Raw genomic sequence first — 576,716 nt, forward strand, 5'->3', positions numbered from 1 at the left:
CTCAAAGTTGTATATGGTGCACAGACTTTGATGATAAATGTACTTTGTACTTTGAACTTTATCAGTTCACTCACAGAACTAAACCAGGGCTGCACCGTGATTTAGTGTTGACCTTGAATTCATAGCACAATGTAAACAATTTCAATATTGGGGTGAGTCCCAGGACCCTACCTTGGACGTTCTTCACTTGCTTCTTGATACGGGTGTCGGAGGGGGGATGAATCACGGTACAGCTGAAGACTGATTCTGTCTTCCACTCCTGTAAACTCACGGTCAGGAAGTGTCTGGTACTGAAAGTCCACCCCTGCTCCAGAGTGGTCGGTGTAGCTCTGGTGTTGGAGGTGATCACAGTGTTGTCTTTCTCCCAGATGACATTTATTTGGTCCGGGTAGAACCCAGAGACCACACACTCCAGTGTGGCCGTTTTCCTTTTCTTGGCCTCTTCCTGAGGTGGAGGCAGCAGTCTGACCTTGGGACTTTTTATTTCGACTGGAATAGACAAGAAGACAAAGAAAACATCAAACATTTGACTCAGGTAACTAATGCTGGCCATTTAATCGTTGGTCTCTTGCTCACCTTTGGTACTATTGGTCCGTGCTGACACTCGGGAAGATGAAGGAGATCCTTGAGCAGAGCACTCGTACTCTACCCCACTGAACCACTCCTCCACACTGATCTGGAGTTCGCTGAGCACTCTGTATCGGGACCCGTCCACCTGCGGTTGTTGTTCGACAATTCCTGTAGTTTTCTCCTTCCCGCCCACATGCCAAGAGATGTGGATATATTCCGGATCTGTACAGATAACTGTGCACTTCACGGTAGCCGTCTTGTCGATCCACAACTCTTCAATGTCAGGATTTTGAATAAAGACTGACAATTCTGTGGATTAGAAATGGAAATGCTCAGAATCTTATTTCTGTTCGTTGTGTTAGGTCAAGACAGATCATCAGTACATGACAAATGCATTTAATACAAACAGAATAACAGAAAGACCCAGGACTGAATCTCGTATCAGTCTGCTGGTGATCATGTCTTCACCTCCGTTGCTGTCTGGACCCAGAGTCCTCACCCCATCTTCCCTCATCCTTCCGTCCACCTGCCAGGTTACACTGAATCCCTGTAAATCACTGTGAACCACCTCACACAGAATGGTCGCTGTCCTCTTTGTCCAGATCTCTTCGAAGGAAGGTTTGCTTAAAGTGACTGACGGGCGGGTATCTGAACAGTCATCTGGGAGAAATTGTTATTTCACCATTCCCCAATGGTGAGTTTGTCACTGACAAGCCCAGCATTTCCTGTTCATCTCTGGTCAATGATATGCCAGTCCCAACAAGATGAGATGAGAATAATCTACATTGGTGAAGAAATGAATCTCCCCTATTGTGAAGACAGGGTGAACACTCTGAGGGAAAGTAAATGAACAAGATTGGTCGTCACATTGTTTTTGCAGTTTCATGGTCACTTGAATTGTTACCAGGCACTTTTAAAAATAAATACAGAAAATACCCAACATTTCAGAGTGTGTCTGTGGAATTGGAAATGGAGCAAAGTTTCACTAAAAAAATTCAACAAAATACACTTCATATTTCAAATTTTAAGTATGAGAAATATTTAGCTTTTGTCACAAATATTAAAATGCACCTTTTTCTCTGTTTGGTGTAACTAAAATTGGCTGCAGCTTTGTCAGAATGTTGTGTGTTCAAGCCGCCCTCCAGAGGCTTCTACACATTGTCCAGGCTGACGATTCCCACACAGGAGCAGAGGGAGAGCTGCTCTGCTGGAAATTCAGACACAACTGAGGCACTAATCAGAGGCTGGGATATTGCTCAAAGGCAGACTGTCCAGTAAAATGTTCTGGATTCTCCTGAAGTGATGAACCATTTTCAGAGATGCAATTATTTATGTGGTGAAGCTTCTGGTTATGTTGGTTGAGAAAAGAAAACAATTTGTTCTTTCTTTTTCACATATTGGATGATTGACTGTGAATTCTATTGTGTTTCTTTGTTTTGTGACTGTCTGCAAGAAGAGAATCTCAAGGTTGTATATAGTGCACATACTTTGATAATAAATGTCTTTGTACTTAGAACTTTATCAATTCATTCACATAACTAAACCAGGGCTGCACCGTTATTTAGTGTTGACCTTGAATTCATAGCACAATGTAAACACTTTCAATAATGGGGTGAGTCCCAGGACCCTACCTTGGACGTTCTTCACTTGCTTCTTGATACTGCTGTTGGAGGGGGGATGTTTCACTGTACAGCTGAAGACTGATTCTGTCTTCCATTCCTGTAAACTCACGGTCAGGAAGTGTCTGGTACTGAAAGTCCACCCCTGCTCCAGAGTGGTCGGTGTAGCTCTGGTGTTGGTGGTGATCACAGTGCTGCCTTTCTCCCAGATGACATTTATTTGGTCCGGGTAGAATCCAGAGACCACACACTCCAGTGTGGCCGTTTTCCTTTTCTTGGTCTCTTCCTGTGATGGAGGCAACAGACTGACCTTGGGACTTCTTATCTCAACTGGAATAGACAATAAAACAAATGAAATGTCAAACATTTTGACTCAGGTAACTAATGCTGGCCATTTAATCGCTGGTCTCTGACCCACCTTTGGTACTATTGGTCCGTGCTGACACTCGGGAAGATGAAGGAGATCCCTGAGCGGAGCACTCGTACTCCACCCCACTGAACCACTCCTCCACACTGATCTGGAGTTCGCTGAGCACTCTGTATCGGGACCCATCCCTCTCCGCTTGATGGTTGTGAATTCCTTTAGTTTTCTTGTTCCTGCCGACGTGCCAAGAGATGCGGATATCTTCAGGATCTGTACAGATAACCGTGCACTTCACGGTAGCAGTCTTGTCGATCCACATCTCTTCAATGTCGGGATTTTGAATAAAGACAGACAATTCTGTGGATTAGAAATGGAAGTGCTCAGAATCTTATTGGAGATATTTCTGTTGGTTGTGTTAGGTCAAGATAGATCATCAGTACATGACAGATGCATTTAATGCAAACAGAATAACCGAAACACCCAGGACTGAATCACGTGTCTCATATTCCTATAAGTTTTGATTCAGAAAAGAAAATCAGGACAAACGATGTGTAAATAGGTTTCGAATCCCTTTCTAATAACTGTACCAGTTGGTTCACTGTGAGACGGAGCTCTGTGAGACAGAGAAGCATGCAGATTTCTCAGCAGAGATACAGCTCAGTATATTCTTTGCTTGGAGACTCAGTGCCATTGATCAGTAACGATGAACTCTGTGAATCAATGAGAATCCCTTTCTCCATCTGGGCCGAGCCTGGGATTCACTCAGTTTAATAACTTCACATCCTGACATTCCAGTCTTACTGTGGCTGTGCCTCTCCCCATCTCTGCAACCTTCACCACCAACACAAACTTCAGAAAACATTATATTCTTTCAACTCTGCTCACTCATACACCTGCACTACTTCTGCTGGTGCCTGTAGCTTTAGCATTCCTGCTTACAAACATTGAAGCCTCTGTCTCTCTTGAAATGAGCAGCCATGGTCAGAGTGTATCCATAAGTTAGGGACTGATGAACTGGCAAAACGGGTTCAAATCCCAACCTGGGATGGAAGATTAAAATTAATTCATCAATGCTTTTGGAATAAAAAGAAGACTACGGAGGTGTTTGTCGTGTTATTCCCTGTGATAACTTCCGGAGAGAAGTCCCATCTGATCCGGCTGGTCTGTGACTCCAGACCTGCAGCAACACGGCTGAACCTGAATCACCATCAGGAATGAGGCAGCAAGTCCCTCAGTTCCAGAGCGATCAGTGATTGATAGGAAATGATAAGTGAATAAAACAGCTCTTTGATCAAGTGTTGGGTCACCTGTCCTCTGGGTTAGTGTTGCTTTTGTGTGATTGCACTCAAGTGAAGTTGCTGAGGCCGTCTCCCAATGCACGATCATCAGTTCACGTACACTGCAGCTCTCTGCACTTTGTGTACACCATTTACACACTCGGTCCCCTTTTGCTCTTTGACATTTAGTGTGGAGGCTGATTGTGTTTGTGTCATGGTTGAGTCCTTCAGTGAGACTGTGAGTCAGTGTCTTTGTTTGAAGAAAGAGCAGATGCAACACACACTGTCCAGTCTGACTGGGACGGATCATCTGACAAAGTATGATGTGGATTTCTTAACCTTTCTCATTTCAGTAAGAATATGAGCAATTTTCCTTTAAAACAGGAAGTCCATGGGTGTAGTCTAGATGATCATTGTTGTTGTGTAATATCACAAATCTGCAAACCTCGGTGTACACTGAAGGGTCACAGAACTGTGAATCCCAGTTTAATCAGCACTGTGATGTTGTTAAACGTGTTTTCTGCAGGTTTCTCAGTTAGGTCCCTTATCAGCCTGGTCTTGATGTTCAGCAGTCCCTGGGAAATGTGATCCTCTCATAAAATCTGACCGAGTCACGATCGCTCCCCTTATTACTGAATGCTGGTGTTATTCCACAGGAAGCATATATTTCTGTCAATGCTTGGGTAATTCGAACAAAACATTCTCCTTTCTGACATTCCTTGGGATCACCGAGTTTCCCTCTTGGACTGAATTCAGTGTCCGGCACGTGGATCAATGTAACTTCAACAACTTGTCTGATCCAGGATTTACACACAAAGCATATCAGATTGGACAGGAGGCTGTTTAGACCCCTGTGTCTTGTCTCACCAATTTGTCTTGTGCCCAACATTATCAAAGGGTCATCCGTCCTTTGACTGAGTCAATTTGGAATTTCAGCCCCGTTCACCTTCATCACCTCGTGCCTCACAGCCACTGGGTGAAAAACAGGTTCCAGTTCTTGCTGACTGGAGTCAGGACAGGAGGGAATCTGGCCAAGGAAACTGGAATTGGGATCTGAGTCACACTGAAGCAACAATGTACACAAATGAATGAGTGTATGGACAACCAGAAACACAAGAGATTCTACAGATGCTGGAAACCTTGAACATTACACACAAAATGCTGGAGGAACATGGGAAGTCAGGCAGTGTCTATGGAGGGAAATAAACAGTCGATCTTTCGGGCCGAATGGCTTCACCGGTACTGGAAAGGAAGTGGGCAGAAGCCAGAATAAGAGGTGGGTGGAGTGGAGAGGAATACATTCTGTCAGATGAGAGGTGAGACCAGGTGAGGGGGAAAGGGTGTGGATGGGGAGGGGGTATGAAGTAAGAAGCTGGTGGGGGATAAGTGGAAAAGATAAATGGCTGAAGCAGAAGGAATTGGACAGGACAGTGGACCATGGAGGAAAATGCTGGAGGACGGGAACCAAATGGAGATGATGGGCAGGTGAGGAGAAGTGACGGAATGAGGGGGTACATAGTATGGGGAATAGAAAAAAAGGGAGAATAATGGAGTGGGGTGGAGACTACCGGAAGTTAAGAAATAAGTATTCATGCCATCAGGTTGGCAGATATCTGGATGGAATATGAGGTCTTGACTTTGGCCTCACCCTGGCAGTAGAGGAGGCCATGGACAGACATGTCAGAATGGGAATGGGAAGTCAAATTGAAATAAGTGGTCACAAGGATGTTGAAAATTCAAATTGAAATGTGGAGGGGAGAGGTAGTCATTTTAAATAACATATTTTCATCACGGTCTGTTAAACTTCCACCCCAATGGATACCAGAGACAGGTCTGGAATCCAGTAAATGGATTGTAATAAAATTCAATGACGAATTGTATACACAGCCAATCACCTTATTTCACACTTTTCTGCTGAACAATGATACTGTTGGGTAGAATCATTGGAGGATGTTTTATTGAGATTACTCTGGTAAAAGAACATTGGCAAAGGCTTCAAAAAACAGCTGGGACATTTTCCACCTGGAAATGGAAGATTCATAGATCTGTATATCGCATCCTATCGGGATGAGGTTATGTCAGCCATGATAAATGCATGTGCTCTCTGACCCTGGTCAAGGATCTGAGGACACAAGGTCACAACATTCACTCGAGGACTGGGCATCAATTCAAAAATAATCCAGGCACCTACATTTCAGTGAGTGGACAATCGACAGAAGAGTCTCTCAGGAAACACTGGAAACAGACTCTGGGGATTGAAGCAACACAAAATTGCAGAGATATTTTCTGAGGAACTAACACTGAGAAGACAGTGAAAAGGGAACAGGGAGATCTTCTCCAGACAGTAAAGCATGGGATGCGGGCTTTGCTCACTAAATATTTTCATTCTAACTACAAACAGAGACAACTAAAATTATTGAGACAGAATGGACAGGTGACCTCATCTTACACCTTTCCTGCCCAGTAGATGGGGTTAAAGCTGCTGGTGATATGAGTTGATTCAAAGTGCAAAGATCATCTGTACATCACTCAACCAGATTGACAGTAGGGACAGGAATTGTGTGGGAGTATCAGTTAGGTAGTTTAGTACTGTAAGTTAATTAATTTTTCTTCAGCTATCACTCACCCTCTGGATACGTCATGTTGACCTGACCACTGAAATGGGAAGGTGCGTGATTCACTTCACAAGTATATTTCTGTTTCTTGGTCCATTCCTGCACAGGCACTGTCAGGTAAGAGATTGCTTCAAATGTACCATCAGATCTCCGAGTGGAAGGGAGAACGATGCCTTCTTGGGCAGATCCAGCTTTTTTCCAGGACACTGTAACGTTGTCAGGAGAGAATCCAGATATCACACAGCCCAGGACAGCGTTTGTTTGACTGTGGATCACCTCCCGGGATGGAACAAGGGAGCTGAGCTTCGGAGCTGTAACACATTTAATATCTGTCAGTACATGATTGCTTGGCCCATGCTTTGGATTTCATTCCCCCTCATCCTGGACACTGAAAGTCAGAGCAAATAGACTGAGGAACAGTTTCTACCCCAGAGCTGTGGCCTCCATCACACCACTCCCACAGAACAATGACTGAAACTGTGAGCACACACATGCACACACAGGGACTCAAATACTTGCACTAACAACACTTTGTGCATTACTGTGATATTCTGGTGCTGCTGCAACTTATTTTCTGCTACTTATCTATTTAATACTGTTTTTCTATTACCGTCTTGTTTTTATCTACCACTTTGTTTAATTGCCTGAGAGGAAGCCAAACTGAGTTTCATTGTATCTCTGTATAATGACAATAAAGATCATTCATTCATTCATGTTGTTAATTTACAGCTGATCTGATGATCTGCTGGCTCACACCAGTGAGTGGGAGGGCTGGGTGTATCACTTGGGCCTCCCAGCAGTGTGTCCCCACTATGCTATGATAATGCAGAGAGGTGGGTCATGGGGTTGAGGTGCAGACCTGCCGTGATCTAATTGTTTAATGGAGAATGACTGATACCAGCTCCTGTGAGCAGGAGTACATGGTGTGGTACTGTTTCCACTGGCGAGTTTGGGAAACACAATTTTAGGGTCAATGGGAAAGAAGAACAGATGGACAGGAGGGAATTATTTTGTTGTAACTGCAAAAGCTGGTTCAGATCTGTGAGAAGATGGTTAAAGAAGGGCAGTGGAGTGGATTCCTTCATCACATTCACCAGGGATGCTTTTACCAGAAGAGGGGCAGCTGCAGGGTGAACAGGAAAGTGCAGGAGGAGTGGGGTAAAGTTTAAATTGTTCTGTGTGCAGGGGTATGATGGGCCAGCGGTCTTTATGTGTACAGGAGCTGATCTGTAGGGAGGGTTTAGTGGGAGGGTGTGGTGGAGAGGCTCCTGAAAGGAGTGGATACCATGGACACAGATCAGCAAAAGTTTCCTGCACTCTCCACTGATACTGAGTTTCACTCACTTCAGGAGGACGTTTCCCCCCCCCCCCCCCCCCCCCATTTCAAGTTCCGTACGTTTTCTCACTGTCATTTTAGCCTGGTGTAATATTGCTGTTGTATGAATAGAATAAAAGAATTAATTGCCATGCCCCTACATTATCTGACAAAGGTTCCTACTCTAGATTTATGCTTTGAGATCAATGCAGCTTTAAAGAGAAAAGTTTATCTCATACGAACGTTGAGGTATCCGGAACTCCGCTGTCACCATCTCGTTTGGCTTGTATCCTGCCTTGCAGGAATAGACTTTATTATTCTTCCAGTCCGCCACAGAGACTCGGAGGAAGCTGCTCATCGTGTACTTTCTATTTTGCCCCAACACTGCTGGGTATTTCTTGATTCCTGTGGTGACGTCCCCATTGTTAGTGGACCATGTCTGACTGATGCTCTCAGGCTGATAGTCCTTGACCAGACAGAGGAGGCTGATGCCTTGGTCAGATTCTGTGTTGCAGGAAGGTATGATGTAGACTGTTGGCACAGACTTGACCTCTGAAATAGAATAAAATTCACAGATGGTTCTCTGAATAAATGCATTACCGACAGAGAAAGGAGACATTATATAAAGCAGTAATTTTCAAAATTATTCACCCCATCAAATAAAGGCAATATCACTTTAACACTCAGCTGTGAGCCTGTGTCGCTGAGGTAGGAGGGTGTGGATCAATCCCACAGTGGCAACTTGGACACACAGTCCAGGCCAACACTTCAGTGCAGGACTGAGGCAGTGACCCAATGTCCAATTGGTTGGATTTCAGTCAAAATACCAAAGTGACAATCTGTCTCTCATCCAAATACAATTCCTGATTCTGAAAAGTCTGTTAGCCCCTGATCAGCAGAGTTTACAGAAGAAGTAAGATTTAGAAGTAACTTATTTGAATAATTCTGATCAGTTCGGTGTTGCTGTTGATGAGAGGAGTGATTGGTGTGGATATAGTGGTACCTGGTCTCCAGCACCATGTGTGCAATATAGTGGAGGTTGAGAAATGGACTCTGCTTCTGAAATTCAACTCAACAGACTACATGATACAGCTGACACTGCCTCACATATTTACCAAGTGTGACGGAGCAAGAATTTCAACCCCACTGAGCCTGTGGAAACTACTGAGTAACCGGGAGGGAATGGTAACTTGCATCAGAAAGGACAGAGGAACTGTGAAAATATATTAGTCCAGACTCTGTGGAGAAATGTCAGCCAACACAACCGATAGTGACGATGAGATTCCTGGGCAGATGGAGAAATCTCAAAACAACGTTAGATGTAGGTGATATTCTCACTGAACGATGAGCCCAGAGAGTCCAGTGAGGAAATGCAGGTTGTGGCAATTCACAAAACAGTACACTTCAAAGTACTGTTTCTCAATTCATTTCACTGGAAAAGGAGAAGTGTTGACATACCAAGGTAGGTAAAAGTGTGAAGATTGATTAATTGACCAATTGACAGGTGGATATATTGAGGAGATGTGGTTTGACCAGTTGTCAGAATTACCTTGGACAGTGTTGTGGACGGGGTTAGTACTGACCCACCGACGTGACATCATTTACCTCATGATTGACTCTGTCAATGACAGATTGTTGATGGTGAATGAGGTTAAAATCACCCACAAAGACTGTGTGGACACAGCAGAACATGCAGGAACTCTGGGAGTAGGAGACTAGTGGGAGAGTATGTGTCAGACAGTGTGAATTACAGAAGATAAGGACTTTGTTGTCCAACAGTAAGATGGTCAACAGATACACACAGGCTTCAGATTGATTCTGCTATCGGAAGGGCAGCAAACTCAACATTTGGAGTAGAAGTTGAGTGGTTGGAAAGTCACAATTTCAATCGGGCAAAATAATGAAATATTCACTTCACAGTAATCACTCTATGATGAAGGGCATAAAATATTGAAATATGGGTTTCAAATAGAATAAATGTAAATCAATATAACAAGTAAAAAGGAATCGATATAATTTAACCGGTCAATAATGACAGCTGCATTGTTTAGAACCATTTCCAGGTGACTCTGGGGACTGTGAACTCAGAACATTTGCCTTCCTGAGCAAACACAGGTGATTCAGGCTGACAGGACAGGCAGAGCAGAGAAATGGTCCCTTTCTCATTCCTTTCAGACTGAGCCTGAAACAACCAGTGAAATGCTGATGTCAGACTCCCCACCGGGGACACAACTTCTGTGAAACAGGGGGACAAGCTGACCTGTGCTGTGGGTGAAGTGTCACAGGAGAGAAAGCACAGGGCACGGTGCCAACTGGACCATGTCCACACAGACCGGGCTGAATAGTGCTGGTTCTAACCTGCTGGGACTCTCCCCACACTGCTACACTGGGAAAGGTGGGAACCCGCTGGGTTTCTGGATGCTGAAGACCTGGGGTGAGATATATTGAGGCCTCAGCATCAAGTAGCCTCAGGCACAAAGAAAACCTGGGGTGGAGGCCATATTGTGTCAATGCTGTCATGTAATTAACAGGTTTTAAATTTCTTGGAGACAGTGAGGTAAATTTCTGCAGAACAGATAATCTCTTTGGTTTAAAATAATAAATCTACAAACGTATATTACACTTAAAACACAGTTTTCAACCAGAATTAACTTGTAACTAATTACTTTCCTGACACACCCAGCCGAGATTCCTCAGTCAGTTGAATGGGAGCTGTGATGCTTGTCAGGTCCGGCCTGTGAGGGAAATGTGGAGGTGGATTTCCCAGTGTTACCCTGGGAATTCCAGCAGGACCCGTTGTCATGTGGTAGAGTGTGGGAACAACTCTGAAGGCATCTGTCACTCAGTAAATCCCGGGGTACAGTAGTCTGTGGAACTCTGGGACTGACTCCAGTGTAAGTGGCTGAACACTGGTGATTCCCTTTGGAATTGCCAGCCACAGCCAGCACCATTTCACCCACACTGTCCTCAGCCTCCCAGGTACACAGCAGCTCAGGAACGAGCTGGTCAGCTGAGGTCTGAGGAACCTCACTGCTCTTTATCGACGTTAACCCCTGAAAACAATGCAATTGCTGGACCAAGGACCTGGGACCATTTGGATGACCTACAACCAAATAGTGTCTGTCTATTCATCTCCTGCACAATGAGGATTCAGATGAGGAGTTTCCAGTGGTGGGGAACTTTAGGAATTGCAGGCTAAAAGTGACCATTCCCTTCCAACATCATCCAGACTAGATTGTCATGTTGTAGTTCAGTTTGTGGGAACAAGATGCAGACAAGTTGGAGGTTTAGTCCCACATATGAAGTGACACACTGCAGAAGTACTTGCTGGGTTCGGAAAGGCTCAGGGATGTTCTAGGGTTGTAGAAGTCAATGAAAAACACTGGTTTTCATCAAAATAAATTCAGTAAAATAAAACTGGAAACAGTGTAGTTGCCAGAAATCAGACTGACAGAGTCTGGTGAAAGGTCACTGATGTGAAACATTAACTCTGTTTCTCACCCCACAGATGTTCCCTGAGCTGCTCAGTGTTGGCAGTGCAGGAGGCACAATAATGTCAGTCGGTGAGATTTGCAGCTGAGGATCTTTTACATCCCGGGACCAGCAGGTGGTAAGTACAGTTCTGTCTGGATCAGTGTTCCTCTGGGTCTTTATAAAAACACCCATCAAACTGACAGCAGGGTGCTGGGGTGGAGGGGGGAACTGGATCTGGGTGGGTCACAGGGTGCTGGGGTGGAGGGGGACTGGATCTGGGTGGGTCACAGGGTACTGGGGTGGAGGGGGACTGGATCTGGGTGGGTCACAGGGTGCTGGGGTGGAGGGGGGAACTGGATCTGGGTGGGTCACAGGGTGCTGGGGTGGAGGGGGACTGGATCTGGGTGGGTCACAGGGTGCTGGGGTGGAGGGGGACTGGATCTGGGTGGGTCACAGGGTGCTGGGGTGGAGGGGGACTGGATCTGGGTGGGTCACAGGGTGCTGGGGAGAAGAGGGGAACTGGATCTGGGTGGGTCACAGGGTGCTGGGGTGGAGGGGAACTGGATCTGGGTGGATCACAGGGTGCTGGGGTGAAGAGGGGAACTGGATCTGGGTGGGTCACGGTGCTGGGGTGAAGAGGGGGACTGGATCTGGGTGGGTCACAGGGTGCTGGGGTGGAGGGGGGAACTGGATCTGGGTGGGTCACAGGGTGCTGGGGTGGAGGGGAACTGGATCTGGGTGGATCACAGGGTGCTGGGGTGAAGAGGGGAACTGGATCTGGGTGGGTCACGGTGCTGGGGTGAAGAGGGGAACTGGATCTGGGTGGGTCACAGGGTGCTGGGGTGGAGGGGAACTGGATCTGGGTGGGTCACAGGGTGCTGGGATGGAGGGGAACTGGATCTGTGTGGGTCACAGGGTGCTGGGGTGAAGAGGGGAACTGAAGCTGGGTGGGTCACAGGGTGCTGGGGTGAAGAGGGGAACTGGATCTGGGTGGGGCACAGGGTGCTGGGGTGAAGAGGGGAACTGGATCTGTGTAGGTCACAGGGTGCTGGGGTGAAGAGGGGAACTGGATCTGGGTGGGTCACAGGGTGCTGGGGTGAAGAGGGGAACTGGATCTGGGTGTGTCACAGGGTGCTGGGTGAAGAGGGGAACTGGATCTCGGTGGGTCACAGGGTGCTGGGGTGAAGAGGGGAACTGGATCTGGGTGGGTCACAGGGTGCTGGGGTGAAGAGGGGAACTGGATCTGTGTGGGTCACAGGGTGCTGGGGTGAAGAGGGGAACTGAAGCTGGGTGGGTGCTGGTGCTGGGATGAAGAGGGCAAGTGGATCTGGGTAGAGGGCATTTGGAGACAAACACATTGATGGGTCTGGAGTCATAAATAGGCTCGAAGGGTAAGGATGAGAGATCTCCTTCCCCGAGGGGCATCAGTAAAACTGAAGGATCATCATTACTAATGACTGGATTTAAAAACAATACCAATTATTATGATGTTGGAAATCTGACCACAGATCCAAATCTGTTGCAGATTATTATGAACTGAGTTTAAATTTGTCAGTTTTGTTGTGGTGGTATCTGTAGACTGTTCATCATTCCCTCTGCACTACTCATCTGCTTTGATGTACTGCCCTGTTTCCCATCACTCCGAATCCAACCTTGTGCCTGTCCATTGGATCACTGTGTCCACGGTGTCCTGGACAATATTTCTCCTTCAATAACATCACCAGAACAGACTGTCTGATCGTTCTTACCTTGCAGTTTGTGGATTCTGCTGTGTGCAGAGTGGCTCCACATTCCCGACTCTACAACAGGGCTGTACTTTGAAACTACTTCATTGCCTGTGGAGCTTGGGGACACCATGAAAGGTGTCTGTAAATGTCAGCACTTTATCTCACAACCACCTTCACTGAATCACCAGCAACACTGGTTAATGTAGGAAAGCACTTGTTAAACAAACCCGATTGGGGGATGGAGGAGGGCAAGAAATTAGAGCAGTTGCTCACAAGCTAGAAAATTTGCAGATGCTGGAAATCGAAACAACACACACAGACTGCTGGAGGAACTCAGCAGGCCAGGCAGCATCTATAGAAAAGAGTACAGTCGATGTTTCGCACCAAGACCCTTCATCAGGACTGGAGAAAAAAAGATGAGGTCAGAGTAAGAAGGTGGGGAAGGGAGGGGAGGAAGAAACACAAGGTGATTAGTGAAACCAGGAGGGGGAAAGATGTGAAGTAAAGAGCTGGGAAGTCAATTGGTAAAGAAGAGAAAGGGGAATCTGATAGGAGAGGACAGAAGGTGATGGAAGAAAGGGAAGGTGGAGTACCAGAAGGAGCTGATAGGCAGATAAGGAGATAAGGAAGAGAGGAAATGAGAATGGGGAATGGTGAAGGAGGGGTGGGCATTATGAGACGTTCGAGGTATCGATGTTCATACCATATGTTGGAGGCCACCCTGATGGAATATAAGGTGTTGCTGTGCCAACTTGAGCATGACTTCATTGCGGCAGTAGAGCAGTCCATGGACTGACATGTTGGAAAGTGATGGGAAGTGGAATTAAAATGGGTGGCCACTGGGAGATCATGCTTTCTCTGGTGGATGGAACATAGGTGCTTGGTGAAGCGGTCTCCCGATCTATGTCGGGTTTCACTGATATATTAGACGCCACATTGGGAGCACCAGATACAGTAGCTGACACCAAGGGACTCACAGGTGAAGTGTCACTTCACCTGGAAGGACTGTTTAGGGCCTTGAATAGTGGTGAGGGAGCAGGTGTAGGGGCAGGTGCAGTAGGTGTTCCGTTTGCAAGGATAAGTGCCAGAAGGGAGATCAGTGTGGAGGGATGAATGGACAAGGGAGCTGCATTGGAAGTGATCCACAACGGAGTCGCATTGGAAGTGATCCCTGCAGAAAGCAGAATGTTGAGGGTGGCGGTGTAGAGGGAAAGGTGTGCTTGGTGTTGGGATCCCATTGGAGATGCAGAAGTTACAGAGAATTATCTGCTGGACAGGGAGGCTGGTAGGGTGATAGGTGAAGACAAGGGGAACCCTATCTCTGGTAGGGTGGAGGGAGGATGGAGTGAGAGCAGATGTGAGTGAAATGGAAGAGGTGTGGTTGAGGGCAGTGTTGATGGTGGAAGAAGGGAAGCCCCTTTCATCGAAGGAGGAGGACATCTCCTTAATTCTGGAATGAAAAGCCTCATCCTGAGAACAGATGCAGTGGAGACGGGGGAATTGAGAGAAGGGGATGGCATTTTTATAAGAAACAGGGTAGGAAGAGTTTTAGTTCAGGTAGATGTGAGAGTCAGTGGGTTCATAAAGGACATCAGTGGATAGGTTGTCTCCAGAACTCTGTCTGTGAACTGAGAATAAGCAGTTCATTTGAACAGTAAAGTTCAACTCGTGTCCCGTGAGCGTGTGATGGGACAGGTTGGGGGAAGCTTCACTCTGTGTCTAACCTCTGCTGCCTCCGCCCTGGGAGGGATGGGACAGTGCAGAAGGATCTTTGTATCTAATCCGTGGCTGCCAGGACAGGACATGGGAGCTGTAATCTGCATTTAACTCATGCTCTGTGTACCCTTGGGTGATTGTTGGAATCCCTTTGAGGAAGAATTTCCCAGATTTACAAGATAAATACTGATTCCATTGAATGACAGAGCAGAGAGTGAGGCCATTCATCCGATAGTGTCTGTGCTTCCCTTTAGCTGAGCAAACGCAATAAACCCATTGGTCTCTCTGCTCTTCCCTGTATCCCTACAAAAGGCGGATCTCCTCCTGTTCCCTCTCTACACTCACTATTGGCCACCACCATCATTCAGGCGGTGTGTTCCAGATCACAAACGTTCATCAACAAACCTTCCCTTAAATGCTCGCCTACTACACATTATTGACTTGAACGCTTCCCTCCCCACCCCACCTGCACCACTCCCCCCTCCCCCACCCACCAATGCAAGGCTGCCCGGAATGTGTGAAGGAATTGTGATTTCAATTCCCTGCCTTACCCTCCTGCACCACTTCCCCACTGCCTTCTCACTCCAAAATTCTTTCCCACCATACCCAGCCTCCTCACCCATCAGTGATTAAAACTAAAACCTTAATCCCATCAATTAATCCTGGGATATCGCCGATACTTTTGCTGTATCCCGGGACGGACCTCACGCCGGACATTACATGATGGGACTGACACCCACCTGTACCCTGGGGATATTGAGCCATCAACCAGATCATACATGTGTAACCATTCCCTCAGATTATGTCTCAATCCCATTACCTTCAACATGAAAGCAGCCGACAGTAAAACCCGATCCCAATAACTTGACACTGAACAGATCCATTGTTGTCACTGACAGGGAACGAGTTCAACTGCACTGAAACGCTCAGCCCCTGAACGTGGCTTCAGTTGGTGCTGAGGATCAGAAGCCAGACTTGAACCAAACACTGAGCTCACTCAGCACAACCGGCCGGTGTCAAGGCACAGTCTGGTGACAAGATCCGACCCCATTCCCCTGAGCCTGTCCCCGGTCTGGGGACAGTTCACTGGTGGGGTGGGGTATGTACCTTGTACTGTTACTGGGCTCTAGAGAAACCCGCCGGTTCGGGGAGATTCATGTACTCGCTCTAAATATCTCACTGATTTCAGTTAAATCACCGAATTCGCCAAAACCGTAAATAAATAAAATTCTAGTGCGTGAAGATACAATTGAGAAGTTGGTTTTACCTGAAGTCACTGTCAGCGAGGTTCCTCCGCCCCAGTAGTAAAGATAGTCACAGTGCTCTGTCTCCCCATTCACCCAGTGCAGTAACTTCACTTGCCCGTCACATCCAATAATCTCAGCAAAATGTCAACGCGATCCCTGTCCGGACCGGGAGCAGCCGCTTCCTGGATTTCCATCCCAAACTCCGTCCTTGTCTCTTCCTGGCGTGTGATTAAAAGAGGCATTTTCACAGTTTTCCTGTCTGTGGACACCGGCTCCCGCCATCACCCGGAATCAGAGTCGAATCTTTTTTGAGCTTTTAGTTGTCCAGAATTGGACATTTACACCCAGCAGTCCGAGTCAGGCTTCGGGGATTTGACTCTGGGAAGCAGCAATGTGGAATCCGTGGAGACAGACTGCGCTGCAGACGCTCCTTTGTCGGGACCAGGTTCTGTTCAGCTCCCCGTCACCGTGCTCCATAGTCACAGTGCTTCACCGCAGGTCACAAACCGCCTTCATCACATCCAGCCCGAAATCCAGTGGATCCCACAACCGGCCGGCGGATTTATTAAACCCTCCCTCAGTGTCCGGGTGTCCCACACAGCGGGTCTCAATCTCGGCCATCCCAGTCCTGAAGTGGAGATGATATAACCCACCGGGACCTTTCACTGGGCTTCCACTGACAGCTCCTCCTCGGTGGTCCCGTTCCCTTCCAGACACATCTCCAGTGGAACTTGTTCCCACTCCCAGATTATCCACTCGGGATCTGATTTATGTCCATGGGTTCCGGGGTAAAGGCCCGGGGAGGCACACGAAGAGCGCAATTTAAAGTGTTTTGTTGCGGTAGGTTTGTGTATGGAGGGAGCCGCCATCTCTCACACTGTGCCATCCACTGTAGTAGTCTCTCGCACAGTAATAGGTGGCCGAGTCGTCCAGTCTCAGGCTGTTCATTTGCAGATAAAAGTTGCTGCCGCCCTTGGAAGCGGTGAACCGGCTCCGGAATTCAGGCGCGTAATACTTGTAACTTTCACTATAATACGCGACCAGCCACTCCAGCCCTTTCCCGGGGACCTGTTTCACCCAGTGCATGTGATAGCTGCTGATATCGAACCCTCTGACCTCACAGGTCAGTCTGTGGGACTGTCCGGGCTGTACCACCGCTGACTTGGGCTGTGTCAGCACGACGTCGGACCGCACGCCTGTCAATAAAAAAGAGCAGAAATTAATAAAATGTTCCACGGGCAGAGGTTCACAAAGCCTCCGAGAAACAGCCGGTCCCGGGAGGACGACAAGCCGCGGGACACCCACCTGCCAGACAAGACAGGAGGAGACAGAGATAAGGAACGACCCCCATCGCCCTGAACACTGAGCCGGACTTGGACACTGTTGAGATCGGCGGCTTCAGCTCAGGCCGGCTTTGTCCGGAGACGCAGTGAGCGCTGTTTAAATAGGGACGTGGGCTGTGAGTGAGAGAGGGAGCCGCGGTTTGAACAGGCTCTCACACACTGAAACCAGAGGCGCAGATTCCTGTCCCCGCCCACAGCAGCGATTTCAATTCCCCAAAAGATGTTTGTCTCTGCAACAGGCGGCAGGTCCGCGGCAGTGACCAGATCCGGATTAAAGATCTGTCACACCCTGATCGATTCATCAATTTCAGCGATGAACAGTTTGTGTAAACTGAAACACACAGAATCCCAGCGAGAGAGAATCAGAGACACCAGTCAGTGGATAGATATCCATCTGAGAGACAGGGACTGAGGGACACCAGTCAGTGGACAGATATCCCCCTGAGAGACAGGGACTGAGAGACACCAGTCAATGGATAGATATCCCCCTGAGAGACAGGGACTGAGAGACACCAGTCAGTGGACAGATATCCCCCTGAGAGAAAGGGACTGAGAGACACCAGTCAGTGGACAGATATCCCTCTGAGAGACAGGGACTGAGGGACACCAGTCAGTGGACAGATATCCCTCTGAGAGACAGGGACTGAGAGACACCAGTCAGTGGACAGATATCCCTCTGAGAGACAGGGACTGAGAGACACCAGTCAGTGGACAGATATCCCTCTGAGAGACAGGGACTGAGGGACACCAGTCAGTGGACAGATATCCCTCTGAGAGACAGGGACTGAGAGACACCAGTCAGTGGACAGATATCCCTCTGAGAGACAGGGACTGAGAGACACCAGTCAGTGGACAGATATCCCTCTGAGAGACAGGGACTGAGGGACACCAGTCAGTGGACAGATATCCCCCTGAGAGACAGGGACTGAGAGACACCAGTCAGTGGACAGAGATCCCTCTGAGAGACAGGGACTGAGAGACACCAGTCAGTGGACAGAGATCCCCCTGAGAGACAGGGACTGAGAGAAACCAGTCAGTGGACAGATATCCCTCTGAGAGACAGGGACTGAGAGACACCAGTCAGTGGACAGATAAACCCCTGAGAGACAGGGACTGAGAGACACCAGTCAGTGGACAGATATCCCTCTGAGAGACAGGGACTGAGAGACACCAGTCAGTGGACAGATATCCCTCTGAGAGACAGGGACTGAGGGACACCAGTCAGTGGACAGATATCCCCCTGAGAGACAGGGACTGAGAGACACCAGTCAGTGGACAGAGATCCCTCTGAGAGACAGGGACTGAGAGACACCAGTCAGTGGACAGAGATCCCTCTGAGAGACAGGGACTGAGAGACACCAGTCAGTGGACAGATATCCCTCTGAGAGACAGGGACTGAGGGACACCAGTCAGTGGACAGATATCCCCCTGAGAGACAGGGACTGAGAGACACCAGTCAGTGGACAGAGATCCCTCTGAGAGACAGGGACTGAGAGACACCAGTCAGTGGACAGAGATCCCTCTGAGAGACAGGGACTGAGAGACACCAGACAGTGGACAGATATCCCTCTGAGAGACAGGGACTGAGGGACACCAGTCAGTGGACAGATATCCCCCTGAGAGACAGGGACTGAGAGACACCAGTCAATGGACAGATAACCCCCTGAGAGACAGGGACTGAGAGACACCAGTCAGTGGACAGATAAACCCCTGAGAGACAGGGACTGAGAGACACCAGTCAGTGGACAGATATCCCCCTGAGAGACAGGGACTGAGAGACACCAGTCAGTGGACAGATATCCACCTGAGAGACAGGGACTGAGAGACACTAGGCAGTGGACAGATATCCCCCTGAGAGACACTAGGCAGTGGACAGATATCCCCTTGAGAGACAGGGACTGAGAGACACCAGTCAGTGGACAGATATCCCCCTGAGAGACAGGGACTGAGAGACACGAGGCAGTGGACAGATATCCCCCTGAGAGACAAGGACTGAGAGACACTAGGCAGTGGACAGATATCCCCCTGAGAGACAGGGACTGAGAGACACTAGGCAGTGGACAGATATCCCCCTGAGAGACACTAGGCAGTGGACAGATATCCCCCTGAGAGACAGGGACTGAGAGACACCAGTCAGTGGACAGATATCCCTCTGAGAGACAAGGACTGAGAGACACTAGGCAGTGGACAGATATCCCCCTGAGAGACAGGGACTGAGAGACACCAGTCAGTGGACAGATATCCCTCTGAGAGACAAGGACTGAGAGACACTAGGCAGTGGACAGATATCCCCCTGAGAGACACTAGGCAGTGGACAGATATCCCCCTGAGAGACAGGGACTGAGAGACACCAGTCAGTGGACAGATATCCCCCGGAGAGACAGGGACTGAGAGACACTAGGCAGTGGACAGATATGCCCCTGAGAGACACAGACTGAGAGACACCAGTCAGTGGACAGATATCCCTCTGAGAGACAGGGACTGAGAGACACCAGTCACTGGACAGATATCCCTCTGAGAGACAGGGACTGAGGGACACCAGTCAGTGGACAGATATCCCCCTGAGAGACAGGGACTGAGAGACACCAGTCAGTGGACAGAGATCCCCCTGAGAGACAGGGACTGAGAGACACCAGTCAGTGGACAGATATCCCCCTGAGAGACAGGGACTGAGAGACACCAGTCAGTGGACAGAGATCCCCCTGAGAGACAGGGACTGAGAGACACCAGTCAGTGGACAGATATCCCCCTGAGAGACAGGGACTGAGAGACACCAGTCAGTGGACAGAGATCCCCCTGAGAGACAGGGACTGAGAGACACCAGTCAGTGGACAGATATCCCTCTGAGAGACAGGGACAGAGAGACACCAGTCAGTGGACAGATATCCCTCTGAGAGACAGGGACTGAGAGACACCAGTCAGTGGACAGATATCCCTCTGAGAGACAGGGACTGAGAGACACCAGTCAGTGGACAGATATCCCTCTGAGAGACAGGGACTGAGAGACACCAGTCAGTGGACAGATATCCCTCTGAGAGACAGGGACTGAGAGAAACCAGTCAGTGGACAGATATCCCTCTGAGAGACAGGGACTGAGAGACACCAGTCAGTGGACAGATATCCCTCTGAGAGACAGGGACTGAGAGACACCAGTCAGTGGACAGATATCCCTCTGAGAGACAGGGACTGAGAGAAACCAGTCAGTGGACAGATATCCCTCTGAGAGACAGGGACTGAGAGACACCAGTCAGTGGACAGATATCCCTCTGAGAGACAGGGACTGAGAGACACCAGTCAGTGGACAGATATCCCTCTGAGAGACAGGGACTGAGAGACACCAGTCAGTGGACAGAGATCCCCCTGAGAGACAGGGACTGAGAGAAACCAGTCAGTGGACAGATATCCCCCTGAGAGACAGGGACTGAGAGACACCAGTCAGTGGACAGAGATCCCCCTGAGAGACAGGGACTGAGAGACACCAGTCAGTGGACAGATATCCCTCTGAGAGACAGGGACTGAGAGACACCAGTCAGTGGACAGATATCCCCCTGAGAGACAGGGACTGAGAGACACCAGTCAGTGGACAGATATCCCCCTGAGAGACAGGGACTGAGAGACACCAGTCAGTGGACAGATATCCCTCTGAGAGACAGGGACTGAGAGACACCAGTCAGTGGACAGATATCCCTCTGAGAGACAGGGACTGAGGGACACCAGTCAGTGGACAGATATCCCCCTGAGAGACAGGGACTGAGAGACACCAGTCAGTGGACAGAGATCCCTCTGAGAGACAGGGACTGAGAGACACCAGACAGTGGACAGATATCCCTCTGAGAGACAGGGACTGAGGGACACCAGTCAGTGGACAGATATCCCCCTGAGAGACAGGGACTGAGTGACACTAGGCAGTGGACAGATATCCCCCTGAGAGACACTAGGCAGTGGACAGATATCCCCCTGAGAGACAAGGACTGAGAGACACTAGGCAGTGGACAGATATCCCCCTGAGAGACAGGGACTGAGAGACACTAGGCAGTGGACAGATATCCCCCTGAGAGACACTAGGCAGTGGACAGATATCCCCCTGAGAGACAGGGACTGAGAGACACCAGTCAGTGGACAGATATCCCCCGGAGAGACAGGGACTGAGAGACACTAGGCAGTGGACAGATATCCCCCTGAGAGACAGGGACTGAGAGACACCAGTCAGTGGACAGATATCCCTCTGAGAGACAGGGACTGAGAGACACCAGTCAGTGGACAGATAACCCCCTGAGAGACAGGGACTGAGAGACTCCAGTCAGTGGACAGATAACCCCCTGAGAGACAGGGACTGAGAGACAGCAGTCAGTGGACAGATATCCCTCTGAGAGACAGGGACTGAGAGACACCAGTCAGTGGACAGATATCCCCCTGAGAGACAGGGACTGAGAGACACCAGTCAGTGGACAGATATCCCCCTGAGAGACAGGGACTGAGAGACACCAGTCAGTGTACAGATATCCCCCTGAGAGACAGGGACTGAGAGACACCAGTCAGTGGACAGATATCCCTCTGAACGACAGGGACTGAGAGACACCAGTCAGTGGACAGATATCCCCCTGAGAGACAGGGACTGAGAGACACCAGTCAGTGGACAGATATCCCTCTGAGAGACAGGGATTGAGAGACACCAGTCAGTGGACAGATATCCCCCTGAGAGACAGGGACTGAGAGACACCAGTCAGTGGACAGATATCCCTCTGAGAGACAGGGATTGAGAGACACCAGTCAGTGGACAGATATCCCCCTGAGAGACAGGGACTGAGAGACACCAGTCAGTGGACAGATATCCCTCTGAGAGACAGGGACTGAGAGACACCAGTCAGTGGACAGATATCTGAGAGACAGGGACTGAGTGACTCCTGTCAGTGGACAGATATCACCCAGAGATACCAGTTGGTGGGCAGATATCCCCTGAGAGACACCAGTCAGTGGGCAGATGTTCTCCGTAGAGACACAGCAATGAAGTACAAGGAGATCAGACATTCTGTGGTGCTGGTTGAGGGATCAACATTGGGACAGATAGTGGAGAACGTTCCAAAACTTTTATGTGCACCTGACACAACAACCCCACAACTCCACCATGACACCAATCAAAATGACGAATCATATATTTCCCATCCTCGAGGACCACAACCTTGCTGTAGGGTTTGGTGGCTTGATTGCCTCAGTGACCCCGAGATCTATGTTGGCTTCAGTCAGGGCCTTGTGCTTTAGCTCTAGGTAGGGACACCCATGCCAAACAGGTCAAAGGGTAGAGATCAGACAAAGAGTGGTCCACTGTTCCACCAGGTTCGGAGTTTCAGGCAAAAAGAAAAATTGTTATTGTTACAAGATGCTCCCAACCGCGCTAGCTTCCAGGATTTAGACTCTCTAACTCTCCGGAGTACGGATAGCTGGTTGCAGCCCCTTTCAGGTTCAGGATGATCCCATTAATTGGGGCTGGGCCCAAAGAATTGAGTGTTTAAAGAACATCTGAACTGATGTCCGCTGCTGATTTGTAAACCTTTCTCATGATATCGTCTGGTGTTATTTTGTGCTCAGTAGAAGAGAAGAAGAATGCCCTTAACTCCTGGCGGAGTCATTGGGGCACCGTCATGACAAGCTTTTTGCACCGATCATTTTGGTGGTTGCTCATTATGGGGCATTTCTCTAGCATTCTCCAGTTTTTTTTTAATGAGATCGAGTTGCTAGCTCGATGCTGAACCCAGCACGGATGGAAAACGTGCAAGGGAGCCAGCTGGATTCGAACTTGGGACCATTCGCTGATGCCACTACGCCATCAGCCAGCCTTTCGTGCTCACTTCTCGATCCATTTTGATACCGTGTCTTGATCCTTGCCTTGGATACTCCAGCATTTGGGTCCAAATTGTCCTCGTCAAGGACTCTCTTCACAGTTACAGAAACAGCAATGAAGAATCCTTCTACATCTGAGTGTGATAGTATTCCCTAGTCACCACCCAGGACTTGCATGGCTGACAGGAGTGAAAACTGACAGGAAGCTACTAGCATGGTGAAGGGAGCCATGAACTTCACCAAGACCAAGAGCAAAAATGTTTTTTTGAAATTGTCGAACCATGTACAACACTGCAAGCTCACACAAATAACCACAGTAATGTGTCCTTACAGCCAACACACACTAATGTCAGTGAAAGCAGATGGACAGGGTCTGGCAGACTAAAGGCAGCAACTGGTGAAACAGTTTTTTATTCAGGAAGGGAAGATGGTCAGCATCATGATGGTGTAGCTGTCATTTTGAAGAAAGGCATTGAGAAGTGCCCGCTGGAGTAAACAATCAACAGTCGGCTGGTGAGAGTCAGGCTGAGAGTGAAGCAAGTGAACATGACTGTGATCCAGTGCTATGCTCCAAATAACAATAGTGACATTGAAGAAAAGGATATCTTCTACAAACAGCAGAGGTAGAGTTAACACTACACCATGACATAATCGTCATCATGGGAGATCTAAATGGCAAAGTGGGAAATAACAACTCGGACTTCACTGGGGTCATGTGCATGCAAGGATGTGGAACAATGAATAACAATGGTGAAAGACTGGTGGAATTATGTGTCATGAACAATCTGGTCACAGGAGGGACCCTCTTTCCACACCATGAAATCCACAAACTGACATGGTGCTCACCCAGTAGAAGTGACAAGATCCAGACTGACCATTTGATGATCAATGGTACGTGGAGACGACCCTTGCCGGGTGTAAAGGTGAAGAGAGGAGCAGATACAGGAAGTAATCACCACCTTGCTGTAGCAGTGATGAAACTCAAGCTGAGAAACACTGGGACCAGAGCACATGTACAAAGACGTTTTGATGTTGAGAAGCTCAAGGACATCAGTGTGAGATCTACTGTCACCATTAAACTTAAGAACAGATTTCAGGCTTTGGCGAGGATGTGTCTGTCGTGGTCCGATCCAGGATCCGCGTTCTGGTTCACGGTCCACGGGCTCCGGGTCCTCCGGCTGTCCCTTGTTTCGGTTGGACTAAACCATAAATACCTGATGCTCATCTTGTTGGCTGGGAATATAAGTGGCCCTGGGATTGAGTGTGGTTGGGGGGTTGTCTTGTCAAGCTTCCCATGGAGCAAATGGCTGGTGGAAGGCTGGAATGGCCAGTTGCCATCTTTAGGCTGCGTTGGAGAGCCATTGCTTCTTGGAGCCTTGCTGTCAGTAGTCAGAGCTGTCATTGAGGTATGGATTTGGCCGTTTCCCGGGCCGGCTGGGTGGCCGTCAGCCACTCTGAGCTAGGTAGGGATCCGGTTGTTTCCGTAGCCAGCCAAGGTTGCTAGCTGTAACGGCTACTCGGAGCTACCCCGATGCAGAGATGGAACTGTCTGTCCTTCTTCGGTGTTTGTCTCTTTCTGTCCTCGCCCCCATGGGGTAAGTCGGGCCGTCCTGCCGTTGCCCTGCGGGGGAAATCTGTCTTGTCTTTGCCTCTGTCGGGTAAGTCCGGCTATTCTGCCGTTACCCGATGGACGGTCCTGCCCCACCTTGGTGTGAAGTGAAAGTTGAGTCCCGGCTTGTCGAAGGAGAAGTCCCAGCTCTATGTCTATGTTCTGTCCAGTCTCGTGTTAGTGTTTTGTGAAAGTTGAGTCCCGGCTTGTCAAAGAAGAAGTCCCGGCTCTATGTTTATGTACAGTTCCTAGTCTGCCTCCAAGCTCCAGACAAGTCTCGACCGCAGCCTCAAGCCTAAAGCCAAGTCTCGAGACCCCAGCCCCGAGTCTCGAGACCCCAGCCCCAAGTCTCTGGCCAAGCCAAGAGACCCCAGCCCCAAGCCTCGAGACCCCAGCCCCAAGTCTCTGGCCAAGCCTCGAGACCCCAGCCCCAAGTCTCTAGCCAAGCCTCGAGACCCCAGCCCCAAGTCTCTAGCCAAGCCTCGAGACCCCAGCCCCAAGTCTCTGGCCAAGCCTCGAGACCCCAGCCCCAAGTCTCTAGCCAAGCCTTGAGACCCCAGCCCTGTCTCTAGCCAAGCCTCGAGACCCCAGCCCCAAGTCTCTAGCCAAGCCTCGAGACCCCAGCCCCGTCTCTAGCCAAGCCTCGAGACCCCAGCCCCAAGTCTCTAGCCAAGACTCGAGACCCCAGACCGAAGTCTCTAGCCAAGCCTCGAGACCCCAGCCCCAAGCCTCGAGACCCCAGCCCCGAACCTCGAGACCCCAGCCCCAAGCCTCGAGACCCCAGCCCCAAGTCTCTAGCCAAGCCTCGAGACCCCAGCCCCAAATCTCTAGCCAAGCCTCGAGACCCCAGCCCCGAGCCTCGAGACCCCAGCCCCAAGCCTCGAGACCCCAGCCCCAAATCTCTAGCCAAGCCTCGAGACCCCAGCCCCGAGCCTCGAGAACCCAGCCCCAAGCCTCGAGACCCCAGCCCCAAACCTTGAGACCCCAGCCCCAAGCCTCGAGACCCCAGCCCCGTCTCTAGCCAAGCCTCGAGACCCCAGCCCCATCTCTAGCCAAGCCTCAAGACCCCAGCCCCGTCTCTAGCCAAGCCTCGAGACCCCAGCCCCGTCTCTAGCCCAGCCACGAGACCCCAGCCCCGTCTCTAGCCAAGCCTCGAGACCGCAGCCCCGTCTCTAGCCAAGCCTCGAGACCCCAGCCCCAAGTCTCTAGCCAAGCCTCGAGACCCCAGCCCCAAGTCTCTAGCCAAGCCTCAAGACCCCAGCCCCAAGTCTCTGGCCAAGCCTCGAGACCCCAGCCCCGAACCTCGAGACCCCAGCCCCAAGCCTCGAGACCCCAGCCCCATGTCTCTAGCCAAGCCTCGAGACCCCAGCCCCAAATCTCTAGCCAAGCCTCGAGACCCCAGCCCCGAGCCTCGAGAACCCAGCCCCAAGCCTCGAGACCCCAGCCCCAAACATTGAGACCCCAGCCCCAAGCCTCGAGACCCCAGCCCCGTCTCTAGCCAAGCCTCGAGACCCCAGCCCCAAGTCTCTAGCCAAGCCTCAAGACCCCAGCCCCGTCTCTAGCCAAGTCTCGAGACCCCAGCCCCGTCTCTAGCCCAGCCACGAGACCCCAGCCCCATCTCTAGCCAAGCCTCGAGACCCCAGCCCCAAGTCTCTAGCCAAGCCTCGAGACCCCAGCCCCAAGTCTCTAGCCAAGCCTCGAGACCCCAGCCCCAAGTCTCTGGCCAAGCCTCGAGACCCCAGCCCCGAACCTCGAGACCCCAGCCCCAAGCCTCGAGACCCCAGCCCCATGTCTCTAGCCAAGCCTCGAGACCCCAGCCCCAAATCTCTAGCCAAGCCTTGAGACCCCAGCCCCGAGCCTCGAGACCCCAGCCCCAAGCCTCGAGACCCCAGCCCCAAATCTCTAGCCAAGCCTCGAGACCCCAGCCCCGAGCCTCGAGAACCCAGCCCCAAGCCTCGAGACCCCAGCCCCAAACCTCGAGACCCCAGCCCCAAGACTCGAGACCCCAGCCTCAAGTCTCTAGCCAAGCCTCGAGACCCCAGCCCCAAGTCTCTAGCCAAGCCTCAAGACCCCAGCCCCGTCTCTAGCCAAGCCTCGACACCCCAGCCCCGTCTCTAGCCCAGCCACGAGACCCCAGCCCCATCTCTAGCCAAGCCTCGAGACCCCAACCCCAAGTCTCTGGCCAAGCATCGAGACCCCAGCCCCAAGTCTCTGGCCAAGCCTCGAGACCGCAGCCCCAAGTCTCTAGCCAAGGCTCGAGACCCCAGCCCCAAGTCTCTAGCCAAGCCTCGAGACCCCAGCCCCGTCTCTAGCCAAGCCTCAAGACCCCAGCCCCGTCTCTAGCCAAGCCTCGAGACCCCAGCCCCAAGTCTCCAGCCAAGCCTCGAGACCCCAGCCCCAAGTCTCTGGCCAAGCCTCGAGACCGCAGCCCCAAATTTCTAGCCAAGCCTCGAGACCCCAGCCCCAAGTCTCTGGCCAAGCCTCGAGACCGCAGCCCCAAGTCTCTAGCCAAGGCTCGAGACCCCAGCCCCAAGTCTCTAGCCAAGCCTCGAGACCCCAGCCCCGTCTCTAGCCAAGCCTCGAGACCCCAGCCCCGTCTCTAGCCAAGCCTCGAGACCCCAGCCCCAAGTCTCCAGCCAAGCCTCGAGACCCCAGCCCCAAGTCTCTGGCCAAGCCTCGAGACCCCAGCCCCAAATCTCTAGCCAAGCCTCGAGACCCCAGCCCCAAGTCTCTGGCCAAGCCTCGAGACCCCAGCCCCAAGTCTCTGGCCAAGACTCGAGACCCCAGCCCCAAATCTCTAGCCAAGCCTCGAGACCCCAGCCCCAAGTCTCTGGCCAAGCCTGGAGACCCCAGCCCCAAGTCTCTAGCCAAGCCTCGAGACCGCAGCCCCAAGTCTCTAGCCAAGCCTCGAGACCCCAACCCCAAGTCTCTGGCCAAGCCTCGAGACCCCAGCCCCAAGTCTCTGGCCAAGCCTCGAGACCCCAGCCCCAAGTCTCTAGCCAAGCCTCGAGACCCCAACCCCAAGTCTCTGGCCAAGCCTCGAAACCCCAGCCCCAAGTCTCTGGCCAAGCCTCGAGACCCCAGCCCCAAGCCTCGAGACCCCAGCCCCAAGTCTCTGGCCGCTTCGAGACCCCAGCCCCAAGTCTCTGGCCAAGCCTCGAGACCCCAGCCCCAAGTCTCTGGCCAAGCCTCGAGACCCCAGCCCCAAGTCTCTGGCCAAGCCTCGAGAACACAGCCCCAAATCTCTAGCCAAGCCTCGAGACCCCAGCCCCAAGTCTCTGGCCAAGCCTCGAGACCCCAGCCCCGTCTCTAGCCAAGCCTCGAGACCCCAGCCCCAAGTCTCTAGCCAAGCCTCGAGACCCCAGCCCCAAGTCTCTAGCCAAGCCTCGAGACCCCAGCCCCAAGTCTCTGGCCAAGCCTCGAGACCCCAGCCCCAAATCTCTAGCCAAGCCTCGAGACCCCAGCCCCAAGTCTCTGGCCAAGCCTCGAGACCCCAGCCCCAAGTCTCTGGCCGCCTCGAGACCCCAGCCCCAAGTCTCTGGCCAAGCCTCGAGACCCCAGCCCCAAGTCTCTGGCCAAGCCTCGAGACCCCAGCTTCATCTCTAGCCAAGCCTCGAGACCCCAGCCCCAAGTCTCTAGCCAAGCCTCAAGACCCCAGCCCCGTCTCTAGCCAAGCCTCGAGACCGCAGCCCCAAGTCTCTAGCCAAGCCTCGAGACCCCAGCCCCAAGTCTCTAGCCAAGCCTCGAGACCCCAGCCCCAAGCCTCGAGACCCCAGCCCCAAGCCTCTGGCCAAGCCTCGAGACCCCAGCCCCAAGCCTCAAGACCCCAGCCCCAAGTCTCTGGCCAAGCCTCGAGACCGCAGCCCCAAGTCTCTAGCCAAGGCTCGAGACCCCAGCCCCAAGTCTCTAGCCAAGCCTCGAGACCCCAGCCCCGTCTCTAGCCAAGCCTCGAGACCCCAGCCCCGTCTCTAGCCAAGCCTCAAGACCCCAGCCCCAAGTCTCCAGCCAAGCCTCGAGACCCCAGCCCCAAGTCTCTGGCCAAGCCTCGAGACTGCAGCCCCAAATCTCTAGCCAAGCCTCGAGACCCCAGCCCCAAGTCTCTGGCCAAGCCTCGAGACCCCAGCCCCAAGTCTCTGGCCAAGCCTCGAGACCCCAGCCCCAAGCCTCGAGACCGCAGCCCCGTCTCCAGCCAAGCCTCGAGACCCCAGCTCCGTCTGTAGCCAAGCCTTGAGAACCCAGCTCCGTCTGTAGCCAAGCCTCGAGACCCCAGCCCCAAGTCTCTAGCCAAGCCTCGAGACCCCAGCCCCAAGTCTCTGGCCAAGCCTCGAGACCCCAGCCCGTCTCCAGCCAAGCCTCGAGACCCCAGCCCCAAATCTCTAGCCAAGCCTCGAGACCCCAGCCCCAAGTCTCTGGCCAAGCCTCGAGACCCCAGCCCCAAGTCTCCAGCCAAGCCTCGAGACCCCAGCCCCAAGTCTCTGGCCAAGCCTCGAGACCCCAGCCCCAAGTCTCCAGCCAAGCCTCGAGACCCCAGCCCCGTCTCTAGCCAAGCCTCGAGACCCCAGCCCCAAGTCTCTGGCCAAGCCTCGAGACCCCAGCCCCAAGTCTCTGGCCAAGCCTCGAGACCCCAGCCCCAAGTCTCTGGCCAAGCCTCGAGACCCCAGCCCCAAATCTCTAGCCAAGCCTCGAGACCCCAGCTCCGTCTGTAGCCAAGCCTCGAGACCCCAGCCCCAAGTCTCTAGCCAAGCCACAAGACCCCAGCCCCGTCTCTAGCCAAGCCTCGAGACCCCAGCCCCGTCTCTAGCCCAGCCACGAGACCCCAGCCCCATCTCTAGCCAAGCCTCGAGACCCCAGCCCCAAGTCTCTAGCCAAGCCTCGAGACCACAGACCCGTCTCTAGCCAAGCCTCGAGACCCCAGCCCCAAGTCTCTAGCCAAGCCTCGAGACCCCAGCCCCGTCTCTAGCCAAGCCTTGAGACCCCAGCCCCATCTCTAGCCAAGCCTTGAGACCCCAGCCCCATCTCTAGCCAAGCCTCGAGACCCCAGCCCCGAGCCTCGAGACCCCAGCCCCAAGCCTCGAGACCCCAGCCCCAAGTCTCTAGCCAAGCCTCGAGACCCCAGCCCCAAATCTCTAGCCAAGCCTCGAGACCCCAGCCCCGAGCCTCGAGACCCCAGCCCCAAGCCTCGAGACCCCAGCCCCAAATCTCTAGCCAAGCCTCGAGACCCCAACCCCGAGCCTCGAGAACCCAGCCCCAAGCCTCGAGACCCCAGCCCCGTCTCTAGCCAAGCCTCGAGACCCCAGCCCCAAGTCTCTAGCCAAGCCTCAAGACCCCAGCCCCGTCTCTAGCCAAGCCTCGAGACCCCAGCCCCATCTCTAGCCCAGCCACGAGACCCCAGCCCCATCTCTAGCCAAGCCTCGAGACCCCAGCCCCAAGTCTCTAGCCAAGCCTCGAGACCCCAGCCCCAAGTCTCTAGCCAAGCCTCGAGACCCCAGCCCCAAGTCTCTGGCCAAGCCTCGAGACCCCAGCCCCGAACCTCGAGACCCCAGCCCCAAGCCTCGAGACCCAAGCCCCATGTCTCTAGCCAAGCCTCGAGACCCCAGCCCCAAATCTCTAGCCAAGCCTCGAGACCCCAGCCGCGAGCCTCGAGACCCCAGCCCCAAGCCTCGAGACCCCAGCCCCAAATCTCTAGCCAAGCCTCGAGACCCCAGCCCCGAGCCTCGAGAACCCAGCCCCAAGCCTCGAGACCCCAGCCCCAAACCTCGAGACCCCAGCCCCAAGCCTCGAGACCCCAGCCTCAAGTCTCTAGCCAAGCATCGAGACCCCAGCCCCAAGTCTCTAGCCAAGCCTCAAGACCCCAGCCCCGTCTCTAGCCAAGCCTCAAGACCCCAGCCCCATCTCTAGCCCAGCCACGAGACCCCAGCCCCATCTCTAGCCAAGCCTCGAGACCCCAGCCCCAAGTCTCCAGCCAAGCCTCGAGACCCCAGCCCCGTCTCTGGCCAAGCCTCGAGACCCCAGCCCCAAGTCTCTGGCCAAGCCTCGAGACCCCAGCCCCAAGTCTCTAGCCAAGCCTCGAGACCGCAGCCCCAAGTCTCTAGCCAAGCCTCGAGACCCCAACCCCAAGTCTCTGGCCAAGCCTCGAGACCCCAGCCCCAAGTCTCTGGCCAAGCCTCGAGACCCCAGCCCCAAGCCTCGAGACCCTAGCCCCAAGTCTCTGGCCGCCTCGAGACCCCAGCCCCAAGTCTCTGGCCAAGCCTCGAGACCCCAGCCCCAAGTCTCTGGCCAAGCCTCGAGACCCCAGCCCCAAGTCTCTGGCCAAGCCTCGAGACCCCAGCCCCAAATCTCTAGCCAAGCCTCGAGACCCCAGCCCCAAGTCTCTGGCCAAGCCTCGAGACCCCAGCCCCGTCTCTAGCCAAGCCTCGAGACCCCAGCCCCAAGTCTCTAGCCAAACCTCGAGACCCCAGCCCCAAGTCTCTAGCCAAGCCTCGAGACCCCAGCCCCAAGTCTCTGGCCAAGCCTCGAGACCCCAGCCCCAAATTTCTAGCCAAGCCTCGAGACCCCAGCCCCAAGTCTCTGGCCAAGCCTCGAGACCCCAGCCCCAAGCCTCGAGACCCCAGCCCCAAGTCTCTGGCCGCCTCGAGACCCCAGCCCCAAGTCTCTGGCCAAGCCTCGAGACCCCAGCCCCAAGTCTCTGGCCAAGCCTCGAGACCCCAGCTTCATCTCTAGCCAAGCCTCGAGACCCCAGCCCCAAGTCTCTAGCCAAGCCTCAAGACCCCAGCCCCAAGTCTCTAGCCAAGCCTCGAGACCGCAGCCCCAAGTCTCTAGCCAAGCCTCGAGACCCCAGCCCCAAGTCTCTAGCCAAGCCTCGAGACCCCAGCCCCAAGCCTCGAGACCCCAGCCCCAAGCCTCTGGCCAAGCCTCGAGACCCCAGCCCCAAGCCTCAAGACCCCAGCCCCAAGTCTCTGGCCAAGCCTCGAGACCGCAGCCCCAAGTCTCTAGCCAAGGCTCGAGACCCCAGCCCCAAGTCTCTAGCCAAGCCTCGAGACCCCAGCCCCGTCTCTAGCCAAGCCTCGAGACCCCAGCCCCGTCTCTAGCCAAGCCTCGAGACCCCAGCCCCAAGTCTCCAGCCAAGCCTCGAGACCCCAGCCCCAAGTCTCTGGCCAAGCCTCGAGACCCCAGCCCCAAATCTCTAGCCAAGCCTCGAGACCCCAGCCCCAAGTCTCTGGCCAAGCCTCGAGACCCCAGCCCCAAGTCTCTGGCCAAGACTCGAGACCCCAGCCCCAAATCTCTAGCCAAGCCTCGAGACCCCAGCCCCAAGTCTCTGGCCAAGCCTGGAGACCCCAGCCCCAAGTATCTGGCCAAGCCTCATGACCTACATGGAGAGTCTACATGGAAGACCTTGCAGTGGTGGCCACAGCAGTGCCAGTCGACGTGATCGTTAAATATGTACAAGATTTCAACATTGGTATGCAGGAAGTTCGAAGCCAGATCCAGTAGCCCCATGAGAGGTAAGAATGGTCTGCTTTTGATAAGAGCACAAAGCACGATGGACAGGGTATTTCAGAGATTTACTGAATAGACACACAGGACCTTGACATCAATGCAGATCTGCCCAAGAAAGAAGAGATTGTTACTGTGATTAAATCAAGAAACAGTAAAGCTCCAGAACATGAGAATTTGAAAGCTGAACCAAAAGTTGAAGCAGTCATCCTGCATCCACTGTTTACTATAATCTGGGAATGGGGACAAGTGCCCAGGGACTGGACAAAGGGAGTTAGGATCCCCAAAAAAGGAGTATTAATGATTGCAACAACTGGTGTGGCATCACACTTTTGTCTCACCAAAGTCATTGTCCAATGGATTACAGATGCTGTAGATGTTTGCTTGAAGAAGGAGCAAGTTGGCTTCAGGAGGAATAGAGGCTCTGTCAACCGGATCTTCATGCTGCGTAACATCATAGAGCAGTGCACAGAGTGGCAGAGACAACTGTGCATAAATTTCATGGACTTTGAAAAGGCTTTTGATAGCATCCACAGGGAGAGCCTCTGTCGAATTCTCAGATCATAGGGGATCCCTTCCAAAATTCTCCAGCATATCTTGAGTTTGTTTGATAATTTCACATTTGGAGCGGGTAAAGTTCTAGTCATTGCATTACAGGAACGATGTGGATGCTTTGGAGAGGGTAAAGAGTAGATTCAGTCAAGTGTTGTTTGGATTGGAGCATCTTTCCTGTAAGGAAAGGGTGGATAAACTTGGACTGTTTTTACTGGAGTGTTGGACACTGTGGGATGGACTGACAGAAGTATGTAAATTTATGAGGAGCATAGATAGTCACAGACTTTTTCTAGAGTAGAAATGTCAAACGCCAGAGGGCAGAGGTTTCAGATGACAGGGGAAAAGTATAAATGAGATTTATGAGGCAAAATTGTAGTCGGTATCTAGAATGTGCTGTCAGAGGATTTGATAGCAACAGATAGGACAACAAGATTGATCAATGAAGAACCAAATGGTCCCAGCAAAACCTAAACTGGTGATGAGGTTATTTGGTGAGTAAGTGCCACTTTCCAACACTGTCAATTATGGCTCCCATCACTTTACTGAAGATTGAGTAGATGAATTGGGCCATTATTGTCTTATTAGATTTGTCCTGTATTTCGAGAATGGTCACACTGGGCAATTTTTCCCTTTCTTGTGCAGATATCTGTACTGGAGAAGTTTAGTTGGAACCATGGGTATAATGGTATTGGGCCAGAGCACAAATTTCCTGCTTGCAGCGTAAATAAGCATCACCTTCAATCTGAGCCCATCTCTGTTTTCTTCCCATAGAACCAAGATTTAAGTTTGTTTCAAGTCAGCTTTATATTGTCACTTCCCAGAGGACAGATGTCTCCATACTTGCATGGACCCCGTCTCCCTTCAGACTTTCAGTCCCATTAGTCAATCCTCTTCAGAATTAGAATCAGAATTAGGTTCATTATCACTGGTATGTGACGTGAAATTTGTTAACATAGCAGCAGCAGTTCAATGCAATACATAACATAGAAGAAAAAAAACAAAATAAAATAATAATAAATAAATAAGTAAATTAATTACAATATACATATATTGAATAGATCAAAATCATGCAAAAAACAAATAATATATTTTAAAAAGTGAGGGAGTGTCCAAGGGTTCATTGTCCATTTAGGAATCAGATGGCAGAGGGGAAGAAGCTGTTTCTGAATTGATGGGTGTGTGCCTTCAGGCTTCTGTACCTCTTACCTGATGGTAACAGTGAGAAAAGGGCATGCCCTGGGTGCTGGAGGTCCTTATTAATGGATGCTGCCTTTCTGAGGCACTGCTCCTTGAAGAGGCCCTGGGTACTTTGTAGGCTCGTACCCAAGATGAAGTCAACGAAATTTGCAACCCTCTGCAGCTTCTTTCGATCTTGTGCAGTAGCCCCTACCCCTCTGCCCATAACCGACAGTGATGCAACCTGTCAGAATACTCTCCACTGTACATCTATAGTAATATAAGAAATATATTTTCAGTAATACAAGAATTGTTTAATGGTATTAAACCATTAATACCAGAAAACTTCTGCAAACCAGAAGACTGAGTATAGGATTAATGGTCAGTTACTTAAGAGTGTGGATGAACAAAGGGACCTTGGGGTTCAAATCCATACATCCCTCAAGGTCGCTGCACAGGTTGATAGGGTAGTTAAGAAGGCCTATGGGATGCTAGGCTTTAATAACAGGGGGATTGAGTTCAAGAGTGGAGAGGTCATGTTGCAACTCCACAAATCTCTGGTGAGACCGCACTTAGAGTATTGTGTTCAATTCTGGTCACCTCATTATAGGAAAGATGTGGAAGCTATGGAGAGGGTGCAGAGGAGATTTACCAGGACGTTGCCTGGTTTGGAGAACAAGTCATATGAAGCAAGGTTAGCAGAGCTGGGACTTTTCTCTTTGGAGCGTAGAAGAATGAGAGGGGACTTGATAGAGGTCTACAAGATTATGAGAGGCATAGATAGGGTGGATAGTCAGTATCAGTATCTATGGTTCTATGGTATTGGTCCCTGAATCGAAAAAGTATTTCTATGCCTTGAGCAGCGAACTTTTTCTTTTTAATAAGCCTGTTTCCTCTTGAAGATTCCCTTTTCAGATTAAGTCAAACCACATCTCCTACAGGAAGCTGAGAAGGAAATTTCCCCTATATCACTGTCCAGTTTCATCTACCTGTCAAGAATGAAAATATGAAATGTGTTTCTGGTAAATCAACAGCTGCACACAGAGATTCTGTTCAAATTTATCCCATGCACTGTGTGTCAGAAGGAGGTTGTTCATCCCTCCAGTCTATTCCCTCTTAAGGTGACATGTGTCCGAGCTCCATTTACCCACCTTGGCTCCACATATTTGAATAATTGAACTCAAACAAAATTATATTAGTATTGAATTTTCAACTGACACTCCCATCCCTTCCCCCAAGTGACCACTTTCCAGAGAGACTTCCAGATTTCCAGTGACCTGTATATCCTGAAATAACAGAGTCTTTGTGTTATTCTTCTGTGCCATTCTGGAGTGTTTTTAAACTCCTTAATCACACTGGCCTTCAGTTTTCCACATTTCAGGGAACAAGAGACCAGACCTAACATTTTATCCCAGTCCTAGTAGCACTTCACTGTGCCTCGTCCACACACCCTCACTCCAAGGAAGACACATCTTTCCTGAGGGGTGATGCCAAGAATCACAGCCAGTGCTCCAGATGTGGTCTAATTCGATCTCTGCTCCACCCCTCTGTATCCCTGTTTTCCTCATTAACTGCAGCACATTGAGACCCTAAACTTAAATTCATCATCAGGATTAATTAGAACCCAAACCTGCCAGTGGTCTCTCTTCCAAAGTAAACCTTCCACATTCCCTCTTTCCACTGGGATTGTTTATTCCCTTATGGAATCTGTGTCAGTCAGCTGACACAGCAGAAACAAGACCTCTCTTGAAACACGAGCTCACCAAACAACAACCTCTGTGACTGTGGGCAGTTTACCTCCTTATGTTTCTCACCACACCTGACTATTTTCATGTGTACCTGCCTTGACCTACCATTGGCTTGTATTCATTACAGGTTGTTTAAAACTTTCTAGACTTACAGCTATAAGTTAAAAATCTCACAGCTGGCTAATCCGTTCCAGCTCCCACTGCCCCTTTATCCCATTCTGAATTGAGATATGGGTCATGCTCCACTCTACTCTCTCTACACCCATGACTGTGTGGCTAGGCACAGCTCAAATGTCATCTTCACATTTGTCTGTTGTTGGCAGAATCTCAGATGGTGATGAGGAGGTGTACAGAAGTGAGATAGATTGGTGTCACAACAATAACCTTCACTCAGTGTCAGTCAGAATAATGAATTGACTGTGGCCTTCGGGAAGGGAACGTGGAGGGAACACACACCAGGTATCATTGAGGGATCAGCAGTGGAAAGGGTGAGCAGTTTCAAATTCCTGTCTGTCAATATTGCTAAAGATCGATCCTGGGTCCAACCTATTGATGAAATGACAAAACAAGAACATTAGAGGTTAAATTTCATTAGGAGTTTGAGATGATTTGGTGTGTCACCAAATACTCTAGCAAATTTCTACAGATGTACCATGGAGAGCATTCGATGTGGTTGCATCACCGTCTGGTACAAACAGGCCACTGCACAGGATCAGAAAAAGCTGCAGAGAGTTGCAAACTCAGCCAGCTCCATCACGGGCACCATCTTCCCCAGCACTGAGGACATCTTCAAAAGGCAATGCCTCAAAAAGCCACATCCATCATTAAAGACCCAGATCATACAGAACACCTCCTCTTCTTATTACTACCATCAGAGAGGAGCTACGGGAGCCTGGAGACATATACTCAACATTTCAGGAATAGCTTCTTCCCCTCTGCCATCAGATTTCTGAACAGGCAATGAATCAATTTATGGACACTACCACCTATTTTTGCTCCTGATTTGCATGAGTTATATAGACGTGTATCTTATTGTAATTTATGATTTTAATGTGTTGCACTGTACTGCTGCCACAACACAACAAATTTCACTACATACGTCAGTGATATTAAACCTGTTTCTGATACTGATGGGAGTGAAGGCAGAAAATAGTTGAGTCTGACGATCTGATACACCTGACCGTAGGTGACTGGTCTGGGCCCAACTGCTGCCACTGGGAAACAACAGTTTCTGAGAAAGAGTTTGGGATTGGGTGATGGACAGAAAAGTGAAGGGAAAATACAGAGAGAGGAACATAGAGAGAGAGTGAAGGAGGAAGAGGATAAGAGACATGAGAATGAAATGGGGAGGAAGTGATGAGAGGGGTGACAAAGAGGAAATGAGGGGGAAATGATGTGGATATGCAGTGAGTGTGGGGGGAACAGGAGAGTGCAAGTCCCAGGAAGAGATAAAGAGAATGGGAGAGGAACATGGTGAAGGAAAGGAAACCCAATAGATTTTGTTACTCTCCCGTGACTCTGGTACTACACAGATTTAAATGAAACGTACAGCGCTGGAGCAGATTCAGACCAATTATTTCATGCCATTGTTTATTTTCCACATGAACCTCCAGTCACTCCATCTTTGTCCAACTGGGTTAACTTTTCCTTCTGCTCCCTTTCCCGCATTTACTTCTGTGCGAGAGATCCACTTTCTCCCCACTCTCTGGATAAATAATCCAAAGTGGATGATTAGTGATTACTTACAATAGTTTTAATCTCCCTGAAGACTGAACCACCTTTCTCCTCCACCCTATCAGGTAATTTTATTATCTGTGAGTTGGAAATATGCTTTACCCTTCAACCTTCTCATGACCCTCATGACAGGGTGTATTTGAGCATCTAAACCATTCACGTATTACTAATGAGGTTAAAAATGTGTCCCTGTTTCCACAGGAAAGAGCCCAAAAGTTGAATCCAGTACATTCCAGCATCAAGGAGACAGTGTCCCTGCTGGGAGAATTTCATGAGACTGGGTAAGAGGAGAGTACAGATTGCTTTTTGTCGAAGTTAAAGCATAGGTTTTCATGTCTGCATTAACCTGGGTGAAACTTCATGAAACCCCAGTTCTGTTTGCTCCATTGTAAGGATGTGGAGGCTTTGGAGAGGGTGTAAAAGACGTTCACGAGCATGTTGCCTGGATTACAGAATATTAGCTGTAAGGAGAGGTTGAACAATCTTTGACTGTTTACTCGGGAGTGTCAGCTGAGAGGCAACCTGATAGAGGCTTATAAAAGCATCAGAGTCATCGATAGAGTTGACAGTCAAAGTCATTTTCCAGGGTAAAATGTCATTTCCAGAAGGACAAAGACTTAAGGTGAGGGGTGTAACATTCAAAGGAGATTTGTGGGTTGTATTTTTTACACAGAGAGTGATAGGTGCTGGAATGCACTGGCAGGAGTGGTGGTGAATCAGCATGATAGTACAGTTGAGATACATTTGAAAAAGCACATGACCATTCAGGATATGGAGGGATATGGATTCTGTGCAGATAGTTCAGTTTAGATTAATTTGGCGTTAAGGTTGTCACAGTCATCATGGGCTGAAGGGCCTGTTCCTGTGCTGTACTGTTCTGTGTTGTAGGTTTACTTGAAGCTCAGTAACTATTTGTTATTAATAGCTGACAGATGTCTGAAACTCTGCGATAACATTAACACTCAGTCCTTACACTTCCTCTCCGGTTTCACAGGCAGGTTTAATTTGAGCAGGGGGCCCTCCCAGTGGAGCTGTGTTACTAAAAAGAATAAACACACTGCTTTATATATGGAAATACAATTCTAATGTTGTGCTTTGCACCAACCAGCATGTTCACGTTTACCACACAGAATGAGACAAAATGAATCAAAACCAAAGGGGAAAAGACACAGAGACAGCAAGACCCTCTCCTCGTTACAGAGCATTTGCCACGTGTCAGAAACGGGCTCACTGTAATGATGATTGACTGTTACTGATTGATTTATTAATTATGTTATGGAAATGAGTGTTCAAATGTATGTACACCTGCATTTTATGTTCTGAAGCAGTTGGGGGCTGCCACCAACTACTTAAAGTGTGTTTGCTCAAACTGAGCACAAAGGTCCATCTTGGTGATCAGATAATTGTGAATTGTCAGCAATAAAGTGAAGAAGAAGGAGGAACTAAAAGATGCCACAGACTGTCTTGTCAACATTACAGAATCACTGTGTGACATGCTGGAGCTGATGTTTGTTGATGAGAACGATTGCTGCCCGGTGAATCAAGTTTAGACTGAAACAACAACACAGACCACCTTTTTTCCTGGCATCTGGATAGTAAAATGTGTAGATTTGTTCCTGTAATAGCGCTGGGCCAGTACCTTGCTGTTGATTTTTGTGTTCACCTTGAATAAAATAACATCACCTGAACTGGATTTGAGTCTCTTTAAACTTTGAATCAATTCTGGTAAGGACAGATTGACAGATCTCACAAACTGCAAATAATGGTCCCGAAGGTACTGGGATGGTACTACTTTATTATCTTCATTGTAGCTTAATTTTCTTATGTTTGTTTGTGTTTTTAAATAATTACCTATATACAGGTAATTGTTCAGTGGGTTGCCATTGTCTGTGTATCTCCTGGAAACTCCCAGTTTCAGTGGCGGGCATCACATTGCTCGAATAGGGATTATTTTATTGGTTAATGTAAGCAATGGAATTTGAATAGAATGTCTGCTACCAGTATTCAGCGGTCATAAGCAACGGGTTTTAATGCCCCTTCTTGATTGCTGAAGTACTTTAGTTTGCAAAACCGTCAGGACCCAACACAAGTTTAAGTTTTGATTAATGAATCCAACAGACAGACTGGGGAACCCAGCATTTGGGACGGCATGGTAGTGTAGTGGTTAGCAGAAAGCTTTACAGTGCAGGCGACCTGGGGTTCAATTCCTGCCACAGCCTGTAAGGAATTGTAATGTCTCCCCAGGAATGTGTGGGTTTCCACCGGGTACTCCGGTTTCCTCTCACAGTCCAAAGTCTAAAGTACCTCAGTTTGGTACTTTAACTGGTCACTGTAAATTGTCCTGTGATGAGACAAGGATTAAATTGTGATTCCTGGGCAGTGTAGCTCGAAGGGCCAGAAGGGCCTATTCCACGCTGTATGCCAATAAATAAATGAATTAAATAATTTACATGGACTTTACTGATTTTTCCCATGAATTCATTCTCAAATGATTCCTGAGTTTCCTCTCACCCTCCTCCATATGGGAGTCCAGTCCTACTGTCAATTACTCTGTCTGAGGAGTTTCCTCAACAAAGTCCACAGATTCATTCTAATGAATTTAAACCTGCAGTCTGTGTCTTTCTCTTCCTCTTTAATTTGAATCCATCTTATGGATGTCATTTCCATTCCCTTCACTCTTCCATCACTCTGTGTCAGACGTCTCAGTGAGTCAGTAAATTGTGGTGCAAACCATTTCAGCACATCATCCCATTGGACTGAGGCATTGCTTCCAGATTCCTCCTCTGACCAGACACTTCCTCACCTGCCATCCCCTCTCCTTCTATAACCTGACATCTGATTCATGCTCCTGTGAAACACCTTCTGATGATTTCCTATATTAAAGCCACACTGTAAATGCAAGTGGTTGCTTTTGGGTAAAATTGTCCAATTATTTTGCATTGCAGACCAACCACGTCCACAAATGAGCCACAAAAGTTTTTGATGACGAATGGGGGCTGAGTCGCAAGGAAGTCACATTTTCTATTAGAATGTGCAAGAGCGTAGAAAATAAAATCAGAAAACAGCGAGGTAGACAGTGTCTGGGAAAGAACATTAATCACTGGTGATTCAGGTCTGCATTCCCCTTCAGATTGTAGTGGGGTCACACTTACCTCTTTTGATGGTTAGTCCGGGGAACACTTACAAGGGCTTCCGTACTCAGTCTGTACTGTTTCCTGTACAGATAGAGAGATACAGCACAGAAACAGGCCCATCATCCCACTGAGTCTGTACTAACCATTAACCACTGAGTCTGTACTAACCATTAACCACTAAGTCTGCACTAACCATTAACCACTGAGCCTGTACTAAACATTAACCACTGAGTCTGTACTAACCATTAACCACTGAGCCTGTACTAAACATTAACCACTGAGTCTACACTAACCATTAACCACTGAGCCTGTACTAAATATTAACCACTGAGTCTGCACTAACCATTAACTACCGAGTCTACACTAACCATTAACCACCAAGTCTGTACTAACCATTAATCACTGAGTCTGCAATAACCATTAACCACTGAGCCTGTACTAACCATTAACCACTAAGTCTGCACTAACCATTAACCACTGAGCCTGTACTAAACATTAACCACTGAGTCTGTACTAACCATTAACCACTGAGCCTGTAGTAAACATTAACCACTGAGTCTACACTAACCATTAACCACTGAGCCTGTACTAAATATTAACCACTGAGTCTGCACTAACCATTAACTACCGAGTCTACACTAACCATTAACCACCAAGTCTGTACTAACCATTAATCACTGAGTCTGCAATAACCATTAACCACTGAGCCTGTACTAAACATTAACCACTGAGTCTGCACTAACCATTAACCACTGAGCCTGTACTAAACATTAACCACTGAGTCTACACTAACCATTAACCACTGAGCCTGTACTAAATATTAACCACTGAGTCTGCACTAACCATTAACTACCGAGTCTACACTAACCATTAACCACCAAGTCTGTACTAACCATTAATCACTGAGTCTGCAATAACCATTAACCACTGAGCCTGTACTAAACATTAACCACTGAGTCTGCACTAACCATTAACCACTGAGCCTGTACTAAACATTAACCACCGAGTCTACACTAACCTTTAACCACCGAGTCTGTACTAACCATTAACCACCGAGTCTACACTAACCATTAACCACCGAGTCTACACTAATCATTAGTCACCGAGTCTGTACTAACCATTAACCACTTAGTCTGTACTAACCATTAACCACTTAGTCTGCACTAACTATTAACCACCTTGCGTATAATTTCCTTTCTTCTGCCTCTGCCCCTTCTTAAAAAGTGGAGTGACATTTGCAATTTTCCAGTCCTCTGGAACCATTTCAGAATCTAGTGACTGTTGAAAGATCATTACTAATGCCTCCAGTCTCTTCAGCTCCCTCTTTCAGAGCCCTGAGGTGTTGTCCATCTGCTCCAGGTGACTTCAGACTTTTCAGCATCCCAAGCATGTTCTGCTTAGTAATAGAAATGACAATCACTTCTGCCCCCGACACTCTTGCATTTCTGGCATTTTGCTGCTGTATTCCACAGTGCAGACTGACACAAAATACTTACTAAGTTCACCTGCCATTTCTTTGTCCCACATTGCTACCTCTCCAGCGTAATTTTCCCGTGGTCTGATAGCCATTCTGGTCTCTCATTTACTTGATATATATCTGAAAAAAACTTTTGGCATCCTCTTTTATATTATTGGCTAGCTTACCTTCATATTTCATCTCTTCTCTCTTTATGTCTTTTTTTAGTTGCCTTCAAGTTAAGTTCAAGTTTACTATAATTCAACCAGACGTGAATGCCCATCAGTACAGACAAACAATGCAGTGTTTCTCCAGGGCCAAGGTGCAAAATGCTGCACCAACATTCATACACAGCTCAAATTACATATAGCAGATGCCAGATAGCAAGCCTTCTGTTGGTTTTTGTTATATCATATGTCCTCTCTTTTTCTTTGTGTAGTCTTTGACTTCTTTTGATAGCTATGGTTGTTTCATCCTCCCTTTAGAATACTTCATCTTTGGGATGCATCTTTCCTCTGCCTTCCAAAGTTCTCCCAGAAACTCCAGCCTTTGCAGTTCCGCCATCATCCCTGTTACTGACCCCTTCCAATCTACTGTGGCCAGCTCCTGTCTCATGCATCTGTAATTCCCTTTACTCCACTGTAATACTGATACATCTGATTTTAGTTTCTCTTCTCAAACTGTAGAGTGAATTTTATTATATTATGATCCTTTCCTCCTTAGTGTTCCTTTACCTTAAGCTTGCAAATCAAATCTGGTTCAGTACCCTACATCTAATCCAGAATTGCTGTTCCACTTTTGGACTCAACCACAATCTGCTCTAAAAACAATCTCATAGGCATTCTACAAATTTCTTCTCTTGTGATCCAGCACCAACCTCATTTTTCCAATCTATCTACATATTGAAATCCCCATGAGTATGTAACTTACGCCTTTTTACATGAATTTCCTATCTCCCACTGTAATTTGTAGCCCTCATCTTGGCTGCTGTTCAGGGGTCTGCATATAACTCCCATCAGGATCCTTTTACCCTTGCACTTTCTTAACTCTGCCTACAATGATACTATATCTTCTGATACTATGTCACCTCTTTCTTAGGATTTGATTTCATTTTTTACCAACAGAGCCACCTCATCCCCTCTGCCTACCTGCCTATCCTTTCGATACTATGCGCATCTTTGGATGTTAAGCTCCCAGCTAAGATTTTCCTTCAGCCACGACTCAGTGATGTTCAGAACGTCATACCTGCAAATCTCTAACTGCGCCACAAGACCTTATTCCATAGACTGTGTGCATTCCAATATAACACCTTCAGTCCTGTATTCATCACTCTTTTTGATTTTGGCCCCCTGTTACACTTTAACTCATTCACATAACTTCAATTTTGCCCATTTTCTGCCTGTCCTTTCCTCTCCTCTCAGCCTCACTACACACCACATCTAGTTGTATACCAACTGCCCCATCATCAGCTCTATCACTCTGGTTCCCACCCCCCTGAGAAATTAGTTTAACCCTCCTAGACAGCTCTAGCAAACCTGTCTGCAAGGATATTGGTCCCCGTCGGGTTCAGGTGTAACCTGTCCTTTTTGTACAGGTCATATATTCCCCAGAAGAGATCACAATGGTCCAGAAATCTGAATCACTGCCCCTGCACCAATTCTTCTGCCACACAATCAACTGCCAAGGCATCCTATTCTTACCCTCACTGGTACATGGCACAAGCAGCAATCTAGAGATTACTACCCTGGAGGTCCAACTCTTCAGCTTTCCATCTAACTCCTATATTCTCTCTTCAGTGCCTCTTTGCTTCCCCTGGTGCCATTGATACCAATATATACCATGTCTTCCAGCTGTTCACCCTCTTCTTTTCGAATGCTGTCAACCTGTTCCAAGACATCCCTGACCCGAACATTCAAACCTGACTCATTTGTGATCTATTGCTGCATAACAGAAGCAACATACCTCTGGGTGTCCCTTTCACATTCATATAACCTGCCGTCTGCTCTTCTGATTATGGAATCCCCTATCACTGCTGCACTCCTCTTCCACACCCCCACCTTCCCTTCTGAGCCACTGGAACAAACTCAGTGCCAGAGAACAGGCCACTGTGGCTGCCCCCTAGTAGGTCATCCCCTCCAACTGTATCCAAATTAGTATACTTATTATTGAGGTGAATGGCCACAGAGGTGCTCTGAACTGTTCACAGAGGAGAAGAAGAACAGGCAGAGTGATGGGCAGAGAGAGAACAAAAAGGGAAGGGGGCAAAAATAAATAAATCAGGGATGGGGTAAGAAGGGGAGGAGGGGCATTAATAGAAGTTAGAGAAGTCAATGTTCATGCCATCAGGTTGGAGGCTACCCAGATGGTATATAAGGTGTTGTTCCTCCAACCTGAGTGTGGCTTCATCTTGACAGTAGAGGAGGCCATGGATAGACATATCAGAATGGGAATGGGACGTTGTATTAAAATGTTTTCCTTGAAAACTGGCTTGGGCAAACACAGTTGGATGTTCTGCCTGAACTGGCTGCCTATTCCCTTTCCCTCTCCTGACAGTCACCCAGGAACCTGCCTCCTGCAAGTTAGGGGTGACTACCCCCCTGTGGCTCTTTTCTATCATTTTCCCGTTTGAACTGAAGGTCATCGAGCTGCAGGTCCAGTTCCGTAACACAATTTCTCTAAGGAGTTGCAGCTCAGTGCACTTCATGCTGATGTAGTTCTCAGGGAGACAGGAGGTCTTCCAAAGTTTCCACATCTCACAGAAGGAACATATCACTAAATTTGGACCCATTGTCAGAACACTAGCTGTGTACTAACAGAAAAAATTAAACTTACTATAAACTTACTCAGAACATCCAACTGTGTTTGCCCAAGCCAGTTTTCAAGGAAAACATTTTAATACAACGTCCCATTCCCATTCTGATATGTGTATCCATGGCCTCCTCTACTGTCAAGATGAAGCCACACTCAGGTTGGAGGAACAACACCTTATATACCATCTGGGTAGCCTCCAACCTGATGGCATGAACATTGACTTCTCTAACTTCTATTAATGCCCCTCCTCCCCTTCTTACCCCATCCCTGATTTATTTATTTTTGCCCCCTTCCCTTTTTGTTCTCTCTCTGCCCATCACTCTGCCTGTTCTTCTTCTCCCTCTGGTGCTCCCCTCCCCCTTTCTTTCTCCCTAGGCATCCCGTCCCATGATCCTTTCCCTTTTCCAGCTCTGTATCCCTTTTGCCAATCACCTTTCCAGCTCTCAGCTTCATCCCACCCCCTCCGGTCTTCTCCTATCATTTGGCATTTCCCCCTCCTCCTCCTACTTTCAAATCTCTTACAATCTTTTCTTTCAATTAGTCCTGATGAAGGGTCTCGGCCCGAAACGTTGACAGTGCTTCTCCTTATAGATGCTGCCTGGCCTGCTGTGTTCCACCAGCATTTTGTGTGTGTTGTTACAAAGAAGTCTGTTTAGTCAAAGTCCAACCACTGTATCACTGTTCACTCACACAATGGCTGCTCCACTTTCACCTTGCTTCTGTTTATTCATTCCCGCCAAGTGCCTAATAGATTGTAATGATTGTACTCCCAAAAAACCTGAGCACTTTTTAACCCTTGCACTGTGTCACCCTCGAATCACCTTTCACACTGATTGCAACCCACTAAAGAGTTTCAAAAGCATCTGAGCTCTTTACAAACCTGGCACTGCATCACCAACGAACGTCGCCTTGTGCTGGTTACAAACAATTGTAACGTCCTGAAAACACCCAAGCTCTTTCTAAACCTTGCTCTGTATCACCAATGAATGACGTCTTCTACTGAATGCAGTTCGCTGAAAAATAAGTGGTAAAGTCAAGAGTGAAGTTTATCAAAATTACTGTGGAATCTTGTTCAGCTGAATAAGTGGACTGAAGAGTGGCAAATGGAGTTCTATTCAGGGAAGCTCAAGGTGTAATACTTTGGAAAGTTAAACCAAGGTAGGACTTTCACAGTGAACGAGAGGGTGCTGGAGGTTGTTGTGGAACAGAGGGGCCTTGGAGTTCAAGTAGAAAGCTGAAAATAGGACCTCCGGTGCAGTAATCTTTGGATTGCTGCCTGTGCCACATGCCTGTGAGGATAAAAATAGGATGATTTGGCAGAGAAACTGGTACAGGGGGCAGGATTTCAGATACCTGGATGAAAGACTGTTGTAGTTGGGAGCTTAACATCCAAGGATACACATTGTATCAAAAGGACAGGCAGGTAGGCAGAGGGGTGGCATGGCTCTGTTGGTAAAAAAACCTGAAGTAAAATCCTTAAAAAGATGTGACATCGAATTAGAAGATGTAGAATCGTTGAGGGTAGAGTTCAGGAACTGCAAGGTTAAAAAGACCCTGAAGGGAGTTATATACAGGCCTCTGAACAGCAGCCAGGATGTGGGCTACAAATTACAATGGGAGATAGAAAACACAAGTCAAAAGAGCAAAGGTATGATCGTCATGGAGGATTTAATATGCAGGTAGATTGGGAATTTGTTGCTGATTTTGGTTTCCAAGAGAGAGAATTTGTGGAATACTTACAAGATGGATTTTTATAGCAGTTTGTGCTTGAGCCCGCTAGGGGATCAACTATTCTGGATTGGGTGTTGTGTAATGAACCAGATTTGATTTGGGAGCTCAAGGTAAAAGAACCCTTAGGACACAGTTATCAAATTATGATAGCATTCACACCGCAATTTTAAAGAGAGAAGCCAAAGTCAGATTCATCAGAACACAGAACAGTACAGCACAGGAACAGACCCTTCAGCCCACCATGTTAAGAACATAAGAGATAGGAGCAGGAGTAGGACATCTGGCCCATCGAGCCTGCCCCACCATTCAATAAGATCATGGCTGATCTATCCATAAACTCAGCTCCATCTACCTGCCTTTTCCCCATAACCCTTAATTCCCTTACTAGGAATAGAATGAGGTGGCTGAGGGATTGGAGCAGGGGGCAGGGATTCAGATTTCTGGATCATTGGGACATCTTTTGGGGCAGGTATGACCTGTACAAAAAGGACAGGTTACACTTGAATCCCAGGGGGACCAATATACTGCCGGGGAAGTTTGCTAAGGCTACTAGGGAGAGTTTAAACTGGAATTGTTGGGGGGTGGGAACTGAACTGAAGAGACTGGGGAAGAGGCAGTTGGCTCACAGATAGAGAAAGCTTGGAGACAGTGTGTGAGGGAGGATAGGCAGGTGATAGGGAAGAGACGCACTCAGATGGACAGTTTGAGATATGTCTATTTTAACGCAAGGAGTATTGTGAACAAAGCAGATGAGCTTAGAGCGTGGATCAGTACTTGGAGCTATGATGTGGTGGCCATTACAGAGACTTGGATGGCTCAGGGACAGGAATGGTTACTTCGAGTGCCGGGTTTTAGATGTTTCAGAAAGGACAGGGAGGGAGGCAAAAGAGGTGGGGCCGTGGCACCGTTGATCAGAGATAGTGTCATGGCTGCAGAAAATGTGAATGCCATGGAGGGATTGTCTACAGAGTCTCTGTGGGTGGAGGTTAGGAACAGGAAAGGGTCAATAACTCTACTGGGTGTTTTTTATAGACCACCCAAAAGTAACAGGGACATCGAGGAGCAGATAGGGAAACAGATCCTGGAAAGGTGTAATAATAACAGAGTTGTCGTGATGGGAGATTTTAATTTCCCAAATATCGATTGGCATCTCCCTAGAGCAAGGGGTTTAGATGGGATGGAGTTAGTTAGGTGTGTTCAGGAAGGTTTCTTGACACAATATGTAGTTAAGAGGAGAGACTGATGTCCATTATTCCTGGAATCATCCTAATGTTCTCTCAGGGTGACTCATCGCTCCTCTGATACCGTGTCCTGAATTATGAATAATATATACAAGCATTGGGAGTATGTAAGCAGATATAAAACTGATTCTCCTTTTGGCAGAATCAGTTTTATATATGAATAGGTTTGATTGCTTCCTTCCCTCTTACATCCTGATTATTTGGGCTGTAAAGGAATTACTAACAAATGGGATGATGTCATCTGCAGGTTGCCTGTACATTTTGGTTGTTCTTGCTGTGGAGATGGTGTGAATACTATATACTGTGTCATGAGTATAATTCTCACATCCGTGTGGCGGTCAATGATACTGAAATACTCCAGATTGTTGTCAGTGATATGATACTTGCACACCCAGACTGTTAGTTGTTCAAGGGTGAGACTCACATCATCGATGGTGTCTATGAGGTGGGTGAAATGACAATGTAGGAGCAGACATCTGTTTCCAAGTGCAGATGGTGCATGTCATACAGACAGTAGCATCCCCAATCTCCTGAGTACAGTTGTCCTCCATTGTGCTAGAGAATGCAATATGGGAGTTGCTGTCACCGAATCTTCACTGAAGTGTGTGGTACATTCTGTAGATAGTATACACTGCATTCATGGTATATCAGTGGTGGAGGGAATGAACTGGGGTGTGGGTGGACGGACCATAAACATCATCAAATGTACCAACACGTGAGGTGCCAACCATCAAGTCCACACATCTGTAAAATAGCAAAAGAGGCAAAGAATGGCCAAAGTACAGTCCCATCAAGAAGAGATCAGATCAAGCCTCTGCAGTCCTGCCACATGCAGGTGTGAACGATGATGGATCATTAGAAGGGAATGAAATGAGTCGACTCCAATAGAACCAACTTCCAGGAGGGTGGAGCCCAGCACATGAGAGCTAAAGACAAGGCATGAATGCTTTGTGATGAACTTCCCTCAGAAACGGTATGAAACAGTTCAGATTAGATTAGGTTGGTTTATGGCCATGTACACCAGGGTGCAATCAAATTCCTTCTTCACGTGAAGCTGGTAGAGAACGGCCAATATACATGATGATAGGACATAAATATATAAGCAGAGAGACAGCACAATGGTACAGGGATTGTTGTGCAGTGGGAGGTAATGCCACAAAACAACACACTACAATGACAGAAACAGAATAAAGCAGAGAATGGTATGAGAACGTGGCAGCACCACCAGGAAGGAGATGTGAAAGAATTGATCAGCTCAGGAGACTGATATCAAGGAGAAAAGATGTTCTTTAGTCTGGATATTCAGGAGTTTCAGCTTCTCGTCATTCTCCAGAAGGTAGCAGACTGAAAAGGGAATGGTCAGCATGGTCTGCATCCTTGACATCACCACGAGTCTTCCTGAGGCAATGCACCGTGAAGACTGACTGGATGGGAGGAATTAACAAGCCTCTGATGGACTGGGCTGTGTTTAACACTCTCTTCAGGTTCAGATGGTCAAGAGCAGAGCAGTTGCTGTACAGGAGTGTGATGCAACCTGTCTGAATGCTTTCTACCATGAGACTGTAGAAATTTGAGAGATTCCTGACAGACATACTAAATGTCTGACACCTGACAAAAGGAATATGCTAATGAGCTTTCTTGATCACATCATCGTTGTGAAGGGACCTGGTGAGGTTGCTGGTGATATGGGTGCCGAGGAACTTGAAGCTGTTGAATATTTCTACAGCAGCTCCGTCGATGAGTTGGTTCTGTACCTGGCCATGCAGTTGTGGGTTTACAGAGAGCAGATCCAGACAACTGGCGGACATCAGGGGTCAGTGCTGGGCCTTTTGCTGTTTGTCATGCACATCAAAGATTTGGATAAGAATGTTAGTAAGTTTGTAGATGACCTGAAAGTAAGTAGTAAAGTGAGCTGTGGAGAAGATGATCAAAACTTACAGGGGTATGTTGATTAGCTGAGCAAATGGGCAGAGCAGTAGCATCTGGGTTTAAATTCAGATAAGTGTGAGGTGTTGCATTTTGGAAAGTCAAACCAATGTAGGACATTCAGTGTAAATGGCGGGGCCCTGGGGAGTGTTGTGGAACAGAGGGACCTTGGAGTTTAAGCACATGGTTCACTGAGAGTGTTATCAGGGTTAGATAGGATGGTGAGGAATGGTTTTGGCATGCTGGTCTTATTTAGACAGAACATTGATTCTGAATGCTGGCTGGTCATGGAGTGGTTGTACAAGGCACCGGTGAGGCTGCACTTGCAGTGTTGTGTTCATTTTATTCACCAAGATGCAAGAAAGATATCATTATACTGGAAACAATGCAGAAAGGGTTTACAAGGATGCTGCCAGAACTCTAGGGACTGAGTTCTAGGGAGAGGTTTGATAAGCTGAGGCTTTATTCCTTCAAGTGTCGGAGAATGAGGGGAGATTTGATAAAATCACAAGGACTCGGCTGTGATGAATCCACTCAGTCTTTTACCGAAGACTGGGGAATCAAGAACTTGAGGACTTAGGTCAGCTGACAAGGGCAAGATTCAATAGGAAAATAAAGGATATTTAAACAGAAATGGTGGAAAATTTGTGGAATATGCCACCAGAGGAAATGGTTGAGTTAAGTAAATAACAACTTTTGAAAGGCACTTGGACAGGTACATGGAGAGGAACATTTTGGAAGGTTATGGGCCGAACACTGGGAAATGGGTCTCAGTTGGATTCTCATCTTGGTCAGCATGGACGGTTTGTGCTAAAGGCCTGTTTCCACGCTGTAGGACTCTGTCAATCCACACTGCAGGCAATCTACAGTAGCCAATTAACCTACCGACAAGCACGTCTTTGTGTGTGGGAGGAAACCACGTAGCAATGTGACAGATTCACCTGAAGAGCTCCTGTCATCTCAGGACCTCCTGGCACATTGGACTCCTCCTGTGCACTGTTTCAACCAAACTGTCCATTAACCCCTCTCTGTCTGACTGTAACACTGACACCCAGTGGCTCGAGGTTGCTATTACAGCAGCCAGTTCGACTGAAGCCTCAATGCCTTATTTCAGAGGTGTATTACTGACCCCCAGTGGCTGCAGGGTGTCACTGCAAGATACCAAATGCTTTCCGTCAAGTCAACTTCAATCCAGACACAAGAGACTGCAGATACTGGAATCCAGAGCAACACACAATCTGCTGGAGAAACACAGTGAGTTCAGTAGTACTGATGGCTGGAAAGAAACTGTTGAATCCCTGCATCAGGTCAGTTCAAATTAGCATCTGGGCTACCACAGGCAGAATGTCATCATCACCAAAGCAAAATAAAATCTGCTCAGGTTACATTGCAGGGAAAAAATACTCTTGAAAACTCTGGACAGACAATATCCACGGTACATCAGTCATAGAGACTGGCCGGTGGTGTAGGGGCATCTGCACTGGACTTCGAGGTGAGTGGTTTGGGTTCAAATCCGGCCAGCTCCTTGCACACTTTCCATCTGTGCTGGGTTCAGTGTCGTAAAAAAATACAGACAAAAATGCTAAAGAAAGGCAAGGTTGCCGCCCGACGTGCCACAAGGTGTGGAAAGGAGTAACAACAAACCAATGGTGGAGGAATTAAGCTGGCATCAGTGGCAAATAAAACAAAGAAAATTACTGAGTACTTCATTAATTACATTTTTTCTGGTAAATGATCACTGCAGACAATAGACTGTAACTTCTCTGTAGGAGTTGAGCTTTTGAACCACCTCTACAACCTGGCACTTCTGCAGGGGCAATTGAAGTCTAAAAGGTGTAGGAGTGCTGCAGCGTGGTGTGCACAGGTTGAACCGAGGCAACGGGGTCTGGGTCGGAGAGTGGGGAATGATCCAATGTTCGGCCATTCCTGGAGTGAACTTGGAGGTAATTCAATTTGGCAGAACTGAAGTGAGGTGAACAGAGTCGAGTCAGCAGGGACCAAATTGGGGCCTGAGAGTGAAGAAAGACCTGAGGCTTGGTTGATTTAAGTGCCGAACCGAATTGGGAAAGTTGCATACCGACTGAATTGAGGGGTCGGGGCATTGGCAGGGTCTGGGTGTGAGAGCAAGGCCTGGACGATTTCAGTGCCAGGCCATTTTGAAAAGGATGGGCTGTCGGGGCTGGAAGCAAGGCACAGGCCAGTTCAAATCGCTGTTCTGTGAGGTTTACTTGTCTCTGCACCGACTGCGGCTGTGGCCTGCGACTATCACAGTGTGAACTCACTTTTGTGAACTTCAGTTCTGAATGCTATTGCTTACTTTTATTGTTTGTAGAGTTTTTATAAACCATAGAACCAATCTGTTCAAAGAAAATCATCAAACACTCCCACACACACACACACGCACACACACACACACACACACACACACACACACACACACACACACACACACACACACACACACACACACACACACACACACACACACACACACACACACACACACACACACACAAAATCATGCAAATGGCAACAAAAAAAATGAACAAATACTCAAAATGGAAAGGCATATTTCAGGACAGTTCAGTTCTGTGTTCATCATCTCCAGGGTTCCCGATTCAAAAATTGCCCAATTGTAACAAAAAAGAGCGACCATAACTTGAACTAGATACTAGGATGCACCATAAACCTGAATTAGATTCCAAATCTACAATCTGTGTTGATTAAACCTTGCTCTGGCACCATCTGCTGACAGCATCAAGGGGGGGAGAGAGAGAGAGAGAAAGAGAGACGACTTGTAAGAAAGGACTTCTGCTCAGGAGTAGCGAGAGAGAGAGCAAGAGACTGCCACATGCAGATACCTCTGGCAGCAGCGAGCAAGGGTCTGCGAGACAGCACTGAACACTCACTCGCCCGTGATTTCAATCTTCCTTGGCGCTTCAATTGGTGAGAGATGGAGTCGATCCTGGGCCTTGACTTCCCGGCCTCCATGGTTGCAGCCTCTTGGAACCCTCTTGCAAAGCACCAGATTGGCCCAAAATCAAGCCACCAGAATGTAGGTAACAGGGTCTAACAGTAGCAGAACCATACCTGAAATAAAAAGCAGATGTAAAAGAAGTGAAAAGAATTGCTTTGTGACCCGCCTTGAGGACGTCATCATTGGTAGCGTTTGTTAGCGCTATCTTCTTCCAGTTCCAATTTCCAGAAGTTGGAGAAATTGTGTCCATGTCGTCAGGTTGGGGGCTACCCAGATGGACTACGAGGTCACAGATGCAGATGCTGGAAATTCAAGCAACACACTCAAAATGCTGAAGGAACTCAGCAAGCTAGGTGGCACATGTGGAAAAGAGTGCAGTCAACGTTTTGGGCCGAGACCCTTTTTCAGGACTGCTGTTGAAGAGTCTCAACCTGAAACGTCAACTGTTTACTGTTTTCCATAGATGCTGCCTGGCCTGCTGAGTCCCTCCAGCACTTTGAGTGCGCTGCCTGGATTACGAGATGTTGCCCCTCCAACACAGCAGTGTGCACTGAAAGAATTTGTCGATACACAGTTTTATAGCAGTGTTGATAATGTTCTAATTTGTTCAGTATTTCATTTACATACATGTTCTTAATCAGTTAAATGGTAGTTTTATTTATAACTTTTTAACCATTTCCATGGAACTTAAACTAATTGAGGCAGTTGCTTAACTGGGCCAAAACATACTGGTCCTGATGCGTCTCAATTAACTGGAATCCACTGTATTTAGCAGAACGCCTCTGACACCCAGTGGCTGCAGGTTATTAGTACAAGGAACCAAATACTTTCCATCAAACTGACCTCAGCTCACATTGGTGCCTGAGCTATAACAGGTGAAATTCAATCATCGCCAAAGCAGATAAAAAGTGCGTATGTTACAAATAAATGTTTGGAAAATGGTGGGAAACCAAAGCACACTGGGAAATCAGGAGCAATCGCTGGGTCAATGTGCAAACTCCACACAGACAGCACCTTCTTGTTTTGAGGACCAAACAGAAAGGACAGTCTTCAACACCATTTCCACGTGGCAGTATTGGTAAACTGCCTCAAAAATTCTGCAGTCTATTTCAGTCGATACATCCTGTGAAGGTGCCTCCGAAAGGTGGTGTCCATAATCAAGGACCTCCATCACCCAGGATGAGCCCTCTTCTCATTGTTACCATCAGAAAGGAGGTACAGAAGCCTGAAGACACACACTCAACGATTCAGGAACAGCTTCTTCCCCTCTGCCATCAGGAAGGAGGTACAGAAGCCTGAAGACTCACACTCAGCGATTCAGGAACAGCTTCTTTCCCTCTGCCATCAGAAAGGAGGTACAGAAGCCTGAAGACTCACACTCAGCGATTCGGGAACAGCTTCTTCTCCTCTGCCATCAGGGAGGAGGTACAGAAGCCTGAAGACTCACACTCAGCGATTCAGGAACAGCTTCTTCCCCTCTGCCATCAGGAAGGAGGTACAGGAGCCTGAAGACACACACTCAGCAATTCAAGAACAGCTTCTTCCCCTCTGCCATCAGGGAGGAGGTACAGGAGCCTGAAGACACACACTCAGCGATTCGGGAACAGCTTCTTCCCCTCTGCCATCAGGAAGGAGGTACAGGAGCCTGAAGACACACACTCAGCGTTTCAGAAACAGCTTCTTCCCCTCTGTCATCAGGAAGGAGGTACAGGAGCCTGAAGACACACACTCAGCGATTCGGGAACAGCTTCTTCTCCTCTGCCATCAGGAAGGAGGTACAGGAGCCTGAAGACAGACACTCAGCGATTCGGGAACAGCTTCTTCCCCTCTGCCACCAGGAAGGAGGTACAGAAGCCTGAAGACACACACTCAGCGATTCAGGAACAGCTTCTTCCCCTCTGCCATCAGAAAGGAGGTACAGAAGCCTGAAGAAACACACTCAGCGATTCGGGAACAGCTTCTTCCCCTCTGCCATCAGGGAGGAGGTACAGAAGCCTGAAGACACACACTCAGCGATTCGGGAACAGCTTCTTCCCCTTTGCCATCAGGAAGGAGGTGCAGGAGCATGAAGACACACACTCAGCGATTCAAGAACAGCTTCCTCCCCTCTGCCATCAGGAAGGAGGTACAGGAGCATGAAGACACACACTCAGCGTTTCAGAAACAGCTTCTTCCCCTCTGTCATCAGGAAGGAGGTACAGGAGCCTGAAGACACACACTCAGCGATTCGGGAACAGCTTCTTCTCCTCTGCCATCAGGAAGGAGGTACAGGAGCCTGAAGACAGACACTCAGCGATTCGGGAACAGCTTCTTCCCCTCTGCCACCAGGAAGGAGGTACAGAAGCCTGAAGACACACACTCAGCGATTCAGGAACAGCTTCTTCCCCTCTGCCATCAGAAAGGAGGTACAGAAGCCTGAAGAAACACACTCAGCGATTCGGGAACAGCTTCTTCCCCTCTGCCATCAGGGAGGAGGTACAGAAGCCTGAAGACACACACTCAGCGATTCGGGAACAGCTTCTTCCCCTTTGCCATCAGGAAGGAGGTGCAGGAGCATGAAGACACACACTCAGCGATTCAAGAACAGCTTCCTCCCCTCTGCCATCAGGAAGGAGGTACAGGAGCATGAAGACACACACTCAGCGATTCGGGAACAGCTTCCTCCCCTCTGCCATCAGATTCCTGTATGGAAATTGAACCCATGAGTACTGCCTCACTACTTTTTTTGATTTTCTTTTTTTTGCACTACCTGTTTAATTATATTTTATTACCATTATATTGTTAATATCGCTAACATAAGTAATGAAATTTGTTAAGTTTGCAGAAGCAGTACAATGGTGCTAGAGAGAAAACGAAATTAGGAAACACTGTGGTCAGTTTTTCTCTCTATGACCATTGCATTGCTGCTGCAAACTTAACAAACTTCATGACTTACGCTGGTGATGTTAAACTGCATATGTAATAAAATTTCATGTAATACAGGGACAGGCAGGTAAATTATCCCAGGATTAGTCTAGGATTAAATTGGGAGTTACTGGGCAACACGGTTCGAAGGACCAAAAGGGCCTGTTCTACTCTGTACCTCAATAAACAAATAAATGTTTGGGAAATGGCGGGGATCAGGAGCAATCACAGGGTCAATGTGCAAACTCCACACAGACAGCACCTTCTTGGTTTGAGGACCAAGCAGATAACCCACCAGAAAGGACAGTCTTCGACACCATTTCCACATGACAGTACAGTATTGCCATACTTCCTCGGAAAGACTTCGGCCTATTCTTTTAGTCCATACACCCCATGAAGGTGCGTCAGAAAGGCGGCGTCCATCATTAAGGACCTCCACCACCCAGGACATGCCCTCTTCTCATTGCCACCATCTGGGAGGAGGTACAGAAGCCTGATGTCACACACACCCAATGATTCTTCCCCTCTGCCATCTGATTTCTGAATGGACATTGAACCCATGAACACGAACTCACTACTTTTTAATTTCCTTTTTTTTTGCACTGCTTATTTAATTTAATTATTAAATATATAGATACTGTCATTCACAGTTTTATTTTCTCTATTATTATGTATTGCATTGTTACTGCTAGCACAAAGTTAGCAAATTTCACAACGTATGCTGATGATATTAAACCTGATTCTGACTTTGAACTGAAGTGTCTCCATCCTGTGCTCAGGTGCGATTAGAGATAGACAAGGACATCACTGGTCTTAGTGATGATGACAAAGTCTGGTGCTGAGGAAACCTTTAAAAGTCACTGGAATCCCATGGCCACTGACTGTCCATGCAATTCCTCTGAATTCAGGAGTCTCCTGCTGCAGTGGAGCCGATTCCCAGGACGACAGGGTAATTCCTGAACCTGCAACCCACAGAACCACTGTCACTCCAGCCTCGGGCAGTGAGCTACTGTACACCGACTATGTTTCTGTATATGCCGTTCAGAGTCCGCACTCAAATTCAGCTTCACTGAAATACCTGAATTGTCGTGCAGCGACCATTCCCAAAACATAGGTCCTCTCTCCACTTGCCCTGCTACACAATTACAACACTGAACAGTGAAGGTTTATGCTGAGACTTTGGAAAACATGCAGCATTTCCCAGAGCTCAGGAGCCTCCTCGGAGAACTCCGAATCTGTGTTTGAGGATCTGGGCCTCCAACGTGTCTCAAAGCTCGTCTTCTAGCAGGTGGTGATGATCTGCCCCGATGTACATTCCCGAGACACCGAGTACACAGAGTGGCATCTTATTGGAGAGGTACCACCAGTGTTGTCCCTGAAAAGCCCTTCAAATTCACAGACAGATCCAAGTACATTTATTATCAAAGAATGTTTAAATTATACAACCTTGAGGCTTACCTGCTCAAAGGTAGCCACAGAGCAAGAAACCCAAAAGAGCCCAATTCAAGAACAAGAATAAAAAGAAAAGACCAACACCTGACGTGCAAGAGGCAGAAGAAAAACACAAATCTTGTAACAGCATTCCGAATCAAAACTGAGGCCTCAGATGCGAACCCTGGAGCGGCCCAGAGTAGGCCCAAAGCCTCACTTCTCAGTTCATCATATTAGCAGCACAGAGCACTGCAGCCAGGGCAGTCTTCATAGCCTCAGTGCCATGGAGATGGCCATCGCGGAGAACGGGGGAAATCAGCTCTTGTCTCCACACCCTTTATCTGGCCCAGCGTTTAAGTTGACTAAACAGTGGAACAGTGAAAGGCTCCGGTGTCTTGGAGAGAGGCAAGAAGATCGCGGGGAGCGAGTGAAATTGGCTCTCGTCCCCGATCTGGGCCGGCGTTTAAATTGGGTAAGTGAACCAACTCAGCGTCCTCTCCCCATGTCCACAGCCGAATCTAATAAGAGCAATGAGATTTCCAGCTTCAGACCTGGTCTCGTACCTACATTGTGTATATGGAAACTCCGATTAGTTTCTGTCATTGATAAATACCAGAATATTGATAGATACATTATTGATCCCAAAGGAATTTACAGTGTGACAGTAACATTATAAGTGCACAGATATACAAATATTAGAAGAGAAGTAAAGAATTAGAAAATAATTATTAGTCTAACAGGAGGGGTTCATAACTTCCCCAGGTATAGGTTGACACATTATAGAGTGTCATGGCCGAGGGTAAGAATAACCTCATATCACACTCTTTGGAGCAGCACACTTGTCTTAGTTTATTACTAAAAATGCCCCTCTGTTCAGCCAAGGTGGCATGCGGAGGGTCATAAACATTGTCCAGAATTGCCAGGATTCTCCGTAGGGTCCTTTGTTCTACCACAGCCTCCAGTATATCCAGTTTGACTCCTATAACAGAGTCAGTCTTTCTAATCAGTTTATTGAGCCTGTTGGCATCATCCATGTTGATGCCACAGCCCCAGCACAGCACTGCATAGAAGACTGTACTGGTGACACAGACTGGTAGAACATGTGAAGGAGAGACCTTCGTACTCCAAAGGACCTCAGTTTCCTCAGGAAGCAGAGGCAACTCCAACCCTTCTTGTGTAGAACCTCTGTGTTGGTATTCCATTCAAGTCTGTCATCCAGGTGCACCCCCAAGTACTTGTAGGTCCTCACCACATCCATGTCCTCATAATCAACAGTAACAGGTCAGCAATGCAGGCTTAGTCCTTCTGAAGTCCATCACCGTCTGTCTTAACAACATTGAGCTGCAGTTGATTCAGCTTGCACCATTTGACAGAATCCTCCACCAGGGCCTATATTCATCCTCTCTTTATACACCCAACTACTGGTGAGTCATTGGAGAATTTCTGCAGATGACGTGATTCAGTGTTGTATCTAAACAGAGATAGAGAGGAATTCAGTGAAGGTAATGGCATTGAATGAAGGTGGTGTTGGGTGAGGGGATAGGACTTATAAAGACATACACAGTACTCTGGGCATACATGAAACCATCAAAGATCAAGGATAACATTCACTTTTCGGTGAGATGTCTGGCTGAGTAGCTCTCCATCACCTTTCAGGAATCACAACCCAGCAATTAATTGACTGTGAGCCCCGTCTGTCAGATACATTAACTGACTGAATTGTCCAAGTGAGGTGATAGTCTGCTGCTCTGAAGGGTCGTGCTCCGAGGGTTTGCTAGTCTGATTCCCCAGGCCAGCTTGCTCCTTTCGAAGAGGGATGTAAATCTCCTGTAGCTTTGTTTTTCTGAGTTTGGATAGATTATCAGGTAATTTGAAGATTCATAGAATCCATGCCAACCTGTTTTTCTGGTTAGACCCGTCTACCCACAAACAGAACACTGGCCTGAAGACCCATCCCTCCCATGTACATATCCAAACTTCTCTTATGCTGGCAGCTCATTCCACACTCGCACCTTCATCTGAGTGAAGAAGGTTCCCTCCTGTTTCCCTTAAATATTTCACTTTTCATCTGAAACCTATGCCCTCTAGTTCTAGTCTCATCCAAACTGGGAGGGGGAGGGAGAGAAATGCATGCTTGTATTTACCCTTTCTATAACCCTCATACATCTCCTGTGCTCCAGGGGATAATATCCTACCCAGCGCAACCTTTCCCTATAACTCATGTCCTCAAGTCTTGGCTAGTTCCTTGCAGACTTTCTCTGTACTCTTTTCAAACTGTTTGCAGGTGTTGAGAACTACTTGTAGCATTCCAAATCCGGCCTCACCAATGTCTTATACAACTTCAGCTCCTGTACTTACTGATGAATGCCAGTGTTCCAAAATGTCTTTATGACCCCATCTGTCTGTGATTCCACTTTCAAGGAATTATGGATCTGTATTCCTAGATCCCTTTGTTCTACTGCACATCTCAGTTCCCCATTGAATTGAATTGACTTTATTTCTTACATCCTTCACGTAACGTGAGGAGTAAAAATCTTTACATTACATTTCTGTCTGAATGTGCAAATTGTAGTAATTTGTAATAAATAGAATGTTCAGTGAGATATACAACAGAACAGCCAACATAGCTTCGAAATACAATTGTGTCAGTGTGAATTAATCAGTCTGATGGCCTCGTGGAAGAAGGTGTCCCTCAGCCTTTAATGCTGTTGTACCGTTTCCTGGATGGTAGCAGCTGGAACAGTTTGTGATTGGGGTGGCTAGGGTCCCAATGATCCACTCCTGTCGCTGTAACTGTCCTGAATAGTGGGAAGTTCACATCTACAGATGCGCTGGGCTGTCCGCACCACTCTCTGCAGTGCCCTGTAATTGGTTCCCATACCAGGCAGTGATACAGCCAGTCAGGATGCTCTCAGTTGTACCCTGTGGAAAGTCCTTAGGATTTAGGGACTCATGCTGAACTTCTTCAACAATCTGAGGTGAAAGAGGTGCTGTTGTGCTTTTTTCACCACACAGCTGGTATATACAGACCAAGTGAGATCCTTGGTGATGTGTATACTGAGGAACTTGAAGCTGTTCACCCTCTCAACCCTACTATTCATGGTGTTGTTCCTGCCCTGGAAAGTGCAACACTGCACACCCATTGGCATTATCCCCCTCTGCCATTATTCAGTCCATTTTCCCACTGGTTCAGACCATGCTGCAATCTTGCTGCATTGGTTTATTTTGATTGTACTGATACTTACCAGAAGTCCCAAATAATTCTTATCAGTGTTCTTTTATCCTTCCAGAATTCTGAGTTCTATCAGGTCCCTAATTAATTGTTTTGAGCAACCTCTCATCTTTCTTTCCAGTCTAGATGAAGGGTCTCAGATCTGCTGGGTTCCTCCAGCATTTTGTCTGTGTTGCTTTGGATTTCCAGCATCTGCCGTTTTTCTCTTGTTTATGATGCTGTGATCTTTGTTAGCCTCCCTTACTACTTCCCCATACTTGTTGTCATCTGCAAATTTGCTGATGTAGTTTACCAGATCATCTAAATCATTTATACAGATGATGATCAATGACCTCTGCAGTACACCCCTAGTCACAGCCCTCCAGTCAGAGAGACAGTTGTGTACGCCCACTCTCTATCTTCTCCCGCTAAACAATGCTGAATCCCATTTACTACTGCAACTTGAACGCCAAGTGACTTATTCTTCAGGACGAGACCCCCTTGTGGTCCTTTGTCAAAGGCCTTGCTAGAGTCCATGTAAACAAGGTTTTCCCTTCATCAGCCTGCTTGGTTCTACTGACGTACCATGGGGAGCATCCTGACAGGCTGCATCACTGTCTGATATGTGTGGGGGCAGGAGCACTACTGCACAGAAGTTACAGTAAGTTGTAAAATTAGTCAATGCCATCTCAGTTACTGGCCTCTGTAGTATCCAAGACATCTTCAAGGAGTGCTGCCTCAGAAAGGTGCCATGATTAAGGACCCACATCACTCCGGACATGCTCTCTTCTCATTGTTCCCGTCAGGAACGAGGTACAGAAGCCTGAAGGCACACACACGGTGATTCAGGAACAGTTTCTTTCCCTCTGTCATCTGATTTCTGAATGGATGTTGAACCCATGAACATTACCTCACTACTTTTTTATATTATTTCTGTTTTGCACTTTTTAAATCTATTTGATATACATATGAAACACTCCGGTTCTGTCGGCTGCGTAAGTCTAGGGAAGAGAATCTCCGGCCCCGCTAAACGTGTGAGATTGAAGTGCAAGCCCCCAAAACCCCCTGTTTGTGTGGATGCGGCGTGATTCGTTACCCCATTACCACAAAATAACAGGCATATAATTAAACGATTTAGGTTTATAATTCTTAGTTTGACTAAAGGGTTAGTAAAGAAAATGCAAAAAAACCAAAACGGCTCATTTTAATGAAACAATCTAATGTGCACAAGTTGGAGCTGATGGTTTTCCCTATGCCGAGCCTCCCTTGATCTTCCCGGGCTTCGTCGAATCAGCCCCGCTGTGGGTCAAGTCCTACGAACTCTCCTCTCCAGCATCTTCTCCCTTCATCTCCCACCGAGCAAAAGACCCAGCTCACACCAATGTCAGGCACACAACACGAAAAACACACTCCCTTCATTGGACGACTCTCATTCCAAAGCACCCGTTATCTCTAACCATAACACAAACACTGCTTCTACAGAAAGACCATTACGAAACCTTTCCCAGAGTGATACATGTATATATGCTTCAGTTGATTTATTTTTTTCTATATCATCATGTATTGCACTGTACTGCTGCTGTTAAGTTAACAAATTTAACGACCCACACCGGTGATAATAAACCTGATTCTGATTCTGATTCTGGTAACGTCCACAAAAAACCCTGAAGATCAGTTCAACACAATGTACCCCGCACAATGCATGTTGACTGTCCCTAATCTGGCCCTGTCTATCCGAATGCTTAAACATCCTGTTCAGTAGAATACCTTCCAATAATTTACCCACAACTGATATCAGACTCACTGGGCTGCAGTTTCCCGGCTTGTTCTCAGAGCCTGTCTGGAACAACGGAACAGCAGTTGGTATCCTCCAGTCCTCCGGCACGTCGCCCTTGGTTAAGAATGTTTTAATACCTCTGTCACGCCTGCTGTGGTTTCTGGACTCGCCTTGTGCGAGGACCAAAGCGACACCTTGTCAGGCTCTGGGGATTTTTCCACCCTAACTTCAAATAAACGTTCCTCATCTGTAATCTGGATACAGTCCATGACCCCACTATTGTTTTTCCTCAGTTCTATAGATTCTCTCTGTCTCCTGAGAAAATACAGATGCAGAGAATTCATTTAAGATCTCATCCATCTTTCCCTGTTCCACACACAGATGACCATGCTGATCTTTAAGAGTACCAATTCTGTCCATTGCTATCCTTTTGCTCTTAATATATCAATGGGATATAAAATCCCCTGGGATTTTCTCTCACCTTGCCTGTCAGAGCAACGTCACGTCTTCTTTTAGTCCTCCTGATCTCTCCCTTACCTGTTCTTTTGCATTTCTCATACTCAAGTTCCTTATTTGATCCTAGCTCCCCATGTGTAACCTTCACCTCCTCCTCCTTCACAAGTGCCCCAATACCCTGAAAAACTAAGCTTCCCTAAATCTTTTAACTGTGCCTTTGATCCTAACAGGAACATACAGATCCTGGACATTCAATCTTCTACTTTTGAAGACCTCCCACTAACCAATATCCCTTTGTGGGAGAACAACCTATCCCAGTCCATGTCTGCCTGATCTCTTCTGATGCCATCAAAATTGGTCTTCCTCCTGTTTTCAGTCTCAACTCGAGGACCAATCCTATCCTCCATAATTATCCTGAAAACCATCAGTGGAGCAAAAAGGTTCACCTGCACACACGTCTGTCACCTGCCCTGTCTCATTCCCTGAGGAGATCCACTATCCTGACCTCTGCATATTGAGTAAAGAATCTTTCAAAAACACATCTGACAAACTCTATCCCATGCAGCCCATTTGGAGTAGCACCGTGTCTGTATTCCTTCCACATCCGTCCCCACTCCATGACAGCATATTACCTTCCTCCCGTACACCCTTCAGGCCCTGCCCCTCCTCAGATTAACACCAAACTGTGCAGAGGGTAAAAACTATCATGGGGAATCTGATCAGGTTAAACTCTGCTCTTTTGCTAGGGTTCCTTGAGCTGTAGGGGAGCACTTAAAATGATTTGGCAGTGAGATGGGAACTAGAGTGATAGGGCCGAAGATGGGGTAGTCGGTGTCTAACTAGATCCCATGTGTGATGAGACTGAGGAACGACAGGCAGGTAACAGAGCAAAATTGCATTCAGAATCAGAATCAGGTTTATTATCTCCAGAATGTGTCGTGAAATTTGTTAATTTAGCAGCAGCAGTTCAATGCAATACATGATAATATAGAAAAATAACTCTTTTGCTCTACTGATCATTTTGAGGATAATTATGGAAAAGGATAGGATTGGTCCTCGAGTGGAGATTGAAAACAGGAGGAAGGCCAATTCTGAAGAGATCAGAATCAGAAGAGATCAGGCAGAGGTTACAACGGGACATTGTTAGGATGCAAAATGGTGCTGAGAAGTGGCAGATGGGGTTCAACCCAGATAAGTGTGAAGTGGTTCATTTTGGTAGGTCAAATATGATAGCAGAATATAGTATTAATGGTAAGACTCTTGGCAGTGTGGAGGATCAGAGGGATCTTGGGGTCCGAGTCCATAGGACGCTCAAAGCAGCTGCACAGGTTGACTCAGTGGTTAAGAAAGTGTACGGTGTATTGGCCTTCATCAATCGTGGAATTAACTTTAGGAGCCAAGAGGCGATGTTGCAGCTGTATCGGACCCTGGTCAGACCCCACTTGGAGTACTGTGCTCAGTTTTGGTCGCCTCACTACAGGAAGGATGTGGAAGCCATAGAAAGGGTGCAGAGGAGATTTACAAGGATGTTGCCTGGATTGGGGAGCATGTCTTATGAGGATAGATTGAGTGAACTCGGCCTTTTCTCCTCGGAGCGACGGAGGATGAGAGGTGACCTGATAGAGGTGTATAAGATGTTGAGAGGTGTTGATTGTGTGGATAGTCAGAGGCTTTTTCCCTGGGCTGAAATGGTTGCCACAAGAGGTCACAGGTTTAAGATGCTGGGGAGTAGGTACAGGGAGATGTCAGGGGTAAGTTTTTTACTCAGAGAGTGGTGAGTGTGTGAAATGGGCTGCCGGCAAAGGTGGTGGAGGCGGATACAATAGGGTCTTTTAAGAGACTTTTAGATAGGTACATGGAGCTTCAAAAAATAAAGGGCTATAGGTAAGCCTAGTAATTTCTATGGTAGGGACATATTCGGCACAGATTTGTGGGCCGAAGGGCCTGTATTGTGCTATAGGTTTTCTATGTTTTTCTATGTTTCTATGTAGATCAATGAAAGTAAATGTATATATACAAAAAAGTGCAAAACAAAAGTGATATTAAAAAAGTAATGTATTGTTCATGGGTTCAATATCAGTTTAAGAATCGCATGTCAGAAGAGAAGAAGCTGATCCTGAATCACTGAATGTGTGCCTTCAGACTTCTGTACCTCCTTCCCAAAGGCAACAATGAGAAATGGGATGAGTTAAAGTGAAATGGGGCAAAATGGAAAAGGGTGATGCATACAGGAGTGAAGGTGTTATATTTGAATGCACGCAGTTTACAGAATAAGGCTGATGATCTTGTAGAACATTTAGAGATTGGCGGATGTGATGTGGGCATTGCTGAGTCATGGCTGGAAGAGGACCATAGTTAGGAGCTTAGCATCCAAGGATAGACAATGGTATTGAAAGGACAGGCATGTAGGCAGAGGGTTGGAGTGGCTCTGTTGGTAAAAAATGAGATCAAATCCATAGAAAGAGGTCATGTAGGATTGGAAGATAAGACCATAATACACAGGAGCATAATTAGGCTATTTAGCCCATTGAGTCTGCTCCGCCATTTCTTCATGGCTGATTTACTTTCCATCTCAACCCCAGTCTCCTGCCTTCTCCCCATATCCCTTCATGCCTTAATGAATCAAGAATCTATCTATCTATGGTGCATTTCTGAGATGTGGGGTTGGGAATCTGATTCACTGATTCTTCCAAATAACTAATTTTAAATTGAAACAACAACACACACAAAATGCTGGTGGAACACAGCAGGCCAGGCAGCATCTATAAGGAGAAGCACAGTCGACGTTTTAGGCCGAGACCCTTCGTCAGGACTAACTGAAAGGAAAGATAGTAAGAGATTTGAAAGTAGGAGGAGGAGGGGGAAATGCGAAATGATAGGAGAAGACCGGAGGGGGTGGGATGAAGCTGAGAGCTGGAAAGGTGATTGGTGAAAGTGATACAGAGCTGGAGAAGGGAAAGGATCATGGGACGGGAGGCCTCGGGAGACAGAAAGGGGGGGAAGCACCAGAGGGAGATGGAGAACAGGCAAACAACTAAATATGTCAGGGATGGGGTAAGAAGGGGAGGAGAAGCATTAACGGAAGTTAGAGAAGTCAGTGTTCATGCCATCAGGTTGGAGGCTACCCAGCCGGTATATAAGGTGTTGTTCCTCCAACCTGAGTTTGGATTCATTTTGACAGTAGAGGAGGCCATGGGTAGACATATCAGAATGGGAATGGGACGTGGAATTAAAATGTGTGGCCACTGGGAGATCCTGCTTTCTCTGGCGGACTGAGCGTAGGTGTTCAGCGAAATGGTCTCCCAGTCTGCATCGGGTCTCACCAATATATAAAAGGCCACACCGGGAGCACCGGACGCAGTATACCACACCAGCTGACTCACAGGTGAAGTGTCGCCTCAGCTGGAAGGTCTGTCTGGGGCCCTGAATGGTGGTGAGGGAGGAAGTGTAAGGGCAGGTGTAGCACTTGTTCCGCTTACAAGGATAAGTGCCAGGAGGGAGATCGGTGGGAAAGGATGGGGGGGGGGACGAGTGGACAAGGGATTCACGTAGGGAGCGATCCCTGCGGAAAGCAAAAAGAGGGGGGAGGGAAAGATGTGCTTGGTAGTGGGATCCCATCGGAAGTTACGGAGAATTATATGTTGAACCTGGAGGCTGGTGGGGTGGTAAGTGAGGACCCTATTCCGAGTGCGGTGGCGGGCGGATGGGGTGAATTGTTTTAAATTGTTTCCCTAAGATCAATCGTGCATTCCCAAGCTCTGTCGAAGTCCCTCATGAATGATGTTGAGAATTAACCGCAATTTCTGGTCCCGTGGAGGAGTATTTTTTCCATCGTCTGGGCTTCCATCGTGTTCCCCAATGTCTGTTCCTAGGGTATGTTACGAATGTGCCACAGCTCTGAGGGGCCGAAGGGTGCGGGGTAGCCCCCTCCTTTGTGAGAATCACAAGATCACTATTAAGTCAGTTCAGGGGACACAGGAAATGAGAGAAAGACATGCAGAATCCACAAAAGGGTTGGAATGTGTCCTGGCCTCCGAAAGGCGGATTCATTGATACCGGCTATTGTCTCTTGGAGACGGACTTGTGTATTGCATCCTGCACGATGCATCGAAGCCCCCCCCAGGCAATGAACCGAGGGGGAGGTTGGTGGAGGGATTGCATCATCCCAACCTGATCGACATCTGCGACCCTGTGAGTCAGGATAAAAAGAGGGTCTGGGGGAACAGCCCCTCAGACGCACCAGAAGAAATGCTAGCGATCCCGTAATAGCAAAAACCAGTGGAAGGCCACGTGCGTCCGTTTCCATTTGCCCCGGAATCGGTGGCCTTTACCATGGAAGAACGGTTTTTAGCTAACAACGGGGAAATCAACTCCCAACGACTCTTGAAGGATTGACATCATAAAAGGAATGGGCAAGTTTTAACCCGTCTTTCTCTCCAACCAAAGGCTGCAGCCTACAGCTTGACTGAACTAAAGTGACTTTTATATTTCCATCGGACAATACATTATCCCCTAGACAACGATAGAGCTATTTCTTATTGATTATTATTATACCCACGCTTTTAGATTTAGTATTGACGACGTATATTACTTGTTTGTTTGCATTGATATTATTTTTGTGTATTTCTATCAATAAATACTGTTAAAAATAGTACCATCAGACTTCAACGGATCTCTCTATCTTTGCTGGTAAGTCACCCAGTTACGGGGTACGTAACAGGTATATTCCTTCAATATACCTGTCCTGTCCTGTCCCAACCTCCAATGTCTGCTCCTTGGACTTACTCTGCTCAAATTAGGTGCTGGCTGTTGTATTCTATTCTCTTCTTGGTTTGCATTAATCTAGTACCTGTTTATTTTTTCTACTCCTGGTGTGTTTTACCTCAGTACCTGTTGTATTTTCCTGCACTGGCATATTTTCTCAAAATGTTCTCATTAAAACTGTAACGGTCGATATCCAGTTCTGTGTCACCTGTACTTGTACCAACACCTCCACACTCTCTGATGGGGGATGCTGCAGGATGCAGAAAGTTTCCTTCAACTGAGCACTGGGAAGACCAAAAGCTTTGGTCCCTGCAGTGAGTTATGTTCCAGGGCACTGATGATGTTGATCCTTTTCACTGACTTGAGAACAAAAATTCTGGCTGGTGTTGCTGTTCACAGTAGCAGACTCCTAATTAGCACTTATCGTGGGGTCCTTGTGTTTCGATAATGATTCATCTCGTGGTGTCACTCAGCCAAGACACTGATGTACTGTTAGAATTCCTATGAATAAACTCTTGTTTCTGTCTCTGCATGAGGTTCACTCGAAGCAGAGTGCAGGCTTAAGGGCTTTGGCTCAACGGGCTTAGGCGGAAACGGGCGAGGCAAGGTAGGTTTAGTTTTCAATTTTTCCTGTTGTTTGAGGAAAGGGGGAATTATGAGTGTGAGGGCAGCTTGTTGTTCTCGGTGTCGGATGTAGGAGGTCCTGGAGTCTCCTAGCCTCCCGGACGCCCATATCTGCACCAGATGCGCTGATCTGCAGCTCCTGAGGGACCGTGTTAGGGAACTGGAGCTGCAGCTCGATGACCTTCGTCTGGTCAGGGAGAGTGAGGAGTTGATAGGGAGGAGTTACAGGCAGGTGGTCACAGCAGGGCCACGGGAGGCAGACAAGTGGGTTACGGTTAAGAGAGGGAAGGGGAAGAGTCAGGTACTAGAGAGTATCCCAGTGGCTGTACCCCTCACCAGTGCTCCTGTTTGAGTACTGTTGGGGGGGGAGGAGAACAACCTACCTGGGGGAAGCAAGAGTGGCCGTGCCTCTGGCACAGAGTCTGGTCCTGTAGCTCAGAAGGGTAGGGAAAGGAAGAGGAAGGCAGTAGTAATAGGGGACTTGATAGTTAGGGGGTCAGATAGATGATTCTGTGGACACAGTCAGGAGACCCGGATGGTAGTTTGCCTCCCTGGTGCCAGGGTCCGGGATGTTTCTAATCGTGTCCAAGATATCCTGAAGTGGGAGGGTGAGGAGCCAGAGATCGTGGTACATGTAGGTACCAATGACATAGGTAGGAAAAGGGAAGAGGTCCTGAAAGGAGAATATAGGGAGTTAGGAAGGCAGTTGAGAAGAAGGACCACAAAGGTAGTAATCTCGGGATTACTGCCTGTGCCACGCGACAGTGAGAGTAAGAATGGAATGAGGTGGAAGATAAATGTGTGGCTGAGGGATTGGAGCAAGGGGCAGGGTTTCAAGTTTCAGGATCATTGGGACCTCTTTTGGGGTAGGTGTGACCTGTACAAAAAGGACGGGTTGCACTTGAAACCTAGGGGGACCAATATCCTGGCGGGGAGATTTGCTAAGGCTACTGGGGAATCTTTAAACTAGAATAGTTGAGGGGTGGGAATCAAATTGAAGAGTCTAGGAGAGAGGAGGTTATTTCACTAATAGAGAAAGCTTGTAGACAGTGTGTGAGGGAGGATAGGCAGGTGATAGAGAAGGGGAGCGCTCAGTCCAAAGATGTAGGGGAGAAGGAAGAAAAAGAAGATAGTAAAGTTGTTTGCATCGTTAGGGATAAACAGAGAGTAAGAGGTGGAGAATTTCTTAAATGCATTTATTTTAATGCTCGGAGCATTGTAAGAAAGGTGGATGAGCTTAGAGCATGGATTGATACCTGGAAATATGATGTAGCTATTAGTGAAACATGGTTGCAGGGGGGTGTGATTGGCAACTAATTATTCCTGGATTTCATTGCTTCAGGTGTGATAGAATCAGAGGGGCAAGAAGGGGGGGTGTTACATTGTTTGACAGAAAAAATATTACAGTGGTGCTCTGGCAGGATAGATTAGAGGGCTTGTCTAGGGAGACTATTTGGGTGGAATTGAGGTATGGGAAAGGTGTAGTAACACTTATAGGAGTGTATTATAGACCACCTAATGGGGAGCGAGAATTGGAGGAGCAAATTTGTAAGGAGGTAGCAGATATTTGTAGTAAGCACAAGGTTGTGATTGTGGGAGATTTTAATTTTCCACACATAGACTGGGAAGCCCATTCTGTAAAAGGACTGGATGGTTTGGAGTTTGTAAAATGTGTGCAGGATAGTTTTTTGCAGCAATACATAGAGGTACCAACTAGAGAAGGGGCAGTGTTGGATCTCCTGTTAGGGAATGAGATAGGCCAGGTGACGGAGGTATGTGTTGGGGAGCACTTCAGGTCCAGTGATCACAAATCCTTTAGTTTCAAAATAATTATGACTGGACCCAGGGTTGAGGTTTTTGATTGGAGGAAGGCTAACTTTGAGGAGATGCATAAGGATTTAGAAGGAGTGGATTGGGACAATTTGTTTTATGGGAAGGATGTAATAGAGAAATGGAGGTTATTTAAAGGTGAAATTTTGAGGCTACAGAATCTTTATGTTCCTGTTAGGTTGAAAGGAAGGGTTAAAAGTTTGAGAGAGCCATGGTTTTCAAGGTATATTGGAAACTTGGTTCGGAAAAAGAGAGAGCTCTACAATAAATATAGGCAGCATGGAGTAAATGAGGTGCTCGAGGAATATAAAGAATGTAAAAAGAATCTTAAGAAAGAAATTAGAAAAGCTAAAAGAAGATATGAGTTTGCTTTGGCAAGTAGGGTGAAAATAAATCCAAAGGGTTTCTACAGTCATATTAATAGCAAAGGGTTTCGACAGTCATATTAATAGCAAAATGCTGCAATTTGGTAGGACTAATCAAAATAGGACATAGGCATGGTAAATGGTAGGGCATTGAGGAATGCAGTAGAACAGAGTGATCTCAGAATAATGGTACATAGTTCACTGAAGGTGGAATCTCATGTGGATAGGGTGGTGAAAAAGCTTTTGGTATGCTGGCCTTTATAAATCAGAGCATTGAGTATAGGAGTTGGGATGTAATGTTAAAATTGTCCAAGGCATTGGTGAGGCCAAATTTGGAGTATTGTGTACAGTTCTGGTCACCGAATGATAGGAAAGATGTCAACAAAATAGAGAGAGTACAGAGGAGATTTACTAGAATGTCACCTGAGTTTCAGCACCTAAGTTACAGAGAAAGGTTGAACAAGTTAGGTCTTTATTCTTTGGAGCGTAGAAGGTTGAGGGGGGACTTGATAGAGGTATTTAAAATTATGAGGGGGATAGATAGAGTTGACGTGGATAGGCTTTTTCCATTGAGAGTAGGGGAGATTCAAACAAGAGGACATGAGTTGAGAGTTAGGGGGCAAAAGTTTAAGGGTAACACGAGGGAGAATTTCTTTACTCAGAGAGTGGTAGCTGTGTGGAATGAACTTCCAGTAGAAGTGGTAGAGGCAGGTTCGGTATTGTTATTTAAAAAAATTGGATAGATACGTGGACAGGAAAGGAATGGAGGATTATGGGCTGAGTGCAGGTCGATAGAACTAGGGGAGAGTAAGCGTTTGGCATGGACTAGAAGGGCCGAGATGGCCTGTTTCTGTGCTGTAATTGTTATATGGTTCTTCTGCTCCTGGTTCAGTTGTCTGTCAGTGCACACTGTGACAGTAGGACCCAAGCATAAACGGACCCGGCAGAGGTTCAACAGCAGCTTGGACATCGATCGGTCAGAGGCAAGGGTGCCGGCTACATTGATTGTCCAGAGGCTACATTCCAAGTTTCTCACTGCAATATTGAGTTTCTCTAGTGTACGTTCTGAGCTTCTCTGGTCTATGTTCAAGGTCTCCCATGGCCCTCCAGGTTTCTGAGTTTGATTCTATGTTCCTGAGTTTACCAGCCCTGTCTCGGGTTCCCCACAGCCTTCGGGCTGGAGATACTGTCATGTCCCCTTGGGCCTGTGCAACGTATTAATTGTTAAGGCCTTGTGCATTCTGTTTAATCTTGTCAAGTGTACTTTGACTGGCACTAGTTTTCCTCATACTGTAATTATTTAAAGCGGACTCCTGATTGCTGGTTATCACAGGGTCCTTGTGCTTCAAGATTGATTCATCTCACGGTGTCACTTGGTCAAACCACTGATGTTCTGTTGTAATTCCTGGGACTAAACTCTTATTTCTGTCTTTGCATGGGATTCAGTCAGTTCTCCGCACTGGGTGCAGTCATCTGTCAGGGCACACCAAGTTCTTAACCCTCGTAACTCCTCTGTTAACTTCCTTCCATAGATATTGGGTTTACTATGTCCATAGTTCCCAGCATTTTATTTGTAGCCCTTCTCAAATAAAGGCACAACATTAGCCGTACAGATCACAAATCTCCCAGAACATATCTGAAATGTCCGCAGAACTGAATTCCTGTTCCTGGTGCCAAGGTTTCAGCAATGCATTAATCTACAACATCCTCCAATTTTTAACCTCACCAGGACATGGCCCTGGGAATAATCCAGAGATTGCCACAGTTGGGGGTCTTACATTTTAACTCGTTTCTAACTCCCTTTATTGACTCCACAGCAGCACATCCATTTTTCTGCCTATTGTCATTTGAAACGATGTGTGCAGCCACTTCTGTCTGCTCACCCTCCCCACTGAGAATGTTCTGCAATCGCTCAGAGACATCCTCATCTGAATTATACTCTCCTTGTAATTCCTCAGCCCACCTACCCAGCTGATCAAGATCCCACTGTACTTTACACCTACCATACCATATATTTTAGTGTCACCTGTCATCTAATACTCGGGAATATGGGATCAATTCCCATCAATGAGAGGAATCCATCATCCAGGTAGCAGCAATCATTTGGACCAGGATAAGATTCAAAGGAACAATTCTCAGTCTGTCTCCAGGGGAATGCTCCCTAATTCAGTGTTGTGTGACAATATACTTGGATCAGGTTTTGGAGACACATAGTGGGGGAGATAACACAGGGTGCAGAGCAGGAAGTGAGGAGCATGGCCCGGATTTGGATATTAGTCCGGTAACCTGGCCTTAGAGGTGACAGAGACTCCTTCCTTTCTCCTTCTCTCCCTCTTACTCCATGTGATGTTCTTGCATGGATAGAGAATTGGTTACCCAACAGAAAGCAGAGAGTTGGGATACATGGGTGTTACTCTGGTTGGCAATCAGTGGTGAGCGGAGTGCCATATGGGTCGGTGCTGTTCACGACTGTTCACGATATACATTATGATCTGGAAGAAGGGACTGAGTGTAGTGGATCTAAGTTTGCTGATGACACTAAATTGAGTGTAAAAGCAAATTGTGTTGAAGATACAGAGAGTCTGCAGAGAGATATAGATAGGTTAAGTGAGTGGGCAAGAGTCTGGCTGGAGTACAATGTTGGTAAATGCGAGGTCATCCACTTTGGAAGGAAAAATGAAAGCAGATTATTACTTCAGTGGTAAAAAGTGCAGAGGGACTTGGGAGTGCTTGTGTGTGAATCACAAAAGGTTGGTTTGCAGGTGCAGCAGGCTATCAAGAAGGCAAATGGAATGTTGGCCTTCATTGCTAGAGGGATTGAATTTAAGAACAGGGTGGTTATGCTACAACTCTACGGGGTACTGGTGAGGCCACACCTGGAGTACAGGTGTTCCCACCCCCCTTTACAAAGGTAGAGTGTTCCTATGAAACCTTTCTTAAGCTGAAATGACGTCAAGCGAAGAACCATTAATTTATATGGGAAAAATTTTCGTAAAGGCAAAACTCCTCTTTGTAATGCGAAAACAGGTTACTAATGTAGGTCTTTCGTAAAAGCGAAGTGACGTAAAGCGAACTTTATAAAGCGGGGACACCTGCACTGCGTGCAGTTCTAGTCTCTTTACTTGAGGAAGGATATACTGGCTTTGGAGGAGGTACAGAGGAGGTTCACCAGGTTAATTCCAGAAATGAAGAGAGATTGAGTCGCCTGGGACCATACTCACTGGAATTGATAAGAATGAGAGGAGATGTTATAGAAACATTTAAAATTATGAAAGGGATAGATAGAGGCAGGAAAGTTGTTTCCACTGGTAGGTGAGACTAGAACTAGGGGACATAGCCTCAAGATTCGAAGGAGTAGATTTACAATGGAGATGAGGAGGATCTGCTTTTGCAAGAGAGTGGTGAATCTGTGGAATTCTCTGCCCAATGAAGCAGTGGAGGCTACCTCAATAAGTATATTTAAGCCAAGGTTGGATAGATTTTTGCATATTAGGGAAATTAAGGGTTATGGGGAAAAGGCAGGTAAGGTGGAGATGAGTCCGTGGCCATATCAGCCATCATCTTATTGAATGGTGGAGCAGGCTCAATGGGCTAGATGGCCTACTCCTGCTCCTATTTCTTGTGTTCTTATCTCTTCTTCCTTGCCCTTCCTTGCTTCTCTCTTTCCCTCAATCTGTCTGTCTGTCTCTCTCTCTCCCACCTTCTCTAAGCTCCTTTCAGACTTCTTCAAATCTCCAATTTGCTGCCTTAATTCTTTCTCAGAGCATGGGGTCAGAAGCTGGCTCTGACAAGCTGCCTTTGTACAAACAGACTGTTGGAGCCATCAGGAGAGGGAGGGACGGAGGGAGGGGGAGAGAGAGAGAGAGAGTGAGAGAGAGAGAGAGAGAGAGACAGACAGACAGCCAGACAAACTGGAAGCAGAAGGCAAAGCTGTTACTGTGAGCAGTGAAGAGTGTAAAATATACTCGAGGACTGGCAGCATGTACTCATGGAGGGAAAGAAGGAGGGAGCAGGCCAGTGTCGAGAGCCGACGTTTATGGAGGGGAGCAGAGGCCAGTGGCAAGGTAAGGTCCTCAGTTGTTACAAATCCTGGATTTCTAGTTGGCTGAAATGCAAGAGTGAGAGTTAGTCTAGTTGCTGAGCAACAGATATTGTTTATTGGCACAAAGGAAGTTGCCATGGTGGGGTGGAGGGAGGGGGAGTGGGTGGGGGGCAGAGAGGAGAGGGAGGGAAGCTGCATTGACGAACTGGAAAGAAGGAATAAAGCTACTGAAGGAGGAATGGTGTTAAAATGTCAAGGGCAGAGGAATCAGATGGAAGTTGTGTGTACAAGCTGGGGAAAGGGGTTTCACAAAGAAGCAGATTGGATGAATGTGTTGGAGAATAGCAGAGTGTGTGCGTGAGATGGGTATTATGGCTGGAAATAAACACTGGACTGTAGTTGTTGATCTCTCTAATATGAATCAGTATGGGCACACACAGACACAGTTCATGTTACTGAGAATTTAATTGAGAAGCTGGGTTTGTGACGTAGATACTTGAGTTCAGATCACATCACGGCAGCTGGGATGTGTAATGAAAGTTCTGTGTCAGTGACCAGTGACCGTGACTTAGAGAAATAGATTGGTGTCTAACTGCATGACTGACGTGTTTCAGGGAGGGGAATCTGCTGACTACCTGGTCTGGCCTGTATCTGTCTCCAGACCCATAGTAATGTAACTGAACTTTAACTGCACTGTTAAATGGCTCTGTAATCCACCCAGTTCAAGAGCAGTTGGGATGGGAAAGAAATGTTGTTCTACTCACATCCTGTGAATGAATAAGTAAAAATCATCCATGGTTATGTTGTATCACGATGGATCCATCATTGTATTGTTTTTAGATTTAATTACAGGATTAGGATTGATTTTTAATTACTTTGCAATGTAATTAATTCATTATTAATAATATTTCATGACTGATTACTTTTTATTATTTTGGATTGTTACATCATGATAATGTAGTGAATTGTTTCCATGGAAATTCCATGGATAAGTTGTTTCTTTTTATAAAACTGTGTGTGATAGAATTCCCTCAGAGACGGCACTGGGAATGACTCTGCCAAAATTCTATTGGTCAGACCTGCCATTACATATGACAGGTAATCTCCACAGAACCTGGTCGCAGGTATCACTAGTTCCTGCAATTACATCCCCCAGTACCTGACTCAGTACCAGATCCCTCACAATGTGCTCTACATTCTGGATGCAGGAGTCTCTTCCAGTACATGATTTTGGTTCCAGTCTCTAAACACAGTTCTATATATATTTTCCAAATTGACTGAAGGTGGAGCATATGGGGTTGGGAATCTGATCTTCAAATCCTTACAAATAAGAGAATTTCTTGAATAAATTGTTTCTCATACACGGGAATCCCAACCTTCCCGAAGATCAATCGTGCATTCCCAATCTCTGTCGTATTCCCTCAGGAGCAAAGTTGAGAATTAACTACAATTTTGGTCCTGTGGAGGGGTATTTTTCCCATTGTCTGATCTTTCATAGTTTTCCCCAATGTCTATTCCTAGGGTATATTCCTTCAATATCTGGTCCTGTTTGCCTTCCTCCAATGTCTGTTCCTTGGAGTTACTCTGCTCAAATCAGGTGCTGGTGTCCATTACCCAAATAGCTGTTGTATTCTATTCTATTCTTGGTTTGCATTAATTAGTAATCGGTTATGTTTTCTACTCCTAATGTGCTTACCCCAGTCTCTGTTGTATTTTCCAGCATTGGCAGATTTTTTCAAATACTCTCTCTTGCTGTCATCACATTAAAACATGTACATGGTCGATATCCAGTTCTGTGTCACCTGTACTTGTACCAACACCTCCACACTCTCTGATGGGGGATGCTGCAGGATGCACAAAGTTTCCTTCAGCTAAACACTGGGAAGACCAAAAGCTTTGGTCCCTGCAGTGAATTCTGTTCCAGGGCACTGATGATGTTCAGTCTATTTTCCGTGATGTGAGAACGGAAATTCAGGCTGACTTGGCGGTTCACTGTAGTACAGAGGGACAGAGCTGCTGCCTTTCAGCTGAGACATTGAAGGGAGATTGTGTGTGCAATGGAGAAGCTCCTGTACCCACAGCTTTATGGGACGTGGAGTATGGAGATTTAGGATAATGTGTTGAAATATGGGATTGAGACACTCGTTATGAAACATTCCATCAATATCTGGCTCTGGGATGTGTAACAGGGTTCTGAGAAACTCTTCCAAATGAGCCTCTGTTGTCCTGAATATCTTTCTCAGGTGCAGCACCCCAGTATTCCCACGGTGAGAAATCCCTCATAAATGGGAGTAGTATGTGTAGTGCTACACTCATATATTACAGGCTGGAAATCTCTCCGATACTTGTCCCGGGATGCATTACCCACTTGTACTTGGAGGCAGGTGAAGTCATTGCAGTGATGAGGGAACTAAGATGGGATGAATGGCTTCCCTCAATTTTATCAACTCCAGTCACTTCATTGTCTCCTTTTTGTTTTTTTAATTAATACAATTTCAAATCATGACATAAACTCCAGCAGTAAACTGAAGGAAAAGCTACAGGCAATGGTTTCCACAATATCTGATTTACAAAATTTGAGAGAGCAAGATGTCAAACCCACTCTCCATCACACTCCCCCCTCTCATTTTACCTTCTTTCTCCATAACAATAATAACCACTTCCTCACCTCCCTCCTCTCCATCACAAACTACACCCCCATCCCCTGCTCCCCATTCCCAAGCCTTAACCTTACCTTCCTCTCCCCTCCTGTTTACCCCCTCCAGTGTCACATATCCTGCCATTTTCCCAATGTATCATCCACTGCTGTCCCTCCGCCCACCTAACCGGCTCTGTGCCCCCATTTCCCATCTGGCATCCCCGGTGCATCTAGAGGTTTATATTCTGAAATGAGCAGTTGCAGTGCGGTAGCCTCGGATTGCCGAGTGAGTGAGATGGAGACTTCATTTCCAAACATCGCAGCCACACGGGGATCTCTTGTCTGAATGTGGGGCGTGTATCTGCTGGTCACTGCTGAGCCTGAAATAGAGACAGGAGAGTATGATATTGTGTGTGACAAGGTGCAGCACAGACCTTAACCCGTGAGGACAGGTGAACTAAATAACAGGCGGTCTGTCCTCATTGCAGGAGATGGAAGCCCATGAAGAGGTGTCTGTCAGTATTCTCTGAGGTCACCACAAAACATGAATCTGAGTACCAGTTCAGACCTGTAGTGTGATACATAGTTGGGCTAAAGTTTCATGTCCTGAGTAAGACCATAAGTCATAGGAGCAGAAACCCCATCTTTGACAACCGACTCCAAGATCTTCCCAACCACTGAAGTCAGGCTAACTGGGCTAGAATTTCCTTTTGTGTGCCTCTCTCCCTTCTTGAAGAGTGGCATGACAATTACAATTTTCCAGTTCTTCAGAACTATGCCAGAATCTAGTGATTCTTGAAAGATCATTACTAACGCCTTCATAATCTCTTCAGCCACCTCTTTCAGAATCCTGGAGTGTAGACCATCTGATCCAGCTGACTTTCAGTTTCCAAAGCACCTTTTCCCCGGTAATAACACTCACTTCTTCCCCCGACACTCCTGAGCTTCCATCATACTGCTAGTGCCTTCCCCAGTGAAGTCTGATGCAAAGTGCTTCTTCAGTTCATCCACCATTTCCTTGTCCCCCATTACTACCTCTCCAGCATTATCTTCCAGCATTCCAATATCTCCTCTCACCTCTCTTTTACACTTTACGTATGTGAAGAGACTTTTGGTATCCTCTTTAATATTATTGTCTATCTTACCTTTGTATTCAATCTTTTTCTTTCTGACTTTATTTAGTTGTCTTCTGTTGATTTTTAAAAGCTTCCCAATCCTCTAACTTCCCACTAATTTTTGCTCTATTATATGCCAGTTGTTTGACTTTCATGTTGGCTTTGACTTCTCTTGTCAGCCATGGTTGTGTCATCCTGCATTTTGAATACTTCTTCTTCTTTGGGATGTGTCTATCCTGTGCCTTCTGAATTACTCAGGGAAATTCCAGGCATTGCTACTCTGCTGTATTCCCTGCCAATGTCCCCTTCCAAACAATTTTGGCCAGTTCCTCTCTCATGCCTCTGCAACTTTCTTTATTCCACTGTAATACTGATACATCTGACTCTAGCTTCTCCTTTTCAATTTGCAGAGTGAGTTCTATCATATTATGATCACTGGACCCTAAGGGTTCCTTTACCTTAAGCTCTCTAATCAATTCCAGTTCATTGCACAATGCCCAATCCAGAATAGTTAATCCCCTGATGTGCTCAACAATGACCTACTTTATAAAGCCATCTTGTAGGCATTCTACAAATTTCCACTCTTGAGATCCAGCACCAACTTGATATTCCCAATCTACCTGAATATTGAGATCCCCCATGACTATTGTAACATTGCCCTTTTGACATGCATTTTCTATCTCCTATTGTAATTAGTAGACACATATTTGCCACTGTTCTTTATAGGGTCTTTTTACCCTTGCAATTCCTTAACTCTACTCACAATGATTCTACACCTTCTGATCCTATGCCATCTCTTTCTATTGATTTGATTTCATTTTTTACCAAACAGAGCCAACCCACCCCCTCTACCTACCTGCCTGTCCTTTTGTCACAATGGGTATCCTTGGACGTTAAGCCCCCAGCTGTAATCTTCTTTTAGCCATGATTCAGTGATGCCACAACATCATGCAATCCAATCTGTAGCTGTGCCACAAGTTCATCTACATTATTCCATATACTGCAAGCATTGAATTCTATTTTGTCCTCCTTTTACATTGCAACTCATCCTGTTGACTGCATTTTAACCCAATCATCAGTCCCTGCTTGCTAGCAATCTCACTACACACTAATGTCTCGATCCTCCACCCTATCACTCCATTTCCTATCCCCCTGCCAAATTAGTTTAAACCCACCTGAAGAGCTCTAGCCAACCTGCCCACAAGGATATTTGTCCCCCTCAGGTTCAGGTGTTATTCATCCCTTTTGTACAGGTTGCACCTACCCCAGCAGTGATCACAGTGATCCAGAAATGTGACACCCTGCCCCCTACACCAGTTCCTCAGCCACACATTCATCTGCCAAATCATCCTCTTCTGACCCTTACCCTGCTGTTCCCTCAATGCTTGATTTCCTTAAGTTCACAATTGTTGCCCCAAATACCCATTCACATTCTGCCACCTTCTGCTTATCAAGGCCCAGAGAATGGTACTAATGAGGAAAGGTGTAAAGTCCCAGGGGTTGTGAGGGGCCTCAGACTGCATTGTCAGCTGATTGTGCTGTCATTGGGATTACAGTGTCAGAGAAAGCAATGTGGTGAGATAAGGAAGGTGAAAGTTTGGGTTTCATGGGATGCCTCTGTCAATCAATTAGTTACCTTGACAACGGTGACGAAGGTGCTGTAGAGGAAACTGATGATGAACAGAACGGCAAAGGCAGCAACTGTAAGCACATTGTCATTTCCATCCACGTGTCCCTGTTCTTCCTTCCCCTCCTCTCCTGTCAAGTCTGTGCAGGTTTCTGAAAGAATTGAGAAAGTGAGAGAGTTGATGTTTCCTGAAGATCAACAACATCCTCATCACGTCAAGACAAACGGAAGACAGGAACACAGGAGGCCTGAGTCAGTTCCACCATTCAATGACATTGTAGTTGATCTTTGACCAACTGCATTGGCCTGATTTTTCCTCAGATCCATTGATCCCTGGGATTATCCAAACCATTCACTCTCATGTTTAAATTGACCTACAGACAGGACATTGTGGAAGACTGTTCCAAACTTCCATGAACCTCTTCAAGTTGAATGTCTGTTTTTCTTTGCATGAATGTATTGTCCTGCACTGCCTTTTTTCCCTCTTCATTGTCTTGGATGATTTATGTAAAATTAGGATTTAGTGTGTTCTCTGAAGCTACATGCCTGTGATGCTGGCAGCAAATTTCTGATTTTACCTGCACCTCAAGGTACTTGTGCACATGACAATAAACTCGACTTAACTTGATGATTTGAGTCACGTTTCCTTATAGCATGTCATTTGTAACTTGGGAGCCCCTGGGCAGAACTAAATGAACTCGTTTCTCCTCATCGACTATGTTCGCTCCACCAAAAATATAGACCAGATCTTCCATTAATGTTCTTCATTACAGAAGCTACACTCTCATTTAACATCATCCCAACTTGTAATTTGCACCGGGGAGTGCATGTATGCTCAGCACTCTCTCCAAGACAGTCTGTCCCTTCCTAGATGTAGTCCCAAGACCTTGAGTTGGTTCTTGCCTATTCATTTCATCGATTAGTATCTCTGTAGTTAAAACCTTACAGAGTGCTGATAGATTTGCCAGTGTTATGTGAGTGGCAAAGTTGTCATGTGGGTATCTGCCCAATATCAGCACCGACAGTTTGCCTTTTGATCACTGCTGGAGATGGATTCTGTGAGCGGCCTGTTGTTGTGTGGCTCGCTGTGACAGGTGGGTTGGCCTCTGCCTCGTGTGGTGTCCCTCTCTTCTCTTTCAATGAATGTCAGTGATATCGGAGATGGTTTTGTGGTTCTGTGTTTATGGATCGGACTGTTGTGCTGTGTGAGGGGAGGGTGTTTGGGGGTTGGTGTTCTGTTAGCTTTTTGTGGGGGGGAGGGGTTGCCTTTTGGGGTTTGATGTTTCTGTTCTGTTTTGTGTGGGAGAGGGTGTTTTTGGGGGGTGATGATCGGGTGCTGTTCTTATTTAGATGGGTGGTGGGTTTGCTGTTTTTCTTCGAACAATTTTCATGTACTTTCTTTGTTTTCTTGGCTATCTGGAGAATCAAATTTCAGAGTTGTATATGGATAGATGATAATCTATCCATATATTATACAATATTGACAATAAATGAACCTTTGACTCTTTGATCCAGTGAATAGTGTCAGCACTGAACACATTGCTGCAGGTCCCAGGGCATCACTGGCTACATATTGTCCCTTCTTTCTGTAACTCTCCACTTTCTGAATGAGTTCACCAAATGTCTTCACAAAGGTGATAAAATACCTTTCCCTGTCAATTAACTTTGCATATTTCAAACTGTGGACCAATGCAGAATGTTTCATCATTTGCACAGTGGAAACTATAATACACATATACCTATATCTACTTGAATGTCTAACTGCTTATACAATGAAGCTCAGAACCAACCAGGCAACACCTCCCACCCCTCATGTTTAAGTCACACACTTTTATCCTAAACATACCGGCACAGAACACTGGCAGCCGAATGCTTTCCATACCTTCTTTATTGAATTTTGATTACACAAACACAGGCTGACATTTAACCTCTCAAGTTGTCTACACAAGTTTCCAACAGGATCAGACCTCACACACAGAAGTTTTAACAATAACTGCAGGATCTTAGAAATGTTGATAATTTATTTTGATGTATTTAGTCATGAAATATGTATTTCCATTTTGAGCTAATAAGAAAGGACTTGCAGGTAATCTTACTTGTTTCAGTGATGTGAACCACACTGTTGTAGGATCAACCATCAATTGCAGGTTGACAATTGGAGCTGTCAGCCACTCTGTCCATGGGAATCTCTGCTGCAGAGAACCCAGTGACCCAACTTCTTTCCATCTCATCTGGTGGGGAAGGGTAACTTCAGAGGGTTCCTATTGGGAAAGGCCTTTTTTTCTTATGATGTTTACCGGGAATATTCTGCTCTTACTCCATCCAGGCCAATGCTTACATCACTAGTGATCTCTCCACATCTAAAATGTAAAGGTTTTTACATTTGGAAATGAAAGGGAAATTGTGGAAAGTATTCAGCAGGTTAGAGAACATTTATGGACAGAGAAAGGGATAACATTGAGATAGCATCACAAGTGTACTCTGTACCATTGCTTCAGCACTAGTTCTGTGCCTGGCTGTGTACTGTGTATCTCTCTGGTTTACTGGAACTCAACAACTGTCTGGGTCCAGTTACATTCCACAATGCCTGCTCCAGTGGAACTCAGTTCCTCCAATTCTGCTGACAGATAGACTTGCTTCATGTTTCCGAGACGCTGGTGAGCAAACATTGATCCTGCAGTCATTATTTCATCATTCCCTCACTGACAAGGCCGGCATTCCTTGCTCTGCTCCAGCCGGCCGATCACAGAGCAGTGAAGAGTTTGGTGTGGGACTGATGGATATGGGTAAACAGGGTAGGAAGGCCAGTGTCCTTCACCAAAGAACATCAGAGAAATAGTTTGTAATCTCAAACTAGAATCTGGCACAGTCACCTCTGGTTGTGTGTTCACGCCGTTGTCCTGAGGCTTGGGAACAGACTGTAGGCCAGTGACCCTGGTACTAGTACCATCGGATGAAATCTGATTCTTTCACACTCTCTGCCTCTGCATTATTAATCCACTCACACAACCACAACAATGCCACACTTGCCGTTACCTATTGACCTTGCTTGGCCCTGGGTTGTGGCTGTGGCAGAGGATGTCAACAGTGGAGTGAATCTCAGAATCATACCTTGAATGTTTTTCACATCCTGTCTGACGCTGGTGTTGGAGGGGGGATGAGACACTGTGCATCTGAAAACTGAGCCTTCCTTCCACTCCTCTGTGCTCACGGTCAGGACGTAGCTGGCAATGAAAGTCCCCGCCTGTTCCAGAGCAGTTGGTCTCACACTGATGTTGGAAGAGATTAGAGAGTCCCCTTTCTCCCAGGTGATGGTTATTTGGTTCGGGTAGAATCCAGAGGCAACACACTCGAGGGTGACCGTGTTCCCACTCTTGGTCTCTCCCTCTGGTGGTGGCAGCAGTCTGACTTTGGGACCTTTTGTCTCCACTGGAACTGATGGGCAAACAATGGACATGTCAAACATTTTTACTGAGGTAACAATGTTGTCCATTTTAATCGCTGACCTCTTGCCCACCTTTGGTACTTTTTCTCCGTGCTGATACTGGTGAGGTTGAAGAAGGTTGTTGGACAGAGCAAGTGTACTCCACCCCACTGGCCCACTCCTCCACACTGGTCTGGAGTTGGCTGATCACTGTGTCTCGGGTTCCTTCCTCTCTTGGTTTTTTGGTCACATTTGCTTTGATTTTCTCCCCCTCGTTCACCTGCCAGTGGATTTGGACCTGGCTCAGATCAGCACCCACAATAATACACACCAGAGTAGCGGTCTGGTTGATCCACATCTCTTCAATGGAGGGATTTTGGATAAAGACAGACAACTCTGTAGATGAGAAATAGAAAATTTACAAACTGGACAATATCTGCTGTCAGCTGGCTTGACAACTTCAGCTCAGACTTATCCTGAAGCTCAATTTGTACAGAATTGTACATTGGAATGAAATCAGGTTTGTTTGCAGAGTGGGTTGCTCATCTCTGCTTACAACCTTTGACTGAGAAAACAAAATCAAACATCAAGGAGCCAGTCAGGTCACAGCAGGGACTGCAGGTCAGTTGCCCAGCTACGTGACATTTAGCTGCTGGAATGCCAATAAAATGCAGTATCAGAGCTGTGAATTGCAATGAGAAATGCAGTTTCTGACCAAAGACAACATTTCCTGAAATCTTCCTGTCTCAGGAAGGGGAAGTCGTGGGAACACACACCAGTCTTCATTGAGGGATCAGCAGTGGAAAGGGTGAGCAGTTTCCAGTTCCTGGGTGTTAATATCTCTGATGATCTATCCTTGGTCCAGCATATTGATGCAATCACAAAGAAGACATGACAGTGGCTGCATCTCATTTGGAGTTTGAGTACATTTGGTATGTCAGTAAAGACTCTCGCTGATTTCTACAGATGTAGCATGGAGAACATTCTAACTACTTCACAATCGGAAAAAGCTGCAGAAAGTTGTAAACTCAGCCAGCTCTATCATGGGCCCCGACCACCGTCCAGTGTTGATGACACCTTCAACAGGGGGTGCCTCAAGAAGGTGGTGTGGTGTATTTGCAACCTATCTTAGTATTAATTAGACAGTACATATATAATGACTCGATCCTTTATGCTCTGAATGTGTCTTTTTTTCTTATTCTCGCTTCCATGCTCCCTCACATCGTGTGTTGTTCTGTCCCAGACTGATGACATCATCAGCGAACTTGACAATTGTCAAACTACATTAACTGACCTTACCATTTCAATACACGGTGTTGCTCCTTTCCTGAGAAGTGAACTTCAATGTCTTAGAACACATTCAACTCACAGATTTAATCATTTCAATTCAACAGTATTCTCTGAAATGCATGACTATAACCAACACATTTTCTGTTTCAACTTAATAACTCTGGAACTGAAAACTTCATTTTCCACTTACAACAGTTTACATTGTTACAAACCCACAACTTAAGCTCTACTTTCTACTTAACAAAACTGTGAAACTTCAGAGGTTGTTTCCTAACCCTTTGCGGTCTCTCTACCAGTTTCTCTTTGCTTTCAAAGTCTGATAATGGATTTTGCTCACAGTGAAACTGAACTTATCCGTAACTGTCCATCATCCCCTCTCAGTATCTCATTGTGAAATCTTTGAATTTTCTCCTGTTTGCCGAAAGTCCTTGTGTTGAACTTTTTCCATATGTGGTGTTCCTTGCATACTGCACTCCAGTTGGAGATTCAACTACCACTGGTTTTCCTGTTTTCCTCATCACCCTGTGTGTTGTGTTGAAAGGTGTGGCGAATTTGTCCACTTTTTCTTGCTGGATAAGCACAGTGTCCCCAACTTTGACAATAGACTTTTGAGCTCCTCTGTGGCTATCTGCATACGGGTTGAATTTTCCTTTTCGTTCTGCGTCCTGATCCCGTACTTCCAGTTCTGTTGTGTGTACCTCCTTGATGTGGTAACTTCCCCCTCACTTTGTGGTTGTGAGAAGTTCAGGTGGACTTTTCCCTGTGTTGGCATGTTCCACACATCTGTACACAGTCTCAGTTCACGTTTCCAATCAGGCAGTCCTCATCCTTTCCATCAGTGATGTATTTTGGCGCTTCACTTCACCATTTGCCTGAGCCCACTTTGGGCACTGTTCTCAGTCGTTTGATTCCATTACTCTCACAATATTCCCTGTAATTGGACTTCTGAATTGAGGTCCATTACCTGATTTGATGGATGTAAGCAGTCCATGTCAGCTGAAAATGTTCTGCAGACTGTCAATAACTCCAAGCAATGCAGACACAGACTGGCTGGTCTTGGTCACTGTCAGACAGTCATTGAGTCATAGAAAACAGGCCCATCTAGTCACAACTTAAACATAACATCCTGTCTCCTGTACTCAATACCTTGATTTATGAAGGCCAGTGTGTCAAAACATTTCTTTGAGATCCTATCTACCTGTGCCTCCACTTTCAATGAATTATGGACCTGTATTCCCAGATCCCTTTGTTTACTGTACTCCTCAGTGTCCTATCGTTCACTGTGTAAGCCCTACCCTGGCTGGTCCTATCGAAGTGCAACACCTCACACTTGTCTGCATTAAATTCCCTCTGCCATTTTTCAGCCCATTTTACCAGCCGGTCCAGATCCCACTGCAAGCTCTGATAGTCTTCCTTGCTGTCTGCTACACCCTCTGTCTTGTGGTCAACTGTAAATTTGCTGATCCAGTTAACCACAATGTCATCCAAATCATTGATAAAGATGACAAACAGCAGTGGACTCAGCATCAATCCCTGAGGCACAGGTCTCCAGTCAGAGAGGCAACCATTGACTACCAATCTCTGACTTCCCTCACAAAGCCAATGACTAATCCAATTTACTTCCTCATCTTGAATGCCGAGCTACTGACCCTTCCTGACCACCCTCTCATGTGGGACCTTGTCAAATGCCATGCTGAGGTTCATGTTGATAACAGCCACTGCCTTGTCTTCATCAACTTTCCTAGTAACTTCCTCAATAACCTCCATAAGATTGGTTAGACACAAAGCCATGCTGACTGTCCTTAATCAGTCCAAGTCTATCCAAAAACTCATTTATCTGGTCCCTTAGAATACCTTCCAATAACTTTCCCAGTACAGATGTCAGGCTCACTGGCCTATAATTTCCTGGTTTATTTTTACAGCCTTTTTTAAACAGTGGAACAATGTCAGCTATACCTTGGCTGGCGCTAAGGATGTTTTAAATATCTCTGCCAGCCACCAACCCCCTGCAATTTCTGCACTTTCCTTCCACAGGGTCCGAGGGAACACCTTGTCAGGCCCTGGGAATTTATCCACCTTAATTTTCTTAAAGACAGTAAACATCTTAAAAGACGTAAAAGAGGGACGCCTCACGTCTTAATAAGCTGGTAAGGAAGGCGGGCTCTGTCGTGGGCAAAGTACTGGAGAGTTTAACATCGGTAGCTGAGCGAAGGGCGCTGAGTAGGCTACGGTCAATTATGGATAACTCTGAACATCCTCTACATAGCACCATCCAGAGACAGAGAAGCAGCCTATACCTGCTGTCCACTTCCCTTTTCTTCTTCATCAGTGCCTCAGCATCTCTTGAAGACCAAGACTTCCTAAACCTGTCGTTGTTGCCTTTAATTCTGACAGGCACATACAAGCAATGTTCTCTCAAAGTTTCACTTTTGAAAGATTTCCACTTACCAAGTACACCTTTGCCAGAGAAAAGCCTGTCCCAATTCACACTTACCAGATCCTTTCTGATACCATCAAAATTGGCCTTCTCCAATTTAGAATCTGAACCTAGGAACCAGATCTATCTTTTTTCCATATTTATTTTGAAACTAATGGCATTATGATCAGTAGATGCAAAATGTTCCCGTACACAATCTTCTGTCACCTGCCCTGTCTCATTCCTGAATAAGAAATCAAGTATCGCACACACTCTGCTGGATTTCTATGTACTGATTAAGGAAACTTTCTTGAATACATTTGACAAATTCTATCCCTTTTTTAGTCTGAGAGTCCAAGTCAAAATGTGGAAAGTTGAAATCTCCTACTATCACAGCCTTATGTTTCTTGCAAAAGTCTGTGATCTCCAAACAAATTTGTACCTCTAAATCCTGCAGACTGTTGGGTGGTCTATAATATTGTCCCATTAATGTGGTCATACCTTTCTTATTTCTCATTTCCACCCATAAAGTCTCACAAGAGGAGTTCTCCAGTCTCTCCTGACGGATCACTGCTGTGACAATTTCCCTGACTAGTTACACCACCCCCCCTCTTTAACCCTTCCTGCACTGACGTGTCTAAAACAACAGAACCCTGGAATATTGAGTTGCCAATCCTGCCTCTCCCTCAACCAAGTCTCACTAATGGCTAGAATATCATAATTCCATGTGTTGTTCTATGACATGAGCTCATTTGCTTTTCCTACAATACTTCTTGCATTGAAATAAACACAGCTCAGAACATGCTCAACCTTCTAATTCCTGCCATCTGATTCCCCAATCTCTCCACTATCTGTCCTGACACCTTGGTTCTCATCCCCTGCAACTCTAGTTTAACCAGTCCCCACCCTCACGATGCAGCATTAGCAAACCTTCCCACCAGGATATTAGTCCCCCTCCGGTACAGATGTAAACCGTCTGCCCTGACAGACAGATGTTTTACTGCGCCATTACAACACAACAGTTCCCAACAATGATACGGTTCATGCAATTAGTGACACACAGACACGAGATGAGGAGCAGCCAAGTTAGTGGGGACAAGGAGTCCTCAAACAGTGATCTGACATCTTTGACACAAATATATTGTCTGGTCAGTGGTTGGCACTCTCAACTCTTTGTCAGATGGCCGTAGGTTCAAATTGCTCTGACCATTTGTTGACAGCTGATCGTTGGGACTCCTGATGCAGGAAGGGTTTAGACACCATAGATACAAAGATTGCTATTTCTCCCTGAGTGTGCATCACCCACCACACCTCATGTGGAAAGTTCCTTATTTTCCATCACCAAAAATCACAACCAAGACATATTTATGTCATATTTATTGAACTTGGATCAGTACATTGACAGATACAAAGATTTAATACATTGTGCCGTCCCACACAGGGTTGAAATCCATTCAAACATGGCAGAAGAAGGTCTGAGAATGTACACACAAATTCAGAGGTTTGTGCTGAATCATGTTTATTGTTTAATTTGGTTCTTGATCTTAATTTCATTTTAAATATTTTAAAAGGTCCAGGTTTTTATCATGTTTTAATCAGCTAAATAATCCTCTCTGATAACTAATAATCATAAAACTAACAAAACTAGGGTTTCATGGATTGAATCACACAGTGTTACACACAAGATTTAAAACTATCAGTCAGAACAAGTGAGACATTGACCAGGGTGGGTTTGCTGTGAGATTTATTGATGCTTCGGAACAGGTTGGTTGTGAGCGACTCATGACCCACCACACAGGAGAAAGTGGTGCCGCTCTTCCACTCCTCAGGAGAAACCTTCAGCTGACTGGTCATTGTGTTCCAGCCTCTTCTGGGGTCCTTGGTCACCGACTGGTTCACAAACCCTGTCTTCAGAAGGGTGTCATTGGCCATCCAGGCCACATAGATGTCTGCGGGAGAGAACTTAGTGACCAGACACATCAAGGTCCCAGTCTGATCGGTGTCTACCTCATCCGATGAAGGTGGGAGGAGGTAGACCTGAGGATGAGTCACAACACCTGGAACAGAGAGAATCTCAGTTAGAATGAATCTTCCAGTAATTCCCTCCTTACCCGACACATTCTGGTCTTGTAGCAACATGAACAATTTCTAAATCTGAGAGACTTCACTTTATCTGAACACAGAACTCGACAGAAAGTGGAACTCAGCCCCTGGACTTGCATCACCCTGTGCTGTTTGTTCCATCTCCCCTGGAGCAGGGGTGGCAGTCTCAGCTGTGTACGTGTGAGAGGGAGTGAGAACCTGTGGAGCTCTCTCCCACAGAAAGCACTTGAAGAATTATCATCTAATACATTCAAGAATGGGTTGTATGTACTTCTTCATGTGAATGGGTCAATGGATATCTGGAGAAAACAGGGATAGGGATTGAATTTGGATGATCAGCCGAGACCAGATTGAATGGTTGAGCAGATCGAGAGACCCAGTGACCTGCTCCTGTTCTCATTTTCTATAGTCTATCACAGTGCTGGATAGTGATAAATCTGTCAAATTGCTGAGATCAGACTCACACTGAATTCTGTCCACACGTACCTGTGTCCTTCCTGATGGATTTCTTCACTGGTGTTGGCAAACTCTTGTCTTCTATCACACACGAGTACTCAGCCCCACTGTTCCACTCTGCAGCAGGGACAGTCAGTCTGCTGGTGATCATGTCTTCACCTCCGTTGCTGTCTGGACCCACAGTCCTCACCCCATCTTCCCTCTTCCTTCCGTCCACCTGCCAGGTTACACTGAATCCCTGTAAATCACTGTGAACCACCTCACACAGAATGGTCGCTGTCCTCTTTGTCCAGATCTCTTCGAAGAAAGGTTTGCTTAAAGTGACTGAGGGGTGGGTATCTGAACAGTCATCTGGGAGAAACGTTGAAAATTATTATTTCATCATTCCCCAATGGACGTTTGTCACTGACAAGACCAGCATTTCCTGTTCATCTCTGGTCAGTCTCCAGTCCCATCAAGATGAGATGAGACCTATCAACACTGGTGAAGAAAGGAATCTCTCTTTTTGAGCAGACAGGGTAAGTACCCTGAGTGAATGTAAATGAACCAGATTGGCCCTTAGATTGTTTTTGTAGTTCCATGGTCACTTAAATTGTTACCAGCAACTTATTAAAACAAATACCCAGCATTTCAGAGTGTGTCCGTAGAACGCGAAACAGAGAAAAGTTTTCCATAAAAATATTGCAGAAAATACACTTCATATTTCAAAATTTAAGTATGAGAAATATTTAATTATAGTCACAAATATAAAATGCACTTTTTTCTCTATTAGGTGTAACTAAATTTTGCTGCTGCTTTGTCAGAATGTTGTGTGTTTAAGCCACCCTGCAGAGGCTTCTACACATTGTCCAGGCTGACCATTCCCACACAGGAGCAGAGGGAGAGCTGCTCTGCTGGAAATTCAGTCACAACTGCGGAACTAGTTGAAGGCTGGGATATTGCTCAAAGGCAGAGGGAGAGAGCATTTTCCTGAAGACAGGTATCAGGGATCTCCAGAGTGCCTGTCCAGTGAAATGATCTGGATTCCTGTCAAGTTATGGAAACATTTTCTGAGATACAATTATTTCTGTGGTAAAGTTCTGAACAATGTTGGTTGAGAGCAGAAAACAACCAATAATTGTCCGATTTAAGCGAGATTAAAAAGATTAAGGCATTGAGACTCAAGTATTCAGCTCACTACTCTGTGAGGCTTCCCTCACCTCAGCACTGAACTGACTCTGCAGCTGTGGCCTGCAGCCATCGGCACTCACCTCAGCACTGAGCCTGGCTCCGTGGCCGTGGCCTGCAGCCATCGGTCTCCTGGACCGGTTGCAGTGCTGAACTGGTGACGTGGCTGTGGATTTACTTCAGGGGACTCTGCGGTTCAGGTTCTGTGGATTGTTTGTTTGAATCTTTTTATTGTTTACACAATTTGTTCTTTCTTTTTCACACATTGGATGTTTGACTCTGAATTCTATTGTGTTTCTTTGTTTTGTGGCTGCCTGCAAGAAGAGTTTGTATATGGTGCACATACTTTGATGATAAATGTACTTTGTACTTTGAACTTTATCAGTTCACTCACAGAACTAAACCAGGGCTGCACCGTGATTTAGTGTTGACCTTGAATTCATAGCACAATGTAAACAATTTCAATAATGGGGTGAGTCCCAGGACCCTACCTTGGACGTTCTTCACTTGCTTCTTGATACGGGTGTCGGAGGGAGGATGAATCACGGTACAGCTGAAGACTGATTCTGTCTTCCACTCCTGTAAACTCACGGTCAGGAAGTGTCTGGTACTGAAAGTCCACCCCTGCTCCAGAGTGGTTGGTGTAGCGCTGGTGTTGGTGGTGATCACGGTGCTGCCTTTCTCCCAGATGACATTTATTTGGTCCGGGTAGAACCCAGAGACCACACACTCCAGTGTGGCCATTTTCCTTTTCTTGGTCTCTTCCTGTGATGGAGGCAGCAGTCTGACCTTGGGACTTTTTATCTCGACTGGAATAGACAAGAAAACAGGAAACATCAAACATTTTGACTCCGGTAACTAATGCTGGCCATTTAATCACTTGTCTCTTGCCCACCTTTGGTACTATTGGTCTGTGCTGACACTCGGGAAGATGAAGAAGATCCCTGAGCAGAGCACTCGTACTCCACCCCACTGAACCACTCCTCCACACTGATCTGGAGTTCGCTGAGCACTCTGTATCGGGACCCGTCCCTCTCAGCTTGATGGGTGTGAATTCCTTTAGTTTTCTCCTTCTTGCCCACATGCCAAGAGATGTGGATATCTTCGGGATCTGTACAGATAACCGTGCACTTCACGGTAGCAGTCTTGTCGATCCACATCTCTTCAATGTCAGGATTTTGAATAAAGACTGACAATTCTGTGGATTAGAAATGGAAATGCTCAGAATCTTATGGAGATATTTCTATTGGTTGTGTTAGGTCAAGACAGATCATCACTACATGTCAGCTGCATTTAATGCAAACAGAATAACCGAAACACCCAGGACAGAATCACATGTCTCATATTCCTGTAAGTTTTGATTCAGAAAAGAAAATCAGAACAAAGGATGTGATAACTAGGTATTGAATCCCTTTCTAATAACTGCACCAATTGGTTCACTGTGAGACAGAGAAGCATGCAGATTTCTCAGCAGAGACACAGCTCAGTATATTCTTTGCTTGGAGACTCAGTGCCATTGATCAGTAACAATGAACACTGTTGATTGATGAGAATCCCTTTCTCCATCTGGGCTGAGCTTGGGATTCACTCATTTAATAACTTCACATCCTGACATTCCAGTCTTACTGTGGCTGTGCCTCTCCCCATCTCCGCAACCTTCACCACCAACACAAACTTCAGAAAACATCGTATTCTTTCAACTCTGCTCACTCATACACCTGCACTACTTCTGCTGGTGCCTGTAGCTTTAGCGTTCTTGCTTACAAACACTGCAGCCTCTGTCTGTCTTGAAATGAGCAGCAATGATCAGAGTGTATCCATAAGTTAGGGACTGATGAACTGGCAAAATGGGTTCAAATCCCAACCCAGTGGATGGGAGTTTAAATTCAAATAATAAATGAATAAAATGTAGACTCTGGAAGAATTTGTAGTATTTGCTGTGGTAACTTCTGAAAAGAAATCTCGTCTGGTCTGGTTGCTATGTGATTCCAGACCGGCAGCAACACAGCTGAACCTGAATCACCATCAGGAATGAGACAGCAAGTCCCTCAGTTCTAGAGCGATCAGTGATTGATGGGAAATGATAAATTAATAAAATAACCCTTTGTTCAGGTTAGTGTCACTTTTGTGTAATTACACTCAAGTGAAGTTGTTGAGGTCGACTCCCAATGCACTGTTGGTCAGAAAGAACTACCATCTATAGATTAGTGAATTTGGATGAATCAGGACAGCGGAATCAAACAGACCTATTGTCTTTATTCTTGCCGTGTGTTTGAAGGTATGGAGGCTGCCACTTTATGACGAGACTCTATGACTTCCATTTTGTGAAATGAAGTTGCTTGGCTTGATCAGTGTTTTGAAGTAGACAAAATGATGTGCTGGACTGCCCAGGCATCATTTCCAAAGAAGAAGACATATGTGAGATGTTCTTTGGTTGGATATAACATGCAGGTCTGTGATTGTTGGGATCTGTCTCTGCACTGTGTGATCAAGCTGATTGCTGATTGAGGACAAAGAGCCATAGATTACCTGTTGTCACTTCTCGATCAGAACCAATAAGGAGGTGTTAGAGGTCAATCAGGTGACTTTAGCAAATATCACTGGAATGTAACATTTGAATTGGTCAGGGATGAATTTAAAGGCAGATGCTTCAAGTGTGCTGGCAGCTATGGCTCCGTAGGAGATTCACTATCGTGGATATGAGGTGCCTCATGGATGTGGAGATTCAAAACGGGGCGACAAGGAACATGTGGCTAGCAGCAAAGTCTCCTTTTTAACTGGTATAATCTTTTTAATATTTGACTGTTCATGGAAGGTCAGGGAAACTCAGCAGGTGTGCACACAGGTATTGGTCGTGTAAGATCACATATCTTACATTGAGACAATGAAGGTACTTGTCGGTAAATCCAATTCTCTCTGTGCCTCCCTGATCATTATTACAAGGAGTAATACTTGTAACATCACGATCATCAGTTCACTTACACTGCAGCTCTCTGCACTTTGCGTACACCATTTACACACTCGGTCACCTTCAGGCACGTTGGGTGTTTTCACTCTTTGACATTTAGTGTGAGGCTGATTGTGTTTGTGTCATGGTTGAGACCTTCAGTGAGACTGTGAGTCAGTGTCTTTGTCTGAAGAAAGAGCAGATGTAACACACACTGTCCAGTCTGACTTGGACGGATCATCTGACAAAGTACGATGTGGATTTCTTAACTTTTCTCATTTCAGTAAGGTTATGAGCAGTTTTCTTTTAGAACAGGAAATCTGTGGGTGTCGTCTAGATGATTATTGTTGTCGTATAATATCATAAATATGCAAACCTAGGTGTACACTGAAGGGTTAATGAATTGTGAATCTCAGATTAATCAACACTGTGATGTTGTTAAACATGAAAGTTTTCTGCAGGTTTCTCAGTTATGTCCCATATCAGCATGGTGTTGAGGTTCAGCAGTCCCTGGGGAACGCGATCCCCTCATAAAACCTGGCAGAGTCAGTCAGGATCGCTCCCCTTATTGCTGAATGCTGGTGTTATCCCACAAGAAGCATGTAATTCTGTAAATGGTTGAGTAATTCGAACAAAACATTCTCCTTTCTGACATTCCTTGGGATCACCAAGTTTCCCTCTTGGACTGAATTCAGTGTCCTGCACGGGGATCAATGTAACTTCAACAATTTGTCTGATCCAGGAATTACACACAAAGCATGTCAGATTGAACAGGAGACTGGGTAGACCCCTGTGTCTTGTCTCACCAATTTGTCTTGTGCCCAACATTATCAAAGGGTCATCCGTCCTTTGACTGAGTCAATTTGGAATTTCAGCCCCGTTCACCTTCATCACCTCGTGCCTCACAGCCACTGGGTGAAAAACAGGTTCCAGTTCTTGCTGACTGGAGTCAGACAGGAGGGAATCTGGCCAAGGAAACTGGAATTGGGATCTCAGTCACACTGAAGCAACAATGTACACAAATGAATGAGTGTATGGACAACCAGAAACACGAGATTCTCCAGATGCTGGAAATCTTGAACAACACACACAAAATGCTGGAGGAACATGGGAAGTCAGGCAGTGTCTATGGAGGGAAATAAACAGTTGATCTTTTGGGCTGAATGGCTTCACCGGTACTGGAAAGGAAGTGGGCAGAAGCCAGAATAAGAGGTGGGTGGAGTGGAGAGGAATACATTCTGTCAGATGAGAGGTGAGACCAGGTGAGGGGGGAAGGGTGTGGATGGGGAGGGGGTATGAAGTAAGAAGCTGGTGGAGGATAAGTGGAAGAGATAAATGGCTGAAGCAGAAGGAATCAGATTGAACGGTAGACCGTGGGGGAAAGAGTTCAGGAGGAGGGGAAGCAAATGGAGATGATGAGCAGGTGAGGAGAAGTGAAGGGTTGAGGGTGTATCTAGCATGGGAATTGGAAAAAAATGAATAAAGGAGAGAGGGGGTGATCACTGCAAGTTGCAGAAATCGGTATTCATGCCATCAGGTTGGCAGATACCTGGATGGAATATGAGGTCCGAACTTTGGCCTCACCACGTTAGTAGAGGAGGCGACAGACAGACATGTCAGAATGGGAATGGGAAGTCAAATTGATATAACACACACAAAATGCTGGTGGAACACAGCAGGCCAGGCAGCATCTATAAGGAGAAGCACTGTCGACGTTTGGGGCCGAGACCCTTCGTCAGGACTAACTGAAAGGAGAGGTACTAAGAGATTTGAAAGTAGTGGGGGGAGGGGGACAAATTGAAATAGATGGCCATGAGGATATTGGAAAGTGAAATTGAAATGTGGAGAGGAGAGGCAGTTTAAATCAGGTGTTTTCTTCTCTATCAAACGTCCATTCCAAAGGATTCCAGCGGCAGGTCTGGAATCCTGTAAGTAGATTGTAATGAAATTCATTGACGAATTTTATATAGAACCAATCACTTTATTTCACACTTTCCTGCCGAACAGTGATACTGTTGGGTAGAACCATCTGAGAATGTTGCAATGAGATTATTCTGATAAAAGAACATTGGCACAGGCTTCGAAAAACCGCGGGGACATTTTCCACCTGGAAATAGAAAATTCAGTAATGTCAGCATTAAATATTTTCACATCTTTTCCTGTGCTTGGAAAAAAGGGATCCCCACATATTCCCACTCTCTGTCCTCTGTATATCACATCCTGTTGGTGTAAGGTTATGTCAGCCATGATAAATGCGTGTGCTCTCTGAACCTGGTCGAGAATCTGAGGACCCAAGGTCACAACATTCACGAGGATTGGGCATCAATTCAAAAATAATCCAGGCACCTACATTTCAGTGAGTGGACAATCGACAGAAGAGCCTCTCAGGAAACACTGGAAACAGACTGGAGACTGAAGCAAATACAATATTGCAGAGATATTTTTTTGAGGAACTAACACTGAAGAGACAGTGAAAAGGGAAGAAGAAGATTTTCTCCAGATTGTAAACATGGGTGTGAGCTTTGCTCACTACCTTATTTTCATTATAACTGCAAACAGAGACAGCTAAAATTATTGAGACAAAATGGACAGGTGACCTAATCTTATACCTTTCCTGCCCAGTAGATGGGGTTAAAACTGCTAGTGATGAGTTGATTCAAAGTGCAATGATTATCTGTATATCACTCAACGAGATTGATAGTAGGGACAGGGATTAGTTCTGTAAATAAATGAATTATCCTTCAGACATCACTCTCCCTCTTGATACGTCATGTTGACGTCATCACTGAAACCGGAGGGTGTGTGATTCACTTCACAAGTATATTTCTGTTTCCTGGTTGATTACTGCACAGACAGTGTCAGGTAAGCGATAGTTTCAAATCCACCATCAGGTCTGAGAGTGCAAGGGAGAACGATGCCTTCTTGGCATATCAATTGTGGGAGAGATGTGGATCGATAAGACTGGTATCATGAAGTGCACAGTTCTCTGTACAGATCCCAAAGATATCCACATCTCTTGGCACGTGGGCGGGAAGGAGAAAACTAAAGGAATTCACACCCATCAAGCGGAGAGGGATGGGTCCCGATACAGAGTGCTCAGCGAACTCCAGATCAGTGTGGAGGAGTGGTTCAGTGGGGTGGAGTACGAGTGCTCTGCTCAGGAATCTCCTTCATCTTCCCGAGTGTCAGCACGGACCAATAGTACCAAAGGTGGGCAAGAGACCAGCGATTAAATGGCCAGCATTAGTTACCTGAGTGAAAATGTTTGACATTATCTTTGTTTTCTTGGTTTAGAATCCCTTTATAAACACTGTAAATTGGTTCACTGTGAGACAGAGGTCTGTGAGACAGAGAAGCATGCAGATTTCTCAGCAGAGACACAGCTCAGTATATTCTTTGCTTGGAGACTCAGTACATTGATTAGTAACAATGAGGGGAACCAAATGGGGATGATGGGCAGGTGGGGAGAAGTGAAGGGGTGAGGAGGAACCTGGTATGGGAAGCAGAAAAATGAATAAAGGAGCAGGAGGGAGATTATTGGCAGTTGCAGAAATAAGTGTACCATCAGGTTGGCAGATATCTGGACAGTTCATGTTCTGTGGATAGTTTCTGTGAAGGTATTTTCTGAGATTATTTCTATGGTGAAGCTTTTGGATAATGTTGCCTGAGAATGGAGAACAAACCTAAGACTGGCTGATTTTATCACCTAGCCAGATTAAAAAGATAAAGACGTCAACACCAAAAATGAAAGCTGAACTGAGATACTAATTGGAGGCTGGAATATTGTTCAAAGACAGACTGTTCAGTAAAATGGTTTGAATTCTCTTCAAGTGATGAACTATTTTCAGAGATGCAATTATTTCTATGGTGAAGCTTCTGGATTATGTCGGTTGAGAGCAGAAAACAATCCAAAGATTGGCTGATTTTATTACCGAGCCAGATTCAAAAGATGAAGACATTGAGGCTGAAGTCGAAGTTGGAACCTGTATTCAGCTCACTACTCTATGAGGTTTCACTCACCTCGGTACCAAACTGACTCTGCAGCTGCGGCCTGCAGCCATCGGCACTCACCTCAGCACTGAGCCTGGCTCCGTGGCCGTGGCCTGCAGCCATCGGTCTCCTGGACCGGTTGCAGTGCTGAACTGGTGACGTGGCTGTGGATTTACTTTAGGGGACTCTGCAGTTCAGGTTCTGTGGATTGTTGGTTTGAATTTTTTTTATTGTTTACACAATTTGTTCTTTCTTTTTCACACATTGGATGTTTGACCCTGAATTCTATTGTGTTTCTTTGTTTTGTGACTGCCTGCAAGAAGAGAATCTCAAGGTTGTATATGGTGCGCATACTTTGATGATAAATGTACTTTGTACTTTGAACTTTATCAGTTCACTCACATAACTAAACCAGGGCTGCACCGTGATTTAGTGTTGACCTTGAATTCATAGCACAATGTAAACACTTTCAATAATGGGGTGAGACCCAGCACCCTACCTTGGACGTTCTTCACTTGCTTCTTGATACGGGTGTCGGAGGGGGGATGAATCACGGTACAGCTGAAGACTGATTCTGTCTTCCACTCCTCTAAACTCACGGTCAGGAAGTGTCTGGCACTGAAAGATCCCCCCTGCTCCAGAGCGGTCGGTGTAGCGCTGGTGTTGGTGGTGATCACGGTGCTGCCTTTCTCCCAGATGACATTTATTTGGTTTGGGTAGAATCCGGAGACCACACACTCCAGTGTGGCCGTTTTCCTTTTCTTGGTCTCTTCCTGAGGTGGAGGCAGCAGTCTGACCTTGGGACTTTTTATCTCGACTGGAATAGACAGGAAAACAGGAAATGTCAAACATTTTGACTCAGGTAACTAATGCTGGCCATTTAATCGCTGGTCTCTTACCCACCTTTGGTACTATTGGTCCGTGCTGACACTCGGGAAGATGAAGAAGATCCCTGAGCAGAGCACTCGTACTCCACCCCACTGAACCACTCCTCCACACTGATCTGGAGTTCGCTGAGCACTCTGTATCGGGACCCGTCCACCTGCGGTTGTTGTTGGACAATTCCTGTAGTTTTCTCCTTCCCGCCCACATGCCAAGAGATGTGGATATCTTCTAGATCTGTACAGATCACCGTGCACTTCATGGTAGCAGTCTTGTCGATCCACATCTCTTCAATGTCGGGATTTTGAATAAAGACAGACAATTCTGTGGATTAGAAATGGAAATGCTCAGAATCTTATTTCTGTTGGTTGTGTTAGGTCAAGACAGATCATCAGTACATGACAGATGCATTTAATACAAACAGAATAACAGAAACACCCAGGACTGAATCTCGTATCAGTCTGCTGGTGATCATGTCTTCACCTCCGTTGCTGTCTGGACCCAGAGTCCTCACCCCATCTTCCCTCATCCTTCCGTCCACCTGCCAGGTTACACTAAATCCCTGTAAATCACTGTGAACCACCTCACACAGAATGGTCGCTGTCCTCTTTGTCCAGATCTCTTCGAAGGAAGGTTTGCTTAAAGTGACTGACAGGCGGGTATCTGAACAGTTACCTGGTAGAAATTATTCTTTCACCATTCCCCAATGGCCGAGTTTGTCACTGACAAGCCCAGCATTTCCTGTTCATCTCTGGTCAATGATATGCCAGTACCAACAAGGTGAGATGAGAATAATCTACATTGGTGAAGAAATGAATCTCCCCTATTGCACAGACAGGGTGAACACCCTGAGGGAAAATAAATGAACAAGATCGGCCGTCACATTGTTTTTGCAGTTTCATGGTCACTTGAAGTGTTACCAGACAGTACAGAAAATACCCAGCATTTCAGAGTGTGTCTGTGGAATCGGAAATGGAACAAAGTTTCACGTTAAAAATTCAACAAAATAGACTTAATATTTCAAATTTTAAGTATGAGAAATATTTAGCTTTTCTAACAAATATTAAAATGCACTTTTAACTCTATTAGGTATAACTAATGTTTGCTACTGCTTTGTCAGAATGTTGTGTGTTCAAGCCGCCCTCCGGAGGCTTCTACACATTGTTCAGGCTGACTATTCCCACACAGGAGCAGAGGGAGAGCTGCTCTGTTGGAAATTCAGTCCCAGCTAAGACTCTAATCAGTGGCTGGGATTATGTTCAAAGGCAGAGGGAGGGAATATGTTGAAGACAAGTATCAGGGATTTCCACAGTGCCTGTCCAGTGAAATGATTCGGATTCCCCTCAAGTTATGAAATATTTTCTGGGATACAATTATTTCTATGGTGAAAGTCTGGATTATGTTGGCTGAAAGTGGAGAACTAATCTAAGATTGGCTGATTTTATCACCTAGCCAGATTAAAAACATGAAGATGTTGACATCACAAGTGAAGGCCGAACTGCTGTTCATCTCACTACTCTGTGAGGCTTCCCTCACCTCAGCACTGAACTGACTCTGCAGCTGCGGCCTGCAGCCATCGGCACTCACCTCAGCACTGAGCCTGGCTCCGTGGCCATGGCCTGCAGCCATCGGTCTCCTGGACCGGTTGCAGTGCTGAACTGGTGACGTGGCTGTGGATTTACTTCAGGGGACTCTGCGGTTCAGGTTCTGTGGATTCTTTGAATCTTCGTTATTGTCTGCACAATGTGTTTTTTTTTCACACATTGGATGCTTGACTCTGAATGCTATTGTATTTGTTTTCTGAGTGTCTGCAAGAAGAGAATCTCAAAGTTGTATATGGTGCACAGACTTTGATGATAAATGTACTTTGTACTTTGAACTTTATCAGTTCACTCACAGAACTAAACCAGGGCTGCACCGTGATTTAGTGTTGACCTTGAATTCATAGCACAATGTAAACAATTTCAATATTGGGGTGAGTCCCAGGACCCTACCTTGGACGTTCTTCACTTGCTTCTTGATACGGGTGTCGGAGGGGGGATGAATCACGGTACAGCTGAAGACTGATTCTGTCTTCCACTCCTGTAAACTCACGGTCAGGAAGTGTCTGGTACTGAAAGTCCACCCCTGCTCCAGAGTGGTCGGTGTAGCTCTGGTGTTGGAGGTGATCACAGTGTTGTCTTTCTCCCAGATGACATTTATTTGGTCCGGGTAGAACCCAGAGACCACACACTCCAGTGTGGCCGTTTTCCTTTTCTTGGTCTCTTCCTGAGGTGGAGGCAGCAGTCTGACCTTGGGACTTTTTATTTCGACTGGAATAGACAAGAAGACAAAGAAAACATCAAACATTTGACTCAGGTAACTAATGCTGGCCATTTAATCGTTGGTCTCTTGCTCACCTTTGGTACTATTGGTCCGTGCTGACACTCGGGAAGATGAAGGAGATCCTTGAGCAGAGCACTCGTACTCTACCCCACTGAACCACTCCTCCACACTGATCTGGAGTTCGCTGAGCACTCTGTATCGGGACCCGTCCACCTGCGGTTGTTGTTCGACAATTCCTGTAGTTTTCTCCTTCCCGCCCACATGCCAAGAGATGTGGATATATTCCGGATCTGTACAGATAACTGTGCACTTCACGGTAGCCGTCTTGTCGATCCACAACTCTTCAATGTCAGGATTTTGAATAAAGACTGACAATTCTGTGGATTAGAAATGGAAATGCTCAGAATCTTATTTCTGTTCGTTGTGTTAGGTCAAGACAGATCATCAGTACATGACAAATGCATTTAATACAAACAGAATAACAGAAAGACCCAGGACTGAATCTCGTATCAGTCTGCTGGTGATCATGTCTTCACCTCCGTTGCTGTCTGGACCCAGAGTCCTCACCACATCTTCCCTCATCCTTCCGTCCACCTGCCAGGTTACACTGAATCCCTGTAAATCACTGTGAACCACCTCACACAGAATGGTCGCTGTCCTCTTTGTCCAGATCTCTTCGAAGGAAGGTTTGCTTAAAGTGACTGACGGGCGGGTATCTGAACAGTCATCTGGGAGAAATTGTTATTTCACCATTCCCCAATGGTGAGTTTGTCACTGACAAGCCCAGCATTTCCTGTTCATCTCTGGTCAATGATATGCTAGTCCCAACAAGATGAGATGAGAATAATCTACATTGGTGAAGAAATGAATCTCCCCTATTGTGAAGACAGGGTGAACACTCTGAGGGAAAGTAAATGAACAAGATTGGTCGTCACATTGTTTTTACAGTTTCATGGTCACTTGAATTGTTACCAGGCACTTTTAAAAATAAATACAGAAAATACCCAACATTTCAGAGTGTGTCTGTGGAATTGGAAATGGAGCAAAGTTTCACTAAAAAAATTCAACAAAATACACTTCATATTTCAAATTTTAAGTATGAGAAATATTTAGCTTTTGTCACAAATATTAAAATGCACCTTTTTCTCTGTTTGGTGTAACTAAAATTGGCTGCAGCTTTGTCAGAATGTTGTGTGTTCAAGCCGCCCTCCAGAGGCTTCTACACATTGTCCAGGCTGACGATTCCCACACAGGAGCAGAGGGAGAGCTGCTCTGCTGGAAATTCAGACACAACTGAGGCACTAATCAGAGGCTGGGATATTGCTCAAAGGCAGACTGTCCAGTAAAATGTTCTGGATTCTCCTGAAGTGATGAACCATTTTCAGAGATGCAATTATTTATGTGGTGAAGCTTCTGGTTATGTTGGTTGAGAAAAGAAAACAATTTGTTCTTTCTTTTTCACATATTGGATGATTGACTGTGAATTCTATTGTGTTTCTTTGTTTTGACTGTCTGCAAGAAGAGAATCTCAAGGTTGTATATAGTGCACATACTTTGATAATAAATGTCTTTGTACTTAGAACTTTATCAATTCATTCACATAACTAAACCAGGGCTGCACCGTTATTTAGTGTTGACCTTGAATTCATAGCACAATGTAAACACTTTCAATAATGGGGTGAGTCCCAGGACCCTACCTTGGACGTTCTTCACTTGCTTCTTGATACTGCTGTTGGAGGGGGGATGTTTCACTGTACAGCTGAAGACTGATTCTGTCTTCCATTCCTGTAAACTCACGGTCAGGAAGTGTCTGGTACTGAAAGTCCACCCCTGCTCCAGAGTGGTCGGTGTAGCTCTGGTGTTGGTGGTGATCACAGTGCTGCCTTTCTCCCAGATGACATTTATTTGGTCCGGGTAGAATCCAGAGACCACACACTCCAGTGTGGCCGTTTTCCTTTTCTTGGTCTCTTCCTGTGATGGAGGCAACAGACTGACCTTGGGACTTCTTATCTCAACTGGAATAGACAATAAAACAAATGAAATGTCAAACATTTTGACTCAGGTAACTAATGCTGGCCATTTAATCGCTGGTCTCTGACCCACCTTTGGTACTATTGGTCCGTGCTGACACTCGGGAAGATGAAGGAGATCCCTGAGCGGAGCACTCGTACTCCACCCCACTGAACCACTCCTCCACACTGATCTGGAGTTCGCTGAGCACTCTGTATCGGGACCCATCCCTCTCCGCTTGATGGTTGTGAATTCCTTTAGTTTTCTTGTTCCTGCCGACGTGCCAAGAGATGCGGATATCTTCAGGATCTGTACAGATAACCGTGCACTTCACGGTAGCAGTCTTGTCGATCCACATCTCTTCAATGTCGGGATTTTGAATAAAGACAGACAATTCTGTGGATTAGAAATGGAAGTGCTCAGAATCTTATTGGAGATATTTCTGTTGGTTGTGTTAGGTCAAGATAGATCATCAGTACATGACAGATGCATTTAATGCAAACAGAATAACCGAAACACCCAGGACTGAATCACGTGTCTCATATTCCTATAAGTTTTGATTCAGAAAAGAAAATCAGGACAAACGATGTGTAACTAGGTTTCGAATCCCTTTCTAATAACTGTACCAGTTGGTTCACTGTGAGACGGAGCTCTGTGAGACAGAGAAGCATGCAGATTTCTCAGCAGAGATACAGCTCAGTATATTCTTTGCTTGGAGACTCAGTGCCATTGATCAGTAACGATGAACTCTGTGAATCAATGAGAATCCCTTTCTCCATCTGGGCCGAGCCTGGGATTCACTCAGTTTAATAACTTCACATCCTGACATTCCAGTCTTACTGTGGCTGTGCCTCTCCCCATCTCTGCAACCTTCACCACCAACACAAACTTCAGAAAACATTATATTCTTTCAACTCTGCTCACTCATACACCTGCACTACTTCTGCTGGTGCCTGTAGCTTTAGCATTCCTGCTTACAAACATTGAAGCCTCTGTCTCTCTTGAAATGAGCAGCCATGGTCAGAGTGTATCCATAAGTTAGGGACTGATGAACTGGCAAAACGGGTTCAAATCCCAACCTGGGATGGAAGATTAAAATTAATTCATCAATGCTTTTGGAATAAAAAGAAGACTACGGAGGTGTTTGTCGTGTTATTCCCTGTGATAACTTCCGGAGAGAAGTCCCATCTGATCCGGCTGGTCTGTGACTCCAGACCTGCAGCAACACGGCTGAACCTGAATCACCATCAGGAATGAGGCAGCAAGTCCCTCAGTTCCAGAGCGATCAGTGATTGATAGGAAATGATAAGTGAATAAAACAGCTCTTTGATCAAGTGTTGGGTCACCTGTCCTCTGGGTTAGTGTTGCTTTTGTGTGATTGCACTCAAGTGAAGTTGCTGAGGCCGTCTCCCAATGCACGATCATCAGTTCACGTACACTGCAGCTCTCTGCACTTTGTGTACACCATTTACACACTCGGTCCCCTTTTGCTCTTTGACATTTAGTGTGGAGGCTGATTGTGTTTGTGTCATGGTTGAGTCCTTCAGTGAGACTGTGAGTCAGTGTCTTTGTTTGAAGAAAGAGCAGATGCAACACACACTGTCCAGTCTGACTGGGACGGATCATCTGACAAAGTATGATGTGGATTTCTTAACCTTTCTCATTTCAGTAAGAATATGAGCAATTTTCCTTTAAAACAGGAAGTCCATGGGTGTAGTCTAGATGATCATTGTTGTTGTGTAATATCACAAATCTGCAAACCTCGGTGTACACTGAAGGGTCACAGAACTGTGAATCCCAGTTTAATCAGCACTGTGATGTTGTTAAACGTGTTTTCTGCAGGTTTCTCAGTTAGGTCCCTTATCAGCCTGGTCTTGATGTTCAGCAGTCCCTGGGAAATGTGATCCTCTCATAAAATCTGACCGAGTCACGATCGCTCCCCTTATTACTGAATGCTGGTGTTATTCCACAGGAAGCATATATTTCTGTCAATGCTTGGGTAATTCGAACAAAACATTCTCCTTTCTGACATTCCTTGGGATCACCGAGTTTCCCTCTTGGACTGAATTCAGTGTCCGGCACGTGGATCAATGTAACTTCAACAACTTGTCTGATCCAGGATTTACACACAAAGCATATCAGATTGGACAGGAGGCTGTTTAGACCCCTGTGTCTTGTCTCACCAATTTGTCTTGTGCCCAACATTATCAAAGGGTCATCCGTCCTTTGACTGAGTCAATTTGGAATTTCAGCCCCATTCACCTTCATCACCTCGTGCCTCACAGCCACTGGGTGAAAAACAGGTTCCAGTTCTTGCTGACTGGAGTCAGACAGGAGGGAATCTGGCCAAGGAAACTGGAATTGGGATCTGAGTCACACTGAAGCAACAATGTACACAAATGAATGAGTGTATGGACAACCAGAAACACAAGAGATTCTACAGATGCTGGAAACCTTGAACATTACACACAAAATGCTGGAGGAACATGGGAAGTCAGGCAGTGTCTATGGAGGGAAATAAACAGTCGATCTTTCGGGCCGAATGGCTTCACCGGTACTGGAAAGGAAGTGGGCAGAAGCCAGAATAAGAGGTGGGTGGAGTGGAGAGGAATACATTCTGTCAGATGAGAGGTGAGACCAGGTGAGGGGGAAAGGGTGTGGATGGGGAGGGGGTATGAAGTAAGAAGCTGGTGGGGGATAAGTGGAAAAGATAAATGGCTGAAGCAGAAGGAATTGGACAGGACAGTGGACCATGGAGGAAAATGCTGGAGGACGGGAACCAAATGGAGATGATGGGCAGGTGAGGAGAAGTGACGGAATGAGGGGGTACATAGTATGGGGAATAGAAAAAAAGGGAGAATAATGGAGTGGGGTGGAGACTACCGGAAGTTAAGAAATAAGTATTCATGCCATCAGGTTGGCAGATATCTGGATGGAATATGAGGTCTTGACTTTGGCCTCACCCTGGCAGTAGAGGAGGCCATGGACAGACATGTCAGAATGGGAATGGGAAGTCAAATTGAAATAAGTGGTCACAAGGATGTTGAAAATTCAAATTGAAATGTGGAGGGGAGAGGTAGTCATTTTAAATAACATATTTTCATCACGGTCTGTTAAACTTCCACCCCAATGGATACCAGAGACAGGTCTGGAATCCAGTAAATGGATTGTAATAAAATTCAATGACGAATTGTATACACAGCCAATCACCTTATTTCACACTTTTCTGCTGAACAATGATACTGTTGGGTAGAATCATTGGAGGATGTTTTATTGAGATTACTCTGGTAAAAGAACATTGGCAAAGGCTTCAAAAAACAGCTGGGACATTTTCCACCTGGAAATGGAAGATTCATAGATCTGTATATCGCATCCTATCGGGATGAGGTTATGTCAGCCATGATAAATGCATGTGCTCTCTGACCCTGGTCAAGGATCTGAGGACACAAGGTCACAACATTCACTCGAGGACTGGGCATCAATTCAAAAATAATCCAGGCACCTACATTTCAGTGAGTGGACAATCGACAGAAGAGTCTCTCAGGAAACACTGGAAACAGACTCTGGGGATTGCAGCAACAGAAAATTGCAGAGATATTTTCTGAGGAACTAACACTGAGAAGACAGTGAAAAGGGAACAGGGAGATCTTCTCCAGACAGTAAAGCATGGGATGCGGGCTTTGCTCACTAAATATTTTCATTCTAACTACAAACAGAGACAACTAAAATTATTGAGACAGAATGGACAGGTGACCTCATCTTACACCTTTCCTGCCCAGTAGATGGGGTTAAAGCTGCTGGTGATATGAGTTGATTCAAAGTGCAAAGATCATCTGTACATCACTCAACCAGATTGACAGTAGGGACAGGAATTGTGTGGGAGTATCAGTTAGGTAGTTTAGTACTGTAAGTTAATTAATTTTTCTTCAGCTATCACTCACCCTCTGGATACGTCATGTTGACCTGACCACTGAAATGGGAAGGTGCGTGATTCACTTCACAAGTATATTTCTGTTTCTTGGTCCATTCCTGCACAGGCACTGTCAGGTAAGAGATTGCTTCAAATGTACCATCAGATCTCCGAGTGGAAGGGAGAACGATGCCTTCTTGGGCAGATCCAGCTTTTTTCCAGGACACTGTAACGTTGTCAGGAGAGAATCCAGATATCACACAGCCCAGGACAGCGTTTGTTTGACTGTGGATCACCTCCCGGGATGGAACAAGGGAGCTGAGCTTCGGAGCTGTAACACATTTAATATCTGTCAGTACATGATTGCTTGGCCCATGCTTTGGATTTCATTCCCCCTCATCCTGGACACTGAAAGTCAGAGCAAATAGACTGAGGAACAGTTTCTACCCCAGAGCTGTGGCCTCCATCACACCACTCCCACAGAACAATGACTGAAACTGTGAGCACACACATGCACACACAGGGACTCAAATACTTGCACTAACAACACTTTGTGCATTACTGTGATATTCTGGTGCTGCTGCAACTTATTTTCTGCTACTTATCTATTTAATACTGTTTTTCTATTACCGTCTTGTTTTTATCTACCACTTTGTTTAATTGCCTGAGAGGAAGCCAAACTGAGTTTCATTGTATCTCTGTATAATGACAATAAAGATCATTCATTCATTCATGTTGTTAATTTACAGCTGATCTGATGATCTGCTGGCTCACACCAGTGAGTGGGAGGGCTGGGTGTATCACTTGGGCCTCCCAGCAGTGTGTCCCACTATGCTATGATAATGCAGAGAGGTGGGTCATGGGGTTGAGGTGCAGACCTGCCGTGATCTAATTGTTTAATGGAGAATGACTGATACCAGCTCCTGTGAGCAGGAGTACATGGTGTGGTACTGTTTCCACTGGCGAGTTTGGGAAACACAATTTTAGGGTCAATGGGAAAGAAGAACAGATGGACAGGAGGGAATTATTTTGTTGTAACTGCAAAAGCTGGTTCAGATCTGTGAGAAGATGGTTAAAGAAGGGCAGTGGAGTGGATTCCTTCATCACATTCACCAGGGATGCTTTTACCAGAAGAGGGGCAGCTGCAGGGTGAACAGGAAAGTGCAGGAGGAGTGGGGTAAAGTTTAAATTGTTCTGTGTGCAGGGGTATGATGGGCCAGCGGTCTTTATGTGTACAGGAGCTGATCTGTAGGGAGGGTTTAGTGGGAGGGTGTGGTGGAGAGGCTCCTGAAAGGAGTGGATACCATGGACACAGATCAGCAAAAGTTTCCTGCACTCTCCACTGATACTGAGTTTCACTCACTTCAGGAGGACGTTTCCCACCCCCCCCCCCCCATTTCAAGTTCCGTACGTTTTCTCACTGTCATTTTAGCCTGGTGTAATATTGCTGTTGTATGAATAGAATAAAAGAATTAATTGCCATGCCCCTACATTATCTGACAAAGGTTCCTACTCTAGATTTATGCTTTGAGATCAATGCAGCTTTAAAGAGAAAAGTTTATCTCATACGAACGTTGAGGTATCCGGAACTCCGCTGTCACCATCTCGTTTGGCTTGTATCCTGCCTTGCAGGAATAGACTTTATTATTCTTCCAGTCCGCCACAGAGACTCGGAGGAAGCTGCTCATCGTGTACTTTCTATTTTGCCCCAACACTGCTGGGTATTTCTTGATTCCTGTGGTGACGTCCCCATTGTTAGTGGACCATGTCTGACTGATGCTCTCAGGCTGATAGTCCTTGACCAGACAGAGGAGGCTGATGCCTTGGTCAGATTCTGTGTTGCAGGAAGGTATGATGTAGACTGTTGGCACAGACTTGACCTCTGAAATAGAATAAAATTCACAGATGGTTCTCTGAATAAATGCATTACCGACAGAGAAAGGAGACATTATATAAAGCAGTAATTTTCAAAATTATTCACCCCATCAAATAAAGGCAATATCACTTTAACACTCAGCTGTGAGCCTGTGTCGCTGAGGTAGGAGGGTGTGGATCAATCCCACAGTGGCAACTTGGACACACAGTCCAGGCCAACACTTCAGTGCAGGACTGAGGCAGTGACCCAATGTCCAATTGGTTGGATTTCAGTCAAAATACCAAAGTGACAATCTGTCTCTCATCCAAATACAATTCCTGATTCTGAAAAGTCTGTTAGCCCCTGATCAGCAGAGTTTACAGAAGAAGTAAGATTTAGAAGTAACTTATTTGAATAATTCTGATCAGTTCGGTGTTGCTGTTGATGAGAGGAGTGATTGGTGTGGATATAGTGGTACCTGGTCTCCAGCACCATGTGTGCAATATAGTGGAGGTTGGGAAATGGACTCTGCTTCTGAAATTCAACTCAACAGACTACATGATACAGCTGACACTGCCTCACATATTTACCAAGTGTGACGGAGCAAGAATTTCAACCCCACTGAGCCTGTGGAAACTACTGAGTAACCGGGAGGGAATGGTAACTTGCATCAGAAAGGACAGAGGAACTGTGAAAATATATTAGTCCAGACTCTGTGGAGAAATGTCAGCCAACACAACCGATAGTGATGATGAGATTCCTGGGCAGATGGAGAAATCTCAAAACAACGTTAGATGTAGGTGATATTCTCACTGAACGATGAGCCCAGAGAGTCCAGTGAGGAAATGCAGGTTGTGGCAATTCACAAAACAGTACACTTCAAAGTACTGTTTCTCAATTCATTTCACTGGAAAAGGAGAAGTGTTGACATACCAAGGTAGGTAAAAGTGTGAAGATTGATTAATTGACCAATTGACAGGTGGATATATTGAGGAGATGTGGTTTGACCAGTTGTCAGAATTACCTTGGACAGTGTTGTGGACGGGGTTAGTACTGACCCACCGACGTGACATCATTTACCTCATGATTGACTCTGTCAATGACAGATTGTTGATGGTGAATGAGGTTAAAATCACCCACAATGACTGTGTGGACACAGCAGAACATGCAGGAACTCTGGGAGTAGGAGACTAGTGGGAGAGTATGTGTCAGACAGTGTGAATTACAGAAGATAAGGACTTTGTTGTCCAACAGTAAGATGGTCAACAGATACACACAGGCTTCAGATTGATTCTGCTATCGGAAGGGCAGCAAACTCAACATTTGGAGTAGAAGTTGAGTGGTTGGAAAGTCACAATTTCAATCGGGCAAAATAATGAAATATTCACTTCACAGTAATCACTCTATGATGAAGGGCATAAAATATTGAAATCTGGGTTTCAAATAGAATAAATGTAAATCAATATAACAAGTAAAAAGGAATCGATATAATTTAACCGGTCAATAATGACAGCTGCATTGTTTAGAACCATTTCCAGGTGACTCTGGGGACTGTGAACTCAGAACATTTGCCTTCCTGAGCAAACACAGGTGATTCAGGCTGACAGGACAGGCAGAGCAGAGAAATGGTCCCTTTCTCATTCCCTTCAGACTGAGCCTGAAACAACCAGTGAAATGCTGATGTCAGACTCCCCACCGGGGACACAACTTCTGTGAAACAGGGGGACAAGCTGACCTGTGCTGTGGGTGAAGTGTCACAGGAGAGAAAGCACAGGGCACGGTGCCAACTGGACCATGTCCACACAGACCGGGCTGAATAGTGCTGGTTCTAACCTGCTGGGACTCTCCCCACACTGCTACACTGGGAAAGGTGGGAACCCACTGGGTTTCTGGATGCTGAAGACCTGGGGTGAGATATATTGAGGCCTCAGCATCAAGTAGCCTCAGGCACAAAGAAAACCTGGGGTGGAGGCCATATTGTGTCAATGCTGTCATGTAATTAACAGGTTTTAAATTTCTTGGAGACAGTGAGGTAAATTTCTGCAGAACAGATAATCTCTTTGGTTTAAAATAATAAATCTACAAACGTATATTACACTTAAAACACAGTTTTCAACCAGAATTAACTTGTAACTAATTACTTTCCTGACACACCCAGCCGAGATTCCTCAGTCAGTTGAATGGGAGCTGTGATGCTTGTCAGGTCCGGCCTGTGAGGGAAATGTGGAGGTGGATTTCCCAGTGTTACCCTGGGAATTCCAGCAGGACCCGTTGTCATGTGGTAGAGTGTGGGAACAACTCTGAAGGCATCTGTCACTCAGTAAATCCCGGGGTACAGTAGTCTGTGGAACTCTGGGACTGACTCCAGTGTAAGTGGCTGAACACTGGTGATTCCCTTTGGAATTGCCAGCCACAGCCAGCACCATTTCACCCACACTGTCCTCAGCCTCCCAGGTACACAGCAGCTCAGGAACGAGCTGGTCAGCTGAGGTCTGAGGAACCTCACTGCTCTTTATCGACGTTAACCCCTGAAAACAATGCAATTGCTGGACCAAGGACCTGGGACCATTTGGATGACCTACAACCAAATAGTGTCTGTCTATTCATCTCCTGCACAATGAGGATTCAGATGAGGAGTTTCCAGTGGTGGGGAACTTTAGGAATTGCAGGCTAAAAGTGACCATTCCCTTCCAACATCATCCAGACTAGATTGTCATGTTGTAGTTCAGTTTGTGGGAACAAGATGCAGACAAGTTGGAGGTTTAGTCCCACATATGAAGTGACACACTGCAGAAGTACTTGCTGGGTTCGGAAAGGCTCAGGGATGTTCTAGGGTTGTAGAAGTCAATGAAAAACACTGGTTTTCATCAAAATAAATTCAGTAAAATAAAACTGGAAACAGTGTAGTTGCCAGAAATCAGACTGACAGAGTCTGGTGAAAGGTCACTGATGTGAAACATTAACTCTGTTTCTCACCCCACAGATGTTCCCTGAGCTGCTCAGTGTTGGCAGTGCAGGAGGCACAATAATGTCAGTCGGTGAGATTTGCAGCTGAGGATCTTTTACATCCCGGGACCAGCAGGTGGTAAGTACAGTTCTGTCTGGATCAGTGTTCCTCTGGGTCTTTATAAAAACACCCATCAAACTGACAGCAGGGTGCTGGGGTGGAGGGGGGAACTGGATCTGGGTGGGTCACAGGGTGCTGGGGTGGAGGGGGACTGGATCTGGGTGGGTCACAGGGTACTGGGGTGGAGGGGGACTGGATCTGGGTGGGTCACAGGGTGCTGGGGTGGAGGGGGGAACTGGATCTGGGTGGGTCACAGGGTGCTGGGGTGGAGGGGGACTGGATCTGGGTGGGTCACAGGGTGCTGGGGTGGAGGGGGACTGGATCTGGGTGGGTCACAGGGTGCTGGGGAGAAGAGGGGAACTGGATCTGGGTGGGTCACAGGATGCTGGGGTGGAGGGGAACTGGATCTGGGTGGATCACAGGGTGCTGGGGTGAAGAGGGGAACTGGATCTGGGTGGGTCACGGTGCTGGGGTGAAGAGGGGAACTGGATCTGGGTGGGTCACAGGGTGCTGGGGTGAAGAGGGGAACTGGATCTGTGTGGGTCACAGGGTGCTGGGGTGGAGGGGGACTGGATCTGGGTGGGTCACAGGGTGCTGGGGTGGAGGGGGACTGGATCTGGGTGGGTCACAGGGTGCTGGGGAGAAGAGGGGAACTGGATCTGGGTGGGTCACAGGGTGCTGGGGTGGAGGGGAACTGGATCTGGGTGGATCACAGGGTGCTGGGGTGAAGAGGGGAACTGGATCTGGGTGGGTCACGGTGCTGGGGTGAAGAGGGGGACTGGATCTGGGTGGGTCACAGGGTGCTGGGGTGGAGGGGGGAACTGGATCTGGGTGGGTCACAGGGTGCTGGGGTGGAGGGGAACTGGATCTGGGTGGATCACAGGGTGCTGGGGTGAAGAGGGGAACTGGATCTGGGTGGGTCACGGTGCTGGGGTGAAGAGGGGAACTGGATCTGGGTGGGTCACAGGGTGCTGGGGTGGAGGGGAACTGGATCTGGGTGGGTCACAGGGTGCTGGGATGGAGGGGAACTGGATCTGTGTGGGTCACAGGGTGCTGGGGTGAAGAGGGGAACTGAAGCTGGGTGGGTCACAGGGTGCTGGGGTGAAGAGGGGAACTGGATCTGGGTGGGGCACAGGGTGCTGGGGTGAAGAGGGGAACTGGATCTGTGTAGGTCACAGGGTGCTGGGGTGAAGAGGGGAACTGGATCTGGGTGGGTCACAGGGTGCTGGGGTGAAGAGGGGAACTGGATCTGGGTGTGTCACAGGGTGCTGGGTGAAGAGGGGAACTGGATCTGGGTGGGTCACAGGGTGCTGGGGTGAAGAGGGGAACTGGATCTGGGTGGGTCACAGGGTGCTGGGGTGAAGAGGGGAACTGGATCTGTGTGGGTCACAGGGTGCTGGGGTGAAGAGGGGAACTGAAGCTGGGTGGGTGCTGGTGCTGGGATGAAGAGGGCAAGTGGATCTGGGTGGGTCACAGGGTGCTGGGGTGAAGAGGGGAACTGGATCTGGGTGGGTCACAGGGTGCTGGGATGAAGAGGGGAACTGGATCTGGGTGGGGCACAGGGTGCTGGGGTGAAGAGGGGAACTGGATCTGTGTAGGTCACAGGGTGCTGGGGTGAAGAGGGGAACTGGATCTGGGTGGGTCACAGGGTGCTGGGGTGAAGAGGGGAACTGGATCTGGGTGTGTCACAGGGTGCTGGGTGAAGAGGGGAACTGGATCTCGGTGGGTCACAGGGTGCTGGGGTGAAGAGGGGAACTGGATCTGGGTGGGTCACAGGGTGCTGGGGTGAAGAGGGGAACTGGATCTGTGTGGGTCACAGGGTGCTGGGGTGAAGAGGGGAACTGAAGCTGGGTGGGTGCTGGTGCTGGGATGAAGAGGGCAAGTGGATCTGGGTAGAGGGCATTTGGAGACAAACACATTGATGGGTCTGGAGTCATAAATAGGCTCGAAGGGTAAGGATGAGAGATCTCCTTCCCCGAGGGGCATCAGTAAAACTGAAGGATCATCATTACTAATGACTGGATTTAAAAACAATACCAATTATTATGATGTTGGAAATCTGACCACAGATCCAAATCTGTTGCAGATTATGATGAACTGAGTTTAAATTTGTCAGTTTTGTTGTGGTGGTATCTGTAGACTGTTCATCATTCCCTCTGCACTACTCATCTGCTTTGATGTACTGCCCTGTTTCCCATCACTCCGAATCCAACCTTGTGCCTGTCCATTGGATCACTGTGTCCACGGTGTCCTGGACAATATTTCTCCTTCAATAACATCACCAGAACAGACTGTCTGATCGTTTTTACCTTGCAGTTTGTGGATTCTGCTGTGTGCAGAGTGGCTCCACATTCCCGACTCTACAACAGGGCTGTACTTTGAAACTACTTCATTGCCTGTGGAGCTTGGGGACACCATGAAAGGTGTCTGTAAATGTCAGCACTTTATCTCACAACCACCTTCACTGAATCACCAGCAACACTGGTTAATGTAGGAAAGCACTTGTTAAACAAACCCGATTGGGGGATGGAGGAGGGCAAGAAATTAGAGCAGTTGCTCACAAGCTAGAAAATTTGCAGATGCTGGAAATCGAAACAACACACACAGACTGCTGGAGGAACTCAGCAGGCCAGGCAGCATCTATAGAAAAGAGTACAGTCGATGTTTCGCACCAAGACCCTTCATCAGGACTGGAGAAAAAAAGATGAGGTCAGAGTAAGAAGGTGGGGAAGGGAGGGGAGGAAGAAACACAAGGTGATTAGTGAAACCAGGAGGGGGAAAGATGTGAAGTAAAGAGCTGGGAAGTCAATTGGTAAAGAAGAGAAAGGGGAATCTGATAGGAGAGGACAGAAGGTGATGGAAGAAAGGGAAGGTGGAGTACCAGAAGGAGCTGATAGGCAGATAAGGAGATAAGGAAGAGAGGAAATGAGAATGGGGAATGGTGAAGGAGGGGTGGGCATTATGAGACGTTCGAGGTATCGATGTTCATACCATATGTTGGAGGCCACCCTGATGGAATATAAGGTGTTGCTGTGCCAACTTGAGCATGACTTCATTGCGGCAGTAGAGCAGTCCATGGACTGACATGTTGGAAAGTGATGGGAAGTGGAATTAAAATGGGTGGCCACTGGGAGATCATGCTTTCTCTGGTGGATGGAACATAGGTGCTTGGTGAAGCGGTCTCCCGATCTATGTCGGGTTTCACTGATATATTAGACGCCACATTGGGAGCACCAGATACAGTAGCTGACACCAAGGGACTCACAGGTGAAGTGTCACTTCACCTGGAAGGACTGTTTAGGGCCTTGAATAGTGGTGAGGGAGCAGGTGTAGGGGCAGGTGCAGTAGGTGTTCCGTTTGCAAGGATAAGTGCCAGAAGGGAGATCAGTGTGGAGGGATGAATGGACAAGGGAGCTGCATTGGAAGTGATCCACAATGGAGTCGCATTGGAAGTGATCCCTGCAGAAAGCAGAATGTTGAGGGTGGCGGTGTAGAGGGAAAGGTGTGCTTGGTGTTGGGATCCCATTGGAGATGCAGAAGTTACAGAGAATTATCTGCTGGACAGGGAGGCTGGTAGGGTGATAGGTGAAGACAAGGGGAACCCTATCTCTGGTAGGGTGGAGGGAGGATGGAGTGAGAGCAGATGTGAGTGAAATGGAAGAGGTGTGGTTGAGGGCAGTGTTGATGGTGGAAGAAGGGAAGCCCCTTTCATCGAAGGAGGAGGACATCTCCTTAATTCTGGAATGAAAAGCCTCATCCTGAGAACAGATGCAGTGGAGACGGGGGAATTGAGAGAAGGGGATGGCATTTTTATAAGAAACAGGGTAGGAAGAGTTTTAGTTCAGGTAGATGTGAGAGTCAGTGGGTTCATAAAGGACATCAGTGGATAGGTTGTCTCCAGAACTCTGTCTGTGAACTGAGAATAAGCAGTTCATTTGAACAGTAAAGTTCAACTCGTGTCCCGTGAGCGTGTGATGGGACAGGTTGGGGGAAGCTTCACTCTGTGTCTAACCTCTGCTGCCTCCGCCCTGGGAGGGATGGGACAGTGCAGAAGGATCTTTGTATCTAATCCGTGGCTGCCAGGACAGGACATGGGAGCTGTAATCTGCATTTAACTCATGCTCTGTGTACCCTTGGGTGATTGTTGGAATCCCTTTGAGGAAGAATTTCCCAGATTTACAAGATAAATACTGATTCCTTTGAATGACAGAGCAGAGAGTGAGGCCATTCATCCGATAGTGTCTGTGCTTCCCTTTAGCTGAGCAAACGCAATAAACCCATTGGTCTCTCTGCTCTTCCCTGTATCCCTACAAAAGGCGGATCTCCTCCTGTTCCCTCTCTACACTCACTATTGGCCACCACCATCATTCAGGCGGTGTGTTCCAGATCACAAACGTTCATCAACAAACCTTCCCTTAAATGCTCGCCTACTACACATTATTGACTTGAACGCTTCCCTCCCCACCCCACCTGCACCACTCCCCCCTCCCCCACCCACCAATGCAAGGCTGCCCGGAATGTGTGAAGGAATTGTGATTTCAATTCCCTGCCTTACCCTCCTGCACCACTTCCCCACTGCCTTCTCACTCCAAAATTCTTTCCCACCATACCCAGCCTCCTCACCCATCAGTGATTAAAACTAAAACCTTAATCCCATCAATTAATCCTGGGATATCGCCGATACTTTTGCTGTATCCCGGGACGGACCTCACGCCGGACATTACATGATGGGACTGACACCCACCTGTACCCTGGGGATATTGAGCCATCAACCAGATCATACATGTGTAACCATTCCCTCAGATTATGTCTCAATCCCATTACCTTCAACATGAAAGCAGCCGACAGTAAAACCCGATCCCAATAACTTGACACTGAACAGATCCATTGTTGTCACTGACAGGGAACGAGTTCAACTGCACTGAAACGCTCAGCCCCTGAACGTGGCTTCAGTTGGTGCTGAGGATCAGAAGCCAGACTTGAACCAAACACTGAGCTCACTCAGCACAACCGGCCGGTGTCAAGGCACAGTCTGGTGACAAGATCCGACCCCATTCCCCTGAGCCTGTCCCCGGTCTGTGGACAGTTCACTGGTGGGGTGGGGTATGTACCCTTGTACTGTTACTGGGCTCTAGAGAAACCCGCCGGTTCGGGGAGATTCATGTACTCGCTCTAAATATCTCACTGATTTCAGTTAAATCACCGAATTCGCCAAAACCGTAAATAAATAAAATTCTAGTGCGTGAAGATACAATTGAGAAGTTGGTTTTACCTGAAGTCACTGTCAGCGAGGTTCCTCCGCCCCAGTAGTAAAGATAGTCACAGTGCTCTGTCTCCCCATTCACCCAGTGCAGTAACTTCACTTGCCCGTCACATCCAATAATCTCAGCAAAATGTCAACGCGATCCCTGTCCGGACCGGGAGCAGCCGCTTCCTGGATTTCCATCCCAAACTCCGTCCTTGTCTCTTCCTGGCGTGTGATTAAAAGAGGCATTTTCACAGTTTTCCTGTCTGTGGACACCGGCTCCCGCCATCACCCGGAATCAGAGTCGAATCTTTTTTGAGCTTTTAGTTGTCCAGAATTGGACATTTACACCCAGCAGTCCGAGTCAGGCTTCGGGGATTTGACTCTGGGAAGCAGCAATGCGGAATCCGTGGAGACAGACTGCGCTGCAGACGCTCCTTTGTCGGGACCAGGTTCTGTTCAGCTCCCCGTCACCGTGCTCCATAGTCACAGTGCTTCACCGCAGGTCACAAACCGCCTTCATCACATCCAGCCCGAAATCCAGTGGATCCCACAACCGGCCGGCGGATTTATTAAACCCTCCCTCAGTGTCCGGGTGTCCCACACAGCGGGTCTCAATCTCGGCCATCCCAGTCCTGAAGTGGAGATGATATAACCCACCGGGACCTTTCACTGGGCTTCCACTGACAGCTCCTCCTCGGTGGTCCCGTTCCCTTCCAGACACATCTCCAGTGGAACTTGTTCCCACTCCCAGATTATCCACTCGGGATCTGATTTATGTCCATGGGTTCCGGGGTAAAGGCCAGTGGAAGCGTCCGAAGAGCGCAATTTAAAGAGTTTTGTTGCGGTAGGTTTGTGTATGGAGGGAGCCGCCATCTCTCACACTGTGCCATCCACTCGCACAGTAATAGGTGGCCGAGTCGTCCAGTCTCAGGCTGTTCATTTGCAGATAAAAGTTGCTGCCGCCCTTGGAAGCGGTGAACCGGCTCCGGAATTCAGGCGCGTAATACTTGTAACTTTCACTATAATACGCGACCAGCCACTCCAGCCCTTTCCCGGGGACTTGTTTCACCCAGTGCATGTGATAGCTGCTGATATCGAACCCTCTGACCTCACAGGTCAGTCTGTGGGACTGTCCGGGCTGTACCACCGCTGACTCGGGCTGTGTCAGCACGGTGTCGGACCGCACGCCTGTCAATAAAAAAGAGCAGAAATTAATAAAATGTTCCACGGGCAGAGGTTCACAAAGCCTCCGAGAAACAGCCGGTCCCGGGAGGACGACAAGCCGCGGGACACCCACCTGCCAGACAAGACAGGAGGAGACAGAGATAAGGAACGACCCCCATCGCCCTGAACACTGAGCCGGACTTGGACACTGTTGAGATCGGCGGCTTCAGCTCAGGCCGGCTTTGTCCGGAGCCGCAGTGAGCGCTGTTTGAATAGGGACGTGGGCTGTGAGTGAGAGAGGGAGCCGCGGTTTGAACAGGCTCTCACACACTGAAACCAGAGGCGCAGCCTCCTGTCCCCGCCCACAGCAGCGATTTCAATTCCCCAAAAGATGTTTGTCTCTGCAACAGGCGGCAGGTCCGCGGCAGTGACCAGATCCGGATTAAAGATCTGTCACACTCTGATCGATTCATCAATTTCAGCGATGAACGGTTTGTGTAAACTGAAACACACAGAATCCCAGCGAGAGAGAATGAGAGACACCAGTCAGTGGACAGATATCCCTCTGAGAGACAGGGACTGAGGGACACCAGTCAGTGGACAGATATCCCCCTGAGAGACAGGGACTGAGAGACACCAGTCAATGGATAGATATCCCCCTGAGAGACAGGGACTGAGAGACACCAGTCAGTGGACAGATATCCCCCTGAGAGAAAGGGACTGAGAGACACCAGTCAGTGGACAGATATCCCTCTGAGAGACAGGGACTGAGGGACACCAGTCAGTGGACAGATATCCCCCGGAGAGACAGGGACTGAGAGACACTAGGCAGTGGACAGATATCCCCCTGAGAGACACAGACTGAGAGACACCAGTCAGTGGACAGATATCCCTCTGAGAGACAGGGACTGAGAGACACCAGTCACTGGACAGATATCCCTCTGAGAGACAGGGACTGAGGGACACCAGTCAGTGGACAGATATCCCCCTGAGAGACAGGGACTGAGAGACACCAGTCAGTGGACAGAGATCCCCCTGAGAGACAGGGACTGAGAGACACCAGTCAGTGGACAGATATCCCCCTGAGAGACAGGGACTGAGAGACACCAGTCAGTGGACAGAGATCCCCCTGAGAGACAGGGACTGAGAGACACCAGTCAGTGGACAGATATCCCCCTGAGAGACAGGGACTGAGAGACACCAGTCAGTGGACAGAGATCCCCCTGAGAGACAGGGACTGAGAGACACCAGTCAGTGGACAGATATCCCTCTGAGAGACAGGGACAGAGAGACACCAGTCAGTGGACAGATATCCCTCTGAGAGACAGGGACTGAGAGACACCAGTCAGTGGACAGATATCCCTCTGAGAGACAGGGACTGAGAGACACCAGTCAGTGGACAGATATCCCTCTGAGAGACAGGGACTGAGAGACACCAGTCAGTGGACAGAGATCCCCCTGAGAGACAGGGACTGAGAGAAACCAGTCAGTGGACAGATATCCCTCTGAGAGACAGGGACTGAGAGACACCAGTCAGTGGACAGATATCCCTCTGAGAGACAGGGACTGAGAGACACCAGTCAGTGGACAGATATCCCTCTGAGAGACAGGGACTGAGAGACACCAGTCAATGGACAGATAACCCCCTGAGAGACAGGGACTGAGAGACACCAGTCAGTGGACAGATATCCCTCTGAGAGACAGGGACTGAGAGACACTAGGCAGTGGACAGATATCCCCCTGAGAGACACTAGGCAGTGGACAGATATCCCCCTGAGAGACAGGGACTGAGAGACACTAGGCAGTGGACAGATATCCCCCTGAGAGACACTAGGCAGTGGACAGATATCCCCCTGAGAGACAGGGTCTGAGAGACACCAGTCAGTGGACAGATATCCCCCGGAGAGACAGGGACTGAGAGACACTAGGCAGTGGACAGATATCCCCCTGAGAGACACAGACTGAGAGACACCAGTCAGTGGACAGATATCCCCCTGAGAGACAGGGACTGAGAGACACCAGTCAGTGGACAGATATCCCTCTGAGAGACAGGGACTGAGAGACACCAGTCAGTGGACAGATATCCCCCTGAGAGACAGGGACTGAGGGACACCAGTCAGTGGACAGATATCCCCCTGAGAGACAGGGACTGAGAGACACTAGGCAGTGGACAGATATCCCCCTGAGAGACACTAGGCAGTGGACAGATATCCCCCTGAGAGACAGGGACTGAGAGACACTAGGCAGTGGACAGATATCCCCCTGAGAGACAAGGACTGAGAGACACTAGGCAGTGGACAGATATCCCCCTGAGAGACAGGGACTGAGAGACACTAGGCAGTGGACAGATATCCCCCTGAGAGACACTAGGCAGTGGACAGATATCCCCCTGAGAGACAGGGACTGAGAGACACCAGTCAGTGGACAGATATCCCCCGGAGAGACAGGGACTGAGAGACACTAGGCAGTGGACAGATATCCCCCTGAGAGACAGGGACTGAGAGACACCAGTCAGTGGACAGATATCCCTCTGAGAGACAGGGACTGAGAGACACCAGTCAGTGGACAGATAACCCCCTGAGAGACAGGGACTGAGAGACACCAGTCAGTGGACAGATAACCCCCTGAGAGACAGGGACTGAGAGACAGCAGTCAGTGGACAGATATCCCTCTGAGAGACAGGGACTGAGAGACACCAGTCAGTGGACAGATATCCCTCTGAGAGACAGGGACTGAGGGACACCAGTCAGTGGACAGATATCCCCCTGAGAGACAGGGACTGAGAGACACCAGTCAGTGGACAGAGATCCCTCTGAGAGACAGGGACTGAGAGACACCAGTCAGTGGACAGAGATCCCTCTGAGAGACAGGGACTGAGAGACACCAGACAGTGGACAGATATCCCTCTGAGAGACAGGGACTGAGGGACACCAGTCAGTGGACAGATATCCCCCTGAGAGACAGGGACTGAGAGACACCAGTCAATGGACAGATAACCCCCTGAGAGACAGGGACTGAGAGACACCAGTCAGTGGACAGATATCCCTCTGAGAGACAGGGACTGAGAGACACTAGGCAGTGGACAGATATCCCCCTGAGAGACACTAGGCAGTGGACAGATATCCCCCTGAGAGACAGGGACTGAGAGACACTAGGCAGTGGACAGATATCCCCCTGAGAGACACTAGGCAGTGGACAGATATCCCCCTGAGAGACAGGGACTGAGAGACACCAGTCAGTGGACAGATATCCCCCGGAGAGACAGGGACTGAGAGACACTAGGCAGTGGACAGATATCCCCCTGAGAGACAGGGACTGAGAGACACCAGTCAGTGGACAGATATCCCTCTGAGAGACAGGGACTGAGAGACACCAGTCAGTGGACAGATATCCCCCTGAGAGACAGGGACTGAGGGACACCAGTCAGTGGACAGATATCCCCCTGAGAGACAGGGACTGAGAGACACTAGGCAGTGGACAGATATCCCCCTGAGAGACACTAGGCAGTGGACAGATATCCCCCTGAGAGACAGGGACTGAGAGACACTAGGCAGTGGACAGATATCCCCCTGAGAGACAAGGACTGAGAGACAATAGGCAGTGGACAGATATCCCCCTGAGAGACAGGGACTGAGAGACACTAGGCAGTGGACAGATATCCCCCTGAGAGACACTAGGCAGTGGACAGATATCCCCCTGAGAGACAGGGACTGAGAGACACCAGTCAGTGGACAGATATCCCCCGGAGAGACAGGGACTGAGAGACACTAGGCAGTGGACAGATATCCCCCTGAGAGACAGGGACTGAGAGACACCAGTCAGTGGACAGATATCCCTCTGAGAGACAGGGACTGAGAGACACCAGTCAGTGGACAGATAACCCCCTGAGAGACAGGGACTGAGAGACTCCAGTCAGTGGACAGATAACCCCCTGAGAGACAGGGACTGAGAGACAGCAGTCAGTGGACAGATATCCCTCTGAGAGACAGGGACTGAGAGACACCAGTCAGTGGACAGATATCCCCCTGAGAGACAGGGACTGAGAGACACCAGTCAGTGGACAGATATCCCCCTGAGAGACAGGGACTGAGAGACACCAGTCAGTGGACAGATATCCCCCTGAGAGACAGGGACTGAGAGACACCAGTCAGTGGACAGATATCCCTCTGAACGACAGGGACTGAGAGACACCAGTCAGTGGACAGATATCCCCCTGAGAGACAGGGACTGAGAGACACCAGTCAGTGGACAGACATCCCTCTGAGAGACAGGGATTGAGAGACACCAGTCAGTGGACAGATATCCCCCTGAGAGACAGGGACTGAGAGACACCAGTCAGTGGACAGATATCCCTCTGAGAGACAGGGATTGAGAGACACCAGTCAGTGGACAGATATCCCCCTGAGAGACAGGGACTGAGAGACACCAGTCAGTGGACAGATATCCCTCTGAGAGACAGGGACTGAGAGACACCAGTCAGTGGACAGATATCTGAGAGACAGGGACTGAGTGACTCCTGTCAGTGGACAGATATCACCCAGAGATACCAGTTGGTGGGCAGATATCCCCTGAGAGACACCAGTCAGTGGGCAGATGTTCTCCGTAGAGACACAGCAATGAAGTACAAGGAGATCAGACATTCTGTGGTGCTGGTTGAGGGATCAACATTGGGACAGATAGTGGAGAACGTTCCAAAACTTTTATGTGCACCTGACACAACAACCCCACAACTCCACCATGACACCAATCAAAATGACGAATCATATATTTCCCATCCTCGAGGACCACAACCTTGCTGTAGGGTTTGGTGGCTTGAGTGCCTCAGTGACCCCGAGATCTATGTTGGCTTCAGTCAGGGCCTTGTGCTTTAGCTCTAGGTAGGGACACTCATGCCAAACAGGTTAAAGGGTAGAGATCAGACAAAGAGTGGTCCACCATTCCACCAGGTTCGGAGTTTCAGGGTTAATGAACCTGACTAGGCAAAAAGAAAAATTGTTATCGTTACAAGATGCTCCCAACCGCGCTAGCTTCCAGGATTTAGACTCTCTAACTCTCCGGAGTACGGATAGCTGGTTGCAGCCCCTTTCAGGTTCAGGATGATCCCATTAATTGGGGCTGGGCCCAAAGAATTGAGTGTTTAAAGAACATCTGAACTGATGTCCGCTGCTGATTTGTAAACCTTTCTCATGATATCGTCTGGTGTTATTTTGTGCTCAGTAGAAGAGAAGAAGAATGCCCTTAACTCCTGGCGGAGTCATTGGGGCACCGTCATGACAAGCTTTTTGCACTGATCATTTTGGTGGTTGCTCCTCATGTGGTGTTTCTGTAGCATTCTCCAGTTTTTTTTTTAATGAGATCGAGTTGCTAGCTCGATGCTGAACCCAGCACGGATGGAAAACGTGCAAGGGAGCCGGCTGGATTCGAACTTGGGACCATTCACTCCGGAGTCCAGCGCTGATGCCACTACGCCATCAGCCAGCCTTTCGTGCTCACTTCTCGATCCATTTTGATACCGTATCTTGATCCTTGCCTTGGATACTCCAGCATTTGGGTCCAAATTGTCCTCGTCAAGGACTCTCTTCACAGTTACAGAAACAGCAATGAAGAATCCTTCTACATCTGAGTGTGATGGTATTCCCTAGTCACCACCCAGGACTTGCATGGCTGACAGGAGTGAAAACTGACAGGAAGCTACTAGCATGGTGAAGGGAGCCATGAACTTCACCAAGACCAAGAGCAAAAATGTTTTTTTGAAATTGTCGAACCATGTACAACACTGGCAAGCTCACACAGATAACCACAGTAATGTGTCCTTACAGCCAACACACACTAATGTCAGTGAAAGCAGATGGACAGGGTCTGGCAGACTAAAGGCAGCAACTGGTGAAACAGTTTTATATTCAGGAAGGGAAGATGGTCAGCATCATGATGGTGTAGCTGTCATTTTGAAGAAAGGCATTGAGAAGTGCCCGCTGGAGTAAACAATCAACAGTCGGCTGGTGAGAGTCAGGCTGAGAGTGAAGCAAGTGAACATGACTGTGATCCAGTGCTATGCTCCAAATAACAATAGTGACATTGAAGAAAAGGATATCTTCTACAAACAGCAGAGGTAGAGTTAACACTACACCATGACATAATCGTCATCATGGGAGATCTAAATGGCAAAGTGGGAAATAACAACTCGGACTTCACTGGGGTCATGTGCATGCAAGGATGTGGAACAATGAATAACAATGGTGAAAGACTGGTGGAATTATGTGTCATGAACAATCTGGTCACAGGAGGGACCCTCTTTCCACACCATGAAATCCACAAACTGACATGGTGCTCACCCAGTAGAAGTGACAAGATCCAGACTGACCATTTGATGATCAATGGTACGTGGAGACGACCCTTGCCGGGTGTAAAGGTGAAGAGAGGAGCAGATACAGGAAGTAATCACCACCTTGCTGTAGCAGTGATGAAACTCAAGCTGAGAAACACTGGGACCAGAGCACATGTACAAAGACGTTTTGATGTTGAGAAGCTCAAGGACATCAGTGTGAGATCTACTGTCACCATTAAACTTAAGAACAGATTTCAGGCTTTGGCGAGGATGTGTCTGTCGTGGTCCGATCCAGGATCCGCGTTCTGGTTCATGGTCCACGGGCTCCGGGTCCTCCGGCTGTCCCTTGTTTCGGTTGGACTAAACCATAAATACCTGATGCTCATCTTGTTGGCTGGGAATATAAGTGGCCCTGGGATTGAGTGTGGTTGGGGGGTTGTCTTGTCAAGCTTCCCATGGAGCAAATGGCTGGTGGAAGGCTGGAATGGCCAGTTGCCATCTTTAGGCTGCGTTGGAGAGCCATTGCTTCTTGGAGCCTTGCTGTCAGTAGTCAGAGCTGTCATTGAGGTATGGATTTGGCCGTTTCCCGGGCCGGCTGGGTGGCCGTCAGCCACTCTGAGCTAGGTAGGGATCCGGTTGTTTCCGTAGCCAGCCAAGGTTGCTAGCTGTAACGGCTACTCGGAGCTACCCCGATGCAGAGATGGAACTGTCTGTCCTTCTTCGGTGTTTGTCTCTTTCTGTCCTCGCCCCCATGGGGTAAGTCGGGCCGTCCTGCCGTTGCCCTGCGGGGGAAATCTGTCTTGTCTTTGCCTCTGTCGGGTAAGTCCGGCTATTCTGCCGTTACCCGATGGACGGTCCTGCCCCACCTTGGTGTGAAGTGAAAGTTGAGTCCCGGCTTGTCGAAGGAGAAGTCCCAGCTCTATGTCTATGTTCTGTCCAGTCTCGTGTTAGTGTTTTGTGAAAGTTGAGTCCCGGCTTGTCAAAGAAGAAGTCCCGGCTCTATGTTTATGTACAGTTCCTAGTCTGCCTCCAAGCTCCAGACAAGTCTCGACCGCAGCCTCAAGCCTAAAGCCAAGTCTCGAGACCCCAGCCCCGAGTCTCGAGATCCCAGCCCCAAGTCTCTGGCCAAGCCTCGAGACCCCAGCCCCAAGCCTCGAGACCCCAGCCCCAAGTCTCTGGCCAAGCCTCGAGACCCCAGCCCCAAGTCTCTAGCCAAGCCTCGAGACCCCAGCCCCAAGTCTCTAGCCAAGCCTCGAGACCCCAGCCCCAAGTCTCTGGCCAAGCCTCGAGACCCCAGCCCCAAGTCTCTAGCCAAGCCTTGAGACCCCAGCCCTGTCTCTAGCCAAGCCTCGAGACCCCAGCCCCAAGTCTCTAGCCAAGCCTCGAGACCCCAGCCCCGTCTCTAGCCAAGCCTCGAGACCCCAGCCCCAAGTCTCTAGCCAAGACTCGAGACCCCAGACCGAAGTCTCTAGCCAAGCCTCGAGACCCCAGCCCCAAGCCTCGAGACCCCAGCCCCGAACCTCGAGACCCCAGCCCCAAGCCTCGAGACCCCAGCCCCAAGTCTCTAGCCAAGCCTCGAGACCCCAGCCCCAAATCTCTAGCCAAGCCTCGAGACCCCAGCCCCGAGCCTCGAGACCCCAGCCCCAAGCCTCGAGACCCCAGCCCCAAATCTCTAGCCAAGCCTCGAGACCCCAGCCCCGAGCCTCGAGAACCCAGCCCCAAGCCTCGAGACCCCAGCCCCAAACCTTGAGACCCCAGCCCCAAGCCTCGAGACCCCAGCCCCGTCTCTAGCCAAGCCTCGAGACCCCAGCCCCATCTCTAGCCAAGCCTCAAGACCCCAGCCCCGTCTCTAGCCAAGCCTCGAGACCCCAGCCCCGTCTCTAGCCCAGCCACGAGACCCCAGCCCCGTCTCTAGCCAAGCCTCGAGACCGCAGCCCCGTCTCTAGCCAAGCCTCGAGACCCCAGCCCCAAGTCTCTAGACAAGCCTCGAGACCCCAGCCCCAAGTCTCTAGCCAAGCCTCGAGACCCCAGCCCCAAGTCTCTGGCCAAGCCTCGAGACCCCAGCCCCGAACCTCGAGACCCCAGCCCCAAGCCTCGAGACCCCAGCCCCATGTCTCTAGCCAAGCCTCGAGACCCCAGCCCCAAATCTCTAGCCAAGCCTCGAGACCCCAGCCCCGAGCCTCGAGACCCCAGCCCCAAGCCTCGAGAACCCAGCCCCAAGCCTCGAGACCCCAGCCCCAAACCTCGAGACCCCAGCCCCAAGCCTCGAGACCCCAGGCCCAAGTCTCTAGCCAAGCCTCGAGACCCCAGCCCCAAGTCTCTGGCCAAGCCTCGAGACCCCAGCCCCGAACCTCGAGACCCCAGCCCCAAGCCTCGAGACCCCAGCCCCATGTCTCTAGCCAAGCCTCGAGACCCCAGCCCCAAATCTCTAGCCAAGCCTCGAGACCCCAGCCCCGAGCCTCGAGACCCCAGCCCCAAGCCTCGAGAACCCAGCCCCAAGCCTCGAGACCCCAGCCCCAAACCTCGAGACCCCAGCCCCAAGCCTCGAGACCCCAGCCTCAAGTCTCTAGCCAAGCCTCGAGACCCCAGCCCCAAGTCTCTAGCCAAGCCACAAGACCCCAGCCCCGTCTCTAGCCAAGCCTCGAGACCCCAGCCCCGTCTCTAGCCCAGCCACGAGACCCCAGCCCCATCTCTAGCCAAGCCTCGAGACCCCAGCCCCAAGTCTCTGGCCAAGCCTCGAGACCCCAGCCCCAAGTCTCTAGCCAAGCCTCGAGACCCCAGCCCCAAGTCTCTAGCCAAGCCTCGAGACCCCAGCCCCAAGTCTCTGGCCAAGCCTCGAGACCCCAGCCCCGTCTCTAGCCAAGCCTTGAGACCCCAGCCCTGTCTCTAGCCAAGCCTCGAGACCCCAGCCCCGTCTCTAGCCAAGCCTCGAGACCCCAGCCCCAAGCCTCGAGACCCCAGCCCCAAGCCTCGAGACCCCAGCCCCGAACCTCAAGACCCCTGCCCCAAGCCTCGAGACCCCAGCCCCAAGTCTCTAGCCAAGCCTCGAGACCCCAGCCCCAAATCTCTAGCCAAGCCTCGAGACCCCAGCCCCGAGCCTTGAGACCCCAGCCCCAAGCCTCGAGACCCCAGCCCCAAATCTCTAGCCAAGCCTCGAGACCCCAGCCCCGAGCCTCGAGAACCCAGCCCCAAGCCTCGAGACCCCAGCCCCAAACCTTGAGACCCCAGCCCCAAGCCTCGAGACCCCAGCCCCGTCTCTAGCCAAGCCTTGAGACCCCAGCCCCAAGTCTCTAGCCAAGCCTCAAGACGGCAGCCCCGTCTCTAGCCAAGCCTCGAGACCCCAGCCCCATCTCTAGCCCAGCCACGAGACCCCAGCCCCATCTCTAGCCAAGCCTCGAGACCCCAGCCCCAAGTCTCTAGCCAAGCCTCGAGACCCCAGCCCCAAGTCTCTATCCAAGCCTCGAGACCCCAGCCCCAAGTCTCTGGCCAAGCCTCGAGACCCCAGCCCCGAACCTCGAGACCCCAGCCCCAAGCCTCGAGACCCCAGCCCCATGTCTCTAGCCAAGCCTTGAGACCCCAGCCCCAAATCTCTAGCCAAGCCTCGAGACCCCAGCCCCGAGCCTCGAGACCCCAGCCCCAAGCCTCGAGAACCCAGCCCCAAGCCTCGAGACTCCAGCCCCAAACCTCGAGACCCCAGCCCCAAGCCTCGAAACCCCAGCCTCAAGTCTCTAGCCAAGCCTCGAGACCCCAGCCCCAAGTCTCTAGCCAAGCCACAAGACCCCAGCCCCGTCTCTAGCCCAGCCACGAGACCCCAGCCCCATCTCTAGCCAAGCCTCGAGACCCCAGCCCCAAGTCTCTAGCCAAGCCTCGAGACCACAGACCCGTCTCTAGCCAAGCCTCGAGACCCCAGCCCCAAGTCTCTAGCCAAGCCTCGAGACCCCAGCCCCGTCTCTAGCCAGGCCTTGAGACCCCAGCCCCATCTCTAGCCAAGCCTTGAGACCCCAGCCCCAAATCTCTAGCCAAGCCTCGAGACCCCAGCCCCGAGCCTCGAGACCCCAGCCCCAAGCCTCGAGACCCCAGCCCCAAGTCTCTAGCCAAGCCTCGAGACCCCAGCCCCAAATCTCTAGCCAAGCCTCGAGACCCCAGCCCCAAGCCTCGAGACCCCAGACCCAAGCCTCGAGACCCCAGCCCCAAATCTCTAGCCAAGCCTCGAGACCCCAGCCCCGAGCCTCGAGAACCCAGCCCCAAGCCTCGAGACCCCAGCCCCAAACATTGAGACCCCAGCCCCAAGCCTCGAGACCCCAGCCCCGTCTCTAGCCAAGCCTCGAGACCCCAGCCCCAAGTCTCTAGCCAAGCCTCAAGACCCCAGCCCCGTCTCTAGCCAAGTCTCGAGACCCCAGCCCCGTCTCTAGCCCAGCCACGAGACCCCAGCCCCATCTCTAGCCAAGCCTCGAGACCCCAGCCCCGTCTCTAGCCAAGCCTCGAGACCCCAGCCCCAAGTCTCTGGCCAAGCCTCGAGACCCCAGCCCCAAGTCTCTGGCCAAGCCTCGAGACCCCAGCCCCAAGCCTCGAGACCGCAGCCCCGTCTCCAGCCAAGCCTCGAGACCCCAGCTCCGTCTGTAGCCAAGCCTCGAGACCCCAGCTCCGTCTGTAGCCAAGCCTCGAGACCCCAGCTCCGTCTGTAGCCAAGCCTCGAGACCCCAGCCCCAAGTCTCTAGCCAAGCCTCGAGACCCCAGCCCCAAGTCTCTGGCCAAGCCTCGAGACCCCAGCCCGTCTCCAGCCAAGCCTCGAGACCCCAGCCCCAAATCTCTAGCCAAGCCTCGAGACCCCAGCCCCAAGTCTCTGGCCAAGCCTCGAGACCCCAGCCCCAAGTCTCCAGCCAAGCCTCGAGACCCCAGCCCCAAGTCTCTGGCCAAGCCTCGAGACCCCAGCCCCAAGTCTCCAGCCAAGCCTCGAGACCCCAGCCCCGTCTCTAGCCAAGCCTCGAGACCCCAGCCCCAAGTCTCTGGCCAAGCCTCGAGACCCCAGCCCCAAGTCTCTGGCCAAGCCTCGAGACCCCAGCCCCAAGTCTCTGGCCAAGCCTCGAGACCCCAGCCCCAAGTCTCTGGCCAAGCCTCGAGACCCCAGCCCCAAATCTCTAGCCAAGCCTCGAGACCGCAGCCCCGTCTCCAGCCAAGCCTCGAGACCCCAGCTCCGTCTGTAGCCAAGCCTCGAGACCCCAGCCCCAAGTCTCTAGCCAAGCCACAAGACCCCAGCCCCGTCTCTAGCCAAGCCTCGAGACCCCAGCCCCGTCTCTAGCCCAGCCACGAGACCCCAGCCCCATCTCTAGCCAAGCCTCGAGACCCCAGCCCCAAGTCTCTAGCCAAGCCTCGAGACCACAGACCCGTCTCTAGCCAAGCCTCGAGACCCCAGCCCCAAGTCTCTAGCCAAGCCTCGAGACCCCAGCCCCGTCTCTAGCCAAGCCTTGAGACCCCAGCCCCATCTCTAGCCAAGCCTTGAGACCCCAGCCCCATCTCTAGCCAAGCCTCGAGACCCCAGCCCCGAGCCTCGAGACCCCAGCCCCAAGCCTCGAGACCCCAGCCCCAAGTCTCTAGCCAAGCCTCAAGACCCCAGCCCCAAATCTCTAGCCAAGCCTCGAGACCCCAGCCCCGAGCCTCGAGACCCCAGCCCCAAGCCTCGAGACCCCAGCCCCAAATCTCTAGCCAAGCCTCGAGACCCCAACCCCGAGCCTCGAGAACCCAGCCCCAAGCCTCGAGACCCCAGCCCCGTCTCTAGCCAAGCCTCGAGACCCCAGCCCCAAGTCTCTAGCCAAGCCTCAAGACCCCAGCCCCGTCTCTAGCCAAGCCTCGAGACCCCAGCCCCATCTCTAGCCCAGCCACGAGACCCCAGCCCCATCTCTAGCCAAGCCTCGAGACCCCAGCCCCAAGTCTCTAGCCAAGCCTCGAGACCCCAGCCCCAAGTCTCTAGCCAAGCCTCGAGACCCCAGCCCCAAGTCTCTGGCCAAGCCTCGAGACCCCAGCCCCGAACCTCGAGACCCCAGCCCCAAGCCTCGAGACCCCAGCCCCATGTCTCTAGCCAAGCCTCGAGACCCCAGCCCCAAATCTCTAGCCAAGCCTTGAGACCCCAGCCCCGAGCCTCGAGACCCCAGCCCCAAGCCTCGAGACCCCAGCCCCAAATCTCTAGCCAAGCCTCGAGACCCCAGCCCCGAGCCTCGAGAACCCAGCCCCAAGCCTCGAGACCCCAGCCCCAAACCTCGAGACCCCAGCCCCAAGACTCGAGACCCCAGCCTCAAGTCTCTAGCCAAGCCTCGAGACCCCAGCCCCAAGTCTCTAGCCAAGCCTCAAGACCCCAGCCCAGTCTCTAGCCAAGCCTCGACACCCCAGCCCCGTCTCTAGCCCAGCCACGAGACCCCAGCCCCATCTCTAGCCAAGCCTCGAGATCCCAACCCCAAGTCTCTGGCCAAGCATCGAGACCCCAGCCCCAAGTCTCTGGTCAAGCCTCGAGACCGCAGTCCCAAGTCTCTAGCCAAGGCTCGAGACCCCAGCCCCAAGTCTCTAGCCAAGCCTCGAGACCCCAGCCCCGTCTCTAGCCAAGCCTCAAGACCCCAGCCCCGTCTCTAGCCAAGCCTCGAGACCCCAGCCCCAAGTCTCCAGCCAAGCCTCGAGACCCCAGCCCCAAGTCTCTGGCCAAGCCTCGAGACCGCAGCCCCAAATCTCTAGCCAAGCCTCGAGACCCCAGCCCCAAGTCTCTGGCCAAGCCTCGAGACCGCAGCCCCAAGTCTCTAGCCAAGGCTCGAGACCCCAGCCCCAAGTCTCTAGCCAAGCCTCGAGACCCCAGCCCCGTCTCTAGCCAAGCCTCGAGACCCCAGCCCCGTCTCTAGCCAAGCCTCGAGACCCCAGCCCCAAGTCTCCAGCCAAGCCTCGAGACCCCAGCCCCAAGTCTCTGGCCAAGCCTCGAGACCCCAGCCCCAAATCTCTAGCCAAGCCTCGAGACCCCAGCCCCAAGTCTCTGGCCAAGCCTCGAGACCCCAGCCCCAAGTCTCTGGCCAAGACTCGAGACCCCAGCCCCAAATCTCTAGCCAAGCCTCGAGACCCCAGCCCCAAGTCTCTGGCCAAGCCTGGAGACCCCAGCCCTAAGTCTCTAGCCAAGCCTCGAGACCGCAGCCCCAAGTCTCTAGCCAAGCCTCGAGACCCCAACCCCAAGTCTCTGGCCAAGCCTCGAGACCCCAGCCCCAAGTCTCTGGCCAAGCCTCGAGACCCCAGCCCCAAGTCTCTAGCCAAGCCTCGAGACCCCAACCCCAAGTCTCTGGCCAAGCCTCGAAACCCCAGCCCCAAGTCTCTGGCCAAGCCTCGAGACCCCAGCCCCAAGTCTCTAGCCAAGCCTCGAGACCACAGACCCGTCTCTAGCCAAGCCTCGAGACCCCAGCCCCAAGTCTCCAGCCAAGCCTCGAGACCCCAGCCCCAAGTCTCTGGCCAAGCCTCGAGACCCCAGCCCCAAGTCTCTGGCCAAGCCTCGAGACCCCAGCCCCAAGTCTCTAGCCAAGCCTCGAGACCCCAACCCCAAGTCTCTGGCCAAGCCTCGAGACCCCAGCCCCAAGTCTCTGGCCAAGCCTCGAGACCCCAGCCCCAAGCCTCGAGACCCTAGCCCCAAGTCTCTGGCCGCCTCGAGACCCCAGCCCCAAGTCTCTGGCCAAGCCTCGAGACCCCAGCCCCAAGTCTCTGGCCAAGCCTCGAGACCCCAGCCCCAAGTCTCTGGCCAAGCCTCGAGACCCCAGCCCCAAATCTCTAGCCAAGCCTCGAGACCCCAGCCCCAAGTCTCTGGCCAAGCCTCGAGACCCCAGCCCCGTCTCTAGCCAAGCCTCGAGACCCCAGCCCCAAGTCTCTAGCCAAGCCTCGAGACCCCAGCCCCAAGTCTCTAGCCAAGCCTCGAGACCCCAGCCCCAAGTCTCTGGCCAAGCCTCGAGACCCCAGCCCCAAATTTCTAGCCAAGCCTCGAGACCCCAGCCCCAAGTCTCTGGCCAAGCCTCGAGACCCCAGCCCCAAGCCTCGAGACCCCAGCCCCAAGTCTCTGGCCGCCTCGAGACCCCAGCCCCAAGTCTCTGGCCAAGCCTCGAGACCCCAGCCCCAAGTCTCTGGCCAAGCCTCGAGACCCCAGCTTCATCTCTAGCCAAGCCTCGAGACCCCAGCCCCAAGTCTCTAGCCAAGCCTCAAGATCCCAGCCCCAAGTCTCTAGCCAAGCCTCGAGACCGCAGCCCCAAGTCTCTAGCCAAGCCTCGAGACCCCAGCCCCAAGTCTCTAGCCAAGCCTCGAGACCCCAGCCCCAAGCCTCGAGACCCCAGCCCCAAGCCTCTGGCCAAGCCTCGAGACCCCAGCCCCAAGCCTCAAGACCCCAGCCCCAAGTCTCTGGCCAAGCCTCGAGACCGCAGCCCCAAGTCTCTAGCCAAGGCTCGAGACCCCAGCCCCGAGTCTCTAGCCAAGCCTCGAGACCCCAGCCCCGTCTCTAGCCAAGCCTCGAGACCCCAGCCCCGTCTCTAGCCAAGCCTCGAGACCCCAGCCCCAAGTCTCCAGCCAAGCCTCGAGACCCCAGCCCCAAGTCTCTGGCCAAGCCTCGAGACCCCAGCCCCAAATCTCTAGCCAAGCCTCGAGACCCCAGCCCCAAGTCTCTGGCCATGCCTCGAGACCCCAGCCCCAAGTCTCTGGCCAAGACTCGAGACCCCAGCCCCAAATCTCTAGCCAAGCCTCGAGACCCCAGCCCCAAGTCTCTGGCCAAGCCTGGAGACCCCAGCCCCAAGTATCTGGCCAAGCCTCATGACCTACATGGAGAGTCTACATGGAAGACCTTGCAGTGGTGGCCACAGCAGTGCCAGTCGACGTGATCGTTAAATATGTACAAGATTTCAACATTGGTATGCAGGAAGTTCCAAGCCAGATCCAGTAGCCCCATGAGAGGTAAGAATGGTCTGCTTTTGATAAGAGCACAAAGCACGATGGACAGGGTATTTCAGAGATTTACTGAATAGACACACAGGACCTTGACATCAATGCAGATCTGCCCAAGAAAGAAGAGATTGTTACTGTGATTAAATCAAGAAACAGTAAAGCTCCAGAACATGAGAATTTGAAAGCTGAACCAAAAGTTGAAGCAGTCATCCTGCATCCACTGTTTACTATAATCTGGGAATGGGGACAAGTGCCCAGGGACTGGACAAAGGGAGTTAGGATCCCCAAAAAAGGAGTATTAATGATTGCAACAACTGGTGTGGCATCACACTTTTGTCTCACCAAAGTCATTGTCCAATGGATTACAGATGCTGTAGATGTTTGCTTGAAGAAGGAGCAAGTTGGCTTCAGGAGGAATAGAGGCTCTGTCAACCAGATCTTCATGCTGCGTAACATCATAGAGCAGTGCACAGAGTGGCAGAGACAACTGTACATAAATTTCATGGACTTTGAAAAGGCTTTTGATAGCATCCACAGGGAGAGCCTCTGTCGAATTCTCAGATCATAGGGGATCCCTTCCAAAATTCTCCAGCATATCTTGAGTTTGTTTGATAATTTCACATTTGGAGCGGGTAAAGTTCTAGTCATTGCATTACAGGAACGATGTGGATGCTTTGGAGAGGGTAAAGAGTAGATTCAGTCAAGTGTTGTTTGGATTGGAGCATCTTTCCTGTAAGGAAAGGGTGGATAAACTTGGACTGTTTTTACTGGAGTGTTGGACACTGTGGGATGGACTGACAGAAGTATGTAAATTTATGAGGAGCATAGATAGTCACAGACTTTTTCTAGAGTAGAAATGTCAAACGCCAGAGGGCAGAGGTTTCAGATGAAAGGGGAAAAGTATAAATGAGATTTATGAGGCAAAATTGTAGTCGGTATCTAGAATGTGCCGTCAGAGGATTTGATAGCAACAGATAGGACAACAAGATTGATCAATGAAGAACCAAATGGTCCCAGCAAAACCTAAACTGGTGACGAGGTTACTTGGTGAGTAAGTGCCACTTTCCAACACTGTCAATTATGGCTCCCATCACTTTACTGAAAATGAGTAGATGAATTGGGCCATTATTGTCTTATTAGATTTGTCCTGTATTTCGAGAATGGTCACACTGGGCAATTTTTCCCTTTCTTGTGCAGATATCTGTACTGGAGAAGTTTAGTTGGAACCATGGGTATAATGGTATTGGGCCAGAGCACAAATTTCCTGCTTGCAGCGTAAATAAGCATCACCTTCAATCTGAGCCCATCTCTGTTTTCTTCCCATAGAACCAAGATTTAAGTTTGTTTCAAGTCAGCTTTATATTGTCACTTCCCAGAGGACAGATGTCTCCATACTTGCATGGACCCCGTCTCCCTTCAGACTTTCAGTCCCATTAGTCAATCCTCTTCAGAATTAGAATCAGAATTAGGTTCATTATCACTGGTATGTGACGTGAAATTTGTTAACATAGCAGCAGCAGTTCAATGCAATACATAACATAGAAGAAAAAAAACAAAATAAAATAATAATAAATAAATAAGTAAATTAATTACAATATACATATATTGAATAGATCAAAATCATGCAAAAAACAAATAATATATTTTAAAAAGTGAGGGAGTGTCCAAGGGTTCATTGTCCATTTAGGAATCAGATGGCAGAGGGGAAGAAGCTGTTCCTGAATTGCTGAGTGTGTGCCTTCAGGCTTCTGTACCTCTTACCTGATGGTAACAGTGAGAAAAGGGCATGCCCTGGGTGCTGGAGGTCCTTATTAATGGATGCTGCCTTTCTGAGGCACTGCTCCTTGAAGAGGCCCTGGGTACTTTGTAGGCTCGTACCCAAGATGAAGTCAACGAAATTTGCAACCCTCTGCAGCTTCTTTCGATCTTGTGCAGTAGCCCCTATCCCCCCCCAATACCAGACAGTGATGCAACCTGTCAGAATACTCTGCACTGTACATCTATAGTAATACAAGAAATATATTTTCAGTAATACAAGAATTGTTTAATGGTATTAAACCATGAATACCAGAAAACTTCTGCAAACCAGAAGACTGAGTACAGGATTAATGGTCAGTTACTTAAGAGTGTGGATGAACAAAGGGACCTTGGGGTTCAAATCCATACATCCCTCAAGGTCGCTGCACAGGTTGATTGGGTAGTTAAGAAGGCCTATGGGATGCTAGGCTTTAATAACAGGGGGATTGAGTTCAAGAGTGGAGAGGTCATGTTGCAACTCCACAAATCTCTGGTGAGAACGCACTTAGAGTATTGTGTTCAATTCTGGTCACCTCATTATAGGAAAGATGTGGAAGCTATGGAGAGGGTGCAGAGGAGATTTACCAGGACGTTGCCTGGTTTGGAGAACAAGTCATATGAAGCAAGGTTAGCAGAGCTGGGACTTTTCTCTTTGGAGCGTAGAAGAATGAGAGGGGACTTGATAGAGGTCTACAAGATTATGAGAGGCATAGATAGGGTGGATAGTCAGTATCAGTATCTATGGTTCTATGGTATTGGTCCCTGAATCGAAAAAGTATTTCTATGCCTTGAGCAGCGAACTTTTTCTTTTTAGTAAGCCTATTTCCTCTTGAAGATTCCCTTTTCAGATTAAGTCAAACCACATCTCCTACAGGAAGCTGAGAAGGAAATTTCCCCTATATCACTGTCCAGTTTCATCTACCTGTCAAGAATGAAAATATGAAATGTGTTTCTGGTAAATCAACAGCTGCACGCAGAGATTCTGTTCAAATTTATCCCGTGCACTGAGTGTCAGAAGGAGGTTGTTCAGCCCTCCAGTCTATTCCTTCTTAAGCTGACGTGTGTCTGAGCTCCATTTACCCACCTTGGCTCCACATATTTGAATAATTGAACTCAAACAAAATTATATTAGTATTGAATTTTCAACTGACACTCCCATCCCTTCCCCCAAGTGACCACTTTCCAGAGAGACTTCCAGATTTCCAGTGACCTGTATATCCTGAAATAACAGATTCTTTGTGTTATTCTTCTGTGCCATTCTGGAGTATTTTTAAACTCCTTAATCACACTGGCCTTCAGTTTTCCACATTTCAGGGAACAAGAGACCAGACCTAACATTTTATCCCAGTCCTAGTAGCACTTCACTGTGCCTCGTCCACACACCCTCACTCCAAGGAAGACACATCTTTCCTGAGGGGTGATGCCAAGAATCACAGCCAGTGTTCCAGATGTGGTCTAATTTGATCTCTGCTCCACCCCTCTGTATCCCTGTTTTCCTCATTAACTGCAGCACATTGAGACCCTAAACTTAAATTCATCATCAGGATTAATTAGAACCCAAACCTGCCAGTGGTCTCTCTTCCAAAGTAAACCTTCCACATTCCCTCTTTCCACTGGGATTGTTTATTCCCTTATGGAATCTGTGTCAGTCAGCTGACACAGCAGAAACAAGACCTCTCTTGAAACACGAGCTCACCAAACAACAACCTCTGTGACTGTGGGCAGTTTACCTCCTTATGTTTCTCACCACACCTGACTATTTTCATGTGTACCTGCCTCAACCTACCATTGGCTTGTATTCATTACAGGTTGTTTAAAACTTTCTAGACTTACAGCTATAAGTTAAAAATCTCACAGCTGGCTAATCCGTTCCAGCTCCCACTGCCCCTTTATCCCATTCTGAATTGAGATATGGGTCATGCTCCACTCTACTCTCTCTACACCCATGACTGTGTGGCTAGGCACAGCTCAAATGTCATCTTCACATTTGTCTGTTGTTGGCAGAATCTCAGATGGTGACGAGGAGGTGTACAGAAGTGAGATAGATTGGTGTCACAACAATAACCTTCACTCAGTGTCAGTCAGAATAATGAATTGACTGTGGCCTTCGGGAAGGGAACGTGGAGGGAACACACACCAGGTATCATTGAGGGATCAGCAGTGGAAAGGGTGAGCAGTTTCAAATTCCTGACTGTCAACATCGCTAAAGATCGATCCTGGGTCCAACCTATTGATGAAATGACAAAACAAGAACATTAGAGGTTAAATTTCATTAGGAGTTTGAGATGATTTGGTGTGTCACCAAATACTCTAGCAAATTTCTACAGATGTACCATGGAGAGCATTCGATGTGGTTGCATCACCGTCTGGTACAGACAGGCCACTGCACAGGATCAGAAAAAGCTGCAGAGAGTTGCAAACTCAGCCAGCTCCATCACGGGCACCATCTTCCCCAGCATTGAGGACATCTTCAAAAGGCAATGCCTCAAAAAGCCACATCCATCATTAAAGACCCAGATCATACAGGACACGTCCTCTTCTTATTACTACCATCAGAGAGGAGCTACAGGAGTCTGGAGACACACGCTCAACATTTCAGGAATAGCTTCTTCCCCTCTGCCATCAGATTTCTGAACAGGCAATGAATCAATTTATGGACACTACCACCTATTTTTGCTCTCAATTTGCATGAGTTATATAGACGTGTATCTTATTGTAATTTATGATTTTTATGTGTTGCACTGTACTGCTGCCACAACACAACAAATTTCACTACATACGTCAGTGATATTAAACCTGCTGCTGATACTGATGGGAGTGAAGGCAGAAACTAGTTGAGTCTGCTGATCTGATATACCTGATCGTAGGTGACTGGTCTGGGCCCAACTGCTGCCACTAGGAAACTACAGTTCCTGAGAAAGAGTTTGGGATTGGGTGATGAACAGAAAAGTGAAGGGAAAATACAGAGAGAGGAACATACAGAGAGAGTGAAGGAGGAAGAGGATAAGAGACATGAGAATGAAATGGGGAGGAAGTGATGAGAGGGGTGACAAAGAGGAAATGAGGGGGAAATGATGTGGATATGCAGTGATTGTGGGGGGAACAGGAGAGTGCAAGTCCGAGGAAGAGATAAAGAGAGTGGGAGAGGAACATGGTGAAGGAAAGGAAACCCAATAGATTTTGTTACTCTCCCATGACTCTGGTACTACACAGATTTAAATGAAACGTACAGCGCTGGAGGAGATTCAGACCAATTATTTCATGCCATTGTTTATTTTCCATATGAACCTCCAGTCACTCCACCTTTGTCCAACTGGATTAACTTTCCCTCTGCTCCCTTTCCCGCATTTACTTCTGTGGGAGAGATCCACTTTCTCCCCACACTCCGGATAAATAATCCAAAGTGGATGATTAGTGATTACTTACAATAGTTTTAACCTCCCTGAAGACTGAACCACATTTCTCCTCCACCCTATCAAGTATTTTTATTATCTGTGAGGTGGAAACATGCTTTACCCTTCAACCTTCTCATGACCCTCATGACAGGGTGTATTTGAGCATCTAAACCATTCACGTATTACTAATGAGGTTAAAAATGTGTCCCTGTTTCCACAGGAAAGAGCCCAAAAGTTGAATCCAGTACATTCCAGCATCAAGGAGACAGTGTCCCTGCTAGGAGAATTTCATGGGACTGGGTAAGAGGGGAGTACAGATTGCTTTTTGTCCAAGTTAAAGCATAGGTTTCCATGCCTGCATTTACCTGGGTGAAACTTCATGAAACCCCAGTTCTGTTTGCTCCATTGTAAGGATGTGGAGGCTTTGGAGAGGGTGTAAAAGACGTTCACGAGCATGTTGCCTGGATTACAGAATATTAGCTGTAAGGAGAGGTTGAACAATCTTTGACTGTTTACTCGGGAGCGTCAGCTGAGAGGCAACCTGATAGAGGCTTATAAAAGCATCAGAGTCATCGATAGAGTTGACAGTCAAAGTCATTTTCCAGGGTAAAATGTCATTTCCAGAAGGACAAAGACTTAAGGTTAGGGGTGTAACATTCAAAGGAGATTTGTGGGTTGTATTTTTTACACAGAGAGTGATAGGTGCCTGGAATGCACTGGCAGGAGTGGTGGTGAATCAGCATGATAGTACAGTTGAGATACATTTGAAAAAGCACATGACCATTCAGGATATGGAGGGATATGGATTCTGTGCAGATAGTTCAGTTTAGATTAATTTGGCGTTAAGGTTGTCACAGTCATCATGGGCTGAAGGGCCTGTTCCTGTGCTGTACTGTTCTGTGTTGTAGGTTTACTTGAAGCTCAGTAACTATTTGTTATTAATAGCTGACAGATGTCTGAAACTCTGCGATAACATTAACACTCAGTCCTTACACTTCCTCTCCGGTTTCACAGGCAGGTTTAATTTGAGCAGGGGGCCCTCCCAGTGGAGCTGTGTTACTAAAAAGAATAAACACACTGCTTTACATATGGAAATACAATTCTAATGTTGTGCTTTGCACCAACCAACAGGTTCACGTTTATCACACAGAATGAGACAAAATGAATCAAAAGCAAAGGGGAAAAGACACAGAGACAGCAAGACCCTCTCCTCGTTACAGAGCATTTGCCACGTGTCAGAAACGGGCTCACTGTAATGATGATTGACTGTTACTGATTGATTTATTGATTATGTTATGGAAATGAGTGTTCAAATGTATGTACACCTGCACTTTATGTTCTGAAGTAGTTGGGAGACTCCCACCAACTACTTAAAGTGTGTTTGCTCAAACTGTGCACAGAGGTCCATTTTGGTGATCAGATAATTGTGAATTGTCAGCAATAAAGTGAAAAAGAAGGAGAAACTAAAAGATGCCACAGACTGTCTTGTCAACATTACAGAATCACTGTGTGACATGCTGGAGCTGATGTTTGTTGATGAGAACGATTGCTGCCCGGTGAATCAAGTTTAGACTGAAACAACAACACAGACCACCTTTTTTCCTGGCATCTGGATAGTAAAATGTGTAGAATTGTTCCTGTAATAGCGCTGGGCCAGTACCTTGCTGTTGATTTTTGTGTTCACCTTGAATAAAATAACATCACCTGAACTGGATTTGAGTCTCTTTAAACTCTGAATCAATTCTGGTAAGGACAGATTGACAGATCTCACAAACTGCAAATAATGGTCCCGAAGGTACTGGGATGGTACTACTTTATTATCTTCATTGTAGCTTAATTTTCTTATGTTTGTTTGTGTTTTTAAATAATTACCTATATACATGTAATTGTTCAGTGGGTTGCCATTGTCTGTGTATCTCCTGGAAACTCCCAGTTTCAGTGGCGGGCATCACATTGCTCGAATAGGGATTATTTTATTGGTTAATGTAAGCAATGGAATTTGAATAGAATGTCTGCTACCAGTATTCAGCGGTCATAAGCAACGGGTTTTAATGCCCCTTCTTGATTGCTGAAGTACTTTAGTTTGCAAAACCGTCAGGACCCAACACAAGTTTAAGTTTTGATTAATGAATCCAACAGACAGACTGGGGAACCCAGCATTTGGGACGGCATGGTAGTGTAGTGGTTAGCAGAAAGCTTTACAGTGCAGGCGACCTGGGGTTCAATTCCTGCCACAGCCTGTAAGGAATTGTAATGTCTCCCCAGGAATGTGTGGGTTTCCACCGGGTACTCCGGTTTCCTCTCACAGTCCAAAGTCTAAAGTACCTCAGTTTGGTACTTTAACTGGTCACTGTAAATTGTCCTGTGATGAGACGAGGATTAAATTGTGATTCCTGGGCAGTGTAGCTCGAAGGGCCAGAAGGGCCTATTCCACGCTGTGTGCCAATAAATAAATGAATTAAATAATTTACATGGACTTTACTGATTTTTCCCATGAATTCATTCTCAAATGATTCCTGAGTTTCCTCTCACCCTCCTCCATATGGGAGTCCAGTCCTACTGTCAATTACTCTGTCTGAGGAGCTTCCTCAACAAAGTCCACAGATTCATTCTAATGAATTTAAACCTGCAGTCTGTGTCTTTCTCTTCCTCTTTAATTTAAATCCATCTTATGGATGTCATTTCCATTCCCTTCACTCTTCCATCACTCTGTGTCAGACGTCTGAGTGAGTCAGTAAATTGTGGTGCAAACCATTTCAGCACATCATCCCGTTGGACTGAGGCATTGCTTCCAGATTCCTCCTCTGACCAGACACTTCCTCACCTGCCATTCCCTCTCCTTCTATGACCTGACATCTGATTTATGTTCCTGTGAAACACCTTCTGATGATTTCCTATATTAAAGCCACACTGTAAATGCAAGTGGTTGCTTTTGGGCAAAATGGTCCAATTATTTTGCATTGCAGACCAACCACGTCCACAAATGAACCACAAAAGTTTTTGATGATGAATGGGGGCTGAGTCGCAAGGAAGTCACATTTTCTATTAGAATGTGCAAGAGCGTAGAAAATAAAATCAGAAAACAGCGAGGTAGACAGTGTCTGGGAAAGAACATTAATCACTGGTGATTCAGGTCTGCATTCCCCTTCAGACTGTAGTGGGGTCACACTTATCTCTTTTGATGGTTAGTCCGGGGAACACTTACAAGGGCTTCCGTACTCAGTCTGTACTGTTTCCTGTAAGTAGAGAGATACAGCACAGAAACAGGCCCATCATCCCACTGAGTCTGTACTAACCATTAATCACTGAGTCTGGCTTAACCATTAACCATTGAGTTTGTACAAACCATTAACCACTGAGTCTATACTAACCATTAACTACTGCCTCTGCACTAACCATTAACCACTGAGCCTGTACTAAACATTAACCACTGAGTCTACACTAACCATTAACCACTGAGCCTGTACTAAATATTAACCACTGAGTCTGCACTAACCATTAACCACCGAGTCTGCACTAACCATTAACCACTGAGCCTGTACTAAACATTAACCACTGAGTCTGTACTAACCATTAACCACTGAGCCTGTACTAAACATTAACCACTGAGTCTACACTAACCATTAACCACTGAGCCTGTACTAAATATTAACCACTGAGTCTGCACTAACCATTAACCACCGAGTCTACACTAACCATTAACCACCAAGTCTGTACTAACCATTAACCACTGAGTCTGCAATAACCATTAACCACTGAGCCTGTACTAAACATTAACCACTGAGTCTGCACTAACCATTAACCACTGAGCCTGTACTAAACATTAACCACCGAGTCTACACTAACCTTTAACCACCGAGTCTGTACTAACCATTAACCACCGAGTCTACACTAACCATTAACCACCGAGTCTACACTAATCATTAGTCACCGAGTCTGTACTAACCATTAACCACTTAGTCTGTACTAACCATTAACCACTTAGTCTGTACTAACCATTAACCACTGAGCCTGCTGAGCCTGTAGTAAACATTAACCACTGAGTCTACACTAACCATTAACCACTGAGCCTGTACTAAATATTAACCACTGAGTCTGCACTAACCATTAACCACCGAGTCTACACTAACCATTAACCACCAAGTCTGTACTAACCATTAACCACTGAGCCTGTACTAAACATTAACCACTGAGTCTGCACTAACCATTAACCACTGAGCCTGTACTAAACATTAACCACTGAGTCTGCACTAACCATTAACCACTGAGCCTGTACTAAACATTAACCACCGAGTCTACACTAACCTTTAACCACCGAGTCTGTACTAACCATTAACCACCGAGTCTACACTAACCATTAACCACCGAGTCTACACTAATCATTAGTCACCGAGTCTGTACTAACCATTAACCACTGAGACTGCACTAACTATTAACCACCTTGCGTATAATTTCCTTTCTTCTGCCTCTGCCCCTTCTTAAAAAGTGGAGTGACATTTGGAATTTTCCAGTCCTCTGGAACCATTTCAGAATCTAGTGACTGTTGAAAGATCATTACTAATGCCTCCAGTCTCTTCAGCTCCCTCTTTCAGAGCCCTGAGGTGTTGTCCATCTGCTCCAGGTGACTTCAGACTTTTCAGCATCCCAAGCATGTTCTGCTTAGTAATAGAAATGACAATCACTTCTGCCCCCGCCACTCTTGCATTTCTGGCATTTTGCTGCTGTATTCCACAGTGCAGACTGACACAAAATACTTACTAAGTTCGCCTGCCATTTCTTTGTCCCACATTGCTACCTCTCCAGCGTAATTTTCCCGTGGTCTGATAGCCATTCTGGTCTCTCATTTACTTGATATATATCTGAAAAAAACTTTTGGCATCCTCTTTTATATTATTGGCTAGCTTACCTTCATATTTCATCTCTTCTCTCTTTATGTCTTTTTTTAGTTGCCTTCAAGTTAAGTTCAAGTTTACTATAATTCAACCAGACGTGAATGCCCATCAGTACAGACAAACAATGCAGTGTTTCTCCAGGGCCAAGGTGCAAAACGCTGCACCAACATTCATAACAGCACAAACTACATATAGCAGATGCCAGATAGCAAGCCTTCTGTTGGTTTTTGTTATATCATATGTCCTCTCTTTTTCTTTGTGTAGTCTTTGACTTCTTTCGATAGCTATGGTTGTTTCATCCTCCCTTTAGAATACTTCATCTTTGGGATGCATCTTTCCTCTGCCTTCCAAAGTTCTCCCAGAAACTCCAGCCTTTGCAGTTCCGCCATCATCCCTGTTACTGACCCCTTCCAATCTACTGTGGCCAGCTCCTCTCATGCATCTGTAATTCCCTTTGCTCCACTCTAATACTGATACATCTGATTTTAGTTTCTCTTCTCAAACTGTAGGGTGAATTTTATTACATTATGATCCTTTCCTCCTTAGTGTTCCTTTACCTTAAGCTTGCAAATCAAATCTGGTTCATTACCCTACATCTAATCCAGAATTGCTGTTCCACTTTTGGACTCAACCACAAGCTGCTCTAAAAACAATCTCATAGGCATTCTACAAATTTCTTCTCTTGCGATCCAGCACCAACCTCATTTTTCCAATCTATCTACATATTGAAACTCCATGAGTATGTAACTTATGCCTTTTTACATTCCTTTCCTATCTCCCACTGTAATTTGTAGCCCTCATCATGGCTACTGTTCAGAGGCCTGTCTATAACTCCCATCAGGATCCTTTTACCCTTGCACTTTCTTAACTATCCCTACAATGATACTACATCTTCTGATACTATGTCACCTCTTTCTTAGGATTTGATTTCATTTTTTACCAACAGAGCCACCTCATCCCCTCTGCCTACCTGCCTATCCTTTCGATACTATGCGCATCTTTGGATGTTAAGCTCCCAGCTAAGATTTTCCTTCAGCCACGACTCAGTGATGTTCAGAGCGTCATACCTGCAAATCTCTAACTGCGCCACAAGACCTTATTCCATAGACTGTGTGCATTCCAATATAACACCTTCAGTCCTGTATTCATCACTCTTTTTGATTTTGGCCCCCTGTTACACTTTAACTCATTCACATAACTTCAATTTTGCCCATTTTCTGCCTGTCCTTTCCTCTCCTCTCAGCCTCACTACACACCACATCTAGTTGTATACCAACTGCCCCATCATCAGCTCTATCACTCTGGTTCCCACCCCCCTGAGAAATTAGTTTAACCCTCCTAGACAGCTCTAGCAAACCTGTCTGCAAGGATATTGGTCCCCGTCGGGTTCAGGTGTAACCTGTCCTTTTTGTACAGGTCATATATTCCCCAGAAGAGATCACAATGGTCCAGAAATCTGAATCACTGCCCCTGCACCAATTCTTCTGCCACACAATCAACTGCCAAGGCATCCTATTCTTACCCTCACTGGTGCATGGCACAAGCAGCAATCTAGAGATTACTACCCTGGAGGTCCAACTCTTCAGCTTTCCATCTAACTCCTATATTCTCTCTTCAGTGCCTCTTCGCTTCCCCTGGTGCCGTTGATACCGATATATACCATGTCTTCCAGCTGTTCACCCTCTTCTTTTCGAATGCTGTCAACCTGTTCCAAGACATCCCTGACCCGAACATTCAAACCTGACTCATTTGTGATCTATTGCTGCATAACAGAAGCAACATACCTCTGGGTGTCCCTTTCACATTCATATAACCTGCCGTCTGCTCTTCTAATTATGGAATCCCCTATCACTGCTGCACTCCTCTTCCACACCCCCACCTTCCCTTCTGAGCCACTGGAACAGACTCAGTGCCAGAGAACAGGCCACTGTGGCTGCCCCCTGGTAGGTCATCCCCTCCAACTGTATCCAAATTAGTATACTTATTATTGAGGTGAATGGCCACAGAGGATGGCTGAACTGTTCACAGAGGAGAAGAAGAACAGGCAGAGTGATGGGCAGAGAGAGAACAAAAAGGGAAGGGGGCAAAAATAAATAAATCAGGGATGGGGTAAGAAGGGGAGGAGGGGCATTAATAGAAGTTAGAGAAGTCAATGTTCATGCCATCAGGTTGGAGGCTACCCAGATGGTATATAAGGTGTTGTTCCTCCAACCTGAGTGTGGCTTCATCTTGACAGTAGAGGAGGCCATGGATAGACATATCAGAATGGGAATGGGACGTTGTATTAAAATGTTTTCCTTGAAAACTGGCTTGGGCAAACACAGTTGGATGTTCTGCCTGAACTGGCTGCCTATTCCCTTTCCCTCTCCTGACAGTCACCCAGGAACCTGCCTCCTGCAAGTTAGGGGTGACTACCCCCCTGTGGCTCTTTTCTATCATTTTCCCGTTTGAACTGAAGGTCATCGAGCTGCAGGTCCAGTTCCGTAACACAATTTCTCTAAGGAGTTGCAGCTCAGTGCACTTCATGCTGATGTAGTTCTCAGGGAGACAGGAGGTCTTCCAAAGTTTCCACATCTCACAGAAGGAACATATCACTAAATTTGGACCCATTGTCAGAACACTAGCTGTGTACTAACAGAAAAAATTAAACTTACTATAAACTTACTCAGAACATCCAACTGTGTTTGCCCAAGCCAGTTTTCAAGGAAAACATTTTAATACAACGTCCCATTCCCATTCTGATATGTGTATCCATGGCCTCCTCTACTGTCAAGATGAAGCCACACTCAGGTTGGAGGAACAACACCTTATATACCATCTGGGTAGCCTCCAACCTGATGGCATGAACATTGACTTCTCTAACTTCTATTAATGCCCCTCCTCCCCTTCTTACCCCATCCCTGATTTATTTATTTTTGCCCCCTTCCCTTTTTGTTCTCTCTCTGCCCATCACTCTGCCTGTTCTTCTTCTCCCTCTGGTGCTCCCCTCCCCCTTTCTTTCTCCCTAGGCATCCCGTCCCATGATCCTTTCCCTTTTCCAGCTCTGTATCCCTTTTGCCAATCACCTTTCCAGCTCTCAGCTTCATCCCACCCCCTCCGGTCTTCTCCTATCATTTGGCATTTCCCCCTCCTCCTCCTACTTTCAAATCTCTTACAATCTTTTCTTTCAATTAGTCCTGATGAAGGGTCTCGGCCCGAAACGTTGACAGTGCTTCTCCTTATAGATGCTGCCTGGCCTGCTGTGTTCCACCAGCATTTTGTGTGTGTTGTTACAAAGAAGTCTGTTTAGTCAAAGTCCAACCACTGTATCACTGTTCACTCACACAATGGCTGCTCCACTTTCACCTTGCTTCTGTTTATTCATTCCCGCCAAGTGCCTAATAGATTGTAATGATTGTACTCCCAAAAAACCTGAGCACTTTTTAACCCTTGCACTGTGTCACCCTCGAATCACCTTTCACACTGATTGCAACCCACTAAAGAGTTTCAAAAGCATCTGAGCTCTTTACAAACCTGGCACTGCATCACCAACGAACGTCGCCTTGTGCTGGTTACAAACAATTGTAACGTCCTGAAAACACCCAAGCTCTTTCTAAACCTTGCTCTGTATCACCAATGAATGACCTCTTCTACTGAATGCAGTTCGCTGAAAAATAAGTGGTAAAGTCAAGAGTGAAGTTTATCAAAATTACTGTGGAATCTTGTTCAGCTGAATAAGTGGACTGAAGAGTGGCAAATGGAGTTCTATTCAGGGAAGCTCAAGGTGTAATACTTTGGAAAGTTAAACCAAGGTAGGACTTTCACAGTGAACGAGAGGGTGCTGGAGGTTGTTGTGGAACAGAGGGGCCTTGGAGTTCAAGTAGAAAGCTGAAAATAGGACCTCCGGTGCAGTAATCTTTGGATTGCTGCCTGTGCCACGTGCCTGTGAGGATAAAAATAGGATGATTTGGCAGAGAAACTGGTACAGGGGGCAGGATTTCAGATACCTGGATGAAAGAAGGTTACAGTTGGGAGCTTAACATCCAAGGATACACATTGTATCAAAAGGACAGGCAGGTAGGCAGAGGGGTGGCATGGCTCTGTTGGTAAAAAAACCTGAAGTAAAATCCTTAAAAAGATGTGACATCAGATTAGAAGATGTAGAATCGTTGAGGGTAGAGTTCAGGAACTGCATGAGTATAAAGACCCTGAAGGGAGTTATATACAGGCCTCCAAACAGCAGCCAGGATGTGGGCTACAAATTACAATGGGAGATAGGAAACACAAGTCAAAAGAGCAAAGGTATGATCGTCATGGAGGATTTAATATGCAGGTAGATTGGGAATTTGTTGCTGATTTTGGTTTCCAAGAGAGAGAATTTGTGGAATACTTACAAGATGGATTTTTATAGCAGTTTGTGCTTGAGCCCGCTAGGGGATCAACTATTCTGGATTGGGTGTTGTGTAATGGACCAGATTTGATTTGGGAGCTCAAGGAAAAGGAACCCTTAGGACACAGTTATCAAATTATGATAGCATTCACGCCGCAATTTTAAAGAGAGAAGCCAAAGTCAGATTCATCAGAACACAGAACAGTACAGCACAGGAAGAGACCCTTCAGCCCACAATGTTAAGAACATAAGAGATAGGAGCAGGAGTAGGACATCTGGCCCATCGAGCCTGCCCCACCATTCAATAAGATCATGGCTGATCTATCCATAAACTCAGCTCCATCTACCTACCTTTTCTCCATAACCCTTAATTCCCTTACTAGGAATAGAATGAGGTGGCTGAGGGATTGGAGCAGGGGGCAGGGATTCAGATTTCTGGATCATTGGGACATCTTTTGGGGCAGGTATGACCTGTACAAAAAGGACAGGTTACACTTGAATCCCAGGGGGACCAATATACTGCCGGGGAGGTTTGCTAAGGCTACTAGGGAGAGTTTAAACTGGAATTGTTGGGGGGTGGGAACTGAACTGAAGAGACTGGGGAAGAGGCAGTTGGCTCACAGATAGAGAAAGCTTGGAGACAGTGTGTGAGGGAGGATAGGCAGGTGATAGGGAAGAGACGCACTCAGATGGACAGTTTGAGATATGTCTATTTTAACGCAAGGAGTATTGTGAACAAAGCAGATGAGCTTAGAGCGTGGATCAGTACTTGGAGCTATGATGTGGTGGCCATTACAGAGACTTGGATGGCTCAGGGACAGGAATGGTTACTTCAAGTGCCGGGTTTTAGATGTTTCAGGAAGGACAGGGAGGGAGGCAAAAGAGGTGGGGCCGTGGCACCGTTGATCAGAGATAGTGTCATGGCTGCAGAAAAGGTGGACATTATGGGGGGATTGTCTACAGAGTCTCTGTGGGTGGAGGTTAGGAACAGGAAAGGGTCAATAACTTCACCGGGTGATTTTAATAGACCACCCAATAGTAACAGGGACATCGAGGAGCAGATAGGGAAACAGATCCTGGAAAGGTGTAATAATAACAGAGTTGTCGTGATGGGAGATTTTAATTTCCCAAATATCGATTGGCATCTCCCTAGAGCAAGGGGTTTAGATGGGATGGAGTTAGTTAGGTGTGTTCAGGAAGGTTTCTTGACACAATATGTAGTTAAGAGGAGAGACAGATAGACCTCAGTATGTGCGGTTGGGAGACTGTAGGTCTGACACGGTGGTCAGCAGCACAGGAGCGCCGCAGGGAACCGTACTCTCTCCGGTCCTGTTCACCCTGTACACATCAGACTTCCAATATAACTCGGAGTCCTGCCATGTGCAGAAGTTCGCTGATGACACGGCCATAGTGGGGTGTGTCAGGAATGGACAGGAGGAGGAGTATAGGAAACTGATACAGGACTTTGTGATATGGTGCAACTCAAACTACCTGCGTCTCAATATCACCAAGACCAAGGAGATGGTGGTGGACTTTAGGAGATCTAGGCCTCATATGGAGCCAGTGATCATTAATGGAGAATGTGTGGAGCAGGTTAAGACCTACAAGTATCTGGGAGTACAGTTAGACGAGAAGCTAGACTGGACTGCCAACACAGATGCCTTGTGCAGGAGGCACAGAGTCGACTGTACTTCCTAAGAAGGTTGGCGTCATTCAATGTCTGTAGTGAGATGCTGAAGATGTTCTATAGGTCGGTTGTGGAGAGCGCCCTCTTCTTTGTGGTGGCGTGTTGGGGAGGAAGCATTAAGAAGAGGGACGCCTCACGTCTTAATAAGCTGGTAAGGAAGGCGGGCTCTGTCGTGGGCAAAGTACTGGAGAGTTTAACATCGGTAGCTGAGCGAAGGGCGCTGAGTAGGCTACGGTCAATTATGGATAACTCTGAACATCCTCTACATAGCACCATCCAGAGACAGAGAAGCAGTTTCAGCGACAGGTTACTATCGATGCAATGCTCCTCAGACAGGATGAAGAGGTCAATACTCCCCAATGCCATTAGGCTTTACAATTCTACCGCCAGGACTTAAGAACTTTTTAAAAGCTATTATTAATGCTTTTTGAGATAGTGATTTAGATGCATATCATATTTTTTACTGAGTTAAGTATTGTATGTAATTAGTTTTGCTACAATAAGTGTATGGGACATTGGAAAAAAAGTTGAATTTCCCCATGGGGATGAATAAAGTATCTATCTATCTATCTATCTATCTATCTATCTATCTATCTATCTATCTATCTATCTATCTATCTATCTAATTGGCTACTGTAGATTGCCCGCAGTGTGGATTGATAGAGTCCTACAGCGTGGAAACAGGCCTTTAGCACAAACCGTCCATGCTGAGGGCTTAGGTCAGCTGACAAGGGCAAGATTCAATAGGAAAATAAAGGATTTTTAAACAGAAATGGTGGAAAATTTGTGGAATATGCCACCAGAGGAAATGGTTGAGTTAAGTAAATAACAACTTTTGAAAGGCACTTGAACATTTTGAAAGGTTATGGGCCGAACACTGGGAAATGGGTCTCACTTGGATTCTCATCTTGGTCAGCATGGACGGTTTGTGCTAAAGGCCTGTTTCCACGCTGTAGGACTCTATCAATCCACACTGCAGGCAATCTACAGTAGCCAATTAGATAGATAGATAGATAGATAGATAGATACTTTATTCATCCCCATGGGGAAATTCAACTTTTTTTCCAATGTCCCATACACTTGTTGTAGCAAAACTAATTACATACAATACTTAACTCAGTAAAAAATATGATATGCATCTAAATCACTATCTCAAAAAGCATTAATAGCTTTTAAAAAGTTCTTAAGTCCTGGCAGTAGAATTGTAAAGCCTAATGGCATTGGGGAGTATTGACCTCTTCATCCTGTCTGAGGAGCATTGCATCGATAGTAACCTGTCGCTGAAACTGCTTCTCTGTCTCTGGATGGTGCTATGTAGAGGATGTTCAGAGTTATCCATAATTGACCGTAGCCTACTCAGCGCCCTTCGCTCAGCTACCGATGTTAAACTCTCGAGTACTTTGCCCACGACAGAGCCCGCCTTCCTTACCAGCTTATTAAGACGTGAGGCGTCCCTCTTCTTAATGCTTCCTCCCCAACACGCCACCACAAGCCCTACCAACAAGCCCGTCTTTGTGTGTGGGAGGAAACCACGTTGCAATGTGACATATTCACCTGAAGAGCTCCTGTCATCTCAGGACCTCCTGGCACAATGGACTCTTCCTGTCCACTGTTTCAACCAAACTGTCCATTAACCCTTCTCTGTCTGACTGTAACACTGACACCCAGTGGCTCGAGGTTGCTATTACAGCAGCCAGTTCGACTGAAGCCTCAATACCTTATTTCAGAGGTGTATTACTGACCCCCAGTGGTTGCAGGTTGTCACTGCAAGATACCAAATGCTTTCCGTCAAGTCAACTTCAATCCAGACACAAGAGACTGCAGATACTGGAATCCAGAGCAACACACAATCTGCTGGAGAAACACAGTGATTTCAGTAGTACTGATGGCTGGAAAGAAACTGTTGAATCCCTGCATCAGGTCAGTTCAAATTAGCATCTGTGCTACCACAGGTAGAATGTAATCATCACCAAAGCAAAATAAAACCTGTTCAAGTTACATTGCAGAGAAAAAATACTCTTGAAAACTCCGGACAGAGAATATCCACGGTACATCAGTCATAGAGACTGGCCGGTGGTGTAGGGGCATCTGCACTGGACTTCGAGGTGAGTGGTTTGGGTTCAAATCCAGCCAGCTCCTTGCACACTTTCCATCTGTGCTGGGTTGAGTGTCGTAAAAAAATACAGACAAAAATGCTAAAGAAAGGCAAGGTTGCCGCCCGATGTGCCACAAGGTGTGGAAAGGAGTAACAACAAACCAATGGTGGAGGAATTAAGCTGGCATCAGTGGCAAATAAAACAAAGAAAATTACTGAGTACTTCATTAATTACATTTTTTCTGGTAAATGATCACTGCAGACAATAGACTGTAACTTCTCTGTAGGAGTTGAGCTTTTGAACCACCTCTACAACCTGGCACTTCTGCAGGGGCAATTGAAGTCTAAAAGGTGTAGGAGTGCTGCGGCGTGGTGTGCACAGGTTGAACCGAGGCAATGGGGTCTGGGTCGGAGAGTGGGGAATGATCCAATGTTCGGCCATTCCTGGAGTGAACTTGGAGGTAATTCAATTTGGCAGAACTGAAGTGAGGTGAACAGAGTTGAGTCAGCAGGGACCAAATTGGAGCCTGAGAGTGAAGAAAGACCTGAGGCTTGGTTGATTTAAGTGCCGATCCGAATTGGGAAAGTTCTGTACCGACTGAATTGAGGGGTCGGGGCATTGGCAGGGTCTGGGTGTGAGAGCAAGGCCTGGACGATTTCAGTGCCAGGCCATTTTGAAAAGGATGGGCTGTCGGGGCTGGAAGCAAGGCACAGGCCAGTTCAAATCGCTGTTCTGTGAGGTTTACTTGTCTCTGCACCGACTGCGGCTGTGGCCTGCGACTATCACAGTGTGAACTCACTTTTGTGAACTTCAGTTCTGAATGCTATTGCTTACTTTTATTGTTTGTAGAGTTTTTATAAACCATAGAACCAATCTGTTCAAAGAAAATCATCAAACACTCCCACACACACACACACACACACACACACACACACACACACACACACACACACACACACACACACACACACACACACACACACACACACACACACACACACACACAAAATCATGCAAATGGCAACAAAAAAAATGAACAATCACTCAAAATGGAAAGGCATATTTCAGGACAGTTCAGTTCTGTGTTCATCATCTCCAGGGTTCCCGATTCAAAAATTGCCCAATTGTAACAAAAAAGAGCGACCATAACTTGAACTAGATACTAGGATGCACCATAAACCTGAATTAGATTCCAAATCTACAATCCGTGTTGATTAAACCTTGCTCTGGAACCATCTGCTGACAGCATCAAGGGGGGGGGAGAGAGAGAGAGAGGGAGAGAGAGAGACGACTTGTAAGAAAGGACTTCTGCTCAGGAGCAGCGAGCGAGAGAGAGAGCAAGAGACTGCCACATGCAGATACCTCTGGCAGCAGCGAGCAAGAGTCTGCGAGACAGCACTGAACACTCACTCGCCCGTGATTTCAATCTTCCTTGGCGCTTCAATTGGTGAGAGATAGAGTCGATCCTGGGCCTACGCCCCGTCTCTTGACTTCCCGGCCTCCATGGTTGCAGCCTCTTGGAACCCTCTTGCAAAGCACCAGATTGGCCCAAAATCAAGCCACCAGAATGTAGGTAACAGGGTCTAACAGTAGCAGCACCATATCTGAAATAAAAAGCAGATGTAAAAGAAGTGAAAAGAATTGCTTTGTGACCCGCCTTGAGGACGTCATCATTGGTAGCGTTTGTTAGCGCTATCTTCTTCCAGTTCCAATTTCCAGAAGTTGGAGAAATTGTGTCCATGTTGTCAGGTTGGGGGCTACCCAGATGGACTACGAGGTCACAGATGCAGATGCTGGAAATTCAAGCAACACACTCAAAATGCTGAATTAACTCAGCAAGTTAGGCGGCACATATGGAAAAGAGTGCAGTCAACGTTTTGGGCCGAGACCCTTTTTCAGGACTGCTGTTGAAGAGTCTCAACCTGAAACATCAACTGTTTACTCTTTTCCATAGATGCTGCCTGGCCTGCTGAGTCCCTCCAGCACTTTGAGTGCGCTGCCTGGATTACGAGATGTTGCCCCTCCAACACAGCAGTGTGCACTGAAAGAATTTGTCGATACACAGTTTTATAGCAGTGTTGATAATGTTCTAATTTGTTCAGTATTTCATTTACATACACAAGTTCTTAATCAGTTAAATGGTAGTTTTATTTATAACTTTTTAACCATTTCCATGGAACTTAAACTAATTGAGGCAGTTGCTTAACTGGGCCAAAACATACTGGTCCTGATGCGTCTCAATTAACTGGAATCCACTGTATTTAGCAGAACGCCTCTGACACCCAGTGGCTGCAGGTTATTAGTACAAGGAACCAAATACTTTCCATCAAACTGACCTCAGCTCACACTGGTGCCTGAGCTATAACAGGTGAAATTCAATCATCGCCAAAGCAGATAAAAAGTGCGTATGTTACAAATAAATGTTTGGAAAATGGCGGGAAACCAAAGCACACTGGGAAATCAGGAGCAATCACAGGGACAGTGTGCAAACTCCACACAGACAGCACCTTCTTGTTTTGAGGACCAAACAGAAAGGACAGTCTTCAACACCATTTCCACGTGGCAGTGTTGGTAAACTGCCTCAAAAATTCTGCAGTCTATTTCAGTCGATACATCCTGTGAAGGTGCCTCCGAAAGGTGGCGTCCATAATCAAGGACCTCCATCACCCAGGATGAGCCCTCTTCTCATTGTTACCGTCAGAAAGGAGGTACAGAAGCCTGAAGACTCACACTCAGCGATTCAGGAACAGCTTCTTCCCCTCTGCCATCAGAAAGGAGGTACAGAAGCCTGAAGACACACACTCAGCGATTCGGGAACAGCTTCTTCCCCTCTACCATCAGGAAGGAGGTACAGGAGCCTGAAGACACACACTCAGCGATTCAGGAACAGCTTCTTCCCCTTTGCCATCAGGAAGGAGGTACAGGAGCCTGAAGACAGACACTCAGCGATTCAGGAACAGCTTCTTCCCCTTTGCCATCAGGAAGGAGGTACAGGAGCATGAAGACACACACTCAGCGATTCAAGAACAGCTTCCTCCCCTCTGCCATCAGATTCCTGTATGGAAATTGAACCCATGAGTACTGCCTCTACTTTTTTTAATTTCCTTTTTTTTGCACTACCTGTTTAATTATATTTTATTACCATTATATTGTTAATATCGCTAACATAAGTAATGAAATTTGCTAAGTTTGCAGAAGCAGTACAATGGTGCTAGAGAGAAAACGAAATTAGGAAACACTGTTGTCAGTTTTTCTCTCTATGACCATTGCATTGCTGCTGCAAACTTAACAAACTTCATGACTTACGCTGGTGATGTTAAACTGCATATGTAATAAAATTTCATGTAATACAGGGACAGGCAGGTAAATTATCCCAGGATTAGTCTAGGATTAAATTGGGAGTTACTGGGCAACACGGTTCGAAGGACCACAAGGGCCTGTTCTACTCTGTACCACAATAAACAAATAAATGTTTGGGAAATGGCGGGGATCAGGAGCAATCACAGGGTCAATGTGCAAACTCCACACAGACAGCACCTTCTTGGTTTGAGGACCAAGCAGAAAACCCATCAGAAAGGACAGTCTTCGACACCATTTCCACATGACAGTACAGTATTGCCATACTTCCTCGGAAAGGCTTCGGCCTATTCTTTTAGTCCATACACCCCATGAAGGTGCGTCAGAAAGGCGGCGTCCATCATTAAGGACCTCCACCACCCAGGACATGCCCTCTTCTCATTGCCACCATCTGGGAGGAGGTACAGAAGCCTGATGTCACACACACCCAATGATTCTTCCCCTCTGCCATCTGATTTCTGAATGGACATTGAACCCATGAACACGAACTCACTACTTTTTAATTTCCTTTTTTTTTGCACTGCTTATTTAATTTAATTATTAAATATATAGATACTGTCATTCACAGTTTTATTTTCTCTATTATTATGTATTGCATTGTTACTGCTAGCACAAAGTTAGCAAATTTCACAACGTATGCTGATGATATTAAACCTGATTCTGACTTTGAACTGAAGTGTCTCCATCCTGTGCTCAGGTGCGATTAGAGATAGACAAGGACATCACTGGTCTTGGTGATGATGACAAAGTCTGGTGCTGAGGAAACCTTTAAAAGTCACTGGAATCCCATGGCCACTGACTGTCCATGCAATTCCTCTGAATTCAGGAGTCTCCTGCTGCAGTGGAGCCGTTTCCCAGGACGACAGGGTAATTCCTGAACCTTCAACCCACAGAACCACTGTCACTCCAGCCTCGGGCAGTGAGCTACTGTACACGGACTATGTTTCTGTATATGCCGTTCAGAGTCCGCACTCAAATTCAGCTTCACTGAAATACCTGAATTGTCGTGCAGCGACCATTCCCAAAACATAGGTCCTCTCTCCACTTGCCCTGCTACACAATTACAACACTGAACAGTGAAGGTTTATGCTGAGACTTTGGAAAACATGCAGCATTTCCCAGACCTCAGGAGCCTCCTCGGAGAACTCCGAATCAGTGTTTGAGGATCTGGGCCTCCAACGTGTCTCAAAGCTCGTCTTCTAGCAGGTGGTGATGATCTGCCCCGATGTACGTTCCCGAGACACCGAGTACACAGAGTGGCATCTTATTGGAGAGGTACCACCAGTGTTGTCCCTGAAAAGCCCTTCAAATTCACAGACAGATCCAAGTACATTTATTATCAAAGAATGTTTAAATTATACAACCTTGAGGCTTACCTGCTCACAGGTAGCCACAGAGCAAGAAACCCAAAAGAGCCCAATTCAAGAACAAGAATAAAAAGAAAAGACCAACACCTGACGTGCAAGAGGCAGAAGAAAAACACAAATCTTGTAACAGCATTCCGAATCAAAACTGAGGCCTCAGATGCGAACCCTGGAGCGGCCCAGAGTAGGCCCAAAGCCTCACTTCTCAGTTCATCATATTAGCAGCACAGAGCACTGCAGCCAGGGCAGTCTTCATAGCCTCAGTGCCATGGAGATGGCCATCGCGGAGAACGGGGGAAATCAGCTCTTGTCTCCACACCCTTTATCTGGCCCAGCGTTTAAGTTGACTAAACAGTGGAACAGTGAAAGGCTCCGGTGTCTTGGAGAGAGGCAAGAAGATCGCGGGGAGCGAGTGAAATTGGCTCTCGCCCCCGATCTGGGCCGGCATTTAAATTGGGTAAGTGAACCAACTCAGCGTCCTCTCCCCATGCCCACAGCCGAATCTAATAAGAGCAATGAGATTTCCAGCTTCAGACCTGGTCTCGTACCTACATTGTGTATATGGAAACTCCGATTAGTTTCTGTCATTGATAAATACCAGAATATTGATAGATACATTATTGATCCCAAAGGAATTTACAGTGTGACAGTAACATTATAAGTGCACAGATATACAAATATTAGAAGAGAAGTAAAAAATTAGAAAAGAATTATTAGTCTAACAGGAGGGGTTCATCACTTCCCCAGGTATAGGTTGACACATTATAGAGCGTCATGGCCGAGGGTAAGAATGACCTCATATCACACTCTTTGGAGCAGCACACTTGTCTTAGTTTATTACTAAAAATGCCCCTCTGTTCAGCCAAGGTGGCATGCGGAGGGTCAGAAACATTGTCCAGAATTGCCAGGATTCTCCGTAGGGTCCTTTGTTCTACCACAGCCTCCAGTATATCCAGTTTGACTCCTATAACAGAGTCAGTCTTTCTAATCAATTTATTGAGCCTGTTGGCATCACCCATGTTGATGCCACAGCCCCAGCACAGCACTGCATAGAAGACTGTACTGGTGACACAGACTGGTAGAACATGTGAAGGAGAGACCTTCGTACTCCAAAGGACCTCAGTTTCCTCAGGAAGCAGAGGCAACTCCAACCCTTCTTGTGTAGAACCTCTGTGTTGGTACTCCATTCAAGTCTGTCATCCAGGTGCACCCCCAAGTACTTGTAGGTCCTCACCACATCCATGTCCTCATAATCAACAGTAACAGGTCAGCAATGCGGGCTTAGTCCTTCTGAAGTCCATCACCGTCTGTCTTAACAACGTTGAGCTGCAGTTGATTCAGCTTGCACCATTTGACAGAGTCCTCCACCAGGGCCCATATTCACCCTCTCTTTATACACCCAACTACTGGTGAGTCATCAGAGAATTTCTGCAGATGACGTGATTCAGTGTTGTATCTAAACAGAGATAGAGAGGAATTCAGTGAAGGTAATGGCATTGAATGAAGGTGGTGTTGGGTGAGGGGATAGGACTTATAAAGACATACACAGTACTCTGGGCATACATGAAACCATCAAAGATCAAGGATAACATTCACTTTTCGGTGAGATGTCTGGCTGAGTAGCTCTCCATCACCTTTCAGGAATCACAACCCAGCAATTAATTGACTGTGAGCCCCGTCTGTCAGATACATTAACTGCCTGAATTGTCCAAGTGAGGTGATAGTCTGCTGCTCTGAAGGGTCGTGCTCCGAGGGTTTGCTAGTCTGATTCCCCAGGCCAGCTTGCTCCTTTCGAAGAGGGATGTAAATCTCCTGTAGCTTTGTTTTTCTGAGTTTGGATAGATTATCAGGTAATTTGAAGATTCATAGAATCCATGCCAACCTGTTTTTCTGGTTAGACCCGTCTACCCACAAACAGAACACTGGCCTGAAGACCCATCCAAACTTCTCTTATGCTGGCAGCTCATTCCACACTTGCACCTTCATCTGAGTGAAGAAGGTTCCCTCCTGTTTCCCTTAAATATTTCACTTTTCATCTGAAACCTATGCCCTCTAGTTCTAGTCTCATCCAAACTGGGAGGGGGAGGGAGAGAAATGCATGCTTGTATTTACCCTTTCTATAACCCGCATACATCTCCTGTGCTCCAGGGGATAATATCCTACCCAGCGCAACCTTTCCCTATAACTCATGTCCTCAAGTCTTGGCTAGTTCCTTGCAGACTTTCTCTGTACTCTTTTCAAACTGTTTGCAGGTGTTGAGAACTACTTGTAGCATTCCAAATCCGGCCTCACCAATGTCTTATACAACTTCAGCTCCTGTACTTACTGATGAATGCCAGTGTTCCAAAATGTCTTTGTGACCCCATCTGTCTGTGATTCCACTTTCAAGGAATTATGGATCTGTATTCCTAGATCCCTTTGTTCTACTGCACATCCAGCTAACATCCCGGATGTAAATGTAGAATTACCTGGTTTTACTACGGTAAGATTTGACAGAGATGCCAAAAAGTGTGGGAAGAAGAAAGGAGGGGGACTCACTGTCTACATTAACGTAAGATGGTGTAACCCCGGGCATGTGAGTACAAAGATCTCCGTTTGTGAAAGAGATATTGAGCTGATCGCCGTGAGTATGAGGCTATATTACCTGCCTCGAGAATTCGCAAGCGTCATTGTGGTGAATGTGTATGTCCCGCCGCGTGCCGACGCAACGGTAGCGTGTGACATCATCAGCTCCGCTGTTGCTAGGCTTCAGACACAGCACCCTGAGGCACTGGTGATAATTACAGGGGACTTCAACCATGTGACTTTGGACAAGACACTACCTGCTTTCTCCCAGTACGTGGATTGCTACACCAGGGGTAATAGGACTATTGACCTACTGTATGCAAACGTAGAGGAGGCATATAGTGCATCCCCACTGCCTTCATTGGGGAAAGCTGATCACAACCTGGTTTTGTTACAGCCCAGATATAAATCAATTGTGATGAGGCATCCCACTACCACACGCTCTTTTAGGAAATGGACTCCTAAAGCTGAACAGGCCCTGAGAGACTGCTTCAGTACTACTAACTGGGATGTACTGCAAGGGGGGCTCTGTGGGGGCGTTGAGGAGGTCACTGAATGCACAACGGACTATATTAACTTTTGTGTGGATGCAGTTGTCCCTGTTAGAACTGTTCGCTGCTATCCCAATAATAAGCCCTGGATCACTAGTCACATCAAAGGCCTCCTAAACCAGAAGAAGAGGGCCTTTAAAGATGGTGATCGGTTGGAGCTTAAAAGAGTTCAGAAGGAACTCAGAGTACAGATAAGGGGGGCAAAGGAGCAGTATAGGAGAAAGTTAGAACAAAAGCTGCAGAAAAAAAGCATGAAGGAGGTGTGGGATGGGATGAAGATCATCACCGGATGCGGTGCAAAGCGGGGGGCGAACATAAGTGGAGATGTGGAGAAAGCGAACCAGCTGAACAACTTCTTCAACAGGTTCGACAGCTCAATCTCATCCTCACCGCAGAAATCCACACCAGGCTTACTTCCCTCACAGGAAAATAGCCACTCACAGGAGACCTTGCCCACGCCCAGGATTACGGCTGCACAGGTGGAAGGTCAACTGGGGAAGATCTGTACCAGCAAGGCAGCTGGACCGGATGGAGTTTCCCCATGATTACTGAGGGCCTGTGTGACTGAGCTGGGAGAACCACTACAGCGCATCTTCAACATGAGCCTGGAGCAGAGAAGAGTACCCAGACAGTGGAAAACATCCTGTATTGTCCCGGTACCAAAGAAACCACAACCAAAGGAGTTGAATGACTTCAGACCTGTTGCCTTGACGTCGCACATGATGAAGACCATGGAGCGGCTGATAATACAGAATCTGAGGCCACAAACCAGGCACGCCCAGGATCCTCTTCAGTTTGCGTATAAGGAGAAGGTGGGAGTGGAGGATGCTATCACGTATTTGCTGCACAAATCACTCTCTCACCTAGATGGGGTCAGTTGTGCTGTGAGGATTACATTCCTTGACTTCTCTAGTGCCTTTAACACCATCCAGCCCAAGATCTTAAGGCACAAACTAACGGAGATGGGAGTAGACTCTCACATGGTGGATTGGATAGTGGACTACTTGACAGATAGACCTCAGTATGTGCGGTTGGGAGACTGTAGGTCTGACACGGTGGTCAGCAGCACAGGAGCACCGCAGGGAACCGTACTCTCTCCGGTCCTGTTCACCCTGTACACATCAGACTTCCAATATAACTCGGAGTCCTGCCATGTGCAGAAGTTCGCTGATGACACGGCCATAGTGGGGTGTGTCAGGAATGGACAGGAGGAGGAGTATAGGAAACTGATACAGGACTTTGTGATATGGTGCAACTCAAACTACCTGCGTCTCAATATCACCAAGACCAAGGAGATGGTGGTGGACTTTAGGAGATCTAGGCCTCATATGGAGCCAGTGATCATTAATGGAGAATGTGTGGAGCAGGTTAAGACCTACAAGTATCTGGGAGTACAGTTAGACGAGAAGCTAGACTGGACTGCCAACACAGATGCCTTGTGCAGGAAGGCACAGAGTCGACTGTGCTTCCTTAGAAGGTTGGCGTCATTCAATGTATGTAGTGAGATGCTGAAGATGTTCTATAGGTCAGTTGTGGAGAGCGCCCTCTTCTTTGTGGTGGCGTGTTGGGGAGGAAGCATTAAGAAGAGGGACGCCTCACGTCTTAATAAGGTGGTAAGGAAGGCGGGCTCTGTCGTGGGCAAAGTACTGGAGAGTTTAACATCGGTAGCTGAGCGAAGGGCGCTGAGTAGGCTACGGTCAATTATGGATAACTCTGAACATCCTCTACATAGCACCATCCAGAGACAGAGAAGCAGTTTCAGCGACAGGTTACTATCGATGCAATGCTCCTCAGACAGGATGAAGAGGTCAATACTCCCCAATGCCATTAGGCTTTACAATTCTACCGCCAGGACTTAAGAACTTTTTAAAAGCTATTATTAATGCTTTTTGAGATAGTGATTTAGATGCATATCATATTTTTTACTGAGTTAAGTATTGTATGTAATTAGTTTTTGCTACAACAAGTGTATGGGACATTGGAAAAAAGTTGAATTTCCCCATGGGGATGAATAAAGTATCTATCTATCTATCTATCTATCTATCTACCTATCTATCTCAGTTCCCCATTGAATTGAATTGACTTTATTTCTTACATCCTTCACGTAACGTGAGGAGTAAAAATCTTTACATTACATCTCCGTCTGAATGTGCAAATTGTAGTAATTTGTAATAAATAGAATGTTCAGTGAGATATACAACAGAACAGCCAACATAGCTTCGAAATACAATTGTGTCAGTGTGAATTAATCAGTCTGATGGCCTCGTGGAAGAAGGTGTCCCTCAGCCTTTAATGCTGTGGTACCGTTTCCTGGATGGTAGCAGCTGGAACAGTTTGTGATTGGGGTGGCTAGGGTCCCAATGATCCACTCCTGTCGCTGTAACTGTCCTGAATAGTGGGAAGTTCACATCTACAGATGCGCTGGGCTGTCCGCACCACTCTCTACAGTGCCCTGTAATTGGTTCCCATACCAGGCAGTGATACAGCCAGTCAGGATGCTCTCAGTTGTACCCTGTGGAAAGTCCTTAGGATTTAGGGACTCATGCTGAACGTCTTCAACAATCTGAGGTAAAAGAGGTGCTGTTGTGCTTTTTTCACCACACAGCTGGTATATACAGACCAAGTGAGATCCTTGGTGATGTGTATACTGAGGAACTTGAAGCTGTTCACCCTCTCAAGCTTACTATTCACGGTGTTGTTCCTGCCCTGGAAAGTGCAACACTGCACACCCATTGGCATTATTTCCCTCTGCCGTTATTCAGTCCATTTTCCCACTGGTTCAGACCATGCTGCAATCTTGCTGCATTGGTTTATTTTGATTGTACTGATACTTACCAGAAGTCCCAAATAATTCTTATCAGTGTTCTGTTATCCTTTCAGAATTCTGAGATCTATCAGGTCCCTAATTAATTGTTTTGAGCAACCTCTCATCTTTCTTTCCAGTCTAGATGAAGGGTCTCAGATCTGCTGGGTTCCTCCAGCATTTTGTCTGTGTTGCTTTGGATTTCCAGCATCTGCCGTTTTTCTCTTGTTTATGATGCTGTGATCTTTGTTAGCCTCCCTTACTACTTCCCCATACTTGTTGTCATCTGCAAATTTGCTGATGTAGTTTACCAGATCATCTAAATCATTTATACAGATGATGATCAATGACCTCTGCAGTACACCCCTAGTCACAGCCCTCCAGTCAGAGAGACAGTTGTGTACGCCCACTCTCTATCTTCTCCCGCTAAACAATGCTGAATCCCATTTACTACTGCAACTTGAACGCCAAGTGACTTATTCTTCAGGACGAGACCCCCTTGTGGTCCTTTGTCAAAGGCCTTGCTAGAGTCCATGTAAACAAGGTTTTCCCTTCATTAGCCTGCTTGGTTCTACTGACGTACCATGGGGAGCATCCTGACAGGCTGCATCACTGTCTGATATGTGTGGGGGCAGGAGCACTACTGCACAGAAGTTACAGTAAGTTGTAAAATTAGTCAACGCCATCTCAGTTACTGGCCTCTGTAGTATCCAAGACATCTTCAAGGAGTGCTGCCTCAGAAAGGTGCCATGATTAAGGACCCACATCACTCCGGACATGCTCTCTTCTCATTGTTCCCGTCAGGAACGAGGTACAGAAGCCTGAAGGCACACACACAGTGATTCAGGAACAGTTTCTTTCCCTCTGTCATCTGATTTCTGAATGGATGTTGAACCCATGAACATTACCTCACGACTTTTTTATACTATTTCTGTTTTGCACTTTTTAAATCTATTTGATATACATATGAAACACTCCGGTTCTGTCGGCTGCGTAAGTCTAGGGAAGAGAATCTCCGGCCCCGCTAAACGTGTGAGATTGAAGTGCAAGCCCCCAAAACCCCCTGTTTGTGTGGATGCTGCGTGATTCATTACCCCATTACCACAAAATAACAGGCATATAATTAAACGATTTAGGTTTATAATTCTTAGTTTGACTAAAGGGTTAGTAAAGAAAATGCAAAAAAAACAAAACGGCTCATTTTAATGAAACAATCTAATGTGCACAAGTTGGAGCTGATGGTTTTCCCTATGCCGAGCCTCCTTTGATCTTCCCGGGCTTCGTCGAATCAGCCCCGCTCTGGGTCAAGTCCTACGAACTCTCCTCTCCAGCATCTTCTCCCTTCATCTCCCACCGAGCAAAAGACCCAGCTCACACCAATGTCAGGCACACAACACGAAAAACACACTCCCTTCATTGGACGACTCTCATTCCAAAGCACCCGTTATCTCTAACCATAACACAAACACTGCTTCTACAGAAAGACCATTACGAAACCTTTCCCAGAGTGATACACATATATATGCTTTAGTTGATTTATTTTTTTCTATATCATCATGTATTGCACTGTACTGCTGCTGTTAAGTTAACAAATTTAACGACCCACACCGGTGATAATAAACCTGATTCTGATTCTGATTCTGGTAACGTCCACAAAAAACCCTGAAGATCAGTTCAACACAATGTACCCCGCACAATGCATGTTGACTGTCCCTAATGTGGCCCTGTCTATCCGAATGCTTAAACATCCTGTTCAGTAGAATACCTTCCAATAATTTACCCACAACTGATATCAGACTCACTGGGCTGCAGTTTCCCGGCTTGTTCTCAGAGCCTGTCTGGAACAACGGAACAGCAGTTGGTATCCTCCAGTCCTCTGGCACGTCGCCCTTGGTTAAGAATGTTTTAATACCTCTGTCACGCCTGCTGTGGTTTCTGGACTCGCCTCGTGCGAGGACCAAAGCGACACCTTGTCAGGCTCTGGGGATTTTTCCACCCTAACTTCAAATAAACGTTCCTCATCTGTAATCTGGATACAGTCCATGACCCCACTATTGTTTTTCCTCAGTTCTATAGATTCTCTCTGTCTCCTGAGAAAATACAGATGCAGAGAGTTCATTTAAGATCTCATCCATCTTTTCCTGTTCCACACACAGATGACCATGCTGATCTTCAAGAGTACCAATTCTGTCCATTGCTATCCTTTTGCTCTTAATATATCAGTGGGATATAAAATCCCCTGGGATTTTCTCTCACCTTGCCTGTCAGAGCAACGTCACGTCTTCTTTTAGTCCTCCTGATCTCTCCCTTACCTGTTCTTTTGCATTTCTCATACTCAAGTTCCTTATTTGATCCTAGCTCCCCATGCGTAACCTTCACCTCCTCCTCCTTCACAAGTGCCCCAATACCCTGAAAAACTAAGCTTCCCTAAATTTTTTAACTGTGCCTTTGATCCTAACAGGAACATACAGATCCTGGACATTCAATCTTCTACTTTTGAAGACCTCCCACTAACCAATATCCCTTTGCGGGAGAACAACCTATCCCAGTCCATGTCTGCCTGATCTCTTCTGATGCCATCAAAATTGGCCTTCCTCCTGTTTTCAATCTCAACTCGAGGACCAATCCTATCCTCCATAATTATCCTGAAAACCATCAGTGGAGCAAAAAGGTTCACCTGCACGCACGTCTGTCACCTGCCCTGTCTCATTCCCTGAGGAGATCCACTATCCTGACCTCTGCATATTGAGTAAAGAATCTTTCAAAACCACATCTGACAAACTCTATCCCATGCAGCCCATTTGGAGTAGCACCGTGTCTGTATTCCTTCCACATCCGTCCCCACTCCATGACAGCATATTACCTTCCTCCCGTACACCCTTCAGGCCCTGCCCCTCCTCAGAGTAACAACAAACCGTGCAGAGGGTAAAAACTATCATGGGGAATCTGATCAGGTTAAACTCTGCTCTTTTGCTAGGGTTCCTTGAGCTGTAGGGGAGCACTTAAAATGATTTGGCAGTGAGATGGGAACTAGAGTGATAGGGCCGAAGATGGGGTAGTCGGTGTCCAACTAGATCCCATGTGTGATGAGACTGAGGAACGACAGGCAGGTAACAGAGCAAAATTGCATTCAGAATCAGAATCAGAATCAGGTTTATTATCTCCAGAATGTGTCGTGAAATTTGTTAATTTAGCAGCAGCAGTTCAATGCAATACATGATAATATAGAAAAATAACTCTTTTGCTCTACTGATCATTTTGAGGATAATTATGGAAAAGGATAGGATTGGTCCTCGAGTGGAGATTGAAAACAGGAGGAAGGCCAATTCTGAAGAGATCAGAATCAGAAGAGATCAGGCAGAGGTTACAACGGGACATTGTTAGGATGCAAAATGGGGCTGAGAAGTGGCAGATGGGGTTCAACCCAGATAAGTGTGAAGTGGTTCATTTTGGTAGGTCAAATATGATAGCAGAATATAGTATTAATGGTAAGACTCTTGGCAGTGTGGAGGATCAGAGGGATCTTGGGGTCCGAGTCCATAGGACGCTCAAAGCAGCTGCACAGGTTGACTCAGTGGTTAAGAAAGTGTACGGTGTATTGGCCTTCATCAATCGTGGAATTAACTTTAGGAGCCAAGAGGTGATGTTGCAGCTGTATCGGACCCTGGTCAGACCCCACTTGGAGTACTGTGCTCAGTTTTGGTCGCCTCACTACAGGAAGGATGTGGAAGCCATAGAAAGGGTGCAGAGGAGATTTACAAGGATGTTGCCTGGATTGGGGAGCATGTCTTATGAGGATAGATTGAGTGAACTCGGCCTTTTCTCCTTGGAGCGACGGAGGATGAGAGGTGACCTGATAGAGGTGTATAAGATGTTGAGAGGTGTTGATTGTGTGGATAGTCAGAGGCTTTTTCCCTGGGCTGAAATGGTTGCCACAAGAGGTCACAGGTTTAAGATGCTGGGGAGTAGGTACAGGGAGATGTCAGGGGTAAGTTTTTTACTCAGAGAGTGGTGAGTGTGTGAAATGGGCTGCCGGCAAAGGTGGTGGAGGCGGATACAATAGGGTCTTTTAAGAGACTTTTAGATAGGTACATGGAGCTTCAAAAAATAAAGGGCTATAGGTAAGCCTAGTAATTTCTATGGTAGGGACATGTTCGGCACAGATTTGTGGGCCGAAGGGCCTGTATTGTGCTATAGGTTTTCTATGTTTTTCTATGTTTCTATGTAGATCAATGAAAGTAAATGTATATATACAAAAAAGTGCAAAACAAAAGTGATATTAAAAAAGTGATGTATTGTTCATGGGTTCAATATCAGTTTAAGAATCGCATGTCAGAAGAGAAGAAGCTGATCCTGAATCACTGAATGTGTGCCTTCAGACTTCTGTACCTCCTTCCCAACGGCAACAATGAGAAGTGGGATGAGCTAAAGTGAAATGGGGCAAAATGGAAAAGGGTGATGCATACAGGAGTGAAGGTGTTATATTTGAATGCACGCAGTTTACAGAATAAGGCTGATGATCTTGTAGAACAGTTAGAGATTGGCGGATGCGATGTGGGCATTGCTGAGTCATGGCTGGAAGAGGACCATAGTTAGGAGCTTAGCATCCAAGGATAGACAATGGTATTGAAAGGACAGGCGTGTAGGCAGAGGGTTGGAGTGGCTCTGTTGGTAAAAAATGAGATCAAATCCATAGAAAGAGGTCATGTAGGATTGGAAGATAAGACCATAATACACAGGAGCATAATTAGGCTATTTAGCCCATTGAGTCTGCTCCGCCATTTCTTCATGGCTGATTTACTTTCCATCTCAACCCCAGTCTCCTGCCTTCTCCCCATATCCCTTCATGCCTTAATGAATCAAGAATCTATCTATCTATGGTGCATTTCTGAGATGTGGGGTTGGGAATCTGATTCACTGATTCTTCCAAATAACTAATTTTAAATTGAAACAACAACACACACAAAATGCTGGTGGAACACAGCAGGCCAGGCAGCATCTATAAGGAGAAGCACAGTCGACGTTTTAGGCTGAGACCCTTCGTCAGGACTAACTGAAAGGAAAGATAGTAAGAGATTTGAAAGTAGTGGGGGGAGGGGGAAATGCGAACTGATAGGAGAAGACCGGAGGGGGTGGGATGAAGCCAAGAGCTGGAAAGGTGATTGGTGAAAGTGATACCAAGCTGGAGAAGGGAAAGGATCATGGGATGGGAGGACTCGGGAGAAAGAAAGTGGAGGGAAGCACCAGAGGGAGATGGAGAACAGGCAAACAACTAAATATGTCAGGGATGGGGTAAGAAGGGGAGGAGGGGCATTAACGGAAGTTAGAGAAGTCAGTGTTCATGCCATCAGGTTGGAGGCTACCCAGCCGGTATATAAGGTGTTGTTCCTCCAACCTGAGTTTGGATTCATTTTGACAGTAGAGGAGGCCATGGATAGACATATCAGAATGGGAATGGGACGTGGAATTAAAATGTATGGCCACTGGGAGATCCTGCTTTCTCTGGCGGACTGAGCGTAGGTGTTCAGCGAAATGGTCTCCCAGTCTGCGTCGGGTCTCACCAATATATAAAAGGCCACACCGGGAGCACCGGACGCAGTATACCACACCAGCTGACTCACAGGTGAAGTGTCGCCTCACCTGGAAGGACTGTCTGGGGCCCTGAATGGTGGTGAGGGAGGAAGTGTAAGGGAGGTGTAGCACTTGTTCCGCTTACAAGGATAAGTGCCAGGAGGGAGATCGGTGGGAAAGGATGGGGGGGGGGGGGGGGACGAGTGGACAAGGGATTCACGTAGGGAGCGATCCCTGCGGAAAGCAAAAAGAGGGGGGAGGGAAAGATGTGCTTGGTAGTGGGATCCCATCGGAAGTTACGGAGAATTATATGTTGAACCTGGAGGCTGGTGGGGTGGTAAGTGAGGACCCTATTCCGAGTGCGGTGGCGGGCGGATGGGGTGAATTGTTTTAAATTGTTTCCCTAAGATCAATCGTGCATTCCCAAGCTCTGTCGAAGTCCCTCATGAATGATGTTGAGAATTAACTGCAATTTCTGGTCCCGTGGAGGGGTATTTTTTCCATCGTCTGGGCTTCCATCGTGTTCCCCAATGTCTGTTCCTAGGGTATGTTACGAATGTGCCACAGCTCTGAGGGGCCGAAGGGTGCGGGGTAGCCCCCTCCTTTGTGAGAATCACAAGATCACTATTAAGTCAGTTCAGGGGACACAGGAAATGAGAGAAAGCCATGCAGAATCCACAAAAGGGTTGGAATGTGTCCTGGCCTCCGAAAGGCGGATTCATTGATACCGGCTATTGTCTCTTGGAGACGGACTTGTGTATTGCATCCTGCACGATGCATCGAAGCCCCCCCCAGGCAATGAACCGAGGGGGAGGTTGGTGGAGGGATTGCATCATCCCAACCTGATCGACATCTGCGACCCTGTCAGTCAGGATAAAAAGAGGGTCTGGGGGAACAGCCCCTCAGACGCACCAGAAGAAATGCTAGCGATCCCGTAATAGCAAAAACCAGTGGAAGGCCACGTGCGTCTGTTTCCATTTGCCCCGGAATCGGTGGCCTTTACCATGGAAGAACGGTTTTTAGCTAACAACGGGGAAATCAACTCCCAACGACTCTTGAAGGATTGACATCATAAAAGGAATGGGCAAGTTTTAACCCGTCTTTCTCTCCAACCAAAGGCTGCAGCCTACAGCTTGACTGAACTAAAGTGACTTTTATATTTCCATCGGACAATACATTATCCCCTAGACAACGATAGAGCTATTTCTTATTGATTATTATTATACCCGCGCTTTTAGATTTAGTATTGACGACGTATATTACTTGTGTGTTTGCATTGATATTATTTTTGTGTATTTCTATCAATAAATACTGTTAAAAATAGTACCATCAGACTTCAACGGATCTCTCTATCTTTGCTGGTAAGTCACCCAGTTACGGGGTACGTAACAGGTATATTCCTTCAATATACCTGTCCTGTCCTGTCCCAACCTCCAATGTCTGCTCCTTGGACTTACTCTGCTCAAATTAGGTGCTGGCTGTTGTATTCTATTCTCTTCTTGGTTTGCATTAATCTAGTACCTGTTTATTTTTTCTAATCCTGGTGTGTTTTACCTCAGTACCTGTTGTATTTTCCTGCACTGGCATATTTTCTCAAAATGTTCTCATTAAAACTGTAACGGTCGATATCAAGTTCTGTGTCACCTGTACTTGTACCAACAACTCCACACTCTCTGATGGGGGATGCTGCAGGATGCAGAAAGTTTCCTTCAGCTGAGCACTGGGAAGACCAAAAGCTTTGGTCCCTGCAGTGAGTTATGTTCCAGGGCACTGATGATGTTGATCCTTTTCACTGACTTGAGAACAAAAATTCTGGCTGGTGTTGCTGTTCACAGCAGCAGACTCCTAATTAGCACTTATTGTGGGGTCCTTGTGTTTTGATAATGATTCGTCTCGTGGTGTCACTCAGCCAAGACACTGATGTACTGTTAGAATTCCTATGAATAAACTCTTGTTTCTGTCTCTGCATGAGGTTCACTCGAAGCAGAGTGCAGGCTTAAGGGCTTTGGCTCAACGGGCTTAGGCGGAAACGGGCGAGGCAAGGTAGGTTTAGTTTTCAATTTTTCCTGTTGTTTGAGGAAAGGGGGAATTATGAGTGTGAGGGCAGCTTGTTGTTCTCGGTGTCGGATGTGGGAGGTCCTGGAGTCTCCTAGCCTCCCGGACGCCCATATCTGCACCAGATGCGCTGATCTGCAGCTCCTGAGGGACCGTGTTAGGGAACTGGAGCTGCAGCTCGATGACCTTCGTCTGGTCAGGGAGAGTGAGGAGTTGATAGAGAGGAGTTACAGGCAGGTGGCCACACCAGGGCCACGGGAGGCAGACAAGTGGGTTACGGTTAAGAGAGGGAAGGGGAAGAGTCAGGTACTAGAGAGTATCCCAGTGGCTGTACCCCTCACCAGTGCTCCTGTTTGAGTACTGTTGGGGGGGGAGGAGAACAACCTACCTGGGGGAAGCAAGAGTGGCCGTGCCTCTGGCACAGAGTCTGGTCCTGTAGCTCAGAAGGGTAGGGAAAGGAAGAGGAAGGCAGTAGTAATAGGGGACTTGATAGTTAGGGGGTCAGATAGATGATTCTGTGGACACAGTCAGGAGACCCGGATGGTAGTTTGCCTCCCTGGTGCCAGGGTCCAGGATGTTTCTAATCGTGTCCAAGATATCCTGAAGTGGGAGGGTGAGGAGCCAGAGGTCGTGGTACATGTAGGTACCAATGACATAGGTAGGAAAAGGGAAGAGGTCCTGAAAGGAGAATATAGGGAGTTAGAAAGGGAGTTGGGAAGAAGGACCGCAAAGGTAGTAATCTCGGGATTACTGCCTGTGCCACGCGACAGTGAGAGTAAGAATGGAATGAGGTGGAAGATAAATGTGTGGCTGAGGGATTGGAGCAAGGGGCAGGGTTTCAAGTTTCAGGATCATTGGGACCTCTTTTGGGGTAGGTGTGACCTGTACAAAAAGGACGGGTTGCACTTGAAACCTAGGGGGACCAATATCCTGGCGGGGAGATTTGCTAAGGCTACTGGGGAATCTTTAAACTAGAATAGTTGAGGGGTGGGAATCAAATTGAAGAGTCTAGGAGAGAGGAGGTTATTTCACTAATAGAGAAAGCTTGTAGACACTGTGTGAGGGAGGATAGGCAGGTGATAGAGAAGGGGAGTGCTCAGTCCGAAGATGTCGGGGAGAAGGAAGAAAAAGAAGATAGTAAAGTTGTTTGCATCGTTAGGGATAAACAGAGAGTAAGAGGTGGAGAATTTCTTAAATGCATTTATTTTAATGCTCGGAGCATTGTAAGAAAGGTGTATGAGCTTAGAGCATGGATTGATACCTGGAAATATGATGTAGCTATTAGTGAAACATGGTTGCAGGGGGGTGTGATTGGCAACTAATTATTCCTGGATTTCATTGCTTCAGGTGTGATAGAATCAGAGGGGCAAGAAGGGGGGGGGTGTTACATTGTTTGACAGAGAAAATATTACAGTGGTGCTCTGGCAGGATAGATTAGAGGGCTTGTCTAGGGAGACTATTTGGGTGGAATTGAGGTATGGGAAAGGTGTAGTAACACTTATAGGGGTGTATTATAGACCACCTAATGGGGAGCGAGAATTGGAGGAGCAAATTTGTAAGGAGGTAGCAGATATTTGTAGTAAGCACAAGGTTGTGATTGTGGGAGATTTTAATTTTCCACGCATAGACTGGGAAGCCCATTCTGTAAAAGGACTGGATGGTTTGGAGTTTGTAAAATGTGTGCAGGATAGTTTTTTGTAGCAATACATAGAGGTACCAACTAGAGAAGGGGCAGTGTTGGATCTCCTGTTAGGGAATGAGATAGGCCAGGTGACAGAGGTATGTGTTGGGGAGCACTTCAGGTCCAGTGATCACAAATCCTTTAGTTTCAAAATAATTATGACTGGACCCAGGGTTGAGGTTTTTGATTGGAGGAAGGCTAACTTTGAGGAGATGCATAAGGATTTAGAAGGAGTGGATTGGGACAATTTGTTTTATGGGAAGGATGTAATAGAGAAATGGAGGTTATTTAAAGGTGAAATTTTGAGGCTACAGAATCTTTATGTTCCTGTTAGGTTGAAAGGAAGGGTTAAAAGTTTGAGAGAGCCATGGTTTTCAAGGTATATTGGAAACTTGGTTCGGAAAAAGAGAGAGCTCTACAATAAATATAGGCAGCATGGAGTAAATGAGGCGCTCGAGGAATATAAAGAATGTAAAAAGAATCTTAAGAAAGAAATTAGAAAAGCTAAAAGAAGATATGAGTTTGCTTTGGCAAGTAGGGTGAAAATAAATCCAAAGGGTTTCTACAGTCATATTAATAGCAAAGGGTTTCGACAGTCATATTAATAGCAAAATGCTGCAATTTGGTAGGACTAATCAAAATAGGACATACATGGTAAATGGTAGGGCATTGAGGAATGCAGTAGAACAGAGTGATCTCAGAATAATGGTACATAGTTCCCTGAAGGTGGAATCTCATGTGGATAGGGTGGTGAAAAAGCTTTTGGTATGCTGGCCTTTATAAATCAGAGCATTGAGTATAGGAGTTGGGATGTAATGTTAAAATTGTCCAAGGCATTGGTGAGGCCAAATTTGGAGTATTGTGTACAGTTCTGGTCACCGAATGATAGGAAAGATGTCAACAAAATAGAGAGAGTACAGAGGAGATTTACTAGAATGTCACCTGAGTTTCAGCACCTAAGTTACAGAGAAAGGTTGAACAAGTTAGGTCTTTATTCTTTGGAGCGTAGAAGGTTGAGGGGGGACTTGATAGAGGTATTTAAAATTATGAGGGGGATAGATAGAGTTGACGTGGATAGGCTTTTTCCATTGAGAGTAGGGGAGATTCAAACAAGAGGACATGAGTTGAGAGTTAGGGGGCAAAAGTTTAAGGGTAACACGAGGGAGAATTTCTTTACTCAGAGAGTGGTAGCTGTGTGGAATGAACTTCCAGTAGAAGTGGTAGAGGCAGGTTCGGTATTGTTATTTAAAAAAATTGGATAGATACGTGGACAGGAAAGGAATGGAGGATTATGGGCTGAGTGCAGGTCGATAGAACTAGGGGAGAGTAAGCGTTTGGCATGGACTAGAAGGGCCGAGATGGCCTGTTTCTGTGCTGTAATTGTTATATGGTTCTTCTGCTCCTGGTTCAGTTGTCTGTCAGTGCACACTGTGACAGTAGGACCCAAGCATAAACGGACCCGGCAGAGGTTCAACAGCAGCTTGGACTTCGATCGGTCAGAGGCAAGGGTGCCGGCTACATTGATTGTCCAGAGGCTACATTCCAAGTTTCTCACTGCAATATTGAGTTTCTTGGGTGTGCTTGTGTGTGAATCACAAAAGGTTGGTTTGCAGGTGCAGCAGGCTATCAAGAAGGCAAATGGAATGTTGGCCTTCATTGCTAGAGGGATTGAATTTAAGAACAGGGTGGTTATGCTACAACTCTACAGGGTACTGGTGAGGCCACACCTGGAGTACAGGTGTTCCCACCCCCCTTTACAAAGGTAGAGTGTTCCTATGAAACCTTTCTTAAGCTGAAATGACGTCAAGCGAAGAACCATTAATTTATATGGGAAAAATTTTCGTAAAGGCAAAACTCCTCTTTGTAATGCGAAAACAGGTTACTAATGTAGGTCTTTCGTAAAAGCGAAGTGACGTAAAGCGAACTTTATAAAGCGGGGACACCTGCACTGCGTGCAGTTCTAGTCTCTTTACTTGAGGAAGGATATACTGGCTTTGGAGGAGGTACAGAGGAGGTTCACCAGGTTAATTCCAGAAATGAAGAGAGATTGAGTCACCTGGGACCATACTCACTGGAATTGATAAGAATGAGAGGAGATGTTATAGAAACATTTAAAATTATGAAAGGGATAGATAGAGGCAGGAAAGTTGTTTCCACTGGTAGGTGAGACTAGAACTAGGGGACATAGCCTCAAGACTCGAAGGAGTAGATTTACAATGGAGATGAGGAGGATCTGCTTTTGCAAGAGAGTGGTGAATCTGTGGAATTCTCTGCCCAATGAAGCAGTGGAGGCTACCTCAGTAAGTATATTTAAGCCAAGGTTGGATAGATTTTTGCATATTAGGGAAATTAAGGGTTATGGGGAAAAGGCAGGTAAGGTGGAGATGAGTCCGTGGCCATATCAGCCATCATCTTATTGAATGGTGGAGCAGGCTCAATGGGCTAGATGGCCTACTCCTGCTCCTATTTCTTGTGTTCTTATCTCTTCTTCCTTGCCCTTCCTTGCTTCTCTCTTTCTCTCAATCTGTCTGTCTGTCTGTCTGTCTCTCTCCCACCTTCTCTAAGCTCCTTTCAGACTTCTTCAAATCTCCAATTTGCTGCCTTAATTCTTTCTCAGAGCATGGGGTCAGAAGCTGGCTCTGACAAGCTGCCTTTGTACAAACAGACTGTTGGAGCCATCAGGAGAGGGAGGGACGGAGGGAGGGGGAGAGAGAGAGAGAGAGAGACAGACAGACAGACAGACAGCCAGACAAACTGGAAGCAGAAGGCAAAGCTGTTACTGTGAGCAGTGAAGAGTGTAAAATATACTCGAGGACTGGCAGCATGTACTCATGGAGGAAAGAAGGAGGGAGCAGGTCAGTGTCGAGAGCCGACGTTTATGGAGGGGAGCAGAGGCCAGTGGCAAGGTAAGGTCCTCAGTTGTTACAAATCCTGGATTTCTAGTTGGCTGAAATGCAAGAGTGAGAGTTAGTCTAGTTGCTGAGCAACAGATATTGTTTATTGGCACAAAGGAAGTTGCCATGGTGGGGTGGAGGGAGGGGGAGTGGGTGGGGGGCAGAGAGGAGAGGGAGTGGGGTGGGGGGCAGAGAGGAGAGGGAGGGAAGCTGCATTGACGAACTGGAAAGAAGGAATAAAGCTACTGAAGGAGGAATGGTGTTAAAATGTCAAGGGCAGAGGAATCAGATGGAAGTTGTGTGTACAAGCTGGGGAAAGGGGTTTCACAAAGAAGTAGATTGGATGAATGTGTTGGAGAATAGCAGAGTGTGTGCGTGAGATGGGTATTATGGCTGGAAATAAACACTGGACTGTAGTTGTTGATCTCTCTAATATGAATCAGTATGGGCACACACAGACACAGTTCATGTTACTGAGAATTTAATTGAGAAGCTGGGTTTGTGACGTAGATACTTGAGTTCAGATCACATCACGGCAGCTGGGATGTGTAATGAAAGTTCTGTGTCAGTGACCAGTGACCGTGACTTAGAGAAATAGATTGGTGTCTAACTGCATGACTGACGTGTTTCAGGGAGGGGAATCTGCTGACTACCTGGTCTGGCCTGTATCTGTCTCCAGACCCATAGTAATGTAACTGAACTTTAACTGCACTGTTAAATGGCTCAGTAATCCACCCAGTTCAAGAGCAGTTGGGATGGGAAAGAAATGTTGTTCTACTCACATCCTGTGAATGAATAAGTAAAAATCATCCATGGTTATGTTGTATCACGATGGATCCATCATTGTATTGTTTTTAGATTTATCTACAGGATTAGGATTGATTTTTAATTACTTTGCAATGTAATTAATTCATTATTAATAATATTTCATGACTGATTACTTTTTATTATTTTGGATTGTTACATCATGATAATGTAGTGAATTGTTTCCATGGAAATTCCATGGATAAGTTGTTTCTTTTTATAAAACTATGTGTGATAGAATTCCCTCAGAGACGGCACTGGGAATGACTCTGCCAAAATTCTATTGGTCAGACCTGCCATTACATATGACAGGTAATCTCCACAGAACCTGGTCGCAGGTATCACTAGTTCCTGCAATTACATCCCCCAGTACCTGACTCAGTACCAGATCCCTCACAATGTGCTCTACATTCTGGATGCAGGAGTCTCTTCCAGTACATGATTTTGGTTCCAGTCTCTAAACACAGTTCTATATATATTTTCCAAATTGACTGAAGGTGGAACATATGGGGTTGGGAATCTGATCTTCAAATCCTTACAAATAAGAGAATTTCTTGAATAAATTGTTTCTCATACACGGGAATCCCAACCTTCCCGAAGATCAATCGTGCATTCCCAATCTCTGTCGTATTCCCTCAGGAGCAAAGTTGAGAATTAACTACAATTTTGGTCCTGTGGAGGGGTATTTTTCCCATTGTCTGATCTTTCATAGTTTTCCCCAATGTCTATTCCTAGGGTATATTCCTTCAATATCTGGTCCTGTTTGCCTTCCTCCAATGTCTGTTCCTTGGAGTTACTCTGCTCAAATCAGGTGCTGGTGTCCATTACCCAAATAGCTGTTGTATTCTATTCTATTCTTGGTTTGCATTAATTAGTAATCGGTTATGTTTTCTACTCCTAATGTGCTTACCCCAGTCTCTGTTGTATTTTCGTGCATTGGCAGATTTTTTCAAATACTCTCTCTTGCTGTCATCACATTAAAACATGTACATGGTCGATATCCAGTTCTGTGTCACCTGTACTTGTACCAACACCTCCACACTCTCTGATGGGGGATGCTGCAGGATGCACAAAGTTTCCTTCAGCTAAACACTGGGAAGACCAAAAGCTTTGGTCCCTGCAGTGAATTCTGTTCCAGGGCACTGATGATGTTCAGTCTATTTTCCGTGATGTGAGAACGGAAATTTAGGCTGACTTGGCTGTTCACTGTAGTACAGAGGGACAGAGCTGCTGCCTTTCAGCTGAGACATTGAAGGGAGATTGTGTGTGCAATGGAGAAGCTCCTGTACCCACAGCTTTATGGGACGTGGAGTATGGAGATTTAGGATAATGTGTTGAAATATGGGATTGAGACACTCGTTATGAAACATTCCATCAATATCTGGCTCTGGGATGTGTAACAGGGTTCTGAGAAACTCTTCCAAATGAGCCTCTGTTGTCCTGAATATCTTTCTCGGGTGCAGCACCCCAGTATTCCCACTGTGAGAAATCCCTCATAAATGGGAGTAGTATGTGTAGTGCTACACTCATATATTACAGGCTGGAAATCTCTCCGATATTTGTCCCGGGATGCATTACCCACTTGTACTTGGAGGCAGGTGAAGTCATTGCAGTGATGAGGGAACTAAGATGGGATGAATGGCTTCCCTCAATTTTATCAACTCCAGTCACTTCATTGTCTCCTTTTTGTTTTTTTAATTAATACAATTTCAAATCATGACATAAACTCCAGCAGAAAACTGAAGGAAAAGCTACAGGCAATGGTTTCCACAATGTCTGATTTACAAAATTTGAGAGAGCAAGATGTCAAACCCACTCTCCATCACACTCCCCCCTCTCATTTTACCTTCTTCCTCCATAACAATAATAACCACTTCCTCACCTCCCTCCTGTCCATCACAAACTACACCCCCATCCCCTGCTCCCCATTCCCAAGCCTTAACCTTACCTTCCTCTCCCCTCCTGAATACCCCCTCCAGTGTCACATATCCTGCCATTTTCCCAGTGTATCATCCACTGCTGTCCCTCCGCCCACCTAACCGGCTCTGTGCCCCCATTTCCCATCTGGCATCCCCGGTGCATCTAGAGGTTTATATTCTGAAATGAGCAGTTGCAGTGCAGTAGCCTCGGATTGCCGAGTGAGTGAGATGGAGACTCCATTTCCAAACATCGCAGCCACACGGGGATCTCTTGTCTGAATGTGGGGCGTGTATCTGCTGGTCACTGCTGAGCCTGAAATATAGACAGGAGAGTATGATATTGTGTGTGACAAGGTGCAGCACAGACCTTAACCCGTGAGGACAGGTGAACTAAATAACAGGCGGTCTGTCCTCATTGCAGGAGATGGAAGCCCATGAAGAGGTGTCTGTCAGTATTCTCTGAGGTCACCACAAAACATGAATCTGAGTACCAGTTCAGACCTGTAGTGTGATACATAGTTGGGCTAAAGTTTCATGTCCTGAGTAAGACCATAAGTCATAGGAGCAGAAACCCCATCTTTGACAACCGACTCCAAGATCTTCCCAACCACTGAGGTCAGGCTAACTGGGCTAGAATTTCCTTTTGTGTGCCTCTCTCCCTTCTTGAAGAGTGGCATGACAATTACAATTTTCCAGTTCTTCAGAACTATGCCAGAATCTAGTGATTCTTGAAAGATCATTACTAACGCCTTCATAATCTCTTCAGCCACCTCTTTCAGAATCCTAGAGTGTAGACCATCTGATCCAGCTGACTTTCAGTTTCCAAAGCACCTTTTCCCCGGTAATAACACTCACTTCTTCCCCCGACACTCCTGAGCTTCCATCATACTGCTAGTGCCTTCCCCAGTGAAGTCTGATGCAAAGTGCTTCTTCAGTTCATCCACCATTTCCTTATCCCCCATTACTACCTCTCCAGCATTATCTTCCAGCATTCCAATATCTCCTCTCACCTCTCTTTTACACTTTACGTATGTGAAGAGACTTTTGGTATCCTCTTTAATATTATTGTCTATCTTACCTTTGTATTCAATCTTTTTCTTTCTGACTTTATTTAGTTGTCTTCTGTTGATTTTTAAAAGCTTCCCAATCCTCTAACTTCCTACTAATTTTTGCTCTATTATATGCCTGTTGTTTGACTTTCGTGTTGGCTTTGACTTCTCTTGTCAGCCATGGTTGTGTCATCCTGCATTTTGAATACTTCTTCTTCTTTGGGATGTGTCTATCCTGTGCCTTCTGAATTACTCAGGGAAATTCCAGGCATTGCTACTCTGCTGTATTCCCTGCCAATGTCCCCTTCCAAACAATTTTGGCCAGTTCCTCTCTCATGCCTCTGCAACTTTCTTTATTCCACTGTAATACTGATACATCTGACTCTAGCTTCTCCTTTTCAATTTGCAGAGTGAGTTCTATCATATTATGATCACTGGACCCTAAGGGTTCCTTTACCTTAAGCTCTCTAATCAATTCCAGTTCATTGCACAATGCCCAATCCAGAATAGTTAATCCCCTGATGTGCTCAACAATGACCTACTTTATAAAGCCATCTTGTAGGCATTCTACAAATTTCCACTCTTGAGATCCAGCACCAACTTGATATTCCCAATCTACCTGAATATTGAGATCCCCCATGACTATTGTAACATTGCCCTTTTGACATGCATTTTCTATCTCCTATTGTAATTAGTAGACACATATTTGCCACTGTTCTTTATAGGGTCTTTTTACCCTTGCAATTCCTTAACTCTACTCACAATGATTCTACACCTTCTGATCCTATGCCATCTCTTTCTATTGATTTGATTTCATTTTTTACCAAACAGAGCCAACCCACCCCCTCTACCTACCTGCCTGTCCTTTTGTCACAATGGGTATCCTTGGACGTTAAGCCCCCAGCTGTAATCTTCTTTTAGCCATGATTCAGTGATGCCACAACATCATGCAATCCAATCTGTAGCTGTGCCACAAGTTCATCTACATTATTCCATATACTGCAAGCATTGAATTCTATTTTGTCCTCCTTTTACATTGCAACTCATCCTGTTGACTGCATTTTAACCCAATCATCAGTCCCTGCTTGCTAGCAATCTCACTACACACTAATGTCTCGATCCTCCACCCTATCACTCCATTTCCTATCCCCCTGCCAAATTAGTTTAAACCCACCTGAAGAGTTCTAGCCAACCTGCCCACAAGGATATTTGTCCCCCTCAGGTTCAGGTGTTATTCATCCCTTTTGTACAGGTTGCACCTTCCCCAGCAGTGATCACAGTGATCCAGAAATGTGACACCCTGCCCCCTACACCGGTTCCTCAGCCACACATTCATCTGCCAAATCATCCTCTTCTGACCCTTACCCTGCTGTTCCCTCAATGCTTGATTTCCTTAAGTTCACAATTGTTGCCCCAAATACCCATTCACATTCTGCCACCTTCTGCTTATCAAGGCCCAGAGAATGGTACTAATGAGGAAAGGTGTAAAGTCCCAGGGGTTGTGAGGGGCCTCAGACTGCATTGTCAGCTGATTGTGCTGTCGTTGGGATTACAGTGTCAGAGAAAGCAATGTGGTGAGATAAGGAAGGTGAAAGTTTGGGTTTCATGGGATGCCTCTGTCAATCAATTAGTTACCTTGACAACGGTGACGAATGTGCTGTAGAGGAAACTGATGATGAACAGAACGGCAAAGGCAGCAACTGTAAGCACATTGTCATTTCCATCCACGTGTCCCTGTTCTTCCTTCCCCTCCTCTCCTGTCAAGTCTGTGCAGGTTTCTGAAAGAATTGAGAAAGTGAGAGAGTTGATGTTTCCTGAAGATCAACAACATCCTCATCACGTCAAGACAAACGGAAGACAGGAACACAGGAGGCCTGAGTCAGTTCCACCATTCAATGACATCGTAGTTGATCTTTGACCAACTGCATTGGCCTGATTTTTCCTCAGATCCATTGATCCCTGGGATTATCCAAACCATTCACTCTCATGTTTAAATTGTCCTACAGACCTGACATTGTGGAAGACTGTTCCAAACTTCCATGAAGCTCTTCAAGTTGAATGTCTGTTTTTCTTTGCATGAATGTATTGTCCTGCACTGCCTTTTTTCCCTCTTCATTGTCTTGGATGATTTATGTAAAATTAGGATTTAGTGTGTTCTCTGAAGCTACATGCCTGTGATGCTGGCAGCAAATTTCTGATTTTACCTGCACCTCAAGGTACTTGTGCACATGACAATAAACTCGACTTAACTTGATGATTTGAGTCACGTTTCCTTACAGCATGTCATTTGTAACTTGGGAGCCCCTGGGCAGAACTAAATGAACTCGTTTCTCCTCATCGACTATGTTCGCTCCACCAAAAATGTTGACCAGATCTTCCATCAGTGTTCTTCATTACAGAAGCTACACTCTCATTTAACATCATCCCAACTTGTAATTTGCACCGGGGAGTGCATGTATGCTCAGCACTCTCTCCAAGACAGTCTGTCCCTTCCTAGATGTAGTCCCAAGACCTTGAGCTGGTTCTTGCCTATTCATTTCATCGATTATTATCTCTGTAGTTAAAACCTTACAGAGTGCTGATAGATTTGCCAGTGTTATGTGAGTGGCAAAGTTGTCATGTGGGTATCTGCCCAATATCAGCACTGACTGTTTGCCTTTTGATCACTGCTGGAGATGGATTCTGTGAGCGGCCTGTTGTTGTGTGGCTCGCTGTGACAGGTGGGTTGGCCTCTGCCTCGTGTGGTGTCCCTCTCTTCTCTTTCAATGAATGTCAGTGATATCGGAGATGGTTTTGTGGTTCTGTGTTTATGGATCGGACTGTTGTGCTGTGTGAGGGGAGGGTGTTTGGGGGTTGGTGTTCTGTTAGCTTTTTGTGGGGGGGAGGGGTTGCCTTTTGGGGTTTGATGTTTCTGTTCTGTTTTGTGTGGGAGAGGGTGTTTCTGGGGGGTGATGATCGGGTGCTGTTCTTATTTAGATGGGTGGTGGGTTTGCTGTTTTTCTTTGAACAATTTTCATGTACTTTCTTTGTTTTCTTGGCTATCTGGAGAATCAAATTTCAGAGTTGTATATGGATAGATGATAATCTATCCATATATTATACAATATTGACAATAAATGAACCTTTGACTCTTTGATCCAGTGAATAGTGTCAGCACTGAACACATTGCTGCAGGTCCCAGGGCATCACTGGCTACATATTGTCCCTTCTTTCTGTAACTCTCCACTTTCTGAATGAGTTCACCAAATGTCTTCACAAAGGTGATAAAATACCTTTCCCTGTCAATTAACTTTGCATATTTCAAACTGTGGACCAATGCAGAATGTTCCATCATTTGCACAGTGGAAACTATAATACACATATACCTATATCTACTTGAATGTCTAACTGCTTATACAATGAAGCTCAGAACCAACCAGGCAACACCTCCCACCCCTCATGTTTAAGTCACACACTTTTATCCTAAACATACCGGCACAGAACACTGGCAGCCGAATGCTTTCCATACCTTCTTTATTGAATTTTGATTACACAAACACAGGCTGACATTTAACCTCTCAAGTTGTCTACACAAGTTTCCAACAGGATCAGACCTCACACACAGAAGTTTTAACAATAACTGCAGGATCTTAGAAATGTTGATAATTTATTTTGATGTATTTAGTCATGAAATATATATTTCCATTTTGAGCTAATAAGAATGGACTTGCAGGTAATCTTGCTTGTTTCAGTGATGTGAACCGCACTGTTGTAGGATCAACCATCAATTGGAGGTTGACAATTGGAGCTGTCAGCCACTCTGTCCATGGGAATCTCTGCTGCAGAGAACCCAGTGACCCAACTTCTTTCCATCTCATCTGGTGGGGAAGGGTAACTTCAGAGGGTTCCTATTGGGAAAGGCCTTTTTTTCTTATGATGTTTACCGGGAATATTCTGCTCTTACTCCATCCAGGCCAATGCTTACATCACTAGTGATCTCTCCACATCTAAAATGTAAAGGTTTTTACATTTGGAAATGAAAGGGAAATTGTGGAAAGTATTCAGCAGGTTAGAGAACATTTATGGACAGAGAAAGGGATAACATTGAGATAGCATCACAAGTGTACTCTGTACCATTGCTTCAGCACTAGTTCTGTGCCTGGCTGAGTACTGTGTATCTCTCTGGTTTACTGGAACTCAACAACTGTCTGGGTCCAGTTACATTCCACAATGCCTGCTCCAGTGGAACGCAGTTCCTCCAGTTCTGCTGACAGATAGACTTGCTTCATGTCTCCGAGACGCTGGTGAGCAAACATTGATCCTGCAGTCATTATTTCATCATTCCCTCACTGACAAGGCCGGCATTCCTTGCTCTGCTCCAGCCGGCCGATCACAGAGCAGTGAAGAGTTTGGTGTGGGACTGATGGATATGGGCAAACAGGGTAGGAAGAAACCAAAGAACATGAGTGAAACAGTTTGTAATCTAAAACCAGAATTGTGCACAGTCACCTCTGGTTGTGTGTTCACGCCATTGTCCTGAGGCTTGGGAACAGACTGTAGGCCAGTGACCCTGGTACTAGTACCATCGGATGAACTCTGATTCTTTCCCACTCTCTGCCTCTGCATTATTAATCCACTCACACAACCACAACAATGCCACACTTGCCGTTACCTATTGACCTTGCTTGGCCCTGGGTTGTGGCTGTGGCGGAGGATGTCAACAGTGGAGTGAATCTCAGAATCATACCTTGAATGTTTTTCACATCCAGCCTGACGGTGGTGTTGGAGGGGGGATGAGACACTGTGCATCTGAAAACTGAGCCTTCCTTCCACTCCTCTGTGCTCACGGTCAGGACGTAGCTGGCAATGAAAGTCCCCGCCTGTTCCAGAGCAGCTGGTCTCACACTGATGTTGGAAGAGATCAGAGAGTCCCCTTTCTCCCAGGTGATAGTTATTTGGTTTGGGTAGAATCCAGAGGCAACACACTCGAGGGTGACCGTGTTCCCACTCTTGGTCTCTCCCTCTGGCGGGGGCAGCAGTCTGACTTTGGGACCTTTTGTCTCCACTGGAACTGATGGGCAAACAATGGAAATGTCAGACATTTTTACTGAGGTAACAATGTTGTCCATTTTAATCGCTGACCTCTTGCCCACCTTTGGTACTTTTTCTCCGTGCTGATACTGGTGAGGTTGAAGAAGGTTGTTGGACAGAGCAAGTGTACTCCACCCCACTGGCTCACTCCTCCACACTGGTCTGGAGTTGGCTGATCACTGTGTCTCGGGTTCCTTCCTCTCTTGGTTTTTTGGTCACATTTGCTTTGATTTTCTCCCCCTCGTTCACCTGCCAGTGGATTTGGACCTGGCTCAGATCAGCACCCACAATAATACACACCAGAGTAGCGTTCTGGTTGATCCACATCTCTTCAATGGAGGGATTTTGGATAAAGACAGACAACTCTGTAGATGAGAAATAGAAAATTGACAAACTGGACAATATCTGCTGTCAGCTGGCTTGACAACTTCAGCTCAGACTTATCCTGAAGCTCAATTTGTACAGAATTGTACATTGGAATGAAATCAGGTTTGTTTACAGAGTGGGTTGCTCATCTCTGCTTACAACCTTTGACTGAGAAAACAAAATCAAACATCAAGGAGCCAGTCAGGTCACAGCAGGGACTGCAGGTCAGTTGCCCAGCTACGTGACATTTAGCTGCTGGAATGCCAATAAAATGCAGTATCAGAGCTGTGAATTGCAATGAGAAATGCAGTTTCTGACCAAAGACAACATTTCCTGAAATCTTCCTGTCTCAGGAAGGGGAAGTCGTGGGAACACACACCAGTCTTCATTGAGGGATCAGCAGTGGAAAGGGTGAGCAGTTTCCTGTTCCTGGGTGTTAATATCTCTGATGATCTATCCTTGGTCCAGCATATTGATGCAATCACAAAGAAGACATGACAGTGGCTGCATCTCATTTGGAGTTTGAGTACATTTGGTATGTCAGTAAAGACTCTCGCTGATTTCTACAGATGTAGCATGGAGAACATTCTAACTACTTCACAATCGGAAAAAGCTGCAGAAAGTTGTAAACTCAGCCAGCTCTATCATGGGCCCCGACCACCGTCCAGTGTTGATGACACCTTCAACAGGGGGTGCCTCAAGAAGGTGGTGTGGTGTATTTGCAACCTATCTTAGTATTAATTAGACAGTACATATATCATGACTCGATCCTTTATGCTCTGAATGTGTCTTTTTTTCTTATTCTCGCTTCCATGCTCCCTCACATCGTGTGTTGTTCTGTCCCAGACTGATGACATCATCAGCGAACTTGACAATTGTCAAACTACATTAACTGACCTTACCATTTCAATACCATTTCAATGTTGCTCCTTTCCTGAGAAGTGAACTTCAATGTCTTAGAACACATGCAACTCACAGATTTAATCATTTCAATTCAACAGTATTCTCTGAAATGCATGACTATAACCAACACATTTTCTGTTTCAACTTAATAACTCTGGAACTGAAAACTTCATTTTCCACTTACAACAGTTTACATTGTTACAAACCCACAACTTAAGCTCTACTTTCTACTTAACAAAACTGTGAAACTTCAGAGGTTGTTTCCTAACCCTTTGCGGTCTCTCTACCAGTTTCTCTTTGCTTTCAAAGTCTGGTAATGGATTTTGCTCACAGTGAAACTGAACTTATCCATAACTGTCCATCATCCCCTCTCAGTATCTCATTGTGAAATCTTTGAATTTTCTCCTGTTTGCCGAAAGTCCTTGTGTTGAACTTTTTCCATATGTGGTGTTCCTTGCATACTGCACTCCAGTTGGAGATTCAACTACCACTGGTTTTCCTGTTTTCCTCATCACCCTGTGTGTTGTGTTGAAAGGTGTGGCGAATTTGTCCACTTTTTCTTGCTGGATAAGCACAGTGTCCCCAACTTTGACAATAGACTTTTGAGCTCCTCTGTGGCTATCTGCATACGGGTTGAATTTTCCTTTTCGTTCTGCGTCCTGATCCCGTACTTCCAGTTCTGTTGTGTGTACCTCCTTGATGTGGTAACTTCCCCCTCACTTTGTGGTTGTGAGAAGTTCAGGTGGACTTTTCCCTGTGTTGGCATGTTCCACACATCTGTACACAGTCTCAGTTCACGTTTCCAATCAGGCAGTCCTCATCCTTTCCATCAGTGATGTATTTTGGCGCTTCACTTCACCATTTGCCTGAGCCCACTTTGGGCACTGTTCTCAGTCGTTTGATTCCATTACTCTCACAATATTCCCTGTAATTGGCCTTCTGAATTGAGGTCCATTACCTGATTTGATGGATGTAAGCAGTCCATGTCAGCTGAAAATGTTCTGCAGACTGTCAATAACTCCAAGCAATGCAGACACAGACTGGCTGGTCTTGGTCACTGTCAGACAGTCATTGAGTCATAGAAAACAGGCCCATCTAGTCACAACTTAAACATAACATCCTGTCTCCTGTACTCAATACCTTGATTTATGAAGGCCAGTGTGCCAAAACATTTCTTTGAGATCCTATCTACCTGTGCCTCCACTTTCAATGAATTATGGACCTGTATTCCCAGATCCCTTTGTTTACTGTACTCCTCAGTGTCCTATCGTTCACTGTGTATGCCCTACCCTGGCTAGTCCTATCGAAGTGCAACACCTCACACTTGTCTGCATTAAATTCCCTCTGCCATTTTTCAGCCCATTTTACCAGCCGGTCCAGATCCCACTGCAAGCTCTGATAGTCTTCCTTGCTGTCTGCTACACCCTCTGTCTTGTGGTCAACTGTAAATTTGCTGATCCAGTTAACCACAATGTCATCCAAATCATTGATAAAGATGACAAACAGCAGTGGACTCAGCATCAATCCCTGAGGCACAGGTCTCCAGTCAGAGAGGCAACCATTGACTACCAATCTCTGACTTCCCTCACAAAGCCAATGACTAATCCAATTTACTTCCTCATCTTGAATGCCGAGCTACTGACCCTTCCTGACCACCCTCTCATGTGGGACCTTGTCAAATGCCATGCTGAGGTTCATGTTGATAACAGCCACTGCCTTGTCTTCATCAACTTTCCTAGTAACTTCCTCAATAACCTCCATAAGATTGGTTAGACACAAAGCCATGCTGACTGTCCTTAATCAGTCCAAGTCTATCCAAAAACTCATTTATCTGGTCCCTTAGAATACCTTCCAATAACTTTCCCAGTACAGATGTCAGGCTCACTGGCCTATAATTTCCTGGTTTATTTTTACAGCCTTTTTTAAACAGTGGAACAATGTCAGCTATACCTCGCCTGGCGCTAAGGATGTTTTAAATATCTCTGCCAGCCACCAACCCCCTGCAACTTCTGCACTTTCCTTCCACAGGGTCCGAGGGAACACCTTGTCAGGCCCTGGGAATTTATCCACCTTAATTTGCTTAAAGAGAGTAAACCTCCTCCTCTGTAATCTGTAAAGGGTCCATGTCCTCGCTTCTGCTTTGCCTCACTTCTATAGACTCTTTGTCCGTCTCCCAAGTAAATACAGATGCAAACAAATCCATTTAAGACTTCCCCATCCCCTTTGTCTCCATGCATAGATTATCATTCTGATCTTCGAGAGAACCAACTTGGTTCCTTGCAGTCATTGTGCTCTTAACAGATCTGTAGAATCCCTTAGGATTCCCCTTCACTTCGTCTGCTCGGGCAACCTCGTCCATTCTTTTAACCCTTCTTATTTCTTTTTAGGGTTTTCTTGCATTTTTTACACTTCATAAGTACCTCATTTGTTCCTACCTGCCTATACCTGCTGTCCACTTCCCTTTTCTTCTTCATCAGTGCCTCAGCATCTCTTGAAGACCAAGACTTCCTAAACCTGTCGTTGTTGCCTTTAATTCTGACAGGCACATACAAGCAATGTTCTCTCAAAGTTTCACTTTTGAAAGATTTCCACTTACCAAGTACACCTTTGCCAGAGAAAAGCCTGTCCCAATTCACACTTACCAGATCCTTTCTGATACCATCAAAATTGGCCTTCTCCAATTTAGAATCTGAACCTAGGAACCAGATCTATCTTTTTTCCATATTTATTTTGAAACTAATGGCATTATGATCAATAGATGCAAAATGTTCCCGTACACAATCTTCTGTCACCTGCCCTGTCTCATTCCTGAATAAGAAATCAAGTATCGCACACACTCTGCTGGGATTTCTATGTACTGATTAAGGAAACTTTCTTGAATACATTTGACGAATTCTATCCCTTTTTTAGTCTGAGAGTCCAAGTCAAAATGTGGAAAGTTGAAATCTCCTACTATCACAGCCTTATGTCTGTGATCTCCCAACAAATTTGTACCTCTAAATCCTGCAGACTGTTGGGTGGTCTATAATGTGGTCATACCTTTCTTATTTCTCATTTCCATCCATAAAGTCTCACAAGAGGAGTTCTCCAGTCTCTCCTGACGGATCACTGCTGTGACAATTTCCCTGACTAGTTACACCACCCCTCCCTCTCCCTGTCTAAAACAACAGAACCCTGGAATATTGAGTTGCCAATCCTGCCTCTCCCTCAACCAAGTCTCACTAATGGCTAGAATATCATAATTCCATGTGTTGATCTATGAACTGAGCTCATTTGCTTTTCCTACAATACTTCTTGCATTGAAATAAACGCAGCTCAGAACATGCTCAACCTTCTAATTCCTGCCATCTGATTCCCCAATCTCTCCACTATCTGTCCTGACACCTTGGTTCTCATCCCCTGCAACTCTAGTTTAACCAGTCCCCACCCTCACGATGCAGCATTAGCAAACCTTCCCACCAGGATATTAGTCCCCCTCCGGTACAGATGTAAACCGTCTGCCCTGACAGACAGATGTTTTACTGCGCCATTACAACACAACAGTTCCCAACAATGATACGTTTCATTCAATTAGTGACACACAGGCATGAGATGAGGAGCAGCCAAGTTAGTGGGGACAAGGAGTCCTCAAACAGTGATCTGACATCTTTGACACAAATATATTTTCTGGTCAGTGGTTGGCACTCTCAACTCTTTGTCAGATGGCCGTAGGTTCAAATTGCTCTGACCATTTGTTGACAGCTGTTCGTTGGGACTCCTGATGCAGGAAGGGTTTAGACACCATAGATACAAAGATTACTATTTCTCCCTGAGTGTGCATCACCCACCACACCTCATGTGGAAAGTTCCTTATTTTCCATCACCAAAAATCACAACCAAGACATATTTATGTCATATTTATTGAACTTGGATCAGTACATTGACAGATACAAAGATTTAATACATTGTGCCGTCCCACACAGGGTTGAAATCCATTCAAACATGGCAGAAGAAGGTCTGAGAATGTACACACAAATTCAGAGGTTTGTGCTGAATCATGTTTATTGTTTAATTTGGTTCTTGATCTTAATTTCATTTTAAATTATTTTAAAAGGTCCAGGTTTTTATCATGTTTTAATCAGCTAAATAATCCTCTCTGATAACTAATAATCATAAAATTAACAAAACTAGGGTTTCATGGATTGAATCACACAGTGTTACACACAAGATTTAAAACTATCAGTCAGAACAAGTGAGACATTGACCAGGGTGGGTTTGCTGTGAGATTTATTGATGCTTCGGAACAGGTTGGTTGTGAGTGACTCATGACCCACCACACAGGAGAAAGTGGTGCCGCTCTTCCACTCCTCAGGAGAAACCTTCAGCTGACTGGTCATTGTGTTCCAGCCTCTTCTGGGGTCCTTGGTCACCGACTGGTTCACAAACCCTGTCTTCAGAAGGGTGTCATTGGCCATCCAGGCCACATAAATGTCTGCGGGAGAGAACTTAGTGACCAGACACATCAAGGTCACAGTCTGATCAGTGTCTACCTCATCCGATGATGGGGGGAGGAGGTAGACCTGAGGATGAGTCACAACATCACCTGGAACAGAGAGAATCTCAGTTAGAATGAATCTTCCAGTAATTCCCTCCTTACCCGACACATTCTGGTCTTGTAGCAACATGAACAATTTCTAAATCTGAGAGACTTCACTTTATCTGAACACAGAACTCGACAGAAAGTGGAACTCAGCCCCTGGACTTGCATCACCCTGTGCTGTTTGTTCCATCTCCCCTGGAGCAGGGGTGGCAGTCTCAGCTGTGTACGTGTGAGAGGGAGTGAGAACCTGTGGAGCTCTCTCCCACAGAAAGCACTTGAAGAATTATCATCTAATACATTCAAGAATGGGTTGTATGTACTTCTTCATGTGAATGGGTCAATGGATATCTGGAGAAAACAGGGATAGGGATTGAATTTGGATGATCAGCCGAGACCAGATTGAATGGTTGAGCAGATCGAGAGCCCCAGTGACCTGCTCCTGTTCTCATTTTCTATAGTCTATCACAGTGCTGGATGGTGATAAATCTGTCAAATTGCTGAGATCAGACTCACACTGAATTCTGTCCACACGTACCTGTGTCCTTCCTGATGGATTTCTTCACTGGTGTTGGCAAACTCTTGTCTTCTATCACACACAAGTACTCAGCCCCACTGTTCCACTCTGCAGCAGGGACTGTCAGTCTGCTGGTAATCATGTCTTCACCTCCATTGCTGTCTGGACCCACAGTCCTCACCCCATCTTCCCTCTTCCTTCCGTCCACCTGCCAGGTTACACTGAATCCCTGTAAATCACTGTGAACCACCTCACACAGAATGGTCGCTGTCCTCTTTGTCCAGATCTCTTCGAAGGAAGGTTTGCTTAAAGTGACTGAGGGGTGGGTATCTGAACAGTCATCTGGGAGAAACGTTGAAAATTATTATTTCTTCATTCCCCAATGGACGTTTGTCACTGACAAGACCAGCATTTCCTGTTCATCTCTGGTCAGTGATTTTCCAGTCCCATCAAGATGAGATGAGACCTATCAACACTGGTGAAGAAAGGAATCTCCCTTTTTGAGCAGACAGGGTAAGTACCCTGAGTGAATGTAAATGAACCAGATTGGCCCTTAGATTGTTTTTGTAGTTCCATGGTCACTTAAATTGTTACCAGCAACTTATTAAAACAAATACCCAGCATTTCAGAGTGTGTCCGTAGAACGCGAAACAGAGAAAAGTTTTCCATAAAAATATTGCAGAAAATACACTTCATATTTCAAAATTTAAGTATGAGAAATATTTAATTTTAGTCACAAATATAAAATGCACTTTTTTCTCTATTAGGTGTAACTAAATTTTGCTGCTGCTTTGTCAGAATGTTGTGTGTTCAAGCCACCCTGCAGAGGCTTCTACACATTGTCCAGGCTGACCATTCCCACACAGGAGCAGAGGGAGAGCTGCTCTGCTGGAAATTCAGTCACAACTGCGGAACTAGTTGAAGGCTGGGATATTGCTCAAAGGCAGAGGGAGAGAGCATTTTCCTGAAGACAGGTATCAGGGATCTCCAGAGTGCCTGTCCAGTGAAATGATCTGGATTCCTGTCAAGTTATGGAAACATTTTCTGAGATACAATTATTTCTGTGGTGAAGTTCTGAACAATGTTGGTTGAGAGCAGAAAACAACCAATAATTGTCCGATTTAAGCGAGATTAAAAAGATTAAGGCATTGAGACTCAGGTATTCAGCTCACTACTCTGTGAGGCTTCACTCGCCTCAGCACTGAACTGACTCTGCAGCTGCGGCCTGCAGCCATCGGCACTCACCTCAGCACTGAACCTGGCTCCGTGGCCGTGGCCTGCAGCCATCGGTCTCCTGGACCGGTTGCAGTGCTGAACTGGTGACGTGGCTGTGGATTTACTTCAGGGGACTCTGCGGTTCAGGTTCTGTGGATTGTTTGATTGAATCTTTTTATTGTTTACACAATTTGTTCTTTCTTTTTCACACATTGGACTTTTGACTCTGAATTCTATTGTGTTTCTTTGTTTTGTGGCTGCCTGCAAGAAGAGTTTGTATATGGTGCACAGACTTTGATGATAAATGTACTTTGTACTTTGAACTTTATCAGTTCACTCACAGAACTAAACCAGGGCTGCACCGTGATTTAGTGTTGACCTTGAATTCATAGCACAATGTAAACAATTTCAATAATGGGGTGAGACCCAGGACCCTACCTTGGACGTTCTTCACTTGCTTCTTGATACGGGTGTTGGAGGGGGGATGAATCACGGTACAGCTGAAGACTGATTCTGTCTTCCACTCCTGTAAACTCACGGTCAGGAAGTGTCTGGTACTGAAAGTCCACCCCTGCTCCAGAGTGGTCGGTGTAGCGCTGGTGTTGGTGGTGATCACGGTGCTGCCTTTCTCCCAGATGACATTTATTTGGTCCGGGTAGAACCCAGAGACCACACACTCCAGTGTGGCCATTTTCCTTTTCTTGGTCTCTTCCTGTGATGGAGGCAGCAGTCTGACCTTGGGACTTTTTATCTCGACTGGAATAGACAAGAAAACAGGAAACATCAATCATTTTGACTCCGGTAACTAATGCTGGCCATTTAATCGCTGGTCTCTTGCCCACCTTTGGTACTATTGGTCCGTGCTGACACTCGGGAAGATGAAGGAGATCCCTGAGCAGAGCACTCGTACTCCACCCCACTGAACCACTCCTCCACACTGATCTGGAGTTCGCTGAGGACTCTGTATCGGGACCCGTCCCTCTCAGCTTGATGGGTGTGAATTCCTTTAGTTTTCTCCTTCTTGCCCACGTGCCAAGAGATGTGGATATCTTCGGGATCTGTACAGATAACCGTGCACTTCACGGTAGCAGTCTTGTCGATCCACATCTCTTCAATGTCAGGATTTTGAATAAAGACTGACAATTCTGTGGATTAGAAATGGAAATGCTCAGAATCTTATGGAGATATTTCTATTGGTTGTGTTAGGTCAAGACAGATCATCACTACATGTCAGATGCATTTAATGCAAACAGAATAACCGAAACACCCAGGACAGAATCACATGTCTCATATTCCTGTAAGTTTTGATTCAGAAAAGAAAATCAGAACAAAGGATGTGATAACTAGGTATTGAATCCCTTTCTAATAACTGCACCAATTGGTTCACTGTGAGACAGAGAAGCATGCAGATTTCTCAGCAGAGACACAGCTCAGTATATTCTTTGCTTGGAGACTCAGTGCCATTGATCAGTAACAATGAACACTGTTGATTGATGAGAATCCCTTTCTCCATCTGGGCTGAGCTTGGGATTCACTCATTTAATAACTTCACATCCTGACATTCCAGTCTTACTGTGGCTGTGCCTCTCCCCATCTCCGCAACCTTCACAACCCATAACAAACTTCAGAAAACATCGTATTCTTTCAACTCTGCTCACTCATACACCTGCACTACTTCTGCTGGTGCCTGTAGCTTTAGCGTTCTTGCTTAGAAACACTGCAGCCTCTGTCTGTCTTGAAATGAGCAGCAATGATCAGAGTGTATCCATAAGTTAGGGACTGATGAACTGGCAAAATGGGTTCAAATCCCAACCCAGTGGATGGGAGTTTAAATTCAAATAATAAATGAATAAAATGTAGACTCTGGAAGAATTTGTAGTATTTGCTGTGGTAACTTCTGAAAAGAAATCTCGTCTGGTCTGGTTGCTATGTGATTCCAGACCGGCAGCAATACAGCTGAACCTGAATCACCATCAGGAATGAGGCAGCAAGTCCCTCAGTTCCAGAGCGATCAGTGATTGATAGGAAATGATAAATTAATAAAATAACCCTTTGTTCGGGTTAGTGTCACTTTTGTGTAATTACACTCAAGTGAAGTTGTTGAGGTCATCTCCCAATGCACTGTTGGTCAGAAAGAACTACCATCTATAGATTAGTGAATTTGGATGAATCAGGACAGCGGAATCAAACAGACCTATTGTCTTTATTCTTGCCGTGTGTTTGAAGGTATGGAGGCTGCCACTTTATGACGAGACTCTATGACTTCCATTTTGTGAAATGAAGTTGCTTGGCTTGATCAGTGTTTTGAAGTAGACAAAATGATGTGCTGGACCGCCCAGGCATCATTTCCAAAGAAGAAGACATATGTGAGATGTTCTTTGGTTGGATATAACATGCAGGTCTGTGATTGTTGGGATCTGTCTCAGCACTGTGTGATCAAGCTGATTGCTGATTGAGGACAAAGAGCCATAGATTACCTGTTGTCACTTCTCGATCAGAACCAATAAGGAGGTGTTAGAGGTCAATCAGGTGACTTTAGCAAATATCACTGGAATGTGACATTTGAATTGGTCAGGGATGAATTTAAAGGTAGATGCTTCAAGTGTGCTGGCAGCTATGGCTCCGTAGGAGATTCACTATCGTGGATATGAGGTGCCTCATGGATGTGGAGATTCAAAACGGGGCGACAAGGAACATGTGGCTAGCAGCAAAGTCTCCTTTTTAACTGGTATAATCTTTTTAATATTTGACTGTTCATGGAAGGTCGGGAAACTCAGCAGGTGTGCACACAGGTATTGGTCGTGTAAGATCACATATCTTACATTGAGACAATGAAGGTACTTGTCGGTAAATCCAATTCTCTCTGTGCCTCCCTGATCATTATTACAAGGAGTAATACTTGTAACATCACGATCATCAGTTCACTTACACTGCAGCTCTCTGCACTTTGCGTACACCATTTACACACTCGGTCACCTTCAGGCACGTTGGGTGTTTTCACTCTTTGACATTTAGTGTGAGGCTGATTGTGTTTGTGTCATGGTTGAGACCTTCAGTGAGACTGTGAGTCAGTGTCTTTGTCTGAAGAAAGAGCAGATGTAACACACACTGTCCAGTCTGACTTGGACGGATCATCTGACAAAGTATGATGTGGATTTCTTAACTTTTCTCATTTCAGTAAGGTTATGAGCAGTTTTCTCTTAGAACAGGAAATCTGTGGGTGTCGTCTAGATGATTATTGTTGTCATGTAATATCATAAATATGCAAACCTAGGTGTACACTGAAGGGTTACTGAATTGTGAATCTCAGATTAATCAACACTGTGATGTTGTTAAACATGAAAGTTTTCTGCAGGTTTCTCAGTTATGTCCCATATCAGCATGGTGTTGAGGTTCAGCAGTCCCTGGGGAACGCGATCCCCTCATAAAACCTGGCAGAGTCAGTCAGGATCGCTCCCCTTATTACTGAATGCTGGTGTTATCCCACAAGAAGCATGTAATTCTGTAAATGATTGAGTAATTCGAACAAAACATTCTCCTTTGTGACATTCCTTGGGATCACCGAGTTTCCCTCTTGGATTGAATTCAGTGTCCCACACCTGGATCAATGTAACTTTAACAAATTGTCTGATCCAGGAATTACACACAAATCATGTCAGATTGGACAGGAGACTGGTTAGACCCCTGTGTCTTGTCTCACCAATTTGTCTTGTGCCCAACATTATCGAAGGGTCATCCGTCCTTTGACTGAGTCAATTTGGAATTTCTGCCCCGTTCACCTTCATCACCTCGTGCCTCACAGCCACTGGGTGAAAAACAGGTTCCAGTTCTTGCTGACTGGAGTCAGACAGGAGGGAATCTGGCCAAGGAAACTGGAATTGGGATCTGAGTCACACTGAAGCAACAATGTACACAAATGAATGAGTGTATGGACAACCAGAAACACAAGAGGTTCTACAGATGCTGGAAATCTTGAACAACACACACAAAATGCTGGAGGAACATGGGAAGTCAGGCAGTGTCTATGGAGGGAAATAAACAGTCGATCTTTTGGGCTGAATGGCTTCACCTGTACTGGAAAGGAAGGGGGCAGAAGCCAGAATAAGAGGTGGGTGGAGTGGAAAGGAATACATTCTGTCAGATGAGAGGTGAGACCAGGTGAGGGGGGAAGGGTGTGGATGGGGAGGGGGTATGAAGTAAGAAGCTGGTGGAGGATAAGTGGAAGAGATAAATGGCTGAAGCAGAAGGAATCAGATTGAACGGTAGACCGTGGGGGAAAGAGTTCAGGAGGAGGGGAAGCAAATGGAGATGATGGGCAGGTGAGGAGAAGTGAAGGGTTGAGGGTGTATCTAGCATGGGAATTGGAAAAAAATGAATAAAGGAGAGAGGGGGTGATCACTGCAAGTTGCAGAAATCGGTATTCATGCCATCAGGTTGGCAGATACCTGGATGGAATATGAGGTCCGAACTTTGGCCTCACCACGTCAGTAGAGGAGGCGACAGACAGACATGTCAGAATGGGAATGGGAAGTCAAATTGAAATAACACACACAAAATGCTGGTGGAACACAGCAGGCCAGGCAGCATCTATAAGGAGAAGCACTGTCGACGTTTGGGGCCGAGACCCTTCGTCAGGACTAACTGAAAGGAGAGGTACTAAGAGATTTGAAAGTAGTGGGGGGAGGGGGACAAATTGAAATAGATGGCCATGAGGATATTGGAAAGTCAAATTGAAATGTGGAGAGGAGAGACAGTTTAAATCAGGTGTTTTCTTCTCTATCAAACGTCCATTCCAAAGGATTCCAGCGGCAGGTCTGGAATCCTGTAAGTAGATTGTAATGAAATTCATTGACGAATTTTATATAGAACCAATCACTTTATTTCACACTTTCCTGCCGAACAGTGATACTGTTGGGTAGAACCATCTGAGAATGTTGCAATGAGATTATTCTGATAAAAGAACATTGGCACAGGCTTCGAAAAACCGCGGGGACATTTTCCACCTGGAAATAGAAAATTCAGTAATGTCAGCATTAAATATTTTCACATCTTTTCCTGTGCTTGGAAAAAAGGGATCCCCACATATTCCCACTCTCTGTCCTCTGTATATCACATCCTATCAGGATGAGGGTATGTCAGCCATGATAAATGCATGTGCACTCTGAACCTGGTAAAGGATCTGAGGACACAAGGTCACAACATTCACGAGGATTGGGCATCAATTCAAAAATAATCCAGGCACCTACATTTCAGTGAGTGGACAATCGACAGAAGAGCCTCTCAGGAAACACTGGAAACAGACTGGAGACTGAAGCAAATACAAAATTGCAGAGATATTTTTTTGAGGAACTAACACTGAAGAGACAGTGAAAAGGGAAGAAGAAGATTTTCTCCAGATTGTAAACATGGGTGTGAGCTTTGCTCACTACCTTATTTTCATTATATCTGCAAACAGAGACAGCTAAAATTATTGAGACAGAATGGACAGGTGACCTAATCTTATACCTTTCCTGCCCAGTAGATGGGGTTAAAACTGCTAGTGATAAGAGTTGATTCAAAGTGCAATGATTATCTGTACATCACTCAACGAGATTGATAGTAGGGACAGGGATTAGTTATGTAGTTCTGTAAATAAATGAATTATCCTTCAGACATCACTCTCCCTCTTGATACGTCATGTTGACGTCATCACTGAAACCGGAGGGTGTGTGATTCACTTCACAAGTATATTTCTGTTTCCCGGTTGATTACTGCACAGACAGTGTCAGGTAAGCGATAGTTTCAAATCCACCATCAGGTCTGAGAGTGCAAGGGAGAACGATGCCTTCTTGGCATATCAATTGTGGAAGAGATGTGGATCGATAAGACTGGTATCATGAAGTGCACAGTTCTCTGTACAGATCCCAAAGATATCCACATCTCTTGGCACGTGGGCGGGAAGGAGAAAACTAAAAGAATTCACACCCATCAAGCGGAGAGGGATGGGTCCCGATACCGACTGCTCAGCGAACTCCAGATCAGTGTGGAGGAGTGGTTCAGTGGGGTGGAGTACGAGTGCTCTGCTCAGGAATCCCCTTCATCTTCCCGAGTGTCAGCACGGACCAATAGTACCAAAGGTGGGCAAGAGACCAGCGATTAAATGGCCAGCATTAGTTACCTGAGTGAAAATGTTTGACATTATCTTTGTTTTCTTGGTTTAGAATCCCTTTATAAACACTGTAAATTGGTTCACTGTGAGACAGAGGTCTGTGAGACAGAGAAGCATGCAGATTTCTCAGCAGAGACACAGCTCAGTATATTCTTTGCTTGGAGACTCGGTACATTGATTAGTAACAATGAGGGGAACCAAATGGGGATGATGGGCAGGTGGGGAGAAGTGAAGGGGTGAGGAGGAACCTGGTATGGGAAGCAGAAAAATGAATAAAGGAGCAGGAGGGAGATTATTGGCAGTTGCAGAAATAAGTGTACCATCAGGTTGGCAGATATCTGGACAGTTCATGTTCTGTGGATAGTTTCTGTGAAGGTATTTTCTGAGGTTATTTCTATGGTGAAGCTTTTGGATAATGTTGCCTGAGAACGGAGAACAAACCTAAGACTGGCTGATTTTATCACCTAGCCAGATTAAAAAGATAAAGACGTCAACACCAAAAATGAAAGCTGAACTGAGATACTAATTGGAGGCTGGAATATTGTTCAAAGACAGACTGTTCAGTAAAATGGTTTGGATTCTCTTCAAGTGATGAACTATTTTCAGAGATGCAATTATTTCTATGGTGAAGCTTCTGGATTATGTCAGTTGAGAGCAGAAAACAATCCAAAGATTGGCTGATTTTATTACCGAGCCAGATTCAAAAGATGAAGGCATTGAGGCTGAAGTCGAAGTTGGAACCTGTATTCAGCTCACTACTCTATGAGGTTTCACTCGCCTCGGTACCAAACTGACTCTGCAGCTGCGGCCTGTAGCCATCGGCACTCACCTCAGCACTGAGCCTGGCTCCGTGGCCGTGGCCTGCAGCCATCGGTCTCCTGGACCGGTTGCAGTGCTGAACTGGTGACGTGGCTGTGGATTTACTTCAGGGGACTCTGCGGTTCAGGTTCTGTGGATTGTTTGTTTGAATTTTTTTATTGTTTGCACAATTTGTTCTTTCTTTTTCACACATTGGATGTTTGACTCTGAATTCTATTGTGTTTCTTTGTTTTGTGGCTGCCTGCAAGAAGAGAATCTCAAGGTTGTATATGGTGCACATACTTTGATAATAAATGTCTTTGTACTTTGAACTTTATCAGTTCACTCACATAACTAAACCAGGGCTGCACCGTGATTTAGTGTTGACCTTGAATTCATAGCACAATGTAAACAATTTCAATAATGGGGTGAATCCCAGGACCCTACCTTGGACGTTCTTCACTTGCTTCTTGATACGGGTGTCGGAGGGAGGATGAATCACGGTACAGCTGAAGACTGATTCTGTCTTCCACTCCTCTAAACTCACGGTCAGGAAGTGTCTGGTACTGAAAGTACCCCCCTGCTCCAGAGCGGTCGGTGTAGCGCTGGTGTTGGAGGTGATCACGGTGCTGACGGTGGTAGCGGTGTTGTTTTTCTCCCAGATGACATTTATTTGGTCCGGGTAGAATCCAGAGACCACACACTCCAGTGTGGCCGTTTTCCTTTTCTTGGTCTCTTCCTGAGGTGGAGGCAGCAGACTGACCTTGGGACTTTTTATCTCAACTGGAATAGACAAGAAAACAAAGAAAATGTCAAACATTTTGACTCAGGTATCTAATGCTGGCCATTTAATCGCTGGTCTCTTGCCCACCTTTGGTACTATTGGTCCGTGCTGACACTCGGGAAGATGAAGGAGATTCCTGAGCAGAGCACTCGTACTCCACCCCACTGAACCACTCCTCCACACTGATCTGGAGTTCGCTGAGCACTCTGAATCGGGACCCGTCAACCTGCGGTTGTTGTTGGACAATTCCTGTAGTTTTCACCTTCCCGCCAACGTGCCAAGAGATGTGGATATCTTCGGGATCTGTACAGATAACCGTGCACTTCACGGTAGCAGTCTTGTCGATCCACAACTCTTCAATGTCAGGATTTTGAATAAAGACAGACAATTCTGTAGATTAGAAATGGAAATGCTCAGAATCTTATTTCTGTTGGTTGTGTTAGGTCAAGACAGATCATCAGTACATGACAGCTGCATTTAATGCAAACAGAATAACAGAAAGACCCAGGACTGAATCTCGTATCAGTCTGCTGGTGATCATGTCTTCACCTCCGTTGCTGTCTGGACCCACAGTCCTCACCCCATCTTCCCTTTTCCTTCCGTCTACCTGCCAGGTTACACTGAATCCCTGTAAATCACTGTGAACCACCTCACACAGAATGGTCGCTGTCCTCTTTGTCCAGATCTCTTCGAAGGAAGGTTTGCTTAAAGTGACTGACAGGCGGGTATCTGAACAGTTATCTGGTAGAAATTATTCTTTCACCATTCCCCAATGGCCGAGTTTGTCACTGACAAGCCCAGCATTTCCTGTTCATCTCTGGTCAATGATATGCCAGTACCAACAAGGTGAGATGAGAATAATCTAGATTGGTGAAGAAATGAATCTCCCCTATTGCACAGACAGGGTGAACACCCTGAGGGAAAATAAATGAACAAGATCGGCCGTCACATTGTTTTTGCAGTTTCATGGTCACTTGAAGTGTTACCAGACAGTACAGAAAATACCCAGCATTTCAGAGTGTGTCTGTGGAATCGGAAATGGAGCAAAGTTTCACGTTAAAAATTCAACAAAATAAATTTAATATTTCAAATTTTAAGTATGAGAAATATTTAGCTTTTCTAACAAATATTAAAATGCACTTTTTACTCTATTAGGTATAACTAATGTTTGCTTCTGCTTTGTCAGAATGTTGTGTGTTCAAGCCGCCCTCCGGAGGCTTCTACACATTGTTCAGGCTGACTATTCCCACACAGGAGCAGAGGGAGAGCTGCTCTGTTGGAAATTCAGTCCCAACTGAGGCACTAATCAGTGGCTGGGATTATGTTCAAAGGCAGAGGGAGGGAATATGTTGAAGACAAGTATCAGGGATTTCCACAGTGCCTGTCCAGTGAAATGATTCAGATTCCCCTCAAGTTATGAAATATTTTCTGGGATACAATTATTTCTATGGTGAAAGTCTGGATTATGTTGGCTGAAAGTGGAGAACTAATCTAAGATTGGCTGATTTTATCACCTAGCCAGATTAAAAACATGAAGATGTTGACATCACAAGTGAAGGCCGAACTGCTGTTCATCTCACTACTCTGTGAGGCTTCCCTCACCTCAGCACTGAACTGACTCTGCAGCTGCGGCCTGCAGCCATCGGCACTCACCTCAGCACTGAGCCTGGCTCCGTGGCCGTGGCCTGCAGCCATCGGTCTCCTGGACCGGTTGCAGTGCTGAACTGGTGACGTGGCTGTGGATTTACTTCAAGGGACTCTGCGGTTCAGGTTCTGTGGATTCTTTGAATCTTCGTTATTGTCTGCACAATGTGTTTTTTTTTCACACATTGGATGCTTGACCCTGAATGCTATTGTATTTGTTTTCTGAGTGTCTGCAAGAAGAGAATCTCAAGGTTGTATATAGTGCACAGACTTTGATAATAAATGTACTTGTACTTTGAACTTTATCAGTTCACTCACATAACTAAACCAGGGCTGCACCGTGATTTAGTGTTGACCTTGAATTCATAGCACAATGTAAACAATTTCAATAATGGGCTGAGTCCCAGGACTCTACCTTGGACGTTCTTCACTTGCTTCTTGATACGGGTGTCGGAGGGGGGATGAATCACGGTACAGCTGAAGACTGATTCTGTCTTCCACTCCTGTAAACTCACGGTCAGGAAGTGTCTGGCACTGAAGGTCCACCCCTGCTCCAGAGTGGTCGGTGTAGCGCTGGTGTTGGAGGTGATCACGGTGCTGCCTTTCTCCCAGATGACATTTATTTGGTCCGGGTAGAATCCGGAGATCACACACTCCAGTGTGGCCGTTTTCCTTTTCTTGGTCTCTTCCTTTGATGGAGACAGCAGTCTGACCTTCGGACTTTTTATCTCGACTGGAATAGACAAGAAAACAAAGGAAACGTCAAACATATGACTCAGGTATCTAATGCTGGCCGTTTAATCGCTGGTCTCTTGCCCACCTTTGGTACTATTGGTCTGTGCTGACACTCGGGAAGATGAAGGAGATCCCTGAGCAGAGCACTCGTACTCCACCACACTGAACCACTCCTCCACACTGATCTGGAGTTCGCTGAGCACTCTGTATCGGGACCCGTCCGCCTGCGGTTGTTGTTCGACAATTCCTGTAGTTTTCTCCTTCCCGCCCACATGCCAAGAGATGTGGATATATTCCGGATCTGTACAGAGAACCGTGCACTTCACGGTAGCAGTCTTGTCGATCCACAACTCTTCAATGTCGGGATTTTGAATAAAGACAGACAATTCTGTGGATTAGAAATGGAAATGCTCAGAATCTTATTTCTGTTGGTTGTGTTAGGTCAAGACAGATCATCAGTACATGACAGCTGCATTTAATGCAAACAGAATAACAGAAACACCCAGGACTGAATCTCGTATCAGTCTGCTGGTGATCATGTCTTCACCTCCGTTGCTGTCTGGACCCAGAGTCCTCACCCCATCTTCCCTCTTCCTTCCGTCTGCCTGCCAGGTTACACTGAATCCCTGTAAATCACTGTGAACCACCTCACACAGAATGGTCGCTGTCCTCTTTGTCCAGATCTCTTCGAAGGAAGGTTTGCTTAAAGTGACTGACGGGCAGGTATCTGAACAGTCATCTGGGAGAAATTGTTATTTCACCATTCCCCAATGGTGAGTTTGTCACTGACAAGCCCAGCATTTCCTGTTCATCTCTGGTCAATGAAATGCTAGTCCCAACAAGATGAGATGAGAATAATCTACATTGGTGAAGAAATGAATCTCCCCTATTGTGAAGACAGGGCAAACACTCTGAGGGAAAGTAAATGAACAAGATCAGTCGTCACATTGTTTTTGCAGTTTTGTGGTCAATTAAACGGTTACCAGGCACTTTTTAAAACAAATACAGAAAATACCCAACATTTCAGAGTGTGTCTGTGGAATTGGAAATGGAGCAAAGTTTCACTAAAAAAATTCAACAAAATACACTTCATACTTTCCTGAAATGCCTGCGAAAAATGCTATGGACCTATTTCTTTCCATTAATCCACTAGGTAAAGGTTTAATATCAATTATTCGAGATAAATTAGCAGCCTTACGACGGGCCCCTGTGGATAAAATTAAAATGGCCTGGGAGCAGGATTTAAATACCTTCTTATCCGATGAGAGCTGGGACTCAATTCTCAAATCGGTTAACTCAACCTCTCTTTGTGCTCGCCATTGCCTTTTACAGTTTAAGATTGTTCATAGAGCCCATATGTCTAAATCTAAACTATCTCGATTCTACCCTAGCATTAGTCCGCTCTGTGATAAATGCAAGAGGGGCGTGGCCTCTCTCATCCATATGTACTGGTTCTGTCCTAGCTTGGAGAAATTTTGGAAAGATATCTTCACTACGTTATCGTGTATTATGAATCAGCACCTAGAACCAAACCCCTTAATTGCTTTGTTGGGTTTTTGGGGCAAGACAGATTTACGTCTGGGTCCGACCAAATGCCGAATATTATCCTTTGCCTCTCTCCTGGCTAGACGCTTGATCCTCCTTAGATGGAGAGATGTTGCCCCGCCCACTCATGTGCAATGGCTTAACGACATTATGGCCTGCTTGGACCTCGAAAAAATTCATTACTCAGTTCTTAATTTGGATCTAAAGTTCCATAAGGTCTGGGGACCTTTTATCGAGTACTTTCATAACCTTCCTCTTGACTAGGGTTTTTTTTCGGTCCCTTGCTTTCAGCTCCCTTTTTTTTTCTGGTAGTAGGCAGTATTATCCTCTGTTGCTAAGTGTATTCACAGTCCAGGAGTTTGATTGTCCTGATTTATACTCTCTGTATTGTGTTGTGGTTGGTCTGGAGTTGTTGTTGTTTTTTCTTGTGTTGTGGGGCTTGGGGAGGATACTAAGTTTACCTGTCTTCAATTTAGGTGCTTTTTTGTCAAATTCTCTTCCTTTGTAGCATATTGTCATTGTATGCTTAATTTTGCACTGTATTAATGTTCCTCATTGGGATTTAGGGTTTTTAATTTGTAAAATGTATAGAAAAACTAATTAAAAAAAATAAAAAAATACACTTCATTTTTCAAATTTTAAGTATGAGAAATACTTAGCTTTTGTCACAAATATTAAAATGCACCTTTTTCTCTGTTTGGTGTAACTAAAATTGGCTGCAGCTTTGTCAGAGGCTGGGATATTGCTCAAAGGCAGACTGTCCAGTAAAATGGTCTGGATTCTCCTGAAGTGATGAACCATTTTCAGAGATGCAATTGTTTCTGTGGTGAAGCTTCTGGTTATGTTGGTTGAGAACAGAAAACAAATTGTTCTTTCTTTTTCACATATTGGATGACTGACTGTGAATTTTATTGTGTTTCTTTGTTTTGTGACTGCCTGCAAGAAGAGAATCTCAAGGTTGTATATAGTGCACAGACTTTGATAATAAATGTACTTTGTACTTTGAACTTTATCAGTTCATTCACAGAACTAAACCAGGGCTGCACCGTGATTTAGTGTTGACCTTGAATTCATAGCACAATGTAAACAATTTCAATAATGGGCTGAGTCCCAGGACCCTACCTTGGACGTTCTTCACTTGCTTCTTGATACGGGTGTCGGAGGGGGGATGAATCACGGTACAGCTGAAGACTGATTCTGTCTTCCACTCCTGTAAACTCACGGTCAGGAAGTGTCTGGCACTGAAAGTCCACCCCTGCTCCAGAGTGGTCGGTGTAGCGCTGGTGTTGGTGGTGATCACGGTGCTGCCTTTCTCCCAGATGACATTTATTTGGTCCGGGTAGAACCCAGAGACCACACACTCCAGTGTGGCCGTTTTCCTTTTCTTGGTCTCTTCCTGTGATGGAGGCAGCAGTCTGACCTTGGGACTTTTTATCTCGACTGGAATAGACAAGAAAACAAATGAAATGTCAAACATTTTGACTCAGGTAACTAATGCTGGCCATTTAATTGCTGGACTCTTGCCCACCTTTGGTACTATTGGTCCGTGCTGACACTCGGGAAGATGAAGGAGATCCCTGAGCAGAGCACTCGTACTCCACCCCACTGAACCACTCTTCCACACTGATCTGGAGTTCACTGAGCACTCTGTATCGGGACCCGTCCGCCTGCGGTTGTTGTTCAACAATTCCTGTAGTTTTCTCCTTCCTGCCCACGTGCCAAGAGATGTGGATATCTTCCGGATCTGTACAGATAACCGTGCACTTCACGGTAGCAGTCTTGTCGATCCACAACTCTTCAATGTCAGGATTTTGAATAAAGACTGACAATTCTGTGGATTAGAAATGGAAATGCTCAGAATTTTATTTCTGTTGGTTGTGTTAGGTCAAGACAGATCATCAGTACATGACAGCTGCATTTAATGCAAACAGAATAACAGAAACACCCAGGACTGAATCTCGTATCAGTCTGCTGGTGATCATGTCTTCACCTCCGTTGCTGTCTGGACCCACAGTCCTCACCCCATCTTCCCTTTTCCTTCCGTCTGCCTGCCAGGTTACACTGAATCCCTATAAATCACTGGGAACCACCTCACACAGAATGGTCGCTGTCCTCTTCGTCCAGATCTCTTCGAAGGAAGGTTTGCTTAAAGTGACTGACAGGTGGGTATCTGAACAGTTATCTGGTAGAAATTATTCTTTCACCATTCCCCAATGGCCGAGTTTGTCACTGACAAGCCCAGCATTTCCTGTTCATCTCTGGTCAATGATATGCCAGTACCAACAAGGTGAGATGAGAATAATCTACATTGGTGAAGAAATGAATCTCCCCTATTGCACAGACAGGGTGAACACCCTGAGGGAAAATAAATGAACAAGATCGGCCGTCACATTGTTTTTGCAGTTTCATGGTCACTTGAAGTGTTACCAGACAGTACAGAAAATACCCAGCATTTCAGAGTGTGTCTGTGGAATTGCAAATGGAGCAAAGTTTCACGTTAAAAATTCAACAAGATAAACTTAATATTTCAAATTTTAAGTATGAGAAATATTTAGCTTTTCTAACAAATATTAAAATGCACTTTTAACTCTATTAGGTATAACTAATGTTTGCTTCTGCTTTGTCAGAATGTTGTGTGTTCAAGCCGCCCTCCAGAGGCTTCTACACATTGTTCAGGCTGACCATTCCCACACAGGAGCAGAGGGAGAGCTGCTCTGTTGGAAATTCAGTCCCAGCTAAGACTCTAATCAGTGGCTGGGATTATGTTCAAAGGCAGAGGGAGGGAATATGTTGAAGACAAGTATCAGGGATTTCCACAGTGCCTGTCCAGTGAAATGATTCAGATTCCCCTCAAGTTATGAAATATTTTCTGGGATACAATTATTTCTGTGGTGAAAGTCTGGATTATGTTGGCTGAAAGTGGAGAACTAATCTAAGATTGGCTGATTTTATCACCTAGCCAGATTAAAAACATGAAGATGTTGACATCACAAGTGAAGGCCGAACTGCTGTTCAACTCACTACTCTGTGAGGCTTCCCTCACCTCAGCACTGAACTGACTCTGCAGCTGCGGCCTGCAGCCATCGGCACTCACCTCAGCACTGAGCCTGGCTCCGTGGCCGTGGCCTGCAGCCATCGGTCTCCTGGACCGGTTGCAGTGCTGAACTGGTGACGTGGCTGTGGATTTACTTCAAGGGACTCTGCGGTTCAGGTTCTGTGGATTCTTTGAATCTTCGTTATTGTCTGCACAATGTGTTTTTTTTTCACACATTGGATGCTTGACTCTGAATGCTATTGTATTTGTTTTCTGAGTGTCTGCAAGAAGAGAATCTCAAGGTTGTATATAGTGCACAGACTTTGATAATAAATGTACTTTGTACTTTGAACTTTATCAGTTCACTCACATAACTAAACCAGGGCTGCACCATGATTTAATTCATAGCACAATGTAAACAATTTCAATAATGGGGTGAGTCCCAGGACCCTACCTTGGACGTTCTTCACTTGCTTCTTGATACGGGTGTCGGAGGGACGATGAATCACGGTACAGCTGAAGACTGATTCTGTCTTCCACTCCTGTAAACTCACAGTCAGGAAGTGTCTGGCACTGAAGGTCCACCCCTGCTCCAGAATGGTCGGTGTAGCGCTGGTGTTGGAGGTGATCACGGTGCTGCCTTTCTCCCAGATGACATTTATTTGGTCCGGGTAGAATCCGGAGACCACACACTCCAGTGTGGCCGTTTTCCTTTTCTTGGTCTCTTCCTGTGATGGAGGCAGCAGTCTGACCTTGGGACTTTTTATCTCGACTGGAATAGACAAGAAAACAAAGGAAACGTCAAACATATGACTCTGGTATCTAATGCTGGCCATTTAATCGCTGGTCTCTTGCCCACCTTTGGTACTATTGGTCCGTGCTGACACTCGGGAAGATGAAGGAGATCCCTGAGCAGAGCACTCGTACTCTACCCCACTGAACCACTCCTCCACACTGATCTGGATTTCGCTGAGCACTCTGTATCGGGACCCGTCCGCCTGCGGTTGTTGTTTGACAATTCCTGTAGTTTTCTCCTTCCCGCCCACGTGCCAAGAGATGTGGATATATTCCGGATCTGTACAGATAACCGTGCACTTCACGGTAGCAGTCTTGTCGATCCACATCTCTTCAATGTCAGGATTTTGAATAAAGACTGACAATTCTGTGGATTAGAAATGGAAATGCTCAGGATCTTACTGGAGTTATTTCTATTGGTTGTGTTAGGTCAAGACAGATCATCAGTACATGACAGATGCATTTAATGCAAACAGAATAACAGAAACACCCAGGACTGAATCTCGTATCAGTCTGCTGGTGATCATGTCTTCACCTCTGTTGCTGTCTGGACCCACAGTCCTCACCCCATCTTCCCTCTTCCTTCCGTCCACCTGCCAGGTTACACTGAATCCCTGTAAATCACTGTGAACCACCTCACACAGAATGGTCGCTGTCCTCTTCGTCCAGATCTCTTCGAAGGAAGGTTTGCTTAAAGTGACTGACGGGTGGGTATCTGAACAGTCATCTGGGAGAAATTATTCTTTCACCATTCCCCAATGGCCGAGTTTGTCACTGACAAGCCCAGCATTTCCTGTTCATCTCTGGTCAATGATATGCCAGTACCAACAAGGTGAGATGAGAATAATCTACATTGGTGAAGAAATGAATCTCCCCTATTGTGAAGACAGGGCAAACACCCTGAGGGAAAATAAATGAACAAGATCGGTCGTCACATTGTTTTTGCAGTTTCATGGTCACTTGAAGTGTTACCAGGCACTTTTAAAAACAAATACAGAAAATACCCAACATTTCAGAGTGTGTCTGTGGAATTGCAAATGGAGCAAAGTTTCACAAAAAAAATTCAACAAAATACACTTCATATTTCAAATTTTAAGTAAGAGAAATATTTAGCTTTTGTCACAAATATTAAAATGCACCTTTTTCTCTGTTTGGTGTAACTAAAATTGGCTGCAGCTTTGTCAGAATGTTGTATGTTCAAGCCACCCTCCAGAGGCTTCTACACATTGTCAAGGCTGACGATTCCCACACAGGAAATTCAGACACAACTGAGGCACTAATCAGAGGCTGGGATATTGCTCAAAGGCAGACTGTCCAGTAAAATGGTCTGGATTCTCCTGAAGTGAGGAACCATTTTCAGAGATGCAATTATTTCTGTGGTGAAGCTTCTGGTTATGTTGGTTGAGAACAGAAAACAATTTGTTCTTTCTTTTTCACATATTGGATGATTGACTGTGAATTTTATTGTGTTTCTTTGTTTTGTGACTGCCTGCAAGAAGAGAATCTCAAGGTTGTATATGGTGCACAGACTTTGATGATAAATGCACTTTGTACTTTGAACTTTATCAGTTCACTCACATAACTAAACCAGGGCTGCACCGTGATTTAGTGTTGACCTTGAATTCATAGCACAATGTAAACAATTTCAATAATGGGATGAGTCCCAGGACCCTACCTTGGACATTCTTCACTTGCTTCTTGATACGGGTGTTGGAGGGAGGATGAATCACGGTACAGCTGAAGACTGATTCTGTCTTCCACTCCTGTAAACTCACGGTCAGGAAGTGTCTGGCACTGAAAGTCCACCCCTGCTCCAGAGTGGTCGGTGTAGCGCTGGTGTTGGTGGTGATCACGGTGCTGCCTTTCTCCCAGATGACATTTATTTGGTCCGGGTAGAACACAGAGACCACACACTCCAGTGTGGCCGTTTTCCTATTCTTGGTCTCTTCCTGTGATGGAGGCAGCAGTCTGACCTTGGGACTTTTTATCTCGACTGGAATAGACAAGAAAACAAAGGAAATGTCAAACATTTTGACTCAGGTAACTAATGCTGGCCATTTAATCGCTGGTCTCTGACCCACCTTTGGTACTATTGGTCCGTGCTGACACTCGGGAAGATGAAGGAGATCCCTGAGCAGAGCACTCGTACTCCACCCCACTGAACCACTCCTCCACACTGATCTGGAGTTCACTGAGCACTCTGTATCGGGACCCGTCCGCCTGCGGTTGTTGTTCGACAATTCCTGTAGTTTTCTCCTTCCTGCCCACGTGCCAAGAGATGTGGATATCTTCGGGATCTGTACAGATAACCGTGCACTTCACGGTAGCAGTCTTGTCGATCCACAACTCTTCAATGTCAGGATTTTGAATAAAGACTGACAATTCTGTGGATTAGAAATGGAAATGCTCAGAATTTTATTTCTGTTGGTTGTGTTAGGTCAAGACAGATCATCAGTACATGACAGCTGCATTTAATGCAAACAGAATAACAGAAACACCCAGGACTGAATCTCGTATCAGTCTGCTGGTGATCATGTCTTCACCTCCGTTGCTGTCTGGACCCACAGTCCTCACCCCATCTTCCCTTTTCCTTCCGTCTGCCTGCCAGGTTACACTGAATCCCTATAAATCACTGGGAACCACCTCACACAGAATGGTCGCTGTCCTCTTCGTCCAGATCTCTTCGAAGGAAGGTTTGCTTAAAGTGACTGACAGGTGGGTATCTGAACAGTTATCTGGTAGAAATTATTCTTTCACCATTTCCCAATGGCCGAGTTTGTCACTGACAAGCCCAGCATTTCCTGTTCATCTCTGGTCAATGATATGCCAGTACCAACAAGGTGAGATGAGAATAATCTACATTGGTGAAGAAATGAATCTCCCCTATTGCACAGACAGGGTGAACACCCTGAGGGAAAATAAATGAACAAGATCGGCCGTCACATTGTTTTTGCAGTTTCATGGTCACTTGAAGTGTTACCAGACAGTACAGAAAATACCCAGCATTTCAGAGTGTGTCTGTGGAATCGGAAATGGAGCAAAGTTTCACGTTAAAAATTCAACAAGATAAACTTAATATTTCAAATTTTAAGTATGAGAAATATTTAGCTTTTCTAACAAATATTAAAATGCACTTTTAACTCTATTAGGTATAACTAATGTTTGCTTCTGCTTTGTCAGAATGTTGTGTGTTCAAGCCGCCCTCCAGAGGCTTCTACACATTGTTCAGGCTGACCATTCCCACACAGGAGCAGAGGGAGAGCTGCTCTGTTGGAAATTCAGTCCCAGCTAAGACTCTAATCAGTGGCTGGGATTATGTTCAAAGGCAGAGGGAGGGAATATGTTGAAGACAAGTATCAGGGATTTCCACAGTGCCTGTCCAGTGAAATGATTCAGATTCCCCTCAAGTTATGAAATATTTTCTGGGATACAATTATTTCTGTGGTGAAAGTCTGGATTATGTTGGCTGAAAGTGGAGAACTAATCTAAGATTGGCTGATTTTATCACCTAGCCAGATTAAAAACATGAAGATGTTGACATCACAAGTGAAGGCCCAACTGCTGTTCATCTCACTACTCTGTGAGGCTTCCCTCGCCTCAGCACTGAACTGACTCTGCAGCTGCGGCCTGCAGCCATCGGCACTCACCTCAGCACTGAGCCTGGCTCCGTGGCCGTGGCCTGCAGCCATCGGTCTCCTGGACCGGTTGCAGTGCTGAACTGGTGACGTGGCTGTGGATTTACTTCAAGGGACTCTGCGGTTCAGGTTCTGTGGATTCTTTGAATCTTCGTTATTGTCTGCACAATGTGTTTTTTTTTCACACATTGGATGCTTGACTCTGAATGCTATTGTATTTGTTTTCTGAGTGTCTGCAAGAAGAGAATCTCAAGGTTGTATATAGTGCACAGACTTTGATAATAAATGTACTTTGTACTTTGAACTTTATCAGTTCACTCACATAACTAAACCAGGGCTGCACCATGATTTAATTCATAGCACAATGTAAACAATTTCAATAATGGGGTGAGTCCCAGGACCCTACCTTGGACGTTCTTCACTTGCTTCTTGATACGGGTGTCGGAGGGACGATGAATCACGGTACAGCTGAAGACTGATTCTGTCTTCCACTCCTGTAAACTCACAGTCAGGAAGTGTCTGGCACTGAAGGTCCACCCCTGCTCCAGAATGGTCGGTGTAGCGCTGGTGTTGGAGGTGATCACGGTGCTGCCTTTCTCCCAGATAACATTTATTTGTTCCGGGTAGAATCCGGAGACCACACACTCCAGTGTGGCCGTTTTCCTTTTCTTGGTCTCTTCCTGTGATGGAGGCAGCAGTCTGACCTTGGGACTTTTTATCTCGACTGGAATAGACAAGAAAACAAAGGAAACGTCAAACATATGACTCTGGTATCTAATGCTGGCCATTTAATCGCTGGTCTCTTGCCCACCTTTGGTACTATTGGTCCGTGCTGACACTCGGGAAGATGAAGGAGATCCCTGAGCAGAGCACTCGTACTCTACCCCACTGAACCACTCCTCCACACTGATCTGGATTTCGCTGAGCACTCTGTATCGGGACCCGTCCGCCTGCGGTTGTTGTTTGACAATTCCTGTAGTTTTCTCCTTCCCGCCCACGTGCCAAGAGATGTGGATATATTCCGGATCTGTACAGATAACCGTGCACTTCACGGTAGCAGTCTTGTCGATCCACATCTCTTCAATGTCAGGATTTTGAATAAAGACTGACAATTCTGTGGATTAGAAATGGAAATGCTCAGGATCTTACTGGAGTTATTTCTATTGGTTGTGTTAGGTCAAGACAGATCATCAGTACATGACAGATGCATTTAATGCAAACAGAATAACAGAAACACCCAGGACTGAATCTCGTATCAGTCTGCTGGTGATCATGTCTTCACCTCTGTTGCTGTCTGGACCCACAGTCCTCACCCCATCTTCCCTCTTCCTTCCGTCCACCTGCCAGGTTACACTGAATCCCTGTAAATCACTGTGAACCACCTCACACAGAATGGTCGCTGTCCTTTTTGTCCAGATCTCTTCGAAGGAAGGTTTGCTTAAAGTGACTGACAGGCGGGTATCTGAACAGTTATCTGGTAGAAATTATTCTTTCACCATTCCCCAATGGCCGAGTTTGTCACTGACAAGCCCAGCATTTCCTGTTCATCTCTGGTCAATGATATGCCAGTACCAACAAGGTGAGATGAGAATAATCTACATTGGTGAAGAAATGAATCTCCCCTATTGCACAGACAGGGTGAACACCCTGAGGGAAAATAAATGAACAAGATCGGTCGTCACATTGTTTTTGCAGTTTCATGGTCACTTGAAGTGTTACCAGGCACTTTTAAAAACAAATACAGAAAATACCCAACATTTCAGAGTGTGTCTGTGGAATTGCAAATGGAGCAAAGTTTCACAAAAAAAATTCAACAAAATAAACTTCATATTTCAAATTTTAAGTAAGAGAAATATTTAGCTTTTGTCACAAATATTAAAATGCACCTTTTTCTCTGTTTGGTGTAACTAAAATTGGCTGCAGCTTTGTCAGAATGTTGTGTGTTCAAGCCGCCCTCCAGAGGCTTCTACACATTGTCAAGGCTGACGATTCCCACACAGGAGCAGAGGGAGAGCTGCTCTGCTGGAAATTCAGACACAACTGAGGCACTAATCAGAGGCTGGGATATTGCTCAAAGGCAGACTGTCCAGTAAAATGGTCTGGATTCTCCTGAAGTGAGGAACCATTTTCAGAGATGCAATTATTTCTGTGGTGAAGCTTCTGGTTATGTTGGTTGAGAACAGAAAACAATTTGTTCTTTCTTTTTCACATATTGGATGATTGACTGTGAATTTTATTGTGTTTCTTTGTTTTGTGACTGCCTGCAAGAAGAGAATCTCAAGGTTGTATATGGTGCACAGACTTTGATGATAAATGTACTTTGTACTTTGAACTTTATCAGTTCACTCACAGAACTAAACCAGGGCTGCACCGTGATTTAGTGTTGACCTTGAATTCATAGCACAATGTAAACAATTTCAATAATGGGATGAGTCCCAGGACCCTACCGTGGACATTCTTCACTTGCTTCTTGATACGGGTGTTGGAGGGAGGATGAATCACGGTACAGCTGAAGACTGATTCTGTCTTCCACTCCTGTAAACTCACGGTCAGGAAGTGTCTGGCACTGAAAGTCCACCCCTGCTCCAGAGTGGTCGGTGTAGCGCTGGTGTTGGTGGTGATCACGGTGCTGCCTTTCTCCCAGATGACATTTATTTGGTCCGGGTAGAACACAGAGACCACACACTCCAGTGTGGCCGTTTTCCTTTTCTTGGTCTCTTCCTGTGATGGAGGCAGCAGTCTGACCTTGGGACTTTTTATCTCGACTGGAATAGACAGGAAAACAGGAAATGTCAAACATTTTGACTCAGGTAACTAATGCTGGCCATTTAATCGCTGGTCTCTGACCCACCTTTGGTACTATTGGTCCGTGCTGACACTCGGGAAGATGAAGGAGATCCCTGAGCAGAGCACTCGTACTCCACCCCACTGAACCACTCCTCCACACTGATCTGGAGTTCACTGAGCACTCTGTATCGGGACCCGTCCGCCTGCGGTTGTTGTTCGACAATTCTTGTAGTTTTCTCCTTCCTGCCCACGTGCCAAGAGATGTGGATATCTTCCGGATCTGTACAGATAACCGTGCACTTCACGGTAGCAGTCTTGTCGATCCACAACTCTTCAATGTCAGGATTTTGAATAAAGACTGACAATTCTGTGGATTAGAAATGGAAATGCTCAGGATCTTACTGGAGTTATTTCTATTGGTCGTGTTAGGTCAAGACAGATCATCAGTACATGACAGCTGCATTTAATGCAAACAGAATAACAGAAACACCCAGGACTGAATCTCGTATCAGTCTGCTGGTGATCATGTCTTCACCTCCGTTGCTGTCTAGACCCACAGTCCTCACCCCATCTTCCCTTTTCCTTCCGTCTGCCTGCCAGGTTACACTGAATCCCTATAAATCACTGTGAACCACCTCACACAGAATGGTCGCTGTCCTCTTCGTCCAGATCTCTTCGAAGGAAGGTTTGCTTAAAGTGACTGACAGGTGGGTATCTGAACAGTTATCTGGTAGAAATTATTCTTTCACCATTCCCCAATGGCCGAGTTTGTCACTGACAAGCCCAGCATTTCCTGTTCATCTCTGGTCAATGATATGCCAGTACCAACAAGGTGAGATGAGAATAATCTACATTGGTGAAGAAATGAATCTCCCCTATTGCACAGACAGGGTGAACACCCTGAGGGAAAATAAATGAACAAGATCGGCCGTCACATTGTTTTTGCAGTTTCATGGTCACTTGAAGTGTTACCAGACAGTACAGAAAATACCCAGCATTTCAGATTGTGTCTGTGGAATCGGAAATGGAACAAAGTTTCACGTTAAAAACTTCAACAAGATAAACTTAATATTTCAAATTTTAAGTATGAGAAATATTTAGCTTTTCTAACAAATATTAAAATGCACTTTTAACTCTATTAGGTATAACTAATGTTTGCTACTGCTTAGTCAGAATGTTGTGTGTTCAAGCCGCCCTCCAGAGGCTTCTACACATTGTTCAGGCTGACCATTCCCACACAGGAGCAGAGGGAGAGCTGCTCTGTTGGAAATTCAGTCCCAGCTGAGACTCTAATCAGTGGCTGGGATTATGTTCAAAGGCAGAGGGAGGGAATATGTTGAAGACAAGTATCAGGGATTTCCACAGTGCCTGTCCAGTGAAATGATTCAGATTCCCCTCAAGTTATGAAATATTTTCTGGGATACAATTATTTCTATGGTGAAAGTCTGGATTATGTTGGCTGAAAGTGGAGAACTAATCTAAGATTGGCTGATTTTATCACCTAGCCAGATTAAAAACATGAAGATGTTGACATCACAAGTGAAGGCCGAACTGCTGTTCATCTCACTACTCTGTGAGGCTTCCCTCACCTCAGCACTGAACTGACTCTGCAGCTGTGGCCTGCAGCCATCGGCACTCACCTCAGCACTGAGCCTGGCTCCGTGGCCGTGGCCTGCAGCCATCGGTCTCCTGGACCGGTTGCAGTGCTGAACTGGTGACGTGGCTGTGGATTTACTTCAGGGGACTCTGTGGTTCAGGTTCTGTGGATTCTTTGAATCTTCGTTATTGTCTGCACAATGTGTTTTTTTTTCACACATTGGATGCTTGACCCTGAATGCTATTGTATTTGTTTTCTGAGTGTCTGCAAGAAGAGAATCTCAAGGTTGTATATAGTGCACAGACTTTGATAATAAATGTACTTTGTACTTTGAACTTTATCAGTTCACTCACATAACTAAACCAGGGCTGCACCGTGATTTAGCGTTGACCTTGAATTCATAGCACAATGTAAACAATTTCAATAATGGGCTGAGTCCCAGGACCCTACCTTGGACGTTCTTCACTTGCTTCTTGATACGGGTGTCGGAGGGACGATGAATCACGGTACAGCTGAAGACTGATTCTGTCTTCCACTCCTGTAAACTCACGGTCAGGAAGTGTCTGGCACTGAAAGTCCACCCCTGCTCCAGAGTGGTCGGTGTAGCGCTGGTGTTGGTGGTGATCACTGTGCTGCCTTTCTCCCAGATGACATTTATTTGGTCCGGGTAGAATCCGGAGATCACACACTCCAGTGTGGCCGTTTTCCTTTTCTTGGTGTCTTCCTGAGGTGGAGGCAGCAGTCTGACCTTGGGACTTTTTATCTCGACTGGAATAGACAAGAAAACAAAGGAAATGTCAAACATTTTGACTCAGGTAACTAATGCTGGCCATTTAATCGCTGGTCTCTTGCCCACCTTTGGTACTATTGGTCTGTGCTGACACTCGGGAAGATGAAGGAGATCCCTGAGCAGAGCACTCGTACTCCACCCCACTGAACCACTCCTCCACACTGATCTGGAGTTCGCTGAGCACTCTGTATCGGGACCCGTCCGCCTGCGGTTGTTGTTTGACAATTCCTGTAGTTTTCTCCTTCCCGCCCACATGCCAAGAGATGTGGATATATTCCGGATCTGTACAGATAACTGTGCACTTCACGGTAGCAGTCTTGTCGATCCACAACTCTTCAATGTCGGGACTTTGAATAAAGACTGACAATTCTGTGGATTAGAAATGGAAATGCTCAGAATCTTATTTCTGTTGGTTGTGTTAGGTCAAGACAGATCATCAGTACATGACAGATGCATTTAATGCAAACAAAATAACATTAACACCCAGGACTGAATCTCGTATCAGTCTGCTGGTGATCATGTCTTCACCTCCGTTGCTGTCTGGACCCAGAGTCCTCACCCCATCTTCCCTCTTCCTTCCGTCTGCCTGCCAGGTTACACTGAATCCCTGTAATTCACAGTGAACCACCTCACACAGAATGGTCGCTGTCCTCTTTGTCCAGATCTCTTCGAAGGAAGGTTTGCTTAAAGTGACTGACGGGCGGGTATCTGAACAGTCATCTGGGAGAAATTGTTATTTCACCATTCCCCAATGGTGAGTTTGTCACTGACAAGCCCAGCATTTCCTGTTCATCTCTGGTCAATGATATGCTAGTCCCAACAAGATGAGATGAGAATAATCTACATTGGTGAAGAAATGAATCTCCCCTATTGTGAAGACAGGGCAAACACCCTGAGGGAAAGTAAATGAACAAGATCAGTCATCACATTGTTTTTGCAGTTTTGTGGTCAATTAAACTGTTACCAGGCACTTTTTAAAACAAATACAGAAAATACCCAACATTTCAGAGTGTGTCTGTGGAATTGGAAATGGAGCAAAGTTTCACTAAAAAAATTCAACAAAATACACTTCATACTTTCCTGAAATGCCTGCGAAAAATGCTATGGACCTATTTCTTTCCATTAATCCACTAGGTAAAGGTTTAATATCAATTATTCGAGATAAATTAGCAGCCTTACGACGGGCCCCTGTGGATAAAATTAAAATGGCCTGGGAGCAGGATTTAAATACCTTCTTATCCGATGAGAGCTGGGACTCAATTCTCAAATCGGTTAACTCAACCTCTGTTTGTTCTCGCCATTGCCTTTTACAGTTTAAGATTGTTCATAGAGCCCATATAACTAAATCTAAACTATCTCGATTCTACCCTAGCATTAGTCCGCTCTGTGATAAATGCAAGAGGGGCGTGGCCTCTCTCATCCATATGTACTGGTTCTGTCCTAGCTTGGAGAAATTTTGGAAAGATATCTTCACTACGTTATCGTGTATTATGAATCAGCACCTAGAACCAAACCCCTTAATTGCTTTGTTGGGTTTTTGGGGCAAGACAGATTTACGTCTGGGTCCGACCAAATGCCGAATATTATCCTTTGCCTCTCTCCTGGCTAGACGCTTGATCCTCCTTAGATGGAGAGATGTTGCCCCGCCCACTCATGTGCAATGGCTTAACGACATTATGGCCTGCTTGGACCTCGAAAAAATTCATTACTCAGTTCTTAATTCGGATCTAAAGTTCCATAAGGTCTGGGGACCTTTTATCGAGTACTTTCATAACCTTCCTCTTGACTAGGGTTTTTTTTTCGGTCCCTTGCTTTCAGCTCCCTTTTTTTTTCTGGTAGTAGGCATTATTATCCTCTGTTGCTAAGTGTATTCACAGTCCAGGAGTTTGATTGTCCTGATTTATACTCTCTATATTGTGTTGTGGTTGGTCTGGAGTTGTTGTTGTTTTTTCTTGTGTTGTGGGGCTTGGGGAGGATACTAAGTTTACTTGTCTTCAATTTAGGTGCTTTTTTGTCAAATTCTCTTCCTTTGTAGCATATTGTCATTGTATGCTTAATTTTGCACTGTATTAATGTTCCTCATTGGGATTTGGGGTTTTTAATTTGTAAAATGTATAGAAAAACTAATAAAAAAAATACACTTCATATTTCAAATTTTAAGTATGAGAAATATTTAGCTTTTGTCACAAATATTAAAATGCACCTTTTTCTCTGTTTGGTGTAACTAAAATTGGCTGCAGCTTTGTCAGAGGCTGGGATATTGCTCAAAGGCAGACTGTCCAGTAAAATGGTCTGGATTCTCCTGAAGTGATGAACCATTTTCAGAGATGCAATTATTTCTGTGGTGAAGCTTCTGGTTATGTTGGTTGAGAACAGAAAACAATTTGTTCTTTCTTTTTCACATATTGGATGACTGACTGTGAATTTTATTGTGTTTCTTTGTTTTGTGACTGCCTGCAAGAAGAGAATCTCAAGGTTGTATATAGTGCACATACTTTGATGATAAATGTACTTTGTACTTTGAACTTTATCAGTTCACTCACAGAACTAAACCAGGGCTGCACCGTGATTTAGTGTTGACCTTGAATTCATAGCACAATGTAAACAATTTCAATAATGGGGTGAGTCCCAGGACCCTACCTTGGACGTTCTTCACTTGCTTCTTGATACGGGTGTCGGAGGGGGGATGAATCACGGTACAGCTGAAGACTGATTCTGTCTTCCACTCCTGTAAACTCACGGTCAGGAAGTGTCTGGCACTGAAAGTCCACCCCTGCTCCAGAGTGGTCGGTGTAGCGCTGGTGTTGGAGGTGATCACGGTGCTGCCTTTCTCCCAGATGACATTTATTTGGTCCGGGTAGAATCCGGAGACCACACACTCCAGTGTGGCCGTTTGCCTTTTCTTGATCTCTTCCTGAGGTGGAGGCAGCAGTCTGACCTTGGGACTTTTTATCTCGACTGGAATGGACAAGAAGACAAAGGAAACATCAAACATTTTGACTCAGGTAACTAATGCTGGCCATTTAATCGCTGGTCTCTTGCCCACCTTTGGTACTATTGGTCCGTGCTGACACTCGGGAAGATGAAGGAGATCCCTGAGCAGAGCACTCGTACTCCACCCCACTGAACCACTCCTCCACACTGATCTGGAGTTCGCTGAGCACTCTGTATCGGGACCCGTCCGCCTGCGGTTGTTGTTTGACAATTCCTGTAGTTTTCTCCTTCCCGCCCACGTGCCAAGATATGTGGATATATTCCGGATCTGTACAGAGAACCGTGCACTTCACGGTAGCAGTCTTGTCGATCCACAACTCTTCAATGTCGGGATTTTGAATAAAGACAGACAATTCTGTGGATTAGAAATGGAAATGCTCAGAATCTTATTTCTGTTGGTTGTGTTAGGTCAAGACAGATCATCAGTACATGACAGCTGCATTTAATGCAAACAGAATAACAGAAACACCCAGGACTGAATCTCGTATCAGTCTGCTGGTGATCATGTCTTCACCTCCGTTGCTGTCTGGACCCACAGTCCTCAACCCATTTTCCCTTTTCCTTCCGTCCACCTGCCAGGTTACACTGAATCCCTGTAATTCACAGTGAACCACCTCACACAGAATGGTCGCTGTCCTCTTTGTCCAGATCTCTTCGAAGGAAGGTTTGCTTAAAGTGACTGACGGGTGGGTATCTGAACAGTCATCTGGGAGAAATTGTTATTTCACCATTCCCCAATGGTGAGTTTGTCACTGACAAGCCCAGCATTTCCTGTTCATCTCTGGTCAATGATATGCCAGTCCCAACAAGATGAGATTAGAATAATCTACATTGGTGAAGAAATGAATCTCCCCTATTGTGAAGACAGGGCAAACACTCTGAGGGAAAGTAAATGAACAAGATCGGTCGTCACATTGTTTTTGCAGTTTCATGGTCAATTAAACTGTTACTAGGCACTTTTAAAAACAAATACAGAAAATACCCAACATTTCAGAGTGTGTCTGTGGAATTGGAAATGGAGCAAAGTTTCACTAAAAAAATTCCACAAAATACACTTCATATTTCAAATTTTAAGTAAGATAAATATTTAGCGTTTGTCACAAATATTAAAATGCACTTGTTTCTCTATGAGGTGTAACTGCTGCTTTGTCAGAATGTTGTGTGTTTAAGCCGCCCTCCAGAGGCTTCTACACATTGTCCAGGCTGACTATTCCCACACAGGAGCAGGAAATTCAGTCCCAACTGAGGCAGTAATGAGGGGCTGAGATTATGTTCAAAGGCAGAGGGAGGGAACATGTTGAAGACAAGTATCAGGGATTTCAACAGTGCCTGTCCAGTGAAATGATTCAGATTCCCCTCAAGTTATGAAATATTTGCTGGGATGTAATTATTTCTATGGTGAAAGTCTGTATTATGTTGGTTGAAAGTGGAGAACAAACCTAAGATTGGCTGATTTTATCACCTAGCCAGATTAAAAAGATGAAGACGTCGACATCACAAGTGAAGGCCGAACTGCTGTTCATCTCACTACTCCGTGAGGCTTCCCTCACCTCAGCACTGAACTGACTCTGCAGCTGTGGCCTGCAGCCATCGGCACTCACCTCAGCACTGAGCCTGGCTCCGTGGCCGTGGCCTGCAGCCATCGGTCTCCTGGACCGGTTGCAGTGCTGAACTGGTGACGTGGCTGTGGATTTACTTTAGGGGACCGTGCGGTTCAGGTTCTGTGGATTGTTTGAATTTGTGTTATTGTCTGTACATTGTGTTTTTTTTTCCAGACATTGGATGTTTGACTCTGAATTCTATTGTGTTTCTTTGTTTTGTGACTGCCTGCAAGAAGAGAATCTCAAGGTTGTATATGGTGCACAGACTTTGATAATAAATGTACTTTTGTGGTGACCCACTTTCCAGCGCACTCGAACAGGTTACAAAGTGGCGCGCGCTGACAGAGAGGCCGGCCCCAAAAAGGGCGCCAGGCCTTCTTCACCAGCAAGGGGAAAAGCCCGCGCGCGGGAAGGGACTGTGAATATGCCGGGGAGGGCAGGAGCAGTAAGGCTTAAAAGCGAGGCCGCAGAGTTTGAATAAAGCTTTTGTCGCAACTGCAATTCACTGACTGCGTGTCGTTATTTCAGCACTGTGTGTAGCACACCGCTACACTTTGTACTTTATCAGTTCACTCACAGAACTAAACCAGGGCTGCACCGTGATTTAGTGTTGACCTTGAATTCATAGCACAATGTAAACAATTTCAATAATGGGCTGAGTCCCAGGACCCTACCTTGGACGTTCTTCACTTGCTTCTTGATACGGGTGTTGGAGGGACGATGATTCACTGTACAGCTGAAGACTGATTCTGTCTTCCACTCCTGTAAACTCACGGTCAGGAAGTGTCTGGCACTGAAAGTCCACCCCTGCTCCAGAGTGGTCGGTGTAGCTCTGGTGTTGGTGGTGATCACGGTGCTGCCTTTCTCCCAGATGACATTTATTTGGTCCGGGTAGAATCCGGAGACCACACACTCCAGTGTGGCCGTTTGCCTTTTCTTGGTCTCTTCCTGTGATGGAGGCAGCAGACTGACCTTGGGACTTTTTATCTCGACTGGAATAGACAAGAAAACAAATGAAATGTCAAACATTTTCACTCAGGTAACTAATGCTGGCCATTTAATCGCTGATCTCTTGCCCACCTTTGGTACTATTGGTCCGTGCTGACACTCGGGAAGATGAAGAAGATCCCTGAGCAGAGCACTCGTACTTCACCCCACTGAACCACTCCTCCACACTGATCTGGAGTTCGCTGAGGACTCTGTATCGGGACCCATCCCTCTCCGCTTGATGGTTGTGAATTCCTTTAGTTTTCTTGTTCCTGCCGACGTGCCAAGAGATGCGGATATCTTCAGGATCTGTACAGATAACCGTGCACTTCACGGTAGCAGTCTTGTCGATCCACATCTCTTCAATGTCGGGATTTTGAATAAAGACTGACAATTCTGTGGATTAGAAATGGAAATGCTCAGAATCTTACTGGAGATATTTCTATTGGTTGTGTTAGGTCAAGACAGATCATCAATACATGACAGATGCATTTAATGCAAACAGAATAACATTAACACCCAGGGCCGAATCATATTCCTGTAAGTTTTGATTGAGAAAAGAAAATCAGAACAAACGATGTGCTAACTTGGTTTAGAATTCATTTCTAATAACTGTACCAATTGGTTCACTGTGAGACAGAGAAGCATGCGATTTCACAGCAGAGACACAGCTCAGTATATTCTTTGCTTGGAGACTCAGTGCATTGATCAGTAACAATGAACACTGTGAATCAATGAGAATGCCTTTCTCCATCTGGGCTGAGCCTGGGATTCACTCAGTTTAATAACTTCACATGCCGACATTCCAGTCTTACTGTGGCTATGCCTCTCCCCATCTCTGCAACCTTCACCACCAACACAAACTTCAGAAAACATCGTATTCTTTCAACTCTGCTCCCTCATACACCTGCACTACTTCTGCTGGTGCCTGTGGTTTTAGCATTCTTGCTTACAAACACTGAAGCCTCTGTCTCTCTTGAAATGAGCAGCCATGGTCAGAGTGTATCCATAAGTTAGGGACTGATGAACTGGCAAAACGGGTTCAAATCCCAATCCGGTAGATGGGAGATTAAAATCAATTCATCAATGCTTTTGGAATAAAAAGAAGACTACGGAGGTATTTGTCGTGTGATAACTTCTGGAGAGAAGTCCCATCTGATCCGGCTGGTCTGTGACTCCAGACCTGCAGCAACACGGCTGAACCTGAATCACCATCAGGAATGAGGCAGCAAGTCCCTCAGTTCCAGAGCGATCAGTGATTGATAGGAAATGATAAGTGAATAAAACAGCTCTTTGATCAAGTGTTGGGTCACCTGTCCTCTGGGTTAGTGTCAGTTTTGTGTGATTGCACTCAAGTGAAGTTGCTGAGGCCGTCTCCCAATGCACGACCATCAGTTCACGTACACTGCAGCTCTCTGCACTTTGTGTACACCATTTACACACTTGGTCCCCTTTTGCTCTTTGACATTTAGTGTGGAGGCTGATTGTGTTTGTGTCATGGTTGAGTCCTTCAGTGAGACTGTGAGTCAGTGTCTTTGTCTGAAGAAAGAGCAGATGTAACACACACTGTCCAGTCTGACTGGGACGGATCATCTGACAAAGTACGATGTGTATTTCTTAACCTTCCTCATTTCAGTAAGAATATGAGCAATTTTCAGTGTCCCACACGTGGCTCAATGTAACTTCAGCAATTTGTCTGATCCAGGAATTACACACAAATCATGTCAGATTGGACAGGAGACTGGGTAGACCCCTGTGTCTTGTCTCACCAATTTGTCTTGTACCCAACATTATCAAAGGGTCATCCGTCCTTTGACTGAGTCAATTTGGAATTTCTGCCCCGTTCACCTTCATCACCTCGTGCCTCACAGCCACTGGGTGAAAGACAGGTTCCAGTTCTTGCTGACTGGAGTCAGACAGGAGGGAATCTGGCCAAGGAAACTGGAATTGGGATCTGAGTCACACTGAAGCAACAATGTCCACAAATGAATGAGTGTATGGACAACCAGAAACACAAGAGGTTCTACAGATGCTGGAGATCTTGAACAACACACACAAAATGCTTGAGGAATTTGGCAAGTCAGGCAGCATCTATGGAGGGACATAAACAGTCGATGTTTTGGGCTGAGAGATTTCACTGGTAAAAGGTGGGTGGAGTGGGGAGGAATATATTCTGTCAGATGAGAGGTGAGACCAGGTGAGGGGGGAAAGGTGTGGATGGGGAGGGGGTATGAAGTAAGAAGCTGGTGGGGGATAAGTGGAAGAGATAAATGGCTGAAGCAGAAGGAATCAGATTGAACGGTAGACCGTGGGGGAAAGAGTTCAGGAGGAGGGGAAGCAAATGGAGATGATGGGCAGGTGAGGAGAAGTGAAGGGTTGAGGGTGTATCTAGCATGGGAATCGGAAATAAGAATAAAGGAGAGAGGGGGTGATTAAGTTGCAGAAATCAGTATTCATGCCATCAGGTTGGCAGATATCTGGATGGAATATGAGGTCTTGACTTTGGCCTCACCATGGCAGTAGAGGAGACCATGGACAGACATGTCAGAATGGGAATGGGAAGTTAAATTGAAATAGGTGGTCACAAGGATGTTGAAAAGTCAAATTGAAATGTGGAGGGGAGAAGTAGTCATTTTAAATAACATATTTTTGTCACTGTCTGTTAAACTTCCATCCCAATGGATACCAGAGACAGGTCTGGAAACCAGTAAATGGATTGTAATAAAATTCATTGATCAATTGTATACACAGCCAATCTCTTTATTTCACTCGTTCCTGCTGAACAATGATACTGTTAGGTAGAATCATTGGAGGATGTTTTATTGAGATTACTCTGGTAAAAGAACATTGGTACAGGCTTCAAAAAACAGCTGGGACATTTTCCACCTGGAAATGGAAGATTCATAGATCTGTATATCGCATCCTATCGGGATGAGGTTATGTCAGCCATGATAAATGCATGTGCTCTCTGACCCTGGTCAAGGATCTGAGAACACAAGGTCACAACATTCACTCGAGGATTGGGCAGCAATTCAAAAATAATCCAGGCACCTACATTTCAGTGAGTGGACAATCGACAGAAGAGTCTCTGAGGAAACACTGGAAACAGACTCTGGGGACTGAAGCAAATACAAAATTGCAGAGATATTTTTTGAGGAACTAACACTGAGAAGACAGTGAAAAGGGGAAAGGGAGATTTTCTCCAGATGGTAAAGCATGAGATGTGAGCTTAGCTCACTAACTTATTTTCAATATAACTACAAACAGAGACAACAAAAATTATTGAGACACAATGGACAGGTGACCTCAGCTTATACCTTTCCGGCCCAGTAGATGGGGTTAAAGCTGCTGGTGATATGAGTTGATTCAAAGTGCAAAGATCATCTGTACATCACACAACAAGATTGACAGTAGGGACAGGAATTGTGTGGGAGTATCAGTTAGGTAGTTTAGTGCTGTAAGTTAATTAATTTTTCTTCAGCTATCACTCACCCTCTGGATACGTCATGTTGACCTGACCACTGAAACTGGAAGGTGCGTGATTCACTTCACAAGTATATTTCTGTTTCTTGGTCCATTCCTGCACAGGCACTGTCAGGTAAGCGATTGTTTCAAATCCACCATCAGATCTCTGAGTGGAAGGGAGAACGATGCCTTCTTGGGCAGATCCAGCTTTTTTCCAGGATACTTTAATGTTGTCAGGAGAGAATCCAGATATCACACAGCCCAGGACAGCATTTGTTTGACTGTGGATCACCTCCCGGGATGGAACAAGGGAGCTGAGCGTCGGAGCTGTAACACATTTAATATCTGTCAGTACATGATTGCTTGGCCCATGTTTTGAACTTCATTTCCCCTCATCCCAGGCTAGTTCCCCAGTTCCAGCCCTCTCAAGAATGGTGTTAATTTACAGCTGATCTGATGATCTGATGGCTCACACCAGTGAGTGGGAGGGCTGGGTGTATCACTTGGGCCTCCCAGCAGTGTGTCCCACTATGCTATGATAATGCAGAGAGGTGGGTCATGGGGTTGAGGTGCAGACCTGTCGTGATCTAATTGTTTAATGGAGAATGACTGATACCAGCTCCTGTGAGCAGGAGTACATGGTGTGGTACTGTTTCCACTGGCGAGTTTGGGAAACACAATTTTACTTTCAATGGGAAAGAAGAACAGATGGACAGGAGGGAATTATTTTGTTGTAACTGCAAAGGCTGGTTCAGATCTGTGAGAAGATGGTTAAAGAAGGGCAGTGGGGTGGATTCCTTCATCACATTCACCAGGGATTGCTTTTACCAGAAGAGGGGGAAGCTGCAGGGTGGAGGGGAAAGTGCAGGAGGAGTGGGGTAAAGTTTAAATTGTTGTTCTGTGTGCAGGGGTACGATGGGCCAGCGGTCTCTGTATGTGTACAGGAGCTGATCTGTAGGGAGGTTTTTGTGGGATGGGATGGTGGAGAGGTTCCTGAAAGGAGTGGATACAATGGAGACAGATCAGCACAAGTTGTTTCCTCCACCCTCCACTGATACTGAGCTTCAGTGAGTTCAGGAGGACGTCTCCCCCCATATCAATTCCATACGTTTTCTCACTGTCATTTTGGTGAGGAGTCATACTGCCGTTGTAAGATTAGAATAAAGGAGTTAATTGCCATGCCGAACATTATTTTACAAAGGTTCGTGTTCCAGATTTACGCTCTGAGATCAATGCAGCTTTTAAGAGAAAATTATGTCTCATACTAACATTGAGGTTTCTGGAACTCTGCTGTCACCGTCCCTGCCTTGCACGTGTAGACTTTATTCTTCTTCCAGTCCGCCGCAGAGACTTCGAGCAAGCTGCTCATCGTGTACTTTGAATTTTGCCCCAACACCGCCGGGTATTTCTTGATTCCAGTGGTGATGTCCCCACTGTTAGTGGACCATGTCTGACTGATGCTCTCAGGCTGATAGTCCTTGACCAGACAGAGGAGCCTGATGCCTTGGTCAGATTCTGTGTTGCAGGAAGGAGTGATGTAGACTGATGGTGTGGACTTGACATCTGAAATAGAAAGAAATTCACAGAAGTTCTGTAAATAAATGCATTACTGGCAGACAAAGGAGACACGTTATACATTACCATTACTAACTACTGTGCTGAAGTCTGAGACACATAAGCTGGGATGCCCACCCGACCCCTCCACTGTACTGTAGTAATTTTATGTATTGCACTGTACCTCAGCCACAAAAGAAAAACAAATTTCATGACAGATGTGTGTGAGGATAAACCTGATTCTGATGTGGGTCTCTATTGTGGACTGAGAGTGGGAAAGGGAAGGGAGTGAGAAGCATCAGAGAGACATTCCGGAAAGATCAATAAACCAATTGTTTTGAATCAAGTGACCTTGCCTGTTGTCTCAGAGCTGGTTGGAACTGCACCCGTGCCAACTGCTGCCCCTGCTCTGTCACCTGCCCCACACCCCTCCCGTGGCACTCCACCCTCACCATTCCCAACATCCTTTGCTCTCACCAGATTTACAAACTCACTCTCCACTCCACTTTGACAAATATGTTACTACGGAAAAGTCTTGGGCATGCTAGCAATATACATAGGCCCAAGATCTTTGCACAGTACTGTTTATAAATGAGTAATTTCCAAAATTATTCACCCCATGAAACAAAACTCTCACCACTTCAACACCCAGCTGGGAATCTGTGTCACTGAGCTCAGAGGCTATGGGTCAGTCTCACAGTGGAGGCTTGAGCCCACAGTCACAAGTGTGCCCCAACACCCCACCCAGAACCGTACTGAGACAGTCATCCAATGTCCGATGTGAAGTCGATGCCAACATTGAGTTTGCCTTCTTTACCACAGACTCAACCTGTAAATTCACCTGGGAGACTCGCACGAGGACTCCGAAGTCTTCCGCACTTCTGATGCACCCTCTGCACTACTTGATGCATCTGACACTGCCTCAAAATTCAACCCATGCAACTGAGGAAGAACTTCAACCGCACCGAGCCTGTGGGAATTACAAGCCAAACGCCTTCCCAACACACCAGGCCGAGAATCGCACTGAGATGAATGGTGACTGTGATCCTTTGACAAGTCTAGTCTGCGAGGGAATCATTGAGGTGGAATCCCCAGTTTAATCCTAGGAACTCCAGCAAGGCCCCGTGTCATGTGGTGGAGTGTGGTGACAGTTCTGGTGGCATCTGTCACTCAGTAAATCTTGGGGCACAGTGGTCTGTGGAACTGTGAGACTGACTCCAGTGTAAGTGGCTAGACACTGGTAAATGGTTCACTTCGGGAATGCCAGCTACAGCCAGCACCATTCAAACCACAGTATCTTCAGTTTCCCTTGTATTGAGCAGCAGGGGAAAGGGATGGTCAGCTGTGGTCTGAGGAACCTTGCTGCTGTTTATCAGCGTCAACCCCTCACAACAAGGGAGTTATGGGACCAAAGACCTGGGACCATCAGGACGACCATCAGTAATCTGTGTCTATCTATTCATCTACCACACAGTCAGTAACTTTAAATTCCTGGGTGTCACTATCTCAGAGGACCTGTCCTGGACTCAGCATATAAATGTAACTGCAGAGGAAACAGGACAGTGCCTCTACTTCCTCAGGAGTCTGTGGAGATTTGGCACGATGTCTAAAACCTTGATAAACTTCTATAGATGTGTAGTGGAAAGTGTATTGACTGGCTACATTACGGCCTGGTATGGGAACAGCAATGCCTTTGAATGGAAAATACTGCAAACGATAGTGGATTCAGCCCAGTACGTAATGGGTAAAGCACTCTCAACCATTGAGCACATCTACATGAAATGCTGTCGTAAGAAAGCAGCATCTATCATCAAAGATCCTCACCACCCAGGCCGGGCTCCTTTCTCACTGCTGCCATCAGGCAGAAGGAACAAGAGCCTCAGGACTCACAACACCAGTTTCAAGAACAGTTACTACCCTCAACCATCCGGCTCTTGAATAAAAGAGGATATTTACGCTCATCTATTGAAATGTTCCCTGAAACAATGATCTCACTTTAAGGACTCTTTACCTTGTTATTTATTGCAATTTATTTAGGGTTGCATTTCAACAGTTTATTGTCTTCTATGCTGTTGCTGTTTCATTGATCCTGTTTACAGTTACTATTCTATAGATTTGCTGAGTATGCCCACAAGCAAATGAATCTCAGAGTTGTATGTGGTGACGTATATGTACCCTGATAATAAATTTTACTTTGAATTTTCAGACTTCAAATGAAGATTTTCCAGTGTTGGGGAGCTTTAGGAATTGTAGGCTAAAAGTGACCATTCCCTTCCAACATCACCCAAACAGACTAGATTGTCATGTTGTAGTTCAGCTTGTGGACAAGTGACACACTGTGGAAGTACTTGCTGGGTTGGTAAAGGCCCTGGGATGTTCTGGGGTTGTAGAAGCCAATGAAAAACAAATTGTTTTCATCAAAATAGGAAAGGTAGGTTACATCCGGAGTTTCTCCGGTTACTGGATGATTTCCCTCCACGCCTCTCTAAATTCAGTAAAATAAAACTGGAAACAGTGTAGTTGCCAGAAATCAGACTGACAGAGTCTGGTGAAAGGTCACTGATGTGAAACATTAACTCTGTTTCTCACCCCACAGGTGTTCCTTGAGCTGCTCAGTGTTGGCAGTGCAGGAGGCACAATAATGTCAGTCGGTGAGATTTGCAGCTGAGGATCTTTTACATCCCGGGACCAGCAGGTGGTAAGTACAGTTCTGTATGAATCAGTGTTCCTCTGTGTCTTTATAAAAACACCCATCAAACTGACAGCAGGGTGCTGGGGTGAAGAGGGGAACTGGATCTGGGTGGGTCACAGGGTGCTGGGGTGAAGAGGGGAACTGGATCTGGGTGGGTCACAGGGTGCTGGGGTGGAGGGGAACTGGATCTGGGTGGGTCACAGGGTGTTGGGGTGAAGAGGGGAGCTGGATCTGGGTGGGTCACAGGGTGCTGGGGTGAAGAGGGGAACTGGATCTGGGTGGGTCACAGGGTGCTGGGGTGGAGGGGAACTGGATCTGGGTGGGTCACAGGGTGCTGGGGTGAAGAGGGGAACTGGATCTGGGTGGGTCACAGGGTGCTGGGGTGGAGGGGAACTGGATCTGGGTGGGGCACAGGGTGCTGGGGTGAAGAGGGGAACTGGATCTGGGTGGGTCACAGGGTGCTGGGGAGAAGAGAAGAACTGGATCTGGGTGGGTCACCGGGTGCTGGGGTGAAGAGGGGAACTGGATCTGGGTGGGTCACAGGGTGCTGGGGTGAAGAGGGGAACTGGATCTGGGTGGGTCACAGGTTTCTGGGGTGGAGGGGAACTGGATCTGGATGGGTCACTGGGTGCTGGGGTGAAGAGGGGAACTGGATCTGGGTGGGGCACAGGGTGCTGGGGTGAAGAGGGGAACTGGATCTGGGTGGGTCACAGGGTGCTGGGGTGAAGAGGAGAACTGGATCTGGGTGGGTCACAGGGTGCTGGGGTGAAGAGGGGAACTGGATCTGGATGGGGCACAGGGTGCTGGGGTGAAGAGGGGAACTGGATCTGGGTGGGTCACAGGGTGCTGGGGTGGAGGGGAACTGGATCTGGGTGGGTCACAGGGTGATGGGGTGAAGAGGGGAACTGGATCTGGGTGGGTCACAGGGTGCTGGGGTGAAGAGGGGAACTGGATCTGGGTGGGTCACAGGGTGCTGGGGTGGAGGGGAACTGGATCTGGGTGGGTCACAGGGTGATGGGGTGAAGAGGGGAACTGGATCTGGGTGGGTCACAGGGTGCTGGGGTGAACAGGGGAACTGGATCTGGGTGGGTCACAGGGTGCTGGGGTGAAGAGGGGAACTGGATCTGGGTGGGTCACAGGGTGCTGGGTGAAGAGGGGAACTGGATCTGGGTGGGTCACAGGGTGCTGGGGTGAAGAGGGGAACTGGATCTGGGTGTGTCACAGGGTGCTGGGGTGAATAGGGGAACTGGATCTGGGTGGGTCACAGGGTGCTGGGGTGAAGAGGGGAACTGGATCTGGGTGGGTCACAGGGTGCAGAGGTGAAGAGGGGAACTGGATCTGGGTGGGTCACAGGGTGCAGAGGTGAAGAGGGGAACTGGATCTGGGTGGGTCACAGGGTGCTGGGGTGAAGAGGGGAACTGGATCGGGGTGTGTCACAGGGTGCTGGGGTGAATAGGGGAACTGGATCTGGGTGGGTCACAGGGTGCTGGGGTGAAGAGGGGAACTGGATCTGGGTGGGTTACAGGGTGCAGAGGTGAAGAGGGGAACTGGATCTGGGTGGGTCACAGGGTGCAGAGGTGAAGAGGGGAACTGGATCTGGGTGGGTCACAGGGTGCTGGGGTGAAGAGGGGAACTGGATCTGGGTGGGTCACAGGGTGCTGGGTTGAAGAGGGGAACTGGATCTGGGTAGGGCACAGGGTGCTGGGGTGAAGAGGGGAACTGGATCTGGGTAGGGCACAGGGCGCTGGGCTGAAGAGGGGAACTGGATCTGGGTGTGTCACAGGGTGCTGGTGTGAAGAGGGGAACTGGATCTGGGTGGGTCACAGGGTGCTGGGGTGAAGAGGGAAACTGGATCTGGGTAGGGCACAGGGTGCTGGGGTGAAGAGGGAAACTGGATCTGGGTAGGGCACAGGGTGCTGGGGTGAAGAGGGAAACTGGATCTGGGTAGGGCACAGGGTGCTGGGGTGAAGAGGGGAACTGGATCTGGGTGGGTCACAGGGTGCTGGGGTGAAGAGTGGAACTGGATCTGGGTGTGTCACAGGGTGCTGGGGTGAAGAGGGGAACTGGATCTGGGTGGGTCACAGGGTGCTGGGGTGGAGGGGAACTGGATCTGGGTGGGTCACAGGGTGCTGGGGTGAAGAGGGGAACTGGATCTGGGTGGGTCACAGGGTGCTGGGTGAAGAGGGGAATTGGATCTGGGTGGGTCACAGGGTGCTGGGGTGGAGGGGAACTGGATCTGGGTGGGTCACAGGGTGCTGGGGTGAAGAGGGGAACTGGATCTGGGTGGGTCACAGGGTGCTGGGGTGAAGAGGGGAACTGGATCTGGGTGGGTCACAGGGTGCTGGGGTGAAGAGGGGAACTGGATCTGGGTGGGTCACAGGGTGCTGGGTGAAGAGGGGAATTGGATCTGGGTGGGTCACAGGGTGCTGGGGTGAAGAGGGGAACTGGATCTGGGTGGGTCACAGGGTGCTGGGGTGAAGAGGGGAACTGGATCTGGGTGGGTCACAGGGTGCTGGGGTGAAGAGGGGAACTGGATCTGGGTGGGTCACAGGGTGCTGGGGTGAAGAGGGGAACTGGATCTGGGTGGGTCACAGGGTGCTGGGGTGAAGAGGGGAACTGGATCTGGGTGGGTCACAGGGTGCTGGGGTGAAGAGGGGAACTGGATCTGGGTGGGTCACAGGGTGCTGGGGAGAAGAGAAGAACTGGATCTGGGTGGGTCACCGGGTGCTGGGGTGAAGAGGGGAACTGGATCTGGGTGGGTCACAGGGTGCTGGGGTGAAGAGGGGAACTGGATCTGGGTGGGTCACAGGTTTCTGGGGTGGAGGGGAACTGGATCTGGATGGGTCACTGGGTGCTGGGGTGAAGAGGGGAACTGGATCTGGGTGGGGCACAGGGTGCTGGGGTGAAGAGGGGAACTGGATCTGGGTGGGTCACAGGGTGCTGGGGTGAAGAGGAGAACTGGATCTGGGTGGGTCACAGGGTGCTGGGGTGAAGAGGGGAACTGGATCTGGATGGGGCACAGGGTGCTGGGGTGAAGAGGGGAACTGGATCTGGGTGGGTCACAGGGTGCTGGGGTGGAGGGGAACTGGATCTGGGTGGGTCACAGGGTGATGGGGTGAAGAGGGGAACTGGATCTGGGTGGGTCACAGGGTGCTGGGGTGAAGAGGGGAACTGGATCTGGGTGGGTCACAGGGTGCTGGGGTGGAGGGGAACTGGATCTGGGTGGGTCACAGGGTGATGGGGTGAAGAGGGGAACTGGATCTGGGTGGGTCACAGGGTGCTGGGGTGAACAGGGGAACTGGATCTGGGTGGGTCACAGGGTGCTGGGGTGAAGAGGGGAACTGGATCTGGGTGGGTCACAGGGTGCTGGGTGAAGAGGGGAACTGGATCTGGGTGGGTCACAGGGTGCTGGGGTGAAGAGGGGAACTGGATCTGGGTGTGTCACAGGGTGCTGGGGTGAATAGGGGAACTGGATCTGGGTGGGTCACAGGGTGCTGGGGTGAAGAGGGGAACTGGATCTGGGTGGGTCACAGGGTGCAGAGGTGAAGAGGGGAACTGGATCTGGGTGGGTCACAGGGTGCAGAGGTGAAGAGGGGAACTGGATCTGGGTGGGTCACAGGGTGCTGGGGTGAAGAGGGGAACTGGATCGGGGTGTGTCACAGGGTGCTGGGGTGAATAGGGGAACTGGATCTGGGTGGGTCACAGGGTGCTGGGGTGAAGAGGGGAACTGGATCTGGGTGGGTTACAGGGTGCAGAGGTGAAGAGGGGAACTGGATCTGGGTGGGTCACAGGGTGCAGAGGTGAAGAGGGGAACTGGATCTGGGTGGGTCACAGGGTGCTGGGGTGAAGAGGGGAACTGGATCTGGGTGGGTCACAGGGTGCTGGGTTGAAGAGGGGAACTGGATCTGGGTAGGGCACAGGGTGCTGGGGTGAAGAGGGGAACTGGATCTGGGTAGGGCACAGGGCGCTGGGTTGAAGAGGGGAACTGGATCTGGGTAGGGCACAGGGTGCTGGGGTGAAGAGGGGAACTGGATCTGGGTAGGGCACAGGGTGCTGGGGTGAAGAGTGGAACTGGATCTGGGTGTGTCACAGGGTGCTGGGGTGAAGAGTGGAACTGGATCTGGGTGTGTCACAGGGTGCTGGGGTGAAGAGGGGAACTGGATCTGGGTGGGTCACAGGGTGCTGGGGTGGAGGGGAACTGGATCTGGGTGGGTCACAGGGTGCTGGGGTGAAGAGGGGAACTGGATCTGGGTGGGTCACAGGGTGCTGGGTGAAGAGGGGAATTGGATCTGGGTGGGTCACAGGGTGCTGGGGTGGAGGGGAACTGGATCTGGGTGGGTCACAGGGTGCTGGGGTGAAGAGGGGAACTGGATCTGGGTGGGTCACAGGGTGCTGGGGTGAAGAGGGGAACTGGATCTGGGTGGGTCACAGGGTGCTGGGGTGGAGGGGAACTGGATCTGGGTGGGTCACAGGGTGCTGGGGTGAAGAGGGGAACTGGATCTGGGTGGGTCACAGGGTGCTGGGGTGAAGAGGGGAACTGGATCTTTGTGTGTCACAGGGTGCTGGGGTGAAGAGGGGAACTGGATCTGGGTGGGTCACAGGGTGCTGGGGTGAAGAGGGGAACTGGATCTGGGTGGGTCACAGGGTGCTGGGGTGAGGAGGGGAACTGGATCTGGGTGTGTCACAGGGTGCTGGGGTGAAGAGGGGAACTGGATCTGGGTGGGGCATAGGGTGCTGGGGTGAAGAGGGGAACTGGATCTGGGTGGGTCACTGGGTGCTGGGGTGAAGAGGGGAACTGGATCTGGGTGGGTCACAGGGTGCTGGGGTGGAGGGGAACTGGATCTGGGTGGGTCACAGGGTGCTGGGGTGAAGAGGGGAACTGGATCTGGGTGGGTCACAGGGTGCTGGGTGAAGAGGGGAATTGGATCTGGGTGGGTCACAGGGTGCTGGGGTGAAGAGGGGAACTGGATCTGGGTGGGTCACAGGGTGCTGGGGTGAAGAGGGGAACTGGATCTGGGTGGGTCACAGGGTGCTGGGGTGAAGAGGGGAACTGGATCTGGGTGGGTCACAGGGTGCTGGGGTGAAGAGGGGAACTGGATCTGGGTGGGTCACAGGGTGCTGGGTGAAGAGGGGAATTGGATCTGGGTGGGTCACAGGGTGCTGGGGTGAAGAGGGGAACTGGATCTGGGTGGGTCACAGGGTGCTGGGGTGAAGAGGGGAACTGGATCTGGGTGGGTCACAGGGTGCTGGGGTGAAGAGGGGAACTGGATCTGGGTGGGTCACAGGGTGCTGGGGTGAAGAGGGGAACTGGATCTGGGTGGGTCACAGGGTGCTGGGGTGAAGAGGGGAACTGGATCTGGGTGGGTCACAGGGTGCTGGGGTGAAGAGGGGAACTGGATCTGGGTGGGTCACAGGGTGCTGGGGTGAGGAGGGGAACTGGATCTGGGTGTGTCACAGGGTGCTGGGGTGAAGAGGGGAACTGGATCTGGGTGGGTCACAGGGTGCTGGGGTGAAGAGGAGAACTGGATCTGGATGGGTCACAGGGTGCTGGGGTGAAGAGGAGAACTGGATCTGGGTGGGTCACAGGGTGCTGGGGTGAAGAGGGGAACTGGGTCTGGGTGGGTCACAGGGTGCTGGGGTGAAGAGGGGAACTGGATCTGGGTGGGTCACAGGGTGCTGGGGTGGATGGGAACTGGATCTGGGTGGGTCAGGGTGCTGGGGTGAAGAGGGGAACTGGATCTGGGTGGGTCACAGGGTGCTGGGGTGGATGGGAACTGGATCTGGGTGGGTCAGGGTGCTGGGGTGGATGGGAACTGGATCTAGGTGGGTCACAGGGTGCTGGGGTGGATGGGAACTGGATCTAGGTGGGTCACAGGGTGCTGGGGTGAAGAGGGGAACTGGATCTGGGTGGGTCACAGGGTGCTGGGGTGAAGAGGGGAACTGGATCTGGGTGGGTCACAGGGTGCTGGGGTGAAGAGGGGAACTGGATCTGGATGGGTCACAGGGTGCTGGGGTGAAGAGGGAAACTGGATCTGTGTGGGTCACAGGGTGCTGGGGTGAAGAGGGGAACTGGATCTGGGTGTGTCACAGGGTGCTGGGGTGAAGAGGGGAACTGGATCTGGGTGGGTCACAGGGTGCTGGGGTGAAGAGGGGAACTGGATCTGGGTGGGTCACAGGGTGCTGGGGTGAAGAGGGGAACTGGATCTGGGTGGGGCATAGGGTGCTGGGGTGAAGAGGGGAACTGGTTCTGGGTGGGTCTCTGGGTGCTGGGGTGAAGAGGGGAACTGGATCTGGGTGGGTCACAGGGTGCTGGGGTGGAGGGGAACTGGATCTGGGTGGGTCACATGGTGCTGGGTGAAGAGGGGAACTGGATCTGGGTGGGTCACAGGGTGCTGGGGTGAAGAGGGGAACTGGATCTGGGTGGGTCAGGGTGCTGGGGTGGAGTGGGGAACTGGATCTGGGTGGGTCACAGGGTGCTGGGGTGGAGGGGAACTGGATCTGGGTGGGTCACAGGGTGCTGGGGTGAAGAGGGGAACTGGATCTGGGTGGGTCACAGGGTGCTGGGGTGAAGAGGGGAACTGGATCTGGGTGGGTCACAGGGTGCTGGGGTGAAGAGGGGAACTGGATCTGGGTGGGTCACAGGGTGCTGGGGTGAAGAGGGGAACTGGATCTTGGTGGGTCACAGGGTGCTGGGGTGAGGAGGGGAACTGGATCTGGGTGTGTCACAGGGTGCTGGGGTGAAGAGGGGAACTGGATCTGGGTGGGGCATAGGGTGCTGGGGTGAAGAGGGGAACTGGATCTGGGTGGGACACTGGGTGCTGGGGTGAAGAGGGGAACTGGATCTGGGTGGGTCACAGGGTGCTGGGGTGAAGAGGGGAACTGGATCTGGGTGGGTCACAGGGTGCTGGGGTGAAGAGGGGAACTGGATCTGGGTGGGTCACAGGGTGCTGGGGTGAAGTGGGGAACTGGATCTGGGTGGGTCACAGGGTGCTGGGGTGAAGAGGGGAACTGGATCTGGGTGGGTCACCGGGTGCTGGGGTGAAGAGGGGAACTGGATCTGGGTGGGTCACAGGGTGCTGGGGTGAAGAGGAGAACTGGATCTGGGTGGGTCACAGGGTGCTGGGGTGAAGAGGAGAACTGGATCTGGGTGGGTCACAGGGTGCTGGGGTGAAGAGGGGAACTGGGTCTGGGTGGGTCACAGGGTGCTGGGGTGAAGAGGGGAACTGGATCTGGGTGGGTCACAGGGTGCTGGGGTGGATGGGAACTGGATCTGGGTGGGTCAGGGTGCTGGGGTGAAGAGGGGAACTGGATCTGGGTGGGTCACAGGGTGCTGGGGTGGATGCGAACTGGATCTGGGTGGGTCAGGGTGCTGGGGTGGATGGGAACTGGATCTAGGTGGGTCACAGGGTGCTGGGGTGGATGGGAACTGGATCTGGGTGGGTCACAGGGTGCTGGGGTGGATGGGAACTGGATCTGGGTGGGTCAGGGTGCTGGGGTGAAGAGGGGAACTGGATCTGGGTGGGTCACAGGATGCTGGGGTGAAGAGGGGAACTGGATCTGGGTTGGGCACAGGATGCTGGGGTGGAGGGGAACTGGATCTGGTTGGGTCAGGGTGCTGGGGTGAAGAGGGGAACTGGATCAGGGTGGGTCACAGGGTGCTGGGGTGGATGGGAACTGGATCTGGGTGAGTCCGGGTGCTGGGGTGAAGAGGGGAACAGGATCTGGTTGGGTCAGGGTGCTGGGGTGAAGAGGGGAACTGGATCTGGGTGGGTCACAGGGTGTTGGGGTGAAGAGGGGAACTGGATCTGGGTGGGTCACAGGGTGCTGGATGAAGAGGGGAACTGGATCTGGGTGGGTCACAGGGTGCTGGGGTGAAGAGGAGAACTGGATCTGGGTGGGTCACAGGGTGCTGGGGTGAAGAGGGGAACTGGATCTGGGTGGGTCACAGGGTGCTGGGGTGAAGAGGAGAACTGGATCTGGGTGGGTCACAGGGTGCTGGGGTGAAGAGGGGAACTGGATCTGGGTGGGTCACAGGGTGCTGGGGTGAAGAGGGGAACTGGATCTGGGTGGGTCACAGGGTGCTGGGGTGAAGAGGGGAACTGGATCTGGATGGGTCACAGGGTGCTGGGGTGAAGAGGGAAACTGGATCTGTGTGGGTCACAGGGTGCTGGGGTGAAGAGGGGAACTGGATCTGGGTGTGTCACAGGGTGCTGGGGTGAAGAGGGGAACTGGATCTGGGTGGGTCACAGGGTGCTGGGGTGAAGAGGGGAACTGGATCTGGGTGGGTCACAGGGTGCTGGGGTGAAGAGGGGAACTGGATCTGGGTGGGGCATAGGGTGCTGGGGTGAAGAGGGGAACTGGATCTGGGTGTGTCACTGGGTGCTGGGGTGAAGAGGGGAACTGGATCTGGGTGGGTCACAGGGTGCTGGGGTGAGGAGGGGAACTGGATCTGGGTGTGTCACAGGGTGCTGGGGTGAAGAGGGGAACTGGATCTGGGTGGGGCATAGCGTGCTGGGGTGAAGAGGGGAACTGGATCTGGGTGGGTCACTGGGTGCTGGGGTGAAGAGGGGAACTGGATCTGGGTGGGTCACTGGGTGCTGGGGTGAAGAGGGGAACTGGATCTGGGTGGGTCACAGGGTGCTGGGGTGGAGGGGAACTGGATCTGGGTGGGTCACAGGGTGCTGGGTGAAGAGGGGAACTGGATCTGGGTGGGTCACAGGGTGCTGGGGTGAAGAGGGGAACTGGATCTGGGTGGGTCAGGGTGCTGGGGTGGAGTGGGGAACTGGATCTGGGTGGGTCACAGGGTGCTGGGGTGAAGTGGGGAACTGGATCTGGGTGGGTCACGGGGTGCTGGGGTGAAGAGGGGAACTGGATCTGGGTGGGTCACAGGGTGCTGGGGTGAAGAGGGGAAATGGATCTGGTTGGGTCAGGGTGCTGGGGTGAAATGGGGAACTGGATCTGGGTGGGTCACAGGGTGCTGGGGTGGATGGGAACTGGATCTGGGTGGGTCAGGGTGCTGGGGTGAAGAGGGGAACTGGATCTGGGTGGGTCACAGGGTGCTGGGGTGGATGGGAACTGGATCTGGGTGGGTCAGGGTGCTGGGGTGGATGGGAACTGGATCTAGGTGGGTCACAGGGTGCTGGGGTGGATGGGAACTGTATCTGGGTGGGTCACAGGGTGCTGGGGTGGATGGGAACTGGATCTGGGTGGGTCAGGGTGCTGGGGTGAAGAGGGGAACTGGATCTGGGTGGGTCACAGGATGCTGGGGTGAAGAGGGGAACTGGATCTGGGTTGGGCACAGGATGCTGGGGTGGAGGGGAACTGGATCTGGTTGGGTCAGGGTGCTGGGGTGAAGAGGGGAACTGGATTTGGGTGGGTCACAGGGTATTGGGGTGAAGAGGGGAACTGGATCTGGGTGGGTCACAGGGTGCTGGATGAAGAGGGGAACTGGATCTGGGTGGGTCACAGGGTGCTGGGGTGAAGAGGAGAACTTGATCTGGGTGGGTCACAGGGTGCTGGGGTGAAGAGGGGAACTGGATCTGGGTGGATCACAGGGTGCTGGGGTGAAGAGGGAAACTGGATCTGGGTGGGTCACAGGGTGCTGGGGTGAAGAGGGGAACTGGATCTGGGTGGGTCACAGGGTGCTGGGGTAAAGAGGGGAACTGGATCTGGGTGGGTCACAGGGTGCTGGGGTGAAGAGGGGAACTGGATCTGGGTGGGTCACAGGGTGCTGGGGTGAAGAGGGGAACTGGATCTGGGTGGGTCACAGGGTGCTGGGGTGAAGTGGAGAACTGGATCTGGTTGGGTCAGGGTGCTGGGGTGAAGAGGGGAACTGGATCTGGGTGGGTCACAGGGTGCTGGGGTGAAGAGGGGAACTGGATCTGGTTGGGTCAGGGTGCTGGGGTGAAGAGGGGAACTGGATCTGGGTGGGTCACAGGGTGCTGGGGTGAAGAGGGGAACTGGATCTGGTTGGGTCAGGGTGCTGGGGTGAAGAGGGGAACTGGATCTGGGTGGGTCACAGGGTGCTGGGGTGAAGAGGGGAACTGGATCTGGGTGGGTCAGGGTGCTGGGGTGAAGAGGGGAACTGGATCTGGGTGGGTCACCGGGTGCTGGGGTGAAGAGGGGAACTGGATCTGGGTGGGTCACAGGGTGCTGGGGTGAAGAGGGGAACTGGATCTGGGTGGGTCACAGGGTGCTGGGGTGAAGAGGGGAACTGGATCTGGGTGGGTCACAGGGTGCTGGGGTGAAGAGGGGAACTGGATCTGGGTGTGTCACAGGGTGCTGGGGTGAAGAGGGGAACTGGATCTGGGTGTGTCACAGGGTGCTGGGGTGAAGAGGGGAACTGGATCTTGGTGGGTCACAGGGTGCTGGGGTGAAGAGGGGAACTGGATCTGGGTGGGTCACAGGGTGCTGGGGTGAAGAGGGGAACTGGATCTGGGTGGGTCACAGGGTGCTGGGTGAAGAGTGGAACTGGATCTGGGTGGGTCACAGGTTGCTGGGGTGGAGGGGAGCTGGATCTTGGTGGGTCACAGGAGCTGAGTATTTGTACAAAACGATCGATGGTGAATCAGCAAATCGGTGGATGTTCAGTCTGATTTCAGTCTGTATTGTAGTAAGTGGATAGAACATCAGGGAGTATGAACAACAGATGGGCAATTTTATTTATTCATTCGTCTTTTGGGATCTGGGCTTTGCCGGTAAATTCTGAATGAATTGTACATCTGAGCTGTCATTCAGAGGACTTTTGGATATAAACACATTGATGGGTCATAAATAGGCTCATAGAACATAGAACATGGAACATAGAAAACCTACAGCACAATACAGGCCCTTTGGCACACAAAGTTGTGCCGAACATGTCCCTACCTTAGAAATTAAGAACTAGGCTTACACATGGCCCTCTATTTTTCTGAGCTCCATGTACCTATCCAAAGGTCTCTTAAAAGACCCTGTTGTATCCGCCTCCACCACCATTGCCGGCAGCCCATTCCACGCACTCACCACTCTCTGAGTAAAAAACTTACCCCTGGCATCTCTTCTGTACCTACTCCCCAGCAGCTTAAACCTGTGTCCTCTTGTTGCAACTATTTCATCCCTGGGAAACAGCCTCTGACTATCCACACGATCAATGCCTCTCATCATCTTTTTCACCTCTATCATCCTCCATCGCCCCAAGGAGAAAAGGCCAAGTTGACTCAACCTATTCTCATAAGGCATGCTCCCAATCCAGGAACCATCCTTCTAAATCTTCTCTGCACCCTTTCAATGGCTTCCACATCCTTCCTGTAGTGAGGCGACCAGAACTGAGCACAGTACACCAAGTGGGGTCTGACCAGGGTCCTATATAGCTGCAAAGGGTAAGGATGGTAAGGACCAGAGATCTCCTTCCCTGAGGGACATCAGTAAAACTGAAGGGTCATCATTACTAATGACTAGATTTAAAAACAATACCAAACAATTACTAAGATGATGGAAATCTGACCACAGATCCAAATCTGTTGTAGGTTATGGTGAACTAAGTCATCACTCCGAATCCAACCTTGTGCCTGTCCATTGGATCACTGTGTCCACGGTGTCCTGGACAATATTTCTCCTTCAATAACATCACCAGAACAGACTGTCTGATCGTTCTCACCTTGCAGTTTGTGGATTCTGCTGTGTGCAGAGTGGCTCCACATTCCCGACTCTACAACAGGGCTGTACTTTGAAACTACTTCATTGCCTGTGAAGAGCTCGGGGACACCATGGAAGGTGTCTGTAAATGTCAGCACTTTGTCTCACAACCACTTTCACTGAATCACCAGCAACACTGGTTCATGAAGGAAAACACTTGTTAAACAAACCCAGTCGGGGGATGGAGGAGGGCAAGAAATTAGAGCAGTTGCTCCGTCTGTGAACTGAGAATAAGCAGTTCATTTGAACAGTGAAGTTCAACTCGTGTCCCGTGAGCGTGTGATGGGACAGGTCGGGGGAAGCTTCACTCTGGGTCTAACCTCTGCTGCCTCCGCCCTGGGAGGGATGGGACAGTGCAGAAGGATCTTTGTATCTAATCTGTGGCTGCCAGGACAGGACATGGGAACTGTAATCTGCATTTAACTCATGCTCTGTGTACTCTGGGGTGATTGTTGGAATCCCTTTGAGGAAGAATTTCCCAGATTTACAAGATAAATACTGATTCCATTGAATGACAGAGCAGAGAGTGAGGCCATTCATCCGATAGTGTCTGTGCTTCCCTTTAGCTGAGCAAACCCAATAAACCCATTGGTCTCTCTGCTCTTCCCTGTATCCCTACAAAAGGCAGATCTCCTGTTCCCTCTCTACACTCACTATTGGCCACCACCATCATTCAGGCGGTGTGTTCCAGATCACAAACGTTCATCAACAAACCTTCCTTTAAATGCTCCCCTATTACACATTATTGACTTGAACGCTGTCCTCCCCACCCCACCTGCACCACTCCCCCTCCCCCACCCACCAATGCAAGGCTGCCCGGAATGTGTGAAGGAATTGTGATTTCAATTCCCTGCCTTACCTTTCCTGCACCACTTCCCCACTGCCTTCCCAACTCCAAAATTCTTCCCCACCATACCTCACCTCCTCACCCATCAGGGAATAAAACTAAAACCTTAATCCCATCAATTAATCCTGGGATATCGCCGATACTTTTGCTGTATCCCGGGACGGACCTCACGCCGGACATTACATGATGGGACTGACACCCACCTGTACCCTGGGGATATTGAGCCATCAACCAGATCATACATGTGTAACCATTCCCTCAGATTATGTCTCAATCCCATTACCTTCAACATGAAAGCAGCCGACAGTAAAACCCGATCCCAATAACTTGACACTGAACAGATCCATTGTTGTCACTGACAGGGAACGAGTTCAACTGCACTGAAACGCTCAGCCCCTGAACGTGGCTTCAGTTGGTGCTGAGGATCAGAAGCCAGACTTGAACCAAACACTGAGCTCACTCAGCACAACCGGCCGGTGTCAAGGCACAGTCTGGTGACAAGATCCGACCCCATTCCCCTGAGCCTGTCCCCGGTCTGGGGACAGTTCACTGGTGGGGTGGGGTATGTACCCTTGTACTGTTACTGGGCTCTAGAGAAACCCGCCGGTTCGGGGAGATTCATGTACTCGCTCTAAATATCTCACTGATTTCAGTTAAATCACAGAATTCGCCAAAACCGTAAATAAATAAAATACTAGTGCGTGAAGATACAATTGAGAAGTTGGTCTTACCTGAAGTCACTTTCAGCGAGGTTCCTCCGCCCCAGTATTCAAGATAGTCACAGTGCCCCGTCTCCCCATTCACCCAGTGCAGTAACTTCACTTGCCCGTCACATCCAATAATCTCAGCAAAATGTCAACATGATCCCTGTCCGGACCGGGAGCAGCCGCTTCCTGGATTTCCATCCCAAACTCCGTCCTTGTCTCTTCATGGCGTGTGATTAAAAGAGGCATTTTCACAGTTTTCCTGTCTGTGGACACCGGCTCCCGTCATCACCCGGAATCAGAGTCGAATCTTTTTTGAGTTTTTAATTGTCCAGAAATGGACATTTACACCCAACAATCCGAGTCAGGATTCAGGGATTTGACTCTGGGAAGCAGCAATGCGGAATCCGTGGAGACAGACTGCGCTGCAGACGCTCCTTTGTCGGGACCAGGTTCTGTTCAGCTCCCCGTCACCGTGCTCCATAGTCACAGTGCTTCACCGCAGGTCACAAACCGCCTTCATCACATCCAGCCCGAAATCCAGTGGATCCCAGAGCCGGCCGCCGGATTTATTAAACCCTCCCTCTGTGTCCGGGTATCCCACACAGCGGGTCCCAATCTCGGCCATCCCAGTCCTGAAGTGGAGATGATATAACCCACCGGGACCTTTCACTGGGCTTCCACTGACAGCTCCTCCTCGGTGGTCCCGTTCCCTTCCAGACACATCTCCAATGGAACTTGTTCCAACTTCCAGATTATCCACTCGGGATCTGATTGATATTCACGGATCCCGGGGTAAAGGCCAGTGGAGGCACCCGAAGAGCGCAATTTAAAGAGTTTTGTTGCGGTAGGTTTGTGTATGGAGGGAGCCGCCATCTCTCACACTGTGCCATCCACTCGCACAGTAATAGGTGGCTGAGTCGTCCAGTCTCAGGCTGTTCATTTGCAGATAGGCGATGCTGCTGCCCTTGGAAGCGGTGAACCGGCTCCGGAATTCAGGCGCGTAATACTTGTAACTTTCACTATAATACGCGACCAGCCATTCCAGCCCTTTCCCGGGGACCTGTTTCACCCAGTGCATGTTATAGCTGCTGATATCGAACCCTCTGACCTCACAGGTCAGTCTGTGGGACTGTCCGGGCTGTACCACCGCTGACTTGGGCTGTGTCAGCACGATGTCGGACCGCACGCCTGTCAATAAAAAAGAGCAGAAATTAATAAAATGTTCCACGGGCAGAGTTTCACAAAGCCTCCGAGAAACAGCCGGTCGCGGGTGAGCGACAAGCCTCGGGACACCCACCTGCCAGACAAGACAGGAGGAGACAGAGATAAGGAACGACCCCCATCGCCCTGAACACTGAGCCGGACTTGGACACTGTTGAGATCGGCGGCTTCAGCTCAGGCCGGCTTTGTCCGGAGCCGCAGTGAGCGCTGTTTGAATAGGGGCGTGGGCTGTGAGTGAGAGAGGGAGCCGCGGTTTGAACAGGCTCTCACACACTGAAACCAGAGGCGCAGATCCCTGTCCCCGCCCACAGCAGCGATTTCAATTCCCCAAAAGATGTTTGTCTCTGCAACAGGCGGCAGGTCAGCGGCAGTGACCAGATCCGGATTAAAGATCTGTCACACTCTGATCGATTCATCAATTTCAGCGATGAACAGTTTGTGTAAACTGAAACACACAGAATCCCAGCGAAAGAGAATCAGAGACACCAGTCAGTGGACAGAGATCCCTCTGAGAGACAGGGACTGAGGGACACCAGTCAGTGGACAGATGTCCCCCTGAGAGACAGGGACTGAGAGACACCAGTCAATGGATAGATATCCCTCTGAGAGACACCAGTCAGTGGACAGATATCCCCCTGAGAGACAGGGACTGAGAGACACCAGTCAGTGGACAGATATCCCCCTGAGAGACAAGGACAGAGAGACACCAGTCAGTGGACAGATATCCCCCTGAGAGACAGGGACAGAGAGACACCAGTCAGTGGACAGATATCCCCCTGAGAGACAGGGACTGAGAGACACCAGTCAGTGGATAGATATCCCTCTGAGAGACACCAGTCAGTGGACAGATATCCCCCTGAGAGACAGGGACTGAGAGACACCAGTCGGTGGACAGATGTCCCCCTGAGAGACAGGGACTGAGAGACACCAGTCAGTGGACAGATATCCCCCTGAGAGACAGGGACTGAGAGACACCAGTCAGTGGACAGATATCCCCCTGAGAGACAGGGACTGAGAGACACCAGTCAGTGGACAGATATCCCCCTGAGAGACAGGGACTGAGAGACACCAGTCAGTGGACAGATTTCCCCCTGAGAGACAGGGACTGAGAGACACTAGGCAGTGGACAGATTTCCCCCTGAGAGACAGGGACTGAGAGACACTAGGCAGTGGACAGATATCCCCCTGAGAGACAAGGACTGAGAGACACTAGGCAGTGGATAGATATCCCCCTGAGAGACATGGACTGAGAATCACCAGTCATTGGACAGATATCCCTCTGAGATAGAGGGACTGAAGGACACTAGGCAGTGGACAGATATCCCACTGAGAGACACCAGTCAGTGGACAGATATCCCCCTGAGAGACATGGACTGAGAGACACCAGTCATTGGACAGATATCCCCCTGAGAGACAGGGACTGAGGGACACCAGTCAGTGGACAGATATCCCCCTGAGAGACAGGGACTGAGAGACACTAGGCAGTGGACAGATATCCCCCTGAGAGACATGGACTGAGAGACACTTGTCAATGGACAGATATCACCCAGAGATACCAGTTGATGGACAGATAACCCCCGAGAGACACCAGTCAGTGGGCAGATATTCTCCTCAGAGACATAGCAATGAAGTATAAGGAGATCAGACATTCTGTGGTGCTGGTTGAGGGATCAACATTGGGACAGATAGTGGAGAACTTTCCAAAACTTCTATGTCCACCTGACACAACAACCCACAACCCCACCATGACACCAATCAAAATGGTGAATCATTATATTTCCCATCCAAGAGGACCACAACCTTGCTGTAGGGTTTGGAGGCTTGAGTGCCTCAGTGACCCCGAGATCTGTGTTGGTTTGAGTTTTATGTTGCCTTGTGCTTTAGCTCTAGGTAGGGATACTCATGCCATACAGGTCACAGGGTAGAGATCAGACAAAGAGTGGTCCACTGTTCCTCCAGGTTTGGAGTTTCAGGGTTAGTGAACCTGACTAGGCAAAAAGAAAAATTGTTATTGTTACGAGACACTCCCAACCACGCCAGCTTCCAGGATTTAGACTCTCTAACTCTCCGGAGTACGGATAACTCTGCAGCCCCTTTAAGGTTCATGATGATCCCGCTAATTGGGGATGGGCCCGAAGAATTGAGTATTTAAAGAACATCTGAACTGATGTTCGGTGATGATTTGTAACCTTACTTATGATATCGACTGGTGTTTATTTTGTGCTCAGTAGAAGAGAAGAAGAATGCCCTTAACTCTGGCGGAGTCATCGGGGCACCGTTATGACAAGCTTTTTGCACTGATCTTTCTGGTGGTTGCTCATTATGTGGTGTTTCTGTACTCTCTTCACAGTTACAGACACAGCAATGAGGAATCCTTCTACATCTGAATGTGATGATATTCCCTAGTCACCACCCGGGACTTGCATGGCTGACAGGAGTGAAAACTGACAGGAAGCTACTGGCATGGTGAAGGAAGCCAGGAAATTCACCAAGACCAAGAGCAAAAATGTTTTTTGGAATTGTCGAACCATGTACAACACTGGCAAGCTCACACAGATAACCACAGTAATGTGTCGTCACAGCCAACATACACTGGTGTCAGTGAAAGCAGATGGACAGGGTCTGGCAGACTAAAGCCACGAACTGGTGAAACAGTTCTATATTCAGGAGGGGAAGATGGTCAGCATCATGATGGTGTAGCTGTCATTTTGAAGAAAGGCATTGAGAAGTGCCCGCTGGAGTAAACAATCAACAGTCGGCTGGTGAGAGTCAGGCTGAGAGTGAAGCAAGTGAACATGACTGTGATCCAGTCCTATGCTCCAAATAACAATAGTGACATTGAAGAAAAGGACATGTACAGACAGCAGAGGTAGAGTTAACACTACATCGTGACATAATCATCATCATGGGAGATCTAAATGGCAAAGTGGGAAATAACAACTCGGACTTCACTAGGGTCATGTGCATGCAAGGATGTGGAACAATGAATAACAATGGTGAAAGACTGGTGGAATTCTGTGTCATGAACAATCTGGTCACAGGAGGGACCCTCTTTCCACACCATGAAATCCACAAACTGACATGGTGCTCACCCAGTAGAAGTGACAAGATCCAGACTGACCATTTGATGATCAATGGTATGTGGAGATGATCCTTGCAGGGTGTAAAGGTGAAGAGAGGAGCAGATATAGGAAGTAATCACCACCTTGCTGTAGCAGTGATGAAACTCAAGCTGAGAAACACTGGGATCAGAGCACATGTACAAAGACGTTTTGATGTTGAGAAGCTCAAGGACACCAGTGTGAGATCTACTGTCACCATTAAACTTAAGATCAGATTTCAGGCTTTGGCGAGGATGTGTCAGTGGACAAGATCAACACTATGTGGAAACAGATTGTGTCAGTGTTCATCGAGACCAGCGGGGCTTGTCTACATTACAGACCTGGAAAGAAAAACAAAGAATGGATACAGCAGGAAACATGGACTGCCTTAGAGGAAAGATGGAAAATTAGGAAGAAAATGTTCAATACAGAGTCAACATGAATTAAGGTGAAACTTCCATTGGAATTCACTGAAGCTAGCAAGAAAGTGAAGAGCTAAGGATGGATAAGAGAGTCTACATGGAAGACCTTGCAGTGGTGGCCACAGCAGTGCCAGTCGACGTGATCAGGAAAGTATAGACAAGATTTCCTTCTTAAAAATTTTTATATTGCCATACCTTTTTTTGTCTCTTCTTTATGATATTTGTATCATGCATGATTGGGGTAGACTTAACTATATTGTACTTATTGCTTGCGTATCCTTTTATGCTCATTGTAATTTCGTAATCTCTATAATTATGTATCAATATTATCATATTGATATCAATAAAAAGATTGGAAAAGAAAGAAAGAAGGTTTCAAAATTAGTATGCAGAAAGTTCCAAGTCAGATCCAGTAGCCCCATGAGAGGTAAGAACGGTCTGCTTTTGACAAGAGCATGAAGCACGATGGACAGGGTATTTCAGAGATTTACTGAGTAGTCACAGAGGACCTCAACATCAACACAGATCCAGCCAAGAAAGAAGAGATTGTTACTGTGATTAATACATTAAGAAACAGTAAAGCTGTAGAACTGCATCCTGCATCCACTGTTTACTATAATCTGGGAACGAGGACAAGTGCCCAGGGACAAAGGGAGTTAGGATCCCCAAGAAACGAGTACCAAGTGATTGCAACAACTGGTGTGGCATCACACTTTCGTCTCACCAAAGTCATTGTCCAATGGATTACAGATGCTGTAGATGTTTGCTTGAAGGAGCAAGTTGGCTTCAGGAGGAATAGAGGCTCTGTCAACCGGATCTTCATGCTGCGTAACATCATAGAGCAGTGCACAGAGTGGCAGAGACAACTGTACATAAATTTCATGGACTTTGAAAAGGCTTTTGATAGCATCCACGGGGAGAGCATCTGCCAAATTCTCAGATCATACAGGATCCCTTCCAAAATTCTCCAGCATATCTTGAGTTTGTTTGGTAATTTCACATTTGGAGCAGGTGAAGTTCTAGTCATTGCATTACAGGAACGATGTGGATGCTTTGGAGAGGGTAAAGAGGGTAAAGAGTAGATTCAGTCGTGTTGTTTGCATTGGAGCATATTAGCTGTAAGGAGAGGGTGGATAAACTTGGACTGTTTTTGCTGGAGTGTTGGACGCTGTGGGATGGACTGACAGGAGTATGTAGATTTATGAGGAGCACAGACTTTTTCTAGAGTAGAAATGTCAAACGCCAGAGGGCAGAGGTTTCAGATGAGAGGGGAAAAGTATAAATAAGATTTATGAGGCAAAATTGTAGTCGGTATCTGGAATGTGCTGTCAGAGGAATTGATAGCAACAGATAAGACAACAAGATTGATCAATGAAGAACCAAGTGGTCCCAGCAAAACCTAAACTGGTGATGAGGTTATTTGGTGAGTAAGTGTCACTTTCCAACACTTTCAATTATGGTTCCCATCACTTTACTGAAGATTGAGTAGATGAATTGGGCCATTATTGTCTTATTAGATTTGTCCTGTATTTTGAGAATGGACATACTGGGCAACTTTTCCCATTTTTGTGCAGATGTCAGTGTTGTATCTGTACTGGAGCAGTTCAGTTGGAACCATTAGTATAATGGCATTGGGCCAGGGCACAGATTTCCTGTTTGCAGCTGTTACGTAACCGCGTAACCAGGTAACTTACCAGCAAAGATAGCGGGATCAGCTGAGTCGGATGCTACTATTTTCAAACGTTTTATTCAAAAAGGGCACAAACGTATGGTTAATACAAAACATTCAGATCATATACATCGTCAAAACTCAATCCAAAACACCGGTGTAATAATAATCAATCAGAAATAAGCTCTATAGTTGTCTAGGGGTAATACTGAGTCCAATTGAAATATAAAGAGTCACTCAGAAGTTTGCAGGCTTTTCCCTTTTGGGAACCGCTGGGGTTTTCACGTTGGAGAGAGAGAGATGGTTTAGAAAAGATAAACACTTGCCCGTTGTCTTTACAGAGCAAATCCTTGGAATCAGGGAGGCAGGCTTCCCCGTTGTTATTTAAAAGCAGTCTTTCATTGGTTCTAGCCACAGATTCAACATTTGGAATCTAACGCACGTGGCTTCCTTCAAAATGGCTTCCCGCTCCCACGGGAATCGGTATCGTGCTTCCTTGGTGCATCTGAGGGTTTCCCCCCCTCAGACCCTCCTTTATACTTCTTCACGGGATCGCAGGTGTCAATCAGGCTGCAGGTAATGCGATCTCTCTCTCAACCAGCCCACTTTGCCCGAGGGCTTTTCACGTGGTCTCCATGAGACAATAGTCAATGTCGCCTTTATTCTGCTTCTTGGGAGAACGTGGTCTTCCGCACGTCTCTCTCTCTCTCTCTCCCATTTTCCTGTGTCTATTCAGCACGTCTCTTTCTCTCTTGGGTCAGTTGACCCCCCCCCCTCGACTAGGGCTCTTGCGATTCTCACAAAGGAGGGGGCCGAGGGCATAACACAGCGTAAATAACCACCACCTTCAATCTGAGCCAATCTCTGTTTTCTTCCCATAGAACCCAATATTTATGTTTGGTTTAAGTCAGCTTTATATTGTTACTTCCCAGAGGACAGATGTCTCCATACTTGCATGGACCCTTTCTCCCTTCAGACTTTCAGTCCCATTAGCCAATCCTCTTCAGAATTAGAATCAGAATTAGGTTCATTATCACTGGTATGTGATGTGAAATTTATTAACATAGCAGCAGCAGTTCAATGCAATACATAACATAGAAGAAAAAAACCCAAAATAAAATAATAGTAGTAAATAAATAAGTAAATTAATTACAATATACATATATTGAATAGATTAAAATCATGCAAAAGACAAATAATATATTTTAAAAAGTGAGTGAGTGTCCAAGGGTTCATTGTCCATTTAGGAATCAGATGGCAGAGGGGAAGAAGCTGTTTCTGAATCACTGAGTGTGTGCCTTCAGGCTTCTGTACCTCCTTCCTGATGGAAACAGTGAGAAAAGGGCATGCCCTGGGTGCTGGAGGTCCTTAATAATGGACGCTGCCTTTCTGAGGCACTGCTCCCTGAAGAGGCCCTGGGTACTTTGTAGGCTCGTACCCAAGATGAAGTCAACGAAATTTGCAACCCTCTGCAGCTTCTTTCGATCTTGTGCAGTAGCCCCTATCCCCCCCCAATACCAGACAGTGATGCAACCTGTCAGAATACTCTCCACTGTACATCTATAGTAATATAAGAAATATATTTTCAGTAATACAAGAATTGTTTAATGGTATTAAACCATGAATACCAGAAAACTTCTGCAAACCAGAAGACTGAGTATAGGATTAATGGTCAGTTACTTAAGAGTGTGGATGAACAAAGGGACCTTGGGGTTCAAATCCATACGTCCCTCAAGGTCGCTGCACAGGTTGATAGGGTAGTTAAGAAGGCCTATGGGATGCTAGGCTTCATTAACAGGGGGATTGAGTTCAAGAGTAGAGAGGTCATGTTGCAAATCCACAAATCTCTGGTGAGACCGCACTTAGAGTATTGTGTTCAATTCTGGTCACCTCATTATAGGAAGGATGTGGAAGCTATGGAGAGGGTGCAGAGGAGATTTACCAGGATGTTGCCTGGTTTGGAGAACAAGTCATATGAAGCAAGGTTAGCAGAGCTGGGACTTTTCTCTTTGGAGCGTAGAAGAATGAGAGGGGACTTGATAGCGGTCTACAAGATTATGAGAGGCATAGATAGGGTGGATAGTCAGTACCTGTTTCCCAGGGCACCAACAGCAAACACCAGAGGGCATATGTACAAAATTAAGGGAGGGAAGTTTAGGGGAGACATCAGGGGTAAGTTTTTTACACAGAGGGTTGTGAGTGCCTGGAATGATTTGCCAGGGATGGTGATGGAGGCTAAAACATTAGGGGGTATGTAAGAGCCTCTTGGACAGACACATGGATGAAAGAAAAATGGAGGGTTATGGGTAGTGTGGCTTTAGTACATTTTTTTTAAGGATTATATGGGTCAGCACAACATGGAGGGCTGAAGGGCCTGTACTGTGCTGTAGTGTTCTATGGTTCTATGGTATTGGTCCCTGAATCAAAAAAGTATTTCTATGCCTTGAGCAGTGAACTTTTTCTTTTTAGTAAGCCTATTTCCTCTTGAAGATTCCCTTTTCAGATTAAGTCAAGCCACATCTCCAACAGGAAGCTGAGAAGGAAATTTCCTCTATATCACTGTCCAGTTTCATCCACCTGTCAAGAATGAAAATACGAAATGTGTTTCTGGTAAATCAACAGCTGCACACAGAGATTCTGTACAAATTTATCCCATGCACTGTGTGTCAGAAGGAGGTTGTTCAGCCCTCCAGTCTATTCCCTCTTAAGGTGACATGTGTCCGAGCTCCATTTATCCACCTTGGCTCCACATATTTTAATAATTGAACTCAAACAAAATTCTATTAATTTTGAAGTTTCAACTGACACTTCCCACCCCTCCCCCCAAGTCTTGACCACTTTCCGGGGAGACTTCCAGATTTCCAGTGACCTGTATATCCTGAAATAACAGAGTCTTTGTGTTATTCTTCTGTGCCATTCTGGAATGTTTTTAAACTCCTTAATTACACTGGCCTTCAGTTTTCCACACTTCAGGGAACAAGAGACAAGAACTAATATTTTATCCCAGTTCCAGTAGCATTTGACTGTGCCTCATCCACACACACCATCTCCAAGACACATCCTTCCTGCGGAGTGATGCCAAGAATCACAGCCAGTGCTCCAGTTGTGGTCTAATTCGATCGCTACTCCGTAGCAGTGTAATACCCACCCCTCCGTATCCCTGTTTTCCCCATTAACTGCAGCACATTGAGACCCTAAACTTAAATTCATCATCAGGATTAATTAGAACCCAAACCTGCCAGTGGTCTCTCATCCAAAGTAAACCTTCCATATTCTCTCTGTCTGCTGGGATTGTTTATTCCCTTATGGAATCTGTGTCAGTCAGCTGACACAGCAGAAACAAGACCTCTCTTGAAACACGAGCTCACCAAACAACAACCTCTGTGACTGTGGGCAGTTTACCTCCTTATGTTTCTCACCACAATGAATATTTTCATGTGTACCTGCCTCAACCTATCATTGGCTTGTATTCATTACAGATTGTTCAAAATTTTCTAGGCTTACAGCTGTAAGTTAAAAATCTCACAGCTGGCTAATCCGTTCCAGCTCCCACTGCCTCTTTGTCCCATTCTGAATTGAGATATGGAACATGCTCCACTATACTCTCTCTACACCCATGACTGTGTGGCTAGGCACAGCTCAAATGCCATCTTCACATTTGTCTGTTCTTGGTAGAATCTCAGATGGTGACGAGGTGTACAGAAGTGAGATAGATTGGTGTCACAACAACAACCTTCACTCAGTGTCAGTCAGAATAATGAATTGATTGTGGCCTTCGGGAAGGGAACGAGGGGGGAACACACACCAGGTATCATTAAGGGATCAGCAGTGGAAGGGGTGAGCAGTTTCAAATTCCTGGCTGTCAACATCGCTAAAGATCTATCTTGTGTCCAACTTATTAATGAAATAACAAAGAAAGAACATTAGAGATTAAATTTAATTGGGAGATGATTTGGTGTGTCACCAAATACTCGAGCAAATTTCTACAGATGTACCATGGAGAGCATTCGATGTGGTTGCATCACCGTCTGGTACAGGCAGGCCACTGCACAGGATCAGAAAAAGCTGCAGAGAGTTGCAAACTCAGCCAGCTCCATCATGGGCACCATCTTCCCCAGCATTGAGGAAATCTTCAAAAGGCAATGCCTCAAAAAGCCACATCCATCATTAAAGACCCAGATCATACAGGACATTTTCTCTTCTTATTACTACCATCAGAGAGGAGCTACAGGAGTCTGGAGACACACACTCAACATTTCAGGAACACCTTCTTCCCCTCTGTCATCAGATTTCTGAACAGACAATGAGGCAACTTATGAACACTACCTCCTACTTTTGCTCCTGATTTGCATGAGTTATATAGACATGTATCTTATTGTAATTTATGATTTTAATGTGTTGCACTGTACTGCTGCCACAACACAACAAATTTCACTACATACGTCAGTGATATTAAACCTGTTTCTGATACTGATGGGAGTGAAGGCAGAAAATAGTTGAGTCTGACGATCTGATATACCTGACCGTAGGTGACTGGTCTGGGCCCAAGTGCTGCCACTGGGAAACAACAGTTCCTGAGAAAGAGTTTCTGATTGGGTGATGGACAGAAAAGTGAAGGGAAAATACAGAGAGAGGAACATGCAGAGCGAATGAAGGAGGAAGAGGATAAGAGACATGAGAATGAAATGGGGAGGAAGTGATGAGAGGGGTGACAAAGAGGAAATGAGGGGGAAATGATGTGGATATGCAGTGATTGTGGGGGGAACAGGAGAGTGCAAGTCCGAGGAAGAGATAAAGAGAGTGGGAGAGGAACATGGTGAAGGAAAGGAAACCCAATAGATTTTGTTACTCTCCCGTGACTCTGGTACTACACAGATTTAAATGAAACGTACAGCGCTGGAGGAGATTCAGACCAATTATTTCGTGCCATTGTTTATTTTCCACATGAACCTCCAGTCACTCCATCTTTGTCCAACTGGATTAACTTTCCCTCTGCTCCCTTTCCCGCATTTACTTCTGTGGGAGAGATCCACTTTCTCCCCACACTCCAGATAAATAATCCAAAGTGGATGATTAGTGATTACTTACAATAGTTTTAATCTCCCTGAAGACTGAACCACATTTCTCCTCCACCCTATCAAGTATTTTTATTATCTGTGAGGTGGAAACATGCTTTACCCTTCAACCTTCTCATGACCCTCATGACAGGGTGTATTTGAGCATCTAAACCATTCACGTATTACTAATGAGGTTAAAAATGTGTCCCTGTTTCCACAGGAAAGAGCCCAAAAGTTGAATCCAGTACATTCCAGCATCAAGGAGACAGTGTCCCTGCTAGGAGAATTTCATGGGACTGGGTAAGAGGGGAGTACAGATTGCTTTTTGTCCAAGTTAAAGCATAGGTTTCCATGCCTGCATTTACCTGGGTGAAACTTCATGAAACCTCAGTTCTGTTTGCTCCATTGTAAGGATGTGGAGGCTTTGGAGAAGGTGTAAAAGACGTTCACGAGCATGTTGCCTGGATTACAGAATATTAGCTGTAAGGAGAGGTTGAACAATCTTTGACTGTTTACTCGGGAGCGTCAGCTGAGAGGCAACCTGATAGAGGCTTATAAAAGCATCAGAGTCATCGATAGAGTTGACAGTCAAAGTCATTTTCCAGGGTAAAATGTCATTTCCAGAAGGACAAAGACTTAAGGTGAGGGGTGTAACATTCAAAGGAGATTTGTGGGTTGTATTTTTTACACAGAGAGTGATAGGTGCCTGGAATGCACTGGCAGGAGTGGTGGTGAATCAGCATGATAGTACAGTTGAGATACATTTGAAAAAGCACATGACCATTCAGGATATGGAGGGATATGGATTCTGTGCAGATAGTTCAGTTTAGATTAATTTGGCGTTAAGGTTGTCACAGTCATCATGGGCTGAAGGGCCTGTTCCTGTGCTGTACTGTTCTGTGTTGTAGGTTTACTTGAAGCTCAGTAACTATTTGTTATTAATAGCTGACAGATGTCTGAAACTCTGCGATAACATTAACACTCAGTCCTTACACTTCCTCTCTGGTTTCACAGGCAGGTTTAATTTGAGCAGGGGGCCCTCCCAGTGGAGCTGTGTTACTAAAAAGAATAAACACACTGCTTTATATATGGAAATACAATTCTAATGTTGTGCTTTGCACCAACCAACATGTTCACGTTTACCACACAGAATGAGACAAAATGAATCAAAACCAAAGGGGAAAAGACACAGAGACAGCAAGACCCTCTCCTCATTACAGAGCATTTGCCACGTGTCAGAAACGGGCTCACTGTAATGATGATTGACTGTTACTGATTGATTTATTAATTATGTTATGGAAATGAGTGTTCAAATGTATGTACACCTGCATTTTATGTTCTGAAGCAGTTGGGGGCTGCCACCAACTACTTAAAGTGTGTTTGCTCAAACTGAGCACAATGGTCCATCTTGGTGATCAGATAATTGTGAATTGTCAGCAATAAAGTGAAGAAGAAGGAGAAACTAAAAGATGCCACAGACTGTCTTGTCAACATTACAGAATCACTGTGTGACATGCTGGAGCTGATGTTTGTTGATGAGAACGATTGCTGCCCGGTGAATCAAGTTTAGACTGAAACAACAACACAGACCACCTTTTTTCCTGGCATCTGGATAGTAAAATGTGTAGATTTGTTCCTGTAATAGCGCTGGGCCAGTACCTTGCTGTTGATTTTTGTGTTCACCTTGAATAAAATAACATCACCTGAACTGGATTTGAGTCTCTTTAAACTTTGAATCAATTCTGGTAAGGACAGATTGACAGATCTCACAAACTGCAAATAATGGTCCCGAAGGTACTGGGATGGTACTACTTTATTATCTTCATTGTAGCTTAATTTTCTTATGTTTGTTTGTGTTTTTAAATAATTACCTATATACAGGTAATTGTTCAGTGGGTTGCCATTGTCTGTGTATCTCCTGGAAACTCCCAGTTTCAGTGGCGGGCATCACATTGCTCGAATAGGGATTATTTTATTGGTTAATGTAAGCAATGGAATTTGAATAGAATGTCTGCTACCAGTATTCAGCGGTCATAAGCAACGGGTTTTAATGCCCCTTCTTGATTGCTGAAGTACTTTAGTTTGCAAAACCGTCAGGACCCAACACAAGTTTAAGTTTTGATTAATGAATCCAACAGACAGACTGGGGAACCCAGCATTTGGGATGGCATGGTAGTGTAGTGGTTAGCAGAAAGCTTTACAGTGCAGGCGACCTGGGGTTCAATTCCTGCCACAGCCTGTAAGGAATTGTAATGTCTCCCCAGGAATGTGTGGGTTTCCACCGGGTACTCCGGTTTCCTCTCACAGTCCAAAGTCTAAAGTACCTCAGTTTGGTACTTTAACTGGTCACTGTAAATTGTCCTGTGATGAGACCAGGATTAAATTGTGATTCCTGGGCAGTGTAGCTCGAAGGGCCAGAAGGGCCTATTCCACGCTGTGTGCCAATAAATAAATGAATTAAATAATTTACATGGACTTTACTGATTTTTCCCATGAATTCATTCTCAAATGATTCCTGAGTTTCCTCTCACCCTCCTCCATATGGGAGTCCAGTCCTACTGTCAATTACTCTGTCTGAGGAGTTTCCTCAACAAAGTCCACAGATTCATTCTGATGAATTTAAACCTGCAGTCTGTGTCTTTCTCTTCCTCTTTAATTTAAATCCATCTTATGGATGCCATTTCCATTCCCTTCACTCTTCCATCACTCTGTGTCAGACGTCTCAGTGAGTCAGTAAATTGTGGTGCAAACCATTCAGCACATCATCCCGTTGGACTGAGGCATTGCTTCCAGATTCCTCCTCTGACCAGACACTTCCTCACCTGCCATTCCCTCTCCTTCTATGACCTGACATCTGATTCATGCTCCTGTGAAACACCTTCTGATGATTTCCTATATTAAAGCCACACTGTAAATGCAAGTGGTTGCTTTTGGGTAAAATTGTCCAATTATTTTGCATTGCAGACCAACCACGTCCACAAATGAGCCACAAAAGTTCTTGCTGATGAACGGGGGCTGAGTCGCAAGGAAGTCACATTTTCTATTAGAATGTGCAAGAGAGTAGAAAATAAAATCAGAAAACAGCGAGGTAGACAGTGTCTGGGAAAGAACATTAATCACTGGTGATTCAGGTCTGCATTCCCCTTCAGATTGTAATGGGGTCACACTTATCTCTTTTGATGGTTAGTCCCGGGAACACTTACAAGGGCTTCCGTACTCAGTCTGTACTATTTCCTGTACAGATAGAGAGATAGGTCACAGAAACAGGCCCAACATCTCATGGAGTCTGTACTAACCATTAACCACCGAGTCTGTACTAACCATTAACCACTAAGTCTGCACTAACCATTAACCACTGAGCCTGTACTAAACATTAACCACTGAGTCTGTACTAACCATTAACCACTGAGCCTGTTCTAAACATTAACCACTGAGTCTACACTAACCATTAACCACTGAGCCTGTACTAAACATTAACCACTGAGTCTGCACTAACCATTAACCACTGAGCCTGTACTAAACATTAACCACCGAGTCTACACTAACCTTTAACCACTGAGTCTGTACTAACCATTAACCACCGAGTCTACACTAACCATTAACCACCGAGTCTACACTAATCATTAGTCACCGAGTCTGTACTAACCATTAACCACTGAGTCTGTACTAACCATTATTAACCACTGAGACTGCACTAACTATTAACCACCTTGCGTATAATTTCCTTTCTTCCGCCTCTGCCCCTTCTTAAAAAGTGGAGTGACATTTGCAATTTTCCAGTCCTCTGGAACCATTTCAGAATCTAGTGACTGTTGAAAGATCATTACTAATGCCTCCAGTCTCTTCAGCTCCCTCTTTCAGAGCCCTGAGGTGTTGTCCATCTGCTCCAGGTGACTTCAGACTTTTCAGCATCCCAAGCATGTTCTGCTTAGTAATAGAAATGACAATCACTTCTGCCCCCGACACTCTTGCATTTCTGGCATTTTGCTGCTGTATTCCACAGTGCAGACTGACACAAAATACTTCCTAAGTTCACCTGCCATTTCTTTGTCCCACATTGCTACCTCTCCAGCGTAATTTTCCCGTGGTCTGATAGCCATTCTGGTCTCTCATTTACTTGATATATATCTGAAAAAAACTTTTGGCATCCTCTTTTATATTATTGGCTAGCTTACCTTCATATTTCATCTCTTCTCTCTTTGTCTTTTTTTAGTTGCCTTCAAGTTAAGTTCAAGTTTACTATAATTCAACCAGACGTGAATGCCCATCAGTACAGACAAACAATGCAGTGTTTCTCCAGGGCCAAGGTGCAAAACGCTGCACCAACATTCATAACAGCACAAACTACATATAGCAGATGCCAGATAGCAAGCCTTCTGTTGGTTTTTGTTATATCATATGTCCTCTCTTTTTCTTTGTGTAGTCTTTGACTTCTTTTGATAGCTATGGTTGTTTCATCCTCCCTTTAGAATACTTCATCTTTGGGATGCATCTTTCCCCTGCCTTCCAAAGTTCTCCCAGAAACTCCAGCCTTTGCAGTTCCGCCATCATCCCTGTTACTGACCCCTTCCAATCTACTGTGGCCAGCTCCTCTCATGCATCTGTAATTCCCTTTACTCCACTGTAATACTGATACATCTGATTTTAGTTTCTCTTCTCAAACTGTAGGGTGAATTTTATTATATTATGATCCTTTCCTCCTTAGTGTTCCTTTACCTTAAGCTTGCAAATCAAATCTGGTTCAGTACCCTACACCCAATCCAGAATTGCTGTTCCACTTTTGGACTCAACCACAATCTGCTCTAAAAACAATCTCATAGGCATTCTACAAATTTCTTCTCTTGCGATCCAGCACCAACCTCATTTTTCCAATCTATCTACATATTGAAATCCCCATGAGTATGTAACTTACTCCTTTTTACATTCCTTTCCTATCTCCCACTGTAATTTGTATCCCTCATCCTGGCTGCTGTTCAGAGGCCTGTATATAACTCCCATCAGGATCCTTTTACCCTTGCAGTTTCTTAACTATCCCTACAATGATACTACGTCTTCTGATACTATGTCACCTCTTTCTTAGGATTTGATTTCATTTTTTACCAACAGAGCCACCTCATCCCCTCTGCCTACCTGCCTATCCTTTCGATACTATGCGCATCTTTGGATGTTAAGCTCCCAGCTAAGATTTTCCTTCAGCCACGACTCAGTGATGTTCAGAGCGTCATACCTGCAAATCTCTAACTGTGCCACAAGACCTTATTCCATAGACTGTGTGCATTCCAATATAACACCTTCAGTCCTGTATTCATCACTCTTTTTGATTTTGGCCCCCTGTTACACTTTAACTCATTCACATAACTTCAATTTTGCCCATTTTCTGCCTGTCCTTTCCTCTCCTCTCAGCCTCACTACACACCACATCTAGTTGTATACCAACTGCCCCATCATCAGCTCTATCACTCTGGTTCCCACCCCCCTGAGAAATTAGTTTAACCCTCCTAGACAGCTCTAGCAAACCTGTCTGCAAGGTTATTGGTCCCCGTCGGGTTCAGGTGTAACCTGTCCTTTTTGTACAGGTCATATATTCCCCAGAAGAGATCACAATGGTCCAGAAATCTGAATCACTGCCCCTGCACCAATTCTTCTGTCACACAATCAACTGCCAAGTCATCCTATTCTTACCCTCACTGGTACATGGCACAAGCAGCAATCTAGAGATTACTACCCTGGAGGTCCAACTCTTCAGCTTTCCATCTAACTCCTATATTCTCTCTTCAGTGCCTCTTCTCTTCCCCTGGTGCCGTTGATACCGATATATACCATGTCTTCCAGCTGTTCACCCTCTTCTTTTCGAATGCTGTCGACCTGATCCAAGACATCCCTGACCCGAACATTCAAACCTGACTCATTTGTGATCTATTGCTGCATAACAGAAGCAACATACCTCTGGGTGTCCCTTTCACATTCATATAACCTGCCGTCTGCTCCTCTGACTATGGAATCCCCTATCACTGCTGCACTCCTCTTCCACACCCCCACCTTCCCTTCTGAGCCACTGGAACAGACTCAGTGCCAGAGAACAGGCCACTGTGGCTGCCCCCTAGTAGGTCATCCCCTCCAACTGTATCCAAATTAGTATACTTATTATTGAGGTGAATGGCCACAGAGGTGCTCTGAACTGGCTGCCTATTCCCTTTCCCTCTCCTGACAGTCACCCAGGAAACTGCCTCCTGCAAGTTAGGGGTGACTACCCACCTGTAGCTCTTTTCTATCATTTTCCCGTTTGAACTGAAGGTCATCGAGCTGCAGCTCCAGTTCCGTAACACAATTTCTCTAAGGAGTTGCAGCTCAGTGCACTTCATGCTGATGTAGTTCTCAGGGAGACAGGAGGTCTTCCAAAGTGTCCACATCTCACAGAAGGAACATATCACTAAATTTGGACCCATTGTCAGAACACTAGCTGTGTACTAACAGAAAAAATTAAACTTACTATAAACTTACTCAGAACATCCAACTGTGTTTGCCCAAGCCAGTTTTCAAGGAAAACATTTTAATACAACGTCCCATTCCCATTCTGATATGTCTATCCATGGCCTCCTCTACTGTCAAGATGAAGCCACACTCAGGTTGGAGGAACAACACCTTATATACCATCTGGGTAGCCTCCAACCTGATGGCATGAACATTGACTTCTCTAACTTCTATTAATGCCCCTCCTCCCCTTCTTATCCCATCCCTGATTTATTTATTTTTGCCCACTTCCCTTTTTGTTCTCTCTCTGCCCATCACTCTGCCTGTTCTTCTTCTCCCTCTGGTGCTCCTCTCCCCCTTTCTTTCTCCCTAGGCATCCCGTCCCATGATCCTTTCCCTTTTCCAGCTCTGTATCCCTTTTGCCAATCACCTTTCCAGCTCTCAGCTTCATCCCACCCCCTCCGGTCTTCTCCTATCATTTCACATTTCCCCCTCCTCCTCCTACTTTCAAATCTCTTACAATCTTTTCTTTCAATTAGTCCTGACGAAGGGTCTCGGCCCGAAACGTTGACAGTGCTTCTCCTTATAGATGCTGCCTGGCCTGCTGTGTTCCACCAGCATTTTGTGTGTGTTGTTACAAAGAAGTCTGTTTAGTCAAAGTCCAACCACTGTATCACTGTTCACTCACACAATGGCTGCTCCACTTTCACCTTGCTTCTGTTTATTCATTCCCGCCAAGTGCCTAATAGATTGTAATGATTGTACTCCCAAAAAACCTGAGCACTTTTTAACCCTTGCACTGTGTCACCCTCGAATCACCTTTCACACTGATTGCAACCCACTAAAGAGTTTCAAAAGCATCTGAGCTCTTTACAAACCTGGCACTGCATCTCCAACGAACGACGCCTTGTGCTGGTTACAAACAATTGTAACGTCCTGAAAACACCCAAGCTCTTTCTAAACCTTGCTCTGTATCACCAATGAATGACGTCTTCCACTGAATGCAGTTCGCTGAAAAATAAGTGGTAAAGTCACGAGGGAAGTTTATCAAAATTACTGTGGAATCTTGTTCAGCTGAATAAGTGGACTGAAGAGTGGCAAATGGAGTTCTATTCAGGGAAGCTCAAGATGTAATACTTTGGAAAGTTAAACCAAGGTAGGACTTTCACAGTGAACGAGAGGGTGCTGGAGGTTGTTGTGGAACAGAGGGGCCTTGGAGTTCAAGTAGAAAGCTGAAAATAGGACCTCCGGTGCAGTAATCTTTGGATTGCTGCCTGTGCCACATGCCTGTGAGGATAAAAATAGGATGATTTGGCAGAGAAACTGGTACAGGGGGCAGGATTTCAGATACCTGGATGAAAGACTGTTGTAGTTGGGAGCTTAACATCCAAGGATACACATTGTATCAAAAGGACAGGCAGGTAGGCAGAGGGGTGGCATGGCTCTGTTGGTAAAAAAAAACCTGAAGTAAAATCCTTAAAAAGATGTGACATCGAATTAGAAGATGTAGAATCGTTGAGGGTAGAGTTCAGGAACTGCAAGGTTAAAAAGACCCTGAAGGGAGTTATATACAGGCCTCTGAACAGCAGCCAGGATGTGGGCTACAAATTACAATGGGAGATAGAAAACACAAGTCAAAAGAGCAAAGGTATGATCGTCATGGAGGATTTAATATGCAGGTAGATTGGGAATTTGTTGCTGATTTTGGTTTCCAAGAGAGAGAATTTGTGGAATACTTACAAGATGGATTTTTATAGCAGTTTGTGCTTGAGCCCGCTAGGGGATCAACTATTCTGGATTGGGTGTTGTGTAATGAACCAGATTTGATTTGGGAGCTCAAGGTAAAAGAACCCTTAGGACACAGTTATCAAATTATGATAGCATTCACACCGCAATTTTAAAGAGAGAAGCCAAAGTCAGATTCATCAGAACACAGAACAGTACAGCACAGGAACAGACCCTTCAGCCCACCATGTTAAGAACATAAGAGATAGGAGCAGGAGTAGGACATCTGGCCCATCGAGCCTGCCCCACCATTCAATAAGATCATGGCTGATCTATCCATAAACTCAGCTCCATCTACCTGCCTTTTCCCCATAACCCTTAATTCCCTTACTAGGAATAGAATGAGGTGGCTGAGGGATTGGAGCAGGGGGCAGGGATTCAGATTTCTGGATCATTGGGACATCTTTTGGGGCAGGTATGACCTGTACAAAAAGGACAGGTTACACTTGAATCCCAGGGGAACCAATATACTGCCGGGGAAGTTTGCTAAGGCTACTAGGGAGAGTTTAAACTGGAATTGTTGGGGGGTGGGAACTGAACTGAAGAGACTGGGGAAGAGGCAGTTGGCTCACAGATAGAGAAAGCTTGGAGACAGTGTGTGAGGGAGGATAGGCAGGTGATAGGGAAGAGACGCACTCAGATGGACAGTTTGAGATATGTCTATTTTAACGCAAGGAGTATTGTGAACAAAGCAGATGAGCTTAGAGCGTGGATCAGTACTTGGAGCTATGATGTGGTGGCCATTACAGAGACTTGGATGGCTCAGGGACAGGAATGGTTACTTCGAGTGCCGGGTTTTAGATGTTTCAGAAAGGACAGGGAGGGAGGCAAAAGAGGTGGGGCCGTGGCACCGTTGATCAGAGATAGTGTCATGGCTGCAGAAAATGTGAATGCCATGGAGGGATTGTCTACAGAGTCTCTGTGGGTGGAGGTTAGGAACAGGAAAGGGTCAATAACTCTACTGGGTGTTTTTTATAGACCACCCAAAAGTAACAGGGACATCGAGGAGCAGATAGGGAAACAGATCCTGGAAAGGTGTAATAATAACAGAGTTGTCGTGATGGGAGATTTTAATTTCCCAAATATCGATTGGCATCTCCCTAGAGCAAGGGGTTTAGATGGGATGGAGTTAGTTAGGTGTGTTCAGGAAGGTTTCTTGACACAATATGTAGTTAAGAGGAGAGACTGATGTCCATTATTCCTGGAATCATCCTAATGTTCTCTCAGGGTGACTCATCGCTCCTCTGATACCGTGTCCTGAATTATGAATAATATATACAAGCATTGGGAGTATGTAAGCAGATATAAAACTGATTCTCCTTTTGGCAGAATCAGTTTTATATATGAATAGGTTTGATTGCTTCCTTCCCTCTTACATCCTGATTATTTGGGCTGTAAAGGAATTACTAACAAATGGGATGATGTCATCTGCAGGTTGCCTGTACATTTTGGTTGTTCTTGCTGTGGAGATGGTGTGAATACTATATACTGTGTCATGAGTATAATTCTCACATCCGTGTGGCGGTCAATGATACTGAAATACTCCAGATTGTTGTCAGTGATATGATACTTGCAACCCAGACTGTTAGTTGGTTCGGGGTGGGGCTCACATCATTGTTGGTGTCTATGAGGTGGGTGCAATGACAATGTGAGAGCAGACATCTGTTTCCAAGTGCAGATGGTGCATGTCATACAGACAGTAGCATCCCCAATCTCCTGAGTACAGTTGTCCTCCATTGTGCCAGAGATTGCAGTATGGGAGTTGCTGTCACCGAATCTTCACTGAAGTGTGTGGTACATTCTGTAGATAGTATACACTACATTCACGGTATCAGTGGTGGTGGGGAATGAACTGGGGTGTGGGTGGACGGACCATAAACATCATCAAATGTACCAACACGTGAGGTGCCAACCATCAAGTCCACACATCTGTAAAATAGCAAAAGAGGCAAAGAATGGCCAAAGTACAGTCCCATCAAGAAGAGATCAGATCAAGCCTCTGCAGTCCTGCCACATGCAGGTGTGAACGATGATGGATCATTAAAAATGAATGAAATGAGTCGACTCCAATAGAACCAACTTCCAGGAGGGTGGAGCCCAGCACATGAGAGCTAAAGACAAGGCATGAATGCTTTGTGATGAACTTCCCTCAGAAACGGTATGAAACAGTTCAGATTAGATTAGGTTGGTTTATGGCCATGTACACCAGGGTGCAATCAAATTCCTTCTTCACGTGAAGCTGGTAGAGAACGGCCAATATACATGATGATAGGAAATATATTTATAAGCAGAGAAACAGCACAATGGTACAGGGATTGTTGTGCAGTGTGAGGTAATGCCACAAAACAACACACTACAATGACAGAAACAGAATAACGAAGAGAATGGTATGAGAACGTGGCAGCACCACCAGGAAGGAGATGTGAAAGAATTGATCAGCTCAGGAGACTGATATCAAGGAGAAAAGATGTTCTTTAGTCTGGATATTCAGGAGTTTCAGCTTCTCGTCATTCTCCAGAAGGTAGCAGACTGAAAAGGGAATGGTCAGCATGGTCTGCATCCTTGACATCACCACGAGTCTTCCTGAGGCAATGCACCGTGAAGACTGACTGGATGGGTGGAATTAACAAGCCTCTGATGGACTGGGCTGTGTTTAACACTCTCTTCAGGTTCAGATGGTCAAGAGCAGAGCAGTTGCTGTACAGGAGTGTGATGCAACCTGTCTGAATGCTTTCTACCATGAGACTGTAGAAATTTGAGAGATTCCTGACAGACATACTAAATGTCTGACACCTGACAAAAGGAATATGCTAATGAGCTTTCTTGATCACATCATCGTTGTGAAGGGACCTGGTGAGGTTGCTGGTGATATGGGTGCCGAGGAACTTGAAGCTGTTGAATATTTCTACAGCAGCTCCGTCGATGAGTTGGTTCTGTACCTGGCCATGCAGTTGTGGGTTTACAGAGAGCAGATCCAGACAACTGGCGGACATCAGGGGTCAGTGCTGGGCCTTTTGCTGTTTGTCATGCACATCAAAGATTTGGATAAGAATGTTAGTAAGTTTGTAGATGACCTGAAAGTAAGTAGTAAAGTGAGCTGTGGAGAAGATGATCAAAACTTACAGGGGTATGTTGATTAGCTGAGCAAATGGGCAGAGCAGTAGCATCTGGGTTTAAATTCAGATAAGTGTGAGGTGTTGCATTTTGGAAAGTCAAACCAATGTAGGACATTCAGTGTAAATGGCGGGGCCCTGGGGAGTGTTGTGGAACAGAGGGACCTTGGAGTTTAAGCACATGGTTCACTGAGAGTGTTATCAGGGTTAGATAGGATGGTGAGGAATGGTTTTGGCATGCTGGTCTTATTTAGACAGAACATTGATTCTGAATGCTGGCTGGTCATGGAGTGGTTGTACAAGGCACCGGTGAGGCTGCACTTGCAGTGTTGTGTTCATTTTATTCACCAAGATGCAAGAAAGATATCATTATACTGGAAACAATGCAGAAAGGGTTTACAAGGATGCTGCCAGAACTCTAGGGACTGAGTTCTAGGGAGAGGTTTGATAAGCTGAGGCTTTATTCCTTCAAGTGTCGGAGAATGAGGGGAGATTTGATAAAATCACAAGGACTCGGCTGTGATGAATCCACTCAGTCTTTTACCGAAGACTGGGGAATCAAGAACTTGAGGACTTAGGTCAGCTGACAAGGGCAAGATTCAATAGGAAAATAAAGGATATTTAAACAGAAATGGTGGAAAATTTGTGGAATATGCCACCAGAGGAAATGGTTGAGTTAAGTAAATAACAACTTTTGAAAGGCACTTGGACAGGTACATGGAGAGGAACATTTTGGAAGGTTATGGGCCGAACACTGGGAAATGGGTCTCAGTTGGATTCTCATCTTGGTCAGCATGGACGGTTTGTGCTAAAGGCCTGTTTCCACGCTGTAGGACTCTGTCAATCCACACTGCAGGCAATCTACAGTAGCCAATTAACCTACCGACAAGCACGTCTTTGTGTGTGGGAGGAAACCACGTAGCAATGTGACAGATTCACCTGAAGAGCTCCTGTCATCTCAGGACCTCCTGGCACATTGGACTCCTCCTGTGCACTGTTTCAACCAAACTGTCCATTAACCCCTCTCTGTCTGACTGTAACACTGACACCCAGTGGCTCGAGGTTGCTATTACAGCAGCCAGTTCGACTGAAGCCTCAATGCCTTATTTCAGAGGTGTATTACTGACCCCCAGTGGCTGCAGGGTGTCACTGCAAGATACCAAATGCTTTCCGTCAAGTCAACTTCAATCCAGACACAAGAGACTGCAGATACTGGAATCCAGAGCAACACACAATCTGCTGGAGAAACACAGTGAGTTCAGTAGTACTGATGGCTGGAAAGAAACTGTTGAATCCCTGCATCAGGTCAGTTCAAATTAGCATCTGGGCTACCACAGGCAGAATGTCATCATCACCAAAGCAAAATAAAATCTGCTCAGGTTACATTGCAGGGAAAAAATACTCTTGAAAACTCTGGACAGACAATATCCACGGTACATCAGTCATAGAGACTGGCCGGTGGTGTAGGGGCATCTGCACTGGACTTCGAGGTGAGTGGTTTGGGTTCAAATCCGGCCAGCTCCTTGCACACTTTCCATCTGTGCTGGGTTCAGTGTCGTAAAAAAATACAGACAAAAATGCTAAAGAAAGGCAAGGTTGCCGCCCGACGTGCCACAAGGTGTGGAAAGGAGTAACAACAAACCAATGGTGGAGGAATTAAGCTGGCATCAGTGGCAAATAAAACAAAGAAAATTACTGAGTACTTCATTAATTACATTTTTTCTGGTAAATGATCACTGCAGACAATAGACTGTAACTTCTCTGTAGGAGTTGAGCTTTTGAACCACCTCTACAACCTGGCACTTCTGCAGGGGCAATTGAAGTCTAAAAGGTGTAGGAGTGCTGCAGCGTGGTGTGCACAGGTTGAACCGAGGCAACGGGGTCTGGGTCGGAGAGTGGGGAATGATCCAATGTTCGGCCATTCCTGGAGTGAACTTGGAGGTAATTCAATTTGGCAGAACTGAAGTGAGGTGAACAGAGTCGAGTCAGCAGGGACCAAATTGGGGCCTGAGAGTGAAGAAAGACCTGAGGCTTGGTTGATTTAAGTGCCGAACCGAATTGGGAAAGTTGCATACCGACTGAATTGAGGGGTCGGGGCATTGGCAGGGTCTGGGTGTGAGAGCAAGGCCTGGACGATTTCAGTGCCAGGCCATTTTGAAAAGGATGGGCTGTCGGGGCTGGAAGCAAGGCACAGGCCAGTTCAAATCGCTGTTCTGTGAGGTTTACTTGTCTCTGCACCGACTGCGGCTGTGGCCTGCGACTATCACAGTGTGAACTCACTTTTGTGAACTTCAGTTCTGAATGCTATTGCTTACTTTTATTGTTTGTAGAGTTTTTATAAACCATAGAACCAATCTGTTCAAAGAAAATCATCAAACACTCCCACACACACACACACGCACACACACACACACACACACACACACACACACACACACACACACACACACACACACACACACACACACACACACACACACACACACACACACACACACACACACAAAATCATGCAAATGGCAACAAAAAAAATGAACAAATACTCAAAATGGAAAGGCATATTTCAGGACAGTTCAGTTCTGTGTTCATCATCTCCAGGGTTCCCGATTCAAAAATTGCCCAATTGTAACAAAAAAGAGCGACCATAACTTGAACTAGATACTAGGATGCACCATAAACCTGAATTAGATTCCAAATCTACAATCTGTGTTGATTAAACCTTGCTCTGGCACCATCTGCTGACAGCATCAAGGGGGGGAGAGAGAGAGAGAGAAAGAGAGACGACTTGTAAGAAAGGACTTCTGCTCAGGAGTAGCGAGAGAGAGAGCAAGAGACTGCCACATGCAGATACCTCTGGCAGCAGCGAGCAAGGGTCTGCGAGACAGCACTGAACACTCACTCGCCCGTGATTTCAATCTTCCTTGGCGCTTCAATTGGTGAGAGATGGAGTCGATCCTGGGCCTTGACTTCCCGGCCTCCATGGTTGCAGCCTCTTGGAACCCTCTTGCAAAGCACCAGATTGGCCCAAAATCAAGCCACCAGAATGTAGGTAACAGGGTCTAACAGTAGCAGAACCATACCTGAAATAAAAAGCAGATGTAAAAGAAGTGAAAAGAATTGCTTTGTGACCCGCCTTGAGGACGTCATCATTGGTAGCGTTTGTTAGCGCTATCTTCTTCCAGTTCCAATTTCCAGAAGTTGGAGAAATTGTGTCCATGTCGTCAGGTTGGGGGCTACCCAGATGGACTACGAGGTCACAGATGCAGATGCTGGAAATTCAAGCAACACACTCAAAATGCTGAAGGAACTCAGCAAGCTAGGTGGCACATGTGGAAAAGAGTGCAGTCAACGTTTTGGGCCGAGACCCTTTTTCAGGACTGCTGTTGAAGAGTCTCAACCTGAAACGTCAACTGTTTACTGTTTTCCATAGATGCTGCCTGGCCTGCTGAGTCCCTCCAGCACTTTGAGTGCGCTGCCTGGATTACGAGATGTTGCCCCTCCAACACAGCAGTGTGCACTGAAAGAATTTGTCGATACACAGTTTTATAGCAGTGTTGATAATGTTCTAATTTGTTCAGTATTTCATTTACATACATGTTCTTAATCAGTTAAATGGTAGTTTTATTTATAACTTTTTAACCATTTCCATGGAACTTAAACTAATTGAGGCAGTTGCTTAACTGGGCCAAAACATACTGGTCCTGATGCGTCTCAATTAACTGGAATCCACTGTATTTAGCAGAACGCCTCTGACACCCAGTGGCTGCAGGTTATTAGTACAAGGAACCAAATACTTTCCATCAAACTGACCTCAGCTCACATTGGTGCCTGAGCTATAACAGGTGAAATTCAATCATCGCCAAAGCAGATAAAAAGTGCGTATGTTACAAATAAATGTTTGGAAAATGGTGGGAAACCAAAGCACACTGGGAAATCAGGAGCAATCGCTGGGTCAATGTGCAAACTCCACACAGACAGCACCTTCTTGTTTTGAGGACCAAACAGAAAGGACAGTCTTCAACACCATTTCCACGTGGCAGTATTGGTAAACTGCCTCAAAAATTCTGCAGTCTATTTCAGTCGATACATCCTGTGAAGGTGCCTCCGAAAGGTGGTGTCCATAATCAAGGACCTCCATCACCCAGGATGAGCCCTCTTCTCATTGTTACCATCAGAAAGGAGGTACAGAAGCCTGAAGACACACACTCAACGATTCAGGAACAGCTTCTTCCCCTCTGCCATCAGGAAGGAGGTACAGAAGCCTGAAGACTCACACTCAGCGATTCAGGAACAGCTTCTTTCCCTCTGCCATCAGAAAGGAGGTACAGAAGCCTGAAGACTCACACTCAGCGATTCGGGAACAGCTTCTTCTCCTCTGCCATCAGGGAGGAGGTACAGAAGCCTGAAGACTCACACTCAGCGATTCAGGAACAGCTTCTTCCCCTCTGCCATCAGGAAGGAGGTACAGGAGCCTGAAGACACACACTCAGCAATTCAAGAACAGCTTCTTCCCCTCTGCCATCAGGGAGGAGGTACAGGAGCCTGAAGACACACACTCAGCGATTCGGGAACAGCTTCTTCCCCTCTGCCATCAGGAAGGAGGTACAGGAGCCTGAAGACACACACTCAGCGTTTCAGAAACAGCTTCTTCCCCTCTGTCATCAGGAAGGAGGTACAGGAGCCTGAAGACACACACTCAGCGATTCGGGAACAGCTTCTTCTCCTCTGCCATCAGGAAGGAGGTACAGGAGCCTGAAGACAGACACTCAGCGATTCGGGAACAGCTTCTTCCCCTCTGCCACCAGGAAGGAGGTACAGAAGCCTGAAGACACACACTCAGCGATTCAGGAACAGCTTCTTCCCCTCTGCCATCAGAAAGGAGGTACAGAAGCCTGAAGAAACACACTCAGCGATTCGGGAACAGCTTCTTCCCCTCTGCCATCAGGGAGGAGGTACAGAAGCCTGAAGACACACACTCAGCGATTCGGGAACAGCTTCTTCCCCTTTGCCATCAGGAAGGAGGTGCAGGAGCATGAAGACACACACTCAGCGATTCAAGAACAGCTTCCTCCCCTCTGCCATCAGGAAGGAGGTACAGGAGCATGAAGACACACACTCAGCGTTTCAGAAACAGCTTCTTCCCCTCTGTCATCAGGAAGGAGGTACAGGAGCCTGAAGACACACACTCAGCGATTCGGGAACAGCTTCTTCTCCTCTGCCATCAGGAAGGAGGTACAGGAGCCTGAAGACAGACACTCAGCGATTCGGGAACAGCTTCTTCCCCTCTGCCACCAGGAAGGAGGTACAGAAGCCTGAAGACACACACTCAGCGATTCAGGAACAGCTTCTTCCCCTCTGCCATCAGAAAGGAGGTACAGAAGCCTGAAGAAACACACTCAGCGATTCGGGAACAGCTTCTTCCCCTCTGCCATCAGGGAGGAGGTACAGAAGCCTGAAGACACACACTCAGCGATTCGGGAACAGCTTCTTCCCCTTTGCCATCAGGAAGGAGGTGCAGGAGCATGAAGACACACACTCAGCGATTCAAGAACAGCTTCCTCCCCTCTGCCATCAGGAAGGAGGTACAGGAGCATGAAGACACACACTCAGCGATTCGGGAACAGCTTCCTCCCCTCTGCCATCAGATTCCTGTATGGAAATTGAACCCATGAGTACTGCCTCACTACTTTTTTTGATTTTCTTTTTTTTGCACTACCTGTTTAATTATATTTTATTACCATTATATTGTTAATATCGCTAACATAAGTAATGAAATTTGTTAAGTTTGCAGAAGCAGTACAATGGTGCTAGAGAGAAAACGAAATTAGGAAACACTGTGGTCAGTTTTTCTCTCTATGACCATTGCATTGCTGCTGCAAACTTAACAAACTTCATGACTTACGCTGGTGATGTTAAACTGCATATGTAATAAAATTTCATGTAATACAGGGACAGGCAGGTAAATTATCCCAGGATTAGTCTAGGATTAAATTGGGAGTTACTGGGCAACACGGTTCGAAGGACCAAAAGGGCCTGTTCTACTCTGTACCTCAATAAACAAATAAATGTTTGGGAAATGGCGGGGATCAGGAGCAATCACAGGGTCAATGTGCAAACTCCACACAGACAGCACCTTCTTGGTTTGAGGACCAAGCAGATAACCCACCAGAAAGGACAGTCTTCGACACCATTTCCACATGACAGTACAGTATTGCCATACTTCCTCGGAAAGACTTCGGCCTATTCTTTTAGTCCATACACCCCATGAAGGTGCGTCAGAAAGGCGGCGTCCATCATTAAGGACCTCCACCACCCAGGACATGCCCTCTTCTCATTGCCACCATCTGGGAGGAGGTACAGAAGCCTGATGTCACACACACCCAATGATTCTTCCCCTCTGCCATCTGATTTCTGAATGGACATTGAACCCATGAACACGAACTCACTACTTTTTAATTTCCTTTTTTTTTGCACTGCTTATTTAATTTAATTATTAAATATATAGATACTGTCATTCACAGTTTTATTTTCTCTATTATTATGTATTGCATTGTTACTGCTAGCACAAAGTTAGCAAATTTCACAACGTATGCTGATGATATTAAACCTGATTCTGACTTTGAACTGAAGTGTCTCCATCCTGTGCTCAGGTGCGATTAGAGATAGACAAGGACATCACTGGTCTTAGTGATGATGACAAAGTCTGGTGCTGAGGAAACCTTTAAAAGTCACTGGAATCCCATGGCCACTGACTGTCCATGCAATTCCTCTGAATTCAGGAGTCTCCTGCTGCAGTGGAGCCGATTCCCAGGACGACAGGGTAATTCCTGAACCTGCAACCCACAGAACCACTGTCACTCCAGCCTCGGGCAGTGAGCTACTGTACACCGACTATGTTTCTGTATATGCCGTTCAGAGTCCGCACTCAAATTCAGCTTCACTGAAATACCTGAATTGTCGTGCAGCGACCATTCCCAAAACATAGGTCCTCTCTCCACTTGCCCTGCTACACAATTACAACACTGAACAGTGAAGGTTTATGCTGAGACTTTGGAAAACATGCAGCATTTCCCAGAGCTCAGGAGCCTCCTCGGAGAACTCCGAATCTGTGTTTGAGGATCTGGGCCTCCAACGTGTCTCAAAGCTCGTCTTCTAGCAGGTGGTGATGATCTGCCCCGATGTACATTCCCGAGACACCGAGTACACAGAGTGGCATCTTATTGGAGAGGTACCACCAGTGTTGTCCCTGAAAAGCCCTTCAAATTCACAGACAGATCCAAGTACATTTATTATCAAAGAATGTTTAAATTATACAACCTTGAGGCTTACCTGCTCAAAGGTAGCCACAGAGCAAGAAACCCAAAAGAGCCCAATTCAAGAACAAGAATAAAAAGAAAAGACCAACACCTGACGTGCAAGAGGCAGAAGAAAAACACAAATCTTGTAACAGCATTCCGAATCAAAACTGAGGCCTCAGATGCGAACCCTGGAGCGGCCCAGAGTAGGCCCAAAGCCTCACTTCTCAGTTCATCATATTAGCAGCACAGAGCACTGCAGCCAGGGCAGTCTTCATAGCCTCAGTGCCATGGAGATGGCCATCGCGGAGAACGGGGGAAATCAGCTCTTGTCTCCACACCCTTTATCTGGCCCAGCGTTTAAGTTGACTAAACAGTGGAACAGTGAAAGGCTCCGGTGTCTTGGAGAGAGGCAAGAAGATCGCGGGGAGCGAGTGAAATTGGCTCTCGTCCCCGATCTGGGCCGGCGTTTAAATTGGGTAAGTGAACCAACTCAGCGTCCTCTCCCCATGTCCACAGCCGAATCTAATAAGAGCAATGAGATTTCCAGCTTCAGACCTGGTCTCGTACCTACATTGTGTATATGGAAACTCCGATTAGTTTCTGTCATTGATAAATACCAGAATATTGATAGATACATTATTGATCCCAAAGGAATTTACAGTGTGACAGTAACATTATAAGTGCACAGATATACAAATATTAGAAGAGAAGTAAAGAATTAGAAAATAATTATTAGTCTAACAGGAGGGGTTCATAACTTCCCCAGGTATAGGTTGACACATTATAGAGTGTCATGGCCGAGGGTAAGAATAACCTCATATCACACTCTTTGGAGCAGCACACTTGTCTTAGTTTATTACTAAAAATGCCCCTCTGTTCAGCCAAGGTGGCATGCGGAGGGTCATAAACATTGTCCAGAATTGCCAGGATTCTCCGTAGGGTCCTTTGTTCTACCACAGCCTCCAGTATATCCAGTTTGACTCCTATAACAGAGTCAGTCTTTCTAATCAGTTTATTGAGCCTGTTGGCATCATCCATGTTGATGCCACAGCCCCAGCACAGCACTGCATAGAAGACTGTACTGGTGACACAGACTGGTAGAACATGTGAAGGAGAGACCTTCGTACTCCAAAGGACCTCAGTTTCCTCAGGAAGCAGAGGCAACTCCAACCCTTCTTGTGTAGAACCTCTGTGTTGGTATTCCATTCAAGTCTGTCATCCAGGTGCACCCCCAAGTACTTGTAGGTCCTCACCACATCCATGTCCTCATAATCAACAGTAACAGGTCAGCAATGCAGGCTTAGTCCTTCTGAAGTCCATCACCGTCTGTCTTAACAACATTGAGCTGCAGTTGATTCAGCTTGCACCATTTGACAGAATCCTCCACCAGGGCCTATATTCATCCTCTCTTTATACACCCAACTACTGGTGAGTCATTGGAGAATTTCTGCAGATGACGTGATTCAGTGTTGTATCTAAACAGAGATAGAGAGGAATTCAGTGAAGGTAATGGCATTGAATGAAGGTGGTGTTGGGTGAGGGGATAGGACTTATAAAGACATACACAGTACTCTGGGCATACATGAAACCATCAAAGATCAAGGATAACATTCACTTTTCGGTGAGATGTCTGGCTGAGTAGCTCTCCATCACCTTTCAGGAATCACAACCCAGCAATTAATTGACTGTGAGCCCCGTCTGTCAGATACATTAACTGACTGAATTGTCCAAGTGAGGTGATAGTCTGCTGCTCTGAAGGGTCGTGCTCCGAGGGTTTGCTAGTCTGATTCCCCAGGCCAGCTTGCTCCTTTCGAAGAGGGATGTAAATCTCCTGTAGCTTTGTTTTTCTGAGTTTGGATAGATTATCAGGTAATTTGAAGATTCATAGAATCCATGCCAACCTGTTTTTCTGGTTAGACCCGTCTACCCACAAACAGAACACTGGCCTGAAGACCCATCCCTCCCATGTACATATCCAAACTTCTCTTATGCTGGCAGCTCATTCCACACTCGCACCTTCATCTGAGTGAAGAAGGTTCCCTCCTGTTTCCCTTAAATATTTCACTTTTCATCTGAAACCTATGCCCTCTAGTTCTAGTCTCATCCAAACTGGGAGGGGGAGGGAGAGAAATGCATGCTTGTATTTACCCTTTCTATAACCCTCATACATCTCCTGTGCTCCAGGGGATAATATCCTACCCAGCGCAACCTTTCCCTATAACTCATGTCCTCAAGTCTTGGCTAGTTCCTTGCAGACTTTCTCTGTACTCTTTTCAAACTGTTTGCAGGTGTTGAGAACTACTTGTAGCATTCCAAATCCGGCCTCACCAATGTCTTATACAACTTCAGCTCCTGTACTTACTGATGAATGCCAGTGTTCCAAAATGTCTTTATGACCCCATCTGTCTGTGATTCCACTTTCAAGGAATTATGGATCTGTATTCCTAGATCCCTTTGTTCTACTGCACATCTCAGTTCCCCATTGAATTGAATTGACTTTATTTCTTACATCCTTCACGTAACGTGAGGAGTAAAAATCTTTACATTACATTTCTGTCTGAATGTGCAAATTGTAGTAATTTGTAATAAATAGAATGTTCAGTGAGATATACAACAGAACAGCCAACATAGCTTCGAAATACAATTGTGTCAGTGTGAATTAATCAGTCTGATGGCCTCGTGGAAGAAGGTGTCCCTCAGCCTTTAATGCTGTTGTACCGTTTCCTGGATGGTAGCAGCTGGAACAGTTTGTGATTGGGGTGGCTAGGGTCCCAATGATCCACTCCTGTCGCTGTAACTGTCCTGAATAGTGGGAAGTTCACATCTACAGATGCGCTGGGCTGTCCGCACCACTCTCTGCAGTGCCCTGTAATTGGTTCCCATACCAGGCAGTGATACAGCCAGTCAGGATGCTCTCAGTTGTACCCTGTGGAAAGTCCTTAGGATTTAGGGACTCATGCTGAACTTCTTCAACAATCTGAGGTGAAAGAGGTGCTGTTGTGCTTTTTTCACCACACAGCTGGTATATACAGACCAAGTGAGATCCTTGGTGATGTGTATACTGAGGAACTTGAAGCTGTTCACCCTCTCAACCCTACTATTCATGGTGTTGTTCCTGCCCTGGAAAGTGCAACACTGCACACCCATTGGCATTATCCCCCTCTGCCATTATTCAGTCCATTTTCCCACTGGTTCAGACCATGCTGCAATCTTGCTGCATTGGTTTATTTTGATTGTACTGATACTTACCAGAAGTCCCAAATAATTCTTATCAGTGTTCTTTTATCCTTCCAGAATTCTGAGTTCTATCAGGTCCCTAATTAATTGTTTTGAGCAACCTCTCATCTTTCTTTCCAGTCTAGATGAAGGGTCTCAGATCTGCTGGGTTCCTCCAGCATTTTGTCTGTGTTGCTTTGGATTTCCAGCATCTGCCGTTTTTCTCTTGTTTATGATGCTGTGATCTTTGTTAGCCTCCCTTACTACTTCCCCATACTTGTTGTCATCTGCAAATTTGCTGATGTAGTTTACCAGATCATCTAAATCATTTATACAGATGATGATCAATGACCTCTGCAGTACACCCCTAGTCACAGCCCTCCAGTCAGAGAGACAGTTGTGTACGCCCACTCTCTATCTTCTCCCGCTAAACAATGCTGAATCCCATTTACTACTGCAACTTGAACGCCAAGTGACTTATTCTTCAGGACGAGACCCCCTTGTGGTCCTTTGTCAAAGGCCTTGCTAGAGTCCATGTAAACAAGGTTTTCCCTTCATCAGCCTGCTTGGTTCTACTGACGTACCATGGGGAGCATCCTGACAGGCTGCATCACTGTCTGATATGTGTGGGGGCAGGAGCACTACTGCACAGAAGTTACAGTAAGTTGTAAAATTAGTCAATGCCATCTCAGTTACTGGCCTCTGTAGTATCCAAGACATCTTCAAGGAGTGCTGCCTCAGAAAGGTGCCATGATTAAGGACCCACATCACTCCGGACATGCTCTCTTCTCATTGTTCCCGTCAGGAACGAGGTACAGAAGCCTGAAGGCACACACACGGTGATTCAGGAACAGTTTCTTTCCCTCTGTCATCTGATTTCTGAATGGATGTTGAACCCATGAACATTACCTCACTACTTTTTTATATTATTTCTGTTTTGCACTTTTTAAATCTATTTGATATACATATGAAACACTCCGGTTCTGTCGGCTGCGTAAGTCTAGGGAAGAGAATCTCCGGCCCCGCTAAACGTGTGAGATTGAAGTGCAAGCCCCCAAAACCCCCTGTTTGTGTGGATGCGGCGTGATTCGTTACCCCATTACCACAAAATAACAGGCATATAATTAAACGATTTAGGTTTATAATTCTTAGTTTGACTAAAGGGTTAGTAAAGAAAATGCAAAAAAACCAAAACGGCTCATTTTAATGAAACAATCTAATGTGCACAAGTTGGAGCTGATGGTTTTCCCTATGCCGAGCCTCCCTTGATCTTCCCGGGCTTCGTCGAATCAGCCCCGCTGTGGGTCAAGTCCTACGAACTCTCCTCTCCAGCATCTTCTCCCTTCATCTCCCACCGAGCAAAAGACCCAGCTCACACCAATGTCAGGCACACAACACGAAAAACACACTCCCTTCATTGGACGACTCTCATTCCAAAGCACCCGTTATCTCTAACCATAACACAAACACTGCTTCTACAGAAAGACCATTACGAAACCTTTCCCAGAGTGATACATGTATATATGCTTCAGTTGATTTATTTTTTTCTATATCATCATGTATTGCACTGTACTGCTGCTGTTAAGTTAACAAATTTAACGACCCACACCGGTGATAATAAACCTGATTCTGATTCTGATTCTGGTAACGTCCACAAAAAACCCTGAAGATCAGTTCAACACAATGTACCCCGCACAATGCATGTTGACTGTCCCTAATCTGGCCCTGTCTATCCGAATGCTTAAACATCCTGTTCAGTAGAATACCTTCCAATAATTTACCCACAACTGATATCAGACTCACTGGGCTGCAGTTTCCCGGCTTGTTCTCAGAGCCTGTCTGGAACAACGGAACAGCAGTTGGTATCCTCCAGTCCTCCGGCACGTCGCCCTTGGTTAAGAATGTTTTAATACCTCTGTCACGCCTGCTGTGGTTTCTGGACTCGCCTTGTGCGAGGACCAAAGCGACACCTTGTCAGGCTCTGGGGATTTTTCCACCCTAACTTCAAATAAACGTTCCTCATCTGTAATCTGGATACAGTCCATGACCCCACTATTGTTTTTCCTCAGTTCTATAGATTCTCTCTGTCTCCTGAGAAAATACAGATGCAGAGAATTCATTTAAGATCTCATCCATCTTTCCCTGTTCCACACACAGATGACCATGCTGATCTTTAAGAGTACCAATTCTGTCCATTGCTATCCTTTTGCTCTTAATATATCAATGGGATATAAAATCCCCTGGGATTTTCTCTCACCTTGCCTGTCAGAGCAACGTCACGTCTTCTTTTAGTCCTCCTGATCTCTCCCTTACCTGTTCTTTTGCATTTCTCATACTCAAGTTCCTTATTTGATCCTAGCTCCCCATGTGTAACCTTCACCTCCTCCTCCTTCACAAGTGCCCCAATACCCTGAAAAACTAAGCTTCCCTAAATCTTTTAACTGTGCCTTTGATCCTAACAGGAACATACAGATCCTGGACATTCAATCTTCTACTTTTGAAGACCTCCCACTAACCAATATCCCTTTGTGGGAGAACAACCTATCCCAGTCCATGTCTGCCTGATCTCTTCTGATGCCATCAAAATTGGTCTTCCTCCTGTTTTCAGTCTCAACTCGAGGACCAATCCTATCCTCCATAATTATCCTGAAAACCATCAGTGGAGCAAAAAGGTTCACCTGCACACACGTCTGTCACCTGCCCTGTCTCATTCCCTGAGGAGATCCACTATCCTGACCTCTGCATATTGAGTAAAGAATCTTTCAAAAACACATCTGACAAACTCTATCCCATGCAGCCCATTTGGAGTAGCACCGTGTCTGTATTCCTTCCACATCCGTCCCCACTCCATGACAGCATATTACCTTCCTCCCGTACACCCTTCAGGCCCTGCCCCTCCTCAGATTAACACCAAACTGTGCAGAGGGTAAAAACTATCATGGGGAATCTGATCAGGTTAAACTCTGCTCTTTTGCTAGGGTTCCTTGAGCTGTAGGGGAGCACTTAAAATGATTTGGCAGTGAGATGGGAACTAGAGTGATAGGGCCGAAGATGGGGTAGTCGGTGTCTAACTAGATCCCATGTGTGATGAGACTGAGGAACGACAGGCAGGTAACAGAGCAAAATTGCATTCAGAATCAGAATCAGGTTTATTATCTCCAGAATGTGTCGTGAAATTTGTTAATTTAGCAGCAGCAGTTCAATGCAATACATGATAATATAGAAAAATAACTCTTTTGCTCTACTGATCATTTTGAGGATAATTATGGAAAAGGATAGGATTGGTCCTCGAGTGGAGATTGAAAACAGGAGGAAGGCCAATTCTGAAGAGATCAGAATCAGAAGAGATCAGGCAGAGGTTACAACGGGACATTGTTAGGATGCAAAATGGTGCTGAGAAGTGGCAGATGGGGTTCAACCCAGATAAGTGTGAAGTGGTTCATTTTGGTAGGTCAAATATGATAGCAGAATATAGTATTAATGGTAAGACTCTTGGCAGTGTGGAGGATCAGAGGGATCTTGGGGTCCGAGTCCATAGGACGCTCAAAGCAGCTGCACAGGTTGACTCAGTGGTTAAGAAAGTGTACGGTGTATTGGCCTTCATCAATCGTGGAATTAACTTTAGGAGCCAAGAGGCGATGTTGCAGCTGTATCGGACCCTGGTCAGACCCCACTTGGAGTACTGTGCTCAGTTTTGGTCGCCTCACTACAGGAAGGATGTGGAAGCCATAGAAAGGGTGCAGAGGAGATTTACAAGGATGTTGCCTGGATTGGGGAGCATGTCTTATGAGGATAGATTGAGTGAACTCGGCCTTTTCTCCTCGGAGCGACGGAGGATGAGAGGTGACCTGATAGAGGTGTATAAGATGTTGAGAGGTGTTGATTGTGTGGATAGTCAGAGGCTTTTTCCCTGGGCTGAAATGGTTGCCACAAGAGGTCACAGGTTTAAGATGCTGGGGAGTAGGTACAGGGAGATGTCAGGGGTAAGTTTTTTACTCAGAGAGTGGTGAGTGTGTGAAATGGGCTGCCGGCAAAGGTGGTGGAGGCGGATACAATAGGGTCTTTTAAGAGACTTTTAGATAGGTACATGGAGCTTCAAAAAATAAAGGGCTATAGGTAAGCCTAGTAATTTCTATGGTAGGGACATATTCGGCACAGATTTGTGGGCCGAAGGGCCTGTATTGTGCTATAGGTTTTCTATGTTTTTCTATGTTTCTATGTAGATCAATGAAAGTAAATGTATATATACAAAAAAGTGCAAAACAAAAGTGATATTAAAAAAGTAATGTATTGTTCATGGGTTCAATATCAGTTTAAGAATCGCATGTCAGAAGAGAAGAAGCTGATCCTGAATCACTGAATGTGTGCCTTCAGACTTCTGTACCTCCTTCCCAAAGGCAACAATGAGAAATGGGATGAGTTAAAGTGAAATGGGGCAAAATGGAAAAGGGTGATGCATACAGGAGTGAAGGTGTTATATTTGAATGCACGCAGTTTACAGAATAAGGCTGATGATCTTGTAGAACATTTAGAGATTGGCGGATGTGATGTGGGCATTGCTGAGTCATGGCTGGAAGAGGACCATAGTTAGGAGCTTAGCATCCAAGGATAGACAATGGTATTGAAAGGACAGGCATGTAGGCAGAGGGTTGGAGTGGCTCTGTTGGTAAAAAATGAGATCAAATCCATAGAAAGAGGTCATGTAGGATTGGAAGATAAGACCATAATACACAGGAGCATAATTAGGCTATTTAGCCCATTGAGTCTGCTCCGCCATTTCTTCATGGCTGATTTACTTTCCATCTCAACCCCAGTCTCCTGCCTTCTCCCCATATCCCTTCATGCCTTAATGAATCAAGAATCTATCTATCTATGGTGCATTTCTGAGATGTGGGGTTGGGAATCTGATTCACTGATTCTTCCAAATAACTAATTTTAAATTGAAACAACAACACACACAAAATGCTGGTGGAACACAGCAGGCCAGGCAGCATCTATAAGGAGAAGCACAGTCGACGTTTTAGGCCGAGACCCTTCGTCAGGACTAACTGAAAGGAAAGATAGTAAGAGATTTGAAAGTAGGAGGAGGAGGGGGAAATGCGAAATGATAGGAGAAGACCGGAGGGGGTGGGATGAAGCTGAGAGCTGGAAAGGTGATTGGTGAAAGTGATACAGAGCTGGAGAAGGGAAAGGATCATGGGACGGGAGGCCTCGGGAGACAGAAAGGGGGGGAAGCACCAGAGGGAGATGGAGAACAGGCAAACAACTAAATATGTCAGGGATGGGGTAAGAAGGGGAGGAGAAGCATTAACGGAAGTTAGAGAAGTCAGTGTTCATGCCATCAGGTTGGAGGCTACCCAGCCGGTATATAAGGTGTTGTTCCTCCAACCTGAGTTTGGATTCATTTTGACAGTAGAGGAGGCCATGGGTAGACATATCAGAATGGGAATGGGACGTGGAATTAAAATGTGTGGCCACTGGGAGATCCTGCTTTCTCTGGCGGACTGAGCGTAGGTGTTCAGCGAAATGGTCTCCCAGTCTGCATCGGGTCTCACCAATATATAAAAGGCCACACCGGGAGCACCGGACGCAGTATACCACACCAGCTGACTCACAGGTGAAGTGTCGCCTCAGCTGGAAGGTCTGTCTGGGGCCCTGAATGGTGGTGAGGGAGGAAGTGTAAGGGCAGGTGTAGCACTTGTTCCGCTTACAAGGATAAGTGCCAGGAGGGAGATCGGTGGGAAAGGATGGGGGGGGGGACGAGTGGACAAGGGATTCACGTAGGGAGCGATCCCTGCGGAAAGCAAAAAGAGGGGGGAGGGAAAGATGTGCTTGGTAGTGGGATCCCATCGGAAGTTACGGAGAATTATATGTTGAACCTGGAGGCTGGTGGGGTGGTAAGTGAGGACCCTATTCCGAGTGCGGTGGCGGGCGGATGGGGTGAATTGTTTTAAATTGTTTCCCTAAGATCAATCGTGCATTCCCAAGCTCTGTCGAAGTCCCTCATGAATGATGTTGAGAATTAACCGCAATTTCTGGTCCCGTGGAGGAGTATTTTTTCCATCGTCTGGGCTTCCATCGTGTTCCCCAATGTCTGTTCCTAGGGTATGTTACGAATGTGCCACAGCTCTGAGGGGCCGAAGGGTGCGGGGTAGCCCCCTCCTTTGTGAGAATCACAAGATCACTATTAAGTCAGTTCAGGGGACACAGGAAATGAGAGAAAGACATGCAGAATCCACAAAAGGGTTGGAATGTGTCCTGGCCTCCGAAAGGCGGATTCATTGATACCGGCTATTGTCTCTTGGAGACGGACTTGTGTATTGCATCCTGCACGATGCATCGAAGCCCCCCCCAGGCAATGAACCGAGGGGGAGGTTGGTGGAGGGATTGCATCATCCCAACCTGATCGACATCTGCGACCCTGTGAGTCAGGATAAAAAGAGGGTCTGGGGGAACAGCCCCTCAGACGCACCAGAAGAAATGCTAGCGATCCCGTAATAGCAAAAACCAGTGGAAGGCCACGTGCGTCCGTTTCCATTTGCCCCGGAATCGGTGGCCTTTACCATGGAAGAACGGTTTTTAGCTAACAACGGGGAAATCAACTCCCAACGACTCTTGAAGGATTGACATCATAAAAGGAATGGGCAAGTTTTAACCCGTCTTTCTCTCCAACCAAAGGCTGCAGCCTACAGCTTGACTGAACTAAAGTGACTTTTATATTTCCATCGGACAATACATTATCCCCTAGACAACGATAGAGCTATTTCTTATTGATTATTATTATACCCACGCTTTTAGATTTAGTATTGACGACGTATATTACTTGTTTGTTTGCATTGATATTATTTTTGTGTATTTCTATCAATAAATACTGTTAAAAATAGTACCATCAGACTTCAACGGATCTCTCTATCTTTGCTGGTAAGTCACCCAGTTACGGGGTACGTAACAGGTATATTCCTTCAATATACCTGTCCTGTCCTGTCCCAACCTCCAATGTCTGCTCCTTGGACTTACTCTGCTCAAATTAGGTGCTGGCTGTTGTATTCTATTCTCTTCTTGGTTTGCATTAATCTAGTACCTGTTTATTTTTTCTACTCCTGGTGTGTTTTACCTCAGTACCTGTTGTATTTTCCTGCACTGGCATATTTTCTCAAAATGTTCTCATTAAAACTGTAACGGTCGATATCCAGTTCTGTGTCACCTGTACTTGTACCAACACCTCCACACTCTCTGATGGGGGATGCTGCAGGATGCAGAAAGTTTCCTTCAACTGAGCACTGGGAAGACCAAAAGCTTTGGTCCCTGCAGTGAGTTATGTTCCAGGGCACTGATGATGTTGATCCTTTTCACTGACTTGAGAACAAAAATTCTGGCTGGTGTTGCTGTTCACAGTAGCAGACTCCTAATTAGCACTTATCGTGGGGTCCTTGTGTTTCGATAATGATTCATCTCGTGGTGTCACTCAGCCAAGACACTGATGTACTGTTAGAATTCCTATGAATAAACTCTTGTTTCTGTCTCTGCATGAGGTTCACTCGAAGCAGAGTGCAGGCTTAAGGGCTTTGGCTCAACGGGCTTAGGCGGAAACGGGCGAGGCAAGGTAGGTTTAGTTTTCAATTTTTCCTGTTGTTTGAGGAAAGGGGGAATTATGAGTGTGAGGGCAGCTTGTTGTTCTCGGTGTCGGATGTAGGAGGTCCTGGAGTCTCCTAGCCTCCCGGACGCCCATATCTGCACCAGATGCGCTGATCTGCAGCTCCTGAGGGACCGTGTTAGGGAACTGGAGCTGCAGCTCGATGACCTTCGTCTGGTCAGGGAGAGTGAGGAGTTGATAGGGAGGAGTTACAGGCAGGTGGTCACAGCAGGGCCACGGGAGGCAGACAAGTGGGTTACGGTTAAGAGAGGGAAGGGGAAGAGTCAGGTACTAGAGAGTATCCCAGTGGCTGTACCCCTCACCAGTGCTCCTGTTTGAGTACTGTTGGGGGGGGAGGAGAACAACCTACCTGGGGGAAGCAAGAGTGGCCGTGCCTCTGGCACAGAGTCTGGTCCTGTAGCTCAGAAGGGTAGGGAAAGGAAGAGGAAGGCAGTAGTAATAGGGGACTTGATAGTTAGGGGGTCAGATAGATGATTCTGTGGACACAGTCAGGAGACCCGGATGGTAGTTTGCCTCCCTGGTGCCAGGGTCCGGGATGTTTCTAATCGTGTCCAAGATATCCTGAAGTGGGAGGGTGAGGAGCCAGAGATCGTGGTACATGTAGGTACCAATGACATAGGTAGGAAAAGGGAAGAGGTCCTGAAAGGAGAATATAGGGAGTTAGGAAGGCAGTTGAGAAGAAGGACCACAAAGGTAGTAATCTCGGGATTACTGCCTGTGCCACGCGACAGTGAGAGTAAGAATGGAATGAGGTGGAAGATAAATGTGTGGCTGAGGGATTGGAGCAAGGGGCAGGGTTTCAAGTTTCAGGATCATTGGGACCTCTTTTGGGGTAGGTGTGACCTGTACAAAAAGGACGGGTTGCACTTGAAACCTAGGGGGACCAATATCCTGGCGGGGAGATTTGCTAAGGCTACTGGGGAATCTTTAAACTAGAATAGTTGAGGGGTGGGAATCAAATTGAAGAGTCTAGGAGAGAGGAGGTTATTTCACTAATAGAGAAAGCTTGTAGACAGTGTGTGAGGGAGGATAGGCAGGTGATAGAGAAGGGGAGCGCTCAGTCCAAAGATGTAGGGGAGAAGGAAGAAAAAGAAGATAGTAAAGTTGTTTGCATCGTTAGGGATAAACAGAGAGTAAGAGGTGGAGAATTTCTTAAATGCATTTATTTTAATGCTCGGAGCATTGTAAGAAAGGTGGATGAGCTTAGAGCATGGATTGATACCTGGAAATATGATGTAGCTATTAGTGAAACATGGTTGCAGGGGGGTGTGATTGGCAACTAATTATTCCTGGATTTCATTGCTTCAGGTGTGATAGAATCAGAGGGGCAAGAAGGGGGGGTGTTACATTGTTTGACAGAAAAAATATTACAGTGGTGCTCTGGCAGGATAGATTAGAGGGCTTGTCTAGGGAGACTATTTGGGTGGAATTGAGGTATGGGAAAGGTGTAGTAACACTTATAGGAGTGTATTATAGACCACCTAATGGGGAGCGAGAATTGGAGGAGCAAATTTGTAAGGAGGTAGCAGATATTTGTAGTAAGCACAAGGTTGTGATTGTGGGAGATTTTAATTTTCCACACATAGACTGGGAAGCCCATTCTGTAAAAGGACTGGATGGTTTGGAGTTTGTAAAATGTGTGCAGGATAGTTTTTTGCAGCAATACATAGAGGTACCAACTAGAGAAGGGGCAGTGTTGGATCTCCTGTTAGGGAATGAGATAGGCCAGGTGACGGAGGTATGTGTTGGGGAGCACTTCAGGTCCAGTGATCACAAATCCTTTAGTTTCAAAATAATTATGACTGGACCCAGGGTTGAGGTTTTTGATTGGAGGAAGGCTAACTTTGAGGAGATGCATAAGGATTTAGAAGGAGTGGATTGGGACAATTTGTTTTATGGGAAGGATGTAATAGAGAAATGGAGGTTATTTAAAGGTGAAATTTTGAGGCTACAGAATCTTTATGTTCCTGTTAGGTTGAAAGGAAGGGTTAAAAGTTTGAGAGAGCCATGGTTTTCAAGGTATATTGGAAACTTGGTTCGGAAAAAGAGAGAGCTCTACAATAAATATAGGCAGCATGGAGTAAATGAGGTGCTCGAGGAATATAAAGAATGTAAAAAGAATCTTAAGAAAGAAATTAGAAAAGCTAAAAGAAGATATGAGTTTGCTTTGGCAAGTAGGGTGAAAATAAATCCAAAGGGTTTCTACAGTCATATTAATAGCAAAGGGTTTCGACAGTCATATTAATAGCAAAATGCTGCAATTTGGTAGGACTAATCAAAATAGGACATAGGCATGGTAAATGGTAGGGCATTGAGGAATGCAGTAGAACAGAGTGATCTCAGAATAATGGTACATAGTTCACTGAAGGTGGAATCTCATGTGGATAGGGTGGTGAAAAAGCTTTTGGTATGCTGGCCTTTATAAATCAGAGCATTGAGTATAGGAGTTGGGATGTAATGTTAAAATTGTCCAAGGCATTGGTGAGGCCAAATTTGGAGTATTGTGTACAGTTCTGGTCACCGAATGATAGGAAAGATGTCAACAAAATAGAGAGAGTACAGAGGAGATTTACTAGAATGTCACCTGAGTTTCAGCACCTAAGTTACAGAGAAAGGTTGAACAAGTTAGGTCTTTATTCTTTGGAGCGTAGAAGGTTGAGGGGGGACTTGATAGAGGTATTTAAAATTATGAGGGGGATAGATAGAGTTGACGTGGATAGGCTTTTTCCATTGAGAGTAGGGGAGATTCAAACAAGAGGACATGAGTTGAGAGTTAGGGGGCAAAAGTTTAAGGGTAACACGAGGGAGAATTTCTTTACTCAGAGAGTGGTAGCTGTGTGGAATGAACTTCCAGTAGAAGTGGTAGAGGCAGGTTCGGTATTGTTATTTAAAAAAATTGGATAGATACGTGGACAGGAAAGGAATGGAGGATTATGGGCTGAGTGCAGGTCGATAGAACTAGGGGAGAGTAAGCGTTTGGCATGGACTAGAAGGGCCGAGATGGCCTGTTTCTGTGCTGTAATTGTTATATGGTTCTTCTGCTCCTGGTTCAGTTGTCTGTCAGTGCACACTGTGACAGTAGGACCCAAGCATAAACGGACCCGGCAGAGGTTCAACAGCAGCTTGGACATCGATCGGTCAGAGGCAAGGGTGCCGGCTACATTGATTGTCCAGAGGCTACATTCCAAGTTTCTCACTGCAATATTGAGTTTCTCTAGTGTACGTTCTGAGCTTCTCTGGTCTATGTTCAAGGTCTCCCATGGCCCTCCAGGTTTCTGAGTTTGATTCTATGTTCCTGAGTTTACCAGCCCTGTCTCGGGTTCCCCACAGCCTTCGGGCTGGAGATACTGTCATGTCCCCTTGGGCCTGTGCAACGTATTAATTGTTAAGGCCTTGTGCATTCTGTTTAATCTTGTCAAGTGTACTTTGACTGGCACTAGTTTTCCTCATACTGTAATTATTTAAAGCGGACTCCTGATTGCTGGTTATCACAGGGTCCTTGTGCTTCAAGATTGATTCATCTCACGGTGTCACTTGGTCAAACCACTGATGTTCTGTTGTAATTCCTGGGACTAAACTCTTATTTCTGTCTTTGCATGGGATTCAGTCAGTTCTCCGCACTGGGTGCAGTCATCTGTCAGGGCACACCAAGTTCTTAACCCTCGTAACTCCTCTGTTAACTTCCTTCCATAGATATTGGGTTTACTATGTCCATAGTTCCCAGCATTTTATTTGTAGCCCTTCTCAAATAAAGGCACAACATTAGCCGTACAGATCACAAATCTCCCAGAACATATCTGAAATGTCCGCAGAACTGAATTCCTGTTCCTGGTGCCAAGGTTTCAGCAATGCATTAATCTACAACATCCTCCAATTTTTAACCTCACCAGGACATGGCCCTGGGAATAATCCAGAGATTGCCACAGTTGGGGGTCTTACATTTTAACTCGTTTCTAACTCCCTTTATTGACTCCACAGCAGCACATCCATTTTTCTGCCTATTGTCATTTGAAACGATGTGTGCAGCCACTTCTGTCTGCTCACCCTCCCCACTGAGAATGTTCTGCAATCGCTCAGAGACATCCTCATCTGAATTATACTCTCCTTGTAATTCCTCAGCCCACCTACCCAGCTGATCAAGATCCCACTGTACTTTACACCTACCATACCATATATTTTAGTGTCACCTGTCATCTAATACTCGGGAATATGGGATCAATTCCCATCAATGAGAGGAATCCATCATCCAGGTAGCAGCAATCATTTGGACCAGGATAAGATTCAAAGGAACAATTCTCAGTCTGTCTCCAGGGGAATGCTCCCTAATTCAGTGTTGTGTGACAATATACTTGGATCAGGTTTTGGAGACACATAGTGGGGGAGATAACACAGGGTGCAGAGCAGGAAGTGAGGAGCATGGCCCGGATTTGGATATTAGTCCGGTAACCTGGCCTTAGAGGTGACAGAGACTCCTTCCTTTCTCCTTCTCTCCCTCTTACTCCATGTGATGTTCTTGCATGGATAGAGAATTGGTTACCCAACAGAAAGCAGAGAGTTGGGATACATGGGTGTTACTCTGGTTGGCAATCAGTGGTGAGCGGAGTGCCATATGGGTCGGTGCTGTTCACGACTGTTCACGATATACATTATGATCTGGAAGAAGGGACTGAGTGTAGTGGATCTAAGTTTGCTGATGACACTAAATTGAGTGTAAAAGCAAATTGTGTTGAAGATACAGAGAGTCTGCAGAGAGATATAGATAGGTTAAGTGAGTGGGCAAGAGTCTGGCTGGAGTACAATGTTGGTAAATGCGAGGTCATCCACTTTGGAAGGAAAAATGAAAGCAGATTATTACTTCAGTGGTAAAAAGTGCAGAGGGACTTGGGAGTGCTTGTGTGTGAATCACAAAAGGTTGGTTTGCAGGTGCAGCAGGCTATCAAGAAGGCAAATGGAATGTTGGCCTTCATTGCTAGAGGGATTGAATTTAAGAACAGGGTGGTTATGCTACAACTCTACGGGGTACTGGTGAGGCCACACCTGGAGTACAGGTGTTCCCACCCCCCTTTACAAAGGTAGAGTGTTCCTATGAAACCTTTCTTAAGCTGAAATGACGTCAAGCGAAGAACCATTAATTTATATGGGAAAAATTTTCGTAAAGGCAAAACTCCTCTTTGTAATGCGAAAACAGGTTACTAATGTAGGTCTTTCGTAAAAGCGAAGTGACGTAAAGCGAACTTTATAAAGCGGGGACACCTGCACTGCGTGCAGTTCTAGTCTCTTTACTTGAGGAAGGATATACTGGCTTTGGAGGAGGTACAGAGGAGGTTCACCAGGTTAATTCCAGAAATGAAGAGAGATTGAGTCGCCTGGGACCATACTCACTGGAATTGATAAGAATGAGAGGAGATGTTATAGAAACATTTAAAATTATGAAAGGGATAGATAGAGGCAGGAAAGTTGTTTCCACTGGTAGGTGAGACTAGAACTAGGGGACATAGCCTCAAGATTCGAAGGAGTAGATTTACAATGGAGATGAGGAGGATCTGCTTTTGCAAGAGAGTGGTGAATCTGTGGAATTCTCTGCCCAATGAAGCAGTGGAGGCTACCTCAATAAGTATATTTAAGCCAAGGTTGGATAGATTTTTGCATATTAGGGAAATTAAGGGTTATGGGGAAAAGGCAGGTAAGGTGGAGATGAGTCCGTGGCCATATCAGCCATCATCTTATTGAATGGTGGAGCAGGCTCAATGGGCTAGATGGCCTACTCCTGCTCCTATTTCTTGTGTTCTTATCTCTTCTTCCTTGCCCTTCCTTGCTTCTCTCTTTCCCTCAATCTGTCTGTCTGTCTCTCTCTCTCCCACCTTCTCTAAGCTCCTTTCAGACTTCTTCAAATCTCCAATTTGCTGCCTTAATTCTTTCTCAGAGCATGGGGTCAGAAGCTGGCTCTGACAAGCTGCCTTTGTACAAACAGACTGTTGGAGCCATCAGGAGAGGGAGGGACGGAGGGAGGGGGAGAGAGAGAGAGAGAGTGAGAGAGAGAGAGAGAGAGAGACAGACAGACAGCCAGACAAACTGGAAGCAGAAGGCAAAGCTGTTACTGTGAGCAGTGAAGAGTGTAAAATATACTCGAGGACTGGCAGCATGTACTCATGGAGGGAAAGAAGGAGGGAGCAGGCCAGTGTCGAGAGCCGACGTTTATGGAGGGGAGCAGAGGCCAGTGGCAAGGTAAGGTCCTCAGTTGTTACAAATCCTGGATTTCTAGTTGGCTGAAATGCAAGAGTGAGAGTTAGTCTAGTTGCTGAGCAACAGATATTGTTTATTGGCACAAAGGAAGTTGCCATGGTGGGGTGGAGGGAGGGGGAGTGGGTGGGGGGCAGAGAGGAGAGGGAGGGAAGCTGCATTGACGAACTGGAAAGAAGGAATAAAGCTACTGAAGGAGGAATGGTGTTAAAATGTCAAGGGCAGAGGAATCAGATGGAAGTTGTGTGTACAAGCTGGGGAAAGGGGTTTCACAAAGAAGCAGATTGGATGAATGTGTTGGAGAATAGCAGAGTGTGTGCGTGAGATGGGTATTATGGCTGGAAATAAACACTGGACTGTAGTTGTTGATCTCTCTAATATGAATCAGTATGGGCACACACAGACACAGTTCATGTTACTGAGAATTTAATTGAGAAGCTGGGTTTGTGACGTAGATACTTGAGTTCAGATCACATCACGGCAGCTGGGATGTGTAATGAAAGTTCTGTGTCAGTGACCAGTGACCGTGACTTAGAGAAATAGATTGGTGTCTAACTGCATGACTGACGTGTTTCAGGGAGGGGAATCTGCTGACTACCTGGTCTGGCCTGTATCTGTCTCCAGACCCATAGTAATGTAACTGAACTTTAACTGCACTGTTAAATGGCTCTGTAATCCACCCAGTTCAAGAGCAGTTGGGATGGGAAAGAAATGTTGTTCTACTCACATCCTGTGAATGAATAAGTAAAAATCATCCATGGTTATGTTGTATCACGATGGATCCATCATTGTATTGTTTTTAGATTTAATTACAGGATTAGGATTGATTTTTAATTACTTTGCAATGTAATTAATTCATTATTAATAATATTTCATGACTGATTACTTTTTATTATTTTGGATTGTTACATCATGATAATGTAGTGAATTGTTTCCATGGAAATTCCATGGATAAGTTGTTTCTTTTTATAAAACTGTGTGTGATAGAATTCCCTCAGAGACGGCACTGGGAATGACTCTGCCAAAATTCTATTGGTCAGACCTGCCATTACATATGACAGGTAATCTCCACAGAACCTGGTCGCAGGTATCACTAGTTCCTGCAATTACATCCCCCAGTACCTGACTCAGTACCAGATCCCTCACAATGTGCTCTACATTCTGGATGCAGGAGTCTCTTCCAGTACATGATTTTGGTTCCAGTCTCTAAACACAGTTCTATATATATTTTCCAAATTGACTGAAGGTGGAGCATATGGGGTTGGGAATCTGATCTTCAAATCCTTACAAATAAGAGAATTTCTTGAATAAATTGTTTCTCATACACGGGAATCCCAACCTTCCCGAAGATCAATCGTGCATTCCCAATCTCTGTCGTATTCCCTCAGGAGCAAAGTTGAGAATTAACTACAATTTTGGTCCTGTGGAGGGGTATTTTTCCCATTGTCTGATCTTTCATAGTTTTCCCCAATGTCTATTCCTAGGGTATATTCCTTCAATATCTGGTCCTGTTTGCCTTCCTCCAATGTCTGTTCCTTGGAGTTACTCTGCTCAAATCAGGTGCTGGTGTCCATTACCCAAATAGCTGTTGTATTCTATTCTATTCTTGGTTTGCATTAATTAGTAATCGGTTATGTTTTCTACTCCTAATGTGCTTACCCCAGTCTCTGTTGTATTTTCCAGCATTGGCAGATTTTTTCAAATACTCTCTCTTGCTGTCATCACATTAAAACATGTACATGGTCGATATCCAGTTCTGTGTCACCTGTACTTGTACCAACACCTCCACACTCTCTGATGGGGGATGCTGCAGGATGCACAAAGTTTCCTTCAGCTAAACACTGGGAAGACCAAAAGCTTTGGTCCCTGCAGTGAATTCTGTTCCAGGGCACTGATGATGTTCAGTCTATTTTCCGTGATGTGAGAACGGAAATTCAGGCTGACTTGGCGGTTCACTGTAGTACAGAGGGACAGAGCTGCTGCCTTTCAGCTGAGACATTGAAGGGAGATTGTGTGTGCAATGGAGAAGCTCCTGTACCCACAGCTTTATGGGACGTGGAGTATGGAGATTTAGGATAATGTGTTGAAATATGGGATTGAGACACTCGTTATGAAACATTCCATCAATATCTGGCTCTGGGATGTGTAACAGGGTTCTGAGAAACTCTTCCAAATGAGCCTCTGTTGTCCTGAATATCTTTCTCAGGTGCAGCACCCCAGTATTCCCACGGTGAGAAATCCCTCATAAATGGGAGTAGTATGTGTAGTGCTACACTCATATATTACAGGCTGGAAATCTCTCCGATACTTGTCCCGGGATGCATTACCCACTTGTACTTGGAGGCAGGTGAAGTCATTGCAGTGATGAGGGAACTAAGATGGGATGAATGGCTTCCCTCAATTTTATCAACTCCAGTCACTTCATTGTCTCCTTTTTGTTTTTTTAATTAATACAATTTCAAATCATGACATAAACTCCAGCAGTAAACTGAAGGAAAAGCTACAGGCAATGGTTTCCACAATATCTGATTTACAAAATTTGAGAGAGCAAGATGTCAAACCCACTCTCCATCACACTCCCCCCTCTCATTTTACCTTCTTTCTCCATAACAATAATAACCACTTCCTCACCTCCCTCCTCTCCATCACAAACTACACCCCCATCCCCTGCTCCCCATTCCCAAGCCTTAACCTTACCTTCCTCTCCCCTCCTGTTTACCCCCTCCAGTGTCACATATCCTGCCATTTTCCCAATGTATCATCCACTGCTGTCCCTCCGCCCACCTAACCGGCTCTGTGCCCCCATTTCCCATCTGGCATCCCCGGTGCATCTAGAGGTTTATATTCTGAAATGAGCAGTTGCAGTGCGGTAGCCTCGGATTGCCGAGTGAGTGAGATGGAGACTTCATTTCCAAACATCGCAGCCACACGGGGATCTCTTGTCTGAATGTGGGGCGTGTATCTGCTGGTCACTGCTGAGCCTGAAATAGAGACAGGAGAGTATGATATTGTGTGTGACAAGGTGCAGCACAGACCTTAACCCGTGAGGACAGGTGAACTAAATAACAGGCGGTCTGTCCTCATTGCAGGAGATGGAAGCCCATGAAGAGGTGTCTGTCAGTATTCTCTGAGGTCACCACAAAACATGAATCTGAGTACCAGTTCAGACCTGTAGTGTGATACATAGTTGGGCTAAAGTTTCATGTCCTGAGTAAGACCATAAGTCATAGGAGCAGAAACCCCATCTTTGACAACCGACTCCAAGATCTTCCCAACCACTGAAGTCAGGCTAACTGGGCTAGAATTTCCTTTTGTGTGCCTCTCTCCCTTCTTGAAGAGTGGCATGACAATTACAATTTTCCAGTTCTTCAGAACTATGCCAGAATCTAGTGATTCTTGAAAGATCATTACTAACGCCTTCATAATCTCTTCAGCCACCTCTTTCAGAATCCTGGAGTGTAGACCATCTGATCCAGCTGACTTTCAGTTTCCAAAGCACCTTTTCCCCGGTAATAACACTCACTTCTTCCCCCGACACTCCTGAGCTTCCATCATACTGCTAGTGCCTTCCCCAGTGAAGTCTGATGCAAAGTGCTTCTTCAGTTCATCCACCATTTCCTTGTCCCCCATTACTACCTCTCCAGCATTATCTTCCAGCATTCCAATATCTCCTCTCACCTCTCTTTTACACTTTACGTATGTGAAGAGACTTTTGGTATCCTCTTTAATATTATTGTCTATCTTACCTTTGTATTCAATCTTTTTCTTTCTGACTTTATTTAGTTGTCTTCTGTTGATTTTTAAAAGCTTCCCAATCCTCTAACTTCCCACTAATTTTTGCTCTATTATATGCCAGTTGTTTGACTTTCATGTTGGCTTTGACTTCTCTTGTCAGCCATGGTTGTGTCATCCTGCATTTTGAATACTTCTTCTTCTTTGGGATGTGTCTATCCTGTGCCTTCTGAATTACTCAGGGAAATTCCAGGCATTGCTACTCTGCTGTATTCCCTGCCAATGTCCCCTTCCAAACAATTTTGGCCAGTTCCTCTCTCATGCCTCTGCAACTTTCTTTATTCCACTGTAATACTGATACATCTGACTCTAGCTTCTCCTTTTCAATTTGCAGAGTGAGTTCTATCATATTATGATCACTGGACCCTAAGGGTTCCTTTACCTTAAGCTCTCTAATCAATTCCAGTTCATTGCACAATGCCCAATCCAGAATAGTTAATCCCCTGATGTGCTCAACAATGACCTACTTTATAAAGCCATCTTGTAGGCATTCTACAAATTTCCACTCTTGAGATCCAGCACCAACTTGATATTCCCAATCTACCTGAATATTGAGATCCCCCATGACTATTGTAACATTGCCCTTTTGACATGCATTTTCTATCTCCTATTGTAATTAGTAGACACATATTTGCCACTGTTCTTTATAGGGTCTTTTTACCCTTGCAATTCCTTAACTCTACTCACAATGATTCTACACCTTCTGATCCTATGCCATCTCTTTCTATTGATTTGATTTCATTTTTTACCAAACAGAGCCAACCCACCCCCTCTACCTACCTGCCTGTCCTTTTGTCACAATGGGTATCCTTGGACGTTAAGCCCCCAGCTGTAATCTTCTTTTAGCCATGATTCAGTGATGCCACAACATCATGCAATCCAATCTGTAGCTGTGCCACAAGTTCATCTACATTATTCCATATACTGCAAGCATTGAATTCTATTTTGTCCTCCTTTTACATTGCAACTCATCCTGTTGACTGCATTTTAACCCAATCATCAGTCCCTGCTTGCTAGCAATCTCACTACACACTAATGTCTCGATCCTCCACCCTATCACTCCATTTCCTATCCCCCTGCCAAATTAGTTTAAACCCACCTGAAGAGTTCTAGCCAACCTGCCCACAAGGATATTTGTCCCCCTCAGGTTCAGGTGTTATTCATCCCTTTTGTACAGGTTGCACCTTCCCCAGCAGTGATCACAGTGATCCAGAAATGTGACACCCTGCCCCCTACACCGGTTCCTCAGCCACACATTCATCTGCCAAATCATCCTCTTCTGACCCTTACCCTGCTGTTCCCTCAATGCTTGATTTCCTTAAGTTCACAATTGTTGCCCCAAATACCCATTCACATTCTGCCACCTTCTGCTTATCAAGGCCCAGAGAATGGTACTAATGAGGAAAGGTGTAAAGTCCCAGGGGTTGTGAGGGGCCTCAGACTGCATTGTCAGCTGATTGTGCTGTCGTTGGGATTACAGTGTCAGAGAAAGCAATGTGGTGAGATAAGGAAGGTGAAAGTTTGGGTTTCATGGGATGCCTCTGTCAATCAATTAGTTACCTTGACAACGGTGACGAATGTGCTGTAGAGGAAACTGATGATGAACAGAACGGCAAAGGCAGCAACTGTAAGCACATTGTCATTTCCATCCACGTGTCCCTGTTCTTCCTTCCCCTCCTCTCCTGTCAAGTCTGTGCAGGTTTCTGAAAGAATTGAGAAAGTGAGAGAGTTGATGTTTCCTGAAGATCAACAACATCCTCATCACGTCAAGACAAACGGAAGACAGGAACACAGGAGGCCTGAGTCAGTTCCACCATTCAATGACATCGTAGTTGATCTTTGACCAACTGCATTGGCCTGATTTTTCCTCAGATCCATTGATCCCTGGGATTATCCAAACCATTCACTCTCATGTTTAAATTGTCCTACAGACCTGACATTGTGGAAGACTGTTCCAAACTTCCATGAAGCTCTTCAAGTTGAATGTCTGTTTTTCTTTGCATGAATGTATTGTCCTGCACTGCCTTTTTTCCCTCTTCATTGTCTTGGATGATTTATGTAAAATTAGGATTTAGTGTGTTCTCTGAAGCTACATGCCTGTGATGCTGGCAGCAAATTTCTGATTTTACCTGCACCTCAAGGTACTTGTGCACATGACAATAAACTCGACTTAACTTGATGATTTGAGTCACGTTTCCTTACAGCATGTCATTTGTAACTTGGGAGCCCCTGGGCAGAACTAAATGAACTCGTTTCTCCTCATCGACTATGTTCGCTCCACCAAAAATGTTGACCAGATCTTCCATCAGTGTTCTTCATTACAGAAGCTACACTCTCATTTAACATCATCCCAACTTGTAATTTGCACCGGGGAGTGCATGTATGCTCAGCACTCTCTCCAAGACAGTCTGTCCCTTCCTAGATGTAGTCCCAAGACCTTGAGCTGGTTCTTGCCTATTCATTTCATCGATTATTATCTCTGTAGTTAAAACCTTACAGAGTGCTGATAGATTTGCCAGTGTTATGTGAGTGGCAAAGTTGTCATGTGGGTATCTGCCCAATATCAGCACTGACTGTTTGCCTTTTGATCACTGCTGGAGATGGATTCTGTGAGCGGCCTGTTGTTGTGTGGCTCGCTGTGACAGGTGGGTTGGCCTCTGCCTCGTGTGGTGTCCCTCTCTTCTCTTTCAATGAATGTCAGTGATATCGGAGATGGTTTTGTGGTTCTGTGTTTATGGATCGGACTGTTGTGCTGTGTGAGGGGAGGGTGTTTGGGGGTTGGTGTTCTGTTAGCTTTTTGTGGGGGGGAGGGGTTGCCTTTTGGGGTTTGATGTTTCTGTTCTGTTTTGTGTGGGAGAGGGTGTTTCTGGGGGGTGATGATCGGGTGCTGTTCTTATTTAGATGGGTGGTGGGTTTGCTGTTTTTCTTTGAACAATTTTCATGTACTTTCTTTGTTTTCTTGGCTATCTGGAGAATCAAATTTCAGAGTTGTATATGGATAGATGATAATCTATCCATATATTATACAATATTGACAATAAATGAACCTTTGACTCTTTGATCCAGTGAATAGTGTCAGCACTGAACACATTGCTGCAGGTCCCAGGGCATCACTGGCTACATATTGTCCCTTCTTTCTGTAACTCTCCACTTTCTGAATGAGTTCACCAAATGTCTTCACAAAGGTGATAAAATACCTTTCCCTGTCAATTAACTTTGCATATTTCAAACTGTGGACCAATGCAGAATGTTCCATCATTTGCACAGTGGAAACTATAATACACATATACCTATATCTACTTGAATGTTTAACTGCTTATACAATGAAGCTCAGAACCAACTAGGCAACACCTCCCACCCCTCATGTTTAAGTCACACACTTTTATCCTAAACATACCGGCACAGAACACTGGCAGCCGAATGCTTTCCATACCTTCTTTATTGAATTTTGATTACACAAACACAGGCTGACATTTAACCTCTCAAGTTGTCTACACAAGTTTCCAACAGGATCAGACCTCACACACAGAAGTTTTAACAATAACTGCAGGATCTTAGAAATGTTGATAATTTATTTTGATGTATTTAGTCATGAAATATATATTTCCATTTTGAGCTAATAAGAATGGACTTGCAGGTAATCTTGCTTGTTTCAGTGATGTGAACCGCACTGTTGTAGGATCAACCATCAATTGGAGGTTGACAATTGGAGCTGTCAGCCACTCTGTCCATGGGAATCTCTGCTGCAGAGAACCCAGTGACCCAACTTCTTTCCATCTCATCTGGTGGGGAAGGGTAACTTCAGAGGGTTCCTATTGGGAAAGGCCTTTTTTTCTTATGATGTTTACCGGGAATATTCTGCTCTTACTCCATCCAGGCCAATGCTTACATCACTAGTGATCTCTCCACATCTAAAATGTAAAGGTTTTTACATTTGGAAATGAAAGGGAAATTGTGGAAAGTATTCAGCAGGTTAGAGAACATTTATGGACAGAGAAAGGGATAACATTGAGATAGCATCACAAGTGTACTCTGTACCATTGCTTCAGCACTAGTTCTGTGCCTGGCTGAGTACTGTGTATCTCTCTGGTTTACTGGAACTCAACAACTGTCTGGGTCCAGTTACATTCCACAATGCCTGCTCCAGTGGAACGCAGTTCCTCCAGTTCTGCTGACAGATAGACTTGCTTCATGTCTCCGAGACGCTGGTGAGCAAACATTGATCCTGCAGTCATTATTTCATCATTCCCTCACTGACAAGGCCGGCATTCCTTGCTCTGCTCCAGCCGGCCGATCACAGAGCAGTGAAGAGTTTGGTGTGGGACTGATGGATATGGGCAAACAGGGTAGGAAGAAACCAAAGAACATGAGTGAAACAGTTTGTAATCTAAAACCAGAATTGTGCACAGTCACCTCTGGTTGTGTGTTCACGCCATTGTCCTGAGGCTTGGGAACAGACTGTAGGCCAGTGACCCTGGTACTAGTACCATCGGATGAAATCTGATTCTTTCCCACTCTCTGCCTCTGCATTATTAATCCACTCACACAACCACAACAATGCCACACTTGCCGTTACCTATTGACCTTGCTTGGCCCTGGGTTGTGGCTGTGGCAGAGGATGTCAACAGTGGAGTGAATCTCAGAATCATACCTTGAATGTTTTTCACATCCAGCCTGACGGTGGTGTTGGAGGGGGGATGAGACACTGTGCATCTGAAAACTGAGCCTTCCTTCCACTCCTCTGTGCTCACGGTCAGGACGTAGCTGGCAATGAAAGTCCCCGCCTGTTCCAGAGCAGCTGGTCTCACACTGATGTTGGAAGAGATCAGAGAGTCCCCTTTCTCCCAGGTGATAGTTATTTGGTTTGGGTAGAATCCAGAGGCAACACACTCGAGGGTGACCGTGTTCCCACTCTTGGTCTCTCCCTCTGGCGGGGGCAGCAGTCTGACTTTGGGACCTTTTGTCTCCACTGGAACTGATGGGTAAACAATGGAAATGTCAAACATTTTTACTGAGGTAACAATGTTGTCCATTTTAATTGCTGACCTCTTGCCCACCTTTGGTACTTTTTCTCCGTGCTGATACTGGTGAGGTTGAAGAAGGTTGTTGGACAGAGCAAGTGTACTCCACCCCACTGGCCCACTCCTCCACACTGGTCTGGAGTTGGCTGATCACTGTGTCTCGGGTCCCTTCCTCTCTCGGTTTTTTGGTCACATTTGCTTTGATTTTCTCCCCCTCGTTCACCTGCCAGTGGATTTGGACCTGGCTCAGATCAGCACCCACAATAATACACACCAGAGTAGCGGTCTGGTTGATCCACATCTCTTCAATGGAGGGATTTTGGATAAAGACAGACAACTCTGTAGATGAGAAATAGAAAATTTACAAACTGGACAATATCTGCTGTCAGCTGGCTTGACAACTTCAGCTCAGACTTATCCTGAAGCTCAATTTGTACAGAATTGTACATTGGAATGAAATCAGGTTTGTTTGCAGAGTGGGTTGCTCATCTCTGCTTACAACCTTTGACTGAGAAAACAAAGTCAAACATCAAGGAGCCAGTCAGGTCACAGCAGGGACTGCAGGTCAGTTGCCCAGCTACGTGACATTTAGCTGCTGGAATGCCAATAAAATGCAGTATCAGATCTGTGAATTGCAATGAGAAATGCAGTTTCTGACCAAAGACAACATTTCCTGAAATCTTCCTGTCTCAGGAAGGGGAAGTCGTGGGAACACACACCAGTCTTCATTGAGGGATCAGCAGTGGAAAGGGTGAGCAGTTTCCAGTTCCTGGGTGTTAATATCTCTGATGATCTATCCTTGGTCCAGCATATTGATGCAATCACAAAGAAGACATGACAGTGGCTGCATCTCATTTGGAGTTTGAGTACATTTGGTATGTCAGTAAAGACTCTCGCTGATTTCTACAGATGTAGCATGGAGAACATTCTAACTACTTCACAATCGGAAAAAGCTGCAGAAAGTTGTAAACTCAGCCAGCTCTATCATGGGCCCCGACCACCGTCCAGTGTTGATGACACCTTCAACAGGGGGTGCCTCAAGAAGGTGGTGTGGTGTATTTGCAACCTATCTTAGTATTAATTAGACAGTACATATATCATGACTCGATCCTTTATGCTCTGAACGTGTCTTTTTTTCTTATTCTCGCTTCCATGCTCCCTCACATCGTGTGTTGTTCTGTCCCAGACTGATGACATCATCAGCGAACTTGACAATTGTCAAACTACATTAACTGACCTTACCATTTCAATACACGGTGTTGCTCCTTTCCTGAGAAGTGAACTTCAATGTCTTAGAACACATTCAACTCACAGATTTAATCATTTCAATTCAACAGTATTCTCTGAAATGCATGACTATAACCAACACATTTTCTGTTTCAACTTAATAACTCTGGAACTGAAAACTTCATTTTCCACTTACAACAGTTTACATTGTTACAAACCCACAACTTAAGCTCTACTTTCTACTTAACAAAACTGTGAAACTTCAGAGGTTGTTTCCTAACCCTTTGCAGTCTCTCTACCAGTTTCTCTTTGCTTTCAAAGTCTGGTAATGGATTTTGCTCACAGTGAAACTGAACTTATCCATAACTGTCCATCATCCCCTCTCAGTATCTCATTGTGAAATCTTTGAATTTTCTCCTGTTTGCCGAAAGTCCTTGTGTTGAACTTTTTCCATATGTGGTGTTCCTTGCATACTGCACTCCAGTTGGAGATTCAACTACCACTGGTTTTCCTGTTTTCCTCATCACCCTGTGTGTTGTGTTGAAAGGTGTGGCGAATTTGTCCACTTTTTCTTGCTGGATAAGCACAGTGTCCCCAACTTTGACAGTAGACTTTTGAGCTCCTCTGTGGCTATCTGCATACGGGTTGAATTTTCCTTTTCGTTCTGCGTCCTGATCCCGTACTTCCAGTTCTGTTGTGTGTACCTCCTTGATGTGGTAACTTCCCCCTCACTTTGTGGTTGTGAGAAGTTCAGGTGGACTTTTCCCTGTGTTGGCATGTTCCACACATCTGTACACAGTCTCAGTTCACGTTTCCAATCAGGCAGTCCTCATCCTTTCCATCAGTGATGTATTTTGGCGCTTCACTTCACCATTTGCCTGAGCCCACTTTGGGCACTGTTCTCAGTCGTTTGATTCCATTACTCTCACAATATTCCCTGTAATTGGCCTTCTGAATTGAGGTCCATTACCTGATTTGATGGATGTAGGCAGTCCATGTCAGCTGAAAATGTTCTGCAGACTGTCAATAACTCCAAGCAATGCAGACATAGACTGGCTGGTCTTGGTCACTGTCAGACAGTCATTGAGTCATAGAAAACAGGCCCATCTAGTCACAACTTAAACATAACATCCTGTCTCCTGTACTCAATACCTTGATTTATGAAGGCCAGTGTGCCAAAACATTTCTTTGAGATCCTATCTACCTGTGCCTCCACTTTCAATGAATTATGGACCTGTATTCCCAGATCCCTTTGTTTACTGTACTCCTCAGTGTCCTATCGTTCACTGTGTAAGCCCTACCCTGGCTAGTCCTATCGAAGTGCAACACCTCACACTTGTCTGCATTAAATTCCCTCTGCCATTTTTCAGCCCATTTTACCAGCCGGTCCAGATCCCACTGCAAGCTCTGATAGTCTTCCTTGCTGTCTGCTACACCCTCTGTCTTGTGGTCAACTGTAAATTTGCTGATCCAGTTAACCACAATGTCATCCAAATCATTGATAAAGATGACAAACAGCAGTGGACTCAGCATCAATCCCTGAAGCACAGGTCTCCAGTCAGAGAGGCAACCATTGACTACCAATTTCTGACTTCCCTCACAAAGCCAATGACTAATCCAATTTACTTCCTCATCTTGAATGCCGAGCTACTGACCCTTCCTGACCACCCTCTCATGTGGGACCTTGTCAAATGCCATGCTGAGGTTCATGTTGATAACAGCCACTGCCTTGTCTTCATCAACTTTCCTAGTAACTTCCTCAATAACCTCCATAAGATTGGTTAGACACAAAGCCATGCTGACTGTCCTTAATCAGTCCAAGTCTATCCAAAAACTCATTTATCTGGTCCCTTAGAATACCTTCCAATAACTTTCCCAGTACAGATGTCAGGCTCACTGGCCTATAATTTCCTGGTTTATTTTTACAGCCTTTTTTAAACAGTGGAACAATGTCAGCTATACCTCGCCTGGCGCTAAGGATGTTTTAAATATCTCTGCCAGCCACCAACCCCCTGCAATTTCTGCACTTTCCTTCCACAGGGTCCGAGGGAACACCTTGTCAGGCCCTGGGAATTTATCCACCTTAATTTGCTTAAAGAGAGTAAACATCTTAAAAGACGTAAAAGAGGGACGCCTCACGTCTTAATAAGCTGGTAAGGAAGGCGGGCTCTGTCGTGGGCAAAGTACTGGAGAGTTTAACATCGGTAGCTGAGCGAAGGGCGCTGAGTAGGCTACGGTCAATTATGGATATCTCTGAACATCCTCTACATAGCACCATCCAGAGACAGAGAAGCAGTTTCAGCGACAGGTTACTATCGATGCAATGCTCCTCAGACAGGATGAAGAGGTCAATACTCCCCAATGCCATTAGGCTTTACAATTCTACCGCCAGGACTTAAGAACTTTTTAAAGCTATTATTAATGCTTTTTGAGATGGTGATTTAGATGCATATCATATTTTTTTTACTGAGTTAAGTATTGTATGTAATTAGTTTTGCTACAACAAGTGTATGGGACATTGGAAAAAAGTTGAATTTCCCCATGGGGATGAATAAAGTATCTATCTATCTATCTCCTCCTCTGTAATCTGTAAAGGGTCCATGTCCTCACTTCTGCTTTGCCTCACTTCTATAGACTCTTTGTCTGTCTCCCAAGTAAATACAGATGCAAACAAATCCATTTAAGATTTCCCCATCCCCTTTGTCTCCATGCAGAGATTACCATTCTGATCTTCGAGAGAACCAACTTGGTTCCTTGCAGTCATTGTGCTCTTAACAGATCTGTAGAATCCCTTAGGATTCCCCTTCACTTCGTCTGCTCGGACAACCTCGTCCATTCTTTTAACCCTTCTTATTTCTTTTTAGGGTTTTCTTGCATTTTTTACACTTCATAAGTACCTCATTTGTTCCTACCTGCCTATACCTGCTGTCCACTTCCCTTTTCTTCTTCATCAGTGCCTCAGCATCTCTTGAAGACCAAGACTTCCTAAACCTGTCGTTGTTGCCTTTAATTCTGACAGGCACATACAAGCAATGTTCTCTCAAAGTTTCACTTCTGAAAGATTTCCACTTACCAAGTACACCTTTGCCAGAGAAAAGCCTGTCCCAATTCACACTTACCAGATCCTTTCTGATACCATCAAAATTGGCCTTCTCCAATTTAGAATCTGAACCTAGGAACCAGATCTATCTTTTTTCCATATTTATTTTGAAACTAATGGCATTATGATCAGTAGATGCAAAGTGTTCCCGTACACAATCTTCTGTCACCTGCCCTGTCTCATTCCTGAATAAGAAATCAAGTATCGCACACACTCTGCTGGGATTTCTATGTACTGATTAAGGAAACTTTCTTGAATACATTTGACAAATTCTATCCCTTTTTTAGTCTGAGAGTCCAAGTCAAAATGTGGAAAGTTGAAATTTCCTACTATCACAGCCTTATGTTTCTTGCAAAAGTCTGTGATCTCCCAACAAATTTGTACCTCTAAATCCTGCAGACTGTTGGGTAGTATATAATATTGTCCCATTAATGTGGTCATACCTTTCTTATTTCTCATTTCCATCCATAAAGTCTCACAAGAGGAGTTCTCCAGTCTCTCCTGACGGATCACTGCTATGACAATTTCCCTGACTAGTTACACCACCCCTCCCTCTTTAACCCCTCCTGCACTGACGTGTCTAAAACAACAGAACCCTGGAATATTGAGTTGCCAATCCTGCCTCTCCCTCAACCAAGTCTCACTAATGGCTAGAATATCATAATTCCATGTGTTGATCTATGACATGAGCTCATTTGCTTTTCCTACAATACTTCTTGCATTGAAATAAACGCAGCTCAGAACATGCTCAACCTTCTAATTCCTGCTATCTGATTCCCCAATCTCTCCACTATCTGTCCTGACACCTTGGTTCTCATCCCCTGCAACTCTAGTTTAACCAGTCCCCACCCTCACGATGCAGCATTAGCAAACCTTCCCACCAGGATATTAGTCCCCCTCCGGTACAGATGTAAACCGTCTGCCCTGACAGACAGATGTTTTACTGCGCCATTACAACACAACAGTTCCCAACAATGATACGGTTCATGCAATTAGTGACACACAGGCACGAGATGAGGAGCAGCCAAGTTAGTGGGGACAAGGAGTCCTCAAACAGTGATCTGACATCTTTGACACAAATATATTGTCTGGTCAGTGGTTGGCACTCTCAACTCTTTGTCAGATGGCCATAGTTTCAAATTTCTCTGACCATTTGTTGACAGCTGATCGTTGGGACTCCTGATGCAGGAAGGGTTTAGACACCATAGATACAAAGATTACTATTTCTCCCTGAGTGTGCATCACCCACCACACCTCATGTGGAAAGTTCCTTATTTTCCATCACCAAAAATCACAACCAAGACATATTTATGTCATATTTATTGAACTTGGATCAGTACATTGACAGATACAAAGATTTAATACATTGTGCCGTCCCACACAGGGTTGAAATCCATTCAAACATGGCAGAAGAAGGTCTGAGAATGTACACACAAATTCAGAGATTTGTGCTGAATCATGTTTATTGTTTAATTTTGTTCTTGATCTTAATTTCAATTTTAATTATTTTAAAAGGTCCAGGTTTTTACCATGTTTTAATCAGCTAAATAATCCTCTCTGATAACTAATAATCATAAAACTAACAAAACTAGGGTTTCATGGATTGAATCACACAGTGTTACACACAAGATTTAAAACTATCAGTCAGAACAAGTGAGAGATTGACCAGGGTGGGTTTGCTGTGAGATTTATTGATGCTTCGGAACAGGTTGGTTGTGAGCGACTCATGACCCACCACACAGGAGAAAGTGGTGCCGCTCTTCCACTCCTCAGGAGAAACCTTCAGCTGACTGGTCATTGTGTTCCAGCCTTTTCTGGGGTCCTTGGTCACTGGCTGGTTCACAAACCCTGTCTTCAGAAGGGTGTCATTGGCCATCCAGGCCACATAGATGTCTGCGGGAGAGAACTTAGTGACCAGACACATCAAGGTCCCAGTCTGATCGGTGTCTACCTCATCCGATGAAGGTGGGAGGAGGTAGACCTGAGGATGAGTCACAACACCACCTGGAACAGAGAGAATCTCAGTTAGAATGAATCTTCCAGTAATTCCCTCCTTACCCGACACACTCTGGTCTTGTAGCAACATGAACAATTTCTAAATCTGAGAGACTTTACTTTATCTGAACACAGAACTCGACAGAAAGTGGAACTCAGCCCCTGGACTTGCATCATCCTGTGCTGTTTGTTCCATCTCCCCTGGAGCAGGGGTGGCAGTCTCAGCTGTGTACGTGTGAGAGGGAGTGAGAACCTGTGGAGCTCTCTCCCACAGAAAGCACTTGAAGAATTATCATCTAATACATTCAAGAATGGGTTGTATATACTTCTTCATGTGAATGGGTCAATGGATATCTGGAGAAAACAGGGATAGGGATTGAATTTGGATGATCAGCCGAGACCAGATTGAATGGTTGAGCAGATCGAGAGACCCAGTGACCTGCTCCTGTTCTCATTTTCTATCGTCTATCACAGTGCTGGATGGTGATAAATCTGTCAAATTGCTGAGATCAGACTCACACTGAATTCTGTCCACACGTACCTGTGTCCTTCCTGATGGATTTCTTCACTGGTGTTGGCAAACTCTTGTCTTCTATCACACACGAGTACTCAGCCCCACTGTTCCACTCTGCAGCAGGGACTGTCAGTCTGCTGGTGATCATGTCTTCACCTCCATTGCTGTCTGGACCCACAGTCCTCACCCCATCTTCCCTCTTCCTTCCGTCCACCTGCCAGGTTACACTGAATCCCTGTAAATCACTGTGAACCACCTCACACAGAATGGTCGCTGTCCTCTTTGTCCAGATCTCTTCGAAGGAAGGTTTGCTTAAAGTGACTGAGGGGTGGGTATCTGAACAGTCATCTGGGAGAAACGTTGAAAATTATTATTTCATCATTCCCCACTGGACGTTTGTCACTGACAAGACCAGCATTTCCTGTTCATCTCTGGTCAGTGATTTTCCAGTCCCATCAAGATGAGATGAGACCTATCAACACTGGTGAAGAAAGGAATCTCCCTTTTTGAGCAGACAGGGTAAGTACCCTGAGTGAATGTAAATGAACCAGATTGGCCCTTAGATTGTTTTTGTAGTTCCATGGTCACTTAAATTGTTACCAGCAACTTATTAAAACAAATACCCAGCATTTCAGAGTGTGTCCGTAGAACGCGAAACAGAGAAAAGTTTTCCATAAAAATATTGCAGAAAATACACTTCATATTTCAAAATTTAAGTATGAGAAACATTTAATTTTAGTCACAAATATAAAATGCACTTTTTTCTCTATTAGGTGTAACTAAATTTTGCTGCTGCTTTGTCAGAATGTTGTGTGTTTAAGCCACCCTGCAGAGGCTTCTACACATTGTCCAGGCTGACCATTCCCACACAGGAGCAGAGGGAGAGCTGCTCTGCTGGAAATTCAGTCACAACTGCGGAACTAGTTGAAGGCTGGGATATTGCTCAAAGGCAGAGGGAGAGAGCATTTTCCTGAAGACAGGTATCAGGGATCTCCAGAGTGCCTGTCCAGTGAAATGATCTGGATTCCTGTCAAGTTATGGAAACATTTTCTGAGATACAATTATTTCTGTGGTAAAGTTCTGAACAATGTTAGTTGAGAGCAGAAAACAACCAATAATTGTCCGATTTAAGCGAGATTAAAAAGATTAAGGCATTGAGACTCAGGTATTCAGCTCACTACTCTGTGAGGCTTCCCTCACCTCAGCACTGAACTGACTCTGCACCTGCGGCCTGCAGCCATCGGCACTCACCTCAGCACTGAGCCTGGCTCCGTGGCCGTGGCCTGCAGCCATCGGTCTCCTGGACCGGTTGCAGTGCTGAACTGGTGACGTGGCTGTGGATTTACTTCAGGGGACTCTGCGGTTCAGGTTCTGTGGATTGTTTGTTTGAATCTTTTTATTGTTTACACAATTTGTTCTTTCTTTTTCACACATTGGACTTTTGACTCTGAATTCCATTGTGTTTCTTTGTTTTGTGGCTGCCTGCAAGAAGAGTTTGTATATGGTGCACATACTTTGATAATAAATGTATTTTGTACTTAGAACTTTATCAGTTCACTCACATAACTAAACCAGGGCTGCACTGTGATTTAGTGTTGACCTTGAATTCATAGCACAATGTAAACAATTTCAATAATGGGGTGAGTCCCAGGACCCTACCTTGAACGTTCTTCACTTGCTTCTTGATACGGGTGTCGGAGGGACGATGAATCACGGTACAGCTGAAGACTGATTCTGTCTTCCACTCCTGTAAACTCACAGTCAGGAAGTGTCTGGCACTGAAAGTCCACCCCTGCTCCAGAGTGGTCGGTGTAGCGCTGGTGTTGGTGGTGATCACGGTGCTGCCTTTCTCCCAGATGACATTTATTTGGTCCGGGTAGAATCCGGAGACCACACACTCCAGTGTGGCTGTTTTCCTTTTCTTGGTCTCTTCCTGTGATGGAGGCAGCAGTCTGACCTTGGGACTTTTTATCTCGACTGGAATAGACAAGAAAACAGGAAACATCAAACATTTTGACTCCGGTAGCTAATGCTGGCCATTTAATCTCTGGTCTCTTGCCCACCTTTGGTACTATTGGTCCGTGCTGACACTCGGGTAGATGAAGGAGATCCCTGAGCAGAGCACTCGTACTCTACCCCACTGAACCACTCCTCCACACTGATCTGGAGTTCGCTGAGGACTCTGTATCGGGACCCGTCCCTCTCAGCTTGATGGGTGTGAATTCCTTTAGTTTTCTCCTTCCCGCCCACGTGCCAAGAGATGTGGATATCTTCGGGATCTGTACAGATAACCGTGCACTTCACGGTAGCAGTCTTGTCGATCCACATCTCTTCAATGTCAGGATTTTGAATAAAGACTGACAATTCTGTGGATTAGAAATGGAAATGCTCAGAATCTTATGGAGATATTTCTATTGGTTGTGTTAGGTCGAGACAGATCATCACTACATGTCAGCTGCATTTAATGCAAACAGAATAACCGAAACACCCAGGACGGAATCACATGTCTCATATTCCTGTAAGTTTTGATTCAGAAAAGAAAATCAGAACAAAGGATGTGATAACTAGGTATTGAATCCCTTTCTAATAACTGTACCAATTGGCTCACTGTGAGACAGAGAAGCATGCAGATTTCTCAGCAGAGACACAGCTCAGTATATTCTTTGCTTGGAAACTCAGTGCCATTGATCAGTAACAATGAACACTGTTGATTGATGAGAATCCCTTTCTCCATCTGGGCTGATCCTGGGATTCACTCATTTAATAACTTCACATCCCGACATTCCAGTCTTACTGTGGCTGTGCCTCTCCCCATCTCCACAACCTTCACCACCAACACAAACTTCAGAAAACATCGTATTCTTTCAACTCTGCTCACTCATACACCTGCACTACTTCTGCTGGTGCCTGTAGCTTTAGCGTTCTTGCTTACAAACACTGCAGCCTCTGTCTGTCTTGAAATGAGCAGCAATGATCAGAGTGTATCCATAAGTTAGGGACTGATGAACTGGCAAAATGGGTTCAAATCCCAACCCAGTGGATGGGAATTTAAATTCAAATAATAAATGAATAAAATGTAGACTCTGGAAGAATTTGTAGTATTTGCTGTGGTAACTTCTGAAAAGAAATCTCGTCTGGTCTGGTTGCTATGTGATTCCAGACCGGCAGCAACACAGCTGAACCTGAATCACCATCAGGAATGAGGCAGCAAGTCCCTCAGTTCTAGAGCGATCAGTGATTGATGGGAAATGATAAATTAATAAAATAACCCTTTGTTCAGGTTAGTGTCACTTTTGTGTAATTACACTCAAGTGAAGTTGTTGAGGTCGTCTCCCAATGCACTGTTGGTCAGAAAGAACTACCATCTATAGATTAGTGAATTTGGATGAATCAGGACAGCGGAATCAAACAGACCTATTGTCTTTATTCTTGCCGTGTGTTTGAAGGTATGGAGGCTGCCACTTTATGACGAGACTCTATGACTTCCATTTTGTGAAATGAAGTTGCTTGGCTTGATCAGTGTTTTGAAGTAGACAAAATGATGTGCTGGACCGCCCAGGCATCATTTCCAAAGAAGAAGACATATGTGAGATGTTCTTTGGTTGGATATAACATGCAGGTCTGTGATTGTTGGGATCTGTCTCTGCACTGTGTGATCAAGCTGATTGCTGATTGAGGACAAAGAGCCATAGATTACCTGTTGTCACTTCTCGATCAGAACCAATAAGAAGGTGTTAGAGGTCAATCAGGTGACTTTAGCAAATATCACTGGAATGTAACATTTGAATTGGTCAGGGATGAATTTAAAGGCAGATGCTTCAAGTGTGCTGACAGCTATGGCTCCGTAGGAGATTCACTATCGTGGATATGAGGTGCCTCATGGATGTGGAGATTCAAAACGGGGCGACAAGGAACATGTGGCTAGCAGCAAAGTCTCCTTTTTAACTGGTATAATCTTTTTAATATTTGACTGTTCATGGAAGGTCGGGAAACTCAGCAGGTGTGCACACAGGTATTGGTCGTGTAAGATCACATATCTTACATTGAGACAATGAAGGTACTTGTCGGTAAATCCAATTCTCTCTGTGCCTCCCTGATCATTATTACAAGGAGTAATACTTGTAACATCACGATCATCAGTTCACGTACACTGCAGCTCTCTGCACTTTGCGTACACCATTTACACACTCGGTCCCCTTCAGGCACGTTGGGTGTTTTCACTCTTTGACATTTAGTGTGAGGCTGATTGTGTTTGTGTCATGGTTGAGACCTTCAGTGAGACTGTGAGTCAGTGTCTTTGTCTGAAGAAAGAGCAGATGTAACACACACTGTCCAGTCTGACTTGGACAGATCATCTGACAAAGTACGATGTGGATTTCTTAACTTTTCTCATTTCAGTAAGGTTATGAGCAGTTTTCTTTTAGAACAGGAAATCTGTGGGTGTCGTCTAGATGATTATTGTTGTCATATAATATCATAAATATGCAAACCTAGGTGTACACTGAAGGGTTACTGAATTGTGAATCTCAGATTAATCAACACTGTGATGTTGTTAAACATGAAAGTTTTCTGCAGGTTTCTCAGTTATGTCCCATATCAGCATGGTGTTGAGGTTCAGCAGTCCCTGGGGAACGCGATCCCCTCATAAAACCTGGCAGAGTCAGTCAGGATCAGTCCCCTTATTGCTGAATGCTGGTGTTATCCCACAAGAAGCATGTAATTCTGTAAATGGTTGAGTAATTCGAACAAAACATTCTCCTTTCTGACATTCCTTGGGATCACCAAGTTTCCCTCTTGGACTGAATTCAGTGTCCTGCACGTGGATCAATGTAACTTCAACAATTTGTCTGATCCAGGAATTACACACAAATCCTGTCAGATTGGACAGGAGACTGGTTAGACCCCTGTGTCTTGTCTCACCAATTTGTCTTGTGCCCAACATTATCAAAGGGTCATCCGTCCTTTGACTGAGTCAATTTGGAATTTCAGCCCCGTTCACCTTCATCACCTCGTGCCTCACAGCCACTGGGTGAAAAACAGGTTCCAGTTCTTGCTGACTGGAGTCAGACAGGAGGGAATCTGGCCAAGGAAACTGGAATTGGGATCTGAGTCACACTGAAGCAACAATGTACACAAATGAATGAGTGTATGGACAACCAGAAACACAAGAAATTCTCCAGATGCTGGAAATCTTGAACAACACACACAAAATGCTGGAGGAACACGGGAAGTCAGGCAGTGTCTATGGAGGGAAATAAACAGTCGATCTTTTGGGCTGAATGGCTTCACCGGTACTGGAAAGGAAGTGGGCAGAAGCCAGAATAAGAGGTGGGTGGAGTGGAGAGGAATACATTCTGTCAGATGAGAGGTGAGACCAGGTGAGGGGGAAAAGGTGTGGATGGGGAGGTATGAAGTAAGAAGCTGGTGGGGGGTAAGTGGAAGAGATAAATGGCTGAAGCAGAAGGAATCAGATTGAACGGTAGACCGTGGGGGAAAGAGTTCAGGAGGAGGGGAAGCAAATGGAGATGATGGGCAGGTGAGGAGAAGTGAAGGGTTGAGGGGGTATCTAGCATGGGAATCGGAAAAAAAATGAATAAAGGAGAGAGGGGATGATCACTGCAAGTTGCAGAAATCGGTATTCATGCCATCAGGTTGGCAGATACCTGGATGGAATATGAGGTCCTAATTTTGGCCTCACCACGTCAGTAGAGGAGGTGACAGACATGTCAGAATGGGAATGGGAAGTCAAATTGATATAACACACACAAAATGCTGGTGGAACACAGCAGGCCAGGCAGCATCTATAAGGAGAAGCACTGTCGACGTTTGGGGCCGAGACCCTTCGTCAGGACTAACTGAAAGGAGAGGTACTAAGAGATTTGAAAGTAGTGGGGGGAGGGGGACAAATTGAAATAGATGGCCATGAGGATATTGGAAAGTGAAATTGAAATGTGGAGAGGAGAGGCAGTTTAAATCAGGTGTTTTCTTCTCTATCAAACGTCCATTCCAAAGGATTCCAGCGGCAGGTCTGGAATCCTGTAAGTAGATTGTAATGAAATTCATTGACGAATTTTATATAGAACCAATCACTTTATTTCACACTTTCCTGCCGAACAGTGATACTGTTGGGTAGAACCATCTGAGAATGTTGCAATGAGATTATTCTGATAAAAGAACATTGGCACAGGCTTCGAAAAACTGTGGGGACATTTTCCACCTGGAAATAGAAAATTCAGTAATGTCAGCATTAAATATTTTCACATCTTTTCCTGTGCTTGGAAAAAAGGGATCCCCACATATTCCCACTCTCTATCCTCTGTATATCACATCCTATCAGGATGAGGTTATGGCAGCCATGATAAATGCATGTGCTCTCTGAACCTGGTAAAGGATCTGAGGACACAAGGTCACAACATTCACGAGGATTGGGCATCAATTCAAAAATAATCCAGGCACCTACATTTCAGTGAGTGGACAATCGACAGAAGAGCCTCTCAGGAAACACTGGAAACAGACTGGAGACTGAAGCAAATACAAAATTGCAGAGATATTTTTTTGAGGAACTAACACTGAAGAGACAGTGAAAAGGGAAGAAGAAGATTTTCTCCAGATTGTAAACATGGGTGTGAGCTTTGCTCACTACCTTATTTTCATTATAACTGCAAACAGAGACAGCTAAAATTATTGAGACAGAATGGACAGGTGACCTAATCTTATACCTTTCCTGCCCAGTAGATGGGGTTAAAACTGCTAGTGATAAGAGTTGATTCAAAGTGCAATGATTATCTGTACATCACTCAACGAGATTGATAGTAGGGACAGGGATTAGTTATGTAGTTCTGTAAATAAATGAATTATCCTTCAGACATCACCCTCCCTCTTGATACGTCATGTTGACGCCATCACTGAAACTGGAGGGTGTGTGATTCACTTCACAAGTATATTTCTGTTTCCTGGTTGATTACTGTACAGACAGTGTCAGGTAAGCGATAGTTTCAAATCCACCATCAGGTCTGAGAGTGCAAGGGAGAACGATGCCTTCTTGGCATATCAATTGTGGGAGAGATGTGGATCGATAAGACTGGTATCATGAAGTGCACAGCTCTCTGTACAGATCCCGAAGATATCCACATCTCTTGGCACGTGGGCGGGAAGGAGAAAACTAAAGAAATTCACACCCATCAAGCGGAGAGGGATGGGTCCCAATACAGAGTGCTCAGCAAACTCCAGATCAGTGTGGAGGAGTGGTTCAGTGGGGTGGAGTACGAGTGCTCTGCTCAGGGATCTCCTTCATCTTCCCGAGTGCCAGCACGGACCAATAGTACCAAAGGTGGGCAAGAGACCAGCGATTAAATGGCCACCATTAGTTACCTGAGTGAAAATGTTTGACATTATCTTTGTTTTCTTGGTTTAGAATCTCTTTATAAACACTGTAAATTGGCTCACTGTGAGACAGAGAATCATGCAGATTTCTCAGCAGAGACACAGCTCAGTATATTCTTTGCTTGGAGACTCGGTACATTGATTAGTAACAATGAGGGGAACCAAATGGGGATGATGGGCAGGTGGGGAGAAGTGAAGGGGTGAGGAGGAACCTGGTACGGGAAGCAGAAAAATGAATAAAGGAGCAGGAGGGAGATTATTGGCAGTTGCAGAAATAAGTGTACCATCAGGTTGGCAGATATCTGGACAGTTCATGTTCTGTGGATAGTTTCTGTGAAGGTATTTTCTGAGGTTATTTCTATGGTGAAGCTTTTGGATAATGTTGCCTGAGAGCAGAGAACAAACCTAAGACTGGCTGATTTTATCACCTAGCCAGATTAAAAAGATAAAGACGTCAACACCAAAAATGAAAGCTGAACTGAGATACTAATTGGAGGCTGGAATATTGTTCAAAGACAGATTGTTCAGTAAAATGGTTTGGATTCTCTTCAAGTGATGAACTATTTTCAGAGATGCAATTATTTCTATGGTGAAGCTTCTGGATTATGTCAGTTGAGAGCAGAAAACAATCCAAAGATTGGCTGATTTTATTACCGAGCCAGATTCAAAAGATGAAGGCATTGAGGCTGAAGTCGAAGTTGGAACCTGTATTCAGCTCACTACTCTATGAGGTTTCACTCGCCTCGGTACCAAACTGACTCTGCAGCTGCGGCCTGCAGCCATCGGCACTCACCTCAGCACTGAGCCTGGCTCCGTGGCCGTGGCCTGCAGCCATCGGTCTCCTGGACCGGTTGCAGTGCTGAACTGGTGACGTGGCTGTGGATTTACTTCAGGGGACTCTGCGGATCAGGTTCTGTGGATTGTTTGTTTGAATCTTTTTATTGTTTGCACAATTGTTCTTTCTTTTTCACACATTGGATGTTTGACTCTGAATTCTATTGTGTTTCTTTGTTTTGTGACTGCCTGCAAGAAGAGAATCTCAAGGTTGTATATGGTGCGCATACTTTGATGATAAATGTACTTTGTACTTAGAACTTTATCAGTTCATTCACATAACTAAACCAGGGCTGCACCGTGATTTAGTGTTGACCTTGAATTCATAGCACAATGTAAACAATTTCAATAATGGGGTGAGTCCCAGGACCCTACCTTGGATGTTCTTCACTTGCTTCTTGATACGGGTGTCGGAGGGACGATGAATCACGGTACAGCTGAAGACTGATTCTGTCTTCCACTCCTGTAAACTCACGGTCAGGAAGTGTCTGGCACTGAAAGTCCACCCCTGCTCCAGAGTGGTCGGTGTAGCGCTGGTGTTGGTGGTGATCACGGTGCTGCCTTTCTCCCAGATGACATTTATTTGGTCCGGGTAGAACCCAGAGACCACACACTCCAGTGTGGCCGTTTTCCTATTCTTGGTCTCTTCCTGTGATGGAGACAGCAGTCTGACCTTGGGACTTTTTATCTCGACTGGAATAGACAAGAAAACAAAGGAAATGTCAAACATTTTGACTCAGGTAACTAATGCTGGCCATTTAATCGCTGGTCTCTGACCCACCTTTGGTACTATTGGTCCGTGCTGACACTCGGGAAGATGAAGGAGATCCCTGAACAGAGCACTCGTACTCCACCCCACTGAACCACTCCTCCACACTGATCTGGAGTTCGCTGAGCACTCTGTATCGGGACCCGTCCGCCTGCGGTTGTTGTTCGACAATTCCTGTAGTTTTCTCCTTCCTGCCCACATGCCAAGAGATGTGGATATCTTCCGGATCTGTACAGATAACCGTGCACTTCACGGTAGCAGTCTTGTCGATCCACAACTCTTCAATGTCAGGATTTTGAATAAAGACTGACAATTCTGTGGATTAGAAATGGAAATGCTCAGAATTTTATTTCTGTTAGTTGTGTTAGGTCAAGACAGATCATCAGTACATGACAGCTGCATTTAATGCAAACAGAATAACAGAAACACCCAGGACTGAATCTCGTATCAGTCTGCTGGTGATCATGTCTTCACCTCCGTTGCTGTCTGGACCCACAGTCCTCACCCCATCTTCCCTTTTCCTTCCGTCCGCCTGCCAGGTTACACTGAATCCCTGTAAATCACTGTGAACCACCTCACACAGAATGGTCGCTGTCCTCTTCATCCAGATCTCTTCGAAGGAAGGTTTGCTTAAAGTGACTGACAGGTGGGTATCTGAACAGTTATCTGGTAGAAATTATTCTTTCACCATTCCCCACTGGCCGAGTTTGTCACTGACAAGCCCAGCATTTCCTGTTCATCTCTGGTCAATGATATGCCAGTACCAACAAGGTGAGATGAGAATAATCTACATTGGTGAAGAAATGAATCTCCCCTATTGCACAGACAGGGTGAACACCCTGAGGGAAAATAAATGAACAAGATCGGCCGTCACATTGTTTTTGCAGTTTTATGGTCACTTGAAGTGTTATCAGACAGTACAGAAAATACCCAGCATTTCAGAGTGTGTCTGTGGAATCGGAAATGGAGCAAAGTTTCGCGTTAAAAATTCAACAAAATAAACTTAATATTTTAAATTTTAAGTATGAGAAATATTTAGCTTTTCTAACAAATATTAAAATGCACTTTTAACTCTATTAGGTATAACTAATGTTTGCTACTGCTTTGTCAGAATGTTGTGTGTTCAAGCCGCCCTCCAGAGGCTTCTACACATTGTCCAGGCTGACCATTCCCACACAGGAGCAGAGGGAGAGCTGCTCTGTTGGAAATTCAGTCCCAGCTGAGACTCTAATCAGTGGCTGGGATTATGTTCAAAGGCAGAGGGAGGGAATATGTTGAAGACAAGTATCAGGGATTTCCACAGTGCCTGTCCAGTGAAATGATTCAGATTCCCCTCAAGTTATGAAATATTTTCTGGGATACAATTATTTCTATGGTGAAAGTCTGGATTATGTTGGCTGAAAGTGGAGAACTAATCTAAGATTGGCTGATTTTATCACCTAGCCAGATTAAAAACATGAAGATGTTGACATCACAAGTGAAGGCCGAACTGCTGTTCATCTCACTACTCTGTGAGGCTTCCCTCACCTCAGCACTGAACTGACTCTGCAGCTGCGGCCTGCAGCCATCGGCACTCACCTCAGCACTGAGCCTGGCTCCGTGGCCGTGGCCTGCAGCCATCGGTCTCCTGGACCGGTTACAGTGCTGAACTGGTGACGTGGCTGTGGATTTACTTCAGGGGACTCTGTGGTTCAGGTTCTGTGGATTCTTTGAATCTTTGTTATTGTCTGCACAATGTGTTTTTTTTCACACATTGGATGCTTGACTCTGAATGCTATTGTATTTGTTTTCTGAGTGTCTGCAAGAAGAGAATCTCAAGGTTGTATATAGTGCACAGGCTTTGATAATAAATGTACTTTGTACTTTGAACTTTATCAGTTCACTCACAGAACTAAACCAGGGCTGCACTGTGATTTAGTGTTGACCTTGAATTCATAGCACAATGTAAACAATTTCAATAATGGGGTGAGTCCCAGGACCCTACCTTGGACGTTCTTCACTTGCTTCTTGATACGGGTGTCGGAGGGAGGATGAATCACGGTACAGCTGAAGACTGATTCTGTCTTCCACTCCTGTAAACTCACAGTCAGGAAGTGTCTGGCACTGAAGGTCCACCCCTGCTCCAGAGTGGTCGGTGTAGCGCTGGTGTTGGAGGTGATCACAGTGCTGCCTTTCTCCCAGATGACATTTATTTGGTCCGGGTAGAATCCGGAGACCACACACTCCAGTGTGGCCGTTTTCCTTTTCTTGGTCTCTTCCTGAGGTGGAGGCAGCAGTCTGACCTTGGGACTTTTTATCTCGACTGGAATAGACAAGAAAACAAAGGAAACGTCAAACATATGACTCAGGTATCTAATGCTGGCCATTTAATCGCTGGTCTCTTGCCCACCTTTGGTACTATTGGTCCGTGCTGACACTCGGGAAGATGAAGGAGATCCCTGAGCAGAGCACTCGTACTCCACCCCACTGAACCACTCCTCCACACTGATCTGGAGTTCGCTGAGCACTCTGTATCGGGACCCGTCCGCCTGCGGTTGTTGTTTGACAATTCCTGTAGTTTTCTCCTTCCCGCCCACGTGCCAAGAGATGTGGATATCTTCGGGATCTGTACAGATAACCGTGCACTTCACGGTAGCAGTCTTGTCGATCCACATCTCTTCAATGTCAGGATTTTGAATAAAGACTGACAATTCTGTGGATTAGAAATGGAAATGCTCAGAATTTTATTTCTGTTAGTTGTGTTAGGTCAAGACAGATCATCAGTACATGACAGCTGCATTTAATGCAAACAGAATAACAGAAACACCCAGGACTGAATCTCGTATCAGTCTGCTGGTGATCATGTCTTCACCTCCGTTGCTGTCTGGACCCACAGTCCTCACCCCATCTTCCCTCTTCCTTCCGTCCACCTGCCAGGTTACACTGAATCCCTGTAAATCACTGTGAACCACCTCACACAGAATGGTCGCTGTCCTCTTCATCCAGATCTCTTCGAAGGAAGGTTTGCTTAAAGTGACTGACGAGTGGGTATCTGAACAGTCATCTGGGAGAAATTGTTATTTCACCATTCCCCAATGGCCGAGTTTGTCACTGACAAGCCCAGCATTTCCTGTTCATCTCTGGTCAATGATATGCCAGTACCAACAAGGTGAGATGAGAATAATCTACATTGGTGAAGAAATGAATCTCCCCTATTGTGAAGACAGGGCAAACACCCTGAGGGAAAGTAAATGAACAAGATTGGTCGTCACATTGTTTTTGCAGTTTCATGGTCAATTAAACTGTTACCAGGCACTTTTAAAAACAAATACAGAAAATACCTAGCATTTCAGAGTGTGTCTGTGGAATTGCAAATGGAGCAAAGTTTCACTAAAAAAATTCAACAAAATACACTTCATATTTCAAATTTTAAGTAAGAGAAATATTTAGCTTTTGTCACAAATATTAAAATGCACCTTTTTCTCTGTTTGGTGTAACTAAAATTGGCTGCAGCTTTGTCAGAATGTTGTGTGTTCAAGCCGCCCTCCAGAGGCTTCTACACATTGTCAAGGCTGACGATTCCCACACAGGAGCAGAGGGAGAGCTGCTCTGCTGGAAATTCAGACACAACTGAGGCACTAATCAGAGGCTGGGATATTGCTCAAAGGCAGACTGTCCAGTAAAATGGTCTGGATTCTCCTGAAGTGAGGAACCATTTTCAGAGATGCAATTATTTCTGTGGTGAAGCTTCTGGTTATGTTGGTTGAGAACAGAAAACAATTTGTTCTTTCTTTTTCACACATTGGATGATTGACTGTGAATTTTATTGTGTTTCTTTGTTTTGTGACTGCCTGCAAGAAGAGAATCTCAAGGTTGTATATGGTGCACAGACTTTGATAATAAATGTCTTTGTACTTAGAACTTTATCAGTTCACTCACATAACTAAACCAGAGCTGCACCGTGATTTAGTGTTGACCTTGAATTCATAGCACAATGTAAACAATTTCAATAATGGGGTGAGTCCCAGGACCCTACCTTGGACGTTCTTCACTTGCTTCTTGATACGGGTGTCGGAGGGACGATGAATCACTGTACAGCTGAAGACTGATTCTGTCTTCCACTCCTGTAAACTCACGGTCAGGAAGTGTCTGGCACTGAAAGTCCACCCTTGCTCCAGAGTGGTTGGTGTAGCGCTGGTGTTGGTGGTGATCACGGTGCTGCCTTTCTCCCAGATAACATTTATTTGGTCCGGGTAGAACCCAGAGACCACACACTCCAGTGTGGCCGTTTTCCTATTCTTGGTCTCTTCCTGTGATGGAGGCAGCAGTCTGACCTTGGGACTTTTTATCTCGACTGGAATAGACAAGAAAACAAAGGAAATGTCAAACATTTTGACTCAGGTAACTAATGCTGGCCATTTAATTGCTGGACTCTTGCCCACCTTTGGTACTATTGGTCCGTGCTGACACTCGGGAAGATGAAGGAGATCCCTGAGCAGAGCACTCGTACTCCACCCCACTGAACCACTCCTCCACACTGATCTGGAGTTCACTGAGCACTCTGTATCGGGACCCGTCCGCCTGCGGTTGTTGTTCGACAATTCCTGTAGTTTTCTCCTTCCCACCCACGTGCCAAGAGATGTGGATATCTTCCGGATCTGTACAGATAACCGTGCACTTCACGGTAGCAGTCTTGTCGATCCACAACTCTTCAATGTCAGGGTTTTGAATAAAGACAAACAATTCTGTGGATTAGAAATACAAGATTTTAGAATCTTAATGGAAACTTTTCTCTTGGTTGTGTTAAGACAGACAGATCATCAGTACATTAGGTATATATTTACTGCAGAGTAGAAGAAACACACCAGGTTGATTGGTGTGGTACACACTGCTGCAGGTTTTAACAGAGAAAATAAGATAAAAACAACATGCCATTTGATTTAAATCTTGTTGCAATGACTGTGACTGGTGAGGCCGAGCATTGTTTAGCTACTGTGTAACACAGTGACGGAAAGAAGCATGCAGATATCTCAGCAGAGACACAGCTCAGTATATTCTTTGCTTGGAGACTCAGTGCCATTGATCAGTAACAATGAACACTGTGACTCAATGAGAATCCCTTTCTCCATCTGGGCTGAGACTGGAATCCACTCAGTTTAATAACTTCACATCCTGATATTCCAGTCTTACTGTGACTGTGTCTCTATCCATCACGGCAATCTTCGCAATGTCAGGAAATGTTGCATTTGCCCAGCTCCAGTCACTCGTACAGCTCACTCCTTCTGTTGGTGGCTGTGTTTTTAGCTGTCTTGCTTGCAAACACGGAATCTCACTCAGTAACCCTCCATGGTTGATTCCAGTCACTCCTGTTTGAAATGAGCAGCTGTGGTTGGAGAGTCTCCATCAGTTGCTGGACTGATGATGTGGAGACTCGAGCTCAAATTTCAAACTGGCAGTGGGAATTTAAATTTAGTAAATAAATGCATTCTGAACTAAAAACATGCATTACTGATGTAGACTGTGGAAGGATTTGCACTGTCATAAAACCCATCCAGTTCACCGTTGTTGTTCAGGGAAGGAAATCTGTCGTCCATATCTGCTCTGGCTGACATGTGACTCCAGACCTGCAGCAGTGCAGCTGAACCTTCATCACCATCGGAAATGGCCCCACAAGTCCCTCAGTTCTTGAGCAATCAGCGAGGGACATGAAATGCTGCCCTTGCCACAGCCCTCAATACTTCTGACTGGGTTCGTGTCATTTTTTTGTGATTGTGCTCTGGTGAAGTTGTTGAGGTTTGAATATGTCAAAGGAAAATTCTAAAAGGAAGTGATGATGAATCCCTGTGAAGAAAGGAAGTGTTAGGAACAGTAACGTAACCCATGAAGTCACAGAAATCTCCCACTTGCTACTGATCGGGGATTATTTCCAGACTGCATCTTTCACCCATTTCAAAACCGAATCACTGGAAGGGGAATGGAATGGAATGAAATTTGTTGCATGTTTTCCCAAAGCAGCATCGTGGAATCAGTTACACAGATGACTACATGCTCTCTGTGGCATTGAGAGGCCCAGCTACATTGTTCTTGATTGACTTCACTCTTGTGTCTCTTTGCAGAAAGAGTGAATCTCCTTGTGCTGGGTGCTCAGTACCCGTGGCTGCTGTTGGAGCTCACGTTTCACACACACTGACCGTGGGATGGAGTCATCTTGTTTGGTGATGTATGCTAATATCTATTTCTCAGCCTCCTTCCAGGTCCGACAGTGACCCCATAAATACAAGAGATTCTGCAGATGCTGGAAATCCAGAGTAACACTCACAATAGCCTGGAAAAACTCAGCAGGTCAGGCAGCACCTATGGAGAGGAATAAACAGTAGACATTTTGAGCCGAGTTGTGTTGAAGGGTCTTGACCTGAAATGTTGACTGATTATTCCTCTCTATAGATGCTGCCTGACCTGTTGAGTTCTTCCAGTATTGTGTGTGTGTTACTAACAGAGACTCTGTAGTTTGATAATGTCAGATGTTTTCCATTCAGTAGCCCTTCTCTTTGTGACAAAAAAAATGGTGAACATCTTCCTTCCTGGGTTGTTCTCGGTTTCAACATGGACCCTAATGTTGCATGGTGAGGAACTTGTAAAGAGCGGTGGATAGACACTGCGGATAATCTGTGAATTTAGGTTTAATCTATGTCATGATGATGTCAAAGACATATTTATTAAGATGTTCGCCCGTATCCTGTATCAGAGAAATGGCCTTGATGTGCTGCTGTTCCAGACACATTTTGATAGTTGTTTCAAAATTTGTTGAATCTTGGTGGCCAGAGGTAGTAATCCCTTCTTGTTTAATAGTTAATTGGCAGCCCTGGGATTCAAAACATTCTCCTCAAGATCCCAAAATGCTAATATTCTTCTTGTATTTTATATATTAGCACTGGGGCATTCTTTGTGATTACTGAATTCTTCTTTTTGACTGATATCCGTTTCTGGGAGATGGGACAAGGGAACTATGCAGGATTTTCATCCACAACTTCTGAGACTGAACAGGACACTAAACTGATCCTGTGTTCTTTCTCTCCATTTTGCCCCAGGATTAATATTAAAGGGTTCATCCAACATTTTACTGCACCAGTGAGATATTTAACTTGCATCCTCCTCCTCCTTCCCTTCCTGCCCCACCAAAAAAAAAAGCTTCAGTTCTTGCCATCTGGAGTCAGATTCCTGAACAGAACTGGTCAAGCAGTGGGACTGGAGTCTGAGTCACAGTGAACCAGCAATGTCAATAAAAGAAATGGACGAGCTAGGGGGCAAGAATCTGAATTGGTTGTTATCACCACCTACTATTACACTTTGATCCCAAAGGATAACATGTGTTTGATGTAACTCCACTAGAAAGGTTGTAATAAAATTCAATCACGTATTTAATACACGCCAATCACTTTCCCCCATGGCAATGATACTGATGTTGAGTCCCATCAGGGAATAACACATTCGTACTAGTCTGTTGGATGAACATCGGCACACACTTTGAACAATCTTCACCTGGAACTGGAAGATTCACATAATTGAGCATTAGACTGCGGAAGTTCCATATTTTCCCAATACCTCTCCTATGTTTTAGGAAACTATAGGGATGAGGTCACACAAAGCACAGTAGGCTGCTTCACCTTTCCCCGCGCTATACAACATGAGGAAGTAAACCAAATTTCAGGAGTTTGGGGTCATTTAAAAAAAAACCCAGGGTTCGACATTCCAGTAAGTTCACAATCTATTGAGTAGCCACTAGAAGCAAAAGCAGAGTTTGGAAACTTGGGAAAATAATGATTGGGATGTCTATTTTCCTCGATGCCCCATTTTCTTAACCCGTGACATAGTGGAAACTAAAACTGTGAGAGTAAAAGGGGGATGGTTTCCACCCTGATGTTGGGTTAAAAGTAGGGGCAAGTTCAGTGTCAGAAAACCAACCACCGAACATCTTTTCTCTCCCACTAATGTTGACATTTTGGACATGAACTCAGCCTGAGCTCAGTACAAGGCTGAGTTGTAGACGGTAAATGGATTTCCCCACAGATACCACTCACCACTTTGATATGTCACGTTGATGCTTTTCTGGAAATTGGAAGGTGTGTGGGTCACTTCACAAGTGTACTTGTCTCCACTGGTCCACTGGTCCATCGGCACCGTCAGGTAATTGATGGTTTCAAAGCTTGAGCAGTTTCTCATTGTCGAGGGGAGAGTGGTACCCATTTGAATGGATCCAGCTTTTGTCCAGGAAACCTGTATCTGGTTGGGATAAAATCCGGATATCAAACAGCCCAGGATAGCTTGTTGTTGACTGTGGACATCCTTCAAGGTTGGAACAAGGGAACTGATCTCTGGAGGCTGAGCTGTAAAACATTATTATAACTTTAATTAAGATCAACTCTATCACCCCAACATCAGGGGCAAAATTCCCCAACAGTAACCCTCTCCACAATGCTGCTGATTTACCTCTGACCATTGACATGGTGAATCCACAGTGAGAGGCTGTGACTGGGAGGGCTGTCAGTATAACTGAGGTCTCCCAAACAGAGTGTGCCTCTATGCAGTGATGAAGGAGAAGGGTGGGTAAATGAGGTTGAGGTACAATGAGTTGTTTGGTGGAGTGGGCGCAGGCAGCAGGAATCCCACACCTGTTGCTGTTTGTAGGAGAAGATGAGGTGGAACTACTTTCACTGGCAGGAGGCTTGGGAACAGACTTTGGTTCAAGAGGCCAGGCAGATACCAGGAAGTTTTCACAAATTCACCCAGTGTTCAACTCTGGATGTGGGTGATGTAAATAGATTATTTGGGAATTTTCCTGAGGGAATTGGATATGTATTTCAATGGGAAATACTTCCTAGGCCAATTGGAAATATTAGGGGCAATGGGGCTGACTTCATCTCCCACATAATTCTGGCAGAGACAAGATGGGCCAAAGGGCATTCATCTGCCGTGGGTGATTCTATGAAACATGAAGTGAGGCAGGACCTGGATGAAGACTCAACAGTCTCGCTCTGCTGTGATTCAATCCACCCAATATTCAGTTTCCTTGACATTAAAACTGCAGAACTAATCACTCAGAGTGGTTCATTTCAGGCTGAAAATGCAACAACTTTGCTCTCTTCCAATTTCATACCAAGACTCATGACTTTCCATTTCATTAGCAACACCACTGGGAGAGCAAATATACACAAGAATTCATGACCCCCGCACTAGTCAGCAAAGGTTTCTGCCCAACTCCTGAAATCAGTGAAGTTTTGAATACAAATACTATCTTATACTAACTTCTGACTTGACGTCTCTGCACTTTAGCTTGTTTTATTTTGTCTGGCTTGTACCCTGCCTTGCAGGTGTAGACTTTGTTGCTGTTCCAATCTGCTGCAGGAACTCGGAGCAAGCTGCTCATCATGTACTTCATATTTTGCCCCAGGACTACAGGGCTCTGCTTGATCCCAGCTGTGATCTCTCCAGTGTCAGTGGACCATGTTGAAGTGATGCTAGTAGACTCAAAGTCCTTCACCAAGCAGAGGAGGCTGACGTCTTGTTGAGTTTCTGTGCTGGTTGACGAGGTGATGTAGACTGATGGCATGGATTTGACATCTGAAAAGTAAATAAATTCATGCAGATTTTGCTGTAAATAAATGCATTGCAGTCAGATAAAGCTGAAGAGATGTTGTTGTGTTTTAAAACACAAAATCCATGTCCAACTGCACTTACTGATTTAAACTAGAGTGTTTGTGAGGTGTAAGGACGTGGGATAGAACCCACTCCGCTGACCTGAGCTCACACTCCAGTGTAGCACCACACCAGTGATGTAATGATTGACTCTTCAGTTAAACCCAAAGCTAATCATTCTTCCCCATAACAACATTAGCTGTAGGTCAAAGGAGTTTTCATGAAACAAAGTATTGTCTACTGAGGTATTTGAAAAATCAAGCTGTTTGAGGTGCTGTTGAATGGAAGAGTTAAATGAGGATGCAGTAAATATTTGGGCTCTGTCTCCAGCACTAAATGTGAGACTGACTTGTGGCTACCAATGTATTAAACTCTGCTTCCGAGATTTAATTCAACTCACCAAAGCAGCACGTGATGCCACACATCATGATAAATGCAAGCAACCCCACAGATTCGACATGAATTACTGACCCACCTGTCGGTAATGATGACGAGGCTGAGAAACAAAACGGGTGTGTGGAAAGACACTGGCCTGGATGACACCGGCAATAATGAGAGCTATTTGGAGATCCTGAGCCAATGCTTGAAATGCTGCTCGATGTTGATGTATTTCCCTCAGTGCACACCTGATGGGGGGTGTCCAGTGAGACGACACGAGGCTGTGGTAATTCCTCACCAATTATCATCAAAACCCCACTTGAAACAACTCGGTCTTTATCCACTTCCCTGGAAACGACTAATTGTTGATTTAATGAAGTAACTCACTTACTCCAATTACATTATTTCAGGTGTTCCTGAGTGCTATATTTAACTAGAGGAATTAGTTAACATTTTTTAAAATGTTCTTAATGTTTGAATATTTTCCAATCTAGTTTGAAAATTCAGTGTTCCAATGGCTTTGACAGGAGAATAAGTGATGGGATGTGTTTTGACCAGTTGTCAGAATTATCTTCAGTGGAGTTGTGGACAGGGCTTGTTCTGACCCACCTGCTTTTCCCTGCTATTGACAGCTAAAGTTGCCAACAAGAGTGGGTTGAGGGGTCCCGGGAGCAGGAAAGACAAACAAACACATGGATTTGGAGCAACAGGAGGTCAGTCAGCCACTCAAACCCCCTCTGCCATTTAGTAAGGGAATGGCTGATCAGAAGGTGACATTGAAGGCACACAGAGTAACCTCTTGCTTATCAAGTATCTTCTATCACTGACATGAAACTATTCAGACACTCTGCTTCCACTGCTGTTTGATAAAGACTCACAACATTCAGTGAGAAAAGTGTTCAGCTTGTCTCTGTTTTAATCACACCATCTCTTATTTAGAAATAATGATCCCCAGTTCTTGATTCTCTCACAAGAGGAAATATCCTCTCCACATCTAGGCTGTCAAGAACCTTATAATCTTAACTGTTTCAATGAAGAATTCCTCACACAGAGTGCCAGAGAAATTCTGAATTCACAAAACACAAATTTATGTTGGCGCAGTCAGGATTTTTGGGATGGGGGGGCCAAGTTCAGTCTTAACTAGGAAGTCTTAACTTAAAATAGGAAGCTGATTTCTTTTAGCTAACTGGGTGTAAATGGACTCAGGAAAAGCAATTGGGTAATAAATCAATCTCAGTGTCTCTCCATGGTGGAACAGGTAGAAGAGGATCAATGCATCCTCCCATTGCCACGTGGCTCAGTGCCTTGCCAGTCTATGTTGTGATGTCAGTGTAAAGGCTCCACCCTTTCTTTCTAAGAATGTGTATACTTCTTGTTTAAGACTGTGTCCAGCTCACAGTGTTCCCGATGTTTTGGCCTTGGTGAAGCAATGTTTATTCTGCACTGTTGGGAAGTGAGTTTGTCTTGTCAACAATACATATCAAGGGTTTACTGGTTCTAATTAACAGTCAGGATGTAAACCCACCATCCTGGAACCAGTCTAGTGAATCTTTCCTGCAGTCACCCTATGGTTTGTTCACTCGTTCATGATGTGCCGTGTCATGTGTCTTTCAATGACCATGATTGGGAGATTTTTCTACAGAAGAGGTTTGCCATTGACTTCTTCAGGGCAGTGTCTTTACAAGATGGGTGAGCCCAGCCATTATCAACACTCTTCAGAGATTGTCTGCCTGGCATCAGTGGTCACATAACCAGGACCTGTGATATTTACCACCTGCTCCCATGGCTTCATGTGACCCTGATCAGGGAGTGGGGTGGGGGGCTAAGCAGGTGCTACACCTTGCCCAAGGGTGACCTGCAGGGTAGCAGAGGGAAGGAGCGCCGTACACCTCCTTTGGTAGAGATATATTTCCACCCCATCACTCCATACCCAAAGGTAAGGAGTTCAGAACTATGCAATACCCCAGTGGCCATCTCACAAACTGCTCTCTGACCACAATAATACTTACTTCCTCTTGTGTTCGCACCCTCTTTAATAACATACCATTGGTGATCCTGATCAGTTGCTGCACCTACATCCTCACCTTTACTGCCTTCTGCACAAGCACATCTCAGTTCCCTTGAACATTACCACTACCAAGTGAGGAAAATGACGCTCAATTTCTCATTTGCAGAGCCCTGGCAGTTTGGATTGGCAACACCATTTCCTCCACAATCTCCATCAGCACAGGTGCACCACAAGGCTGTGAGCTTCGCCCCCTGCTCTTTTGCACATTGATTGTTTGTCTGTCCTGTTGGGAGCGGTCTTTCATTTATGCTGTCCTGTTTCTTGTATTTACTATGAATGCCCACAAGAAAATGAATCTCAGGGTTGTACGTGGTGACATATATGTGCTTTGATAGTAAATTTACATTGAACTTTGAACCCAGTCTCTCACCATTTAACAACTACGGTGCTTTTTGAAGATGTGCACCTGAACAGATGACCTGGCATTTTTCCAGATTATATTCCACATGTCAGTTTCTCATCTCCTCATTCATTTTGTCCATATTTCCTTTGCATCCTCCCTGGGCCTATCCCAGCTCATATGATATCCTCAGCAGTCTTGCTAAAATGATGTATCATACGCTCATTCGACATTGATGCAGCTTTGATTAGCTGTGGTCTAAATAACCTTCACTGTGATACCCCACTCATCAAAGCTTGCCATCCAGAGAAGAATCCATTAAGCCAGCTCTTTGATTTCAGTCCAGTGATCAATTCCCAATCCATCTCAGTGCACACCCCCAAATCCATAGGCCCTAATCCAGCTAATATCCCATACAAGACTTTATCGAAAGCCTTCTGGAAACACAAATACAGCACCTCCACTCATTTCCCCTTCTCCACCTACTTGTCATATCGACAAAGGGCTCCTGCAGATCAATCACCCATGGTTTTGTCTTCATCAATATAAGCTAACTCTGCTCTATTCTATCATTCTTTTCAAGGTGTTTTAGTACAGTCTTTATTGTAGAATCTAGCCACTGATGTTAGGCTAACAGACTGGTCGTTTCTGACATATTTTTCTGGCTAATTTCTGTGTAGTAGTGATGTTACATTTACTACTCTTCAATCCACTGGAAAAATTCCTGAACCTACAGACCTTGGAAATAATACCCAGAACATTCACAAACTCTGAAGTCATCTCTTGCAGAACTCTGGGATGTCCTTGTGATGTAATAACCTTCACACTCACCCACACCTATGTGCTAGTTTTAGACTAATCCATCAAACAGGTTTGACTGCAGTCGACAAAGGCACTGTGGTGTAAATGTGATGTGGCTGATGGATGAGACTGGACAAGATCAAGCTTTGGGAATAAAACAGTAGGAATTTCAAGATGCAACCAAGGTCAAAAGAAATAGATGCAAGTCTTCAAACTCATAAGAGGTTGCTTAGGAGGATGGAGATAAAGTTATGAAACCTTGTTTTCCAATACTAGACATAAAACAGATAAAGGACAATGAGTATCAGTTCACACAACGGTCAAGATTTTTAAGAACAAAATTTTGATGGAAGTTGTACACTCAGTCAGCTCAGGTGATTCATGTTGACCAAAAGATGTGCCGAGCAAAAAAATAGTCCCTTTCTCATTCCCTTCAGACTGAGCCTGAAACAACCAGTGAAATGCTGATGTCAGACTCCCCACCGGGGACACAACTTCTGTGAAACAGGGGGACAAGCTGACCTGTGCTGTGGGTGAAGTGTCACAGGAGAGAAAGCACAGGGCACGGTGCCAACTGGACCATGTCCACACAGACCGGGCTGAATGGTGCTGGTTCTAACCTGCTGGGACTCTCCCCACACTGCTACACTGGGAAAGGTGGGATCCCACTGGGTTTCTGGACACTGGAGACTTGCGGTGAGGTGTATCAGGGCATCAGCATTAAAAAGCCTCAAGCAGCACCCTGCTGGGACTCTGGGTCCAGAACACCCTGACACTTGGTGCTTGGAAGTACGTACAGAGGAGATGCCAGGGGTAATTTTTTTACACAGAGAGTGGTGATTGCATGGAATGGGCTTCCGGCAATGGTGATGGAGGCAGATACGATAGGGTCTTTTAAGAGACTCCTGGATAGGTACATGGAACTTAGAAAAATAGAGGGCTATGGCTAACCCGAGGTAATTTCTAAAGTAAGTACATGTTTATCACAGCATTGTGGGTGGAAGGGCTTGAATTGTGCTGTAGGTTTTCTATGTTTCTATGCTTGGTAATTGCAGGGAGCCAATTGTCATGTGTCAATGCTGTCATGTAATTTAACAGATTTGAAATGTCTGGGAAACATTAAAGTTGATGTAAATTCCTGTGGCAACAATTAATTTAGCATATTTTGCTTAAAATAATAAATCTGAAATGCATTAAAATATAATAATCATCCAGAAATCATTCCTGAATAAATCCCTTCCCAAGGCTCAGAATCCCAAGTCAGATGAATGGGGAATGTAATCCTTTGTCAGGTCCGGCCTGTGAGGGAATTATTGTGGTGGATTTCCCAGTGTTACCCTGGGAATTCCAGCAGGACCCGTTGTCATGTGGTAGAGTGTGGTAACAGCTCTGGAGGCATCTGTCACTCAGTAAATCCCGGGGTACAGTGGTCTGTGGAACTCTGGGACTGACTCCAGTGTAAGTGGCTGAACACTGGTGATTCCCTTTGGAATTGCCAGCCACAGCCAGCACCATTTCACCCACACTGTCCTCAGCCTCCCAGGTACACAGCAGCTCAGGAACAGGCTGGTCAGCTGAGGTCTGAGGAACCTCACTGCTCTTTATCGATGTTAACCCCTGAAAACAACGCAATTGCTGGACCAAGGACCTGGGACCATTTGGACGACCTACAACCAAATAGTGTCTGTCTATTCATCTTCTGCACAATGAGGATTCAGATGAGGAGTTCCCAGTGGTGGGGAGCTTTAGGAATTGCAGGCTAAAAGTGACCATTCCCTTCCAACATCACCCAGACTACATTGTCATGTTGTAGTTCAGTTTGTGGAGACAAGATGCAGACAAGTTGGAGTTTAGTCCCACATATGAAGTGACACACTGCAGAAGTACTTGCTGGGTTGGGAAAGGATCTGGGATGTTCTGGAGTTGCAGAAGTCAATGAAAAACACTTTTTTTCATCAAAATAAAGTCAGTAGAATAAAAATGGAAATGGCATAGTTGCCAGAAATCAGACTGACAGAGTCTGGTGAAGGGTCACTGATGTGAAACATTAACTCTGTTTCTCACCCCACAGATGTTCCCTGAGCTGCTCAGTGTTGGCAGTGCAGGAGGCAGAATAATGTCAGTCGGTGAGATTTGCAGCTGAGGATCTTTTACATCCCGGGACCAGCAGGTGGTAAGTACAGTTCTGTCTGGATCAGTGTTCCTCTGGGTCTTTATAAAAACACCCATCAAACTGACAGCAGGGTGCTGGGGTGAAGAGGGGAACTGGATCTGGGTGGGTCACAGGGTGCTGGGGTGAAGAGGGGAACTGGATCTCGGTGGGTCACAGGGTGCTGGGGTGAAGAGGGGAACTGGATCTCGGTGGGTCACAGGGTGCTGGGGTGAAGAGGGGAACTGGATCTGGGTGGGTCACAGGGTGCTGGGTGAAGAGGGGAACTGGATCTGGGTTGGGCACAGGATGCTGGGGTGGAGGGGAACTGGATCTGGGTGGGTCACAGGGTGCTGGGGTGGAGGGGAACTGGATCTGGGTGGGTCACAGGGTGCTGGGGTGAAGAGGGGAACTGGATCTGGGTGAGTCACAGGGTGCTGGGATGGAGGGGAACTGGATCTGGGTGGGTCACGGGGTGCTGGGTGAAGAGGGGAACTGGATCTGGCTGGATCAACTCAGAAGAAATTTTCAATGAAATGACACTTGAGTATTTGTATAAAATGATTGATGTTGAATCAGTAGATCGGGGAAGACAGTTTGATTTCAGTCTGTATTGCAGTAAGTGGATAGAACATTGGGTGGTACGAACAACTGGTGGGCAATTTTGTTTATTCATCTTTTGGAATCTGGGCTTTGCCGGTAAATTCTGAATGAATTACACATCTGAGCTGTCATTCAGAGGGCTTTTGGATATAAACACATTGATGGGTCATAAATAGGCTCATAGAACACATAGAACATGGAACATAGAAAACCTACAGCACAATACAGGCCCTTTGGCACACAAAGTTGTGCCGAACATGTCCCTGCCTTAGAAATTAAGAACTAGATGGCCCTCTATTTTTCTGAGCTCCATGTACCTATCCAAAGGTCTCTTAAAAGACCCTATTGTATCCGCCTCAACCATCATAGTTCAGGTAGATGTGAGAGTCAGTGGGTTCATAAAAGACATCAGTGGATAGGTTGTCTCCAGAACTCTGTCTGTGAACTGAGAATAAGCAGTTCATTTGAACAGTAAAGTTCAACTCGTGTCCCGTGAGTGTGTGATGGGACAGGTTGGGGGAAGCTTCACTCTGTGTCTAACCTCTGCTGCCTCCGCCCTGGGAGGGATGGGACAGTGCAGAAGGATCTTTGTATCTAATCCGTGGCTGCCAGGACACTACATGGGAGCTGTAAACTGCATTTAACTCATGCTCTGTGTACCCTTGGGTGCTTGTTGGAATCCCTTTGAGGAAGAATTTCCCAGATTTACAAGATAAATACTGATTCCATTGAATGACAGAGCAGAGAGTGAGGCCATTCATCCGATAGTGTCTGTGCTTCCCTTTAGCTGAGCAAACCCAATAAACCCATTGGTCTCTCTGCTCTTCCCTGTATCCCTACAAAAGGCGGATCTCCTCCTGTTCCCTCTCTACACTCACTATTGGCCACCACCATCATTCAGGCGGTGTGTTCCAGATCACAAACGCTCATCAACAAACCTTCACTTAAATGCTCCCCTATTACACATTATTGACTTGAACGCTTCCCTCCCCACCCCACCTGCACCACTCCCCCTCCCCCACCCACCAATGCAAGGCTGCCCGGAATGTGTGAAGGAATTGTGATTTCAATTCCCTGCCTTACCCTCCTGCACCACTTCCTCACTGCCTTCTCACTCCAAAATTCTTTCCCACCATACCCAGCCTCCTCACCCATCAGGGAATAAAACTAAAACCTTAATCCCGTCAATTAATCCTGGGATATCGCCGATACTTTTGCTGTATCCCGGGACGGACCTCACGCCGGACATTACATGATGGGACTGACACCCACCTGTACCCTGGGGATATTGAGCCATCAACCAGATCATACATGTGTAACCATCCCCTCAGATTATGTCTCAATCCCATTACCTTCAACATGAAAGCAGCCGACAGTAAAACCCGATCCCAATAACTTGACACTGAACAGATCCATTGTTGTCACTGACAGGGAACGAGTTCAACTGCACTGAAACGCTCAGCCCCTGAACGTGGTTTCAGTTGGTGCTGAGGATCAGAAGCCAGACTTGAACCAAACACTGAGTTCACTCAGCACAACCTGCCGGTGTCAAGGCACAGTCTGGTGACAAGATCCGACCCCATTCCCCTGAGCCTGTTCCCGGTCTGTGGACAGTTCACTGGTGGGGTGGGGTATGTACCCTTGTACTGTTACTGGGCTCTAGAGAAACCCGCCGGTTCGGGGAGATTCATGTACTCGCTCTAAATATCTCACTGATTTCAGTTAAATCACAGAATTCGCCAAAACCGTAAATAAATAAAATTCTATTGCGTGAAGATACAATTGAGAAGTTGGTCTTACCTGAAGTCACTGTCAGCGAGGTTCCTCCGCCCCAGTATTCAAGATAGTCACAGTGCCCCGTCTCCCCATTCAGCCAGTGCAGTAACTTCACCTGCCCGTCACATCCAATAATCTCAGCAAAATGTCAACATGATCCCTGTCCGGACCGGGAGCAGCCGCTTCCTGGATTTCCATCCCAAACTCCGTCCTTGTCTCTTCATGGCGTGTGATTAAAAGAGGCATTTTCACAGTTTTCCTGTCTGTGGACACCGGCTCCCGCCATCACCCGGAATCAGAGTCGAATCTTTTTTGAGTTTTACACCCAGCATGGACATTTACACCCAGCAGTCCGAGTCAGGCTTCGGGGATTTGACTCTGGGAAGCAGCAATGCGGAATCCGTGGAGACAGACTGCGCTGCAGACGCTCCTTTGTCGGGACCAGTTTCTGTTCAGCTCCCCGTCATGGTGCTCCATAGTACACTCGCACAGTAATAGGTGGCCGTGTCGTTCACTCTCAGGCTGTTCATTTGCAGATACACGGTGCTGCTGTCCTTGGAAACGGTGAACCGGCTCTGGACTCCAGGTGCGTAATACTTGCTATCGCTACCCGATATAGCCGCCAGCCATTCCAGCCCTTTCCCGGGGACCTGTTTCACCCAGCTCATCCAGGTATAGTAGCTGCTGAGGCTGAACCCACTGAATGCACAGGTCAGTCTGTGGGACTGTCCGGGCTTTACCACCGCTGACTTGGGCTGTGTCAGCACGACGGCGGACCGCACGCCTGTCAATAAAAAAGAGCAGAAATTAATAAAATGTTTCACGGGCAGAGATTCACAAAGCCTCCGAGAAACAGCCGGTCCCGGGAGGGCGACAAGCCTCGGGACACCCACCTGCCAGACAAGACAGGAGGAGACAGAGATAAGGAACGACCCCCATCGCCCTGAACACTGAGCCGGACTTGGACACTGTTGAGATCAGCGGCTTCAGCTCAGGCCGGCTTTGTCCGGAGCCGCAGTGAGCGCTGTTTGAATAGGGACGTGGGCTGTGAGTGAGAGAGGGAGCCGCGGTTTGAACAGGCTCTCACACACTGAAACCAGAGGCGCAGCCTCCTGTCCCCGCCCACAGCAGCGATTTCAATTCCCCAAAAGATGTTTGTCTCTGCAACAGGCGGCAGGTCCGCGGCAGTGACCAGATCCGGATTAAAGATCTGTCACACTCTGATCGATTCATCAATTTCAGCGATGAACGGTTTGAAGAATTTGTCACAGTCAGTGGACAGATATCCCCCTGAGAGACATGGATTGAGAGACACTTGTCAATGGACAGATATCACCCAGAGATACCAGTTGGTGGACAGATACCCCCGAGAGTCACGAGTCAGTGGGCAGATATTCTCCTTAGAGACACAGCAATGAAGTACAAGGAGATCAGACATTCTGTGGTGCTGGTTGAGGGATCAACATTGGGACAGATAATGGAGAACTTTCCAAAACTTTTGTCCACCTGACACAACAACCCCACAACCCCACCATGACACCAATCAAAATTGTGTATCATTATATTTCCCATCCAAGAGGACCACAACCTTACTGTAGGGTTTGGAGGCTTGAGTGCCTCAGTGACCCAGAGATCTACGTTAGTTTGAGTTTTATGTTGCCTTGTGCTTTAGCTCTAGGTAGGGACACTCATGCCAAACAGGTTAAAGGGTAGAGATCAGACAAAGAGTGGTCCACCATTCCACCAGGTTCGGAGTTTCAGGGTTAATGAACCTGACTAGGCAAAAAGAAAAATTGTTATCGTTACAAGATGCTCCCAACCGCGCTAGCTTCCAGGATTTAGACTCTCTAACTCTCCGGAGTATGGATAGCTGGTTGCAGCCCCTTTCAGGTTCAGGATGATCCCATTAATTGGGGCTGGGCCCAAAGAATTGAGTGTTTAAAGAACATCTGAACTGATGTCCGCTGCTGATTTGTAAACCTTTCTCATGATATCGTCTGGTGTTATTTTGTGCTCAGTAGAAGAGAAGAAGAATGCCCTTAACTCCTGGCGGAGTCATTGGGGTACCGTCATGACAAGCTTTTTGCACTGATCATTTTGGTGGTTGCTCCTCATGTGGTGTTTCTGTAGCATTCTCCAGTTTTTTTTTATGAGGTTGAATTGCTAGCTCGACACTCAACCCAGCACAGATGGAAAGCGTGCAATGGAGCTGGCTGGATTTGAACTTGGGACCATTCACTCCGGAGTCCAGCGCTGATGCCACTACGCCACCAGCTGGCCTTTTGTGCTCAGTTCTCGATCCATTTTGATACCGTATCTTGATCCTTGCCTTGGATACTCCAGCATTTGGGTCCAAACTGTCCTTGTCAACGACTCCCATCACAGTTACGGAAACAGCAATGAGGAGTGTGATGATATTCCCTAGTCACCACCTGGGACTTGCATGTCTGACAGTAGTGAAAACTGAGAGAAAGCTACTGGCATGGTGAAGGGACCCATGAACTTCGCCAAGACCAAGAGCAAAAATGTTTTTTTGGAAATGTACAAACCATGTACAACACTGGCAAGCTCACACAGATAACCACAGTAATGTGTCGTCACAGCCAACATACACTGGGGTTAGTGAAAGCAGATGGACAGGGTCTGGCAGACTAAAGGCAGCAACTGGTGAAACAGTTCTATATTCAGGAAGGGAAGATGGTCAGAATCATGATGGTGTAGCTGTCATTTTGAAGAAAGGCATTGAGAAGTGCCCGCTGGAGTAAACAATCAACAGTCGGCTGGTGAGAGTCAGGCTGAGAGTGAAGCAAGTGAACATGACTGTGATCCAGTGCTATGCTCCAAGTAACAATAGTGACATTGAAGAAAAGGACATGTACAGACAGCAGAGGTAGAGTTAACACCACACCATGACATAATCATCATCATAGGAGATCTAAATGGCAAAGTGGGAAATAACAACTCGAATTTCACTGGGGTCATGTGCATGCAAGGATGTGGAACAATGAATAACAACGGTGAAAGACTGGTGGAATTCTGTGTCATGAACAATCTGGTCACAGGAGGGACCCTCTTTCCACACCATGAAATCCACCAAACTGACATGGTGCTCACCTAATAGAAGTGACAAGATCCAGACTGACCATTTGATGATCGATGGTATGTGGAGATGATCTTTGCAGGGTGTAAGGGTGAAGAGAAGAGCAAATACAGGAAATAATCACCACATTGCTGTAGCAACTTGATGAAACTCAAGTTGAGAAGCACTGGGACCAGAGCACATGTACAAAGACGTTTTGATGTTGAGAAGCTCAAGGACACCAGTGTGAGATCTACTGTCACCATTAAACTTAAAAACAGATTTCAGGCTTTGGCGAGGATGTGTCAATGGACAAGATCAACACAGTGTGGAAGCAAATTGTGTCAGTGTTCATGAAGAGCAGCGAGGCTTGTTTACATTACAGAGCTGGAAAGAAAAACAAAGAATGGATACAGCAGGAAACATGGACGGCCTTAGAGAAAAGATGGAAAATTAGGAAGATAATGTTCAATGTAAAGTCAACAAGAATTAAGGTGCAACTTCCATTGGCATTCACTGAAGCTAACAAGAACGTGAAGAGCTAAGGATGGATAAGAAAGTCTACATGGAAGATCTTGCAGTGGTGGCCACAGTAGTGCCGGTCGACATGATCAGGAAAATATAGACAAGATTTCAAAATTAGTATGCAGAAAGTTGCAAGCCAGATCCAGTAGCCCCATGAGAGGTAAGAATGGTCTGATTTTGACAAGAGCATGAAGCACGATGGACAGGGTATTTCAGGGATTTACTGAATAGTCACAGAGGACCTTGACATCAACACAGATCCAGCCAAGAAAGAAGAGATTGTTACTGTGATTAATACATTAAGAAACAGCAAAGCTCCAGAATATGACAATTTGAAAGCTGAACTGCTCAAAGCTGAACCAAAAGTTGCAGCAGTCATCCTGCATCTACTGTTTACTATAATCTGGGAACGGGGACAAGTGCCCAAGGACTGGACAAAGGGAGTTAGGATCCCCAAAAAAGGAGTATTAATGATTGCAACAACTGGTGTAGCATCACACTTTTGTCTCACCAAAGTCATTGTCCAATGGATTACAGATGCTGTAGATGTGTGATTGAAGAAGGAGCAAGTTGGCTTCATGAGGAATAGAGGCTCTATCAACTGGATCTTCATGCTGCGTAACATCATAGAGCAGTGCACAGAGTGGCAGAGACAACTGTGCATAAATTTCATGGATTTTGAAAAGGCTTTTGTTAGCATCCACGGGGACAGCCTCTGCCAAATTCTCAGATCATACAGGATCCCTTCCAAAATTGTCCCGCATATCTTGAGTTTGTTTGGTAATTTCATGTTTGGAGCAGGTAAAGTTCTAGTCATTGCATTACAGGGATGATGTGGCTGCTTCGGAGAGGGTAAAGAGTAGATTCAGTCAAGTGTTGTTTGCATTGGAGCATATTAGCTGTAAGGAGAGGGTGGATAAACTTGGACTGTTTTTGCTGGAGCATTGGAGACTGTGGGATGGACTGACAGGAGTATGTAAATTTATGAGGAGCATAGATAGTTACAGATATTTTCTAGAGTAGAAATGTCAAACGCCAGAGGGCAAAGGTTTCAGATGACAGGGGAAAAGTATAAATGAGATTTATGAGGCAAGATTGTGGTTGGTATCTAGAATGTGCTGTCAGAGAATTTGATAGCAACAGATAAGACAACAAGATTGATCAATAAAGAACCAAGTGGTCCCAGCAAAACCTAAACTGGTGATTAGGTTATTTGGTGAGTAAGTGCCACTTTCCAACACTGTCAATTATGGCTCCCATCACTTTCCTGAAGATTGAGTAGTCGAATTGGGCCATTATTGTCTTATTTGATTTGTCCTCTATTTTGAGAATGGACACACTGGGCAATTTTTCCCTTTCTTGTGCAGATATCTGTACTGGAGAAGTTTAGTTGGAACCATGAGAATTGGGCCAGAGCACAAATTTCCTGCTTGCAGCATAAATAAACACCACCTTCAATCTGAGCCAATCTGTGTTTTCTTCCCATAGAACCAAGATTTAAGTTTGTTTCAAGTCAGCTTTATATTGTCACTTCCCAGATGACAGATGTCTCCATACTTGCATGGACCCCGTCTCCCTTCAGACTTTCAGTCCCATTAGTCAATCCTCTTCAGAATTAGAATCAGAATTAGGTTCATTATCACTGGTATGTGACGTGAAATTTGTTAACATAGCAGCAGCAGTTCAATGCAATGCATAATATAGAAAAAAATAATAGTAAATAAATAAGTAAATTAATTACATGTATATTGAATAGATCAAAATCATACAGAATAAACAGAAATAATATGTTTTAAAAAGTGAGGGAGTGTCCAAGGGTTCATTGGCCATATAGGAATCAGATGGCAGAGGGGAAGAAGCTATTTCTGAATTGTTGGGTATGTGCCTTCAGGCTTCTGTACCTCTTACCTGATGGTAACAGTGAGAAAAGGGCATGCCCTGGGTGCTGGAGATCCTTAATAATGGACGCTGCCTTTCTGAGACACTGCTCCTTGAAGAGGCTCTGGGTACTTTGTAGGCTTGTACTCAAGATGAAGCCAACTAAATTTGCAACCCTCTGCAGCTTCTTTCAATCCTGTGCAGTAGCCCCTACTTCCCCCCCCCCCCAATACCAGACAGTGATGCAACCTGCCAGAATATTCTCCACTGTACATCTATAGTAATACAAGAAATGTATTTTCAGTAATACAAGAATTGTTTAATGGTATTGGTCCCTGAATCAAAAAAGTATTTCTATGCCTTGAGCAGTGAACTTTTTCTTTTTAGTAAGCCTATTTCCTCTTGAAGATTCCCTGTTCAGATTAAGTCAAGCCACATCTCCTACAGGAAGCTGAGAAGGATATAGCCTCTATATCACTGTCCAGTTTCATCCACCTGTCAAGAAAGAAAATATGAAATGTGTTTCTGGTAAATCAACAGCTGCACACAGAGATTCTGTTCAAATTCATCCCGTGCACTGAGTGTCAGAAGGAGGTTGTTCAGCCCTCCAGTCTATTCCTTAAGGTGACATGTGTCCGAGCTCCATTTACTCACCTTGGCTCCACATATTTTAATAATTGACTCTTATCGAGCTAGTATAACCAAAAACATAATTGTCTAATATTCACAGCCCAATAATACAGTCTTCAGTTAGGAAGTGCAAGTCCACCATCTTTTTTGGATTTTTGTAAATGATAGTTGTTAATTCTTGGTCTCCTACTGTTCCAAATAAAGGAAAAAATAAGATAGTCAATTTGATCAAAAATTTTTTTAGTTAAAAAGATAGGCATATTTTGGAAAATATATAAAAATCTAGGTAAAATCATCATTTTCACAGCATGGATACGACCTATTAAAGAGAGAGTAAATGGATTCCATCTAGAAAATAGTTGTTTCATGGAGTCTATTAAAGGAACTATTTTAGCTTTATAAATATCTTTATATTTTTTTAGTAATTATAATGTTATGAGTGATGGACAGACCTAATGGACAATGGGGTGAAGAGTTAACCATTCCCAACCCCCCTCCTGAGAACTCCGAACTATTGCTGTTATTATGCTGCTCATGAGAGAGAGATAAAGCCCAGGCAAGAACATTTGCTACAGATAAGAGGGGGAGAGAGACTGTTGATTTACTGTATTATGACTCTTCCTGGATTATTTACTTTCTACTATAAGGACTGTACTTGGCTAGTTAACATTCCACAGGAGATAGCAGGAGTGGCCTGATTTGATGGACACGGTCATTCAGAGTTGATGGATAGCTGAGACCCCGTTAGTGGGGATAAAAGACAGGTCTGGAGAGACACCCTTCAGATGCACCAGTGGACACTGACTGAGTGTTGGGAACCCACAGAAAGGTGGGGGCTTCAGAGACCGAACCAGGAGATCGGTCAGTAAAGCTCACAGTGTGACGACAGGGCCGGTGCGGACTTGTATGTGTGTGTCCACTCATGCCAGAGTGACGAGTCCACCACAGAAGAACGGTCTAGCTGAAGACCAGAGGGGTCATAACTGAATGGCCACAACGACACGACGGATTAAGAAAGCAAAGGAAGGTTTGGCTGCTGTAGCTGTTACCTCTCGCTCGCTCTCTCTCTCTCCAACGATTTCAACACAACAACCGTAACTACTTCAGCATTTATGAACTGAACTCTATACTTTCCTATGACAATTCATTTACCCCTAGACATCGATAGAGCTTGTTTATTATTGATTATTATTATTCCTACACTTTTAGGTTTATTACTGCTAACTTGTTTTACATGTATATTTGCATTTTTGATATTGTATTGTGTAGTTTTACTAATAAACACCTTTAGTTTGGTACCACCAGACTCCAACGGATTCTTCTTTCTCTGCTGGTCAGACACCCAGTTACGGGGTACGTAACAATAATACCTAAATATCTAAATGTATTATCAATTCTAAAAGGAATATCATTATATATACTGACAGGAGCATTTAATGGAAACAATTCACTTTTATTCAAGTTAAGTTTATATCTTGAAAATTTACCAAAATCTTTAAGTGTTCCCAAAAGATTAGGAATTGATCCCTCACGATTCGAAATAAAAATCAAAAGATCATCGCATAAAGAGAAATCTTATGTATTATAGAAATACAATGAAGGTTTTTAGCTTCACGTAATGTTATAGCTAAGGCTCCAATAAAGGCTCCCTCTTAAGGTGACATGTGTTCGACCTCCATTTACCAACCTTGGCTCCACATATTTTATTAATTGAACTCAAATAAAATTCTTTTAATATTGAAGTTTCAACTGACACCTCCCACCCCTCCGCCCGTCTTGACCACTTTCCAGAGAGACTTCCAGATTTCCACTGACCTGTATATCCTGAAATAACAGATTCTTTGTGTTATTCTTCTGTGCCTTTCTGGAATGTTTTTAAGCTCCCTAATTACACTGGCCTTCAATTTTCCACATTTCAGGGAACAAGAGACCAGACCTAATATTTTATCCCAGTTCCAGTAGCACTTCACTGTGCCTCATCCACACAACCCCTCTCCAAGGAAGACACATCCTTCATGAGGTGTGATGCCAAGAATCATAGCCAGTGCTCCAGATGTGGTCTAATTCGATCGCTACTCCATGGCAGTGTAATACCCACCCCTCTGTATCCCTGATTTCCCCATTAACTGCAGCACATTGAGACCCTAAACTTAAATTCATCATCAGGATTAATTAGAACCCAAACCTGCCAGTGGTCTCTCATCCAAAGTAAACCTTCCACATTCCCTCTTTCCACTGGGATTGTTTATTCCCTTATGGAATCTGTGTCAGTCAGCTGACACAGCAGAAACAAGACCTCTCTTGAAACACGAGCTCACCAGACAACAACAACCTCTGTGACTGTGGGCAGTTTACCTCCTTATGTTTCTCACCACAATGAATATTTTCATGTGTACCTGCCTTGACCTACCATTGGCTTGTATTCATTACAGGTTGTTTAAGACTTTCTAGACTTACAGCTGTAAGTTAAAAATCTCACAGCTGGCTAATCCGTTCCAGCTCCCACTGCCCCTTTATCCCATTCTGAATTGAGATATGGGTCATGCTCCACTCTACTCTCTCTACACCCATGACTGTGTGGCTAGGCACAGTTCAAATGTCATCTTCACATTTGTCTGTTGTTGGCAGAATCTCAGATGGTGACGAGGAGGTGTACAGAAGTGAGATAGATTGGTGTCACAACAATAACCTTCACTCAGTGTCAGTCAGAGTAATGAATTGATTGTGGCCTTTGGGAAGGGAATGTGGGGGAACACACACCAGGTATCATTGAGGGATCAGCAGTGGAAAGGGTGAGCAGTTTCAAATTCCTGGCTGTCAACATCGCTAAAGATCGATCCTGTGTCCAACTTATTGATGAAATGAGAAAGAAAGAATATTAGAAATTAAATTTCATTAGGAGTTTGAGATGATTTGGTGTTTCACCAAATACTCCAGCAAATATCTACAGATGTACCTTGGAGAGCATTCGATGAGGTTGCATCACCGTCTGGTACAGACAGGCCACTGCACAGGATCAGAAAAAGCTGCAGAGAGTTGCAAACTCAGCCAGCTCCATCACGGGCACCATCTTCCCCAGCATTGAGGACATCTTCAAAAGGCAATGTCCCAAAAAGCCACATCCATCCTTAAAGACCCACATCACACAGGACACGTCCTCTTCTTATCACTACCATCAGAGAGGAGGTACAGGAGCCTGGAGACACACGCTCAACATTTCAGGAACAGCTTCTTCCCCTCTGCCATCAGATTTCTGAACAGGCAATGAATCAATTTATGGACACTACCACCTATTTTTGCTCTCAATTTGCATGAGTTATATAGACGTGTATCTTATTGTAATTTATGATGTTTATGTGTTGCACTGTACTGCTGCCACAACACAACAAATTTCACTACATATGTCAGTGATATTAAACCTGCTTCTGATACCGATGGGAGTGAAGGCAGAAAATAGTTGAGTCTGACGATCTGATATACCTGACCGTAGGTGACTGGTCTGGGCCCAACTGCTGCCACTGGGAAACTACAGTTCCTGAGAAAGAGTTTGGGATTGGGTGATGGACAGAAAAGTGAAGGGAAAATACAGAGAGAGGAACATAGAGAGAGAGTGAAGGCAGAAGAGGATAATAACATGGTGGGAGAGAATGATATGGAGAGGGAGTGATGAGAGGGGTGACAGAAAGAGGAAATGAGAGGGAAACGATGTGGATATGCAGAGAGTGAGGGGGAACAAGAGAGCGAAAGTCCCAGGAGGAGATAAAGAGAGTGGGAGAGGAACATGGTGAAGGAAAGGAAACTCAATAAGTTTTGTTTCTCTCCCATGACTCTGGTACTACACAGATTTAAATGAAACGTACAGCGCTGGAGGAGATTCAGACCAATTATTTCATGCCATTGTTTATTTTCCACATGAACCTCCAGTCACTCTATCTTTGTCCAACTGGGTTAACTTTCCCTCTGCTCCCTTTCCCCACATTTACTTCTGTGCGAGAGATCCACATTCTCCCCACTCTCTGGATAAATAATCCAAACTGGATGATTAGTGATTATTTACAATAGTTTTAATCCCCCTGAAGTCTGAACCACCTTTCTCCTCCACCCTATCAGGTAATTTTATTATCTGTGAGTTGGAAATATGCTTTACCCTTCAACCTTCTCATGACCCTCATGACAGGGTGAATTTGAGCATCTAAACCATTCACGTATTACTAATGAGGTTAAAAATGTGTCCCTGTTTCCACAGGAAAGAGCCCAAAAGTTGAATCCAGTACATTCCAGCATCAAGGAGACAGTGTCCCTGCTAGGAGAATTTCATGGGACTGGGTAAGAGGGGAGTACAGATTACTTTTTGTCCAAGTTAAAGTATAGGTTTTCATGTCTGCATTAACCTCGGTGAAACTTTGTGAACCTTCAGTTCTGGTTGCTCCACTGTAAGAAGGATGTGGAGACTTTGGAGAGGGTGTAAAAGACGTTCACGAGCATGTTGCCTGGATTACAAAATATTAGCTGTAAGGAGTGGTTGAACAATCTTTGACTATTTACTCGGGAGTGTCGGCTGAGAGGCAACCTGATAGAGGCTTATAAAAGCATCAGAGTCATCGATAGGGTCAACAGTCGAAGTCATTTTCCAGGGTAAAATGTCATATCCAAAAGGACAGAGATTTAAGATGAGGGGTATTACATTCAAAGGAGATTTGTGGGTTGTATTTTTTACACAGAGAGTGATAGGTGCTTGGAATGCACTGGCAGGAGTGGTGGTGAATCAGCATGATAGTACAGTTGAGATACATTTGAAAAAGCACATGACCATTCAGGATATGGAGGGATATGGATTATGTGCAGATAGTTTGCTTTAGATTAATTTGGTGTTATGGCTGTCACAGTCATCATGGGCTGAAGGGCCTGTTCCTGTGCTGTACTGTTCTGTGTTGTAGGTTTACTTGAAGCTCAGTAACTATTTGTTATTAATAGCTGACAGATGTCTGAAACTCTGCGATAACATTAACACTCAGTCCTTACACTTCCTCTCCGGTTTCACAGGCAGGTTTAATTTGAGCAGGGGGCCGTCCCAGTGGAGCTGTGTTACTAAAAAGAATAAACACACTGCTTTACATATGGAAATACAATTCTAACATTGTGCTTTGCACCAACCAACAGGTTCACGTTTATCACACAGAATGAGACAAAATGAAACAAAACCAAAGGACAAAAGACACAGAGACAGCAAAACCCTCTCCTCGTGACAGAGCATTTGCCACGTGTCAGAAACGGGCTCACTGTAATGATGATTGACTGTTACTGATTGATTTATTGATTATGTTATGGAAATGAGTGTTCAAATGTATGTACACCTGCATTTTACGTTCTGAAGCAGTTGGGAGACTCCCACCAACTACTTAAACTGTGTTTGCTCAAACTGAGCACAAAGGTCCATCTTGGTGATCAGATCATTCTGAACTTTTGTCAACATTACACCGATGGGTGGGCAGAATCCCGGTGTGACATGCTGATGTTTGTTGATGAGAACGATTGCTGCCCGGTGAATCAAGTTTAGACTGAAACAGCAACACAGACCACAATCACCATGGATCGCAATGGGAGCTGGGGGTTATCATTGGCCTGGAAGTTCTCAGACCCTGAAGATCAAGGATAACAAACTTGCATATTCAGACAGAATCAATAATCTGTCATTGAAAGGTTGTGAGCTGATGAGTTCTGCAAGTATAGATATCTACCAAACCTTTTTCCCTGGCATCTGGATAGTAAAATGTGTAGATTTATTCCTGTAATAGCCCTGGGCCAGTACCTTGCTGTTTGATTATAGTGTTCACCTTGAATAAAATAACATGACCTGAACTGGACTTGAGTCTCTTTAAACTCCGAATCAATTCTGGTAAGGGCAGATTAACAGATCTCATAATAGCTTTAAATAATGGTCCCTAAGGTACTGGAATGGTACTACTTTATTATTTTCATTGTAGTTTAACTTTCTTACGTTTGTTTGTGTTTTTAAATAATTACCTATATACATGTAATTGTTCAGTGAGTTGCCATTGTCTGTGTATCTCCTGGAAACTCCCAGTTTCAGTGGCGGGCATCACATTGCTCCAATAGGGACTATTTTATTGGTTAATTTAAGCAATGGAGTTTGAATGGAATGTCTGCTGCCAATATTCAGCAGTCATAAGCAACGGGTTTTAATGCCCCTTCTTGACTGCTGAAGAACTTTAGGTTGCAAAAACATCAGGATCCAACAGAAGATTAAGTTTTGATTAATGAATCCATCAGACAGGCTGGGGAACCCAGCATTTGGGGCGACATGGTAGTGTAGTGGTTAGCAGAATGTTTTTCAGTGCAGGTGACCTGGGGTTCAAATCCTGCCACTGCCTGTAAGGAATTTGTAATGTCTCCCCAGGAATGTGTGGGTTTCCACCGGTACAGTCCAAAGTCTAAAGTACCTCAGTTTGGTACTTTAACTGGTCATTGTAAATTGTCCTGTGATGAGACGAGGATTAAATCAGGATTCCTGGGCAGTGTGGCTCAAAGGGCCAGAAGGGCCTATTTCATGCTGTATGCCAATAAATAAATGAATTAAATAATTTACATGGACTTTACTGATTTTCCCCATGAGTTCATTCTAAAATGATTCCTGAGTTTCCTCTCACCCTCCTCCATATGGGAGTCCAGTCCTACTGTCTATTACTCTGACTGAGGAGCTTCCTCAACAAAGTCCACAGATTCATTCTGATGAATTTAAACCTGCAGTCTGTGTCTTTCTCTTCCTCTTTAATTTAAATCCATCTTATGGATGTCATTTCCATTCCCTTCACTCTTCCATCACTCTGTGTCAGACGTCTCAGTGAGTCAGTAAATTGTGGTGCAAACCATTTCAGCACATCATCCCATTGGACTGAGGCATTGCTTCCAGATTCCTCCTCTGACCAGACACTTCCTCACCTGCCATTCCCTCTCCTTCTATGACCTGACATCTGATTCATGCTCCTGTGAAACACCTTCTGATGATTTCTGATATTAAAGCCACACTGTCAATGCAAGTGGTTGCTTTTGGGTAAAATTGTCCAATTATTTTGCATTGCAGACCAACCACGTCCACAAATAAGTCACAAAAGTTCTTGATGAACTAGGGCTGAGTCCCAAGGAAGTCACATTTTCTATTAGAATGTGCAAGAGTGTAGAAAATAAAATCAGAAAACAGTGAGGTAGACAGTGTCTGGGAAAGAACATTAATCACTGGTGATTCAGGTCTGCATTCCCCTTCAGATTGTAGTGGGGTCACACTTACCTCTTTTGATGGTTAGTCTGGGGAACACTTACAAGGGCTTCTGTACTCAGTCTGTACTGTTTCCTGTACAGATAGAGAGATACAGCACAGAAACAGGCCCATCATCCCACTGAGTCTGTACTAACCATTAATCACTGAGTCTGTTCAAACCATTGCTTGTTTAACAAAGCAGAACAGAGGGTGTTTGGAGTTCATGCAGAAAGCTGAAAATAGGACCTCCAATGCAGTAATCTTTGGATTGCTGCCTGTGCCATGTGCCAGTGAGGATAAAAATAGGATGAGCTGGCTGATAAAAGTATGGCTGAGGAACTGGTACAGGGGGCAGGATTTCAGATACTTGGATGAAAGAAGGTTATATGTAATTGAGAGGTTAACATCCAAAGATACACATTGTATCAAAAGGATAGGCAGGTAGGCAGAAGGGGTGGCATGGTTCTGTTGGTACAAAAAATGAAATAAAATCCTTAAAAAGAGGTGACATCGTTATGAGTAGAGTTAAGGAACTACAAAGGTTAAAAAGACCCTGAAGGGAGTTATATGCAGTCCTTCAAACAGCAGCCAGGATGTGGGCTACAAATTACAATGGGAGATAAAAAATACAAGTCAAAAGAACAAAGTTAGGTTAGTTATGGAGGATTTCAGAATGCAGGTAGATTGGGAAAATCAGGTTTGTTGTTGATTTTGGATTCCAAGAGAAAGAATTTGTGCAATATCTGTAAGATGTATTTTTAGAGCAGCTTGAGCCTACTAGGGAATCAACTATTCCGGATTGGATGTTGTGTAACGAACCAGATTTGATTTGGGAGCTCAAGGTAAAAGAACCTTAGTTACAGAGAAAGGTTGAACAATTTAGGTCTTTATTCTCTGGAGAGTAGAAGGTTAAGGGGGGGACTTGATAGATGTGTTTAAAATAATGAGGGGGATAGATAGAGTTGACGTGGATAGGCTTTTTCCATTAAGAGTAGAGGAGATTCAACCAAGAGGACATGGGTTGAGAGTTAGGGGGCAAAAGTTTAGGGGTAACACGAGGGGGAACTTCTTTATTCAGAGAGTGGTAGCTGTGTGGGATGAGCTTCCAGTAGAAGTGGTAGAGGCAGGTTCGATATTGTCATTTAAAGTAAAATTGGATAGGTATGTGGACAGGAAAGGAATGGAGGGTTATGGGCTGAATGCAGGTCGGTGGGACTAGGTGAGAGTAAGCATTTGGCACGGACTAGAAGGGCCGAGATGGCATGTTTCTGTGCTGTAATTGTTATATGGTTATAACTGTTAGGATCCAGTTATCAAATTATGATTGAATTCATGCCGCAATTTGAAAGGGACAAGCTAAAGTCAGATTTATCAGAACAGAACAATACAGCACAGGAACAGACCCTTCAGCCCACAATGAACATAAAAGCATAACAATTAGGAACAGGAGTAAGCCATCCGGCCCATCGAGCCTGCCCACCATTCAATAAGATCATGGCTGATCTGTCTGTAAACTCAGCTCCATCTACCTGCCTTTTCCCCATAACCCATAATTCCCTTACTATGTAAAAACATATCTGTTTCTTAAATATATTTAGTGAGGAAGCCCCAGCTGCTTCCCTGGGCAGAGAATTCCACAGATTCACCACTCTCTGGGAAAAACGTCTTCTCCCCTGAACCTTGAGGCAATGTTCCCTTGTTCTAGTCTCACCTACCAATGGAAATAACTTTCATTCTTCTATCTTATCTATTCCTTTCAAAATTTTGATTGTTTCTATAAGATCCCCTCTCATTCTTCTGAATTCCAGAGAGTCTTGTCCCAGGTGACTCAATCTCAACTCATAGGTTAACCCCTTCATACCTGGAATCAACCTGGTGAACCTCCTCTGCACTGCCTCCAAGTCTGCTTCCTCAAGTGTGGAGACCAGAATTGCACACAGTACTCCAGGTGCGGCCTCACCAGTACCCTGTGGAGTTGCAGCATGACCTCCCTGATCTTGAGTTCAATCCCTCTTGCAATGAAGGCGAACATTCTGTTTGACTTCTTAATAACCTGTGGTACCTGAAAGCCAACTTTTTGTGATTCATGAACAAGCACTCCCATGTCCCTCTGCAAAACAGCATGCTGCAATCTTTCACCATTTAAATAATAATCTGCTCTTCTATTATTCCTTCCAAAGTGGATGATCTTGCATTTACCAACATTGTATTCCATCTGCCAGACCTTGGCCCACTCACTTAACCTATCTATATCCCTCTGCAGACTCTCCACATCCTCTGTACAATTTGCTTTTCCACTCAGTTTAGTGTCCTCAGCAAATTCTGCTGTGCTACACTCAGTCCTCTCTTCAAAATCATCAATGTAAATGGTAAACAGCTGTGGGCCCAGCACGATCCCTGTAGCACCCCACTCACCACAGACTGCCAACTGGAGAAATACCCATTTATACCAACTCTCTGCCTTCTATCGGTTAACCAATGCACTTCCTCCAACTCCATGCATCCGTATCTTATTTATGTCTCTTGTGCGGCACCTTATCAAACGCCTTCTGGAAATCCAAGTATATGACATCCACCTGTTCCCCTCTATCCACTGCACATGTCTTCAAAGAACTCCAGTAAGTTTGTCAAACAGGACCTGCCCTTTCTGAATCCATGCTGCGTCTGTCTAATGGAAACACTCCTTTCTAAATGTCAGGCTGAACCAGCTAAAAAGTAAATCAAAAGTCCCCTAAGACTTATCCCTCTTACCTACACAATGTCTATATCCATCCATTTTCCTCATATTCATGTGTCTATCCAAAAGTCTCTACTAATTTTGCCTCCACCACCATATCAGGCAGTGCATTCCAGGCATCCACCACTCTGAGTAAAAAACCTACCCCTCACTTCCCCTTTGAACCTACAGTGGCATGCAAATGTTTGGGCACCCCTGGTCAAAATTTCTGTTACTGTGAATAGTCAAGTGAGTAGAAGATGAACTGATTTCCGAAAGTCATAAAGTTGAAGATGAAACATTCTTTTCAACATTTTAGCAAGATTAGTGTATTATTTTTGTTTTGTACCATTTTAGAGTGAAAAAAAGGTAAGGAGCATCATGCAAAAGTTTGGGCACCCCAAGAGGTTTGAGCTCTCAGATAACTTTTACCAAGGTCTCAGACCTTAATTAGCTTGTTAGGGCTATGGCTTGTTCACAGTCATCGTTAGGAAAGGCCAGGTGATGCAAATTTCAAAGCTTTATAAATACCCTGACTCCTCAAATCTTGTCCCAACAATCAGCAGCCATGGGCTCCTCTAAGCAGCTGCCTAGCACTCTGAAAATTAAAATAAATGATGCCCACAAAGCAGGAGAAGGCTATAAGAAGATAGCAAAGCATCTTCAGATAGCCATTTCCTCAGTTTGTGATGTAATTAAGAAATGGCAGTTAACAGGAATGGTGGAGGTCAAGTTCAGGTCTGGAAGAGCAAGAAAACTTTCCAAGAGAATTGCTCCTAGGATTGCTAGAAAGGCAAATCAAACCCCCCATTTGACCCTCAAGAAGATTTAGCAGACTCTGGAGTGGTGGTGCACTGTTCTACTGTGCAGCGACACCTGCACAAATATAACCTTCATGGAAGAGTCATCAGAAGAAAGCCTTTCCTGCATCTTCACCACAAAATTCAGCATCAGAAGTTTGCAAAGGAACATCTAAACAAGCCTGATGCATTTTGGAAACAACTCCTGTGGACTGATGAAGTTAAAATAGAACTTTTTGGCCGCAAAGAGCAAAGGTATGTTTAGAGAAAAAAGGGTGCAGAATTTCATGAAAAGAACACCTCTCCAACTGTTAAGCAGGGGGGTGGATCGATCATGTTTGGGCTTGTGTTGAAGCCAGTGGCAAGGGGAACATTTCACCGGTAAAGGGAAGAATGAATTCAATTAAATACCAGCAAATTCTGGAAGCAGACATCACACCGTCTATAAAAAAGCTGAAGATGAAAAGAGGATGGCTTCTACAACTGGATAATGACCATAAACACACCTCAAAATCCACAATAGATTACCTCAAGAGGTGCAAACTGAAGGTTTGCCATGGCCCTCAAAGTCCCGCAACCTAAACATCATCAAAAATCTGTGGATAGACCTCAAAAGAGCAGTGCATGCAAGACGGCCCAAGAATCTCACAGAACTAGAAGCCTTTTGCAAGGAAGAATGCGAGAAAATCCCCCAAACAAGAATTGAAAGACTCTTATCTGGCTATAGAAAGCATTTACAAGCTGTGATACTTGCCAAAGCGGGTGTTACTAAATACTGACCATGCAGGGTGTGCCCAAACTTTTGCTTCCGGCCCTTTTCCTTTTTTGTTATTTTGAAACTGTAAAAGATGGAAATAAAAAAGTAATCTTGCTTAAAATATTAAAGAAATGTGTCATCTTTAACTTTATGCCTTTTGGAAAACAGGTCATCTTTTACTTGCTTAGCTATTCACCGTAACAGAAATTTTGACCAGGGGTGCCCAAACTTTTGCTTACCACTGTTATGTCCTCTCACCTTCAATGCATGTCCTCTGGTATTAGACATTTCTACCCTGGGAAAAATATACTCTGTTGACTCTATATATGCCTCTCATAATCAGACCTCCCCTCAGCTTCCGGCACTCCAAAGAAAACAACCCAAGTTTGTTTAGCCTCTCATGATAGCACATTCCCTCAAAACCAGACAGCAACCTGTTAAACCTCTTCTGTACCCTCTCCAAAGCCTCAAGATCCTTCCTATAGAGGAGTGACCAGTACTGTACCTAATCCTCCAGATCTGGCCAACCAGAATTTCATAAAATTGCAACATAACCCCTTGACTGTGGAACTCAATGCCTTGACTAATAAAAGCAAGTATTCCATAAGCCTTCTTAACCACCCTATCCACCTGTGCAGCCACTTTCAAGGAGCTATGAACTTGGACCCTGAGATCTCTGTGCTCAGCAGCACTGTTCACTTAACAGTGTACTGTTTCTTTGCATTTGCCCTACCAAGGTGCAATACCTCATTTATCTGGGTCAAACCCAATCTGTGATTTCAGTGCCACTATGTGCAACTAATCTATATCATGCTGTATTATTTGCCAGTCTTCTACACTAGCCACAACTCCACCAATCTTGGTATCACCTGCACTTACTAACCCACCCATCTACATTTCCATCCAGGTCATTTATATACATTACAAACAGCAGAAGTACCAGTACAGACCTAATTACCACTAATTACAGACCTCCAGCTCAAATATGTCCCTTTGACAACTACCCTCAGTTTTCTCTGTGCAAGCTAGTTCTGAATTAAAACACCCAATTTGCCATGAACCCCATGCATCCTAATCTTCTGAATTAGCCTCCCACGAGAGACTTTGTGAAATGCCTTACTAAAACCCATGTGGACAACATCCACTGCTCTACCTTGATCAATATGTCTTGTCACCTTGTTAGAAAAACTCAATCAAGTTGATTTCTTGCCCTGCAGAAAGCCATGCTGTCTCTCATTAGTTAGACCATGGGTTTCCAAATGCTAGCATCTCTATCCCAAAGAATTTTCTCCAGCAATTTCCCTACAACTGATGTGAGACTCCCTGTTCTATAGTTCCCAGGATTTTCCCTTGTTCCCTTCTTAGAGGTACAATATTATCTGATTGCCAGTCATCTGGGACCTTGCCTGTACTTAGTGAGGAAACAAAGATACTGGTTAAGGGCCCAGTAATCTTGTCTCTTGCCTCCGTCAATAACCTGGGGTAAATCCCATCAGGCCCTGGGGACTTAACCACTGTAATACTTATTAGGAGATCCAACCCTTCCTTCTCCTTAACCTCTAAACACCCTAACATATCTATGCACTCAGCTCTGATCTCCTGCTCCTCCATGTCATTTTCCTTAGGGAATACTGAAGCAAAGTACCTCACTCACCTTCTCCACATCCAAGCAAATGTTCCCCTCTTTATCCTTGAGTCACCCTACCTTCTCCCTAGTTATCCTCTTGTTCTTGATGTATGTATTGAATACCTTGGGATTCAGCTTAATCCTACTTCCCAAGGACTTTTCATGGCCCCTCCTGGCTTTCCTAATTCCCTTCTTTACTTTTATTCTGGTTTATTTATGCTCCTCAAGTGCTTTGTTTGATTCTAAGTTCTGAAGCTTTACATTAGTGGTCACCAACCTTTTTAAGCCCAAGATCCCCTGCCTCGGCCTTAGTGAAAGGCAAGATCTACCTACTAAATTGTTTAGAGAAATAACAGCTCAGTTTGTACTTCCAACTTGAGGACTTATTTGGGCTAATTGTATTTGAATTACAGAAAATGCTTTTGTCAAACTTTCAAATTAGTTCAACCAAGAAAACTCTATAACTAACATATCAAACAGGCCATAGCTGTCTTACTTTAAGAATATTATAATACTTCATATCTTTAATTCTGTTTCATTATTTAATTTTATTTCAACATGAAAAATAAATGAATAAAAATTGACTGTTGCGCTCAGTGTGAAGACTGGGGCTGAATACTTTCTGCTCGTTCTCTGAAATTTGGCTCATAAATACAGACAGCCAGTTTGAGACGGTCTGTGAGGTGTCTGTCAGTAAGACAGCGCCTGTACTTAGATTTAATCATTTTCATCTGTGAAAATGCAATTTCACAGAGATAAGTTGACCTGCAGTAGGCACTGACTTTTAGTGCACATGTGGTGAGATGAGGAAACTTCTCCCTGCTGACTGGGGAGTCAACCTTCCCTTGATCTTGAAGCTCGATATCATTTTGCAAATCAATTATTTCCATTTCAATATCACTTGGCACACTAAATACCTGCTGGAATTTGGCTGCTATCTGTTCTATATCAATCGGCAGAAATGGGTTTGAAATAAATGCAGCAATATCTTTCATGACGTTTACCTCCCCAAAACGCTGATTGAACTCCATTGCCAGTTTGTCTAGGTAAGCACAGTACTGCTCAGGGTGAAAAGCATTTTTTTTCCTTGATGGCCTGTAACATTTTCTGCAAGTTGGGAAAGTGTGTCAGTCTCCCGTTCTTTAGATTTGAAATCCAAACACCGAGCTTGGCCTTAAACGCATTTACTGCACTTATCATGTGGGGCAGGTGTTGGAATTTTCCCATGAACTTGTTGTTAAGTGCATTTAATTTAGCCGTTAGGTTGGTCAGAAACCCTAAATCCAGTAGCCACACATCATCTGACAGTTCCTCATGCTCCTCATTTCTTGTCGACAGAAGTCTTTATCTCAGGCACACCGGGCAGAAAGAACGGAAGTAAAACCCCGCAACCCTGGAAACAATCTCCCTTTACAAACAGCTTTCCGTAGTGGGAGTATTGCTATATTACCATTATCCTAATTAGTATTACTTATTTTTATAATGCTCACATTACAACAGTATTTGTGTATTTATTTTTTTTGTTTCAGTATCTACTGGGAAAGTCTTAAAGATTGACCAGTCGATCATGATCGACTGGTTGGCAACCACTACTTTACATGCTTTTCCCTTTTCTTCTTGACTAAATTCATCATCTCTCTGGACATCCAAAGTTCTCTTATCTTTCCATCCCTGCCTTTCCTTCTAACAGGTGTTACGAACCCCGTAACTGGGTCACTTACCAGCAAAGATAGAGAGGTCCGTTGAAGTCTGATTATACTATTTTTAACAGTATTTATTAGTAAAAATACACAAAAAAATAATATCAATGCAAATATACAGATAATATACGTCGTCAATACTAAATCTAAAAGTGCGGGTATAATAATAATCAATAAGAAATAAGCTCTATCGTTGTCTAGGGGATAATGAATTGTCCGATGGAAATATACAGTTCACTGCAGTTCCACAAGCAGCTGTCTTTTGGTTGTCGCTGTGTTGCACTTTGTTGGAGAGAGAGAGAAATAGGAATAGAATGGGAACAGTTACCGCTACGGGTTTTCCAACCTTTATGATTTTGATCCGTCAGGAGTCTCGTTGTCGTGGCCTTTCACTTGTGGCCTCTCCTTTAGCTAAAGCCGTTCTTCCGTGGTGAGCCCGCCAACCCAGGCAAGGGAAGGACGCACACGAGCCCCCCACCGGCTGTCGCTATTAAACGCTGTCACGGGATTTCTAGCGTTTCTCCTGGTGCGACTAAAGGGGTTGTTCCCCAGACCCTCTTTTATCCTTACTCACGGGGTCTCAGATGTCAATCAGGTTGGGATGATGCAATCCCTCAATCAGCCCACTCTGGTCGTCCCCTGAGGGGTTTCAATGAATAGTACAGTACTCAATACACAATTCCTTCTCCAAGAGACAATAGCCGTTATCAATGGTTCCGTTTCTCTGAGGCCAGGACACATTCCAAACCCTGTGTATTCTGGACGTCTCTCTCTCATTTCCTGGGTCCCAGACCTGAATTAATAGCGATCTTGCGATTCTCAAAAAGGAGGGGGCGACTTTGTACCCTTCGGCCCCTCAGAGTTGCGTCACATTCATAACACAGGAGCATTCCTTTCCTGTACTCTGTGCAATTGATCTTTACAGCCCTTCCACATGTCTGATGTGGACTTGCCAGAAAAAAGGTTTTCCCAAATAACTCTTCTTAGTTCCTGCCTCATGCCCTTGTAATTTGACCTAATCTAATTTAAGAATCTCCTGCAATGACCACACCTGTCCTTATCTATTGTTAAGGTGTTTTGGTCATTGTTCCCTAACGCTCATCCACTGAGCGGTTAAGCACCTGGCCAGGTTCATTAACCAACTCCAGGACCAGTACAGCTCCTCCCCTTGTTGGACTGTCTACAGATTGATTTAATGAACCCTCATGAACACACTTAGCAAATTCTGTCCCATCTAAACCCCTTGCACCAAGAAGCTTCCAGTTTATATTAGGGATGCTGAAATCCCCCATGACAACAGCCCTATTATTTTTACACATTTCCCTAATTTGTTTACGTACCTGTTCCTCAATGTCCCGGGGGCTATTGGGGATCTGTAGTACCATCCCACCAGTGTGATTACAACTCCCTACTCTTGTCTTCCACCCAAATGGGCACACTGTCTGAACCCTCAATTATGTTTCCCCTCAGTGCAGCTGTGACAGACAAAGGAGAGCCAGTGGATATTCTGTGCTTGGATTTTTAAAAGGCCTTTGACAAGGTGCCACACATGAGGCTGCTTAGCAAGAGAAGAGCCCATGGTATTACAGGAAAGATACTAGCATGGACAGCGCATTGGCTGACTGGCAGGGGGCAAAGAGTGGGAATAAAGGGAACCTTTTCTATTTGGGTGCCAGTGACTAATGGTGTTCCACAGGGGTCAATATTGGGACTGCTTCTTTTCACATTGTGTCAATGATTTAGATGACAGAATTGATGTCTTTTTGGTCAAGTTTGCCAACAATACGAAGGTAGGTGGAGGGGCAGGTGGTGTCGAGGAAGCAGGTGGGCTGCAGAAGGACTTAGTCAGATTAGGAGAATGGGCAAAGAAATGGCAGATAGAATATATTGTTGGGAAGTGTATAGTCATTCACCTTGGTAGAAGGAATAAAAGCGTAGACTATTTTCTAAATGGAGAAATCTAAAAAAATCCAAGCTGCAAGGGAGTTAGGAGTTCTTGTGCAGAATTCCCTAAAGTTTAATTTGTAGGTTGAGTTAGTGGTGAGGAAAGCAAATGCAATGTTACCATTCATTTCAGAGGACTAGAATATAAAAAAAACAAGGATATAATTCTGGGGCTTTATAAGGCAAAGGTGTGGCCTCACTTGGAGTATTGAGAGCAGTTTTGGGCCCCTTATCCGAATAAGGATGTGTTAACATTGGACAGAGTTCAAAGGAGGTTCATGAAAATGACTCTGAACTCTGGGCCTGTGCTCATTGGAATTTAGAAGAATGAAGGGGATCTCACTGAAACCTTTCAAATGCTGAAAGGCCAAGGACCAGAGAGCACAACCTCAGAATAGAGGGGCATCCATTAAGAACGGAGAAAAGGAACAATTTTGTTAGCCTAAGGGTGGTGAATCAGTGAAACTTGTTGTCACATGCAGCTGTGGAGGCCAGGTCATTGAGTGTATTTAAAATGGATGTTGATAAATTCTTAATGTCAGGGTGTGTAAGATTATGGGGAGAAGGCAAGAAAATGGGGTTAGAGAGCCATGATCAAATGGCCAAGCAGATTTGATCAGCTGAATGGCCTAATTCTGCTCCATATCTTATGGTCTATATGGTTCACTGAAACTACAGTCACAGGTAGACAGGGTGGTGAAGAAGATTGCTGTTATGCTGGCCTTCATCAGTCAGAACATTGTGTCGAAAACTTGGGAGCACATGCAGTGAGTGTGGAAGGCATTGGTGAGGTTGGATTTGGAGTATTGTGTTCAGTATTCATTCAATCTCTAGGTGAAATTATGTTATTAATCATGAAAGAGTGCAGAAAAGATTTACAAGGATGTTGCCTTGACTGAGTTAATGGGAGACATTGTCTAGGCTAGGACTTTCCCTGGAGTGAATGTACAATTACATAAGATGTAATTTGTATCTTGGAGTCACAGTCACTGTGGAGAGTCAACATAGCAGTGAGATGGAATGTTTTCCTAATACTATACTTGTCCATAAAATCCCTAACAATCTCTAACTTCCTCAGCACTGGTTAAAAACTCTGACTTGCAGGAGATTGAGTGGTGATTTTATAGAGATGCCTAAAATGAAGAGGGCCATGAAGAGGAAAAGTTCCCGGTGACGAGCTTGGATGGGCATCCTGGTTGGCATCGACCAGTTGGGCAGAAGACCCTGCTACACCCCGTGACCCAGTGATCTCTGTCTCAGGGGCAACATCAGGCTGTCTTTCAGGAGGGTGAACCTTCGCAAGGTGGCAGGTCCCAATGGAGTACCTGGTAAGGCTCTGAAAACTTGCACCAATAAACTGGCAGGTGTATTTAAAGATATTTTCTATCTCTCACTGCTATGTTTGGAAGTTACCACCTGTTTCAAAAGAGCAACAATTATATCAGTGCCCAAGAAGAGTAGTGTGAGCTGCCTTATGACTGTCATCCAACAGCACTCACATTAACAATGATGAAATGATTTTAGAGATTTGTCATGACTAGAAACAACTCCTGTCTCAGCAAAGGACCTGGACCCACTGCAGTTTGCCTATTGCCACAATAGCTCTGCAGCGGATGTGGTCTCAATGGCTTTCTACACAGCCTTGGATCACCTGGATGATAGAAATAACTATGTCAGGATGCTGTTCATTAACTATGGCTCAGCGTTTAATACGATAATTCCTCCAGTTCTGATCAAAAAGCTTCAAAACCTGGGCCTCTGTACCTCCATCTGCAACTGGATCCTTGACTTCCTAACCGGCAATCCAGAAACTGTGTGGATTGGTCATAACATCTTCTACTTGCTGATGATCAACACTGGTACATGTCAGGGATGTGCGCTTAACCCACTGCTCTACTCTCTCTACACCCATGACTGTGTGCTTAGACATAGCTCAAATGCCATCTATAAATTTGCTGATGGTACAAACATTGTTGGCAGAATCTCAGATCGAGATGAGAGGGCAGACAGGAGTTAGATATACCGGCTAGTTGGATGATGTTGCTCAAGAGCTGATTGTGAACTTCAGAATGGGTAAGACGACGGAACACGAACCAATTCTCATAGAGGAATTAGAAGTGGAGAGAGTGAGCAATTTCAAGTTCCTGGGTGTCAAGATCTTTGAGAATCTAACCTGGTCCCAATGTATTGATGCAGCAATAAAGAAGTCAAGACAGTGGCTATGTTTCATTTGGCCTTTGAGAAGATTTGGTTTGTCATCTAAAACAATCGAAAACTTCTACAGATGTACTGTGGAGAGCATTCTGACAGACTGCATCACTGTCTGGTGTGGGAGGTCTACTGCAAAGGATCAAAGCAAGCTACAGAAAGTTGTAAAATTAATCAGCTCCATCATGGGTACTAGCCTCTGTAATATCCAAGACATCTTCAAGGAGCAGTCCCTCAGAACGAACCTCAGACATATGCTGGTGATATTAAATCTGATTCTGATTCTGTTTGCATGATCGTTGACTCTCTGATTCTACAAACACGAGCAAGTTACAGTAGCCAATTAACCCACAAACCACCATGTATTTGGGATGTGGAAGGAAGACATATTTCAATGTGGCGATGTCATTTGAAGAGCTCCTGCAGACTCAGGGACTCCTGATGCTCCGGAATCCTCCTGTACACTGTTTCAGCCACACCATCCAGCAGTGTCTCTGTACCTGAATGTTACTCTGACACCCAGAGACTTGGTGCTATTACAGCAGCCAGTTTAACTGAAAGCTCAGTATCTGGAGGTGTTCCTCTGACCCCTAGTGGTTGCAGCTATTATTTCAGGGTAACAGATTGTCAATTCAAATCAGCTTCAGACAAAATTGGCATCTGAATTCCAACAGGAAGAATGAAATCATCTCTGAGGGACAATAACTACATGTGTTGCAAATAAGAGATAAAGGCTACTGAAATTACAGGACAGGCAGTAACTGTGGAGTGAGAAACAAACTAATATTGCAAGCCTTTCACCAGGGCTGAGGAAATTAGACATTTTAAGGTTGAAAATTAAGTACAATATCATAAACAACACCATCTCACTCTGACCTCCACTCTCCACAATGACCAAGAGACCATGGCACTGCTGCTTGATCTCTCTTAAAATTTACTTGTCAGAAATAAACAATTTCCCTGGGGTCTCGTTGGGGTTGTGGAGTTTGGAAAGAAGGATGTTTCTGAGAGGATCTGGTAGATCAGGATGAGAGAGAAAAGGGGACAGAGGAGGAGAAGTTGACCTGAAATTGGTGAATTCAATATTGTTGATAACTCAATTGGAATATGAGGCTCTATTCCTCCAGCTTGCTTTCAGCCTCACCATGACACTAAATGTCACCAAGACCAGTCAGCTTGCAATGGCAATGGGAAGGGGAATTAAAATGGCTTCTAAGTGGGAGCTATAGATGGCCATGGTGCCTGAAGTGCAGATGCTTCCTAAGGTGGTTCCCTCGCTAGCAGTTGGGTCACCTTGAGAGCAGTGAATTCAATCATCAACAATGGATGAGGACGTGAATGCTGAAGGCTGGTGGCATGAAAGAAAAGGAACTATCACCCAGTTTTGTCCGAGGGAGATGGAAAGTTGTTGGAAATGGAGATTTGGGTCAGGTCTCTATCAACCACAGCATGAGATCGAGTTGGAAGTTGCTGCTCTTTCTGAAAGGACGGCATTTCAGATGTCCTGCATTAGAAGGCCACCTCTCAAGAACAGATGCTGCAAAGATAGAGAAACTGTGAGGAAGGAATGGCATCCTTTCATGAAAGAATTTGATGGGAAGGTTAGTCCTGGTAGCCATGGGAATTAGTGGGCTTGCAGTAATTGTAAGTGGAGCTAGGAATGGGAAAGTTGGTGGTGGATATGGTCCAAGTGAATCTGAGGTTTTAGAGGGAAATGGCTAATCAATATTGGGGTGAGGGCCTTTCATGTTAACTGAAAGAGTGGACAGAGATCACCACTATAAAGGGATGGGAGAGTGGGCTGGGACAAGAGCTAGTTGTCTTTGTATTTTCTTCAGTGACATCTGAGGTCCCAGACTGAAGCTGAACATCAGTAAACAGGTTGTTAATGAGCAAGTCCTATTTTAGAGCACCACAGGTGACAGCTTCCACTGCCTTACCGATGACTGACAGTCAGCTGATCAGGCCACAGTGGGAAGAACAAGGATCTGACAAATCTTCTGGCTAGGCATCTCTCTTTTATTTCCAAGTAATCATATATATTTATCTCCCTCCCTGTCTCCCTCTATGCACATATGATTTATATTCCTCTATGAGCTGCCTCTAAAATCTTTGCAATTGGTGTCTAACATTGCTGACTAAACAAAGTGACATGAAGCAGTTGTCAACAGCAGGACGGCAAATTCAAGTCATGTGTGTCTCTCCATTTCTCTGTGTTTTATCAGCTGATTGAAATCTTGGTTAAGAATGTGTGCTGTATGGAACAGCTTTTCAGAGGTGGGAGAAACAGAGACATGGACTGATTCTGGGAGAAGACTCCAGTGCTGACAGCCTAAGTGGTTGAAACTATGGCTGTAGTGGAGGGTGCAGGAGATGCAGGAATGGACAAGGGATCTGAGTTGAGGAGAACAGTTGCAGTAAAAAGAGAACTTGTACTGTTGCAGCATCTTTGTCAATCTCGGGACATTGATAGTCAAACAGTATTTTTTTCTGAAGTCTCTTACAGGACCAGAGCAGGAAAGACTCACACTTTCCCCTCCCTGAATGGCAGAGTGGACCTGATAGATTATAACAATGCAGCGGTTTCACATAATCTTTCCCCTCAATTCATGGTATGTGAATTCCAGGTTCCTTTAACGTACTGAAGGAAATTGTCTCAGTTATGCTGGTTTTTTAGTCTGTTTCTCTGGATCACTTTGCCACCCTCTCTATTACTGTTACAAAGTCAGAACAACAGCAACACACAAAAAAAATTATTCACAGCAATTTCAAATCAACTGGAGAAACATACAACAGTGAACTGTTATTTCCAGTCTAATAAACACAGAACCACGATGTACAAAGCAACACACACAAAACGCTGGAGGAACTCAGCAGGTCAGGTCCATTGATGTTGCCAGGTACTCACTACTCTCAGTGTAAAGGTAACTCTCAGATCTCTTTTTAATCTCTGCCCTCTTATCTTCTATAAGTACCCTCCCGTGTTGGACTTCCAACCCTGAGGAAAAGCCTATGACCATCCAGCATTCCATATCCCTCATGATTTTACAAACTTGTGAGGTTGTCCCACATTCTCGTGTGCTCCAGATGATAAAGAATCAGCATGGCTTACCTTATCCTATAACACAGGCCCTCTGGTCCAGGCAGCATCCTTGTACATCTCTTCTGTACCATTTCCAGCTTGACAATGTCTTTCCTATATCAGAGTGACCAAAACCGTACACAATACTCCAAGTGCGGCCTCATCAATGATTTACATAACTGCCAGATAATTGCCCCCTCCTGAACTCCATGCCCTGAATGATGAAGGCCAGCATGGTAAACACCTTCTTCACCACCCTGTCATCTCCTCACCATCTCCATCAGCACTGTTGCACCACAAGGCTGTGTGCTTAGCCCCCTGTTACTGGGTTCAGATATGGCCCAAGTGCTGAGTGAGAGACACTGAAGCAGGTCGATACTTCACAGACTGTAATGAGAACAGTGTTAAAGGGAAAATAAACCAACAAGCTAGGCCAAACAAGGCCGTTAACTAAAACTCTCAAATGGAAAACCAAGCCCACACTGCGGCTGAAAAGAACATCTAAACATTAAACGAATACCGCTAGTCTTCAGAGTCAGTTGACTTGAAAGTCCAATTTCTCAGTAAAGGCCGAATGCAAATAGGCAACAAAGTGTTGCTGTGCTCTGTCCAAGTCTTGACAAGCACTACTATCACGATTAAATAATAATTAGCTAATGTGCAGATTCACAAGCACAATCGCCGTATCTACTGCGCTGCTGAATCCGTGATTGTTACATCCTGAACCTAGTGGCATGAGTCCTGAGGCTCCTGTACCTCCTTCCAAAGAAGAGGACATGACCTGGATGGAGTAGATTCTTGATGATGGAAATGCTTTCCTGTGACAGTGCTCCTTGCAGATGTGCTCAATGGTGGGGAGGGCTTTACCCACAATGGACCTAATTGTATCAACTACTTTTTGCAGGCTTTTCTATTCAAGGGTATTGGTGTTCCCAAACTAGGCCATAATGCAACCAGTCAGTATTGTCTCCACAGCGCATCTATAGAAGTTTGACAACATTCTAGATGACACTGACTTTTGGCAAACTTCTAAGATATTTCTAAGTCCATTGATTCTTCTGTCATGATGCCCAGTATCTGATGCTCACCCTCTGAGCCTAAGAGGCAGTCACAGAGCCACTGACCATTTATGATAGCCCTTGAAATAACATCCCCCTCAATAGTATCCAAAAACATGTACCTGTTGTCAGAAGAATGGCCACAGGGGGCCTCTGTACTGATTGCCTTCTCCCCTTCCTTCCCCATCTATCTCAGATGTGCACTTTATGTGTGATCACATCAGCAAAAGTCTCATCTCTGAAGCCCTCGGCTTCCCTGATGATACTGAGTACCTGCGGGTCCAGCCCCAGTTCCTTGACCCAGTATGCAAGGGTGAACTGTCTACAAATGTAAACCATGAGGTTCCCAGAATTCCCATGACTTTTAGGAGGAGCATTCCACTGCCAAACCACTATCTTGCATTGACTGAATCTAGGACTGAAGATGAATAACAAAATATAACCTTACCTGTGCCTTCTTAGTGAAGCCTTTTTAGAAAAATGTCCTCATTCCCCAAATCTGAGCCACTTACTCCACCTCTTCATACCAAAGGCTGTTGAGACAAAGGCTCTGCTCTCCTCCAGTCTACTGGCCCCCTGTCACAATGGCAACCTGCTTGATCCTAACTTCTTGTATTGGCTTCTGTTAATTAGCTGATAACTAACCAATTATTAACTTACAAATTGCAGACATTACACTTTTGGAGCCTGTTAAATGAAACTCACCAGAAAGTCATGGAACCTGCCTGCTTTAGACTCTCTTGCCTCTTGTGCCAAGTCCCAGATCCTGGTAAGTGAAACTCACCCAATTCCTTTCTGCATTTTGATCACTCATGTTAATGGAGTGCTCCTCTGTGATATGTATACCCAGAGAGATCAGGTTTACATGAATGCCTCGGATGAATTGTAGGACAGACTCATTGAGTTTGAGGAAGGGAAAGAAGATTATATCCCTCAATTTCAGAGAATGTAAGAGTGAACAACAGAAAACCATCAGACAATATCACATTTTCTGTATTACATTAACATAAATGCAAAGGAAAACAAAAGGAATTCTACATCAAAATATTGTGGTAGAGATGTTGGGATTGGGGAGGGACAGTTGATGCACTTACCTGGCGTCACCTTTCCACCAAGAGTCTGAAATGGACGGATGCTGTACTGGGAACACGTGCATTCTCAGTGTTTGGTTTTGTGAGATGGTTGTGAGCTACCATGGCTAGAATGCCCATTCACATGCATTTATAGTAACATCAGATAAACCCTACTTACTGTCTGGCCACCCACAATGTAATCAACGTCCTGTCACCAGCCTTACTGATTCTTTATACTCCACACGAGTCCAACAGTTATACAATGACATCTCTCAGTTACATCCACCACGTCCAACTTATTATCTATACATGAAAGAATGAGAACCTCCTTTCATACCACTCTCCAGAGTCCTTCCTGCACTACATCCACTATCCAGTACCCCACCCACACTTCACCCACCATCCAGCCCGAACGTACACACCACACAGACATTGACACAATCGCCATCAAGAGTGTCATTCCCATCAATGTTCCACCATTTATTCCAGCAGAGCATGGCCCTATCTACCTATCAGAGAGACAAGAGACAGTCAATGAGAGCCCAATGCCTGTCCCAGTGACACACACAGAATATAACCATAACCAGTCTAGTGTCAATTCCACCATTAAACCTGATTCACATCCTTCCATTCTACTTGCTGACAGGATTTCATTACATTGTTTCCTTGGGTCCACTGTAGTTGATTTGATGGTACCTTCACATCACTGTTTACAAGGTGACCTTCTTTTATCTAAAACATGCCTTCTCCTCCACCATAGTTGGCCAAACTCTCAACCATGTCTTTTCCACTTACAGCACTCCAGCTCTCTCTCCATTATCACCTCCCACTCATCAGCAGGTTCACAAGTTCTCACAACTCATTAATCATTCTCCGTCATTTCCATCACCTCCCAGGTAATGTCACTGACAGAGAAAACTTTCCACCCCTTCCATTTAACAATTGAATTAGATTATTTCTTCCACAATTCACTCTTCTGCATTCATCAGCTGTGTCTGCATAACTCTTGCTGTCCTCACAACTTTTGGAGACCAAACAATTGCCTTTTCACTTGTTCCCATCCCAATTCCCAGAGATGCAAAGATGCCTTTCAGATCAGACAGTGCTTCATTTGCACATCTCTGAATTACTGTAGTTGATCCCCAGCTCAGGATGTGCAAACTACAAACCCAGTGACTGATTTCAAGAATTCTTTATTCTGACAGATTACCTCTTTGTTCTTACATGAATTCAAACTCCACTCTGATTCATCCTCACTTTGACAACTCAAGGTGAAGCTTGAGGAAGGACATCATTTATCCCAATTAAGCACATTATGGACCCTGTGTCTAAGAGACGACATCACAATCTCCGATAACCAGCCATTCCAGTTTGTGACAGAACGGTCCAGCTGGTGGAGCATCCACCAAAATGTAATATAAACCCATTTTCTCTATCTCCACAGATGCTGTCTGACTGACCCTTCTCACTCCTATCGCCCTTTTCCGTTCCTGGCTGCATTCCAGCCATTGACTGTTTCACTCACCACCACTCCCATCATGTGCTCTCTGACCTGACCATCCAGCTCAAATTGCTCATATCGGCTCTGTACCTGCACCATATTCCTCCACCCACAAGAACTGCTCAAGCCGCTGAGTTTATCCAGCAGACGGCCTGTTGCCCCAGATTCCATTGTCTGCAGTCTCCCGTGTCTCTTGCTCACCCTTATGTTGATTCCTCGTTTCCTGCTCGTGTTCAGCTAGCGTCTGTGTTGGAGTCAGCAGTTAGCCTTTGATGGACTGTAGTCCATGATCTCTCTTTAGGGGCTTTGCTTTTGTTTGCCTGGTGGGTGGTGGGAATGCTGATGCTTTATGCTGGAATATGTGGTGAGGGGGAGGGGATGGTTGATGTTGCTAGTGCGTGAGAGGGGCAGGAGGCTTTGGAGTTCTTATGTTTTTTTCTGTCATTCATTCTTGGGGGGGTTCTTCTATTTTGAGGATGTCTGCAGAGAGTAAGAATTTCAGGTTGTATGTTGTATACATTCTATAATATTAAATGGAACCATTGAAATATTGGTCTGGAGGTTTCCGGTGATGTCATCACCGAGAATGGCAACTTAAGTCACTAGCCCCTCCGGAAAAACACATATTAAGCCCCGTTAACCCATCAAATATAATATTTTTCAAAAAATATTTGAACTGAAAAGATGGGCAAGGATGGGGAAAAGGAATGGAAATAAAAAAAGAAACACTGCAGAGCCTGCATCCGAGAGGAGTGCAGCGAGCGGCTCTCCGACCCGACCGTGTGCTAGCGAGGCGGCTGCTGGGCCTCGTTCAGACAAAGCGGCTAATATCTTCGAAATCCTGAAAGAAATAACGGAGGTCCAGAAAGATATAAAGCAGCAGCTTCATGATATTAAGTCAGAGCTCACCAGTGTCAATCAAAAAATAGCATGGCAGAGACTCGAATTGAGAAGATGGAAGATCACGTTCAAAATGTGGAATGGATACTGAGTAAGACAATAAAAATATTAAATCACCAAGAAGGTAAACTGCTTGACCTGGAGGGAAGATCACGGCAGAAAAATATCAGAATCTACAACGTTCCCGAAGGAGCGGAGGGCTCGTCTATGATGGAGTTTGTTGGAAAGTTACTGCGGGACGCGCTGGAGCTTCCCCCGGCTATGGAGCTGGAAGTCGAAAGAGCCCACCTCGCTCGTCCTGAAACCTACCCGGGAGAGAAAGCCACGCTCAATAATAAAATTCCTTCGGTACAGCACTAAGGCGGAGATTCTAAGAAGGGCCTGGGGTAAGAAGAGAGTGTTTTTAGAGGATAAATTAATATATTTCGACCAAGATTACACCCCCCCCCCCGCGGTCCTCCAGAAACGCAAAGAATACTCTGAAGTAAAGCGAGTACTAAAGCAAAATAAGATTAGATTTCAAACTCCGTCCCCTGCTAAACTTCAAGTGTTTTATGACAACAGGACGCTGTTGTACCAGACAGCGGAAGAGGTGACTACGGACATGAAGGCCAGAGAGTTGCCCGTCAGCATGACCAAAATGAAGGAAAGTCTGGCTGAGGAATTATCCCGCACCACTTGGGAAATAATGCGAGAATCAAGAAGGCAGGAGATGGGAGGAGGCCGAGAGAAATATATCAGGAAGAGAACGGGAGTTTCCCAAAGACAGTCCTCACCCCCTTCAGAAGAGCCATGAGGTTTGGCTAACTTTTAAAATGTTGAGAAGCTAAACAGAAGCAAAAGTACACGGTGGAAAAACCTATCTTGAGAAATATTTATTATAATGTGGTTTTTATATTACTTAGTTGTTATACTTTGTTCACTCACTTACTCCTTTTCCCCCACCAAAATGAAAATATATATATGTATGCATATACATGTATGTATGTAATGTGTGTGTGTGTATATAGTGTGTGTGTATATATGTATATATAGGAGTACACAGGGAAATCTTTTCTGTGTAATGGATTTGTTCACTGACTTTTATGAATACTGCAATGGGGGCCCTCAACTCACAAGTAGGAGGGGTTATCCCCCACAGCTAGACATTTCCTCTGGCTCAACGCAGGGTCATCTACTAGAGACCTCAGCCTTGGAATCACACGTTTGTTGCCATTTTTGTTATTATTTGCATTTCTTGGTTCTGATTTGTTCAGGGAGTAGATCGATTAAGTTTTATTCCAGTTTCAATGAATCATTGACAGATAAATACAGATGGCCAAGGACAAGGTAAAATTCATTTCTTTTAATGTAAATGGGCTATTAAATCCAATCAAATGTAAGAGAATTTTATCCAAAATGAAAAAAGAACAAGCCCATGTAGTATATTTACAAGAAACTCGTTTAAGTGATAATGAGCATAAAAAACTAAAGAGAATGGGCTTCACTAATCTGTTTTTCTCCTCATATAAATCAGGACATAGGAGAGGAGTTGCTATTCTTATCTCAAGTAAGCAAAATTTTGAAAAAGTATTCAAAACGGGAGATAAAGAGGGCAGATATATTCTGGTAAGGGGGAATATAGATGGCAATTCAGTTACTCTATTGAATATATACACACCCCCGGGAAGTGATATTGGTTTCTTTCAGAAAATTACTGATGTTATGGTAATGGAAACAGAAGGTCTTCTGATATGTGGGGAGACTTAAATTTACAATTACAACCAAACTTAGACTCTTCCAATAGAAAAACCTTTGAAACAAAATCTTTACATAAGAAAGTTAATACACTTTTTCAGGATGTTGGTTTAATTGATATATAGAGGGACCTTTTCCTTGACAGAAGGGATTACACTCATTATTCTGCTCCCCATTCTGTATATACAAGAATAGACTATTTCATAACATTTGGAAAAGACAAAGACAAAATAAACACCTGTGGAACTGGGACAATAGATGTAAGTGACCATGCACCTATATATTTATCTGTTGATTTTGACCTACAACCAAAGAATACTATTTGGAAACTAAATTCAAGTCTACTCAATGATCCGTACTTTAAGGAACAAATTAAAAAAGAAATTGGTCTCTACTTAGAATTCAATGATAATAGAGAGGTTTCACCTCCCATTTTATGGGATACCCTGAAGGCGGTCTTAAGAGGGAAAATTATAGCGATATCTTCATATAAGAAAAAAATAAGGAATAAAACATTAGAGGAATTACAAAATAGGCTGAAGGAACTAGAGAAAAAACACAAATTGAATTTGGCACAGGATACATTAGGGGAAATTAAAAGAATTAGGAATGAAATAAATAATTTGGCTACACAAGAAATCAGGAAAAACTTAATGTTTCTGAAACAGACATTATGAAAGTGGATCAAAATCTATGAAAATACTGGCACGGAAACTGAAAAAAATATAGCAGAAAATACAATTCATAGAATTAGGGACCCAAGAACGAAAATGATAAAAAGTAAGCTAAGTGAAATTCAAGAAGCTTTTGAAGTATTTTACAAAACTTGATATTCCAAAGTTCCGGGGGAAGCATAACCCAAATTGACACCTTCTTGAATTCTCTAGAGTTACCCACATTAAGCAAAGAACAAAATAGAACGATGACTGCTGACATAACTGAAGTTGAATTAAAAGCTGCAATTAGTAGGCTTAAATTAACCAAGTCACCAGGATCAGATGGGTATATGGCAGAGTGGTACAAAGAATTTAAAAATGAGTTAATTCCTGTTTTACTCCCCACACTGAACTGGGCTCTAAAAAAGGCACAAATGCCACGCAGTTGGAAGGAAGCGATAATCTCAGCTATACCGAAAGAAGGCAAGGATAAAATGGAATGCGGGTCATTTAGACCAATATCCTTTCTTAATGTAAATTATACGTTATTTACCTCCATCATGGCTAAACGATTAGAGGAGTTTCTACCCATACTGATACGTAATGATCAGACAGGTTTTACATGACAACGCCATACTCAAGACAATATACAAAGGACACTTCACATTATGGATCATATACAAAAAAATAAAATTGAAGCAATAGTGATAAGCGTGGACGCTGAAAAAGCATTTGATTTGGTTAATTGGAATTTTCTTTACAGAGTTTTACATAGATTTGGTTTCTAAGACACAATTATTAAAACTACACAGACACTATATGACAATCCTACTGCTAGGATTAAAATCAATGGATATTTATCAAATAGTCTTACCCTAGAAAGGGGCACGAGGCAGGGTTGTGCATGGTCACTACTCTGCACTATATCTGGAACCATTAGCTCAATACATCAGACAAAATGAAGATATCAGGGGAATTACTATCAAAGGGACAGAGCATAAAATTGGCTTGTTATGCGGATGACATTTTGATCTATCTAGAGCAACCAACATACTCTTTACCTAAATTGATGCAATCCTTCGAACAATATGGTCAATTATCAGATACAAGATCAGCATAGATAAAACCCAATTACTTTCATATTACTGTAGCCCACCATTAGAAATTGAAAGTCAATATCCTTGGGCATGGCACACAGAGCCTTTCAAATATTTTGGCATCATTATGCCAAAAGATTTGGCAAAATTATCAGAATGTAATTATCAGCCTTTATATAAAAAAAAATTAAGGAAGATGTGGCAAGATGGAACCTGATTCCTTTTTTCAGTCTCAGTTCAAGGATTGAGTCTATTAAAATGAATATACTGCCCAGACTTGTTATATCTCTTTCAGACCCTACCAATAGAGATTAATCAAAATCAATTCAATGAATGGAACAAGATGCTATCAAGGTATATTTGGCAGGGTTAAAGGCCTAGAGTTCATCTCAAAACTTTGCAATTAGCAAAGGAAAAGGGGGGATGGGGCGTACCTTCTCTTAGAGATTATTACTCTGCAGCACAGTTGAGAGCTGTGATATGTTGGTGCAACCCATCGTATGACACTCAATGGAAAAATATTGAGGAGCGGGTACTTCCCATCCCCATACAAGCAATTCTGGCTGATAACAACCTGCAAAGGTACATAAATACTATTGATAACATATGGGTGAAATTGAATCTTAAAATATGGAAAACTACTATAAAAGAATATAATCTAGAGGGAGATATTGCAATTCTTAAATGGTGTGCACATGACTCAGATTTTACACCAAATAAATTGGATGCTAGATTTAAGGACTGGACAGCTAAAGGAATAAAAGTTCTTTGCAACATAATGAAAGAAGGAATACTGCTCAGTTTTGAAATGCTTAAAGAGAAGCACTTATTAGAAAAACAAGATTTTTATTGGTATTTACAGATGCGACAATATGTTAATAAGACGCTCCTTCCTTCCTTCCTTGAAATGATTCTACTACCATTATCTGAATTATATGCTTTTCTAAAGAGCTCTATCAAGCATGTATAAGGGGTTGTCAAATCTTAAAACACATTCGATTTCATACATTAAAACAAAATGGGAGAAGGAAGGAGGGATAATTATATCTGAGGAAGATTGGACAACAATATGGAGATATCAATGGAAGTGTACCAGTTCACAGAAATGGAGGGAGTTTGGATGGAAAAACTTCATAAAATATTTTATTACACCCTCTCAGAAATCCCATTATGATAGTAACCTCCCTGTTTGCTGGAGAAATTGTGGAAATCAAAATGCAAATCATTATCATATTTTTTGTTATCAAAAACTATTGGAGGGGGATACACAATGCCTTACAAGACATCTTTAAATGTGAAATACCCTTGGAGAGTAAGACCATATATTTTGGATATATACCTCAAGAATGGTTGAAAAGAGATAAATATTTAATTAATATACTGCTGGTGGCTGGTAAACAGACGCTTACTAGGAGATGGTTATCACAGGAGAGCCCAACTTTAAATACATGGATGGAAATTACAATGGACATTTACAAAATGGAGAAGATAACAGCATCTGTTAATCATAAGCTGGAAAAATTTGATTCATACTGGGAAAAATGGTTTAACTACAAAATGCCTCATAGGCCTGATTTTATTCTTACAAATCAATGAATCTGTTGTAAAAAAAAATCACTCCCTACTTGTACATAGTTCTTTCCTTTTGCTTGTTTTTTCTTTCCACTCTTTTCGATAAGTGTATAGCTCAGATAAATACTTTGTGGAGATTTGTGATATATATGATTATATGATATTGTTATGTACCCGTGGATATTTTGTATTTGTCACGTGACAGTGGTGTTGAAGATATGCTGGACCTAAGGTAGTGATCTTGTGATGGTGGAGTGACCTCATTTTCCTGCCAGTAGAGGTCATGTGACAGTTTTTTTTTACAGGGTATAAAAGGAGGACCCCGTGGCTGGATTTGCCATTTTGACTCCATGCCACTGTGTGGTCCAATATTATGACGCAGTTTGGTTGAAAGGTGGAGTTTTATTTAATGCCTAAAGTTTAAAAGGTCATTGCCGGCAGGTTCTTTATAATACTGCCAGTTAAAAATCAGTGGAGAGTGAAGATCGGAGTTCAGGAGCTAAAAGATCAAGGAAAGTCGATTTCGATGGTGAAACAGGTTCGACCTTGTTTGTTCCTCATTCGGAAGGAATTCGTTGGCTGTGCCCGTGGTAACCCCTGCGAATAATAGCAGAAAGGGTTGGGTACAGTTTTGTAAAGGAAAGGTCAGTGCCTTTAAGCCGTTTCATTTTCATCTTCGTAAATTCTCCGGGAAAAGTATAGTTCGACTGGGAACCGCAACAACACGACGTGAAAGAGAACTTAAATCGTCTAAAAAGTCTCTCCTTTAATGGACTGTAAGCATTTTGAACTTTTGCAGTACTACTTTAAAGAACTGTTTTTGCAACATCGCTTTAAGAACTGTTTTTGCTTTATTCCTTTAAGAACAGTTTAAGCTGCCGCACAGCAGCTGATTTCCAGTTGTGTTAGTCGTTTGTTTACTTTTGGGCGTTTGTTTTTCAGTGTTTAATAAACATTTTGTTTGTTATAAAAAACCCTGCCTCACTTATATATTTACTGTTGCTGAATCAATCCGTAACAATATATATGTACAATGTCTGAAATACATCTTATGGAAATGTTTGTTTGATGATGAACTTCATTAAAAAAAATAAATTACAAAAAAAAAGAAATATTGGTCTAACACATGAGGAAACCAACGAGTTTCACGGCCCTGTCTCTCCCCTTTTCCTGCAATGTGTTGTCCCGTTGGCCGTTGAGCTCCCCTCCGGTGAGGCCCACCCTCAGACTCCTCCATTCACGGACTGCGGACTACCGGACACGAAAGCTGAGTGCTGGCGCCTCCTTTCTCCCACCGCTCGCGGTTGTGCTGTTCGAGGGATGCGCGCGCTCGACTCCTCGTCACATGCGCTCACCCGTCAACCAATCGGAGTCTCGTTTTCTCGCGCTCTCCTTGCGTGACCGGAGCCTTTGCCGCGCGCTCGCCCCTCGCCAGTTGCGCAGATACCGGGAGACTAATCAGCGCTCAAAGCCTTTGATAAACGCGAGTCGGAGGAGGCCATATGTCACCTTCTGGCCATTCCTGCAGTCAAAGCTTTTACCGTATTGTGTGTTCCCCAACCCCACTCTCTCCCCGAATCACCTCCTGCCGGCTGCCCCCGACCTCCAGTGGGAACCTCGACCAGCCCACACTTGGGCACCGACCATTGAGAATCAAACTCGCGGCCCTGACAGCTCCCAACCCCCTCCCATCATGTGACAGCCGATCTTCCAATCACAGCTTGTCAATCTTCCCGCCCGCGCTTCGGCTGTTGGGTTTTAAACGCAGAACCTGCCCCAGGTCATCGAAAAGATCGGTTGGTAGTTGGTTGGTTCTGCAGGGTCTGTGCTGACAGGACAGGCAGTGTCAGTAGTTCTGTTACTCACAGCTTTTCCAGTTGGTTTACTGGAGCAACTGCAATAATTCCTCAATGTAGTTGATAAATACGTCACGAGTAGTTGTGTATATCCCCCAGCCTACTCCCCTGCTAATGCTGGTGAGGTACTGCTTGACTCTACCCTGCCATCAGTGACTTTCAAACCAAACACCCCGGCAATTTTAACCATGCCAACCGAAAAGAAATCCAGCCCGAATTCTACCAGCATGTTGATTTTGCTGCCGGAAGTGAAAGTACACTCGATCTGGTTTACATGAACAAACCAGTTGACTATAAAGCAGTGCCTTGACCCCACATTGACTCTCAGACCACTTATCTGTAATGCTAATTGCAGCATACAAATGGGACAAACCAGTTCTAAAGGTGGTGATAACCTGGTCTGAAGCTGCAATCTACCCATGGCAACCATGATAACACCGAGGAATATGTGGATTCTGTGAGCAGCTACATAGGGAAGTGTACTGAGGATGTTACCATCACGAAGCGCATCCGGCTGAGGGTAAATCAGAAGCCATGGCTCACTGCAGAGCTCCGTGCACGGCGGAGGGATCCTGATGCTCCCTTTAGATCAGGGGATGCGACTGCTGTCAGGGAAATAAGAACTGTGCTTTCCCGCTCCATCAGGAATGCGAAATGGGAACAGCCACTTCTGCGATACCAGAGATGAGAGGCTCATGTGGCAAGACATTCAGAGCATTACAGACTACAAGTCTACCCTGCGCATCAGAGACCAGGATGCTTCACTCCTTGAGGGGCTGAATATCTTCTACACCAGGTTCAATACGCAGAACAAAGCACTGGCAAGGAAGGCACCCGTCCTCCCTCGGGAGCAGATGCTGCATCTGCCTGAAGCTGAGGTGAGAAAGACCCTGGCCAGAGTCAACCCACGCAAAGCTGCGGGACCGATGGTATACCAGGTCGGGTTCTGAAAGACTGAGCAGCCCAGCTGACAGTTATTGACGGATATATTCAATATCTCTCTTGAACAATCAATTGGATCCCTGATTTTCATGGCGGCAACCATTATTCCAGTGCCAATGAAGGCGGAAGTAACCAGCCTAAATGATTATCGTCTAGTGGCATTAATATCAACCGTTATGAAATGCTTTGATTGGCTGATCATGGAGCACATTAAAGCCTTTCTCCCAGCTAATTTGGACTCTTTCCAGTTCACTTAATGCTCAAATCGATCCACTGAGATACAATAGCCTCTGTCCTCCACTTGGGTTGGTCCTGCCTGTAATTGGGATCTCATCTTCCAGACTGCTGTTTATAGACTTCAGTTCAACATTCATGACCATCATACACCAGAAACTGGTGGGGAAACTGTCCTCACTGGGTTTCAACACCCCCTCAGTAAGTGGATTCTGGATTTCTTGACAGTAAGGCCATTGTCAGTCCATGTGGACAGCAAAGTCTCCAGTTCCATTGTGCTGAACACTAGCGCTTCCAAAGGCTGTGTGCTCAGCCCGCTGCTGACGCAGGACTGTGTCACAGGATCCAGCTCAGTCGGGTCAACAAGTTTGTGGATGACACAACAGTGATTGGCCTCATCAAGAACGATGATGAGACGGAGTATAGAGAGGAAGTGGAGCGGCTGGTGGATTGGTGTGAGAAGAACAACACAGGCCTGAACATAGAGAAGACAAAGGAAATCATTGTGGATTTCAGGAAGATGCTGACAAACTACCCCCTTCCAAATACATGGCTCCACCGTAGAGAGAGTTAAGTGCACCAAATTCCTGGAAGTTCACATCATGGATGACCTCACTTGGTCCCTTAGTATCACTTCCCTGAGCAAGAATGCACAGCAGCACCTCCACTTCCTCAGCAGGTTGAAGCAACCAGGTTCCCCACATCTTAACTGATTTTACAGGAGCACCATTGAGAGCGTTCTGACAAGTTATATCTCCATCTGGTACGGGAGCAGTCGAGCATTGGACAGGAATTCCCAACAAAAGACTGTGTGAGAACAGCAGAGAGGATCAAAGGGGTCTCCCAACCATCCATCGGTGGAATTTATCGGGAGCGCTGCATAATCAGAGCCATTAGTATTATTAAGGATTCCACCCGTCCATCCAACATCCGCTTTGACTTCCTACTATCAGGCAGCAGACGATGATGCATAACAACAAGAATGGTCAGGATTTGAAAGAGTTTTTCCCCCAGGCCATTCGGCTTCTGAGCTCCCTGTCGCATTGAATTTGAAGTGTCACTGGTTAATCTGTTCCAGTACAATATTTAATATTAATGCACTTTAGTTTGTAATTTATGTGTGATTTATTTGCAGATTTTATCCTTACCTTCATACATCATCGTGTGTTATGTGTACTATTGTGATTTACACCCTAATTCAGAGAAATGTTCCATTTCAATGGACATTACATGGTTATATACAGTATGTACATGTGTATAGTTCAATGACAATAAACTTGAAGTGACTTGACGAAGTGAAGTTGAGTCGCTGGAATAGGAAAACCTGTGGAATCACCAACAGTGAAAGATATGGTGTCCCAATGTTGGTTTAGTCTTGAACATGGATGTTGATGTCGTCGTCCTAGTGAGGGGTTCAGGAGAAAGTCAGCTGCAGGAACAAGGTAACAGGTAGACATTGAAGAAGGGTCATCTGGAAGGAGGTGGATTAGCTGTGAAAAATGAGATATTCGTCCCAGTGGGCGGTGTTAACAGTGATGTCAATCATGTTGAAAGGCAGCCAACTCAGAAACAGCAGCACCTCAGGAACTTCATGGAACTGCAAAGTGATACTGACTCAACAGAGACCTCTAGTGGCTGAGGTGATGATGGCAGTAATGAGATGAACAAAGATCCAACAGTCTCTATCACAGACTGTTCAGTAATAAATGAGTGTCTCAAGACCTCGTGGCTGCAGAATGGAACCTGCACGTTCCTGGCACCACAGTCAGTGCGCTGAAATTTGTAGGTGGGGTGTCAGAGAATTTTTAAAATAAACTTCGGTACCAGACTTCAATGGTGAATCTTTTATTTTAACATGATATCATGGAGAATCCTTATGTGTGGAACTCTGAGTTAGATGGAATCATCTTGTGTTTATATCTAGTAACAGACAAGTGAGCGAACCAGCCCCCACCACAATTAGCAAGACAAAGAGTTGATTTATGATTCACCCGTCTACTCTTATCGTGTGCAGCTGTATTGTTGCTCTAATGAGGGGTTTTGGCCAGCACTATAGCTTAGTTATACAGATTTAGAACTTAATAGGAAACCATAGGATGTCCACAAGGTCACAAAGCTTTAGCAACATACAGCACTTTTAGCCCGATATTCAAAATATTCTTCCACAATTCCCTCCTTTTTGATTGTAAGATGAACTTTACAGATCGGTATCTGCAAAAGGGATCTCATAGCCTGAGGGTAGTGGTCACATTTTCAAACATTCTCGTTCATCTTAAACTATCCTCTTCCCCACTGTTTTCCATATTTGGTGACCTCGCATAAAGTAAGAAACAGTCATTTTTGTCTTTGACTGGGAAGGTGTATATGTCAGATGAATAAACCATTGCAAGATGCAGTGAATAACTAATACCAAGCAAATCTGTGCAATATCCATAAAAATGGGGCTAAACCAGACAAATACCAATATCCCAACCCTTAGGAGAAGCCTGGGGAACTTAGCTTTTGTATTTTATCTCATTGTTGAGTCATGTTTTTGAAGCATCCGGTCGATAAGTGCAACATTCTTTCCCGACTAGTGCACAAACACCACCTTCTTTTGCTAAGACGTAGTCCAGGGCCATCCTGTTCTGCAAAACGACTACTCAGAGATTTTGCATTTCCTGATTCATAATCGAAATGCTTTTAGAGTTTCATTAGCTAGAATTTCTAATTCTAAACTTACATAATCTATAGTATGGGCATTATTCATAGCACCCCACCAAGAGAGTCCAATAAACCCTGTTCATGTTTTCAGATAGATCGGGCCACTGCTGCGTTAGGGGTGCAAAACAAATAGCACAGGGGAAAATCCTAACTATTTTCTCTTAGACTCCTGTCCTGAGCACAAACAGACCAGGGCTGGGCAACACGGGACTCACATTCACTTCTATTGGCACTTTGTAGTGTTTTCCCGATAATATAGGGCCTGAGCTTGGAATTAATAAGAAGAGCTCAGGTTTGTAAATTTGGTGGTGGTATATCCCCATAACTTAGAGCTACTCAAAACAAGATACTTTACAAAATTCAAACAAGATAGAGTCAATCTATTACTAGAGATATTATAAGATTGAAACACAATTAACATACATAATGATGGCTCCTTTGCCACAGGCAGAGGTCTTAAGTACAATGGGTTTTGTGATGAGTGTTTTGTGATGGGCTGCTCGTCAGCATGACCAAAATGAGGGAAAGCCTGGCTGAGGAATTATCCTGCTGTGCTTGGGAAATAGTGCGAGAATCGAGAAGGCAGGAGACGGGAGGAGGCCGAGAGAAATTTATCAGGAAGAGACCAAGAGTTTCTCAAAGACAGTCCTCACCCCCTTCAGAAGAGCCATAAGGTTTGGCTAACTTTAAAAATGTTGAGAAGCTAAACGGAAGCAAAAGTACACAGTGATATACCTATCTCGAGAAATACTTATAATAATGAGGATTTAATAGTACTTAATATTTAATAATAATGTTATTATAATGTGGATTTTATATTACTTAGTTGTTATTCTTTATTCACTCACTTACTCCTTTTTCCCCACCAAAATGAGAATATATATATATGTGTGCATCTATGTGTATGTGTGTAATGTGTGTGTGTGTGTGTGTGTGTGTGTGTATGTATGTATATATATATATATTTGTGTGTGTGCATATATATATATGTATGTATATATAGGAGTACACAGGGAAATTTTTTCTGTGTAATGGATTTGTTCTCTGACTTTTATGAATACTGCAATGGGGGCCCTCAACTCACAAGTAGGAGGGGTTATCCCCCACAGCTAGACATTTCCTCTAGTTCAACGCAGGGTCATCTACTAGAGACCTCAGCCTTGGAATCACACGTTTGTTGCCATTTTTGTTATTATTTGCGTTTCTTGGTTCTTATTTGTTCAGAGAGTAGATCAATTAAGTTTTATTCTAATTTCAATGATACATTGACAGATAAATACGGATGGCTAAGGACAAGGTAAAATACATTTCTTTTAATGTAAATAGGCTATTAAATCCAATCAAATGTAAGAGAATTTTATCCAAAATGAAAAAAGAACAAGCCCATGTAGTATATTTACAAGAAACTCATTTAAGTGATAATGAGCATAAAAAACTAAAGAGAATGGGCTTCACTAATCTGTTTTTCTCCTCATATAAATCAGGACATAGGAGAGGAGTTGCTTTTCTTATCTCAAGTAAGCAAAATTTTGAAAAAGTATTCAAAATGGGAGATAAAGAGGGCAGATATATTCTGGTAAGGGGGAATATAGATGGCAATTCAGTTACTCTATTGAATATATACACACCTCCGGGAAGTGATATTGGTTTCTTTCAGAAAATTACTGATATTATGGTAATGGAAACAGAAGGTCTCCTGATATGTGGGGAGACTTAAATTTACAATTACAACCAAACTTAAACTCTTCCAATAGAAAAACCTATGAAACAAAATCTTTACATATGGAAGTTAATATACTTTTTCAGGATGTTGGTTTAATTGATATATGGAGGGACCTTTTCCCTGACGGAAGGGATTACACTCATTATTCTGCTCCCCATTCTGTATATACAAGAATAGACTATTTCATAACATTTGGAAAAGACAAAGACAAAATAAACACCTGTGGAATTGGGACAATAGATGTAAGTGACCATGCACCTATATATTTATCTGTTGATTTTGACCTACAACCAAAGAATACTATTTGGAAACTAAATTCAAGTCTACTCAATGATCCGTACTTTCAGGAACAAATTAAAAAAGAAATTGGTCTCTACTTAGAATTTAATGATAATGGAGAGGTTTCACATCCCATTTTATGGGATACTCTGAAGGTGGTCTTAAGAGGGAAAATTATAGCGAGATCTTCATATAAGAAAAAAATAAGGAATAAGACATTAGAGGAATTACAAAATAGGCTGAAGGAACTAGAGAAAAAAAACACAAATTGAATTTGGCACAGGATACATTAGGGGAAATTAAAAGAATTAGGAATGAAATAAATAGTTTGGCTACGCAAGAAATCAGGAAAAACTTAATGTTTCTGAAACAGAGACATTATGAAAGTGGATCGAAATCTATGAAAATACTGGTGTGGAAACTGACAAAAAAAAATAGCAAAAAATACAATTCATAGAATTAGGGACCCAAGAACAAAAATGATAAAAAGTAAGTGAAATTCAAGAAGCTTTTGAAGTGTTTTACAAAACTCTATATTCCAAAGTTCCAGGGGGAAGCATAATCCAAATTGACACCTGTATCCAGCGATACTGGCCACGGGACAGATGCACTGCCATCTGGCTGGTCGGAGGACACACCACATGCCAATCAACATTTGGTCCCTCCCAACTAATCAATGCACACCTAAATTATTGGTCACCTTAATTGGATTATCTCACCCAGCCCCATGCTTTAAAAGGTGAGACTTGTCCTTGGCTAGCCTTCTCTTACAGACCACCACATTGAAGGTAAGTGCATTGATTTATGCTTGGAAAGGTCTATCGTTTGTCCTGATAAGGGAGCCGCAGCTATCCAAGGTCAAGGGGGATAGCTGTTGTAGTGCTTTTCCCTTGTTCTTTGTTTGTGTAACCGTACCCTGCCCCCACACCGCTTCCTGTGTATTGTAGTTGCTTGTGTTGACCCGACTTCCCCTTGTAAATAAATTCATTATTATTAAAACTGTGTGTGTCCAGGCCTCTACTGTTGAGACTCAGTTATTTCCATCACAACATTTGGCACTGTGGATCAGGGTCTCATAGGTTTTGGCTGGACACAAGCACAGGGGATAATGTTCTGGAATAAGGGGAAGAAAGCCAGTGCAGGCACCCAGGATAAGATCCCCGGGTGGGCTGATGAAAGGGAGGGATTTGAGAGTCTGGCCAGCATGCTGGCAGACCACGGAAAACCAGTGGACTGGTCTGAGCAGTTAGAGCCCCGTGGAGAGAAGCTGGGCCATCATGTGGTCTCCCTCCTGAAGGAATCAGGGTTCCCCAAAGCCAAGGGGAGTCCAAGGGGTGCCTTCTGGTTGTTTGCGTCCCTGCTGAGACGCCAGGTTAGAATTACTGATCACCTGCAGCACTTGTGTGGTCAGAAGGACAGGGAAATTGAAGACCTCAGTCAGCGTTGTTGCACGCTGAAGGAAGCAGCACAGGCTGCCCAGGCCCGAGCCAACGACCTTGAAGTTAGGGGAACTGAACTTGCCCGTCACCTCATAAAACTTCAGCAGGCCAGGGCAGCCCGTCGGTCTGGCTGGCAGCCGGACCCATTAAAGATTCGAGCCTTAGTCCACTGTGGCGACAAGCTGGACGCATGGCTGGGGGATGGGGACATCTGGCTGGATAGTCACGACGAGGGGGTGCCCCAGGAACCAAGGTCCCACAACCACCCTTCCCCCTTCTCACCCAAGCTCCAACATGCCCGACCCGTCACCACGCGGTCCCAGGTTTACCGCAGGGAGGAAGGGAACGAGGGGGAGACGGCCGGACCTTCCCCTAGTAACTCCGAGACCACAGAGACCCGGGACTTCTCCCCCAAGGAGCTGACCCAGTTGGCGGATCGCTACAGCCAACGACCAGGCGAGCACCTCGCGGCCTGGCTGCTCCGGCTATGGGACGAAGGGGTGCCCAACCTCAGCCTCTCCCATCAGGAGGCAAGTGCCCTGGGAAGCCTCTCTGACCAGCAGAGCATAAACAATGCGCTGCGGGCGCCACAAGCAGAAATCCGCGACGGCACAACCCTGTGGGATCGGGTAGTGACCGCGGTACGAGCTCGCTATCCCACACTTCTGGAGTGGGATCTACACGGGCGTCCGCAATGGGGTACGGTCAGTGAGGGCACCCGTGTTATCAGGGAATGAGCACTGGTCAACGGCATCTATCAAGGTGCCTGCGACCGTAACTTCCTTGAAAACACACGAGTGACCGGTGCCCTAGTGGGATACTTAGTCACTACCGCGCGCCCCGATCTGAAGTCGGTAATCCTGCCCCTCATGGCACCAGCCAGCGGTAAGACCGTACGGGATGCCATCACCCTCCTGAAGGGATTACAATATATGCAGAGTGGGGCACCTACGCAGGTCTGGAAGACCGAGACAAGGGCCCTAGACACTATCCCTCTCAGATATACACGCAGGCAGCTGTACATGGACCTGCTGCGTGCAGGGGTGGATCGTAACCAGATAGATGGCATCCCCACCCCCAACCTATATGCCCTGTGGAAGGAGCATTGTGGGGGAAGACTACTTACAAAAAGACCACCCACACTGAGCCACCCTCCGTGCCTCCCCTGCCTGAAACTGTCTCGAAGGCCCTCGAAGCAGAACTCAGACAGCTCGTCAGGCAGGAAATGTCCCACCTCCACCAGCAAAGTGCCTCACCCCCGGTGTGGCAGCCCTCTTCCCCCCTCCCATAGGATGAAGGCCAGGGCCCCCGGCGCATTTGCTCTCTCGCCCTTTCCCGCCCGGGGGACCTGAGGCCACATATGCCCGTCACAGTACATTGGGGAAAGGGAAACACACAGGGGTGGATGGCGCTTGTCGACACAGGCGCCCAGCACATGATTATCCCAGGCAATCCTGCCTTTTGGAGGGGTACGGACATGCAGATAGAGGGATTGGGGGGCTCCCTGTTACCAGCTAGGGAGGTCACCCTTCACCTAGCCATAGGCAACCATTCCCCCAGACGTGTACAAGTCCTTATTGCCTCCTCCCCGGAATGTATCCTCGGGATCAATGTTTTAAAGGGACAATCACTTGAAACAAACAGGGGCAAGTTCACCTTCGGCATCGCACGAGCCACTATTGTTGTTGGGGCGGCTAAGTGGGAGCCAATTGTTATTCCCCCTCCCTCCAAGATCATCTGTAACAGTCAGTACAGAGTGCCGGGGGGGGCGCCAAGAAATCACAGACTCCATTCAAGCCCTGTTACGGGCGAGAATTATTAGAACCGCTGCTTCGCCTTTCAATAGCCCCATTTGGCCCGTCCGTAAGAGGAACGGCTCCTGGCGGATGATCGTTGATTATAGGCAATTGAACAAGGCTGCAACCCCTCTCGCCGCCGCTGTACCTGACATTGTCACCCTTATTGAAGACATCGCAGGCCGTCCCCATAAACCCTGGTACGCTGTTGTCGATTTAGCGAATGCATTTTTCTCGATTCCCCTGCACTCAGATAGCTAAGACAAGTTTGCCTTGACTTGGGATAGCAGACAATACACATTTAATCGCCTGCCCCAAGGCTACATTCATAGCCCCACTATCTGCCATGGCCTTGTCTCCCGCGATTTACACAACATCTCGTCCCTTGACCCCCGATGGGGTGGGTGCTTCAGGAACTGGTATTTCCCTCCCTACAATTTGACCTCCACCCAAGTCCCCACCCTCAGAGTTATTCCATAGCCACTGAGTATACCTAACGAATGCTGGTGCAGACTCCGCAATGCGCACACTTCTAACTTTTCCGTTGGTCACAGCAACTGTCAGCGAAACTGGTACCCGGGTACCCCAGTGACCTCTGCCGACGATGCCGCTAAGCTGGGAGCTCCCTGGACTCTAAACGGGACCCACTGGATTTGCGGCCACTACGCCTACCCATGGCTCCCCACCAGCTGGTACGGCTGCTGCTTTCCAGTATATGTGGTGCCCTTCATCCACTCCCTGAATGACCTTGGGGAGCATCCGGCGTACAGCGGCCACCGGGACAAGAGGGCCATTACAGAGGCAGAGAGGTTCTGGACGATGGCCTTTCCCAGTTATGGTACGGCCCGGCTGTCCCGGGAGGTGATCCAGATGACCAGTGTGCTCGAGACTCTGGCCAATGAGAAAGCAGTGGCACTGCAACACACGGAGGATGCCCTCACCCGAATGGCGGCAGAACTGACAGCTGTCAGGATGGTCGCCCTGCAGAACCGAATGGCACTGGACTACCTACTCGCTGCTGAAGGTGGAACGTGTGCAGTGGCTGGTAAGGAATGCTGTACCTTTATCCCTGATGAGTCCAGCAACATCACTCACTTGGCTGCTCACATTCGGGACTCGGTGGCTAAAATTCAAAAATCAAGGGACCAGCTCCTCCAGCACAACACCTCATGAGGCAATTGGTGGCCGTTTGGGTCCCTAGTGGGGTGGTGGGCAACTGTCATTGGTCCATCGCACTCATTCTTGTAATCATAGCCATTTCTATACTATGTTGCGCATGCCAGCTGATTAAGAGTGTCTCTGCATTTACTTAGCTGCTCAAAATTGGTTATTTCTGGTATATGCGATTTTGTTCCACCCTCTTATGTGTGTTGGCTATGTGGTGCGTCTTCCAAGGGGTGGAGTGTATCCAGAGATACCGGCCACGGGACAGATGCACTGCCATCTGGCTGGTCGGAGGACACACCACATGCCAATCAACATTTGGTCCCTCCCAACTAATCAATGCACACCTAAATTATTGGTCACCTTAATTGGATTATCTCACCCAGCCCCATGCTTTAAAAGGTGAGACTTGTCCTTGGCTAGCCCTCTCTTACAGACCACCACATTGGAGGTAAGTGCATTGATTTATGCTTGAAAAGGTCTATCGTTTGTCCTGGTAAGGGAGCCGCAGCTATCCAAGGTCAAGGGGGATAGCTGTTGTAGTGCTTTTCCCTTGTTCTTTGTTTGTGTAACCGTACCCTGTCCCCACACCGCTTCCTGTGTACTATAGTTGCTTGCGTTGACCCGACTTCCCCTTGTAAATAAATTCCTTATTATTAAAACTGTGTGCGTCCAGGTCTCTACTGTTGAGACTCAAAGAACCAGTTATTTTCCATCACAACAACACCTTCTTGAATTCTCTAGAGTTACCCACTTTAAGCGAAGAACAAAATAGAACGATGACTGCTGACATAACTGAAGTTGAATTAAAAGCTGCAATTAGTAGGCTTAAATTATGTAAGTCACCAGGATCAGATGGGTATACGGCACAGTGGTACAAAGAAATTAAAAATGAGTTAATACCTGTTTTACTCCCCACACTGAACTGGGCTCTAAAAAAGGCACAAATGCCACCCAGTTGGAAGGAAGCGATAATCTCAGCTATACCAAAAGAAGGCAAGAATAAAATGGAATGCGGGTCATTTAGTTCTGTTCTTAATGTAGATTATAGGTTATCTACCTCTATCATGGCCAAACGATTACAGGAGTTTCTACCCATACTGATATGTAATGATCAGACAGGTTTTATACGACAACGCCAGACTCAAGACAATATAAGGACACTTCACATTATGGATCATATACAAAAAAATAAAATCGATGCAATAGTGATAAGCGTGGATGCTGAAAAAGCATTTGATTCAGTTAATTGGAATTTTCTTTACAGAGTTTTACACAGATTTGGTTTCTAAGACAATTATTAAAACTACACAGACACTATATGACAATCCTACTGCTAGGAATAAAATCAATGGATATTTATCAAATAGTCTTACCCTAGAAAGGGGCATGAGACAGGGTTGTGCATGGTCACTGCTACTCTTCGCATTATATCTGGAACCATTAGCTCAATACATCAGACAAAACGAAGATATCAGGGGAATTACTATTAAAAGGACAGAGCATAAATTGGCTTGTTATGCGGATGACATTTTGATCTATCTAGGGCAACCAACATACTCTTTACCTAAATTGATGCAATCCTTTGAACAATATGGTCAATTATCAGGATACGAGATCAACATAGATTAAACCCAATTACTTTCATATTACTATAGCTCACCAAGAGAAATTGAAAGTCGATACCCCTGGGCATGGCACACAGAGTCTTTCAAATATTTGGGCAACATTATGCCAAAAGATTTGGCAAAATTATCATAATGTAATTATCAGCCTTTATATAAAAAAATTAAGGAAGATGTGGCAAGATGGAACCCGATTCCTTTTTTCAGTCTCAGTTCAAGGATTGAGTCTATTAAAATGAATATACTGCCCAGACTGTTATATCTCTTTCAGACCCTACCAATAGAGATTAATCAAAATCAATTCAATGAATGGAACAAGATGTTATCAAAGTATATTTGGCAGGGTAAAAGGCCTAGAGTTCATCTCAAAATTTTGCAATTAGCAAAGGAAAAGGGGGGATGGGGCTTGCCTTCTCTTTGAGATTATTATTCTGCAGCACAGTTGAGAGCTGTGATATGTTGGTGCAACCCATCATATGACGCTCAATGGAAAAACATTGATGAGCGGGTACTTCCCATTCCCATACAAGCAATTTTCGCTGATAACTTGCAAAGGTAGATAAATACTACTGATAACCCATGGGTGAAATTGACTGTTAAAATATGGAAAACTACTACAAAAGTATAATATAATCTAGAGGGAGATATTGCAATTATTAAGTGGTATGCATATGACTCGGATTTTACACCAAATAAATTGGATGCTAGATTTAAGGACTGGACAGCTAAAGGAATAAAAGTTCTTTGCAACATAATGAAAGAAGGAACACTGTTCAGTTTTGAAATGCTTAAAGAGAAACACTTATTAGAAAAACAAGATTTTTATCGGTATTTACAGATGCAACAATATGTTAGTAAGACGCTTAAAAATGTAACCAAGGCAAATACATGCTTGATAGAGCTCTTTAGAAAAGCATATAATTCAGATAATGGTAGTAGAATCATTTCAAGCATGTACAAGGGGTTGTCAAATCTTAAAACACATTTGACTTCATACATTAAAACAAAATGGGAGAAGGAAGGAAGGATATTTATATCTGATGAAAAATGGACAACAATATGGAGATATCAATGGAAGTGTACCAATTCACTGAAATGGAGGGAGCTTGGATGGAAAAACTTGATAAGATATTTTATTACATCCTCTCAGAAATCCCATTATGATAGTAACCTCCCTGTTTGCTGGAGAAATTGTGGAAATCAAAATGCAAAGCATTAGCATATTTTTTGGGACTGTCCTGTTATCAAAAACTATTGGAGGGGGATACACAATGCCTTACAAGACATCTTTAAATGTGAAATACCCTTGGAGAGTAAGACTATATATTTTGGATATATACCTCAAGAATGGTTGAAAAGAGAAATATTTAATGAATATACTGTTAGTGGCTGGTTAAAAAGACTCCTACTAGGAAATGGTTATCACAGGAGAGCCCAACTTTAAATACATGGATGGAAATTACAATGGACATTTACAAAATGGAGAAGATAACAGCATCTGTTAACCATAAGCTGGAACAATTTGATTCATACTGGGAAAAATGGTTTAAATACATAATGCCTCATAGGCCTGATTTTATTCTCACAAATCAATGAATCTGTTGTAAAAAAAAGATCATTCCCTACTTGTACATAGTTCTTTCCTTTTGCTTGTTTTTTCTTTCCACTCTTTTCTGTAAGTGTATACCTCAGATAAATACTTTTTGGAGATTTGTGATAATGTCTGAAATACATCTTATGGAAATGTTTGTTTGATGATGAACTTAAACAAAAAAAATTACAAAAAAAAGAGAATGTTCAACAGGCTTACCTGAAGATATGATAAGTCCCCTGTGTTGCCAAAATCACATGTTACCCCAAAAACATAACGAGAATCAAGAAAAATGGTAGCAGATTTCCCTGTTGCTAACATACAAGCACAGGTTAGGGCAAACAATACAGCTGCTTGTGTTGAAATACCAGATGAAAACGTTTAAACCTCTCGTGTCCCAAAAGAAGAAACAATACCATCTCCAGAAAATGTCTGTGTATCCGACGGGTGAGTGGAAGATCCGTCAGTAAAGAGAATTTGGTCTGGGTTATCAAGAGGAGTACTGTGCAGGTCAGGACTGGGAGATGTGGTGGCTTCCACTATCACCACAGAATCATGTAAAGGTGTGTTTCCTCAGTCTCAGTTAATGGAAGAGAAGCGGGGTATAGTGCCGGGGCACGCTGGAAAGAAAGATTGGGTTTAGAGAGCAACATGACCTCATAACCTGTACTCTTTTACTGCTGTAAAATGCTTGGCGGCTGCTGATTTTAAAAGAAGCAAAATTGCACAGGAAGCCAAAACTGTACAAAGATTATCGGATTGGGCTCTTCTTCCATAACTACAGTGGCGGTGACAGACCTTAAACAACCAGGCAAGCCTCTTACAGCTGGTGGTAATTGTACAGAATAATATGCAATGGGTCGTCTGAGGCCCCTATGTTCTTGTGTTAAGATGCTGCTTGTAAACCCTTGGCGTTCATTAACAAATAATTGGAAAGCAGCTGAAGAGTCAGGTATGCCCAAGGCTGGGGCAGTTGACAAAGCTGTTTTAAGAGCATTAAAGGCTGTGATTATTTCCTGAGTCCATTGTATTTCAGCAGACATGCCAGGTAAGGAGGCTGTTGAAGAGGAGCATCCATTATTCGATATTCAGGGATCCAGTGTCTGCAATAAGACTAGATGGGATAGAGTTTTTCCAAACGGGGGGGGGGGGGGGGGGTGTGTGTGTGTGTGTGTGTGTGTGTGTGTGTGTGTGTGTGTGTGTGTGTGTGTGTGTGTGTGTGTGTGTGTGTGTGTGTGTGTGTGTGTGTGTGTGTGTTTGTGTGTTTGTGTGTTTGTGTGTTTGTGTGTTTGTGTGTTTGTGTGTTTGTGTGTTTGTGTTTCCAGGGCGCAAGCCTGGGCAGGGTTTTTTTTTAATGGAAGACCGGCAGTTGCCCAAGCTGCAAGTCTCCCCTCTCCATCCCACTGATGTTGTCCAAGGGAAGGGTATACGGCTTGTACATAGAAGTCCCAACCAGAGAGTGTGCGACACTAGATCTGCTATTAGGGAATGAGACAGGGTAGGTGACAGAAGTTTGTGTAGGGGAACACTTTGCATCCACTGACCACAATGCCATTCGTTTCAACGTTAATATGCAAAAAGTATAGATCTTGTCTGTGGATTGAGATTCTAAATTTTGGCCAATTTTGATGGCATCCAAAATGATCTGGCAATTGTGGATTGGGACAGGCTATTTTCAAAGGTGTACTTGGCAAGTGGGAGGCCTCCAAAAGTGAAATTTTGAGAGTACAAAGCTTGTATGTGCTTGTCATAATAAAAAAGTAAAGATAACAAGTGTAGGGAACCTAGTTTTTCAAGCAATATTGCGGCCCTGGCTAAGAGAAAAAATGAGGTGCAGAGCAGGTGTAGGCAGACAGGAGGAACTGAGGTGTTTATGGAGTATAGGAAATGCAAGAGAACACTTTGGAAAGAAATCAGGAGACCTAAAAGAAGGCATGGAGTTGTTCTAGTGGACAAGGTCAAACAGAATCCTAAGGGATTCTACAGAAATTTTAAGAGCAAAAGGATTGCAGGGGACAAAATTGGTTCTCTGGAAGATCAAGATTGTAATCCACTTGTGGAGCCAGAACTGATGGGGGAGATCTTAAACTTTTTTTTTGCATTTGTATTTACTCAGGAGATGGACACCGAATCTATAGAAGGCAAAGCAACATCAACTTCATGGACCCTGTTCAGATTAAAGAGCAGGAGGTGTTGGTAACCTTGTGGCCAATCAGTGTGGATAGATTCCCAAGGCCTGATAAGGTGTCCCCTCTGATCCTATGGGAGGCAAGTGCAGAAATTACGTTGGTCAAGAATGTTCAGTCGCTCGATATTCAGGATGAAGTAGTAATGGCAGATGGAAGTTAATGCAGACAAGTGCGAGGATAAACATGGACTGATTAAGGTTAGTCAGCAGGGCTTTGTGTGTGGTAAGTCAAGTCGAACCAGTTTTTTGAGGAAGTTATCATGAAAGTGGATGAAGGCAAGGTAGTGGATGTTGTCTACATGGACTTTAACAAGACACTTGACAAGGTCCCGCATGGTACGCTGAGAACCAGAGTCCCAGGTCAGTAGGGAATGGATCTGACCAGAAGTTAGATGTCAGAGAAGGTATTGAAAGGCAAAATTGAAATGACAGATAGGATGGGTCGGATAGTTTGAGGTGTGTATATTTTAACACAGGGAGTATTATGGGTAAGGGTGATGGATCAGTACATGAAACTATGGTGTTGTAGCCATTACTGAAACTTAGTTGACAGAGCGGCAGGCAGGAATGGGTGATTAATGTGCCAGGTTTTTGGAGTTCTAGAAAAGATAGAGGAGTAGGTAAGGGGGTGGGGGGGGGGGGGGTTGCACTCCTGATCAGGGACAATATCACAGCTGCACTCAGAGGAGACATAATGGAGGAGTCAGAAACTGAGTCCATTTGGGTAAAACTCAGGAATAGGCAGGGTGCAATCCCACTGATGGGATTGTACTATGGACCCCCTGATAGCCACTGGGACATTGAGGAGCAGATATGTAATCAGGTCAAGGAGAAGTGTAATAATAATAGGGTTGGTGTGATGGGGGATTTCAGCTTCCCTAATATAAACTGGGAGCTTCTGAGTGTAAGGGGTCAGATGGGTTTGAATCTGTTAAGTAGGTTTCTTAAATCAATGTGTCACAGCCCAGTGAAAGGAGGGACCATACTGTACCTGGTTTTGGGGAATGAGCCTGGCCAGGTGACTGACCTTTCAATGGGTGAACAGTTCAGGAATCATGACCACAATTGGTTAACTTTCAGGACAGCTATCGACAAGGATAGGTATGGTCCTTGTGGAAGAGATTTAAATTGACACAGGGCAATGTACAAGGGCATTAGACAGGAACAAGCATTAATTTGGGAACACCTTTTCTCTGGCAAGTCCACATCAGATGTAAGACCATGAGACAGGAGCGGTATTAGGCCATTCCGCCCATCAATGCCGTCCTGCCATTCCATCATGGCTGATCCCGGACTCCACTCAACCCCATACACCTGCCTTCTCACCATATTCTTTGATGCCCTGACCGATTAGGAAACTTAATTTCCACCTTAAGTATATCCACGATTTAGCCTCCACTGCAGTTTGTGGCAGAGCATTCCACAGATTCAGCATTCTCAGGCTAAAAAAATCATTCCTTACCTTTGTTCTAAAAGATTGCCCCTCAATTTTGAGGCTGTACTGTCTTGTTCCAGATACCCCCACCAGAGGAAACATCGACTCCATATCCATCCTATCTATTCTTTTCAACATTCGGTAGGTTTCAATAAGATTGCCCCACATTATTCTAAACTCCAGTGAGTGCAGGCCCAAAGCTGCCATATGCTTCTCAAACATTAAACCCTTCATTTCTGGAATCATCCTCATGAACCTCCTCTGGACTCTCTCCAATGAAATCACATCCTTTCTGAGATATTGGGCTCAAAACTGATGACAGTACCCCGTGTGGCCTGATTAGTGTCTTATGAAGCCTCAGCATTATCTCCTTGCTTTTATACTCTATTCCCCTTGAAATAAATGCATTTTATAAATAAAATGAATGAAATAAAGGCATTTATTTCATTTGCTTTCTTCACCACAGACTCAACCTGTAAATTAACCTTCTGGGAGTCTCACACAAGGACTCCTAAGTCACTTTGCACCTCTGATGTTTGAACCTTCTTCCTATTTCGATAATAGTCTGCACTGTTGCTCCTTTTGCTAAAATGAATTATCATACATTTCCTAAGATTGTAATTCATCTGCCACTTTTTGCCCGTTCTTCCAATTTGTCTAAGTGGTACAGCAATTGCATTGCCCAAATAGCATAATTCTGCTCCTATATCTTATCTTATGGTTTTACTCAGGAACTGAAACATTAGCCCAATGGTGGATCACCCTAAAGGTCTGAACTGGTATTCATATTTTTGTTTTGGAGTGACCTCGGAGAATAATGACAGACATCTCTTCATGGGATTCCATCTCATGCAATGAGGACAGACCGTCTGTTATTTCGTTCACCTGTCCTCACAGGTTAAGGTCTGTGCTGCACCTTGTCACACACAATATCATACTCTCCTGTCTGTATTTCAGGTTCAGCAGTGACCAGCAGATACACGCCCCACATTCAGACAAGAAATTCCCGTGTGGCTGCGATGTTTGGAAATGGAGTCTCCATCTCACTCACTCGGCAATCCGAGGCTACTGCACTGCAACTGCTCATTTCAGAATATAAACCTCTAGATGCACCGGGGATGCCAGATGGGAAATGGGGCACAGAGCTGGTTAGGTGGGCGGAGGGACAGCAGTGGATGATACATTGGGAAAATGGCAGGATATGTGACGCTGGAGGGGGTATACAAGAGGGGAGAGGAAGGCAGCATTAAGCCTTGGGAATGGGGAGCAGGGGTTGGGAGTTTTGTTAGTGAAGGAGAAGAGGGAGGTGAGGAAATGGATATTATTGTTAAGGAGCAAGAAATTGATGTGGGGGTTGATTGTGGTGGAGGGTGGGCTCAGTGTCTTGTTCTGTTATATTTTGTAAATCAGACATTACGGAAATCATTGCCTGTAGCATTTCTTTCATTATTCCGCTGGAGTTTATTTCATGATTTGAAATTGTATTAATTAAAAACAAAGACAATGAGACAATGAAGTGTCTGGAGTTGATAAAACTGAGAGAAGCCATTCATCCCATCTTAGTTCCCTCATCACTGCAGTGACTTCACCTGCCTACAAGTACAACAAGTGGGTATTGCTTCCCATAAAACCATAAGACAAAGGAGCAGAAATTGGCCATTTTGCCCATCGAGTCTGCTCCGCCATTTCATCATGAGCTGATCCAATCTCCCCTTTAGTCCCATTCCCCTGCCTTCTCACCATAACCTTTGATGCCCTGACTACTCAGATACCACCCGTGGCAACAAATTCCACAGGTTCACCACCATCTGGCTAAAAAAAATTTTTGCATCTCCATTCTGAATGGGCGCCCTGCAATCCTCAAGTCACGTCCTCTCGTACTAGACTCCCCCACCATGGGAAACAACTTTGCCACATCCACTCTGTCCATGCCTTTCAACATTCGAAATGTTTCTGAGGTCCCCGCTCATTCTTCTAAACTCCAAGGAGTACAGTCCAAGAGCGGTCAAACGTTCCTCATATGTTAACCCTCTCATTCCTGGAATCATTCTAGTGAATCTTCTCTGAACCTTCTCCAACGTCAGCACATCCTTTCTTAAATAAGGAGCCCAAAACTGCACACAGTATTGCAAGTGAGGTCTTACCAGTGCCTTATAGAGCCTCAACATCACATCCCTGCTCCTATACTCTATTCCCCTAGAAATGAATGCCAACATTGCATTCGCCTTCTTCACCACTGACTCAACCTGGAGGTTAACCTTCAGGGTATCCTGCACAAGAACTCCCAAGTCCCGTTGCATCTCAGAACTTTGAATTCTCTCCCCATTTAAATAATAGTCTGCCCATTTATTTCTTCTACCAAAGTGCATGACCGTACACTTTCCGACATTGTAATTCATTTGCCACTTCTTTGCCCATTCCCCCAATCTATCCAAAGCTCTCTGCAGACTCTCTGCTTCCTCAACACTACCAGCCCCTCCACCTATCTTTATATCATCAGCAAACTTAGCCACAAAGCCATCTATTCCATAATCCAAATTGTTGATATACAACGGAAAAAGAAGCGGCCCCAACACGGACCCCTGCGAAACACCACTGGTAACCGGCAGCCAACCAGAATGGGATCCCTTCATTCCCACTCTCTGTTTCCTGCCAATCAATCAACAGTCTATCCACATATGTAACTTTCCTGTAATTCCATGGGCTCTTATCTTGTTTAGCAGCCTCATGTGCGGCACCTTGTCAAAGGCCTTCTGAAAATCCAAATACACAACATCCACTACATCTCCCTTGTCTAGCTTACTTGTAATTTCCTCAAAAAATTGCACTAGGTTTGTCAGGCAGGATTTTCCTTCAAGGAAACCATGCTGAGTTCTGCCTATCTTGTCATCTGTCTCCAGCTACTCCGTAACCTCATCCTTGACAATCGACTCCAACAACTTCCCAACCACCGATGTCAAGCTAACAGGTCTATAATTTCCTTTTTGCTTCCATGCCCCCTTCTTAAATAGCGGAGTGACATTTGCAATCTTCCAGTCCTCTGGAACCAGGCCAGAATCTATCAACTTTTGAAAGATCATTGCTAATGCCTCCGCAATCTCCACTGCTACTTCCTTCAGAACACAAGGGTGCATTCCATCTGGTCCAGGAGATTTATCTACCCTTAGACTATTCAGCTTCCTGAGTACTTTCTCTGTTGTAATTGTGACTGTGCATATTTCTCTTCCCTGACACCCTTATATGTCAGGTATATTGCTGAAGTCTTCCTCAGTGAAGACTGATGCAAAATACTCATTCAGTTCCTCCACCATCTCCTTATCTCCCATTACAATTTCCCCAGCATCATTTTCTATTGGTCCTATATCTACTCTCACCTGTCTTTTACTCTTTATTTTCTTGAAAAAGCTTTTAGTATCCTTTTTGATATTATTTGCTAGCTTCCTTTCGTAGTTAATCTTTTCCCTCTTAATGACCTTCTTAGTTTCCTTTTGTAAGCTTTTAAAAACTTCCCAATCCTTGTCTTCCCATTAATTTTTGCTTCCTTGTATGCCCTCTGCTTTGCTTTTACTTTGGCTTTGACTTCTCTTGTCAGCCACGGTTGCATCCTTTTTCCATTCGAAAATTTCTTCCTTGGAATATATCTGTCTTGCACCTTCCTCACTTCTCGCATAAACTCCAGCCACTGCTGAACTGCTGTCCTTCCCGCTAGTGTCCCTTTCCAGTCAACCTTGGCCAGTTCCTCTCTCATACCACATAATTTCCTTTACTCCACTGAAATACCGACACATCGGATTTCGGCTTCTCTTTCTCAAATTTCACAGTGAGCTCAATCATGTTGTAATCACTGCCTCCAAAGGGTTCCTTCACTTCCATCTCTCTAATCACCTCTGGTTCATTACACAATACCCAATCCAGTACAGCCGATCCCCTAGTGGGCTCAACAACAAGCTGTTCTAATAAGCCATCTCGTGGACATTCTACAAATTCTCTCTCTTGAGATCCAGTGCTGACCAGATTTTCCCAATCCACTGGCATGTTAAAATCCCCTACAATTATCATAACACTGCCCTTCTGGCAAGCCTTTTCTGTTTCCTGTTGTAATTTGTAGTCCAGGTGAGTAGTAAAGTGAACTATGGAGAAGATGATCAAAACTTACAGGAGTATGTTGATTAGCTGAGCAAATGGGCAGAGCAGTAGCATCTGGGTTTAAATTCAGATAAGTGTGAGGTGTTGCATATTGGAAAGTCAAACCAATGCAGGACATTCAGTGTAAATGGCGGGGCCCTGGGGAGTGTTGTGGAACAGAGGGACCTTGGAGTTCAAGCACATGGTTCACTGAGAGTGTTATCAGGGTTAGATAGGATGGTGAGGAATGGTTTTGGCATGCTGGTCTTATTTAGACAGAACATTGATTCTGAATGCTGGCTGGTCATGGAGTGGTAGTACAAGGCACCGGTGAGGCTGCACTTGCAGTGTTGTGTTCATTTTATTCACCAAGATGCAAGAAAGATATCATTATATTGGAAACAATGCAGAAAGGGTTTACAAGGATGCTGCAAGAACTCTAGGGGACTGAGTTCTAGGGAGAGGTTTGATAAGCTAAGGCTTTATTCCTTCAAGTGTCGGAGAATGAAGGGAGATTTGATAAAATCACGAGGACTCAGCTGTGATGAATCAACTCAAGTCTTTTACCGAAAACTGTGGAATTCAGAACTTGACAGCTTAGGTCAGCTGACAGGGGCAAGATTTAAAAGGAAAATAAAGGATTTTAAAACAGAAATGGTGGAAAATATGTGGAATATGCTATCAAAGGAAATGGGCGAGTTAAGTAAATAAAAGGCACTTGGACAGGTACATGGAGAGGAACATTTTGGAAGGTTATGGGCCGAACACTGGGAAATGGGTCTCACTTGGATTCTCATCTTGGTCAGCATGGACGGTTTGTGCTAAAGGCCTGTTTCCACGCTGTAGGACTCTATCAATCCACACTGCGGGCAATTTACAGTAGCCAATTAACCTACCACCAATCAGCGGCCAGTTTGACTGAAGCCTCAATACCTTATTTCAGAGGTGTTGCTCTGACCCCCAGTGGTTGCAGGTTGTCACTACAAGGTACCAAATGCTTTCCATCAAGTCAACTTCAATCCAGACACAAGAGACTGCAGATACTGGAATCCAGAGCAACACACAATCTGCTGGAGAAACACAGTGATTTCAGTAGTACTGATGGCTGGAAAGAAACTGTTGAATCCCTGCATCAGGTCAGTTCAAATTAGTGTACAATGTCCTGTGTATGTTACTAAAAAGGGCTTCTTCGATTTGTTACGAGTAGGAATGTTTCTTTGTCTGTTAAATGTTTCTCTCGCCGTTGTTTCGCTTTAGAATGGCTGATATGGTAATTGTATTCATTTGTTAATCAATGGGGAATGTTATTGTGTTTTGTGAGGCTGGGAACTTGGGGGAGGGGTTGCGCAGGCTTGGGGGTGAAGGGAGTCGGGAGGGAGACGCCGAGGAAGGAGGACGTGCGCTCAGAAGACCACCGGGGAGTCCGAGGTGGAAGACGTGGAAGTCGGGAGGGCTAGCACCGAGGAGTCGAATGGTTCGCTGGTTGAGCTCCAACGAGTGCACTAAACTGACTGAACTTTGATAAGTTGGCGCCTTTTGTTTTTTTCTTGTATATATATATATTGTATTGCCTAATACTCTTTTAATTTTAGTAAACTCTTTAAAGTGTATTTCATACCGGTATTTGTTGTGGGTTTGATACTGTTGGCGGGCGCGAGGCATAAACGCGATTCTCACAGCACCTGCGTGTACGGGAGGTGGGTTGGTGTGTGGCTGGATCTCCTTTTCCCCTAGACATATACCAGCCTTTGTGGGTAAGTGTTACATTAGCATCTGGGCTACCACAGGCAGAATGTAATCATCACCAAAGCAAAATAAAACCTGCTCAGGTTACATTGCAGAGAAAAAATACTCTTGAAACACGGGACAAACAATATCCATGGGGTATCAGTGCTGGAGGGAATGATGTGGAGTGTAGCTGGGCAGACCATGTACATCACCAAATTTGCCAACTCATGAGATGCCAATGATTATATTGACACAGCTGTAAAATAGCAAAAGCTGCAAAAATAAATTGCTAAAGATGTGTCCCATGAACAAAAGTTCAGATTAAATCCATATTGAAGCTGCTGTCCAAAAGCACAGGGTTGCTGCTGGCCGACTTTGTCCAACTGTTTATCATTGAGGTCTATCCATGGACACAAGTGAACCACTGGTATTCTTAATGAAGTACAGGGGCTGATTCAAAAGACAGTCTGTTTCAGATTGGAAAGTTGGAGAGCAGAAACAGTGAGACAGACAGTGTGGTGTGAAGAACAGAAATCACAGACAAATTTTATGAAATAAAATTATGTGACTGGCAGGTTTTCAAGCCCTGTCAGCTTTATACAGGGGAAGCTGCAAAGAGGGAGGAGGAAAGGGAGAGAGTCAGACTGGGAATGGAGAGGAAGAGTGATGGGGTGAGGAAAGCATGGACAAGATGGAGAGAGAGAGAGAATGCATCATATTGTACCTGAAAGAGAGATGATAAAGGAGAAGAGAGACTGAAGGAGAGAAAATAAAAACAGAGATCAAGAAAGAGATTGACCAAGAGAATAATGGAGATGGAAATGGAAAGAAATAAGGGGAACGAGTGGGAAAGGGAATGATGTCTGATGGGAAAGACACCAGGAGAAAGCATGGATTGTACAGAATGCCATTGCAGAGCCCTGCACTGTCTGTGAGGTATCAACTGGTGAATGAATCTCCTGTCCTTTCCCTGACTGAATTTTCAATGTGACATATTCATCTGAAGATCTCCTGCAGTGAATCAGGACTTCCTGGCACAGTGGAATCCTCCTGTGCACTGTTTCATCCACATTGTCCAGCAGTCCCTCCGTGCCTGACTATTACACTGAGACCCAGATTTCAGTTATGAGCAGCCAGACTGATGAAGTGTCAATAACTGGAGGTGTTCCTCTGACACCCAGTGGTTGCAGATTATCACTACAAGGTACCAAATTCTTTTCACACCATGATCCTCTGGAGGATTGTCTGTATTTTCTGGGCAAGAAAGATCTCCAACTATGTCCTGCTCCTTCAGTGTCATCAGGATGACATGGCCACAATCACCATGATGAAACATTGGAGATGAATTGGGAATGTGATGAGGCCAACTCCATCATCAAGACTCCATTGGATCCCTGAAGGACGGAGGAAACACAGGAGACCAAAAACAACTTGGCACCACACCACAGAGACAGAAATGAGGACCCTGAACTACACCTGGGGCACAATACAGAAGATGGCCAAGGACAGACAGAGATGGAAGGCCTTCATTGCTACCCCAAATACAAGCGGCATAACGGGCAGTGAGTAAATGGAGCAGGAAACCAGAACTAAAATGGACCCAGAATGTAAACTGTCCTTCAAACAGCACAGTGGCATTTCCCAGAATGCAGCAATATCAAACAAACAAAGGCCATTCCAACCACGGGCTCTTTGCTGAAGGAAGAGAGGGGAACAATCAGAATAAAGGGAAGACAGACACAGTGAACCACCCTGTGCCTGACCCGACCCTGTTCCTGCCACCATTGGTTAAAAGGCTTGACAGTCCTCCAACAAGACATGAACATTCTCGAATTCAGCACCCCACCTCATCCTCGAACATTACCCCCTCTGAAAACACTGTCCTCCACTCTCTCCAACCAATCCCAAACTTACCATCAAAGCCACAGACAAAGGCAGTGCTGTTGTAGTGTGGTGAACTGTCCTCTACCTTGCTGAGCCAGGCAGCAATTCTCAGACACCTCCTCATACCTACCCTGTGAAGAGGACCCCACTCCAGACCATCAGAAAACTATCTCCAACACCATCACTGACCTCATCAATTCTGGTGAATTCCTAGCCACTGCCACCAAACACATAGTCCCGTTACCCCACACTGCTTGCTTATACCTCCTTCCCAAGATTCACAAACATGACTGCCCGTGTTCCAAGTTTGTGGCTTTCCTTCCCAGGACGTCAGAAGTGTGTCCTTCCTCCACCATTGATGCTGTCCTCACCTGCATCTCTTCCATTTCCTAAACATCTGAGCTCACTCCATCTTCCCACCGCCTTATCAGTGATAGAGTTTCTTTTGTCATTACCTACCACCCCACGAGCTTCCACATCCAACACATCATCCTCCACAACATTCACCATCTCCAAAGGGATACTTTCACTGAACATATTTTACCTCCCCCACCAACCCACTCCATTTTCCACATGGATCTACCTTAACATGATACCCCTGTCCATTTGTCCATCCCCACTAATCTCCCTCACAGTATTTATCCCTGAAAGTGGCAAAGTGCTACACTTGCCCATTCACTTCCTCCCTCACCTCCACTCAGGGCCCTGAACAGTCCTTCGAGGTGAGGCAACACTTCACCTGCAAATCTGTGGGGTCATCTATTGTGTCCAGTACTCCTGATGTGGCCTCCTCGATATTGGAGAATGGTCATAAATTGGGAAGCAGTTTAATTGAGCACCTCCATTTCATTCACCAAGATGAGGTAACCCTCAGGGTGGAGGAGCAACACCTTATATTCCATCTGGGTGGCCTCCAACCTGATGGCATGATATCCATTTCTCCTTCCAGTAAAGAAGAAATTATCCTCCCCTCCCGTCTTCCTCTATTCCTCACTTTGGCCTTTTACCTCTTTTCATCTGTCCTTCCTATTCCCTGGGTACCCCATTCTTTCACGTTCTCCAATGGTCCACTCTTCTCTCCTATCAGATTCCTTCTTTTCCAGCCCTTTACTTTTCCCACCCACTTGGCTTCACCTATCACCTACCAGCTAGCTTCCTTCCCCTACCCCCACCTATTTATTCAGGCAACTTTCCCCCTCCTTTTCAGTCCTGTAGAAGGGTCTCGGCCTGAAATGTTGTTTGTTTATTCATATTCATAGATTCTGACATTTCCCAACAATGATACGTTTCATTTAGTTAGCGTCACACATGCACCAGATGAGCAGCAACAAACTTAGTGGTGACAAGGAGCCCTCAAACAGTGATCCAACTTCTTTGACACAGATATCACATCTGATCAGTGGTTAGCACTGTCACATCTTTGTCAGAAAGCCAATTATTCTAATTTCTCTGACCATTAACTGACAGCTGATCATTGGGAACCAATGCAGGAAGGGTTTAGACACCACAGATATGAAGATAACTAATTCTCTCAGAGTGTGCATTACCTACCACACCTCATGTCAAAAGTTCTTTATTTCCCATCTCTAAATATCTGTTTGGACCCAGAGATCTCACCCCATCTTCCCTCTTCCTTCCGTCCACCTGCCAGGTTACACTGAATCCCTGTAAATCACTGTGAACCACCTCACACAGAATGGTTGCTGTCCTCTTTGTCCAGATCTCTTCGAAGGATGGTTTGCTTAAAGTGACTGAGGGGTGGGTATCTGAACAGTCATCTGGGAGAAATGTTGCAATTATTATTTCACCATTCCCCAATGGACAATTTTGTCACTGACAAGACCAGCATCTCCTGATCATCTCTGGTCAGTGATTTGCAATTTCCATCAAATGAGATGAGACTAATCTACATTGGTGAAGAAAGGAATATCCCCTTTTGAGCAGACAGGGTAAACACCCTGAGGGAATGTAAATGAACAAGATTGGCCCTTACATTGTTTTCGCAGTTTCATGGTCACTTATTACCAGCCGCTTATTAAAACAAATACAGAAAATACCCAGTATTCCAGAGTGTGACTGTGGAGCGGGAAGCAGAGAAAATATTTCACATGAAAATATTCCAGCAAATATGTTTTAGATTTTAAAAATTAACATCACAACTATAATTTTGATACAAATATTTAAATGGAACTTCTCCTCTGTTAAGTGTAACAAAACTGCAGCTTTGTCAGAATGTTGTGTGTTCAAGCCACCCTCCAGAGGCTTCTACACATTGTCCAGGCTGACTATTCCCACACAGGAGCAGAGGGAGAGCTGCTCTGCTGGAAATTCAGTCCCAATTGAGGCACTAATCAGGGGCTGGGATTATGTTCAATGTCAAAGGGGAGAGCATTTTGAAGACAAGTATCAGGGATCTTCCAGGTGATTATCCAGTGAAATCTCTGGATTATCCTCAAACTAAGAAATCATTTTAAGAGATACAATTAAGTATTTGGCCACTCTTCTGGATTATCAGTTCACTCACACCAGGGCTGCACCATTATTCAATATTGACCTTGCCTGGCAGAGTTCATAGCACAATGTAAACAATTTCAATAATGGGGTGAGTCCCAGGACCCTACCTTGGATGTTCTTCACTTGCTTCTTGATACGGGTGTCGGAGGGATGATGAATCACTGTACAGCTGAAGACTGATTCTGTCTTCCACTCCTGTAAACTCACGGTCAGGAAGTGTCTGGTACTGAAAGTCCACCCCTGCTCCAGAGTGGTCGGTGTAGCGCTGGTGTTGGAGGTGATCACGGTGCTGCCTTTCTCCCAGATGACATTTATTTGGTTCGGGTAGAATTCAGAGACCACAGACTCCAGCGTGACCATTTTCCTATCTTGGTCTCTTCCTGTGGTGGAGGCTGTCAGGATTTTGAATAAAGACTGACAATTCTGTGGATTAGAAATGGAAATGCTCAGAATCTTCCTGGAGATATTTCTATTGGTCGTGTTAGGTCAAGACAGATCATCAGTACATGACAGCTGCATTTAATGCAAATAGAATAACAGAAACACCCAGGACTGAATCACGTGTCTCATATTCCTGTAAGTTTTGATTGAGAAAAGAAAATCAGAACAAAGGATATGCTAACTAGGTTTAGAATCCCTTTCTAATAACTACCAATTGGTTCACTGTGTGACGGAGCTCTGTGAGACAGAGAAGCATGCAGATTTCTCAGCAGAGACACAGCTCAGTATATTCTTTGCTTGGAGACTCAGTGCCATTGATTAGTAACAATGAACACTGTGAATCAATGAGAATCCCTTTCTCCATCTGGGCTGAGCCTGGGATTCACTCAGTTTAATAACTTCACATCCTGACATTCCAGTCTTACTGTGGCTGTGCCTCTCCCCATCTCTGCAACCTTCACCACCCACACAAACTTCAGAAAACATCATATTCTTTCAACTCTGCTCCCTCATACACCTGCACTACTTCTGCTGGTGCCTGTGGTTTTAGCATTCTTGCTTAGAAACAATGAAGCCTCTGTCTGTCTTGAAACGAGCAGCCACAGTCAGAATGTATACTTCAGTTAGCGACCTATGATCTGGTTTTATGTATTTCAATCCCAAGCTAGCAGATGGTACTTTAAATTCCAATAATAAATGTTTTTGGGTTTAAAACAGACCATGGAAGGATTTGTACTGTTATAAAACCCATTCAGTTTGCTGTTGTTCCACAGGGGAAGAGATCAATCATCCATATCTGGTCTGTGACTCCAGACCTGCAGCAACACGGCTGAACCTGAATCACCATCAGGAATGAGGCAGCAAGTCCCTCAGTTCCAGAGCGATCAGTGATTGATAGGAAATGATAAATGAATAAAACAGCTCTTTGATCAGGTTTGGGTCACCTGTCCTCTGGCAAGTTGTTTTGGGAATGGTTGTTGCAAGACCATTCATACATTTCAGTGATGCTGAACCTGAAAATACAGAAGCCGAGTCTCTGTTCAGTAGCTCACTGGCTGAGGTTGGGATCAACTCTACTGCATCAAAATTCAAAGGAATTGCATGGAGAGCCAGTGGCCATGACTTACTAGCAGGATCCAATGACTTTTAGAAGTTTTATCTTGCACCAGATGTTGTCATCATCACCAAAACAAGCAATTTCTTTATCCATCTCTAATTGTCCCTGAGCACAGGATGGAGACACTGCAGTTCATAGTGTGTTAGACTAAAAGAATAGACTCACGAATTTCTAAGACAGTATGGTAATACTGTCACGTAGAAATAGTGTCAAGGGCTGTTTTTTTCTGTTGGATTTTCTGCTTGGTCCTCAAAACAAGAAGCTGCTGTCTATATGGAGTTTGCACATTGACCCTGTGATTGCTCCTGATTTCCCAGTGTGCTCTGGGTTCCTGAAATGTCCCAAAGATGTGCTGGTTGGTCAGTTAACTGATGGTGCAAATCACCCTCTGTGTACAGGTGAAGTGTTCCGAAGGTAGAAAAGGGGGGGTGGGGTTGGTGATCTGGGGGTGTAATTTGATAAGAGTGTAAGGAGAATTTAAATCATGTCATTAATGTCAGATTAATGTAACCATGTAGTTGATGGTTGGTGTGGACTCTGGACTGAAGGGTCTTTTTCCATTGCTGTATCGTTCTATGACTCCATCTCTACAGGGCCAGAGAAGGAAATCAATTGTAAGTGTTGCTTTGGAAAACAATCACAGGAGGTGACCCCGTCCAAATTATGAAAAGAACTGTGGAGAGACATTAGAAGGGACAGGTGTAGAAAAGCATTTCCAAGTTAATTGTTTACTCGATGAATCAATAAACTTTATCACAGAAACATAGAATGTAATCAGTTTCGCTGGAGAATTGTTTATTCCTGCTAAGCAGATTTTGTTCAGGGAATTGGAGCAACAGCGTCTGTATGAATTTATTCACATTGTCTTTTCTTCTCCATGGAGAGTGGAGATCAGAGTGAGATGAATTTCTTTCTGCTGCTGTATTTAGTTTTCAACTATTAAATCCACACAGACTGGCTGCATCACAGCCTGGTATGGAAACACCAACGTCCTTGAATGGAAAATCCTACAAACAGTAGTGGATACAATCCAATCCATGACGGGTGAAGTCCTCCCCACAAATGAACTCATCTGCATGAAATGTTGTCGCAGGAAAGCTCCCACCATCCAGGACATGCTCTCTTCTCACTGCTTCCATCAGGGAGAACGTACAGAAGCCTCAGGACTCACACCATCAGGTTCAGGAACAGTTATTACCCCTCAACCATCAGGCTCCAAACCAAAGGGGATAAATTCACTCAACCTCACTTGCCCCATCATTGAATGTTCCCACAACCTATGGACTGTGTTTCAAGGACTCTTCATCTCATGTTCTCAATATTTGTTACTTATTTATTAATGTTACTTCTTTCTTTTTGTATCTGCACAGTGTTTTGTCTTTGCACACTGGTTGAATGCCCAACTTGGTACGGTCTTTCATTTATTCTATTATGGCTATTATATTATAGATTTATTAAGTATGCCTGCATAAAAATGAATCTCAGGATTGTATATGATTATACTGGACTCCATGAACTATGGGTACAGCAGGTCTATCACATCAGGGAGGTGCTCGTTGTTCAAAGTAGCCAGCCAGGGTGCCATAGGAACTGACCAGTAGTTTGGGGAAGGAGAGTCCGGTCGGTGGGTCAGAGAAGGAGCAGGCTAGCGGATCGGAGGAGCTGGATTGGGTTCAGTGGAGCTGACCTGAATGCAGACTGTGCTGTTGCCTGCTACTCAAAGACACTGGGGCACAAAGGCAGCGTGCAGTGAAAGCGTGAGTGACTGACTTGAATGTTTCTCTTGTGATTGTAAGAGCCTGTTAAACATTGGTTGCCTCAAGCCTGTTTCCCTTGTTTGGTGGTGAGACAGACAGGAAAGTAGCAGTGTAGCTTCAGTTTTAGTGAGGAATAGTACTCAAGATGCAGGCTTGCCTGCTGCTGCAGTCCAGATAAGGATGATAGAATATGTACACAATGCTGGAAGAACTCAGCAGGTCAGGCAGCATCCGTGAGATGGGGAGGGGGTATCTCTATTACTGGGCTTTGGCCCTCTCTTCCCCCCCCATTCCTGATGAAGGGGCTCGGCCCGAAACGTTGGCTACTCTTTTCTCACGGATGCTGCCTGACCTGCTGAGTTCTTCCAGCGTTGTGTACGTATTCTTTGATCCACAGCATCTGCAGTTGTATTTTTGTGTTCAGATAAGGATGATGTAGCATGGCATCTGCGCTTGGTTGAAGCTGGCCTCTCCTTTCAGTGCTGCCCTCTGGTGTTCAGTCAGTGGAATGACAGGTTGGGTTACCGGGAATCAACAATTTACAGGAATTTTCACTCAGGGTCTTGAACTCAAAATGCATTTTCTTGTATGACTCTTTTTTTCTTTCTCACTATTTTGAATGTGCTTATGTTTTGCACCTTGGCCCCAGAGGAACACTGTCTCATTCAGCTGTATCCGTGTATGGTTGAATAATAATTAAACTTGATTTAGTTTGGTATGGTGACATACATGTAGTCTGATAATAAATTTATGTTGACCTTTATTAAATCTCTAACTTCCACAGGTCTGGAGAAATGTTTTGACCTGAGATATTGCTTTGGTTCTCTCTCCATAGGTACTGCCTGTCATCTATTTTCATGAGTTTGGTCTCTGATTTGCAACATATGCGGTTAGTTCCCCTCAGTGACAATTTCATCCTGCGTGTTGTAACTCAGATGACAATTTGGACTGAAGTTCATTTACTTACTGCCCGTTATGCTGCTGATGTTTAGAGCCGTAATGAAATTCCTCCATCTCTGTCTGTACTTGGCCATCTTCTCCATTGTGCCCCAGGTGTGGATCAGGGTTCTCATGTCTGCCTCTGTGATATGGTGCCTCATTGTCTCTGTTTTCCTGTGTTTCTTCCACTCTTCAGGGATCCAATTAAGTCTTGATAATGGAGTTGGCCTCATCACACTTTGAATCCACCCCCAGCGTCTCCTCATAGTGATTGTGGCCATGTCCTCATAACATTTGTTCTTCACACAACACTGCCTCCTGCTCTCCCACTTTCCAGTCTGAAACAGACTGTCCTTTGAATCGGCCCCTGCTCTTCATTAAAGATTACAGTGGCTCATTTGTGGTCCATTAAAAGCCTTCAATGATAAATAATTGGACAAAATCAGCCAGCAGCAACCCTGTGCTTTTACACAGTAGCTTCAATATGGATTTGACCTGAACTCTTGCTCATGGGATCGATCTTTGGCAAGTTTTTTTGCTGCTTTTGCTATTTTTCAGCTGTGTCGACATGATCATTGGCATTTCATGAGTTGGCGCACTTAGTGATGTACATAGTCTGCCCAGCTACACTCCACTTCATTCCCTCCACCACTGATGCACCGTGGATATTGTCTGTCCGGTGTTTTCAAGAGTATTTTTTCTCTGCAATGTAACCTGAGCAGGTTTTATTTTGCTTTGTTGTAGCACAGATGTTAATTTGAACTGACCTGATGCAGGGATTCAACAGTTTCTTTCCAGCCATAAATGCTGCTGAAATCACTGTGTTTCTTCAGCAGGTTGTGTGTTTTTCTGGATTCCAGTATCTGCAGTCTATTGTGTCTGGATTGAAGTTGACTTGATGGAAAGTATTTGGTATCTTGCAGAGACAATCTGCAACCACTGGGGGTTAGAGCAACACCTTTGAAATAAGGACACACACAAAATGCTGGTGGAACACAGCAGGCCAGGCAGCATCTTTTGGGAGAAGCGCTGTCGACATTTCGGGCCGAGACCCTTCGTCAGGACTAACCGAAAGGAAAGATAGTAAGAGATTTGAAAGTAGTGGGGGGAGGGGGAAATGCGAAATGATAGAAGAAGACCGGAGGGGGTGGGATGAAGAGAAGAGCTGGAAAGGTGATTGGCGAAAGTGATACAGAGCTGGAGAAGGGAAAGGATCATGGGACGGGAGGCCTCAGGAGAAAGAAGGGGGGGGGGGACCAGAGAGAGATGGAGAACAGGCAAACAACTAAATATGTCAGGGATGGGGTAAGAAGGGGAGGAGAGGCATTAACCGAAGTTAGAGAAGTCAATGTTCATGCCATCAGGTTGGAGGCTACCCAGCCAGTATATAAGGTGTTGTTCCTCCAACCTGAGTGTGGATTCATTTTGACAATAGAGGAGGCCATGGATAGACGTATCAGAATGGGAATGGGACGTGGAATTAAAATGTGTGGCCACTGGTAGATCCTGCATTTTCTGGCGGACCGAGCATAGGTGTTCAGCGAAACGGTCTCTCAGTCTGCGTCGGGTCTCACCAATATATAAAAGGCCACACCGGGAGCACCGGACGCAGTATACCACACCAGCCGACTCACAGATGAAGTGTCGCCTCACCTGGAAGGACTGTCTGGGGCCCTGAATGGTGGTGAGGGAGGAAGTGTAAGGGCAGGTGTAGCACTTGTTCCATTTACAAGGATAAGTGCCAGGAGGGAGATCGGTGGGAAGGGATGGGGGGGGGAACGAGTGGACAAGGGAGTCGCATAGGGAGCGATCCCTGTGAAAAGCAGAAGGGGGGGGGGGAGGGAAAAATGTGTTTGGTAGTGGGATCCCATTGGAGGTGGCGGAAGTTACGGAGAATTATACGTTGGACCTGGAGGCTGCTGGGGTGGTAGGTAAGGACAAGGGGAATCCTATCCCGAGTGGGGTGGCGGGCGGATGGGGTGAGGGCAGATGTGCGGGAAATGGGAGAGATGCGTTTGAGAGCAGAGTTGATGGTGGACGAAGGGAAGCCCCTTTGTTTAAAAAAAGGAAGACATCTCCTTCGTCCTGGAATGAAAAGCCTCATCCTGAGAGCAGATGCGGCGGAGACGGAGGAATTGTGAGAAGGGGATAGCCTTTTTGCAAGAGACAGGGTGGGAAGAGGAATAGTCCAGGTTGCTGTGAGAGTCTATAGGCTTATAGTATAGTAGATATCAGTAGATAGGCCGTCTCCAGAGATGGAGACAGAAAGATCAAGAAAGTGGAGGGAGTTGTCAGAAATGGACCAGGTAAATTTGAGGGCAGGGTGAAAGTTGGAGGCAAAGTTAATGAAGTCGACGAGCTCAGCATGCGTGCAAGAAGTAGCGCCAATGCAGTCGTCGATGTAGCGAAGGAAAAGAGGGGGATGGACCGGTATAGACTTGGAACATGGACTGTTCCACAAAGCCAACAAAAAGGTAGGCATAACTGGGACCCATACGGGTGCCCATGGCTACACCCTTGGTTTGGAGGAAGTGGGAGGAGCCAAAGGAGAAATTATTGAGAGTAAGAACTAATTTCGTTAGACGGAGGAGAGTGGTGGTAGAGGGGAATTGGTTAGGTCTGGAATCCAAAAAAAAGCAAAGAGCTTCGAGACCATCTCGGTGGGGGATGGAGGTATATAGGGACTGGATGTCCATGGTGAAAATAAGACGGTGGGGGCCAGGGAACTTAAAATCATTGAAAAAATTCAAAGCATGAGAAGTGTCACGAACGTAGGTGGGAAGAGATTGAACAAGGGGGGATAAGACAGTGTCAAGTTATGCAGAAATGAGTTCAGTGGGGCAGGAGCAAGCTGAGATAATAGGTCTACCTGGACAGGCAGGTTTGTGGATCTTGGGTAGGAGGTAGAAACGGGAAGTGCGGGGTGTGGGAACTATGAGGTTGGTGGCAGTGGGTGGGAGATCCCCAGAGCTGATAAGGTTGGTGACGGTATAGGAGACAATGGCCTGGTGCTCCTTAGTGGAGTCATGATCAAGGGGTAAATAAGAGGAGCTATCAGAGAGTTGTCGCTGTGCCTCGGCCAGGTAGAGGTCAGTACGCCAGACAACAACAGCTCCCCCCTTATCAGCAGGTTTTATAATGAGGTTGAGATTGGTGCGGAGGGAGCGGAGAGTAGAGCATTTGGAAGGAGTGAGGTTGGAATTGGAACAGGGTATGGTGAAGTCGAGACGGTTGATGTCCCGTCGGCAATTAGCAATAAAGTGATCCAGAGCAGGCAGAAGACCAGAGTGGGGTGCAATAGCAATCTCAAGCCACTGGGCGTCAGTGTTACAGACAGAGAGGGGTTGCTGGAGGGTTCAGGTGAACCAGTGCACAGGAGGAGTCCATTGTGCCAGGAGGTCCTGAGATGACAGGAACTCTTCAGGTGAATATATCACATTTCATTGTAATTCCCCTCCCCCCACACACCAAAGAATTAATTGGCCAATGTAATTTGCACTTAGTGCAGATTGATAGAATCCTTCAGGCATATAGCACAAGTTATCCATGCCATCCAAGATGACAATCGAAGCTAGTCCCATTTCTGAGAGTTTTGTCCATAACTTTCCGAAATGTTCCTCTCCATGTGTTTAAGTGCTGTTGAAAAGTTGTTATTTACTTAACACAACCACTTCCTCTGGTAGTATATTCCATATTTCCACAATTTCTGTTTAAAAATCCTTTAAGTTCCTGTTAACTCTTTCCCCTCTCAACTGAAGCCTATGCCCTCTAGTTCTTGATTCCCCAATCTTTGGTACCACAGTTGTGCCCCTCGTGATTTTATTCATCTTTATAAAAGTGCCTCTGAGTCTCCTGCACTCCAAGCAATATAGCCTTAGCCTGTTGAACCTCTCCCCATAACACAGTCCCTTGAGTCCTGACAACATCCTTATAAATCTTTCTGCACTCATTCAGTTTATGGCATCTTTCCTGCAGCTTGCTGACTGAAAATGAACACAATTCTCTAAGTGCAGCCTCACAGATGCCTTGTAGAACCTCACTGTGACCTCCCAACATTCACACTCAATGATCTGTCTAATGAAGGGCAGCATTCACCATCCTATCTACTTCTGATTCCACTTTCAGTGAACCATGTCCTTTCAATCCAAGGTCCCTCTGTTCCACAACACTGTCCAGGTCCCCACCGTTTACTGTGAAAGTCCCACCTTGGTTTGACTTTACAAAATGAAACACCTCACACTTATCTGAATTAAAATCCAGTTGCCACTCCTCTGCTCATTTACTCAGCTAATCAACATACGCCCGTAACGTTTGATAATCTTCACTTTCCCACTTGTTTCAATGTCATCTGTGAATGTACTAACCATAGTTTCTACATTCATATCCAAATCTTTGATGCAGATGACAAACAAGAAATCGACCCCTGAGGTACACCTACTTGTCACGGACATACTCCCTGTTCACCCCTAACTGTGTGGCCCGGTACAGCACCAACTCATTAATGGAGCTGTACCTGGCCACAGAGTTATGGGTGTACAGGGAGTATGTCCCTGTCACAGCAACTCCCATACTGCAATCTCCGGCACAATGGAGGACAATTGTACTCAGGCCATTGGGAATGCTCCTGTCTGTATGACATGCACCATCTGCACTTGGAAAGAGATGTCAGCTCCTACATTGTCATTTCATCCAGTTTATAGACCAACGATGATGTGAGCCCCACCCTGTGAGAGTTATACTCGTGACACAGTATATAGTATTCACACAATCTCCACAGCAAGAACAGCCAAAATGTACAGGTAACCTGCTGATGACATCATCTCATTTGTTAGTAATCCCTTTACAGCCCAAATAATCAGGATGTAAGAGGGAAGGAAGCAATCAAATCTATTCATATATAAAATTGAGAGCATCCTGACTGGCTGCATCACTGCCTGGCGTGGGAGCTGTACCTCCCTCAATCGCAGGACTCTGCAGCCTCGTGCATCTGTAGATGTGAACTTCCCACTGTTCAGGACATTTACAAAGACAGGTGTGTAATAAAAGGCCCAAAGGATCATTGGGGACCTGAGTCTCCACAACCACAAATTGTTCCAGCTGCTACCATCCAGGAAATCATACTGCAGCATAAAAGCCAGGACCAACCAACAGGCTCCGGGACAGCTTCTTCCACCGGGCCATCAGACTGATTAATTCATGCTGATGCAACTGTATTTCTATGTTATATTGACTGTCCCATTGTACATATTGTTTATTACAAATTACTATAAAATACACACTGCACATTTAGATGGTGACATAACAAAGATTTGTACTTCTCATCTATATGAAGGATGTAAGTAATAAAGTCAATCCAATTCAGAGAGAAATTGTTGTCATTGGTGAATGTTTAGGGTGTAGAATGAGTGGGGTTGACAAAAGGATCAGAGTCACATGAGGAAGGAATGATTTATGCAGTGAGAGGCTTGTGTCTGGAAATCACTGGTGTGCCTGGGAAAGGAAGCTGATCCAATTGTGACATTCGAAAGGGAAATGGACAATTGAAAGGAAACCAAACTGCAGAATGATGGGAGACATGTGAGTTTGCTCTTGATTACTGGCAGCTCAGACTTAATAGGTGAATCAGTTTTCTTCCACACTATTCTGTCAGTGATTCTCTGTACTTAAGCCATCTGTCTGGCTGCTATCACCTCCTATCATTCCAAAACCCTTTATGTAACTTGCCCCAAAGGCAATGATATCTATCAGATGTCAGAAACATGCTGGCTCCATCTTACAATCGGGCACACGGCCATGAGACTGTCAATTTTTCCAAAACAACCTTTGGTAGAGTCATCCAGCTCATTTTCACAGCCAAACCAACCGAAGTAGAAGAGGTTCTCCTTCCTGAGGATCCTTCCAGAATGTGCACATGTTCCTTCAGCTGACTTTCGCCTGAACCCCGCACGGGCTGGCAACATCAACGTCCAACCTTCTTCATTCGAGACTGAAACAACATTGGGACAACCAGACTTACCGGATTCTCACGTTCCCACTACTGAACTTCACTTCACCACTTCTTTTAACAGCAGTGAAGAATTATCCCAGTTGTAATGGGGAAAACAACTGGAAAAGTTGTGACTATCACGTCTGGTGACACTGCCTGTCCTGTCAGCACCAACAACACTGTGAGTGAGTATCCCACCAGTAACACGGTCTCTGGTGTCAGCGTCTCCTCTGCAGCACCGGCCGGTCTCATCAACGGCCGGGAACGTGACTTGTGTTCGAAACCCAACGGCCGAAGCGCGCGGATCGATTCTAAAGCGGTGATTGGAGGATCAGCCGTCACGTGGGGTGTCTATTGGAAGACGGCTCGAGCGTGGGTTGTTGAGATTCTCACTAGAGGGCGGGGAGACATGTTTGGTTGCCGGGAAAAAAAGGAAAATTCGAGAAGAGAGTCGGGTTGGGGAGCGCGGGTAGCGGCAAGCTCTGATTGGAGGATCGGCCTGGAGGTGACGTATGACCTGTTCCGGTTACCGCTGATTAAAGATTCAAACTCCCGGTGTCCGCGCGAGCTGGGAGGAAGTGAGCTCGCGACAAATGGTCAAAGCGCGGGAGAAAGCGAGGGTCCGATTGGCTGAGGAGAAAAGACGTGAAGAGGAGCCGAGAGCGCGAATCCCTCCAACGGCACAACCGCAGCGGCGGGAGAGAGGAGACGCCAGCGCTGAGTTGTCGTGTCCGGTAGCACATCGTTGGTGACTGAAGAAGCCCCTCGCCGGAGGGGTGCACAAAAGCTAACGGGACAACGCATTGCAGGGTAAGGAGAGAGGCAAGTTCGGGAAACATTCATTTCCTCGTGTCTCGGACCGGACCGTGCAGGAAGGACAGTGGTGTGGTGTTGGAAGAGGTTCTGATTGTTTGATGTATGAACACTTGGTGGGTGGAGATGGGAGAGGTCATTGTATGACAGATGGAGTGTGAATACACAGTTAGACTGGTGACGGAACTCAGATTATATGCTGGGTGTTTAGACAATAAGTAGACGTTTATTTTGTTCGAGGCTGGATCTGCAGGTACTGAGTATCATCTGGGAAACGGTGCTACAGAGATGAGATATTTACAGAGGTGGTCAGACCTCAGGTACACACTTCACATAGATGGGGAAGTAAGGGGAGAAGACAGTCAGTACAGGGGTCCCCTGTGGCCATTCCCCTCACTAACAGGTATATGTTGGGACAACGGCTGATGTCCTGCAAAATGCGAATAGGGAATGGGGTATGAAATTAAAACACAGGTCCTCAAGTGGAATGGTCACTGGATTACTCATAATGCCATGTGCTGGTTAGTACGAGAATTGGAAAATAGGCCAGATTTTCCCCTGCTGTTCAGCAATGGTGTAATACCCGTCCCCTTGTCTCGTCACCACCATCCAATCTCCTAAACAGTCTTTCCAGTGAGGCTCAGATTTCCATTTCCATCCATTGTTGACTATTGCATTCAGTGCTCTCAAGGTGACCTAAGTGCTGATGAGGGAATCATTTTAAGGGAGATCTGCACTCTCGGCACCATGGCCATCAACAGATCCCACTTGGAAGCCATTTTAATCCCTTTCCCCTTTACCACATCAACCTATCTGGCTTTCACATCATTCACTGTCATGGTGAGGCCAAACACAAGCGTGAGGGACAGAACCTCATATTCCAGTTTGGTTATCTACAATCCAGTGGCATGAATATTGAATTCTGCAATTTGAGGTAAACTTCTCCCCCACTGTCCCCTTTTCTCTCTCCTCTCATACACATCTTTCATTCAAAACTCCCCAACACCAACGAGGGAATTTATTTCTGCCAAGCAAATTTTAAGGAAGAAGGAGTAACAGTGCCTATGTGAATTTATTCACAAGGTCCCTTGGTCACCACGGAGAGTGAGTGGAGGACAGAGTGAGATGGATTTTTTTTCTGCAACTCTACTTGGTTTTCAATCATCAAGTGTCTGATTTTCTCAGCTCTGGTGAAGTGATTGTGATACTAGTTTGTTTCTCTCTCCACATAGACTGCCTGTCCTGTAATTTCAGTAGTTTTTATCTCTTATTTGCAACATGTGTAGTTATTTGTCCCTCAGTGATGATTTAATACTTCTGTTGGAGTTCAGATGCCGATTTTGTCTGAAGCCGATTTGATTCCATCAAATTATTACCCTGCAATAATACCTGCAACCACTAGGGGTCAGAGGAACGACTCCAGATATTGAACCTTCAGTTAAACTGACTGCTGTAATAGTAACCGACAGTCTCTGGGTGTCAGTGTAACAGTCAGGCATGGAAACGCTGCTGGACAGTGTGGGTGAAACAGTGCACATGAGGATACCACTGTGCCAGGAGGCCCTGCTATTACAGGAGCTCTTCAGATGAATATGTCACATTGAAAGTGACAGACATGGAAATGGCAGGGGTTCCATTAATCAGTTAGAATCTCACTGATGGGACATCTTGTACAGTCCCTGCTTTCTCTCACTCTTACTGTCTTTTTCTGTCAATGCATTTCCCTGCAATAATTTGCATTTATAGGGCTTCTTCCTAGAGCTATGATCTGAGCTCCTGTTCATTGGATTCTGTTTTTGTTATTTTACACTTGTTGACATGATCATTAACATCCATGAGTGGGTATATTTGGAGATGTATATGGTCTACTCACTGACACTCCATTTCATTCCCTCCATTAGTGATGTATAATGTATATTATCTGTAACGTTCTCGCTCGGGTGTAACGAAACCCGAATTAAACGTCGAGTTAAACCGTAGTCAATGAAAACAAGGTCGCAGTAAGATTAACCATTTACTGTTCACTCTTCACATTAACGTATGGTGAAAACTGTTGATAAAACAATACAAGATTGGTACAGTGTTTGTTTCCTTCTAGATATCACATTTACATCGTGAATACTTGCAAAGGTAAAACTACAACAGCTACATTACATTAAAGTGCAGCATACAGTCAGAATCTACCTCCTCCATTGACTGCTTTAAATACACTTCAACACAAACTATCCCGACTCTTTAACTAACGAAAACATAAACCTTATCGACCGTCGTTACTTTTAACAGAATCAGTGTTAACATTTTAATTCAACATATCGATTATCTCATGACTTACAGCATTGCTTTCACTGTGTTTCTGGTGTGTAGAGAGAAAACTCTGCTTGCGCTGAACTGGCACATGTCTGGCCCCCACCCTTGCGTTTATCCCAAACCGGTATTTTCCCACAAGACGCGGCGAAACCGGATGTGACGTCCTCGCCACAATATATTACAGACAACGAATTTTACTTAAACAATCCTAACTTTAACTAAAAAATGCTAACAAACGAATTACTAAGCGAAAATATTATAAACTAAATAACTGCCATAAAGGCAGCACACTCCCCGCTTGACCTTTGTAAGGTCACAATGAACATAATACAAAACTTCAGTCTCTAAATCAGTCATTAGGTAGAAGTAGAATGACTTCTGTAACTAGCCTTTGGTAAATTTTCACATCGCCTTGGTCGGTAGTTTTCAACTCAACCTTCCTGACATGTCCATCCCTACTAGGGAATGTGGCAGTGATTCTGGCCATTGGCCAGCAGTTGCGGGCGATTTGCTTGTCCCTGAGCAGGACTAAATCTCCAACTTGAAGATTCCTGCAGGGTTCTGTCTACTTTTGTCTGTGTTGCAACAAAGGTAAATATTCCTGTCTCCAACGAGACCAGAACCGATTTGCCAGGGCCTGGACCTGTCTCCATTGCTTTGTGTACAAATCCTTATCAGAGAAGTCCCCTGGTGGAGGGGCAGCTCCTGCCTTCTGCGTAAGGAGCATTGATGGTGAGAGTATGAAGGGGTTTTCCAGGTCAGAAGACACGGGTAGGAGTGGTCGTGCATTTATAATGGCTGTGACCTCTGCCATTAGTGTGCACAGTACCTCGTGGGTCAATCGGGTGCGGTGCTGCATCTCAGGTTTCCTTTTCAGGATTTTTTTCAAGGACGTGAACCGCTTGACTGCCTGCTCTTTGTTGTTTGGCATTCGCTGGCGTGGTTCTCTGAAAGGTAGTGGGGCGACCCCATTATTTGCTTCATCTCTGAAGGCCTTGGTGTCCTTTGTTTTTAAGAAAACGGCATCTTGAGCTGATGGAGCTAGTTTATTGTCATGCTCCGGTTGAGCGAAGACTGACTGACCCAGCGTCTCGTCAGTTACTTTGCGCTTGTTAAAGCCTCGTTGTGCTTCCTGGACACGCATGGAACTTGTGTGGGGTTGAAGAATCGAATGGCGGCTACTCTCTAGCACATTGGTCTTGAGTGTGTTAACCGTCGATTTGTGTATGTTGCCAGGGCACACCTCTCCTATCACCACCCAGCCCAGATCCAGGCGTTGCGCAAAGGGGGCGTCGTGTGGTCCATTGACCTGCTGCCTAACCTTGTGTACCCGGAGAACATCTCTCCCTAATAGCAGGAGTATTTCTGCTTTTGGATCCAGTTCTGGGATGTGTTTGGCGATGTGGTGGAGATGTGGCTGGTGTAGCACTGCACTTGGCGTCGGGATCTCAGTGCGGTTATTCAAGATTTCGTTGCACTCTAAGAGTGGAGGGAGACAGATGACGACTTTACCATCCAGGGACTCGATCTGGAAGCCTTCAGCCTTCCTTCCGTAAGTTTCCATGTTGCCTGAGTAAGTTCTAAGGTAGTATGGGAACTGCTCACTCTCTATGTTGAACAAGTTAAAGAACTCTGGACTAACTAGCGAGCGATTGCTCTGATCATCCAGAATTACATAGGCTTTGATGGCCTTGTCTTTGGCTCCCTTAGGGTACACCTTAGTGAGACAGATCTTTGAACAAGAACGGCTTGCCTGAGCTTGACCGCAAACTTCTGTACAGCTCGAGCTGACAACAGTTGTCCTGGAGTGAGCTTCTCCCTCCCCGCCATCCTGTTGTGGGGGTGAAGGAGCGTTGTCGGTTTGTGGTAATGGGCCGGGATGCATGGCCCCATCGTGATTAGTGCTATTACATTCCGGGCACTTCACGGAGATCGTACACTCTCTAGCAAAGTGAGAGGTTGAGGAACAGCATTTAAAACATATTCTTTTCTCCTTGAGAAGGGCCATCCTCTCTTCAAGGGGTTTTTCCCTAAACGTTCTGCATCTTTTGAGGGGGTGGGGTTTGTTATGCAATGGACAATTCTTGCTAGGGTCGTTGTTAGTTGTAAAGGCTTCAGTCTTGAGCACTGAGACTGGTTTATTAATGTTGAAATTATGCGAAGAGGATTTATCTGGCTTGGTGTAAGTTGTACTGCTTCCTGGACCTATGAGGCTAGGATCATTTTGCTTCTTCGCCTCCTTGAGCACAAACCTAGTGAAATACTCAAAGGGAGGAAATCGACCTCTGCGATCTTCCTTGTACTCTGAGGCAACGGACAACCAGCTGTCCTGCAGCCCAAATGGAAGTTTGTCCACGATTTGTCTAATCCCGGTTGGAGTGTCTAGGTATACTAGACCAGCTGAGTAGCTATCTTCTTTGGCGCCTTGAATCTCCATGAGTAAATCTCCGAGTTCTCTTATCTTAGTGTGGTCCTTGGCTGACACCTTAGGAAAATTTCCCAAACGTTGGCATAGTGCCGCTTCAATAATTTTGGGGGCTCCATAGCCCTCCTGAAGTCTCTCCCATGCTTTCTTCAATGCTAGCTCGGGTTTGTTGATGTACACTGAACGTATGCGTCTCACCTGTTCGCATGATTCTTTTCCCAGCCATTTCCCCATAAGATCCAACTCCTGGGTTGCTCTGAGCTGGACTCCGTCGATAGTGTTGGTGAATGTGGAGTGCCATGCGCGGTAATTTTCAGGTTTATCGTCAAACTGGTATAGTCCTGAAGTGACGAGATCCCGTTGTGCTAAATACCGTGCTACGGGTTCGACTGCAAGTGGCATGCGGGCTGAGGAAACATGTCTGCGGGTATACGACTGAGGGCGTACATCTGTTACGGAATTTGCTGTTCTGGACTCGGTCTTTGCCTCTCTTCTCCCCAAATCTGGTAAGTTTGGTGTCGAGAAGTACTTGTCGTGAGCCCTTTCATTCCTGGATTCATTGCGGAGTTGCACACGTAAATTGATTTCCTCGGATGGATGTGATGCGGTTGGGCCTCTCTGAGACTCCTCGTGAAGTGGGACATTATCAAATGAGTGTGGAGCGGAAGAACGAGTCTTCCAGTTTATTTGAGATTGGACATAGTCGTTTGTGAGTTCCAACCTGATCTTTTCTGAAGTAGATTTTCCGTCAACCAGATCATGCATTTCTTCAGCATCTTCTATTAACTCTGCTTCCACCCTGGCAGCTTCTGCTTCTCGTTCTAGCTTCAGCACTTCTAACTCTGCCGCTATCCTTTTTCTTTCCAACTGGTTTTTGGCTTCTCTGGCAGCCTTTTTCCCCTGGTTTTTGGCTTCTCTGGCAGCCTTTTCCTTCTGGTTTTCGGCTTCTCTGGCAGCTTTCCTCTCGTTTTCGGCTTCTCTGGCAGCCTTTTTCCCCTGGTTTTTGGCTTCTCTGGCAGCCTTTTTCCCCTGGTTTTCGGCTTCTCTGGCAGCCTTTTTCCCCTGGTTTTCGGCTTCTCTGGCAGCCTCTTCCTTCTGGTTTTCAGCTTCTCTGGCAGCCTCTTCCTTCTGGTTTTCAGCTTCTCTGGCAGACTCTTCCTTCTGGTTTTTGGCTTCTCTGGCAGCCTTTTTCCCCTGGTTTTTGGCTTCTCTGGCAGCCTTTTTCCCCTGGTTTTCGGCTTCTCTGGCAGCCTCTTCCTTCTGGTTTTCAGCTTCTCTGGCAGCCTCTTCCTTCTGGTTTTCAGCTTCTCTGGCAGACTCTTCCTTCTGGTTTTTGGCTTCTCTGGCAGCCTTTTTCCCCTGGTTTTCGGCTTCTCTGGCAGACTCTTCCTTCTGGTTTTCGGCTTCTCTGGCAGCCTTTTCCTTCTGGTTTTTGGCTTCTCTGGCAGACTCTTCCTTCTGGTTTTCGGCTTCTCTGGCAGCCTCTTCCTTCTGGTTTTCGGCTTCTTTGGCAGCCGCTTCCATTTTTATTTCTACTTGTTTGGCAAAGCACGCTCGCACATTGGCGGCTTCTGCTTTAGCTCTTGCTTGGGTGGTCTTACTTGATGCCCTACTGCCCCTGTCGCAGGATGGCAATGACTTGATGCTGGACCGAGTTGTCATTGCTGCACTTGAAACACCTGATAATGCCGCTTTTTCACGGTAACGTTCTCGGTCGGGTGTAAGGAAACCTGAATTAAACGTCGAGTTAAACCATAGTCAATGAAAACAAGGTCGCAGTAAGATTAACCATTTACTGTTCACTCTTCACATTAACGTATGGTGAAAACTGTTGATAAAACAACACAAGATTGGTACAGTGTTTGTTTCCTTCTAGACATCACATTTACATCGTGAATACTTGCAAAGGTAAAACTACAACAACTACATTACATTAAAGTGCAGCATACAGTCAGAATCTACCTACTCCATTGACTGCTTTAAATACACTTCAACACAAACTATCCCGACTCTTTAACTAACAAAAACATAAACCTTATCGACTGTCGTTACTTTTAACAGAATCAGCGTTAACATTTTAATTCAACATATTGATTATCTCATGACTTACAGCATTGCTTTCACTGTGTTTCTGGTGCGTAGAGAGAAAACTCTGCTTGCGCTGAACTGGCACATGTCTGGCCCCCACCCTTGCATTTATCCCAAACCGGTATTTTCCCACAAGACGCGGTGAAACCGGATGTGACGTCCTCGCCGCGATATATTACAGACAACGAATTTTACTTAAACAATCCTAACTTTAACTAAAAAATGCTAACAAACAAATGACTAAGCGAAAATATTATAAACTAAATAACTGCCATAAAGGCAGCACATTATCTGTCCATCTCACTGTGACATTGACTCTCCACAGTGACTGTGACTCCAAGATACAAATCATATTTTCTGTAATTTGTATATTCACTCCAAGGAAAGTCCTAGCCTAGACAATGTCTCCCTTCAAAGTCACGCAACATCCTTGTAAGTCGTTTCTGTACTCTGTTCTGATTAATAACATCTTTTCTCCAGGAGCATCAATAAAAACTGAGCACAATACTCCAAATACAACCTCACCAGCATCTTCTACAATCCCAACATGTGTTCCAAACATCTATACACAGTGTTCTCACTGATGAAGAACAGCATAACAGAAAACTTGTTCACCACCCTGTCTACCTGTGACTCCACTGTCAGGGAACCATGTACTTGAACTCCAAAGTCCCTCTGTTCCACAGCACTCTCCGGGGACCTTTCATTCACAGTGAAATTCCTATCTTGGTTTAACTTTCCAAAGTATTGCACCTTGCACTTCCCTGAATAGAACTCCATTTACCACACTTCAGCCCACTTACCGAGCTGAACGAGGACCAACTGTAATTTTGATAATCTTCTTTGCTCTTTACTTTACCGCTTATTTTTTTTGTCGGGCTGCAATTCGTGAGAGAGAATTGGTGTTGCAGAACAGTTTTAAAAAGAGTTTAGGTGTGTTCAGGACTTTTCAGTGGGCTGCAATCATAGCGATCCAGTCAGCTTCGATAGCACTCGTCAGGGGCCAATAAAGAGAAGTGAGCTGTAAGTGGGGCAGCCATCACGGGAGTGGCCATTGTGTGAGTGGACAGGTTTAGCTCAAAAGGTTTCCTGTAATCAGGGGTAGGCAAGTACAGGTGGATGCTTTAAGGAAGTTTCTTGTAAGATTTTTTTTTCTCTTGGTACACAGCTAATTGCTCTGAGAATGGACCTTTTATGAGATGTGGTAACTTTTGGTGACATCCAGTCTCCCTGATAAATACAATTGTATGAAGTGCACTGAGCTGCAGCTCATTAGAAACTGTGTGAAGGAACTGGAGCTGCAGCTCGATGACCTTTGGGAAAATGAGGAGGTGATAGATAGGAGCAATAGTGAGGTAGTCACTCCTAAATTACAGGAGATGGGTGTTTGTGTGACTGTCAGTAGAGGGAAAGGAAACAGGCAGCCAGTGCACAGTACCCCTGTGGCTGTTCCCTTCAATAATAATTAAAATGCTTTGGATACTGTTGGTGGGACAACCTATTGGGGGCAGCCATGGTGACCTGATTTCTGCCAATAAAAGTGTTTCAGTGGCACAGGAAAGGGTGGGGTTTGGGGAGAAAAGGTGTGCAGTAGTAATTGAGGATTCCATAATTAGGAGACCAGACAGCAGATTCTGCAGACATGAAGATGGTATGTTGCCTCACAGCTGCCAGAGTCGGGGATGTCTCAGATCAGGTCCACAACATTCTGAAGGGGAAGGGTGAACAGCTGGAAGATGTGATACATATTGGTACCAACGACAGGGTGGAAAAGGAAGAAGGTCTGGAAGAGAGAATACAGGAAGCTGAAAAGCAGGACCTCCTGGACTGCTGCCTATGCCATGCACCAGTGAGGGTAAGAAAATGATACAGCAGATGAATACACAGCTGTGGAATTGGTACAGGGGGCAGGGTTTCAGATTTCTGGATCATTGGGATCTGTTCTGGGGAAGGAGTGATTTGTACATGAAGGACAGCTTACACCTAAACCCGAGGGGGACCAATATCCTTGCTGGCAGGTTTGCTAGAGCTTTAGGGCAGGTTTTGAACTAATTTGGCAGGGGAATGGGAAGCTGAGTGATAGGGCTGAGGGTGGGCAGTTGTTATATAACTGGATGCAGTGTGTAGTGAGACTGTGAGGAAGGACAGGCAGATGAAAGGTAAAATTGCAGTCGATGTAACGGGGCCAAAATTAAAAAAAGGATGAATTCAGGACTGCAGGTGTTATATTTGAATACAGAATATGGAATAAGGTTGATGATCTTGAAGCACAGTTAGAGATTGGTAGGTGTGATGTTGTGGGCATTGCTGTTTCATGGCTGGAAGATGATCATATTTGGGAGTCCAACAGCCATAGTTTTCAAAGGACAGGTAGGTAGGCAGAGGGAGTGGGGTGGCTCTGTTGGTAAAAAAAAAATCAAATCTTTGGAAATAGGTGACATAGGATTGGATGATATAGAATCCTTGTGAGTGGATTTAAGAAACTGCAAAGGTAAAATGACCCTGATGGGAGTTATATACAAGCCTGTGAACAGTAGCCAAGCTGTGGGCTATCAATTACAGCTGGAGGTAGAAAATGTTTATCCAAAGGGCAATGTTATGATGGCCATGAAGGATTTCAATATGCAGGAAGATTGGAAAAATCAAATTGGTGCTGGATTCAAGAGAGAAAATTTGTAGAATCCATACAAGATGGCTTTTTAGAGCAGATTGTGATTGAGCCCACTTGGGAAAGGCTATTCTGGATTCATGTTGTGCAAGGAATCAGATATGATTAGGGAGCTTAAGGTAAAGGAACCCTAAGCAGTCAGTGATCATAATATGACCGGCTTCATCCTGCAATTTGAGAGGGAAAAGCTGAAGTCAGATGTATGAGTTTTACACTGGAGTAAGGGGAATTACAGAGGCATGATAGAGGAGCTGGCTAATGTTTATTAGAAGGGGATACTAACAAGGATGATGACGGAACAGCAATGACTGGAGTTTCTGGGAGAAATATGGAAGGTGCAGGATAGATACATCCCAAGGAATAATAAGTATTCTAAAAGCAGAATGATGTATCCATGGCTGACAAGGGAAGTCCAAAACAACATGAAAGCAAAAGACATATAATAAAGGGGAAAATGAATGGGATCAGGAAGCTTTTAAAAACCAACAGTAAGCAACTAAAAAGGCCATAAGGAGGGAAATATGAAGGTTAGCTGGTGTTTAATGTCAAGTGGGATACAGAAAGAATTTCAGATAAATAAAGAGTAAAAGAGAGGCAAGAATAGATATAGTACCACTGAAAAATAATGCTGGAGAGATGGTACTGGGGGACAAAGAAATGGCCGATGAACTAAGTGAGAATTTGCATCTTTCTTCACCATGGAAATCACTGACATATGATGGAAGTTCAAGAGTATCAGAGGATGAAGTGAGTGCAACTGCTGTTTCTATAGAAGGTGCTTGGGAAGCTGAAAGCTCTGAAGGTGGATGTCACCTGGACCACATACCAGGGTTCTGAAAGAGGTGGTTGGGGAGAGTGTGGAGGCATTAATAATGATCTCTTAAAAATCACTAGATTCTGGCATGGTTCTGGAGGACACGAAGATTGCAAATATCACTTCACTCTTCAAGAAGGGATGGAGGCAGTAGAAAGGAAATTATCGGACAGTTAGCCTGACCTCAGTTGGGAAGAAGTTGTTTGTCAAGGATGATTTTTCAGGTTATTTGGAGGCACATGATAAAATAGGCCAACTTCAGCATAGTTTACTTACAGGAAAATCATGCTTGACTGATCAGGAAATAACAAGGTGTCGCACATGAGGCTGCTTAAAGAGATAAGATACTATCATGGGTACCGGATTGACTGAGTGGCAGGAGGCAAAGGATGGGAATAAAGGGAGCATTTTCTGGTTGGCTGCTGGTGACAAGTGCTCTTCCACAGGGGTCGGTGTTGGGACCACTTCTTTTTGCATTACATGTTCATGATTTGGATGATAGACTAAATGACATAATGGCCAAGTTTGCAGATGATACGAAGATAGGTAGAGGGGCTGGTAGGGTTGAGGAAGCAGCCAGGTTGCAGTAGGACTTAGACAGATTAGGACAATGGGTAAAGAATTGGCCAGTGGAATACAGTGTCAGGACATGTATGGCCATGCACTTTGGTAAAAGGAACAAAAGTTCAGACTATTTTCTAAATGAGCAGAACATTCAAAACTCTGAGGTACAAGGGGACTTTTGAGTCCTCATGCAGGGCTCCCTAAAGGCTAACTTGCAGGTTGAGTTGGTAGCAATGCCAAGGCTTTGTATTACTCTTTGAGGCGTTTTGGATCCTTTATTTAAGAAAAGATGTGCTTATGTTGGAGGAGGCTCAGAAAAGGTTCACGAGAATGATTTTGGGAATGAAAGTGTTAACATATGAGGAGAATTTGAATGCTCTGGGCCTGTACTCACTGGAATTTTCAAGAAATAGGGGGGATCTCATTGAATTGTATCAAGTTTTGAAAGGCCTGGGTTGTGTGGATATAGAGAGGTGGTTTCCTGTAGTGAGAGAGTCCAGGACCAGAGTGCACAGTTCTCTGAATACCGGGGATGTTTATTTAGAATGGAGATGAGGAGGAATTTCTTTAGACAGGTGGTGGTGAATCTGTGGAATTTGTTGCCACAGGTCGACGTGGAGGCCAGGTCACTGGGTGTATTTAAGAAAGATGTTGATGGTTTGTTGATTAGTTGGTGTTGAAAGAAGGCAGGAGAATGGGATTCAGCAGGGAAATGGATCAGCCATGATGAAATGGCACAGCAGACTCAACGGACTGAATGGTCTAATTCTGCTCCTATCTCTTATGGTCTCTGTCATTAACCATCTCCTTTGTCTTGCTGAGAGTAAGGAAGAGGTTCTTTGCCTGCCAACAGGCCTCGAGCTCTTCTACCTCCTCTCTGCAGTTGTCTTAATGTTGTTGGTGATGAGCCCAACCACTGTTGTGTCATTGGTGAACTTGACAATGTGATTACTCGGTGTTTGGCCATGCAGTTGCAGTGTGTGTGAGCTGAGTATACAGCAACAGGCTCAGCACACAGCCCTGGGGAGCACCTGTGTTGACTACGTCCCTGCATCGATTACTGAGGCCTTAACAACATAACCGTTAAGAACATGTACCCACTGCCCCTCATAAATTCAGTGTATGAAGCACTTCACAGGGCCACCATCTTCTCGAAACTGGACGTACAAAGCGCCAATCATCTGGTCAGAATTAGGGAGGGGGACGAGTGGAAGACGGCATTTAATATCCCTCTGGGCCATTTCAAATACCTGTTCATTGCATTTGGCCTCACCAATGCCCCCACTGTTTTTCAGGCCTTGATTAATGATGTGCTGAGAGACTTTATTAACCGCTTTGTGTTTGTCTACCTGGATGACATCCTAATCTTCTCCAGTAGTCTCTGGAACCACATTCATTATGTCTGTCAATTCCTACAGAGGCTGTGGGAGAACAAATTATTCCTGAAGGCTGAAAAGTGTGCATTCCACATCCCCTCGGTCAGCTTCTCAGCTTACATCGTTGAGAGTGGGTGAGTGAGAGCAGATCCCGAGAAGATCTGGGTGGTGGCGGTGTGGCCCAGACCCACGACCCGCAAACAACTCCAGCAGTCTCTGCGGTTTGAAAACTTTTGTCGCTGGTTTACCAGGGATTACAGTCGGGTGGCGGCACCCCTTACCCAACTTACCTCACCTAGAACACCTTTTCTTTCGGACTCCGAGGCTGACTTAGCATTTGCTGAACTGAAGAGGCGTTTCACATCCGCTCCCATCCTCGTCCAACCGGACCCCTCCTGTCAATTCAGTGTGGAGGTCGATGCCTCCGACTCTGGGGTAGGAACGGTCCTGTCCCAACATTCAGATCCTGATCAGAAACTTCACCCCCGTGCCTCCTTTCCTCGCCAGCTGTCCCGCACGGAACGGTTACGACGTGGGGAACCGGGAGCTACTGGCAGTCAGATTGGCGTTGGAAGAATGGAGGAACTGGCTAGAGGGGGAGGAAAACCCTTTTATTGTGTGGATCGATCACAAGAACCTCAGAAATATCCAGAACGTCAAACGCCTAAACTCCCGCCAAGCCCGTTGGGCGTGAGTATTTGGCAGGTTCAGGTTTTCTCTCACCTGTCGTCTGGGGTCCAAGAACAGGAAACCTGATGCGCTTTTCTGTCAATACAATTCCAAAGAAAACCTTTCCAGCCCGGAGACCATCCTTCCACCATCCTGTGTGGTGGCTGCCCTCACCTGGGAAATCGAAACCGTAGTGAAAGAGGCTCAACGGGCTGAACCTGACCCTGGAAATGGACCCACCAATCACCTTTTTGTGGTTCCGTTTGATCACACGTTCGTTTTGCCTGCCATCCCAGGGGTGATCAGACACTGTCTCTCCAGAAAAGACACTTTTGGTGGCCTTCCATGGATGCTAAATTCCGTTCCTTTGTCTCTGCATGTTCTATCTGTGCCCATGGAAATGCCTCCCACCGACCATCTGCTGGGTTACTTCATCGCCTACCTGTCCCTAATCATCCTTGGTCTCACATAGCACTGGATTTTGTCACGGGATTAACCCCTTCACATGGGAACACCGCCATACTCACCGTGGTGGACCGTTTCTCCAAGACTGTGCACTTTGTAGCCCTCCCTAAGTTTCCTTCTGCTCAGGAGACTGCAGACCTTCTCGTCCACCACGTCTTCCGCATTCACGGAATTCCTTCAGACATTATCTCCGACCGGGGTCCCCAATTCGTTTCGCAAGTCTGGAGATCCTTTTGTCGATCCCTGGGTTCCTCAGTTAGCCTGTTGTCTGGCTTTCATCCACAGACGAACGGGCAAACGGAGCGGGTCAGCCAGGATTTGGAGGCGGTGCTACGTTGCATAACAGTCAACAACGCGTCTACCTGGAGCAACCACCTCACGCAGGTAGAGTACACCCACAACTCTCTGGTCAGCACCACCACCAGAAGATCTCCTTTTGAATGCTCTCTTGGTTACCAACCCCCACTGTTTCCACTCAGGAAGAGGATATTCTAGTGCCTTCTGTTCTGCCTCAAATGCAGCGATGCCGCAAGGTCTGGGAAGACACACGCACGGCCCTGCTCCACTCAGCCGACCGCAATTGGAGGATTGTCGATCGCCATCGGACTCTTGCTCCCGAGTATCGACCTGAGCAGGAGGTGTGGCTCTCATCTAAAGACATTCCTCTCAAGAATGAGCCCAAGAAGCTCACCCCTCGCATTCTGGGACATTTTGAGATCGAGAGTATTATCAACCCCACGTGGTTTAACTCAAACTGCCTAAATCTATGCACATCCGTCCTACATTTCATGTTTCCCAATTAAAACCGGTTTCTGTCAGCCCCTTGTGCCCTCCGACTGAACCCTTTCCACCCGCCTAGATCATCAACGACCACCCGACATACACCGTCTGGCGGTTACTGGATGTGCGCCGTCAGGACAGGGGCCTCCAGTACCTGGTCGACTGGGAGGGATACGGCTCAGAGGAACGTTCCTGGATTCCCCGTTCCTTCATCCTGGACCCTTCCCTCATCTGTGACTTCCATCGGGACCATCCAGACAAGCCTGGGGTGTCGCCTGGAGGCTCCTGTTGAGGGGGAGGGTACTGTCATCGTCCCACCTGGCTGTTTCCCATCTCGCTCCTATCTCCTTGATTATTACCTTAATTCCAGTTGTTAGATTCCCAATTGTTGCTAGTTCACTTAAATACAACACATCTGGTTTCCTCCAGAGACTGCAGGATAAGAACTCTGTGGCGTCACAACCACGGGTCGCCGGTTCATTGGTCTATTCCCGTGTGATAACTTCATTTCCCCATCGCTTAGAAATGTTTGTTCTAAGTTCAGCTCTAGTTTCAAGTTACTCCATGAAAACCCCGTCTGTGTCAAGGCTCCATATCACAGCTCCGGGTCAATACTCCCCTGGTTATCTGTTCCACGTTCACGACTGTGCAAGCACTGCTCAACCCTGTCTCCGTGTCTGTGTCCTGCACTTGGGTTCACCCCCCGTCTCTCCTTGTAACAAAGGAGCTGTGTTAGTGGTTAAAACATCATTGGGACACCCATATCTTTCACTGTTGGAGATGCCACGCGTTCTCATATTTCAGTGACTCAACTTCACTAAATGATTTCAACTGCAGTGGTGCTGCAGTTGTTAAGGAAAATAAAACAACTGGAAAAGCATTGTGTGTCCTGTCAGCACAGTCCTTGCAGCACCAACAACACTATGTGTGAATATCCCACCAGTAGCATGGTCTATGGTGTCAGCATCTCCTCTGCAGCACCAACTGGACATTGTCTGCTCTGTGTATCCAAGTATCCAAACCCCATGGTTGAAGTACAAGCAGGAAGATTGGCAAGCTGTGATTGGAGGATCCGTTGGCCACGTGGATTGGAGGGGTGGGGTATGTGAGCTATTGGAGCTGCAAATTTGAATCCCAATAGTCGGCACTGAAGTGTGGCCTGGTCAAGGTTGTCACTGGAGGTTGGGGTTGATGTGTACTACAGCTGGGTGAGGAGGAGACGAGGGAGACTGGAATCTGGTGGAACAAGCAATCCGCTGGATAAACTCAGCTGCTTGAGTAGTATTTGTGGCTGGGGGAATATGGAGCAGGCATAGAGTATATATGGATAATCCGAGCTGTGATGGGCAGGTAGGAGATGCATGATGGAGGGGGGTGGTGGGTGGGGGAAGGTGGCAACAGGAGCGTAAAGGGTGGGTCAGGCAACATCTGTGGAGAGAGAAAATGGGTTTCCATTACAATTTAGTGAATGTTCTTCATTGGAGCAGGAGAGTTCTGTCACAAACTGGAGTGGCTGGTTATCTGAGATCATGGTGACATCTCTCAGACTCAGCGACTGTAATGTGTCTCATAGGGAGATGTGTCCTTCCTCAAGCATCACCCTGAGTTGTCAAAGTGCAGATGATCAGAGTGTGGTTTTGAATTTGTGACATAGAACATAGAACAATATAGCACAGTACAGGTCCTTCAGCCCACAATGTTGTGCCAACCCTTAAACCCTGCCTTCCAATAACCCTCCACCTTAAATTTCTCCATATATCTGAAATCTGTTTGAATAAAGAATTCTTGAACGCAGTTTCTGGGTTTATGTTTTCCCCAGTGTAGAGGAGGCCACATTATCAGCAGGAGATCAACTACAGTAATTCAGAGATGTACAAATAAATCAGTTTCTCATTTGAAAGAAGGTTTTGTATCTCTGGGAGTTAGGACGGGAACAACTGGGGGTCAGAGGAACACATCCAAATATTGAGCCTTCAGTTAAACTGGCTGCTGTAACAGTAACTGACAATCTCTGGTTGTCAATGTAACAGAGAGGCTGCTGGACAGTGTGGGTGAATCAGTGCACAGGAGGATTCCACTGTTCCAGGAGTTCCTGAAACTACAGGGGCTCTTCAGATGAATATGTCACAAGGAAAGGGCAGGGTTTTCATTCATCAGTTAGTATCTCACTGATAGGACGTTTTATACAACCCCTGCTTTCTCTCACTGTCTTTCTCTGTCAATGTTTCATTACCTTGCAATAATTTGCATTTATAGGTTGTCTTCCATAGAGCTTTGATCTGAGCTCTTGTTCATTGGACTCTGATTTTGTTATTTTACAGTTGTTTTGACTTAATCATTGACATCCATGAGTTGGCATATTTGGTGAAGTATATGGTCTACTCACTGACACTGCATTTCATTCCCTCCAGCACTGATGTACAATGTATATTGTCTGTGCAGTGCTTGCAAAAGGTTTTACTTCTGACTTACAACATGAGCAGGTTTTCTTTACTCTGGTAATTTCATTCTGTCTGTTGTAACCCTAGCACGGACTCTCCTCATTCAGGAATTCGACAGTTTCTTCCATTGATGCTGCTCAGCCTGCCAGTAAATTGTGTGTGGTTGAGGATTCCAGCATCAGTGGACTCTTGTGTCTGGATTGAAGTCAATTTGATCAGAAGTATTTGTTACCTTGCAGTGATAAACTGTAACCACTGGGAGTCAGAGGAACATCTCCAAATATTCAGGCTTCAGTCACACTGACTATTGTAATACTATCCGATATCCACTAGGTGTCAGTCAGACAGAGAAGACGGAGACGGACAAAAAAGCTGGATGAACTCAGCAGGTCGGGCAGCATCTGACATCTAACATCCGAACGGATGCTGCCCGACCTGCTGAGTTCATCCAGCTTTTTAGTACGTCTTGATTTGACCACAGCATCTGCAGTGCACTTTGTGTTTAGAGAAGATGGAGAAGCGGGTGAAACAGTGCACAGGAGGATTCCAGAGTGTCAGGAGTTCCTGAGTTTGCAGGATCTCTTCAGCTGAATATGTCACATTGAAATGTGTTTTCCTCCACATCCCAAATACATGCGTAACTACAGTCAAGTTGGCACAAGCGAATAACGGTGCCTCGGGTGATATCTTCCAGATGGTCCATGAAACCATTTCTTTCACATCTTTCTTTTAAATGTGGTTCTGGTATTGTAACGGTGAGCTACAGTTTGATGTGATGTGGGCCAATTTACTGATCTGGCGCTTTGCTTTCTGCAAAATCAAACCAGTCAGCTTGACAACATATTGTGGGAACTTTTCCTGTCCATAGCCTTCTTGATTTTGTGTATCTCCATAAGATCCCCCCTCAGTCTCCAATATGTCAGAGTGTTTCACCAGAGCTGTGGAAGTTAGAAATTGTTAATGATTTAAATAACAAATACAGTAGCAGGAAAAAGTCCTATCCCACTGTTATGTTGACTCTCCACAGTGACTGATTCCAAGATATTAATTATGTTCTGTAATTTGTCTATTCACTCCAAGGAATGTCCTATTCCAGACAACTTCTCCTTTCAACTCAAGTCATGGCAACATCCTTGTAAATCTTTTCTGCACTCTTTTCAGATTAATTATATCTTTTCACCAAGAGGATGAATAAAATTTGAACACAATACTCCAAATCTAATCTCACCAGCGCCTTCTACAATCACACCATGTGTTACCAACTTTATACATAATGTTCTGACTGATGAATGCCAGCATACCAAAGCACTTCTTCACCACCCTGTCTTCCAGTGACCCCACTTTCAGCAAACCATGTACTTGAACTCCAAGGTCCCTCTGTTCCACAACACCCTCCCGGGCCCTGTCGAACACTGTGAAAGTCCTATCTTGGTTTAACTTTCCAAAGATTCACACCTTGCACTTCCCTGAATAGAACTCTGTTTGCCATTTTTCAGTCCACTTATTAACCTAAACAAAACCTCACTGTAATTTTGATAACCTACTTCGCTCTTCACTTTCCTACTTACTTTATGGTGAGCTGCAATCAGTGTGAGAGCTCGTTCATTGGTGATCTAGCATAAAGTTTGAAAAGAGTTCAGGTGCTTTTGGGACATTTTGGGGGGCTGTATTCATAGCGATCTGTTAGGCACTCGGGAGTGAGGTGTAAGCGGTGCAGCCATTGTGTCAGTGGACAGTGTTAGAGTGATCTGGCTTTAGCTCAACAGGCATCCTTGAAATCAAGCTTGGGGAAGCACAGGTGGATGTTCTAAGTTCTAAGTTTTTTTGTAATGTTAGTACATAGCCTGTTATGCTAAGAATGGGTCCAGAGTTACTGATATGTTCCTTGTATGAGATTTGGGAACTTTTGAAGACGTCCGAACTTGACAGAACTTGGGACTAACAGGTGGCCTGGAGAACCATTCTCAGGAATCTCTCCTTGCACCTGGGCATTGCGATCGAGCATGTCAGCCAAGGAGACAAGGCATCTGGTTTCTGGATTGTTGACCCTGGTCGACAGGTCAGGATGAAATTGAAGTGGTTGAAGAAAAGAGACCACCTGACCTGTCTGGAATTCAGTCTCTTGGCCCCCTCGAGCCAGTGACTTCATTCCTCCAGAGGCAACTTGACCGTGAGCAGTTCTCTGTTACCGATGTCATACCGATACCGATGGCGGCTATCCTCTGCTGGGGACAGCCGTCTGGAGTAGAATGCACATGGGTTCATTTAATTTCATTGTCTGAAAGTGTTCGTTGAGACAACACTGCACTCACTTGAATGTCTGAGGCGTCCACTTCCATGAGGAAGGGAAGGTCCGGGTTAGGTGAATCCAAAATGGGAGCTGTCATGAACCGGTGTTTGAGCTCTGCAAAAGCAGCCTTCGCTTCAGTGGTCCAAACAAAAGGGCCCATGGATTTTTTAGTCAGACCTGTCAGTGGAGCCGCCACTGAGCTGAAGTTCCTAATGAACTTCCAGTAAAAGTTGGCAAACCCCAGGAACTGTTGGACTGGTTTCACATTGGATGGTTGTGGTCAGTCTCTGACTGCCTGTGTCTTAGTTGGGCCCATCTCGAAATTGCCATGAGAGATGATAAAACTCAAAAATGAAACAGTGGTTACATTTGGAAATTTCCAGCCTCACTTTACATAAAGTCCATGGTCTAGAAGCCTCGTTAAAACACCCCCGATGTGAGTGATGTACTCCTCCATGCACTTTGAGAAGATTTGGATATAATCCAAGTAGACAAAGTGTTACGTACTCGTGACACGTGACAGTGGTACCCTTGTTGAAGCTATACTGGACTTGAGGTAATGGTCTTGTGATGGTGGAGTGACGTCATTTTCCCGCCAGTAGAGGTCATGTGACAGGTTTTATTTTACAGGGTATAAGAGGAGGACCCCACCCTGTGGGGAGGGGCAGTTCGTGGCTGGATTTGCCATGTTGACTTCATGCCACTGCGTGATTTAATGTGATGTCGCAGTTTAGTTGAAAGATGAAGTTTTATCTAATGCCTAAAGTTTAAAAGGTCATTGCCAGCAGTTTCTTTACTGTGGAGAGTGAAGATAAAAGTTCGGAAGTTAAAGATCGAGGAGAATCAATTTTCGACGGTGGATTGGGTTCGACCTTGTGTGATCCTCATTCGGAAGGATTTTGTTGACTGTTCTCATGTTAATCTCTGCGGGAAAGCAGGAGATTGAGAAGAGTGTGGAAGAAGAGGTCAGTGCCTTTAAACCATTACATTTTATAAAATTCTACGTGGGAAGAGTTCGACGCCGGGGATCGAAGGACAACGACGTGGAAGAGAATTTAAATCGCCTTAAAAAGTTTCTCCTTTTAAATGGACTGTGAGCATTTTGAACTTTCGGCATACCGCTTTAAAGAACTGTTTTTTTCAACATCGCTTTAAGAACTGTGAAGCTGCCGCACAGCAGCTGTTTTCCGGTTACGTTAGTGTTTGTTTACTTTTGGGGGGTTTGTTTTCAGTGTTTAATAAACGTGTTATTTGTTATAAAAACCTTTGCCTAACTCACATATATTTATTGTTGCCTGAATACGTAACAAAAGAAATACTTATGGAGAGCATCCTGGAGCACATAATTTATAAAGGCCTGGAAAACTGCTGCAGCGATCGCGAGGCTGAAGGGCATGACCAGGTATGCAGTGCCTCGTTGCTGTGTTGAATGCAGTTTTCCACTCGTTGCCCTCCTTTCTGCAGACCAGATTGTACACACTCCGCAAGTCTAGCTTTGAAAAAGCTCTTGCCCCTTGCAGAATCTCGAAGGCAATGTTCATAAGTGAAGGGGTGATGATTTTTGGCTGTTTTCAATTTAGCTCCCTGTAATCAATGCATGGCTGCAGGCTTCCACCCTTTTTCTGTACAAAGCAGAAAGCCACACAGGCTGATGAGGTGGAGGATTGAATTAATCCCATGGCAAGAGCCTCTTTTATGCACTCCTCCACGGTGCTTCTCTTCAGGTCTGAGTGCACATGCAATCAACCCCACTGAGGACAAGTACCAGGCAGTCGATCGATAGCACAGTCATCGGAACAGTGCGATGGAAAAGTCGAGGCCTTTCCCTTCCTGAATATCTCTTCCAAATCCTTGTCAAAGGAAGAGATTTCAACCAGTTCGGGTGTTGCAATTTCCTCCGAACTTTCCTTTGAGGATGACTCCTGAGGCTCCTTTGGTGAGTGTGGTGATTGAACAGACCTCGGAGTCTCCTTCATAGGTTTATTAGACTCTTTTGTTAAAACAGTGGCTTAACAAATGGTCCTTGCACCCCCAGGACTCAGCTCCAAGGGTCTGCATTTAGGAGTCTTTACTTTAGTTGGGACCTCGTGGCAGGAACCTTTTGGCTTAGCTGCAAGGTTCCAGACACCTTGGTTTGCTCCTGAAGCAGAGATCCCCGCTCTCTAGTTCTAGCAAACCCCCAACTAGACGAGGTCGAGTCTTGCACAGTCCCGTTGGCCAGAACCATCTTAAGATCAGGACTGAGTCTCCAGATGGCCTCAGGTTATCCCGAACTGGAGTCTTCCCCTTCATCGGTTGTTGGTCTCAGTCGAGTCTAGGGGTTTGGAACACCACGCAGAAAACATACCCTCTTGCAATGACTGGACCAAGCAATCATCCTCCCTCCCTTCCAGTTCATAGAAAGGTTATGCTGGGACAGCAAAGGGTGCCGAGGATCAGGGGTATGAGAGGCGAATCAATGATACAGAAACTAATGCCCTCCACATGATCCTCAATCCTCATCCGTAAAACCAGTGTCTGCTGCTGGATCTGCCCAGAGCCTAGCGGGCAGCCGTCCAGGACAGGTGCGGGCATGGACTGGCTCAGCTCCTGCAGTGGTAGTTGAGTTGACAGGCGGTCCACAAATACAGGAAATTACCATCTGCCCCAGAGTCCACAAAGGCATTCACCTCTCTTCGGTTTTTACCCCAGGAGATCAATGCCTTCAGTGTGACACCAGAATCCCTGGGGTTGGGAGTAGTGGGTCTGCTGCCATCACAGTTCTCCCGACACTGGACAGTCTCAGCAGTTCTCCCGACAGCTGCAGCTTCGGACATTCGGTCAGCCGGTGCCCTGCTTCCCCACAGTAAAAGCAGCCACCTGAGCGACTCTGGCTTCCACCTTGTGAGAGTTGCCACATGGCGACCTGGATCTCCAGGCTCTGTCTGGAAATCCTCTCGCTCTGGCTAGACTCAGCAGATGAGAGACTCTGATACCCCACTGGGTCCGTGTTAGGCTCAATCGTACTGTGATGGGAGACCGAGGCGAGGATGGTTACGACTCAAATGCTGGAGTATCTGAGGCTGGAATCCAGACACAATGTGAGACTGAAATGAGAACAGAATACTAAACTAAACACGAGATGATAATCCAAGTAGAGCTGAGAATCCCTGGAAGCCGACGCGGTTGGGTGTGTATTGTAACACACAAAGTATATGGAATAAGTTAAATGATCTTGTCCTGCAGTTCGAGACCAGCAGGCATGACCTTGTGGGCATCACTGAGTCATGGCTACAAGAAGATCATAGCTGGGAGCTTAACATCCAAGGATACACATTGTATCAAAAGGACAGGCAGGTAGGCAGAGGTGTGGGGTGACTTCACCGATCATCTTAGTAGTGGTGTACGTTCCGCTTCAGGCCAGTGTAAAACAGACTCTGTATGAACTGCGCGATGTAATAACAGGCATGAAACAGCACATCCCGATGCCTTCCCCTAGGGAAGCCCGAGAGGGGGTCAGAAGAGCTTCCCAGCTGGACGGATACAAGGTTACCAACCCAGTGCAATGGACAAACGACAACAAGTATACAGTGCATCTGTGGCAAAATGTGTAAGAATCAGAGAGGCTTGAAAATCCACTGGTCAAGGATGAAGTGTAATGAGCAACAGAGAGCACCACAATGCACAGATTCCCAATCTGGGAGACAGAGGAGGGGCAGGGTCAGGAAGCACCCCACAGTACCCAGAGCCTCCGCATGGTGCAAGCTGTTCATCCTAACATCACATCTCAGACCGTGCGGATCAGATGGCCCAAAGCCTGCCAGACAGCAGAGTGGCAAAGATTTGATGAGGACATAGATCTAGTGTTGGAAACAGTGGCCAAAGGTGGTGTATAGAGGAGATTGCAGATAATGACAACAGTGATCATAACTGCGGCAGCAGAAAGATTTGGTACTGAGGAAGAGAAGCGGGCTAAACAACCATATGTTAAAAACAACAGAGCCACCAAAATCAACAACATCCAGAAAGAACTAAAGGCGCTGAAGCAACAACATAAACTGGCAAACCATGAGGAAAGGGCACCACTGGAAGAACTGCGTGTGATGCTGAGGAAAAGGCTCATAACTCTGAGAAGAGTGGAGCAACATCAGAGACACAGGAGAGAAAGAGCACAGAAAAGATCTGCATTTATCAGTAACCCATTTCAGTTCACCAAACAGCTGCTGTGACAGAAGAGAAGAGGAAAGCTGTCCTGCACAAAGGAACAGATGGACCACCATCTTCGAAGCATCTTCAGTAACCCAGACAGAGAAGTTGAACTGGGGGACTGTGATGCCCTCATCGCCCCCGCAGAACCAACAGAGGCTTTCCACCTTCAGGAGCCTCTCTTCAAGGAGGTTCAGCAAGTAGTCAAGAAAGCCAGAGCCGGCTCAGCGCCTGGTCCGAGTGGCACCACTACAACATCTACAAACGCTGCCCCAGGCCTCTCTGGCGGCTGCAGAGAATCCTCAAGGTCATCTGGAAGAGAGGCAAAGTGCCCAAGCAATGGAAGTATGCAAACGGAGTGTGGATTCCAAAAGAAGAGAACTCTGAGAACATCAGCCAGTTTTGTGGTTAGATTTGGCCAGTGCCTATGGATCAATCACCCACAAGGCTGTTGAAGACGCTCTGAAGAGGCACCATGTTCTTGAAGGAATCAGAGGCCTCCTTATGGACTACAATGAGTTCCACCTGAGAGTCAACAGGGCCAATAACATCAGACTGGTGTGGGCTGGAGACTGGTATCATCACAGGCTGCACCATCTCACTCATCCTTTTTGCCCTGGCAATGAATATGCTGGTAAAATGTGCAGATCCAGAGTGTCACAGCCTGAAATCAAGATCTGGGATCCGCCAACCACCGATACGAGCCTTCATGGATGATCTGACTATCACTACGGAGTCGGTGCCTGGTGCTCGGTGGATTCCTAAGGGGCTGGAAAGTTTCATGAGGTGGGCAAGGATGTCCTTTAACCCTGCAAAATCAAGATCTGTAGTGCTGAAGAAGGGGAGAGTACAGGAGAAATCTTGTTTCTCTATTGAGGACATTCCAATTCCTACCATCACAGCGAACCCTGTAAAAAGGCTCAGAGATAAGGCAGCAATAAGAAACACCTGTGGGGAGTTTGAACAATGGTTGTAAGAGGTTGACAGGACTGGCCTTCCAGGGCGGTTTAAGGCATGGATTTACCAGCACGGTATACTACCAAGAATCCTCTGGCCACTGCTTCTCTATGAGTTTCCAATTTCCACTGTTGCTGAATTAGAGAGGGTAGTCAGCCGGTTCCTGCGAAGATGGCTGGGTTACCAAGAAACATCAGCATCATTGCTCTGTATGGGAATAACTGCAAACTGAGGCTCTCTCTGAAATCCATCGAGGAGGAGTTCAAGGTTTTGCGAGCAAGAGGGGTGCTGCAGTTCTGGGAATCTTCAGATCCAGAGGTTGCCGGAGCAAGAGTGGCAGTGAGAACTGGAAGAACGTGGAGAGCAGAGGCTGCAGTGGAAGAAGCTGAGGTGTGACTGCACCACAAAGTACTGGTGGGGGCAGTCGCCAAGGGAAGAGTTGGACTTGGAAGCCCTGAAGTCCCCCATTTTGACAAAGTACAGGGGAAAGAGTGACGAGAACTGGTGCAGAATGAAGTAAGGGCAGCTGTGGAGGAGGAGAGGACCAGCAGAGCAGTGGCAATGAAACAGCAAGGAGCCTGGACCAAATGGGAGCAGGGGATCGAGCGAAAGATCATGTGGAACGATGGAAGGTGGATCCACACCGCATCAAGTTCCTTATACAGGCTGTTTATGACATCCCTCCAAGCCCATCAAACCTGCACTACTGGGGGAATGACCAGCTTGCCCCCTCTGTGAGAAGACCGGTACGCTAGAGCATATTCTGAGCTGCTGCCCCAGAGCTCTTGCTGATGGCCATTATCGAAGGCAGCATGACCAGGTCCTCCGGACAATTGCTGAGACAATCTGCAGCACCCTTAACATCTGCCGGAAAACAAGTCGGTCAAGAATACCATCTGCTTTGTCAAAGAGGGGGAAACCAACAGAACACCAGAAAGCAACCGGGTTGCTCTTCACTGCCCAGGACTGGAAGCTAAAAGCAGACCTGGGAAAACAGCTGCAATTTCCTCCCCACATCATAGAGACTACATTGCGGCCCGACATTGTGTTGTGGTAGAACTCTTCGAAGCACGTTCTTATGCTGGAGCTTACTGTGCCGTGGGAAGAACACATGGAGGAGGCCGACAAACGGAAAAGAGCCAAGTATGAAGATCTGAAGAACTGCCAAAGAAGAGGCTGTAGAGCAAAGTGTTGGCCCGTGGAGGTCGGGTGTCATGGCTTTGCAGGCCCTGCACTTGGAATCACGGGAGAGAGAAGAAGAAGAGCTGTTTCTACCACCAGAGATGTAGCAGAGAAAGTGTCAAGATGGCTCTGGATAAAGAGGGCAGATCCGTGGGTTGCTGCTAGGGCACAGGCCGGGGTCTGATCAACCCCACTCGGGTCACCTGGACAAGGATGTATGATGTTGAAAGACCCGAAACACTTGACGACCACAGGTAATGTCACTGATGATGTGCCCTAGCTTAGCATCATGCAGATGTTTGTATAAGAACCAAGAAATAGTACCAGAGGTCCAATGTTATACCACCATCAGGCGCTTACCGTGCTATCCCACGTCCACATGTTGGAAAGTCTGATCACCTGGATGTATTTCCACTCCCTGAGTATAGGCCTGTGTACCTCTGCCATCTGATATCTGAATGAAAAATGAACCCTTGAACACTACCTCACTACTGATTTATTTTTCCATTTGCACTACTTACGTAATTTAGTTATTTAATAAAGATATACATCTCCTGTAATTCAGTTTTTTCACTATTATTATATATTGCATTGTACTGCTGCTGCTGCAGAGACAACAGAGTTCATGACATATGCTGGTGATATTAACCCTGATTCTGATAGATCAGGAAAATATGCCGGAATGCCGGCTGTTTGAAAGGCTGATTAGGGAAAGTTTAAAGAAATAAGTGATCAAGAATGACAGAATATTGAAATCAATCAGGATGTGGATCTTTTATGTGACAAGATTGTGGAAGGGATAATGACAGCAGCAACAATAAGTATCCTGAGGAAATGGAATAGAGCTGAAAGGAAAATGGTGCCATGGTGGAGAAAAGACTGTGGGGAAGCAATAAGACATTGTAATAGAGCATTCAGAATGGAATAGAGGACACACGATTTTCCAAAATTATTTCAGTACTAAAAATGTAAGCAATAGTAAGAAAACAATTTGAAAGTAGAAACAGAAATATTGGAGTAAGTTTTACGACTCCGGAGGAATACGACCTCCCATTGAAAGAGTTTGGAAGATGATAAAAAGAACGAATGGTGTCAACAGGAAAATTGGATACCCAGTGTTATGTGATGGGGAAGGTTTGATCACTAAATTATATAAATTGGGAATTAGAGGAAAATGCTAAATTGGAATAAAGATTTTTAAATTGGTAGATCTATCATGGCGTGAGGAGGGAAATCTATGTCAAGTAAACCGATTGTGGAAAATAGAATCCCTCAGGGAAGTGTGGGTGGTCCATTATTATTTACTATAATGATAAATGATATATTTTCTAATATAAATAGTATTGGAATGTCATTATGTGTGGATGATAGAGCGATGTGGAAAAGGGGTGGGAATGTGGAATTTATAACATGGAAACTTCAAGAGGCAAAAGTTTAGGTGAAAAACTGGGCATGAAAATGGGAATTCAGCTTTTCAGTAGAGAAATCCAAATTAATGCTTTTTACTAGGAAGAGGATAGAAAAGCACTGAAAGCAAACTTTGTGTAACAGAACTAGACAATGTGGAAACAGTTTAAATTTTTAGGCATTCGGTTTGAAAATAGTCATGGTCAGCACATATTAAAGAAATAATCAAAAGTAAGAAAGTGCTGAATTCAAAGTCAAGCAATAAGGTTAATCAGTGGGGGAATAAGGACAACACCAGTGGTGGCAATGCAGGTGGAGTTGGGAGAGACACCTCTGGAACTGAGAAGAACACAGCTTGTGTTAACATATTGGGTAAACCTCCCAGGGCCTGGAGAACATCATCTAAGTAAACAGCTTCTAGATCCATGCTGGGAAAAGGAAAGAAAGAAATTCAGGTTTAGTGTGTACTATTGAAGGAAAAGCAGGAAGGACAGGAATTAGTAATCAGGTAGCGAGTGATACAGAGCCTTTTCCTGGGCTGTCTCCATGACTGTGAAGCACCAGAGATGGATCCTAAATTATTCAAAAAGAGAAGTGATCTTAATTGAAGATATTGTTGAATATTATGTAAATAATCATTATTATGGATATTTTCAAATGTACACAATGCTTTAAAAACAGTAATAGTAGATTTGGGGTAGGATTTGTAGTGCCTGATTTTAACATGAAAAAGCAGGTGAGGATAAATGATGATTTCTCAGTGTATACAGGGGAAATGACAGCTGGACTATTCACTTTGCAGTGGGTGGAGGAAGTGAGACCGATGAGAGTTGTAATATTCTCTAATCAGAAGTCTAAAAGATTTACATTCAGTGGCAAGGCCAGACATTGTATGTGGAATAATACAAACCTTATTTCAACTGAAATATAATATCCAGAAAGAACAGGAATGGTCAAGGAATGCAGGAAAGAAGAGGAGGGAGGTGATAATATCGAGATTGAGGATTGGGCACACAGAGTTAAAGTACATTGTTCTAAATTAAGAAACACAATAATGGGGGGTGTGATTATTCTAAGAAACAAGATGTAATCAAGAGAGGAGATGGTTAATTTTAAAGTTATCACAGAATAAAATACAATTAAACATTAACAGCATTTTGCAGAAAAGATCACAGGACTATTGCTCTAAATATATAGTACAGTTTCTTTAAGAATAGTTCTTTTTTTTAAAAAACTTTTTTTATTGTTTTCAAATTTACAGAATAAATGTGTATGAGAAAAAAAAATGTGTTACCCAGCCCCCCTCCCCTTAACCCCTCCCCCCTAACATCCCTATTAGAAAAAAAAAGAAAGAAAAAAAAAGGAATGCCTGGATATTGGAGGGTCCCCACATGCTCCACGGAGTTCGTAATAACTTTAGTATATGTATTTATTTCTTTCCCCAAGTAACCAATTATTTCATCTTCGGAGCACCTATATATTTAATCCTGTCTTTTGTAAATAAGGGCGCCAAATTTTCAAAAATGTTTCATATTTATCTCTTAAATTGTAAGTGATTTTTTCAAGTGGAATACAGCCATAAATTTCGTTCTTCCAACGATCTATACTTAGATATGTATCCGATTTCCAAGTCACTGCAATAGCTTTTTTGGCTACTGCCAATGCAATTTTTATAAATTCTTTCTGATATTTATTCAATCTGGATATCGGTTTTATCCCTTCAATATTACCTAGTAAAAGTAATATTGGGTTGTGTGGAAGTTGTATTCCAATAATTTGTTCCAGTAAAACTCTTAAATTTGTCCAAAAAGGTTGAATTTTAGAGCAAGACCAAGTAGAATGTAAAAAAAGTACCAATTTCTTGGTTACATCGAAAACACTGATCAGATAGATTTGGGTTTAATTTGTTTATTTTTTGTGGTGTAATATATAGTTGATGTAAAAAATTGTATTGCACTAATCTTAATCGAACATTTATTGTATTTGTCATACTCTCAAGACATAGTCTTGACCAGTTTTTTTCTTCAATTTTGATATTCAAATCACTTTCCCATTTTTGTCTTGACTTATGGACTCCTTGTTTAATTGCCTGTTTTTGAATCAAATTATACATACAAGAGATAAATTTTTTAATCTTTCCTTTTTGAATTAAAGTTTCTATTTCATTGGGTTTCGGTAGTAACATCGTTTGACCTAGCTTTTCTCTTAAATAAGCCCTTAGTTGAAAGTAACAAAAAAGAGTGTTGTTTGATACTTTATATTTATTCTTTAATTGATCAAATGACATTAATATACCTCCTTCAAAACAATCTCCTATATATCTAATCCCTTTTTGAAACCAATTGTATAAAAGTTGATTATCCATTGTAAAAGGAATAAGTCTATTTTGGATTAAAGATCTCTTTGCTAATAAGGATTTCTTTGTCTCATCGTCAACATTTATCTTATTCCATAAATCAATCAAATGTTTTAATATAGGAGATTCTTTCTTTTCCCGTATCCATTTAGATTCCCATTTATATATAAAGTCTTCTGGTATATTTTCTCCTATTTTATCTAGTTCTATTCTGATCCATGCCGGTTTGTCTTTCTCAAAAAAGGATGCAATAAATCTAAGTTGATTTGCTTTATAATAATTCTTAAAATTTGGAAGTTGTAACCCTCCTAGCTCAAATTTCCTTGTCAATTTTTCCAACGATATTCTTGACATCTTACCTTTCCAAAGAAACTTCCTCACATATTTATTCAGCTCTTGAAAAAACTTCTGGGGTAATTGTATTGGTAGTGATTGAAATAAGTATTGTAATCTAGGGAATATATTCATTTTTATGGTATTTACTCTACCTACTAATGTTATTGGTAATACCATCCATTTATCAAGATCTTCTTGAATTTTTTTCAATAGTGGTAAATAATTTAATTTGTATATGTTCTTTATATCATTATCGACTCTTATACCTAAATATTTTATACCATTTGCCGGCCATCTAAATTGGGTTATTGATCGACATTGATTATAGTCTCCTTTAGTAAGAGGTAAAATTTCACTTTTATCCCAATTTATTTTGTAACCTGATACTTTCCCATATTCTTCTAATCTATAGGATAATTTATGCAACGATTGCAATGGGTTTGTTAGATAAAGTAGAACATCATCAGCAAATAAGTTAATCTTGTATTCTTCCTGGTTAACTCTAAAACCCTTAATATCTGGGTCCATTCTGATCAATTCAGCTAATGGCTCTATCGCCAATACAAATAAAGCAGGCGATAATGGACAACCTTGCCTAGTTGACCTTGTTAACTGAAATGGTGTTGAAATTTGACCATTTGTCACTACTTTAGCTTTGGGATTAGTATTTAAGGTTTTAATCCATTTTATAAAAGATACTCCTAATCCGTATTTTTCCAATACCTTAAATAAAAAATCCCACTCCAATCTATCAAATGCTTTTTCTGCATCTAAAGCAACTGCCACGCTCATTTCGTCCCTCTTCTGTGCTAAATGAATTATACTAAATAAGCGAGTTACATTATCTACTGATTGTCTATTTTTAATAAATCCTGTTTGATCCATATGTACTAATTTTGGTAAGCATTTAGATAATCTATTAGATAAGGTTTTTGCTATTATTTTATAATCAGTATTTAATAAAGAAATCGGTCTATATGATGATGGCTTTAAAGGATCTCTATCTTTTTTTGGCAATACTATTAAAATGGCTGTCAAAAAGGATTCTGGAAGTTTATGCGTTCTTTCCGCTTGGCGTATTAACTCCATAAGAGGAGGAATTAATAAATCTTTAAACTTTTTATAGAATTCAGGCGGAAAACCATCTTCTCCTGGAGATTTATTACTTTGAAGTGATCCTAGGGCTTCTTCGACCTCTTTCAATGTAAAAGGCATATCTAATCCCTTCCGTATTTAATTTTGGAAGAGTTATTTGTGATAGAAACCTTTCTATCTTGACATTGTCATTTTGTGATTCTGATTTGTACAACTCAGAGTAAAAATTCTTAAAAGCTTCATTAATTTCTAAAGGTTTATAAGTAATTTTATTTACTCTTGTTCGAATTGCATTTATTGTTTTAGAAGTCTGGTCTGTTTTTAGCTGCCATGCAAGAACTTTATGTGATCTTTCACCTAATTCATAATATCTTTGTTTAGTTCTCATAATTGCTTTTTCCGTTTGATATGTTTGGAGCGTATTATATTGTAACTTCTTGTTAATAAGTTGTCTTCGTTTTTCTTCTGTCATATTTCTTTGGGATTCTTTTTCTAATTTTGTAATCTCTTTTTCCAATTGATCTATTTCTATCATATATTCCTTCTTAATTTTAGAAGTATAACTTATTATCTGACCTCTCAAGTATGCCTTCATTGCTTCCCACACTATAAATTTATCATCATCTGAATGTGAATTTATATCTAAAAAGAACTGAATCTGTTTTTTCATAAAATCACAAAAGTCTTGACGTTTTAATAATATTGAATTAAATCTCCACCTATAAACTGATTCCTCTTTATCTATCATTATCATTGTCATTATTAAAGGAGAATGATCTGACAATATTCTTGCTTTATATTCCACATTTTTCACTCTATCTTGAATATTTGTTGATAATAGGAAAAAGTCTATCCTTGAATATGTTTTATGTCTATTTGAATAAAATGAATAATCTCTTTCTTTTGGATTAATTCTTCTCCATATATCAATCAGATTTAAGTCTTTCATCAATGATAGAGTTAATTTTACTGCTTTTGATTTTGTAACAACCTCTGTTGATCTATCTAAAGCTGGATCTAGACAAAAATTAAAATCTCCACCTATTAATATTTTATCATGTGCGTTGGCCAAATTCAAAAAGACCTCCTGTATGAATTTTACATCATTTTCATTTGGTGCATAAATGTTCATAAGGGTCCATAGTTCTGAAAAAATTTGACAGTGTATAATTAGATATCTCCCCGCCGAATCAATTAATACGTTTTGTATTTTAATTGGTAGATTTTTGTTAACCAAAATTGCAACTCCTCTCGCCTTTGAATTAAATGAAGCTGCAATAACATTTCCAACCCAGTCTCTTTTTAATTTCTGATGTTCTATGTCTGTTAAATGAGTTTCTTGTAAAAAAGCTATATCTGTTTTCATTTTTTTAATATATGTTAAAATTCTTTTTCTTTTTACTGGCCCATTAAGCCCATTAACATTAAAACTTAAAAAGTTTAGTAGATTAGTCATTATTTTTTTATTATATTATTCCAATCTATAATAATACCTAATCTTTCCACTTTCGTGGTATCTTGGGAAATCTTTATAAAAATCTCCGTGTTGCTATGTGTGTCCCCACCAATCATCCAGGCTAAAAGATAGAAGAAAATTAAAATATAAAGAAAAAAACAAAATACCCCCCTACTAATGTTGTGGAAAAAAAAACACAACATTACCCCCCTCTGCTGTACGGGTCATGGCAACCGCCATGATTACACACATGAATCCCGCAGTAACCGATCCAAAGCTCCCCAGCCCCCCCGCAACACAAAAACGTATATGTATAAGAAGAGAAAAAGAAAAGAAATACCATTCTCATTTAGTATTTCTAAAATTTTGCTTTTCTCTTCTATAATATCCGTAAATGTCCATCACTTCTGTTCGTTGGGTCTATCTTCATCTTTAATCCATTACGTTTGGAAGTCTCTATGCGTAATTAGCGAGTAGATGGAAGTTCTTGTACAAACTCCTCCGCTTTTCGATAATCGGAAAAAAGTTTTTTTCCTTCCTCCAAAAAAATTATCAGTGTTGCTGGATGACGCATTGTAAATTTATAACCCTTTTCCCATAAGGCTTTTTTCGCTGGGTTAAATTCCTTCTTTCTCTTCAACAGGTTGTAACTTATATCAGGATAAAAGAGAATTGGTTTTCCTGCTATCATCAATGGCCCGTTTCTATTTTTGGCACTTTGGGCAGCGGCCTTCAGGATCTTTTCTTTGTCTTGGTATCGTAAGCATTTTATCAAAATTGATCGTGGGTTTTGATCAGCACGAGGTCTTGGCCTTAAGGATCTATGAGCCCTTTCGATCTCAATTGGAATTTCTCCTTCCATTTCCAACTTTTCAGGGATCCATTTTTGAAAAAAATTTATTGGATCTTCTCCTTCTATATCTTCTTTAAGTCCAACAATTTTAATATTATTTCGTCTACTGAAATTTTCAAGCTTATCAATTTGTTCCATAAATTGTTTTCTTTCTGATGCCCAAGCAGCATTTTCATTTTCTATTTTGTCCATTCTTTCAACCATGTCCTCCGTTGTAGTTTCCAAGTCCGTAATTCTTTTTTCCATTTTTTCCTGTCTCTTTGTCATTTTATCAAGCATAATCTCCATTTTGGTCATTTTTTTTTTGAGTATTTTTTAATTATTTTTAATGTGTCTAATTTACGCATTATTTGCCTCAAAGTCTTTTCTGTATTTCTAGAAGGACTTTTAACTCCCTCTTCATCTGATCCTTCCGAGACACTTGACTCTCCCTCCGATTCACTATCACTTTCAGTTGCAGTGGTAGCTGGGCTTTGTAGTTCTTGTTGCTCCCGTTTGCGCATGCTCCGTCCTTCGCGTTTGCGCAATTCACGATGACCCTTCCCTTTAGGAATGGCCATTGTTGCCGCGGTCTCTTGTTCCGCCTCGCCGGTGGCATCACGTACCTGAGACCGCGGTTCCTCGGCAGACGTGGGCCCCGCTCTTGTTCCAACTTGCGTAATCTTCCCGGTATTAGTTTTCTTCATCTTCCTTCTTTGAGGCATAGCTTGACACAATCCGGAGTAGTTTATAAGTAACTTTTAGAAGGTACTGACTAACTTTTCTTCATTTAGACATTAATTTATTAACTTTTTACGGGAGAGCTGGGTTCCAGCGTCTCGATCCTACGTCATCACGTGACGTCCCCCCAAGAACAGTTCTTTTTTAAATAAAATTTAATACAAACATAAATATGGGGTCAAATACTGTATAAATATGTGGGTCTAGTTATGTTGAACCACACTCCAATTCAGAAGGTAGAGGTAATGCACCTTAAACCTTGGAAACCTATCGACTATTGAAAGGCCCATAAGGAGTTGATGTGGAGAGGATCTTTGCGGAGTGTGGGGACGTAAACGTACACAGGCCATTCCCACCTAGACTGTTAGCCGAAGGAAGATAGTGAAAGGAAACACCAGAGTAAAAGTCAGGCAAACACAGTGAAGCAGCTTCTATTCCTGCCGCCATTGGTTAAAAGGCCTGGCGGTTCTCCTCCCGTGCGTCATTAGAGAAATGCACAGACCACCTGCCTCTATTGGTTGGACGTCTGCATGTTCGCACCCTCCCTTTTTATCTCCATTAGTTTTCATGCAGATCCATTGTCAGTCTTGCCATACCATTGGTCATTTTTTAAAGTTGTGGGGGGGCTGTTTAACAGCAAGACATTTTTTCAGAAAGGTCCGTTAAAGTGGATGTTTCAGCAAAGCTGTAAAATTGTGAAGAGGTGAGGGAAGGGGTGGAGCAAGTGCTGTCAGGTGATGGGTGCCTCCAGGTGAGCGGGTTGACAGATGGGGAAAGGAAAAGTGGGAACAGCGCTGGAAAGTTGTAGGTGAGGGTGGACGTAACAAAAGGCTGAAGATAATGGAATCTGATAGGAGAGGAATGTGGAGCATGAACTAATGGGAGAGAGGTGCGGAGGGCAGAGGGGTGCAGTGGAGGATGGGCACCAGTGGGAGGAGTGTGTTGGTTGTATCACGGACTGGTATGGAAACCCTTTGAATGGAAAAGCCTACAAAAACTCATGGATACAGACCAGTCCATCACAGGTAAAGCCCTTGTGACTGTGAACGAATTCACCAGAGAGACACTGAAGCTGGTGGATATAGAAATCTTTATTCAGCAAAACAAGCAACAGGCATCGTACTCCAGACAGTCGTGGAAGAAGAGGCCTGCCTGACCCTGTGTTACATGAAATTTTTAGATGCTAAAGATCAAACGTAACAGCAGGACAATTCTGTGGTTAAAATGCATCCAGAATGCTCCCTTTGAATTACATATAATTTTGAAATTCCTCCATCTTCACATCCATACTTTAGACACCCAAAATGAATGTTAATCCCCACTGACTCTGGGCCACATTCATGCATATACAGGTATCTGAGGTCGAATTTAGAGTTTCTTTGTTTGCAATCAATCCCATTCTGCAGCTCCAAGAACACCATTGTTCTGGGTGCATTTTAAACTCAATCTACATTCCATGTTTAGGTATGAAGGCTGGTTGCTGTTGAAATTAGTATTTGCTATTTACCATAACTCCAGAATACACCCTAACATCTCTCCACACTATTGAACACATCTACAAGGAGTGCTATTGCAGGAAAGAAGCATCTATCATCAAGCACATCAACCATCCAGGACATGCTCTCTTCTCACTGCTGCCATCAAGAAGAAGGTACAGAAGCCTTGTGTCCCAGACCACCAGGTTCAGGAACAGTTATAAACGCTCAACCATCAAGCTCTTGAACCAGAGTGGATAACTTCACTCACCCCTACAATGAACTGATTCCTAAAATGGAGGAGCAGAATTAGGCCATTTGGCCTGTCGAGTCTGCTCCACAACCTATGGACTCTCTGTCAAGGATTCGACAACTGATTCACAACATTATTTATTCTTTCATGCATTTCTTATTCTTTTGATTTCTTTTTCATATTTGCACACTTTCTTGTCTTTTGCACATTGGTTCTTTGTCCATCTTTGTCGTGTGCAGTTTTTCATTGATTCTATTGTCTTTCTTTATATTTACTGTGAATACCTGCAAGAAAATGAATCTCAGGGTAGTATATAGTGACATCTATGTACTTTGATAATAAATTTACTTTGAACTTTGGGTGATCTTCCAGTGTGGAGGAGGACAAAGAGACGGTGTTGGAGGCCAGCTAGATCAGAGGTGAAAGGAAAGTCACAGAGGGGGAGCAGTTACTGGATGCTGAAGAATTTCATTCTAATGCTGTCGAGGTGTAGGTTCCCCTGGAGGATATCAACACCCCGAGGACCCTACCATTTACTGCAAAAGACTTTGCCTGGTTTGACGTCCCAAACTGGAACACCTCCTGCAGAGTCACAGAGCACTGAAATAGGACTCTTGGCCCAACTGGTCGATGTGGACCAAGTTTCACATCAGAATTGCCCATTTGCCAGTGCACACCACACATCCCTCTAAAACAGGTATTGCCAACCTTTTAATGCCACGGACCAATATGATTTAGCAGAGGGTCCACGGACCCCCAGTTAGGAACCCCTGCTCTAAAGTATTCCTATCCATATACCTGTTGAAGTGTTTTTTTAATATGTTGTTCTTGTATCTGCCTCACTCACTTCATCCGGCAGCTGATTCCATATGCAGACCATCTTCTGGGTGAAAAACTTGTTCCTTATGTTCCTATTAAATCTTTCAACTCTGTCCTGAAAACTGTGTCCTCTAGTGGGTGGTGATGGGAGTGACCAAAAGCTGAATATAATCGAATCTGAAAGGAAATGAAGAAAGGCTTCAATAGTGCTTTATAAAGTCTGAGCATTATCACCTTTCTTTAATATTCTGGAAATGAATGCTAACATTGCATTTGCCTTCCTCACCACAGACTCAACCTGAAAATTAACCTTTGGGAATCGTGCATAAGGACTCACAAAACCCTTTGCACTTCAAAGTTTTATCTTTTCTCTCCATTGAGAAAATAGTCAACCCTTTCGTTTCTTCTTCCCAAAAACATGATCATACATTTCCCAACATTGTACTCCATCTACCACTTCTTTGCCCATTCTCCTAATCTGTGTAAGTCTTTCAGTAGCATCTCTACTTCCTCAAAATTATCTGCACCTCCACCTATGATCGTATCATCTGCAAAAGTTGCAACAAATCCATCAATTCGAACATCCAAGTCATTGACAAAAAATGTGAAAAGAATCTGTCCTAAAATAGACCCCTGTAGAACACCACTAGTCACTGGCAGCCAACCAGAAAAGGCTCCATTTATTTCCACTCTTTGCCTCCTGCCAATCAGTTACTGCTTGAAACATGCTCGAATCTTTCCTGTAATACCATGGGCTCATACTTGTTAGGCAGTGTCATATGTGGCACCTTGTCAAAGGCCTTCTGAAAATCCAAGTACACACATCAACTGATTCTCTATTGTCCATCCTGCTTGCTATTTCTTCAATGAATTCCAGCTGATTTGTTCTGCAAGATTTTCCCTTGAGGGAGCCATGCTGAGTATGGCCTATTTTATTATGTGATTCCAAGTACCCTGAGACCTCATCTGCGATAATCAACTCCAACATTTTCCCAACCACTGAGGTCAAACTAACTGGCCTATAATTTCCACTCTTCTGCCTCTCTCCCTTCTTGAATAGTGGAGTAACATATGCGACATGTGCAATTTTCCAGTCTTCCATTCCAGAATCTCATGATTCTTGAAATATCATTGCTAATGCCACTACAAATTCTTCAGCCACCTTTTTCTGAACCCTGGGGTGTACACCGTCTGGTCCTGGTGACATATCTACCTTCATACCTTTCAGTTTCTCAAGAATCTTCTCTCTAGTAATGATAGCTTCATACACTTCATGACCCCAGATGCATGGAACTTCTACCATACTGCTAGTGTCTTCGTCAGTGAAGACTGATGCAAAGTATTTGTTCAGTTCATCCATTATTTCCTTCTCTCCTTACTACATTGACAGCATCTTTTTCCAGCGGTCCAATATACGCTCTTGCCTCTTTTATACACTTTATGTATCTGATGAACCTTTTTATATTGTTACGTACCCGTGACACGTGACAGTGGTACACTTGTCACGTGACTGGGGTTGAAGTTATACTGGACTTGAGGTGATGGTGGAGTGATGTCATTTTCCCGCCAGTAGAGATCATGTGACAGGTTTTTTTTACAGGGTATAAGAGGAGGACCCCTCCCTGTGAGGAGGGGCAGTTTGTGGCTGGATTTGCCATGTTGACTTCATGCCACTGCGTGATTTAATGTTATGACGCAGTTTAGTTGAAAGATGAAGTTTTGTCTAATGCCTAAAGTTTAAAAGGTCATTGCCAGCAGTTTCTTTACAATACTGCTAGTTGAGAATCAGTGGAGAGTGAAGATCGGAGTTCAGGAGTTAAAGATCGAGGAGAATCGATTTCGACGGTGAAACAGGTTCGACCTTGTTTGATCCTTATTCGGAAGGATTTCGTTGACTATTCTCGTGTTAATCCCTGGGAAATACCAGAAAGGATTGAGAATGGTGGTAAAGGAAAGGTCAGTGCCTTTAAGCCGTTTTGTTCCATAAATTCTTCGTGGGAAAAGTTCGACTTTGGGGAACCGAAGCAAAACGACGTGAAAGAGAATTTAAATCGTCTTTAAAAGTCTCTCCTTTTAAATGGACTGTGAGCATTTTGAACTTTTGGCAATACTACTCTAAAGAACTGTTCTTGCAACATCGCTTTAAGGACTGTAAGCTTCATTGCTTTAAGGACCATTAAGCTGCCGCACAGCAGCTGATTTCCGGTTACGTTAGTGATTTGTTTACTTTTGGGGGGTTTGTTTTCAGTGTTTAATAAACGTGTTATTTGTTATAAAAACCCCTGCCTAACTCATATATTTATTGTTGCCTGAATCCGTAACAATATCCTGTTTAATATTATTGGCTAGCTTACTTTTGAATTCATCTTAACCTTCTTTCTGACTTGTTCAGTTGCCCTCTGCTGATTTGTAAAACCTTCCCAATCCTCGAACTTCCACCAATTTTTGCTCAAGTATATGCGCTCTCTTTGGCTTTTATTTTGGCTATGACTTCGCTTGTTCGCCATGGTTGCATTATCTTGCCTTTAGAATAATTCTTCCTCTTTGGGATGTATATATCCTGTGCCTTCTGAATTGCTTCCAGAAATTCCAGTTACTGTTGCTCTGCTGTCAGCCTTACCAGTGTTCTTTTCCAATCAATTCTGGCAATCATCTCCTCTGTCATGCCACTGTAATTTTCTTTACTCCACCGTAATACTGATACATCTGCCTTTACCATCTCCTTCTCAGATTCCATGTTGAATTTGATCATATTATGATAATTTTCCCAAAGGCTTCTTTTACCTTCAGCTCTCTCATCAATCCAGTTTATTGCACAACAGCCAATCTGCACACAATGATATTGGACCTCCTCGGGTTCAGGTGTAACCTATCTCTTTTCTAGAGGTCATACCTTCACCAGAAGAGATCCCAGTGACCCATAAATCTGAACCCCTGCCTCTTGCATTAGTTCAGGACCTCCTCACCTTGTCTACTCATGTCATTGATGCCAATATGTACCAAGACTGTGACTAGAGTCCATGATGACGATGATGGTTTTGACCCAGATGCTGGGGTATTCGAAGCAAAGTTCAAGACATGGTATCAAACTAGATCTGAGCACAAAACATATGCTAGAATATATCACAAGCAAGGTTATGATTGAGCACCAAACCTCTGTTCAGCTGTTCCTTAAATACTCAATTCTTGACACCCAAAACATGATTACCAATTAGCAGGACTGTCTTGATCCCTGAAAGGGACATGTCAGCTACCCGTACTCTGCAGAGTTAGATCATGTAAATCCCGGAAGTTGGCGCAGATGGGAGCTTTTTGTAATAGGAACCCCTGCCCTACAGTAAATACCTCAATTCATGAGGGCACTTGCTGCTCGGAGAAGTGTCAATGATAATCATGGATGAGGGCCAGTTCTAAGATGTCTCTATCAAGCACCCTGTGCCTGGGTAGGAGCAGGGCTGATGGTGGTGGTGCTCAGGGGCTGATGGAGACAGGCTTTAATTTAAAGATGTGGAAGGTGGGAATGATCTTTAGGGTCTTGGGGAACTGCAAGGTATTAGCCACCGGGTTTACTTTCCTCGGGACTTTGAAAATTCCCATGATCTTGGGTGCCAACTTTCTAGATTAAACCCGGAGAGGCAAATCATGAGAGGACAGCCAGTCCCCTTGCTCAGGCTGTAAAGTGGGTCCCTGTCTTCTTCAGTTCACCTTGGTTTCTGCCCTCGGGGTAGAGGCTAATAAAATTTCTCTTGCCATAATCCATTTCTGCTTGCAGCATTGGATGAAATCTTCGGCTGCAGAGACCCCAACCTCGGCCTACTGTACCAGAACAAGAGGCAGAGGTTAACCAAACTGACATCCCATGTGATGAATGCTGTAAAGTGTTCTGGGTGACCTCTGCCCACATCAAATAGTCACACTGCTCATCAGGTCTTTCCGAGGCCAGGCATCTTGGGGTAAGTTCTTGATTGGTCAGCTCGGTCTGACCATTGGATTGGAGTAAAACCCAGAGGAAAGGCTTGCTGTTGCCCCTATCAGTTTACAGAATGCCCTCCAGAGATGTGATGTGAATTGTGGACCACGATCCAAGACAATGTCCATTGGGAATCTGTAGATCCTGAAGACTTGGTCCAGGACAATTTCAGCCATTTCCACTGCAGATGGTAGCTTCTCCAAGGCAATGGATTGCAGGCTTTAGAAAACCAATGACGACTACCATCATGACCGATATCCCCCTGGGTGGTGGGAGACATGTGCCAAAGTCCATGGAGATGTGTGTCCAACGTCTTTCTGGAACAGGTAGGGGGTGGAGGAGCCCTTGAGGTGTGGTTCTGCTTGTTTCGAGCACACACCTTGCATGCCTGCATGAAGTGCCAAAGTTCTTCCGTCATCTGCAGAACACCTATACTCCTCTTAATAAACTTGAGAGTCCTGGGTGTTCAGTCATTCTCAGTGAATATCCCCACTGGAGAACCTGGGACCAGAGAACTTGGGACAAACAGCTGACCCGGAAGGAGGTCCCCTCTGTGCTTTGACCTATTGAACAAGAGTGTTGATTCTCGAATGAATTGGTTCTACCACTCTGGCTTGTGGTAAAATGGTGGCAGGCTGCTCCTCTCGTTCCGGTTCATCAGAATGACAGGACTGGGCATCTGGCTTTGTTCCTTTGACTCCGGTCATTAGGACAGGATGAATTCAAAGCAGTTAAATAACAAAGTCCACCTGGCCTGCCTGGAATTCAAACTCTTGGGCTCCTGTAGAGCTACTAGGACTTGATCTTTCAATCCCAATTATAAAGTTGGCACTCTCGATGTTGGCAGTAGGCTTGGAGTGGTGACGAGGAGGGTAGCTATGTCATTGGGGTCAGCAAATGGGCACCCTCCTTCTTTGACGTTTCATTGATAATCCCACAACATCTCCAGAGGGCTTAACGGTGGTACCTGGCGTCCCAGATACACCCCTCTCAGTTCCGTACCCTCCTGTCTTCAGCTTGCAGCCCAGTTGTTGTCTTTCCTTTTAATCCAAATCCAATTGCTGCTTTCTTCTGCTGCATTTGACAAGGACTTGATTGCTTGTTGGAGGGAGACACCCCTCACCCCCACCTTCTTCAATAGACTGGTTGTAGATGTAGCAACGAATCCCCTGAAATTCTCCTCCATGGACTTTGTGAAGATAAGCAGTAGAACCTCGAGTACAGGAGCAGGGAGGTTCTACTGCAGTTGTACAAGGCCTTGGTGCGACCACATCTGGAGTATCGTATGCAGTTTTGGTCCCCTAATCTGAGGAAAGACATTCTTGCCATAGAGGGAGTACAAAGAAAGTTCACCCGATTGATTCCTGGGATGACAGGACTTTCATATGAAGAAAGACTGGATCGACTAGGCTTATGCTCGCTGGAATTTAGAAGATTGAGGGGGGATCTTATTGAAATGTATAAAATTCTAAAGGGATTGGACAGGCTAGATGCAGGAAGATTGTTCCCGATGTTGGGGAAGTCCAGAACGAGGGGTCACAGTTTAAGGATAAAGGGGAAGCCTTTTAGGATTGAGATGAGGAAAAACTTCTTCACACAGAGAGTAGTGGATCTGTGGAATTCTCTGCCACAGGAAATAGTCGAGGCCAGTTCATTGGTTATATTTAAGAGGGAGTTAGATATGGCCCTTGTGGCTAAAGGGATCAGGGGGTATGGAGAGAAAGCAGGTACAGAGTTCTGAGTTGGATGATCAGCCACGATCATACAGAATGGTGGTGCAGGCTCGAAGGGCCAAATGGCCCACTCCTGCACCTATTTTCTATGTTTCTGTAAAGATATCATCTGAGAAGACAAAGGTGTAATTATGTAGAGTATCTCGGAGCATGTTGTTTATAAAGGCCTGGAAAATGGCTGGAGCATTCACAAGGCTGAAGAGCATAACCAGGTACTCATAAAGCCCAGTCAGTGTATTGAATGCAGTCTTCCACTCATCGCATCACTCATATGGACCAGATTGTATGTGCTCCGTAGGTCTAGTTTTGAGAATACTCTTGCTCCTTGGAGCATCTCGAAGGCCATACTAATGAGTGGTAGGGCTTAGCAAATTCTGGCCGTTTGGAAGTATAATCCCCTATAATCAATGCATAGCCGCAGGGCCCCATCCTTCTTTTGTATGAAGAAGAAACCTGCGACGAGGGTTGAGGTGGAGGGCCAAATGAAGCCCGTGGCAAGAGCCTCCTCAATATACTCTTCCATTGTGCTTCACTCTGGGTCCAAGAGTGCATGCAATCAACCCCGCGGGGACAGGTACCAGGCAACAGGTCTATCAGACAGTCGTATGGTCAGTGCACTGGAAGAGTTGAGGCCTTTTCCTTGCTTAAGACCTCCTTCAAGTAGACGGAGGTCTACCTTCCTTTCTTCCTTTCTTGTAGACGGAAGAAATTTCAACCTGTTTGTGTGTTCCTATCTCCTCTGGATCTTCCTTCGAGGATGACCGCTGAGGCTTATTTGGGGGCAGGAGTGATTCAGCAGACCTCAGAGTCCACTCCCTCAGCTCACAAAACTCGTTCATGGAAATGGGGCAAATTAGAGTCCAAATCCCCATCTGCATCGGTAGATGATGGCAGCGATGGTTTACAGAGAGTTATTCCCCCCTGGAAATAGGCTCCAAGGTTCGGTGAAGAGGAGTCTTTTCCCTTCCTTTGGAACTGGTGGCTGGATTCCTTAAGCTTGGCTAGCTTATTTCTGTATTCCACCTACTGCTTCTTTAAGACTTTTTAAGTTGCCTTCTGGTGGTTTTAAAAATCTTCCCATTCTAACTTCCCACTGATTTTTGCTCTATTATAGTAAATTCCTTCCACAGATATTGGGTTCACTAGTCCATAGTTTCCAGCATTTTATTTTTATTTACAGCCCTTCTTAAATTAAGGACAAAATTACCCGTACACATCACGTCTGTCCCAGAAAGTATCTGAAAGGTCCAGAGAACTGAATTCTCGCACCCTGTGCAATGTTTCAACAATGTACAGTATGTTCAATTTTTAGCCTCACCAGGACATGGCAGTGGGAATAATCCAGGGATCACCACAGTTGGGGTCTTACATTTTAACTCTTTTCTAACTCCCTTTATTCACTCCACAGCAGCACATCCACTTTTCTGCCTATTGTCATTTGAGCCAATGTGTTCAGCCACTTCTGTCTGCTCACAAAAGCAGGCCAAACGAAACATCAGTAGTCCAAACGAAATGGTCCATGGAATTCTTAAGTATTGACATCAGAGGAGCTGCCACTGAGCTGAAGTTTGCAAACCCCAGGAATCGTTGGACTTGATTGATGCTAGGTGATAGTGGCCAATCCCTGCCTGGGTCTTGGTAGAGTCCATCTTGAGATTGTCATTGGAGATGATGAACCCCAAAAATGAAATAGTCGTCACGTGAAACTTGGACTTCTCCAACTTGACATAAAGATCATGCTCTAGAACACTCTTTAAAATGCCTCTGACATAAACAGCATTCTACTCCATGGGATCTGAGAAGATTCTGATATCATCCAAGTCGACAAAGGCATACTTATGGAGAGTACCTTGGAGTATGTCGTTTATAATGGCCTGGAAAATGGCTGAAGGGCAAAACCAGATACCTTGGAGCCCCATCGGTGTATTGAATGCAGTCTTTCACTCATCACCTTCCCCTACATGGACCAGATTGTATACATCTGTAGGTTTAGTTTTGAGAACACACTCGCTCCTTGGAGCATCTAAAAGGCCATAATCATGAATGGTAGGGGTAGTGATTTTTGGCCATCATGCGGTTTAATCAATGCTTGGCCGCAGGCTCCCATCCTTCTTTTGTATGAAGGAGAAGACTGCACAGGCGGATAAGGTGGAGGGCTGAATGAAGCCCGTGGCAACAGCCTCCATAATATACTCCTCCATTACGCTTCTCTCTGGGCCTGACAATTGACCCTGTGTGGGACAAGTACTGGGCAGCAGGTCTATTGTACAGTTATAGGGTGTGTGCAGGGGAAGACTCAAGGCCTTTCTCTTGCCAACGACCAAGTCCTTGTAAAGTGAAGGGATTTTGACCTTTTTGGGTGTAGCTCTCTCCTCCCGACCTTCCTGTGAGAATGACTCTGAGTCTTCTTAGGCAGCAGGGGTGATTCAACTGATCTCAGAGACCCCTCCCTAGGCTCAAAGCTCATTCATGGAAACGGGTCAAATCAGAGTCCGAATCTCCATCTGAATCCTCAGGCGACGGCAGTGAGGCGTTACAGAAGGTTCCTTCCTTCCTGGAAATAGGTTTCACGTGTAAAGCAGTCTTTCCCCTTCCTTGAGACCTGGTGGCTGGATTCCTTAAGATTGTCTGCAAGTTCCACTGACTGTTTGGGCATCTCTTTGGTCCTCTCCTGAACTAGAGATTCCCTCTCTCTAGTTCCTGTGGGATCCCGACTAGAGAGTGTCGGGACTCACACAGGCCCATTGGCTGGAACCAGGTTGTCCATCCCTGAGGGCAGGACGAGGTCTCCAGAAGGTCTGAGGCTGCCCCCTTATTGTTTGTTGGTCACAGGAGAGTCTGGGTCTTGGAACACCATGCCACAAACAAACTGTCTTACAATGACTGGACCAAGCAATGATTCTCCCCTCCCTCCAGTCCACGGATGAGTTATGCTGGGACAGCCAAGGTTACCCGAGGATCAGGGTTATGAGAGTCAATAATGTAGAAACTAATGTCTTCCACAGAATGGCCAGAGTCGCCTCTACTTCCTGAGGAGAGTGAGATCCTTTGGAGTATGCAGGCTTCTCCTTCACCAGTTCTACTGGTCTGTTGTTGCCAGTACAATCTTTTCTGGGCTGGTGTCCTGGGGCAATGACATCAACCCGGGTGATGCTAACAGGTGACTGGCTCTGTTATAGGAGTCAAACTGGATACACTGGAGCTGTGATAGAACAAGGGACCCTACGGAGAATCTTGGCAATTCTGGACAATGTTTTTCACCCTCTGCATGCCACCTCGGCTGAACAGAGGAGCACTTTTAGTAATAGACTGAGACAAGTGTGCTGCTGTAAACAGCACTACATGAGGCCATTCTTACCCTCGGCCATTGGGCTCTATAAAGAGTCAGCCTATAGCCAGGGAAGTGATGACCCCTCCTGTTAGACTGTTGGAGGGAACTTATTTTTTATTCTTTCTATTTCTTGTATTTATATCTGTGCACTTGTAATGCTAGTGTGATGCTGTAATTTCCTTTGGGATCAATGAAGTATCTATCTATCTTCATCTGCAAATCCACAGTCTGTTGCTGGATACGTCTAGAACCTAGAGGGCAATTGTCCAAGATGATTGCAGACATGGGTTGACTCAACTCCTGCAACTGTATGTCGAACCAATGGGCTGTTGTTAAATCCAGGAAGTTACCCACTGCTCCATAGTACACAAAAGCCCTCGCCTGCCTTAAGTTGTTACCCTGGAAAACTCTGCCTTCAGCACAAACCCAGAGTCAGTGGGAAGGGAGTAGTGACTGCTACTATCACAGTCCTCCCGATACTGGCCGGTCTTTGCCGTCCTGACGGTTGCAGCCTGGGACAGTTTGCTCACTGGTGACATATTTCCCTGCAGTAAAACCAGCGATCTTGTTTCCAACACTGGGATCTCTCATCGGCGGAGAGTCTAGTACAGTAGACCTCTGTGAGTTCGACTGGATCTTGAGCAGACGACTGGCTGATTATGGTCTGAGGTTGGGAGTGGAACTGCAATGCATAGGGACCAGCTCTCTTCATTTTCCTGAAGTAGTCCCACTTTTGCTCTCCGAGACGTTTATCGAGATGGATGGACTGGTCAATCAGAGCCTCTGAGTTCTCTGCTGGCTCTCCTAAGGCAAGTGAATCCTTCAATTTATTTTGGGATCCATGGTGGTATAGCATGGCCAAAACCTTCCAGTTCCAATGATCCTCCTGGACCAAAGTCTAAAATTCAATTGCGTAGTCGGCCGCAGACTATATCCCCTGTCGATTCTTCATCAGGCGGTCCGAGGCTCGCTGGCTCCAATAAGGTGATTAAATACCGTCTCGTGGCTCCCATGAATTCCTCTGAGTCCAAGCAGATCTCTCACCGATCCGACTAGAGCACAAAACAAACATTGGATGATATTATTAGTCAGTTTACGATTGAGCACCAAAACTGTAACCAGCTGTTCCTTACAAACAAGAGAAAATGTGCAGATGCTGGAAATCCGAGCAACAGACACAAAATGCTGGAGGAACGTCGACTGTACTCCTTTCCAGAGATGCTGCTTGGCCTGCTGAGTTCCTCCAGATGATATCACAAGTAGGCTTACGACTGAGCACCAAACATCTGTTCAGCTGGTCATTAAATAGTCAATTCTTGGTGCCAAAACCAGGATTACTAGTTAGCGGGACCATCCTGAACCTGAGCCAGCTATCTGTACTCCAGAGTGTTCATGCGTCTAAATCCCAGAAGCTGGTGTGGTTGGGAGTATCTCATAACAAAGACTTCTGGCTGCTCACACTCACCCTTGAGATTGTCATGTTCACAATCTGGAGGGGGTGGGATGAAGCTAAGAGCTGGACAAGTGATTGGTGAAAGTGATACAGAGCTGGAGAGGGGAAGCGCCAGAGGGAGATGGAGAATGGCAGGGTGATGGGCAGAGAGAGAGAAAAAAAAACAAACAACTAAATATGTCAGGGATGGGGTAAGAAGGGGAGGAGGGGCATTAACGGAAGTTAGAGAAATCAATGTTCATGCCATCAGGTTGGAGGCTACCCAGCCGGTATATATGGTGTTGTTCCTCCAACCTGAGTGTGGATTCATCTTTACAGTAGAGGAGGCCATGGGCAGACATATGGGAATGGGAATGGGACGTGGAATTAAAATGTATGGCCACTGGGAGATCCTGCTTTCTCTGGCGGATCAAGCATAGGTGTTCAGCGAAACGGTCTCCCAGTCTGCGTTGGGTCTCACCAATATATAAAAGGCCACACCGGGAGCACCGGACGCAGTATACCACACCAGCTGACTCACAGGTGAAGTGTCGCCTCACCTGGAAGGACTGTCTGGGCCCTGAATGGTGGTGACGGAGGAAGTGTAAGGGCAGGTGTAGCACCTGTTCCGCTTAGAAGGATAAGTGCCAGGAGGGAGACCGGTGGGAAGAGATGGGGGGGGACGAGTGGACAAGGGAGTCGCATAGAGAGCGATCCCTGCAGAAAGCAGAAAGTGGGGAGGGAAAGATGTGCTTGGTAGTGGGATCCCATTGGAGGTGGCAGAAGTTACGGAGAATTATACGTCGGACGTGGAGGCTGGTGGGGTGGTAGGTGAGGATATGGGGAACCCTATCCTGAGTGAGGTGGCCAGTGTATGGGGTGAGGGCAGATGTGCGGGAAATGGGAGAGATGCGTTTGAGAGGAGAGTTGATGGTGGAAGAAGGGAAGACCCTTTGTTTAAAAATGGAAGACATCTCCTTCATCCTGGAATGAAAAGCCTCATCCTGAAAGCAGATGCGGCGGAGACGGAACACTTCACCTGTGAGTCGGCTGGTGTGGTATTCTGCGTCCGGTGCTCCCGGTGTGGCCTTTCATATATTGGTGAGACCCGACGCAGACTGGGAGACCGTTTTGCTGAACACCTACGCTCAGTCCGCCAGAGAAAGCAGGATCTCCCAGTGGCCACACATTTTAATTCCACGTCCCATTCCCATACTGATATGTCTGCCCATGGCCTCCTCTACTATAAAGATGAATCCACACTCAGGTTGGAGGAACAACACCTTATATACCGGCTGGGTAGCCTCCAACCTGATGGCATGAACAATGATTTCTCTAACTTCCATTAATGCCCCTCCTCCCCTTCTTACCCCATCCCTGACATATTTAGTTGTTTGTTTTCTCTCTCTCTGCCCATCACCCTGCCTGTTCTCCATCTCCCTCTGGTGCTTCCCCCTCCCCCTTTCTTTCTCCCGAGGCCTCCCGTCCCATGATCCTTTCCCTTCCCCAGCTCTGTATCACTTTTGCCAATCACCTTTCCAGCTCTTGGCTTCATCCCACCCCCTCCGGTCTTCTCCTATCATTTTGCATTTTCCCCTCCCCCCGCTACTTTCAAATCTCTTAGTATCTCTCTTTTCAGTTAGTCCTGACGAAGGGTCTCGGCCTGAAACGTCGACAGTGCTTCTCCTTATAGATGCTGCCTGGCCTGCTGTGTTCCACCAGCATTTTGTGTGTGCTGTTTAAATTTCCAGCATCTGCAGATTACCTCGTGTTTGCCCTTGGGGCCATTCTTACTACAAATGTTTGTATACTTACTATGCCCTAATAGATGAGGAAGAACAAATGAGAACAGAAAGAGCTAAACCGTATGGTCCTATGGAAGCTGGAGCAGGGACAAAATGGAGGAAATTCATGTAACATAATCTCCCACACACACAGCCTTGCTGACTAATCCTAACCTACCCCTTTTTTTTGAAATTGCTCTTAACCTTCAGAACTCCTCCATTAAAACCATAAGATATAGCAGTAGAATTATGCCATTTTGGCCCATCGAGTCCGCTTCGCCTTTTCATCTTGGTTGATCTAGTTTCCCTCCCAGCCCCAATCTCCTGCCTTCTCCCCATATCCCTTCAGGCCCTGACTGATCAAGAATCTATCAACCTCTGCCTTGAATATACCTAAAGGCTTGGCCTCCACATGCACTTGTGGCAGTGAATTCCACAGATTCACCATTCTCTGCTGAAAGAAATTCGCCCTCATCTCCATTCTAAAAGGATACCCCTCTATTCAGAGACTGTGTCCTCTTTTCTTAGACTCTCCCGCCACAGGAAACATCCCCTCCACATCCACTCCATCGAGGCTTTTCAACAATCGTCCTGTTTCAATGAAGTCACCTCTCATTCTTCTGAATTCCACTGACCATAGGCCTAAAGCCATCCAAAGGTCTAATGACAAGCCTTTCAATCTCGGAATAATTTTCGTGAATCTCCTTTGTACTCTCTCCAATGTCACCATGTCAGTTCTTAGATAAGGGGCCCAAAATTGCTCACAATATTCCAAGATGACCTCACCAGTGCTTTCTGAAGTCTCAACATTACATCTTTGCTTTCATAAGACATGGGAGCAGAATTAGGCCATCTGGCTCATTGAGTCTGCTCCACCATTCAATCATGGATGATGATTTTTTAAAATCTGCTCAACCCCAGTTCCCCGCCTTCTCCCTGTAATCTTTGATGCCATGTTCAAATAAGAACTATCAATCTCTCTCAAAAATACATCCAACAATCTGGCCTCCAGAGCTGCATATGGCAACAAGTTCCACAAATTCACCACCCTTTGGCTAAAGAAATTCTTCTGCATCACTGTTCTGAAAGGGTGCTCCTCTACCCTGAGATTGTGCCCTCTTGTCCTAGACTCTCCCACAATGGGAAACATCCTTTGCACATCTACTCTGTCCAGGCCTTTCAACGTTGAAAAGGTTTTAATGAGATCCCCCCTCATCCTTCTGAATTCCAACAAGTACAGACCCAGAGCCATCAAACGTTCATCGTATAGTAGCCCTATCATTCTTGGAATCATCCTTATGAACCTCCTCAGGACCCTGTCCAATGCCAACACATCTTTTCTAAGATGAGGGGCCCAAAACTGTTCACAATAGTAAAGGTGAGGCCTCACCAGTGTCTTATAAAGCCTCAGCATCACACCCCTGCTCTTGTATCCTAGACATCATGAAATGAATGCTAACATGGCATTTGCCTTCCTCACCACCATCTCAACCTGCAAGTTAACTTTCAGGGTGTTCTGCACAAGGACTCCCAAGTAACCTCTGCATCTAGTTCGCTGGCTTTTCTGCTCATTCTGAAAATAGTCCACACATTTATTTCTACTACCAAAGTGCATGACCATGCATTTTCCAACATTGCATTTCATTTGCCACTTTCTTGCCCATTCTCCTAATCTGTCCAAGTCCAGCATCCTACCTGTTCCCTCAACACTACCTGCCCCTCCACCAATCTTTGTATCATCTGTAAACCTCGTAACAAATCCATCTATTCCATCATCTAAATCATTTATATACAGCACAAAAAGAAGTGTTCCCAACACCAGCCCCTGTGAAACACCACTAGTCACTGGCAGCCAACCAGGAAAGGATCCTTTTATTCCCACTCGCTGCATCCTACCTATCAGCCAATGTTCTAATCATGTTTGTAACTTTCCTCTAATACCATGGGCTCTTAACTTGGTAAGCAGCCTCATATGTGGCACCTTGTCAAACTCCTTCTGAAAGTCCAAATATACAACATTCACTGAATCATCCCCTTTATCGATCCTCCTTCTGATCTGCTCAAATAATTCCAACAGGATTGTCAAGCAGAATTTTCCCTGAAGGAAACGATGCTGACTTTGTACTATCTTGTTCGTGTCGCCAAGTACTCCATCACTTCATCCTTAACAATTGACTCTAATATCTTCCCAACCACTAAGGTCTATAATTTCCTTTCTGCTGTCTTCCTCCTTTCTCAAAGAGTGGAGTGACACTTGCAATTTTCCAGTCCTCTGGCACCATGCCGGAGTCAAATGATTTCTGAAAGATTATTCCTGATGCCACCACAATCTCTAACACTACCTCTTTCAGAACCATAGGATGCAGTTCATCTGGTCCGGGTGACTTACGTACCTTTAGGTCTTTCAGCTTTTTGAGCACCTTCTCTCTTGTAATTGTAACTTCACACACTTCTCTTCCTTAGCACACTACAACATCAAGCATATGGTTAGTGTCCTCTACAGTGAAGACTGATGCAAAGTATCTACTTATTCAGCCGTCTCCTTGTCCCCCATAATTATTTCACCTGCCTCATTTTCTTACGGTCCTAAATCCACTCTCATTTCTCTATTATTTTTAACATACTTGAAAAACTTTTTCCTGTCCACTTTGATATTATTTGCTAGCTTGCTTTCATATTTCATCTTTTCCTTCTAATGATTTTTTAGTTGCTCTCTGTAGGGTTTTAAAAATTTCCCATTCCTCTATCTTCCCACTAATTTTTGCTGTGTTGTATGCCCATTCTTTTGCTTTCACAATGGCTTTGACTTCCCTTGTCAGCCCTGGTTGTACGATTGTACCATTTGATTATTTCTTCATTTTTGGAATTCCTCTGTCCTGCACCTTCCTCATTTTCCCCAGAAATGCACGCCATTGCCACTCTGCTGACATCCCTGCCTGCGGCTCCAATTTACTTTGGCCAACTCCTCTCTCATACCATTGTAATTTCCTTTACTCCACTGAAATACCTCTACATCAGTCTTCACTTTATCCCTATCAAATTTCAAGTTGAACTCAATCATATTGTGATCTCTGGTTCCTAAGGGTTCTTGTACCTTAAGCTCCCTAATTGCCTCCGGTTCATTGCATAACACCCAATCCAGTATAGCTGATCCCCTAGTCGGCTCAGCTGCTCTAACAAGCTAGCTGTTAGGCTTTCAACAAACTCACTCTCTTGAGATCCATTACCAACCTGATTTTCCCAATTGACCTGTATGACAAAATCACCCATGACTACCATAACGTTGCCCTTTTCACTTGCCTTTTCTAGTTCCTGTTGTAACCTGTGGTCCACCTCTCAGCCACTGTTGGGAGGCCTGTATAAAACTGCCATCAACGTCCTTTTACCCTTGCAGTTTCTTAACTCAATCCACAAGGATTCCGATCCTATGTCACATCTTTACATTGATGTGATGCCATTCTTTACCAGTAGAGCCACACCACTCCTTCTGCCTACCTTCCTATCCCTTCGATATAACGTGTAACCTTGGACATTCAACTCCCAACTACAACCAACCTTCAGCCCCCATTCAGTGATGGCCACAACATCATACCTGGCCATCTGTAATATTGCAACAAGATCATCCACCTTATTTCTTATACTATGCACATTTAGATACAACACCTTGAGTACCGTATTTGCTCTCCTTTCTGATTCTGCATCTCTAATGAGTTGATACTCAGTCTGTTTGGTGCAACTACATCCCATCACCTTCCTGCCTTTCCTGACAGTCTGACTGCACGCTATCTTTACTTGTTTACCATCTGTCCTATCCTGAGTCCCTTCACTCTGGTTCCCACCCTCCCCAACAGCTCTAACAAACCTGCATGGGAGAATATTGGTCACCCTCGGGCTCAGGTGCAACCCATCACTTTTGAACAGGTCATTCCTACCCCAGAAGAGATCCCAATGATCCAAGAACCTGAAGCCCTGCCCCCTACTGGTTGTGGAATACAGGAGGAATGGAGGCGGGGTAACCACTATTGATATCAATGGATGGGATTGAGAGGGTTAACAACTTTAAGTTCCTCAGCATCCACATCACCGAGGACCTCACATGGTTTGCCTAGACCAGCTCTGTGGTGAAAAAGACACAACAGCACCTCTTGCACCTCAGACGATTGAGGAAGTTTGGTATGGGCCCTGAAATCCTCAGAACCTTCTACAGGGGCACAATTGAGAGCATCCTGACTGGCTGCATCACTGCCTGGTATGGGAACTGTACCTCCCTAAATCGCACAGCCCAGCGCATCTGCAGTTGTGAACTTCCATGATTCAGGACATTTACAAAGACAGGTGTGTGGAAAGGGCCCGTAGGATCATTGGGACCCGAGTCACCCCAACCACAATCTATTCCAGCTGCTACCACCCAGGGAATAGTACCTCAGATTAAAAGCCAGGACCAACAGGCTCCAGGACAGCTTCTTCCACCAGGCCATCAGACTGATTAACTCACACTGATCTGAGTGTATTTCTATGTTTCATTGACTATTCTGTTTATTATAGATTATTATAAATTACTGTGATTGCACATTTCACGTTTAGATGGAGATGTAACACGAAGATTTTTACTCCTCATGTCTGTGAAGGATATAAGAAATAAAGTCAATTCAATTCAATTATCAGCCACGCATCTATCAGCCAGATCATCCTGTTTCTACCCTCACTGACGCGTGGCACAAGCAGCAATCCAGAAATTACTACCCGGGAATTCCTGCTTCTCAGCTTTCTACCTAGCTCTCTAAATTCTCTTCTCAGAATTAGAATCAGAATCGGGTTTATTTTCACCGGCATGTGATGTGAAATATGTTAACTTAGCAGCAGCAGTTCAATGCAATACATAATCTAGCAGAGAAATAATAATAATAATAATAATAATAATAAAAATACAATAAAAAATAATAAATAAACAAATAAATCAATTACGTATATGGAAGATATAGCTTTTTTACAAGAAACACATTTAACAGAAACAGAACATAAGAAATTAAAGAGGGATTGGGTTGGAAATGTCATTGCAGCTTCATTTAATTCAAAATCGAGAGGAGTTGCAATTTTGGTTAATAAATCTTTACCAATTAAAATACAAAATGTAATAATTGATTCTGTGGGGAGATATGTGATTATACATTGTCAAATTTTTTCAGAATTATGGACTTTTATGAACATTTATGCACCAAATGAAAATGATGCAAAATTTATACAAGAAGTTTTTTTGAACTTGGCTGATGCACATGATAAAATATTAATAGGTGGAGATTTTAATTTTTGTTTAGATCCAGTTTTGGATAGGTCAACTAAAGTTGTTACAAAATCAAAAGTACCGTAGATTTCGCACTACAGAGCGCACCTGATTAAAAGCCGCTGGCTCTAATTTTAGAAAGAAAATCAATTTTGTACTTGTACAAGCCGCACCGGATTTTAGGCCGCAGGTGTCCCACGTTGTAATATGAGATATTTATACAGAAAGATATTACACGTGAGGATTTTTTAACTTTTAATTAAATCCATATGGTAACAAACAAATACATATTGCAAATGCTTTTTTTCGAACCGTGCCTGTAACGCGGCTACTTTTAAATATACATACGTATCGGTAACACACAAATTACGTTGCGTATACTTTTTTACTGAACAACATTCCAATATCTCCTAATGACTGGTAAAAAATATATATACTGCAGCCTACCAGGAAAAGTTATTGATCGCCTTTAACTTAAAAGCAGCGTTTTCGCTCGGCTAATGTGCTCCCCCCACCTTCCCATTTATCGCAAACCGGTATTTCCCACAAGACGCGGCGAAACCGGATGTGACGTCATAGCATCCCGGGATGTAGTACAGAAAACAAATATAGTTAAAACACTTCTAACTTTAACTAGAAAATACTAACAAATGAATTACGAAGCGAAAATATTATAAACTAAATAACTGCCATAAAGGCAGCACAATGCTTTTCTTCGAGTGTTTTCCATGTTGATGAGGGTGAGTACAAATGACTGATTTACAATAATTTAATTGTGAAAGTGCGCTTGATTTATCGTACAATTTCATTGGACCTCTGTGAACTACTCATCAATTTTATTGGTCTACTGTTACGAGGCAAAATGTTTTTGGCGGCATGAAAAAAAATCATGCATTAGCCGCACCGTAGTAAAGGCCGCAGTGTTCAAAGCTGTTCAAAATGTGGGAATAAAGTAGCGGCTTATAATCCGACATCTACGGTAATAAAACTACCTCTATCATCAATGAAAGATTTAAACCTGATTGATATATGGAGAAAAATTAATCCAAGAGAAAGAGATTATTCATTTTATTCAAATAGACATAAAACTTACTCAAGGATTGATTTTTTTTATTATCAAAAAAGATTCAAGATAGAGTGAAAAGTGTGGAATATAAAGCAAGAATACTGTCAGATCATTCCCCCTTGATAATGACAATGATAATGATGGATAAGGAGGAATCGATTTATAGATGGAGATTTAATTCAATTTTATTAAAACATCAAGATTTTTGTGATTTTATGCAAAAACAGATTCAATTTTTTTTGATACAAATTTACATTCAGTTGAGGATAAAATTGTATTATGGGAAGCGATGAAAGCATATTTAAGGCGTCAGATTATAAGTTATACATCTAAAATTAAGAAGGAATACATGGCAGAAATACATCAATTGGAAAAAAAATCATAAAGTTAGAAAAAGAATCTCAAAGATATATGACAGAAGAAAAACGAAGACAACTTGTTAATAAAAAACGACAATATAATACACTCCAGACATATCGTACAGAAAAAGTAATTATGAGAACTAAACAGAAATATTACGAATTAGGTGAAAGATCACATAAAATTCTTGCTTGGCAGTTGAAAACAGAACAGGCTTCTAAAACAATAAATGCAATTAGAACAAGTGTAAATAAAGTTACTTATAAACCTTTAGAAATTAATGAAACTTTAAAAATTTTTTATACTGAACTATATCAATCAGAATCACAAAATAAGATTGCTGAGATAGACAAATTTTTATCACAAATAACCCTTCCAAAATTAAATTTGGAAGAACAGAAAGGATTAGATATGCCCTTTACATTAAAAGAGGTTGAAGGAGCTTTAGAATCACTTCAGAGTAATAAATCCCCAGGAGAAGATGGTTTTCCTCCTGAATTTTATAAAAAATTTAAAGATTTATTAATTCCTCCCTTTATGGAATTAATATACCAAGTGGAAAGAATGCATAAACTCCCACAATCTTTTTTAACAGCGATCATAACTGTATTGCCAAAGAAAGATAGAGATCCTTTTATTAAAAACAGACAATCAATGGATAATATAACCCGGTTACTTAGTATAATTCATTTGGCACAAAAAAGAGAGGAAATGAGTGTGGCAGTTGCTTTGGATGCAGAAAAAGCATTTGATAGATTGGAATGGGATTTTTTATTTAAGGTATTGGAAAAATATGAGTTAGGAAAATCTTTTATACAATGGATTAAAACCTTAAATACTAATCCTCAAGCTAAAGTAGTTACAAATGGTCAGATTTCAACACCATTTTGCTTAACGAGGTCAACTAGACAAGGCTGCCCATTATCACCTGCTTTATTTGTATTGGCAATAGAACCATTAGCTGAATTAATTAGAACAGATTCAGACATTGGGGGTTTTAGAGTTAATCAAGAAGAATATAAGATTAATTTATTTGCTGATGATGTTTTGATTTATCTAACAAACCCATTACAATCTTTGCAAAGATTATCTTTTAGATTGGAAGAATACGGGAAAGTATCAGGGTATAAAGTAAATTGGGATAAAAGTGAAATTTTACCCCTTACCAAAGGAAATTATAATCAATGTCGATTAGTAACTCAATTTTGATGGTCAATAAATGGGATAAAATATTTAGGTATTAGAGTTGATAATGATGTAAAAAATTTATATAAACAAAATTATTTGCCATTATTAAAAAAAGAGGATCTTGATAAATGGATGATGTTACCAATAACATTAATAGGTAGAGTTAATGCTGTAAAAATGAATATATTTCCTAAATTGCAATATTTATTCCAAACTTTACCAATACAATTACCTCAGAAGTTTTTTCAAGAACTGAATAAATATGTAAGGAAATTTCTTTGGAAAGGAAAGATGTCAAGAATATCATTGGAAAAATTGACATGTAAATTTGATTTAGGAGGGTTACAACTTCCAAATTTTAAGAATTATTATAAAGCAAATCAACTTAGATTTATTGCGTCTTTTTTTGATGAAGAAAAACCGGCATGGATTAGAATAGAATTAGATAAGATAGGAGAAAACATACCAGAAGATTTTATATATAAATGGGAATCCAAATGGATACGGGAAAAAAAAGAATCTCCTATATTAAGACACTTGATTGATTTATGGAATAAAGTAAATATGGATGATGAGATAAAGAAATCTATATTAGCAAAAAGAACTTTAATTCAAAATAGGCTTATTCCTTTTACAATGGATAATAAACTTTTACATAATTGGTTCCAAAATGGGATTAAATATATAGGTGATTGTTTTGAAGGAGGTATATTGATGTCGTTTGATCAATTAAAAAATAAATATAAAATATCAAATAACACTCTTTTCTGTTATTTTCAATTAAAGGCTTATTTACGAGAAAAGTTGGGACAAACAATGTTGATGCCAAAACCTAGTGAAATAGAAATATTAATTCAAAAAGGAAAAATTAAAAAATTTACATCTTGTATGTATAACTTAAAAAAAAATTATTAGTTTTTTGAAACATTTTACAAATTAAAAACCCCAAATCCCAATGAGGAACATTAATACAGTGCAAAATTAAGCATACAATAACAATATGCTACAAAGGAAGAGAATTTAACAAAAAAGCACCTAAATTAAAGACAAGTAAGCTTAGTATCCTCCCCAAGCCCCACAACACAAGAAAAAACAACAACAACTCCAGACCAACCACAACACAATATAGAGAGTATAAGTCAGGACAGTCAAACTCCCAGACTGTGAATACACTTAGCAACAGAGGATAATAACGCCTACTACCAGAAAAAAAGGGAGCTGAAAGCAAGGGACCGAAAGAAGAAGAAAAAAAACCCTAGTCAAGAGGAAGGTTATTTAAGTACTCGATAAAAGCTCCCCAGACTTTATGAAACTTTAGATCCGAATTAAGAACTGAATAATGAATTTTTTCGAGGTCCACGCAGGCCATAATGTCGTTAAGCCATTGTGCATGAGTGGGCGGGGCAACATCTCTCCATCTAAGGAGGATCAAGCGTCTAGCCAGGAGAGAGGCAAAGGATAATATTCGGCATTTGGTCGGACCCAGACATAAATCTGTCTCGCCCCAAAAACCGAACAGAGCAATTAAGGGGTTTGGTTCTAGGTGCTGATTCAGAATACACGATAACGTAGTGAAGACATCTTTCCAGAATTTCTCCAAGCTAGGACAGAACCAATACATATGGATGAGAGAGGCCACGCCCCTCTTGCATTTATCACAGAGCGGACTAATGCTAGGGTAGAATCGAGATAGTTTAGATTTAGACATATGGGCTCTATGAACAATCAAACTGTAAAAGGCAATGGCGAGCACAAAGAGAGGTTGAGTTAACCGATTTGAGAACTGAGTCCCAGCTCTCCTCGGATAAGGAGATATTTAAATCCTGCTCCCAGGCCATTTTAATTTTATCCACAGGGGCCCGTCGTAAGGCTGCTAGTTTATCTCGGATAATTGATATTAAACCTTTACCTAGTGGATTAATGGAAAGAAATAGGTCCATAGCATTTTTTGCAGGCATTTCAGGAAAATTAGGAATTAAAGGAGCAATAAAGTGTCGGATTTGGAGATATCTGAAATGAGCGTTAGGCAGATTGAACTTAACAGAGAGCTGCTGACAAGAAGAGAAGCAATTATCAATGAAAAGATCTTCAAAATGTCTAATGCCCTTCCTATACCAAACATGGAATGCTGAATCATACGTAGTAGGTAAAAAAAAGGTGATTATGTGCGACAGGGCTGGAAACGGAAAACCCCTGGAAACCATAGCATTTCCTGAACTGAGCCCATATACACAAAGTGTGTCTGGGAGTGTGCCAGATACGCAAGTATCTGGGAGTACAGTTAGACGAGAAGCTAGACTGGACTGCCAACACAGATGCCTTGTGCAGGAAGGCACAGAGTCGACTGTACTTCCTAAGAAGGTTGGCGTCATTCAATGTCTGTAGTGAGATGCTGAAGATGTTCTATAGGTCAGTTGTGGAGAGCGCCCTCTTCTTTGTGGTGGCGTGTTGGGGAGGAAGCATTAAGAAGAGGGACGCCTCACGTCTTAATAAGCTGGTAAGGAAGGCGGGCTCTGTCGTGGGCAAAGTACTGGAGAGTTTAACATCGGTAGCTGAGCGAAGGGTGCTGAGTAGGCTACGGTCAATTATGGATAACTCTGAACATCCTCTACATAGCACCATCCAGAGACAGAGAAGCAGTTTCAGCGACAGGTTACTATCGATGCAATGCTCCTCAGACAGGATGAAGAGGTCAATACTCCCCAATGCCATTAGGCTTTACAATTCTACCGCCAGGACTTAAGAACTTTTTAAAAGCTATTATTAATGCTTTTTGAGATAGTGATTTAGATGCATATCATATTTTTTACTGAGTTAAGTATTGTATGTAATTAGTTTTGCTACAACAAGTGTATGGGACATTGGAAAAAAAAAGTTGAATTTCCCCATGGGGATGAATAAAGTATCTATCTATCTATCTATCTATCTATCTATCTATCTATCTATCTAACAAGAGGATTAGGTATTGATCTGGGCAGACTACTAGGGAGTGCAGAGCCAAGAATTGTATGTATAATCTGATTCAAAAACAGACAATTAAATCAGGAATTCATAAATCAAGACAAAAATGGGAATCTGATTTGAATGTTAAAATTGATGGAAAAAACTGGTCAAGATTATGTTCTGATAGTATGAGAAATACAATAAATGTTCGACTTAGATTAATACAATATAATTTTTTACATCAATTATATAGAACTCCACAGAAAATAAATAGATTAAATTCAAATATGTCTGACCAATGTTTTCGATGTAATCAAGAAATTGGTACTTTTTTACATTCTACTTGGTCTTGTTTTAAAATTCAACCATTTTGGATAAATCTAAGACTTTTATTGGAACAAATTACTGGAGTACAACTCCCACGTAGTCCAGTATTATTTTTATTAGGAGACATTGAAGGGACAATACAGAAACTTAAATTGAATAAGTATCAGAAAAAATTTATAAAAATTTCATTGGCATTAGCCAAAAAAGTTATTGCAGTTACTTGGAAATCTGATTTATATTTAACTATTGATTGTTGGAATAATGAAATACATAGTTGTATTCCACTTGAAAAAATTACATACTATCTAAGAAATGAATATGATATATTTTTGAAAATTTGGCTCCCATACTTACAAAAGATAGGATTAAATACATAGGTCCTTTGAAGATAAAATTATAAAGTAATTGGGGAAAGTAAAAATAAATATTAAAATTATTTTGAACTCCATGGAGCATGTGGGGATCCTCCGATATCCAGGCAATCTTTCTCTTCTTTTTTTTTCTTTAGATAAGGGTTAAGGGGAGGGGGGAGGGTTAATATTATTTTTCTCACTATTTTATCATCACATTATTCTTTGTAATTTTATAAAATTTAATAAATAAAAAAATACATATATTGAATAGATTTTTAAAAAATGTGCAAAAACAGAATTACTATATATTAAAATAAAGTGAGGTAGTGTCCAAAAATTCCATGTCCATTTAGGAATCGACTGGCAGAGGGGAAGAAGCTGTTCCTGAATCGCTGAGTGTGTGCCTTCAGACTTCTGTACCTCCTGCCTGATGGTAACAATGAGAAAAGGGCATGGCCTGGGTGCTGGGGGTCCTTAATACTGGGTGTTGCCTTTCTGAGACACTGCTCCCTAAAGATGTCCTAGGTACTTTGTAGGCTGGTACCCAAGATGGAACTGACTAGATTTACAACATTCTGCTGCTTCTTTCGGTCCTGTGCACTAGCCCCTCCATACCAGACAGTGATGCAGCCTGTCAGATTACTCTCCACAGTACAACTATAGAAGTTTTTGAGTGTATTTGTTGACTTAACCAATCTATTCAAACTCCTTTAAAATATAGCCACTGTCTTGCCTTTTTTATAAATACATCAATATGCTGGGACCAGGTGAGATCCTCAGAGATCTTGACACCCAGGAACTTGAAGCTGCTCACTCTCTCCACTTCTGATCCCTCTGAGGATGGGTATGTGTTCCTTCGTCTTGCCCCTCCTGAAGTCCACAATGAGTTCTTTCGTCTTACTGACGAGTGCCAGGCTGTTGCTACAGCACCACTCCACTAGTGGGGATATCTCACTCCTGTACGCTCTCTCACCACCACCTGAGATTCTACCAGCAATGGTCGTATCTATGTCAATGGTACCAATATGTACCATCTGGCTGCTCCCCCTCCCACTCAAAATGTATGTGGATGCGACCTAAGACATCCCTGACCCTGGCACCTGGGAGGCAACATACCATCCGGCTGTCCCGTTCACGCTCACAGAATGTCCTGTCTGTTCTCACTATTGAATCCCCTATCACCAGCACTCCCTTCTTCTCTCTATTTCTCTTCTGCACGACGGACCCATGGGCAGTGCCTGTAAGCTGGTGGTTGTAGCATTCTCCCGGGAGGTTATCCACCACAAAAGTATCCAAAGCAGATACATTTGAGGGGAATGGCCACAGGGGTGCTCTACTCTAACTGCCATTTTCCATTTCTCCTGACAGTCACCCAGCTACTCGCCTCCTGCAACTTCGGGGTGACTACTTCTCTGCAACTTTGATCAATTATGTCCTCATTCTCCCATACAAGCTGAAGGTCATCCAGTTGCTGCTCCAGATCCCTAACATGGTCTTCAAGGAGCTGCACCAGATGCACTTCACACAGATGTAGTTCCCCAGGAGACTCTGGGTCTCCCACGATCTAACTTCCGGCATGAAGAACGCACCACAGCCATTTAAATAGAGCAGCAAGAGAGGGAAAAAAGATAAAAAGGAAATCTTAACAGACGCTTTACACAGAGCCGATGCCTCTTCTGAGCCGAAGCCTCTTTTGAGCCAAAACCTGCCACTTCTACTCTTGCCACTGGCCTACTCCAGATAATGGCCACTCCGCTTATACCTTTTGTACTTTTAGTTAGTTCGTAGAGCTGTGTTGACGCTGCTGATAGGCTGCGTACAATATTTTAGTCCTCTTAAAATCAATGCTGATATCGCGTTTGCCTTCCTCACCGCTGACTCAGCCTGGCCAAACTCTTCCTGACACTATTCCATCTGCCACTTCATTGCCCATTCTCCTAATCTGTCTAAATCCTTCTGTAGCCTCTCTACTTCCTCAAAACTACCTGCCCCTCCATCTATCTTCAGATCATTTGCAAACTTTACAACAAAGCCATCAATTCCATCATCCATGTCATTGACATTACATGTTCAAAGAAACAGTCCCAACACAGAACCCTGTGGAACACCACTAGTCACTGGCAACCAACTGGAAAAGGCTCCCTTTCTTCCTACTCTTTGCGTCCTGTCAATCAGCCACTTTATACATGCTAGTATCTTTCCTTTAATACCACGGGCTTGTAACTAGTAAAGCAGCCTCATGTGTGGCATCTTGTCAAAAGCCTTCTGAAAATCCAAGTACACAACATCCACCAATTCTCCTTTGTCTATTCTGCTTTGTATTTCATTGAAGGATTCCAACAGATTCGTCAGGCAAGATTTTCACCTGAAGAAACCATGCTGACCTTGGCCTATTTTATCATGTATCTCCAAGTACTCCAAAAACACATCCTTATCAGTCGACTCCAACATCTTCCAAACCACTTCGGTCAGATGAGCTGACCTATAATTTTCTTTCTTCTGCCTCTCTTCTTCTTGAAGAGTGGAGTGACATTTGCAGTCTTCCAGTCTTCTGGACCCATTCCAGAATCTAGTGATTCCTTTAAAGATCATTACTAATGTCTCCACAATCCCTTCAGCCACCTCTTCCAGAACCTGGGTGTATAACCATATAACAATTACAGCACAGAAACAGGCCATCTCGGCCGTTCTAGTCCGCGCCAAACGCTTACTCTCACCTAGTCCCACCTACCTGCACTTGAATCTCCCGTACTGTCAATGGAAAAAGCCTATTCCGTCAACTCTATCTATTCTCGTCATAATTTTAAATACCTCTATCAAGACCCCCCTCAACCTTCTACGCTCCAAAGGATAAAGACCTAACTTCTTCAACCTTTCTCTGTAATTTAGGTGCTGAACCGCAGGTAACATTCTAGTAAATCTCTTCTGTACTCTCTCTAATATGTTGACATCTTTCCTATAATTCGGTGACCAGAACTGTACACAATACTCCAAATTTGGCCTCACCAATACCTTGAACAATACTAACATTACATCTCAACTCCTATACTCAATGCTCTGATTTATAAAGGCCAGCATACCAAAAGCTTTCTTCACCACCCTATGCACATGAGATTCCACCTTCAGTGAACTATGCACCATTATTCCTAGATCACTCTGTTCTACTGCAATCCTCATTGCCCTAATTTGATTAGTCCTACCAAAATGTAGCACCTCACATTTATCAGCATTAAACTCCATCTGCCATCTTTCAGCCCACTCTTCGAAGTGGCCTAAATCTCTCTGCAAGCTCTGAAAACCTACTTCATTATCCACGTCACCTATCTGAGTATCATCTGCATATGTACTAATCCAATTTACACCCCATCATCCAGATCATTAATGTAAATGACAAACAACATTGGACCCAGTATAGATCCCTGAGGCACACCACCAGTCACTGGCCTCCAACCTGACAAACAGTTATCCACCACTACTCTCTGGCATCTCCCATCCAGCCACTGTTGAATCCATTTTACTATTTCAATATTAATACCTAATGATTGAACCTTCCTAACTAACTTTTCGTGTGGAACCTTGTCAAAGGCCTCACTGAGGTCCATATAGACAACATCCATTGCTTTACTCTCAGCAACTTTCCTCGTGACCTCTTCAAAAAATTCAATAAGATTTGTCAAACACGACCTTCCACGCACAAATCCATTGACTGATCCTAATAAGACCCTGTCTATCCAGACAATTATATATACCATCTCTAAGAATACTTCCCATTAACTTACTCACCACTGCCATCAAACTTACAGGCCGATATTTGCTAGGTTTACTCTTAGAACCCTTTTTAAACAATGGAACAATGTACAGCATCTGGACGAGGTGACGTATCTACCTTCAGACCGTTCAGTTTCTCAAGAACCTTCTCCCTAGTAATGGCACCATCTCCCAGTTTTGCCCCCTGACTCTCTTGAACTTCCAGCATACTGCTAGTGTCTTCCACAGTGAAGCCTGATGCAGGATCGTTATACAGATTAATGACCATTTCCTTGTCCCCATTACGACCTCTCCAGCGTTGTTTTCCAGTGGTCTGATATCCACTCTCACCTCTCCTTTACACTTTATGTGTCTGAAGAAACTTTTAGTATCCTCTTTAAGATTTTTGTGTTCCATCTTTTGCTTCTTTTAAACTTGTTTTGTTGCTTTCTGGTGGTTTTTAAAATCTTCCCAATCTAATTTCCCACCAATATTTGCTCTATTATATTAACTTCCTACAAAGATATTGGGTTTACCAGTCTATAGTTCTCAGCATTTAATTTTATTTGCAGCCCTTCTTAAATAAAGGTGCAAAATTATTCATACATATCCTGTCTGTCCCAGAAAATGTCCAAAAGGTCCAAAGAACTGAATTCCTGCTCCCTGTGAATTTAAAAATGCAAACATGAGGAAATCTGCAGATGCTGGAAATTCAAGCAACACACACAAAATGCTGGTGGAACGCAGCAGGCCAGGCAGCATCTATAGTTAGAAGTACAGTCGATGTTTTCGGCCAAGACCCTTCGTCAGGACTCACGATTCCCAGTGCCAAAACACAGTGAGGAACATGGCTTGTATTTGTACATTAGTCCAGTACAGTCCCTTTTACTCTGTGATCTCTCCCTCCATTCCCTTACTTGCATCTCTCTCTCTACCTGACCTTTCTCTCTCTCTCTCTCTTTCCACCTTCAGACCTACAATTTGCTGCCTCATTTCTCCCTCCCACCCCACAGTGCACGAGGTCAGAAGCTGGCTCTGACAAGCTGCCTGCACTGTGTACAAACAGACTGTCGGAGCCCTTAGCTGACAGAGAGAGAGGAAACAGAGAGGAGACACAAACAGGAAGCAGAAGACAAAGCTGTTGCTGTGAGCAGTGAAGAGTGTAAAATATACTGGAGGACTGGCAGCACGTTCTCATGGCGGGAAAGAAGGAGAGGCAGGCCAGGGTCGGGAGCCGACATTCCCAGAGGGGAGCAAAGGCCAGTGGCAAGGTAAGGTCCTCAGTTGTTGCACAACCTGCCTTTGTAGTTGGCTAAAATCTGTCAGTGGGAGTGAGTCTGGTTGCTGAGCAACAAATATGGCGTTGAGTGAGTGAAGTTACTGAGAATTGAATCATGAAGCTGAGTGTGTGATGTTCATATGCGAGTTCAGATCACATCACGGCAGCTGGGATGTCCAAAGTCAGTTCATTAAATATGTGACTGGCTTGGAGGATTGGTGTTTAAACACATGACTGAGGTGTTTCAGGGAAGGGAATCTGCTGACTTTACCTGGTCTGGCCTGTATATGTCTCCAGGCCCACAGTAATGTAACTGACCTGTAACTGCACTGTGAAATGGCTCAGTAATCCACCCGGTTCGAGAGCAGTTGGGATGGGAAAGAAATGCTGTTCTACTCACATCTCACGAATGAATAACAAAAAGTCATCCGTATATATGTTGTATCATGACAAATACATCACTGTATTGTTTTTAAGATCAATCCCACGGGATTGAGATTGATTTTTAATTTAATTGCAATGAAATTAATTTAGTGTTAATATTTCATGCCTGCTTTACTGTTTATTATTTTATGTAGTTACGTCATGATATTGTATTCAATTGTCTCCATGGAATTTCATTGATAAGTTGCTCCTGTGATAGAATTCCTTAGATAAGGCATTGGGAATGACTCTGTCAATAGTTGGATTGATCAGTTGTGCTGACACATGCACTCCAGGTTATGGACATGGGAAATCTATCCTATTGTATTCTTGGTTTGCATTAATCAGGTACCTGTTTATGTTTTCTACTCCTGGTGTGTTGTATTTTCCTGCATTGGCATATTTTCTCAAAATGCTCTCTCTTGCTTACATCACATTAAAACATTTGCATTGTCAATATCAAGTTCTGTGTCACCTGTACTTGTACCAACAACTCCACACTCTCTGATGGGCAATACTGCAGGATGCAAAAAGTTTCCTTCAGCCAAACACTGGGAAGACCAAAGGCTTTGGACTCGACAGTGAGTTCTGTTCTTTTCCAGGGCACTGAGGGACAGAGGTGCTGCCTTTCAGCTGGGACATTGAAGGGAGATTGTGTGTGTAACGGAGAAGCTCCTGTATCCACAGTTTTATTGGATGGAGTGTGGAGAATTAGGTTAATATGTTGAAACAAGGGATGGAGACATTGATTATGAAACATTCCATCAATATCTGGCTCTGGTGTGTGTAACAGGAGGCTGAGAAATTCTTCCTTCTTCTCTTTATCATTCTTTTTATTAATTAAAAGAAGTAGACACATTATATATATATATTATATAATATATATGTTATGAGGTGTTTAATAGAAAAGGAATGGGGAGCTGATAGGAAATCCTAGAAAGCAATATATACAGGATTAATAAGATCAATACTGGACTATGGAGGTATGGTATATGGATCAGGATCACACTGTGTGCTCAATAAACTGGATATAATTCAAAGGTGGAGTTTGGAGAGACACCTCTAGTACTGAGAAGAACACAGCTTGTGTTAACCTATTGGGTAAACCTCCCAGGGCCTGGAGAACATCATCCAAGTAAACAGCTTTTAAATCCATGATGGGAAAAGGAAATTCTGAAGTTTTGCACGGACTATTGAGGGGAAAGCAGAAAGGGAGAGGAATTAGTAATAAATAGCAAGTGATACAGAGCCTTTTCCTGGGCTGTCTCCATGACTGTGTGAAGCACCAGAGGCGGATCCTAAATTATTCCAAAAGGGACAGAAAAATAAAGAAGTGATTTTAAATCATGGTATTGTTGAATAGTATGTAAATAATAATTATTATGGATATTTACAGATGTACACAGATGCTTCAAGAATGTTGATAGTAGATTAGGGGTAGGATTGGTGGTGCCTGATTTTAACATGAAAAAGCAGGTGAGGATAGATGATGATTTCTCAGCTGAAATGACAACTGGACTTTCGCTTTTCAGTGGGTGGAGGAAGTGAGACCAATGAGAGTTGTAATATTGTCTGATTCAAGCACAACAATTGGGAGCGTACAAGATGTACATTCAGAGGCAAGAAAAGACATTGTATGTGGGAAAATACAAACCTTATTTCAACTCAAAATAGTATCCAGAGAGAAGTGGGATGGTTGAGGAATGCAGGAAAGAGCAGGAGGGAGGAGGTGATAATATTGAGACTGAGGTTTGAGCACAAAGGTTTAAAATAAATTGTTTTTCATGAAGAAACATAACAATGGGTGGTGTGAATATAGTAATCAACAAGATATAATCAAGAGAGGGAATGGCTGATTTTAAAGTTATCACAGAATAAAGTTCAATTTAACGTTATCAGCATTTTGCAGAAAGGATCACAGGATTATTGCTTGAAATAATAGTGCAGTTACTTCAGAGCACAGGTCTTTTTTAATAAAAATTGATACAAATATAAACATGGGGTGACATGAAATACGTGGGTCAAGATACGTTCAGAAGGGGCGGTTATGCACCTTAAAGCTGTTTGCTCACCGCCATAAAAGCCTCAGAAGCCTATCGACCATTGAAAGGCCCCGATAGGGTTGATGTGGAGAGGATGTTTGCGAGAGTGTTGGATGTAAACACTCCCAGACCATTCCCGCCATTGACTGTTTGCCAATAGAAGAGCGAGAAAGGAATCAACAGAGTAAAAGTCAGGCAGATACAGTGAACCAGAATCCCGCTTTCCTGTTTCTATTCTTACCGCTATTGGTTAAAAGGACCTTCGGTCCTCCCACCCGTCATTCACCGGATTAGAGAATCATGCAGACCGCCTGCCGCTATTGGTTGCTTGGAGGTGAGCGCGTTTCGCCATCCCCACCTCCCTTTTCTCTTCATTGGTTCTCACGTAGATCCATCATACGACCTGCTCTACCATTGGTCAAATTTATTTTTAGTGGCGGAGACCTTTCTGAAAAATTTTCACAATTGTCAGAAAGGTCCATTTGGTTCACCAAATTAAAGTGAATGTTTCAGAAAAGCTGTAAAATTGTGAAGGTTATAAGTTTTATGATCGAAAACAGAAAACTTTGGGAACAAAAGCGCAGCGGGTTTACGCCTGCGCCGATTGGTGATATTTACCGGTCATTGCCGTATAAATTATTATTTCCGTACTCTATTTCTGAAGTCTTGGGGAATATTGGGAGCGAATTTGCCATTTGATGTTCACATTTTGTGATGTTTAAAAAAGAAAACAATGTTTAATGGAAGTTGCGATCGTCTTACAAATTATGAAATGGAGATGTCAGTTACCCAAACGCCCCTGCGCTTAGAATACGCTCTATCTCGAGTGGAAATGGAGAAGTGATGTTTGAGGTTGAGACCCTTCCTGTGGAGTGAAAGACAGAGGGGAGGTGACCGGTGTAAAGAGGCGAGGGGAGGGGTAGAGCAACTGCTGTCTGGTGATAGGGGCCTCCAGGTGAGCGGGTTTACAAGCAGATGGGGGATGGATAGTGGGAACAGCGCTGGAAGGTTGTAGGTGAGGGTGGGAGTGATAAAAGGCTGAAGATAATGAAGGTGGGGCATGAACTAAAGGGAGGGAGGTGCGGAGGGCAGAGGGGAGTAGTGGGGGACGGGAACCAGTGGGAGGAGAGTGTGAGTTGTATCACAGACTGGTATGGAAACCCTTTGAATGGAAAAGCCTACAAAAAGTCCTGGATACAGGCCAGTCCATCACAGGTAAATCTCCTGTTGTGACAATGAAATGTCACAACAGGACAATTCTGTAGTTATAGTGTATCCAGAAAGCTCCATTTTGAATTACATATAATTTTCAAATACATCCATCTTCACATCCACACTCAAGACACCCACAATGAATTGTAACACTCAGGTTCGGCTGGCCGCGTTAGACTAGGGAAGACAGTCTCTGGCCCCACCAAACGTGTGAAATCTGAGGTGCAAAACCTCTTGTTTTTTAAATTAATTTTTATGTGTTTTTACAATGCAACAAAACAAAAAAAACAATCAAGAGGTTTGTACAGTGCAAAACAAATGATAACAATTAAGCAAAGCACCCATAGCAGAATCGTATAAAGTTAGTTACCACCCCACCCTCCCACTACCCAACTCCAAGCCAACCTTACGATATAAAAAGGTTAATCAGAACTATATCATCACAGAGCTGTATTTATAAAAAGGTATATTGGCTACTACCTAACATATTAATCGTTTCAAGGTCAAAGCAGGCCATAATATCTCTAAGCCATTAAGCACGAGTGGGTGGGGCAGCATCTCTCCACCTTAGAAGGACTGCACGTCTGGCCAAAAGAGAGGCAAAAGACAATGTACGACGCTTAGTCGGAGTTAAATGCATGTCAGCTTCTCCCAAAGTACCGAAAAGAGCAATCAGAGGGTTAGGTTTCTAATAGCAATTAAGTATGAGATAAAGTTAAAAAAAATCACTCCATAATTTCTCCAAGCTAGGACAAGCCCAATACATATGAATAAGAGAGGCCTTGCCCCCTTTGCACTGATCACAACAGGGATTAATATCAGGATAGAACCGCAACAATTTAGTTTTAGATATGAGCCCTGTGTACCACCTTGAACTGTAAAAGGCAGTGGCGAGCACATGAAGTTGAATTAACTGACTTGAGAATTGAATCCCAAACCTCATCAGACAAAGAAAAACTTAAATCATGCTCCCAGGCAGTTTTAATTTTGTGGAAGAGGGCTCGCCTCAACATCGTTAACATATTTCGAATGGTAGAAATTAAACCTTTACCCAATGGATTCACATGAAGAAACAAATCCACAACATTTTTAAAGGGTACCTCAGGAAAGTTTGGTATTAAAGGGTTGATAAAATGTCTTATTTCGAGATATGTAAAGAAATGAGTGTTAGGTAGGCCAAACTTTACAGAGAATTGTTCTAAAGTAGCAAAGTGCTTATCTATGAAAAGATCTTCAAAACAGCTAATGCCCTTTCTGTGCCAGTCTAGAAATGTCAAATCCTGCATCGAAGGTCAAAACCTCTTGTTTGTGTGGATGCTGCGTGATGTGTGATGCACCATCAATAACTCACTCTGAGACGTAAGAAGCGAGGTATCGGATTTTATTGACTGGAAGAATGAACAACACTACATCCTGGAGAATGAGGCCGGGCATCAGGCCTCAATCGCCTTTATACAGGGGTCTGTGGGAGGAGCCACAGGAGCAGTCCAGACAAGTATATGTAGTTCACCACAATGTGTTCCTCTGTTACCAATCAATATCAAGAAATAACAGACAGTACACCATATACAATTAAACAATTTAGCTTTACAATTTTTAATTTGACTAGAGGGTTAGTAAGGAAAACAAAAGGAAAAGGGCCCATTTTCATGAAACAGTCTAATGTGCACGTTGGAGCTCACGGTTTCCTGTCCGTTAGTCCTCCATGGATTTCCCCCCAGGCGTCGTCGACTCCTGGCCCCATTCCAAGTCCACTCCATCCTGCAGTCTACAACCTCTTCATTCTGGCATCTTCTCTCTCCATCTTCCACTGAACAAAAGACCTCGAACCAGTCACTCTCAGGCACAAGAGCAAACACTCCCTTCAATGGACACCGCACTTTCCAAAACTGTTAACTCTAGTCATAGCCCAAACACTGCTGCTACAGAACAACCATTACATTAGCAGTGAAACCTTTCCCAGGATGTTACACGCTCCCCCCACCAAATTTACTCATATCCTTCCTGCAAAACACAAAGTCCAACCTGGCTGCAAAAGGCAGTGACACAGCTCCCCAAAGCGGGAGGGGCACCGCTCTGCTCCCTGGTGCTACATAGACCAGCCTATCCAGAGGTCTCCTGATTCTTTAAGACCTCCGTACCCCCTCACCTACCTCTTCAGTACTGGGGGTACTTCTGGTCTACCTGGAGAGGCCTTCCGCGGTCTATTACTCGTGCCCTCCTGCAACTCGGACTCCTCTGTCCCTTGGCCGAGCCCCACTTCATTCCTTGTGGGGTCCCGCTCAACCCCCCAGCTGTCCACGGATAGACCCTCCCCCCAGATTTCACCTGACTCAATGGGAGAAGGGTTGGGAATCTCTTCTTCAATCAGTGGGGAGTTAGCAAATGCGGCATATACCACACCCCTATTTCCTCATCCTCCAAGTCTGTACCCCATTTAGGGGCGGGGGCCAGTCTAATCTCTCCTGTTGTTGGCCTTTCAGTCACCCAGCGATACCACAGAGTCCTCTTACTCTGTGTAGGCTCCAGGTTGGGCTCTGGGTCAACCCGCACCTCTTATCCCAGGGGCTCAGGGTGGTTCCAATGGAGAATCTTGACCATTCCCATCCTCTGGTTTCACCTGGAAAACTGGTACATTTGGCATCTGGCTCTCCACTACATCGGGCATAGCCACCCAGCGGTCAGCCAACTTATGTTTTCCAGGTAGCCCCAAATTCTTTATGAGGACTCGGTTTCCCGGCATAAGTTGGGAGGTCCTAACCTTTTGATGATACCTCCTCTTATTTCCTTGATTCTGCTTGGCAGCCAGGACCCCAGCTAATTCATAAACCCTTTTCAGCTCCCTTCTGTCATGGTCCCTTCTGACAATCGCCCACTTGGCTATTTACCTCAGGAATTGGGCCTCAATCACCTCGTTTAGTTTCCAATCATTCCCAGGTTCCACTAACCACAAACACTTGCTTTCCATCAGCAAATGCAGATAAAAACCCTGTGATCACAACAAGGAGCTGCTGGTTTGTGGTTGATTCTGGTGTGAGTAACCCTGTTTCATGTTTCTAAGGACTGCCAGTTCTAAGTCTAGCATTGCTCCTGGATACCGATTCCACACTCGCTACATCAGGAATGCCTCCTGACTCTGCCTCCGTGCCCGAGTTCTCCACTTGGGTTTGTCCACTGCCTTGCTCATGTAACAGAATGAACTGGCCATAATGAACCCAGCGGACACGGATCCCGTACAACAGGCCCTCGCCAGTCAGGGCTACCTACTGGAGGCCCACGACTCGCAAAGAACTTCAATGATTCTTAGGGTTTGCAAACTTCTACCGCAGATTTATCAGAGACTACAGTCGAGTGGCGGCCCCTTTACCCGGCTTACCTCACCTACTACCCCATTCTGTTGAGACTCCGAAGCTGACTCGGTGTTCACTGACCTGAAGAGGTGTTTCACCACCGCTCCCATCCTGGTCCATCCGGACCCAGCCGGTCAATTCATTGTTGAGGTGGACGCCTCTGACTCTGTGATAGGAGCATTCCTGTCCCAACGATCAAGTTCGGATGAAAAGCTTCACCCCTGTGCCTTCTATTTTCATTGACTGTCCCCCACCGAGTGGAATTACGACGTGGGAAATCGGGAACTCCTGTCGGGCAAACTAGCATTGGAAGAATGGAGGCACTGGCTGGAGGGGGCAGAACAACAGTTTGTAGTATGGACTGATCATAAAAACCTGGGGTATATTCAGACCGCCAAACGTTTGAACTCCGGCCCCAGGCCTGTTGGTGTTATTTTCTGGACGGTTCAAGTTTTCCGTCACAGACCGTCCGGGTTCCAAGAACGGGAAGCTGGACGCGCTCTCCCGCCAATACGACTCCAAGGAGGACATTTTCAGTCCAGGGACTATCCTCCTACCGTCCTACCTGGTCGCCATTGTCACTTGAGAGATCGAGTCCAAAGTAAAAGAAGCCCAACGGGATGACCCTGACCCTGGCAATCGCCTGTATGTGCCCGTTTCCGTCAGGCCTCAGGTTCTCCAATGGGGGCACATGTCTTGGTTCACCTGCCATCCTGGAAATGGTTGGACCCTAGCGCTCCTGAAAAGACACTTTTGGTGACCGTCCACGGAGGCGGATACCCGTTCCTATGTCTCGGCATTTCCATCTGTGCCCAGGGAAAAAGCCTCTCATCGGCCACCTGCAGGGTTACTTTGTCCTCTATCTGTCCCTGGTTGTCCCTGGTCACACATCACCCTGGACTGCGTCACCGGTCTACCCCCTTCACATGGGAACACCACCGTACTCACTGTGGTAGACCGGTTCTCCAAGGCGGTGCTCTTCGTAGCCCTTCCTAAACTCCCTTCCTCTCAACAAACTGCTGATCTTCTCGTCTGCCACGTCTTTCGCCCCCACGGAATCCCCACAGATATCGTCTCCGATCGAGGTGCCCGGTTCATCTCACAGGTATGGAAGGCCTTCTGTCAAGCCTTAGGTGCATCGGTCAGCCTGTCATCCTGCTTCCACCCCCAGATGAACGGGCAGACGGAATGGGTCAACTAAGACCTGGAGGCGACGCTACCTTGTGTAACGGCAAACAACCCGTCGATCTGGAGCGACCACCTCCCGTGGGTTGAGTACGCCCTCAACTCCCTGGTGAGCTCTGCCATTGGAAGGTCTTCATTCGAGTGTTCCCTGTGGTGCTAACCCCCGTTGTTCCCCGCACAAGAAGAGGAGATTGCAGTACCGTCGGTTCAGGACCACATCGATCGTTGCCTGAAGGTTTCGCAGGAGACACGCACGGCCCTTCTCAGATCAGCAAAATGCAAAATGAAGATAGCCGACCGACACCGGACTCCGGTGCTTGAGTACCAACCGGGGCAGATGGTGTGGCTTTCCTCCAAGGACATCCCGCTCAAGAACGAGCGTAGGAAACTCGCCCCTCGCTTCCTGGGACCATTCAACGTTGAAAGTGTTATCAATCCTGCAGCGGTCCGCTTAATACTCCCAAGGGCTATGAGCATCCACCTGACTTTTCATGTGTCCAGTTAAAGCCAGTTTCCGTCAGCCCCGTGTCCCCCGGCTGAGACTCCCCCACCGACCGTATCATTGACAACCATTCAGCATACACTGTCCAAAGACTACTGGATGTGCACCATAGGGCAAGGGGTTTCCAATACCTGGTAGATTGGGAAGGGTACGGTCCAGAAGAGCGTTCCTGGTTCTCCCGCTCCTTCATCCTAGACCCTTCACTCATCCAGGATTTTCATCTTGACCATCCAGACAGGCCTGGAGGATCACCGGGAGGCTCCCATTGTGGGAGGGGTGCTGTCATGGTCCCTTCCGGCAATCGCCACCCGGCTATTTACCTCAGGAATTGGACCTGAATCACCTTGTTTAGTTTCCAATCATTCCCAGGTTCCACTAACTACAAACACTTGCTTTCCATCAACAAATGCGGATAAAAACCCTGTGATCACAACAAGGAGCTGCCAGTTCATGGTAGACTCTTGTGTTAGTAACCTTATTTCATGGTTCTTAGAACTGCCAGTTCTCAGTCTAGTATTGCTCCTGGATACTGATTCCACTCTCGTTACATCAAGAATGCCTCCTAACTCTGCCTCCGTGCTCGTGTTCTGCACTTGGGTTCGTCCATCGTCTTGCTCGTGTAACACCATCTCATGTCAGACACATACTTCAGATAAGTCTTTGGTGGTCAGTCGTCCTTCTCCATCCCAAAACAAAGGTCAATGAGCAACCTCGCCTCGTGCCCAATCATCAGATAGTCTAGCGAGTACCCAGTAGCTTCATTTCGGGTACAGTTGTAGTAGTGGGCCAGATGTCCAATATGTTGACTCCAGCTGCATTTCTTGCTGACCGCCAAGGTTCTGAGCATGTCTAGCAAGGTCCGATTAAACCTCTCAGGCTGGGGATCACCCTGCGGGTGATAAGGAGTAGTCCTTGACTTCATGACTCCCAGCATGCTCAGTAACTAATCGAACCATAGAACATTACAGCACAGAAACAGGCCTTTTGGACCTTATTGGTTGTGCCGAACCATTTTTCTGCCTAGTCCAACTGATCTGCACCTGGTCCTGATCCCTCCATACACCTCTCATCGATGTACCTGTCCAAGTTTTTCTTAAATGTTAAAAGTGAGCCCACATTTACAACTTCATCTGGCAGCTCATTCCACACTCCCACCACTCTCTGTGTGAAGGAATTCCCCCCCAATGTTCCCTTTAAACTTCTCCCCTTTCACCCTTAACCCATGTCCTCTTTTTTTTCTCCTCTAGCCTCAGTGTAAAAAGCCTGCTTGCATTCACTCTATCTGTACCCATCATAATTTTATATATCTCTATCAAGTCTCCCCTCATTCTTCTACGCTCCAGGGAATAAAGTCCTAACCAATTCAACTTTTCTCTGTAACTCAGTTTCTCAAGTCCTGGCAACATCCTTGTAATCCTTCTCTGCACTTTTTTAACCTTATTAATATCCTTCCTGCATTGTCTTATACAACATCACCATAACATTCCAACTCTTATACTCAATACTTTGATTTATAAAGGCCAATGTACCAAAAGCTCTCTTTGCTACCCTATCTACCTGTGATGCCACTTTTAGGGAATTTTGAATCTGTATTCCTAGATCCCTCTGTTCTACTGCACTCCTCAGTGCCCTACCATTTACCTTGTATGTTCTACCTTGGTTTTTCCTAACAAAGTGCAATACCTCACACTTGTCTGTATGAAACTCCATCTGCCCATTTCAGCCCATTTTTCCAGCTGGTCCATGGATGAGCCTCCTGTCGAAATCCCATCCCTGATCACTATGTATCCGCCTGGGGAGGCCATAATAAATGTAAAACCTTTCCAAAACACTTTGGCCACCGTGGACACCCTCTGATCCTTGGTAGGGCAAGCCTGCGCATATCTGATGTAGTGATCCGTGATGACTAAGACATTCGCAATGTTGCTGGCATCTGGCTCTATTGACAATACACACCAGGTCAAGGGGACCCGCAATCTGCAATTGGGACAAAGGAGCTGCCCTTGTAGACAGTGTCTCCTCTGTATGCATGGAATGCATGAATTGCAGTTTTCTTCAACCTCTGGCTTCATTTGGGGACAGTAAAACTGATCTCTGAGCAATCCATAGGTCTTTTCAACCCCTAAATGTCCAGAATCATCATGAAGTGACTTCAACACCATCCTCCGATACTTCTCAGGCAGAACCAGCTTGGAACGCTGAGGTTGTTCTGGGGGTGACGTGACCTGGTATCGGATCCAGTTCCTCAACTCCAATCTGGGCCATTCTCTCAGTAATGGAGGCACTGCATAGTGTTTCAACTTCTCCGCTTGGGCCGGGTCTCCCTTTTCAACCGCTCACCAAATGGTACCAATGCCCAGGTCATCTCGCTGAGCACCTGCCATTTCCCCAGGACTCAATTCCAGTAACCGGTTTGTCTTCAGAGCGGTCAGGTTGCAGTAAACTTGTGGAATGGCATCATCAGAAGCTCCCAATTGATCTACTGCTTGATCCTGCCCTTGCCTTCCATCTGCCTTCACCGCGATGGCAAACTGGCACATGGCTTTCACTCCCAGGGCAGGAACGCTCTCCCACTCCTTGTCCCTGTCCAGCCCTTCATGTGCACCTCGGGACAAAGCATCAGCATCAATATTCCTACTTCCCAGCCAGTACTTCAGACTGAAATCAAAGGCAGACAACGCCAGCAACCAACGACGGCCTGTGGCATCCAATGTTGCCAAGGTCAGGAATAAGTTAGGGGATTGTTGTCCATCCTCACCTCAAACTTGGCACCAAAGAGGTAGTCACTCAACTTATCCACCACAGCCCATTTCAACACCAGAAACTCCAACTTGTGCATGGGATAGTTTTTCTCTGGGGGTGACAGACTCTGGCTGACTCACAGAACAGGTCTCAACCCGGTGCCCTGACTTTGATACAGGACACCCCCGAGCCCTCTGCTGGCATCTTTTTGAACTGGAAGAATCCCAGTGGACATAGAAATGCTGTCTTCTCTTTGTCATCCTCGCTCATGGGGATCTGGTAATATCCACTCATCACGTCCAGCACACTGAACCACTTAGCACCACTCAGACAGGCCAGCGCATCTTCGATCCTTGGGACCGTATACTGCTCAGGGACGATACACCTGTTCAGGGTCCTATAGTCCACACACAGCCATACCTTCCCATTCTGCTTTCTGGCCACTACTATTGGGAACACATCGGGGCTTCTGGACTCAGTGATGATCCCAGCTTCCTTCAACTTCCACAGATGTTGCTGAACATCTTCCACCTCTGCAGGGGCCAGTTGCCGCGACCTTTCTGTGAACGGGGTGTCCTCAGTCACTCAGCTACTGTGACAAGTACTCTTGGAAGAACCCACATCAAACTCGTCAGTGCAAAAGACAGCTTCCAGTATGTAAGCTCTCACAATGTCAGCTGCCCGCCCCTCAAACTTTCAACCAATCGCTGTCGTTTTACGTCATCAGAGCACTGCCACTCATCGAACAACTGAGAGGTCTGCCTCGCCCAAGTCTCACTTCTTCTCCCCTTTAGGGGTGGGCTTCGTTCCTGAGAATAGGTGGAGCCTACCATAGCTGGGACTTTGGACCTGGGCATTTTTCCATTTATTTGCCAGAGAGGTAAGGGCGGATACTAACTCAGAATTCTCACACTTCCCTGGAGGACAGGGACTCATTAGACATTCCAAATCAGACCGCTCCTTCACCTCACTAAGCAGAAACGAGAGAACCCTTGTCTCTGAAGTCTCCTCCCCAGCTACGGGAGACATGACTTGTGCTTCGGCCTGCTCACCTACACTCTCCTCCCCTGGAAAGTATGGACAGTACACACCCCACCCCCCTCTTCTGTGGCCCCAATAGTGCTGGGCAGTTCTACTGTTGTTACGTCAGCGCTAATCTGAACTAAAACAAAGTCTGTGCCTACCATTTTATCAAATCTCTACCCCATAATCGTAACTTTACCTACCACGTTAACAGTACTTAAAAGTGGAATCAACAATTCATCAGGATTACGAATATCTACCCCACTCAACACGCATGCATTAGTTACCGGAAACCCCGTGGATGAACACCACCGCTCCACACCGGCAGCATCCATACTAGCACACACTTAAACACACAATCCACTGGTTCAATGCTCAGGGCAATCACATAGTATCCAACGGAGTCAATCCCGAACGATACCCCCTCAGGTTCGGCCGGAGGCGTTAGTCCAGGAAGGCAGTCTCTGGCCCTGCCAAACGTGTGAAATCTGAGGTGCAAAACCTCTTGTTTGTGTGGATACTGCGTGATGTGTTCCCCTGTTACAAATCAGTTATACAAAATAACAGACAGTACACCATATACAATTAAATGATTTAACTTTACAATTCTTAATTTGACTAGAGTGTCAGTAAGAAAAACAAAAAAAAAAGGGCCCATTTTAATGAAACAGTCTAATGTGCACGTTGGAGCTGACGGTTTCCTGTCTGTTAGTCCTGCTTCGATTTCCCCCCAGGCATCGTCGACTCCCAGCCCATTCCAAGTCCATTCCATCCTGCAGTCTAGAACCTCTTCATTCTGGCATCTTCTCTCTCCATCTTCCACTGAACAAAAGACCTCGAACCACTCGCTCTCAGGCACACAAGAAGAAAAAAACACTCCCTTCATTGGACTGCGCAAATTCCAAAGCCCCCTTATCTCTAGTCATAACACAAACACTGCTGCTACAGAGTGACCATTACATTAGCAGTGAAACCTTTCTCAGGATGTTACAGAATGTTAATTGCCACTGACTCTGGGTTGCATCATGCATATACAGGTATCACGGTTTCCTGTCCACTAGTCCTCCATCGATTTCCCCCCAGGCGTCGTCGACTCCCAGCCCATTCCAAGTCCACTCAGTCCTGCAGGGGTCGAATGGTGAGTTTCTTTGTTTGCAAACAACTCCATTCTGCAGCTCCAAGAACACTATCGTTATGGGTGCATTTTAAACTGAATCTACAATCCACATTCAGGTGTGAAGATTGGCTGTTGTTGAAATTAGTATTTGCTATATAACATAACTCCAGAATATGCCCTAACAGCTCTCCACACAATTGAGCACATCTACAAAGAGTTTGTTTCAGGAAGGCAACATCCATCATTGAGCACATCCAGCATCCAGGACATGCTCTCTTCTCACTGTGGCCATCAGGAAGAAGATACAGAAGCCTTGTGTCAGACCATGAGGTTCAGGAACAGTTATTACCACACAACCATCATGCTCTGGAACCAGGGTCAATAACTTCACTCACCCCAACACTGAACTGATTCCATAAGATATAGGAGTAGAATTAGGCCATGTAGTCCATCGAGTCTGCTTCACAACCTATGGACTCACTGTCAAGGGCTCTACAGCTGAAGTTCACAATATTATTTATATATTTATTAATTATATTATTTTGATTTATTTTTCATATTTCTGTTCCTATTAAGTCACTTCTTCTACCATTGAGCATGACTTCCTGACATTGTATTCCATCTACCACTTATTTGCCCATTCTCCTAATCTGTCCAAGTTTTTTGTTGTCTCTCTACTTCCTGAGAACCATCTGCCCCTCCACCTATGACAAACTGGGTAATAATTTATTTTCTTTAGCTTTTCTCCCTTCTTGAAGAGTGAAGTGACATATGCAATTTACCGCTCTTTTGGAACCATTCCAGAATCTAATGATCCTTGAAAGATCATTATTAATGCCTCTATAATCAATTCAACCACCTCTTTCAGAACCCTGGAGTGTACACCATCTGTTCCAGGTGACTTACCTACCTTCAGACCTTTCAATTTCTCAAGAATCTTCTCTCTAGTAATGGTAGCTTCACAAACTTCGTGGCCCTTGACACCTGGAACTTCTACCATACTGCTCGTGTCTTCCACAGTGAAGACTGATGAAATATATTTATTCAGTTCATCTGCCATTTTATTGGCCCTCATTACTACCTTTCCAGCATCCTTTTCCAGTGGTCTGATATGGCCTCTCAGCTCTCTTTTACACTTCATGTATCTGAAGAAACTATTAGTATCCTCATTAATATTATTGGCTAGCTTACTTTCATATTCCAGCTTTACCTTCTCACTGACTTTTTTAGTTGCCTTCTGTTGTTTCTTAAAAGCTTCCTAATCCTCGACCCAATTTCTGCTCAGGTATATGCCCTCCCTTTAGCTTTATGTTGGCCTTGACTTCCCTTGTTAGCCATGGCTGTGTCATATTGCCTTTAGAATACCTTTTCCTTTCAGGGATGTTTTTATTCTGTGCCTTCTGAATTGCTTCCAGCTATTGCTGCTCTGCCATCATCCCTGCCAGTGTTCTTTTCCAATCAATTCTGGCAATCAACTACTCTCTCATGCCTCTGTAACTTTCTTTACTCCACTGTAATATTGATATATTTAACATGATTACCAATTTGCGGGACTGTCCTGAATCCTTAAAGGGGCTGCACCAGCTATCCGCACTGCGAAGAGTTAGAGCAACATCAGCAGACCTGCACCGACTGGAGTTGCTTATGAACTTCTGCTAGAAATTTTCTAACCCCAATAAACATTGGATTTGGTTGATGCTAGATGGTGGCGGCCAGTCTCTGACTGCCTGGTTCTTGGTACGTCTTGGTAGGCTCCACCTTGAGATTGCCATTGGAGATGATGAACGTCAAGAATGAAATAGTTGTCACATGAAACTCAGACTTCTCCAACAGAACATCAACTCCATGCTCTAGAAGCCTCTTTAAAATGTTAACGTCGTTCTTCCCCATGGACTTTGAAAAGATGAGGATATCATCAATGTAGATGAAGGAATACTTATCAAGAATATGCATAATGACTGGAGCATTCACGAGGCTGAAGGGCATAACCAGGTACTCTTAGTGCCCCATCGGTGTATTGAATGCAGTCTTCCACTCATCACATTCTCTTATATGTACCAGATGGTACGCACTCCATTGTTCCAGATTTGTGAATACTCTCACTCTTGGAGCATCTTGAAGTCCATGAAAGGCAGCAGGTAGCGATTTTTGGCCATTATGCAGTTTAATCCTCTATAATCAACGCATGGCCACAGGCTCCCATCCTTATTTTGTACGAAGTAGAAGCCTGTGCCAGTGAGTGAGGTGGAGGGCCGTATCAGGCCTGTGGCAAGAGTCTCCTTGATATATTCTTCCACTACACTTTTCTCTGGGCTCAAGAGTATGTTTAATGAACCCTGCAAGGGACAAGTACCAGGCAGCAGATATTGCACTGTTGTGGGGTCGGTGTTTCAGAAGAGTAAAGGCCTTTCCCTTGCTGAAGACCTCCCCCATGTCCTTGCAGATGGAAGTGCTTTCAACAGGTTTGGGTGTGCTGTCTCCTTGGACTCTCTTTCGAAAATGAACCCTGAGGATTTTTAGGCACCGGGGTGATTCAACTGACCTCAGAGTCCGCTCCCTAGTCTCACAAAGCTCATTCATGGAAACGAGCCAAATCTGAGTCCAAATCCCCATCTGAATCCTCAGGCAATGGCAGCAAGGCATTACAGAGGGTTCTTTCCTTCCTGGAAATAGGCTTCAAGGCTGGGAATAATGGAATCTTTCAGTAACTCGAGAGATGGTAGCTGTGTTCCTTAAGGTTGGCTGCAAGTTCCCCAGAAAGTTCGGGCATTTCTTTGGTCCTCTCTTGAATGACAGATTCCCTCTCTCGAATTCCTGTGGGATCCAGACTCGATAGTGTCGGGGCTCATACAGTCCCATTGTCTGGAATCAGTTTGTCCATCCAGGAGGGCAGGACTGGGTCACCAAAAGGTCTTGGGTTATTTCGCACTGACAGCTGCCCCCTTTTAGGTAATTTTTCATGGGACTGTCGGGGTCTTCGAACACCATGCCACAAATAAACCCTCTTACAATGACTGGACCAAGCAATTGAGAGGCCATGCCGGGAGGGGATTTGGTACTCGAATTAGGGTAGTAAAAGGAACAGATAATGTTTGTGTGAGGAATGTGAAACCAACGTTCTGTTTCAATGGTTCTCCCCTCCCTCCAGTCCATGGAGGATTATGCTGGGATAGCCAAGGGTACTCGAGGATCAGGGGTACAAGTGGGGAATCAATAATGTGGAAACTAATGTCTTCCACATGATCCGCTATCCTCATCTGCAAATCCACTGGATCTGCCCGGAACCTAGTGGGTGACCGTCCAAAACAGTGGCAAGCATGGGTTGGCTCAACTCTCGCAGTGGGCAGTAACTCACAGATTAGTTACAGTACCTGGGCCTTTATACTTCACTCTACAGTTGGATGCTCCGGTCAGGAAGACCACAATTGGTGATAATAACTCCTCCTTGCTGACGATCAACACTGGTGCACTTCAGGGGTGTGTGCTTAGCCCACTGCTTCTCTCTCTCTATACCTATGACTGTGTGGCCAGGTATAGCTCAAATGCTGTTTATAAATTTGCTGATGATCCAACCATTGTTGGTAGAATCTCAGATGGAGATGAGAGGGTGTACAGGAGTGAGATATACTAACTTGTGGAGTGGTGTCACAGCAACAATCTGGCACTCAATATCAGTAAGATGAAAGAGCTGATTGTAGATTTCCGGAAGGGTAAGATCAAGGAAAACATACCAATCCTCACAGAGGAATCAGAATTGGAGACAGTGAGCCATTTCAAGTTCCTTGGTGTCAAGATCTCTGAGCACCTAACCTGCTCCCAACATATCAATGCAAACTCATCAGGAGTTTGAAACATCAACATAAATACTCAAAAACTTCTATAGATGTACCATGGAGAGCATTCTGACAGGCTGCCACACTGTCTGACATTGGGGGCGGGGGCGTGGTGGTGGATGGCTAATCCACAAGACCGAACGAAGCTGCAGAGGGTCGTAAATTTAGTTGGCTCTATATTGGGTACTAGCCTACTTAGTACCCAAGACATCTTCAAAGAGAGGGATCTCAGAAAGGCAGCGTCCATTATTCAGGACCCCCAGCACCCATTACCGTCAAATAGGAGGTATAGAAACCTGAAGGCACACACTCAGTGATTCAGGAACAGCTTCTGCCCCTCTGCCAATGGATTCCTAAATGGACATTGAACCCATGGGCAACCCTCACTTTAAAAATATATATTATTTCTGTTTTTGAATAATTTTTAATCTCTTCAATATACTTATACTGCAACTGATTTATTTATTTATTGTTCTTTTATTTAAATTGAAGTAAGAGGCTGAGAGTGAAGGAGTAAAGGAATCTTGGAGAGAAGTCTTTTTTTTCATTTTTAGAATTTTTTTTAGAATCTTTTTATTGGTACGTAATCATCAACAGCTATAAAATGATACAAAACTTTAACAGATTAATATGTTATTAATATTAATATATATTAATAATAAAGCTGAAGAGAAGAAAAAAACTGATCTTGAAATATAAAAAAGGAAAAAAAATTATATATAGAAAAAAGAAGGGAAAAAAAGAAGCCCATCTAACTAAGAAAAAAAAACCCCACTAACTATAAAAAAACCCATTAGGAATCAACCCCCCTGGAGCAATACGTTTGACCATCATCTAAATATAGATATATAAAAAAAGAGTCAGAACCATCATTTAATATTTATATTAAAAAATAAAATAAAAATTGGAAGGAAACCATATAACTTGATTCAAATTAAATGATAATATTTGGCAAAAGAACCCCATCTTCTCTCAAAACCAAATCGAGGATCAGAAGTTCTACTTCTAATTTTTTCCAATCTAAGACATAACATCACTTGAGAAAACCATGCAATTAATGTAGGGGAAGAAATATCTTTTCATTTTAATAAAATAGCTCTTCTTGCCAGCAGTGTAACAAATGCAATTACATGTTGATCTGAAGATGAGATACCCTGAATATGATGCGGAACTATTCCAAATAGAACAGTCAATCTATTAGGTTGGAAATTAATTTTCAAAGCTTTAGAAATTGTAGAAAATAAAGATTTCTGAAACTTTTTTAATGAAGAACATGACCAGAACATATGTGACAAAGTAGCTACTTCAGTTTTACATCTATCACAATAGTTATCTATTCTAGGAAATATTTTAGATAGTCTCTGCTTTGTTAAATAATAACGGTGTACAATTTTAAATTGAATTAAACAATGGTTGGCACATACAGAAGAAGAAGTTACATTTTTCAAAACTCGAAGCCAATTTTCATTAACAAAGGTCATATTAATTTCTCTCCCAATCTTGTTTAATCTTTAGTGATAGGTTCTCTTTTTGTAACAAAAATAAATTATTAATTCTGCTAATGGAACCTTTCACTAAGGGATTCAATTTCAAAATGGTATCCAACAAATCAGATTCTTGTGAATATGGAAACTTAGGTAAATATTGGTGTAAAAAATGTCTAACCTGAAAATATTGCAAAAAATGCGTATGAGCGAGAGAAAATTTATTAATTAACTCCTCAAAAGTCATCAATTGACCATCACAAAATAAATCTGTAAAAGAATGAATTCCTTTATTTTTCCGTAAAAGAAAAATGGGGTCAGTTGTTGAAGGTTTAAATAAAAAATTTCAATATAAAAAAGGCGATAACTTAAATTGTTTAAGATTAAAAGAATTACGGAACTGAACCCAAATCCGTAGGGATTGTTTAATAACCAGATAGAGATTTAAATTTGGAATTTTAAAGAGCTGTAAAGGAAATGGAGCTCCTAAAATTGAAGTTAAATGAAATTGTTTAACAGCTTTTAATTCCAAATCAACCCATAATGGTTTTTGGTTCTCATCAAGCCAATATAACCAAAAACATAATTGTCTAATATTCACAGCCCAATAATAGTCTTAAATTAGGAAGTGCACGTCCACCACCTTTTGTAAATGATACTTATTAATTCTAGGTCTCTTATTGATCCAAATAAAAGAAGAAATAAGAGAGTCAATTTGATCGATGATTTTTTTAGTTAAAAAGATAGGTAAATTTTGGAAAATATATAAAAATCTAGGTAAAATCATCACTTTCACAGCCTATTAAAGAAAAAGTAAGAGGATTCCATCTAGAAGATAATTGTTTCATGGAGTCCATTAAAGGAACTATATTCGCTTTATAGAGATCTTTATATTTTTTAGTAATCATAATACCTAAATATCTAAATGTATTATCAATTCTAAAAGGAATATCATTATATGTATTAACATGAACATTTAATGGAAACAATTTACTTTTATTCAAGTTAAGTTTATATCCTGAAAACTTACCAAAATCTTTAAGTGTTCCCAAAAGATTAGGAATTGATTCCTCAAGATTTGAAATAAAAACCAAAAGATCATCTGCATAAAGAGAAATCTTAGGTATGGTTCCATTCATAGAGATACCATGAATAGTTTTAGCTTCACATAATATTATAGCTAAAGGCTCCAATACAAGATTAAATAATAAAGAACTTAATGGACATTCCTGTCTAGTGCCACGAGAAAGTGAGAAAAAAGAAGACCGGCAGTTATTAGTAATGACTGTGGCAATAGGATTCTTATAAATCATTTGAATCCATCTATTGAAATCATTACCAAAATCAAATTTTTCTAATACTTTAAACAAGTATGGCCACTCAACTCTATCAAATGCCTTTTCTGCATCAAGAGAGATAACACATTGAGGTTGCTTAGATAATGAGGAATATATAATGTTCATCAATCTCCGAACATTAGAGAAAGAGTAAAGGCCTTTAATAAAGCCCGTTTGATCCATAGAAATAATTTTAGTTAAAATATTTGCCAAAGGATTAGCCAATATTTTAGAGAGAATTTTTGCAGCCACATTTAATAGCAAGATAGGTCTATATGATGAACATTCAACTGGATCTTTATCTTTTTTAAGAATTAAGGAAATAGATGCTTCATAAAAAAGAAGGTAAATTACCCTTGTCAAAGGATTCATGAAATATTTCCAAAAGATACGGAGAAAGTAATCTTTCAAATTTTTTGTAAAATCCCACTGAATAACCATCAAGTCCAGGAGCTTTACCTGATTGCATTGATAATATAGCTTTCTGAATTTCATGTTTGGTAATTGGAGCATCAAGCATCTGTTGATCTTCAAAAGAAATTTGTGGAAATTTAATCTTATGTAAAAAAGCCTTCATTTTAGAGGAATCTGCAGGAAATTGAGATCTATAAAGATCAGAGTAAAAAATCTTGAAAGTATTATTAATGTCCTCATGGTTACTTACTATATCTCCATTACTTTTACGAATCTTTAAGATTTGTCTTTTAGCTCTAGCTGCTCTTAATTGAGAAGCTAAGAGCTTATTATTTTTATCCCCAAAGATATAAAATTGATTTTTTAATTTAAGCAAATATCCTTCAATAGGATATGTTAGTAATAAATTATACTGTGATTGTAATTCTACTCTTCTTTTAAATGAAACAGCATTTGGAGAGATTGCATTAATGTTATCTAATTCTTTAATTTGTTTGGAGATTTTAACACTGCTCAGGGAAAAGAGGCTAGAGTGCGTAGGTGCATGACGTACAGCGCTAAAGGTTTAAAAAGGAGAAGAATTTTCAACGGTCCTTTTTAAATCAAAGCAAGAGGCTGAGACTGAAAGAGTAAAGGAATGTCGGAGAGAAGTTTTTTTACACTGCTCGGGGAAAAGAGGCTAGACTTCACAGGCGTGTGACGTAGAGCACCAAAGGTTTAAAAAAAGACCACCATATACAGCGGACAGCGGAGTGAGAGGGAGCAGAGTGGGATGGCTTTGGCTCAACAGGTTTCGGTGAACAGGCAGAGGCGAGGGTAGGTTCCGGTAAGTTTTGTTTTGTTTATTTAGAGTAGAGAGAATGCCAGGCAGGATGTTGGAATGCTCCTCTTGCAGGATGTGGGTAGTCAGGGAGACCTCCGGTGTCCCTGACAACGACACCTGCAAGAAGTGCATCCAGCTGCAGCTCCTAACAAACTGCATTAGGGAACTAGAGCAGGAGCTGGATGACCTCCGGATCATTCAGGAGAATGAGGAGTTTATAGATAGTAGTTTCAGAGAGGTAGTTACGCAAAAGGAGCAACATACAGGTAATTGGGTTACCGTCAGGCGAGGGAAGGGGAAAGGGAAGGCAGAGCAGGGATCCCCTGTGGCCATTCCCCTCAACAACAAGTATACTGATTTGGATACTGTTGGGGGGATGACCTACCTGGGACAAGCTGCAGCAGCCGGATCTCTGGCACTGAGTCTAGTTCTGCAGTGCAGAAGGGAGGGTGGAAGAAGAGGAGAGTGGTAGTGATAGGGGACTCGATAGTTAGAGGTACAGACAGGAGGTTCTGTGGTCGTGACAGACTGCCGGGTGGTTTGTTGCCTCCCGGGTGCCAGGGTCAGGGATGTCTCTGATCGTGTGCACAGCATTCTGAAGTGGGTGGTACACATTGGTACAAATGACATAGGAAGAAAGAGTGAGGAGGTCCTGAAGAGTGAGTATAGAGAGCTCGGTAGGAAGTTAAAAAGCAGGACCTCGAGGGTGGTAATCTCAGGATTGCTACCTGTGCCACGTGCCAGTGAGGGTAAGTATAGGATGCTCTGGTGGATGAACATGTGGCTGAGGAACTGGTGTAGTGTGCAGGGTTTCAGATTTCAGTATCATTGGGACCTGTTCTGGGGCAGGTGGGACCTGTACAAGAGAGACGGGTTACACCTGAACTACAAGGGGACTAATATCCTTGCAGGGAGGTTAGTTAGTGCTATTGGGGAGGGTTTAAACTAGATTTGCAGGGGGATGGGAACCAGAGTGCCAGAGTAGATAGTGGAGTGGGAGTGAAAATAAATGATGTTAAAAGTTCATGCAAAGTGACAAATAGAAGGATTGTGTGTGGTGGTTATAATCTTCTGAGGTGTGTCTATTTCAATGCGAGGAGTATTGTGGGGAAGGCTGACGAGCTGAGGGCGTGGATTGACAGATGGAATTACAACATTATAGCCATTAGTGAAACTTGGCTACAGGAGGGGCAGGACTGGCAGCTTAATGTTCCAGGGTTCCGATGTTTTACACATGATAGAGGCAGTGGAATGAAGGGTGGAGTGGGGTGGCATTGCTAGTCAGGGAAAATGTTACAGCAGTGCTCAGTCAGGACAGATTAGAGGGCTTGTCTACTGAGGCCATATGGGTGGAGCTGAGAAACAGGAAAGGTATGACCACATTAATGGAGTTGTATTATAGACCATCCAATATTCAGCGACAATTGGAGGAACAAATCTGCAGAGAGATAGCAGACGACTGCAGGAAGCATTAAGTTGTGATAGCAGGGGATTTTAATTTTCCACATATTGATTGGGACTCCTATACTGTTATAGACAAGTTACAGTTTGTAAAATGTGTTCAGCAAAGTTTTCTAAATCAATATATAGAGATACCAACTAGAGAGGATGCAATATTAGATCTCCTATTAGGAAATGAGTTAGGACAGGTGATGGAAGTGTGTGTGGGGGAACACTTTGGTTCCAGTGATCATAACACCATTAGTTTCAACTTGATCATGGAAAAAGATAGATCTGGTCCTCAGGTTGAGAAAGGATCTAAAAAGTGTGGATTGGGACAGGTTGTTCTCTGGCAAAGATGTGATTGGTAAGTGAGAGGCCTTCAAAGGAGAAATTTTGAGAGTGCAGAGTTTGTATGTTCCTGTCTGGATTAAAGGCAAAGTGAATAAGGATAAGGAACCTTGGTTCTAAATGGATATCTGAAATCTGATAAAGAAGAAGAGAAAGATGTATGACATGTAGAGGGAACAGGGAGAAAATAAAATGCTTGAGGAGTATTAAAAGTGCAAAAAGATACTTAAAAAATAGAAATTAGGAGGGTTAAAAGAAGGCATGATGTTGCTTTGGCAGTCAAGGTGAAGGATAAACCAAAGAGCTTCTACGGGTATATTAAGAGCAAAAGGATAGTAAGGGATAAATTTGGTCCTCATGAAGATCAGAGTGATCAGCTATGTATGGAACCAAAAGAAATGGGGGAGATCTTAAATAGGTTTTGCATCTGTATTTACTAAGTAAACTAGCATGAAGACAATGGAAATAAGGCAAACAGATAGTGAGGTCATGGAGCCTACACAGATTGAAAAGGAGGAGGTGCTTGCTATCTTGAGGCAAATCAGAGGAGATAAATCCACAGAACCTGACAGTGTTGACCTTGGACCTTGAAGGAGACAAGTGTTGAAATTGCAGGGCCCTGGCAGATATATTTAAAATGTCGGTATCTACGGGTGAGGTGCCAGAGGATTGGAGGATAGCTCATGTTCTTCCATTGTTTAAAACTGCTCTAAAAGTAATCTGGGAAATTATAAGCCATTAAGTTTGATGTCGGTAGTAGGTAAATTATTGGAAGGAGTACTAAGAGATAGGATCGACAAGTATTTGGATAGACAGGGACTTATTAAGGAGAGTCAACATGGCTTTGTGCATGGTAGGTCATGCTTAACAATTCTATTAGAGTTTTTAGAGGAGGTTACCAGGAAAATGGATACATGGTGAGGTAGTAAATTGTATTAGACATTGGCTCAATGGGAGAAGTCAGAGGGTGTTAGTTGAGGATTGCTTCTCTGAGTGGAGGCCAATGACTAGTGGTGTGCCACAGGGATCAGTGCTGGGTCCATTGTTATTTGTCATGTATGTTTGCATATCAATGATCTGGATGATAATGTGGTAAATTGTATCAGCAAATTTGCAGGTGATACAAAGACCGGAGGTGTAGTGGACAGTGAGGAAGGTTTTTAAAGCTTGCAGGGGGATTTGGACCAGCTGGAAAAATGGGCTGAAAAATGGCAGATGGAGTTTAATACAGATAAGTGTGAGGTATTGCACTTCAGAAGGACAAACCAAGGTAGAACATACAAGGTAAATGGTAGGGCACTAAGGAGTGCAGTAGAACAGAGAGAATTGGGAATACAGATAAAAAATTCTCTAAAAGAGGCATCACAAGTAGATAGGGTAGTAAAGAGAGCTTTTGGTACATCAGCCTTTATAAATCAAAGTATTGAGTATAAGAGTTGGAATGTTATGGTGAGGTTGTATAAAGCATTGGTGAGGCCGAATTTGGAGCATTGTGTGCAATTTTTGTCACCAAATTACAGGAAGGATACTAATAAGGTTGAAAGAGTGCAGGGAAGGTTTACAAGGATATTGCCGGGACTTGAGAAACTGAGTTACAGAGAAAGTTTGAATAGGTAAGGACTTTATTCTCTGGAGCGTAGAAGAATGAGGGGAGACTTGATAGAGGTATATAAAATTATGATGGATATAGATAGAGTGAATGCAAGCAGGCTTTTTCCACAGAGGTTAGGGGAGAAAAAAACCCAGAGGATATGGGTTAAGGGTGAAGGGGGAAAAGTTTAAAGGGAACATGGGGGGGCTGGAGCTTCTTCACACAGAGAGTGGTGAGTGTGTGGAATTAGCTGCCAGATGAAGTGGTAAATGCATGCTCAGTTTTAACATTTAAGAAAAACTTGGACAGGTACATGGACGAGAGGTGTATGGAGGGATATGGTCCAGGTGCAGGTCAGTGGGACTAGGCAGAAAAATGGTTCAGCACAGCCAAGAAGGGCTAAAAGGCCTGTTTCTGTGCTGTAATGTTCTATGGTTCTATATTATATATTACATTGAAATGCTGCTGCCAAGTTAACAAATTTCATGACACATGCTGGTGATCATAAACCTTATTCTGATACTGATTCTGGATGTTGAACAAACCAATGAATCAATGGGATTGGAGTAGAGACTGTTTCAGTCACAGTCCTCCTGATACCGAACAGTCTTAGCAGTCCAGACTGTTGCATCCTGGGACATTCAATCATGCCCTCTGACTATCTGTATCTGTTCCTCTGACTAAGGAATCTCCTATCAACACTGCATTCCTCTTCACCTCTGTCCTCTTCTGAGCAACATCATCAAACTCAGTGAAAGAGATCCAGTCACTCTTCCTCCCCACTGTTAGGTCAGCCCCTCAATAGTATCTAAAGTTAAATACGTATTATTGAGTGGAACAGCCACAGGTGTTCTCTGGACTGGCTGTGCATTTCCCCTCCTTCTCCTGACAGTCACCCAGTTACCTGTCTCCTGCAATCTTGGGGTAACTACCTCCCTCTAGCTCCTGTTTGTCAACTCCTCATTCTCCTGTATGAGTTGAAGGTCATCGAGCTGTAGCTCCAGTTCCTTAATACGTTCTCTCAGTTGCTGCAACTCGGTGCACCTGGTGTAGATATGTTCATCTAGGAGACTGGAGATCTCCCAGACTTCCCACATCCCACACAGAGTGCAAGACACTGCCCCAGGAGCCATTCTCACTAAACTACCATGACCTAATAGATGAGGAATGAACGAATGGGAACAGAAAGAGAGAAACCTTGTGGTCTTATGGAAGGTGGAGCAGGGACTAAACAGAGGAAATTCATGAGACCTGTTCTCCCAGAAACAGAGCCTTGGTGACTAATCCTAATCAACCCCAGGTTTTTGAAATAGCTCTTAACTCTCAGAACTCCGCCGTTAAGACCATACGATATAGGAGCAGAATTAGGCCATTTGGCCCATCAAGTCTGTTTCGCCATTTCATCATGACTGATCCATTTTCCCCCTCAGCCCCAATCTCCTGTCCGCTACCTATATCCCTTCATGCATTGATTAATCAAGGAAAATTAGCCTCTGCCTTGGATATGTCCAGACTTGGCCTCCACAGCTGCCTGTGGCAGCAAATTCCACAGACTCTCTGCGCTCTGCTGAAAAAAAATCATCCTCATCTCCATTCAAAAAGGAGTCCCCTCTATTCTGTCCTTCAGTCTTAGACTCTCACACCATCCTCTCCACATCCACTCTTATCAAGGCTTTTCAACATTTGATCGGTTTCAATAGGGTCACTGCTCATTCTTCTGAATTCCAGTGAGTACATGAAATGCTCTCCATATGACAAGCCTTTCAATCCCAGAATCATTTTTGTGAATCTCCTTTGAACTCTCCCCAATTTCAGCACATTCTTTCTTAGATAAGGAGCCCAAAAGTGCTGGTAGTACTCCAAGTTGGGCCTCACCAGTGCTTTCTAAAGCCTCAACATTACATCCTTGCTTTTATCTTGTAGTCCTCTTGGAATGAATGCTGACATAACATTTGCCTCCCTCACCACCGACTCAATCTGCAAACTAACCTTTAGGAAATCTCGCACAAGGACTCCCAAGTTCCTTTGCACTTCAGATTTTTGAATTTTCTGTCCATTTAGGAAACAGCCTGCCCTTTTATTTCTTCTACCAAAATGCATGGCCATACAATTCCGAACATTGTATTCCATCTGCTGCTTCATTGCCCACTCTCCCAATCTGTCTTAGTCCTTCCGTAGCCTCTGTACTTCCCCAAAGCTACCTGCCCCTTCACCCATCTTGATTCATACACAAACATTGCAACAAAGCCAACATTACCATCATCCAAGTCATTGACATTTTTTGTTAAAAGAAGCAGTCCCACCGCTAGTCATCGGCAGCCAACCAGAAAAGGCTCCCTTTTTTCCCATTCCTTGCCTTGTGGCAATCAGCCACTGTATCCATGCTAGTGTTTTCCTTGTAATACCATGGGCTCTTAACTTGTGATGTAACCTCGTGTGCAGTGCCTTGTCAAATGCTTTTTGAAAATCCAAGTACACAATGTCCACTGATTCAATTCTGCTTGGTAAGTCTTCAAAGAATTCCAACAAATTTCTCAGGCAAGGTTTTCCTTGAGAAAACCATGCTGACTGTGGCCTACTTCACGATGTGCCTCCAAGTACCCGGAAACTATAACCTTAACAATCGACTCCAAAATCTTCCCAACCACTAACATCAGAATAACTGGCCAAGTAATAGGGAACTCGATAGTTAGGGGGTCAGATAGGCATTTCTGTGGACGCAATCAGGAGACCCGGATGGTAGTTTGCCTCCCTGGTGCCAGGCTCCGGGATGTTTCTGCTCGCATCCAAGATACCCTGAAGTGCGAGGGTGAGGAGCCAGAGGTCGTGTTACATGTAGGTACCAATGACATAGGTAGGAAAAGGGAAGAGGTCCTGAAAGTAGAGTATAGGGAGTTAGGAAGGCAGTTGAGAAGAAGGACCGCCAAGGTAGTAATCTCGGGATTACTGCCTGTGCCACCCGACAGTGAGAGTAGGAATGAAATGAGGTGGAGGATAAATGCATGGCTGAGGGCTTGGAGTGGGGGCAGGGATTCAAGTTTCTGGATCATTGGGACCTCTTTTGGGACAGGTGTGACCTGTACAAAAAGGACGGGTTACACTTGAATCCTAGGGGGACCAATATCCTGGCGGGTAGGTTTAATAGAGCTGTAAGGGAGGGTTTAAACTAATTTGGCAGGGGGACGGGAACCGGAATGATGAAGCGGAGGAGAGGGAAAACAGAAATAGATCTAAGGTAGTGAGCAGTAAGGATGTCAGAAAGGACAGGCAGGTGATGGAGCAAATTTGCAGCCATTGGGATGAGTTGCAGTGCAATCAATGCAAAATGTACCAAATACTGGACTTAAGGTGTTATACTTAAATGCACACAGCATAAGGAATAAGGTGGATGATCTTGTTGTACAGTTACAGATTGGCAGGTATGATATTGTGGCCATCACTGAGACGTGGCTAAAAGATGCATGTCTCTGGGAGCTGAATGTCCAAGGATACACGGTGTATTGGAAGGATAGACAGTTAGGTCGAGGGGTGGCATGGCTTTAATGGTAAGAAATGATATTAAATCATTAGACAGAGTTGACATGTTTTCCGGTGAATTCATCGTCGAGAATGGCAGCTTAAGTCACTAGCTCCTCTGGAAAAACACGTATTAAGCCCCGTTAACCCATCAAATATAGTATTTTTCGAAAAATATTTGAACTGAAAAGAGGGGCAAGAATAGGGAAAAAGAATGAAAATTTTAAAAAAGCGACACTGTGGAGCCTGCGGCTGCGAGGAGTGTAGCGAGTGGCTCTCCTTCCCGACCGCGTGCTAGTGAGGCGGACGCTGGGCCTCATTCAGGCGAAGCAGCCAATATGATGGAAATTTTGAAGGAGATAAGGGAGTTCCAGAAAGATATAAAGGAGCCGTTACATGATATTAAGTCAGAGCTCACCAACATTAATCAAAAAATAGCAGTGGCAGAGTCTCGAATTGAGAAGTTGGAAGATCGCATTCAAAACGTGGAACGGATACTGAGTAAGATGATAAAAATATTAAATCACCAAGAAGGTAAACTGCTTGATCTGGAGGGAAGATCATGGCGGAAAAATATCAGAATATACTATGTTCCTGAAGGAGCAGAGGGCTTGTCTATGACGGAGTTGGTCGGAAAGTTGCTGTGGAATGCGCTGGAGCTTCTCTCGACTATGAAGCTGGAAATTGAGAGAGCCCATCGTGCGCTTATCCCGAAGTCTACCCAAGATAGAGCAGATAAGTCACGCTCAATCATAATAAAATTCCTTCGGTACAATACCAAGGCGGAGATTCTATGAAGGGCCTGGCATAAGAAGAGGATGCTTTTAGATGATAAATTAATATATTTCAACCAAGATTACCCCCCCGCGGTCCTGCAGAAACGTAAGGAATACTCTGAAGTAAAGCGAATATTAAAGCAAAGAAAGATTAGATTTCAAACTCCGTACCCTGCTAAACCGAGTGTTTTATGAAGAAGAAATGCGGTTGTACCAGACAGTGGAAGAGGTGACTCCAGACATGAAGGCCAGAGGGTTGCCCGTCAGCGTGATCAAACCGAGGGAAAGCCTGGCAGAGGAATTATCCCACTTCGCTTGGGAAATAGTGTGAGAATTGAGAAGACAGGAGTCGGGAGGAGGCCGAGAGAAGTATATCAGGAAGAGACTGAGAGTTTTCCAAAGACAGCCCTCATCCCCTCCAAAAGAGCCATAAGGATTGACTAGCTTTAAAAATGTTGAGAAGCTAAACGGAAGCAAAAGTAGATGGTGATTTACCTATCTCGAGAAATACTTATTATTATGTGGATTTTATATTACTTAGATGTTATTCTTTATTTGCTCACTTACTCTTTTTTCCCCACCAAAATGAGAATATATATATATGTGTGCATATATGTGTATGTATGTAATATATGTATATATGTGTGTGTGTGTGTGTGTGTGTGTGCATATATATATAGGAGGAGTACACAGGGAAATATTTAATGTGTAATGGATTTGTTCACTGACTTTTATGAATACTGCAAAGGGGGCCCTCAACTCACAAGTAGGAGGGGTTATCCCCCACAGCTAGACATTTCCTCTAGCTCAACGCAGGGTCTACTAGAGACCTCAGCCTTGGAATCACACGTCCGTTGCCATTTTTGTTATTATTTGCGTTTCTTATTTCTTACTTGTTCAGGGAGAAGATCGATTAAGTTTTATTCTGCTAATTTCAAGGATACATTGACGGATAAATACAGATGGTTAAGGACAAAGTAAAATTCATTTCTTTTAATTTCAATGGGCTATTAAATCCAATCAAATGTTACAGAATTTTATCCAAAATGAGAAAAGAACAAGCCCATGTAGTATATTTACAGGAAACTCATATAAGTGATAATGAGCGTAGAAAACTGAAGAGAATGGGCTTCACTAATTTGATTTTCTCCTCACAAAAATCAGGACATAGGAGAGGAGTAGCTATTCTTATCTCAAGTAAGCTAAATTTTGAAAAAGTATTCAAAATGGGAGATAAAGAGGGCAGGTATATTCTGGTAAGGGGGAATATAGACAGAAATTCAGTTACTCTATTGAATATATACACACCCCCGGAAACTGATATTGGTTTCTTTCAGAAAATTACTGATATTATGGTAGCGGAAACAGAAGGTCTCCTGATATGTGGGGGAGACTTAAATTTACAATTACAACCAAACTTAGATTCTTCCAATAGAAAAACCTATGAAAAAAAATCCTTACATAAGAAAGTTAATACACTTTTTGAGGATATTGGTTTCATTGATATATGGAGGGACCTTTTCCCCAACAGAAGGGATTACACTCATTATTCTGCTCCCCATTCTGTATTTGCAAGAATAGACTATTTCATAACATTTGGAAAAGACAAAGACAAAATAAATACCTGTGGAATTGGGACAATAGATGTAAGTGACCATGCACCTATATATTTATCTGTTGATTTTGACCTACAACCAAAGAATACTATTTGGAAACTAAATTCAAATCTACTCAATGATCCGTACTTTAAGGAACAAATTAAAAAAGAAATTGTTCTGTACTTAGAATTTAATGATAATGGAGAGGTTTCACCTCCCATTCTATGGGATACTCTGAAGGCTGTCTTAAGAGGGAAAATTATAGCGATATCTTCATATAAGAAAAACATAAGGAATAAGACATTAGAGGAATTACAAAATAGGCTGAAGGAAATAAAGAAAAAAATTGAATTTGGCACAGGATACATTAGGGGAAATTAAAAATGTTAGGAATGAAATTAGTAGTTTGGCTACACAAGAAATCAGGAAAAATTTAATGTTTCTGAAACAGAGACATTATGAAAGTGGATCAAAGTCTATGAAAATATTGGTGTGGTGACTGAAAAAAAGATAGCAGAAAATACAATTCATAGAATTAGGGACCCAAGAACAAAAATGATAAAAAATAAGCTAAGTGAAATTCAAGAAGCTTTTGAAGTGTTTTACAAAACTCTATATTCCAAAGTTCCAGGGGGAAGCATAACCCAAATTGACACCTTCTTGAATTCTCTAGAGTTACCCACTTTAAGCGAAGAACAAAATAGAACGATGACTGCTGACATAACTGAAGTTGAATTAAAAGCTGCAATTAGTAGGCTTAAATTAAGCAAGTCACCAGGATCAGATGGGTATATGGCAGAGTGGTACAAAGAATTTAAAAATGAGTTAATTCCTGTTTTACTCCCCACATCGAACTGGGCTCTAAAAAAGGCACAAATGCCACCCAGTTGGAAGGAAGTGATAATCTCAGCTATACCGAAAGAAGGCAAGGATAAAATGGAATGCGGGTCATTTAGACCAATATCCATTCTTAATGTAGATTATAGATTATTTACCTCCATCATGGCCAAACGATTAGAGGAGTTTCTACCCATGCTGATACCTAACGATCAGACAGGTTTTATACGACAACGCCGAACACAAGACAATATACAAAGGACACTTCACATTATGGATCATATACAAAAAAATAAAATCTAAGCAATAGTGATAAGCATGGCCACTGAAAAGGCATTTGATTCAGTTAATTGGAATTTTCTTTACAGAGTTTTACATAGATTTGGTTTCCAAGACACAATTATTAAAACTATACAGAAACTATATGACAATCCACTGCTAGGATAAAAATCAATGGATTTATCAAATAGTCTTACCCTAGAAAGGGGCACGAGACAGGGTTGTGCATGGTCACTGCTACTCTTCGCATTATATCTGGAACCATTAGCCCAAAACATCAGACAAAATGAAGATATCAGGGGAATTGCTATTCAAGGGACAGAGCATAAATTGGCTTGTTACACGGATGACATTTTGATCTATCTAGGGCAACCAACGTTCTCTTTACCTAAATTGATGCAATCCTTTGAACAATATGGTCAATTATCAGGATACAAGATCAACATAGATAAAACCCAATTACTTTCATATTACTGTAGCCCACCAAGAGAAATTGAAAGTAGGTATCCCTGGGCATGGCAAACAGAGTCTTTCAAATATTTGGGCATCATTATGCCAAATGATTTGGCAAAATTATCAGAATGTAGTTATCAGCCTTTATATAAAAAATTAAGGAAGATATGGCAAGATGGAACCTGATTCCTTTTTTCAGTCCCAGTTCAAGGATTGAGTCTATTAAAATGAATATACTGCCCAGACTGTTATATCTCTATCAATAGAGATTAATCAAAATCAATTCAACGAATGGAGCAAGATGTTATCAAGGTATATTTGGCAGGGTAAAAGGCCTAGAGTTTGTCTCAAAACTTTGCAATTAGCAAAGGAAAAGGGGGGATGGGGCCTACTTCTCTTAGAGATTATTATTTTGCAGCACAGATGAGAGCTGTGATATGTTGGTGCAACCCATCATATGATGCTCAATGGAAAAACATTGAGCAGCGGGTTCTTCCCATCCCCATACAAGCAATTTTGGCTGATAACAACCTGCAAAGGTGCATAAATACTATTGATAATCCATGGATGAAATTAACTCTTAAAATATGGAAAAATACTATAAAAGAATATAATCTAGAGGGAGATATTGCAATTATTAAGTGGTATGCATATGACTCAGATTTTACATCAAATAAATTGGATGCTAGATTTAAGGACTGGATAGCTAAAGGAATAACAGTTCTTTGCAACATAATGAAAGAAGGAACACTGTTCCGTTTTGAAATGCTTAAAGAGAAACACATTAGAAAAACAAGATTTTTATTGATATTTACAGATGCGACAATATGTTAATAAGACACTTAAAAATGTAACCAAGGCAAGTACATGCTTGATAGAGCTATTTAGAAAAGCATATGATTCAGATAATGGTAGTAGAATCATTTCAAGCATGTATAAGGGATTATCAAATCTTAAACCACATTCAACTTCATACATTAAAACAAAATGTGAGAAGGACGGAGGGATAATTATATCTGAGGTATAGAATGGATAATAATATGGAGGTATCAATGGAAGTGTACCAGTTCACAGAAATGGAGGGAGTTTGGATGGAAAAACTTGATAAGATATTTTATTACACCTCTCAGAAATCCCATTATGATAGTAACCTCCCTGTTTGCTGGAGAAATTGTGAAAATCAAAATGTAAATCATTATCATTTTTTTTGGGACTGCCCTGTTATCAAAAACTATTGGAGGGGGTTAGACAATACCCTACAAGACATCTTTAAATGTGAAATACCATTAGAGAGTAAGACCATATATTTTGGATATATACCTCAAGGATGGTTGAAAAGAGATAAATATTTAATGAATATACTGTTAGTGGCTGGTTAAAAAGACTCCTACTAGGAAATGGTTATCACAGGAGAGCCCAACTTTAAATACATGGATGGAAATTACAATGGACATTTACAAAATGGAGAAGATAACAGCATCTGTTAACCATAAGCTGGAACAATTTGATTCATACTGGGAAAAATGGTTTAAATACATAATGCCTCATAGGCCTGATTTTATTCTCACAAATCAATGAATCTGTTGTAAAAAAAAGATCATTCCCTACTTGTACATAGTTCTTTCCTTTTGCTTGTTTTTTCTTTCCACTCTTTTCTGTAAGTGTATACCTCAGATAAATACTTTATGGAGATTTGTGATAATGTCTGAAATACATCTTATGGAAATGTTTGTTTGATGATGAACTTAAACAAAAAAAATTACAAAAAAAAGAGAATGTTCAACAGGCTTACCTGAAGATATGATAAGTCCCCTGTGTTGCCAAAATCACATGTTACCCCAAAAACATAACGAGAATCAAGAAAAAAGGTCACTCCCTACTTGTACATAGTTTTTTTCCTTTTGCTTGTTTTCTCTTTCTGCTCTTTTCTATAAGTGTATCCCTCAGATAAATACTTTGTGATATATTTGATTATATGATATATATGGACAATGTCTGAAATATATCTTATGGAAATGTTTGTTTGATGATCTTCAGTAAAAAAATAAATTACAAAAAAAAAAGAGTTGACATAGGATCGGAAGGTACACAATCTTTATGGGTTGAGCTAAGAAATTGCAGGGGTATAAGGACTCTGATGGCAGTTATCTACAGGCCTCCAAATAGCTGCAGTGATGTGGACTACAAATGACAACAGGAAATAGAAAAACCTTTTCAGAAGGGCAGTGTTATGATAATTGTAGGGGATTTTAACATGCGAGTGGATTGGGAAAATCAGGTTGGCAGTGGATCTCAAGAGAGAGAATTTGTAGAATGTCTACGAGATGGCTTTTTAGAAATGCTTTTCAGAAGGCATTTGATAAGGTCCCACATAGAAGATTGGTGGGTAAAATCAAAGCTCAGGGCATCGGGGGGAAGGCATTGACATGGATAGAAAACTGGTTGGCAGATAGAAAGCAAAGGGTAGCGGTGAATGGGTGTTTCTCGGAATGGCAGGTGGTGACTAGTGGGGTGCCACAGGGCTTGGTATTGGGACCACAGCTGTTTACCATTTACGTTATCGATTTGGATGAAGGTATAAAAAATAACATCAGCAAATTTGCTGATGATACTAAGCTGGGTGGCAGTGTGACATGTGATGAGGATGTTAGGAGAATTCAGGTGACTTGGATAGGCTGGGTGAGTGGGCAGATACTTGGCAGATGACGTTTAATGTGAATAAGTGTGAGGTTATCCACTTTGGGAGTAAGAACAGGAAGACAGATTATTATCTGAACGGTGTAGAGTTGGGTAAGGGAGAAATACAAAGAGATCTCGGAGTCCTTGTTCATCAGTCACTGAAGGTGAATGAGCAAGTGCAGCAGGCAGTGAAGAAGGCTAATGCAATGTTGGCCTTTATTACAAAGGGAATTGAGTACAAGAGCAAGGAAATCCTCTTGCATTTGTACAGAGCCCTGGTGAGACCACACCTGGAGTATTGTGTACAGTTTTGGTCTCCAGGGTTAAGGAAGGACATCCTGGCTGTAGAGGAAGTGCAGCGTAGATTCACGAGGTTAATTCCTGGGATGTCTGGACTGTCTTACGCAGAGAGGTTAGAGAGACTGGGCTTGTACACGCTGGAATTAAGGAGATTGAGAGGGAATCTGATTGAAACATATAGGATTATTAAGGGATTGGACAAGATAGAGGCAGGAAATATGTTCCAAATGCTGGGAGAGTCCAGTACCAGAGGGCATGGTTTGAGAATAAGGGGTAGGTCATTTAGGACAGAGTTAAGGAAAAACTTCTTCTCCCAGAGAGTTGTGGGGGTCTGGAATGCACTGCCTCGGAAGGTAGTGGAGGCCAATTCTCTGGTTGCTTTCAAGAAGGAGCTAGATAGGTATCTTATGGATAGGGGAATCGAGGGATATGGGGACAAAGCAGGAACCGGGTATTGATAGTAATTGATCTGCCATGATCTCAAAATGGCGGTGCAGGCTCGAAGGGCCGAATGGTCCACTTCTGCACCTATTGTCTATTGTGTATAACAGCTTGTTGTTGAGCCCACTAGGGGATCGTCTGTACCGGATTGGGTATCGTGTAATGAACTAGAGGTAATTAGAGAGATGGAAGTGAAAGAACCCTTAGGAGGCAGTGATCACAACATGATTGAGTTCACTGTGAAATTTGAGAAAGAAGCCGAAATCTGATGTGTCGGTATCTCAGTGAAGTAAAGGAAATTTGGTTGGCAGACAGGAAGCAAAGAGTGGGAGTTTGGTTGACAGACAGGAAGCAAAGAGTGGGAGTTGGTTGGCAGACAAGAAGCAAAGAGTGGGAGTAAACGGGACCTTTTCAGAATGGCAGGCAGTGACTAGTGGGGTACCGCAAGGCTCAGTGCTGGGACCCTGGTTGTTTACAATATATATTAATGATTTAGACGAGGAAATTAAATGCAGCATCTCCAAATTTGCGGATGACACGAAGCTGGGCAGCGGTGTTTGCTGTGAGGAGAATGCTAAGTGGATGCAGGGTGGCTTGGATAGGTTAGGTCAGTGGGCAAATTCATGGTTGATGCAATTTAATATGGATAAATGTGAGGTTATCCACTTTGGTTGCAAGAACAGGAAAACAGATTACTATCTGAATGGAGGCCGATTAGGAAAAGGGGAGGTGCAACGAGACCTGGGTGTCATTGTACACCAGTCTTTGAAGGTGGGCATGCAGGTACAGCAGGCGGTGAAAAAGGCAAATGTTATGTTGGCATTCATAGCAAAAGGATTTGAGTACAGGAGCAGGGAGGTTCTACTGCAGTTGTACAAGGCCTTGGTGAGACCGCACGTAGAGTATTGTGTGCAGTTTTGGTCCCTTAATCTGAGGAAAGACATTCTTGCCATAGAGGGAATACAAAGAAGGTTCACCAGATTGATTCCTGGGATGGCAGGACTTACATATGAAGAAAGACTGGATCGACTAGGCTTATACTCACTGGAATTTAGAAGATTGAGGGGGGATCCTATTGAAACGTATAAAATTCTAAAGGGATTGGACAGGGTAGATGCAGGAAGATTGTTTCTGATGTTGGAGAAGTCCAGAACGAGGGGTCACAGTTTAAGGATAAAGGGGAAGCCTTTTAGGACCGAGATGAGAAAAAACTTGTTCACACAGAGAGTGGTGAATCTGTGGAATTCTCTGCCACAGGAAACAGTTGAGGCCAGTTCATTGGCTATATTTAAGAGGAAGTTAGATATGGCCCTTGTGGCTAAAGGGATTAGGGGGTATGGAGAGAAAGCAGGTACAGGGTTCTGGGTTGGATCATCAGCCATGATCATACTGAATGGCGGTGCAGGCTCGAAGGGCCGAATGGCCTACTCCTGCACCTATTTTCTATGTTTCTATGTTTCTAAGTTACAGTGGCATGAGAGAGGAACTAGCCAAAGTTGACTGGAAAGGGACACTAACAGGAAGGACCGCAAAGCAGCAGTGGCTGGAGTTTATGCGAGCAGTGAGGAAGGTGCAAGAACAGATATTTTCCAAAGAAAAAGAAATTTTCGAATGGAAAAAGGATGCAACTGTGGCTGAGAAGAGAAGTCAAAGCCAAAGTAAAAGCAAAGCAGAGGGCATACAAGGAAGCAAAACTTAGTGGAAAGACAAAGGATTGGGAAGTTTTTAAAAGCTTACAAAAGGAAACTAAGGAGGTCATTAAGAGGGAAAAGATGAACTATGAAAGGAAGCGAGCAAATAATATCAAAGAGGATACTAAAAGCTTTTTCAAGAAAATAAAGAGTAAAAGACAGGTGAGAGTAGATATAGGACCGATAGAAAACAGTGCTGGAGAAATTGTAATGAGAGATAAGGAGATGGCGGAGGAACTGAACGAGTATTTTGCATCAGTCTTCACTGGAGGAAGATCAGCAATATACCAGACATTCAAGAGTGTCTTGGAAGAGAAGTATGCACAGTCACAATTACAACAGAGAAAGTACTCAGGAAGCTAAATAGTCTAAGGGTAGATAAATCTCCTGGACCAGATGAAATGCACCCTCGTGTTCTGAAGGAAGTAGCAGTGGAGATTGCGGAGGCATTAGCAATGATCTTTCAAAAGTCAATAGATTCTGGCCTGGTTCCAGAGGACTGGAAGATTGCAAATGTCACTCCGCTATTTAAGAAGGGGGCATGGAAGCAAAAAGGAAATTATAGACCTGTTAGCTTGACATCGGTGGTTGGGAAGTTGTTGGAGTTGATTGTCAAGGATGAGGTTACGGAGTAGCTGGAGACAGATGACAAGATAGGCAGAACTCAGCATGGTTTCCTTGAAGGAAAATCCTGCCTGACAAACCTAGTGCAATTTTTTGAGGAAATTACAAGTAAGCTAGACAAGGGAGATGTAGTGGATGTTGTGTATTTGGACTTTCAGAATGCCTTTGACAAGGTGCCGCACATGAGGCTGCTAAACAAGAGCCCATGGAATTACAGGAAAGTTACATACGTGGATAGACTGTTGGTTGATTGGCAGGAAACAGAGAGTGGGAATGAAGGGATCCCATTCTGGTTGGCTGCTGGTTACCAGTGATGTTCCACAGGGGTCCGTGTTGGGGCAGCTTCTTTTTCCGTTGTATATCAACAATTTGGATTATGGAATAGATGGCTTTTTGGCTAAGTTTGCTGATGATATATAGATAGGTGGAGGGGCTGGTAGTGTTGAGGAAGCAGAGAGTCTGCAGAGAGCTTTGGATAGATTGGGGGAATGGGCAAAGAAGTGGCAAATGAATTACAATGTCGGAAAGTGTACGGTCATGCACTTTGGTAGAAGAAATAAATGGGGAGAGAATTCAAAGTTCTGAGATGCAACGGGACTTGGGAGTTCTCGTGCAGGATACCCTGAAGGTTAACCTCCAGGTTGAGTCGGTGGTGAAGAAGGCGAATGCAATGTTGGCATTCATTTCTAGGGGAATATAGTATAGGAGCAGGGATGTGATGTTGAGGCTCTATAAGGCACTGGTAAGACCTCACTTGGAATACTGTGTGCAGTTTTGGGCTCCTTATTTAAGAAAGGATGTGCTGACGTTGGAGAAGGTTCAGAGAAGATTCACTAGAATGATTCCAGGAATGAGAGGGTTAACATATGAGGAACGTTTGACCGCTCTTGGACTGTACTCCTTGGAGTTTAGAAGAATGAGCGGGGACCTCAGAAACATTTCGAATGTTGAAAGGCATGGACAGAGTGGATGTGGCAAAGTTGTTTCCCATGGTGGGGGAGTCTAGTACGGGAGGACGTGACTTGAGGATTGCAGGGCGCCCATTCAGAACGGAGATGCAAAAATTTTTTTTAGCCAGATGGTGGTGAACCTGTGGAATTTGTTGCCACGGGTGGTATCTGAGTAGTCAGGGCATCAAAGGTTATGGTGAGAAGGCAGGGGAATGGGACTAAAGGGGAGATTGGATCAGCTCACGATGAAATGGCGAAGCAGACTCGATGGGCCAAATGGCCGATTTCTGCTCCTTTGTCTTATGGTTTTATGGGAAGCAATACCCACTTGTTGTACTTGTAGGCAGGTGAAGTCACTGCAGTGATGAGGGAACTAAGATGGGATGAATGGCTTCTCTCAGTTTTATCAACTCCAGACACTTCATTGTCTCATTGTCTTTGTTTTTAATTAATACAATTTCAAATCATGAAATAAACTCCAGCGGAATAATGAAAGAAATGCTACAGGTAATGATTTCCGTAATGTCTGATTTACAAAATATAACAGAACAAGACACTGAGCCCACCCTCCACCACAATCACCCCCCACATCAATTTCTTGCTCCTTAACAATAATATCCATTTCCTCACCTCCCTCTTCTCCTTCACTAACAAAACTCCCAACCCCTGCTCCCCATTCCCAAGGCTTAATGCTGCCTTCCTCTCCCCTCTTGTATACCCCCTCCAGCATCACATATCCTGCCATTTTCCCAATGTATCATCCATTGCTGTCCCTCCGCCCACCTAACCAGCTCTGTGCCCCCATTTCCCATCTGGCATCCCCGGTGCATCTAGAGGTTTATATTCTGAAATGAGCAGTTGCAGTGCGGTAGCCTCGGATTGCCGAGTGAGTGAGATGGAGACTCCATTTCCAAACATCGCAGCCACACGGGGATCTCTTGTCTGAATGTGGGGCGTGTATCTGCTGGTCACTGCTGAACCTGAAATATAGACAGGAGAGTATGATATTGTGTGTGACAAGGTGCAGCACAGACCTTAACCTGTGAGGACAGGTGAACGAAATAACAGACGGTCTGTCCTCATTGCATGAGATGGAATCCCATGAAGAGATGTCTGTCATTATTCTCCGAGGTCACTCCAAAACAAAAATATGAATACCAGTTCAGACTTTTAGGGTGATCCACCGTTGGGTTAATGTTTCAGTTCCTGAGTAAAACCATAAGATAAGATATAGGAGCAGAATTATGCTATTTGGGCAATGCAATTGCTGTTCCACTTAGACAAATTGGAAGAATGGGCAAAAAGTGGCAGATGAATTACAATCTTGGGAAATGTATAATAATTCATTTTAGCAAAAGGAGCAACAGTGCAGACTATTATCGAAATGGGAAGAAGGTTCAAACATCAGAGGTGCAACGTGACTTAGGAGTCCTTGTGTGAGACTCCCAGAAGGTTAATTTACAGGTCGAGTCTGTGGTGAAGAAAGCAAGTGGAATGTTGGCATTTATTTCAAGGGGAATAGAGTATAAAAGCAAGGAGATAATGCTGAGGCTTCATAAGACACTAATCAGGCCACACGGAGTACTGTCATCAGTTTTGAGCCCAATATCTCAGAAAGGATGTGATTTCATTGGAGAGAGTCCAGAGGAGGTTCATGAGGATGATTCCAGGAATGAAGGGTTTAACGTTTGAGAAGCATATGGCAGCTTTGGGCCTGCACTCACTGGAGTTTAGAATAATGTGGGGCAATCTTATTCAAACCTACCGAATGTTGAAAAGAATAGATAGGATGGATATGGAGTCGATGTTTCCTCTGGTGGGGGTATCTGGAACAAGACAGTACAGCCTCAAAATTGAGGGGCAATCTTTTAGAACAAAGGTAAGGAATGATTTTTTTAGCCTGAGAATGCTGAATCTGTGGAATGCTCTGCCACAAACTGCAGTGGAGGCTAAATCGTGGATATACTTAAGGTGGAAATTAATAGTTTCCTAATCGGTCAGGGCATCAAAGAATATGGTGAGAAGGCAGGTGTATGGGGTTGAGTGGAGTCCGGGATCAGCCATGATGGAATGGCAGGACGGCATTGATGGGTGGAATGGCCTAATACCACTCCTGTCTCATGGTCTTACATCTGATGTGGACTTGCCAGAGAAAAGGTGTTCCTGTCTAATGCCCTTGTACATTGCCCCGTGTCAATTTAAATCTCTTCCACAAGGACCATACCTATCCTTGTCGATAGCTGTCCTGAAAGTTAACCAGTTATGGTCATGATTCCTGAACTGTTCACCCATTGAAAGGTCAGTCACCTGGCCAGGCTCATTCCCCAAAACCAGGTACAGTATGGTCCCTCCTTTCAGTGGACTGTGACATATTGATTTAAGAAACCTACTTAACAGGTTCAAACCCATCTGACCCCTTACACTCAGAAGCTCCCAGTTTATATTAGGGAAATCCCCCATGACACCAACCCTATTATTATTACACTTCTCCTTGACCTGATTACATATCTGCTCCTCAATGTCCCAGTGGCTATCAGGGGGTCCATAGTACAATCCCATCAGTGGGATTGCACCCTGCCTATTCCTGAGTTTCACCCAAATGGACTCAGTTTCTGACTCCTCCATTATGTCTCCTCTGAGTGCAGCTGTGATATTGTCCCTGATCAGGAGTGCAACCCCCCCCCCCCCCCTTACCTACTCCTCTATCTTTTCTAGAACTCCAAAAACCTGGCACATTAATCACCCATTCCTGCCTGCCGCTCTGTCAACTAAGTTTCAGTAATGGCTACAACACCGTAGTTTCATGTACTGATCCATCACCCTTACCCATAATACTCCCTGCGTTAAAATATACACACCTCAAACTATCCGACCCATCCTACCTGTCATTTCAATTTTGCCTTTCAATACCTTCTCTGACATCTAACTTCTGGTCAGATCCATTCCCTACTGACCTGGGACTCTGGTTCTCAGCCCCCTACAAAACTAGTTTAAACTCTCCCAGGTAGCATCAGTAAATCTCACAGCCAGGATATTGGCTCCTCTCCAGTTCAAGTGCAAACCACCCCAGTCTATCTGCATATTGAAATTCCCGATGACTCTTCTAACACTGCACTGTTGGCATGCATTTTCTATCTCTCATTGTAACTTGTAGACCACATCTTTGGGAGGTCTGTATGTAACTCCCATCAAGGACTTTACCCTTACTGTTTCTTAGCTCTACCCACAACAATTCTACACCTTCCAATCCTTTGTCACTTCTTTCTAATGATTTGGTTTAATTTTTTCCCAAACCAGCTACACCACACCCCCTGCCTACCTCCCTGTCCTTTCAATACAATGTGTATCCTTGGGCATCACCCCAATGTTCATCACCCTTCTCGATTTTGTCCCCCTTTTACATTTCAACTTATCCCATTGACTGCAATTTTGCCCTATCATCAGCCTTTGCTTGCTAGCAGACTCACTACACACTGCCTCTGTTGTTAAACCAACGACTGGAAGCTCAGCCCTATCACTCCATTTCCCATCCCCTGTCAAATTAGTTCAAACCCTTCTGAACAGCTCTAGCAAAGCTGCCCACAAAGATATTTATCTTCCTTGGATTCACGTGCTACCCGTGAATATTCTTCCACCTTTTCCTTATCAAGACCCAGACAACCCAACATATAACCCAACATATGCCTTCAGAGAAGGCACAACAGCTGTTATATTTGTTTAGGAGCTTGAGGAGATTTGGTGTGTCACCGTGGAGAGCAGTCTCACTGCACACTGCCTCTGTTTGTAAACCAACGACAGAATATTATTTACTATCATAATAAATGAGATATTTTCCAATAGAAATAATAGTATTGGAATATCATTATTTGTGGATGATGGAGCAATGTGGAAAAGGGGTGGGAATGTGCAATTTTATAACATGGAAACTTCAAGAAGCAAAAGTTAAGGTGGAAGACTGGGCATGAAAATGAGAATTCAGTTTTTCAGCAGAGAAATCCAAAATAATGTTTTTCTCTAGGAAGAGGACAGAACAACACTTGAAACTAAAACTTTATGGTATGGAATTAGAAAGTGTGGATACATTTCAATTTTTAAGAATTTGGTTTGATAAAAGACTCACATGGTCAACACATATTAAAGAAATAATAACCAAAAGTAAGGAAGTGCTAAATGTTATGAGGTGTTCAACAGGAAAGGAATGGGGAGCTGGTAGGAATCCCTTGAAAGCAATATATATAGGATTAATAAGAGCAATACTGGACTATGGAAGTATGGTATATGGATCAGCATCACACTGTGTGCTCAATAAACTGGTTATCATTCAAAGTCAAGCATTAAGGTTAATCTGTGGGGCAATAAGGACAACACCAGTGGTGGCAATGCAGGTGGAGTTGGGAGAGACACCTCTGGTACTGAGAAGAACTCAGCTTGTGTTAACATATTGGGTAAACCTACAAGGGCTTGGAGAAAATCATCCAATTAAACAGCTTTTAGATCCATGCTGGGAAAAGGAAAGAAGGAAATTCAGAAGTTTTGCATGGACTATTGAAGGAAAAGCAGGAAGGACCAAGAATTAGTAATAAGGCAGTGAGTGATACAGTGTCTTTTACTGGGCTGCCTCCATGACTGTGTGAAGCACCTGAGGTGGATCCTAAATTATTCAGAAAGAGATAGAAAAATAGAGAAGTGATTTTATATCAAGTTATAGTTGAAGCCCATGTAAATAATGATCATTATGTACTGTATATTTACAAATGCAAACAAATGCTTCAAAAATGGCAATAGTAGATTAGGGGTAGGATTGGTGGTGCCTGATTTGAACATGAAAAAGCAGGTGAGGAAAAATGATGATTTCTCAGTGTATACAGGGGAAATGACAGCTGGACTATTCACTTTGCAGTGGGTGGAGGAGGTAAGACCGATGAGAGTTGTAATATTGTCTGATTCAAGGACAACAATCAGGACTCAAAAAGATTTACGTTTTGAGGCAAGATGAGACATTGTAAGTAAGGTAATGCAAACCTTATTTCGACCACATAATAATGTCCAGAAAGAAATGGGATAGTTGAGGAATGCAGGAAAGAGCAGGAGGTGATAACATCAGGATTGAGTTTTGGGCACAGAGTTAAGGTACATTGTTTTTCATGAAGAAACACAATACAGGGAGTTGTGAATATTGTAATCAACAAGACGTAATCAAGAGAGGGGTTGGTTGATCTTAGAGTTATCACAGAATAAAATAAAATTTAAAATTAACAGCATTTTGCAGAAAGGACTGCAGGATTATTGCTTTAAATAAATAGTGTAGTTCCTTACGAACACAGGTCTTTTTATAAATTTGATACAAATATAAATATGGGGTCAAATTTGAAAATGTGTGTCATGATATGTTGACCCACACTCCGGTTCTGTAGTGCCGATAATGCACCTTAAAGTTTTTTGCCAACTGCCATAAAAACCTCAGAACATTATCAACTAGTGAAAAGCCCAGATAGGGTTGATGTGGAGAGGATGTTTGCGAGAGTGTCAGGATGTAAGTATACACAGGCCATTCCCGCTATAGGCTGTTTGCAGAGGGAAGACAGAGAAGGGAAACACCAGAGAAAAAGTCAGACAGACACAGTAAACCAGACCTCCCACCTATCTGTTTCTGTCCTTGCTGCCATCAGTTAAAAGGCCCGTCTTACATCTGGCTAGAGAAATGCAGACTATCTACCTCTATTGGTTGAAGGTCTGCAGGTTCCCACTCTCTCTTTTTATCTCCATTGGTTTGCACGCAGATCCAACATATGGCTTGCCTTACCAGTGTTCATGTTTTTTAAAGTTGGGGGTTGAATCACATGAAAATTTTTCAGAAAGGTTCAGTTCCTCAGCACAGACTCATCCTGCAAGTTAACCATGAGGGAATCCTGCACAAGGATTCGCAAATCCCTTTGCTCCTCAGAGTTTTGTATTTTTTGTCCATTTAGAAAAGAGTCAATCGTTTCATTTCTTTTACCAAAGAGTATAACCATACACTTTCCAACATTGTATTCCATCTGCCTCGTCTTTGCCCATTCTCCTAATCTATTTAACTGTTTCTGTATCGTCTCTACTTCCTCAAAACTACCTGCCCCTCGACCTACCTTCATATCGTCTGCAAACTTTCCAACAGAGCCATAAAGTCCAACATCCAAATCACTGACATAATATAAAAAGATATAATCTTTCTGAATGTGGTGGTGTGCACCATCTAGTCCACGTGACTTATCTACCTTCAGACCTTTCAATTTCTCAAGAATCTTCTCTGTAGTAATGATAGCTTCACACACTTCATTTGCCCAACACCTGGAACTTCTACCAGACTGCTAGTGTCTTCCTCACTGATGCAAGATATTTATTCAGTGTGTCCACCATTTTCTTGTCCCGCATTATTACCTATCCAGCATTGTTTTCCAGTTGTCCTATACCCACTCTTGCCTCTCTTTTACATTTTATGTATCTGAAGCAACATTTGGTGTTCTCTTTAATATTGTTGAGTAGCTTCTTTAGTGTTCCATCTTATTCTTCTTACTGACCTTTTTAGTTGCCTTCTGTTGGTTTTAAATGCTTCTCAATCCTCTAACTTCCCACCAATGCGAGCTCAATTATATGCCCTCTCTTTGGCTGTTACGTTGCTTTTGACTTCCCTTGTTCACCATGGTTGCATCATCTTGCCTTTTGAACATTTCTTCCTCCTCAAATACCTGTCTGAATACTCAGCGAGGCATTACAGAGGGTTATTTCCCTCTTGGAAATAGACTTTTGAGGTTCAGCGTAAAGGAAAGCAGCGATCTTGACTCTGACACCGGGACCTATCATCGGCGGAGAGTCCAGTGCAGCCAACCTGCATGAGTTCGACTGGATCTTGAGTAGTGATGGGCTGCTTATGGTCCAAGGTTGGGGGGGGGGGGGGGGGGGGGTGGTGAAGCTGATGCGTAGGGACTAGAATTGGACCGACTCACTTTGATTTCCTGAAGTGGTCCCACCTTCACTCTGCCACACGATTATTGAGATGGATGCACTGATCACTGAAAGCTTCTAAGATCTCAGCTGTCTCTCCCAAGGTGAGGTGTCCTTCAGTTCATTTGTGGCAGTAGAACATGGCCACAGCCTCCCTATTCCAACCACTCTCCTGGGCTAAGATCCAAAATTCAACTGCGTTGTTGGCCGTGGACCATAGCCTGTGTTGAATCTTCATCAACTGATCTGAGGCTCGCTGGCTGTGGTGAGGTGATCAAACATCTTCCTCCTAGCGGCCATGAATTCCTCAAAATCCGAACAGATCTCTGACCTATGTTCCCAATGCGCTGTGGCCCAAGGTAGAGCTCTTCCAGTCCGGAGAGAGATAATGAAGGTCACTTTTCCTTGATCTGAAGGGAACTGGAACAGCTGTTGTTCAAACATGAATGAGCATCGGGTGAAGGGCCACAGCAAGAACCCAAGTCACTGTCAAATCTCTCTGGGGTTGAATGATGTGCTGGCTCTCCCGATCGACCTTGGCTTCCTCCTTGTGAAAGTTGTTGAATGGCTACCTGGAGTTCGTGAATCTCTGGGCCTTGTCTGGTAATCCTTGTCACCACAGAAGACAAAAGATTTTGATATCCCACTGGGTCCATGTTGGCTCAATTGTAATGTTACAAGAGTCCTTGATGAGGATGATTTGGACCAAGTTGCTGGGGTAAATGAAGCAAGGTTCTAAACGCGGTATCAAACTAGGTCTGAGCACAAAACAAATGCTGGATGATATCACCAGTTGGGTTACGATTGAGCACCAAACCTCTGTTCAACTGTTCCTTAAGTACTCAATTCGTGGTGCTCATATACGATTAGCAATTAGCAGGACCATCATGAACCCTTAAAGGGGCCAATAGACAATAGGTGCAGAAGTAGACCATTCGGCCCTTTGAGCCTGCACCGCCATTCTGAGATCATGGCTGATCATCTACTATCAATACCTGGTTCCTGCCTTGTCCCCATATCCCTTGATTTCCCTATCCATAAGATAGCTATCTAGCTCCTTCTTGAAAGCATCCAGAAAATTGACCTCCACTGCCTTCCGAGGCAGTGCATTCCAGACCCCCACAACTCTCTGGGAGAAGAAGTTTTTCCTTAACTCTGTCCTAAATGACCTACCCCTTATTCTCAAACCATGCCCTCTGGTACTGGACTCTCCCAGCATCTGGAACATATTTCCTGCCTCTATCTTGTCCAATCCCTTAATAATCTTATATGTTGCAATCAGATCCCCTCTCAATCTCCTTAATTCCAGCGTGTACAAGCCCAGTCTCTCCAACCTCTATGTGTAAGACAGTCCGAACATCCCAGGAATTAACCTCGTGAATCTACGCTGCACTTCCTCTATAGCCAGGATGTCCTTCCTTAACCCTGGAGACCAAAACTGTACACAATACTCCAGGTGTGGTCTCACCAGGGCCCTGTACAAATGCAAAAGAATATCCTTGCTCTTGTACTCAATTCCTTTTGTAATAAAGGCCAACATTCCATTAGCCTTCTTCACTGCCTGCTGCACTTGCTCATTCACCTTCAGTGACTGATGAACAAGTACTCCTAGATCTCTTTGTATTTCTCCCTTACCTAACTCTACACCGTTCAGATAATAATCTGCCTTCCTGTTCTTACTCCCAAAGTGGATAACCTCACACTTATTCACATTAAACGTCATCTGCCAAGTATCTGCCCACTCACTCAGGCTATCCAAGTCACCCTGAATTCTCCTAACATCCTCATCACATGTCACACTGCCACCCAGCTTAGTATCATCAGCAAACTTGCTGATGTTATTCTCAATGCCTTCATCTAAATCGTTGATGTAAATCGTAAACAGCTGTGGTCCCAATACCGAGCCCTGTGGCACCCCACTAGTCACCACCTGCCATTCCGAGAAACACCCATTCACCGTTACCCTTTGCTTTCTATCTGCCAACTAGTTTTCTATCCATGTCAATATCTTCCCCCCAATGCCATGAGCTCTGATTTTACCCACCAATCTCCTATGTGGGACCTTATCAAATGCCTTCTGAAAATCGAGGTACACTACATCCACTGGATCTCCCTTGTCTAACTTCCTGGTTACATCCTCGAAAAACTCCAATAGATTAGTCAAGCATGATTTGCCCTTGGTAACTCATGCTGGCTCGGCCCAATCCTATCACTGCTATCTAGATATGCCACTATTTCATCTTTAATAATGGACTCTAGCATCTTCCCCACTACTGATGTTAGGCTGACAGGACGATAGTTCTCTGTTTTCTCCCTCCCTCCTTTCTTAAAAAGTGGGATAACATTAGCCATTCTCCAATCCTGAGGAACTGATCCTGAATCTAAGGAACATTGGAAAATGATTACCAATGCATCCGCAATTTCCAGAGCCACCTCCTTTAGTACCCTAGGATGCAGACCATCTGGACCTGGGGATTTGTCAGCCTTCAGTCCCATCAGTTTACTCATCACCGTTTCCTTCCTAATGTCAATCTGTTTCATTTCCTCTGTTACCCTATGTCCTTGGCCCATCCATACATCTGGGAGATTGCTTGTGTCTTCCCTAGTGAAGACAGATCTAAAGTACTTATTAAATTCTTCTGCCATTTCTCTGTTTCTTCTTCAAGGGCCCAACATTGTTCTTAACTATCTTCTTTCTCTTCACATACCTAAAAAAGCTTTTGCTATCCTCCTTTATATTCCTGGCTAGCTTGCGTTCGTACCTCATTTTTTCTCCCCGTATTGCCTTTTTAGTTAAGTTCTGTTGTTCCTTAAAAATTTCTCAATCATCTGTCCTCCCACTCACCTTAGCTCTGTCATACTTCCTTTTTTTTAATGCTATGCAATCTCTGACTTCCTTTGTCAACCGCTGTGGCCCCTTTCCCCCCTTTGAATCCTTCCTTCTCCGGGGGATGAACTGATTTTGCACCTTGTGCATTATTCCCAAGAATACCTGCCATTGCTGTTCCACTGTCTTTTCTGCTAGGATATCTGTCCAGTTAACTTTGGCCAGCTCCTCCCTCATGGCTCCATAGTCTCCCCTGTTCAACTGCAACACTGACACCTCCGATCTGCCCTTATCCTTCTCAAACTGCAGATAAAAACTTATCATATTATGGTTACTACCTCCTAATGGCTCCTTTACTTCAAGATCGCTTATCAAATCCTGTTCATTACACAAGACTAAATCCAGAATAGCCTTGTCCCTGGTCGGCTCCCGTACAAGCTGTTCCAAGAATGCATCCTGTAGGCACTCAACAAACTCCCTATCCTGTGGTCCAGCACCAACCTGATTCTCCCAATTCACCTGCATGTTGAAATCCTCCATAACTACTGCGACATTACCTTTGCCACATGCCAATGTTAACTCCCTATTCAACTTGCACCCAATATCCATGCTACTGTTTGGTGGCCTGTAGACAACACCCATTAGGGTCTTTTCGTCCTTACTGTTCCTCAGTTCTATCCACACAGACTGTACTTCTCCTGATCCTATGTCCCCCCTTGCAAAGGACTGAATCTCATTCCTCACCAACAGGGCCACCCCACCCCCTCTGCCCATATTTCTGTCCCTACGATAGCACGTATACCCTTGTACATTCATTTCCCAGGTCTGATCTCCCTGCAGCCATGTCTCCGTTATCCCAACAACATCATAGTTACCCATTCGCACCTGAGCTTCAAGCTTATCCGCCTTATTTCTGACACTTTGTGCATTCAGATATAGAATTTTTAGCCCATTTCTCCTCTCTCTGTTTAAATCTGGCCGTGCCAGATATCCGTACTCTTGGAAACTGGTGCAGTTTGGAGTGTCTTGTAACAAAGACAATGTGAACGGCTGTTCACATTTGCCGTTGAGAGTACCATGGACACGATCTGTGACATCCCTGTTCCTGGCAGTTGAGATGAAACATACCATCTGTGTGTCTCTATCAAGCCCACAGAACCTCGTCCCTGTTCGTCTGACAAAGGAATCTCCTATCATTACTGCATTACTCTTAACCTCTTCTGAGCCACATCATCAGACTCAGTGCCAGAGACCCAGTCATTCTGAATCCTCCCGGTAGGTCAATTCCTCTCCATTGTATCTAAAGTTAAATACTTCTTATTGAGTGGAACAGCCACAGGTGTTCTCTGCACTGGTTGTGCATTTGCCCTCCTTTTCCTGACAGTCACCCGGCTACCTGTCTCCTGCAGCCTTGGGGTAACTACCTTCCTGTAGCTCCTGCCTATTACCTCCTCAGTCTCCCGTATGAGTCAAAGCTCATCGAGTTGCAGCTCCAGTTCCTTAATACATTCTCTCAGTTGCTGCAACTCGGTGCACCTGGTACAGATTTGTTCACCTGAGAGACTGGAGTCTCCCAAACTTCCCACATCCAACACAGAGAGCAAAACACTGCCCCTGGAGCCATTCTTACAAAATTACTTTGCCATAATAGATGAGGAATGAACAGATGGGAACAGAAAGAGAGAAACCTTATGGTCTTATGGAAGGTGGTGCAGGGATGAAATGGAGGAAATTCATGAGACATAATCTCCCACACACAGAGCCTTGCTGACTAATCCTAATCAACCCCAGTTTTTTTGAAATAGCTCTTAACCCTCAGAACTTCTCCATTAAGACCATAAGTTATAGCAGTAGAATTAGGCCATTTTGGCGCATCAAGTCTGCTTCACCATTTCATCATGGCTGATCCGTTTTCCCTCTCAACCCCAATCTCCTGCCTTCTCCCTGTACACCTTCATGCCCTGACTAATCAAGAATCTATCAACCTTTGCCTTGAATATACCTAAAGAATTGGCCTCCACAGCCGCATGTGACAGCGAATTCCACAGGTTCATGATTCTCTGCTGATAAAAGTTTGTCCTGATCTCCTTTCTAAAAAAGGCCCCTCAATTTTGATGCTGTGCTCTCTGGTCGTAGACTCGTCCACCATAAGAAGCTTCCTCAACTCTGCCTGCCCCTCCACCTATCTTTGTATCATTTGCAACCCTGCCATAAAAGCCATCAATTTAATTATCCAAATTATTGATATTTTATATGAAAAGATGCGGTCACATGTAGTCACCGGTTACTGGCAGCTAACCAGAAAAGGCTCCCTTTATACCCTAATCTTTTCCTCCTGACATTCAGCCAGGGTTCTAACCACCCCAGTTTCTTTCCTGTAGTACCATGGGTTCTAAGGCAACACCACAAAATGCTGGTTGAGCTTAGCAGGCCTGGCAGCATCTGTGTAAAAGAGTCAACAGTCCATGTTTCAGACTGATGAAGGGACTTGGCCCGAAACATCTTTTGTTTACTCTTTTCCATAGATACTGCCTGGCTTCATCTGGCCTGTAGAATATTTCTTCTTTAGGATGCATCTATTTTGTGCATTCCAATTTTCTCCCAGAATCTCCAGCCATTGCTTCTCTGCCATCATCCCTGCTAGTATCCCCTTCCAATCAATTTTGGCCAGCTCCTCTCAATGCCTCTGAAATTCCCTTTACTCCACAGTAATACTGATAAATATGACTTTAGCTCACCTTCTCAAAATAATTGCAGGGTGAATTCTATCATATTATGATCACTGGCTCCTAAGAGTTCCTTTAATTTTAACTCTGATTCATTGCACAACCCCAAATCCAGAATAGCTAACTGCCTAGTGGGTTCAAACACCAGCTGCTCTAAAAAAGCAAGCTAGTAGACATTCTACAAATTCATTCCCTTGGGATCCGGCACCAAAACGATTTAGTACTGCACAGGACATTCAGCCCACAATGATGTGCTGAACAAGCTGTAAAGCAAATCAAAACCATCCAGTCATCAGTTCCTCCTACTTACACCATGTCCATAGCCCTCCTACTTCCTTAGAACAACTGGAAAAGAGATTCTCTCTGTCCACTCTATCTATGCCTCTCATAATCTTGTAAACCTCTATAGATCCTGCTTTAGCTCTGATGCTCCAAAGAAAACAAACCAAGTTTATCCAGCCTCTCATGATAGCACATGCTCTCTAAACCAGGCAGCATCCTCGTAAACCTCTTCTGCGCCCTCTCCAAAGCCTCAAAATATTTCCTATAGTGGGGCAACCAGAACTCTACGCAATACTCCAGATGTGATTGAACCAGAGTTTTGTAAAGTTGCAACATAACCTCCTGACCTTTGAACTCAATGCCACAGCTAATAAAAGCAAGCCTTCCATAAACCTTGTTAACCCCCTTATTGACCTGCGCAGCCACTTTCAAGGAATTTGAACCTGGATCCCAAGATCTCTCTGCTCAGCAACACGGTTAAGGACCTTGCCCTTAAAGGTGTACCCTTGTTCCCTTCATAAATAGAGGCACAACATTAGTACTGAGGACTTATGGATCTTAATCATTTTTCAGAGGCCCAATACTTCCTCCAACTTTACTTCGAAATGCCCGAATTTATTTATACACTCAGCACTGATCTCTTGGTCCTCCACATCCTTTTCCTTTGTAAATACTGAAGCAAAGTACTCAATAAGTACCTCATTCACATTCTCTGCATCCAAGCAGATATTTCTCCCTTTATCATTGAGTGGTCCCACCCTCTCCCGAGTTATCCTCTTACCCTTGACACATGTATATAATGCCTTGGGATTCACCTTATCCAACTTGCCAAGGACTTTTCATGGCCCATCCTGGCTTTCCTAATTCCCTTTGGTTCCTTTCTGGCTTCTTTATACCCCTCATGTGCTTTGTTTGATTTGACCTTCTGAAGCTTTACATACTTTATCTTTTTCTTCTTGACTAAATTCATCACCTCTCTGAACATCCAGGGTTCTCTTATCTTTCCATCCCCATTCTTCCTTCTGACAGGAACATACTTTTCCTGTACTCCGTGCAATTGCTCTTTAAACACCCTCCACATGTCTGATGTGGACTTGCCAGAGAAAAAGTGTTTCCAATTAACACTTCTTAGTTCCTGCTGAATGTCCTTGTAAATTGCCCTATGCCAATTTAAAATTGTTCCACAAGGATAATACCTATCTTTGTCGATAATTATCTTAAAAGTTAATGAGTTGTCACTCTTCCCTTACCGTTTACCCACTGACAGGTCAGACACCTGTCCAGGCTCATTCTCCAGTACCAGGAGCAGGGTGGCCCCTCCTTTCATTGGACCGTACACATACTGATTTGAGAAACCTTCCTGGATACACTTAACAAATTCAGCCCTATTGGAATCCCTTAAACTCTCCCATGCAGCATCAACAAATCTTGAAGCCAGGATAATGATTCCCCTGCGGTTCTGGTGCAATCCGACTCAATCAACCTGCATATTGAAATTCCCGATGATTATCTTAACATTTGACGTGCATTTTCTGTCTCCTGTTGTAATTTGTAGACCACATATTTGCTATACTGTTCGCAGGTCTGTTTATAACTCCCATCAGCATCTTTCACTCTCGCAAATTCTACACCATCTGATCCTATGTCACTACTTTCTTGTGATTTAATTTAATTTTTTACCAACACAGCCACACCACACCTTCTGCCTATATTCCTGTCCTTTTGATACAATGTCTATCCTTGGACATCAAGCTCCCAGCTATAATCTTCTTTCATCCACAATTCAGTGATGCCCACAAGTTCATACATGCCAATCTGTAGCTGTGCTACAAGTTCATCTAGCCTACTCCATATACGATGTGCATTCAAATATAACACCTTCAGTCCTGTATTCATCACAGTTTAAAATTTTGTCCCCCTTTTACATTGCAACTCATCCTGTTGAGTGCAATTTTACCCGAACATCGGTTTCTTTCCAGCAGTCTCACTACACACTGCCTGTTTGTAAACCAATGATTTGATCCTCATCCCTTTCACTTTATTTCCCATCCCCTTGCCAAATTTGGTTAAACCCTTCTGAACAGCACTAGCAAACCTGTCTGCAAATCTGTTTGTCCCCCATGGATTCAGGTGCAACCCATCCCTTTTGTACACCTCATAACTTCTGCTTATCAAGGCCCAGAGGCTCGGAGTAAAGAGGAAAGGTGTAAAGTCCGAGCGGTTGTGAAAGGCCTCAGACTGCATTGTCTGTTGATTGTGCTGTCGTTGGGGTTGCAGTGTCAGAGAATGCAGTGTGGTGAGATAAGGAAGGTGAAAGTTTGGGTTTCATGGGATGCCTCCGTTAGTCAATTAGTTACCTTGACAACGGTGACGAATGTGCTGTAGAGGAAACTGATGATGAACAGAATGGCAAAGGCAGCAACTGTAGGCACATTGTCATCTCCATCCATGTGTCCCTGTTCTTCCTTCCCCTCCTCTCCTGTCAAGTCTGTGCAGATTTCTGAAAGAATTGAGAAAGTGAGAGAGTTAGTTTCTTGTCAATGTTTCATGAAGATCAACATGGCAACAAACTTGAGTAAACTTGAGGACTTGGTTGCTGCCTATTCATTTCATCGATTATTATCTCTGTAGTTAAAGCCTTCCAGACTGCTGACAGATCTGCCAGCCTTGTGTGAGTGGCAAAGTTGGTCATGTGTGTTTCTGTCCAATATCGAAACCATGAATAAATCTAGTGAATAATGTCAGCACGCAACACATTGCTGCAGGTCCCAGGGCATCACTGGCTACATATTGTCCCTTCTTTCTGTAACTCACCACTTTCTGAATGAGTTCACCAAATGTCTTCATAAAGTTGATAAAATTCCTTTCCCCGTCAATTAACTTTGTATATTTGAAACTGTGGACCAATCCGGAATGTTCTATCATTTGCACAGTGGAAACTATAATACACATACACATACATCTACTTGAATGTCTATCTGCTTATACAATGAAGGACAGAACCAACCAGGCAACACTTTCCACCCCTCATGTTTAAGTCACACATTGTATCCCAAAATGTACCGGCACGGAACACTGGTAGCTGAATGCTTTCCACACCTTCTTTATTGAACTTTGATTACACAAACACAGGCTAACGTTTAGCCTCTCAAGTAGTCTTCACAAGTTTCCAACAAGATCAGACCTGACACAAGGAAGTGTTAATAAGAACTGCAGGATCTCAGAAATGTTAGTAACTTATTTTGATGTATTTAATCATGAAATCAGTCTGAGTACAGAGAGGAAATTAAGAACCTGGTGGCATGGTGAGAAGACAATAACCTATCCCTCAATGTCAGCAAGACGAAGGAATTGGTTGTTGACTTCAGAAGGAGTAGCGGATCACACAACCCCATCTACATTGGTGGTTGCAGGTGGAACAGGTCAAAGGCTTTAAGTTCCTCGGGGTGAATATCACAAATGACCTGATTTGGTCTAACCAAGCAGAGTCCACTGCCAAGAAGGTCCACCAGTGTCTTTACTTCCTGAGAAAGCTGAAGAAATTTGGCCTGTCCCCTAAAACCCTCACTAATTTTTATAGGTGCACCGTAGAAAGCATTCTTCTAGGGTGCATCACAACCTGGTATGGAAGTTGTCCTGTCCAAGACCGGAAGAGGCTGCAGAAGATAGTGAACATAGCCCTGCACATCACACAAACCAATCTTCCATCCTTGGACTCACTTTACACCACACGCTGTCGGAGCAGTGCTGCCAGGATAATCAAGGACAAGACCCACCCAGCCAACACACTTTTTGTCCCACTTCCCTCTGGGAGAAGATACAGGAGCATGAAGATTCGTACGGCCAGATTTGGGAACAGCTTCTTTCCAACCATGATAAGACTGCTGAACAGATCCTGACTCGGATCTGGGCCGTACCTGGAAATATCTGGACCTGACTTGCAATACCTTATTTTCCCTTTTCTATTTTCTAATTATGATTTATAATTTAAATTTTTATTATATTTGTTTCGATTTGTACTTCAGGGAGCACGAAGCGCAGAAACAAATATCACTGTGATGATTGTACGCTCTAGTATCAATTGTTTGGTGACAATAAAGTAAAGTAAAGTAATATATATTTGCACTTAGAGCTAATGAGAAAGGACTTGCAGGTAGCCTTGCTTGTTTCAGTGACATGAACCACACTGTTGTAGGATCAACCATCAATTGAAGGTTGACAATTGGAGCTGTTGACCACTCTGTCCATGGGAATCTCTGTTGCAGAGAACCCAGTGACCCAACTTCTTTCCATCTAATCTGGTGGGGAAGGGTAACTTTAGAGGGTTCCTATTGGGAATGGACTATTTTTTATATGATGGTTACTGGGAATATTCTGTTCTTACACCATCCAGGCCAGTGTTTACACCACTAGAGATCTCTCTGCATCTAAAATATGAAGGGTTTTTACATTTGGAAATGAAAGGGAAATTGTGGAAAGTATTCAGCAGGTTAGAGAACATTTATGGACAGAGAAAGGGATAACATTGAGATAGCATCACAAGTGTACTGTGTACCATTGCTTCAGCACTAGTTCTGTGCCTGGCTGGGTACTGTGCATCTCTCTGGTTTACTGGAACTCAACAACTGTCTGGGTTCAGTTACATTCCACAATGCCTGCTCCAGTGAAACTCAGTTCCTCCAGTTCTGCTGACAGATAGACTTGCTTCATGTCTCTGAGACGCTGGTGTGCAAACATTGATCCTGCAGTCATTATTTCATCATTCCCTCACTGACAAGGCCGGCATTCCTTGCTCTGCTCCAGCCGGCCGATCACAGAGCAGTGAAGAGTTTGGTGTGGGACTGATGGATATGGGTAAACAGGGTAGGAAGGCCAACGTCCTTCACCAAAGAACATCAGAGAAATAGTTTGTAATCTCAAACTAGAATCCGGCACAGTCACCTCTGGTTGTGTGTTCACGCCATTGTCCTGAGGTTTGGGAACAGACTGTAGGTCAGTGATCCTGGTACTAGTACTGAGGGAGTGCTGCACTCTCACACATCTGTCTGAGATGCGACAGAGGGGTCCAGATAGGCACTTACTGATGGACAGCAGACCTTGTGTTGGTAGTTTGGAAGAGAGTCAAGTTCTGGAAGCATTGGATGAAATCTGATTCTTTCCCACTCTCTGCCTCTGCATTATTAATCCACTCACACAACCACAACAATGCCACACTTGCCGTTACCTATTGACCTTGCTTGGCCCTGGGTTGTGGCTGTGGCAGAGGATGTCAACAGTGGAGTGAATCTCAGAATCATACCTTGAATGTTTTTCACATCCTGCCTGACGGTGGTGTTGGAGGGGGGATGAGACACTGTGCATCTAAAAACTGAGCCTTCCTTCCACTCCTCTGTGCTCACGGTCAGGATGTAGCTGGCAATGAAAGTCCCCGCCTGTTCCAGAGCAGCTGGTCTCACACTGATGTTGGAAGAGATCAGAGAGTCCCCTTTCTCCCAGGTGAAGGTTATTTGGTTCGGGTAGAATCCAGAGGCAACACACTCGAGAGTGACCGTGTTCCCACTCTTGGTCTCTCCCTCTGGCGGGGGCAGCAGTCTGACTTTGGGACCTTTTGTCTCCACTGGAACTGATGGGCAAACAATGGAAATGTCAAACATTTTTACTGAGGTAACCAACGTTGTCCATTTTAATCGCTGACCTCTTGCCCACCTTTGGTACTTTTTGTCCGTGCTGATACTGGTGAGGTTGAAGAAGGTTGTTGGGCAGAGCAAGTGTACTCCACCCCACTGGCCCACACCTCCACACTGGTCTGGAGTTGGCTGATCACAGTGTCTCGGGTTCCTTCCTCTCTCAGTTTTTTGGTCATGTTTGCTTTGATTTTCTCCCCCTCGTTCACCTGCCAGTGGATTTGGACCTGGCTCAGATCAGCACCCACAATAATACACACCAGAGTAGCAGTCTGGTTGATCCACATCTCTTCAATGGAGGGATTTTGGATAAAGACAGACAACTCTGTAGATGAGAAATAGAAAATTTACAAACTGGACAATATCTGCTGTCAGCTGGCTTGACAACTTCAGCTCAGACTTATCCTGAAGCTCAATTTGTACAGAATTGTACATTGGAATGAAATCAGGTTTGTTTGCAGAGTGGGTTGCTCATCTCTGCTTACAACCTTTGACTGAGAAAACAAAATCAAACATCAAGGAGCTGATTTCCTTGGGACCCAGTCGGGTCACGGCAGAGACTGCAGGACAGTTGGCCAGCCACGTGACATTTAGCTGCTGGAATGCCAATAAAATGTGCTATCGGAGCTGTGAATTGCAATGAGAGATGCAGTTTCTGATCAAAGACAACACTTCCCTGCAATTTTCTTGTCTCAGTGCATGTGAGAATCTGTAGATACATTTGTGACATTGATCTGAATCAATGAGCTGCCTCATATCTGTTCGGACTGAGCCTGGGATTCTTCCAGACTGAAAATTCTGATGCTGACTTTCAAATCTCCCATGAAAAATCTCTCCTTTCATCTCTGTAACTTGCCTGCCTCAGTCAATGATCTCACTTTGTTCCAGTTGTCCTGTTCACTTCATCTGTTTCCATCTCTACACTTCAAACCTCCCTGCCATTCTATTTACTGTGGAGTCTGCTTTTCATTTGCTGCACACTCATAGACACGGCTTTGTGTCCCATCATTCACATCATTAGTAATATCAGTGAATAGTTGCAGTGCTGACAAAGATCGTCGCAGGACACTGATCACGATTAAATCCTGCTGGGTTCAGTCCCCTGTCACATGACACAGTGATAATGGAGTTGTCAATGAATGATTGCAAACACTTTCAGTCCATTAGTCTACAGTAGATCCAGGCATGGTGTGGGGGCAACCACCTCAGGCCAACATCGGGCAGTCACTGGGGAGTTGAGCACCGTGATCACTAAACACAAAATAGCACACCGGGATTTGAACCAGGACATCTTGTGGAAGTCTTTGAACAACGACCACTAAGATATCTCCTGTGGAAACAGAGGAGCCAACACTTTACCACTTTTATACCACCATCGACAATAGTTACTGTGCCAGCCCATGGCTACGCTTTGGTCAGTCTGATCACCTGGCTGTACTTCAACTCCCGGCATATAGGCAGAGACTAAAGACCACAGTGCTGGTAGTGAAGACAAAGAAGATATGGTCAAGGAAGGCAGAATTGCACTTAGAGGACTTTGAGTTGGTGAACTAGACAATATTCAGAGACACATCTTCAAATCTGAATATGTCACAGTTGTCAGTGACTTCATTCACTGTGTGGTTGAGTATTTGCCTTCAAGAACATACCAGACATACCCAAAGAAAAAGTGCCGATGTACCAGGAAATTTGTAGTCTGCTGAGGGCTCAGTCAATGGCAGTCTATGCTGGTGATCCTGCATTAGTCAAGAAGCCCAGGTACAACCTGTGGAAGGCTATTTTAAAAGTGAATAAACTCATCTTGGTCAAGATGATGCCAGAGTGCAATGCTCCCTTGGTCAACCTCTTCCAGATAGCTCACAAAAATATCCTTTTTTGGTCTTTTACATCTGTTTTTCTCCTTCAATATGTTTCTGGGACCTGTTAGAGTCAGAGATTGTGATTTTGATTGGAGATCGCTTCAGTGATCCAGCACTTTCCGAGCATGTACTCAGACGGCCTCGATGTGATGAAACTTCAAGATGATTATTGACTCCATTTCAGCATTTAAAGCGTCCATTAAGCAAGAGGGAGTTTTAGCGCCAATTTCCTGTCTTTTGATCACAGCTGGAGATGGATTCTGTGAGAGGCCTTTTGGCCTGTTGCTGTGTGTCTCACTGTGACAGGCGGGTCGGCCTCTCTGCCTCGTGTGGTGTCCCTTTCTTCTCTTTCTATGAATGTCGCTGATATCGGAGACGGTATTGTGGTTCTGTGTTTATGAATTGGACTGTTGTGTTTATGGACTGTGGACATTTTTAGACTTATAGTTTTATATTCTGTGTTTTTTATCACCTGTTTCTTTTCTGTTTTGCTGTGCGAGTGGAGAGTGTTTGGGGGTCAGTGTTCTGTTAGTTTTTTATATGGGGGAGGGGTTGTTTAGTGGGGTCGGTGTTGCTGTTCCATTTTGTGAAGGGAGAGGGGGGGATTGATGATCGGGATGCCGTTTTTGTCGGTGGAGGGGAAGGGGTGAGTTTGATATTTCTCTCTGAACGACTTTCATATTTTTGTTTTCGTGGCTATCTGGAGAACACAAATTTCAAGTTTTATGCGGATACAGACTTCGAAAGTAAATGAACTTCGAACAATTCCAATTGAACTTAGAGAAGGAATCAGATGCCCTTCAGCTCTTGCAGACTTTTCAGGCCATTACTTCCTACAAGATGAAACCCAACAACATGAATGGCAGTGATGCTTCATTCCCAGATGAGCTCAATGCCATTTAAGCACACTTTGAAAGGGAGAATAAAACTACATGTGTGCAAATCCCAGCAGTGTCTGGTGACCCTGTGATCTCCGTCTCGGACGCCAGCGCCAAAGCAGCTTTCAAGAGGGTGAACCCTCACGAGGCATCAGGCCCTAATTGGTCTACCCGGTAGGGAATTGAAACCCTGTGCCAACCAACTGGTGGGAGAGTTCAGGGACATCTGCAATATCTCACTGCCACAGTCAGAGGTTCCACCTGTTTCAAAAGAGAGAGAATCATACCAGTGCTCAAGAAGAGCAGGGTAGCTGTCTCAATGACTATCACCCAGTTGCACCACATCCACTTTGATGAAATGCTTTGAGAGGTTGGTCGTATCCAGAAACAACTCCTGCCTAAGCAAGGACCTGGATCCACTGCAATTGCCTATTGCCACAATAGATCTGTAGCAGATAGAATCTCACTGGCTCTTCACTCAGCCTTGGATCACCTGGACAATAACAATACCTGTTGTACGTCAAGATGTTGTTTACTGATTACAGCTCGCGTTCAACACAATCATACCCTCAGTTATAATCAACAAACTCCAAAACCTGGGCCTCTGGACCTCCCTCCATAACTGGATCCATGACATCCTCACTGGGAGTCCACAGTCAGTGTGTATCTGAAAGAGCATCTCCTCCTCACTGACAATCAACACTGGAGCACCTCAAGGATGTGTGCTTAATCCAGTGCTCTACGCTCTCTGCACCCACGACTGTGTGGCTAGGTACAGCTCAAGTGGCATTTATAAATTTGCTGATGAACTATTGTGGGCAGAATTTCAGGGTGATGAGGAAGCATACAAGAGCAGGATAGATCAGCTGGGTAAATGGTATCTCAATAACATCCTTGATTTCAATGTCAGTAAGACGAAGCAATTGATTGCAGAATACAGGAAGGAGAAGTCACGGGAACACACATCAGTCTTCATTGAAGGATCAGCAGTGGAAAGGGTGAGCAGTTTCAAGTTCTTGGGTGACAAAATCTTTGAAGATCTATCCTGGTCCAACACACCTATTTCTTTATTTGCATAGTTCTGATCTCACCCTTTCTTTCTTCTTACAATTCTCTCTGTCTCTGTCTCCACTGAACTCACAAGACGAAAACAGGAGAAAGTGCAAACCACCAGATTCCATCCTCTGGGCTGAGATTTCTGGGGATTCATTCCCTCTGAGGGAAGAAATTTCTCTGCACTGCAGTTTCAAATATCCTGCCCCTTACTTTGTAACTCTGTCTCTTGGTTCATTGCTCTGTGACAGGGGAATTTTTCTCACATGTACCCCCTTGTTCCCCTTTTACATTTGATATGTTTGAGTCCAGAAATCTGGATTCTTCTCAACCGCAAGCAATGCAGACACAGACTGTCTGGTCTTGGTCATTGTCTGACAGTCATTCAGTCATCGAAACGTTCAGCATAGAAACAGGCCCTTTATCCCATCTAGTCTGTGCCGAGCCATTTGAACAGCCAAGTCCTATTGACTTGCACCCAGACCATCACCCTCCATACCCCTCCCATCCATGTAACCACCCAAACTTCTCTTAAACATTGAAATCGAGCTTGCAAGCACCACTTGCTCTGGCAGCTCAATCCACACTCTCACAAATCTCTGAGTGAAGAAGTTTCCCTTAAACATTGCACCTTTCAGCCTTAACCCATGATCTCCAGTTCTAGTCCTACCCAACCTCAGTGGGAAAAGCCTACTTGCATTTACCCTATCTATACCCTGGTCATTTTGTATACCTCCATCAAATCTCTCCTCAGTCTTCTACGTTCCAGGGAAAGCAGTCCTAACCTATGTAATCTTTCCTTATAGCTCAGTTTCTCCAGTCCTGGTAGTATCCTTTTAAACTTTCTCTGTATTCTTTCAATCTTATTTACATCCTTCCTGCAGGTAAGAGACCAACACTGAACAGGTAAAAATTTTTTACTCCTCATGTATATGAAGGATGTAAGTAATAAAGTCAATTCAATTCAATTAAAATTGAAATTAGGCCTCATGAATGTCTTATACAACTTTACATAACATCCCATCTCCTGTACTGAGTACTTTGATTTATGAAAGCCAATGTGCCATATGATTTCTTTATGATCCTATCTACCTGTGCCTTCATTTTCAATTAATTATGGACCTGTATTCCCAGATCCCTTTGTTCTACTGCACTCCTCAGTGTCCTATCGTTCACTTTTTGAAACTAATGGCATGATGATCAGTAGATGCAAAGTGTTCCTGTACACAATCTTCTGTCACCTGCCCTGTCTCATTGCTGAACAAGAAATCAAGTATTGCACAAACTCTGTTGGGATTTCTATGTACCGATTAAGGAAACTTTCTTGAATACATTTGACAAACTGCATCCCTTTTGTAGTATGGGAGTCAATATGTGGAAAGTTGAAATCTCTGATTATCACAACCTTATGTTTTTTGCAATAGTCTGTGATCTCCTGACAAATTGTACCTCCACATCCTGATGGTCTATAATGTAGCCTCATTATCATGGCCATACCTTTCTTATTCCTCATTTCCACCTGCAAAGCCTCACAAGAGGAGTTCTCCAGTCTCTCCTGACTGAACACAGCCGTGACACTTTTATTGATGTGTAATGCCACACCTCCCACTTCAATCCCTCCCACTCTGTTACGTCTAAAACAACAAAACCCCAGAATATTGAGCTGCCAGTCCTGCCTGTCCTGCAACCGGGTCTCACTAATGGCTAAATATCATAATTCCATGTGTTGAACTCTGCCCTGAGCTCATCTGCCTTTCCTACAATTATACTTGCTTTGAAATATACGCAACTCAGAACATTACTCACACCACGCTCAACTTTTTGATTCCTGACTTTAATGTCTTAACATCTCTCTCCTCAACCTCTCCACGATCTGTTTTTACACTTTGGTTCCCATCCCCGACAACTCTAGTTTAACCCACCCCCCACCCCACTCCCACCCCCACCATGCAGCACAAGCAAACCTTCGCACTAGGATATTAGTTCCCCTCCAGTACAGATGCAAACTGTCTGCACTGACAGACAGATGTTTAACTGCGCCATTGCTACAGAACAGTTCCCACCAATGATACGGTTCATTTAGTCAGCGTCACACAGGCACCAGATGAGGAGCAGCAATGTTAGTGGGGACAAGGAGCCCTCAAACAGTGATCTGACATCTTTGACACCAATTTGACATTTGGTCAGTGGTTTCATCCCTCAACTGTTTGTCAGATGGCCGTAGGTTCCAATTTCTCTGACCATTAGTTGACAGCTGATCAGTGCGACACCCGATGCAGGAAGGGTTTAGACACCAGAGATACAAAGATTACTATTTCTCCCTGAGTGTGCGTCACGCGCCATGCCACATGTTGAAAGTTCCTTATTTCCCGTCACTAAAAATCACAATCAAGACATATTCATGTCATATTTATTGAACTTGGATCAGTACATTGACAGATACAAAGATTTAATACATTGTGCAGTCCCACACAGGATTGAAATCCGTTCAAACTTGGGAGAAGAAGGTCTCAGAATGTACACACAAACACGGAGATTTGTGATGAATCATGTTTGTAGTTTAGTTTAATTTCATTAATGATTTGAAAAGGTCCAAATTTTAATCATGTTTTAATGCTAAATAACCCTCTGTGATAATTAATAATCATAAAACTAACAAAACTAGGGTTTCATGGATTGAATCACACATTGTTACACACAAGATTTGAAACTATCAGTCAGAACAAGTGAGACATTGACCAGGGTGGGTTTGCTGTGAGATTTATTGATGCTTCGGAACAGGTTGGTTGTGAGCGACTCATGACCCACCACACAGGAGAAAGTGGTGCCGCTCTTCCACTCCTCAGGAGAAACCTTCAGCTGACTGGTCATTGTGTTCCAGCCTCTTCTGGGGTCCTTGGTCACCGGCTGGTTCACAAACCCTGTCTTCAGAAGGGTGTCATTGGCCATCCAGGCCACATAGATGTCTGCGGGAGAGAACTTGGTGACCAGGCACATCAAGGTCACAGTCTGATCGGTGTCTACCTCATCCGATGATGGGGGGAGGAGGTAGACGTGAGGACGAGTCACAACACCACCTGGAACAGAGAGAATCTCAGTCAGAATGAATCTTCCAATAATTCCCTCCTTACCCAACACATTCTGGTCTTGTACCTACATGAACAATTTCTAAATCTGAGAGACTTCACTTTATCTGAAACTAAAGGCTTTTCCCTTTCTGCTCATCATTGGGATTTGTGGAGTGGAAATCTTGAACCTGCTGCATTTTACAGCTTCCAGCGAGGTTAGTCCATTCAGTTCAATCAATGGGAGTCGCTGAACACAGCAACTCGACAGAAAGTGGAACTCAGCCCCTGGACTTGCATCATCCTGTGCTGTTTGTTCCATCTCCCCTGGAGCAGGGGTGGCAGTCTCAGCTGTGTACGTGTAGAGGGAGTGAGAACCTGTGGAACTCTCTCCCACAGAAAGCACTTGAAGACTTATCATCTAATATATTCAAGAAAGGGTTGTATGTACTTTTTGGGTGAATGGGTCAAAGGATATCTGGAGAAAACAGGAGCAGAGATTGAATTTGGATGATCAAAAGAACGAGGTGGAGGATAACTGCATTGCTGAGGGATTGGAGGAGGGGCAGGGTTTCAGATTTCTGGATGATTGGGACTTCTTTTGGGACAAGTGTGACCTGTACAAAAAGGACAGGTTGCACTTGAATCCAAGGGGAACGAATATCCTGGCAGGGATGTTTGCTACAGCTACTGGGGAGAGTTTAAACGAGAATTGTTGGAGGGTGGAAACTGACCTGAAGAGATGGAGGAAGAGGCAGTTGGCTCACAAATACAGAAAGTTTGCAGACAGTGCAAGACGGAGGATAAGCAGGTGATAGAGAAGGGAAACACTCAGACCAATGGTTTGAGATATGTCTATTTTAATGCAAGAAGCATATGAACAAAGAGGATGAGCTTAGAGCGTGGATCAGTACTTGAAGCTATGCATTACAGAGATTTGGATGGCTCGGGGGCAGGAATGGTTACTTTGAGTGCCAGGCTATAGATGTTTCAGAAAGGCCAGGGAGGGAGGCAAAAGAGGTGGGGGTATGGCACTGCTGATCAGAGATAGCGTCACGGCTGCAGAAAAGGAGGAAGTTATGGAGAAATTGTCTACGGAATCTCTGTGGGTGGAAGTAAGGAACAGGAATTGGTCAATAACTCTACTGGGTGTTTTTTTATAGACCACCCAATAGTAACAGGGATGTTGAGGAACAGATAGGGAGACAGATTCTGAAGAAGTGTAATAATAACAGGGTTGTCATGGTGGGAGATTTTAATTTCCCAAATATTGAGTGGCATCTTCCTAGAGCAAGGGGTTTAGATGGTGTGGAGTTTGTTAGGTGTGTTCAGGAAGGATTGTTGACACAGTATATAGATAAGCCTACAATTCGCAAGGCAGTACGATCTGGTATTAGGAAATTAACCTGGTCAAATGTCAGATATATCAGTGGGAGAGCACTTTGGAGATAGTGATCACAATTCTATCTCCTTTCCCACAGCATTGGAGAGGGATAGGAATAGACAATTTGGGAAAGCATTTAACTGGAGTAAGGTGAAATATGAGGCTATCAGGCAGAACTTGGAAACATAAATAGGGAAAGGACATTCTCAGGGAAGTGCACAGTAGAAATGTGGCAAATGTTCAGGGGATATTTGTGTGCAGTTCTGCATAGGTACGTTCCAATGAGACAGGGAATGGATGGTAGGGTACAGGAACCATGGTGTATAAAGGCTGTTGTAAGTCTCGTCAAGAAGAAAAGTTTACGAAAGGTTTGAAAAAAACTAGGTAATGATAGAGATCTTGAAGATTATAAGTCTTGCAGGAAGGAGTTTAAGAATAAAATTAGGAGAGCCAGAAGGGGCCATATGAAGGCCTTGGCGGACAGGATTAAGGAAAACCCCAAGGCATTTGTCAAGTATGTGAAGAACAAGAGGATAAGACGTGAGAGAATAGGACCAATCATGTGTGACAGGTGAAAAGTGTGTATGGAACCAAAGGAGATAGCAGAGGTACTTAATGAATACTTTGCTCAGTATTGACTATGGAAAAGATTTTGGCAATTGTGGGGATGGTTTGCAGTGGACTGAAAAGCTATTAAAGATATTAAGGAAGAGGATGTGCTGGAGCTTTTGAAAAGCATCAAGTTGGATAAGTCACCGGGACCAGATGAGATTGTACCAGGCTACAGTTGAGGGAGGGGACTGATGAGCCTCTGGTGATGATCTTTGCATCATCAATGGGGACAGGGGAGGTTCCGGAGGAGTGGAGGGTTGCGGATGTCATTCCCTTATTCAAGAAAGTGAGTAGAGATAGCCCAGGAAATTATACACCAGTGAGTCTTTCCTCTGTGGTTGGTAAGCTGATGGAAAAGATCCTGAGAGGCAGGATTTGTGAACATTTGGAAAGGCATAACATGATTAGAAATAGTCAACATGGCATTGTCAAAGACAGATCATGCTTTACGAGCCTGACTGAATTTTTTGAGGATGTGACAAAACATATTGATGGGGGTAGAGGATTAGATGTAGTGTATATGGATTTCAGCAAGATATTTGATAAGGTACCCAATGCAAGGCTTATTGTGAAAGACTCATGGGATCTAAGGGGACATGGCTTTGTGGATCCAGAATTGGCTTGCCCAGAAAAGGCAAAGAGTGGTTGTAGATGGGTCATATTCTACATGGAGCTCAGTGACCAGTGGTGTTCCTCAGGGATCTGTCCTGGAACCCTTACTCTTTGTGGTTTTATAAATGACCTGGATGAGGAAGTGGAGGGATGGGTTAGTAAATTTGCTGGTGGCACAAAGGTTGGGGCTGTTGTGGATAGTGTGGAGGGCTGAGAAGTGGCAGATGGAGTTCAACCTCGATAAGTGTGAGGTGGTTCCTTTTGGTAGGTCAAATATGATGATAGAATATATTATTAATGGTAAGACTCTTGGCTGTGTGGAGGATCAGAGGGATCAGAGGAATCCTGAGGTCCGAGTCCATAGGACATTCAAAGCTGCTACACAGGTTGACTCTGTGGTTAAGAAGGCATATAGTGGATTGGCCTTCATCAATCATGTGATAGAATTTAGAAGCCAAGAGATAATGTGGCAGCTATATAGGACCCTAGTGAGACCCCACTTCTACTCAGACCTGGTTGCCTCACTGCAGGAAGGATGTGAAAACTACAGAAAGGGTGCAGAGCATTTACAAGGATGTTGCCTAGATTGCGGAGCATGCCTTATGAGATTAGTTGAGTGAACTGGGCCTTTCCTCCTTGGAGCGGCAGTGGATGAGAGGTATTCTGATGGAGGTATATAAGATGACGAGAGGCATTGATCATGTGGGTAGTCAGAGATTTTTTTTCCCAGGGCTGAAATGGTGAACACGAGAGGGTACAATTGGAAGTAGGTACAGAGGAGATGTCAGGGGTAAGATTTTTACACAGAAAGTGGTGAGTGCATGGAATGGGCTGCCAGTGGCAGTGGTAGAGGTGGAAACGATAGGGTCTTTTAAGACACTCCTGGATAAGTACATGGAGCTTAGAAAAATAGAGGGCTATGGGGAAGCCCCAGTAATTTCTATAGTAAGGGCATGTTTGGCATAGCTTTGTGGGCCGAAGTGCCTGTATTGTGCTGTAGGCTTTCTATATTTCTATGATCAGCCAAAACCAGATTGAATGGTTGAGCAGATCGAGAGCCCCAGTGACCTGCTCCTGTTCTCATTTTCTATAGTCTATCACAGTGCTGGATAGCGATAAATCTGTCCAATTGCTGAGATCAGACTCACACTGAATTCTGTCCACACGTACCTGTGTTCTTCCTGATGGATTTCTTCACTGGTGTTGGCAAACTCTCGTCCTCTATCACACACGAGTACTCAGCCCCACTGTTCCACTCTGCAGCAGGGACTGTCAGTCTGCTGGTGATCTTGTCTTCACCTTCGTTGCTTTCTGGACCCAGAGTCCTGACCCCATCTTCTCTCTTCCTTCCGTCCACCTGCCAGGTTACACTGAATCCCTGTAAATCACTGTGAACCACCTCACACAGAATGGTCGCTGTCCTCTTTGTCCAGATCTCTTCGAAGGAAGGTTTGCTTAAAGTGACTGAGGGGTGGGTATCTGGACAGACATCTGGGAGAAACGTCACAATTATTATCTCACCATTCCCTAATGAACAAGTTTCTCACTGACAAGACCAGAATTTCTTGTTTATCTCTGGTCAATGATTTGCCAGTCCCGTCAAGACAAGTTGAGACCCATCACCTTTGGTGAAGAAAGGAATGTCCCCTATTGAGCAGACAGGGTAAACACCCTGAGGGAACGAAAATGAACAGGATTGGCCCTTACATTGTTTTTGAGGTTTCATGGTCACTTAAACTGTTACCAGCCACTTATTAAAACGAATACAGAAAATGCCCAGTATTTCAGAGTGTGACTGTGGAACAGGAAACAGAGCAAAGTTTCACGTGAAAATATTTCAGAAAATACACTTCATATTTCAAAACAAAAGTAGCAGAAATATCTACTTTTTGTCACAAATGCTGAAAGGTACCTTATTTGTCTATTAAGTGCAACTTAAATTGGCTGCAGCTTTGTCAGAATGTTGTGTGTTCAAGCTGCCCTCCAGAGGCTTCTACACATTGTCCAGGCTGACTATTCCCACACAGGAGCAGAGGGAGAGCTGCTCTGCTGGAAATTCAGTCACAACTGAGACACTAATCAGGGGCTGGGATTATGTTCAAAGGTAAACGGAGGGAGCATTTTGAATACAAGTATTAGGGATTTCCGAGTGCCTGTCCAGTGAAATGGTCTGGATTCTCCTCAAGTTATAAAGCATTTTCTGAGAGACAGTTATTTATATGGTGAAACTTCTGGATTATGTTGGCTGCGAGCAGAGAACAAACTGATGATTGGCTGGGCAAGATTCCAAAAATTAAGACGTTGAGGTTGAGTCAATGGACGATCCAGTATTTGGCTCACTACTTTATGAGACTTGACTCACCTCAGCACTGAGCCTGGCTCCGTGGCCGTGGCCTGCAGCCATCGGTCTCCTGGACCGGTTGCAGTGCTGAACTGGTGACGTGGCTGTGGATTTACTTCAGCGGACTCTGCGGTTCAGGTTCTGTGGACTGTTTGTTTGAATTTTTTTATTGTTTGCACAATTGTTCTTTCTTTTTCACACATTGGATGTTTGACCCTGAATTCTATTGTGTTTCTTTGTTTTGTGACTGCCTGCAAGAAGAGAATCTCAAGGTTGTATTTGGTGCACAGACTGTGATAATAAACGTACTTTGTACTTTGAACTTTATCAGTTCACTCACATAACTAAACCAGGGCTGCACCGTGATTTAGTGTTGACCTTGAATTCATAGCACAATGTAAACAATTTCAATAATGGGGTGAGTCCCAGGACCCTACCTGGGACGTTCTTCACTTGCTTCTTGATACGGGTGTCGGAGGGACGATGAATCACGGTACAGCTGAAGACTGATTCTGTCTTCCACTCCTCTAAACTCATGGTCAGGAAGTGTCTGGCACTGAAAGTTCCCCCCTGCTCCAGAGCTGTCGGTGTAGTGCTGGTGTTGGAGGTGATCACGGTGCTGACGGTGGTAGCGGTGTTGTTTATTTCCCAGATGACATTTATTTGGTCCGGGTAGAACCCAGAGACCACACACTCCAGTGTGGCCGTTTTCCTTTTCTTGGTCTCTTCCTGAGGTGGAGGCAGCAGTCTGACCTTGGGACGTTTTATCTCGACTGGAATAGACAAGAAAACAAAGGAAGTGTCAAACATTTTGACTCAGGTAACTAATGCTGGCCATTTAATCGCTGGTCTCTTGCCCACCTTTGGTACTATTGGTCCGTGCTGACACTCGGGAAGATGAAGGAGATTCCTGAGCAGAGCACTCGTACTCCACCCCACTGAACCACTCCTCCACACTGATCTGGAGTTCGCTGAGGACTCTGTATCGGGACCCGTCCCTCTCCGCTTGATGAGTGACAGGTCCTTTAGTTTTCTCCTTCCCGCCCACGTGCCAAGAGATGTGGATATCTTCGGGATCTGTACAGATAACCGTGCACTTCACGGTAGCAGTCTTGTCGATCCATATCTCTTCAATGTCAGGGTTTTGAATAAAGACAAACAATTCTGTGGATTAGAAATACAAGATTTTAGAATCTTAATGGAAACTTTTCTCTTGGTTGTGTTAAGACAGACAGATCATCAGTACGTTAGGGTTATATTTACTGCAGAGTAGAAGAAACACACCAGGTTGATTGGTGTGGTATACACTGCTGCAGGTTTTAACAGAGAAAATAAGATAAAAACAACATGCCATTTGATTTAAATCTTGTTGCAATGACTGTGACCGGTGAGGCTGAGCATTGTTTAGTTACTGTGTAACACAGTGACGGAAAGATGCATGCAGATTTCTCAGCAGAGACACAGCTCAGTATATTCTTTGCTTGGAGACTCAGTGCCATTGATCAGTAACAATGAGCACTGTGACTCAATGAGAATCCCTTTCTCCATCTGGGCTGAGCCTGGGATTCACTCAGTTTAATAACTTCACATCCTGATATCCCAGTCTTACTGTGACTGTGTCTCTACCCATCACGGCAATCTTCGCAATGTCAGGAAATGTTGCATTTGCCCAGCTCCAGTCACTCGTACAGCTCACTCCTTCTGTTGGTGGCTGTGTTTTTAGCTGTCTTGCTTGCAAACACGGAATCTCACTCAGTAACCCTCCATGGTTGATTCCAGTCACTCCTGTTTGAAATGAGCAGCTGTGGTTGGAGAGTCTCCATCAGTTGCTGGACTGAGGATGTGGAGACTCAAGCTCAAATTTCAATCTGGCAGTGGGAATTTAAATTTAGTAAATAAATGCATTCTGAACTAAAAACATGCATTACTGATGTGGACTGTGGAAGGATTTGCACTGTCATAAAACCTATCCAGTTCACCGTTGTTGTTCAGGGAAGGAAATCTGTCGTCCGTATCTGCTCTGGCTGACATGTGACTCCAGACCTGCAGCAGTGCAGCTGAACCTTCATCACCATCGGAAATGGCCCCACAAGTCCCTCAGTTCTTGAGCAATCAGCGAGGGACATGAAATGCAGCCCTTGCCACAGCCCTCAATACTTCTGACTGGGTTCGTGTCATTTTTTTGTGATTGTGCTCCGGTGAAGTTGTTGAGGTTTGAATATGTCAAAGGAACATTCTAAAAGGAAGTGATGATGAATCCCTGTGAAGAAAGGAAGTGTTTGGAACAGTAACGTAACCCATGAAGTCACAGAAATCTCCCACTTGCTACTGATCGGGGATTATTTCCAGACTACATCCTTTCACCCATTTCAAAACCGAATCACTGGAAGGGGAATGGAATGGAATGAAATTTGTTGCATGTTCTCCCAAAGCAGCATCGTGGAATCAGTTACACAGATGACTACATGCTCTCTGTGGCATTGAGAGGCCCGGTTACATTGTTCTTGATTGACTTCACTCTCGTGTGTCTTTGCAGAAAGAGTGAATCTCCTTGTGCTGGGTGCTCAGTACCCGTGGCCGCTGTTGGAGCTCACGTTTCACACACACTGACCGTGGGATGGAGTCATCTTGTTTGGTGATGTATGCTAATATCTATTTCTCAGCCTCCTTCCAGGTCCGACAGTGACCCCATAAATACAAGAGATTCTGCAGACGCTGGAAATCCAGAGTAACACCCACAATAGCCTGGAAAAACTCAGCAGGTCAGGCAGCACCTATGGAGAGGAATAAACAGTCGACATTTTGAGCCGAGTCATCTTGAACGGTCTTGACCTGAAATGTTGACTGTTTATTCCTCTCCATAGATGCTGCCTGACCTGTTGAGTTCCTCCCGTATTGTGGGTGTGTTACTAACAGAGACTCTGTAGTTTGATAATGTCAGATGTTTTCCATTCATTAGCCCTTCTCTTTGTGACAAAAAAAATGGTGAACACCTTCCTTCCTAAAACACCAGTGGGTTGTTCTCGGTCTCAACATGGACCCTAATGTTGCATGGTGAGGAACTTGTAAAGAGCGGTGGATAGACACTGCAGATAATCTGTGAATTTAGGTTTAATCCATGTCATGATGACGTCAAAGACATATTTATTAAGATGTTCGCCCGTATCCTGTATCAGAGAAATGGCCTTGATGTGCTGCTGTTCCAGACACATTTTGATAGTTGTTTCAAAATCTGTTGAATCTTGGTGGCCAGAGGTAGTAATCCCTTCTTGTTTAATAGTTAATTGGCAGCCCTGATATTCAAAACATTCTCCTCAAGATCCCAAAATGCTAATATTATTCTTCTTGTATTTTTTATATTAGCACTGGGGCATTCTTTGTGATTACTGAATTCTTCTTTTTGACTGATATCCGTTTCTGGGAGATGGGACAAGGGAACTATGCAGGATTTTCATCCACAACTTCTGAGACTGAACAGGACACTAAACTGATCCTGTGTTCTTTCTCTCCATTTTGCCCCAGGATTAATATTAAAGGGTTCATCCAACATTTTACTGCACCAGTGAGATATTTAACTTGCATCCTCCTCCTCCTTCCCTTCCTGCCCCACCAAAAAAAAAGCTTCAGTTCTTGCCATCTGGAGTCAGATTCCTGAACAGAACTGGTCAAGCAGTGGGACTGGAGTCTGAGTCACAGTGAACCAGCAATGTCAATAAAAGAAATGGACGAGCTAGGGGGCAAGAATCTGAATTGGTTGTTATCACCACCTACTATTACACTTTGATCCCAATGGATAACATGTGTTTGATGTAACTCCACTAGAAAGGTTGTAATAAAATTCAATCACGTATTTAATACACGCCAATCACTTTATTTCACACTTTCCCCCATGGCAATGATACTGATGTTGAGTCCCATCAGGGAATAACACATTCGTACTAGTCTGTTGGATGAACGTCGGCACACACTTCGAACAATCTTCACCTGGAACTGGAAGATTCACATAATTGAGCATTAGACTGCGGAAGTTCCATATTTTCCCAATACCTCTCCTATGTTTTAGGAAACTATAGGGATGAGGTCACACAAAGCACAGTAGGCTGCTTCACCTTTTCCCGCACTATACAACATGAGGAAATAAACCAAATTTCAGGAGTTTGGGGTCATTTTTTAAAAAAACCCAGGGTTCGACATTCCAGTAAGTTCACAATCTATCGAGTAGCCACTAGAAGCAAAAGCAGAGTTTGGAGACTTGGGAAAATAATGATTGGGACGTCTATTTTCCTCGATGCCCCATTCTCTTAACCCGTGACATAGTGGAAACTAAAACTGTGAGAGTAAAAGGGGGATGGTTTCCACCCTGATGTTGGGTTAAAAGTAGGGGCAAGTTCAGTGTCAGAAAACCAACCACCGAACATCTTTTCTCTCCCACTAATGTTGATGTTTTGGACATGAACTCAGCCTGAGCTCAGTACAAGGCTGAGTTGTAGATGGTAAATGGGTTTCCCCACAGATACCACTCACCACTTTGATATGTCACGTTGATGCTTTTCTGGAAATTGGAAGGTGTGTGGGTCACTTCACAAGTGTACTTGTCTCCACTGGTCCACTGGTCCATCGGCACCGTCAGGTAATTGATGGTTTCAAAGCTTGAGCAGTTTCTCATTGTCGAGGGGAGAGTGGTACCCATTTGAATGGATCCAGCTTTTGTCCAGGAAACCTGTATCTGGTTGGGATAAAATCCGGATATCAAACAGCCCAGGATAGCTTGTTGTTGACTGTGGACATCCTTCAAGGTTGGAACAAGGGAACTGATCTCTGGAGGCTGAGCTGTAAAACATTATTATAACTTTAATTAAGATCAACTCTATCACCCCAACATCAGGGGCAAAATTCCCCAACAGTAACCCTCTCCACAATGCTGCTGATTTACCTCTGACCATTGACATGGTGAATCCACAGTGAGATGCTATGACTGGGAGGGCTGTCAGTATAACTGAGGTCTCCCAAACAGAGTGTGCCTCTATGCAGTGATGAAGGAGAAGGGTGGGTAAATGAGGTTGAGGTACAATGAGTTGTTTGGTGGAGTGGGCGCAGGCAGCAGGAATCCAACACCTGTTGCTGTTTGTAGGAGAAGATGAGGTGGAACTACTTTCACTGGCAGGAGGCTTGGGAACAGACTTTGGTTCAAGAGGCCAGGCAGATACCAGGAAGTTTTCACAAATTCACCCAGTGTTCAACTCTGGGTGTGGGTGATGTAAATAGATTATTTGAAAATTTTTGTGAGGGAATTGGATATGTATTTCAATGGGAAATATTTCCAAGGCCAATTGGAAATATTAGGGGCAATGGGGCTGACTTCATCTCCCACATAATTCTGGCAGAGACAAGATGGGCCAAAGGGCATTCATCTGCCGTGGGTGATTCTATGAAACATGAAGTGAGGCAGGACCTGGATGAAGACTCAACAGTCTCGCTCTGCTGTGATTCAATCCACCCAATATTCAGTTTCCTTGACATTAAAACTGCAGAACTAATCACTCAGAGTGGTTCATTTCAGGCTGAAAATGCAACAACTTTGCTCTCTTCCAATCTCATACCAAGACTCATGACTTTCCATTTCATTAGCAACACCACTGGGAGAGCAAATATACACAAGAATTCATGACCCCCGCACTAGTCAGCAAAGGTTTCTGCCCAACTCCTGAAGTCAGTGAAGTTTTGAATACAAATACTATCTTATACTAACTTCTGACTTGATGTCTCTGCACTTTAGCTTGTTTTATTTTGTCTGGCTTGTACCCTGCCTTGCAGGTGTAGACTTTGTTGCTGTTCCAATCTGCTGCAGGAACTCGGAGCAAGCTGCTCATCATGTACTTCATATTTTGCCCCAGGACTACAGGGCTCTGCTTGATCCCAGCTGTGATCTCTCCAGTGTCAGTGGACCATGTTGAAGTGATGCTAGTAGATTCAAAGTCCTTCACCAAGCAGAGGAGGCTGACGTCTTGTTGAGTTTCTGTGCTGGTGGACGAGGTGATGTAGACTGATGGCATGGATTTGACATCTGAAAAGGAAATAAATTCATGCAGATTTTGCAGTAAATAAATGCATTGCAGTCAGATAAAGCTGAAGAGATGTTGTTGTGTTTTAAAACACAAAATCCATGTCCAACTGCACTTACTGATTTAAACTAGAGTGTTTGTGAGGTGTAAGGACGTGGGATAGAACCCACTCCGCTGACCTGAGCTCACACTCCAGTGTAGCACCACACCAGTGATGTAATGATTGACTCTTCAGTTAAACCCAGAGCTAATCATTCTTCCCCATAACAACATTAGCTGTAGGTCAAAGGAGTTTTCATGAAACAAAGTATTGTCTACTGAGGTATTTGAAAAATCAAGCTGTTTGAGGTGCTGTTGAATGGAAGAGTTAAATGAGGATGCAGTAAATATTTGGGCTCTGTCTCCAGCACTAAATGTGAGACTGACTTGTGGCTACCAATGTATTAAACTCTGCTTCCGAGATTTAATTCAACTCACCAAAGCAGCACGTGATACCACACATCATGATAAATGCAAGCAACCCCACAGATTCGACATGAATTACTGACCCACCTGTCGGTAATGATGACGAGGGTGAGAAACAAAATGGGTGTGTGGAAAGACACTGGCCTGGATGACACCGGCAATAATGAGAGCGATTTGGAGATCCTGAGCCAATGCTTGAAATGCTGCTCGATGTTGATGTATTTCCCTCAGTGCACACCTGATGGGGGGTGTCCAGTGAGACGACACGAGGCTGTGGTAATTCCTCACCAATTATCATCAAAACCCCACTTGAAACAACTCGGTCTTTATCCACTTCCCTGGAGATGACTAATTGTTGATTTAATGAAGTAACTCACTAACTCCAATTACATTATTTCAGGTATTCTTGAGTGCTATATTTAACTAGCGGAATTAGTTAACATTTTTTAAAATGTTCTTAATGTTTGAATATTTTCCAATCTAGTTTGAAAATTCAGTGTTCCAGTGGCTTTGACAGGAGAATAAGTGATGGGATGTGTTTTGACCAGTTGTCAGAATTATCTTCAGTGGAGTTGTGGACAGGGCTTGTTCTGACCCACCTGCTTTTCCCTGCTATTGACAGCTAAAGTTGCCAACAAGAGTGGGTTGAGGGGTCCCGGGAGCAGGAAAGACAAACAGACACATGGATTTGGAGCAACAGGAGGTCAGTCAGCCCCTCAAACCCCCTCTGCCATTTAGTAAGGGAATGGCTGATCAGAAGGTGACATTGAAGGCACACAGAGTAACCTCTTGCTTATCAAGTATCTTCTATCACTGACATGAAACTATTCAGACACTCTGCTTCCACTGCTGTTTGATAAAGACTCACAACATTCAGTGAGAAAAGTGTTCAACTTGTCTCTGTTTTAATCACACCATCTCTTATTTAGAAATAATGATCCCCAGTTCTTGATTCTCTCACAAGAGGAAATATCCTCTCCACATCTAGTCTGTCAAGAACCTTATAATCTTAACTGTTTCAATGAAGAATTCCTCACACAGAGTGCCAGAGAAATTCTGAATTCACAAAAAACAAATTTATGTTGGCGCAGTCAGGATTTTTGGGATGGGGGGGCCAAGTTCAGTCTTAACTAGGAAGTCTTAACTTAAAATAGGAAGCTGATTTCTTTTAGCTAACTGGGTGTAAATGGACTCAGGAAAAGCAATTGGGTGATAAATCAATCTCAGTGTCTCTCCATGGTGGAACAGGTAGAAGAGGATCAATGCATCCTCCCATTGCCACGTGGCTCAGTGCCTTGCCAGTCTATGTTATGATGTCAGTGTAAAGGCTCCACCCTTTCTTTCTAAGAATGTGTATACTTCTTGTTTAAGACTGTGTCCAGCTCACAGTGTTCCCGATGTTTTGGCCTTGGTGAAGCAATGTTTATTCTGCACTGTTGGGAAGTGAGTTTGTCTTGACAACAATACATATCAAGGGTTTACTGGTTCTAATTAACAGTCAGGATGTAAACCCACCATCCCTGGAACCAGTCTAGTGAATCTTTCCTGCAGTCACCCTATGATTTGTTCACTCGTTCATGATGTGCCGCGTCATGTGTCTTTCAATGAGCATGACTGGGAGATTTTTCTACAGAAGAGGTTTGCCATTGACTTCTTCAGGGCAGTGTCTTTACAAGATGGGTGAGCCCAGCCATTATCAACACTCTTCAGAGATTGTCTGCCTGGCATCAGTGGTCACATAACCAGGACCTGTGATATTTACCACCTGCTCCCATGGCTTCATGTGACCCTGATCAGGGAGTGGGGTGGGGGGCTAAGCAGGTGCTACACCTTGCCCAAGGGTGACCTGCAGGCTAGCAGAGGGAAGGAGCGCCGTACACCTCCTTTGGTAGAGATATATTTCCACCCCATCACTCCATACCCAAAGGTAAGGAGTTCAGAACTATGCAATACCCCAGTGGCCATCTCACAAACTGCTTTCTGACCACAATAATACTTACTTCCTCTTGTGTTCGCACCCTCTTTAATAACATACCATTGGTGATCCTGATCAGTTGCTGCACCTACATCCTCACCTTTACTGCCTTCTGCACAAGCACATCTCAGTTCCCTTGAACATTACCACTACCAAGTGAGGAAAATGACGCTCAATTTCTCATTTGCAGAGCCCTGGCAGTTTGGATTGGCAACACCATTTCCTCCACAATCTCCATCAGCACAGGTGCACCACAAGGCTGTGAGCTTCGCCCCCTGCTCTTTTGCACATTGATTGTTTGTCTGTCCTGTTGGGAGCGGTCTTTCATTTACGCTGTCCTGTTTCTTGTATTTACTATGAATGCCCACAAGAAAATGAATCTCAGGGTTGTACGTGGTGACATATATGTGCTTTGATAGAAAATTTACATTGAACTTTGAACCCAGTCTCTCACCATTTAACAACTACGGTGCTTTTTGAAGATGTGCACCTGAACAGATGACCTGGCATTTTTCCAGATTATATTCCACATGTCAGTTTCTCATCTCCTCATTCATTTTGTCCATATTTCCTTTGCATCCTCCCTGGGCCTATCCCAGCTCATATGATATCCTCAGCAGTCTTGCTAAAATGATGTATCATACGCTCATTCGACATTGATGCAGCTTTGATTAGCTGTGGTCTAAATACCCTTCACTGTGATACCCCACTCATCAAAGCTTGCCATCCAGAGAAGAATCCATTAAGCCAGCTCTTTGATTTCAGTCCAGTGATCAATTCCCAATCCATCTCAGTGCACACCCCCAAATACATAGGCCCTAATCCAGCTAATATCCCATACAAGACTTTATCGAAAGCATTCTGGAAACACAAATACAGCACCTCCACTCATTTCCCCTTCTCCACCTACTTGTCATATCGACAAAGGGCTCCTGCAGATCAATCACCCATGGTTTTGTCTTCATCAATATAAGCTAACTCTGCTCTATTCTATCATTCTTTTCAAGGTGTTTTATTACAGTCTTTATTGTAGAATCTAGCCACTGATGTTAGGCTAACAGACTGGTCGTTTCTGACATATTTTTCTCGCTAATTTCTGTGTAGTAGTGATGTTACATTTACTACTCTTCAATCCACTGGAAAAATTCCTGAACCTACAGACTTTGGAAATAATAACCAGAACATTTACAAACTCTGAAGTCATCTCTTGCAGAACTCTGGGATGTCCTTGTGATGTAATAACCTTCACGCTCACCCACACCTGTGTGCTAGTTTTAGACTAATCCATCAAACAGGTTTGACTGCAGTCGACAAAGGCACTGTGGTGTAAATGTGATGTGGCTGATGGATGAGACCGGACAAGATCAAGCTTTGGGAAAAAAAACAGTAGGAATTTCAAGATGCAATCAAGGTCAAAAAAATTGATGCAAGTCTTCAAACTCATAAGAGGTTGCTTAGGAGGATGGAGATAAAGTTATGAAACCTTGTTTTCCAATACTAGACATAAAACAGATAAAGGACAATGAGTATCAGTTCACACAACGGTCAAGATTTTTAAGAACAAAATTTTGATGGAAGTTGTACACTCAGTCAGCTCAGGTGATTCATGTTGACCAAAAGATGTGCCAAGCAGAAAAATAGTCCCTTTCTCATTTCCTTCAGACTGAGCCTGAAACAACCAGTGAAATGCTGATGTCAGACTCCCCACTGGGGACACAACTTCTGTGAAACAGGGGGACAAGCTGACCTGTGCTGTGGGTGAAGTGTCACAGGAGAGAAAGCACAGGGCACGGTGCCAACTGGACCATGTCCACACAGACCGGGCTGAATGGTGCTGGTTCTAACCTGCTGGAACTCTCCCCACACTGCTACACTGGGAAAGGTGGGATCCCGCTGGGTTTCTGGACACTGGAGACTTGCGGTGAGGTGTATCGGGGCATCAGCATTAAAAAGCCTCAGGCAGCACCCTGCTGGGACTCTGGGTCCAGAACACCCTGACACTTGGTGCTTGGAAGTAGGTACAGAGGAGATGCCAGGGGTAATTTTTTTACACAGAGAGTGGTGATTGCATGGAATGGGCTTCCGGCAATGGTGATGGAGGCAGATACGATAGGGTCTTTTCAGAGACTCCTGGATAGGTACATGGAACTTAGAAAAATAGAGGGCTATGGCTAACCCGAGGTAATTTCTAAAGTAAGTACATGTTCATCACAGCATTGTGGGTGGAAGGGCTTGAATTGTGCTGTAGGTTTTCTATGTTTCTATGCTTGGTAATTGCGGGGAGCCAATTGTCATGTGTCAATGCTGTCATGTAATTTAACAGATTTGAAATGTCTGGGAAACATTAAAGTTGATGTAAATTCCTGTGGCAACAACTAATTTAGCATATTTTGCTTAAAATAATAAATCTGAAATGCATTAAAATATAATAATCATCCAGAAATCATTCCTGAATAAATCCCTTCCCAAGGCTCAGAATCCCCAGTCAGATGAATGGGGAATGTGATCCTTTGTCAGGTCCGGCCTGTGAGGGAATTATTGTGGTGGATTTCCCAGTGTTACCCTGGGAATTCCAGCAGGACCCGTTGTCATGTGGTAGAGTGTGGTAACAGCTCTGGAGGCATCTGTCACTCAGTAAATCCCGGGGTACAGTGGTCTGTGGAACTCTGGGACTGACTCCAGTGTAAGTGGCTGAACACTGGTGATTCCCTTTGGAATTGCCAGCCACAGCCAGCACCATTTCACCCACACTGTCCTCAGCCTCCCAGGTACACAGCAGCTCAGGAACAGGCTGGTCAGCTGAGGTCTGAGGAACCTCACTGCTCTTTATCGACATTAACCCCTGAAAACAACGCAATTGCAGGACCAAGGACCTGGGACCATTTGGACGACCTACAAACAAATAGCGTCTGTCTATTCATCTCCTGCACAATGAGAATTCAGATGAGGAGTTCCCAGTGGAGGGGAGCTTTAGGAATTGCAGGCTAAAAGTGACCATTCCCTTTCAACATCACACAGACTAGATTGTCATGTTGTAGTTCAGTTTGTGGGAACAAGATGCAGACAAGTTGGAGTTTAGTCCCACATATGAAGTGACACACTGCAGAAGTACTTGCTGGGTTGGGAAAGGCTCTGGGATGTTCTAGAGTTGCAGAAGTCAATGAAAAACACTTTTTTTCATCAAAATAAAGTCAGTAGAATAAAAATGGAAATGGCATAATTGCCAGAAATCAGACTGACAGAGTCTGGTGAAGGGTCACTGATGTGAAACATTAACTCTGTTTCTCACCCCACAGATGTTCCCTGAGCTGCTCAGTGTTGGCAGTGCAGGAGGCAGAATAATGTCAGTCGGTGAGATTTGCAGCTGAGGATCTTTTACATCCCGGGACCAGCAGGTGGTAAGTACAGTTCTGTCTGGATCAGTGTTCCTCTGGGTCTTTATAAAAACACCCATCAAACTGTCAGCAGGGTGCTGGGTGAAGAGGGGAACTGGATCTGGGTGGGTCACAGGGTGCTGGGGTGAAGAGGGGAACTGGATCTGGGTGGGTCACAGGGTGCTGGGGTGAAGAGGGGAACTGGATCTGGGTGGGTCACAGGGTGCTGGGGTGAAGAGGGGAACTGGATCTGGGTGAGTCACAGGGTGCTGGGGTGAAGAGGGGAACTGGATCTGGGTGGGTCACAGGGTGCTGGGGTGAAGAGGGGAACTGGATCTGGGTGGGTCACAGGGTGCTGGGGTGAAGAGGGGAACTGGATCTGGGTGAGTCACAGGGTGCTGGGGTGAAGAGGGGAACTGGATCTGGGTGAGTCACAGGGTGCTGGGGTGAAGAGGGGAACTGGATCTGGGTGGGTCACAGGGTGCTGGGGTGAAGAGGGGAACTGGATCTGGGTGGGTCACAGGGTGCTGGGGTGAAGAGGGGAACTGGATCTGGGTGGGTCACAGGGTGCTGGGGTGAAGAGGGGAACTGGATCTGGGTGGGGCACAGGGTGCTGGGGTGAGGAGGGGAACTGGATCTGGGTGGGTCACGGGGTGCTGGGGTGGAGGGGATCTGGATCTGGGTGGGTCACAGGGTGCTGGGTGAAGAGGGGAACTGGATCTAGGTGGGTCACAGGGTGCTGGGGTGAAGAGGGGAACTGGATCTGGGTGGGTCACGGGGTGCTGGGGTGGAGGGGATCTGGATCTGGGTGGGTCACAGGGTGCTGGGTGAAGAGGGGAACTGGATCTAGGTGGGTCACAGGGTGCTGGGGTGAAGAGGGGAACTGGATCTGGGTGGGTCACAGGGTGCTGGGGTGAAGAGGGGATCTGGATCTGGGTGGGTCACAGGGTGCTGGGTGAAGAGGGGAACTGGATCTGGGTGGGTCACGGGGTGCTGGGGTGAAGAGGGGATCTGGTGCTGGGGTGAAGAGGGGATCTGGATCTGGGTGGGTCACGGTGCTGCGGTGAAGAGGGGATCTGGATCTGGGTGGGTCACAGGGTGCTGGGTGAAGAGGGGAACTGGATCTGGGTGGGTCACAGGGTGCTGGGTGAAGAGGGGAACTGGATCTGGGTGGGTCACAGGGTGCTGGGGTGAAGAGGGGAACTGGATCTGGGTGGGTCACAGGGTGCTGGGTGAAGAGGGGAACTGGATCTGGGTGGGTCACGGGGTGCTTGGTGAAGAGGGGAACTGGATCTGGGTGGGTCACGGGGTGCTGGGTGAAGAGGGGAACTGGATCTGGGTGGGTCACAGGGTGCTGGGTGAAGAGGGGAACTGGATCTGGGTGGGTCACAGGGTGCTGGGTGAAGAGGGGAACTGGATCTGGGTGGGTCACAGGGTGCTGGGTGAAGAGGGGAACTGGATCTGGGTGGGTCACAGGGTGCTGGGGTGAAGAGGGGAACTGGATCTGGGTGGGTCACAGGGTGCTGGGTGAAGAGGGGAACTGGATCTGGGTGGGTCACAGGGTGCTGGGGTGAAGAGGGGAACTGGATCTGGGTGGGTCACGGGGTGCTGGGTGAAGAGGGGAACTGGATCTGGCTGGATCAGCTCAGAAGAAATTTTCAATTAAATGACACTTGAGTATTTGTATAAAATGATTGATGTTGAATCAGTAGATCGGGGAAGACAGTCTGATTTTAGTCTGTATTCTAGTAAGTGGATGGAACATCGGGTAGTATGAACAACCGGTGGGCAATTTTGTTTATTCATCTTTTGGAATCTGGGCTTTGCCGGTAAAGTCTGAATGAATTACACATCTGAGCTGTCATTCAGAGGGCTTTTGGATATAAACACATTGATGGGTCATAAATAGGCTCATAGAACACATAGAACATGGAACATAGAAAACCTACAGCACAATACAGGCCCTTTGGCACACAAAGTTGTGCTGAACATGTCCCTACCTTAGAAATTAAGAACTAGACTTACACATGGCCCTCTATTTTTCTGAGCTCCATGTACCTATCCAAAGGTCTCTTAAAAGACCCTATTGTATCCGCCTCCACCACCATTGCCGGCAGCCCATTCCACGCACTCACCACTCTCTGAGTAAAAAACTTACCCCTGGCATCTCTTCTGTACCTACTCCCCAGCAGCTTAAACCTGTGTCCTCTTGTTGCAACCATTTCAGCCCTAGGAAAAAGCCTCTGACTATCCACACGATCAATGCCTCTCATCATCTTTTTCACCTCTATCATCCTCCATCGCCCCAAGGAGAAAAGGCCAAGTTCACTCAACCTATTCTCATAAGGCATGTTCCCAATCCAGGAACCATCCTTGTAAATCTTCTCTGCACCCTTTCTATGGTTTCCACATCCTTCCTGTAGTGAGGCGACCAGAACTGAGCACAGTACACCAAGTGGGGTCTGACCAGGGTCCTATATAGCTGCAAAGGGTAAGGATGGTAAGGACCAGAGATCTCCTTCCCTGAGGGACATCAGTAAAACTGAATGGTCATCATTACTAATGACTAGATTTAAAAACAATACCAAACAATTATTAAGATGATGGAAATCTGACCACAGATCCAAATCTGTTGCAGATTATGATGAACTGAGTTTAAATTTGTCAGTTTTGTTGTGGTGGTAACCGTGGACTGTTCATCCATCCCTCTGCACTATTCATCTGCTTTGATGTACTGCCCTGTTTCCCATCACTCCGAATCCAACCTTGTGCCTGTCCATTGGATCACTGTGTCCACGGTGTCCTGGACAATATTTCTCCTTCAATAACATCACCAGAACAGACTGTCTGATCGTTCTCACCTTGCAGTTTGTGGATTCTGCTGTGTGCAGAGTGGCTCCACATTCCCGACTCTACAACAGGGCTGTACTTTGAAACTACTTCATTGCCTGTGAAGAGCTCGGGGACACCATGAAAGGTGTCTGTAAATGTCAGCACTTTATCTCACAACCACTTTCACTGAATCACCAGCAACACTGGTTGATGTAGGAAGGCACTTGTTAAACAAACCCGATTGGGGGATGGAGGAGGGCAAGAAATTAGAGCAGTTGCTCCGTCTGTGAACTGAGAATAAGCAGTTCATTTGAACAGTAAAGTTCAACTCGTGTCCGGTGAGTGTGTGATGGGACAGGTTGGGGGAAGCTTCACTCTGTGTCTAAACTCTGCTGCCTGCGCCCTGGGAGGGATGGGACAGTGCAGAAGGATCTTTGTATCTAATCCGTGGCTGCCAGGACAGGACATGGGAACTGTAATCTGCATTTAACTCATGCTCTGTGTACCGGGTGATTGTTGGAATCCCTTTGAGGAAGAATTTCCCAGATTTACAAGATAAATACTGATTCCATTGAATGACAGAGCAGAGAGTGAGGCCATTCATCCGATAGTGTCTGTGCTTCCCTTTAGCTGAGCAAACCCAATAAACCCATTGGTCTCTCTGCTCTTCCCTGTATCCCTACAAAAGGCAGATCTCCTGTTCCCTCTCTACACTCACTGTTGGCCACCACCATCATTCAGGCAGTGTGTTCCAGATCACAAACGTTCATCAACAAACCTTCCGTTAAATGCTCCCCTATTACACATTATTGACTTGAACGCTTCCCTCCCCACCCCACCTGCACCACTCCCCCTCCCCCACCCACCAATGCAAGTCTGCCCAGAATGTGTGAAGGAATTGTGATTTCAATTCCCTGCCTTACCCTCCTGCATTCCTTCCCCACTGCCTTCGGAACTCCAAACTTCTTCCCCACCGTACCCCACCTCCTCACCCATCAGGGAATAAAACTAAAACCTTAATCCCATCAATTAATACTGGGATATCGCCGATACTTTTGCTGTATCCCAGGACGGACCTCACGCCGGACATTACATGATGGGACTGACACCCACCTGTACCCTGGGGATATTGAGCCATCAACCAGATCATACATGTGTAACCATTCCCATCCGATTATGTCTCAATCCCATTACCTTCAACATGAAAGCAGCCGACAGTAAAACCCGATCCCAATAACTTGACACTGAACAGATCCATTGTTGTCGCTGACAGGGAACGAGTTCAACTGCACTGAAACGCTCAGCCCCTGAACGTGGCTTCAGTTGGTGCTGAGGATCAGAAGCCAGACTTGAACCAAACACTGAGCTCACTCAGCACAACCGGCCGCTGTCAAGGCACAGTCTGGTGACAAGATCCGACCCCATTCCCCTGAGCCTGTCCCCGGTCTGTGGACAGTTCACTGGTGGGGTGGGGTATGTACCCTTGTACTGTTACTGGGCTCTAGAGAAACCCGCCGGTTCGGGGAGATTCATGTACTCGCTCTAAATATCTCACTGATTTCAGTTAAATCACAGAATTCGCCAAAACCGTAAATAAATAAAATTCTAGTGCGTGAAGATACAATTGAGAAGTTGATCTTACCTGAAGTCACTGTCAGCGAGGTTCCTCCGCCCCAGTATTCAAAATAGTCACAGTGCTCCGTCTCCCCATTCACCCAGTGCAGTAACTTCACTTGCCCGTCACATCCAATAATCTCAGGAAAATGTCAACATGATCCCTGTCCGGACCGGGAGCAGCCGCTTCCTGGATTTCCATCCCAAACTCCGTCCTTGTCTCTTCAAGGCGTGTGATTAAAAGAGGCATTTTCACAGTTTTCCTGTCTGTGGACACCGGCTCCCGCCATCACCCGGAATCAGAGTCGAATCTTTTTTGAGTTTTTAATTGTCCAGAAATGGACATTTACACCCAGCAGTCCGAGTCAGGCTTCGGGGATTTGACTCTGGGAAGCAGCAATGTGGAATCCGTGGAGACAGACTGTGCTGCAGACGCTCCTTTGTCGGGACCAGTTTCTGTTCAGCTCCCCGTCACCGTGCTCCGCCACCCACTATAGTCACAGTGATACACCGCCGTACGATAATCTCCGCCCCTCTCACTGTCTCCCAGCACAGTTACTCCTCAGTCAAACCGCACTGGAACACCAAAGTGTCTCTGATCATTAATGTTCCTCATGGCCCGACCATTTACTGTCACGTGTGGACGAAGGACCGACACCTGACCAGGTCGATCGGTGACCCCATTCCCACTCACGGCGCTTGGCTCCGAGCTGCCCTCTGAAGTGATCCGCTGAGCCCCTCGGCCCATCCATCCAGCATCTCTTCTCGGGAATCCCCGCTGACAACCCGCCTTCCATTGCGTGGACGAGCGGATGTGGCCCAGAACGACCGGGATACAGCTGTGGCGATCACTGCTGCCCTTTCCCTCAGCGCCCGAAGGGCAGGCGCTCTCGCTGGGTTTTTGTCCCGGTCCAGTCCCGGTCTCTCTCACTGTGTCTCTCGCACAGTAATAGGTGGCCGAGTCGTCCAGTCTCAGGCTGTTCATTTGCAGATAAAAGTTGCTGCTGTCCTTGGAAGCGGTGAACCGGCTCTGGACTCCAGGCGCGTAATACTTGCTACTGTCACTATAATACTGCACCAGCCACTCCAGCCCTTTCCCGGGGACCTGTTTCACCCAACCCATCCAGGTGCTGCTGAGGCTGAACCCTCTGACCTCACAGGTCAGTCTGTGGGACTGTCCGGGCTGTACCACCGCTGACTTGGGCTGTGTCAGCACGATGTCGGACCGCACGCCTGTCAATAAAAAAGAGCAGAAATTAATAAAATGTTCCACGGGCAGAGGTTCACAAAGCCTCCGAGAAACAGCCGGTCCCGGGTGGACGACAAGCCGCGGGACACCCACCTGCCAGACAAGACAGGAGGAGACAGAGATAAGGAACGACCCCCATCGCCCTGAACACTGAGCCGGACTTGGACACTGTTGAGATCGGCGGCTTCAGCTCAGGCCGGCTTTGTCCGGAGCCGCAGTGAGCGCTGTTTAAATAGGGACGTGGGCTGTGAGTGAGAGAGGGAGCCGCGGTTTGAACAGGCTCTCACACACTGAAACCAGAGGCGCAGCTTCCTGTCCCCGCCCACAGCAGCGATTTCAATTCCCCAAAAGATGTTTGTCTCTGCAACAGGCGGCAGGTCCGCGGCAGTGACCAGATCCGGATTAAAGATCTGTCACACTCTGATCGATTCATCAATTTCAGCGATGAACAGTTTGTGTAAACTGAAACACACAGAATCCCAGCGAGGGACAATGAGAGACACCAGTCAGTGGACAGATATCCCCCTGAGAGACAGGGACTGAGGGACACCAGTCAGTGGACAGATATCCCCCTGAGAGACAGGGACTGAGAGACACCAGTCAGTGGACAGATATCCCCCTGAGAGACAGGGACTGAGAGACACCAGTCAGTGGACAGATATCCCCCTGAGAGACAGGGACTGTGAGACACCAGTCAGTGGACAGATATCCCCCTGAGAGACAGGGACTGAGAGACACCAGTCAGTGGACAGATATCCCCCTGAGAGACAGGGACTGAGAGTCACCAGTCAGTGGACAGATATCCCTCTGAGAGACAGGGATTGAGAGACACCAGTCAGTGGACAGATATCGCCCTGAGAGACAGGGATTGAGAGACACCAGTCAGTGGACAGGTATCGCCCTGAGAGACAGGGACTGAGAGACACCAGTCAGTGGACAGATATCCCCCTGAGTGGCACAGACTGAGAGACACCAGTCAGTGGACAGATATCGCCCTGAGAGACAGGGACTGAGAGACACCAGTCAGTGGACAGATAACCCCCTGAGAGACACCAGTCAGTGGACAGATATCCCTCTGAGAGACAGGGACTGAGAGACACCAGTCAGTGGACAGATATCCCCCTGAGAGACAGGGACTGAGAGACACCAGTCAGTGGACAGATATCCCCCTGAGAGACAGGGACTGAGGGACACCAGTCAGTGGACAGAGATCCCTCTGAGAGACCTGGACTGAGGGACACCAGTCAGTGGACAGATATCCCCCTGAGAGACACCAGTCAGTGGACAGATAACCCCCTGAGAGACAGGGACTGAGAGACACCAGTCAGTGGACAGATATCCCCCTGAGAGACAGGGACTGAGGGACACCAGTCAGTGGACAGATATCCCCCTGAGAGACAGGGACTGAGGGACACCAGTCAGTGGACAGATATCCCTCTGAGAGACAGGGACTGAGGGACACCAGTCAGTGGACAGATATCTGAGAGACACCAGTCAGTGGACAGATATCCCTCTGAGAGACAGGGACTGAGAGACACCAGTCAGTGGACAGATATCCCCCTGAGAGACAGGGACTGTGAGACACTAGTCAGTGGACAGATATCCCTCTGAGAGACAGGGACTGAGAGACACCAGTCAGTGGACAGATATCCCCCTGAGAGACAGGGACTGAGGGACACCAGTCAGTGGACAGATATCCCTCTGAGAGACAGGGACTGAGGGACACCAGTCAGTGGACAGATATCTGAGAGACACCAGTCAGTGGACAGATATCCCTCTGAGAGACAGGGACTGAGGGACACCAGTCAGTGGACAGATATCCCCCTGAGAGACAGGGACTGAGGGACACCAGTCAGTGGACAGATATCTGAGAGACACCAGTCAGTGAACAGATATCCCCCTGAGAGACACCAGTCAGTGGACAGATATCCCTCTGAGAGACATGGACTGAGGGACACCAGTCAGTGGACAGATATCCCCCAGGGAGACAGTGACTGAGAGACACCAGTCAGTGGGCAGATATCCCCCTGAGATACAGGGACTGAGAGACACCAGTCAGTGGACAGATATCCCCCGGAGAGACAGGGACTGAGAGACACCAGTCAGTGGACAGATATCCCCCTGCGAGACAGGGACTGAGAGACACCAGTCAGTGGACAGATATCCCTCTGAGAGACATGGACTGAGAGACACCAGTCAGTGGGCAGATATTCTCCACAGAGACACAGTCTGAGAGTGTCTTTGCAGGAAAATACATTGCAGTAGAAAGAGTTACCACACAATTGCCTGCCTGCACTCATAGCATGAGAATCAATGTTAAACAGAGATTCCTGGTGAAAATGGGTGGAATTTACACTTTTAAGATATTTTCTCTGTCGGGACCTGGCAGCATGAATTTCACTGCAAAACCCTCAGCAGTTCTCCCCACAAAATCTCTTTGACCTGTTTCAGCCGCTGAGAGGAACAGGACATTTGATGCAGGGAACTCGGGAATTGAAGCCACACAACAGGGGAAGTTGTTGTTGTTGGTAACAGGATGCTCCCCAGTGGGTTGGCAGACAAGTGCTGCTGAACGGTCCCTATTGAAAGGAAACTGATGGGGGGAGGGTATCCAATGTGGCAGATCAGCAAGGTGGGTAATTCTGTGTTCCCACCCTGGTGATGGGAGTACTGCATGTCCCAAATCTTGCATCTTCACTAAAGTATAAACTGTGCTGATTGAATTACTAATCACACCAAAGCTCCCCCCTCTCAAGCTGTTTTGCCATCACTCAGCAGATTTCATGATTCCATGGCAAACCAGAGCGGTTTCTACAGACAATGAAGTACCTCTTAAAGTGGAGTCTCTGGTGTCACAGAGGGAAGGTGGGACCCAAATTACACAGAGCAACCTCTCTGAAACAGCATTGAGATATAAAGATTCAGATTCAGATTCAGTTTATTGTCATTTAGAAAACACAAATGCTATGCAGTTAAAAAATGAGACAACGTTCCTCCAGAATGATATCACAAAAGCACATGACAAAACAGACTACACCAGAAAGTCCACATAACGTTTGGCAATCCCCAATCCGGAGTCCAGAGAGGCTGCTGCGTATTAATATCACGCTACCATCTTAGCGCATTCCCCGGAGAGGAGCTCCAATCCCACCAGACAAAACAAGACCACAAACTAAAGCTACAAGACCTACATAAAACCATATATTTACAACAGTGCAAACAATAGCATAATTGATAAAAAAAACAGACCATGGGCACAGTAAAAATAATCTAAAGATGTTAAAAGACTAAGTTCAAAAGAAACCACCACACAGTTTCCACAAGTCCTCAGGGTCCCGATAGACTCGTCATCCCATGCCAGCGGCAGAAGGGAATCCCCCGCTATGGACTTCCACGGCGCCGCCCGACTCAGCCTCGCAGACGCAGCACACAATGAAAGCGACCTGACCGCAGCGAACTCCGAGTCCGTCAAACCTCCGAGCCTCCGACCATCCCCTCCGGCACAGGATCATCCTCTGCCGAGCGTATTAAGAGGCCCCCGCCAACGGCCATCGGCAATGCGACCCCGAGGACTGGGGGCCTGTTCTTCCCAGCAGAGACCCAGACCTCACAGCAGCAGCAGCAACGAAGAAGGTCTTCCTGGAGATTTCCAGATGTTCCTCCATGCTCCCACGTCCGTTTTTCATCGATTATGATTGTGCACAGCACCCTGCTTCACAAATAACAGATAATCAGCTCCGGAGTGGCCACAGCAAGCTGCGTCATGCTGCCATCTTGGCGATCAGACATTCAGTCTGATCAGACAAAGAGATCAGACATTCAGTGATGCTGATTGAGCGATCAATTTTTTGGATGCATAGTAGAGAAATTTCCAAATCTTTTACATTCACCTGACACAACAACCCCACCAAGACACCAGTCAAAATGGTGAATCATTTTTTTCCTCCAAGAGGACCACAAATTTTTGTAGGGTTTGTGTGCCTCAATAACCCAGAGATCTATGTTGACTTGAGTCAGGGTCTTGTGCTTTAGCTCTAGGTAAGGTCACCCATGCTACACAGGTCAAAGTGTAGGTACCAGACGAAGAGTGATCCACCATTCCTCCAAGTTCGGAGTTTCAGGTCAGGGTTAGTGAACCTGACTAGTTAAAAAGAAAAATAATTTTTGTTACGAGACACTCCTAACCACGCCATCTTCCAGATTTAGAATCTCTAATTCTGCAGAGTGTGGATAGCTAGTTGCAGCCCTTTTAAGGTTCAGGATGATCCCACTTATTGACAACCATGTTTTGGGCTCCAAGAATTGAGTATTTAAAGAACATCTGAACTGATGTTCGGTGCTCAATCGTAAGCCCTACTAGTGACATTGTCCAGCGTTTGTTTTGTCCAGTTTGATTCTGTGTCTTGAACTTTGCTTCGGATACTCCAGCGTTTGGGTCCAAACCATCCTCATCAAGGACTCTCATCACAGTTACAGAAACAGCAATGAGGAATCCTTCTACATCTGAGTGCGATGATATTCCCTAGTCACCACCCGGGACTTGCATGGCTGACAGTAGTGAAAACTGAGAGAAAGCTACTGGCATGGTAAAGGAAGCAATGAACTTCACAAAGACCAAGAGCAAAAATGTTTTTTGGAAATGTACTAACCACGTACAACACTGCAAGCTCACACAAATAACCACAGTAATGTGTCTTTACAGCCAACACACACTGGTGTCAGTGAAAGCAGATGGACAGGGTCTGGCAGAATAAAGGCAGCAACTGGTGAAACAGTTCTATATTCAGGAAGGGAAGATGGTCAGCATCATGATGGTGTAGCTGTCATTTTGAAGAAAGGCATTGGGTAGTGCCCGCTGGAGTAAACAATCAACAGTCGGCTGGTGAGAGTCAGGCTGAGAGTGAAGCAAGTGAACATGATTGTGATCCAGTGCTATGCTCCAAATAACAATAGTGACATTGAAGAAAAGGACATCTTCTACAAACAACGGAGGTAGAGTTAACACCACACCATGATGTAATCATCATAGGAGATCTAAATGGCAAAGTGGGAAATAACAACTCACACTTCACTAGGGTCATGGGCACACAAGTAAGTGAGACAATGAATAGCAATGGATAGCAACGGTGAAAGACTGGTGGAATTCTGTGCCGTGAACAATCTGGTCATAGGATGACTCTCTTTCCACAAACTGACATTGTGTTCACCCAATGGATGTGACAAGATCCAGATTGACTATTTGATGATCATTGGTATGTGGTGCCAATCCCAGCAAGGTATAAAGGTGAAGAGGGGTGCAGATACAGGAAGTAATCACAATCTTGTTGTAGCAGTGATGAAACTCATGCTGAGAAGCACTGGACCAGAGCATATGTACAAATACATTTTGATGTTGAGCTCAAGGACACCAGTGTGCGATCTGCTGTCACCATTCAACTTAAGAACAGATTTCAGGCCTTTGACGAGGATGTGTCAGTGGACAAGGTCAACACAATGTGGAAACAGATTGTGTCAGTGTTCAAGGAAATCAGCGAGGCTTGTCTACATTACAGAGCTGGAGAGAAAAACAAAGAATGGATACTGCAGGAAACATGAACAGCCTTAGAAGAAAGATGGGAAATCAGGAGGAAAGTGTTTGATGCAAAGTCAACACAAATTAAGGTGAAACTTCAACTGGGAAGAAAGTGAAAAGCTTCAAAAAATGGATAAGAGAGTCTACATGGAAAACCTAGCAGTGGAAGCCAGAGAAGAAGCCAATCAAGGTGATCAGGAAAATATTTGCAAGATGTCAAAATTGGTATGCAAAAAGCTCCAGGCCAGATCCAGTTGTCCCATGAGAGATAAAATTGGTTTGGTTTTGACAACTAATAAAGATCAAGGAGCACGATGGACAGTGTATTTCAGAGAATTACTGAATAGAACACCACCAGATGAAGACCCTGACATACAAGAGGTAGCAATGGATCTAGACATCAATGCAACCCAGGAAAGAAGAGATCGTTGCTGCGATTAAAACATTAGAGAACAGCAGGACATGATATTTTGAACACCAAACTGTTCAAAGCTGAACCAAAAGTTGCAGCAGCCATTCTGCAATCACTGTTTATTATAATCTGGGAATGGGGACAAGTACCCAAGGACTGGACAAAGGGAGTTATTGTTAGGATCCACAAGAAAGGAACACTAAGTGATTGAAACAACTGGTGCGGAATCACACTTCTGTCAGTGACTAGCAAGGTTCTCAACAAAGTCATCGTCCAGTGGATTACAGATACTGTTTATGAGTGCTTGAAGAAAGAGCAAGATGGCTTCAGGAAGAATAAAGGTTTTGTCGATGAGGTCTTCAGACTGTGGAATGTCATAGAGCAGAACGCAAAGTGACAGTGACAACTACACACAAATTTCATGGACTTTGAAATGGCATTTGTTAGCATCAACAGGGAGAACCTCTGGTGAATTCTCAGGCCATAGAGGATTCATTCCAAAATTGTCCTGCTTATCTTGAGTTTGTATACTAATTCCACATTTGGAGCAGGTAAAGTTCTAGTTATTGCATTACAGGAAAGAAGTGGGTACTTTGGAGAGGGTGCAGAGTAGATTCAGCTTAGTGTTGTTTCGATTGGAGCATATTAACTGTAAGGAGAGGTTAAGATAAAACAACAAGATTGATCAACGAAGAACCAAGTGGTGCTAGCAAAGTTTAAACTGGTCACTGGTGAGTAAGTGCCTCTTGCCAATAATGTCAACTATGGCTCCCATCACTTTACTGAACATTGTGTAGATGAGTTGGGCCATTATTGTCTAACTAGATTTGTCCTGTTTTTCGAGAATGGACATACTGGGCAACTTTTCCCATTTTTGTGCAGATGTCAGTGTTGTATCTGTACTGGAGCAGTTCAGTTGGAACCATTAGTATAATGGCATTGGGCCAGAGCACAGATTTCCTGTTTGCAGCGTAAATAACCACCACCTTCAATCTGAGCCAATCTCTGTTTTCTTCCCATAGAACCCAATATTTATGTTTGGTTTAAGTCAGCTTTATATTGTTACTTCCCAGAGGACAGATGTCTCCATACTTGCATGGACCCCTTCTCCCTTCAGACTTTCAGTCCCATTAGTCAATCCTCTTTTCAATAATACTGTACAAGAATTGCTTATTGGTATTGGTCCCTGAATCAGAAAAGTATTTCTAGGCCTTCAGCAGCGAGCTTATTATTTTTAGTAAGCCTATTTCCTCTGGAAGGTCCCCTGTTCAGATTAAGTCAAGCCACATCTCCTACAGGAAGCTGAGAAGGATATAGCCTCTATATCACTGTCCAGTTTCATCCACCTGTCAAGAAAGAAAATATGAAATGTGTTTCTGGTAAATCAACAGCTGCACACAGAGATTCTGTACAAATTTATCCCATGCACTGTGTGTTAGAAGGAGGTTGTTCAGCCCTCTTTCTTAAGCTGATCTGTGTCCAATCTCCATCTACCTTCTTTGGCTCCACATATATTAATAATTGAACAAACAAAATTCTATTAATTTTGAAGTTTCAACTGACACTCCCCATGGCTCTCCAGTCTTGACCACTTCTCAGGGAGAGTCCCAGATTTCCAGTGCCCTGTATACCCTGAAATAACAGATTCTTTGTGTTATTCTTCTGTGCCATCCTTGAATGTTTTTAAGTTGCACTTGCTTTCAATTTCCACATTTCAGGGAACAGAAGACCAGACCTAATATGCTAACTATCCCTGTCCCAGTAGCACTTCACTGGCCCCCGGCCCAACAGCAATACCAAACCCCTCCCCGCCAAGGAAAATACATCCTTCCTGAAGAGTGATGCCAGTGCTCCAGATGTGGTCTAACTTATGGAATCTGTGTCAGTCAGCAGAAACAAGACCTCTCTTGAAACACGAGCTCACCAGACAACAACCTCTGTGACTGTGGGCAGTTTACCTCCTTATGTTTCTCACCACACCTGAGTATTTTCATGTGTACCTGCCTCAACCTACCATTGGCTTGTATTCATTACAGTTTGTTCAAAATTTTCTAGGCTTACAGCTGTAAGTTAAAAATCTCACAGCTGGCTAATCTGTTCCAGCTCCCACTGCCTCTTTGTCCCATTCTGAATTGAGATATGGAACATGCTCCACTCTACTCTCTCTACACCCATGACTGTGTGGCTAGGCACAGCTCAAATGCCATCTTCACATTTGTCTGTTGTTGGCAGAATCTCAGATAGTGATGAGGAGGTGTACAGAAGTGAGATAGATTGGCTGGTTGAGTGGTGTCACACCGACGACCTTCACTCAATGTCAGTAAGAATAATGAATTGATTGTGGCCTTAGGGAAGGGAATGTGGGGGTACACACATTAGGTATCACTGAGGGATCAGCAGTGGAAAGGGTGAGCAGTTTCAAATTCCCGGCTGTCAACATTGCTAACTGGGTCCAACTTATTGATGAAATGACAAAGAAGGAACATTAGAGGTTAAATTTCATTAGGAGTTTGAGATGATTTGGTGCCTCGAAAAGCCGCATCCATCATTAAAAACTCACATCATACAGGACATGTTCTCTTCTTATTACTACATCAGAGAGGAGGTACAGGAGCCTGGAGACACACACTCAACAATTCAGGAACAGCTTCCTTCCCTCTGCCATCAGATTTCTGACCAGGCAATGTATCAATTTATCAACACTACCTCATATTTATATATACATTTATTGTAATTTATGATTTTTAATGTGTTGCACTGTACTGCTGCCACAACACAACAAATTTCACCACATACGTCAGTGATATTAAACCTGTTTCTGATATTGATGGGAGTGAAGGCAGAAAATAGTTGAGTCTGATGATCTGATATACCTGACCGTAGGTGACTGGTCTGGGCCCAACTGCTGCCACTGGGAAACAACAGTTCCTGAGAAAGAGTTTGGGAAGGAAAAATGAAGGGAAAATAAAGAGAGAGGAACATGCAGAGCGAATGAAGGAGGAAGAGGATACGAGACATGAAGTGGGAGAGAATGAAATGGAGAGGAAGTGACAAGAGGGGTGACAGAAAGGGGAAAATGGAAATGAGAGAAATATGACATGGATATGCAGTGAGTGGGGGGGAACAGGAGAGTGAAAGTCCTAGGAAGAGATAAAGAGAGTCAGAGAGGAACATAGTGAAGAAAAGTAAACAATAGATTTTGTTTCCCTCCTGAAACTCTGGTACTACACAGACTTAAATGAAATGTACAGCACAGGAGCAGATTCAGACCAATAATTTCATGCCATTGTTCATATTCTGCATGAACCTTCAGTCACTCCATCTTTGTGCAACTGGGTTATCTTTTCCTTCTGTTCCCTTTCTCCACATTCACTTGTGTGGAGAGATCTACATTCTCCCCACTCCCTGGATAAATAATCCAAATAGTTTTAATCCTCCTGAAGACTGAACCACCTTTCTCCTCCACCCTATCAGGTAATTTTATGTGGAAATGTGCTTTACACTTCAACATTCTCATGACCCTCCTATCCAGGGTGTATTTGAGCATCAAAACCATTTACGTGTTACTAATGCGGTCAAAAATGTCCCCCTGTTTTCACAGGGAAGAGCCCTAAAGTTGAACCCAGTACATTGCAGTATCAAGGTGACAGTGTCCCGACTGGGAGAATTTCATGGGATTGGGTAAGAGGAGAGTACAGATTGCTTTTTGTCGAAGGTAAAGCATAGGTTTCCATGCCTGCATTTACCCGGGTGAAACTTCATGAAACCCCGGCTCTGTTTGCTCCATTGTAAGGATGTGGAGGCTTTGGAGAGGGTGTAAAAGACGTTCACTAGCATGTTGCCTGGATTACAGAATATTAGCTGTAAGGAGAGGTTGAACAATCTTTGACTGTTTACTCTGGAGCGTAGGCTGAGAGGCAACCTGATAGAGGCTTATGAAAGTATGAGAGTCATCAATAGGGTTGTTACAAGAATCACCCCTTGTAATAATGATCTGGGAAGGACAGAGAATCTGTATTTACTGACAAGTAACTTTTATTGTCTCAACTCAAAAGCACGTGGGTTCACAAACTAATTACCTGTGTGCACCTGACTAGAATCCCTGACCCTCCATGAACAGTCAATGAAGCCAAAAGGTATTACCCGGGAAAGGAGTCAACGCTGGCCAGGCATTCCTCATGGTCCCAATCTCCATGTATCAGTGAGGTCCTACTTGTGCACAATGGTTGGTCTCTGGTTACTGGAGAGTTATCACCCCTGTTTATTTGGAGTTCCTGATTCTTACAGTGTTGCTCATCAATTGAACTAGTGGATCTCCATCCCATTGGCTCAAGGTCACCTGACCTACCTCAGTCACCTTCTTACTGGTCATTGTACAGGGCTACACTAACATTGTTTCATGGTTCTGGCCATCCCAGCCTTGTATATTTGAGTCTTTCAACTCTGACCGGCCCAAGCCAGTTAAATGAAGTGACCCGGACAGCGTCAAACAAGATAACAGATTTTTTTTGTTTAACACAAAGTACACTGCAGATGCTATGGTCAAATCAAGACGTACAAAAAAGCTGGATGAACTCAGCAGGTCGGGCACCATCCGTTGAAAGCAGTCAATGTTTCGGGCTGAGACCCTTCGTCAGGACGTCAAAGATTTTTTTCTTTGGTAGGTCTGGCATTTTGCATAGTAAGTACCTACTCATTCAAGAATGGTCTCTGATTTAGCAGGTCATTACCTGAAATTCCTTGCATCCACATTCAATTGCTCTGATTAGATCGCCCCAGAGTAACAATCAGCTCAGAGTCCAAAATGTGGGGGAAAAAGACAACTGGTTTGTCTGCCTCGCCTGTCCTTGATTAGGCTGGAGTTTCTTCTGCCGGACAGGGTAGACAGTCAGAGTTATTTTTCCAAGGTAAAATGTTGTATCCAAAAATACATAGACTTAAGGTGAGGGGTATAACATTCAAAGGAGATTTGTGGGTTGTATTTTTTACACAGAGAGTGATAGGTGCCTGGAATGCACTGGCAGGAGTGGTGGTGAATCAGCATGATAGTACAGTTGAGATACATTTGAAAAAGCACATGACCATTCAGGATATGGAGGGATATGGATTCTGTGCAGATAGTTCACTTTAGATTAATTTGGTGTTAAGGTTGTCACAGTCATCATGGGCTGAAGGGCCTGTTCCTGTGCTGTACTGTTCTGTGTTGTAGGTTTACTTGAAGCTCAGTAACTATTTGTTATTAATAGCTGACAGATGTCTGAAACTCTGCGATAACATTAACACTCAGTCCTTACACTTCCTCTCCGGTTTCACAGGCAGGTTTAATTTGAGCAGGGGGCCCTCCCAGTGGAGCTGTGTTACTAACAAGAATAAACACACTGCTTTACATATGGAAATACAATTTTAACATTGTGCTTTGCACCAACCAACAGGTTCACGTTTACCATACAGAATGAAACGAAATAAATCAAAATCAAAGGTCAAAAGACACGGAGACAGCAAGACCCTCTCCTCGTTACAGAGCATTTGCCACGTGTCAGAGACGGGCTCACTGTAATGATGATTGAGTGTTACTGATTGATTTATTGATTATGTTATGGGAATGAGCAGTTCAAATGTATGTACACCTGCACTTTATGTTCTGAAGTAGTTGGGAGACACCCACCAACTACTTAGAGTGTGTTTGCTCAAACTGAGCACAAAGGTCCATCTTGGTGATCAGATAATTGTGAATTGTCATCAATAAAGTGAAAAAGAAGGAGAAACTAAAAGATGCCACAGAGTACCTTGTCAACATTACACCGATGGGTGGGCAGAATCCCGGTGTGACATGCTGATGTTTGTTGATGAGAACAATTGCTGCCCAGTGAATAAAACTTAGACTGAAACATCAACACAGACCATAATCACTTTGGATCACTGTGGGAATTGGGGGTTATCATTGGCCTGGAAGCTCTCAGGCCCTGAAGATCAAGGATAACAAACTTGCAGATTCAGAGACATTCAATAATCTGTTATCTAATCATCATTGACAGGTTATCAGCTGATGAGGTCTGCAAGAATAGATGTGTAGTAAACCTTTCTCTCTGGCATCAGGACAGTAAAATTTGTAGTTTTACTCCTATAAGAGCCTTGGGCCAATAGCTTGCTGTTTGATTTTTGTGTTCACCTTGAATTAAATAACATCACCTGACCTGGATTTGAGTCTCTTTAAACCGTGTATCAATCTTGGTAAGAACATACTGATAGATCTCACAATACCTGTAAATAATTGTCCCGAGGAAGGTACCAGGATGATACTACCTTATTATTTTGGGAAGTTGGCCCTTTCAGGTTTTGGATTGGACTGCATAGTTGTAATTTTCATTGTAGTTTAACTTTCTTGTGTTTGTTTGTTTTTAAATAATAACTTATATACATGTAATTGCTCAGTGAGTTGCGGGTATCACATTGCTCGAATAGGGACTATTTTATTGTTTAATTTAAGCAATGGAATTTGAATAGAATGTCTGCTACCAGTTTTCAGCAGTCATAAGCAACGGGTTTTAATGCCCCTTCTTGACTGCTGAAGAACTTTGAGTTCAGGACCCAACACAAGTTTAAGTTTTAATTAATGAATCCATCAGACAGGCTGGGAAACCCAGCATTTGGTAGTGCAGTGGGTTAGCAGAGTGCTTTATGGTGCAGGCAGCCTGGGGTTCAATTCCTGCCACAGCCTGTAAGGAAACTGTAATGTCTCCCCAAGAATGTGTGGGTTTCCACCGGGTACTCTGGTTTCCTCTCACAGTCCAAAGTCTAAAATACCTCAGTTTGGTACTTTAACTGGTCACTGTAAATTGTCCTGAGATGAGACGAGGATTAAATCAGGATTCCTGGGCAGTGTAGCTCGAAGGGCCAGAAGGGCCTATTCCATGCTGTATGCCAATAAATAAATGAATTAAATAATTTACATGGACTTTACTGATTTTTCCCATGAGTTCATTCTAAAAGTATTCCTGAGTTTCCTCTCACCCTCCTCCATATGGGAGTCCAGTCCTACTGTCAATTACTCTGTCTGAGGAGCTTCCTCAACAAAGTCCACAGATTCATTCTAATGAATTTAAACCTGCAGTCTGTGTCTTTCTCTTCCTCTTTAATTTAAATCCATCTTATGGATGTCATTTCCATTCCCTTCACTCTTCCATCACTCTGTGTCAGACGTCTCAGTGAGTCAGTAAATTGTGGTGCAAACCATTTCAGCACATCATCCCGTTGGACTGAGGCATTGCTTCCAGATTCCTCCTCTGACCAGACACTTCCTCACCTGCCATCCCCTCTCCTTCTATGACCTGACATCTGATTTATGTTCCTGTGAAACACCTTCTGATGATTTCCTATATTAAAGCCACACTGTAAATGCAAGTGGTTGCTTTTGGGCAAAATTGTCCAATTATTTTGCATTGCAGACCAACCATGTCCACAAATGAACCACAAAAGTTTTTGATGATGAATGGGGGCTGAGTCGCAAGGAAGTCACATTTTCTATTAGAATGTGCAAGAGCGTAGAAAATAAAATCAGAAAACAGCGAGGCAGACAGTGTCTGGGAAAGAACATTAATCACTGGTGATTCAGGTCTGCATTCCCCTTCAGATTGTAGTGGGGTCACACTTATCTCTTTTGATGGTTAGTCCGGGGAACACTTACAAGGGCTTCCGTACTCAGTCTGTACTGTTTCCTGTAAGTAGAGAGATACAGCACAGAAACAGGCCCATCATCCCACTGAGTCTGTACTAACCATTAATCACTGAGTCTGGCTGAACCATTAACCATTGAGTTTGTACAAACCATTAACCACTGAGTCTATACTAACCATTAACTACTGACTCTGCACTAACCATTATCCAGAGTCTGTACTATCTACTAACCACACTGAGTTTGCACTAACCATTAACAACACTGAGTCAGCACTAACCATTAACCGCTGTGTCCGCACTAACCATTATTAACCACTGAGACTGCACTAACTATTAACCACCTTGCGTATAATTTCCTTTCTTCTGCCTCTGCCCCTTCTTAAAAAGTGGAGTGACATTTGCAATTTTCCAGTCCTCTGGAACCATTTCAGAATCTAGTGACTGTTGAAAGATCATTACTAATGCCTCCAGTCTCTTCAGCTCCCTCTTTCAGAGCCCTGAGGTGTTGTCCATCTGCTCCAGGTGACTTCAGACTTTTCAGCATCCCAAGCATGTTCTGCTTAGTAATAGAAATGACAATCACTTCTGCCCCCGCCACTCTTGCATTTCTGGCATTTTGCTGCTGTATTCCACAGTGCAGACTGGCACAAAATACTTACTAAGTTCACCTGCCATTTCTTTGTCCCACATTGCTACCTCTCCAGCGTAATTTTCCCGTGGTCCGATAGCCATTCTGGTCTCTCATTTTCTTCATATATATCAGAAAAATTTTGGTATCCTCTTTTATGTTGTTGTCTAGCTTACCTTCATATTTCATCTCTTCTCTCTTTATGTCTTTTTTTTAAGTTGCCCTCAAGTTTAAGGCTACATCCACACTAGACCGGATAATTTTGAAAACATTGGTTTCACGTATAAACGATAGGTGTCCACACTATGCGTTTTTGAAAATATCTCTATCCACACTGAAACGGAGATTTTGGCGAATCTCCTCCTGCTGGGCATGCGCAGGGCACATTTACCAAAAACAAGCGACATGTTTGGTGTCGAATCTCGCCGTAAAAGTGCGCGTTTGTGTAGTTATAGACAAGAAAAACTTAAAACGACAGACAGCTGTTGGCTCTCATGCAGGAGAACTTAAAACTAAAAAAAAACAAATACTTGAGTGTACAGCGGCAACCGACAGGGAGTTCAATGACAGATTGACCCGGCTGACGACGAACATTGGAAAACTGACCAACTCTGTTGCATTAATAAAGCACCTTGTTAAATGTATAAAACATGTCTGCATCAGTGTTACCTTGTATTTCCATACAATGTTACATTAGGCTGTTACACATCTATTGTCAGAGAAGTACTTGCATAAATAGGTAAACCACCTTCATACAAGCAAGGACAGAAAACAGGGCAAAGTGAGTATACTTATTTATTCAGTAAGTTATGGGTCAAAGTATTTGGGAGTACATTTCTAACTCTTCTGGCTTCAGTCTTGTTGCCGTCTGTTCCGAAGTTGTTAGGTTGCGTTCAAGAAAACAATGAAATGGCGCGCTGCTGTCTGATAACGTTTTCAGAAGTCTCCGGTTATGCCGTCTACATTGATCTGCCCGAGCAGCGTTTTCAAAAATATCCACCTTGGAAAGCGTTTTTGAAAAGCTCCGGTTTCAGGAGACTAAAACACCGTTTTAGTGTGGACGGAGGGTAAAAATGAGAGGAAAAGCTTCGGTTATGGATTTATCCGGCGTATTGTGGATGTAGCCCAAATTCAAGTTTATTATCATTCAACCAGATGTGAATGCCCATCAGTACAGACAAACAAAGCAGCATTTCTCTGGGGCCAAAGTGCAAAACGCTGTATGAAGGGTCATACACAGTACAAGCTACATTTAGCACATGCCAGACAGAAAGCCGCCTGTTGGTTTTTGCTATATTATATGCCCTCTCTTTCCCTTTGTTCTGTCTTTGATTTCCTTTGATAGCTATGATTGTTTCATCCTCCCTTTAGAATACTTCTTCATCTTCAGGATGCATCTTTCCTATGCCTTCCAAAGTTCTCCTAGAAACTGCCATCATCCCTCTTACTGACCCCTTCCAATCAACTGTGGCCAGGTCCTCTCTCATGTGTCTGTAATTCCCTTTACTCCACTGTAGTACTGATACATCTGATTGTAGCTTCTCTTTCTCAAAATGCAAGCTGAATTTTATAATATTACGATCTCTTTTTCTGGAGGGTTCCTTTACCATAAGTTTGCAAATCAAATCTGGTTCATTACCCTACACCCAATCCAGAATTGCTGTTCCACTTTTGGACTCAACCACAAGCTGCTCT

The 576,716-nt window shown here is 45.2% G+C and overlaps 3 protein-coding genes, 3 long non-coding RNA genes and 6 gene segments (V, D, J or C); 2 read left to right on the forward strand and 10 right to left on the reverse strand.

The window, feature by feature from the left end:
• Positions 1–16,031: 16,031 nt before the first annotated feature.
• Positions 16,032–17,275, reverse strand: LOC140716281 (Ig heavy chain V region-like). The segment is given in 3 exon segments: positions 16,032–16,142; positions 16,801–17,120; positions 17,230–17,275. Coding segments are annotated over 3 exon segments (477 nt in total).
• Positions 17,276–77,047: 59,772 nt separating this feature from the next.
• LOC140716589 (immunoglobulin heavy constant gamma 4-like) lies at positions 77,048–87,588 on the reverse strand. The segment is given in 4 exon segments: positions 77,048–77,119; positions 79,491–79,633; positions 82,593–82,916; positions 82,999–87,588. Coding segments are annotated over 4 exon segments (744 nt in total).
• A 383-nt stretch (positions 87,589–87,971) lies between these two features.
• On the reverse strand, positions 87,972–90,827 carry LOC140716596 (uncharacterized). Its single transcript, XR_012096321.1, has 2 exons — positions 89,201–90,827; positions 87,972–88,668 (listed from the first exon to the last, which is right to left on the reverse strand). It is a non-coding gene; the product is annotated as an uncharacterized lncRNA (long non-coding RNA).
• LOC140716282 (uncharacterized) lies at positions 90,825–331,044 on the reverse strand. The gene is made up of 11 exons (XM_073028889.1): positions 331,002–331,044; positions 225,105–225,398; positions 106,433–106,732; positions 102,585–102,887; positions 102,179–102,496; positions 100,556–100,858; positions 100,151–100,468; positions 98,178–98,480; positions 97,774–98,091; positions 91,259–91,535; positions 90,825–91,146 (listed from the first exon to the last, which is right to left on the reverse strand). Exons 2-11 carry the CDS (start codon positions 225,202–225,204, stop codon positions 90,825–90,827), a joined length of 2,862 nt encoding a protein of 953 aa, XP_072884990.1. The 5' UTR covers positions 225,205–225,398; positions 331,002–331,044.
• On the forward strand, positions 132,889–139,890 carry LOC140716597 (uncharacterized). Its single transcript, XR_012096322.1, has 3 exons — positions 132,889–133,009; positions 138,413–138,492; positions 139,324–139,890. It is a non-coding gene; the product is annotated as an uncharacterized lncRNA (long non-coding RNA).
• LOC140716594 (immunoglobulin heavy constant gamma 4-like) lies at positions 176,603–183,040 on the reverse strand. The segment is given in 3 exon segments: positions 176,603–177,113; positions 179,485–179,627; positions 182,576–183,040. Coding segments are annotated over 3 exon segments (537 nt in total).
• On the reverse strand, positions 194,859–199,801 carry LOC140716161 (splenic IgW, short secretory form-like). The gene is made up of 4 exons (XM_073028809.1): positions 199,741–199,801; positions 198,314–198,616; positions 197,890–198,225; positions 194,859–195,499 (listed from the first exon to the last, which is right to left on the reverse strand). Exons 1-4 carry the CDS (start codon positions 199,799–199,801, stop codon positions 195,369–195,371), a joined length of 831 nt encoding a protein of 276 aa, XP_072884910.1. The 3' UTR covers positions 194,859–195,368.
• Positions 291,473–307,897, reverse strand: LOC140716592 (Ig heavy chain C region, membrane-bound form-like). The segment is given in 6 exon segments: positions 291,473–291,536; positions 293,908–294,050; positions 296,999–297,322; positions 297,405–297,707; positions 305,864–306,181; positions 306,268–307,897. Coding segments are annotated over 6 exon segments (1,365 nt in total).
• Positions 331,045–331,100: 56 nt separating the features above from the next.
• Positions 331,101–332,006, reverse strand: LOC140716595 (immunoglobulin heavy variable 3-23-like). The segment is given in 2 exon segments: positions 331,101–331,761; positions 331,871–332,006. Coding segments are annotated over 2 exon segments (378 nt in total).
• A 141,685-nt stretch (positions 332,007–473,691) lies between these two features.
• Positions 473,692–573,866, forward strand: LOC140716598 (uncharacterized). The gene is made up of 3 exons (XR_012096323.1): positions 473,692–473,839; positions 554,963–555,064; positions 572,152–573,866. It is a non-coding gene; the product is annotated as an uncharacterized lncRNA (long non-coding RNA).
• On the reverse strand, positions 537,545–559,625 carry LOC140716590 (Ig heavy chain C region-like). The segment is given in 7 exon segments: positions 537,545–538,227; positions 541,994–542,314; positions 543,602–543,937; positions 544,026–544,328; positions 547,689–547,994; positions 548,914–549,228; positions 559,515–559,625. Coding segments are annotated over 6 exon segments (1,956 nt in total).
• Positions 560,042–560,926, reverse strand: LOC140716593 (uncharacterized). Its single transcript, XM_073029444.1, has 2 exons — positions 560,829–560,926; positions 560,042–560,719 (listed from the first exon to the last, which is right to left on the reverse strand). The coding sequence occupies exons 1-2, from the start codon at positions 560,872–560,874 to the stop codon at positions 560,049–560,051; spliced, it is 717 nt and encodes a 238-aa protein (XP_072885545.1). The 5' UTR covers positions 560,875–560,926; the 3' UTR covers positions 560,042–560,048.
• Positions 573,867–576,716: the final 2,850 nt, after the last annotated feature.

Source organism: Hemitrygon akajei, chromosome 25 (assembly GCF_048418815.1).
Source record: "Hemitrygon akajei chromosome 25, sHemAka1.3, whole genome shotgun sequence".
NCBI lineage: Eukaryota > Metazoa > Chordata > Chondrichthyes > Myliobatiformes > Dasyatidae > Hemitrygon > Hemitrygon akajei.

Bases quoted from the DNA above. Each gene is read 5' to 3' on its own strand.
- LOC140716282 (XM_073028889.1), bottom strand. From the start codon at position 225,204: ATGAGCAGCTTGCTCGAAGTCTCTGCGGCGGACTGGAAGAAGAATAAA. The intron at 106,733-225,104 runs GTTAGTATGAGA...AATGTGTTACAG, and splicing joins AGAGTTCCAGAAACCTCAAT to CTCCGAAGCTCAGCTCCCTT. The intron at 98,092-98,177 runs GTGGGTAAGAGA...TGTCTATTCCAG, and splicing joins ACGGACCAATAGTACCAAAG to TCGAGATAAAAAGTCCCAAG.
- LOC140716161 (XM_073028809.1), bottom strand. From the start codon at position 199,801: ATGAACAGCAGTTCGGCCTTCACTTGTGATGTCAACATCTTCATGTTT. The intron at 198,617-199,740 runs GTGATAAAATCA...TCTAATCTACAG, and splicing joins CATGTTTTTAATCTGGCTAG to AATTGTCTGTCTTTATTCAA. The intron at 198,226-198,313 runs GTGGGCAAGAGA...TGTCTATTCCAG, and splicing joins ACGGACCAATAGTACCAAAG to TTGAGATAAAAAGTCCCAAG.
- LOC140716593 (XM_073029444.1), bottom strand. From the start codon at position 560,874: ATGGGGGTCGTTCCTTATCTCTGTCTCCTCCTGTCTTGTCTGGCAG. The intron at 560,720-560,828 runs GTGGGTGTCCCG...TTTTATTGACAG, and splicing joins CCTCCTGTCTTGTCTGGCAG to GCGTGCGGTCCGACATCGTG.